General features: G+C 41.0%; 5 protein-coding genes and 1 pseudogene across 33 annotated transcripts; 5 read left to right on the forward strand and 1 right to left on the reverse strand.

Annotated features, from left to right (window-relative positions):
- The first annotated feature begins 57,930 nt into the window (after window positions 1–57,930).
- On the forward strand, window positions 57,931–340,115 carry PAM (peptidylglycine alpha-amidating monooxygenase). Of its 8 annotated transcripts, XM_053566343.1 has the most exons (27): window positions 58,065–58,079; window positions 141,069–141,176; window positions 172,337–172,636; window positions 173,534–173,654; window positions 211,193–211,250; window positions 231,653–231,740; window positions 243,153–243,238; window positions 244,570–244,653; window positions 264,155–264,203; window positions 265,537–265,604; window positions 266,873–266,953; window positions 267,239–267,315; window positions 268,065–268,168; window positions 279,537–279,721; window positions 281,184–281,252; window positions 294,839–295,156; window positions 308,245–308,374; window positions 318,507–318,623; window positions 321,003–321,075; window positions 322,691–322,901; window positions 323,608–323,808; window positions 325,899–326,014; window positions 328,424–328,523; window positions 330,586–330,639; window positions 335,676–335,879; window positions 338,579–338,632; window positions 339,281–340,115. In XM_053566343.1, the coding sequence occupies exons 3-27, from the start codon at window positions 172,539–172,541 to the stop codon at window positions 339,463–339,465; spliced, it is 2,931 nt and encodes a 976-aa protein (XP_053422318.1). In that variant the 5' UTR covers window positions 58,065–58,079; window positions 141,069–141,176; window positions 172,337–172,538; the 3' UTR covers window positions 339,466–340,115. The 8 variants fall into 8 exon arrangements, with proteins under 8 accessions (XP_053422321.1, XP_053422317.1, XP_053422320.1 ...); XM_053566342.1 differs by lacking the exon at window positions 141,069–141,176 and having other exon boundaries at window positions 57,932–58,079; XM_053566345.1 differs by lacking the exon at window positions 141,069–141,176 and having other exon boundaries at window positions 57,932–58,079; window positions 335,679–335,879.
- An 8,499-nt stretch (window positions 340,116–348,614) lies between these two features.
- On the forward strand, window positions 348,615–349,778 carry LOC128569241 (60S ribosomal protein L7-like; annotated as a pseudogene). Its single transcript, XR_008375288.1, has 2 exons — window positions 348,615–348,679; window positions 349,071–349,778. The product of XR_008375288.1 is annotated as a 60S ribosomal protein L7-like (transcript).
- A 4,010-nt stretch (window positions 349,779–353,788) lies between these two features.
- Window positions 353,789–377,065, reverse strand: GIN1 (gypsy retrotransposon integrase 1). 7 transcript variants are annotated; one of them, XM_053566352.1, is made up of 8 exons: window positions 376,634–377,065; window positions 371,005–371,150; window positions 369,214–369,407; window positions 363,036–363,341; window positions 359,292–359,483; window positions 359,020–359,196; window positions 358,240–358,525; window positions 353,789–354,157 (listed from the first exon to the last, which is right to left on the reverse strand). In XM_053566352.1, the coding sequence occupies exons 2-8, from the start codon at window positions 371,141–371,143 to the stop codon at window positions 353,883–353,885; spliced, it is 1,569 nt and encodes a 522-aa protein (XP_053422327.1). In that variant the 5' UTR covers window positions 371,144–371,150; window positions 376,634–377,065; the 3' UTR covers window positions 353,789–353,882. The 7 variants fall into 7 exon arrangements, with proteins under 7 accessions (XP_053422327.1, XP_053422326.1, XP_053422328.1 ...); XM_053566351.1 differs by having other exon boundaries at window positions 376,982–377,050; XM_053566353.1 differs by lacking the exon at window positions 376,634–377,065 and adding an exon at window positions 374,009–374,285.
- Window positions 377,066–377,195: 130 nt separating this feature from the next.
- PPIP5K2 (diphosphoinositol pentakisphosphate kinase 2) lies at window positions 377,196–473,515 on the forward strand. 14 transcript variants are annotated; one of them, XM_053566361.1, is made up of 32 exons: window positions 377,196–377,394; window positions 383,858–384,256; window positions 387,948–388,143; window positions 390,793–390,883; window positions 392,094–392,179; window positions 393,762–393,916; window positions 395,345–395,446; window positions 396,956–397,117; window positions 398,465–398,586; window positions 399,862–399,963; window positions 401,265–401,351; window positions 402,058–402,137; window positions 402,225–402,330; window positions 402,779–402,864; window positions 405,019–405,144; window positions 405,287–405,408; window positions 405,613–405,795; window positions 414,273–414,414; window positions 415,182–415,405; window positions 420,190–420,317; window positions 420,856–420,970; window positions 431,187–431,294; window positions 431,378–431,494; window positions 435,793–435,960; window positions 437,513–437,630; window positions 438,303–438,472; window positions 439,713–439,785; window positions 441,381–441,500; window positions 442,433–442,495; window positions 445,922–446,062; window positions 447,664–447,780; window positions 473,029–473,515. In XM_053566361.1, exons 2-32 carry the CDS (start codon window positions 384,143–384,145, stop codon window positions 473,031–473,033), a joined length of 3,729 nt encoding a protein of 1,242 aa, XP_053422336.1. In that variant the 5' UTR covers window positions 377,196–377,394; window positions 383,858–384,142; the 3' UTR covers window positions 473,034–473,515. The 14 variants fall into 14 exon arrangements, with proteins under 14 accessions (XP_053422336.1, XP_053422333.1, XP_053422334.1 ...); XM_053566358.1 differs by lacking the exon at window positions 473,029–473,515 and adding an exon at window positions 453,285–454,985; XM_053566359.1 differs by lacking the exon at window positions 473,029–473,515 and adding an exon at window positions 453,285–454,985 and having other exon boundaries at window positions 405,290–405,408.
- Window positions 409,062–410,296, forward strand: LOC128568640 (non-histone chromosomal protein HMG-14-like). Its single transcript, XM_053566374.1, has one exon. It carries the CDS (start codon window positions 409,188–409,190, stop codon window positions 409,491–409,493), a length of 306 nt encoding a protein of 101 aa, XP_053422349.1. The 5' UTR covers window positions 409,062–409,187; the 3' UTR covers window positions 409,494–410,296.
- A 29,199-nt stretch (window positions 473,516–502,714) lies between the features above and the next one.
- Window positions 502,715–522,327, forward strand: MACIR (macrophage immunometabolism regulator). Of its 2 annotated transcripts, none has more exons than XM_053566975.1 (2): window positions 502,715–502,882; window positions 519,839–522,327. In XM_053566975.1, exon 2 carries the CDS (start codon window positions 519,861–519,863, stop codon window positions 520,482–520,484), a length of 624 nt encoding a protein of 207 aa, XP_053422950.1. In that variant the 5' UTR covers window positions 502,715–502,882; window positions 519,839–519,860; the 3' UTR covers window positions 520,485–522,327. The 2 variants fall into 2 exon arrangements, with proteins under 2 accessions (XP_053422950.1, XP_053422951.1); XM_053566976.1 differs by lacking the exon at window positions 502,715–502,882 and adding an exon at window positions 503,917–503,941.
- Window positions 522,328–576,716: the final 54,389 nt, after the last annotated feature.

The following is a 576,716-nucleotide window of genomic DNA, read 5'->3' on the forward strand; positions in this document are numbered from 1 at the left end:
TTACAGGGACATCTCAGTTAGAGGTAATACAATAATAACCTCTTTAATCCTTCATAGGCTAACCGTATGTTCTGGCTGTAATAGGGCAGCCGTGATTTCAAGCAGTCAGTCCACTGATACCTACCAATTTGGGGCTCAAAATATACGTGATCACTCCTCCTGTGTGACTACATGGCTTGACTCTAGCTAGCTTACTTTCAATTAGTGCAGAAATAGTCAGATCCAGAGTTTAGTTGGGGGGTGACCTATGTCAAGTAGATAAGAGGCAGTTCTTGGATATCTTATAACTTTCTGCACTATAATTCCCTTATATTGACAGTTTTTGATTACAGAAATGAATTGAAAATTTTTTCTGGCAATTCTTCTTGGTCCTGCGTGCCGAAAACCCACAGGGCACTGTGGTGCAGCTACCTGCCACCCTGTGGAGAAGGAGTTTACTTAATTCAAAATGTTCAAAGCAATGTTTTAATAGAGCAAATAAAATGTCACACTCCCATGTCATGTACGTAGACAACTTCTCTCTCCACTGCACCAAGATAATGAACTTTGAAGCCGGAGAGACAGGGCTCCATCATTTGCTGGCTGCAAGATCTTTGTGAAACATACTTAACCTTCAAGACTTCGTTTCCCCAATGGAAAGTGGGGTGAAGAGTTGACAGAATAGCTGGAAACTTTAAAATAAGTGAAAGAAATGAGGGAGGCCTGAAGCATATGAAATATTACACGGCATATGACAGGTAACAAAAAATGTTAGTTTCACTGCCCCGTCTACAGAATACATCAGGAACATGTTTTTCCTTATAATTCTGACCTTGCATTTTACGTAAACCCTTAACTTTGAGACACTTTTACAGTTTGGATAGCAATCTTCCCAATAAAGAGCCTGTGAGCCCTTCTGGGTGATTCCAATGCAATGGAAAGTCCCTCTGACTTTAAAAACACTTTGTTTATTCGGCTCATGATTAAAGCCTCTTTTATAGGGAAAAAAGGCCTTTATTCCAGAATTACAGATAAATCCAAAAATACAAATCCCCTGGAGAGGGATAACACCATGACTTAAATCCACAGCAGGGTTTGAGGACTGCTAACAGCATTCTTCAATTAATGGGGGAGAGAGCACAAGGGAAGTCCGTGGTGGGCATCTGGGTGGAGAGAGTGTCCACAGAGGGAGGAAGATGATATGAAACAAGACACAAAGTCCAAGACAAATCTCAGCAAACACAGTTTTCCCTCCGATCAGACCCTGCAAAACCAGCTGTGATTTACATCACAATGCTTTTTTAAAAAACAACATTTTTGTCTGATTTTGATAGAGAATCCGGTTTAAATTATAGACTTTTTGAGAGTGGTAACATTTTCTGTTATTGCTGATCAGACCAGGGCATTTATGTGAGTGGAGATGGTACAGTGGAAACACTCAGTGTCCACAGTGGGCTGGGCTATGCCCACCTGCGTTGCCAGGAGGGAGAGCTGTGTGCCTCTAACCATTCCTAACCCAGTGCCATGAGTTGGTGTTTCCAGGCCTGTTTTCTCTATGGCTTGGGAATAAATAAATGAACTATTGAGTGGAATTTACAGAAAGTCCCAGGAATATTAGGTATCAAGGTTCTCGAACTAATCAGTGTGTCTAACCCTTTACCCTATGGAATGGCCCAGGGTCCTGCCATATGCTCTGAGATTACTTCTGGACCCATCAAGCTGTCCACCAAAGGAAAAAAAAAAACAAGGGGAAGAAGAGTTCTATTTTTTTGTTTCTTGTTTTTTCAGCCCAACATGAGTGATTCTTTGTGGCATGCTTCAGCCCAAAGCCCATAACCCACTGCATTAGCCAAGAGTGTAGCCCGGTGGGAAAACAGGTGATTTAAGCCAATGCTGGGTGCACCCAGCTGTCAGACTCGAGTATTTACAGTCTGTGATTGCAAACTTACAAAGAACAAAGACCACAGCCACATGTATATTCTGAACTTCTGAATAAGCATCTGTGGATACACAGGGATATTGAACAATAACATTTTATTGTAGACAGCCTTTCAATGTTCTCCCTGACAGCCGGGCGAAGCTCCTTTAACTGCAACACATAGTTCGTATTCAATCTTAAGCCAGTGCCTTCCGGGCAGTAAAATATTCTTCCTCATATCTCCTCCCCTGGGGAGTTAATAAAACCTCGGTCATCCTTCAGTACAAGACTAAATACAATCTCTTCCCAGAAGCTTTCTTTGGCTCTCCCAGTCCACACGTAGGACTCCTTTTCTGGGTGAAGACAGTATGATGATTGAATACTTTTCACTCTCATTTTTTCTTCTTGTTTTAGTCTAGATTTTAGCACCATTTTCTCAGCTGTATTATCACTTCACCATGGTGAGGACCATACCTTATCATTCTAATAACCATTCTACTCCCAGTCATTCTTCACCCACGGTATGGGGTATTTTTTAAAATTTAGTTTGAATAATTAATTGAAAGTCAATGAGATGTTTAAAATCCACAGGTCAGACTTTGTGGTTAATGGATTGTTGTGAAGCCTTTACCCCCAACAGGACTGCATTTGGACATGACACTGGTGGGGAGGAGATGAAAGTTAAACAAGGAACTAATAATAAGATGCTGATCTGATGGGACTGATGTGTACTTACAGAAGGAAACCACCAGAAAAAAGTCGCCATCTGCAAGACAGAAAGAAAGCCCTCTCCAGAAACAAACCACACTGAACCTTAACTTGGGACATTTAACCTCCAGACCTGTTAGAAATAAATTTCTGATGTTTAATCCACCCAGTCTATCACATATTTTTATGGTATCCAAGCAAACTAATGCACCATTAAAATTTAAAAAAAAAAAAAACCACACAAGCTATTCCCTGGAAGTGATACACAAATCCAATGTGCATGTTTCCAATTTAGAGAAAGAACTATGCTGCAGCCATGAGAAATCAATGTTCGGTCTAAGCGTATGAAGAAAGAAAATATTTGCACAGTTTTAATATGAAACTTTGCCTTGCATTTTGAGACATGTAGTGGCAATTGTAGAAAAAGATCATAAAAAGAACTAAAAAAATTTCTTGTAAGTTTATGAAGGAAAAAAGTCTAAATAAACATTTAAAAAACAAAGATATTAATTGTAAAGCAGTAAAGAGCTTTACATAATAATTATTTAGCTTATCAGCAACTTATTGAATGTTCCCAGTGGGAAGAAATGGTAAACAGTGGAGATGACAGGTAGGCTAATTACCCTACTCTGATCATGATATATATATCAAAACATCAATAGGTTCCTTATGAATATGAGCAATCATTATTTGTCCATTAAAACATAAAATTAAAAAAAGTGAAGAACAAATAAGTTTATAATAAAGCTCCCGTAAATACCTCCCATATGGTGGCGTTAATTAACAACCAAAAAATCTAAGGCTGTGTTGGACCCCCAAGCCTGGCAGTCTCTGGTCACCAGTAGGGGGCAGCAAGGCACCCCAGATTCGAAGGTCTGGACGTGAGGGAGGCTGCCAGGTGTCTAGGAGGTGTCTAGGACAGCAGGAGACTTGGTAGCCCTGACCTGCAGGAAAAGAAGCCCATATGTCAGGGCAGGGCAAGGGACTCGTAAGAGGAGATGGGGAGGATGCCAGGTCAAAAAATCATGCCCTTCAGTGAAAAGCTGCAGGTGTCACTGAGAACGTCTGGAAATCAACACGTGTCAGCAACTTGTAATTCCCCTAGTAGATGTATCCAGAATGTTTTAGAATTATTCTGCCCTGATCTCTCAAGTAAAAACTGAATGCTTTTTCTTTCTTTTCTTTGCAATGCCTGGAAAACTGCATGGGACATAAATCCACAGTGTTTTAAATACTTCAGTGGTCTGTAATGAAGGTAGTTTGACTGTCTTCCCCCGAGAAAAAGAGAAGGGGAAATTTCAGTATTGTACGCCTGCAAAAAAAAAAAAAAGTTTAGTCCAAAAGGAGACCAGACGTTACCCATCAGAATAAGCTTAGAAACCTAGGCCCTGCAAGAAATGAAGATAGATCTAAAAGAGCTCAGCAATAAGAGTGGTTTCATTCCTTACCATAACCGGTGCATTGATATACCTTCATGAGTATAGGAAAACTCAGTAAATATTTTGCTAGTTAGTCTAAAATGTGTGGGCTAATAGCTTGACTTCCTTCACTTCAGCCATAAAATAGGAGCTTACAGCTTTCCAGGCTTATAGAATAAACTTTATCATGGTTTTGTGCAGAACATTTCAGTCTGAAAAGATGACAGAGGACCAGAAGGAAAAGGTGTTCAGAGCTTATTTTCTACAGGATGTACATACAGCTCTGGTTTATAATTTAGGATGAAATAGAACATTCCTTGCTCTTTTTTCCAGTGAGCATAGTCCAAATGTTGATAATGTTAAAAGAATCAACTTCCATTCAAGTTCGCGATATTAAAAAAATAATAATAATAAGGAAGAAGAGAAGGGAAGGAGGAGAAAAGCAAGTCAATAAAGATGCCGTAGCCCTACCTACCGCCATTACTGACAACATGTCTTCACGGTTAACTTCATGTTTCAGCTTGACTAGGCTAAGAGATGCCCAGATTGTTGATAAAACATTATTTGTGTATATGTGAGTGAGAGTGTTTCCAAAAGAGATAAGCATCTGAATCAAAAGACTGAGTAAAGATTAGATTACGCTCATCCGCACAAGTGGGACCCTCCATCTAATCTGTGGAGGACCCATACGGAAGAAAAAGGCAGAGGAAGGGTGAAATTGCTTTCTTTGCATAAGCTGAAACGTCTGTCTTTTCCTAGCTTCGGTCATTAAGGCTCCTGACTCTCAAGCCTTCAGACTCAAACTCAGACTTACCCTTGCCCTCAGCTCCCCTGTTTCTCGGGCCTCTGGTTGTGGTCTGAAGCTACACCACGGGCTGTCCTGGCCTCCAGCTGGCACACAGCAAATCCCAGGACTTGGCCTCCACAGTCTCCTGAGCTAATCCCTCATGATGAATCTCTTCCTACATATCTATAGATATGCTATTAATTATTTTTGTCTGGGGAACCCTGACTAATTCACATAGTCTGCTTTTTTCTGGTTTCTAACCATCTTAGTCTTAGATTAAATTCCTCTGTTGGGACTGAGGAAAAAGATTTCCCTTCCAGACTTGATTTTTATCCTGTAGTGAATTTTTATGACCAAGTTATTAACCCCTGAAAAATGGGACTTATAATGGAAACACTGATAGATTCTTAACAGTAGCTGTGCTGGCAGGCATCTATATATTAGCCTTAATAATGTCAAATTGTGAAACTAGAGTGATTGAAAACCTACTAACTTATACTTAAGGAATATCTGCTTCAGTGGTTTTTGATATCTCCCTCATTGGAATGATTTTTCAGGCCGTTCTAAAGACTAGTGTCCTCTATTCGTGGAAATGAGAGTTATAATCCTATAGGATTTTGTGGCAATCATAAACTTAGAATAGCATATTTATTTCTGAACGGCTCAAGACTCTGTGGTTCTTTTCTAGTTAGGAAATTTACCGGCATAAAAACCTTGAGTTCTTTAGTCATAAACTCTATAGCCTGAAGCCTTTCTCTTTTCCCTTCCATTTTTATACATTTTATTCATTTTTCTAGTGGCTCGTTGAACTGCTGAAGAGGATACCAGGGTAATTTCATGAACAGTGACCAAAAAATAAAAATAAAGAAATGATCTTTGACCTGGGTGGATAAGATGACTCTTCACATTGCAGCAGAATTCGAGCTGGGGGCCAGACTTTCAGTAGCCTGACCCCTTACATAACCTGCTCCCTGCAACTGTCTTCCTCGGCCACGTTGATGCAACCTGACAGCCGGGTACAGATGGAGCAGTAAATAAGACGTGCTGCTGGTGCTTTAAAAAAAAAAAAATTCCCTATCATCATGTTTACCAGGATAAATGTGTTGCCAGATCCATTCTTCCCGAGTTGATATTAACAGAGCATGGCAAATGTCATCTCTGCTTCCTCAGGAGCTCTCCTCAGGCTCTCATTTAGCATTTAAAAACCTCAAACATGGTAGAATGGATATGGACACAGATGCATTCTCTAACAGAACTTAAGGAGAATAGCTTCATCTGCTCAATAGTGTGTTATTTCAGGGCTATTCTCACGCAAAGTAGGACATTCAAAGAACTTTTACCCTGAACCAATTGTAACATACAGCACAACCAGAAAAATGGAAAGAGTGATTACAGGCAATTTTGAAACCCACGCTTAAAAGCTTTGGGACATGGAAAGTGGTTTCCTCCTATTGTTGTTTTTTCAAGGATGATTAGAGCAAAATCATGTAAATATCATAGATTGAGAAATAGAAGGCTGGTTCTGATTTCAGATGTATGTGTTTAAAAATCAAATACAGCACATACAGAAAATAATACTCATGCAAGAAGCTTGTGAATGCGCCTCCATCACAAATACTGCCCTAAACAGAATTTGCATGGATGAAGTTTTCCCTTCCCCTTCATAAGCGACTAGGAACAATGCAAAGAATTTCAAGTAACCACCCAGCTTTCAATTTTCCATCACTGAAAAGCTTATCCTTTGCGTGCAAACCTCTAGCTGTGGCTGACAGCTGAAAGCCCATTATATTTCCACTGCCATCTGGCAGCAGAGATCCAATCCATCCCTTCATCACAGTGGCCTGTTGCCTGTAGCTCTGGGAATTGCACTCAAGTGCATGATTTAAACGCCTTCACTGTCAAATTATTGTTGTTTAGTTCATCAAGATAAATTTTAAAAACACATGGGGAAAAACATGTGCCCTATAAAGTATTATTTGCTGTGGGGAAGAAAAGTATTTGAAAATCAACAGTTGCTCAGAGGTCTCCATTAGCTTTATTCATAATGCTAGGGTTTCCTAAATGTGAGGTAACAGACTAATAATTACCAGATAAGCCAAATGCTTAATGTGTAAAAGGCCCATCCAAAGGCCCCTACCAAAACATTTCGGTAGGAAAAGGCAGTGCTTTGAATAATTAGAAGTTTATAAACTCCCGGCCTTTTCGCTTGTTTGCTTGTCCCCCCCCCCCCCACCAAGATCCTTTCTTGCTTATGTTACAGTGTACGTGCTGGACAATTGCTCTGCGCCAGGCATTGTGCAAGGTGTGGGACTAGAAAGGTAAATAAGACGTAGTCCTTGCCTTCTAGGAGCTAGTGAGAGAACGGTCTTTGATTTATGACATGATTTAAGTCACTACTTCTTTGTCACAAAAAGGAAACACGGCTATCTGACAACAGAGTACCTGGTGGACAGGACGGAAGTGGCAGCCAACTTTGTGTAATCAGAATCAGACCTGGTTTCCTGTAGCTGTCCCTGCCCACCACAGCACACATGACCAGAGGATACCGACACCAGTTCTCAGCCTTTGGTTTACCCGGGTGTACCTAGGGGATGTGACGTGACCCGTCAGTGATTGCAACTCACTTTTCAAGGTGGTGGGGGCATGCAGGGGAGAACAGAGGGAGCCAGCAGAGAACCCACAGGGTCCTGTGTTTAACAAAGGCCCAGAGCTGGCTCTGTGCCCTCATCTCGCTTGAGGACCACTGGTCCACCGTGTAGAACCAAACTTGTGAGGGGGGTGGGTTTCCACGTGCGCCTCTTTGTATAATGAAGAAGACAGCTAAAAAGCTGAGCGTGAGCCACATGTAGAAACCATTCCCCCCTCCAGGGAACACGCGCTTTCCGTGTGTGAAGAGAAGATTCCCTCACTTATCTTCTCACATTACTCTCCTAAATAAGGTTGTTGGCTCCAGTATTTTCCTAGGATTTGCAAAAACAATAGAGACAGTGTTCAGATTTGGGAATTGGGGATTCTTATTCTTCTTCTGGGAGAAATCCAGAAGAGTGTCTGGCAAAGCCAGGGACCCCTAAGTGTTCATGAGCCAGAGCTCTGGAGACAGTCAGAGAACAAGAGTCCCCGAGACCTGAACCCGGAGTGAGAGGTTGACTACATCAGAGTCGACATTCAGACGAAGGACTGAACAATATACAAGAGGGCAGGGGCTATCACGAGTCACTGCCTTTAACATAAATTCTCATCTCCCTGTTGGGTTGTAGATACAAAACCAGGAAGAGAGAACAAAGGTAAAAAAACACGTGAATAAAAATCTTCCACCAAGGCTGTTGCTAACGGACGTCAAAAAGATAAATTCCGTCCCTTCCCTCCTCTTCTCCACAGTGGAGCTAGATGGAGAGCTTCCGTGGCTCCTGTCACCTACACAATGACAGCCAAACAGCCAGCCTGCCAGGGACGGGGCACTTAGCAGTCCATGCCCTGAGCCCCACCGCCTGCTCTGGTCACTTCTCTGCCCTGTGTCCATCTGCATCTGCTGAAGTGCCATGGGGCAATTCTGTGTCCCCCTGTCCTCCCACGCCCCATGCTGGGTTTTTGCCCCCATGCTCTTGCTTTGCTCACCCGCCTGAAGGGAGCACCCTCTTCGCATTTCTCCATCCGTCTGGTTCTCACCCACCATCATAACTGTCACCTCCTCCAGGAAGCACGCCCTGCTTGCCCAGGTTGGCCTGAGACCTCCTTGCTTATTTCCCGAAGCCCCTCAGATGCACCTGTGTTCTCCCTCTCGCCACATTTAAATTACCTGCGCGATTGTTTCTTCCTCTGTATATTAAGCTCTTTAAGGCTCATGCGTTGAGTGCAATGCCCGCACACCGTAAACTTCAAATACATTGGGATTTTGTTTTGTTGTTTTGTTTGTTTGCTAAACTAAAAAATAGCATTAAGAGGAAATTTGTGTTTAAATATCTGGGAAAAACTTGTGGCTAAGATAATGTTGATCATATCAATGAAATCCAAGGGATCCGGGCATCACAGAATGCCAAATCCAACATTACCGAGGCTGGAGTCGCAAACTCACAAACCCCAGACCCCTCACACCTGGGTCTGTTGTCATAAGCAGGGGAGGAGTCTGCCGGGGACTGGGGACTGAGACAGGCTGAGGCGCTCACTGTCTTCACGTGTTCTACTGTTGCTGCCTGAATAGCCCTGAGCAAGTCAGTGCGGCCACGTTGGCCTCAGTGCTTTCTCTGTAAATGAGGACAATAAACGAGTTGTTGTGAGACAATAAAACGCTTCTCTAAAGTTCACTCACTGCCTCTCTGTCCCTCCTTTATCCCCCCCCATGCTGCTCCCCACTTTAGTTTCATCCCCGTGCTGGCCCCGTAACAGCAGCATTGGTGGCCGACATTGTATAGATGATGCCACCGGGGCTCAAGGAGGTTAAATACATTACCCAACAGTCACATCACAAGCAAGTGACAGAGCCAGGAAACAAGGACAAAACAGGCCATCTCCAAGGCCAGAACATTTTCACAACTCCAAGCTGCTCTCTCAACTCCCCAGAAAAAGATAAAGTTGTCTGGGTTTTGTAAGTTCTGCAGTCCCCTAGAATGCGGCTGTATGATTTCAATCCATCCAGAAAGTTCTCTTACTCCAAAACAACACTCCTCTCACTTACGGAAGCTTGGAGTCCCTGGAGGTAATAACATACTTAGTTCCACAATCAGGAATGAAATGGAAGAAAAGCAAGTATTTCTGAGAAGTAACACAGTCTTAATCTTGCTAAAGTATTAATGACAAAGTCCTTTCTTAAAAGCAATTTTACAGAGAGCATCAGAGGAAAGTATACAAGGTTACTGCTAAAGACGGAAAAGTTACAGACATTTTTTTAAATACCAGAGTTATTTGTACCTCCTTTTTTGTGTTGTTTTTCGTTATTTCTAATGATTTGCTAAAAGCTGTGCAGACCTCTCCAGAATTAGGCTCAACAGAACACAGGCTCATTCATTCCCATTTCTGGGTGTCTTCTGTCTCATCAGGGGATTCTAGCTCATCAATCCCAACCCTGGACTTTAGTTCAAGGTCGTCTGTGGTTTGGGGCCCTCCCAAAGGTTTTGCCTTCGACACCAATACGGGAGAAGAGCACGTTCAGAAATGTGAGGGAGGCCAAGTCCAGCCGTTTCTGTAGCTCATCGTCTCACCACCTGTGTTACAGACTATTTTCTCCTAATTTTGAAACATCACAGATTTTTCCATTTGACCCTTGGGTTATGAACTAATGACCTGAGACAAATAATGTGCACCTCGCATGACCCTTCACATTCATTTTATTATACTCTGAAACATGGGGTAAAATATGCTTTAAAGAAGGCTTTCTTGACCAAGTGTAACATTCTGATGAGGCTAAAAAAGTGAGTATGGCATTGGATTTGAGGGATTATATGATTAATAGTTATCTTAAAAATGCAAGAGAATCCCCAGGGTTCCCTCTGTTAAGTGCAATGGAATCCCTGTCTTCTAACCGTGAGGCCCCATCGCTTTCTTTCCCTACAGCCCAGATTCAGTCTGCACCTGTCTCGGGACCACCAGTCGTAAGAAGCTTCTACTCACACTTTTGCCTTGTCCAAGCACTCTGCTTTCTGGGAAAGTCTTCATGTGTGGACCCCTGTGCTGGACACACAAGCCATGAGCCATTCAGAGAGGCTGTGAACTTCCCCTGTGTGGACCCACTGTGCTGGACACACGAGCCGTGAGCCGTTCAGAGAGGCTGTGAACTTCCCCTATGTGGACCCACTGTGCTGGACACATGAGCCGTGAGCCGTTCAGAGAGGCTGTGAACTTCCCCTATGTGGACCCACTGTTCTGGACACGCGAGCCGTGAGCCGTTCAGAGAGGCTGTGAACTTCCCCGATGTGGACCCACTGTGCTGGACACATGAGCCGTGAGCCGTTCAGAGAGGCTGTGAACTTCCCCTATGTGGACCCACTGTTCTGGACACGCGAGCCGTGAGCCGTTCAGAGAGGCTGTGAACTTCCCCGATGTGGACCCACTGTGCTGGACACGCGAGCTGTAAGCCATTCAGCGTGGCTGTGAACTTCCTTCCATTTGCTCTTTCTTAGAGACTTTAGGATAAATAGATTGAGAGAGAAACTTATTCTCCTTTCCAGCTCAGATCATGGCCCTTGACTGTGAGCACTGTTAAGGGCTGTAGCAAAGCCACTGATTCCAAATAGAAGACATTGCTCTTCCCTGGGCATCACACTGTCCTTCACTAGCAATAACTGTGCTACGGGCTATCAAATCATGGTAACCACAGTTCAGGTTGTTGAAAAAAGAATGCTAACCATGTGACGATTGGTTACAGCACAATTTTGCAAACTTGAAATCACAATAAATGTCCCATTTGTATTTTTTGTGACTTTTCTCTAAACCAAATGACAGGTGGGCAGGAATGGCAGAAACAATGCTGGCATTTAGTAAGTGGAAAGTCATAAAAGCCTGAGCTAGAATTCTGCATTTTCCTTGTGAAGAACATTTTGATGAAGCCCTTACAATGTCACAAAAATAATGCCCCTGATATTTTTTTAAATCACAGTTCAAAAAGCTATAGCAGCCTGTCAATGAAAGAAGCATCAAGCAGATGTTTCTTTATTTCCAATATATTCAGAATTCTGAGGGAAAAGCACAAAGAGAGTTTATTATGCACCTGTCATGGCCAACATCTGGCAGCCGCTCTGGCCAATCCATCAGTCCCACGATGTGGTCTCTCCTTCCAGCTCACAGAGAGACTGTGAATAAACCCACAGTGCAGAGCATGGTATTTCTTTTTTTCGTTTTTGTTTTTATTTTATAGCAAGTAGGAAGCATCACAGAAAGCAGAAAAAGTCTATGCTTACCATTTATAAATAGTTACATGGTAACTGCACCTTTTAAAGAAGAATTACAATTGCAATTAGAAGCAACGGAAGGAGAGAATTTAAATTCTTTTTGGAAAGAAAAAGAGTTACCAGGGATTTGTCAATCTCCCAGTTGTTCATTCTTTTAACAAGTAGATTTAGTAACTGGTAGCTATACCTAGTAGCCTATGGCCCTGCAAATAAAATTGCAGGATTCTTGCTCTAATGCAAAACAGTGCACTCACTTGAAGAGCTATTACAGATGTCTCTAAATGAGAAGCCAAGAACAGCTGTTGGTCTTATTTATGAGGCTTTCATTTACGTAAAAAGGGAGGAACATTTTTAGACTTTGATACAGAAAATAAGGGCAAACTTTCTAGTAATCACTTGTGGAAATATTGATCATATTTCATCACAAAGAACATGGTTAACATCCACATTACTTAGCCATTTTTTGAATTTGAACAAGTGGGTCATTGATTAAGGATTAGAAGTATGTTTTGTGAGAAAAATATTTTCTTACTACTCTTATACCGGGTTTCTTTGCACAACAGATATCTAAAGCCACTTTTTCTTAATCGTCTAAAATTTTATTGAAATTTTTGAGTAAGGAGATTAGACTAGCTTTCAGACTATATTAGACTACACTTCCATTTGAGGAGACTTACTTGTACAAACTCATGAACACACACATGCACAATTTCTCAGCAGATGTTCAGGTTGTTCAGATTGTGTGGTAGAACTGTCAGGTGAAGAAGCTCAACTTGAACTAAGGGGCAGAAATGGAGACTTCATTAACTCATAACAAGGAAAGGACAAGGTTGGCTGGAACCAGGGGCTCACGGCCGTCTTTCCCTAACTCTGCCCTGCTTCATTCTGTATAGCAAACACCACGTGATTTCTCCTAGGGCAGGCAGGTCTTTCCACACCGTGGAAGGCCCAAATATTGGAAGCTACCTCTGGATTTAGATCAACCCAGATTCATCCAAATGAATAATTCAGGACTCTGACTCATCACTAAAGCTGGGGAGGACAAGAAGGGGATCTCCAGTGTGGACCATGTGGGGACAGCTGGGTGGAACCCAGAGAGAAGTTCTCCAAGGTAAATGAGTTGGCCCTCCAGGGACAGGAACGCCAGACTGACAAGATGATACATGTCCTTAAATGTGGCTTGTTATCTTGATCATTTTATGAGAGTGTTACAACTTTTGTGGTCAGTATATTTTCATTTGTCATGAATAAAAGAATCCCAATGTTGCCCGGCGCCTGTGGCTCAAAGGAGTAGGGCGCTGGTCCCATATGCTAGAGATGATGGGTTCAAACCCAGGCCAGGCCAAAAAAAAAAAAAAACCTGCAAAAAAAAGAATCCTAATGTCCTTTTACTTTGCTATTTTAGCACACAGATTTAATCATAATTAGAAGTAATGGAATCTCGTCAGGATTATTATTTTATTCTTCATGTTTTATAAAATTTTACATATGCTTATTTTAACCTCAATAACAATGTTAAAATATATTCAGATCTTTTGCTATTGTAGTGATAGTTGTGTAAATCACTAAAAAAAAAAAAAAAAAGAATGTGCTGATAATGTTGGTAGCCAAAAACAACGTATTAGAGATTTGGGCTGTTTCTAGTATAACCTATTTTTTAAACATTTATAGAAAATCTAGATAAGAAAATGTCCTTGTAATAAATTTATACTGACCTCTCCTTGTAATGCAATTTCATTCTCTAGTGTTGCTATCAAAACATCCTGCTCAAACCACAATTCGGAGGGGTGCCCTACCTGTAGACTATTTTAGTTTGCTGAACGGAAATTGCTATTCAAATTCAGATTGAAATTGACTCAAATGAGTGAAAGTCAGTCCCATTATTTTCCTTTCTAAGAAGCAGTGACTTCTTTTTTTTATGCCATAATGTCTTCAGTCCTGTTTTTTTCTTCACCTTTATTCTGAGTGGATTCATATGCATAACTTCTATTTCTCCAAATCTGCTACTTTTCATTTCTCAAGGTCTAGATTAGATTCCTAAATTTTTAAATTTGAACCGTGTGGCTTAAAAACCCAAAAGAGGGTCAGACAGCTGAATATAATTAAGATTGATTGGTTGATTCAACAACAACAAAAGAAACCCAGCAAGCCAGATAAGGGGTTGGAGGTTGTGCCAAGCAAACAAAAAAGAATCAAATTACCCGCAGCTAGACCAAAACCTTGAATTTTCAAGGACTGGAGACTGGTGATGTAATAAACTCACAAGTGGGGGCAGCCACATCTATTAAGACAAGCTACAGCGTGCTCTCCTTAGACCTGTTGAGGTACGATGTGCTTGCTAGGAACATCTGGAGACGTGCTCATCCATAAGTAATAAGCTGGAACCGGGTGCACTCAGAATCCCGAGCGTTATCAAGTCCAGTGTGCACGCTACTGGGGGTCATGAGATGATTTTAGACATACACAAAGCATTTCTCTTGCTTTTTATTAGCTTTTAATGAATTCACTGTAATGTAAACATCACAATTACATATTAGAAAAAAAAGCATGTTATGTCCAGATTTTAACTGATATTTTTAAGACTAAGACCGAAGTAGATATTTAAGATTAAAAAGGGGACAGTTCAAGAAAAATTCCTCGGTATTCTTTTCTTCATTCTACAAATATTAAAGCAGGTAGTCAGTACTGGCTTCTTCAAAAAGGTACATTATTTGCAGAAGTGGAGAGAGTGAGCCCAGGAGATGTGTGGGAGGAGTAGGAAGAGTTAGAGCAGAAGCCCCAGGCAGGGGCACCTCCATCTCGCAGGCAACAGTAAAGAGGCCAGAACTGCAGAGGGAATAAAGGACAGAGAGGCTCTGGGGAGCCACATCACACAGGGCCTTCGGGCGGATGACTGTACAACTTATCACACCACCTGGGACACTTATTAGGATGAGAGAGGGCATGTTTAATAATTACACCAAAACAGCATGGGCTGTCCCTGACAACTGGAACAGAGGGTCACTCTACCAGTAAGACAATGTAAGGACTTCAGCTTTTATTCTAAGTAACATGGATTTTGCAGCCATTGCAGATGTTAAAGGATCATCCTTGCTGCCATGTGGAGAATAGATTGTGCAGAAACAGGGGAGGTGTTAATACAGGTGATGAGCACAGGTGACCAGTCGGAAAGCGCTCTTCTACTGCAGGTGGCTCTCCCAGGTCTCTTCTGCTTGGCCCTAAAACAGGTGATGCCAAGATGACCCCAAAGTGTTTGTTCCACTCACAAGAAGTCACCACTTACCTTTTGCATCACTGGGCCTCATTTTGGAAATATGAGGGTGAAAACCACACACCTAAACTCAAGAAATTCTGGTGGGGGGCTAGAACATATACCTGGCTATGTGACAGATGAAAAACCCTCAAAGATTATGATCTCCCAATATCACCAGCTTGGTGGGAGGATGAGAGAGAGAAAACGTTCTGGGGAGACGCTTCCCAGTGAGCTATTTCAAATGGACGCCTCATTTCTCTTCTCCCTTCTAAAGCTTCTGATAAACCAGCCAAAAGAGTGAGGCTAATTTGAAAGCTTAAAAAGGCTTCCTAGGTGATTTTCGTATTAGCCTATTGAGACTCACTCACCCTTGTGACAGCACCCAGAATTATAGGATATTCTTTTGGACCTTCTGTTCCTTATTTTAGAATTAAAAAGCAGTGTGTACAGAGCCAGGCATGCTGGCATGAGCCTATAGTCCTAGCTACTAGGGAGGCTGAGGTGGGAGGATCCTTTGATCCCAGGAATTTGAAACCAGCCGAGGCAGTATAGCCAAACCCTATCTCCCCAGATATTTTTTAAATTAAAAATTAATGTATCTTTTTTTTGTTTGTTTCTTTGTTTTTTGAGACAGAATCTTAAGCTGTCACCCTGGGTTGAGTGCTATAGCATCACAGCTCACAGCAACGTCAAACTCATGGGCTCAAGCAATTGTCTTGCCTCAGCCTCCCAGGTAGCTGGGACTACAGGCCATGCCCGGCTATTTTGGTGGTGTTGTCATCATTGTTTAGCAGGCCCGGGCCAGGTTTGAACCCACCAGCCTTGGTGAATGTAGCCTGTGCCCTATGCACTAAGTGATGGGCACAACCCAAAAATTAATGTATCTTTACATATCACTGTGAAGAACTAAGTATAGAAAAACTTGGAAGAAAATAGGCAAACAAAATGAGGAAGTTTTCAGTTGTACAAGAAAATGTAACCAGATATAAAGAGACACTATGGTCTGAATGTGTCCTCCAAAACTTAAGTGTTGGAAACGTAATCCCCAAGGCAATAGTGTGGGGAGGTGGGGCCTAGTGAGCGGTGTCCAGCAGTGCCCTTGGGAATGGACGAATGCAGCACGCATCTCCATCACTGGGCAAATCACCTTACAGAAGAGATGGTCCTTGGGGGCTTGAACTGAGTCCTGCTGCCTCGGGCACCCCTCCTGCCCACTTATTCAGGCCTCCTGAACTGGGGAGCATCTGTCACCTCGTCCCCCTCTGTGCCCCTGGGTGCGGGAGCGGCCCCTGGGAAGCCACCCACTCCACTCTCCTAGCTACCTGTTCTCCCATTGAGTATATCGCCCTCGTTGACAATAAACCATTTTTTATTTTTAAAATTATTTAAAATTGCAGGTGAGGGGTTTTCTCTTCGTTCTTTATCACATGTGGACACAGCATCGGTCCCACCCTGTCCTTCCACCTCCTGCCGTCTGAGCGTGCAGCAGAGAGGCCCTGCCGGAAGCTGGTGCTTTGATCTAAAACTCCAGAGCCTCCATAACTGTGAGAAAACGTCTTTTCCTTAACAATGACCTGGTGTGTGGTCTTCTGTTATTGCAACACAAAACAGGACTAAGGCATAAGATATGGGAGATGCTGACATAGAAATACAGATGTATTGGTCTGTGGGGGCCACCGTACAATCTCTCATTTATTGAGAGATTTATTTATTATCGGGTCATTTATTTTCTTACAGTGCTGGAGGCTAAAAGCCCAGGATTGAGGCACCTGGTGAGGGCTCTCTTCCTGGCTTGCAGATGGCCGCCTGTTTGCTGTGTCCTCACTTGGCCTCTTCTCTGTGCACATGTGAGAAAGACAGAAAGCTCTCTGGTATCTTTTCCTGTCCTTGTCAAGACACCACCAGCCCTATTGGAATAGGGCCCTGCCCTTATGAGTTCACTTTAATCACCTCCATAAAAATCATAGTCACATTGGGGGCTAGGACTTCAACATGCGAACCTTGGAGAAACACAATGTAGTTCATAACAGCATATGTCTATCTACATCCGCACAGCTCTATATGTATCTTCCGATTTAGATACTTAACTGTCGGCGACAGGAGGCCCAGCAGGTGTGTAAGTGCTTTAGATTGTCAGGTCCAAGCTAATTGTTGCAGCTCTCCTGGCAGGCGGCAGGCCTGTCACTCCTCAGAAGGAATTGATTTCACTTTGCATTTAATTAACACAGAAGCAGAAGACATAAATCTTTTGTGTGTGTTTGTCCAAGAGTTTGTGTTGGGAAAAGAGCTCTGACTGAGGGTGGCTGCCAAGTTACATACAGTTGGGGTGCCTCAGAAGGAAGAGTCGAACAGATCCTGGGAGCCCTGACCAGCTGGAGACCCGTGTGTGGTCCTGATAAACCACCAGCAGCAGTTCTCGGTAGAAGCAAATGGGATTATGCCCACCGTCCTTCTGCTAGCACGAGAGGATGGGTTCAGTGACCTCTGTCCTGTTCACCAAACCCTCTCTCTTATCACACTGCCAGATTCAGTTCATCACTTTTTTCCCAATTTTGGTTTAGCTCCCATATCAATTACCTTATGCTTTACTAGAATGAATAGAACTTGCCACCTTTACACTCTTACTATACACAGATCTAAACACTTCTGCATTACACACGCCATGGCTCTCTATTTCTTCCAGCTGAATCTTACAAACTAAATATCATCTGCAGACTTGAAGGAAGCATTTCAGTACCTCTCTCTGGAGCCTTTCTGTTTTGTGGATAATAATAACGCTTCTAACATGTTCAGGACAAGCATGGCGGCTCAAGCCTATAACCCAAGTACTTTGGGAGTCCAGGGCAGGAGGATCACTGAGGCCAAGAATTTGAGGCCAGCTCGGGCAACATATTAAGACTCCATCTCTATGAAAAATAGTAAAAAAAATAGCCAGGCATAGTGGCACCCTGTGTAGTTCAGGCAGTCCCTGGGTTACAAACAAGATAGGTTCTCTAGGTTTGTTCTTAAATCCCTAGGTGGGAATACATACACTTCCCTAGCACCTGCAGTAGCCTCTGCTCACAAGTCTGAGCTGTCAGTGCGAGTTTCTACTTTCTTCTCTCTAAAGACATCAGAGAAGTCACACGATATTTAGTGACTTCGGCCTTATCATCCTGCACAAGCTCACACGTGTGGTTTTAAAGCTCCTTCACAATTTCTTAAATGTTAAAAATAGCCAGGGGGAGAGCAAGAAGTTGGAGATGGTCCCCTAAAATTGAACATCTTTTTTTTTAAATGTCAAGCACTTGTTTTGAGTGAGATTCCGACTGGGTAGACAGGGAAGGGAAGCAAATGGCTATGGCATTATTAAGGGACAATCTCTGCGTCTACAGTGCTCTGGCAAGTCTTTTTCTTCTAGCCTCTGTGTTCTCCAATTGGTAATGCTTCCTGAGGAATTCATCCCAGATTTAACAAGACAAACAGCATGCACCGGATGACAAGGCCTCAGGGAGCCTGAAATGACTCTCGGTTAACTATCAAAGCTAGCTTCTCATTACGATTCTAACTTCCTTCCTCTAACTCAAGATAGTGGGGTATTTGCTAAAGGCTCTTCGTGAGCCTGAGCACAAAAGCAGCAGAGATAACCCTTGATTGGTTCCCCAACTAAGGAAAGAACAAAGAACAGCGGGTGGATGAAGGGTTAAAGGTCCACACTGCCCTTCACGGCAAATAGTCACATTACAAAGACGACTTGACTGTTCCCCACACAGCAGACCATGCTGGTCGCCTACCCAGTTACCTTCCTGCTTCATCATGTTCACAAAGCTCCAGATTTTCAGGGATCCAGCTCCCCATCAGATGACCTCCAGTTAAACCTTAGTAAGTTTACCAATGCAAAAAAATAATTCCAGTTTTCTTTATAATAATAGTGATATAATTCTGGCCAATTGGATGAGGAGAGATCTGGTGGGCGGCTTCTGGGTGAAGTTTCCTCAGTGTTCAGAAGAGGATCACAGACAGGCCTGTCCACCACCCCCATCTCCTCTTAGACGGTGTCAGGGACAGATCCCCACAGTGGAACAGAAACCAGGGCAGCTCGAGTTCTGGGAGATTCCGTTTAATTGCCAAATTAGCCAATCTGGAAGCCACTTGTTAGAATGACTGTAATTTACTTAAGAATATGTCAACATATGTGTTGTTATATTAGGTGTGTGTAACCTGGGTGGAGCCGCAAGCCAGGACCTGTAAGCATTCTGATCACGATTCTGTGTCCAGGAGTGGTCCACGAATGGGCAGTCAAACCCCAGGCCTGGTCTCCGCGCTCTCTGGGGGAAGTCAGCACTCGGGAAGAGCTATTACAGGCATTTCTGTTACCTCCATCTTGCTCAGTAACTACAGCCTGCTAATCAGCAGAGTAAACGTCAGAAAAGGGCTTTTAGTGATAAAAATAGCAGCCTGTTGACGAGCATGATGAATGTTAAAACTGGGCTCTCACTGGTGAAATTAAAGGTGTGCAAGTTTATACGGATCAGCTGACGCTGCTTCAGAGACAGTCTCTGCCCTTCCAGGAATAGAGGATAAGAATGCGGCGAGTCAGAAGCCTGAACTCACTGGCACTTCACCCCAAACTACATCCCTCAATAGGAAAGTCTCTAGCTGTGGAGTCTGGAGTTCTGGCTGCCTGCAGCCACTGTGACACACGCACCCTGTCTCAGGAATCTTGGCGGTTGCTTTGGTGGCCCTTTCCAACAACGTGGTCACCAGAGATGCTTACAGCATGGGAGGCCGGACTTCTTTAAGCCTCAACAAAAGGTGATACAAACCATTTTAATGCACCTGCTCACTAACAAATGTTTAGCACTGGACATACGGTAAGGGTATTACTGTGAGTATGTCAGTGGGAATGCCACCCAAACTTGGGCTGCTGATTCTGAAATAATAAATTTTATTTATTTTCCAAGCCAGCCAATTCATCTTACCTGCTGCTCACAGCATCTGAGCATTTACCACCCACCACTACCAGCCCCCCATTTCCACCACAGCACAGGCTGTAGTTTGAGGGGCACATGCTGTGTCACAGGCTTGTTACTCAACCAGCTATGCGGAAGAAGAAGAAGCCCCAGGATGGGGAGTCTCAAGAGAGCCCTGACCCTGTGGCAGCTGTGGATACGTCCCCCATCCTCCCCGAGGCCTGAGTGACAGGCACAGCAGCATGATGTGAACTGTGCCAGTTTCATCCTGGGGTTATCACTCGACAGCAATGTGCCTCAATTTCCTCATCTGCAAAATGGGTTAACACCAATGTATAGCATTGGTGAGGATTAAGCCACACAGGCCACATTCAACTGTCCAAAGAGAACATTAGGGAAGGAAGGAGTCCAGTGTCCCTCCCTGTGTCAGGGAGAGAGAGGCGTCCAGCGTCCATCCCCATGTCAGGGAGAGAGAGGTGTCCAGCATCTGTCCCCATGTCAGGGAGAGAGAGGTGTCCAGCATCCGTCCCTGTGTCAGGGAGAGAGAGGTGTCCCTCATCCCTCCCTGTGTCAGGGAGAGAGAGGTGTCCAGCATCTGTCCCCGTGTCAGGGAGAGAGAGGTGTCCAGCATCCGTCCCCGTGTCAGGGAATGAGAGGTGTCCAGCGTCCACCCCGTGTCAGGGAGAGAGAGGTGTCCAGCATCCCTCCCTGTGTCAAGGAGAGAGAGGTGTCCAGCATCCGTTCCCGTGTCAGGGAGAGAGAGGTGTCCAGCATCCGTCCCCATGTCAGGAAATGAGAGGTGTCCAGCGTCCACCCCGTGTCAGGGAGAGAGAGGTGTCCCGCATCCCTCCCTGTGTCACGGAGAGAGAGGTGTACAGCATCCGTCCCCATGTCATGGAGAGAGAGGTGTCCAGCATCCCTCCCTGTGTCAGGGAGAGAGAGGTGTCCAGCATCCCTCCCTGTGTCAGGGAGAGAGAGGTGTCCAGCATCCATTCCCATGTCATGGAGAGAGAGGTGTCCAGCATCCCTCCCTGTGTCAGGGAGAGAGAGGTGTCCAGCATCCCACCCTGTGTCAGGGAGAGAGAGGTGTCCAGCGCCCACCCCGTGTCAAGGAGAGAGAGGTGTCCAGCGTCCACCCTGTGTCAGGGAGAGAGACGTATCCAGCGTCCACCCTGTGTCAGGGAGAGAGTGGTGTCCAGTGTCTGTCCCCATGTTAGTCAAGAGAGGCGTCCAGCCTCGGTCCTCGTGTTAGGCAATGCCATCTGTGCCATCATTTTTACCGTCAGGCATTCGTGGAGCATCCCCTGTAAAGGAGCCCTGTGGACATGGTGACGTGCCTCTGAGATACTCTGTCTTACAGAGCAACCAGGGAGGGACCCCTGTTTTCCCCAGAAACTGACATTTCTGCTTACTCACTCATCCTTGCCTGTTTTTAACAGTCCTTTCCCAAAACAGGTCTTTGGTAAGAATGTGTGTTCTGTGTTATTCAAATACATGTTCCAATTTTGAGCCCTTCCCTCAGCTTGGAGATTAACCTCATCCCTTTGCCCATGGTGAGAGCTATGACCAGTGAAAGACAGAGTTTGAGGAATCAGGGGACCTGGGCAGGGACAAAGGCTTTAGTGCCATTGTCCAGAATCGCCGTTGCTTGTGATCTGGAACAGCACTCGAGAGGCCTCTGCCCTGGAGAAGCAAAGTGCCCAAAGGGGAGGGCTGGGACAAGGGTGGCTTTGGGATTCTTTCTCCTCTCTCCTCCATGAGGACATAGCTTAATTTGCTCTGTAGCTAAGAAAGCCAATATTTTCCCCTCTAATCATGAAACACTGCTTATGAATTGGTCTCTTTCATCGGACGCACTCTGCTGCATGTGAGAGCACGGTGCACTTGGCACCCCCCGAAAAGTCCCCATGTGTAGGAGCCACCTGTACGGCACACTCCAAACACCATCTGCGGCCGTCTCTGCCTCTCCAGCCTGTCAGGGGAGTGACAGGAGAGATTCATGAGCTGAGATGCTTCATTAACTGGCAGCAACTCCGCCAGAACAAGGGAAACATCTGCAAAAGCCAAACATGGTGAGAATTTAACAGTCAACTGAGTCTGAGCACGTATGCACGTGATGACCCAGTGCCCCCGAAACACAGCACCCAGTGCCTCTGAAACCCTTGCTGATGCCTCTGCAGATTAGCATTCCGTGCGATACCAGGGTCACTTGAGAGAGGTTTCGATCTGTGGCTCATCTCAGAGATGACTCTTGGTGTCTGAAAGGGTACGGGAAGAAGCCAGGACCAGGGAGCCTCATCCTTGCCTGATCCCCTCACCTCTCTCCACAGCAAGGGACCAAGGCATTATCTCAGCATGGACCATGCTTCAAAATCTTCCTTGGAAATGATCTCTAGGGAAAAAGTGTTTATGATAGGAGTTTTTGTGAACCACTAAGTAAAAATTTTAAAAATATCAAAATCCTTTACTTCTACAAAAACTGAAACACGCTGCTGTTCTCAGCGTGGCGTCTGAGTTCAGGTTATTGGGAAGGCTGGTTGGACAATCAGTTGTCTGTGTACCGACCAGGACAGGCAGAGTGGCAGCCGGCCCAGTGAATAAGGGGACGAGATCTCTGTGGGCTTAGCCATGACGCCTGCCAGGGAAATCAAGTCAGGGAGGGGGTCGCAAGAGGACCAGGGCTCATGGCTTAGAGGGACCAACGCTCTGAACCACGGTTGACCAGAACTAGCACCTAACAGGCCTGGAGCAGACGCAGGAGCCGTGGGTAACACCTAACAGGCCTGGAGCAGACTCAGGGGCCACCAGAGTTTCTAGGCTGTGTATGGCAATTCTGGCTGAATAGGAAGGTCTGGGCCAGTGACCACAGATGCGGGCAGCAAGAGCTTTGACTGAGACGTTCAGGCTCCAAGTAAAGGACCAGTGTTGGGGCTCTACCCCAGGTGGGCATCTCTGCGGCAAACTGTGTGTCTGATGGGCTGAGCAGATCACTGTGTGGGTTGAGAGGACAGCTACAGGTTGTGGCCAGGTAGATATTAAAGACTCACCATGGCTCATAGCAGCAAGACAGATTACAAACCCCCATTCGTGGAAGGCAGAGGCATCCTAATACGTGTGTATGTTTGCATACACACACACACACACACACCCCCTACATGCAGACTCAGCCAGCTCTGGCCTATGAACTAGGTGGTCACTTGTCCACAGACTTCAGTGAGGGCTGAGTAAGAGCTGGACAGACAAGCCCTGGCACACGGCAGGACTCAGTCCGCACCTCTCCACACCCCCAAACACACACAGTGCCTGGCTTAGGCCTTCATCTCCTCACTCTTAGAGCTCGGCCACCACCTACCAGTTAAAATGTTTCCGTATTCTAACTGGAGAGTCCTGGCCAACACCTACCAGTTACAATGTCTCCATATTCTAATGGGAGACCCCTGACTTCATCCAGACGCCCACCTGGTAAGAACCTCCTTTGCCTGTTACCCCACTCCCAGGACTTAGCCCATAATTACAATGACCCCACTCTTGGTATTACTGTGCAGTGTAACCACCGAAGAGACAGAAGGACCAGCAAATAGGAAGAAATTGGAGCAAAGTCTTGCTGCAGAGTGTCATAATCCACAGTTTCTTCTTAAGTGTTGTAATTAGAGAAGAATAGAAAAAATCTGTAGATAAAGAAATAGGTGAAGAAATCTGTAAAAATAACAGGTTGAATAATGACATGTCTCTGCGTCATTGGTGTACCTCTAGAAATGACTCACGAAAACCAGCTCTAAAAATGCTCATTCATTTAGCAACTGCTGGAAAGACTCCAGCAGCTTTGAGATGAGCTCATTCTCCATGAGTTTGCCTTTCCTGCGCCATGCGAACTGTTGATGATTCAGTGTGTTTAATAGGAGGAGTAATAAAAAATATTACTGATTTGAGCTTGTTGTACTTTTGCCCCTACTCCTAAAAAGGGGAACACAATGTCCCTAAAATCCCGTTCACGAGAGATGGTGCTGATCAACTTAGGAGGAGAGGAAGGAGGATGTTTCGGAGGGAGACTTCGCTGGGTTCAGGGGAGAGGCAGAGGCCGCACCCAGCGGGGCCACCAGGGAGCTCCCTCCGTGAGCAGGACGAGGGTGTGGGAGCCAGCACCTCAGGTCCCCTCCCTGCTGCTGTCCACATAAGTCATAAACTCTCTGTACCTAAGAATGACATCTTGTTGCTTTTCCTTTACCAGTCAGGCTTGTCAATGGCCCTAGGCTTGTCTTGTGTGCTTGATAGAAAAAAAATTAAAAGTTAGGAAGTACTACCCAAGCCTGGGAAAGAAGCAGCGTGGATGGAAAGGTATCCACCAAGATCCACTTAGAATAAACTCCTTATCAGAAGCTAAGGAGAATGTCACAGAGGAAGGGTCCTTATCTTTGACTCCCGTGTGACTGCTCGCCTGGCAACTGAGCCTCCCCCTCTCTTCCCACACACGCAGAGCCCTGCACGCCTAGCACGTGTGAGCGTCCCCCTCTCTGCCTGCACACGCAGAGCCCTGCACGCCTGGCACGTGTGAGCCTCCCCCTCTCTGCCTGCACATGCAGAGCCCTGCACGCCTGGCACGTGTGAGCCTCCCCCTCTCTGCCTGCACACGCAGAGCCCTGCACGCCTGGCACGTGTGAGCCTCCCCCTCTCTGCCTGCACACACAGAGCCCTGCACGCCTAGCACATGTGAGCCTCCCCCTCTCTGCCTGCACATGCAGAGCCCTGCACGCCTGGCACGTGTGAGCCTCCCCCTCTCTGCCTGCACACGCAGAGCCCTGCACGCCTGGCACGTGTGAGCCTCCCCCTCTCTGCCTGCACACACAGAGCCCTGCACGCCTAGCACATGTGAGCCTCCCCCTCTCTGCCTGCACACGCAGAGCCCTGCACGCCTGGCACGTGTGAGCCTCCCCCTCTCTGCCTGCACACGCAGAGCCCTGCACGCCTGGCACGTGTGAGCCTCCCCCTCTCTGCCTGCACACACAGAGCCCTGCACGCCTAGCACATGTGAGCCTCCCCCTCTCTGCGTGCATACACAGTGTGCCCCCTCAAGTAAACTACTGCAGATGGGGACACCTGATCAGGGCCAGCTGCAGATGAGTAGGAGGTTATGATGCCATCCTGGAAGCACACGGAGTGTTTTGCCTGGTCTTACTTTGTTTTCATTATTGGTACTTCTATTTTAATGTTTCCGATAATGGGAGAGAAATAAACCTTATTAAAAGTGGATTTCCTGTTGCTTTCTTATTTCCATATTTCACATAAAGTTATGAAGGCTAAAGGTTGAGAGAATGACAGGAAAAAAACTTTAAGCCAGAGCAGAGTACATGATTCTAAAACCGTGTTTTGTTTTGTTTTGTTTTGTTTTTTTTCCCTATCTTTATCAGCAAAGTGAGCCCTCAAGAAAATGAGACCAGCCTGTGACCCAGCACTCTGGGAGGCTGAGGCAGGTGGATCACTTGAGCTCAGGCGTTCAAGACCAACCTCAGCAAAAGCGAGACTCCATCTCTACTAAAAATAAAAAAAATTAGCTGGGCATTATGGCAGGCGCCTGTAGTCCCAGCTGCTAGGGAGGCTGAGGCAAGACAATTGCTTTAGCCCATGAGTTTGCGGTTGCTGTGAGCTATGACACAACAGCACTCTACCCACAGCAACAGAATAAGACTTCGTCTAAAACAAACAAACAAAAACAAAAAGTCTAGGATTTGTGTTTAGTATTCTCTCTGCAGAAAATACTAAATCATGAAGTGGGCACAAAAACAGTGAAAGGATAAGACTAAAATTTGCAAGCTATCCCTATCTACTGAACTCTGTGTCAGACCTTGTGTTATGTGTTTTTCCAAAAATATAAACAGAAACATTTCACTGGAGCCTTCAGTCTACCTTGTGAGATAGTTACTAGCTGAGGCTCTTGCCACATTCTTTCACATCTGTTAAGTTTTATGGATGGCAAGGGGGGCTGAACGAAGAAAACTAGATATTTGGAGAGAGAAAAAGAAGGACCCCAGAACACACACACACACACACCCCCGCTTCACATATATGAACATGAATTTGCATTTGACTTATCTCAAAAACTGAGGTCTGACGGTGTTTAAGAAAAACATTTAAGAAAACATCCAGGATAACATTTCCCATAAAGAAAATCTCTGGTCACTCCCATAAATTATGCTTTCCTGAAAGAAACCTCTGCGTATACTTCTCTTCCATATAAAAAGGTCATTTTTTTGTCAAGCAGAGTCCTGATGCTTTTATATATTGAGTATGCTTTGTTCTTTGTTATCCCTTTTAAAAATTAAGATGTCATCACTTAACAAGGGCTTGTAGCAAGTTTGCATTTGCCCATATTAAGAAACAAACTAGTAAAGGGTCACCCCCACAGTGATTTAATGTGCTATTGTGAAGCAAAAAGAAGCAAAGAGCCCACGGGACCCCAGAGAGCTCGTGAACGTGTGATTCTTCCCATTGGTCCCTGGTGACCAGCCTCAACTAAATGGTCTGACGCAGAGTTAGAGGGCAGGAATGTCACAGCGGCCATTAGGCTGTTAAGAAATTCCTTTAGTTTGAACCAAATGTCTTAGAAACGTGTAGAATATTTAATCCCTTGTTCACTTGTGAGAAAATATTTATGGAGCCCCAACCATACACCAGACTCACTCAATTCAAAAATCTGGGAACCACTCCTGAGCTTGGGTTATTGACGATCATTCCGAAGCCATCTTAAGAAGAAAGCTTCCCTGGAAATCTGAGCTCTCTACTCTTACATCCACTGACATTTTAAGAAAACTACTGCAGCTTTAGAAGGAAAACTTTATTTATTAGTTTCTTAATGGAATCTCCGCCATTTTCTATTAGTCAGTAGGTGGTGGAAAGACGCCTTCACTTCATTAGTGGGTGAGCTTGTGAGAATGTTCTGGCAGTCCCAAGTACGCCAAAGGGCCCGTGATAAAGACAGATAATTTCTTTTCCAAAGAATTTCTGAGAATGCGTTTGGCCACAGTCCAAATTTCAGAAGTGACAGGAATATACAGTTCTGTAATTTGTCAACAATAAAAGTGAAGCAACAAATTTGCTGTAATTTATTAGGTATTATCTCTGCATCTGTCACTACGCAAAGTGCTTTCCTCAGAGCTCTGACTCTTTACATGAACAAGGAAAGGCATCCCCGGACTGAGCAATGTGGACAGAGCACATTTTTACTGTATTTCTTCATTTGTGCCTCTACTGGGACTTCACAACAGCCCTGTGAAATCATATGGGACCGAATTACGTTACACATACAGCTACAGAAACACATGCCCATGAAGAGGTCACCTACACAGCTCACAACAGAAATATTCAAATGGGAATGCTCATGAAACCAATCAATGAGAGCAGTGGTTCTTGACCAAGGGCAACTCCACTCCCAGAGGACATTTTTGATTACCACACTGGGATGCTGTTATCAGTCAGTAAAGGCCAGAGATGTCACTAAACATCAGACCAGGTACAGAGCATCTCTCCATAACAAGGAAGTATCTGACCCTGCTGATGGTTGAATGGGTCCCTCATAAGCTTCTACGTTGGAAACTTAATTGCAGTTGAACAGTGTTAAGAGGTGATTAGGTTGTGAGGCATATGTGCTTCTGAAGGGATTAATGCCATTATCATAGGAGCAGGTTAGGTATCACAGGAGAGGGTTAGTTACCACAGGAGCAGGTTAGTTATCAATCACAGGGGTGGGCTCCTGATAACAAGGGTGGATTTGTTTTCCTCTCCCTGGCTCAGGTGCTCACTTGCCGTCCGACATGGGACGACCCTTGTCACATGACAGTGCCATGCCCTTGGCTTCCCGGCCTCCAGAACCGTGAGACAAACAAGCTTTTATTGTTTATGAATTGCCCAGTCTGTGGTAGTCTAATACAGCAGCAGAAAACAGATTAAGCGAGACCCCAAAGTCAGTAACTCTAAGGTAGAGAAACCCTGAGTTTTTTCTCCGCTCACACACTGCTCCGTGAGTGTGATGACTGCCAGTCCCCACTGAGGACATTCTGCCAGGCTCCTGTGACCATCCCTGATATAAGGACAGTTTCACCCAGAGCAATGGTTTAATGTTTCTGCTACAGAACATGTCACCCTAACTTTGGTGGTCACAAATGGAAAACATGCAAAAATTCCTTGAAAACCAACAGGAAAAAAAAATTAGGTTGTATAAGGATCTTCTGCCACCTCACATCTTTATAGCAAGAATTAATGGGCCTACTGTGAGAATCAGACTGTAGAACTTTTATCTTTTCTGGACTCACATCCTCATATCAGCTGCATCCAAATTCACTGTTACTCTACCATAACAGAGCTCTAGAGCAATTTGGTCCAAACTAGGAAACTTTTTAAGTTTCAAAAGAAAAGAAAATACATGTTCCCATCACCAAGGACTTCTCTGAACTCCCCTATCCTATATAGTGTACTCTTAGGAGGAAAAAAAGCTAACATTCTATCAAAAAATCATCCAGTGAGAGATAGTTTCCAAGCTATTATTAAGATAATAATGATTATAACCTCCCAAACAGCATGACTGCACCACAAACTTATCACTAAAGATTTGATTCAAGACTAGACACCTGAATCTGAGTCTAGTTTGACTACTCTAACACACCTCAGACCAGGTAATTTATAAATAATGGAAATTTATTTTTACAGTCATGGAGGCTGGTAAGTCCCAGATCAAGGGACCACAGAGCCTGGGTCTGGTGAAGGCTGCTCTATGCTTCCTAGAGGGCAACACTTGCTGCTTTTTCACACAGCAGAAGGGACAAACGCTGTGTGTCCACTGTGCAGGAGGGACAGCAAGCTCCCGCCAACCATTTATAAGGACGCTAATCCATTCATGAGGGCACTTCTCCTAACACTGTTTAGAAGAGATTAAGTTCCAACATGGGAACCTTGGGAAGAAATACACAGACCATAGCAACACTTAGTAAGATCCTTTTCTTTATTTATAAATCTAGTCCCATTTTCCTTCCTGGGAATACTGAGGAGAGGTAACAGTTTGGATTGGACCACCCAACACAAGCACCTGACACCCACACCTGGAAGTGTTGCCATTTTTCAGCACACGGTTTAAATGTCAAATTACTGTTCTCATTCTGACACTCCCTTTTGGGAGTGTTATATAAATTTTGTTATCTAAATGTGACATTTTAGAACTAAAAAGTAATAAGTAGACTGAATTCTTTCTCCTTTTTTCTTATTTGGATGTATGGGGGAAATCATAATTTCATTTTATCTTTATTTTTGAATATTCCTAAACAATATGAAAACCTTTTGGGCTGCGCATGGTGGCCTGCACCTGGAATCCTAGCACTTTGGAAGGCCAAGGTGGCAGGATCATTTGAGCTCAGGAGTTTGAGATCAGTCTAGACAATAGTGAGACTCTGCCTCTACAAAAAATTAAAAAATCAGCCAAGCATGGTGGTGTGTGCCTATGGTCCTAGCTACCTGGAGGCTGAAGCACAAGGATTGCTGGAGCCCTAAAATTGGAGGCTGCATTGAGCTATGATGAGGCCACTGCATTCTAACCCAGGTGACAGAGAGATTCTGTCTCAAAAAAAAAATTAATTAATTTAAAAAAATTTTGGTAAGATTACTTTAAAAAAACATACAGAGAAGAGCTCTGCATTGGAATGTTGGTGTCTTCCACTCAGACAGATTATATGATTCTTCATGTTAAGTCTTAGAAAGGAAACCCCCATCATTTGAATGTGAAGGCAAGAATCAAATTTGTTTCTGAACTGCAATAGCATTAAATTCAATATGGTACAGTACTTGGCACCATATTTCATCTCAGTTCAGAGCCAAAGTACTTAATAGAATCCTAAAAATTAAGGAAGATGGAAATTACTTCATGTACAACAGAATCTGGAGATACAGTAAAAAGAGATAAAATAAATTATTGCAGAAATATCATTGTCTAATCTTTCTTTTGGATATAAGTATGTACAAACCATATATATATATGTTTGTGTATATGTAAAACAACGTTTTAAAGAAATGTTTAGCCAATATTAACAAATATTTACTAAGAAGATTTCCATTACTGCCAAATCTGTTAAATGATCCAGCTAACTAAATGAGTAATCTTTCAGAATATGTATACATGTCAGGCTTACTATATAATATATGCAGTACAGTACATTAATTCTCTGAAGTGTCTCCATAGGTCAATGGAATAATAAGCTCTAGTTGCGTGTTATAAAGAAGGAATACTGATGTGACGTTCTTATGAGTCTAAAACATATGAATTTTACCCTGAAAATACCGAAAGGTTTACACTTGATTATCAACATACAGATTATGCTTCTGAGTGCTGGAAAAGGTAAAATAGCAATCAGGCAATGTTTGGAAGACATTATTCCTCCATCTATATCATGATACAGACATGAAAATAAATCCTGGGATTTAAAAAGAAATTCAAACAGCTTTAGAGCACATGGATGTATACCTCTTTTTTCTTCCAATTTATTTGGTTTTCCTGAGATCCTGAGAGCCTTTGATTTACAGGGTCCTTTGCTTTCTTGATCTAGAGAAATGAAAAGGGGATGAGGATAGAGGACATGGTGAGCAGGGAAGAAATTTCATCCATTCAAGATAATATAAAATGTCTTGCTCCAACAAATTGCAGAATTAATGATTTTTGAAAACTAATTCTAGGACTAAAGAAATCCTTTAGGGGCTGAAAGAAAAAAAAATAATTCTGGCTGCTTAACATGTCAGCCATTATTACCAACCCAAGGACTCTGGTGATAAGGGGTAGAATTATTTTAATTCTACAAGAAGAGAGAAAATACAGCTTAAACTTCCTCTAGCATGTTCTCCACAAACATTACTATGAAACATAGCTAAAAAAAAAAAAAAAACTAGCACATCTTATAATCATAGACATCAAGTGGATCTTCCCAACACCTGTAAGGCCAGTGAAAATTTATGTTCCTTTGGCAAGCAATGTTAACATGGTAATTACCAGTTGATCAACGCTCCTTCCACAAACATCTATGGAACGCCTAGTAGGACCAGACTTAGCAGCGCTTTCCTCTGCCCTCCATGGCTTCCCTGTAACCTAGAACCGTTACCCCTCACAGGGATGATGAGTTGAGTTTTCTTATCCACACTATACTCTTCACTAGACTTACAGTCCTTGAGTCATTGTCAGCAGAGTCTTTGTCACAGACAACTTTCCAGTGAAGAAGATAATTGGGCAAAAGTTTAAATACCGTCGACAGTAATAATAGCACTGATAGTAATTAAAATATTGGAAAGAAGAGACAAAAACAGGTGGGGAAATAGGAAAGGATTGCAAAGTGCCAGTGACTGGGAATATTTTCCCTCTTCATCCTGAGCCTAACTCTAGGGGGCAGGTCACATTTCAGACCCCATTTTACAAATTAGTATATAAAATGCGAAGGTAACTTGAAGAAAATCATTTGAGAGACAGGAGTAAGTGGCTGGATGGAGAGAGGCAGAGGAGGGACAGCAGCGTTTGGGGCTTGACAATGAGGGTGTGCGCCAATCAGACCCGCCTTTGGGCCCCTTGGGAGGACTGAACCAGCATCCCCAGCTGAAGGAGAGTGTGACAGAGCAAGTTCAGCATTGCCATTAATACTGTCCATTTTGTGGTTACTGAGGATTCGCCTGGTGACTCCTGTGTGACTCACACAGGATTGTGATGATCGCGCTGCAAGAATCTCTTTGTTTCTTTTCCTCACGAAGACCCTGAGAGAGAAGCACTGTGTGTATCTTGATGTTAACAGATGAAAGAACTCTCTTAGACAAGGGGAGTAACTTGCCCGAGGTGACAAAGCAGACAAACCGCAAAGCAGCCATTTTTGAGCCGGTTCAGGCCAATTCAAAATTCACGATCCAAACCCACTTTGGAATGAGGCTGAAGACAGCGGCGAGGCCTGGGTATGGACAGCCTGCGAGGCTAACTCCAAGGTGTAAGGTGTGTTCTTAACACTGTTTGAAAGCTCTGAGAAAGTGTGAGCAGGGTGGTGACAGATAGAATAGAATACTGACCGTTCTCAGGATGTCATGAAGGAGAATTGGTAGGAAAGGGACGCCGGACCGTAGTCAGGATTCTAGTCAAATAAGCCTGATAAGAAGACGGGCAGTGCCGGTCCCGGGCTCAGGACATACAGTGATGAGAGGTAACAGAAAAGGGGGAGGGACGGCTAGAACAGCGGGCACTTTGGGTTGTCCTGTCTCAGCCTTGAGTAATCCCCTGGGTGACGACGCTGTTCCCTCATAGGAACAGAGAAGACATAGGAAGGGGGATTTAATTTTTAGATGCACATCAGAGGTGTCCATGACCCCATCCAGGGTGAGGCCTTTGGACGTGTGGAAGCCAGGGGTCTGGGTTGGACACATAGGTTCCAGAGCTCTTGATTTATAAGCCGTGGCCAAAAAATGTGTCTTTCCTAACGTGTCTTAAGGAAACAAAGAAGGGGAGTGATGAGCAGAACAGCGAAAGAACACAGAGGGCGAAAAGCACGGAGCAGATGGGGAAGGAACTGATTCCCAAAGATTCCACAGGAGAGATTAAGGAGGGCTCACGGCCACTTGAGCACTGGGGGACGACTGGTAAGCTCTTAGAATTGAGCGTACAGTGGGGTGAGCCAAGCTCAGAGCTGTGGGGGGCAAACACAAAACTGGAGACACAGAGTGAAAAGTTTTCATTCTGAGAAAGGTGGCTACAAATAATGGGTATATAAATAAGGGATGAGAAAAATAGAGAAAAGCTATGTTATACTGTTAAGCTTGGAGATATACAAATACGCTTCTGGCCTAGGGTAACTCAGTAACCCTTAGTACCTACAGAGAGGTTTAAGATGGAGAGAGGAGGTTCCTGATGCAGGAGGTTGGTGGTCACGAGGTTCAGAGCAAGGTGGGGGATTAGGAAAAGCCTCAGCCCCTGTAATGAAGAGCATCTGAATTAAACACGGATGAGTTACACCATAAGCAAATTAATTGAACAAACACATTGGAAAGGGATATTTGCTCTTCATTTTACAAACAGCTGATCTCCCAATACATACAGAGCTCCTTGAACTCAAAAAAAATTTGACAATCAGTAAAAATAGGCATAGGTTATGAATATCTAGTTCACAGGAAAGCAAATATAACTGGTTGCTAAACCAACATATTAAAAGACACAGAACAAGAGAAATGCAAATTAAAGGTATATGAGATATCGTCCTTCACCCACCAGATGGGCCAAATGACAAAATTTAAAAACTTTGAACCTCTATGACACTGTTACAACTTTAGGGAAGGAAATATTGCAGAACAGTAGAACCACGTTCCTGCACTGACCACTAGCACTTAGGCCACCCTAAGTTGACCTAATTTTCCTAGAGTAGACGTGCACCACATGTGGGTGTCAGTACTGGAGGCCTCGTTCCTTATGCTGACCAGTTTGTTACAGTCCTTGTGTGCGCAACTTACAGAGGTTCTACTGTACCTGGCCCCTGCCAAACAGCAACAACAACAACAAAAAATAAAAACAAAATAAAACTTAATTAGAAATCACAATTTATTTTCCCTTTGAACCAGCAATCCCACTTCTGATAGTTTACTCAATTCTGAATGCCAAAATGCCTTTTTGTTGTTGTTGTTTAGATTCTGAACTTCTTGGACTCAAGAACCCACATTATGTAAAACAATTCCTGTTTTTAAAAAGGAATATATTTACATCATTCATGCAAAATAACATATATACAAGGTTATTCATTACAACATTACTTATAAAAGCAAAAAATCAGAATTTTCTCAAGGATCCATCCGTCTTGGAGCTATTAACAGCGTATGGTATGGATCACGGAGCTGGAAAGGAGAATGTATGTGTGAACATTCATTCTGTGCACCGGCACATCACGGTGTGAGAGATGTGACAGAAAGTATTCTAGGACATCCTGTCGCATCTAAAAAGCAGAGTGCACCACAATGGATAGAGTAGCCTTCTACGACTGAATGAACGGGGAAAGTAAGAAACGTATTTGTCTGTGTACTTACATAAACACGACAAACTAGAAACAAATCCTTCCCCAAAGAAAAAAAAAGTTTAATGAGAATTAAATTGGAAATGAGACTACTCAGTACGTATCTTTTTGTATCATTCTGATTTTTGAATAAAATGTTAGCTATTAAAAAAAGAAGCATTGAAAGAAAAATGAAACAAAGCCTATTGTTTTCATTTCTACACTGTTAATGATCAAATGAGTGAATGCTACAGAAAAGCCAGGCTCCGTCATAGTTTGTCATTTGTCTCTGTCAGATGTTAAGTCATTTTTTTTTTTTTTTTTTTGAGACAGAGTCTCGCTCTGTTGCCAGAGCTAGAGTGCAGGGGCATCATCTCAGCTCACTGCAGCCTCAAACCTCTGGGCTCAAGTGATCCTCCTGCCTCAGCCTCCCAGTATCAAGGATTCCTTATAATAAAACCAAAGTCTGGAAGTGGTTTTTAAAAATAAGCCATAATGTTTCCCCTCAGGACTCTCATGCACTTAATATCAAACATGCTTTCTTGACAAAGAGAGAAGGAGTAGTTGCTGTTGCCTGCTAGGAATTTGTAAGTGCTACACTTTCAGCCTCTGGTGGCCACAGGACACCCTGTAAGCTGGATGTGCCTCAGGACTGTGACTCACATGTAGATGTTAAGGTCACATTTATCACCGAGGAGCAACAAATTTAGTGAATGTGCTCCAGGATTCTTAACAGAGATGTCTAATCTATAAATTTCAAATTTCTTTTTATCACATTGTTACAATGGGAGAGACGATTCCTAGGAATTGTCAAAACAGGAAGTACAAAGAGCTCACCCCACATTATCCTAACCCAAGATGGACCTTGGCTATCCAGGCCCTTTTCTTTGGGAGCTGAACTTTCTGGATACAAAGGCTTAGACCTTTGAAAATATGTTCTGCTCTTCGGGAAAAAGGAGAATATTTGCATTTGGAATCGTGAGGTTTACAGGCCAAATAAATTTCTTTAATCTCATACCAAAATAAATTCTGAGGCAGAGAAAAAAATCATTTTTTTATAGAAGTTATTTGTATATCAGCCCCAAATAACAAAAGCTTTCAACTTGGCTTCAGACAGCTCTCAACCAGGGAGATTTCTGCAGCTGACATTTTCCTCTGGGAAGTTCAAAATAAATAAACAAAACTTTCCCCAGAAGGTCTGATGGCTTGCCTTCATTCCAGGTGATACTATTAATTTAGAGGGACAGATTAGTTTAGCTCTGTGTGTACAAAACTTTAAAAAATTAAGCAAGAAATAAGTGACAATTTACCCCCAAACTGGAAAAATTGACCTATAGTACCAGTTATGACATGATACTGCCTATGTAAAATTCAGGATCTGGGGCTAGATTAATTCTGCAGCCCTCCCTGGCTCTCACATTGTGGCTGGGCTGGAAACAAAGCTTCTTTTTCTGACTCCAGGAGGTCCTTCCTTAGGAGACCAACATCTCAAAGTGACTCACTGTGGTAGACAAGAAAGTGTATGGCCTAAAACTGTGCTCCCTCCTAAGAAGAATTTCCAGAAACATTCTCTCCAATGTAGGGAAGGCTTCTACCGTATAGTCCTCTGAGAATTGAGAATTTTTTCTCAAGTTTTTCTGGAATTCAGAAGCATTTGATATTCTATGTTTACAAAATAATTTATAAAGTATTGGAGAGGGAGAGAGTAATGTATGTTTGACACTTTTAAAATAGAAATGATGCTATTCTTGAAAAAGAAAGTCAGCTTTCAGCCAGTGACTCTCCAAAACTGTACGCTTCTTATAATAGACGTTGCTGTGTAAATTAGGTTAAATTATAGCTTTTGTATTAGTTTCAATTTTCAGTTATTATAGTTTTTTAATATAAAATAGAAAATGTTAATAAAAACTAACTTTATTAAAAATAATTTGGTTGTATATTTCAAAATAGTTAGAAGAGAATAATTCAAATGTTTCTAGCATAAAGAAAAGACATGTATTTAAAGTAACCATATCCCAGTTACACTGATTTGGTCTTTATGTACTATGCAAAAATATTAAATCACCACATTTACCCTCAAACATGTACATTCAGCACGTATCAAAAAATGTTTAAAGAATAACTTGATATTTAAAGAATAAATTTGAAGATGGAAAAGTAAGAAAATCTAACAATATGCACCAAAGGATATGTTTGCTGACATTCTTTGGTTAGCAAAAGAGTTAAAAAAGAAGCCTACTATTTCTCAGTACTAGGAACAAATGTGAAATAGGAATTTCACAGGAGCCAACTTTCTTGATTTCTCTCTTCCCCTCTCTCTCTTTTTCTTCAAAGGGATTTTTTTCTAGATCAGATTTGGAAGATGAACCTGTGATGCTTCTGTCAAAGACCTGCACTTCCTTAAGCAGATTTCACCTCTCGTTCCCTGCACAGGCCCTTCTCAGGGTCCCTTCAGTCTCTAACGTAGATGCTCTTGGTTTATAAGATATTAGTAGGATGTATATTTGGATGCTCCTCTCACGAGATGAACACTGCAAAAGTCAGAACTGTCTGTCATAACAACAGCATCAATTCCATTTAACTTATCACTGAAGTTTATACTTCCTGGCCACTTATGCTTCAGACAATCTAAGCATTTTAAATGTATTATCTCAATGACTCTTTAACACAACCGTAAGAAATAGGTTCTATGGTTAGCTCCATTTTACAAATGAGAAAGTAGAGGAATAGACAGGTTCATTAACACGCACAAATTCTCAGAGACGTAAGGATGATGCTAGCTGTCACACAGGTGCCTCCTCCGATCCTCTGTCCCTTCCAGGAATCTTCACAACACCCTACGCCCATGAACACCCCATCAATGTTGGCTGGCACTGGACTTGAACATGTAAAGCAAAGTAGGTTTTAACAATACTTCAAAAGAAAGAATTAGACTTTTAAAAGTACATTAAAATGCTCATTGCAAACCCAGGACCCCAAGCAATGCAATTTGTAAGAAAAAGCATGGTCTGGGTTCATTTGGGGCCTCAGCCTAAGGGTTACTGACACTTAGTTAGAAATATATTTTTTGAAAAACTAATGAATGAGGAACAACTCAGAGGTCATGCAAGGCCAGTCACACCTCCATCACACACGCCCACACGGAGGGTCACACTGTCGAGCGGACTGTGTCACCACAACATGCCTGGTGCTGATCAGCAGTGCACAGCAGCTGCCTCCACGGGCTTTTAGTTTTCAAGTTCCTTGGTTACCCCCGAGCTACATACATCTTTGAAACGAATTGTCTCTTATGTGGTGTTCTTGAAGAATGCCTCACTTTCCTTAATATACATCAAAGGTGCCCGTGTTGATGAATATGTGATACGACGGACCCAAACCAGAAGGAGTCGCCGCCAAGGCCTCGCCCATCTTTGCACATGAAGATCACAGGAGCAAGTTAACATTTTCTCTAACTAACGCATTTTTTTCTCTGCTCTAATAATTAGAGGAGAGTGTAGTGTCAAGACAATAGCTATTAAGTCTATTTAAATTGAGTCTGAAACTAAAATATAAAAACATACATTAACAAGAGGCAGAAAGAAACGTATTTTATTGGATGGCAATTATAATTCGATGTCAAATATTTTTAAAACGTCTCATTTCTTAAATTGTTTCCATATAATTGTTTTCGTTTTCCTCCGAGTGCATTTTAATCAAAACTGCAATTGTGAGAAGCACTAGATTAGCTGCTACAGGGGCAAAAAAAAAATTGTTCCTTTGGATACGGTGAATACCGAAGAGAAGGCCGCACCCTCCCTCTCTCAGCCTCGGCAGCCACCGCCCAGACACACAAGTGTGATGGAGCACAGAAATCCTAAACTTCGCCTTAGAATTCACGTCGTTTGTATTTTATTGACTTATAAAAATCAGTGTGTTCCTCTCTTTTATATTAGAGGCTCAGCACATCAGTTGATAAGAGCTATGCCCTGATGGATGGAGAGTTTGAATCTCAGCAGGATTTTCATTCTCCAAGAAGCTGTAGAGTTGATGAGCTATTAGGGTTGTGGGGGTGGTGTGGGCGAGGATGGGAGGCCCGTGTGAGCGATTGCCGGGGAACATATCATGAAGAGTTCTTAAGCCTGCAGGAAGGTCTGGGATAATTACCACCCTTAAACAAGATCTGTAAAGATTTTCATGCTTTTTTGTTGCCAGCGGGGTCGTCTGATGAAATAAGATAATTTGTGTTTGCGTATCTCAGAAGAGCAAGAGAAAAAAAGTCACATTGACACACTCCTCCTAAGACACTAAACAGAATGACAGCCCGAGGTAAGGACAGAGAAAAGTGTCAAGCTTTGCACGTGCTGTGGACTCAAATATCCTGTCATATATTAGGTTATGTGGATGGTATTTATATACCTAAAAAAAAAATCTGTGTGAGACAGTTACATAAAACATGGTAAAAGTGACCCAAATTTATTGGCAAAATACACAAGAGAGTCAAATTTCTTTTCAAACTGAGTCATAAATAATTTGTCCATTACATGAAGTGGGATACAGAGGTCTAAAATTATTCTAAATTTTCATAAAATGAACAGTGCCTTTTTTTCTGAGGAAATGTCATAGTTGAGAGACCAAAAACAGGTCCTGGAATGATGGTGCTGCTGCTGAAATGAAAAGCCGTCAGCCAATGTAGATACCGAAATGTATTAAAATACACAAATTTCACAGGTTTCATTAGCCAACCATCTGCACATGAGACCATTTCCTTTAAAAGGCGTTTCTTGGTGAGTTTATGCTCCAGATTTATATCCCCATGGGATTTAAGCAAAGGCCTAAAAATTTTTATAAATGCTTAAAATATGGCCCATCTCACTCAGCGACATGAGGGCCAAAAGGAAAAAGAACCAGACGTTGCACTTTCATCAAATATTGCAATGGAGATTGGGTAGTACCCAGGGCGTATTGGAAGTGATTTGTATGTATCTGATAGAAATCCTGACATTCTTCAGTATATGTGCGTGTGTACTCACCCAGATTTTAAACAAAAAACGCCCTCCTGCTCTCAATGTTCTGGGCCTCCTGGCAAACTGACCAGAGTCCTCAGCAGACAACACCCTGACTTTCCACATGAAGGGCAGACACCCAGGGTGGCGCCTCCTGCAATGCCCCTCCCCTACCATCTTTAGAATGGTTTTTCTTTTAATGTCGTTCATGTGAAAATTCTGAGTTTATTCTTTTCAAGAGTCCATAGGTTTTAACCATCTATCCACCCTACAGTGATCACCTGCCCACCTTCTTGCCCTGCCCCAGCAGTGTGCCCCCAAGCCCCCCAACCTTCTGTGCCTCCCGGCTCCTGCCCTCAGTCGTGTGTAAATCCCCAGTGCCGAATATCCTCGGAGACATGCCAGTATTTTACATTTTGTCTTCTGACTTTCAGTACCGTTCTAGGGAGAATTTAAAAGTTAGAGGAAATGAGTTAAAGAGCAGCTCTCCAAACTTGGGGCCTGTGAATCCTTGTGTTCTCTTAAAAATTATTGAAGACCCACCTGAGCTTTTGTTTGTGTGAATAATGTCCATCGATATTTATTGTATTAGAAACTGATGAATGTTCTTAATATTTATTCATTGATTTGTTTTAAAAAATCAGTCACAAACTCGTTACATGGTCACGCTGATAATGCTCTCGTGGGAAGAAAACTGCGTTTTCCACAGTGAAAGAAATGAGGAGAGTGTCATTATCTTACATTTTGGCAAATCTTTTTTGAGCCTGACTTAGTAGCCAGAATTAAACTTAAACTGCGGCTTCTCCCGTCTGCTCCTGCAGTTAAGCTGTCCTGATACCACATGCCACGTAGACTCTGTGATAACGGCAAAAGCTCACAAATGACTGGTCAGGGTTTTACCTTGCAGATGGTGGGGTCACCTGCAGTTATGTGACAGAACTCAGAGAGGGCCTCGGTACCCCTCGGGCTTCCCGGGATTACATTTGAGAATCTCTGGAGTAAAAGAACAGGGCGGTACCCGTACCCATGAAAGAGAACAGAGCCCTATAGAAGTGAGAAAAAAGGTCATAGATTCTCCAATGATCACTTGAATAAATAATAAAAATAGTTGGAAATTCCATTCCATAAGCTCTTGGACAACCACTAAATCGAAATTTAAACTTACAAAGTACATACAAACAAAATTTGAAAGTGAGTGTAATTCACATCCTTAACATTAACTTGACAAATGATGTTTTACTGAAACAAAATTGCCCCTTCTAACTTGAGCATAGCACTCATTGTTCCATCAGTAAAGTGCACCAGCAGGCAGGTGCCCACATGCCTCGCCCGTGCAGCCCACCATCCGCCTTTCTCTGGTGCTCACGGGGACTGGGGTGCACCAGCAGGCAGGCGCCCACATGCTCCTGTGCAGCCCACCATCCCACCTTTCTCTGGCGCTCACGGGGACTGAGGTGGGACTGGGGTGGGACTGGGGTGCACCAGCAAGCAGGTGCCCACATTCTCCTGTGCAGCCCACCATCCCGCCTTTCTCTGGTGCTCACGGGGACTGGGGTGGGACTGGGGTGCACCAGCAAGCAGGTGCCCACATGCTCCTGGGCAGCCCACCATCCCGCCTTTCTCTGGAGCTCACGGGGACTGGGGTGGGACTGGGTTCACCAGACTGGATGCAGCACAGTCTTCACTCCAGTGCACACTCTCATCTCGGGTCCATTCATGGACCCTTTTATTTAGTTGGCATTTACTTCTTATTTAGTTAGGTTTTATAATGTCTATACTGTTACAGACAACAGTAAACCCACCACTCGAAGTAAAACTGAGGCCTTGACACCCATCTACATCTAAGGACGAGGCCTTCCCATTCTATTGCTCAGGCTCTTCTCCCCCATGGTACCATCAAGATCGATTCTGTATTTATCATCCTTTTTGTGTTTTAAATGTTGTTTTATTTAATATAAATAATTTTATATATTCTTAAAAGCCTTATATAGTCCTAAAAACACATGCTTTTATTTCATCATCTTCATGGGAAAAGAAATACGACATGATGTCTGGAGATTCCTTTTTTCATTTACTATTACTGTGTCACTATGATCCAGCCCTGTGACACTGTCACATGGCCTCGCACCTCATTCATTTTGATGCCTGTGTAATTCTCCATTGTGTTGCTATGCGGGAGTTTACTTATCCATGTTCACATGGGTGGGCGCTGGGATGTTCTCACTGTGGTTGCCATTTTTGCTGCTTTGACCATTCTTATTTATGTGACTTATTGTACATGTGTAAAATAAGTGATTGCTTTTGCCACTTTTCTCTACAATGAAGCTACACTGTTCTCTACATTTTCAAACTACAGTGAAACCTATAGCATACCCAATGTTACCTCCCTGCCCCGGCTCAAACACATTACTTATTACTGAGTAATAAAAAGAAAAGAACAGGGCGGCCTCTATGGCTCAGTGAGTAGAGTGCCAGCCCCACATACTGAGGGTGGCTGGTTCAAACCCAGTCTTGGCCAAACTGCAACAAAAAATAGCCGGGCGTTGTGGCAGGCCTCTGTAGTCCCAGCTACTCAGGAGGCTGAGGCAGGAGAATCTGCTAAGCCCAAGAGCTGGAGGTTGCTGTGAGCTGTGACACCACAGCACTCTACCAGGGGTGACGGAGTAAGACTCTGTCTCTAAAAATAATAATAAAAAGAAAAACAGAAAAGAACAATTATTATTGAATATTTACTATATGGAGGATAAAAGAGCTCAACACATATTAACTCCTTCAGTATTCACACCGACCCTATGAGCTGTCATTTTCTCTGTTTTATAGGCAAAGACACTGGGCTATAAAATGAAGAGACATTTCACTGAAGACAACACGTGGGAGACAGATAAGCCCAGGGAAAGATGCTCAGGAAAAACCACACATGAGATATTGTCAGACACTACCAAAGTGTCTAAAATAAAAAACAGTGACACCGCCCAGTGTTGGCAAGAGGCAGAGACTCTCGATTTTACACACATGCTCGGTGGAATGTGATGCACACAGTTCATCAGTTTCTTGTTAAAAAAACTAAACATGAAATACCATACCAAGCAGCCATTTGCTCTTTGGCACCTATCCCAGAGAAATAAAAACATATGCTCACACAAATTCCCGTCCGTGAATGTTTATAGTAGCTTTATTCTTCATAGTCAAAGCCTGGAAACAACCCAGACATCGTTCAATGAGCGAATGGTTAAACTGTGGTACATTCACACTGTGGGGTACCCCGGGGGGGAAAGGAATAAACTACTGACACCCACAGCAGCTTGAATGAACCTCCAGAGATCTGTGCTGGGTGAACAAAGCCAGTCCCCAAAGCTCCCACACTCTATGATTCCACTGACATGACCTTCGTGAGCTAATGAAATTATACGAATGAAAAGAGATTAATGTCTGCCAAGGATTGAGGAGAGGGTGAAGTGGGAAGAAAGTGGGTGTGGCTATGCAACTGCACAAGCTGATCTCTGCAGTGATGAAAATATTCTGTATTTTGACCATAGCAAAGCGATGTCCTGGCTGCCCCAGTGCCTGTGGCCCTGCAGCAAGTTACCATCCAGGAGAGTGGGTAAGAGGTACCTTGTTACTCTGTAGCATCCCTTACAACTGCATGTGAACCAAGGATTATTCAAAATAAGTTTAATTTCAAGCATTTTTAAAAATTGATTTGACAGAGAGTTTTTATTTATGGACATTTTATCTATTAAAATTTATTATATTAGAAATATAACAAAAATTGTTCATATTTATTACATCATTAAAAATAGCCCATTACAGGTTTATGTTATAATAATAAGACCATTGCAGGCCCATGTCTTACAAAAAAATATTTTCTAGAACAAAAACTATAGTGATAAGGGTGGAGTTGTTTTATGTATTTGCCAACCTCTTTGATGTGGGCTTAATACAGAAGGAGGGCATTTGCCGTCTTCCTCAACACTCCACCTCTCAACACGTGTTGTTTGAGTGGAAATATCTGAAGAAAACGTGGTCTTTACACAGGTGTGTAGTTAGGAAACAATGAAGTATTTTAATTGTCTTTTAGGTTAATGGTTGATTCTTTCTTGACACCATACCAAAACTCAGCAACAACTGGTAGCTTCTTAAAGGTTGGTGACATTGTGAAACCAGAAATAATAGCAATGAATATTTTGTATTCTTTGATTAAAATCAGTTGCTCCATCCTGCTCCATCTGGGTCTTTTACCCAAGAATAACTTTGTAACATTAAGAGTGGTCCAAAAAGCACAAAAAAAAAAAGAGTGGTCATGTGAAAAATATCTGTTCAGATCCTCTAATGTTGACACATTTCATTATAGAATATGAAAAAAATATTATTTTAATATCATCATTGGCTTTTTAAAGTCTTTATGCATTGGCAAATACGCATCTTCCCCAAAGTTAGATTTTTGTTTCAAATTTCAGTATTTATCATTGGCAACAAATACGTTTATTTCCCTTGACACTACAGGCCCACGTTTGCTAGAACATATCTGCCAGGGACCTGAGTCTAAATAACTGTTTTTTCTCTGCTGATCATTTTTCTGAAGGAAAAAAACAATAACAATTTTCTCATGGAAAAAGTAGCTATTTCAGCTCACAACTCAATCACACAAGTGCTTTTCCTCAAAACAATAATTGGTTTACATCAGTGTACAGAAGCGCTTAATGAGTACTTTGAACTTTGTCACGAAGAACGTGAAAAAGTGAGCATTCGAGTGTCAGGGGTAATAAAGTGAGTTTTGTCTATGACACTCTTTAGTGAAAATGACATTTGTTAATACAAGTACCTGGCTATGAAAAAGGTGACAATTATGCATACAGTTTGGTGCAGCCAACTGGCTTTGGATTAACCCACCCACGGTTTTACCCCTGGGTTTACCCACATCATCACTAAGCCAGCACCACGTGGGAAAGAGCAAGCAGTGTCTTGATAGTATCATCAAAGCAGTTTTGACTTCTTGGACTCCTAGGGACTAAAGGACCATATTTTCACAGTTTCATATTTCCACTGCTTTGTTAGAACAAATCTTCTGCATCTTCAGGTCAACTAGTATGTCTCAGCTCCTAGAACTGGCCCATGGTTAAGTGTCCAATGAATACTTGTCGAATAAAGAATAAATGGCTGGGAGGCTGAGGTGGGTGGATTGCTTGAGCTCAGGAGTTTGAGACCACCCTGAACAAGAGTGAGACTCTGTCTCTACTAAAATTAGGGAGGAAAAAAAGCCTAGCAGGCATTGTGGTATATGCCTATGGTTCCAGATACTTGAAAGGCTGGGTCAAGAGGATCACTGGAGCCCAAGATTTTGAGGTTGCTGTGAGCTATGACACCGTGGCACTCTACCCAGGACATGAAGTAAGAGTCTACCTCAAAATAATAATAATACGCATAAATGGATAAGTGAATTAACCCTGTGGATACTTAGTTGAAATGTCTTTGCCACTCCAAAAATGTACAAAGATAGATAGTTCATCCAGTTTTTAGTTATTTAGTTATTAATAATTTACCCTACTTAGTGCCTAACCCCTGAAAAAGAAGGAGAGAAAGAATTCTGGTGTGAAGTCTAATTCTTGAAGGTGGGTGCAAATAAAGGAGTAAACATATTGTGGATAGGAAACAGAGGTACTCAATAGATTATCATAGAATCTTTCTTATCTCAAACTTCTGCACAAGACCAATATGGGCTACATGATTACTTTGTAAGAATCTGTTAATCCAGATTATCCTAGGAAAGAGAGAAAAAAATGCCTATAATGGTATATCTTTGGCATTATTACTCAAACATCTAATAGAGTTACAATGATCATTTTTGTTACAGATTTAGTATCAGCAGACAACACTGTGCATTAGTTTTTATTCATCAATAAACTGTAGATGGGCTGGGCGGGTTGGCTCACTCCTGTAATCCACCAGCACTTGAGAAGCCAAGGCAGGTGAGCTCACAAGTTCAAGACAAGTCTGAGCCAGAGCGAGACCTCATTTCTAAAAATAGTCAGGCGTTGTTGAGGCGGGAGCCTGTAGTCCCACGTACGAGGAAGGCTGAGTCAAGAGAAATCCTCGAGCCCAAGAGATCAAGGTTGCTATGAGCTGTGTCGCCATGGTGCTCTACCAAGACAGAATGAGATTCGGTCTCAAAAAAATAAAATGAAATAGTAAAATAAAAATAAATAAAATGAAATGTTTTTTTTTTTTTTCTAAAACATGCCACCTCTTCACCTAAAACATAGAGAAAGAGAGTCAATTATACAATTTAGCTATTAGGATAAAAAGCAAGATTAAAAACCTTTTCCTCTGAATAGCACATTCATAGGCAGCCGTGAACAGTCAAAAGAATCTGAGGTTAAAAACAACAAAATCAGCATTGGAATCACGGCTCTGATCCTTTCCAGCTCCGTAAATCCCTGGGTAAGTTTTTGCTTTATTTAACCCTGAGTTTTGAGATGTATAAATAGGAGACAACAAAATTAAATTCATTTCATATGATTTCTGCCAGTTTCCAGTAAAGTAATGTATGTTGAAAAGGCTTATAAATTTAAGGAGAAATCAACTAATAGGTCTGTTTATTATTGTTTTTTCAATTGAAATTAAGTTTGGTTATACCTAAAGTCTTCATGACACATTAGTTTTGAGAATAATAGTAGGTAAATACCCCTTTTCCATCTCCATATGATGAACTGTAAATCATGCATATTCTAAGTCTCCAAATAAAAACAGAAAACTTTTAAGATACAAGGTAGCAGATGAAAAAAGACTAATTTCCATTTTCAAACCACTGAAAAAACACCTGCTTGGGTATTCAATGACCATATTAAAGTCATAGATTTTGTCCTCCCTTTAAAATGTAGTTTGCACGTGAAATGTGTCTCCCGCAGTCGGTTATTCCCCAAGTGTGGCCCCATTCCCAGCCCAGCTCGTGGGAGTCATCACCTACTATACTATTTGTCTGAAAATAATAGGTACGCTAGAATACTCCACCGCACAGACAGACTTTTAATGTCCTAGCATTAAAAGGCTTTCTGTGATTGTGAACTAGGAGCAGTGCGTGAATGCTCCGTGTGTAGTACTGATTTAATTACTCAGAATGATAAATCCACTGGGAAATCTCTTTATTTTTCTCAGAAATATGGGGAGAAAAAAGCTATCAGGATCATTTCTTATCTCAGTCTGAGTCCCCTGTGGAGAGGATCCAAGCCTGAAGCTTCCTTTGAAGTGAATGGAATCTCCACACTCAGATCTGCTCTGAGGGGATGTAGAGGGGAAGGAGAAGCTGCTCTCATGAAAACAGATATTAGCATTTAAATGAAGCTAGGCTTAAAAGAAAATTTATGCATCAAAAAATACTAAGATTTGAAAACTAAGATACAATTTTTCAATAATCCTGGGCCAAACCACGTTGCAGGAGAAGCAGGGGTTTCTTAGGCCTAACACAAAGCAAACAAAAGAAAATGTTCAAAGAGCTCAAAGAAACAGGGAAACCTGCGTCATATGGAAATACCACCAATGACAGGTTTCTTACTGAAGGCACACACAGAAGTCTATGTGTAGGGACTGTACGGATTGCATGTGCCCCAAATTCTGATTTTTATTCTGTATTGTATGCTGGTGTACCAGAAAAGCAAAAACAATCAAGAACAAAAATCATCATCACAAAACAGTATTTCAGATTAGAATTGAAGCACAAATCTTGCTGATGTGGGTACATCCAGCACAGACAATATAATCTTTTCTGAATGTGAAATGGATCTGTCATCTATAAAACCAAAATAGAAACCCAAATCAGAGTTATTTCAGCAGTATCAATCACCTGTCAATCAAGCACTAGTCCTTAAATACCATCACTGCTCAAGTCACTATGCTGAGTTTAACTTAGTGTCTCTGATTTAGATGTTTACACACAAAGTCAGCTAACTATATAAGATAATGAATGCAAGGCCCCACGAACTCCATGGGAGAAGAGGATTCTAGTAATCTAAGACCATCTGAAACGGCTTCAAGGTAGTTCTGAAAGGGTGTAAAGCATTTAGTTTAGCGGAATGGGGTGGTAAGATTCCTTACACAGGGGAGGCGCCCAAGCAGAGACTTGGAAATGAGGAGGGACATAGAGTTGGGAAGCTGGGACACAGGCCAGCTGAGCAAATGCTCCTGGTGGGAAATAAAGAAGGAAAGTTGGGATCAGAACGTGGAGGGCTCTCCATGCCAGGCCTCTCAGAATGACACCACACCAGGGACAGTGGTGACCAGTAGCCTGAGCCACCAGATAACCCTTGACTCCCTCTTCAAGTCCCCATAACAAATTGTTGTCCAGTTTCTGCTCCATGAAGGGTGCACTCTTGATGGGCATGTTATTCAGAAAGAGAGCTCCCTGCTTTTCTGAAGGCCCTCATCTCTCCTCCTCACACACATCATGAATACACAAAATACCAACTGTGTTTTAGCATACGGCTGAATAACACTCCTGGGCCTGGTGACTCCAGGGAATGCAGCTGGAAATAGCCAGGGATGGAATCACAGCAGAGGATGCCATGGACGCGACTCGAAAGATGACGTCGTATTTAGGTACAGACAGGAAAGAGATAGATTCCAGGCAGAGAACTGTAGGAGCCAAAGCTCAAAGGCGGAAAAGAACAAGCATTAAAGAGAAAACACTAAAAAAGACCAAGCTACTTTGCACAAAGAGTTTTGAGAAGCAGTGAGTATGAAGACCATTTATAAACTGTAGAGAGATGGGATTTGCCGGCACAGAACACGCACGGGTAGAACCTATCGTAAGGTCTAGAAAAATAAGTAGAGTTTAGGTTACAAGGAAAATGTGCTGAGAGCAGCAGTTCAGGGAAACGAGAAGGAGGGTAGATGGTTTGGACAGAACCTGAAGGCACATCCACCAAGAAGTCTTTAATTATAAAGTAATAAGGATGAAATTACGGGAACCAAGCTGGAAAACTAGTAAGCATTACCTGGCAAAGCCACCCAGGCCCAGACATTATGGCCCAGCAGTTCTGTTCCTCGATATGTTCCCTCAAGGAATTTCACAGCTGGTTTGGCGCCTGTAGCTCAGTGGGTAGGGCACCAGCCACATACACCAGGGCGGGAGGGTTTGAACCCAGCCTGGGCCTGCTAAACAACAATGACAACTACAACAAAAAGTAGCCAGGCGTTGTGGTGGGCGCCTACAGTCCCAGCTACTTGGGAGGCTGAGGCAAGAGAATCACTAAAGCCCAAGAGTTTGAGGTTGCTGTGAGCTGTGATGCCATAGCACTCTACCCAGACATAATGAGACTCTGTCTCAGAAAAAAAGGAAAAACAGAAGCTTCACATCTGCATCAAAAATGCAGATGAATGTTTGCTGTGGCATTATTTGTGTCGGTAAAACCTAGAAACTATGAAAATATTCATTAAGAGGAGAATAAACACATTGAGTGTTTTCACACTGAGCAGAGAAAATGAGTGAACGACGGCTACCCCAGCAAGAACCACCAAGATCTGGTGTGACCAGACAAACAGCTCACTGGAGTATTCTCTATATTATATGTGTGTGTGTGTGTGTGTGTATACAGATGGAAGTTTTCTTGCAAGTTGTTTTGATAGCATGATTACATATATGATTAAAAACATGTAAAAAAACTTTTTTTGAGACAGAGTCTCATACAGTGATATTGCCCTCGGTACAGTGCCGTGGCGTGACAGCTCACAGCAACCTCAAAATCTTGGGCTTAAGCGATTCTCTTGCCTCAGCCTCCCAAGTAGCTGGGAGGGGCCTGCCACAATGCCCGGCTAGTTTTCTGTTGCAGTTGTCATTGTTGTCTAGCTGACCTGGGCTGGGTTCGAACCCGTCAGCCCTGGTGCATGTGGCCAGTGCCATAACCACTGTGCTACAGGTGCCGAGCCTAAAAGAAGAAAAGAAAAGAAAAATGTAAAATATTTGTTTAGCAAAATATGGTGGGAAGCCTAAGGGAATGATGGTAAAGTTCAGGACATCATTTCATCATTTACCCCTCGGGACAGGAGCAGTGTACAACTGAGGCGGACACGTATGTTCTTAAACTTATCCTTCAACTGGGTGTTTTTTAATGAACTTACCTGGTTATTTAACTGTATAGGTACTTTCTATATATGCTTTGGTAGTTGTGATATATTTCACAGGTTTCCATGTAAAACATTTAAATGGAACAAGACCTTGACCTAGGCTGCTGCCAGTGGACACGTGGTGAAATGCACATTTCGGTCATTTGGGGGAGACCATGACACAAGGTGGTTTTATGCTGGCAGTCCCAGCACGGAAGGTAAACCATCCAGATCAGTCACACTCCACAGCCATTGCTTGGATTTGGAATGAAACTACTCTCCTACAAGTTTCAGGCCAGTGTTGATTCCCTGAATAGTTACAGAATTTTGCTTTCACTTTTCCAAAACTATTTTTGGAAAATAAAGACTTACAGCATCTCTCCCTCTCCCCTGCCCTCCCCTTCTCTCTTCCCATCTCATCCAATGTTGAGCGAGCACAAGCCAATAGTCAACACTGTGTGAGGGGCTAGGAGGCAACGGTGCAGCCAGGGGTCTCGGCTCTCACACAGATGTAGTGATAGATACAATTTTTTTTTTTAGAGTCTACTCTATCACTACACAGACGTAGTGATAGATACAATTTTTTTTTTTAGAGTCTCACTATGTCACCCTTGGTAGAGTGCTGTGGTGTCACAGCTCACAGCAACCTCAAACTCTTTTGGGCTTAAGCAATTCTCTTGCCTCGGCCTCCCAAGTAGCTGGGACTATAGGTGCCCATCACATTGCCCAGCTATTTTTTTGTTGCAGTTGTCATTGTTGTTTAGCTGGCCCAGGCTGGGTTTGGACCTGTCAGCTTGGGTGCATGTGGCCAGCACCCTACCCACTGAGCTACAGGCGCCGCCACCAAATGTAGTGATACATTACCTTTCTAGTTTTGCCTTTACAAATAACAAACCTAGCACCTTAAAACAATGCAAATTCATCTTCCGATTCTGTAGATCTGCTGTCCAAAGTCTATCTCACCAGGCCAAAATCAAACTGCTGGTGAGGCTGTAGGGAAGCAGCCATATTCCTGCTCACTTAGGTTGCTGATAGACTTTGGATTCTTGGGGTTGCAGAAGTGACACCCTTCTTTCCTATTCAGTTGTCAGGGGCAGTTACTCCAGCTTCAAGACCTGCATTTCTCGGCTGTGGCCCGGTTTGTCTTCACAGCCAGCAGCAGCAGTCCAGTCCTTCTCATCTCTCTGTCCGTTGCTTCTTTTCCCATCGGTGAATCTTTCTGGCTGACCCGCTGCCTTCCTGTTCCACTCTGAAGGATCCATGTGATGGGACTGGACCCAGCTGGGTAATCCGGGGTCATCTTCCCATCTCAAGGTTCTTAACGCATGGGGCAGCCGTGTAAGCAAGGGATGAGACAAAGCATGTGACTCAATATATTTCTCCAAGCTCTTTTCCTGGGAAGGGAGAAAGATGCAATAATGCTGGGCTCGCCCAGCAAGCATCCAACAACACACCTTGGAGGCGTTCAACGAACAGAAGACCTCCTCTAATCCAAATGCCCCAATAATCTCACTCACAGGTGCCTCCCCTTTAATGCTCAAACAGCAATCCAGCCTTCCACCCAGTTAGACAGACAGGAAGGCCTGCCTTTACCAGGTAACTCAAAGATCATGACGTGTTCCACAAAGCAGTTCTGGGATCCCTGTTGGCCTGTCCCTCTGCACTGCCTCCCTGGGTCCTGTGCAGATCACGGCACCATTATTCCGTGGTGCCACCACTGTTAAAAAACAGCTCTCAAGCTCTCCTCCAAGCACTGACTTGCATCTTTCTTTTCATTCTCCAAAGCTCAGCAAAAGCCAGGATGGGGGATAAGAAAAAGAATACCACGCAGGCAGGAAATACAAACCTGGGTATTGGTAATTGCTGTTCACAAAGTCCCTCGCCCACACTCCTGCAGGAGGACTGTCCTGCTGACTGGCCATCTCTCTTTTATTACTCTGCTGCTGAGACTCAGCTGGCTGCCACAGCCACAGTTTGCTTGGACCAGTCCCTTTACACGTGCTTCAAGGTATCAGGTGTCCTTTCCAGAGGAGGTTCTGACCTTTACCTGGGGGAGTAAAGCTCCCTCCCCCCAGTGCACCCCCTTAGTGCCTGGCCGATCAAGTGCTAAGAAAACCTAATAATTTCTGTTTGCATTTAAAAATAGTTGTTTTTTGTAGTCATCAGTGTTTCAGAAACACAGGGCTGTAATCTCAAAGCCCTTTCTCAGATTCAGTTTTGCATTATTTTTCTCTTGGAGCAATTTTGTATTGAAGGGAACTCGCAGCCTTTGAGCTAAGCCCTCAATGTATGATGGAAAAACTGAGCCCCAGAGAGAGTGATGCACACGTCACTGGGCTCATCGGCAGTGAATGCACGGTAATGAGAACTAGGTATTCAGACTTCCTGTTTGCTACTCTCAAAAGCTTTTTCTATTTGTAACAAAAGCAAAGAATTTCGACACCCTTACATGGTTTTCTTCTGCTGCTAAATATGACTGGAAAATCTATGTCATTCTTTATACATGTGGGGATTTTTTTCTTATTGAAGCCCAATCTCCCAATACCACTCTGCTAAGAACCTAAAATAGAGGCACAAATTGACAGCTGCAAAATGAAAAAAAGAATATAAATATTATAAGAAAGAAAACTATTTGTACAGCAAATACACTTCATTTTCGGCTTTCATGCTATTGAAAAGAAACAAAATATTATGACCAAGGAGACAGATTGTGCCTTTTGAAAGTAACGTTGATCATTTTTTCCCAACAGTATTTGTATTACATGCTTATTTTAGAAAATCCAGAAAAGCATAAAGCATTTCTTTAATTCGGCAAAATCAAGGTCATACGCTCAAATATTTTAAAAGAATCTATTAGTCCTTCCAACTTGAATTACATCTACTAATAACTTTTTGTATATATTTCACTTGAAAAATATAGGATTTCTCCCCTTTTTATTGGGAAATTAAATTAGTCTATCTGATAGGGAATGGATTTGTTATAAAAAAAAATCAAAGCTTATGGAGCTTTGAAGGTCAGAGGCATTGAGTTCCAGAAACTTCTAGTGATTCTAGCTTCCATCACTATTATACCAATTCCTTAGACTGCTAGTAATCGCTCGACATAGACTCCACTTGACCTTGTAATCCGTACTGTCCCATCAAATAACATCAGCCTATTCAACTTCTCCACTATATCCACTTCCTAACAACTTATTTTCTCACTGTCTCTACCTATTTCACCTGATTCTACCTTCCTGCCTCAGACTAAATTGTACATGGGCAAAGTTTTTACAGTTTGTAGTGTCCTATTATAGAAAACTGTCATCTCTTCTCTTTGGGGTTAGACACCTTCATTTGGAATAGCATTGGAACGCTCCTTTTTCAAAACCAAATATTTGGTTCTTTCTTAGTGCTGAATCTACACAAATTTGATGACCCTGGTTTCAAATTTCGTTGTAATTATTTTGTTTCTAAACCTTAGACTTTATGGAAAGAATTAATTATAGCATGTATCTGTTTTTCAATTGCTCAGTTGGATAATGGCTTAATAGCTCAAGGGGATTCCTTGTGGGAATTTAAGACTTATAAAATTCAATTTCCTGCAGTCTGCTATCCTACAGTGATCTGTGGGTTTGATTCTAGTCACAAACCTACCACAAGGAGGGAAGGTCATGGATCTTTCCTTTTTCTTGAGAGGTCATGGATTTTCATCATGCGTCAGCCAGCTATCATAGCCAGAAAGCTAACCTAAGATGAGACCACAGAACTTGGTATGGAAAATGTACTTTGTCAAGCCAAATTAATAACTTTTTTGATTAAAAAAGGTCAAAAACTGCATCTAATAAGTAGATCAGCTCAAATTGCATAGTACATTAAAAAAGAATGGTTTATTTTTTATTTGCTAAGTGTTCATAGTCTACCAGTTCTTGCCCTGACTATATATTAAAAACCACTTGGGGATTTAAATAAATACCTGCCTTCAGGCTCCACCCCCCAGGGTTTTTGCCTATTTCTTCCCAGGCAGGGCTGAGGCATCAGGGCTTTGAAAGCTCCCCAGGTGATTCTAATGTGAAGATAAGATTGAGAATCCCTGTGTCTAGCCAGGAGCACTGAAATGTGTTTGTTTTTTTTTTTTCTCTGAATAATGGCATTGTGTGAAATTAGAAGGACCAATTCCCGGGGAATGCTGGGGATATAGGAATCACAATTAGGCCTTCTAAGTGTCAACCAGAGTCTGGGCAGGGAACACCTGTGGAGCCAAGAATTAAAAATGAAGGATACCCTTTGTACTGTAATGATAACACACTCTACCCTCTGGGAAGCTATTAAAATATTCACCTTAAGAATTTTTTTTTCAAATCTAGTTTAAGGTGTCACAAGAGAAAGTAATATGGGATATTCAAGAATGCTCTGTGTACTTAACCTGGCAGAGTTTTCTACAAAACATTTTATTTTATTTATACGTGCACCACAGAGAGAAAAAGGAGAGAACGGCAGTTTACCTGAGAAAAGAGAGAAACAGGTTTCACATCTGCATTACATCAAGGAGGTTCAACTTGGCCTAATTACCTCTTATTACACTTCCCAAATCTTGAGGTCTGTTTGATGCATAAATTTCATAAGAGCCTAGTCTCATTTACATGATAATTTATGTTCTTAGAATACAGTTTCTATCCTTGTTCTTCTACACCCCCCTGGAGATGATCAGAGCTTCGATCCCTTTGTTTTCAAAGGGAACTTGGCGCTCACATTCTCGCTACAGAGGTTAGCAGAGTACGATGAGAAAAGAGTGCCCCAGTGTCTCTGCCAGTTAAAGAGGAAAAGTTTTCCTCCTACATGTATCATGATAGGTAATTGAATTAGTACTCCAGGAGGAAAGGGGTTGGTGTTTCATACTTGCATAGTTTTTTCTTAACACCATGAAATTAAAGACATGCCAGCATGAAGTCGCACATTCCTGATCAATTTCAAATAGGCAATGCAGTCCATTATTGCCTTTATGTGCTTTTATAGCACATGCTGTGCAAGATAATTGACTCCATGACAGATGTCTATATTTCAGAGGAAAAATTATTTGTGAAAGAACAAACATGCATTATTTCAACACAGGCCTATTCATTATGGGGCCCACAAGGTCCTTTTAGATGACTTGTAAATTGAAATTAATATTTTCTCTTGCTCAGAATATGCATAAGCAAATTTGACTGTTTCAACGACCAATTTGAAGCGTATTCCACTATTGGAATGTGACTTTCTACACTCTTCAATCTCATCTGAAATGCTGTGCAATAAAGAAGGGCCCACCTGTATTTCTTTTCAGAGACGCCTGCAGCCTTGTATAGTTGCTAAGTTGTCAGAATCAGTTCTGTCCATTAGACTCTAAAAAAAAAAAAGGAAAGAAAAGAAAAAAATTAGCTGGGTGTGGTGGCTGGTACCTATAGTCACGGCCATTCAAGAGGCTGAAGCAGGAGGATAGCTTGAGCCTAGAGTTTGAGGTTGCTGTGAGCTAGGCTAGCAGCACATCACTCTAGCTGGGCAACAGAGTGAGAGACTCTTTCCCCAGAACATAAATAAATAAATAAATAAATAGTACCGAAAAGATTCTACATGTATCCGCCTTTACTCTCTTGCTTCTGTGTGAAATGCCACTCTTTCCCAAGACCAGCATCTGTAGGGAATAGCATCTAAGTTCGTAATCCTTTTTTTTTTTTTTTTTTTGCAGTTTTTGGCCTGGGCTGGGTTTGAATCTGCCACCTCTGGCATATGGGGCTGGTGCCCTACTCCTTTGAGCCACAGGTGCTGCCCAGTTGGTAACCCTTTTATGGGAGGTGGATTAGCTTGCAGAGCTGGCAATGGGAGGTGCACGGCCTGCTGTAATGGAAATTTGACAAAAAGGGGAGTCCACAGAGGAATGTCCATTTCCAATTACCTTGTATTACTGCCTGAGTCCAATTATGCTGCCTGTAAATAAACCCTTCCATTTTTTTTAGCTGAAAAAATCTTCCCCAGGATAAACCTGGACTCTTTAGCAGCATTAATCTTTTTTTTTTTGCAATAAGACTATGCCATTAATATTAAGATACTTAATTGATACTGAGATTATCTTATTCAGAAAGGATGTATATTTAATAGGGTTTCTTTCAGGGACAATTTTTCTTTTAATGAGAAGCACAGGAGAAACTACTGTTTGTTCAGGTCAGCCGCTTCCGGCCTCTTGGACTGTCAAAGCCTTTTGAGCACTAGAGGAAATAAGGGAAGGAAAAGAGATTTTATAATTAAATTGAATGTAGGCCTTTCAAAAGTAAAACCTGGACACTAAGGACTGATTTGATAAACATCTAGAGCGCAGAGGCCTCAGGTGGGGTGCAGCGGTGAGGATGGGGAAAAGGAGACTTCTCACCTGAAGTGGAGAGATTGGCTCAAGCTCCTCCCTGCACGCTAAACTGGTGTGCTCAGAGGCTGGGCTGTCCCAGACTGGAGTGCCCTGAGGCTGTGTCATCTGAGGCTGAGGCCAGGCACACTCCAGGCTCTCTGTCAGCACACCTGAAGCTCCGGCTGTGACAGAGACCTCGAGGGTATAAGAGGTGACATGTAGAAGTGCCCTTCCTGTGACTCTCCCATCTTTCAAGGTAAAGATGGTAATAATGTGGTCACCTGCTGAGAAGGAAAATTATCTTGAGGCAAAATATGCTGAATTGAACTTAAAAAAGAAAGTACCATAGCCCAGGACTCCTGCCCCTCCAAACCTTCCTCTCCTCTGACAAAAACTTGCTTCTTATTTAAGGGGGAGTCTCAAGTGCTTGCTTTCTTTAATAACCCCAGTCAGAAGGAAAGGATAAGAGTGACTTAGGGAATGCCTAAAGCTGAAGAACAGCCCCTGGGTTCTGAAAATTGACTCAGCTCTGTGTTTATTTAATTTTTTTCTTTTTTCTTTCTCTCTCTCCCTTCCTTCCCTCCCTCCCTCCCTTCCTTCCTTCCTTTTCTTTTGACACAGTCTCACTTTATCACCCTCCATAGAGTGCTCTAGCATCACAGCTCACAGCAACCTCCAGCTCTTGGGTTTAGGCGATTCTCTTGCCTCAGCCTCCCAAATAGCTGGGACTACAGGCGCCCGCCGCAATGCCAGGCTATTTTTTGTTGCAGTTTGGCCAGGGCCATGTTCGAACTCGCCACCTCCGTATATGGGGCCCGCACCCTACTCACTGAGTCACAGGCGCCACCCTAATTTAATTTGATTTTTTTTTAAGAAACAGGACCCCACTCTGTCTCCTAGTAGTGGGGGGGAAAGTGTGTGCAGCGACCTGATCACAGCTCTCTGCAACCTCCAACTCTTGGGCTTAAATGCTCCTCCTATCTCAGCCTCCAAAGTAGCCGGGACTGCAGGGGAGCAGCACCATACCTGGCTAACTTTAAACTTTTTTGTGCAGATAGGGTCTTGCTACATTGACCAGGCTGGCCTCAAACTATAGAGAGCTCCTCCTGCCTGGGCCTCCCAAAGTGCTCAGAGTACAGGCTTGAGCCACTGAGCTGGGCTTCTTGCATCTTGTCAGTTACCAACAATTTCTAGAAAGAATTTCTCATCACCAGCCAAGAGCAGGGTCCTCAGCCCGTCTTGGCATCGAGGTTGGGAGGTGGGGCTCTAGGCCCTGCTCTGCTCGCCCCTGCCTTTCCCAGGCCTCCCTTGGAATTCCGTCGGGAAGCTGCAGCTTTTCCAATCTAACCACTGCAAACATCCGTGTTTTCCCTTTGGAAAAACGGATTTTCTTTCCTGTGGTTCCGCGATGTCTTCAGGGCTGCCCGGCTCCTCTCGGCGGTTCTTCCGGGCAGCCCAAGTTCGCACTTGGCTACACGCTGGCCCACCGGTTTCACGCTCCTATCTTCCTCTGGTTCTCTCCTGGCAGCCTCCTCCCCTGTCCCAAGACCCGAGGAGGAGCTGCCTGGAAAGAAAAACTCTGCGCTGGGGATCCAGGTCACCGCGCCACCACGAGGAGCTAGGATGGGAGAGCTTGGGGAGGGAGGACAGGACCCAGAAAGAAAGAGGAGCGCTGGCGCTGGGGAGGGAAGCGGCGCGGGATCTCGCTCCAGGGGTCACCTGCAGAGGGGGAGAGTCCATCAAATACCCGGCCTCGATTAAGCAGGGTGAGCTTGTGTGCCGGGCACGCACGTCATCGAGGTTCTTGGGAATAAAAGCTCAGGACTGGAACTCCCCAGCCCCCAATCCCCGGGGTTCCCGCTTCCTTCCGCTTTGGGTAAGGCGAGGATGTGGCTCCGGGGTCCCTGCTGGCACCTAGGGGCTAGTGGTCTGTGTCTGGGGTGGGGTGCTTTATGCGACCTTAACCAGGTTTAGCCGAAAGGGATGACCAGATGGAAGTGAGAAAGGTGGTTCCCCCGCCGCTGTCTGGTACTGCGCAGACCCGAGCCCGGTGGTCTGAATCCGCGGTCCGCGCACCCGGTCTGTTCATTGAACCCGGCTCAACCCTGGCGCCGGCCTGCGGGTTGCGGCGCCCTGGCCGGGGCCTCGGGCCGGGCCCAGGCTGGGGAAAGGGGTTCTCTCGGGAAACGTCCCCCGGCAGGGCGGAGGGAGCGTCGGGCATTTTCCTCCGCCTCGCTCCGGGCGGCCAGCGTGACAGCCTCGCTCTGGGCGGCTTCCAGGGACACGGACTCGGGCGGCTCAAAGAGACTTTCAGGCCCGGCCTGCCCCCTCCCCGGGGCTCGGGGGCGAGAGTTCTCGGCTGCCTCGTGGCCACCTCTTGCCCACACTTGAGTCCCCCCGCCGGGACCCGCGATCTCCGCGGGGACCCCAGGAAGCCGGGCAGCTCCGCGGGCTCTAACTCGCCGGCGCAGCCTCCGCGGGGCTCTAACGCCCGGAGGGGCCGGGAAGGGGCGGCGCGGAGCCTCCCGGGGCGGGGCCGGAGCGGCCGGGAGTCCGGGGCGAGCTGCCTGGCGGGGAGGCGGGGAGGCGGGGAGGCGGGAGCCTGTGCACGGCCGCGGCCGCCGCGCGCTCAGCCTGTCCCCGCCCCGGGAGCCGGAGCCTCCAAGTAACTCCGCCCGCAGGCTCCGGCTTCCGTCCGGGACCCAGCCGGCAGCCGCGCAGGTTGGTGCGGCCGCTGCGGCCGCCGGGGGAGGGCAGGACAGGGGCGAGGGTGGGCGCGGGAGGGGATCTGGGACCTGCTGTTCGGCTCCCTCTGCTTCCCGACGTCGGGCGGTTGCGATTTGCCTCCCGGCTGCCCGGGCCGGGGTGGGGCGGGGACCCAGCACTGTGGACAGGGAGGGATTTGGGGACTGAACCATCCTCCAAGTCCCCAAACCTCTCTCCGGCACCCCTGAGTACCCTTAAGTCCCTGCCCAGGGTGGGAGGGGTCCTCTTGCCCTTCGCTGCGCCGTGCGCCCGTGGCCGGTGGGGTGCAGTCGTTCCTTCGCGTTTCTGCCGCCAACTTGGAGAACTCGGGGCCGGCGGGGGAGCCGCTGTGCGCCCTGGGCCGCTCCCGAGACGACTGTGGGGAGAGAGGGGCCGCGCCCGCCGGGCGAGGGGAGAGGGGCCGGGCGGAGCCTCGGGCTGGGACGCGGGGCGCGGGCCGGCGGGAAGCCGTGGGGAGTCCGCGTCCTCACCCGCGCGTCCTTGGGTAGCTCCGCTCTGCCCGCCGGCCTTACGCGCGGGCGGAGGGTGGTCGCCCACACTGCGGGGCACGTACCCGGCTCCGGGATACAGCTGAGTCTGGGCGCAGCCCCCCTCTCATCTGCGTGGCCTTGGGACTTGACCCTTCGCAACCGGTGTTGTCTTCTGCAGAACGTGCACTTGCTCTGCCCGCCGCTGAGGGTCGTTGCGGGGGATCCTGGAACCACTAGGATATAACAGGTTCTCGGTTCCTGAAGCTGCCTGGGGGCGGAGGAGGGGAGTGGGAGAGGGGGTCTCCGGTTCTGGTCCTCTGAGTGTGGGGCCTCTGCTGAGATTGGGCAGTAGCCCTGGTGGGTTAAAAGGCAGGTGTTCCTGGAGCTGGTCACGGGGTTCAGAGGTGAAATCGTCCCTTCCTCACCAAACCCCGTGTGCAAAGCTTTAGACTGTACATCTCATGCGACTGCAGTCTAAGAAATCCAAACAGCAGGGAGGTTCTGGTGGCCCGTCTCTGTAAAGAAGAACTTTGCTTCAGAAGTTTTCCATTCTTTACAATGTCTTTTCCATCCTAGACACAAATTTAAATTTGCTGTTAATTTCAGGAATTCAAGAAGGAGACCTCCATTCCTTTGGTAAATTAAGCTCAGGCACTTAGGTAAAATGCCATGTGAGATCCTTTGTAAAGTCTCAGTTTATAGACTCAGGCAGCCAACCCATCTACCGTTAGTGCCGTTGTCCTGCTTAGTTTTTGAAGAAGGCAAGACAAGCTGCTTTAGAATTGGTGTTGGTTAAGCCCGGTTGTTCATGCATTCCTGATTTAATAGACATTTTCATGAGTTACTATAGTGTGTGGTACACTCTGCTGTATGCTTAAAAAAGACAGGAAGCATAGAATATGTTCCTTGCCCTATAAGACCTTCCAGTCTAACTTAGAGACCACACAATTCTACTTCATATTTTTATATGAACAGTCATCTAATGACTATGTGTGGCAAACGCGATGATGTCAGGAAAGCGTCATCAAAGGCTCTGCCAGACCATCATTTGGGACTCAGCAGGTTGGAACAAATACCAGGTTTGCGAAGACATTGTTCTCTAAAATAAAATTCCAAATGCTTCTGTTCATCCAACAGAGGTGCACTTAGAAATAAAATTATACAGAAAATACAGAAAACTTAGAAAAGCATTCCATATGTGTCTGGTGTGGTAATCAAATGTTAAAAGCTGTAGAGATTTCACTTCTAACTTCATTCAGCAAGTCCATAAAATTCTGGCACCCACATACATTTTTTTTCTCAACTCCTTAAGGAAAGAAATTATAATGCCCAGACAAAAATACAGAGACTGAAGGTAAGATTTTTTAATGAATTGGAACTTGAACACTTACAGGCGTGGTGGGTGCTGAATTGACTTTGAAATTTTAACTTAAAATGTGACAAGACTTTTAATGAGAGTTTTGTTTTTAAAATTGTTTCTTCTTGGCTTGGCTTGAGGCAAAGAGTCAGTAAAAATTCCACCTGGAAAAGATGTAACAGGGTTCTTTATTTTCTGCCTCGGTGGTATAATATTCTGTGTGAGTCAATGATGTCTGTGTCTTATCCTGTTCCTAGGAAGAATTTATCCATCTGCTGGCGGTGTGTAGAATTCTTAGGCTGTAGGAGAGCTTTGATTCAACTTTCACAGGCAGACCTGGCAGGCTGAGGGGCAGCTGAGGGACATATTGTCAGCCGTGCACTTGGCCTTTTTACTACTCGGTACCTTTGCTTTCCTGTTTGTGAAATGACGTTAAAGATCCTTGATTCTGCCCTCGAAACTGTCTGGCTTGTTCTAACAGTCATAATATTGAGCCAGAAATTTTCTTGTGGGTGTAATTCATTCTACGTTAACTCTTTTGGTCTGTAAAGATCTAATTGTTAAGACTCCAGAGAGATAGCTCAAAAGATGAGGCTGCTACTGAAGCTGCTGGGGGGTCGTGTGCTCTCAATCTTGTATCTCCTACGACTGACTGTGCTGCTGTGGGGAATAAGACCTTCATCTTCTCAAAAACTGAACACCTAGCAGAGGCAGGAGCAGATTTGCCTGATAAATAGTTCTGTGATTTACCCTTACAGGGTATGGTTTTGTTTCATCCAGGGCATAATAAAAATCTCAATCTGTAAATTGTGTATGGTTAAGAATTTAGTTTTTGGTGGGCCTGTGTTCGAGTCCTGTCCAGGCATTTACTAGTCGTATGACCTTGGATGACCTACAAATCCTCAGTTTTATGATTTCCGAAGTTGGAATCATGGCAGCACTCAGCTCAGAGGACTGTTGTTGGCCCTGAGTGAGCTCATGCAGGTGAAGTGCTGGGCATGTCGCCAGTACTTAGCCCCTGCTCTGCCTCTCACGTAGTGATTTAGTTTCTCTGAGGATGGAGGGAAGGAATGGCATTTCAAAGATCCAAATTTAAAAGCTGAGTGTATGGTGGCTCACACCTGTAATCACAGCACTCTGGGAGGCTGAGGCAGGAAGATTGTTTGAGGCCAGGAATTGGAGACCAGCTTGAGCAATATAGCGACAAAAAAAAAAAGAAAGAAAGAAAATCCAAGCAGGTGTGCTAGTAATGTATGCCTGTAGTACTCGGGAGGCTGAGGCAAGAGGATCACTTGAACCCAGGAGTTCATGCCTCTGAGCTATGAATACATCCCTGCACTCCAGCCTGGGTGATAGAACCAGGCCCTGTCTCTAAAGAAACAAATAAACAAATTTTGTATACACGCACACACATCACACACACAGCACACACATAGCACACGCTCCCCATGCCCCAGGGAGGTAGCCACAGTTGAGGTAGCCATTCTTCAAGTAACTTCCGTACTGTGTTTATTCAGCAGTATTTAGTGTGTTTGGCTTTCCCCAGGGGCTGGCTTACAGTGGAGACAGACAGTCACAATCCTTCTCTTATGACCTGAAAGTCTAGGGAGGGAGATAGATTCGTAAGCGGACAATCAGATTAGCCATTACCATGTGATTTGGGCTGTGAGAGGCTAGTGCAGGAACCACAGAAGACGTGGTGGGTGGAGGGTCCTGTGTACTTGTGCACCCCACTGCAGTCACCTGGTGCTAACTGGGATTGGGGGTGGTCTGGGGAACTTCCGAGAGCGCATGAGTCAGCTGGGACCTGGAACAGGAGTGGTTGTAAGCTGCTGGAGAAGCGAAAGGTTTGAAAGAGCATTCCAGACCAAGGTGGACAGAGTACAACAGATTAGAAGGGAAGTCGGGCAGATATTATAGAAGAATACGGAGATGAGAGCCCGAGAGAGGGTGTGACCGCCTGGGTCCGGCTTTGTCCAGAGGGACCAGGCGTACTCCCCCTCAGCCAAGTGCTGTCAGGTTGGGGTGCAAGCCAAGTGTTACCAGATGCCTTGATTTTTTGAAGTGGAGCTAAAAATTCTTATTTTATAAATATGAAATCTCCCAAAATATGAAATGGCCCGATGTTTTTTAAACTATTGTGTGGACCAAACAAGAGAAATCTGTGGTTGGAATTCAACGCACAGGGCTACGTTACGACTCGTCCCATGAAGACGCGAAAGTGGCTGCGGGCAGAATGTTAGGAGGAGAAGGGGGCCCGCAGGTGGAGGCAGAGCCTCAGGGACCTGCTGAGGAGGGTTCCCTCACTCCTGAGGGCAGTGGGTGACACCGAGGCCTGGAGCAAGAGTGACGAGATTAGACGGGAGCTGCCTGGTGCGTTCTGGCTTCGTGGAGAACACCTTGGGGTGGCAGCAGTGGCGGAAGCAGGATGACAGTTTGGGAAGCGCGCAGTGGGCCTGGTAAGAAGCAACTGTGGTTGGAAGCAGCGTATTCCTGCAGGAGGAGAGAGATGCGCGTCACACCTTCACTGCTGGTGTTCAGTTCTCGTCAGTCTCTCGGGTCTTTGCACTTCTTAGGAGGAAAGGCACCTACCTGCTTTTATTCCAAACTGTCTTCTTAAGGACATAGATAACCTTGCAAGATAGAGGTTGTCTTTCCCTCTGGAGCAAAGAGCAGGGCGGCTTAGTGTCCCGGATATAAGATTCAGGGACCCTAAGCTCAGGGTTCCCTTTGGTAATGCAGGTCATTGAGTATACAGGTGTCACCCGCCCTCCTCACGTCACACTGAGGGAACTGAGCTTCAGGAAATGGGCACAGCTATGCTGACAGTCCCCTGCTGCTCTTTCTGTGAGTGACATCGGCCTTTGTCTCTGAACACGGCGTCGTGTATTCTCCCAGCATCCATGAGATGGTGCATGCTGATTTTTTAGCTTCCAAGTAGAGTAAATCTCAGGTCCTTATCCATTTTTGAGAATCACTGTCCACATCATATGTTAAAATGTAGGTGTAGAATAGTTAAAATAGAACAAGCTCAAACCTATGGATTCTTCAGAGGCACTGACCATATTTAAGTGCTTCAGTCACAGGCGGCTACAGTACTGGGCAGAGCAGACACAGAAAACTGCCATCACTGTAGAAAGTTCTCCTGGGCCCTGCTGGTTTAAAGCTCCAGATCCTTTGTGCTGGTGTGTGAGTTGATTGTAGTAACATAAAAACGATGCTTGGCTTCATGTTAGGTTCACAGGAATGCCTTTATACAGAGAAACTGTTTCAATTAGGATAATCTGTCCAGTACTTATTTCAGTAATTGCTGGGGAAAAGAGTAGAAAATTATCTACCAGATCAATATGGAGACCAGGGAGACTGGGCCAGGTGGTGACAGAAGTGTCACATGTACGTAGATGGCATTACTCAGAATCATGTGTGATGGCGAGATCAGGCCTGTGTCCAGAGGAGCCTGAACTTCTCAACACTCCGAGCTTCATGCACCAGCCAGGCGTAACATGAAAGGACGGGAGCTGAGAGTTACAGTGAGTTCTGGGGCTCAGCCAGCCCCGCAGCCCCTGGGCATCCTGGAGGACAGAGGACAGGAGCACGATTTCCAAGTGGCTCTTGCTCAGGGAGTTTAAAAGCAAGCCTCCAGAAAGGTGGGAACTGGACTCAAAAAATTTTTTTAAATGAAATACTTTTGAGCACAGCTGGAAGTGATACAGCAGAGGCAGGGACAACACCAGGAAATAATAACAGTGTCCCTTATCCACAGGGGAGGCTCATTCTGAGGAGCACATGACCTCAGGTGCTGGACAGTGAAGGCAGGAAGGACGAGGGGTCCAGCCCGCAGCATCTGAAGCCACAAAGCCAGTGTTATACCTGCACCGAGTGTATATGGAACTGCTGGTCGTGTACAACATGATGAGAACAAAAACAGTGGTAAAAATAAATAAAAGTGAAGGCTGGGGTCCCTGTGGAAAATAAAATTAAGTCTTAGGGAAGACTGATGCTACTGCCTGCTATTTCCATGGCTAAAAATGCCCAGCCGTACCCTTCAGCTATTACGAGTTCCATTTACCTAGGCCAAAAGGAGCCGGCTCGACAGCAGTAGCCAGCTGCAGTTCAGTGCAACTTTACTTCTATGAAGACTAATTCAAACTTTAAAAAATAAAAAAAAAATGAAACTTAGCATATTTTAAAGATTGAATTTATTATTTTTAAGCACACATATATGCTAAGAACCTGCTAAGGATGTTACCCTTAAGAACTCTTTTGAGAGAAACTTTCATAAAGACTTCGGTTAGTTTTGAACCAGCATGATAATTGTTTGCATCTAACCAGAGACCTCTATGTGTTTAGAGATAACTTTCGTGTGGGTTATACATCCACCTCTTATTTATATTACTGATTGCATCAATAAATCCTTATATATATATAAAAAACATATATATATATATTTTTTTTTTTTGAGACAAAGTCTCAGTTTATTGCCCTCCGTAGAGTGCTGTAGCATCACAGCTCACAGCGACCTCAAACTCTTGGCCTTAAGCGATTCTCTTGCCTTAGCCTCCCAAGTAGCTGGAGCTACAGGAGACGGCTACAACGCCTGGCTGTTTTTTGGTTGTAGTTAGCTTAGGCTGGATTCCAACCCGCCAGCTCCGGTGTATGGGGCTGGCGCCCTAGCCACTGAGCTATAGGCGCTGAGCCTATAAATTCTTATTTTCACTTTTCAAATTTCAGTGCTTTCTGGAAAGCCAAGGTTATATGCTACTGGGGTCCCTTCATTTGTACAAGCCCTGGACCAGGCCCTGTCCTCCACCTAAGGGATCCGACAGTGAGCAAAGAGCTCATTGTCTTTGCTGTCTTGGAGCAGAGAGGAAGACCAGTAAACACATGACTAATTATAATAAGTGTACAATTACAAATGGAGGTGAATTTGCTAATTTGTGAGATTTCTCTTCATTTAGTTTTTAAATGCTACTTTGTTAAGTACCTTTTCCTTTTAGTTGTGGATTTGGAAATCTTACTTCTGTAGGGTGGAAAGGCTGTTGCCCCCCTCCCTCCTGGGCCCCCCGTATCTGGTGTTCATTTGTTGACTGTGTTTTCATTTGCCTCTCACTCAGGCCTCCGTTCTCTCCACAGAAACAGCATGAGACTGGAAGTCCTCACTGTCTGCCGTATTTCTGGAGATGAGGATTTTCCCCAGTTTCATGCAGCCCTTCTCAGGCAAGGTGTGGTTAGGTCGTCTTTGGAAAACTGACCCCGGTAGAACTGGAGTGCACTGGTTTTTTTTTTTTTTTTTTTGTAGAGTCTCACTGTACCGCCCTCGGGTAGAGTGCCGTGGCGTCACACGGCTCACAGCAACCTCTAACTCTTGGGCTTACACGAGTCTCTTGCCTCAGCCTCCCAAGCAGCTGGGACTACAGGCATCCGCCACAACGCCCGGCTATTTTTTTTTGTTGTTGCAGTTTGGCCGGGGCTGGGCCTGAACCCGCCACCCTTGGCATATGGGGCCGGCACCCTACTCACTGAGCCACAGGCGCCGCCCTGGAGTGCACTGTTGAAGCTGTTGCTGTGCCTTTCTCGGGAGCAAAACCAGGAGCCGGGCTGCCCATTACACGAGTCACGGACAGGTTCAGTGAAGACAAGTGATATTAGGTTGTTTATCACACTTTTCAATGTTGCGTATTTTAAAAGAAGTCAGAAGTTAGGCAATAATAGTAAACTGATCAGCTGTTTCTTTCCCCCAGGGAATTTAGAATCACATCTATTTTCGTGTTTTGAGAATGAAGTAGTAACAATGAGGGCTAAAAACACAGGGCTGTCCCTTAGCCCAAGATGCCCTGTGGTGTCAGGACTTCTCCTGCCCAAGCCTCGTCCAGCTGCATGCGACTGGCCCATCTGGAGCAGAGCGAGCTTTTTCCGCTGTCTGCCATTTCCTCACTTAGCTGTCACTGTCTGCCTCATCCACCACAGTCAAATGTCTTTAAAACATTTTCCAGGGACCTAAAGACTTTTTGGAGAATTTTTGTAATGGAAAATGCCAGAGAGAGCAAAGTGTGAATGGTCTCTCTGCATCGGCAGATGGGTGAGTCAAGCAGCTGCTGCCGCTATGGAAATGTCACCTTTCACCAAGTTACTGTGCTACCTAAGTCATAACTAGGTGGTTCCAGTAAATGGTTTGAACTGGTTCTTGCCTGGTTCCTTAGTGCAGCAGGCTCTCTGGGGCCCATTACTATCTAGTCACCAGCCAAAGCTGAGGCACAGTGTGTGCTGCTCTGGGCTCCCCTCCTCCTGCTGAATAGCAGCTCATGTTTTACAGATTGTCGCTAATATCTTTGCCTTCAGTTTCACTTCAATATTTGTGAAAAGCTTTTAAATCTGTGCATTTGATCTCGACTCCTAGCTCTTTGGTTTCAGTGGAGTGTTTTCTTTCAGCTTCTTAGCAAGTGTTCACCCGGGGCCAGCCCTGGACCAGGCCCTGTCCCCCACCTAAGGGATCTGACAGTTAGCAAAGAGCTCATGGTCTGTGCTGTCTTGGAGCAAAGAGGAAGACCAGTAAACACATAAGAAATAATAATAAGCATGCAATTACAAATGGAGGTAAATGCTCTGAACAGGCGACTGGTTTGTGGGCTTCTGTAACAGGGACCTGAGGAAGTGACACTTGACTGATAGCCAAAGTGTGAAAAATTTGAGAAAGGGTGGGAGGAAGGGTGTTCCAGGAAGCAGAGGGAGCTGTCATTTGTGCAGAGGACTTGTTGCACAAGGTATAGCAAGATTTCACCCTGCTTCTCAGAGGAACAGGATGAAATCACGCAGCTGAGCAGAGTTAGGGCAAAGTGGACACTTGTGAGGCTGGACATGAAGGCAGAGGCCAGTCCACCCGGGGTCTTGCTGGCTGCCTAAAGCATTTGACATTCCTTCTAAGAATAGTGGACAGTGTTTGAAGTAGGCACTGGTGGGTTGATGTGATTTGTTTTGATAAGATCGTCTGTGGGGATATGAGCTAGAGTGGACCCCAAGTGTCAGTGGGGAGAGGGTGGGTGGCCGCTGCATTGATCTAGTTAGGCATAAAGTTTTATGCAATAATAAGTCTCACACCTAGTGTGGAAGTTCATAGCACAAAGGGCTTCTACCAAGCAGCGGAAACAATAGGCAATCTTGAGGCTGGAACAAGAAAGAAGACCTCTGTCATTCCTGCCCTCTCCACCGAAGAATACGGAGAAGGCCAGTGTGTCTGGAAAGACGGGAGTGGGGAGATAACGGTGTCAGGGGTGTCTTGCCAGTAGCTGAAACTTAAAGCATCTAAAGAGGGTTATTATCTGCAGCAGTGATTAGTTTTTCAAAGATATCTTCAGTACCAGCTCCCGGCCTAAGATGCTCTGCCACTAAACTGATTTTAACACAGCTACTAAAACAGCTTCTTCCAGAGTTGAGTAGTATATTCAATTATTGCACTGACCCCAGTGGAAGAAAAATATGTGATTCGTGTGTTTATTCACAGAATCTTAATTTTATTCCTTCACATGCTGGCCCTTTGACTTCAAGCTTCCCTTTAACTTCCTGTAAGGCCAGGTGACGTTGATTCCGTGACACAGACTGACCCCTCTCTGCCAAACACCCAGAAGGATTTGTGGAGTTTATCTTAGTAGATGTCCTATCTTTGATTGATAAAAATTTACTCTTCTTTTAGACTTAAAAATGTCTTTGATGTTATGCATGTTTTTTACTCATCACTTTCCTTTTGTTTTATGTTGTATTGCTGTTTTTTGATTGCGTAGAAAGAGTTTGATGTATTTTGACCTGTTGATATTGGAGACTATATAAGTGCATCTCTTGTGGAGTTTGATCCAGATTTAGCATTAAGATGTCCCCTTGGGCTCCTTATCCTGGTGTTAGAATAGACTTTGCTGGGCACTGAGCGAGGTTCCTGAAGCCGTAGTGCTATTTCCTGTGGGTCTGGCTGGCCAGTTTAAACATTTAACTATTTTTTATTTTCTAAGCTACTGGCACATACATCACACTTGGGAAGCCTATTGTAGAAATTCATTTAAATTTAGTGCCTAGAAATTGGATACTTGACCTTTACCTAGAAAAGTGGCTTTTTGTTGTCAACCAGAAGAGCCTTCTTAGGACAGCTGCTACATTCCAAATAGCTCCGTGGTAGGAAAGGTTTTTAGTTGTTGTACTTTCATTAAATTGCTTCATTATTGTTGCCACATCAAGATTGTCACTAAAGGAGAAGCAGCCACAGGTGATTTATTCCCTGCTTATTATTTTTTGTGTAAAAATAAAATTTAAAGAAAAAGACAATACATTTCAGATTTTGCTGCTATTATAGAGATACATTTTTTCTCAGTCTCCTATCAACTAGATGTTACCTAGAGAATGACCATGTTGATCTTAATCTTTCCAGCCTAATAAGACACTTTTTTTTCTGAAACTATAAAGGACTGAACGAGTTATATGGAAAAGATAACTATGGCCAGGAGATTAAATTTCTTGCTACCTTAATCTTCATCATGCTTTCTTGCTCTTAAAATTTTGACTTAAATATTTTCCATTGTAAATATAAATAGCAGAAGATCAAAATAGCGACCAAAGTGATGACATTCCCATAAAGATGATGTTGGTTTCACAATTTCATGGACTAGGGGGTGAGGGATGGACAGGTGGACAGGATATTCAGAAGTGCTTTTGTTCCTAGAGTCAGGAAAGACATTGTTTCTGGCCATTTTAAACATTCTTTTTGTTGTTATTGTTTCTGCAAATGTCCATTGGTGTCCCGAATTAAGATGTTGAGCTTCAGGCCCTACGAGGGACCTTTGTGTGGACCACCACCTCCAGCTGGGGGCTCTGATCTGGGGGTGCATGGCCACCAGGTTCCAGGGCTATCAGCACCTTCTTGAGTCCAGGTGTCTTAATTGATGAATTCTCTCCATTTTGGGAGATATAAATAAACAAATACATGTGTTTGAAAACTACAGGGACTTTTTAAAGGTGGTTAAGGGTATGCAGTTGAGAGTCAGACTGCTTTGGGTTGAAAGTCCAGGTCCAGCTGTGACTTTAGACAACTGACTTAGCTTCCCAAGGCCTGTCTCCTCATCTCTGAAATCAAACAGTAATTATGATCCATCTCTGCTAGCCCTTATGGTATTTATTATGTATCAGACCCTTTTCTAAGCAAGTCACATATTTCTGACACATCCCCCTGTGAGACAGAGGCTGTTATCTCCATTCACAAATAAGGAAAATGAGGCCCACAGAGGTTAATTTGCCCACGGTCATAGTGCTGAGTCGTGGGGCCGGGATTTGAATCCACAGACCCTGGCTCAGGGGCCTGTGTGACTTCAACAAGCTTGTCACGTGGGAGTAAATGAGACATCCGTGCGAGACACTTAGCGTGGAGTCCGGCACATAGCAAGCACTCAGTTCAGTACTGTGATGACTGTGGCAAGGACGGTGACTGTTACATGTGCAATTACCATAATGATGATGACTGCTATTGCTGCTGTTAATGTTATACGCTCTGATTTATTCCTCACTGCGTTTTAATAATGGCTAATCTTTTCCCTGAACACCTTCCATAGTCTGAAAGATTGCTGTAATGGGTTTCCTCTCTGGGTTTTTTGTTTGTTTGTTTCAAGGCAGTAGCATCCACTTCGTAATGGTTCTCCCAGGGGATTCTATTTGTATATGTTTTTGCTATTATTGCCCGTCCATATACCGTTTTGTACGGTGGAGCCCTTTGAAGGTTGCAGCTATGTAGGAAAGAAAGTGGCAGGATTTTGGTTAAGCATTTTGGGAGTTTTAAACTCCTGCTGGCCATTTAAGATTCTCTCCGAAGAAGCCGAGAGAGGGGCCCTGCAGCAAGCTAAAACCTTTATTTTTCAGTGTGTTGCAGACTTGATTACAGGGATGGAGTTTGGGTGGCTGTGAATCACATCACCTAATAACTTTTCTTTTTGTTTCTAAAAATTTAATTCTGTGATAATAATCATTTTGTTCTCCTTTTAAAAATGAAAACAAATCCATTTGGCACGTGGGAATGAAGCGGAAGTCATTTGTTGTAAGCAGGGGGACATAGAATATGGGGAGAGAGGCGTCTCACCTCTGCTGACGCGCGGACTCCCGAGACGAAGCTGCCCCCATCCTGGTTCGAGCCCAGTGGTTTGTCTTCCGTACAACAGACCTGGCAACGGTGTCTCGGCTCCTTCCCCTGAGCACATTGTCCCTGTGCCTAGAGGCTTAGTCTAGTATTTTCAGCTACAGAACACAAAGGAAGGAAAGCCTGGAGCAGGGACCATCCCCATCCCTTTCAGAGAAGAGAAGGAAATTAATGTGTACACGGCTGCTGGCTGGAGTTTGGAAGCCCTTCAAACATGAAGTTAGCTCCTTATGTCCCACATGTTATAGAGGAGCGTTCCTCAAGCTTTTTGGCACCAGGACAGAGGGGGGTGGTTTGGGGTGACTCTAGCGCATCACATGTACTGGACACTGTTTTCTGTTCGTGTGACATTGTCATATATAATGAAATGGTTAGACACCTCACAGAATGCAGAATCAGTGGGAGCCCTGACCGAGGTCCCCGGCAGGCATAGCTGATGGTAGGGGTCGGGCTCCTGAGTGAATCCGATGCCCCTGCTGCTCTGACAGGAGGCAGAGCTCAGCTGATGAGGCCAGTGCCTGGAGCAGCTGCACGTACAGCTGAAGCTTCCTGTCCGGCTCACCTCCTGCTGGGCAGCTCAGTTCATAAAAGGCCACAGACAGGTCCTGGTCTGCGGGGCCGGGACCACCACTCCAGAGGGAAGCCTCATGCCGGCTGGATAAAGACTTTCTGGGAAGGTTCAATCACCCGGATGGCCTGCAGGCCCCCTCGGAGGCTGTGCTGTTCTTCAAGGGCTACGGCTACGTCTGCAGGAAGACACGTTCATGTTTTCTCATCCTGCTAAACTATGGACTGCAGCATCTTAGGAATGGTCCCCTTTATTGAGGTAGTTTTGTAGTAGGGAGAAGAAGACCACTTTCCTTCTGGCATTAAACGTGTGGGTCAAGGCTTGGTTCTGCCTCGTCATAGCTGCAGGACCTCAGGACTTTATCGTCTTTAAATCAGGGATTTGTGTTGGTGTCTACTTCATCCAGGTTGGAGGGCGAATCGCTGTTTGACGTGATGCATATATGGGTAATGTCACCCGCACAGCAAGTGCCTGGCACATGGCCGTTATTAGTAAATGTAAGCTAGTATAATTGTTTTATGTTCTCTACCTGATCTAGAGTATCTGTAGTGTTTTCTATAACCCTGCAACACAAGCACCATCCTGGTCTTACAGAAGAGAAGACTGAGGCTCGGGAGGTGAAGCGCTTGGCTTTGAGTGTAAGCCTGTTTGTGTGTGTGTGTGTGTGTGTGTGTGTGTGAAGCCTGTTTTGTGCTCTCCACCTAATCCAGGCGCTTGCCCTCTGCTGTGCCCACCAACGCCAGACTTGTCAGATAAGAGCAGGAGGTGATGGCAATTGGTTTTTTTACTGAAATTATTTGCTAGCATCTCATGTGATTCAAGAGATACATACATTGTTCTCAAACTTGTGAACTATACAGGCCCCTTTCAAAAGAAAACATCCTTTTACTTCTAGTTTGACTTAATTATGTTTGTCATAATGTTATTTAAATATATGTGAAGTTGGAGCAAATGTTTCAATTTATAGCACTTGCACAGTTATAAAATAAAACACATTTACAAATTAAATACCAACAAAACTATAAAACAAAATTTCAGTAATTGCGTTATTAATAATTTCTGTGACAGATGTTACTTTGCTACTGATAAACTGTCAATTTGGGGTTCATCCATACAAAGGATGAATTAAATGTTTAAGAATTTGATTTCATAATTTTAATATATCATAAACCTTTGAATACTGAAATTTCATATGATTTGACCTAAAAATGTCTTTTTAAAATAAATGTATATTATGTAATATGGTAGTAATAATTATAAGGTGTCAACAGTTTAGAATAATAGGACTTTAGGAATATTAATTTTAATGCGTGTCCTTTGATAAACCCAGAAAGCTGCTTTATTCCCTCGAGAATCCAGATATTGGCTCCGTAATTAAGTGAAGACATCACCCTGGACCTGGCCCTGAGCTGAGGGACCAGACCGAGGCTCCTTGGGTCACGCTGCTACAGTAATTTTTGCATAAAGATTTCTGTGAATTTTATATTTCTCTGTGATAAACTCGAATTATTGGGTCAACTTGACTGTCACTTGTAGTGACCATGTAGAAGAGACCCAGACTGTCACCTCCCATGTGAGGTGTTAGCAAACTTCTCCTGTAAAGGACTAGGTAATATATATTTTAGGCCATGTGAGCCTCTGTTACAATGACTCAGTTTTGCTGAGCACAGCACCAAAGCAGAAATAGATGATAATACATAAAACTTTATTTATGGAGATTGAAACTTAAACTTCATATAATTTTCATGTGTCACAAACTACTATTTTACTTTTAGTTGTTTTTCAAAAATTAAAAAAAAAGTCAAAACCATTCCTTTGTAGCTTGTGGGCACGTACAGACAGGCAGCAGAGCATCTGGCGCTCTGCGGGCCTCGTTGGTGGAGGTCTGCCCTGGACAGTGCCTGACATGGGTGGGGACGTCTGCCCTGGACAGCGCCTGACGTGGGACGGTGGGTCTCCTTTCTGTCTTTATCTGCGTGGCCATGTTGTGTTGTGACTGAGGGAGCTGCTCAGGAGTGAGGCTGCCAGGCCTTGGAATGTGACCTTTTGAGACTCCCGTTTTTTTAATCTGGAAAATAAGAGAAGATTATTTTGTCTACCTCAAACAGTTGTAAGAGGATGAAAATAGAGATCAGAAATGTGGCGGTTAAAGCGAGGTGTGATCCAGAGAAAGCGGTCTGTAGTTCAGCTATTGTTATCTGTTTAATTACTGTGGAGGTTGTCCAACTTTTTGTGTACTTAATGGGCACTTTAAATTGTTGTTTGTTCTTTTACTTTTTATTTATACTTCTCCATTTGTAGCTGTTATTTGCTCTTTACTGATTGACACATGAGCTATTTGCATAGGGTCAGATGTTTTACAATTCTTTATCTGTTTGCCTTTTGGTTTTGTATGTGGTAGATTTTTTTTTTAAACAGACACAGTATTTTAATTTTTCTGTATTTCAGTTGTTGAAGATAATTATCTCAGTTATTCAAGTTGAATTCCATACGTTTATGTTCTTTATCATTTTTTATTTATTTTATTTTAGTTTCTATTTTTTTCTGACATGGGGTCTCACACCGTGGCTCACGTTGGGGTGCAATGGAGTGACCAGAGCTCACTGTAGCCTCAGGTCCTTGTTCAAGTGATCACCCACTTCAGCCTCCCAAGCAGCTGGGACTAAGGTGTGTGCTATTGTACCTGGCACCTGGCTCATTTTTGTATTTTTTTTGTGCAGATGAGGTCTTGCTAGGTTGCCCAAACTGGTCTTAAACGCCTGGTCTCAGGCAGTCTTCCGGCCTTGGCCTCACAAAGTACTGTTAGTACTTTCACTGTTACTGAAAGTTCAAATGAAGAATAAGGAAAGTGGTTCGAGAAGAAGCAAAGAGAAATTTATTAATTTTCTAGCCAGTGAGGAGGATGGCAGCCTCTCTTAACATACCATCCTCTTTCCATATGCAGAAATACAGAGTTTTTAAAAGGAGTTTTCAGTTTTAGGTTATTGCTGTTCAACCATAGCACCTCTGGATAATTCCACTGGACCATCTCCCGTGGTACAAAGGACACTCCCTTGCCCCTCTGATTACTGGCCTAAGTCAGGGGTGCAGGTTTTAAATGCCAAAAAGGTTGGGGAGGGCGTTTAAATAAAGAGCTTCTAAGACATTTTACCCTTGCTCAGGCCGTTCTCTCTGTTACAGGGCTGGGATTATAAATATGAGCCATCACTCCTGCCCTGCTTTTATTTTTTTATACAAATATTCTCACTCAAAGATCAAAAAATATTTACTTATATTTTTATTCTAGTTGTTTTATCATTTCACATTTTATACCAGTGATTCTCAACCATCCTAATGCCACGATGTATTTTCATTGTTACAAAGGGGTCACGACCCACAGGTTGAGAACCGCTGTTTTATACTTAACTACTTAATTCAGGAATATGATTTTACGTGTGTCATAGTATAGTGTATTTTTCCATAGCTTTTACAAATTGGTTCAGCATCATTAAATACTATTTTTATTGGACTCTAGATAATTTGGTTGAATGGAAGGTAGCCTGAAAAAAGTATTTTTAATGCAAGATTATCAATATGACACTTTTCTTTGTTTTCCAGTAGTGGTAATTTGGTGTAATATGAAGGATTTTGTGTTACTTTAATTTTTTTCCTGTCTTTAAAACTTTTAAAAAACTGATAAAAAAAACACATAATAAAATTTGCTATCTTAATCATTTTTAAGTGTACAGTTCAGTAGTGTTAAGTACAGTTGCATTGTTACCCAGCAGATCTCCAGAACTTTTTAATAGTATTACCATCCTGGGCGATTATGTATTTCACCTTGTGGTTTAACTGTATTTATAGTCCTAAGCAAATATTTTTTTGTTTTCTTTTTTTGTATTTCACTCATTTCTCATTAGGGTTATTCCTGCATATTTAGAAGCTTTTGTGTTTGTTTTCGTTTTTAAATTTCGTGCTTCTTCCTGCCTGTTCTCTGGTATTTTCTGATTTATTTTTGCAGATATGTATGAGTATTTATTTATCTTGTACGGCCATTTTCTCTATACAGAAGTTCATCTTGAAATGGATCACTTTTCAGAATTACCATGTAAAAATAAAAAATAGTAAAATAAAAATGAAACAGTGAAGCAGCATATGGATCAACATAATCTAGAGAGAAAGGGAGTTTTCTATGAATTAAAGATAGTTCAAGTTTCTTTCTTGTTGGAACCTGCCTTGACTACCTGATCACAAACTTTAGCTTCTGTTTCCCAGCCGCTTTCCTCTGCTCTCCTTTCTTTCCATCAAACTTGTTATTATATAATGTACAGTTTACTCACTCACATCACCTATTGTCTGTCCTCAGTAGAATGGGAGCTTCATTTGGCTGGGATTTAAAAACAATTTCCTGGAACATAGCAGGGGCTCTGTGCATACTAGTAGAATGAATAAAACTTTAGATGGAAAAAAATCAAGTATTTAAATGGAGGTTTCTTAAAAAGTTGACCTAATTGAGAGATTAATTCTACGAGAGAATTTAAAAATTAGCTCAGGTGAGGCCTCTTCTTCTCAGAAGGAATCTGTGGGTGAAACATGTTAACAAAACAGCACTGAGCTGGGTGCGGTGGCTCAGGGGTATAATCCCAGCACTCAGGAAGGTGAGAAGGTTGTTTGAAGTCAGAAGTTCAAAACCAGACTGAGCAACAGTGAGACCCTTTCTCCATAAAAAATAGAAAAAATTGCTGGGTGTGGTGGTGCTCACCTGTAGGCCCAGCTCCTGGGAAGGCTGAAATGAACCATCTGATATTAGTCTCCAATCTAGCAAAACAAATTCTCTCTTTTTATTCCATTCATAAAAATGGAAAACAATGACCTCAATGACCTCCACTTTGAAGGAAAAATTTTAAAATGGCAGAAGCCAATAGGTATGATTCACATGAATCATACCTATTGATTCATGACCCTGGCAAACACATGACCCTGGCCTTGACGCTTCAGTGAACTGCAATGATGATACCATTGTACCTGAGCCCAGGCAACAGAGCAAAACTTTGTCTCCAAAAACAAAACAAACAAAACAAAAAACATAGCCCTTCAGCTAAGAGGTAACTGCTGATGATTTATACGTGTTTGAATATGTGAAAAGCAGGAAATGTTATTGTTTGTTGCTACTGTGTGGGGATTTTATTTTCCCCAGAAATAGGAATCATACCTATTGGCTTCTGCCATTTTAAAATTTTTCCTTCAAAGTGGAGGTCATTGAGGTCATTGTTTTCCATTTTTATGAATGGAATAAAAAGAGAGAATTTGTTTTGCTAGATTGGAGACTAATATCAGATGGTTCTATTTCTTTTTCTTCTGTGAAGCTGTAAATGAAAAGTCATCTGCTCAGTTTCTCTTTGCCCTTAGGAGACCTACAGTCATTTCTTCTGCAAGCAGAATCTGTCCCTTGTGACTTGACACTTGAAGGGTGTCATACAATTTAGGGGTTAGCAGGCTGGAGATGAAGTAAGCACCTCTTGGAGACCCCTCCCCTTAGAAAAATTCAAAAGACAATACCTGCATCTTTGAAAACTGTGAAAGAGACTTGAGGGGATTGTCTTTCAGCTCTCACCGCCTCGCATGACTTTTCCGAGACTTGATTTGTGTTCCCCTTTAAAACCCCCGCCGGGGGGGGTGGCCAGGCCGCCCTCCCCAGGCCCGGCGGTTTTGCCCTGAGCTTCCCTGTGTCCCTGTTCTGCCTTCTCTGTTAGGTGTTACCCTGTCAGCGCGTAGAGTTGTCTTCTCCTTTGCGAGTCCCTGGAGTGTTCTGTACCGTCTTTGAGAAAAGGAGCACTCAATTAATGTCTGCCTACCAAGTAAACAAGAGGGAACATTACGGCTTCAGGAAGGAGACTGTAATATTACCAAATATCATATTAAGGAGTCCGAGTAATCAAAACCGGCATTCGGTCTCCTGGCATTTGGAGTGCAATGAACACTGGACCCACATGGACGGTAATGAGTTGTGGGACTGCTCAAGTAGATTATAGTTTTCCTTCCAAAGCCGGGTCTGTGGCATTTGGACCTGTGGTGATTCACTCTTGCCAAATTAGAAACCTCTGAAATGAGTCATTCCTATTTTCATCCACTTTGTTTCTGCAAGGAAGGTTACACAGACAAGCAACCAAACGAATGCAGGTTCGTTTTTTTGTGGGGTGGCGATGGCAGTGGTCTCGGTTTGCCCTTGCCGTGGTCCCCACGGTTGTATCCGATGTGTATATACTGTGGGGCCAGACGTGCCTTGTGTATCTGGAGGGAACCCTCTGAGTGAATTTGCGTCAGGCGGTCCCTGATACGCAGCTATCTACTAATGGCATGGATATAACATCAGAATAGAAACAAAATCACCTGTTTGGAAAATCCCAAATTTGCTATTAGACTTGATGAGCTTTTGTCTGGGCCTCCAGCTTCACTTCCATCAAGTGAAGGACAGAGTGGGGAAATCTGTAAAGCAAAGATTCCCAACCCTATTGAACCCAAGGCCTCCTTTTTTTTCTTCCTTTTTTATTTTGTAGAGACAGAGTCTCACTTTATCGCCCTCAGTAGAGTGCTGTGGCATCACGGCTTACAGCAACCTCCAACTCCTGGGCTTAGATGATTCTCTTGCTTCAGCCTCCCGAGTAGCTGGGATTATAGGCACCCACCACAATGCAACCAAGGCCTCCTTTTTTTATAGCACGTATTTCATAGTTTCCTCTTTACTACCATGAAATGAAATCCACATAAAATAGTGTTTGCCTAAATGTGCAATTAAAAATACATATACACACACATGTAAATTATCCCTTCCTGGGATTGTATAGATATGAGTAATTTATAATAAAATATGCACCTCAATATATAAATGCTTACTTATGGTTATGCTGGAAGACATAATGAAATATTCAGAGGCTTAAAACTATAGATTAATGTGTCTTTGTTACATTGAGCTCTCCAATACATGGTCCCCCCCTTAGCCTCAGTTTTGCTTTCCATGGATTTAGTTATACTTGGTCAACAGTGATCAGAAAACATTAAATGGAAAATTTCAGAAGTTAACAATGTGTAGATTTTCAGTTGTGGGCTGTTGTGAGTAGCATAATGAAATCTCATGTCTTCCTGCTCCATCCTGCCCAGGACATGGTCGTCCAAAGGTCCGGTGTCTCCGTGCTGCCTACACACCTGCCCTCAGTCACTTCACAGCTTTCTTGGTTGTAAGATCAAAAAACAGCCTAGAAAACACTTGGAAATACCCAGGGTTTCAGGCATAGAAAACTACTGTGCTGTTTTTTAATGATGTAGTTTCTCCAAATTGATGAGCGAATTTTGGAAAAATTGCAAGCCAAACAAAATACTGTCTTCTCTTGATTTATGCAGCAGTTTCATTTCTAACCATAAACATTTTTAAACTGATCAACAAATTATTTGTATTGCAGTGGAATTGGGCTCTAAGCTGAGATAATCATGAAGACATTTGTCGCTTGTGTGATTTGTGAGACATTTGAGAGTTAAGTAGGGTGTGGCCCAGACTTCACTGGGAGGACCACTGTGCATGTGACAGGAGGAACTGGACCTGCCCGCTGGTGCTGGCAGCTCTCCTCCCGCACCAACTCTACAGCCAGATTTTGGAATCTCTCACCAGGGGGCACTAATATCTCCCTCCCCGCAGGAGAAACCTTTGCAATAAGGCAGTGTTTCTTAACCTTAGCGCTTTCCACCTTTGGGTTCAAGTGGTTCTTTGTCATGGGGGTGAGGGGATTCCCTGTGCGGTAGAGAACGTTTTTCAGAATCCCACTGGCGATGAGTGCCCTCGAGTTCAGACAACCAGCAGTGACTCCGGACGTAGCCAAATGTCTCCAAGGGGTAAAACTGCCCCATGTTTAGAAGTGCCACCATGGGGTCTAAAAGCCTGTCATTAGTATGAAATAATATTCATTAATATGGATAAAAATATTGTGTACCATACTGATGGGTATTATTAATTTTTCTTCTAGTAAAAGAAGCTTTTGTTTTTCTGGCCACTTAAAACAGAGATTACTTTATGGCGTGACTTTAGAAGGGGTTGAAAGTATGCACAGTGGATTGATACATTTTGTGGTATAAGAGCGTAGGGAACTAGAATTTTAAGAAACTGCTCCAATAAGGTCCTTTGGAAAGTAAGAGTTCACAGCACTTTTCTGACAAATTTGACATTAATGTTAAAGGTTAACAAAATCAGAATTTTAGTTCTGCAAGAAATATTAGAAATTCAGTGGGTGCCTTATTTTACAGATGAGGAAAACAATAAGGAAAAAAAACCTAAATGCTAATGTGTAGTCACAGCTTAACTGTGAGCCAGGACTTTAATTCACGTCCTGGGAGTTCCCATGCTTCTCTTTATACTGAATTATGGTATCTCTTGGCCAGGCTCTATTTGTAAAATATTTTTAGCCGTCTGCAAGCTCTGAGTCTTGACAGGAACTAAAAGACAAAATAACATTTTTCTTTACTTGATCTTTATGATGCATGCCAGGAAAAATAACTGAGAATGCTGGCTATTATACCCAGGGGCCGCATTCAGAGACCAAGCCCAGAAATATTTTTAATACTCATGTAACAATACTTGCTTGGTGCTTCATGTGGATTAGGCTTTGTTCTAAGAACTATACCTTTTTAATGCTTACAGCAACCCTAGGAAAGAGATACAGTCATTATCATCTCCTTCATGTAGATAAGGTACCAAGAGCTTAAGAAACTTGCCCCAGGTCATCAGAATAAGTGTCTGGGCAGAGATGTGAAGCCAGGTGTCTGCCTCTGCCGCCCACATCCATGTTCTTGCCCACCACCTACTCGGGTCCACTCCTAAGCTGTGGACACTGAACTGAGCTCGGATGGATGGGTTTGTATCCCCACGAGTGACACAGACATTCCGAGGAGCTCATCTCCTGGAGAATTTCAGACCCAAACACTTTCAGAACACATTATATTTTCTTCAAAGGGTAAATCATTCTCCACTCTTTCCCAGCATTTACACCAAAGTGGAACTTGCCGTGTGTAGGATAGAAGAGCTGCTTTCATCTGCTCCGTGTCTGAAGCACATGAAGCAAAAGGCTAGTGTGACGGTGTGACGTTCCGAGGAGGAAGGGATCCGACCTGAAATGAACGGGCTGCGTACCGTCAGCTTCCTTGCTTGCTTCACAGTTTGTTTTCCCCCTAGAGAAAGGAGCAGAGATTTTGAAATCCTTTATTGCAAAATGAGTTTGAAGTAGACACAAATAACATATATGACTGACAGCTATAGAAAAGAACGGTGGAAAAAATGCAACACGTGTTTCAGAAAGACACTTGAAGGAAAAATGTCTTTATTTAGTGAGAAGTGAAAAGTGGATGTAAGCCTTTCAAACATAATATTTAAAATGAAAATAGCATCACGGGGTTTAGAAATATTTCCAGAGTCAATATTAGGTTCTCAAGTTCCAGGTAGTGGAAAAGTCAGAATCAATGGACTTCTTAGAGCTCTCCCTCCCTCCCTCTCCCTCTCTCTTTTCCACCTCTCTCTTTCCCTCTCCCTCCACCCCTCTAATTTTATTTATTACCAGTTACATTGGTGTAGAATATGTTGGCTTCTCTTTTCCAGTTTTCTTTTTTTGGAGAAACTGTACATTTGTGAATTTTTTAAAACGTTTCTTCTATTACACTCTCCTTCCTGTTGACTGAATCAGAGATGCTGGTGGGCCTTTGTTTCCACATTTCTTTTCCAAATTGGCAGAACCACGTTTACATCTTCTTGAAGGTGTAAACTTGACAGGAAAAGTTCCATGTCAGGGCATGTTTCTGTTGGGGGCAGAGGCGTAAGGGAAAGAAGGGGAAAAACTCAAATAAAATGTAAAAAAGTTTTTCATTCAAGATGGTTTCAGCTAGTGCACTGGTTCTCAACCTTCCTAATGCCGAGATGTATTTTCATTGTTACAAAAGGTCACTACCGATAGGCTGGGAACCGCTGAGCTAGCGTCTTATATATTACCCGGTTCATCCATTTTCTGTATGAAACGAAGGTTTTATATTTTTTGTCGTGATAAGAATCAGCTATATAATTTTGGGGCCCCCTTCAAAATGAAACTATGGGTAGAATTTTCATATTCAGTAAATAAAAAGTGAGCTTGCCCAGTTAAACTTGAATTTCAGATAAAAAAAACAATCTTTGGGGGACAACTATTATGCAGTTTCCACCAGAACTTTAGTTTAAATGACCACTGTTTATCTCCACCTTCAGTTTCAGTCAAAGCAAAGATTAAAACCCACCCGAGTTGTAAAAGAATGAGTGGCCTTGTCATTTGAGTTATTTGTTTCTTTCAATACCCAGCACAACTGTTTAGAATTATTTCTTTATTTGGGCCCCCTGAAGTTTTTCTACCCTGAGACAAGGTCTTTGGTGAAACTAAGCCTGAAATGCTGGGTAGGAAAAAAAGAATTTGAAGATTCCAGATTGAACCTCAACTAGTTCTGTTTTAGGAAAGAATGTAAATGGAGGCCACTGAGGGTTTAGAAATTGATTTTCTTGAAACCACCTCTGGGCCAGCTCACCCCTGGTCCTCGGGCATTCCATGGGAGGTGCGCACGGCGGTTTGCAGACTGCTGGACGAGGATACCTAGGGGAAGGTGGCCAGAGTCCAGGGTCTGCCCTAGCAGGAGGAGGGCTGCAGCCTTAGAAGGACCTAACCATGGAATGCTTGTGTTCTCTGCCTTTGCTCTTGCATCAAGTCCAAAATTCTGGGTGATTCACCCCCACTTGTCCCTCCATCCTTATCTGGTGCCCCTCTTTTTCTCTCTGGCCAACACCCTAAGCTCCAGCCTCACCAGCATTTCTGTCCCTGGCACACCTGAGCTGCCTCTGCCTGGGGCTGCTGGTCAGGGTGGGGGTTGGCTCGGGCCAGGCTGTCACTGTGTCCCTCCTCCCACAGCCCGCTCTTGGTGTCCTCACCCTGGACACATTTCCCAGCCAGCAGGTGCATGCAAACCTGCCCTCACAGGCGGAGGGAACTGAGATGCCAGGGAAAGAGCCTGACAAATGCCCTTTCTTAGAAAGAAATATTCAATAGAGACTTTTAAACAGAAGACCCAGGGCTCCTAGATGGCGTGGAAAGGGTCTACGTGCTTCAGGAGGAATGTGTCGACAAGGTTAAGTGAACTGAGGACAGGATTTACGGAAAGCACGTGGTCCTTAGCAGTAGATAAGGTACAAGTCTTAGAGGCTTTCCTGGACCTGGGGCTGATCAGAAGTTAACGTGGCACTCAGCGTCCCAGATGGAGTTGCGTTAGCCTCCACATTAGGTGTCACTGTTATAAACTCTCGGAGAACCTATTGCTCCTCCTTATTACAAAAGTAATTAATTAAGGCAGGTACCAAGTTTGTTTTACCTAATCAGGCATTCCCAGCACAGAATACAGCTTCTTTCCCATAGGATAAGCCACATGTATTTGTTGAATGAATTAAAAAGCTAGGGAAACTGACATTTACTCAAACGATGCCTTCCTGTCTGTCCAACACTGGGTTGGCATTTACCATATTTTTGTCTCATTTGGTCCTCACTAAGTCAGTTGTAAACATGTGTATCTATGTTAGAGATAGACACGTCGTGTCATTATTATTATTTCTAATTGATTAAATAGGATTTTTTTAAGGCAGGGCAAGTGCATAGACATGAGGTGAAGGATCTTGAATGCCAGAATTTATTTCTAAATACCAGGGGTTGGAAATCAGAATCACCTGCAGGATTCAAAGAAAACAGTGTCTGCACGTGGACTGGCTCAAGAGTCAGCAGGGCTGACTCATAAAACTCCGGGAAGTCCTTCTACTGCATAGCCCTGTTGGGAAGCTGCAGGGCGGCTGCCAGCCAGCAGCATCAGCACCACCTGCAGGAAGTCGCAGGAAGTGCAGGTTCGCCGGCCCCAGGCCACTTTCATGTGATGAAGGAAAAGGGGAATCTGTGTTTGTTTTAAGGAGCTCCTCCAGGGAATCCAATACCTTTACAGTTTAAGAACCTCTGCTATACACATTGAAAGTGTTCAAAAGCTTCACCCTTTTGTGTTTTAGAAGAAAGCTTTGTCGCATTGGGCTACATGGGGACTGATAAAATACCAGACAAACCCAGGGGCAGGGCAAGCTGTCAGGAGCTGTTACCTTCGCAGAGGTCATGGCAAGAAGATGGGGAAGGCAGGAACAGACGTGGAGGGGTGGTGGTGGTGGTGGAGTGTCGCTCAGGCGTAATCCGTGAAATTTAGTAACTGAATGCTTTGGAGAGGCTGAAGGAGAGAGCGAGGGCAGAGTAAATGTGAAGTTTTTCTCTGAGTTGGTTGATTAAGTGATGTTATTAAACAAGGCAGTAATGTCTTTAGAAAGTGTAACCTGGGGGCGGGAAACCGTGGAAGATGGGGTAATTCTGGCTCACACCTGTAATCCCAGCACTCTGGGAGGGGGACGAGGGCCGATTGCTTGAGCTCAGGAGTTCAAGACCAGCCTAAGCAAGAGCAAGACCCTGTCACTATTAAAATAGAAAAACCTGCCCAGCATTGCGGTGAGTACCTGTGGAGTAGTCCCAACTTCTCCAGAGGGTGAGGCAGGAGGATCAGTTGAGCCTAAGAGGTCATGGTTGATGTGAGCTATGACGCCACGGCACTCAACACAGGGCACAGAGTAAGATTCTATCTCAAAATGAAGCAAAACAAAATGAAAACAACCAAAGAAAAATGAGGTACCTTTAAACATCCAGTAACATGTTTTTGCTTAGTTGGAAATTTGATTCTGGGGCTTTGGAAACAAGTGGGGTTTTGGGTGTAGTGTTGGGAGTTCTCACCATTATATTTAAATTTTTAAAAATAATTCATTCATATGGTTATGAATGTACTAAATTATTATTATTTATTTATTTATTTTAGAGACAATCTCACTTTGTTGCCCTCCATAGAGTGATGTGGCGTCACAGCTCGTAGCAACTTGCAACTCCTGGGCTTAGGCTATTCCCTTGCCTCAGCCTCTCAGGTAGCTGGGACCACAGGCCCCGGCCACAACACCTGGCTATTTTTTGTTGCAGTTTGGCCGGGGCTGGGTTCAAACCTATCATCCTCGGTACATCAGGCCAGTGCCCTACCCACTGGGCCACAGGCACCACCTGTACTAAATTATTTTTAAATACATCCTTATTTCAATTTGAGCCAAAAATGTTGAACATTGCACAAATCTATAATCTCTGACATCGGATCATTTATATGAAGTGATTTTTAGTAATTAATAGAATTTGTATAATAGAATATGTTAGCAGAATTATGGCAAAATGAAATTTACTTTTTATAGACTTACAATTCCATTTTTGGGTCAAGTGTACACTGATACATTCACCTTCAGAGAAAGCACTGGGAAGGGAAAAACAAGAATTAAGTTAGGTTAGCGGTTGAGGGAGGCAGTTCTGTGTCATGGTCAAGCTCACAGGCCCTTCAGCCAGACTGAGTTCTGCCCACATACAGAAGGTGTGACTTTAGCCACAAGTCACTTAAAGTCTCTGTGCCTCAGTTTACTCATGCAAAATGGGGAAATTGGTGTTATTCCTTTTATGGGATTTTTGTAAGCACTGAATGGGTTAAACCCTCCTAAAGTGCTTTGAATATTGTCTAGCACTTAATTAGCAATCATTAAATGTAAGCTCTTACTGATACTAAAAAAGATGGTTTTCACTTTCTATTTAGTCGTATTTTCTAAATTGTTGCTATTAATGGTTTCTGAGTCTTTTTAATGGAATTTCTGTTAGCTTTCTGAACTTCTGAATATTGATGAGAATGATTAGAAACTAGTGATTTCTGGGAATTAAGTTCTGAACCAATCATGGAGAAAATATAGCACTGTATCAAAAATGTCACCTACTTTCTGAATATACGGAAATGAAAACTGACCTTTCAATTTAGACACATACTAATTTTTAGTTCAGAGTTGGGATCAGGAAGGTACTAGGCTCCGTGTTCTTCACTACGTTAAGTCTGATTTCATTTGTTTTCATTCTGAGCGTGGTCAGTAGGAAATCAATAATTTACTCAGAGCGGGAACAAGAGTGTCTCTACTCTTTTGATATGTGGTATACAGGTCAAGAATACAGCATAAAAATTTCTGTGTCCAAAGTTATAAAAGAGAAAGCTACCAAGTAAAATGTGATTATAATTAGTAATAATAATAATGATAATGATAAACCCCAGTGGATAGATTTGACCCCTGTAATGAGACGAGGGCGACCCCTCTGGGAGCCAGAAAGAATTTCACTCCTCCTTCTGGGTGTACATTAAGGCTGTTCATCACTGCTCTTGAATTATAATGATCTGAATTTCACATAAAATCTTCTCTTAATATAGAAATCATTATGCTGGTGGAAAGGCCAGAGGGAAATGCTCAGTCTTTAGCATTTTGTCTGCCCTTAGCAAAGCAGTGTTACCTCCCTGAGCTCTCCACCGAGTTAGCAGAAGAGGAGAGCTGTGTTTCCAGAGCTTATTCCCAGGCTCCGCAGACCCATGCGGCTCTTCTGGGTTGGGCATGGTCCAGTCCTGTTCTGAATGCAGCTTCCACTGTTGTGTGCCTCTGGATGTTCTCATGTTGGGACAGATTTTCTAGGCTCAGTAAAAGGTATAGAAAATACTCCCCTCTGTGGTCTAAGGTCCAGCACCCAGCCTGGACAGGACTCTGCTTACTTCACTCCTTGGAAGTAACTATTGTGTCACTTTCAGCAGAGAAATTCATATTTCATTGATACTCCTGGGGGTCCATGACATCTTCAAAAGTGTGGATCCCTTGGGAATTAGAATGGAAAACTCAAACAGTTACAGAGCACTACGACATGAGAAAGCAACGCCGGCTATTCTCGGGAAACGCTGCGGACGTCCAGTATCTTTTTATTTTTTTATTGTTGGGGATTCATTGAGGGTACAATAAGCCAGGTTACACTGATTGCAATTGTTAGGTAAAGTCCCTCTTGCAATCATGTCTTGCCCCCATAAAGTGTGACACACACCAAGGCCCCACCCACCTCCCTCCATCCCTCTTTCTGCTTTTCCTCCCCCCATAACCTTAATTGTCATTAATTGTCCTCATATCAAAATTGAGTACATAGGATTCATGCTTCTCCATTCTTGTGATGCTTTACTAAGAATAATGTCTTCCACGTCCATCCAGGTTAATACGAAGGATGTAAAGTCTCCATTTTTTTTAATGGCTGAATAGTATTCCATGGTATACATATACCACAGCTTGTTAATCCATTCCTGGGTTGGTGGGCATTTAGGCTGTTTCCACATTTTGGCAATGGTAAATTGAGCTGCCATAAACAGTCTAGTACAAGTGTCCTTATGATAAAAGGATTTCTTTCCTTCTGGGTAGATGCCCAGTAATGGGATTGCAGGATCAAATGGGAGGTCTAGCTTGAGTGCTTTGAGGTTTCTCCATACTTCCTTCCAGAAAGGTTGTACTAGTTTGCAGTCCCACCAGCAGTGTAAAAGTGTTCCCTTCTCTCCACATCCACGCCAGCATCTGCAGTTTTGAGATTTTGTGATGTGGGCCATTCTTATTGGGGTTAGATGGTATCTCAGGGTGGTTTTGATTTGCATTTCTCTAATAGATAGGGATGATGAGCATTTTTTCATGTGTTTGTTAGCCATTCGTCTGTCTTCTTTAGAGAAGGTTCTATTCATGTCTCTTGACCATTGATATATGGGATTGTTGGCTTTTTTCATGTGGATGAATTTGAGTTCTTTATAGATCTTAGTTATCGAGCTTTTGTCTGATTCAAAATATGCAAATATCCTTTCCCATTGTGTAGGAACGTCCAGTATTTTTTTATATAGGGAATCATCGTTCCCTGAGTTATGATTTACCTGTATGCTGTGTAGGTGAGCTGGGATTTATTAAATGATACATGTTTGATAGATATTTCCAAGTTGCTAATATCATTATTGGCAGATTTGGCAAAACAGACTAATTTGCTTTTCATTAAAGAACTAAAATTGTGTCACATCTATGAAAAATCTTGTGCTCTTTCTTGCTGTAGAAATAACTCAAGGAAGTCCTGTTAATTTGTGCCGACACAGCTCTGATTGACGTCATTACCAGTCGCTGGGCTCTCGGAACATAAATCATCATGTAGGAGATGTCCAGGGCGAGAAATGAACAGATAAGAAGTAATTTTATTTTATAATTTAATTACACAATTCAGCCTGTTTTAAATTCTTTGTTAACAAGGTGTGACAATTTATATATTAAAAATAAACAGTTATAATAAGAAACTGCCCACATTTACTTTAAGGGTAATTATCCTTCATATAGTCCATAACTCACCAACTTTGGCGAAGGTGGCAGTGAGTTATTATGGTCTTTACTTTGTCAGAAAGACTTTAATAACTTCATCATGCCTCTAGCGTCTTAAAGTTACGATTGTATGCAAAGCATAATAATTATTCAATTTCAATAGAAACTACATTTCTCAAGTGATTAGTAATTCACAGTTAAGAATTTTAAAACAGTGGCTTTGTATCTCTAGATTATATTTCCACCCATAACAGAGATAAAATGCCTTGCTAACATTTATACGATTTAAAAAAGTACAAAGAATACTCACATACTAATTTTTTAGAAGTATAGTGTATCTTTTTCTAACGCTACTGAGAAACAGGTTGTAAATTCTGTATTATAGTCCAGTTGTGTTACATCTGGTTTTTCAGCTGATATGAATTAAATATTGTGTTGAGGGAAGTTTATAATTATATCTTTATCTGAAACATATTTCTCCGTTCTTATTCCATTTGGCTGGAATTCTTCCTATGAAGGAACTATAATTTTTTTAATAACGATAACAATATTTAATTAATATAAGGACTAGAAACAAAAACTTCATAAAGAATGAATGAACATAAATACATTCAGAAAAGAAATCAGAGAATTGCTGCATCAAAATATTAAGCAATAATAATAATAATGCAAAGAAAGTAACATTCACATTGTCAAATAAGAGTATGTCTATTATAGAATGCTTTGACTCTGAGATTCAGTATGGAGTCACAGTTAACTTCTTCTTATTACTTTTGTTTAAGTCTCAAAAAATAGACAATTAATATTTATGAATAAAACTAAAAGATAATTTCAAAAAACAGATCATGCCAAACCTTATAGACCTTAGAAGAAAAGGAAGGAATACTTCGAAATCATTCTACTTGATCTGGGTACACCTGATATTAAAATTGGAGAGAATATATTATTATAAAGGGGAAATTACAAACATATTTCACTTATAAATGAGGATGCAAAATCCCAAACAACATACTAACAAATTGAATTAAAAATTAATGTTTAAGTAATGTACTTTGGTCAAAATTAATTCCAATTTATTCAAGAATTAGTCACTATTTTCTTTTCTTGTCTTTTTTTCTTCTTTTCCTTTCCCATTGTTACCTGTCAATGATAACAATGTGTTAATAGTCAAAGGGAACATATTAGCTGTAAAGACAGAGGTTTGGTGGGTAAGTGGGCATAGACTAGCAGGTGTGGGGAAACAGGAGGGGTATTTATGGGTAGCATTTACCAAAGAGTAATGAAGTTGGCTGGAGGAAAGTTGGCTAACACTGGCATTATTGGGAGGTTTACCTTAAGTCATAGATATAAACAGTATTTTTATTATAACGCGGGTCTTTAAAGCATACATTAAAAAAAGAATAAAATAGCTCTTTGAAATAAAAAATTCAATATGAATTTGATGATAATTGATTTTTTTTATAAGTACGTTTATCAAAGTTGGAGTTTTTAAAAGCAAAACCCATCCGGCAATTCCATCTCTGGGTATATATCCAAAAGAATTGAGAGCAGGGATTCAGATATTCCTAGGCTAGGTTTTATTGCAGCATTATTCATAATGTTGCAATAACAGTTAAATGGCTAAACAGATAAATGGCTAAATAAAATGTGAAATATCCATGCAATGTGTATTATCATTCAGCATTAAAAAGGAATGAAATTCTGACATGTGCTGTAGCGTGCTCCAGCCTTGAAGGCTTATGTGGAGTGAAATAAGGCAGACAGAAAGGGACAGACGGGGTATGTTGCCACTTACATAGGTACGTGGAGCAGTCAAATTCTTAGGCAGAAAAGATGACAGAAAGCTGTTTGCTGGGACCTGGAGGAAGAGGGCTTGGGGAGTTACAGTTTAATGGGTACTGAGTTTCAGTTTGGGAAGATAAAAAAGGTCTAGAGATGGATGGTGGTGATGGTTTCACAACAACATAAACGTTTTTAATGCCACTGACCTGTACACTCAAAAATGTCCAAAGCTATAGATTTTATGTTATATTCTGTATATGTTGCTTTACCAAAGTAAAAAAACAAAACCTACTAAAATGGCATTATGTAGTAATAAAATGCTGCCAGTTATTTAGAGAAGAAACTAATTAGAAAAATACAAGGGTTAGCTAATTATTCATATTCATAAATATTCAGGAGTTATCATGAAACTAAACGTAGGGAAAATATAATTTCCTTATATTATACAAGATCTGGAGAATGATTTGCCCATATGTCAAAAACATTTTCCTATAGTACTTGACATAATTCTTGGACCATGGAAGAAGGTCAATAAATATTTATTGATTAATATTTGTTTATTCAAGAAATGATGGTCATAGCTTCATATGCAAAATAATCAGCTTCAATGTAACTCTTCAAGTCTACTTACATGCTCTGTGAACAGATAGAAAAGGTAGTATTTAAAATGCAGGGGCGGCGCCTGTGGCTCAGTGGGTAGGGCGCCGGCTCCATATGCTGAGGGTCGTGGGTTCAAGCCCAGCCCCGGCCAAACTGCAACAAAAAATAGCCGGGTGTTGTGGCGGATGCCTGTAGTCCCAGCTACTCGGGAGGCTGAGGCAAGAGAATTGCCTAAGCCCAGGAGTTGGAGGTTGCTGTGAGCTGTGTGATGCCACGCACTCTACCGAGGGCCATAAAGTGAGACTCTGCCTTTACAAAATAAATAAATAAATAAATAAATAAAATGCAGACGGGCGAGGCCCAGTGGCTCAACCCTGTGATCCCAGCACTCTGGGAGTTCTCCACGAGGATCGGAGGCTTGAAGTCAGGAGAGCAGCCTGAGCAGGAGCCAGAACCTATTTCTACAGAAAAATCAGCCAGGCGTGGCGGCACTCCCTGATATTCCCAGATACTCAGGGGGCTGAGGCAGGAGGAGTGCATGAGCCCAGGATTTGAGGCTGCAGTGAGCTACGGCGATGCCACTGCACTCTACCCAGGGCAGCAGAGCAAGCAAAACCCTGTCTCAGAAAAAAGAAGAAAATTCAGGCAATCCAAAGGAAATGTCCTGTGCAATACACTAGATTGTAGGAATTAATGTAGCTTAGCTATTATAAAATATGTCATGAATTTTTGTTGTTGATATAAAAACAATTAACATTATCTGAAAAATGGGCAATTATTTTGGCTAAAAGATTGCCTTCAGGATTGACGTGCTATTATCCCCATGAGATAAATGCACAAAGAAGTTTAGAGCGGTCACAGCAGGACTTGTGACCTTAGTGCTTAATTTATAATGACAGTAGCTTTAAGCCTCTAGTTCTTCTGAGGCTGAGTTGACTATTATCCTGGGAATAGACCTGAGTGGTTAGGTGAGAGCCCTAACTGGACAGAGCTGCCCCAGGTGGGTGTTTGTGCCTGGTGAAGTAGGTGATACCTCTCTCCTCATCCCATGCATATAGGGTCAATCTTATCCTCTCCCATGAACGTTCATTTTATTTTTCTGGGCAGTACTAGTTTCTAGGTAGCAGAAACTGAATATCACCTGAATAAGAAGCTACAGTTTTATTTTTCTGAGCAATTACACTTTCCCACATTGTTTTCTTGAATTATGCTTGCTCCTTAGGAAAAAATTAGCAAATACCAAAAAAAAAAGCATAAAAAGGACAATAGTTTTGAAATTACCCATTATTTTACCACCCAGAGAGAAGCTCTGATCCCATGTGTTTGTCAGTTCTGCTGTGTTCAAACCCACTGCACACACACAGACAGATCCAAAACCACCAGAAAGAAAATTCAGATAACCGAGCAGTGTTTTCCACTGAGCCTGAAATAGTTTTCTCCAGCTGCATTCTGAGTAGATGCAGCACATTTTATTTTATGCTAGTCCCAACCCTCTATTATTGGGATTTTATTTTATGCTGGTCCCAACCCTCTGTTATTGTGATTTGATACATGTTTTTTGCTATTATAAATGATGCTATGATGAAAATACTTTCAGTTAGTCTTTTGCTTGTCTCTATTTTCTTAAAATAAATTCATAGAAGTAAAATTAAGTCAAAGCATATTACTATTTTAAAAAGCATTTAATGCATACATGCCAAATTGTCCTTCAGAAAGGCTATGTGATGGCCTGTATTTCTGTGTTGGTCCATGGGAGAGCACCCATTTTCCACCTCAAAATTACTTTTTTAACTGCCAGTTTGAGAAGTGAAAAATAGTTATTCATTCTGATTTGCATTGGTGTTAGAGCATTTTTATATTATTGTTGGGCTATTCCTACATGGCAGAATTGCTCCATTGCTGTGTTCTTGTCCTTTGAATCTGTAAGATTCGTGTAAATATTAAAGATATTAACTCAACTGTATGTTGTTTCTTCAACAACTACTTTTTCTTCAGAGGGTTTTTCTGTTTGCAATGTTTTGCCAAGTGTTACCAAGGGGAAAAAAATAAAATAAATTTAAAAAACTTCTTTGGATAGCTAACTTATTAGCTATTTGGGGTTTGTCTAGATATCCCGGAGTAAATTCCCTCTTCCCCAATGAGACAAACTTACCCTGTCAATCAATTAGCTGTAAAGCATTCACTCTTACAAACAGCAGTCCTCAACTTTTTTGGCACCAGTCCTCAACTTTTGGGGAGAGTTGGAAGGCTAGTTTTGACCTAAGTCTGCAAGTAATTGATTTATGATGGTCTCTGTGAAGTCCGAGGTCTTTGCTAATGATAATCTGTGTCTGCACCACCTCAGATCATCAGGCACTAGATTCTCATAAGGAGGCCCAACCTGGACCCTCCAATGCACAGCTTGCAGTAGGGTTAGCGTTCCTATGAGAGTCTAATGTCACCTCTGGTCTGACAGGAGGCGGAGCTCAGGGGTGATGTGGGACAGCCAGGGGAGCAGCTGTAGAGACAGACAAAGCTGGCTTGCTGGCCTGACACTACCCTCCTGCTGCGAGGCCTGGTTCCTAACAGGCCACAGACCCAAAAGCCACTACCAGTCTGTGGCCCTGGGGGTGTGATCAGGTGACTTCAGACTGCTTTTTTCTAGAACATGCTAGGAGCTTTGTGAAGGAAGGTCTAGTGGTCACATTTCAGTCTGGATGTGCTCCGTTACTCGGCAGATGGTTCTAAAACAACACACAGGCCGGTTTTACTGGGCAATATGCAAACACTGCAGGAAGCCGGACCGTCCCCACTGGGAGATAACGGTGTTGAGCAGGAGCCGGACCCGTCCCCACCGGGAGATAATGGTGTTGAGCAGGAGCTGGACCGTCCCCACTGGGAGATAACGGTGTTGAGCAGGAGCCGGACCCGTCCCCACTGGGTGATAACGGTGTTGAGCAGGAGCCGGACCCGTCCCCACCGGGAGATAATGGTGTTGAGCAGGAGCTGGACCGTCCCCACTGGGAGATAACGGTGTTGAGCAGGAGCCGGACCCGTCCCCACCGGGAGTAACGGTGTTAAGCAGGAGTAGAGTTGTGCTTCTCCCAGCAGAGGGTTTGAGCAACTCTCTGATCCTTTTGCCCATGAGCGGAGATTAGAGCCATTGATCATCTGGGGTTGTAATTGATAAACATGGCATTTGTGCGACGTGGGAAATTCACTTCAGACAGAGGAAAGTTCACGTTAATCTGTGGGTTTGTGTACAGGTTAGATGGATGGGATAGGAAGTGGCAAAAGTAATCTAAAACTGTAATGTGGAGCAAATGTTAAAGGTAAATGCAATCTTTATTGTCATAAATTGCTTTCCAGTCCAATAGTGATAAAGCGATAGAGGAAGTTACTTTTAAAACAAACATTTACCAAGTTCCAGGAAGTGAATCTGCCTGTATAGAAGCACTTAGCAATTACACAGGCCTTTTCTTCTTTATTTCCCAAGCAATCCCCTATTACGGTCTGTTTATACATAATACCAGCTAACCCTTCGCCCCTGCCGGGCACTGTGAAGATTTGGACTGGGGGCAGCGTTCTACCAGGAAAGGATGGTGACGGATTGAGTATTCGTAAACTGAAATCTATTCGCCATATGTTACTGGTGTTCCCTATTTAAAGGAACCCCACAAATTATAATTTTATCCAGTGAGAATTTGTAACACATAATTACCGTTGGTTTTCTTCCATGGCAGAATACAGCCCACAAGTTTTGAGGCTCATGGTAGTTTCTCAGACTAATGGTTTCATTATGAGCAAGAAATGTGCTTTCCGTAGTCATCGTGGAAAAAAAAGGCAACACAAAAAGTCTCAAGTCACACACAAGCATATTCAGAGTGCCGCCAAGGGGATTCCAGTGCTAATCGAGTAATATTAAATTTTTTGTTCCTGTACAGATTCTCCCCTTTGGCAGCATCCTGGTTGGTTAGGAGACTTGGTCCTCAGAGGAACAAAATATTCTACACTAAAATAATGGCGTAATCCTACTTTTTGCTTTCTTGGTTTAAAATTATGTAAGATACTTTCTCTGAATGTGTGAATTTTTTTATAGAACACTTAAGATTCTTTGCATTTGAAATTCCTAGAAGTAGATGCGTAGTTAAATATTCATATAAATTCAGTCCAAAGTGTCTAGGCCTTTTCATTTCTAATGTGAAAGTCAAAAAACTTCTTATCAGTAAACAGTTTTAAATCTTTGGAACTTTTGGGTATGATTTAACTAAAAGAATTTGTGACGTTCAGTGTTTAAAGTATGTTGCGTATAGTAAGTTTTGGTGTATTTCAAAGCGTGGATAGCAGTAATGTAGAAATAACTTTTCTCATTTAAAAAACTAAACCAGTAAAAGATTTTAAAAGAATTTTGAAAATATTAAATGCTTTTAAGTAATTATAGCAACATTTTTATTCAAGATTTACATACATCATTAATCAAATTTGTAACGTGAATAAAATAAGACAAGGTTATGTTTACATTTAGAATACAAAGCTTTTGAATTCATAAATATATGGAATATACATGGACTATATTGTGTTATATTTACCAGAGTATTTCTGGTTTAATCAATTAAGTATACACATCTTTCTTTCTCTCTTTTTAAATTCTTTGACCATATTCATGAACTACTAATCTCTTTACTGGGGAATGTTAATTAAAATGTATTACTGATTTAATACTTTCGAACTTACAGTGTACTTAAAGTATTTTATTTATCTTTGGTCAGTTACCCCCTGAGACTGTTGGGAAAGGTAACCGAAATAGTAGTTATTTAAACATGAATCAGTTACTGGTTGTCTTCCACTTCCCCTTCATTTGGGGCCAGCATAATTCAGAGCTGACCATGGTGACCAGCCCCGCGGGGGTGACGGAGGGAGCAAGGCTGGGAAATCTCCCACCCTGAAGTGGAGGCGGGATTTGGGCAGGTGGTGAATTGTTTTCCCGGAAGGCACTAGCAGAAGTTGCCTTGTACTGATTTATGCGTTTTTGACAAACTGAAGGTATACGTTCTTAAATCTGGTGACAAACACGGCATTCCAAGCATTTTATAAGAAGCAATTAGGTGAGAGAGATTTTTCTTTCCTAGTTTATCATTAGAAGGTATTAGTATGATTGAATTTATGGGTTCTTCCTTACCTGTATTATTTTCAATATAGACTCTTAAGAAAGATTTCATTTTTGTAGAAAACTGAAGATATTTTGATTCAATATGACATTTTGTGATGTTTACATTGATATCGATGCTACCACCGACAAATTATTGTGTGTATAGTTAAATGAAGCTCGTAAGTGTAAACACACACGTACTGAAGGTCCCAAATGTGACTGTGAAGATTCTGATGGGAATGTTTGTGTTTGATGACTGTGGACTTCGAAATTGGGCATCCTCCTTCCTGAGGTTCACAAGGTCTGTTTGCATTGTGCTGTTTACTGAGGTTATTTTGGTTTTCCTTACACTTAAACGAATGTGTGTTGGCTGCACCAAAGAAAGACGACGGGAAAGTGGGTAGAAGGGATGTGAGTTATCCCACTCTGATTCCTTGTTATGCCGCTGTCTTTCTGTGCAAATCCTTAGATCAAACTGAAACATTATTATTAAGATTTTTGAGGGAATCGAGTGAGATAAGAAGAAAAGTTTTAAGCTGCTGTTTAACCCCCCATACTGGTGATGCACCGTTTTCTGAGTTCCACGAACAGTTTAAAAGCGCTTATCAGAGCAACTCTTCCTGCCTTAATTTGCTTGTGCAGATCACTGGTAGGGTTGTTAGCGTCTATTTTGTGTCAGGCTTCCTGGCTAATTTCCTTGTTTATTAACGAAATGGTTTTCTTAATGGCTACCCTTTTGACAAATGAAGAGATCTTAGCTACTCGAAGAGAGATAACCAAAATTAAAAACTCGCAGTGAAGGGATGAGAAACATCTGTCTGCGTGCTGCTGTCACGGTCTTAGTGTGAGAGGAAATCTGGTGATTGAGTATGATTCTTGACCGAAAGTCACAAAAATATGCATAATTTGGTCTTTATCTAGAAAACAAATAGCAGCAGTCTCCAGTCATGGCAGCAATTCAAATTCCTTTGTGTTGGGTGTGGAAAAGAGACTCTTTTCCAAGCTTATCATCAGAGAGGTTAGTGAATTTTTTCCCAAAATATTTTAGAATCTCCCTTTTGCCAGAAGCGTTTTGTTGGAGTTCATAGTTTATTAACCACGGGTTATTGTCTGGAGTTTCTACTCGGCGCCTGTGGCTCAGTGAGTAAGGCGCCGGCCCCATATGCCAAGGGTGGTGGGTTCAAACCCAGCCCCAGCCAAACTGCAACGGAGAAATGGCCAGGCGTTGTGGCGGGCGCCTGTTGTCCCGGCTGCTCTGGAGGCTGAGGCAGGAGAGTCGTGTAAGCCCAAGAGTTGGAGGTTGCTGTGAGCCGTGTGACGCCACGGCACTCTACCAAGGGCGGTACAGTGAGACTCTGTCTCTATAAAAAAAAAAAAAAAAAAAGAAAATTTACAGGCCTGCAATATTTTGTTTAAAGAAGAAATGTCTTCTTATCAAATGATGAAATGAATCTAAATACCCATTGGCATCAGCAACAGTCCCCACGATCTCATGATAGATTTCGGGTTAGGGCACTTGGAGGGGACAATAGACATGTAACTTTTTTTTTTTTGAGACGGAGTCTCACTATGTCACCCTCAGTAGAGTGCTGTGCCGTCACAGCTCACAGCAACCTCAAACTCTTGGGCTTATGTGATTCTCTGGTCTCAGCCTCCCAAGTAGCTGGGACGACAGGCAACTGCCACAACGCCCGGCTATTTTGTTGTTGTTGTTGTTGCAGTTGTCATTGTTGTGTAGCTGGCCTGGGCCGGGTTTGGACCCGCCAGCCTCAGTGTATGTGGCTGGCGCCCTAACCACTGAGCGATGGGCGCTGCCACTAGACATGTGATTGATGCCAGACGCTGGTTTCAGATTTCTTACCAACCAGCTGGGATTGATCCTAGTCAGTGAGGACAATGCGTTTGGAGCTGGAGCTTCCATAACTATCAGTCTGTGAAGTCCCAGAGCCTTCCTGAAGTCAGCCTCCCAGGGTCCCCCTCATCCAGGGAGGAACCAGGTGTGCTGGTGAATAGTCCAAGACGCTCAAGGACACGTCTGCGCCTCTCCAATCAGTGACCCTGACCTGGTACCAAAATGTTTATTTGTCCACCAGATGTCATCCCAAGCAGTGAGATTAGGTATTTGAAGTTCCAAATAGTAGAAATCTTACCTTTTCAGTAAGGCAAGAAAAATTCAACTAACTACTGCATAAGTTGGATAGGAGTCATTTTTGCTTTTGCAACGTGAACCAGCTTGGTTAAACTTTTTGTTATACTTCTGTTCTCTGTTTGCTTTCGTTTATTAAGCACCCTTGTCAGTCAGATAAGACTAGAGAAAACTGTAAAGTAAAAACCATTTCATTTAATTCTTGCACTCTCCCCTCCTCATTTTCTTTCCTTTGCCCATCACATTCAGGACCTCGCCCTCTCTCGGGAGCTGTAAGCTTCCTACTTTAAACTCACTCACCTGCTGCCTAGGTAACTAGGATTAAGTTACTTAACTTCTCTGGGCCTTGCTCTCCTCATCTGCTAAATGGCAAGTGGCGTGGATATCACACACATTGTAAAGTTGTGCGTTAAGGTGCGTCAAACACTTAGTACCTGGTTGTGCAAAGTGCTCAGTGACCAGTTTTCTAATAATTGCTAACAGAACCGACAAATTGAAAACTGATAGGGAACCACACACTTCATTGTCAGGTTTCACGGCATTAAACAAGACAGAGTTGTGAATTCTTTTGAATGTGCAACAGCAGGTGGGTTGGTATTTTGCTGCTTCTATGGGAACAGACTTGAAGGAAATCACATGGTACCCCATGAATATACAGTTATGATTTAATAAAAATTAAATTTAAAAAAGATGCAAAAGGACTGTGGAGTCATTCTCCTGAAGACGACTAGATAAGAGAGATGTTCTGAGACTCCCAGGAAGGATAATGTCTCTTATTTTTATTAAAAAAAAATTGTTTATATTACATTTACATTTTATATTATTTTATATCCTTTCTTTCTTAGTAGCCAGGGTGCTTTTTAAATTCAAGGTGAATGTTCTAAATCATATGGCTGTTATTAAATATTATAAATTAATTTTTGACATGGTGAATGTATTTCCTTTTGATGCATCATATTTTTAAACATTTAGAATATCACCTCACCCATTTACTTTCAGACTACCTTATGCAAAATCATTCTGAAGGACGTTTTATTTCCTAGTATGTATTTTCAGCAGTTGGCTAATGGCTTTTGACCTGCTGTAGCAAGATACAAAACTGAATGTCAAACAGTATTTTTTTAAAAGCCACATTTTCATTTTGCATAATGAACACAGTAATATTATTTTGAGATTGCCTTGAATATTTTTCCAAATGGTTGTCGATAGAGATGTGTTACTTTGGTAGGAGAAGGAAGAGAAAATTGCAGAGTACAGCATTTAGGTTTTAAGAATATTTAAATAGGGGGTGTTGCCTGTGGCTCAAGGAGTAGGGCACTGGCCCCATATACTGGGAGTGGTGGGTTCAAACCTGGCCCCGGCCAAAAACTGCAAAAAAAAAAAAAGAATATTTAAATATATTCATAATGCCAGGTATAAATGTTTTGTTAAGTTATATTAGATCTAATATATTTACATGTTAAAAGCCACGTAAATTACATCATATCAGACTTTCAACTTTCCCATATATTTAGACCATTTTCACCCCAAATCACATATTTTAATTCACCCACTTTTCATTTTAGTAATTTCTATTTTCTCTTGAAATTCATATATTTTAATTCATGGCCTATTTTTGTACATTCTATCTTTATGAATTATACATAGTAAAACATAGTTCTCAATTTTTTTGTGAAAATAGACCATGACCTGTATTATATATAATGACAGAGATTGCTCTGGCCTCCAGGATTAATGATGTTAGGTCATTGCAAGTGTTAGTTTTAAATTAAGAATTGGCATAAATTTTTATAAAACATAGTCTTCGCAGTTATGTGCCACATTGTGTAACACCTGGATTTAGACTTAGTTAATTTTTTGGAGGTGAAGATGTACGTGCAGCCTGGTTAATGACTAACGTACCTGGGGAGTGGGTGCTGTGAGGCTTCCATCTCAGGCCTCTGTGCGGTCCAGCTGCCATCTTGCCACGGAACTCTGTGACACGTAAGGAATATTGTTTATGAGCTTTGCATTTAAGGCATGACTTCTAAGGCTGAGTCCTAATTTTGTTTATTCCCTTAGGTAATGACTAGTTTTCAGCATGCAAAGGAAATACAATATTGGATTTCTTTTAATGGTTAAACTTGCATAGTAGATGTCCCGTCTTTAAATTTGGGCACTAGAAATTCTCCTACATCAAAGTAGCTTGTGATTCTCATTTGTGGCTAGAGAGTTAATCATCTTTTCAATAATGCTTTGAAGTTAGCTTTGCTGCTGCTATTTTTTTCTCTTTACTCAGCATGGGTTCATGAATAAAACTAACCCGTCTGAGAGGTGTAGCATGTTATTGCTCTTGCCCATGGCTCTTGCTAATAAAAATTCTAATTCTGGTTAGTTTGCTGGAATCATATTCGTGTGGTTTAAGAAATACCTTATCCCCTATTATGGAGCCCTCCCACAGAAAACAGATAGGAAGGAAAGCATGGTGGGGCCGTAGGTAATTCAGAGTCAAGTATATTGTAGCTTTCCTTTGTATTTTGTGTTTGGTCTATAACCTGTATGACTTTTTACTTCTGAAAGCCTGAGAATCCTTATAATTAAAATGCATATTCTTTAACATGGAATTCCTGAAAATTCCTATTCATTAAAATATATGAACCTGCTGTTGTGTGGATGAAATAAGAATAACAAGAATGGCAGTAACTTAATGAGAGAGAAAGTTGAAAAGCAGGTAGGTGAGAAGCTGTCAGCTGAAGAACAGGGCAGGTGACATAACCATTACCAAAATAATTTGGAATTCTGATGGTTACTGAAATTATGTCAGTTTGCTTACGGGATCACTTAATCACTTAAATCAGATAGGGTTTGGCACATGTTCAGAAATGAGATGTTTCAAATTAATGATGAAGTGGAAAAGGGTTTTGCCTGGTTGCTTGCTTCAAAATGCGATGTGTGAACTCAGAAACCAGAGAATGTGCCAGAATTAGAGCAGTGATTATACAGGAAACTCCACACTGGAGCAGACAGACCAGGCTCAGCTAGAAAGACCCGTCAGCTGTAGTTGGGAAACTCAAAGGAGCGCGTCTGTGCAGGTTTCACGCACATGTCACAGTAAGGACTGGGAGCACAAGGGCCAGAGTTAGATACACCCAAATTTGGATCTGTTTTAACCACGTGAAGGCTGGTCACTCTGGGCAAATAAATTATTGTCTTTTCAGTCTCATATTTATCTATAAAGTAGGTATAACTGACTTGTACTATCATGGTGAGAAATAAGCACCAAAATTCAAGTGACAGTGAATGAAAGTTGCCAATTCCAGCACCTTGAAAATCCTCGTCATCTGTGGATTTTATCTATAATGGAACCCAAATTACACAGACTCAAAGTTGGCCTCAGAATCCTTCTCAAAACAAAACGCCAGGAAGTCCTACGATTTCTTCGAAGCTGGCACTGAATGTGAAACATATTTGCTTTCCCTGAGCTAATCCAACCACACTCATTTTGTCTCTTCTGTTTTGCTGACAGCCTCCCTAATGCAAATATCAGTCCAGTTACTTGGATAGGTGGGAATGGAGAAATCGGTTCTCCATAATCACAATGTTCAGCCACTATGTTGGCTGCTTTACAAGGTTTGTGTTAAGCTGATGAGTCAGAATTTGCATTTCCAGTCTCACTCTCTACTCCAGGGACCACGCAGGGGCTCACTCGTGTGTGATGTGGCTCCTCTCTGTCCCATAGGTGTCTAAACACACTGCCCCCCACGTGCTGTGCTGGGACCACGGGGGCTTCTTCACGCACCTGAGCATTCTACTCTCATTCCCACCTTGAGACCTTTGTTCTCACTGATTCTATGCCTGAAAGGCCCGCCCCTGTATTTTATGCACCGTGCTCTTTCTCCTTAGTCAAATGTCATTTCCTCTGAGATGGAGGTTTCTCTCTGACAACTGTATCTAAATCATGCCCCCATCGGGCTGTCTCTTATCTCTTTATCCTGTGATAGGATTCTTCAGAGCCCTTTTCTCTGTATATAAAATTGCAATGTATTTCTTTAATTGTTCACTGTCTTATCTCCCATGCCAAAATGTAAGTTCTCTGAGAGCAGCGGCCTTGGCTAACTTGTTTAATGCTGTCTTCCCAACACCAGAAACGGTGCTTGGCTCACAGAACTGTTCTTAATAACCTTTAGAGGTGTGATTTCTTTCCTTAATTTTATAGATGATGAAAGGAAGGCCCAGGGGAGGTTAAGTAGGTGTCCCTAGATCACTGAGATTGGAAGGCCCAGAGCTGGGATTTAGATCCAATCCTGTGCTCTTAAAAAAAAAAAAAAAAATGGCACCACTGTCCCTTCATCCACATAGGAAGGTGAGCGATGTTAATGGGGTCAGCTGGCCCAGCCCCAGGCTGGCAGCCATGGTTTGCGAAGTGTTGTCAGACAGGAGCTGGTCCTGATCACTTTATGCTCCGGTATCCTTGGCTTATCCTTCTTCCCTTTTCCTTTTAGACTCTGTGCCTAAGACACACATGATTAATATTTTACAAGAATGCATTCAATCCCTTACTGCTTGGGAAAAACAATGAAACTCCCAAAGGGCTAGAATCCATAGTTTTGAACCCAGATGGAATTTTCCACCTGGCTCGTTTTCTTCCTTTTTTGTAGAGCTGCTCTTTTCTGAGCATTTCTTACCCAACAATGGTGATGGCTAAAGCTTTCTTTCTGGGAGTTGGTGCAAATGGCACAGACATTGCTTTGGTTTTAACACAATTATTCAGTTCTTGGCCCTTTTGGACTGGAAGGTTCCACTCTACAACCTCTCCCCCCCCCCCCATGTATTATTGAAACTGAGCTATTTATAGTGTGTAGAATAAAATAGCGTTTCTTATAACTTCTATCATTAAAATTTACAGATTGTGTTTCAGTGGAAAAGAGAAAAACCAGAGAGGTTGCTTGGAATAGGATAATCTACTACATAGTAAGTCACACTCAGCTGAGTCAAAAGGAGAACTTCCTGGTGCTTTTCCCTGGAGGATGTGTGGGTTGTGTGGCTGCACATGACCTTTTCGAAGCTATTGACACCATTTGGGAATCTTGGCATTGTGGAACTGACTGGTTGATTTTCTTAAGTCTAAACACCATCCTGGCTGACTGCCCTTTGCAAGACCCTGGTACAAAAGTCCCCGCTTCTCTCTGAGGCGAGATGACCTGCGTCCAGCTGCAGGACTTCCGGCTCGAGATGACCTGCGTCCAGCTGCAGGGCTTTTGGCTCTGTCGTCCAGGGTGGGCATCCTCCACGTCCCCTTTATGTTTCTTTTTATTTCACCAAAACAATCCCTGTGGTTGGACTCACACAAATGCCCTACATTTCCCTCCAAGTCCTTTATTTGTATCCTAGGGAAAAGGTATTTTAAACTCCACTAATTGAGAGACTAAAATGGGAACTTATCTTAAACTAGCTTCTTTAGAAACAGTATATTAGAACTTAATCCAGTGCTTCCTCTGGGAATTACAATCAAAATTAAAATTATGAAATGTGGAAGTAAGTTTTTGGTATTAGAGTAAGCTGTCATCTATAATTCTTTTGACATTTAGATTTGAAACATTGAAGGCTTTTTAATTTGTGTCTAGTTTTGGGAAAACATCAAAGTTAATTGACCCTACGGTGAGTTCACAGCTGGCGTAAGGATGTAGTTCTGGACCTTTAAATTGAAAGCAAAATTAAAATGCTTTATGGATAAGACTTCGAGTAGCTCCAGCCTTTTACGTGGACTGAGGGAGGTACCCATACACTCGGCACTCTGTCTGCTGGGTTTGGCTGCAGAGAAGGGCAGATTTATGTGGGAGAAAGGAAATAATTGCCATAAAACATTTTCATGGCACTTAACACATTGGGGGGAGGAGACCAATACCCTCATTTTAAGCATAAAATAACTGAGGTCCCACTTAATGACTTGAACTTGAAAGCCTTCTTCAGCCGTTTTCCACTTCTCCGTCACCCAGTTACAACACTGCTCCCTTGAGAACACTGCTCCTGCTCTTCACTGGAGCACAGCAGGGTTCCAGAACACAGATAGGAAGCCTCTCGGAGGCTTCCAGCTCCCTGTGGTTTGGTTATTAATAATTCCAACAGCTAAGTTTGTGGAGTGCCTGCCATGCGCAAGTAAGCCTGCCTCACCTTCTCTTCACAGCTACAATATGAGCTAATGCCGTTGTTCTTCTCTTTTTTTAAATGAGGAAGTAATATTTAGGCAAGGCAAGGACTTGCCCAGGGTAACTGAATGAGAGACAAGTTTTTGTTTTGTTTTGTTTTTCCTTTTTGGATGGTAGGGTGGTAGGGAGATGGAAGGGAGAGAAATGGGCATCACAGATGTTTCTCTGAAGCCTCGTAAGCTGCCCTGAGAATGTTGGGGTGCAGTGAGAGCCAAAGGTCATGAGTAAGGAAGGAAAATTAAGCCCAGTCCTACCTTGAGTCTCGGGAAACAGTAGATTCAGGGCATGAACCAGAGGGCGCCTCCTCTCCTGCTGCACAACGTCCAGGGAAGGAGCAGTGGGGAAGCTGGAGACTGATGAAGAGAAACCGCAGCATCGTGGGAGCCTCGGTTTTTTGTTTTCATTTCTAAAATTAAAATTCTAATTTCTACCTTAGCTTCCCACACTGTTATTTAAAAGATGAATTGAGAGAATTTAATCTTAAGCAGCTTGGAAAATGAACACAATTAGCATATCATAAATGTTGTGTTTAGTTATTGGGTTAGAACTTACTGAGTTAATGGCAAATGAAAGACACGGAGAATAAGAGGTGGGCACAGACTCTGTCTCTGCCTTTCAGAAGATAAAAGATGCAGTAAAATAAGACACTTGTGCATGATAATAACTATGCAATAGAATGTCTTAAGTGTCGGCATCAGGAAGAAACCACGAAGCTCTGAGGATGAGCTGTATTCTGACGGGTCGTGAAGGGAAGTCAAGGAGAATTGTGTGGCTTGCGTGGGGGGTACGAGGGGTGTGGAATTCCAGGAGGAGCTGAAGAACAGCTAAAGGTCAAGAGGAGGAGAGGAAGGGGTCACAACAGTGCCCCAGACTGTCTACTTGGCTGTCACTCAAGGTGCTGGGAGGTGGGGCTGGTGAAGATGTGAAGTCAGCCCTTGATCCAGCAGCCCCCAAGAGCAGACTCTTAGGGTTTAGGCCAAGGTGATGTTTCATGAAGACTCGTGGAGGACAAAGTGAGGCACGGCTGATGACAGGGCTGAGACACTGAAGTCAGGGAGACCTGTTAGGAGGCCAGAGCAGCGAGAGACGAGAGACAAAGACCAGAGGCACCGGGGGCCTGTGCAGAGGCGTCTGGCTGCCCATGGACGTCAGAGTAATGGGGACTCACAGCCCCTCTGCCATCGGAAGTTCTTCTGATACTTTTTCATTCAATCAGTATGAATTTGTTTGAATTAACAAACTGAAACCCAAATGTCCATCACAGAGTCCCAGATGCCACAGTAATTTTTTAGTCCTTGTAACGTGCGTAAGTGCAATTAGAAAAAGCATTCTGTTAACATCAGAAAGGCTGAGTCACTCATCTGGGCTGGGAGGAAGTTCAGCGTCAATTATGAGGCAAGGCTATTTATGACGAAGGGTGTTTTGTCTTATCCTCCAAGAAGTGAATTGGGGCAGGCAGAGTGGCCATGGTAGCTGAGTCAGGGCTTTAGAAATTTTGGCCAAATAGCCCCTCAGAAGTGGGGCTTTAACCCCAATTTGCTTCTGAGTTGGCAATTCCAGCATGAATTCACTTAGTTTAAGAAACAAGTTCAGCTCAGGGTCCTGCGGAATCCCGAACTTCAATTTAAGGATTACCATGGCTGCCTGGGAAGTAGATGAGATTTATAATACTTTGATATGCAATACGGTGAATTTCTTTGGGAAATATGCTATCTTCAAAAAAATATTTTTCCTCATGTGAAAGGGTATTTAGCCTTCTAACTTTTGCTTTTTTTTTTTTGTTTGAAAAAATTATACTATTGTTTAGATATCTATGAAGCTGTAGGATCCTGTTGGAAAAGAGGTGGATTTTTCCGAAGTTCTGGACACGTGAAGGGAGAGATGCAGTTATCCAGCCAGAACAAGTCAGGGCTCATGGGGGCCAGGTGCTTACTGGGACGATTCTGGCCCCGCTCCCAGCTGTGTTTCTAACCTCTGGACCCTGGGCTTCCATGGGCCCCTCACATGGGCGTGTACTTCAATGGGCCTCTCTGTTGCTATCTTTCAGAATCAAAAGAAATGAGGTAATTTTTGTTAGAAGTTATCAATTCAAGAAAGAGTTTATGATCTTTTCTAAGAAGGCAGTGAGATTGCACTGATCAAAAAACTTACTAGAGTGTCAAGAGGAAATAGAACACTGGCTAGAACATAGAATGAGGGTTGTTTTTGTAAATTAAAAAGAAAATAACAACTAAATGAAGCCTGGAATTAGGGAATAGAGGTTGAAGAAATCAGGCTTTTTATCTCTAAAGCAAACATCTCTAACAGTCCGGGTGATCTGGCACCTGGGGCCCTGGTCTGTGACACCTGATTTCCGTTTCTGCTGTTGGTCCTCCTCGTCCCCTTCAGCCTTTGTGGTGTCAGAGACATCTTGGTTTGGTCTTATTTTTCGATATGCTCTTTTTGAAGCAAAACCTTTTTTTCAGTGTAACAAACTGACTTCATGGAGGGAGGACTGTTCATTTATGACGGTGGCGTGTCCGGAGAAGGCGATGCCCTTGGTTTCTTCTGTGACCGTGGTGCTTCGAGGACCCATGTCTGCTTCTTTCCATCCTTGTGCTCTTTAGACAATTAGGTCATCTCCTCCTAAGAGTTGTTGGAAACATCTCTGACATGGTAAGAACTAGATCACAGCTGTTGCAGACCATCTCTGAGAGCAGGAAGACCAGGATTGCAAGTTCAGAACACATTAAGATGAATTTCCATTTTGTGGCTTCCCATATCTATGGTTAGAAAACCGTTTTAAAGTATGAAAGTATATATTATAAAAGCATATAATATAAAATCAATCTGCAGTTGAAACTGCCGGAAGCAACACTCTCAGCCTCTGGGGGTGTATGGCCTGGATACTTTTTAATGCCCGGTCAGATCAATACATGTATTTACTGTGAAATTCGAATCATGTATTCACCTGTGTCATGATAAACATTTCCTGCTTTGTTTAAAACTCAGAGTCACAAGAAGAACAAAGGAAAGCATGAGAGTAATTCCATTTTGTTGAAAAACTTTCTTACTTTACCTGAGTTTAGGAAAATTGAATAATCATGTTTTTTTTGTGAGGGCTGACTTTCCTCAGCTGCTGCCAGAATTCTTTCTGATCTCTACAGGAATGAAAGTCCAACTTGTCAATTAAAATTATCCACGTTTCTCCAGATTGCGCATTGGTGCTGTTGCGAACCCACTTACTCCTTTCGTAAGCAGTATTATTATTACACATTTGCACGCGACTTACTCACAAGGGACACATGAGCAGGCGGGCTGGGCTTCATCTACATTGAAATAGATATAATAATCGTTTCTTTGAAATAGCTGAGATCTAAGTATAGAGTACAGAACGACAAGCCACATTTTTTATTGTGCTATGAAAATCTTAAAGCTATGCCAACTTATTTGCTTATCTCGGCAATTATGGTATTTGTGATAGAAAAATTAGACCATGGTATTGTTTAAAAACATGTCAGTCCCATATGCATTGAGAATAAAGCAACCGTCTTCCTACTTGATAAATTATATACTTATTAAAGTACAGCGTCTGATCAAATAATCATGGTCTATCATTATAGGCTCGGTTTGATGTTGTAACATTGTTATTTTAAGCAATTACTTTAAACTTGGTATTTTTAAGAGAGATTTTATTCCTGTGAACCAGGATGGCAGGTACAGGGAAGGACAAATAGTTCAAAGGGAAGATTTAAATCGTGTGTAGTTGAGGGGGCGGTTGTCAGAAGTGGAAGTAATTCTGCTCGTGGTAGAAGAGACGTAACTGGCCATCATAAGCAGATTTCTTCTGATTTTATCTGGGTGTCATAATTAGGCATTTTGCTGGAGGTGTTTTCTGGATGAGAGATGTGTTGGGGAGGATTTACTGGAGCTTGGAGAGAGATGGAAGGGGCAGCTGCCGGCTGCTGGGAAGTAAACAGAGAGAATCAGTTCTCATTGTCATCCATAGCCGACCTTGGAAGGCACAGATGTGGGCTTTCTTCTCAAAGGGAATCAAGTGTTCACCCTCAAGGATAGGATGTTTATAATGCGATAATGTCAATGCTTCTTAAATGAGAAAACCACGTATGAACCCTTAGACCGTTGCTACCTAGGAGCAAGATTTATTGACCTGTGCCTTCATCAGGAGCTTCAGATGCGAGAGGAATGTTGCTAATAGAATTATGTAATGACATTTGCCATAAAAAAAGTCACATTGCAATTAGCACGTTGGGAATTCACCGCGTCCTCTTGCTGTGTGTCACACTCGTTCCCTCTCTGACAACCTTCATTTCCTACTTAGCAAATCCAAGCCCGGTAGCTCCAGCCCCAGGAAGTTGTTAGAGCAATTAAAGGCTTCGTCTCGCAGCACACAGCCTGGTTACCATAGTATCCTCTGCCTCCAAGTCTCTCCTGATGATGTCAGTCTGTACACAGGGCTTGTTCCGAGCATCTACGTGGGGATGAGTCACCCGGGCAGAGCCCCTCACTCGCTGCTCCCTTTCCAGCCTGATTTCCTTCCTATCCAGCAACGGAAGGTGAGTGCCTTGTTCTGCATAGGGAAGAATTTCTACTCGCCTCTATTATTCTCGTTCAGGTTTCTTGCTTTCTAAGATATACTATTGACTGAGATCTGTGAAAGGAAGCATTTCAGCCAATTACCTAGACCCAGACTTACGGTGTGTAGTTAAAGTGTGTGGGTGCGGGGTGCAGGCACACACGGGCAGGGTTACAGAGGTAACTGGATGTCCGAGGGATGCCTGCTGCCCTCCCTCCCGAGGAAGCAGCAGTTGCATACAGCCGGGAGAGCTTTTAATTTCAACATAATTGTAATAAGTAAGTTCCTTAAAACAGATTGGCGAATGTCACAGGATGGTGGGGCCATTTTTTAAAGTGTGCAAATTATGTTTTATTGGTGCTGTATATACTTTATCCAATTTAAACAATATTGATGTTCATAATTTCTAAGATGATGTGGGAAGATTATTAGAAAGAAGGACCAAGTTAGGCTGACAATTAACATGTTATAGAAATTGAAATTTATATTGTAGGACAAAGAGTCAGTCACAAGGAGAGGTAGGAAGTTCAAAGTATATTGTTAGCCATCATTGTGTATTTATGTCAGACTTCTATTGTTTTTTAATATCTCATAATTCCATGGTAAAACTAATGTTTCTGTTATTGTGATGAATGAAATTAGTGCTTCCTGAAAGTTGTCCTCAGATACATATCCATTCTTCTTAAGGATAAACTGGCTGTGTTCAGCCTTATGAAAAGAATGCTGTAGACCACGGATGACGGTTCACGTAGAAGAGCCAGGCGTATATTCCATAAGAACTTAGTTTTCTGTTTTAGCTTTTTCCCACCATCTGCCTCCTCAGTACACGAAAAGTGAGGAGACACACAAAACGGTTTTCTCTCTCTCCTCCTGCTCCCGATCTTCGTTCCGGGGTCCCTGCTCAATGTTTGTCATGCATTTATTTTCTCTCCTTGATTCTCTAGGGAATATTTCAGTATAGTCTGTGAAGAATGCAATACTTAGTTTAAATAGAGGTGATAGGAAAAGGTAGTTTACAATTAATTAACAGAGAACTTTGCAAGGGAAGAAAGTGCCGGAGTTGAGTGGGTGGGCTGGGGAGAAATATCCCATTTCTTTACGTAGCTGGACCTTTGTTCCATGTAGCGGGTGGGCAGGTGGCTTTGTTGAGAGTCAGTAAATGGTTCAGACCAGTGCTTCTCAACCTTCCTGATGCTGTGGCCCTTTAATACAGTTTCTGTGGGTCACGACAGAAACTGAGAACCGCCAGTTCAGACTCTCCTTCCTTAGAGAGACATCTGAAATTTTAATTTGGTTTCTTGTATTTGTAGAATCTTCTGAAATCTTCTTACTGTGTGACTTGCTTTACTTCTGTATGAGATTATGTTAGTGAATTGATGACACCTTTTATTCACCTTTATAAAAACAATCAGTAATCCAAAAATTCTATGCCACAAGAAAAAGAATCAGTGAGAAATATAGTTGTGAGATAGGGTAAAACAATGTTTAAAAGTTTAAATTAAAAGAGAAGGCTGTGTCTTACCTTACATACTAAAAAGCTTTTTCTATGAATTTCTCTGTGCCATGAATATATGCTAACAGGCTTTGACTGAATTTCTTCACTCTTTTTTAATACTAAATCCTACTGGATTTCCAAATTGGTAGTAAATTACTGTTAAAAAGTTCCTAAAATTCAATCAGTGTAACCTGGTTTCTTGTACCCTCAAAGAATCCCCAACAATAAAAATAAATCAATAAATAAGTTCACTCATTCAAAAAAATTCCTAAAAAGTAGATAAAATTATGTATTACTTATTGTATATGATGATACATTAAATATTAAAGAAACTGGTTCCATACTGTTTAAACCCCTTTTATTGAAACATTTTCATAATGCTTGTTTTGGAAACAAAATCAATATATTCTAGGCTCTGTTATACCAGGTTTGTATTTCGTTGTGTTAATGTTGGGGTGACCTAATCTAATTTCCTGAGTATCTAACTCTCAGTAATAATAATACTCCTGCAGTTTTGAAACCTTAATCTAGCCATGAAAATAGTCTTCTGCGGACCCGACTGACGGGAGTAGCACTTTGTATGGAGGGTGCTGTAAAGATTATAGATTCCTTCATGCTGGACTCAAGCAGTGGTTCTGCCTAGTTTTAGGCAGAGGGATTTTAAAAATTGGTTCCGCAAAGTTCTCATTTTATTTTTATGCCATAATAAGAACGTTTTCAGTTTTATAATACTTAGACCCGTCCTTGCTGAACTATGGAAATGCCAGGCTGTGGACTCCCCCACCGGGAGCTGAGAAAGAAACGGTAGGAACAGTTACCACCTCGGCTCTCGGTAGACAGACAGAGTTAAATCCAACCGGTGTCCAGAAGCACAGAGGAAGCTGATTAGACAGCATGATCTGGGAGTAAACATCTCCCCCAGTGACAGGACAGAGACTCAAGTTGGAGAGTTGGTTAAGGACTGTTGAGTGCTTTGCAGTTTTCTGTTCATGCAGAGCCAGGGCTATTTGGACCCTGGGCCCCCTCACGTTCAAGGCCGGATGTCATTCTCATGGCACACATTCCCTCCTTGGAGCTGAGTACTTTTTACTAGTCAACTTTAAGTTTATTTTTTCTCCCACAAAAGGAGTGATTTAAATAGTACAATAACTAGGAAAGCCTATTGGTTTTCTATTATTGCCTTAACAAATTACTATAAACTTGGTGGCTTGAAGCTGTTGTCCCTAACCACCCCCCTGGCCTGGACCACAGACTGGTAGCAGCCCCTGGCCTGTTAGGAGCTGGGCCGCACAGTGGGAAGTGATGGCGGGTGCTCGAGGGAAGCTCCGTCTATATTCTCAGCTACTCCCATCACTCACGTTACCACCTGAGCTTCATCTTCTGTCACATCCTATCCAACCCCCAGCCCTGTCCGTGGAAGAATTCTCTTCCATGAAACTGGTCCTTGATGACAAGCTACTGGGAACCCCTGGCTTAAAGAAGACAGATTTGGCCAGGCAAGGTGGCTCACAGCTGTGATCCTTGCACTTTGAGTGGCTGAGGCAGGAGCATCTCTTGAGGCCAGGAGTTTGCGATAAGCCTGAGCAACACAGTGAGACCCTATCTATACAAAAAAATACAAAAATTAGCCGAGTGTGGTGGGGCATGCCTGTAGTCGCAGCTACTCGGAGCCTGAGACAGGAGGATCACTTGAGCCCAGGAGTTTGAGGTTGCAGTGAGCTAGGATGATGCCACTGCATTCTAGCCCAGGGTGACAGAGTGAGACTCTGTCTCAAAAAAATAAATAAAAATTTATCATCTTACATTTTGTTGGTTGCGAGCCTGGCACAGATCTTGCTTTGGGTGGACCCGTGGCCAAGAAATAAACATCACGATGTCAGCTGGTCTGTATTTTGTTTCCGGAGGCTCTCGGAGTGAATCCCTTGTCTTCTCCAGATCCTGGAGGCTGCCTGCATTGCCGAGCTTCTGGCCACCATCTTAACGGCTGGCAGGTGCAGACTGAATGTTCACACCTCCACCTCTCTGGTTCTCTGCTGCCAGGAAAAGCTCTTCACTTTGAAAGATTTATGTCATTAGATTGGGCCCGCATGGATAACCGGGTGAATCTCCCCATTTTTAGGTCCTTAATATTAATTACATCTGCAAAGTGCTTTCTGCCACGTGTGTTAACAGACCTGTAACAGAGTCACAGGTTCTGAGGATTAAAACGTCTTTGGAGGCCATTATTCTGCCCACCGGGAAAGGATCACAGCATGCATTGCTGACGCTATTCACATTAAATTCAAAAATCTGATATTGTTGTTACTGAAAACTGTGAGTTAAGTCAGTTATTGCCAATAGAGAATGAGGTTTTGACCTGTTTCAGTGGGTGCAGTGGTCCCCAAAGCTGTTAAAATGCCTCAAGATAATGAATGAGGGGAAATCAGATTAGAAAGAAATGTTTCACCAACTCAAATGTTCAAAACGCTGAGGTGCAGACGTGAGCCTCATGAAGTGACTATTCTCAGTTTAATATTTTTATTGAGAGGCTCACATCAGAAGAAGTTAATTAAACAGAACCGATTTGGGACTGTGAAAATTCCATTAGTTAACTCCTATGTGAATGAGCCGAGTTTCTTTAGAAACTACAGGGAAATGGCTGGGCCGCTGGAGACAGAGATGTGAGATCTGGTAACCCTGAGTCTTGAATGACACCGTTACTGATGGAGTTGGCATGAAGCCATGTGAGTCCCAAGACCCAGCAGATGAATCTAGCAGGTGCGTCCTGGGAAAGGCATGATCATCTCATCAGAGCGGCAGCCTCCAGACTTGAAGCGAATATATCTTTCACGTTCACAACCTGTGTTCCTTGTACATTAGAGCCAATCTTGGCCATGGCTCTACCCATAGCAAGAATCAGAAAGTTTACATCTAGTAGTAGTTTTTTAACCACTGCTAGTGATAAAAGGCAAGAAAAGAAACTACTGTAGCGTGTTAGTTTGGGACGGAAAGCCTAAAAGAACATTTTGCTGTGGTTCTCTGAAGAAAAGGAGATGGAAAGGAAAGGAACTGTTTTTCTGTTCATATTCTGTTTTATTGTTGGCATCATTTTCTGGAGCATAAAAAATACTAGATTGTACCAATAATACCTAAGGACCCTTACTTAGAAGACAATGGTTTGTGGAAAGCACAGTTCCTTGTAAGAAGCAATTATTTTGACCGTGATTCATTTTGGTACCAGAGGGCTACCACAATCTTAGTATTCAATATAAAAGCAAAATTGGATTCTATGTAGAAGCAAAATCTGATTTTATGCCCTCATGAGATCTGTTGGTCAAAATATTACCATTCAAGGAGAGATGTTATTCGGAAATGAAGTTAAAAATTAAAGCCAGAAAGTTATCCAATTTAATGAACAACAAAATAGCTGTGTATCTATAAAAAATCTCTATAAATAAAAATACACATATTTAGTTCTTAATGCATGAATTAAGCTCACTTCAGTGTTTAGCTCTCAGTACTATATGCCAGTTCAAGTGCTTAAACTTATTATTATTTAAACTTGCTATTATTTAAGCATAACAAAACTCAAACACCTGTAAACATTTGATCATTTTTAAAGCTGTATGCAGAATATTCCATTTCATGCTGATTTTCCCCAGCTACAGCAAATTAGAGCGAGTAGAGATTAAATCTCTCTGCTTTACTCAGAAGCAAACCTCACAAAGCTGTTGCCTTCTCTGTGATAGAAGAGACGTTTTAATCTTTAAATCATTTTGAACAGGCTCAGTTGCTTTACTAATCCTTTTACTTTGTTAAAAATTATCTTAAAAGTTTATCTTTAAGAGAAACCAGAGATAAAGGAACTAATGGTGATGGTTTTGAGTCTTATTTCGTCAGTGGGTGGTACATCAGGTCGAAGCAGACTTCATCATCAAAAACTTTAAAGATTGTTGATGTCTCACTGACTATTTTGCAAGCTAGCTCAGAGCATTATTTCTGGGGTTCCTGGCCATGGGTGAAGTCGCGCAGCAGGTCCATGAGGCGATGAGGAGTCCGCTTGCCTCCACGGCTTTACAGACCAGAGGACAAGAGCAAGCTGTACTCATTTTTTTCATTCGTCTTGCAGTTGTTCTCTTTTAATTTATTGCTTTAATTTTATTTCCATCTTTAAAAAAAAGGGTGAAACTTACAGAAAGAAAAGCAGTTATTGAAATTGTTTACATTCTTCTAATTTCTGGAACGTTCCTATCTATGCCAGTTTCTGCTATGGAAGTGAGATTCTATGAACAGAATAATATTTTCATTAATTCCTGTAATGTAGTCTGCTTTGGAGTGAAGCCTAAAGAAAATAAAGGATGCCCTGTACTGCAAGCAAAATCTTACGGCCTGGGGCAAATCTGGGGAAGAAGGTTCAGCAGTGGCATCTTAAAGTCCATGGAGGCGCAGGAATGAACACTTGGCCTCTTGTGCTGGGGTATCTGTGACTGGTGCTCTGTGGACTAGCCAAACGGGCAGGCTTAGAGGACACTGCCCCCTTCCCTCCCCCCCCCATTGCTCACCGTCTGTCCTAGATGATTTTACAGAATGTAAGGAGCCTGGGGTGGGGGCAGAAGCCTGGTTCCTGGATGTTGCTGGAGCCAAGGTGAGAAACTGAGCTGTTCTCTCTATGACAGGCTCAGTTTCTTTCTATGCCTAGGGGACAGGAGCGGGGAGGCAACCAGAGGCCGTCAGGTCATCTTCAGTGGTCATAAGTCAGGGACTGAGCTCACCAACTCAAATACTTTCATAAACTCAAACCTTCCCGTAGCAAATTTATGCCACAATTTAAGCTCAAAACTTCCCCAAGAAGTAGAGAAGACTCTACTTCTCAGACTCTCAGTAGAGAAAGTGACAGTGGAATATGATTCACCCATTGTGATATTAGAGCAGGACCAGAGGCAGGTGTCATTGTTTTCCTTATTGGCAAAGGTCAGCTCTGTCCCTTTCAATCAACATGCAATCTCAGTAATTCCTATTGAATGCACTCCATATGTGATGGTGTCACCAAGAACAGTACAGAACTAATCACAGGATAGCGTGACCCCAGAGCTTAAGGAGTTTCAGCTAAGAGCATGACTGTATATGCGGAATAATTTTCTTACCATTTTATTACCATTAATGTGTCATTTTCATGGTAATTTTTGCCAGGCAGGAAATTCCAGTTGGGATTTAATAAATTTGTTTTATTTGCATTCAACTAAAGAGCACTTTTTATATTTTTCTTAAAATTCTAAATGAATGGATGTGTTTCCCTGACAGCAAATCCACTGTTACCCTGGTAAGCATCGGATGACCCTCCCAGCACCCCCACCTCTCTCAGTCCCACGTCTGTGACTGTAAAACTCGCATATCTCCTTTTTGTGTTCTGTCATATAAAACTTGCCTTATTCTCTCTCTGTTACACCTGCAGCACAGGGACACACTCACACACGCGGGAACAGAGTCACTTTGCAGTGTACACGTCCGGCCCCGGCCCTTCTCTTTACTCCTGTTTCTATCTCCTGCAGTCTCCCTGTGACATTTATTTACGTTAAGCAGCCAACTCCTGCGTCTCGGATCTCCTCTGAGTGTGCATTGTGCTGCTCTCTGAAGCTCTGCCCCATTTCCCCTACCGTCATCCCTGTATTTCCTTCCAATGGGAAGAAGGTAGATAAAATTAAAGGAGAAAGAGAGAGCAGAAGGAAGGTACGCGGTTGGTTATGGAGAGAAGAAACTACCGGCAGAATTTGTAAAAGAGTGGAAAGAGAATTGAAACAGAGCAGCGAGGTTGTGCTGGAAAATTGTAGTCTTGTGAGGGCAAGGGGCAGAGGTAAAAAAGCAGCAGCAGAAAACATTTCTTGAATCTTTATCAGGCATTTTATGTCGAGTGGAATAAATTACACACTGAACCTCCTGCATTAAATTACCAGTTTATACTATGTAACTAGTAACATTCAAGTTTAAGCATCTCAAAAGTTGGAGTATTTCTTTGACATCACTGCAATTCTGGCCAGAATATGTGAATCTTAGATGCTAAACTTTTAAAATGAAGTCCTTACATTCTGTAAGATCTGACAATTTTCAAACTTGCTACTATGCCCTTATGTGCACAGCACTGCACAAACAACTCCATAAGGTTTCATCAGCTTGCTGTATCAGGCTCTCCCAGATGTGTTCCTGTGCACCTGTGGTGGTCTTGCTGAGTGGGGTTCATTGTTGTTGTTACATGTTTTGTGTGGTGTCATGAGAATGTCAGAGTTTGAATTAGAGCAACAAACAAACATTTGTAAATTTTTTGTTAAACTTGGCAAGGGTGGAAGTGAAATCAGAGACATATTAGTCCACGTGTATGGGGATAATGCTACTAAGAAAAGGGCAGGGTGCAAATGGATTAAACGTTTCTCTGAGGGGAGAGAGAGTGTCCCTGACAAACAGAGATCAGGGTGGCTCGGAACAAGCAGAACTGAGGAAAGAACTGCAAAAATTCATTACATTGTGTGTCAAAATCATCAGCTGACTGTGAGAAGCCTAAACAATCAAGTAAACATAGATAGAGAAACAGCTGGGATGATCTTAACAGAAAATCCTGGCCAACAACTCATGACTCTTGCATCATGACACTGCACCAGCTCACACAGCACTGTCTATGAGGGAGATTTTTCTACCCACTAAACAAACAATTGTATTGGAACACCTTCCCTAATCACCTGATCTGGCCCCCAATAACTATTTACCCAAAGATAAAGGAAATAGTGAAAGGAAGACGTTTTCATGACATTCAGGACATCAAGGGTAATATGATGACAGCTTTGATGGCCATTCCAGAAAAAGAATTCCCATATTGCTTTGGAAAATAGACTAGGTGCTGGCATCAGTGCGTAGTTTGAAGGGGAGCATTTTGAAGCTGACTGTAGTGATATTTAGCAGTGAGGTGTGTCGCACCTTTCCTTGGGTGAGTTTGTGAACTTAGTTGTCATTACTTGTACTTAGACATAACTTGTATTTTCTAAGTGAAACTTAAGAGAAAACTTGTTCTTACACCTAAATTAATCATATATCGGACTTTATCCTTTTCTAGAATGATCTCCTTACACCTTAGCTCTCTGAAGATTTTCCAGTTAGATTGAACAATTGTTGAAAGATTGGTTGTGCAGAAACAATAGCTTGAAATTTGTCCAGACTTAGTAAAATGTTGACAGTTGGAAGACTAATTGGTATTTCTAGCCAGTGTAGCATTTGCTGTGACAATCTCCCTTGTTGATTGATTTATGTCGATGTCTTTTTGTGTCACAGCAGATATTGCACTGGTTGGCTGCTTTAAAGTTTTTATGCTTGGGATTTCTTCCATTTTTGCAGTAATGTCGAAGAAATACAGGGTTTAGTGGTTTTTAAACTTAGACTCTGGCAAAAAGAAAAACCTTTCATTGTTGATGAAAGGTTTCAGTGAGTCATCTAGAAATTTATACTTAGACTTCCTGACAGCCAGTAATTATTAGACTGCAGTTATTTTTCAGAGGTGTTTACCCTGAGTGGAGGTTTTATCCTATAGATGATCTGAGTCGTGAATTCCTAAGCTAGTAATTTAACTCGGTAGTCACTCCACTAGCCTGTGTAAAACTACCATATTACTGCTAGATAGTTTTAATTCTTTGCCACAAAAGGAGATTGGCCCAGATAATTAAGGCATTCTCAGCCTTAAAATCTTTCATTATAGTAGGAGAGAGGAGATGAGAGTAGAATGTGATTTCACACAGATGCAAACGCCCTGTTTTTTCACAGCAAAACTGCTCAAGTGTGGTCCGGGCACCTTGTCTCCAACCCTTTCCTCCTGGTCGCTCTTGAATGAACTTTTCAGACCACCCCTGTCCATCAGTACCGCTCAATGAAATTTTCAGACCTCCCCTGTCCATCAGTACCTCTCAATGAACTTTTCAGACCTCCCCTGTCCATCAGTACCACTTAATGAACTTTTCAGACCACCCCTGTCCATCAGTACCAGTCAATGAACTTTTCAGACCTCCCCTGTCCATCAGTACTGCTCAATGAACTTTTCAGACATCCCCTGTCCATCAGTACTGCTCAATGAACTTTTCAGACCTCCCCTGTCCATCAGTACCAGTCAATGAACTTTTCAGACCTCCCCTGTCCATCAGTACTGCTCAATGAACTTTTCAGACATCCCCTGTCCATCAGTACTGCTCAATGAACTTTTCAGACCTCCCCTGTCCATCAGTACCACTTAATGAACTTTTCAGACCACCCCTGTCCATCAGTACCGTTCAATGAACTTTTCAGACCTCCCTTGTCCATCAGTACTGCTCAATGAACTTTTCAGACCTCCCCTGTCCATCAGTACCACTTAATGAACTTTTCAGACCACCCCTGTCCATCAGTACCATTCAATGAACTTTTCAGACCTCCCCTGTCCATCAGTACCTCTCAATGAACTTTTCAGACCTCCCCTGTCCACCAGTACCACTCAGGTCAACACCACGTGTGGCTTCGGGTTAAAACTGTGGCATTCTGCTAAACTCTGTAATTTGTGCTGCCTCTGGCATATAGCCAGAATCTGGCCAATTTCCACCACCTCTGTCACTGCCATTAGGTCCAAGCCATCGTATGCTCTTGCTTAGAATTTACAGCAGCCGTTTCCATGTCTCCCTGTAACTCATCTCAATGTAGTGGTGGCGTGATTGTTTCAGAACATGCGTCAGATCATGTTTGTCCTTTCTTCAAAAGCCAGGCCCTAACAGGTGGGCGGTTCCCTTCTCCCCTCTGACTTTATGTCTGCATTTTCCCATGGCTTTGGGTGCTCTCTCTCCAAGCCTGGACAGCTCTTTTTTAGGTCTCTGCAGGGCCTTGCTCCGCCTCTTCCAGGTCTCTGCTTCTTTCTAAGACCTTTACTGAACATCCTGTTTAAAATTATGAGCTTACCCCACCTGACTTCCTTCAATAATCCCTGACTCCTTTTTCTTGCTTCTTAAAAAAAAATTAGCATTTCTCAATATTTAACATAATATATAGTCTTCTTCTTAATGGAATTTATTTTCTGTCTTTCCTTGGCAGAACATGAGGGCAAGATGCTCTGCTTACTCACTGCTAGACCTTTAACTTTGTGAACAATGCTTAGCATAGTTATTAAAGTGCAAGTGTTTGTTGAATTTATGAGTACCATAATTACTCTACAAAATTGAAGGGAAAGAAGGTATTTTGAAAAATGCCTGCTGTTATTGTATGAAATAGTTTACTTTTCTTGGTTTTTGATGGCACTCAATCACTTTTTGGTCCAAAAGTTATGAATATCATAGAGTTTACGTTCACTTGCCTGTCATTCTCAAAAATTGTTCTCTATTCTCCTTTCTTAATTTAAAATGTTTCCTCTCACTCCCACTGTAACAAATCTATTATTTTCTGAAATTTGTTCACTACTATAGTGGGTTGTGACTGCTTCCACACCACGTTATTTCCTCAGACTGTCGGCAACAATTATGCCTCAAGTCACATGTATTTACTGGTGGGGGAAAAACCCTTTCATGAGCAGCGTAGCATGGAGTATAATGGATTATATTCTATTACAAATTTAGTAACTTGGTCTAATAAATAATCTGTCATATGGAAGACACACTTTCTTTTTAAAAAAAATCATGATTTATTGGAGCAGGGAGAAGATATTGGGTCTTATAAAAATGTAAAGTTAAAAAGGAAGGATGAGGCAGCGTTTCAGTCAATGGTAAGACTCAGTGTCAGTAGCAGACTGAGTAGCTAGTTACCCTTAGCAGGTTGACGAGATAACATTTAATTGAGAGGCAAGGTTCTCATAATTATGAAATGGTGGTGATTTTAGGGCTATAATGGTAATCTTTGTAGGTTTAGTGTTTTCAGAGCATATTGTTAAGTGTTTCTCTTAGTCTATTCAACTCTGAATTATCTAAGCTTATGGGTAAATGAATTGATGCCTATATTCCACAGTAAATCTGGAAATGAATTTAAAGCCAGATCAGGTCTTTACCATTGCTATGAAAAGGTAGCATACAGTAACTGTTTTGTCACTGTATATTCTGGAGATACAAATAAACAAAATTATGAGAAAGTAGATAGGATGAAAGGTAGGGGATAAGTTGAGTAAGAAGAAAAAACAAAGTGGCTTATTTTAGCAAAAGGTAAATATTGTCTATAAGCTTTCTGATTATTCAATATAAAAAAGAAATTCTTCAATAAATTAAAATTATTGGAAATAATGAATAACTATGAAGAAACGTAATTCTTCAAAATCCCCCAAACTTCTACATAGTGTCACTACCATTTCAACACACTTAAATCTTAAGCCTTCTTTGCACCCTGTCTTCTCCTTAAGATACTAACCTCAGCCCCTCCACTCCCCTGCCCTCTTCCACCCACCCGTCTCTCACTGCCAAACTGCTGGCCACTTCCTCACTTCCCATTCATTGAAAGCATTAAACCTAAAACTGTTCTGTAAAACGTTGGTAACAGTTACCAGATGGCTAAATGCAGTATTTCAGAACTTATTCCAATAACTTCCTGGTAGCATTTGACACTGCAGATCATCAAGACTCCCCCCAAATAAATAGGAGACGAGGTATTTGTTCACGATGTTTCTGTCTGCACGTGCTGCCCCCACCTCCTTCCTTGCAGAGAAAGCCTGCTTTTCCCTCTGTCTCCCCAAATCTCAACAAGATTAAGTCTCTCCTCCTTTCTGCCCCCGGTCGTGCGATGTCTTCGTATACATGTGGCCTTGTTTTTTCTTCTGCATGCTCAGTTATTTCCCAGACTCAGGCCCTTTAAGGAAGGGGCCATCTTCATGACCTTTACACTCCAGCTCTGAGCACATCCCAGGCCCCCGACAGGTGCTTATTGGACGAGTCATATTCTTTTGTTATGATGCACAGAGTGGAGAAATCTTTTGATCATCAGTGTTTGTGCACACTCATTCCACTGCTCTCAAGTTCAAAACTACTGATGCTTCTGAGCTCAGTATGAATCTCTGTGTTTGCTCTCTAATTCTCAGTGCCAAATATTCGGTGCTAGTCAGACAGTAGAAAAGAACATGGACTGGGGAGAATACCCATTGGGAAGGCGAGGGGAGCGCTCTCTTCAGCCCCTCCGGCATCCCTCCCTGCTGGCATTTGCAGTGATAGAAAGATCCTGAACCTTCCGGAGGGGAAATGCAAACCTTAAGTTATATCTGTATTCTCCCATTTTCTGTGCACAAAGTGGTGAAATGAGGTGAGATCCAGAATGACTTCATTTATGAGAATAAGAGCAAATAGAAAAACAAAACAGAACAACCATGAAACAGCCTAACATCATTTGGGAGAAAATAAACAGGATGTTGCTTGCTAGAAAAGTTTTCGAAGTGCTGGTATTTCTTTTAATAAAATAAAATTTTGTACTAATATGAATATAACAGTAATATATTAATATAGAAGACATATATAATATATAATTATGAAGATATATATTTATATATATAAACTTACAAATTTTCTAATTTCATTGACTTCAGACAAGTCTTACGTCTCCAAACTATTATAATATTTTACTTTCTCAGGCTTACCACCTTTTCACTTGTACCCGTTAATTCTTTTTATACATTAGAATTATTTTAGGGAAGGAATGTGACACACAGCACTACAGTAAAATGAATATTTTAGAGAAGACATTGGTGCCGTTATGGATTTTGTTATTAATCAACAGCCCTCCTAATGTTTTTGTTTTGTTTGTTTGTTGGCCAGTATGATACATGGGAATTTCTACTTCCATTTATGGGAAAGTGAGTGTCACGTCTCTGGCTCCCTGAAAAAGTGTGCGGCCCTGGCAGCTACCCTGGGTAGTTTTGCTGTCGTAATTAAAACACAGATGGAGCTCATTTCTCTCCCAAGCGTTTGATCGGCAGCCACTCTGCGATCCACACTCCTCTCTGCTGAACACATCAGCTCCATCTGCCTTCAATCTGCTTGGAGAGGGGGTCGCAGTGGAATTTCCTCCTCTGATGAGGCAGTTTAAACAGAATACATTGCTCTTGCTGAAGTCATCAAATGATTGATGAAAAATTCCATATAATACATAAAGATTTTCATGACAATTAGTTTGTAACTTAATGAAATATTCATTAACAAATTCACGTTTTAAAAATCCATCACGCCCTTTCTCTGATTAAAATATTTAGAGCATAACATAAAATCACTCCATCTTGAAAACCTAAAGTTTCTAAATAAATTGAGCTGATGGAGCATTTTATTTTTAGCAAGTGTGTTAGAGTTGCTTTCAGATCAGAGTCCTGTGTTCTCATCCGTTATTACAAGCACTAGTTAGAAATGGAGATACTTACAGTGTGCTATCTCTTAAACCCAACATTAAACCAGTTTAAAACAATATGCTAATTTAAAAATGTTCGTAGCTATTTAAAATAGTTTATGATAAATGGCACTTCTTTATTTGGGTATAAGGATAAGAAATGATAGAAATTCATGTTCATTCAATTAAACTGATGCACATCATTAAATGTGTAAGGATTATTATGTAGAAAAAATACACTTACGATATTGGAAACATAGAAAAATGATATTTTTGAGAAAAAAAGTAACTATTTCGTTGTCCTGGAAACGTATTTTATAACGTATGATACTTGTGCAAACATGTAGTCTGGGTTTCTGAGCAGGACACACATATTCTCAATAACACGACTTCTATATACAATTAAATAATGGAAAATTAGTTTGAGTTCCCATTTTCCAATGGATTAATAATTATGGAAAACATTTATGTATGTGTAGGGGAAACTGACCGGATTAAACTGTTACCCACAGAATGTCAGAGCAAAGAATGAAGGAATCAGGAAAACATTCTGAAGAACCCTGGAACACACTCACTGCCTGTGGTTCCTGTGGAAACCCTATTACAGTGAAGGGCAAGGTGACACTGGATTTTGGCAAGGATTTGAGAATTAGACCCACACAGCTGATCACTTCACAGCTGGAGTGACAAATAAGATGAGTTTTGGAAGTGAACCAACAGAAAAGAAGAAAAATAATTATAAATATACAGAAATTTATCATCTATTACCAGAAACCTTTAAAGATAAACTTTGAATTAGCTTCTCATTTTCCGTAAACATATAATCACTTCTATTCAAGCTCAGAATTTTTCAAGGTAAGGATTGGAGGTGGGAAGGGGGAGAAAGAAGAATTTTAGCTTTAGTTATTAAAAATGCATTTTAGATTACATAGTAAACTATATACACTTATCCTGAAGAGGCTACATGCTCATAAGGGAAAAGATGTGAGTAATTTTGCTATCAAAGACTAGGATAAGTATTTTAAACAAAGTGGAAGTTTGGAGACGGAACAGTTCTCCAGAGCAGAGCCACCCAGGGGTCATTCACGGACACCGTCCTGCTTTAACTGGTGCCGTCCTCTTCCCCAACTTGTTTCTCTCTGTGCCAGTTTTATTTTGCCAGCACTCCCATGTAGCTCACGTTTACAAACACCTGGCTTGTTATAATCATCTGTATAGTATGGATCTGCAGAGAATTTCACTAGATGTCATTTGAGTAATACTCTGTGCTACTTTTCTAAGTACTTTATCGACAACCTCTTAAGTAAAATACTGTTATTTCTACTGTATGTTGCAAATGTAGAAACTGCCTAAGATGACCTGGTTAATCCGATAGAGGTGTTGGGATTCCTTGGGAAGACTGGTTCTAGGTTACTGTACAGTAAGTCTCCTCTTAACATGGCCCAGAGCTTCCTGGCAATGGCCACGTATTGCAGAATGAAGCCGATTTAACCATGGGCTAATTCGGGCAAATTTCTTTGGCATAGTTCTGGTCATGAAAACATCACCAAGCTTCTAAATAAAGACCCAAAACTCTTTTTCTTCTTCCTTTTTAAAATTTTTATTGTTTTAAGGTCTTTGTTGCCTCAGCTAGAGTGCAGTGGCATCATCATAGCTCACAGCAACCTCAAATTCCTGGAGGGCTATCTGACTCCACATTGCCCGAGAGGTTTCAGTTTGTGCTGGTTTCAACATCTAAAGGCATCCAACCAATCTAAGATTTTCTTAAATATTTAAGAGTTTGGATAGAAGAGTTTGGATAGAACAAGAACAGACTGTGGGCAGTGTCAGTGTATGAAGTCATAGGAATTATACGGATGGGATTAGGAAACTGCATAAACAAACATGTTTCTGTGGTGCTTTGTACAAATTTCAAATTTTTGATTCTTTATAGTATAGCTTTTAGAGTCCAGATTCGGTTCGAAGCCCCGAGTTGAGTGAATCTCTCAGTGGGCTTTTGGCACGAAAGCCTCTCCTGCGTGAGGGGAAGGCCAGTACTGCTTCAATTTCTTAAAGCTCCTGGATTATCAAACACTGAATGCCAAGGTCAAGGTACTAAAACTGCAGGGTATTGTGATGTCTACATTTAATTCGTTGAACCCCTCTTAACATATTCATAAAATACAATGGTTGGATGCGCTATGTAATTTGAGAATAATTTTAGCAACCCGATAGAAGGTTCTTCAACCAGCCAAGTTGCCCTCTGTTCTCTCACTGCCAATTCCGTATCTGAATAACGCCTCTTTAAAACTTTCCCAAATGGGTATGACAGGAAGGTTATTTTTACAGGAAGTGCACAGTACTGAGAGGGTAAATAAATACATCAATTCTCACAACTTTATAAAATGGGAAATCTCGTAGGGAAGAGAATGGGTAGACAAAAGGTGTAAAATCCTAGGGAAGACAGATGAGAGGAAACGCAGGGGAAATCTTTTGCTACTTCAGAAATAGATCGCTCGTGCTTACAAGTTTTATCACCAAAGCTGAGAGTTTTAAGACTACCGAAAGTTGTTACCGAAGAAAATAAAATCATATTTATTTAGCAACACTGAGTTTAAATAGGGGCATAATTTGCTGTAAAACTCTTACTAAACTTTAGGGAAGAGAGTTAAAAGACAATTCCAAAACAGTTATAAAACCTAAGTAAAAATGAATGGAATACTGTGCTTCTTTAAAAAAAAATCAAAGCTTAATCATTTTTTTCTCCTTACAATATTTTATTTTTAGCATGTGACCATCATATAGAAATTTGATATGGGAAATAATTAGATGTGAAAGAGTGAACATCTGGGAGATTCAGGCTTTCGTCCCTCTGTGGCCCAATTCCTGGAAGGAGCACGGGAACAGATGCCAAACGACAGTCAGAGTGAGCAGTTAAAACCAAGTCATCTTAGAGCGTACTTAACTAGGAATTAGAGTTACAGATCCTCTTTTCTTACAGGGGTGTTTTCTTCTAAGAGGGAACATAAAGAAAGAAATTGAAAGATGACTGAGAAATTAAAGTGTAAACTTCAGGGGCGGCGCCTGTGGCTCAGTCGGTAAGGCGCCGGCCCCATATACCGAGGGTGGCGGGTTCAAACCCGGCCCCGGCTGAATTGCAACCAAAAAAATAGCCGGGTGTTGTGGCAGGCGCCTGTAGTCCCAGCTACTTGGGAGACTGAGGCAAGAGAATCACTTAAGCCCAGGAGTTGGAGGTTGCTGTGAGCTGTGTGATGCCACGGCACTCTACCCAGGGCCATAAAGTGAGAGATGAAAAAAAAAAAAAGTGTAAACTTCAGTGATCCTAAGTTTGCTGTAAGTGCTTATGAGCCATGCTCCCCGGCTGACTTTAACAGACCTGCTCTCAGTCTGTCACAGAGGGCTCTGAACTTGGAGAGTCAAGTTGTAGAAAGGGTAGACTAACGTTCTCAACCCCCGACCTTGGAAAGGATACCAGTTCTTCTCTCTTCTTTGTTTAAGACAAAAATACTTAAACATTGATTATTTAATCTTTTCTTTGTGCATTTCCAGTTTACTCAGCACTAATTTAATTTAGCTTTTTAAATTTTACACAGGTTAGAACATTAGAAGTGGAAATGTGTAAGATGACATTTGGTTTATTCAAGCCCCACAAAACTAGCAGATGTTTTAGGGAAGCAGCATTAAAAATGCTACTTGATCCTTAATTCAAGACCGTACTTGGTTGCTACATCTGGAAGAAGTGCTATGCCAACAGCATGCTGTTGCATTAAAGCCTGTGTTATTTGTAAATATTTAAGAAAATCAGAAACAAGTGTTCGCAAGCATAGTATATGAAATCAAATGTAAATTCTGTGGGAAGGAAGAGTTCTGCAAACATTTCTAAATCTGTAATATTTATCCATATAACATTTTAATAAAACTGGAAAGAATCGAATTTTATAATGAATCCAACCAAAACCTTATAACTACGTTGCTTTATCTTGCCATTCTCTGTAAATGGAAGTTATGGTTGTAAAAGTCACTGGGACAAACAGTCACGCTGTATTTAAACTCCGTCATGCCAAATGTAGAATCTCCAAGTTTCTCTCTTTAAGTATTTTCCCAACACTTGCAATATTATCTGATGTGATTAGAAAGCTGAGTACTATTAATTGCTATCATGTATAACTGTGATAGTAGCTGGCATCTGGTTACTTTTCCTGTTACTCAGGAAATCACTCTGTTTCGCTACAATCACTGTGTAAAAGTTTTTAGGTATGCTTTTTGCCCAAAACACACTAAATGTTTTTTCAGTGAGAAAAAGGAGGCTTCAAAGCGATGTAAAATATAGGTGACAGTGCTTGCTAATTCGTTTTATGAGAGTAGAAATACTTCGCTTAAAAAATTCATAGGTTTTTTTAACCTCTCTGTTTTTATTAAGAAATGTAAATTTCCTAGAATAGGAACTTATGCTAAATACAATTCTTTTTGTATTATTTATAATCTATGTGGTTAGCAAATTACTGCAAGATCTATACTCCTGTATCTAGATGCCAAATTAGGCTTTAGGAGACCCTGCAAGATATTGAAATGGTCACGAAATAGGAAATTATTCCCCACTGAGATGGAGCTGATGGTAGACTGGGTGTGAGCTCTCTGAGGCCCAGCAGACCGCCCAGTGGGGGAGGAAACACCTCTGCTCACCCGAGTCTTGGTGCTCTCCGATGATACCCTGCAGGCTCCAATCCAGCAGTGTTTCAGGCTCCTGTGTAACCTAACAGAAAATGAAACAATCTAATTTAAACCCTTTTTAAATATAGGCATTAAACGGCTAACAGTTTCATTAAAAAAAAAAAATCAAACAGTTCCTTGCATAACTTCTAAGAAATCTTTAACAGCGGCACTCCCTGCCTGGATATAGGTGTTTTTAGTTTATATAATATTGTTACTTATCCTTCAACAGGACTAGTTTTTAATCTAAAACTAAGAACTTTGGGTGAAAAAATAATTACCCAAATCAAATATATTCTTAGTAGTTCTGTAGAATAAACTTAGAAGAATATCCAAGGTAATCTTCGTAGGAACCTGGCCCCTGTGTGGGTCAGATATTGAATGCCAGATTTTAATGTTTGTGTGCTGTGTTGAAAACGGCATTTAGTGTGAGGTCATGAGACCCAGGCCTGGAATTCAAGGTCCAGGAGTACAGACTTGTGGACTTAGCCAAGGCATGGAAGCTCAATTTCACTATGGATAAGAAAATTAATGAGATTAATACTGCTTTCTAGAGTTAGACTATTATGAAAAACAAATGAAATTATTTATGGAATGGATTTGTCCTATGAAAAGCCCGAATTTTATTTTTGACTCTGCCGCTTTCTGGCTTTGTAATTCTAGATAAATAAGCACAATAAAGCCTTGTTCACAGCTGTAAAAAGAGGATCATATGAATGCAGTGCTTACAAAGTGTTCCTTTCAGAGTAAGAGCTCAAGAAATGTTCATTGCTATTATTATTTTTCTAAATCTTCGCATATGGGAGCTGCACCGGTGGCTCAAAGGAGTAGGGCGCCAGCCCCATATACTGGGGGTGGCAGGTTCAAATCCAGCCCCGGCCAAAATCTGCAAAAAGAAAAAAAAGAGTAAATCTTCACAAATGTATTTAGTGTTATCTGGAGACTTAAAAAGGTATAATAAAATATTATTTTTTAAAAACTCACTCAAAAGCTTACTCTAGTAAGTGTTTGCTTGTACTTGAAGACTTGTTATCCCACACACTTTTTTGTAAATTAGAATAACTTTTGTGCTAGGTATTTATGTAAAATGAGATATTTCCCCCTACCCAGGTGATAGTGCATATCCAGAATCTTTTCAGCGTTTAATGTTTGCTACGGTTAATAACAATTTAATTATAAATTATTTTGCTGATGGATTTGGTACAAGACAGGAGTTTGTGTGATTCTGTAGCGGTAGGGTGGAATTTCTTAAATTTTGAGAAGACGCATTGGAGGGCCTTGTCTGCTGCTGCTGCCATCTCCAGAGAGCTTGTGGGAGATGCGCTGGAGGTTGCCTGCCTCTCACAATCCATTTAGAGAGTCTGCAGCAAACCTTTCCTCGGGTAATGAGATTAGCACTCTGTTGGGACTGCCATCCCCAAGGATACAAATTTGTTTCTCAGTGTTCTAGCTAGTAATCTCACCTCCTTGATAGGTTTTTACAATATAACTGCTGCTCTTGAAATGGAAATGAAGACCTCAGACCTCTCTCTGTCTGCTGGGTTAGGAAGTTCAAAGATTTTCACAGTGTTCAGCCTTGAGCAAGTTAAAATCAGCTGCTCCTTGTTCTTATCCTTCAATGATGTTATCTCTGAAGGGAGGTGATTGAGTAACTGAATTCAGAACACAGCCATATGCTGATGCTTTTATAAGCTAAACACACATGAATTTCTTCCTTTTAAGACCCTTCAGCTTTAGTACTTCATATTTTAATTTTTATTGTATAATTGTGTTTTATTAAAAAAAGCTTTGTTTAGAGACATGGTCTCATCTGTCACCCAGGCTGGCGGACAGTGGCATGATCAGAGCTCGCTGTGACCTCCAGTTCCTGGGCTCAGTTGCTCCTCTTGGCTCAGCCTCTTGAGTAGCTAGGACTACAGGTGTGCACCATCAGGCCCCAATATTTTATTTATTTATTTATTATTTATTTATTTACTTTGAAACAGAGTCTCACTTTGTCACCCAATATTTTTAAAACTTTTTCTTATTTTATTTTATTATTATTATTATTATTTTATTTATTTTTTTTGCAAAAATGGAGTCCTGCTATGTTGTCCAGGCTGGTCTCGAACTCCTACCCTCAACTGATCCTCCCAAAGTGCTGGCATTACAAGTGTGAGCTGTGTGTGCCCAGTTATTTTTTGAACTTTTAAAGAAAAGCATACTAAGAAATGCTTTCGGTTTAAGCATATCAACTGAGAATTAAAAGCCATCTGAGCTTGTTTGGAATTCATTGTAGAAGGAATAAAAGGTAAGAATCATTTTCAGTTCTCTTTTGTGTTTTATCTTAGCAAGCATCTCTTACTCCCCTGGAAGGACAAGGCAGGTTGAAAATCCCTACTCTGCACTTCGCAAAGGTTCCAAAATGCTAACCTTTTTGAAAAGTGACATGATGCTCAAAGGAAAAGCTTATTGGAGCTTTTAAGATTTTAGATTTTTAGATCTGGGATGCTCCACTAAGTATAATGTAACATATTCCAAAATCCATAAGAATCCCAAATCCGAAACCTGATCCCAGGCATTTTGGATAAAGGATACTGAACCTATATAGGTATGCTGAGACATTATGATCCTAGGAATATAAAACAAGATAAAATTTTAGTAAACTTGTTTTATTACACATTGCCAATCATATTATAATGTCCCCTTTTATTTTAATTGTATGCTCGTAATACTGAACATGATAAATAAATATTATTACTTTTAAAAATGTCTAGAAATTTGAAATACCCTAAGTCTGTTTTCAGGGAGCATAACTTTTTATAGCTAGGATTCCAATGGCTTATAAAATAAAAATTACAGCATCTTTTTCAGATCATTATGGTTTTCATATTTTAAAAGCCACTCTTGGAGAACACGGGGTAATTTAGATAAAAATATTATTGTAGTATAAAACTTTGTTTGATTTTAATTTTAGAAATTTTAATTTTTGAAACTGTTCTATCTTAAACCTTCGCTTCGAGTCTTGCTGTTCTTGGTGGTACTATATCACCTGAACATGCACCTGATCCCCGTGGCTTCTGGTCGTAACTCTCAACATTGGCGGTTTCTGTGCTGCAGAGACGGTGAGGGTTGCTCGGGGGAACATTGGTATCAGTGCCACAGCCCTTACCTGCTCCCTGCTCTCTAACTGGCCAAGTGTAAAGGGACGAGTGACGCACATCCCTGGAGGTGGTGAGGGTTACAAGGTGTCCTATCACATCCAGCAGGGTCTGGAATATAGAGGGTGCTCAATAATGTTTAGTCTCCTGGTTCCTGGTAGGTAGAAATGGAGATGCGAAGGTAGGCGATTTGGGTCTGGGGCGACCATAGCTGTGGACTTGGAAATAGCTGATCCTTTACTTCTTTACTTTTTACTTGACAAAGTGGATGCAGCTACGTCCACGGCAGTATGATAGGTCCTCAGCCCAGGCTGAAAATATATGACTTAATCAATGGTATTTGCATTTAAGAAGTTCCTACCTGGTAGGATTATTTTAGCAACTCAAAGATGCATAATAATTAAAAAAATAGCATACATTAAAGCACTGCAAGCTGGGAACTTACCCAGTGAAAGTAAATGATGATTAATATAAAGGTGTAGCCCTGCAACAGAAGTTGGGCATGAAAAGTTAGGACTTTGGCATTTTTATTATCTGAAAAGAGAGTGAAAATTATCTCATTAAAATATTATGCTTATTATTCAGTCTTGAAAGCGTGGAAAGGTATGAAAGAGAAATGTAGCTTCCTCTGCGTGCCTTTTAAGTACGAACCCTCACTATGGAGGTTTTTGAACAAACCATGCCACAAGATTTTACAGGGACACATTTCAACATGGATTAAATTTTTGAGGAGTTAGCTAGAATTATTTATAGGCAGCAGACAAAACATGTGTGTTTTATATATATATGCAACATATATAGCACACACACACATATATATATCTGTGTGAAATAGAAACATGTCTGTCAGTAGCTAAAAGCTATGACAGTGTTGTGCTAGAAATAATAACATCTATATTTCACACAGTTTTTTAATGCCCAGAGGGTGTAGTTTACATATTTCCCTGGATAACTTTGTTGGCACACAGTAAATATCTAATAATAATGATAATTCTTTCTCTACACAATATTTGCTTTGACTAGAAAAAATTTACTGCTGTGCTAATGTACAATTGTTAAAGTATGTTAAAATAATAAGTAGATTTCATGGCATTTTGTGTCGGGGTCCTGCCCCAGGGGCAGGGCCTGTTAAGACCTGTGGATCTGGCCATGACCGACTGAAGAAATATAAAGTTAGAAACGATGAGAAACAAGGAGATGAGACACACAGAATATAATTTTCAAAGGTGGGAACTCGGGGGACCACTGCCCAGTTGTGGGGTTCTGGCAGTGGCCCCGATTGTCAGTTCCACTCAGCTTTATGGAAGGCTATTTGCTCAGTAGCCCAGAGGGTAAGTTGAGGAAGAGAACAAAGACACCGGCAGTTTTTCTGAGCGAGCAAATCAGTTCTTATTGTTTTTATAATTATTAACTTTAAGGGTCTGAGCAGTCTTGATAAATCTGGATCCTGAGCCTTGTGTGGGGCCAGCCTCGTGTCTGAGGTCTCACACACACAGTTTTCTAGGGAGGCGTTAAACTCTGCTAGTTCACTGTGGAGTAAAATACCACTGGTGTCAATCTCCTCTGAAGATTCAGTGGGAGAGAGGAATTTTCTTCTCATCAGCACCACGGAGAGTCTTCCTCTGCCATAAGGGAGATAAGTCTTTCTGCCCATATTTCAGGGCTCGAGCTGTTCCCTAGATCTCTGCCCCAGACAAATACAAATCTCCACAATGGGTATTTGCTTTGTCTGTTTACTGGGCAGGAAACAGCCTAGTTAATGTATCCTTCCAGGCCTTGCCACAGCCTCTTCTGTGGCCATTATTCCTCAGAGTGCACACAGACCCAACAGGGGTGTTAGTAAGCTGTATCCCCAATAGGCCAGAGCTCTAGGAAAAGCAGGAAACTTGCTCAGATAAGAAATTTAGCAGTGTCTGGTTTAAAGTTAAACTAGGTGACTTTTCTTTGTTCTGCCTCACTCAGCTTACATTTTTATTTTTCCCTTTTTCTGAAGGTGTTTTCTCTTGCCAAGAATGGGGTTTTGGTCCCCATTCTGCCTACGATCTTGTAATCACATGATGATGTTTATAGGAGCTCGTCTCCCGCCCTCGCCTCTAAACCCTGAAGTACCTTATTGTACTAAACTGTGGGCAACTGAAACTATGAAAAGTAGAATTGTGGAGGGGGGACATTAGTACACTGCCCTTTCCTCCATATAGGAACACCATATGTGTCTTCCCTTTAAGGACGGGTTGGATGAATAAGTTCCAGGAAACTCATCCACACAAAAATGTAATAAACCACACAACCTGTGTGCATAACCAACCAACAAAATGGGAGGGCAGAACAGCTGAGTCATTATGAGCACAGGCTTTGAGTCCTGTAGCCCTGGTTTTAAATCTTTTCATTGAAACTTCTGTTGCTTTGAGCCAGTTAAAACAAGGGCTGTCTGACTTTATTTAGACCAAAGTTTCCTCATCTGTAAAATGGAGATAATAACCTTTTGTCAACTGTATTATTAGAAATATCAAAAGAAAAATGTGTCAAAAAAGTAAGCAATGTGTATGGCATTATCCAATGCCTGAAAATGTCAATTAATATAACAATGAAATAGCAATGCGTTAGACAACAGAAACGGGAGGGAACGTGAATAAAGGAGAAGGGGAAGGCAGGGCAAGTTCTGTGGGCATCACGTCTTGGTCAGGAACCTTTCCGTTCACCTCCTACTGTTGGGGAAATTCAGAGGGTGTGGCTGGCAATACTGTGACAGCGCCTGCAGCTCGGCCCTGCATTATTTGTGAATATCCTTGCTTATTTTTCTTTGACGATATTATAAACAAGCATCCATCCTCAGTAACTTGAGTATTATCGGAGCAATATGGACATACATGAGAGTGCTGAAGTGTAGAACTTGTTACGTAAAGGTCTTCAGGAGTGCAGGATAATCTGGAAGAGAAACAGCGCGTTGCAGAGACACATTCCAGATGCAGGACAACCTCATTTTTCTGTTTCAATGTCACTGTTGAGATAAGATGCCATAAAAATACATTTGACACCAGGACTCAAGAGGCATAATCCTAAACATGGCTGCTATAAAAACAATAAATTGGGCAGATCTTGTTTGTGAGATTTTAATTAACATTTTAAAAAAGTATTTATTCCATTTACACAAATACTTGCAAGGCAGCTCGAAGTGGGGCTTCTTCAAACTGCAGTGAGCATGTCCCAGAATCACCAAGGTGAAGGGTGTTGGATTTCCCACCCCTATCCCCAGAGACCCACGTTTTCAGAGAACAGATCCTACATTGAGCTATTTCCTATTGAACAGATCCTACATTGAGCTATTTCAATAAGCTGTTACAGAGTTACGGCCAAAACACAGAACTTATTTTTATGTGTTTATGGAGAAAAATGCAGGGCTATTAGAGTCTTTTGCTTATTTTAGTGGTAATCTTCATTGCATTTGGAGGAGAATGAATAGCATAAACCTTCAGTTTTGTTTTGTTTTTTCCCTGTTTTGAGATAGAGTTCGCTCTTGCTCAGGCTAAAGTGCTCGCTGCAGCCTTGGTTCCAGGCCTCAAACAGTCCCCTGCCTCATCCTTTCTAGCACCTCAGACCACAGGCGTATGACGCCACACCTTACTTTTTTAATTTTTATAGAGACATGGTCTTTGTTGCACAGGCTGGTCTCAAACTCCAGGCCACAAGTGACCCTCCCGCCTCAGCCGTCTGAAGGCTGAGATTCAGGCATAAGCCATCATGCTCAGCCTAATATTTTGGTTTTTAAATTTTTTTTTTTTTTTTGTAGAGACAGAATCTCACTTTATCACCCTTGGTAGAGTGCCGTGGCATCACACAGCTCACAGCAACCTCCAACTCCTAGGCTTAGGTGATTCTCTTGCCTCAGCCTCCCAAGTAGCTGGGATTACAGGCGCCCGCCACAACGCCCGGCTATTTTTTTGTTGCAGTTTGGCCGGGGCCGGGTTTGAACCCACCACCCTCGGCATGTGGGGCCGGCACCCTACCCGCTGAGCCACAGGTGCTGCCCGGTTTTTAAAATTTTAATCAAAGATGGCTTTGAAGTGTGTTTCTTAATCCTACACTGATATTTGGTTAAATGAAAGGCTTTGTGAATTTGTTGGAACTTTTCAGAGTTTAATGCAAACTTATTGCACTTATTACTAGGCATAATCATTTACTTATTTTGTTTTGTGATGGCTTTAGAAAAAGAAAAATCTCACTTTTGTTCCTCGTTATTTGCATAATATTTTTCCCTTTATAGAAAATTTGACTTGGAGCTGAGTATTGAACTTAGAGTTTTCATAAAATTGTAATTTACAGACAGCTCTCACACCTCTTATGGCAAAGTTGTGTATTGATTAATTTAACAAATATGTATTGATGACCTTCTGTAGTCCAGGCTCTGTGTTAAGTACGAGAGGTATAGAAGTCAATGAGACATATAAAAACATCTCTGCTCTCATGGAGTTTTCAATCACAAATTAACAAAGGCATAAGTAAAATAGGTCGTGTTGCAAGGTGGCAAGGGCAGAAACAGGGAGGTGAGGCAGGAGGTGGTTAAGACACCCCAGGCGTACAAAGACGTCACGGGCCTCGGGGCAGCGCACTCACTGCTGCTGACCTTGAGGGCACAGACCCAGTGCAGGGAGCGGATTTCCCAGGCTCTGATCTTCTTCCCTTGCGATTCCAATCTTAACATGAAAGGGAAAGAAAAATCAATTGTGTGTTTCACTTTTTTAAAGTCGTTACTGGTATATTAATAATAGGAAATGTGTGTAGGTGGCATTTTGTAGTTTTTAGGGCATTCTGATACATGCTGGCCTTCACGGCTGCCTGCACTGAGCGGATCATAGCTCTGAGGTTTATAGCCGTGCCTGGAGTCACTTGGTGGTTCTTTTCTCTTTTCAGGAGTGTATATTACCTTCGGTAAATACATACAAAGTAAGCAATAAGCCATAACCAATACCCATCTATTTGTGGAGGAGGGGACTAGGGTACACTACAAGAAATTTTCTTTGCCGGTGACTCATTAACGTTGGAGGGGCCACGTTGTTATTGGAAGGGTATTAGTGGGAATCGTTCAGGGAGAGTCTTTAGAAAGAGCGACATTTCCAATGTTCTCCTTTTAAGTTCACCTTTTCTTTTTGTAGGATTCACATATCGAAAGATGAATTTTTTAAAAATGTATTAAAACTGAAAAAACTCAAAAAAACAAACAAACAAAAAGAACTGTGAGAACTCCCCAGATGTGGGGGGAATTGTAATACCAAAAGTTAGTTAAATTTGCTAAGCAGTGATACCTGGTACAGTGTTGCCTTGAATATGTCAAAATATTTCAAGGAAAGGTGATTTCACATATGAAATTTAAATAATGAGGCTCATGACATTTTACTTTTAACCTACGAGATATATTGAGTACAATTAAAATATTCTAGTTATGTCAGAGAAAATAGCCTAAAGAACTTTTCTGTATGATTTAATGTAAACAAGTACGTTGTGTATGTCTCAGAGAATCTCATTGAGCGATGGGAGACTGTAGAAATTGCTATCTGTTGTAGCAGTTGAGAAAGCAAGGGGTGTATTTTGTATTCAGAAATTCATCATGTAACAGCTGTTGCAAAATTTGGATTAAAAAAAAACCCCAAATGGGCAACTATACCTTTCAGGTCAAAGGGAATAATACATCACTTGAATTGCATTCTTGAATTGCCATTTGTCTAGGAGATTGAATTTTTGAACATAACAGCAGAAAGTCAGATTAATGTGGTGATGTTTGTGAATAAAGTTAAGTGCTCAAGATAGGAATTTGAACTATGGTTCGCACGCTTGTAATCTGTTTCTTTCTTACAAATATGATTGTTGAAAAGATTAATATTTTATATTGAAAGAGCTACTTATTCAATACATTTCAGTTATAACCTTGCCCATTAAAGATGTATCTTTTTTTTTCAGTTAAAGTAGCAGTATGTGTAGGATGCATTTGATGTCCTGGCTGCCAATCCCAGGCTTCCGCAATGTGTAGGGAGGGCGGCAGGCTTGGTCCTTTTGAGATGTTCCTTTTGAACTTTTTGGTAGGAAATGGTTCTGGTTCTGGGGCATCCATGGCGTTGTGCCACGGGTGCCATTGAGGCCATGGCGTATTTATTGGGATCCTTCCTTTCCTTTTTCATGTAGATCACTCTTTACATCCTTCTTATTCCTTCTTTCCTTTTTCCTCCCCTCACTTTGTTGATTGAATTCATCCTTTTAACAACTTTTATCAAGCACCTACTGTGTGCTAGCTATTATTGTAAGGGCTAGAAATACAGTTCCCTTCCCTATGGCATCTTGCCATTTTGTGAGGAAAGTGGGCAATAAACAAATTAAACAAATGCAAATATTTATTAGATATGGACCACGAAGGAAAGGAATGAGAGAGAGCCGGTGCGTGTCAGCAGGGCCAGGGAAGGTCTCACTTCACTGGGATGGCGCCCGCTGTCCCTGCCTCCCTTTGACCTTCAGCGTGGCCTGCAGACCCCTGGCAGCTCGGCCACTTTCACAGCTCCCTGTCTGCCCATCTGCTTTGCCTCCGGCCCTCCTGGATATCCCAGGACACTGCCAGTCAGCGCTTGCCATGCCCTCAGCTCCGTGCGGCCTAATGGACCCAGGGTCATCATGCATTCGGCAGGCTCCCTCCCCGTCACCACCCCGTGTCATCGGCTCAGGCCACACAGCACGTGGCGTTTGCTTCAGTTGTTTGCCTTCCTCTCTTGTCTTGCACTATCTGTCTTCAGCCCCTTCCAAAATGCCACACCCAGGAAAAGCCAGGTCAGCCTCGTGAATATTCATCTTTGTCTTCCCAGAGGCCAACACGGTGCCTGAATGCAATGATTTTTTAGTAACTGTGTTGTATTTTTTTAACCAGATCAATACATGGCTTGATCTTACGGTCTTTGTGCCTGTGGACCTCAGCCCACAAATACATTCTTCTTTCTGATACCTCAGTGATGAAATGAAACATAAAACACACTATAAGTAACTGAATACACTCTTGTGAATTAAGTAAAATCTAAAAGGTACATTCGTAACTAGTTTTCTTTCTTTCACTGTTTACTTTTTTCCCAACCCAAGAGAGAAGGATGCTGAGCCACAATTAGAATTAATCAAGGCAAACGTTGGAGACATGTAGAAAAATAACATATTTATGCCTGTATATTTTATCTGCAAAGTAAAATTAGGTAAGTCACGTGAAGATTTGTAGGCTTCATTTTAATTCAATTATGTGACTCACCTTAAATGATAATGTATTACTTAGAAAAAGAATATGGCATAGCGGGGCATTGTAGTGGGCGCCTGTAGTCCCAGCTACTCAGGAGGCTGAGGCAAGAGGAACACTGAAATGCAAGAGTTGGAGGTTGCTGTGAGCTGTGACACCACAGCACTCTACTGAGGGTGACCAAGTCAGACTCTGCACCCCCCCCCAAAAAAAAAGTATGTTGCTAATGGCATACAGAAATCATGGCATGCTTATAATTTTTCATGGAAAAAAAATTTGAACATCATTTTATTGTAACACTTAAAAAGAAAATTAATTTTTAATATTTAGTTGTACACACTTATTTGCTGGCCTCTAAAATGGAATGGAATTGATCACAATGAGCTCATTTATAGTTTTGAACCTTTTGCCATCTTTTCCATTTGTTAATTAAAAAAAACATAAATAACTATCATCAATTTTCGGCTTCAATTCATTGCCTCCAAATAGCATTCCATTTTCCCACTATTTCCGGTAGACTCATTTTTAATTCTGCATACAATTTCATCATTTTTTAAATAATACCAATATTTAAAAAGGGCCATTATTTTTTTTGGATATAGATTACTCTGAAAAAGGGGGAAGAATATGAACCACACAAATCCTTTATTTTTTTGTAAAAATAGCCGCATTTAAAGACCATTTTTATATTATTCCTTTCAAAATGTCGATTACTAGATAGTAAGAGATAAATTCAACTGAATACGGTGGAGATAAAGGAAGGAAATATTTTAATATCATTTAATAATCTCTTAATTTTTCTTCATTTGTGGCAGAAAAATTAATCTCGTGAGGTGTTAGCTGAACGGCACGTTTCATCATTAACAGAATAACGTATTATTGTTGTAATTGTGATCTTCAGGTAGAGGACTGTGTTGCTTAGTTTTTCATTTGCTGTGAGTTCATAAGGAATGCTTGTTTCACTGTGAGTTTCTGTCCATGAAAAGTAAATAAAAGTAAGAAGGGAAGAGTGAGGGGAGGGCAGCGTCACAGCTTCGGCCTCATCTTCTCGTCCCTTAGTGACACAAATGTACCAGGAATGTCTTTAATTCTGGGTTCAAAATCTTGATTAAGATGGAAGAGTTTCTGGTTTTCCATCTTTAAATATTCTTTAATATGGGAAAATTGGCAGTGATGGATTGACTAATATATAATAAGTACAGAATCAGAGATCTGGAAATAATCCTTGAAATATCACCTCTACTTCCTCAAATCCTGGAAAAAGTACACCGAAGTGCTTGAATTCCTGAGGATCTTCAAAGAAAATTTCATTAACTTTTTATTGTGAGATACATCATACATAGTGATACATGCACAGAGCTTGGACAGCTTAAAGAGTATCTATAAACTCTTATGGAACCGCCACATAGGTTAGATAATATGGAATATTTCTGGTATCTCAGAAGTCCTTTCTATGTAAAATTTCATTTAGTTTCTATCAAAACCAGTTCTAGTGTTTTTCGAAGTCTTTATTCAAGAATTCCAAGTCAAATCGTTATTTCTTTTTCCTAAAATTTCAAGAATTTATTTTCGGAAAGAATTGAACTCTGTAGACCAAAGGTATTTCTATTCCATATACTTTTGAAATGCATTCGGTGGGCTAAAGTAAAATTGTATCCTGTAGATAATGGTGCCAGTTGCATTTGGAGAATTAAGGTGCGGGGAGAGAGCTTCCTTAGTGCGCTCTTCAAAGTGCAGCAGCTTTAGATGCAAAGTTACAGAGAGCTGAGTGAAAACTAAATCCAGCCAGGTATTTTTAAAAGTGTCATGACCATAGGAAGTTTTATCCAGTTGTTTAAAGAGTGGCTTAATATCAGAAAATCTATTAAGGTAATTCCCCACATTAATAGATTAAAGGAGAAAAAATTATTTTCTTACTAGTTGCACAAAAGGTATTTAATAAAACTCAATGTCCTGTCATGATAAAAATTCGTAATGAACTTGGAATTTTCTTAACATGGTGCAGATTATTCCCTAAGCTCCACGGCAATCATATTGATGCTGAAACATTAGATGTGTTCCCTTCACCATCAGAAATGAGACTTAGCAAGTGCCTCTGCTTTAGAAGTTTGAGCCAGAGCAATAAAACAAGAAAAATAAAAGTTCAAATATTATATGCATATCAAATTAAAATTGATGGTTATATATAATTTGTATATAAATTAATGTACATTAAAATTAATATATTGTCTTTTTTTGAAACAACACTGATTCAAACTATTTTTCAATGATGATGCTTAAAGTGGAAGAGAATTACATAATCATTTGTTGCTTATGATTTTATAAATATGGTCTTTTTTATACTCAAAAGTGCTGATATTGATGGGAAAAAAAACCCTGTGCAAAATGAAATCTAACAAAAATAATTATTGTCCATTTTGTCTTGGAAATTTTTGATATAAAAATTTATCCTTTAAAAAAAAAATTCATCCTTTAAAATGTATTGGCTTTGATATAGTGAGTTCTTAAGCGATGTTAATTTACAGCAGAATTTCTATACAAAAGTTCTTATAATACATTGAATTTCACAAACTTTGATCTTGCTGATATATAAAAGTATAATCTGGAATTAGGTTCAGCTAGATAGAACAAAACAGGTGAAATTATCTTTAATAAGATAAAAGTTAATTTTTTTCACATATGGAAGAATTTTTTAGATAAGTGGTATATATACTGTATTCCATAGATTCATCAAGGACCCAGCCTTCTCCCAGCTCACTAATCTTTCATCTGTGACATAAACCCTGTCCCCATGGTAAACTTCTAGTTATCACCTGCTTTTTTTAGCCAACAGATTAGTAGAAGGGACAAAGGCAGAAAAAGGAAACTTTGCCACATGACCTCACCTGTCGGAGGTTGTGGCTGGATCGTGCCATCTTTCAACTCAGTAGCAATATGACCAGCTAAAAATTATGGTTCTTGTGAGGCAGGTGGATGGGGAAAAGGAATCTCTCAAGGCTATGCATTGTAGGTGGATATTTTTATGTAATAATTGTGCCAATTTAATTTTTGGAAAATTAGAAGAAACACACTCTTTATCTTACCTTGACCCTTTTAGTACAGGAATAGTGTGTTGTTCAGCTGGGGGTTTTAAAGACAATTTTGTCATTATGAGTAGTAAACAAAGTAGCATAGAAACAGGAAATAACATACATAATAAAGCTTCATTGAAATTCAGTTATTTAGAGTGCAATTGCCTAATTCTTTCAGGCAACTTATGCTCACAAATTGTACTTAGCATAATTGCTGGGTTAATACTATCTGTGTTTCCAGATTAAATATTTTTGATTTGCATTCATTACAACAATTGTCCTCTGCACTTTGGGTAATAGCACACCGTTTATTCTAGGACCGAGAATTACACCTGGCTTTTTGTGCCAGCTCCACCTGCTCATGCTCAAGTACCTGCACACACACACGCACACACACACGCACACGCCCATGCACACACGCACACATATACGCACACACACATACATGCACGCACACGCACACGCACGCATACACACACACAGTTGTCTATTTACTTTGTAGCATAAGGATCATTATTTTTCCTCATTTTCAAAAACAAACCCAAACTATTTATTGGAACATGTGCAGCCTGTAGTTTTCCCGTCCTTTGACGATCTTGGCACTTTTCTTGTTTGTTCATAAAGACTTAAATACATTCAAAGGTTAACAAAGAGAGGCATGAATTTTAATGCCTTAAGTATGTTTAGGGAGCATTTTCAACCATTTATCAATCTGCGTTTCAGAGGAGCATTAATGAAGAGTCGTAAAACTATGGAGCACCTCCTAGAAGTATTTGTAAGTTTGGACATAATATCTCATTAGGACTTTTTGTAACTTGAAAATAGGACCTTTTTTTTTTTTTACTCTTTTTTTAACTATGGCAGTAGTTTTTACCTGCAGTACCGGTAGCCATTTCTCTAGACAAGCAAAGCAATTGAGATCAGACCTTAGGCTGTTGTCGAACTCTGCTGACCCAGGGTCATCCAGATGTCAGATGCTGCTTCTTCTCAGGGGTCACGGCTGGCCTGGGAATCTGTGAAATGCAGATCCTCTTCTGGGAGTCTCGGTGGGGCCTGAGGCTCGGCCTTCCTGGTGAGCTCCCAAGTGATACTAAAGCTGCGGTCTGCGGACTGCACATGGAGCAGCTGTTTTTAAGTAAGGTGAATTTAGAATTATAACAGCGTTTCAGATGTGGTTAGAGCTGCTGCACTCAGGTGGCAGGTGGACCAGAAGAACAGCAACGTGCTGTCAGGGCGGAGCTGACAGTGGGGGTCTGGCCGGGGGACATGGAAGGCTTTACTTAGGTACATATTCATACCATCAAAGTGGAGACGTCGATAGGTATTCTGAGTGTGGAAAGAGAAAACTCGACCGTCCAAGCATGCTATTAAAGTGATGTATGTGGTTGTTGCTAGACTAACAGCTATTCATTGTAAATGTAAAGTCTACTTTTTGCTTTCATGTGTAAGGGAAATTACTGATAAGGTAGGAAATGTGGCCATTTAAGTATTTGGGGATTTGATTCATCCTGTTATGTAAACTAATTAAGATCAGAACATCCATGGCTCCTGGTATGCAGGGGCACACAGGTTTCCTCCTGTGTTACTGAACTGCTTGAAGACTTTGTACCCAGGGGTCTTAGATGCCCTGCTTTCAACGTCGTTTCTTAATTATTAATGCTTTTTTCAGGCTTTATGAGAGGTGTCGTGACTCCTGAAGTAACAGAGTCACCGCATGCTGTGATGGGGTATTAATAAATGAGCATGAGTCCTGGGAAGTGGACCGGCCATGTTCAAGGTGGGAGCTTCCTTTGTGATCTGCATTTGACCGGGTACCTGCTCACATTCAGTGGAGCCTTTGCTCCTGGCTCAGCACATGCTTAGGAGGTAGTGCTTTTTCGGGAACATCAGGCTGGAAGTGTAGACTCCCATCTAAGTCTACCACTGACAAGCTGCAAGGCCCGGTTCACACGTGTTGGGCTGACCTGCTTCTTACGACCCAGTTGACGCCTTTCTGCTTTTCTCCCCCCACGTCGTCCCAGATGGTGAGAACAGTAACGTGCACAACTATCCTTGAGGAGCTTGCGTTCTCGCTGTTCCGCCTCCGATCTCGCCTCCACAGCACTGTGGGGATGACCCTGGGAAGCACACCCCAGATCTGCTGCCTGCAGCATCAAGATTCAGTCCCCAGGCATGGATCATGTGCCCGGGCTCTGGCCCTCCTCTGCCTCCTTCTTGCCCGTCCCTCCTTACTTCCAGCACACCCTGTGTTCTGGTTGTACTGAGCTACTTGTTTTTAGAGCTCAACTTGCTCCCTTCTGTTCAAAGCTGAGGAAATAGGCTCTTTCCTCTCCTTGGGATGCTTTTCACCGTGGCTGCCTGGGGAGCCCCCGGTTCTAGCTGAGACAGCGTGGCTTCCTGGAGGGTGCCTGTCTCTGGCCAGGTGTTTAGGCTGCAAGGAGTAGACACCCCTAGACATAAGTTTTATATTAAACAGAGCAGGCCACATCTGGGGCATCCCAGGATAGTGCAGGAGACGTAACTCGGACTTAGGAGATGAAGAGAACAGACAGGAAGAGCCGGAGCTGCTCACCTCCACGCGAGATGGGACGCTGCTGGTCTGCAGCTCTTTCCTCTCCTAACCTCTTCCCTTCTTCTCATTGGCAAAGTGAAGCTCTGGCTTCTCTCCTGTCCCATCACATCACATCAGCTTGCTCAGAGCCTCGATTTGGCTTACCTTCATGTCCTTTTGGCCGTTACTCTACCTGAATTTTCAGCTCAACTAACACCTCCTTTTCCTAATTTCAAATTACCAAAGAGATATTTGGATGGTCCCAGTTAAGTCAAGTGGCCAACTGGCCACATCTGTCAACGCTGATGACAGGGTCCTGCTGCCCTGTTTCTGTTGTTCGTGAGTAAACCATCCTTTCTTTTTATCCCAAGGCCCATTTTACTGATTTCTAAGCACTTGTTTTTTACTTATCCTTCATTCAGAGGATCTAAGGAACCTGGATTTTAGGGTGCAGCCGCATGGTAAGAAACTCGTCTCCAAATTCTGAACGTGTTTTCCCTTTCAGGGTTTCTGCGTCAAGTAAGAAGAAAATTTCAGTGTTTTGAATGGGCTTAATCTTGGTACAATCACTATAAAGTCTTTGTTTTGCTTGGTGTAGTCAGCTCCACTCTTTTATTTGGGAAGAAAATTTTGCAATAAAATTTTTAAAAATTAGAATTTTTTTATGCCTTGTACAATGAAAATCTACCTACTTAAGTGAGCTAACGATAGTAAAATTACATTTAGATTAATATTCAGCTCTCCAAACTACTTCCTAAGATTGTCCCAGTGACAGTGCTTTCAACGATAAGGGGTAAAATTGTCTAGGAAAACTTATTTCAGTGGAAATATCCTAGAGAAATTCCATTAAAGCTGAAGTTCATCAGAGCATTATAAATACTTCTCTTCAAATACATCCTATATCCTACAAATTCTTCCATCATGCCGTATTTTGAGAATTTATCTTATGAAAAACCCATTCATAGGGTGAATAAGAACACGGTAAAAATTGTATTGATTATAAACAGTGCTAAACACTGGTTTTTGAGGGCCCTGTTTCAAACAGCCTGCATGACCCTCTTGACAAAGCTTTCATTTCATGCTGGAATTTGCAGAATATATAAAATGATCTTCCTCTACGGGTGTCAGAAGGAAGGGTGTGCCTAAAGAGAAGAGAACTGTAAAATTTTTTTGAATTATCAGATATGTTCTCCTCCATTTAAAGAAATCCATGAGGAAGAAGGATGAAAAATCTAGCAAAGAAAACAAAAGGAAATTGCAAGAAATTCGGAGGATCGTCAGGTCCAACATCCAAATACAGGGTTTCTAAAGAAGATAAGAGAGAGGAATAGGGAAAATAAATTACCATCGAATGTACAAGAATATTTATCAATACCAAAATAAGTATTCAGATTGAAATGGTTTAGCAAGATGATTGAGAAAAGACCCGCACTAGACACATCAATATTTTAATCAGACAGGAGGCCAAAGGGGAAATTGTAAAAGCTTTCAGAGGATGGGAAGAGAGAGAGAGACAGAGGTTGATTAGGAGATACCACAAATAAATTATGACAAATCAGAATGGCGCCTAAGTTCTCAACAACATGATTATAAGAAGTTGACAAAAGAATAATACCCTTAAAATTCTTAGAGGGAATGATTATCATCTTAAATTCTCTGTCCAGCCAAAACACAATCAATGACAAAGCAAAAATAAACTCAATGGAATGAAGCAGGTGGGAGAGGGTGGGAGGGGTGGGTGAAGTCACCCCTGCTAGGTTCAGGACACTCCTTCTGAGTGATGGGCACTTACAATTTTAACTCACACTGTATAAAAGCAACTCATGTAGCCAAAACATTTGTACTCTCATAATATTCTGGAGGGAAAAAGGACAAGCCAGGGAAGGGAAGACATGCAGACGTGGTCCAGGAGCTGTGCCCTAGCACAGGACGCTGCACTGCCCAGCGGAGAATGGTGTTTACACGGCTTTAACAACTTAAGGGATGATGGAACCCAGAATTGTAATATGAGTCTATTGGAAAGCAACTCAATAGAGAATAAATGAACCTGTGAGCTGAAAAATCAGTGCCAACACATTTGGGGAAACGAAGGTACAGGCCAGAGCAGTCTGCTAAAAGAATGGAGGAGAGTCGTGTGTGGGGGAGCTGGGCAGAGGATTGTTTTCATTGTAGGTTTTTTTGACTTAACTGTGTGTTTATACTACTAGGATCTTAAATAATCATTTAAAAATGTACATTTCCTATTTCAAAAGTTGGTACATGGCCACCTCGCAGTGAGGTGCTGAAGGCCGTGCTAGGTCTCCTTACGGGTGCCTTGTCCCCTACTCCCGACACCGCCGTCACCACGGTGGCCCAGCGCTATCGCGTAACAGGTGCCGGCACCTAATGGATGCGGAGGACGGAGCCTTATGCTCATTCGAGAAAAAAAGAGAGAAAAGAGCTTTTTTTCTGAACTAGAGATGTATGAAAGTGCTCAGCAAATAGCGCGCTGACACTGCACCCTACCCGCCCTGTCACCAACATGACCCCTGACACCAACATGAACACTGTCACCAACATGACCCCTGACACCAATATAAACCTCTTCACCAAGCCCAGTTCACTGAGCAGTAGGGAAGTCAATCGGCTCGGTGGAGTTATCTGCTTCTTCTGCTTTAATGCTCTTTTTCCACGTGACTATTTGGGTAACTTGTGAATTCGCAGCCCTGTTAGGGGGACGCTCCTGCTCTGGCCTTGCCCTTGGTAGGGGTGTTCGGGCTGAGGCCTGGAGCGGAGCAGCCTCCCCTGGTCCCCATGCGGCGCACAGGACAGTGAGCTCAAGTATCAGGGGTTTAAACCTCGGCTGGGACACAGTCACCGCTCCTTCTCGGTGGCTAAAGGACATCGGCAGCCACTTGGCGGGCCGTCCTCTGGACCCCTTGCCCGCTGGGCCCCGGACCCATCACTGCGGGAAACTGGGCCAGGAGTCGCTGCAGCACTTGGGGCGCCCTACAGAAAATCAGGGACGTGTTGATATGAAGCGTGGAGAAAAGAAATGTAGAAAGAGCAGCTGTGGCTACCGACTGCTATGTGGTTTCAGATTAAAATTAATTGGCAGGGCAAATACTAGGAGGCCAGAGACTCGGATGAGCAGGATCCATCTGGGAAGCGGCAGCAGAGCAGGGTGTGAAGGGCCTGCTGAGCAGGAGGATGGGGCCGGGGCTGGAGCTGGAGCTGGAGGAGTCGGGGCTGGAGCAGGAGGAGTCGGGGCTGGAGCTGGGGCTGGAGCAGGAGGAGTCCGGGCTGGAGCTGGAGGACAGGCCCAGAGCCACTCCCTGCTGTGGAGCACTCCGCCCAGGAACAGGTGCACGCCCCAATTAGTTTAGAAAATACTATTTTTCTGAAATGATTGCATAAAATTGCAATTGCTTTTCCCTAGAATTTTTCTATAGTTCTATTAATGTTGACTTTCTCCTTAGGAGAAAACTTTAAATCTGAAGGCTCTGGAGGATGAGTGGAATGCTTAGGTTGTGTGCTTGTGTGTTTTGATTTTGTATTGGAACTTGTTGCATAATTAAACTTAAATATTTTAAGGATATCTCATTTACTGTGTCCTTGGAGGATCATTGTAACTCAATAGTGAATTTCCCCTCCAGTGTGTTTTGTTTTACATAACAAAGGCAGCCTTAATGAACTTTTGTCTCATTACAACTTAATACCAATAGTGATTTAAATATCAAAATGAATGGGAATTTTATCCTAACTTTCATTCTCTTTAGAGCAAATAATTACTACTGCTTAATTAATTCATTTTCTGAAAGTAAAATTAACATTTGGTTAAGATAAAATTTACTGATAAAAGATGTTGGCTCTTTGATAGCAAACAAATTTTTGACATTTTGTGAAAGACAATTACAAGTCTTAGGAATGAGAAAAAATAGGCCATCTTAACATTAATTTGGCTAATCCAGAAGGAGACAATAGTATCGTTTTAATATCTTAAACGACTCTGTGATTTTACATTCAAGAAAATACTGCACAAAGTAGTACTATTTTATATTAATGGAGGAAGAAATTCAGCTTTGGGGGGTTTCTTAATTTTGTTTTAATCAAGTAAGTTAAAGTGCATTTCCCCCACTGCATATGAATCAACTCCATTCATATTTACTAATTTCTTTCTTTCATCTCTGTCATTCAACTTATCTTTCCTGTTTAATCATAAGTGAAGATATCGTGAAATAAAATAAAAATTCCATCATGCCAAAAGAGCAATAATCAGGACAACCTATTCCTGTGTCCCCAATGTATAACTGTGTGGCATCCCCTGCATCAGAGGTGCAGCCATTTGTACCAGCCGTTGTGATGATGGAAATTCCTGGTCAGGGGGGCACAGACCCTTGTTTTTGAATGTATTGGAACAGATATACATTTCCCTGAAAATCATACTGAAACACAAAATGGTCAGCTTTTTAGCAGATTCTGATTATACCTCTGGACAGACTGTGGAAACCATTGATTATTTTATTGTGTTATTTTACCAATAGAATTTTAGAAGATTTAAGAAGGACTTTAATGTATTATAAGTAACAATAAATATGATTTTTGCTAAATTTATAAATTTGGTATTTTATGAAAATTTAAAAGCATAAGGTTATATATATGTATATATACATTTTTTTCTATTTGGTTTCTTCTTTTCCAAATCTTGAGAACTATGCCCTTTCAAATGTGGCAACAGTCTTTGGAAGTACATTATTTACTTTAGTAAGAGTTACCTTTTGTTATGAGTTAGTTTTATCATGATCAAAGAAGGTTTTTAAATCACACGATTTGTTCACTAAGATATATAACTTTATCATAATAGAAATTCATAGAAATGAACAGCTTCATTGCATCTGGGCACCATGAGTCTGGGGAGATAGGACTCCAGGCATCTCTGGCTGGTGGGATCTGCCTACTATCACCCCTGAGAGGACACAGGGAGTCAGCGAGTGACTTCTGGACCCCAAGAGGAGGACTAAAACAGTGGAAAACCGTCCACAGGCACGAGAACTTAAAGAGCAAGAGGAAGTGAAAGGAAAATTAGGGCAAGGAAACAGATAAAAGAAATCACCCAAGAGGAAGAATCAGCAGAAAACTCCAGGCAACATGAAGAACCACTCCAGAACAACCCCGCCAAGGGACCATGAGGTAGCTACTGCAGAGGATTCCACCTATACAGAAATGTTAGGAATGACAGAAAGGGAATTTAGAATACACATGTTGAAAACAATGAATGAAATGATGGAAACAATGAAGGAAACTGCTAATAAAGTGGAAAATAACCAAAAGGAAATCCAAAAACAGAATCAAATCAGAGATGAACGATATGAAGAATATAAAAAGGATATAGCAGACCTGAAGGAAATGAAACAGTCAATCAGGGAACTTAAAGATGCAATGGAAAGTATCAGCAACAGGTTAGACCATGCAGAAGAAAGAATTTCAGAGGTAGAAGACAAAGTTTTTGAGATAACTCGGATAGTAAAAGAGGCAGAAAAGAAGAGAGAGAAAGCAGAACGTTCACTGTCAGAATTATGGGACTTTATGAAGCATTCCAACATACGAGTTATAGGAATTCCAGAAGGGGAAGAAGAATGCCCCAGAGGAATGGAAGCCATACTAGAGAATATTATAAAAGATAATTTCCCAAATATCACCAAAGATTCTGACACACTGCTTTCAGAGGGCTATCGGACCCCAGGTCGCCTCAACTCTAACCGAGCTTCTACAAGACACATTGTGATGAACCTGTCCAAAGTCAAGACAAAAGAAAAGATTCTGCAAGCTGCCAGGAGTAAGCGCCAGTTGACCTACAGGGGCAAATCCATCAGAGTGACCGCAGACTTCTCTAATGAAACTTTCCAAGCAAGAAGACAATGGTCATCTACCTTTAATCTACTTAAACAGAACAATTTCCAGCCCAGAATTCTGTACCCTGCTAAGCTAAGCTTTAAAATTGACGGAGAAATCAAATCATTTACGGATATACAAACATTGAGGAAATTCGCCACAACAAGACCAGCTCTACAGGAAATACTTCAACCTGTTCTGCACACTGACCACCACAATGGATCAGCAGCAAAGTAAGAACTCAGAAATTAAAGGACAGAACCAAACCTCCACACTGATGCAAAAGATAAAACTAAGCAATGGACTCTCACCAAATAAGACGAATAGAATACTACCACACTTATCAATTATCTCAATAAATGTTAATGGCTTGAATTCCCCACTGAAGAGACATAGATTGGTTGACTGGATTAAAAAACACAAGCCATCCATTTGCTGTCTGCAAGAAACACACCTGGCTTCAAAAGACAAATTAAAGCTCCGAGTCAAGGGTTGGAAGACAATTTTTCAGGCAAATGGAATTCAGAAGAAAAGAGGAGTTGCAATCTTATTTTCAGATACATGTGGATTTAAAGCAACTAAAGTCAAAAAAGACAAAGATGGTCACTTTATATTGGTCAAGGGAAAAATACAACAAGAAGACATTTCAATTCTAAATATCTATGCACCCAATTTAAATGCTCCCAGATTCTTGAAACAGACCTTACTCAGTCTGAGCAATATGATATCTGATAATACCATAATAACAGGGGACCTTAACACTCCTCTTACAGAGCTGGACAGATCCTCTAAACAGAAATTAAACAAGGATATAAGAGACTTAAATGAGACCCTAGAACAACTGTGCTTGATAGACGCATATAGAACACTCCATCCCAAAGATAAAGAATATACATTCTTCTCATCACCCCATGGAACCTTCTCCAAAATTGATCATATCCTGGGACACAAAACAATTATCAACAGAATCAAAAGAATTGAAATTTTACCTTGTATCTTCTCAGACCATAAGGCACTAAAGGTGGAACTCAACTCTAACAAAAATGCTCGACTCCACCCAAAGGCATGGAAACTAAACAATCTTCTGTTGAATAACAGATGGGTGAAGGAAGAAATAAAACAGGAAGTCATTAACTTCCTTGAGCATAACAACAATGAAGACACAAGCTACCAAAACCTGTGGGATACTGCAAAAGCAGTTTTGAGAGGAAAATTCATAGCTTTAGACGCCTACATTCAAAAAACAGAAAGAGAGCACATCAACAATCTCACAAGAGATCTTATGGAATTGGAAAGAGAAGAACAATCTAAGCCTAAACTCAGTAGAAGGAAAGAAATCTCCAAAATCAAATCAGAGATCAATGAAATTGAAAACAAAAGAATCATTCAGAAAATTAATGAAACAAGGAGTTGGTTTTTTGAAAAAATCAATAAAATAGATAAACCATTGGCCAGACTAACGAGGAATAGAAAGGTAAAATCTCTAGTAACCTCAATCAGAAATGATAAAGGGGAAATAACAACTGATCCCACAGAGATACAAGAGATCATCTCTGAATACTACCAGAAACTCTATGCCCAGAAATTTGACAATGTGAAAGAAATGGATCAATATTTGGAATCACACCCTCTCCCTAGACTCAGCCGGGAAGAAATAGAGCTCCTGAACAGACCAATTTCAAGCACTGAGATCAAAGAAACAATAAAAAATCTTCCAACCAAAAAATGCCCTGGTCCAGATGGCTTCACTCCAGAATTCTATCAAACCTTCAAGGAAGAGCTTATTCCTGTACTGCAGAAATTATTCCAAAAAATTGAGGAAGAAGGAATCTTCCCCAACACATTCTATGAAGCAAACATCACCCTGATACCAAAACCAGGAAAAGACCCAAACAAAAAGGAGAATTTCAGACCAATCTCACTCATGAACATAGACACGAAAATTCTCAACAAAATCCTAGCCAATAGATTACAGCTTATCATCAAAAAAGTCATTCATCATGACCAAGTAGGCTTCATCCCAGGGATGTAAGGCTGGTTTAACATACGCAAGTCTATAAACGTTATCCACCATATTAACAGAGGCAAAAATAAAGATCACATGATCCTCTCAATAGATGCAGAAAAAGCATTTGATAAAATCCAGCATCCTTTTCTAATTAGAACACTGAAGAATATAGGCATAGGTGGCACATTTCTAAAACTGATTGAAGCTATCTATGACAAACCCACAGCCAATATTTTACTGAATGGAGTAAAACTGAAAGCTTTTCCTCTTAGAACTGGAACCAGACAAGGTTGTCCTCTGTCACCTTTACTATTCAACGTAGTGCTGGAAGTTCTAGCCAATACAATTAGGCAAGACAAGGAAATAAAGGGAATCCAAATGGGAGCAGAGGAGGTCAAACTCTCCCTCTTTGCTGACGACATGATCTTATACTTAGAGAACCCCAAAGACTCAACCACAAGACTCCTAGAAGTCATCAAAAAATACAGTAATGTTTCAGGATATAAAATCAATGTCCACAAGTCAGTAGCCTTTGTGTACACCAATGACAGTCAAGATGAGAAGCTAATTGAGGACACAACTCCCTTCACCATAGTCTCAAAGAAAATGAAATACCTAGGAATATACCTAACGAAGGAGGTGAAGGACCTCTACAAAGAAAACTATGAAATCCTCAGAAAGGAAATAGCAGAGGATATTAACAAATGGAAGAACATAACATGCTAATGGATGGGAAGAATCAACATTGTTAAAATGTCTATACTTCCCAAAGCAATCTACCTATTCAATGCCATTCCTATCAAAATACCAACATCATACTTTCAAGATTTGGAAAAAATGATTCTGCGTTTTGTATGGAACCGGAAAAAAACCCGTATAGCTAAGGCAGTTCTCTGTAACAAAAATAAAGCTGGGGGCATCAGCATACCAGATTTTAGTCTGTACTACAAAGCCATAGTGCTCAAGACAGCATGGTACTGGCACAAAAACAGAGACATAGACACTTGGAATCGATTTGAAAACCAAGAAATGAAACTAACATTTTACAACCACCTAATCTTTGATAAACCAAAAAAGAACATACCTTGGGGGAAAGACTCCCTATTCAATAAATGGTGTTGGTAGAACTGGTTGTCTACATGTAAAAGACTGAAACTGGACCCACACCTTTCCCCACTCACAAAAATTGATTCAAGATGGATAAAGGACTTAAACTTAAGGCATGAAACAATAAAAATCCTCCAAGAAAGCATAGGAAAAACACTGGAAGATATTGGCCTGGGGAAAGACTTCATGAAGAAGACTGCCATGGCAATTGCAACAACAACAAAAATAAACAAATGGGACTTCATTAAACTGAAAAGCTTCTGTACAGCTAAGGAGACAATAACCAAAGCAAAGAGACAACCTACACAATGGGAAAGGATATTTGCATATTTTCAATCAGACAAAAGCTTGATAACTAGAATCTATAGAGAACTCAAATTAATCCACATGAAAAAAGCCAACATCCCTTATATCAATGGGCAAGAGACATGAATAGAACTTTCTCTAAAGATGACAGACGAATGGCTAACAAACATATGAAAAAATGTTCATCATCTCTATATATTAGAGAAATGCGAATCAAAACAACCCTGAGATATCATCTAACCCCAGTGAGAATGGCCCACATCACAAAATCTCAAAACTGCAGATGCTGGCGTGGATGTGGACAGAAGGGAACACTTTTACACTGCTGGTGGGACTGCAAACTAGTACAACCTTTCTGGAAGGAAGTATGGAGAAACCTCAAAGCACTCAAGCTAGACCTCCCTTTTGATCCTGCAATCCCATTACTGGGCATCTACCCAGAAGGAAAGAAATCCTTTTATCATAAGGACACTTGTACTAGACTGTTTATTGCAGCTCAATTTACAATCGCCAAAATGTGGAAACAGCCTAAATGCCCACCAACCCAGGAATGGATTAACAAGCTGTGGTATATATATACCATGGAATACTATTCAGCCATTAAAAAAAATGGAGACTTTACATCCTTCGTATTAACCTGGATGGACGTGGAAGACATTATTCTTAGTAAAGCATCACAAGAATGGAGAAGCATGAATCCTATGTACTCAATTTTGATATGAGGACAATTAATGACAATTATGGTTATGGGGGGGACAGAAAGAGGGACGGAGGGAGGTGGGTGGGGCCTTGGTGTGTGTCACACTTTATGGGGGCAAGACATGATTGCAAGACGGACTTTACCTAACAATTGCAATCAGTGTAACCTGGCTTATTGTACCCTCAATGAATCCCCAACAATAAAAAAAAAAAGAAAAAGAAATTCATAGAAATTATAATGGGAAGCAAATTTTAAAATAAAAATTTATATAAAGTTTAATAAAAATTTATTTTTATAAATGAAAATTTATATATAAATACTAACTTTTAAAATTTCATTTTAAAAGAACTACCTTCCAACAAGGTAATTTACATAATTCCTCTACTTAGGAATAAACGTTAAATTCAACAATGAAGTAAATGGCGGGTGAGTTTCATTATTCATATAGTATTTAGTATTCCTAAAGCATTTAGTAGTTGTACAGTATATTCGATCTTCTGAAATACTTTACCAACAGTAAGTTACACTTCTCACTGAGATAAGTGAGCATCACTGATGTCCACGTAAAAGAAGCCATACTCACGAAAATAATTTAAGGAAGTTTATTCTGAGCCAAATTTGAGGACCATGACCTGGAGCCACTCCCAGGAAGGCTTGAGCACATGGACTCCAGGTGGTGGGGTCACAGTTTGGTTTTACACATTTTAGGGTGTCAGGGATTACAGGTGAGGCCATAAATCAATACATGGAAAACATAGATTGGTTTAGCCCCGAAAGGTGAGATGTCTAGAAGTGGGAGTTTATAGGTTATAGGTGGGTTTAAAGATTCTTTAGCTGACAATTGGCTGAAAGTATTAGGCTCTGCCTAAAGGGCCTGGAGTCAGTAAAAAAGGAGAACTTAAGATAAAGAATCTGTTAATTAGAGGCAAAGTACTTGACAGACTCAGGGTTTGTTATGTGTACCAAGGACCTGCAGGTGGGTGTTGCACAGCCTTAGGCCTGTTAGGGAGTCACAGAGGACAGAGACCGGAGGGGCAGGATGAGGCCTATCTGACCCCCTTTCTCATGGCCAGAAACTCAGTTTTAGGATCCTCTTGGCCAAGAGGTTCAGTCCCTTAGTCTCTGAGGGGGGAGCCTTACGATTTTATTTTAGTTCTCACTAAGAATGATTTGTCTCATTTAACTCCCATTTTATATTTCGTTTTTTCCAGAACTATTTAACTGCCTTTGCAATATAAATGCCTGTTATTTACCACAACTACTGGTTTCTCTGGGCTGCGGCTCTGAGAGACTGCATCTGTACAGCGTCCTCAGTTTAGGCAACACGAACTTGTAAATGTAAACCCAGTAAATGTTTCCTAATAACCTGGACAAAATATCAGTAATTCCCTTGGAATATAAATTGTTATACCTGACCAATGGAGCACACTGCAAATGATTTAGGTTGAGGTTTTAATCATATTTTTGCTGAATGATAGCGTTACTGCTTTTGTCCCACTTTGAGTGTAAAGAAGAGTGTTTGCATTTGAGTTTTCTGGCCTGTTTTCTTCCCAATTCTTTGATGATACTTGGGAAGTGCCTTTCACCTGAGGATGTTGTATTGCTCTGAAATGTCACTCAAAGGTGACATTTAAATAGGTTCAGAATGAATAGTACAAAATTAGAAAAACAAAACAAAGATCTTGTATTTAACCCATCAATAAGCTTTACCCTGAAACACTCATGGTGCTGTAAGATCTCGGATGCTTTGCTTGTCTCAGAAAATGCACGGATTATTTTCTCACAACAACCCTTGAGTAGAGTGTCTATCAACACCCCCTCTTTAAACAGGGGGAGCCAATGCTTAGAAATGTAAGGTGAATCTCTAAAATAGGACTTAGAGCCGTGATTTCTGACTTCAGCGGCCAGTCTGCACCCCTATTTTACACCATGGTTTTTCACTGTTGGCTCAGAATCTGCTGGCAGAGGCAGATTTGGGTGGAGCCCAGAGTCACTAAGAACACCTCTCACACTCATGTGCACTGTTGTTTATTATTATGTGTTCTATAAAATACAAATCTATTAAAGTGTTACTGAATCAGTCATAGTTTAGTTAGCCTTTATGTATTTTCCTCATAAATACCAGAAGTACAGCCTCTATCACGTGTAACCCGGCCGTTAATAGACCCTGTCTTTGAGGTCAGCTGCGCTAGGGTTCGGTCCCTGCCCCAACACTCTGGGCGACATCATGTCAAGCACATTCCTTATCCTGTTTGTGCCTCTATTTCTTCATCTATAAAATGTAGAAAATACTAGAATATGGCTCACAGGATGTTTTGAGAATCAAACAAAATTATACATGAAAAGTACTTACAGCAAACACCCAGAAATTGTTATGTATTAAGTATCAACAGTGTTATCATTATAATATGTAGTTACATGAAATGTCCCGATTTTAAAAAGAGATTTTCATACTTGAAAGAGGGAAACCACTTCTCTATACTGTACTGGCCCGGGGAGAGTCCTCTTTATTTTGCTCAAAAATGATAAACATAGACTATTTCACTTTTTTGTGAATTAAAAACTCAACTTTTACTTATGATACACCTCAAGCTTAGGGCATATTAGCTTCAATAATGGAGAGAGAAGGCCCATACGACAGATCCACTGTGTGTGTTCAGGCGTCACCTCCTGGGTATTAAACCTTTGTCAAATACATAACCTATGAAAGTCTTCTCCCATTCTGAGGGCTGTCTACTTGCTTTACTTACTGTGTTCTTGGCTGTGAAGAAGCTTTTTAGTTTGATCAGATCCCAGGAATGTATTTTTGGTGTTGTTTCAATTGCCCGGGGGTCCTCCTCATAAAATATTTGCCCTTCATTTTTCCCTGCCCTTTCTTCTAGTATTTTTACACTTTCATGTCTTAAGTTTAAATCTTTAATCCAGTGAGAGTCTATCTTAGTTAATGGTGAAAGGTGTGGGTTCAGTTTCAGTCTTCTACAGGTCACCAGCCAGTTTACCCAGCACCATTTGTTAAATAGGGAATCTTTTCCCCACTGAATGTTTTTAATTGGCTTGTCAAAGATCAAATGACAGTAAGTACCTGGGTTCATCTCTTGGTTCTCAGTTCTGTTCCATACATCTACCTCTCTGTTTTTGTGCCAGTACCATGCTGTTTTGATCACCATAGATTTATAGTATAATTTGAAGTCTGGTAGCGTGATTCCTCCTGATTTGCTTTTATTTCTAAGTAATGTCTTGGCTATTCAAGGTTTTTTCTGATTCCATATAAAAGGAAATATTATTTTTTCAAGGCATTTAAAGTATGACAGTGGTGCTTTAATATGGATTGCATTCAAATTGTATATTGCTTTGGGTAGTATGGACATTTTAACAATGTTGATTCTTTCCAGCCATGAGCATGGTATGTTTTTCCATTTGTTAACATCTGCAGCTATTTTTTTTCTTAGAGTTTCATAGTTCTCTTTATAGAGATCTTTCATGTTCTTTGTTAGGTAAACGCCAAAATATTTCATCTTCTTTGGCACTACTGTAAAAGGAATAGAGTCCTTGACTGTTTTTCAACTTGACTATTGTTGGTATATATAAAGGCTACAGATTTGTGAGCATTGATTTTGTAACCTGAGACATTGCTGTATTCCTTAATCACTTCTAAGAGATTTGTAGTTGAATCCCTGGGGTTTTCCAGATATGCAATCATATTATCTGTGAAGAGTGAAAGTTTGATCTCCTCTGACCCTATATGGATACCCTTGATTGCCTTTTCTTGCCGGATTGCAATAGCTAAGACTTCCATTACAATGGTAAAAAGCAGTGGAGATAGTGGACCACCTTGCCTGGTTCCTGATCTGAGTGGAAGTGATTTCAATTTAACTTCATTCTATATGATATTGGTTCTGGGTTTGCTGTAGATGGTCTCTATCAGTTTAAGAAATACCTATTTTCTTAACTGTTCTGATCACTAAAGGATGCTGGATATTATCAAAAGCTTTTTCTGCATCAATTGAGAGAATCATATGGTCTTTGTTTTTTAATTTGTTTATGTGATGAATTATGTTTATAGATTTACGTATATTGAACCAGCCTTGAGATGCTAGGATAAAACCCACTTGGTCATGGTATATAATTTGTTTGATGTATTGCTGGATTCTGTTTGCTAGGATCTTATTGAATATTTTTGCATCAATATTCATTAGGGATATTGGTCTATAATTTTCTTTTCTTGTTGGGTCTTTTCCTGGTTTGGGAACTAGAGTGATGTTTGCTTCATAGAATGTATAGTAGTTCCTCTTTAAAGGTTTGGTAGAATTCTGATGTGAAGCCATCTGGTCTTGGACTTTTCTTTTGGGGGAGATTTTGGATAGTCAGAACTTGATAATAGGCCTGTTCAAAATTTCCACTTCATTCTGGCTAAGTTAAGGAAGGTGGTATGCTTTCAAGTATTCGTCTGTTTCCTTCAGATTCTCATATTTCTGAGAATAGAGTTTCTTGTAATATTCATTAAGGATTTTTTGAATTTCTGAAGAATCTGTTGTTATTTCATCTTTGTCATTTCTGATTGATGAAATTTTACTCTTTTATACCTGGTTACGTTAGCCAAAGCTTTATCTATTTTATTGACCTTTTCAACAAACCAACTTTTTGATTTATTGATCTGTTGTATAACCCTTTTGTTTTCAATTTCATTTAATTCTGCTCTAATTTTGGTTATTTCTTTTTTTTCTGCTGAGTTTGTGATTGGAATGTTCTTCCTTTTCCAGTTGCTTGAGGTGTCCCATTAAGTTGTTAATTTCCTCTCTTTCCATTTCTTGAGGAAGGATTACAATGCTATAAATTTCCCTCTTAGAACTGCCTTTGCGGAATTCCAGAGGTTCTGGTAATTCATGTCTTCATTATCGTTTTGTTCCAAAAATTTGGTAATTTCCTTCTTAATCTCATCTATGACCCAGCTTTCATTCAGCATAAGGTTATTTAGTTTCTGTGTTTTTGTATACTAATGCAGATTCCTGTTGTTACTGAGTTCAAATTTTATTCCATGATGGTCTGAGAAGATGTGAGGAATAATTTCTATTCTTTTAAATTTGCTGAGGTTAGACTTGTGACCTAAGATGTAATCAATTTTGGAAGATGTTCTGTGGGCTGATGAGAAGAATATGTATTCAGTTTTGTGAGGATGGAATGTTCTGTAGATGTCTGTTAAATCCAATTGTTGAATGATTAAGTTTAAGTCTAAAATTTCTTTGCTGAGTTTCTTATTGGAAGATCTATCAAACACTGCCAAAGAGGTGCTAAAATCTCTGACTGTTATGCTGCTGGAGGAAATCAAGTTGCTCATGTCTGTTAGAGTCGCTCTTATAAATTGAGGTGCATTCTTGCTGGGTGCATAAATATTAATAATTGAAATCTCATCATGTTGACTGTTACTCTTAACAAATATGAAGTGACCATCCTTATCTTTCCTTACTTTTTTTGCTTTAAAGCCTATTGTATCTGCGAATAAAATTGCAACATCTGCTTTTTTCTTATTTCCATTTGCCTGGAATATAGATGACCATCCCTTCAATCTAAGTCTATATTTATCTTTTAAGGTAAGATGAGATTCTTGTACGCAGCAGATATCTGGCCTGAGGTTTTGCATCCAGTCAGCCAACCTGTGCCTCTTTAGAGGCTCACATTAATTGAGAATATTGATAAGCCTAGTAGAATTTTGGGTATCAGGTTTTCGAAAGTCCAGTGGACATTTTTAATCTTTTCACCACTGTGGAAATTGGAATTTGATCAAAAGTTTCTGAGTGACTTTATTTTTGTGGTGGAGGATTGCACTGTCATTATGGAGGATAGGTCTGAGAATATCCTGGACAGCTGGTTTAGTTATGGCAAATTTCTTCAACATGTGAATGTCATTAAAGTATTTAATTTCTCCATCATAAATGAAACTCAGTTTAGCTGGATACAGGATCCTGGGTTGAAAGTTATTTTGTTTTAGGAGGTTAAAGGTTGCTGACCACCTCTTCTAGCTTGAAAAGTTTTAGTAAAGAGATCTGCAGTCATTCTAATAGTCTTCCCCTTGTAGGTTATGGTTTTCTTATGTCTGGCTACTTGCAGAATTTTCTTCTTCATATTAACTTTGGTGAAGTTAATTATAATGTGTCTGGGAGATGCTTTTTTAGGGTTTAGTCGTGCTGAGGTTCTGAAAGTGTCTGCTTTCTGAATTTCAGAATCTCTTGCCATGTTTGGGATGTTCTCCATGGTTATCTCTTGGAGTAGAGTATCTGGGCCTTCCAAAGGAACCTCTTCACCTTCCAGAATTCCTATAAGGCGAATATTAGTTTTCTTCAAATTGTCCCAGAATTCTCTGTAAGAATGATCCATTTTTGCTCTCTACTTCTCTTACTCTTTGTGTGTTGGGAGTGTTCAAAACCTTTGTTTTCAATGTCAGAAAGCCTTTCTTCTGTCTGCTCCATTCTGTTACTGAAGGATTCTACTGTATTTCTCAGATCTTTGAGGACTGCAAGTTCTTGCCTCAATGTGTCATATTCTTTGGTAATTTTGTCTTTCGATTTATTGAATTCTTGAGACAAATTTTGAAAATGCTCCTTGAATTTCTAATTCCAACTTTACCTCTATTCTGTTAATCTTATTTGCAATCCAAATTCTGAATTGGATTTTTGACATCTCAGCCATTTGTTTATAATTGGGATCTTCTGGTGTGTCTGCCTTGTCGTTCCTTGGGGGAGTTAATCTACTCTGATTATTCATGTTGTCAAAGTTTTTCTGCTGGTTCAGCCCATGATTATTTCCACTGTTTGGCTAGATGAGCAGATAAGGTGAAATTGGATTGGGAGCTCCTGGAATAGTGATTAACAAGCCATTTCTCCAAGAGCTGAGACTGGTAACTGCAGATTTTTTCCTAGAGCTTTACAAAGGACCCGTACAGTACTACAGCCTGAGACCCCGGGGTCCTGCTTGGTGTGGTGGGGCTAAGTGGCTCTGTCTTATTTCAAGCTGGTATCTGTCCAATCCTAGTGTATTAGTAACTCTGGGTTGAAGTCTCAGCTGTGGATAAATATAAGCAAATAAGACACCCTACCCTCCTCCCCATGGAAAACAACTGGAAAAGGATAATGAAACCTTCCCACAACAATACAACCGGGGGTACCACCTTGGATAGTCCTCAGGTGATTAACCCAGGTCAAAAGTTCCAAATCAATTGTCCCAGTCAGCACCCAGTCTCAAGGTGGAGATTTCAAAAGGTCTCCAGCAACTAGATAGCAGGGGTCTGCTGGCAGCTTGAGCATGACTTGCTCTGGTGCTCTATGGAGTCAAAGAGCCAGCAAATGAATTAGTCTGGGAAGGTTGATGTCTCCTTGCCCACCTTGCAGCTCTGTCACTCCCAGTCATTGGTAACCCCGCAGGGCTTACCTGATCTGACCCAGATCCCTTGAATATGCAGATGTACCAGGTGTTTGCTCCTGCCTCAGTGACTGGGAGATCTATGTCCTTGGCCAGGCCACCACACTCTGCCACCAGCAGCAAAAGGAGCTGAAGCCTGACAACCCTCAGGTGTTTAATGGAGGCTGAGGAATTTCACTCATTTACAGCCCCACCCTGATTGGTATTGCTGCCACTTACATTCTCGCAGTATTTGCGTTTCTGTCCCGACTATATTCCCCTGTGGGTCAGGCGCTGTTTGAGTTCACAGAAACTGTGACTCAGCCCTGCCCCGTGCCACTGCCACTGCTCCAGTTCACACAGAGCTGGTGGCTCTGTCTCCACTGCATTCTGTGTTGGGGCCGGCATGATTAGAGCTAACAAACAGCTCTCAGTTCCTGCCCTTCCCTGGGCTGCTGCTGCTGCCACACCTGTTTTTGTCCCAGCTATGCTCCTCTGGGGGCCAGTTGCACCTTGGGCTCACAAAAGCAGCAATTCTGACTCAGCCTCATCCTGGGAGGTTGCTGCCTCTGTGCACACTTGGATTCTATTCTCCATCCCCACCATGCCCACCTGGACAGGTACTACCTCAGGTATACCCTTTGCTCAGGGGCCCTGCATTTCCGTCCCAGATCTGTTCTTCCTATGGCCACCACCAGAGCAGAGGCCCGGCTCCCTCTGCTTGCTAAGAAAGGCAGGAAGTATTTCTCCAAAACATCACCAGGGGTGTGAACCCTATTGTTCCTGCCGCTGCCGCACTGTGGGGCATCATCTGTCCCTCTCCTGTATGGCTTCCTCGCTCCACAGTCCCTGCTTTATACCCATGCTGCTAATTCAGCACAGACCTGCAACAGCCCACACCCTGTCCACACCTCTCGAGAAAATGCCCAAGAGCCTAGACTCCATGGAGGTCAGGCTTCCAGACCATGGGGTGAGATTGGTGGGGAGTAATGGGAGTTCAGAATTGTGTGCAGAGTGCATGTTCAGCTTTATGCCTGGCAAAAGCATTCCATGGCACACTAGTGAGTCCTATCTTGGGAGGAGTTCCTGTTTTTAGAGCATCTGTCCCGTGGAATAAAATAGGAGGAGATCTGAACTCTGCTCGCCAGTTTGTAGAAAGTATACTGCAAGCCATTCTCATGAGTGAGGGGACTCCCGTCTGCTTGGCAATGGGTCCTGTACCCACTGATTTTTACCCTAGGGTTGCAGCTTGCCTCAGCAGGGGTGATGTGTGCTCTTCAATCTTCTCTCTTGGATCAGCTCCAAACCATCAGCTTATTTGCTAAACTTCTTTCTGTCCTTTAAGTCTCCTTCTGGATGGGAGCCTCTGTGAAAAGCTGGCTCCAGTCAGCTATCTTGCCTCCTGCCTGTAAGCACTTGTTAAAATAAACCACTTCACCTTAAGTTCAAGACAGCAAAAAACAGTTTAATAGCAAAGAAATAAACTCCCCACCTGTTCATGCAACAGCAGCAAAGGCTTCTAACAAATATAAGATTGCTTTGATCATTTTCAGCCAGGAGAAAGTTGTGATGCTCTTCATTTATAGTTCATAGGGAGTTTGGGGACACTGATCACAGAAAACTATCATTATTATAAACTAGAAATTAAAATATCTACATATAAGCTGTTTCAATACATTATACTTTTTTCAGTAGTAAATTGCATGTTTAAAAATTCAAACGGTCATCTTATGGTTAAGCTAAATTTTATTCTAGGTTCTTTACGCTAAAATAAAGGATGTTAAAATGTTTTTTAAGCGACTGTGTTCTTTTGTTGAAGACTTTAAAATTACATAGTTGAAATGGACTAAGGGTATAGTGTGTGGTGTATATTTTGTAGAATTTCTCGAAGTTACTCTAAACCCAATGAAGCAGAATTATATAAATGAGAGAAATGAATATTTAAACATTCTTTCATGATCTTTAAGAAAAATGTCCTTAAGCTTTTCAATTATAGTATTATATGATTATAGATTTCACTTTGAGTACCATAATAATACAGCTGAGTGATTTGGGAAAAAAGGATAACAAAACTTTTGTAGTAAGAAGGGGTATATTTATGGGCATTTTGTTATAAGGATTTGAATATTTGAAATGGAAAACATAAAAATCATTTGAAAATATGACTCTATAGTGGGAAGGAAGAAAACATTTCTGTATGAGCTGCACAGGAAGCAAAAGATAAAGTTCAGTATTGTTTTTTGAGTGAAAATTGTTAGGCCCATTTGAACATGCCCTGGTTCCCAGCATCAAGAATGAGTATGGTACTAAGTTGACCCAATGACAGAGTGACCCTGCAGTGTGCAATCCTATGCAAACACCTTATCACGGAAAAGAAAGAGCGAAAGTAAGGAAGGGGGCTGCATAAAGGGGAAATACATTCCAGAGACAGGGAGAATCAGGTGAATTTCCAGGAGTGGAGAAAGACTGAGCACAAGCTGCCTTTATAAGTTCACTAGTTTGTCCCGCCTTTCTCCTAGCAGGATTGGTCACCATTTCCCGCCTCTGAGGTGATTGACATGTTGGGGTTACGTGCCATATTGCGGATTGCATAACAGGGTGGTTATGTAACAGTTTTGCCCAAGCAAGTCTTTTCCACAAAATTCTTCAGGAAACCTGCCCACGCTATGCTAATTAGATGATAATGAGTTCTAGGTATATGCTCCCCCAGGGAACAGTTCCTGCTACAATTTCTTTCTTACTCTGTCCCCTTAGTCACTTCCTTGCCACCTGTTTCCTTTCCTCTGTTTTCTTCAATGAAGAATAGTCCCTATTTTGTTATAGCGCATTCTGAATCTAAGTCAGTTTCTTTGCACTTTTTGGCCGGGGCTGGGTTTGAACCCGCCACCTCTGGCATATGGGACCGGTGCCCTATCCCTTTGAGCCACAGGCGCCGCCCTAAGTCAGTTTCATATGTAGTTAATAGCTCCTGCTTGTGAAGTCATTAGAAGGATTTTAACAAAATACATATTAAAACACTTCAGGAATAATTATTTCTAAGGATGTGGTCTAATAAATAGGAAACGAATCATAAACATGTCATGAAAAACGTGACAAATTCCCACCTTCAGACCATGTCAGGAAGTCTGTACATTAAATATTTGCTCTGTTTGTTTGTTTTTTTATTGCAATATTATCCCTCCCTCTAATTTATACCAACTTCCTTTTAAACATGGAAGAACTTGCTAACACGAAGACCCACCAAGAAAGCCTTCAAAGCATTAATGCTAACGATCGTTCATTCTCTAACACTGTGGGTCATTCAATGATTTACGCTTTACTGGAAAAAAGAAATCTAACCTTTGAAGTGAATTCAGGCCTTTGGTATTACTTGCAAACTAGTTCCTCACAAACTTTACAGAAGAGGAAGAAGAGACTTTATTAATTTCTGAAGTGGCAGAATAGGGAAAGAGTCCATAGATCCAGGGTCTTCTCCCTGGCCCTGGGCATTGAGGTGAAAATCCCTGAGGGCTCCACTCACAACACAGCTCTGCAAAGCAAGGCAGCAGACACCCCCACTGGAGAAGAATTTCTAAAATGAAAGACAGTCATAGCTGCAGAACTGTTTTGTGCTCTTCTGAAACTAAATTTCATGTGATGTTCTGAGCTCATAAATAAATAAGATACCTGGTGGGGAGATGAGCAGAGTACAAAGGAGCTCCTGACATCATCAGTAACGGTCACTGCTTTTCCTGTGCACTTTGCTGGTCTCTTGAGAACTTCAAAAGCATGTGTGCTATTTAGAGAGCAAGGATCTGTTTTATCTTACAGTAAAATATGCTACCATTGAATTTGATACATATGTTGGGAAGTAACATTTGTATTAGTCAAAGCTGAGAAATTTAATTAAGAATTATGTCTCTCATTTTCCCCATGGAAGTATTTACAGGCTGAAGTGATTTGATGACTAATGGACATATTTAAAGGGCTTCTGTCTGGTACTGATTATGAAAACCAAAAAAAATAATAATAATAATAAAATTCGTTACTGTTGGCAAGTTATTATTTCGGTAGAATCATATGCTGAGTGGTACCCTTGAGATTTTTTAAGGATATATAAATTGAATAGGTACCCAGCCAATTTTGACTTGTAAGGGAAGAATATTTCCCTTCCCAACAGCGGGCAAATTAGTGCTGGCTGTTGGCAAGAAGGACACGTCCTCATCACGTGGCCCTCTCTTTATGGCTGCTTGAGTGTCCTCACCTCATAGCAACTGGCATGCCCCGGAGTGACGGATGTCACAGGTTGGCTGTGGAGCCACAAACAAATCCACATGCAAAAGATGCCAGTCTGGGCAAACCCTGTGTTCCACGTGGGGTGAACTTTACCTACCTACCTGGAGAATGTAGCACAATAATCCACAACACAAATGAGTTAAGGTACCAGCTAGTAATGGTAATGAGAAGAGCTGGTGAGGTATAATAAAACTAAAATCAAAACCAAAATGGTACACAACTGCCTCTCAGTGCCAACGAGCGGTTACAGCAGCTACTCTGGAGAGGGTGCAGCGGGTCGGGGTCAGGCTGGGGATTGCTGGCCACAGCAGAAAGGGAGGCGCTGTTGGCCCAGCTAATTGTTGCCATGTGGAAATGTGAGACCAGTGATGCAAAATTTTATGGCTCTTCAAGAGATGCTGGAAATCTGGGTTTTATGTGAAGTCTTTCATTTTGCAATGTTTACTGAGAGCTCATATTTGGAAGAGGAGTGGGGAAAAACCCCGGCAAACCAAAAAAATTTACTTTTGACCAGATTTGAACCCTAGGCATGGACCTTCCATTAGTTCCCTTTTGCGTTAGCTAAATGACTTCGTATGGCTGCCAAGGAAAATGCTTCCTAGTATAAGAATGGATGGAAAGACTGGGTTCCATTGCAGAGTTGAGCAGTTAAAGAGCTTGAACTGTGCAGTGAGGTAGGCTGTGTTTACATCCTGGCTGTGTATCCTGAGCATGTTACCAATCCTCTCCCTATCCCAGTTTCCACTTCAGTGACACAGGAGTGATAATGCAACAGATTTTGCAGAGTTGTGGTGAGGATTCGGATGTACTAATCTATATAAACTGCTTGGCACAGAGCCTGACACATAGTAATTGCTTAGTAAACGTTGGTTATTATTATTTTATAATAAACAGGCAGTCAAAGAATTTGCTTATTTGTTGTACTTGAAGAAAATATTCCCTGTAAACAGACCCTGCAACAGAGGGTCTTTTTTTGTGTTGAAGAGTCTGTATTAAGAGCATAGATTCTGGAGTCAGCAGGCCAGGATTTGACTCCTGACTCTGCCACGGTAACCACGGCAAGTTAATATTTCTAAGCTTTAGCTGTGTCATCTGTAAAACAGGAATAATAACCCATATCTCAAAGTCATAAAAATCCAGTGAGATAATATACATAAAGTCAGCGTCTGGCATATAAGTCAATAAATGTTCCGTGCTGTTATCATGGTGCTGTTATAATATTTTCCCATTCTTTGGAAGTTCTGTACTTGCAAACACTTCTACGCCATTTATGTGTCATTATATATATTTGAGGGAAATGACATTGCATTTGATTAACAAATCAAGCTTCATCTTAATGAGCTACATCACAACAGCGGTTCTCAACGAGGGTGATTTTACCCTTCAGGAGGTGTTTGGTGATGTCTAGAGACATTTTTGTCCGCCACAACTGAGGCATCTAGCAGGTGGAGGCCAGGGCTGCTGCGGACACAGGCAGCCCCCCACCAGCAGGTGCTCAGCCCCCGTGAAAGCGCTGGGCTCCAGCAGCCGTGCCTGGTGGCTGTGTAACCCCCACAACCCCAGCTTCGTCATGGTCTTTCTCAGCAGAGAGGGGGAAGCATTTCTTTTTTTTTTTTCTCAAAACATCGCCTAACCTTCAGATGTTGAAATGTAAATTGGCATCTCTAGAACCATATTTAATAAAATACTTTACAATGTATGTATCCCTCTTTTCTTCTGGTTACAGAAGTCATTCAAGCTGGTGAAAGTTATTAAAAGACAACAGAAGCATAAAAATAGAAAGTGAAAGTCCCCTTTTTTCCCTCTAGTCCCTATAGAAAATCACTGGAAATGAAATAGTTTGATTTTTAATAACTTAGAGTTTTTAAATAGAGTCATGTCCTCCTTGACGAAGTTTCGGTCAGGGTCAGGCCACATACGTGAAGCTGGTCCCATGGGATTATCATGGGACTGAAACATTTTAATCACCCAGGGACATCGTAGCCACTGTGCTGTCCTGGCCCAGGATATTGTTGGCGTGTTTGTGGTGATGTCAGTGTGAACCTCCTGATCTGCCGGTCCTGTAAAGGCACGGCCGTTGCACACAGGACATAGTGCTGAATAATGAATGACAATGTGACTGGCTTATGTATTTACTATAATTTTTATTGTTTTTAAAGAGTGTACTCCTTGTACTATAAAAAAACAACCTCAGGCAGGTCGTCCAGGAGCAATTTCAGAAGGAGGTGTTGCTGTCCCAGGAGGTGACAGCACCATGCGCATTATTGCCCCCGAAGACCTTCCGGTGGGACAAGAAGCAGAGATGGAGGACAGTGACATTGGTGGTCTTGACCCTGTGTGGGTTGAGGCTAATGTGTGTGTACGTGAAGAAAGAAAATGTTTTTATACTGCCGTACAATGCGTTTGTTTTTCAAGCTAAGTGCTATTACAAAATATTGAGAAAGTTAAAAAAATTAAAAGTTTGAATAGTAAGAAGTTTTAATAAAGTTATTATTAAATAAAGACAGATACTTAAATAAATTCAGTGGCGCTTAAGTGCAAGGTGTTTGCAGAGCCTACCGTGGTGTACAGTGGTGCCCTGGGCCTCCACGCTCACCCACCACTCACTCCCCAACTCAGAGCAAATCCCAGTCCTGCAGGCTCCGTTCCTGGCAAGTGCTGTGTGTAAGTGTAGCGTTTTTTGTTTTGTATGCCATATTTTTAGTGTACTTTTTCTGTGTTTACATCACAAATACTTGACCCTTGTGTCCCAACTGCCACAGTATTCAGCACAATAGCACGCAGCACAGGTTTGCAGCCCAGGAGCAGAGGCCGTGCCCTGTGGCCTGGATGTGCAGGGGGCCGCCCCAGCTAGGGTGATGTAAGGCACTCCGTGGCCACCTGACTGCCTTTCTCAGGATGGAGGCTCCACATGTGTCTACTGTTCTATAATTTACTTTTTAAATATTAATAACTTTTCTTTTCTCTTCCTGAAAAAATCCATTCTAAAACCATTATGTGGGGCAAAGCAGGGTAGACATTCAGGAAGGGTGGCCTGACTCGTGATAGTGGAGCCTAGACTGAGTGGGGAGACATCAGTGTGTGATGGGGTTAGTGGCCAAGCGTGGGGGTGAGAGTCAGGCCAGGAGAGGAGGCCTCCACGCATGGGCAGCTCAGTGTGGGGTGCTCACAGAGGCCATGCGGGATGGGTGAAGAGTGCAGAGAAAGGGCTAGTGCAGGGATTTGAGTCCAGACGGGATAAGGGGCAAAAAGCAAGGATGTTCTCAAAGGATGTTGACACAGTTAACTTGGAGCTGACTGAAGTGACAATTTGAGCATAAAGGAAGTGATTTAAATCAAGCTAGTAATAGATTAAACCCCATTGAATAAAATAGGAAGCCATGAGTCCATAATGATATAATAAATAGATGAGTAAGTTGAAAGTTTCATGGGAAATGGAATCATTATAAAAGTTACAGTACCTTCTCCACTAAAAAAAAAAAAAAAGAAGATCAAAGAGGGAAAAATGGTATCCGTACCGTGGAAAGCCTGCAAGACACCACCTTAATGCAGTGGTCAAAGCTAATATTATCTGTGATAAGACAAGCCCAGTCCTCCTCACTCAGTGCTGTGGCCGCCAGCTCCTAGGAAGGCGCTGCTCCCTCCTAGTCATGCGCTGCCCTGATCTGTGAGGCAACAGGTGTCAGACAAGTGGTGGTGAGTGAAAGACATCCCTCACTCTGGGGCATGCCAGCTGCTATAAGGTGAGGACACTCAAGCAGCCATAAAGAGAGGGCCACGTGATGAGGACATGTCCTTCTTGCCAACAGCCAGCACTAACTTGCTGGCCCTGTGAGCAAGCCATCTCACAAGTACATCTTTTAGCTCCAGTCACACCTCCAGAGGACTGCAGCTCTGGCCAACATCTTGACTGCAGACTCATGAGAGAGCCACCCAGCTCAGCTGTTCTGGTGGATGGAAACATGCAAGATAGGGGTTTATTGCTTTCAACCGTTAAGTTCTGGAGCAATTTGATACGCAGCAAAGAACAAGTGGTGTAGATGTGGTGAAAAGAACACGGCATTGCTTCCATGATATTCCTGCCAAAGACGCATGACCTGAATCTGGTCCTAATGAAACATAAATACTAGCTGCAATGTGTTGTGCAAAATAACTGGCCTATTGAGTCAAGACGTAAAGTTAAGGTCAGATGGAGAAACCGGGAGTGAAGGGGACTAGGGGCTCGACAGCCGTCCTTCAGAGCCTCATTCTGAACTGGACTTTTTGCTTTCAAAGGACATTGTTTCCACAAAGTTTGAAGCCTGAGGACTGAATGGTAGTCATGTGTCAGGGTGTTTTGCTGATTTTGTTTTGATGACTTTATTGAGGTTATCTAGTAGACTGTACTTGTTTTTAAGAAATCACACTAAAGTATTCACCGGTGATGAAGCACTCTCCAATAAGATTACTGGAAAACAGGCTATTTGTACTGTCCTTGCAACATTTCTGTGGCCTTGAGATTATTTAAGTGTTTCTAGTTAAGTGAAAAGAAACATAATAATCTTAGAATATGCCCTTGGCTATAAAAATAGACCCACATGGCCCTTCATTAAAGTGATGCATAGTACTCTGGCTTTAGTGAGTATAAAAAAGTTTATTTTTTTCACCCATTTCCTTCTGATGGTATTTACATTGCTTCCAGTTTTTTGCTATTAGACACATCCGTTTTTTTGCACTATGAACAACACTAGTTAATACCCTCCTAAACATGGTTGTGCCTTGTTCAGTTTTTGCTCGTGAAAAAAATCCCCAGAAGTCAAATTGTTCTGTGAATGGATGTACATCCTTTAATTGGTTTAATCATCAATCATTCAGGGAAACTGCATGAATTCTCCTTAAAAGAAAAATAAGTTTTATAATTTGGTAGTTATTTTTATTTGTTTTTAATCTAGGAGAAAGTAATTTCTGTAAGAGCAGGAACTTCATCTACCTTGATTATCACCACCCCAGCATTCAGATAGCCCTATGCACTCGTGTGTATAATATTTGTTGCAACAACAATAATAGTGACCATTTATTATGTGTCTGCACTGTCCTAAGGATATTAATTTTTTCCTGGAAACCACCCTATGAGATAGGTAATGTGATTATTTCCATTTTGCAAATGAAGAAACAGACACGGAGAGGCTGAGTATTTGCCCAGTTTTACGAGGGTAGTGAGCAGTGCAGCTGGGAGTCAGGAGGTTTCCCTTCACTTTACAGGTGACCACCCTGCTATCCTGAATTTCGTGTTGAGTACATGAAATCAATGAAAGAACAGACAAAATGGCTAATATATGTGTTTGCATATTTGACCAATCATAAATGTCAGCTTTTTTGTTTCTTTGCTTTTTAAATGAAAATTAGAGGGAATGGACTGCCTATTATGTAAGAGCCAAATTAGTTTTATGGCCTCCGGACTAGGCTGTACTTACTCTCCAGTAATTTTCCTCCTGGCATCAATATCCATACAGGTCTCAGCTATAAATCATTCTTACCTGAAGAACTTATGGATATGTAAAGAGAACATTTGTTCTATATTACAAATAAAATAGTAAGTCTGGGCCTGCAGCTTGAGACCAGCAGAAAAACTTTTGTTCCTTGTTATTCGAACACATATGGTGCTCCCTGTCTGGGCTCCTTTGCCCCGGCCACTGGGCAGTCCTACACTTGGAAAGCTCATTGTCCGCCTCACATGGTCGAAACTCTCCCAATCTGCCAGCCTCTCTCTTGATAACAAACTCTCCCACGGAAGACTGCTTTTACCCCTCTTTTTTCTTACCCTCTTGAAGTTTCTTTTCTTCCTCAAAATTCCCTGATTCCCTTCTATAGGGCTCTTACAGGAAGACTACATTCTAAACAGAACCTTATGTTACCTTTGGAAAGTTCTCACTCCCTCACTAGATTTATATTCTCTTTAAGTTTTATTCGTTTTATAGCGCTCCACTATGTCTTACAGTATTTTATACAGATTGTGAAATTCAGACTTTTTTTTGAATGAGGGAAGAAATTATCTCAGGGTAACATATCATGAAGTTTTTAAATATTAGATAAGAAGACTAATAAGATTTGAATATTATATATTCCACCTTTGTAGGAACGCCAACAAATAGTTGACTTTTTTTAGTATGATGATTTGTATTTTGTCTTTAACTTATAAGGAAGCCAAAACCAAGAAATATAATCAGCTTTCATTCCTGAGACCTTTTGTTCTATTTGCAGCTACAAATATCAACTTCGCTTCTACCCATAACTTTAATTTTCCATTTTTTAAGTGGGTGATTAGGGACATTAAAGGTAACAAAATCAATCAAAGAGATATGCAGAATTTTTTTCAAAGGCTAGTACTGAAGGGTGTGTTTCTGCTAGAGAATTTTAATACCAAATTTGTTTTCCAGTGTTTGTATAATACCAAATCTCTTTGCCAGCTGGAAGAACCACTGTCCTTGAATTCTGTTCTGAAGGAAATATTAAAATATAGTCCCTCTTCATATATATATATATATATATATTTTAAAGAACTTTAGGAAATGTTAAGTATTGTCATTTTACAAGATTATACTTTGTTGCTAGCAAAGGCCATAGCATAGCATTCAGGCCAACTGTTTCTCTTAAGGAGTTCTTTCCTCTCTCGACAAGGGTAAGGACACTGCTGAAGGTTTTTGTTCTGAAAGCTCAAACAGCAAGCCAAAGAGAAAGTTCAAACAAATATTATAAATCCTTTTAAAATGCCACTGCTTATGTAAATTAACTCTGGTGCTTGGGTGCTGGGGAGCCTCAAGTATCCTTGAATTCATTGGGTATTACTATGTTATGTTTTATTTATATTGGTGTATGGTACCAATATCTGCTATCTGGAAAGCTCTGGCCATGAAGAATCTCACTTAATTCAAGATTAGTTAGTGTTTTGGTTTGCATGTTTGTTCTGGTTCTGGATTATTTCTTTGGTTTTGGGTTGTTTGTTTAAGATTACCTTCACTAAGGGTATCTTGCGATTTCCAGAGGATACTTTAGAGGTAGACACATTACTTTCAGGGAGTACTTCTATTCCATCTTATTGATTTTGTTTCTGTTAACGCATCTAGACATGGAATTCATTCCAGATTCTCTAAACCATGTTTATAATTACGGGTTAAAATAAAACTTTAAGAAATCTTTTCCTTTGGAGGTACAGTGTTTTAATATTGTGAATGATACAATTTTAATTAAAGCCATCTGACATCTGACTAAACTTTGCAGACTTATACATAGTCCAAAATACATTCACAACAACAGTAAAGTCAAATCATGAATGTTGTAAAATTTAGCCTGGTTGGGTCCTCCCCATAAATGGCTCAGATGCTGCCCTGGTTCTGCCTGGCCTCTCATTTATAATAATGCGAAGATTTTGATCATATCCTTTTGGAGATAAAATTCACTTGGGGGTCAGATGAGATTCTCCCTAATGGTTTGTAAATCTCCACACTTTATATAGGAAGGATCATTTTGGGGGAGGCATGCCTTATAAGTCACCACGTATTATTTTGTATAGTAGATGCAGGATTTTTAAATAGGCATTTATGTGTTTTATATCATCTTAGCTGTGGAGTTTTTGTTTGTTTTAAAATAATTCTGACATCTTCAGCAATTCCTTCTGTGCTGATCCTTGGAGCTCTTGGCAGGGGGAACCTCCCCTCAAATCTGTGGCTCTGGGAAGCAGGCACATAAACACGCCTTTGTTCTCAAAGTCTTTTTCTGTCGGATTGTTGGAGAACCTCTCCTAGCCTTTCTTCTCCCTTGTGCCTCATCCTGTCATTTGTATGAATAAGTTTGTTTACATTTTGCAAAAACATTAAGTGCTTTTCTGGTGGCAGAAGAGAGGGACGGAGGAGTGAGAGGCAATCAGGAGAGTGCACTGGGGTGGGGACAAAAGGCTGAGAAGTGGGGAAAGACACGGGGTGGACGCGGGGAAGGGAGGGCGGGGACGGCAGCAGGGGGGCTCTGCTGTGGGGACCCCTGACCCGCATCGTCCGGGCCACCCCCGGGCTCTGCTGTGGGGACCCCCGACCCGCATCGTTCCGGCCACCCCCGGGCTCTGCTGTGGGGACCCCCGGACCCGCATCGTCCCGGCCACCCCTGGGCTCTGCTGTGGGGACCCCCGGACCCGCCTCGTCCCGGCCACCCCCGGGCTCTGCCGTGGGGACCCCCGGACCCGCCTCGTCCTGGCCACCCCCATCCCAGGCTCTGCTGTGGGGACCCCCGGACCCGCCTCGTCCCAGCCACCCCCGGGCTCTGCCGTGGGGACCCCCGGACAAGCATCGTCCCGGCCACCCCCACCCCGGGCTCTGCTGTGGGGACCCCCGACCCGCATTGTCCCGGCCACCCCCGGGCTCTGCTGTGGGGACCCCCGACCCGCATCGTCCCGGCCACCTCCGGGCTCTGCTGTGGGGACCCCCGACCCGCATCGTCCCGGCCACCCCCGGGCTCTGCTGTGGGGACCCCCGGACCCGCCTCGTCCCGGCCATCCCCGGGCTCTGCTGTGGGGACCCCCGGACCCGCATCGTCCCGGCCACCCCCGGGCTCTGCTGTGGGGACCCCCGACCCGCATGGTCCCGGCCACCCCCGGGCGCGAGCTGGGAGACCGCTGCTGTACGGGGACCCTCGGCGGGCTTTGCTGAGGACAGGCGCTGCGGCGTGTTAGTCATCCATTATCTGCTTCTATTTTCGCAGGTCCTGAGTGATGACTGACGCGGGTTCGTGTGCTGTCCCCGGCGCTCGCTGTCACCCGGGAGCGATAAGCAGCGCGCGCGTCTAGCCCAGGGCGGCGCCGCCCGGGGGGCGCAGGACGCAGGTGCCGCCGCCCCGCCCGCCCCGCGCCCGGGCCATGAAGTAGCGGCCGCTCCGGCCCCGCGCAGCCCGCGGCCGAGAGGACATGGCCGGCCGCGCCCGCCGCCCGCTGCTGCTGCCGCTGCTGCTCGCGCTGGCGGCCGGCGGCCTGGGCCTGCGGAGCCCGCTGTCCGTCTTCAAGAGGTGCGTGTCGCCGGGGTGTCGCGGTGGGGGGGGGCGGCGCGCGGACTCGCTCGCGGGCAGGACGCACCCGCTGCCTCCCAGGGCTGAAACCGCTCGGAATTTCAGCCCAGAAACTTCTCATAAAGTCCCCCTTGCAGAGAAAGCCCACGGTCTTGCAGCCGAGCTGCCCTGGCTTTCAAAACTCCAATTAGAAGTTGTGATCCCCCACACGGATCCCTCCCTCTCAGGGCTTTTATTACCAACTGCAAAGCAGCGAGTTAGACTCGACGCCTCGCAGGTGACAGCGCAGGGCATGAGCCCGGAGGGACCGCGATGGGAGCGCTCCGGGCTGCAGCAGCGCAGGCCTGCACACTCCCCGCGTAATCCCCGCCTTAAATATTTATACACTCGCACGTTCGCAGTTCACATCTCGGCTTTTTATTTCCTCGTAATTCAACCCTGCCTCCTTGCAAGATTATGGCTAATTTTTTCTTTCTGATTAGTTATACGGGGCAGTCGACATAGTCAAACAGAGATTTTTACTGGGTTATGGTTACTATTTCTGCCATTAGAAAATTGTCATGCCTGCAATAATTTCTAGTACATTAATACTGTACCTTCATCAAATGGGAACGATACATTTTGATGACTTTTTATTGAATATAGTTTTAAATGTAGCCTGCTTGGTTGTGTTGATTATGTTTTGTTTGCAAACTGGTTATATATTGTTCATGGACTCTAAAACGCAGTCCTATGTACGTTTGGGAACACTTTACAGTCATGGCATCTTCAGCTTTTTCATTGGCTGGCTATCAATAATCTTTAATTTAAGGTCCCAGAATTCCTTTCTTTCCCCTTCTCATGTTGGGTTTAGATTCCCTTATGTTTGAGAGTATTGAAATTTTCTTCTTCTTTAAGGTTTAAAGAAACTACCAGATCATTTTCCAATGACTGTCTTGGTACCAGCAGACCAGTGACCCCCATGGACTCATCAGACTTCACAATGGACATTCGCATGCCTGGGGTCACTCCCAAACAGGTGAGAGGGACTGGTCCTTTACTAGTCACTGTCCTGTACACAGTTCATGAAAACAAGAGCCCTGCGTGTATAGCTGTGTTAACTTCTTTACAAGGAAGCATTTGCTTTCCAAACTTCAGATAGGGCTAGAAAAATTGAATATTGTAAAGAGGCATAAATCTCTCAAAGTAAATCTTTCAGTTAAATTTCACTTTCATATTTTTACCTATATTGTTAGTTGCGATTCAAAATAAACATTGAAAATGCATGCTTTGAGATTCTCTGTGGACTCATAGCCTTCATACTACAACATGTAAATAGACATTAAAATCTGGAAAATTATCCTAATAAAGGAACGTGGTGCTGAGCATGGGTACGGAAGAGATGACTTTGTTTAAATACCGTTCTATCACAGCCACAACTTGAAAAACAAAAGCATGTATTTACTGGCAAGAATTTGAAAAACAAAAATTTCATGTTTAAAAGTTACGGAAACCGTTCATAGGGCTCATACAGGTGGCCGGCTGTGAGTTTTCTTTTGGCCAACTGGCTTATTACAAGACATGTGTTGAGGCAGGGATGGCAGAGCCAGGCAGATTTGACTTAGGTGCATCTCAGATAGAACTGGGTTGTTGGCTAGGGCTATTTGAGGTACACACAAAAAGCTCAAACCGACTATTGGCATGTGGGCAGGTGTTTCATTAAGCATAAAAGGCCAGAATTAATTATGCTTTGTGGCCAGGCAGTGGAGGGATTTATGTGTGTCATTAAAAGATAGTCTTCTCCCTTTGAAGGGCTGCAGAGGCAGGGAAAGACCTGGGTGTTGTAGAGCTGCAGTGGCTGATGACTCATGCTGCAGATAACATTCCAGTTTTCTTTTTTTCTGGTCTTTTTTTTTTTTTTCCTTTAGTACTGGGAAAATAAAAGTATTCATATTCTACTTATTGGGAAGAATTACTTCTGAAATTGACATCCAGAAACTCTGGAAAATACTCACGGGCCTTTTTCTGGGGGACTAAGGTCTTAAAGCCCTGCATATGATCTAATTACCTTTAAATAACAACTTTACCACTGCAGAAATGACCCCCCATCACCACATGACCGTATCGACAGCTTCTTTCTGCATTCTGTTGTCCCTGTCCTGGCCATCCGTCTGACCTAGGAGCTCTGTGTCTGTGGGAGCTAAAAGATGTGTGACGAGCCTGAGACTGGGAGAGAGCAACAGCTGCTCACTTGTAAATTGGTCCTCTTCTTGCCTCTTTCTTTCAAAAGTTACTTTTCCCCTAGGTTTGCTTACACTGAGTGCATATTCTCTCAAAATATCCACACATTGGTTTTTAAGCACTCTTTTCCCATGAGAATATCATTTTGTCAAATCCTCATTTGTTGTGGCTCGTTACTGTTGTTATTTTCTCCTCGTTATTGAAGAGTCATGACATTGACATTATTGGACAGTAATAATAATGGGCAACTGATTGGGGTCAGTCATCTCAGAGAGAGTTGCTAGAGGAATTGACTAGAAAAGGACATGCAGATGCTCCATTTCCACAAAACAAAATTTTTATGAATTCTTATAGTTATATAATTCTCAAAACAATTCCACGGAAGGAGAACATGAACTGTTTACATTACCCCTTTTTATTTATGTGTTTGCCTTTGCCCCATGCCGTGGAGTCTGCTGGGTGGCTTTCCAGCAAGAAGCCACTTGCCTCCTCGCTCGCGCCCTGAGGCCGTGTATGGTGCCCGAGCTATCCCCCCAGGCCCCCGAGGTGGAGCATGTGGACTGCAGTGGGAATGACTACATCCTGCCCCCCTCTCCAGAGTGATTGGTTTGAAATGAGGTGTGTCACCCAGGCCAGTCACATCCTAGGACTTTTGCTGGGAATGCATTTTCCTGTTGCATGTAAGTGATAGGCGTATAGTACTAGGGTCTACTGTGTTCAGGAGGGAGCCAGGATAGAATCAAAATAATGCCCAAGAAGGCAGTGCAGGGACCTGGAAAGAACGTAGATTCTGGGTGAAGTTCTCAGTTACATTGGCCTTCCCTGTTTTCACCAGGTTGAGTTGGGTGTTGTGTCACCTGACTGGGGAAATACCCAGTTACTGTGCTTGACAGCTCAGGGCTGGTTGTAGAGCAGTTCTCCCACTGTTTTCCATCATTCTGTATTGACTCCATGCCGTGAGTCTGTACTGGGGGGCCCCTTGACAGCTCAGGTGTGGTTGTAAAGCATTTCTCCTACTGTTTTCCATCACTCTGTGTTGACCGCATGCTGTGAGTCCTTACCAGGGCCCGGCTGGACATAAAGGTCGTGTACCTCCTGTACTTTTATGAGAAACGATGGACTCCTGCCGAATATGCCCTGGAACCTCTCTCCTCCTGAACTTGATGTTCTTGGTGAGGAAGACCAGAACTGTGATACTGTGAGTACTTTTGGTGAAGAAAGTGCTCTTTTCTTAAAATGAAAAGAAATCTTGAGTTATTAAGAGTCCTTTAGAGGAAAGGAGATAAAAAAGAAAGAAAGATAGAAAGAAAACATAAAAAGTATTACAGGAAAGAAAGAAAGGTAAAGAGAAGTAAGATTTGACCAAAAGGAAAGTCCAAGGCAATGGAACAATCGATAACAAAAATAAAAGGGAAAAACATAAATAACTAGAGTAGGAAGACAGAATCTTTTAAAAAATCACAGAAGAAAAAGAGGAACAAGGAAAACATAAAGACAAGGGAAGATGCCCAGGCACTGGCTGGCAGAGGGTGGAGGACGGCAGCAGTGTCACAGGAGGAAGGAGCTGGAGGCACGAGGTCCAGCTGGTGGCCGAGGCAGACCATCCTGGAGAAGGAGACAGATTCACACGGCAGACTTTTTTTATAAAATACGTCTTATGTTTCAACATTAGTGAAAGCTGCCTCAATAAATCCAATGTAAATCCTTTCCTGGGGAATGCTGAGATTGTTAGGTCTCAAACAATGAGGATTTCTTGGATAGAAACTGGCAGACATAGAAGGGAGGTGGAGGAGCCTTGGACACAGTGTAGGTAGCACAGCTACCCGATTTTACAGGTGGGTACTAGTAGATTAGTGACTTACCAAAGGATGCCCGACCCTTTGAGTTGCAGTCCATTCTGCTGTACGGTAGGACTTCAGGGCGGCAATTAAAAAATACTCCTATTCAACTAGGTCTGGTTGAGTCCAGAAAAAGAGCTTTACTATCTGTGGCAATGTCAATTTTATAATCAAAGTGAGCTCACACTCTGTCTTTCCTGACTTTAAAAATTTGAAAATAATTTTCTTTCTCTTTGATAAATCTCCTGTGGGTCTTTGTTTTGCTTTGTTTTTTGGCCTGTGAGAAGCCTGGAGAGCAGACTAGGCCTCTGACCAATGGCTCTGGCTTCCCCAGAGCCACAGAGTGGAAATATTTTGAAGCTTCCCTTTTAGTACTTTTCCTTTCTTATTTGATTCTCTTTCTCAACTGGGACCCTGTGGACTTTACCAACTCTCCTATCAACAAACAAGACAAATTATGACATGCTAACTGTCCCATGGGTGTTTTATTTTATTTTATTTTATTTATTTATTTATTTATTTATTTGTGGGTTTTTTTGGCCGGGGCTGGGTTTGAACCCGCCACCTCCGGCATATGGGACCAGCGCCCTACTCCTTGAGCCGCAGGCGCCGCCCGGGTGTTTGATTTTGAAATAAAGATATAATTGCAATGGTTTTATAGAAGGTTTTATGGTCTACATCGAACTCAGATTCGGGGGTAGAATGTAGGCTTTGGGGCCAGGCTGGCAGCAATCTTGTCCCCCTCTTGACCAGCTAGTCCTGCTCTTTCGTCTGCAGAGAGGTCAATAGTTTACCACCCCAGGACCAGTGAGGGAACGCTCGGTCACCCTCACACGTTAAGTTCTTAGAAATGCACAACGATATCATTATTATTATTATGTGTGTTGAGAGAAATGTGAAGGAACCTTAGAATGAGAAAGGCATTGGTCACCCTTATGTTTTCAGTATAATCCACGGAGAAGGTGAGATACTGCAGTGATTTTGAAAGAGAGGAAAGGGGGCAAATAAAGAAAGAAAGAAAGAAAGAAAGAAAGGAAGGAAGGAAGGAAGGACAAACCCAGATCAGATCGGGGGAGCCTGAATGAAGGAAGTGAGGAAGTAAGTCCCGTGTTGTGCTTATTTGGGAATTGTTATTGTCACGGAAAATAGCTCTATGATATGAGAAAAAAGAAACACTGAGAATGGCAAATATGTTTTTCTCAAAGTTCTTATACATCTTTTATGTTGCTTAGAAGAGAGGATATCAAAAAATTTTTCATCAGTATGAAGCCGTATTTACACACACACAGGTCTGAAGTCAGCCGGGACGTTTCAGTCTTTTCTGAAGACTCTGTACTCGGGTCAGAAGTGGTGGTTTTGGTGGTCAGGCTATAGGAAGAACAGATACCATAGTCACCTTTTTAAAAAAAAAACACTTTTATGTAACGTGGTCTTTCAAATCATAGGTTTATTTGGATACTCATTTGCTATTTGTTCCTCTTAGTCCTCTGCATTATAAATGCAAACTAATTTGTAAAAGAAAAACAATGTTACAAAATTAAATATTTTGTTTGGACCTAATATCTTGAAATCTTACATTAATGGAATTTCTTTGATTGGGATGTGCTAGGCTGTCATCTGTGCAGTCATTTCTTCTCTTATTTTTGGAAAAGAGGAATGCACATTTGCTTTTCTGAAGCTCTTGGAGATTCTTGTCTCATTAAGTATTTATCTTTGGAAGAGTAACAGATCACATTTTGAAATCAGAAAGGACCCTTTCCCTGTGTCTCTAAGCATAAATATCTATCACCAGCAAGCAAAACAATTTTGTTTAAAGAACACATTAGATAGCCCGAAGCAACAGGTCGAAAACCCTACAATTAGAATCTCATGTTATCACTTATCTTAAAATAATGAAGAAAGAATACAGCTATTGAGATAAAACCAGAAGAACAAACTCTTTAAGAATTTTCTCAAAAGCTTCGCACTGCCTGAGCACCTGTTATCCCAGCACTTTGACAAGCCAAGGCAAGAGGCTGACCTCCAGCCTGGGTGACAGAGCAAGACCCTCCCCTAAAACAAGTAAATAAAAAGAAGACTCCACTGTGGTTTTCTTTGGTGTTTTGTCAAATTAGCAATCATTAGAAAGTGTTCACTAATAACTGGTGTACTTTAACTTCTTCATTTCTAACAGGAGAAGAAAGACATGTCCCTTACTGCCAGGATGCGTATGTGATCTATGAGAACCCAGATTCCTGGGCTTTTCTTTCTGCATCCCTTTAAGGAATTTATTTTAAAATATGAAGCCATAAACATAAGATTATTTATGAGTAAAATTTATCAGATTATCTGTTTAATCAGAAACAACATACATGTTAATGCAGAGTTGCTTTTCTCTAGTCCAGAATCCTGATTAGACTTTTTATGTAAAGCCTACGTAGTGGTACACCAGGATGGCTTTTGGTCGCTTTTGAGACCATTGTGTTAAATCTATTTTATTTTAAAATTCTGTCATTATGAAAAAAAATACTGCTTATCTCTAGACAGTGCTAAAATCTCCGGGCAAAATTAGCACAAATCCCAGAAAAACGAGGCTTTATTGGAATAGTTTCTCTACTTCGAGGGCCATGAATTCCTTATCCTCTTTTCTCTAGTTGTTATTAAATAGTATATAATAATATGAGCATTCTTTTGAAATTAAAATCCCAAGTTTTCTTTTGGGAATCAGGATAAAAGGAAGGGAGACACCCCACACTCCCATTTCTCCATTCCCCTCCCCAGACAGCTTGACTTTCAGTTTAAGCTTTACAGAAGAAGGGAAGAAAATTAATCTGTGGGCACCAGCAGCCTTGGGTCCCCAGCCAGTAGGTTGTCTGTTATACTCATTCATGTGGGAGAAGAGAGCCACACTCTTCTCCCAAACAGCTGTGCAATTGCTACAAAATGCTTGAAGAAGTCCCCACCCAGCCCGGGAGTCCCACGGTTTCCTGACCACCGCCGTGGGGTCAGCAGCCACATTGCATGGTACCTTCCCTAGTGCTGTGGCCACTCCCCCTGCACCCTCCTCTGACTCAGTCTGCTCACTAGAACAGACATGGTAAATCAGGGCTGCTTTTTGAGTCAAATCCATTTGATCGGGAGAAGCTGCCTGGAAAGTGGGAAGAGCTGCAAGCCCGCCTTGGGCGTGGCAGGGAAGGGGGCAGCAGTGTGGCATGAGGTCTGCGTAAAAGTCAGAGGTGGTGGCTCCAGCGGCCGGCCTCTGGAAAGAACAGAACACAGGCAAAGAGGGATTGCATTAAATCATTGTCTTAAAATAAACATGAGTCATCGCTTTTAGTTTGATTTTCCTCCATTTTTTTTCTCCCTTCACAAAAACATAAAAGCATGGTTATCTTGCTATTGAAGGAGGAAAATTGAGAAATATCCTCATTCTGGACTAGCATTTACTTTTTATTTAGAAGGACTGAGTCAATGCATGTAGAATCCCAATATTTGGGAAAAGAGCAACAAAAGAATTATGCTATATTTTGCCCCCCAAAATCCGAGAAGGTAATATTATCTCCACTTTGCCAGTGGAGAAGCTGACAGCCAAGAAGGCTCAGCGGTTGTTAGAAAAGATGCCACCGAGCCTTTGTTTGGTTGGCTTTGCTGCCACTCATTCCACTGTTGTTTTCCCCTTTCTTTAGTGTCGTTTGAGATCACCCAGGTCAGACCCTGGGATGACGCTCATTTGCACGTTGGGCTGTTTGCTTCCTCATCACACTTGAATTATATGAAATAAACAGGTTACAGAAATGTTAAATGGCTCCTGTAAACCACAGACTCAAGTCCCAGGTAGGGCCTTGCCAGTGCTTCACTTTAAATTATCATCCTTCCTCTTTGTTTTTACCAAAATCTATTTAATTTCCACCTAGGGAAGATGATTGAATTATTAATGTTTGTGTCTATAAGAATAATATAAACATGCACATATCTGGGTTCAGAACTGCAAGTATGCGTCTAGGTTGACCATTTTCTTTGGTTTCTTAATTAAAAGCAGAAGAGAGACTTTATTTTAAATTCATTTTTAGTGAATTAACATGATGCTTAAGGAGCTTCAGAAAGGCAGCTGCCTAGGAGACCCTATTACGATCACTCACTTTCTCAGTAAGTCCTTTTTATTTCCTAGTAAATTTTTTAAAGAAGAAAACATATTTACCACGTGATTATTATATAACACTACTGTTATATATATTTTTTCTTTTTCAATTATTGTAGTTAGAAAACAGCTATAGATGATATACAAATGAATGGATTGGCTATGCGTCAATCAAAAACCTCTTTACTAAAATAGGCAGCCAGCCCACAGGCTGTATTTTTCCAGTCTCAGATCAAAACAATCCTACATGCAGTTCAGGCTAAATCATGGATTTAACCTTTGGCATCTCATGAACTGTGTCATCTGACTTACAGAACGTAAGGAATAAAAATACCAGTGCAGGGCGGCACCTGTGGCTCAGTGAGTAGGGCGCCGGTCCCATATGCCGGAGGTGGCGGGTTCAAACCCAGCCCCGGCCAAAAAAAAAACCACAAAAAAAAAAAAAAAAAATACCAGTGCAGGCTGACAATACTGTGATCTCTGTTCCTTGGTTACCTATTCAGTTTTCATGAGTAAATGATCATAAACAAGAATTGCCTTATTTGGAGTACTGTGTAATATTTCAGGCCTCTCCAGCTCAGTAAATGGCAATTCCTGTGTTACAGCTCCTCTGGGCCAAAAACACTGGCGTCTTTACTGATGTCTTTTTCTCGCTCAGTCCATAACCAGCATGCCAGCAATTCTGATTCTACCTTCCACATATGTGCAGACTGTAGCCTCTTCTCACAGTCCACATCCTGTCCACTGTGGCCCCAGCACTGTCCTCTCTTCCTTGGATTATCATGATGGCCTCCTCACTGGCTTGCCTGGTGCCAGGCGTCCCTGTGTCTGTGCCTTGTACAGCGGCCCCAGGGGCCCCATCTCCTAGCCAGTAACTCCTTCACGAGTTTCCTGCACCTCTCAGGTTCAGAGCCCGGGACTTTACAGTGGAACCCCAAGCCCTTCATTTTTCCTGCCAACTTTTCCCATTTCTGTGTCTCTCGTGCCTCATTTCTGTGTTATAATTGATGTCAAAGATAAACAGAGAGGGACGTTACTTGAGTGGCCAGGACAGGTTTTAGGGCAGGGAGAAGAGTTTGAGTTCAGATGAGCTGAACTCAACCTTGCTCTGTGCAGAAACACCTGGCATTTTAAAGGGACATTTAGGGAATGGGAAGGAGGGTAAGTGTGGGTTCATCAGAGTCAGGGATGACGTTACCAAGGGGTGACGTCAGTGTGATTAGCCAGCTGTGTGCGCTGCTAGAAATTGTGAAAGTCCTGTGTACGTCCCTCCACTGAGATGGGAGACGGAGGCCTCATTCCTGGGTGTTGTCTGGAACAAACAGTGGATTATTTTTGCCAGGCTTGAGTTTTCTTAAACAAGAGTTTTAAGGGGGGCATAAGGCCATCTTTGGGATAAAGAAATGAGCTGTTAGAAACTGTGCTACTGTTTGTTCAAGTCTTTGCAGGCCCAGGTTGAGGCCTAGTTGAGAGAGTGCTCAGAAGACCTGGCTAAAGATTAGTCAAGGAGATAACCTTTGTCAGTCTAAACACACAGAAGTCTAATTCTACCACTCGCTGACTTCAAGATATTGGCAATATACTTCAACCTTAATGTGCTTCAGTTTTCTCCCATCTGTAAAATGGGGATAATAATAGTTCCTGTCTGATAGGGCTGTGGTCAATGAACAGGTGCAAAGCTCAGTTGATGCTCAGTCAGTAAAGTTAGTCATTATTGTTTCTTCTCTGAAGTACATTTCCATGGAGGAGTTAAGAGGTGTTATCAAGTAACTAATGGAAGGCCTATATGATGAAAATATCCTAGAAGACTTGAAATAAAGAATTACAGAGGATCAACTTGAGCATGAAAGACTCATTGTGAGAATAACACCTCGGTCAGTTCTATAGTCGTAATTTTCTACAGCATATTGTAGAAATAACTAGAATCTTCATTTCTCTCTTTGTTAGGAAAATCTTTGTGGACATAGTAAGTTTTGGAGAACATGGTTCAAAGGCTAGGGAGAAAGATTGTGAAAAAAAATTTATGATCCCTATAAAGGCACCGTTCTAGAAATAATGGTATAAACAGATGAAGTTATCAGAACCTCAACTTTTATAATGTTGTGTTTAAAAGAATGTACCAATCATTCAAGGTACAATTCACTAAAAGATGGGGCATTTACATACCTCAGGCATCAAAACCCATCACTTTTAAACATATAAAATACAATTCAAAGTGAAGTTGTTTAAAATAAAATTATGAAAAGGTTTCTGGTGTATCACATGGATCTCCAAAGGCCAGTGCATAAAGCATCTGAATATTTCAGTCAACAGGATAATTTTAAATATACAATGCTCTGCCTTATAACATTGTTTGTCAGCAGTGGACACTGCATACAACGGTAGTCCCAGGAGGCTATCACGGAGCTGGAAATCCCTGTGGCCTGGTGGTGTCGTAGCTGTGGTGGCATCGTAAGTGACACCTAAGCGACATTGTGCTTGTGGTGATGCTAGTGTTAACAACCACTCTGCCCCGCCAGTCATGTGGAGCATAGCACATACAATATGTGGTACTTAATGCTTGATAATGACAATAAACCAGTATGTTAGTGGTTCATGTACACGTTATTTACTACAGGATAATTTTTATCATTAGTTTAGAATGTGCTCCTCCTGCTTAAAAAAAAAAGAGTTAACAATAAACCAGCCTCAGGCAGGTCCCTCAGGAGGGGTTTCAGAAGAAGGCAGTGTTACCACAGCAGGTGACAGCTCCATGGGTGTTACTTTACCCAAATACCTTCAGGGGGCCTAGATGTAGGGGTGGAAGACAGTGATACTGATAGTCCAGACCCTGTGGAGGCCGAGGCTAATGTGTGTGTGTGTTTTAAACAAAAAGTCCAAAAAGTAATAAAAAAAAAAAACTGTTGAAAAATTGAAAGAAGTTTGTAGAAGAAAGGTATGTAAAGAAAAAATTTTATACAGATGGACAATGTGTTTGTTTTTTTGAGCTGCATGTTATTACACAAGAGTCAAAAAATTTTAAAAAAATGAATATTTATAAAGCAAAAAGTTTCAGTACACTAAGGTTAATTTATATTTGAAGAAAGAAAAATTTTTAAATAACTTTAGCGCGTACAGAGTTGTTTAAGTCTGTGGTTGTAAGATGCCCCGGGCTTTCAAACTCATGCACCACTCACTCCCTCATCACCCAGAACAACTGCATTCATGGCTCCTGCTGTGTACAGGTGTACCATTTGTTTATGTTTGCACCATGGTTTTGACTGTGCTTAGACCAGAAACAGCCCTGTGTCACAGCTGCCTGCAGTACTGAGCACAGTAACACACTGTATAGGTTTGTAGCCCAGAATCAAAAGTCCTGCCCCCATGGCCTGGGTGTGCAGGAAGCCGTACTGTCCAGGTTGGTGTGAGTCCTCTTCATGGAGTTCCAGCAGGAATGGAATCACCTGAGGACTTGTTTCTCAGAACATGTCCCCATCTTTGTGATGTGGGACTGTGTTTAATGTATGGTAAATTTAATCTCATTTATCTTATATTGTAGGAAGAAGATATAAATTCTTTTCTAATGTGTTTAGAACACTGATTAAAAATTAGATAGGTAGATATTGAGAAATTTTAGCTGATTATAGTAATTAGAGTTTTTATGCTCTCACCCACTGATGATGATAATCCAGTAAAAATGGAAATAGATCCAAAAAAGTCATGGAAAACTTAGCTACTTAGAAATTAAAGACCATTTTTTTTAGCACACACATGAAAGAAGGAGAAAAATCAAAACTAAAATTTTAAATTGGTCTAGAGAGTAATGACAAGGAAAAGACATGGAAATAAAACCCATGAGACCTACCCAGTACAATTAGCACAGAAAAATCGATAACCTTAAATTCTTTCATATAGAAAAAAAATAGGATAAAGTAAAATATAATGTAATCTAAATGTAAGTTGTATATATAAATGTTCATTTTAAGAAATGAGGGTAAAGCAATAGAATCAATGAAAATAAAGAGTGAAAATAAAAACTGAAAATTATAAATAGGTTTAAAAAATAGAAAGGACAAACACAATAAGAAACCATTTATTTGAAATGTCCTTTAAAATGAATAAACTCAGGGGAAATCTAACTAAGGATGGAAAAAATGCCATCCCACTGAATCCAAGGGCCACTTATCCTGCCAGATGTTACATTATTAAGGATTAGAAATAACAAGGAAGAATTTTTAGTTGTGCCACACGTATACAAACTTTTCAAGATGAGAATTATTTAACCAAGAACAGACTGTGAATGATTAAAAATACAAAGGCCAGGGAAAGGTTTGATATTCCAAGAAAACCAAGAGGTCCTTACAGAGAAGACACGTGGCCCCAAAAGACAAGTGGAAAATGCTAATGTTCAATTAACAAAATGACAAAAGTTCAATCCTGTTAATAACCAGAGAGATTAAAGCCAAGGAAAAACAATAGAATTTTTTACCATTCATTTGGCAAAACTTGAAGGAGCTATGACCTGTAGTATGCAGAGCTTTTAAAGGGAGAAGACATGGAGCCTCTTACACATCACTGATGGCAGCAGGCACAGGCCCAAGTGTTTGAGGAAAGTTAGCTAGAATTATCTTTTTTTTGAGACAGAGTCTCACTTTGTCACCCTCTGTAGAGTGCGGTGGCATCACAGCTCACAGCAACCTCCAGCTCTTAGGCTTAAGCGATTCTCTTGCCTCAGCCTCCCAAGTAGCTGGGACTACAGGTGTCCACCACAACACCCGGGTATTTTTTTATTGCAGTTTGGATGGGGCCGGGTTTGAACCTCGGTATATGGGGCCAGCACCCTACTCACTGAGCCACAGGCGCCACCCTAGAATTATCTTTTAAGTAAAAATATTCATATCCTTAAAATTTGGGAAGACCATTCCACAGAACAGAGCCAGGGTCTCCCTCTGTCACCCAAGTGGATGTGCAGAGGTGTGATTCTAGCTCTCTAAACCTTGAAATCTGAGCAACCCTCCCACCTTGGCCTCCTAAGTACATAGGGCTCCAGGAGCATGCCACCACACCCAGGTCATTTTTTAAAGATTTTCTTTTTTATAAGGATGTGATCTTTCTGTGTTGCCCAGGCAAGTCTTGAATTCCTGGCCTCAAGCAATCCTCCCTCCTTGGCCTCTCACAGTGCTGAGCCTGCAGGCTGCAGCGCCACTCCCAGCTGCATTCTACAGAGTGTCGGGCAGGGAGCTGAAGTCTTGCATTTTGTCTGCCTCTCTTGCCCTAGAAGTATCGCCATTGTACATTAAGTGAGAAAAGTAAACTGCAGTCTCACATGTGAAGGACGATTTCATCTTAAGAAACATTAACAACAACAAAAGCCCAATAAATGTGTGTCTGTCTGGTTATATATTTCTATTATGGGCTTGGAGGAAGCTGAAAAGAGGCACATCAGTCTCTAAACATGGGTTCCCTTGAAACAATGCAGAGGATGACAGCAAATTTAGAGGTATATATATCTAAGGTGTTTTATCCTTAAAAAGATCGTCTATTATTTTGTAATTGTTAAAAATTAATAAAGAAGTAAATGGTATTACAAACAAGGAGGGTGCAGCTGGATCTTCTGCCCTTCAGTATGAATCCCTGATGCTTCCGAAATCTCTAGAGGAGCTTTCCATACGATGCCTCTAATTGATAAATTTTTAATTCTCCTCTTCTTTACAACAGTGCTGTTAAGGGAACTGGATTAATTAAAAAAATTAGGAAATTTGGCACACATATAGAGACACAGAGCCTGATTGCAGGGCGTCATTTTTCTGTTGCCGTCTGTCTGAAGCTATCTGTGAAAGGCAGCCGTACATATCTTCCCACAGTAGCAAGAAAAGCGATTCTCTTTGCACCTGTTAGCCACCAGAAAAATTCTCTTTGTTTCACTTATTTTCAGATTTATGTAGTCTGAATTAATATTTTAATAACCCTATTCAAGGAAACCATTTGGAACCGTTCCCTGTGAATGTTGCATTCTTTAAGCAAAAACGCAGAGCACACCGTTTTAAGGCACAGAACGCTCTTCACAGGTAACGTATTCATCACGTACAAAGGGGCAGATCTGATGTGCAGGTTAGAGGTAGAGCTCTGCCTTAGCAGGTGAAAGTCACCCCATCCAACTATCCTCTCAGCACTTTCAAAGAGAGGGGTATAAAAATAACAAGTAGACTTCTATTGTATAACGTGTCATACTCCAACCCTCAGCGAATCCAGTATTATTTGAAAACATTTGCCATAGCAACATTGATTTACAAAGGGCATAGGATGTTTCTGAGAGATTAGAGTGTTTGCTTCCGTTGATTTCAGAAGCATGCACAATTAACCTTTAACAACCTGACTTAACACACAGACACACACACACATATATATTGGCAAAAGCTTGACTTAATTATTCTTAAATGTTATCATTTGGAAATAGAATCCAAAGCGAAACAATAAAATCTTAACAAAAACTGACATCAAATTTGGTGGAAAAGACCATTAAAACAATGTAGCTTTCACTATTCATGGGAATAAAAATGATTTTGAGTGGTAAGCTATCCTGAATTATGGCTAAATCATTTGCTTCCAACTGAATGATCATTTTGATATGACAAATGCAAATTCTCTGTTCGCCTCACTATTTCTACGCCTGTTGTCAACAGTTATAATATTCAGCTTCCCCATTTTGGACATGTTAAAATATTAATTTTGTCTCCTTAATGTATTTTTCATCGATGCTGTGACAGTCTGCGCAGATTTATGACTGCTGCGCTTTCATCCATGTGATTCAGACTGGCAGGCGGACACAGCGGATGTGAGAGAGAGAGGAGAGGTCGGTAGCCTGAGTAAGCACAAGTGATAAAGAGGCGCCTGCAGTGGGGTCAGACAAGTTTAGAAGTTAAAAAATTGCCTCTGAATTGTTTCTCTGCTATCATAACCATTCCATAATGCAACATGGAGAAATTTATGCTTGGGGGTGAGGAAATTATGTTTCTGCCCTAATAGCGTATAGTCAAGAGCAAAAAATGTATCTTATTCGACATGAATTCTTTGACTCTGCCAGAAGGAAATACTGTTTTATCTTCCTCCTATCATTTTTCTAATCGGCACACCAAGCTTGGACCTTGAAGCCCACAGCAGTTGGGTATACGGGGACGTCCAGTCCTTCAATCAATTATGACAGGAGTCACTTGAAATAAATACGGTATTTCATATAGTTACTGTCCACAGTATGTCGCTTTTCACTGTAGTTTGTAACGGCCTGTAAACCTTCTGCGTTAGCTAAAGAGATTTAGAGCACCACTGAATCAAATAAAAGCCAAATTTAGCATTGTTTCATACCTTGTTATCTGCCGCTGCTTGAAGACGCCACGTTTACTGGAAGACGGAGTACCATTTATTTCCCCCACTTCCCTCTTTCTTTAACCATGTATTCCCCAACCTTCAAAAATATCAATCATCAAAAAAGGTTGAATTTAATATATGAATATTAGAATATATTAATCTAAGATAGTCTCCTTGCATTTGTAAAAAATAAACTCTCCATCACACATCTATCAGTCAAGAGCTGTACAGAGAATGGAGATTAGCAGACCCATGACTCACTGCCCATTTACACTTGTTATGAAGGAGAACATTAATTAAATTAAGAATGATCTTGTCTATTCATTGCAGAAGTCAGTTCCAGAAATTGAGAATGAGATTTTTCTGAGATAAATTCAAACCTTCTAGCAAAAAGCAAAGATATTATAATATATATATTATTTGTAATAGAATTCATTCAAGCATAGATAACATTTTTAGTAGCTTTGCCAGAGTATTGAAATGTGCACAAATTTGAAATGATTTTCTAACTTTTCTTCTTCTAAATATCACTCTGTCAGGCCATTTCCCCTCATGGTCTTTCATCAAATAATCTATGACACCATTGTTCTTTATATTTATTTTTCTATATTTAAGCGTCAGTCAACATATTACAGACTGTGTATCCTTTTCCGTATGAAGCTACCTGAGTCTCTCAAACTGACCATCTGTAAGTGCCATAATAATTTATATCACTCTTAAGGACCTATTGTGCAGTCACTTATGAGTGATGAATTTTTATGTTTTAAATCTCACACTGAAGGATCTGACCCCAGTGGCTGCATCTTACTTATCTTCATGCACAATTTTGTCAGTGTTTGCTCAGACTGAGTGAACAAATATTATGATCTGTATTTAAGAGAAGCCAGCTTCTACCTCTCCAGGAGAAAAGAATATGGACTGGTCGTCCAGTATTTTGTATAATTTCTTGTACACAAAAGGCCCTCAGTATTTGTTGATTAATAGATCTTCCTCGAATCCACACTTAGCTGTTTCTTCTGCTCTTGAGTAAAGGTAGGAAGGAAAGTTGGCCCATGACCCATACGATGTAGTGGAGATTGGTGAGGCTGTGTCCCCAGCGCCTTGCATGGTGCCTGACACTTAGTCGGCATTAATAAATATCTGTTAGGCCTTGACACTTATGGATTGTCACTGTGGTAAGCATGCAGTTCGTCCTCACCAACACTCATGTTGAAAATTGATTCCAGTATGGCCGTGTTGGGAGGTGGGGCCTGATGGGAGGAGTTGGGTCTATTCTCAGGAATGGATTGAAGTCCTCCTTCCTGGGAGTGAGAGAGAGGGAGGGAGGTGGGTTAAAACAAGTCTGCCTTCTTCTGTCTCTCCTTCCTGCTTTCTCCCTGCCGTGGGATGATTTCTTTGCACAAACCCACGCCCTTCTGCTATATGGCATAAACTGAAGGGGCCTGACCAGATGCAGCTGTCCAGCGTGGAACTTCCCAGCCAGCAGAATCGTCAGCCAAATAAACTTGTTTTCTTTATAAGTTGTCCATGCCCAGGTGTTGTGTTATAACAACACAAAGTGGACTAAGACAGCTTTGAAAGTTGTGTCCTTTAGTTAAGGCACAGAGCAAATACAGATTGGTCAGCCACTTGGACTTCAAAGGGATTTATAGTTTAGTACCACGTCATCTTTTTAGGTCAGAATGGTTGGAATTGCACTTGACTGTGGACCTCCGTAGGTCTAAATCACAGGCATCTACAATTCCTTGCATTTCTTCCTTTGAAGTGTCACCTGCATTTGTCCTTTTGTGTCTGTCCCAGCCACACTGGATCCTTTTATTCCTTGGGCTATATGCTGCCTCTGATGGTGAGCTTAGATCTCGCTGAGATGGCTCTTCCCTCCTGTTTAACCTGGTCACTACCTTCCTGCCCATGGGCTCTCAGCCTGGGTATCCCTGCATCAGAGAGGCTGCCCCTAACCACCTCCTGTCGTGGTTCCTGTCCCTCACCTGTGCACCCCCCCCCCAGCACCCCATGCCTCTTCCTTCAGGATCAGGGTTATGTTTGTTAATGTTTTTATTCAGTTCACGCCTCTCTTTCCTCAGCCCACTGCAGATGCTCAGACCCCAAGCACGTCCGAGGTGCTCATCCCTGAACCCCCATCTAGTGCAGAGCCTGGCAGAGCAGACTTGGGGTCTGTCTGTGGGATGGGCAGCTGTATGGGGTGGGTGCCTATCTGAATAGGCGGATCCCCTGCTGCCCTCTGGGAAGACACACTGCGCGCTGCCCTCCAGCTCCCCATCTGTTTCAAGCTCCACTGCGGCCCTCCCACTGCGTCCTCCCGGCTCACCCTCACTCCGTCGAGTGTTCCCGTCAAGCCCTGCACCCAGGTTTCATGCCCCTCACCCTTTTGCTCCCCAGACTAACATCACTTCTAAACAGGTCTATTAATAAACTCTAATTTAGATCAAATTAGAATTCTCTGACCTAAATTAGAATTCCAAAAGCGGAATTCCCTTCATCTTCCCAGGCCTTTGGTTGTCTGGCTGTACTCGACTCCCTTTCTCAGAACTCCCTGAAACCTTCCCTCCGTGGCTGAGTCCGGTCACCTCCCTCTCTGCTTCCACCGCACTTGCTCCCATGTCAGGGTTTTGTTCAGACTCTTCAGACCAGTTTTCAGCTCAGAATGTCCTCCGACTTCTGTCTGCCCCACCATCCCCTCCCCTGTGAGACTCCACTGCTCTGCACCGGGGCTTCTCAGAAAGTGAGAGGAGCCCCAGTCACTTCTTTTCTGTTTGTTTTTTGCTTTTTGTGTTTTGTTTTTATTTGAAATGATACTTTTATTTAAAATACCTTTTTGCAAATATTACAATTTTGGGCATTAACATGCTAAAATCCTATGAATACTTGGCACGCAAACCTTCAGTGCCTGTAAGAGGAAGGCGGATTTAGGATTTAAGAACAAAATGTTTTACAAATAAAATGTTTTAATAAATTTCAGTACTTCCTTTTGTTTTTGAGGCTCTCGTTTTATAATATTTGCAACACTAAGAGATGGCAGACCAGACACGGAGTCAGGACAGCCTCCCCTGGCCGCTCCTCACGTCCTTCCTGCCGTCTCCAGCCCTTTCCATGCTGTGAGAGGCTGACCTCTGTGGACTGCCTCCTGGGGCTTCCTCCATCTCCAGCTTCCAGTGGGCTTTAGTTTGTAGGAAGCTGGCAAAAGCCTGGCAAGGACTAAGAGAAGGAGGCCATGAGTCCTCCTCTGCTGGGGGCAGACTGAGCATGGCGAGGAGGAGGCGGCCAGGGGTCCTCCTCTGCTGGGGGCAGGCTGAGCCTGGCGAGGAGGAGGCGGCCAGGGGTCCTCCTCTGCTGGGGGCAGGCTGAGCATGGCTGTGCTTCTCAACTGATGGCGCAGGACCTGTCATCTTCAGCCATTTCTGGTTTTTGTGACTTGTCCCCTTTTTGCCTCATAGGTCTTTAGGTGGCAACAGGTAGTTGTTTGATAAACCTGTGGCGTGCTTTAGCATCCCTGGTCCTTTCCCTTAACCTAGACATCCTTATCCTCGGGTCATTGGTTAAATTCTTCTCCATTGCTGCTTTCCTCTGTGTTCTAAAGGAACCTTGATTGATACCATTTAAATAGTTAAGTATAGCAAATTAATTCTTTCCTTATAGAAATGGTAACGTGTCATATACAGTGCCATTAGCAAGATAATTATAGGATTTGTAAAATACATTCATTTGTTGTGCCTTACAGGTGTGGGGTCTGGACTCAAGGTGAAAGTTATAAAATGAGCATCATCCCTCCTCCATCCTAGCTAGAGTTTCTGACTCTGCATGATTTCGTTAGAAGAAAAGGCCCTCTGTGAACGCAGCACAGCCAGATGGCCCTCCTGCCCTGGTCAGTGCTCTGGGACCAAGTCAGCCCTCTGGTCTGTCCCTTCCTGGAATTCCTATTGCTTTTCTGACTTTACCACAAGGTTTAATACTTCACTGCTCCTGATGGTGAGCTTAGATGTGCTTCCAAGTTCCTGAAGGGAAAGAATATTTTGTATCTATTTTTATGCCCCAGGAGCAAAAAATATATATAGAATAAACATTTGCTGCTAAGTTTGTAATTGTTGGGTTGATTGGTTGGGTAAGAAAGATTCTTGTGGATGAGCTGTATCTTTCTGATATTTTAAATATTTTAATGGAAAATATAATATCTGACATATACAAAGTTGAAATGCTTTTCTAATGAACGCACACATATTTTCTGATTATTAACTTGTGATCAATCTTATTTTATCTTTATTTCCCTACTTTCTTCCTACCCCTACACATACACTGAATGAAGTTGATGCAGCCGCTAGCCAAGCTTTTTAAACCCTTAAGTACAGTTATATTTCTATACTGTTTATGTTCTGTAACTTCTGGACATAAAAGGTCACGTTTTCTTATAACACCTGCTAAAGGCCATTGACTTGAGAAGCTTAGTTATGTAATGGTAATTTAGGGTTGTTAAGTTTTATTGTATTTCTCATGCTGTGTCTGCCTTCCTGTTTGTGTGTATGTAAGCTTGAGAAAACCTGAGGAAATAAAGCTGAGTTTAAAGCACTGAATTTACTTTTTTACTTGAGTATTAGGGAATCTTCAAGCTGGCCTTAGGAAGAGTACTCGGCAGGGAAGTGCATCATCTGTGTTCACAATGTCAAATGCGCTGACAGCAAGTAGAACTATGTCGGAAAATGGGCATTTGCGGTTTCTACAGCTATTTAGTTCATTACAATCATAACTCCATTAACTGCGTGACCAGTATCCTCCCCAGGCATTTAGAAGACAACCTATAGAGAGTCGTTCGTTTTCTTAAATTATTAATAGTGTCTTTGAATGGAAGTTGGAAATTCCAGTGGGATAAATCTGGTGTAGTAGCCTTTAGAAATATAAATAAAATGCTTAAAGGAAAAAATGACTCAGTGTTCCAGAGCTATTTTTGTAGGAACAGGCCCTTTATGAAAGCTTATTAATCATGTACCACAACCAAATCCGACAGACTAATTCACTGTGTACCCAGTTCCTGTGCCAGGTGATCTTTGGGAATGTAAGGAAGAAGAAATCAAGGTTTCAGCCTTTAAAACACAATTCAATAGCAGGAAACAGACTTGTGAAAAAAGAGCTTTCTCGTAACTCCTGATGCTGAAATAGAGACATCTGTGACATTCCAAGGAAGATTGAAGAGCATTCCTACCAATGTTTTTATATTTGATTTTATAGTTCCTCTTAAAAGTTGGAGACCAAGAATGCAAATCTGTTGAGATGTTTCCTTCTTGAATTGGAAGTCTGAGGCAAACGGACAGGTCAGGGGTCACTATGACGGAGGTGGGAGAATCAGGATGGTTTTGCCCTTCATCACTGTAGGTAAAGGTAGGACTCTGTGACCAAGTGTAAATACCCTATGCCTGTTGCGTCTCTTCTGGGGAAGACAAAAGGTGTCATATTTAGAAGTTCCGTTGCCTTGCGTTCATTTAGAACTGAGTTGGCTTTCTTTTTCTTTTCTTTTTTTTTTTTTATTAAATCATAGCTGTGTACATTAATATGATCATGGGGCACCATACACTTGGTTCATAGACCGTTTAACACATTTTCATCGGGCTAGTTAACATAGCCTTCCTGGCATTTTACCTCTTTCATGTTTACATGGATGGAGCTGGAACATATTTTTCTTTTCTTTTTTTTGTTGCCGTTTTTGGCCAGGGCTGGGTTTGAACCACCACCTCTGGTATATGGGGCTCACACCCTACTCCTTTGAGCCACAGGTGCCGCCCAGAACTGAGTTGACTTTCCATCTCTTATTTCCCCCAAGAGCATCAGGCTTGTTGAACAGGGGATTGACATTTTATCCATTCTTGTCTTCTTATATTGTAGATATATCTTGGAAGCTAGATAGGGATGCCGTGTAAAATGAGTGAGTATATATTTCGTTAACATTGTTATTTTATTGGACGAGAAGACAAGAGTCTCAAACATCCTGTTGATCGCAGGTTAGGACACTGAGATGGTTACCCAGGATTCCCTGCTGCTGCTCAGAATGCTGTCGGGACCTAATCGGCTCTGCAGGTGCCTCCTGCTTTTCTTTCTTGACTGTGGGAACTCCATTTTTGTTCCAGCCCTGGCCTTCTGTAGTCCAGAAAGTGGCTCTCAGCTAGTCTAAGTCAATTTTGGTCCTTCATTTTCCCTTGCTAATGCTTGGTCTGGAGATGGGCTTGTGAGATTATTCTGGCTATTCAGATGTGAGAGGAAATCTCTTGGAGCTGACGTGCTTGTGGGATGATTTCATTCTTGAAGGGAGCCTTCAAGAAGAGACTTTTCCTCTTTGAGCTTTGGGAATTGTGTCGTGAGCATGCGATGCTGGGAGCTGCCGCAGCCCTCTTGTGACTGGGAGGGGAGAACCCTTGAGGTGAAAGGCAGGGGGCTGACTGGAAATAGCTGTGGATGGAAATAGCTGATTCCTTGATGACATTGTGGAGTCCTGGATGAAATAATCATTGTTGCATCTCTCCTACCTCTGGACTCCTTGTTATGTGAGGGCCTGTGTCTCTGCTGGCGGAAGTCATTCTGAGCTGGCCTTCTGCGGTTGGCTACAGAATGCGTTCTCAGTGCTGCCAGACATGCTCCTACATGCTTTGCTTGTAACTGCGACGCTCCGTCCTTGACGTAGGGTGGTCGCTGTGATGTGTCCTCATGAGTGCGTGCTCAGTACAGCCCGAGGAGAAAACAGCTCTTTCTGATAAACACTTTCCTTAGTCCTAATTATATATTTTATGCATGGCCATTTTCTTTCTTTTCACAATCATTGCACCAATTTTAAGCGTCACCAACAGTGAAATAAAAATTTCCCCGTCTTTCAAGTTGAAAATTCTGTTAATAGTTACAAGAACGTACTTGAGCTTTACTAGACTATTTGCATGTTTTACATCTTCTCTTCCACAGAAAACTATACGGCAGTGTTAAACCGTGCTCCCAGTTATCAGTGCATCACTATGCAGCCGTGCAGGTGACATATTGATACATTAATTTACAACTTTCCCTTTGCTTATATGGGTGCCAGAGTCTCACAGTTTATGTATCATCCTTCAAATATGCTAAGAAAATATATATATTACTTTTAAAAGCTGGTCTAATTTAGCTTTTTTTTTTATTTTTGGGGGATTCATTGAGGGTACAATAAGCCAGGTTACACTTAATTGTCATTAATTGTCCTCATATCAAAATTGAGTACATAGGATTCATGCTTCTCCATTCTTGTGATGCTTTACTAAGAATAATGTCTTCCACTTCCATCCAGGTTAATACGAAGGATGTAAAGTCTCCATTTTTTTTTAATAGCTGAATAGTATTCCATCGTATACATATACCACAGCTTGTTAATCCATTCGCTCATGATCTCTGGTTAGCAAGTAAAGAAAGTCTTCAACGTATCAAGTAAAGATACCTCTCTTCTGAGTGAAGACCATCAGCTTAACTTTTTATTAAGCTATTCTCATCCATCCTTCCTTTTTTATTTGTCAGCGTAGTATTTAGTTGTATGGAAAAGGTGGTCTCAGGTGAATGGCCTTGGGCAGTAGAAAAGTTTTAAATGAATGGGGTTCCCTGGCTCTGATCCCTCCATCAGGATCGCCTGCAGTTTTGGTGGTGTTTCCTGCTGTTCCCAAGCATCTTCTTCTGTGTCCCGTTCTTGTCCTCTGCTGGCTGACCTTCCACTCTGCCATCTTCCTTGGGGCCATAATGTGGTGACTGCTGGGGAACCATATATGATTTATTTGAGGGAGAAATCTGAATATAACAACTTAATATTTTGAAAATATTAGTCTTCTTACAAATACGTAATGCCTCATCCCAAACCTTGCCTGGAATGGTAACATTTATACAAATGTGTTAGAGTCTGTTAGATTGTTATTAAAAGTTGCCTATTTAAATCTTCCAATATTTGTTCTTTTCTTTCTCTTTTATGTGAAAAATGTCTTTTTTTAGCTTATCACCTTATTAGCTCTTAGTGCATTATAAGAAATTAAAACCAGTGTATGATCAGTGGTTTATGTTGACATCACTAATCTGCAGGACAGGAATCGTTTTCTGGATTGAAAATCAACCAAAACCCATTGAGATTCCCTACGTGGTGGGAGCGGACTCCACTGCAGCTTATGTAATAGTAGTATTGCTTCAAATAGTTTTCCTTGCATTGTTTTATTTTGAAATTCAGGACTTTTTTATTAACCTATTCTCCTTAAGTCTTCTAAATCTCTATTGGGTTTTGTTGCTGTTGTTCTTGTCGGTTTTTTCATTTTTTCTTTTCACTGCTATCCTTTCTTTCCAGTTTCCCAAGTTTCCCTAGACCCTGTGAGCATCTCTGAAGGAGGCCCCTTTGTGGGGACTGCTGTGTCCCATTGCTGTAGGTGCTGCCTTGCTGCGGCCAGTAGAGATGACAGTGCTAGAGCGAGGCAGGGTAACTGCCACGGACAGGGGTGTGCTGGCGCTTTATCATGAGGACAGAGGACCCAGGTTCAGTCTTTCTACGAGGAGCCCCGTTATTTAAAACAAATTAGGGATACTAACCAAAAACCAGACATCAACTCTTTTTTTTTTTTTTTTTTTTTGGTAGAGACAGAGTCTCACTGTACCGCCCTCGGGTAGAGTGCCGTGGCGTCACACGGCTCACAGCAACCTCCAACTCTTTGGGCCTACGCAATTCTCTTGCCCCAGCCTCCCGAGCAGCTGGGACTACAGGCGCCCGCCACAACGCCCGGCTATTTTTGGTTGCAGTTTGGCCGGGGCTGGGCCTGAACCCGCCACCCTCGGCATATGGGGCCGGTGCCCTACTCACTGAGCCACAGGCGACATCAACTCTTAATATTGTACTAGAACCATGCCTGGGAGAACTCTGCTAACTTATGGTTTTGCAACATTGTTAACTATTCCCCCTCCTCCTTGATACATTTTATTCCTTTGGCTCCCATGACATAAGACTCCCGGGTTTTTCTTTGGATTCCCGGGTTGTTCCTGGCCAGCCCCTCACAGCCCTGCCAGTTTTCTCTGCTCTGACTAAGCAGCTTCCTCTTACATCCATTGTCCAATTATCGCCCTTTTTTTTTTTAAACAGAGTCTCACCTTGTCACCCCCAGTAGAGTGCTGTGCCGTCATAGCTCACAGCAACCTCCAACTCCTGGGCTTAAGGGACTCTCTTGCCTCAGCCTCCTGAGTAGTTGGGACTATAGGTGCCTGCCACAATGCCCGAGTATTTTTAGAGACCATGTCTTGCTCTGGCTCAGGCTGGTCTCGAACCTGTGAGCTCAGGCAATCCACCCACCTCGGCCTCCCAGGTGCTGGGATTACAGGTGTGAGCCACCACACCCGGCTACCACCCAATTTTTGTGTTGCATAAATTTACATCTTTCAGCCATACTTTACCTCTGAACTCCAGATCTTTGACGCAACTGCTCTTTTGATAGTTACATGTGGATTTTTCCAATTTAGCGTGTCCAGTCTCAGGTTCATTATCTTCTTCAAACCTAGCGGTTGTCTCGTGTTGTGTGAGTTCATGATACCTGACACATTCCATCTGCAAGCCAGAAATCTTGGCATCCATCCTGACTCTGCCTCCTTGCTTCCCACTCAAGTCCATTCCCAAGTCATGTCTGTTTCACCTTTAAATGTCACCAGAATATGTCCCTCCACCCCCGTCTCTGCCATTATCCAGTTAGTTTCAAGCTGCTATCATCATTTTTCTGAATAACCCCTGAGCATTTTTACTCAACTCATTTGACTAATTCTGGTTCCTGTGTCAGTTTCCTATAAAAAAAAATTCTGTGGCTTTTCATTGCTGTCAAGAAAAACAAGCAAAAAATAACCGAAGTTCTGTACCTGGACTGCCAGGTCCTTCCTTGGGTGCCACATTTACATTTCCAGTTCAACTTAAAGCTCCTCCGTCTGTGTGTACTGACTTGGTTTTTTCTGTTTCACCAAAGTTTCTCCAATCCCAGGACCTTTGAAAGTACTGTTTCTTACACTGAAACACTGCCATCCCCTTCACTGTGATAGCAACTTGTACTTCTCCCATGTAGCAATTAAAACAGTAAAAATCTAACATTTATTTCTCTATCAAAACCAGTAGCCTGTAAGTTCTGTGAGAGACCATATTTATTTTTGCTCACAGTTTTATGAACGTATCACAGGGTCTGGTTCCCGGGTCTTGCTCAGCTTGTTAAGTGAATGAATGGATGGGTGGAAAGATGGATTTCTGCACAGACATTAAGAGAGATTTAAATGTAGGCAAATGTTAATGAGATATAGTAGAACAGAGCCAGACAGAACAGAAATTGAGACGACCACCTTGCTTTCTGATGGTTCATGTTGAACTTGGAGGAAAGAGTGAACCCCTTTGGAAAGTGGTTGGCAGGGCTGGTCCATCCAGCATGTCTCTCCTTGTCTCTGGGCTGTCTCAGCATCCAACATGAGCCACTCAGCACAGAAATGTGGTGTTTGGGGTAGTGATTGTGGAACCTTTCCTGGTTGGAAGCATCCTCAAACATATTTGATAAAGGCAGTCAGTTTCCCATCGCTGGTGCTAAAGGACCGGAACATGGGTGTGAATGGTTAATGGGGTGGACAAGACAGCAATAATATTTTGTAAATACTTCAGAACATTTTGTAAGGGATAGGTTATAAATAAAGGCACATCTAGCCACAACTTCTCATTTTTCCATGTGTGTGGTTTGGGGGGCACCCTATAAATAAAAAATGTAAATGAAATTCTGGAATGAATTGAGTGAAGGATACGATTCATTTGAAATGGTGAAGCTGTATAAAGCCTGAGTGAGGCAGCGCCTGTGACACGGGCCTGAGTCCAGCCTCTCTTAAACTGTGAGTTTACTGACGTATGTGCAAAATTCAACAAATATTTGTAGAGCTCCTGGATGGGTGTCAGATATTATTGTAATTCTGAGGATGCTTATAAAAGTGACAGACACTGTTACAAGAAGATCATATTCTAGAGTGGGACAAAAGTCCAGAAAGTGGGTAGGGGATGGAGTTAGCATCCTGGTGAGGACAGAAGCGAAGCATTTGGAGAACTATTAGGGAGGTGAGTGTTTTAACATAAAATCTTTACTATGACTGTTTCCTCTGCAGGCTAAGATGCACAGATAGACGATATTAAAAAGAAACATAGATGGGAAAGATAACAGGGGAAGGAGGGTGCGACTAGGCAACATGCAGAGGTAGGAGTTTATGGAATATCATCTGTTTTAAATTGAAGTGTCTTAAATTGTGGTGTCAGAGAGGTAGGTGTTTTAAGCCTAAGTGCTTTTTGCTCCAGAAAGTCTGACTGCTTTGTGCACCCCAGCTTCTCTTCATGCTAGGTTGGGGTGGGGAGGACAAAGACCACTCAGCCACTGTGTGAGGGTGTTAGGGGGCAGGAAAGTCCCTTGGGAGACAGGGCGAGTCTGTGGTCTATTTGGATCAATTAAAGGAAACTTTGAAAAATAATTTTCCATTTGCTTTCTTCCTCTCAAAATCAGAATTCTTACCAAAGGCCTGGTCGTTTTCTGTATTTTTCCATTGTTAGACTGGCAGAGCTACCAACAACCTTGAGATTTCCATAGTTCTTTACAGAATTCATGTTTTTCAAACCCAAAATGAGTATGTGTGAAAATGTAGAGCTTTATGGTTCTTTAACAGTTTGCCTGCATTGGATTTAAAATGTGCACTAACTAGGGTTAGAACTAAGGTGACGACCTGTCGTCTGAGCGGCTGCCCTGAAGCCCCATGTCACAGTGGCCGCTCTGAGATGGCTCCACCAAGTCTGTATTTTTCTCATTATTGTCATTGTGTGTATTTAAAGTGTAGAACATGCTGTTTGATATGCACAGACATAGTGACATTATTACTGCAATGAAGCACATTAATCTGTCCATTACCTTCCACATTCATCTTTTGTGTGTGTGTTTACTTTTTGTTGTTCTGGTTATTTAACAAGGGCTGACTGAGGAGACTCACCAAAGTCTACACTCCATGACAGAGTATTTCTGCGGCTTATGGTCTGTTTGCAAATTGCAGATTGCCACAGAAATAAGCAAAAAAGCCACATCCAAGTAAAACTGGGTCATGGTGTCTGTTGGCACACCTGTTTGTGTGACCACCTTGAATAGTCTTTTTAAGAAAGGCAGCCCCAGAGGGTTCTGCACAATGAAAGAATATTATCCAGCCAGGACCAGGTCTCAGTCCTCAAATCTGAGTGGCACTTTGGGTCTCCCCAAATAAAAATTACTGGGTTTATGCAAACAGTTTTCCTGTGTAATAACATAGAGAAGGTTTTTTTATCCTATATTAATTTAAATGAGTAGTGAATTTTATTAGCTTCCTCTTCCATCTAAACCACCTTCTCTGTGTCTCAAAATAAAAGATGCTTTTTTCTTAATAGTTTAAGCAAGGTGTTAGGGTATTGCCTGCATGAGAAATTTGGCTACAAATGTGTAGTAATAGAACGTTATTTTCATTTCTAGCACTCTCCTCTTTATCAGGAGAACATGCTTTTCTTAAATAGTTGCCAGTGGCAGCCGCAGAGAGTTGTCAGCTCTAACATGTCCCTCTCAATTCAGACTGGGCCCATGTGCCCAAACAGAACTGGGCCACGTGGCTGTGTGAGCCAGGTGGTGTTTCCCTTCTTGTGCACCTCGGCCTCATGTGAGCAGTTTGGATCCCACAGTCTCTCGGCATCCACATCAGGATACAATGTTCTTGCCACAGACAGAAAAAGAGGACCCATGATGCTGATATATAAAAATTTTGAAAGGCTGTGCTGGTTGTTTGGGCTGAATTATGGAAGCATCCTTTCTAGGACAGTGTGTTTGAACGAAAGAACTATTTCAACAGGCAATAAGGTGCTGTTTTTGTGTTTTCAGAATGTGTTAGAGAAAAGCACCCATCTGAGTGATGTATATTTTCAAAAAACTTTGCAGAAACAAAATGGTGACAAAATTGAATAGCTGAGGCTGCACAGCTGAGACGTCCTCAGATGTGACTACGTATTAAAAATCCAGGATGCTTGGACTAAAACTTCTTGTTACATTTTATGTTTCTTTGATTCCTTTATTTCTCCCATTAATCAAGTAAACAGCCAAAATTGTGTCTAAGAACTGATGTTTTCTTTTCAAATATTAGTGAGGTTTGAAAAATAAGCTGTTAATAGCTATTTCTCCCTAGTGTAAAAAGAACTGCTTTAGGTAACTGGGTACAAATTCCTTTTTTTTAACTGCAAACAAGATACTTGCTTCAGCTTCAGTTTTCCCTGGGAAATAACTTTGATGAAAACTTCTAGAATAAAGCAAACTCGATAAATATTTACTCTGTTAATAAGGTATCATATGTTAAGTACTGACAATGTATTTAAATCTTCTGTTTTTTATATTCTAGAATGATGTAGGTTATGTTAAATATTGTTCTGGGTTTTCATCATGTAAGAAAAAAGACACAACTGATGACTTATTCATATCAGTGATGTAATTACTTTGGGAAATGTGCCATTGAAGTTTTCTTGAAGTTGTTGCCTTGGGCGGCTGGGTTTTACTGAAAAAGTTTGCTCCATCGTTAAGTATATGATGATTGCATGTTATTATTGTCTGAAATTTTTTAACCGATTGATGCTTGTAGCATAGGAATTAAATTTAAAGTAGTCATCCATTCTAGGTGGCCTGCTACAGAAATTAACCTGTATAGATGAAATAGTATTTTGTAATCACCTAAATAATCTTCCTTTTCCTGTGCTGTAATGAGCTTATAATAGTGTGGCAAAGGTCATTGTTGAACCCTATTCGTCAATAAATTACATATCTTGTAAAAAGAAAAAAGTTATTCGTTTACTTATAAAAAGCTTTATATTTAATTTAGAATTTAGTCTTGTTGTTGGAAAAACAGAGGCATGAAGATTTAAAGGTCTGGCTAGAATCATACTTTAACTAGATTAAAACTTGATGTCCATAAAGTAGTAAGAAAGATACCAAATTATGTCTCAGATGGTCTTGAAAGCATAAATTGAAAGCTTTTAATCCTAATCCTAACACTGACTACCTGAGTGGCCTTAGAGGCATGAATCAGCTTTCTGGGAATCAGGTACCATTTTTGGAAAAAATGGTGCAATGCCTGGTAGACCATTGCGCAGAGTGGTTTACTCAGAAGAAGAACTGCTCGCTCCATCGGCCAGCCTGTGAGGGGCAGGACGCGTGCCTGAACCATCCTTAGGATGAGGCTTCTCTAGTTGACACTCACGGGCTTATTTTGTCAGCTCTCAACGTAATTCTAGAAAACAAGCCATGGTACCAAAATATCCCAGAACAAAATCACCAATGCCATTTACAGTTGTAGAGAAAAGAATAAGTTACCTTTACCATTCTCTATTCTATTGCACTGTGGTCTTCAGAGGTTCAGCTGAAGTCTAGTTATTGTTTACATGAGTATATATGTATATATATTAGTGTATATAATATACGCAGTGTGTTTTTAAATGTGCTCATTTTTAGGAAAAAAAAAGTTTTATCTTCTTCTAACAGAACTATTCTTTATCTTGAAAAATGAGGCATACGTAAAGTCCTAAATCACAGTATAATGAAACATGTCAGACTGTTGAGCCTTGTTCCCTCAAGATAATTGTGCAGGATACAGGGGTCCGGACAGAGGCTTGTTTGCTCTGCCCTCCCCTCTCTCCCCTCTCTTCCTCTGTTATAAGGTATCATATGTTAAGTACCAAGAATATATTTAAATCTTTTGTTTTTTATATTATATAATGACATAGGTTATGTTAAATATTGTTCCTCCTCTCCCCACTCCTCTGCCCTCCCCTTCTCTCCCCTCCCCTCCCCACTCTCCACCCCTTCTTCCCCACCCCTCCTATCCCCACTCCTCTGCCCTCCCCTCCTCTCCCCTCCCCTCCCCACTCTCCACCCCTTCTTCCCCACCCCTCCTCTCCCCACTCCTCTGCCCTCCCCTTCTCTCCCCTCCCCTCCCCACTCTCCACCCCTTCTTCCCCACCCCTCCTCTCCCCACTCCTCTGCCCTCCCCTCCTCTCCCCTCCCCTCGCCACTCTCCACCCCTTCTTCCCCACCCCTCCTCTCCCCTCCTCTCCCCACTCCTCTGCCCACCCCTCCTCTCCCCACTCCTCTGCCCTCCCCTCCTCTCCCCTCCCCTCCCCACTCTCCACCCCTTCTTCCCCACCCCTCCTCTCCCCTCCTCTCCCCACTCCTCTGCCCACCCCTCCTCTCCCCACTCCTCTGCCCTCCCCTCCTCTCCCCTCCCCTCCCCACTCTCCACCCCTTCTTCCCCACCCCTCCTCTCCCCTCCTCTCCCCACTCCTCTGCCCACCCCTCCTCTCCCCACTCTTCTGCCCTCCCCTCCTCTCCCCTCCCCTCCCCACTCTCCACCCCTTCTTCCCCACCCCTCCTCTCCCCTCCTCTCCCCACTCCTCTGCCCACCCCTCCTCTCCCCACTCCTCTGCCCTCCCCTCCTCTCCCCTCCCCTCCCCACTCTCCACCCTTTCTTCCCCACCCCTCCTCTCCCCTCCCTTCCCCTTCTTCTCTTTCTCTTCTCTTCAGCTCCCCTCTCCTTTCTTTTCTTTCTTAACTCTTTCTTTCTTCTGGGTTTTAACTGCTTAGGAAAGAAACAATTGAAATCTGAACACATTCTCTTTTTGTAGAGAAGTTATAAGCCAAGAAATATAAATTGATAGAATAAGGATATTTACAAACTCTTCTGTCCTTTTAAGTTGGGCACCTGATGGTAAAAACAAAAATTACGCTATGTATCTGATCAATTCTGAGTATTCATAGCAACGTTGCCTTTATTCTGTGTATTATATGCAGCCATCGTGGTGCTGAGGTGTTTTTTTTTTTAATCAAGAGATCCAACTTGCTGAATTTGATGTATCTATTTATGCATATAACTTGCCTATTCCCAAAACAACCTGAGCTGGCTTACAACCATTCAAAGTAAAACCAAAAATGGAGTCTAAATTAAAAAGAACAACCATTTCATTTGCATTTCCTCGCCATCTTTGATCCTTTCTTATTATAAATATATGCTTAGCTCTTTAGATTTAGTTTTCTTTCTGTATTTGCTTTTAAGCTATTATGTGTCCCACTGCTTCCAGTGGCCTGCAGGGCACTGGTGATGCACAGACTGTCTGAGCTCAGATTCCTGCTTCTGTACTGGTCTGTGTCCAAGCTGGACAAGCCGGATCCTAGTTAGAGGAGGAAGGGTAGGTTTTATTCAGTAGTAACTTTCACAATAGGGAGGGCCGTTCAGTGTGAACTGAACTGAACTTTGCAAAACAAAGGGAGCAGAACCTTTAAAGGCTGGAGTGTGCTTGTGTGGGCACTAAGGGAGTGACAGGGACTCATCCACATGTCAGAGACATCTGCTTTTGTTAGTTGCCACTTACCAGGAGAGAAACAAGTGTCTCGTACCTTCATGACAGGAGGCAGAGGTACAGGTCAAATGAAGCAAGGCGTCCGTTGAGCTGGGAGCTGCACAGTGCGGTCTCTGTCCACGCGAGAATGCACTTGGGGCTGGGAAGAGGTGTACATCTCAAAGGCTCGGAGGAAGGATTTATAGTTGTAAGCTTTCTACAGTAACTGCTCTAAGAGGAGGTGCAGGAGCCCATACCAAGACCAGGTTTCATCTGCAACAAACAATAAATTTTACCAGCAGCACTGATGTTCTTAGGCAGGCATCTTAAGGGATGGTGGGGCCTTCTGAGAGATGCAGCCTTGAGCTACTAGAAACTATGCTGGCATTTCTTCAAGTTTAGCAGTGTGTGTGTGTATGTGGGGGAAAGTGTGAACGAAATAATTTGAGCTGAGAGTCTGAAGATTTCGCAGGCCAAGGTAGAGGCTCAGAGGAGTGTGACTAGAGTTTAGCCAAGGAGAGAGTCTTTGCCGCTAGCGTGGGAATCTTTACACAGTTACTTAAGCTTAATTTGTCTCAGTCTCCATGTCTGTGAACTAGGGACAGTGATAGCACCTACGTAATAGGAACGTGTCGAGGATTGATGGAGTTAATACTTGTAAAGTGCTTAGAATACACTGGCCCATAGTAAACTCTCTGTAAGTATTTGTAATTATTATGTTTAAAATGCAGTCTATTATATGGGATTATTTTATCCTTTAAACGGCATAATACAAGTAAATATTAAGAGTCCTGGATTGACACATATGAGAAATATTGTCTAGAAATAGTGCGAGTAGCCGCAATCACTGTAGTAGCTGCTAACTGACTTGCAGTCCCGACTTACGCACAGCTCAGGACGATCAAACAGAAAAGAATCTTGAGCTTATTAATTGTTATATTATTAGAACATAAATGTTAACATATTAATGGAACAGAGAAGGCATATTTTGTAATAATTAGTAATTCAGTGATTGGAAAACTATCACTGGCCAACTACTATGTGATTGTAAGACCTGAATAGCACTCGCTATTTTGACTCTATATTTCTTAGGTTTGGGATATATGTTTATTTCTCCAGCGTCTATGTGCTTGAACCTCCTTATCATGAATCCTTCAGGATTTTCCAGCACATAATCCTTATTAGAACATACAGTCCAAATATAAAAACTTTTAATAAATGAAAGTTTGCTCAAATGAGAAAAAAATGGCATATACAAGACCGAGTCACATTTTTGTAATGTTTCAAATGTTAAGTACGTGTTTGAAGAATACTTGAACCCCAACTCCCAACACAGAAGTAAAATGTTAGGCACAAAATTCACAAATTTGAGGTACACAATTTTGATTAATCAATTAATTATATTTCAGATGAATACAAGGGTACAAACAATTAGGTTATATTATCGGTGCTTGTTACGTAAAAGTCCAAGCTGTAGAGGGAGGTGGAGCAAGATGGCGGCCAAGTAACAGCTTTCCTGAAAAACTGAATACACAAACTTCTCATCAGCCCACAGAACATACTCCAAAATTGATCACATCTTAGGTCACAAGTCTAACCTCAGTAAATTTAAAGGAATAGAAATTATTCCTTGCATCTTCTCAGACCACCAGGGAATAAAAGTTGAACTCAGTAACAACAGGAATCTGCATACTCATACAAAAACATGGAAGTTAAATAACCTTATTCTAAATGATAGCTGGGTCAGAGATGAGATTAAGAAGGACATTGCCAAATTTTTGGAACAAAACAACAATGAAGACATGAATTATCAGAACCTCTGGGATACCACAAAGGCAGTCCTAAGAGGGAAATTCATAGCACTGCAAGCCTTCCTCAAGAGAACGGAAAGAGAGGAAGTTAACAACTTAATGGGACATCTCAAGCAACTGGAGAAGGAAAAACACTCCAACCCCAAACCCAGCAGAAGAAAAGAAGTAACCAAAATCAGAGAAGAATTAAGTGAAATTGAAATCAACAAAAGAATTATACAACAGATCAATAAATCCAAAAGTTGGTTTTTTGAAAAGATCAATAAAATAGATAAACCTTTGGCCAACCTAACCAGGAAAAAAAGTAAAATCTCGAATTTCTTCAATCAGAAATGGTAACGATGAAATAACAACAGCCCCCTCAGAAATTAAAAAAATCCTTAACGAATACTACAAGAAACTCTACTCTCAGAAATATGAAAATCTGAAAGAAATTGACCAATACCTGGAAGTACGCCACCTACCAAGACTTAGCCAGAATGAAGTGGAAATGTTGAACAGGCCTATATCAAGTTCTGAAATAGCATCAACTATACAAAATCTCCCTAAAAAGAAAAGCCCAGGACCAGATGGCTTTACGTCAGAATTCTACCAAACCTTTAAAGAAAAACTAGTACCTATATTACTAAACCTCTTCCAAAACATAGAAAAGAAGGAATACTACCAAACACATGCTATGAAGCAAACATCACCTTGATCCTCAAACCAGGAAAAGACCCAAGAAGAAAAGAAAATTATAGACCAATATCACTAATGAATATCGATGCTAAAATACTCAATAAGATCCTAACAAACAGAATCCAACAACACATCAAAAAAATTATACACTATGACCAAGTGGGATTTATTCCAGGGTCTCAAGGCTGGTTCAATATACGTAAATCTATAAATATCATTCAGCATATAAACAAACTAAAAAATAAGGACCGTATGATTCTCTCAATTGATGCAGAAAAAGCTTTTGGTAATATGCAGCATCCTTCATGATCAGAACACTTAAGAAAATTGCTATAGAAGGGACACTTCTTAAACTAATAGAGGCCATCTACAGCAAACCCATAGCCAATATCCTATTGAATGGAGTTAAATTGGAATCATTTCCACTTAGATCAGGAACCAGACAAGGTTGCCCATTGTCTCCATTGCTCTTTAACATTTTAATGGCAGTTTTAGCCATTGCAATTAGGGAAGAAAAGGTGATCAAGGGTATCCACATAGGGTCAGAAGAGATCAAACTTTCACTCTTCACAGATGATACGATCGTATATCTGGAAAACACTAGGGATTCTACTACAAAACTTTTAGAAGTGATCAAGGAATACACTAATCTCTCAGGCTACAAAATCAACACCCATAAATCTGTAGCCTTTATATATACCAACAATAACCAAGCCGAAAAAACACTCAAGGACTCTATTCCTTTCACACTAGTGCCAAAGAGGATGAAATATTTGGGAGTATACCTAACAAAGGACATGAAAGATCTCTACAAAGAGAACTATGAAACTAAGAAAAGAAATAGCTGAAGATGTTAACAAATGGAAAAACATACCATGCTCATGGCTCGGAAGAATCAACCTTGTTAAAATGTCTATATTACCCAAAGCAATAATAATTTTAATGTAATTCCTATTAAAGCTCCATTGTCATATTTTTAAGATCTTGAAAAAATAATACTTTGTTTTATATGGAATCAGAAAAAACCTCGAATAGCCAAAACATTACTCAGCAATAAAAACAAAGCAGGAGGAATCATGCTACCAGACCTGAGACTGTACTATAAATCGATAGTGATCAAAACAGCATGGTATTGGCACAAAAACAGAGAAGTAGATGTCTGGAACAGAATAGAGAACCAAGAGATGAATCTAGCTACTTACTGTTATTTGATCTTTGACAAACCAATTAAAAACATTCAGTGGGGAAAAGATTCCCTATTTAACAAATGGGGCTGGGTAAACTGGCTGGCAACCTTTAGAAGATTGAAACTGGACCCACACCTTTCACCATTAACTAAGATAGACTCTAACTAGATAAAAGATTTAAACTTAAGACGTGAAACTATAAAAATACTTTAAGAAAGTGCAGGGAAAACTCTAGAAGGAATCAGCCTGGGTGAATCTTTTATGAGGAGGACTTCCCAGGCAATTGAAGCAGTATCAAACATACACTACCGGAACCTGATCAAACTAAAAAGCTTCTGCACAGCCAAGAACATAGTAAGTAAAGCAAGCAGACACCCCTCAAAATGGCAGAAAATATTTGCAAGTTATACCACCGATAAAGGTATAATAACCAGAATCCACAGAGAACTGAAACGTATTAGCAAGAAAAGAACACGTGATCCCATCTCAGGGTGGGCAAGGGACTTGAAGAGAAACTTCTCTAAAGAAGACAGACGCACGATCTAAAAACTCATGAAAAAGAGCTCATCATCCTTAATCATCAGAGAAATGCAAATCAAAACTACTTTGAGATATCGCCTAACCCCAGTAAGAGTAGCCCACATAACAAAATCCCCAAACCAGAGATGTTGGCGTGGATGTGGAGAAAAGGGCACACTTCTACACTGCTGGTGGGAATGCACACTAATATGTTCCTTCTGGAAGGATGTTTGGAGAATACTTAGAAACCTAAAAATAGACCTGCCATTCGATCCTATAATTCCTTTACTAGGTTTATACCCAGAAGATCAAAAATCACAATATAACAAAGACATCTGTACCAGAATGTTTATTACAGCCCAATTCATAATTGCTAAGTCATGGAAGAAGCCCAAGTGCCCATCAACCCACGAATGGACTAGCAAATTGTGGTACATGTATACTATGGAATATTACACAGCCTTAAAGAAAGATGGAGACTTTACCTCTTTCATTTTTACATAGATGGAGCTGGAACATATTCTTCTTAGCAAAGTATCTCAGGAATGGAAGAAAAAGTATCCAATGTATTCAGCCCTACTATGAAGCTAAATTGTGGCTTTTACATGAAGGCTATAGCCCAACTATGGCACAAGACCAAGGGGAAGGGGCCAAGGAAAGGGAAGGGAGGGGGGATTAGGGTGGAGGGAGGGTAATGGGTGGGGCCACACCTACGGTGCATCTTGGAATGGGTACAGGTGAAACTTACTAAAGGCAGAATACAAATGTCTACATACAATAACTAGGAAAATACCATGAAGGCTGCGTTGAACAGTTTGATTTGAATGTTTCTGTTGTATATGAAACCAGCACATTGTACCCCTTGATTGCACTAATGTACTGCTATGATTTAACAATAAAAAAAAAAATTCCAAGCTGTAGTTGAGCCATTCACCCAGGGGCCTGCCATATACCTTAGCTTGGGTCTGTTAGGTGCGAGCTCACCAATCCCTCTCCCTCCTCAGCTCTCTCCCCATCGCCTTCTCCCTCTCCCTGAATTGAGTTTAATTGTGTAGTATTTTTTTCTAGTTTCATATTAGTATTGAGCACACTGTTTTTCCATTCTTGTGATACTTTACTTAGGAGGATGTTCTCCAGATCCATCCAGATAAATACAAAAGATGTAAAGTCTCCATCCTTCTTTATGGCTGAGAAGAAGCCCATAGTGCACATACATTATAGTTTATTTGTCCATTCGTGAGTTGATGGGCACTTGGGTTGTTTGTACATCTTGGTGTTTGTGAACTGAGCTGTAATAAACAATCTAGTGCAAATGTCCTTATGGTAAAACGATTTTTTTTCTTACGGGTAGATGTCTAGTAATGAGATTGCAGGATCAAATAGAAGGTCTACTTTCAGCTCTTTGAGGATTCTCCATACTTCTGTTCAGAGAGGCTGTATTAGTTTGCAGTCCCATCAGCAGTGTGTAAATGCTCCCCCTTTCCACATCCACCAGCATCTGCAGTGGTGAGACTTTGTGACGTGGGCTGTTCTTACTGGGGTTAAGTGATACACCAAGGGGTTTTGAAGGTGCACAATTTTTAAGTAGAGAGAAACCCAGATGATCTCTACCCATGTAGGTCGAGTCTGTTGATTCTGGGAGGGTGCAGTAACAAACAGGAAATATGCATTCATAATGAGCACAGCCCCCGTCTGTGTTGGGTGTGGAACAATTACAGCACACACTTCACTGCCTGTGGATTTCCATTGAGGAACTGGAGCACCCAGGTGAACAGAAGCCCATTCTCCTTCAATTGCAATTTTATCACTAAGTAGTCTTTATGTTAATATATTTTATGGTGGAAAAATGACCATTTAGATAAGAGACTAATACTAGGAAAGAAAAGAATAATTTGAAATAATGTTGATTTCTTTCATGTACTACGTAAAAATGTTAAAGAAAGAACAACCACGTATAATATTACATTTTAAGACCAATTTTTATTCATTATATGTGCTTCTCTAATTAACATTTGGGGCATTTGTAAAGTGATTCAGGAAAATAAATATTGAATTTTGCAAGTGGCAAAGATGGTCAAAACTAAATTTTCCCATTTTTGAACCAAAAGCATCAAGTTGTTCTACTCTCTTTGTATACGCGTCTAAAATGTTGCCTTTTGACTAACAATACTAGAAAGATCACTTGTAACTGGTTTTATAAATAGGATAACTAAAGATGTTCAGAAAAGAGCCTTAGGAAAACTTTCAGGGTCCCTAAGTTCCAGAGGTGATCCTTCCACTCTCCTGTCACCTGGAACTCAGCAGCCAACCTCACCTTACTGAACCAGCTCTTCTTTTTCAACCGTAGAGGCCAGGCTTTTACTAGTTACGATGACTTCCTTACCAGCAGTAGTTTAATTCAGATTTTGTATATTTCTTTCTTTCATAGTCTGACACCTACTTCTGCATGTCAATGCGTTTGCCAGTGGACGAGGAAGCCTTCGTGAGTAAGTATTAATTGGTGGTGTGTCTGTCCCGTGACTGGCGGGGATTGAGAAGGTTGGGAGGATGGAGGGCTGGAAGTTCAAGAGAAGGCAGCTATTTGATGTCAGTGAAAGTTATTTGTGAGGATTATGAGCACATTAATCTTTCACTGTCAGTTTCTAAAATGCATTGACCGTGCCTAATGCTGAATCAAACCTGAGAAAGCCACGGAGAGACAAGATTGCAAACCGTATCCAGAGAGTCCTTGTGTGAGACGGCGGTTAAGGGGCTGCATGCAGATGTGGATGCTGCTGATGCCGTGAGGCCCCGTTTGTATAGTATTGGCTTTCTGTCTGTGGCAGGATGCTTAATTCCACTTCACTCAACAGACTGTTTATTTACCTGCTGGTTCCTGCTGTAAATTGACTGCACTCAGGATCAACACTGGCAAATCTAAGATTTTACCTGTCTGATGGGCAGATGGATAGGAAGGAAAGGAGGAAGTGAGTGAGAAAAGCGTAGGAGGAAGGGGGATGGAAAGGGGAGAAAGGAGAGATAGGAAGGAAGGAGGACAGGAGGAAAAGAAGGGAGAAGCAGCATTCATCCTGTTGTTTATGGTAGTACAGAGGAAGAGAGCCCTTACGCGACAGGCCCTTCCCCAGTGAGACTTTAAATCAGACAGAGACAGGACAAAGCACCATCTGTTTCAGACTGGGTTGTTTTAATTTAAACATCCCTTAGGACTGACTTTTAACAGGTTAGGCAAGAGATTTGATGGGCAAATTACTTGTGGATTTGCTTTTTTCCACGTCACTTTTCTGGTTTAAGATGTTGATTTTGGAGAGAAAGTGATGGCAATGCGAGGCATACGTTGGGCCCTTGAAACTAATCTTCAAGTGGGCTGTCTGCAACAGCTGTTCTGTGCGTTGTGAGATGTGCACCGTAGCCTTGGGGTGGCCTGACAGTGAGTCTTCATGAGGTGTTTCCCCCAGGAATAGACCCTACACACCTGCAAAGCCAGAGCACTGTGCGTGCGTTTTTTCCCCACATACTTTGGTGGCAATCACAACAGAAGAAACAACCTTAACAGTACTCTCGACAGAATTGGCTCCATAGTTGATTCTTAAGAATAAAAAATTAGACCATGAAAAGTTGAGTATTGCCAGACTGTTGGTTTTATAATATTTGAACATTTACACCTCCACCCCCTGCAAAAGTTAGGAAGGACGACCGTGCTGTCAGATCCTGAACTGAATAACTTTAAAGGCAAAATAATTCAAGTTTCTAATTATGGTGTTTGAGTAATTTGAAATATGATTTAGAGTATAAATTCATAATAAACATATTGACAGTAAAGCTTTCTTTAATTTCATTTCCATATATTTGGCCACCTGGGAGAAAATACTATTTATTCATAAATGGAATTTTGCATATTTTTTTCTACAAATGTATATTTTGTTTGTTCAGGGGTGGTCTTGATGCACCCTGGCTACTCTGCACACCTGTGTACAGGTAGCAGCCACGTGTCATGGCCATGCCACAGATCTCACAGTAATAGGTCACTGTGTTGTTTGTGGAGGTTGGGGTAGCATATGATTTTGGAACTGGTGACTCCAAGGACTATAAATATATGTCCTGAGTGTGTTACTGCTCACCCAATGTAAATGTTTACTTTCACATAATTTAAAATGGAAAAGTACAAGTGAATATATTCAGTGAAGTGGAACATTCACTGGAAAACACATAAAGTCTGTATGAGAACTGTTTCCACTTTTTCATAGGCCACGCTCTTCTCTTCTGAGATTAAAGTATCCAGGTTCTAAGGTCTTTAAGAAGTCTTTTAAGCTTTAATAACTATTTTCAGTATTTCTTCCTTTCTCTGTTGTTGGGGGAATTGCGTGTCTATTAGAGATTTCCTCACTTCAGTGTGAGTCCCTTAACTCTCCTGCCCAGGTGATTTGTGGTCATCATTGTTTATATAAACCAGCAGCCATGGGTGTTTAGATCTAGACAGATTAGAACTGGAAATTTGAAAACCAAAGTCATCATTCATGTAAGGAGATAACTAAAAGAAATGCTGTGTATTATCTCATTCTTTCTTAGGACAACTCTGCAGATAGAGTGCCACATTTTATAACCAGAGAAACAGAGACAGGAGCATCTACGTCTGTGAATTCAGAGGTGTTAGTATAATAGTTTGTATGGAATTCTTTTTTAAAATAATCATTAGACCACTACCATCAGCATGGCCTGCCAGTGTTCACTGAAGGCCTGCTCCTAAGATAATTAAAGCTAAGCATATTTTAGCCATTTTTCAGAAGAAAAAACAGAAAGTTAGAGAATTTAAGATTCTGCCCAAGCTTTTTAATAGTTATGTGTTAACCTAGTTGTATGTATTGAAATTGGAACCGATTTGAGTGTGGGGGTAGTGACACCAATTTCCTAAGTGTATAGGTGTAGCTGCAGTGTAACAATGGCGCGACTCTGTGCTCCTGGTAACAAATGCAATTCTCCTGCACTCTGCTACTGGAAACACTCTGAACAATTCTAAAAAAATAAAATGAAATAAATCTTAAACCATCTTACAAAATAAATCCCAGCACATATGCAAATTTAAAGATTTGCAGAAGGAAAAGGGCTTGGATATAGAGCTTGTATGTTGGGAAAGTGGTCACATTGCTTTTCCACACTCCCAAAGTGAAGGTGTTACTTGTCGGATGACCAAGGCTTTTCCATTCTAAGATATTCTGATAACATAAAGAATGAGAGGAGAGCAGGGACCTATTGATAAGCTCTCTCCTGACTGACATGTGCGGGGGTGTACAGTGCACCCCCAGGAGGAGGCGCTCAAGGGTCTCAACTACAGCTGGAACTTTACCTTAGAAAAACAAACCTAATCATTTGTACCTTCATAATCATATGAATTTTAAAAAAGAATTAAAAAAAAAAAAGAATGAAGAACTTTACCTTAGAAAAACAAACCTAATCATTTGTACCTTCATAATCATATGAATTTTAAAAAAGAATTAAAAAAAAAAAAGAATGAAGCTTCAGTCTTTCTGTGGACAGTCCCAAATTCTAGATGCCTTATCCTAAGATTAGATAGGTTTGGAAATGAAAAACTAGACTCATTGTACTTTGTTCATTCTTTTTTAAAATTTTTACTTTTTGATATCCATTGTATTTATTAGTTAGACACTCAATAATGTTGTGCCTTCTTTTTTCATTATCTGTGTCTCTTAAAATTTCTGAATCCCAATAGGATGTAGGGCACAGGAGGTACTAGAGACTCAATAATTGCTGCTGAATATAGAAATGAACAGTAAAAAGTGTTTGGTTGTTTTGGCCAATTTTCTACCTCAGTATTTGAAATAGTAGAAAAATTACCTTTTTGCCTTAAATTTTATATGTATATATTTTTAATTTTGGAATAATGTAAGGGTACACATGATTGGCTTACATGGTTTGTATTTTTGGCTTTAATGTAAGAAATCATTGAGTTGTGTTTTTTTTTTAAGAAAATACACTTGTTCATTAATTCAGCAAACTTTTAAAATTCTGCTGTGAGCCAGTAATTGGGTGAGACAATGGGGATGTGAAGGGTGACACAAGGTCTGGGAAGACACACCCTCGCAGAATTCTAGAAGGCAAGAAGGAAAGTGTTAAAACATGTAAAAAAGGACTTTCCCCTTTTCTACAAATTTCTGAAGAAAATTGTAAAAGGCAGACTGCAATTCACATTGCTTATCAGACTAAAACAAATTTCCTTGATGGTATTAAACCTTGAAATTGGGTTTGAATAACTTACAATGTTGGCTTTTTGTTCATGTGGCTGGTAACATAACCCATTTCAAACATACTTCATAATTCTGAGAAAATAGAATCACAGTTGTCCTGGATTCATATGTGTGTGTGCCTGTTATATACATGTATGGACATACTGTCTGCATGAGGTGTTTAGATGTTTATCTTGAATCATCAAATACAAATTAAAGTAGGTTTGGGGGAAACACTATAATAGCGATGAGGATAATTTTCATATTTTGAACAAAATCATAGCTTTCCCTAGAGCTTTGCTTTTGTTGATTGTTTTAGTAAGAAATCACAGAATTGGAAAGGGTGAAGGTCTGATCAAATCTGCGTTTGACCAGTGGACTACGGTGCTGTCTGAAAGGTGTTTCACAGACACTCAGAGAATTGGCTTTGACAGCAGCCCAGTCAGCCAGGAAATTTGACTGTCATTTCCACCCACTGGCTCTCCCTCACATGGGTGACCTGCAAATAAATGTGTCTCTTCCTGGGTGAATGATGGCAGGTCCCTATCTGTCAAATTTCACAATAGAAATGAAATAGAAGCCACTGAATTTAGAAATAGATTCAATTCACCTAATGATTCATTGTTTTTTGTTTTCTTGGGATTCTCTCTTGAATACGAAACAATTTCTGCTGCAGAATTGCATTGTTAGATTTGAAGATTTCCACATGTGAACTTTCTTAAAGCACATGATCAAGTGACGCTGGGATACTCTGAGACCTGCAGGAGCATTCTAATTTTGATCTTGCCAATGGGTCACTAGGTAGTGTGACTATGAAGAATAAGGCCAGGGAGGGGACAGTCCTCATATACCCATATTTTATGACTTAGACAACAGTAAACGGAAGAATATTATGTGTGTGTGAGTGTGGGTGTAATATGTCTACACGTGTGTGAATCCTCATCTCCAAGCAATCACTCTGTCACCTTTTTGCTTTTAATTTGTGGCCTGAGGATCCTTTCCCTTCTCTTTTCAAATAGAATTTTTTTCTAAAGACCAGTGAGCAGTGCCTGTCTCCCACGTGACTATTGAGTTCCCTCCAGCAGGCAACCTAGAAAGTTCTTCTAGTTTAGTAAAAGCCACTAGGAAAAAGTCATTATCAGTAGTACAAATGAGACACACATACGCGAGGTCTCTGCAGATAAAGTTTGCTTTGTCATATCGCCAGGGAAAAGTTGTTGCCATACATCCTATTTCAGAATCTCGGAGTATTTACTGAGCGTATTCTATCCTTCGATCACCAAACACCCATGTTTCCAACATGACAACCTCCAACAGATCCCAGGCTTTTCTGAGACAATAAAAAATGGTAGAAGGGGAGCAGGATCCATGTTATTATACTTTATTGAGTGGAAAGTTAGAAATGTCTTTAACTGGGTACACCACACCCAGTGGTCACCCAAAGTAACCAACATGTCAACTTTGCACTTTAGTGCAGAGATGTCAGAAGGACCCTCTCCTATGCCCAGTACAGTGGCCAGTTCAGGAAGCCAGGTCTGAATCACATCCAATGTGTAGATGTCCATCAGTGATGGGAGCTTCGTGGGGCTTTGACGGTGGTTCTGAAATAGCCATTTTGGTGGTTCCAGTAGGAAATCCCTCAGTGAGCTCTAAAAAGATGACGAGAAACTGCTTAGTCAGAGAAAATTTCGTGAGGGAGGTTGATCTGGACCTGGGACGATGGCCTATTTGCCTATGTAGAGCAGCAGAGAATATTCCAGTGCCCAGGAGTGTTAGCGAGAAGGAACTCACAGGACAGACAGGTCCTCTAGGGCTGGAAGGCATGAGCTCAGAGCCAGGCCGTAGGTGTTCAAACAGTGACCAGTCTCCAGCAGCGTGGCCAGCCACTCCACCTCTCTCTCCTCAAGGTTGATCTGTTTGGGAGGACACAGAGCAGACTCACTGGGTCACTGTAAGGAGTGAGTGAGTGCCCAGCAGGGGATGGGCCCTCGGTCACTATTACTTATAATGATTAAGTGAGGTGAGCTGCTGGGTCAGAGTGAAGAGTGGATGTGAGGGTTGCCAGGTTGGAAATGTGGTGAGTTAAGAGCCTGGGGCAATATTATGCCTGGCCTTAGAAGCAGAATATGGATTTCACTGTGTAGGACATTAATAGGGGGAGACTATTACAGGAATATGTCACAAAAACAGGGCTTAATGAAGCTTGTGCTACTTTATCTGTATAGCTCAATGGATAAAAATCTATTGATTCTTTAGTTGACTCTGGTCTATACCATAACTTTCATCTGGAAAGATACACTATCTAGAAGTTTAGTTCTTCCCTGTGTTAAAATTCCTTTATGTAGAGGCAAAGATTATCACCTTTCACAGGCCACACACAGCACAGGCTTGCTCGGGTGCCTTATTTCTTGGTTAATTTGGCAACGGCAGCTTAACCACGTATGTGGTCCTCATAAACCACAGTAAGGAAACAGTGTACATCATCATCCATGCTAGCAAGAAGTAACGGCGATGTCACTGTTCAGCTTTCTGACTGGAAATGGTGGCATCGCTTTGTGGTCCTGGAGGAAGCTGGCAGGGGGCTGTGTAACATGCCAGGGCCGCGGCTGTTAACAGGCGGCGAGGGGACTGCGCTCCTGTGAGCTCTGCAGCTGTCTGGACCTTTCTGGCTCAGCTACATGATTATGAGCTTTTAAGGTGATCAGACCTGACACTTAAATCACAATTTAGAGGATTACTACCTTTAGTTACTTTGAGAAGTTTTTGAAGTATAGTCTTCATTTTGAAAATAAAGAAATATTAGTCGTAAGACTTGAGGGCCTGCACTTTTTCTTTTTTTCATGGTATCTCTATCACATTATTATTTGTTGACATTACACCTTCCCAGGTATCTCGTTACTGAATACAGGTGGAAAGCAAAGCAGTGTTAGAATAGTGAGTCTCTGTCAGAAAGGGTATCATCAGTAGATCATTTAACACGCCTGCTTCAGACCTCAGCAACGAAAGGATTTTGAGTGATAAGTTAAAATCACAGCACGTGCTACAGAATTCTGGCCTTCCCTTATAATAAAACAACTCTAAAATATCAACTGAATTTTACCTCTAGGAACTTTTTTTTTTTTATTAAATCATAGCTGTGTACATTAATGTGATCATGGGGCACCATACTTGGGTTTTATAAACCGTTTGACACATTTTCATCACACTGGTTAACATAGCCTTCCTGGCATTTTCTTAGTTATTGTGTTAAGACATTTACATTCTACATTTACTAAGTTTCACATATACCCTTATAAGATGCACCGCAGGTGTAATCCCACCAATCACCCTCCCTCCGCCCACCTCCCCCCTCCCACTCTTCCCTTTCCCCCTTCCCCCTATTGTTAGGTTATAACTGGGTTATAGCTTTCATGTGAAAGCCATAAATTAGTTTCATAGTAGGGCTGAGAACATTGGGTACTTTTTCTTCCATTCTTGAGATACTTTACTAAGAAGAATATGTTCCAGCTCCATCCATGTAAACATGAACGAGGTAAACTCTCCATCTTTCTTTAAGGCTGCTTAATATTCCATGGTGTACATATACCACAATTTATTAATCCATTCATGGATCGATGGGCACTTGGGCTTTTCCCATGACTTAGCAATTATGAATTGGACTGCAGTAAACAATCTGGTAAAAATATTTTTATTATGATGTGATTTTTGGTCTTCTGGGTATATGCCTAGTAGAGGAATTATAGGATTGAATGGCAGGTCTATTTTTAGATCTCTAAGTGTTCTCCAAACATCTTTCCAAAAGGAATGTATTAAATTGCATTCCCACCAGCAGTGTAGAAGTGTTCCCTTTTCTCCACATCCACGCCAACATCTCTGGTCTTGGGATTTTGTGATATGGGCTAATCTTACTGGAGTTAGATGATATCTCAAGGTAGTTTTGATTTGCATTTCTCTGATGATTAAAGATAATGAGCATTTTTTTCATATGTCTGTAGGTCATGCACCTGTCTTCTTCAGAGAAGTTTCTCTTCAAGTCCCTTGCCCAGCCTGCGATGGGATCACTTGTTCTTTTCTTGCTTATACATTTGGGTTCTCTGTGGATTCTGGTTATTAAACCTTCGTCGGAGACATAACCTGCAAATATCTTCTCCCATTCTGAGGGCTGTTTGCTCGCTTTACTTACTGTGTTCTTGGCTGTGCAGAAGCTTTTTAGTTTGATCAGGTCCCAGTAGTGTATTTTTGAAGCTGCTTCAATTGCCTGGGGGGTCCTCCTCATAAAATACTCACCCAGACCGATTACTTCAAGGGTTTTCCCTTCACTCTCTTGTAGTATTTTTATAGTTTCATGTCTTAAATTTAAATCTTTCATCCAGTGAGAGTCTATCTTAGTTAATGGTGAAAGATATGGATCCAGTTTCAGCCTTCTACAGGTTGCCAGCCAGTTCACCCAGCACCATTTGTTAAATAGGGATTCTTTCCCCCACTGAATGTTTTTAATTGGCTTGTCAAAGATCAAATAACGGTAAGAAGCTGGATTCATCTCTTGGTTCTCTATTCTGTTCCAGACATCTAATTCTCTGTTTTTGTGCCAATACCATGCTGTTTTGATCACTATGGATTTATAGCATAGTCTCAGGTCTGGTAGCGTGATTCCTCCTGCTTTGTTTTTATTTCTGAGTAATGTCTTGGCTATTTGAGTTTTTTTCTGATTCCATATAAAATGAAGTATTATTTTTTCAAGATCTTTAAAGTATGACAATGGAGCTTTAATAGGGATTGCATTAAAATTGTATATTGCTTTGGGTAGTATGGACATTTTAACAATGTTGATTCTGCCCAGCCATGAGCATGGTATGTTTTTCCATTTGTTAACATTTTCAGCTATTTGTTTTCTTAGAGTTTCATAATTCTCTTTATGGAGATCTTTCACATCCTTTGTTAGATAAACTCCCAAATATTTCATCTTCTTTGGTACTATGGTGAATGGAATAGAGTCCTTAACTGTTTTTTCAGCATGACTATTGTTGGTATATATAAAGGCTACCGATTTATGAATGTTGATTTTGTAACCTGAGACGCTACTGTATTCCTTGATAACTTCTAAGAGTTTTGTAGTAGAGTACCTAGTGTTTTCCAGATATACTATCATATCATCTGCAAAGAGCAAAAGTTTGATCTCTTCTGACCCTATATGGATACCCTTGATCGCCTTTTCTTCCCTAATTGTGGTGGCTAAAACTTCCGTTACAATGTTAGAAAGCAATGGAGACAATGGGCAACCTTGTCTGGTTCCTGATCTCAGTGGAAATGATTCCAATTTAACTCCATTCAATATGATATTGGCTGTGGGTTTGCTGTAGATGGCCTCTATTAGTTTAAGAAGTGTCCCTTCTACACCAATTTTCTTAAGTGTTCTGATCATGAAGGGATGCTGCATATTACCAAAAGCTTTTTCTGCGTCAATTGAGAGAATCATACGGTCCTTATTTTTTAGTTTATGTGCTGAATGATATTTATAGATTTACGTATATTGAACCAGCCTTGAGACCCTGGAATAAATCCCACTTGGTCATAGTGTATAATTTTTTTGATGTGTTGTTAGATTCTGTTTGTTAGGATCTTATTGAGTATTTTAGCATCAATATTCATTAGTGATATTGGTCTATAATTTTCTTTTCTTCTTGGGTCTTTTCCTGGTTTGAGGATCAAGGTGATGTTTGCTTCATAGCATGTGTTTGGTAGTATTCCTTCTTTTCTATGTTTTGGAAGAGGTTTAGTAATATAGGTACTAGTTTTTCTTTAAAGGTTTGGTAGAATTCTGACGTAAAGCCATCTGGTCCCGGGCTTTTCTTTTTAGGGAGATTTTGTATAGTTGATGCTATTTCAGAACTTGATATAGGCCTGTTCAACATTTCCACTTCATTCTGGCTAAGTCTTGGTAGGTGGCATACTTCCAGGTATTGGTCAATTTCTTTCAGATTTTCATATTTCTGAGAGTAGAGTTTCTTGTAGTATTCATTAAGGATTTTTTGAATTTCTGAGGGGACTGTTATTTTATCGTTACCATTTCTGATTGATGAAATTCGAGATTTTACTTTTTTTCCTGGTTAGGTTGACAAAAGGTTTATCTATTTTATTGATCTTTTCAAAAAACCAACTTTTGGATTTATTGATCTGTTGTATAATTCTTTTGTTGATTTCAATTTCATTTAATTCTGCTCTGATTTTGGTTACTTCTTTTCTTCTGCTGGGTTTGGGGTTGGAGTGTTCTTCCTTCTCCAGTTGCTTGAGATGTCCCATTAAGTTGTTAACTTCCTCTCTTTCCGTTCTCTTGAGGAAGGCTTGCAGTGCTATGAATTTCCCTTTTAGGACTGCCTTTGTGGTATCCCAGAGGTTCTGATAATTCATGTCTTCATTGTTGTTTTGTTCCAAAAATTTGGCAATTTCCTTCTTAATCTCATCTCTGACCCAGCTATCATTTAGAATAAGGTTATTTAATTTCCATGTTTTTGAATGAGTATGCAGATTCCTGTTGTTACTGAGTTCGACTTTTATTCCCTGGTGGTCTGAGAAGATGCAAGGAATAATTTCTATTCCTTTAAATTTACTGAGGTTAGACTTGTGACCTAAGATGTGATCAATTTTGGAGTATGTTCTGTGGGCTGATGAGAAGTTTGTGCATTCAGTTTTGTTGGGATGAAATGTTCTGTAGATGTCTGCTAATTCCAAATGTTGGATGGTTAGGTTTAAATCTAAAATTTCTTTGCTTGGCTTCTTATTGGAGGATCTATCCAACACTGCCAAAGGAGTGTTGAAATCTCCAACTATTATGGAGCTGGAGGAAATCAAGTTGCTCATGTCTGTTAGAGTTTCTCTTATAAATTGAGGTGCATTCTGATTGGGTGCATAGACATAAATAATTGAAATCACATCATATTGAGTATTACCCTTAACAAATATGAAGTGACCATTCTTATCCTTCCTTAACTTTTGTTGTTTTAAAACCTATTGTATCTGCAAATAGAATTTCAACACCTCCTTTTTTCTGATTACCATTTGCCTGAAATATGGACGACCATCCTTTCACCCTGAGTCTATATTTATCTTTTAAGGTAAGATGTGACTCTTGTATGCAGCAAATATCTGGCCTGAGTTTTTGTATCCAGTCAATTAACCTGTGCCTCTTTAGAGGACAGTTTAAGCTGTTCACATTAATGGAGAATATTGATAAGTCTGGTAAAAATTGGGGTATCGAGTTTTTCAAAAGTCCAGGGGACATTTTTAATCCTTTCACCACTGTGGAAGTTGGAGTATGATCAAATGTTTCTGAGTGAGTTTACTTTTGTGTAGAGGATTGGGCTGGTCATTATGGAGGATAGGTCTGAGAATATCCTGAACAGCTGATTTGGTTATGGCAATTTTCTTCAACATACGAACGTCATTAAAGTATTTAATTTCTCCATCATAAATGAAACTCAGTTTAGCTGGATACAGGATCCGGGGTTGAAAGTTATTTTGCGTTAGGAGATTAAAAGTGGATGACCACCGTCTTCTGGCTTGAAAAGTTTCATCAGAGAGATCTGCAGTCATTCTAATATTCTTCCCTTTGTAGGTAATGGATTTCTTACATCTGGCTGCTTTCAGAATTTTCTTCTTCATATTAACTTTAGTGAAGTTAATTATGATATGCCTGGAGGATGTCTTATTCGGATTGAGTCATGCTGGGCTTATAAAACTGTCTGCTATCTGAATTTCAGAATCTCTTGGCATGTCTGGAAAATTCTCTTTCATAACTTCATGGAGAAGGGCCTCTGTGCTTTCCGAGGCCACTTTATCACTTTCAGGGATTCCAATGAGGTGGATATTAGCCTTCTTCAAATTATCCCAGAGCTCTCTGAGAGAATGATCTGTTTTTGCTCTCCATTTCTCTTCCTATTTGAGAGTTTGGGAGCATTCAAAGGCTTTGTCTTCAATGTCAGAAATCCTTTCTTCTGCTTGCCCCACTCTTTTACTGAGGGATTCCAGTGTATTTTTCAGATTTTGAGGGCTGCAAATTTTTGCTTCAGTGTGTCAAAATCTTTGGTGGTTTTGTCTTTAAATTCAGTAAATTCTTGAGACAACTTTTGAATTTCTCCTCGAATTTGTAATTCCAACTTTTGAATTGCTGCTCGAATTTCTAATTCCAAATTTTCCTCCATTCTATTAATCTTGTTTGCAATCCAAATTCTGAATTCAATTTCTGACATCTCAGCCAGCTGTTTATAAAAGGGATCTTCAGTTACATCTGTTATATCTTTCCTTGGGGGGAGGGTTGATCTATTCTGGCTATTCATCATACCAGAGTTTTTCCGCTGATTCCACCCCATGAGTGTTTTACACCATTTGATATTTCCCCTGGAGCTTTGTCGAGGACCCGTACAGTGCTATGGCCTGAGAAACTGGGGACCTGTTTGGTGTGGTGGGGCTAAGTGGTTCTGTCTTGTTTGCAGCTGGTCTCTGTTCAACCCTAGTGAAACAGTTACTCTGGGTTGAAGTCTCAGCTGTGGAGAAATACCAGCAATTAAGTCACCCCACCCCCCACAGGCAACAATTGGAAAATGAAAATCATACCTTCCTACAACCACACACCCAGGGCACCACATGAATTGTCCTTGGGTGATTGTGTCAGTTCCAAAGTCCAAATCAATTGTCTCAGTCAGCACCTGTCTCAGATGGGAGAGTTTAAAAGGTCTCTGGCAACTGGATCGCAGGGGTCTGGTGACTACTCAGATATGGCTTGCTCCGGTGCTCTGTGGAGTCAGGAGGACCCACCCTGCAAATAGATCAGTCTGGGAAGGTTGATGCCTCCTCCCCCACCTTGCACCTCTGTCACAACCAGTCACTGATAGCCCAGCAGGGCTGTGACCCAGTTGCTTATAGTGAACAGATACTCCAGGGGTTCGCACCTGCCTGAATCATAAGGAAATCTATTTCTGCTTAGCCAGGCCCCTGCACTCTGCCTCTATCTAGCAGGGGGAGGTGAGGCCTGACAACCTCAGGTGCTTGATGGAGGCTGGGGGTGGGGGTGTTCACTCAGTTCCAGCCCCACCCCTGATTGCTGTTACTGACAGAACAGAACAGAACAACTTTGCGGGAATTTGTTTCTGTCCCTGCTAAATTCCCCTGCAGAAGAGAAGCTGTTTTGAGTTCCCAGAGCCTGCGCCTCAGGCCCTGTCTTTGCTCCTGCAGTTTGTATTCAGTTACCTGTCAGTTCTAGCCTCCTGTCTTCCTTTGTCTGTAGGCTGACGATCCCTGAGGGCCGGGTGCATCTTAGGCTCAGTAGCAGTCCTCTAGGTCAGATCCACCCTGGGAACTTCCCGGCTCTGCACATGCGTTTCTAGTTCCCATGCTCCACCCCAGCCGGTACCGCCTCAGGCAAACCCTTTATTCACGGGGCCTGCGTTTCCATCCCAGATCTGTTCTGTGGTGGTTGCCACCTGAGTAGATGCCTGGCCTCCTCTGGTTGCCCAGGGATACAGGGGTTGTGGCTTCGGAATATCTGGGAGTGAGCCCTATTGTTGCCAAAAGATGGCTGCTGCTCTACACCTTGGGGCACCACCACTATTGGTGTGGTTCCCTCTCAGCCAACCATCCTCCCCTCACTCTCATGCCGCAGAGTCAGCACTGACCAGGTGCAGTTTAGGCCCTATCCACACCCCTCAAGTAATCACCCAAGAATTTGGACTCCTGGGGGACAGGCCTCCAGACCTCAGAGTGAGAGTGGAAGGGAGTGCTTGGAGCTAGGAGTTGTAGGTAGAGAATGTATACAGTTTTTTACAGTTTTATGCCTGGCAGGAGAATGCCATGGCACCCTAGTAGGGGAGGTAGGTCCAGTTTTTAGAGGGTCTCTCCCGTGGAATGTAGTGGGAGGACCTTTGAACTCTGCTCGTTTGTTTGTGGGGCACTCCAAGCCGTTCTCATGGGGGAGGGGACTCCCATCCACTTGGTGATGGATTTTGTACCTTTTGTTTGTATCCTTGGGGTCACAGCTCGCCTCAGCAGGGTTGATGTGTGTTCTTCAACCTTCTCTCTTGGTGTAGCTCTAATCCACCAGGTTACTTGCTAAATTTCTGTCTTTTAACTCTCCTTCTGTATGGGAGCCTCTGTGGAAAGCTGGCTTTAGTCAGCCATCTTGTCTCCGCCCCCAGGAACTCCTATTATAAATTCATTTTTAAGAAAAACTTGTGTTTACTATGTGCATTTAAAGGAGCAATATGATCCCAAGTTAACAAAGATCAGTTGACTAGACTCAGAGTATGTTCTCATAGCCAAAAATATTCAGCCACTAAAAATTCTGACTACGATCAAAATCACCTGTGATTGACTGGTGACACTTTCAGAAGATATACTTCGTTAGAATGACCTCTGGACATGTGACTGAGATATTGATGATGGAAGGATAGTGCCTGATCTAGGATTGGCCCTAAGCCTGTGTATTTTTACCAAGCTCCATAGCTAAGGAGGATGTACAGCCCAGAGTGATAAAGCCCCATTGAAGAAAATTATTTAATAACCTGAAAATAGTGTGCAAAATAAGTTGTTTACAGTATCTAATTCCACTGGGAAGAAAAGAGAAACAAAGTTAGAAATACTTATCTTGAAATATATATACAGGTAACAGTTCTAGAATGCCAAAGTTCTTGAGATCCAAACTTAAATTTCTAAGGCAGTTCATTTTTATTCAATGGGTTAATTATCCGTGGTCTGTAGTATTCCTCTAATGAATATCTTTAGCTAAAAGTAATACCCCTGCTATTTCTGATGGTAATTTAGGGCTGGCCATATAGACATGGGCATCTCCAAAATCTCTGGTTCCTCCACGTAGGGGTCTGCCTTCTTAGAATCTCTCCATGTCCTGAGTCTGGGACAAAACTCAGAACTCAACAGGCAGATCTGGGTGTCCACTTGGAAAGGGAACATGCAGAGAAAGCCAAGTGCTAAATGGAATTCTCTCCCAGGCCACATCTTGGAGAATTTTATGGCCCTGATTGTAGTTTGATGTTAGCTAAAAGAGGCCGTAAATTCCAAATAAGTTCATGCCGTTAAGACAAATTTTGCTTAGAACTCTAGAAATTAGACCTAAGTATCTCTCTGCTCCATTTGTCACCACTTTCAAGTCTTTCCTTTCAGGTTATGTTATCCTTTGAGAAATACTCCAACGTATGCACTTTTCGAGTCATCATATATCCTTTAATTAGTATGTATGACTCGCTGTTTCTGGAGTCTCAGTCCTCCACGGATATTTAATTCCCCAATGTTACTAGCCTGTAAAATATTCACTGAAATTACACAGTTTCCATTGAGACTGACACACTGTTTCCACGTAAGCAACTGTCATCTTATTGAGTTAGAAGAGTTGGTGGCTCTTTTCATTGTATTGGGTATGATGTTCCCTCAGGTTCTCCCGAGGATGTGTTTTGCCCATCCCGAGGCTGCCATGGTTTATTCTGCCTGACAGAATCACACATTTAAATGCAGTTGTTTTCATTAGTATCCTCTGACTCTCTTCCTCTTGGATCCAGGATTTCTTTTGTATATGATGGGAGAGAAGAAAAAAGGAGAAATTTGTTTTAAGGTGTGATCTTAAAGTATTTTTCCATATTGTTTTGTGTTGCCTGAAATTTCCTGAACAGTCATATGTGAGCCTCGTGCCCAGCAGAACTTATTCTTATTCACTGTGGGGCGGGGTCTCATTTTTCAAAGCCGAGCATGAAAAGTGGAAACGGAACAAAGCCAGGAAATGAACCTGTCTGGGGGAGCTTCCCCCGCCAGCTCCGCACCAGCAGGGCAGCAGGCCCTTCAGTGAAATTTCCTCAGCCCTGCTTTAAGGCATCAACTATTTGTTTTAAATTTACTTTTTGCTGTGACATTCCTTTTGCTGGAGGTATTTTTTCTTTTCAACATGCAAAGAATTGTACCTTGAGCCATCATTTTATAAATATTTAGTTATCATACTTTAGGAAAAAGGGAAAAAATGGTTCCTTGTTTGTTTTTGTTGTCACTAATTTACTTAGCATGTGAATGAGACCTTGAGCTTCTGTAGGAGTGAGAGTCAGGGAGAGTAAGTGTTTGTGAGAGAGGACTTGGAAGAATTTTCTTTCACTATGTCTTAAAGACGTAGATTTCTCATTTTAGTAAAGAAAATTAAACACCTACCTGGTACGATTTCAATGTGGAGCAAACAAGTGATATTTAAAATAGTATGTCAAATGAGAAAACAATTAAGAAAATGGTTGCCAAAACCATTCCTTTACAAAGAAGATTAGAACATTGTCTTGCATGAGGAAGGACCCAGGCAATCTGTTTTCTTTCCTTCCTAATGAACAGCTGCAGACAGCTGGTCTACTTTTGGTTCCCTGTGGTCCAGGATGAAGAAGGGAAGGAGAGGAGGAGAAGGGAGAGGGTAGGTGGAGGGAGGACAATGGGTGGGACCTCACCTATGGTGTATAATGCAAGGGTCCAGGTCAAATCTATTAAGAATAGAGTATAAATGTCATAACACAATAATTAAGTGAGGTGAAGGCTGTGTTAACCAGTTTGATGTAAGCATTCCAAATTGGATATAAAATCAGCACATTGTACCACATAAATGCAATAATGTATACTGTTGTGATTTAATAAAAAAATTTAAAAGAAGAAAAGCTGTAGAGCTTATATGCTGTTGCCTTTATGATCTATTCCTCGTCCCACACATCGCCTCCCTGTCCGTACCTAAATATTTTTCTTATTAATATTTCATTTTGTGAAATTACTAATAGCTCTCTTTTTCTAAAAAGGTTTTTGCTCTGTTTCACAGCAGCACACACACAGTATTAATACAAAAAAGGTATTTTTGGCATCTCTTAGACAGACCCTGACACTCAGGACCTCCCCTAGAGCTCTGTCCTGAGCCTCCCCTGTGACTCCTGCCTTCCCTCGGGGGGACTTTGTTCACTCTCACAGCCTCAGATTTGAGTGTTTCCCAAATATCTGATTTTCTGCCCTCTTTCTTGAACACAAGCCACGCAATTCCAAGCGTCTGCTGGATGGTTCCACCTGGATTTTTAGCTGATGCCTGAAAATTACATTATTTTGTAAGAGTTTAATGCTTGGAATAAACTACACTTAGCCATGTCTGCTTATTACCAAAATTCCCAGAATGATTCACACATGGAAAATCTATCCACCCATAATAAACTAATCTAAGGGGAGGAAATTGTGTAATCATTGACACAGTTTCTAGAAAACCAGAAGAGTGCTTTGGGGTAGATTGGCGGAGAATTACAGTATTAAAAAAAAAAAAAAAAAGAGGTGGGGGGGATAGAGTCAGACAAAAAAGTTATAGATGTCCATAAGCAATCTGATAAAAATGAATGTGGCTACAAACTGTATCACATACTAATCTAAACTTAAGGTAAAAGAAAGACAAAGAAATATCAGGTACTTCTGCCCCAGGGAATATTCAGTTTCACTTCAATCAGGAAAGATCCTTCCTGGGATACTGGAAAGGAGGAAGAAATCCTGCTCCCCACTTGAGAGTGGTCTGCAGAGATGGAGCCCTCTGGTCTCTGTTTCCATAGTAGTCTGCAGAGATGGAGCCCTCTGCTCTCTGTCTGCCTAGTGTCTGCAGAGATGGAGCCCTCTGCTCTCTGTCTCCCTAGTGTCTGCAGAGACGGAGCCCTCTGCTGTCTGTCTCCCTAGTGTCTGCAGAGACGGAGCCCTCTGCTCTCTGTCTCCCTAGTGTCTGCAGAGACGGGGCCCTCTGCTGTCTGTCTCCCTAGTGTCTGCAGAGACGGGGCCCTCTGCTGTCTGTCTCCCTAGTGTCTGCAGAGACGGGGCCCTCTGCTCTCTGTCTCCCTAGTGTCTGCAGAGATGGGGCCCTCTGCTCTCTGTCTCCCTAGTGTCTGCAGAGACGGGGCCCTCTGCTCTCTGTCTCCCTAGTGTCTGCAGAGACGGGGCCCTCTGCTCTCTGTCTCCCTAGTGTCTGCAGAGACGGGGCCCTCTGCTCTCTGTCTCCCTAGTGTCTGCAGAGACGGGGCCCTCTGCTCTCTGTCTCCCTAGTGTCTGCAGATTCAGGGCCCTCTGCTCTCTGTCTCCCTAGTGTCTGCAGAGACGGGGCCCTCTGCTGTCTGTCTCCCTAGTGTCTGCAGAGACGGGGCCCTCTGCTGTCTGTCTCCCTAGTGTCTGCAGAGACGGGGCCCTCTGCTCTCTGTCTCCCTAGTGTCTGCAGAGACGGGGCCCTCTGCTCTCTGTCTCCCTAATGTCTGCAGAGACGGAGCCCTCTGCTCTCTGTCTCCCTTGTGGTCTGCAGAGACGGGGCCCTCTGCTCTCTGTCTCCCTAGTGTCTGCAGAGACGGAGCCCTCTGCTCTCTGTCTCCCTAGTGTCTGCAGAGACGGAGCCCTCTGCTGTCTGTCTCCCTAGTGTCTGCAGAGACGGAGCCCTCTGCTGTCTGTCTCCCTAGTGTCTGCAGAGACGGGGCCCTCTGCTCTCTGTCTCCCTAGTGTCTGCAGATATGGAGCCCTCTGCTCTCTGTCTCCCTAGTGTCTGCAGATTCGGGGCCCTCTGCTCTCTGTCTCCCTAGTGTCTGCAGATTCGGGGCCCTCTGCTCTCTGTCTCCCTAGTGTCTGCAGAGACGGGGCCCTCTGCTCTCTGTCTCCCTAGTGTCTGCAGAGATGGAGCCCTCTGCTCTCTGTTTCCCTTGTGGTCTGCAGAGATGGAGCCCTCTGCTCTCTGTCTCCCTAATGTCTGCAGAGACGGAGCCCTCTGCTCTCTGTCTCCCTAGTGTCTGCAGAGACGGGGCCCTCTGCTCTCTGTCTCCCTAATGTCTGCAGAGACGGAGCCCTCTGCTCTCTGTCTCCCTTGTGGTCTGCAGAGACGGGGCCCTCTGCTCTCTGTCTCCCTAGTGTCTGCAGAGACGGAGCCCTCTGCTCTCTGTCTCCCTAGTGTCTGCAGAGATGGAGCCCTCTGCTCTCTGTTTTCCTAGTGTCTGCAGAGACGGAGCCCTCTGCTCTCTGTCTCCCTTGTGGTCTGCAGAGACGGGGCCCTCTGCTCTCTGTCTCCCTAGTGTCTGCAGAGACGGAGCCCTCTGCTCTCTGTCTCCCTAGTGTCTGCAGAGATGGAACCCTCTGCTCTCTGTTTTCCTAGTGTCTGCAGAGATGGAGCCCTCTGCTCTCTGTTTCCCTTGTGGTCTGCAGAGATGGAGCCCTCTGCTCTCTGTTTCCCTTGTGGTCTGCAGAGATGGAGCCCTCTGCTCTCCCATCTCCCTTGCTGGGAGTCTTAGGCCTCCTAATAATAGGATTTTTATGAACTGTGAACTGTTGTAACTTCCAATTGCTTCTCACCTTTCAAAGCATCGTCTTCAGTCCCTTAGGCTTATTATATTCTTTGGTAACAAAAAACGAAGTCTCAACATACATCCAGTCCACTTTTCCAGCCATTCTGCCTTTGTTAGTATCTGAAATGGTGGTATAAAAATCTCAAGAGTTGATTTTTACTCTTTAAGTTCTTATTTTTAGTGCAGTAAGTAAAAGCTTTTTATTTTCTCTGAAAATAAGACATCAAGAAGGCACATAACAGGTCCCGTGTGTTTTCTGATCGACCACCCTTTGCAAGTCATGAGGCCACAGTTTCTGTAGAACAATTTTTTAATTTTATAAATACTCACATTTCAGATATGTATTCCAGCAATAAGTAAAGTTTTATTCATTTTTTCTGTCAGACCTACCAAAATAGCTGGAAGTTTTGCAAATACCTGAGGCTTGAGATGGTTTTAGGTGAGTTAGAATTTTGTGTGGGCAGGTGACTTGTAACCCACCACGGCACACTGGCAACATTTTGAAGGATGAGCCAGACACACCCCAGGAGAGGGAACACATGGATAACAATATTATTTTATTTTATTTTTTCTCTGTATTAGTGCTATGCTGGTCTCAGTTTATTTTAACGTTTTTCAACTGCTATTATTAGAAGAAAAAGAGAAATGACTGACCTGAGTTTCAATATTCCTTTAACAAATATGCTATGCTCACTCAGGAAGGTAATTCTAAGTTTTCTGGACTTTTGTAAAGATACATTTTCCACTTTTGTTTTTCTTTCCTGGTTAATCGTTTTCCTATATGCATCCTAGTGACTATAGTAATGTTGTTATTTTAAGATGGTAATAAATTAGTGCTGTGGATTTTTTTGCTCATTTTTGACTACTCACTGTGGCTTCTGTTTCCCTGCAATGCTTGCAGCACTTCATAATCCTCAGCACTCCACTAAGATCTGGGAAAAAATATATTGTGAACACGTAGCTTGGAGCATTCATTTTATACTTCCATAATACCCCCGCAACTGTGAAAGGAATCTTCCATTAAAAAAATATGTGTGTGTGTAACGTTCAGCCTATTCTTTTCTTTTTGCTATATAATAGTTTATTATCCACTAAATTAAATTACCAAGTCATATTCATCTTAAAGAATAAAGTACTTCACCTAACCAGGGCATTCTATCTTGGGAATGTGGAAACTCTTCCTTGTACAGGTATTCAAACTGTTGGATGGTATGGTCTTTGTGACACTGACGCCCGGAGAGGTATAACTTGTATTCACTTTCATGAATCGTTTCTTGTTTGTCTTTTTCTTAACAGTTGACTTCAAACCTCGGGCCAGCATGGACACTGTCCATCATATGTTGCTTTTTGGATGTAACATGCCTTCCTCCACCGGAAGTTACTGGTAAGGCTACTGGGTTCCCGTTAGAGAAGACTGTGTGTCGAAAATGTTTTTTACAAGAACAAAGTATATTTGTGCGAGTATCATATTTTACAACTGAATATTAAATAGGCAGAGTTTTTTGTCTAAGAAGAAGAAAACCAATTTTTGGTGTCATGTGGTTATCATAGTTTTCCACCATTATTTAGTCTGCCATGGGGAAGATCAGCTTTTGTCACTGACTTAATCGGTATCTGTTTATCCTGGTACATAGTGTGTCTGGGTGCAGAAGGCTGTAAAGAAAGCCTGGAAAGTTACACTGCTGATAGAGGTTTGTGGTTCTGTTCACTGAGCACTCTCGTCCAGGACTCTGTGCTGGGCTATGTAGCATCACCGTTTCATTTTTTCCTAATGTTTCTGCAACCAAATATCATCCTCACTTCATAGGCCAGGAAAATGGGTCGCAGAGAGAGCTTGCTTAGTCCACACGGGCGGTGCCAGACCAGGATCAAACCCTGGTTGTCTGGTTCCAAATCCAAAGTTGCTTCCATTTTACCAGATTGCCTCCTGTGTATTCAAGTACCTGTTGCAGTTGTAGAAATTATTTCAGTCACTACGGTGAGTCTTAATATTTTCATGAGCAATCAATAAACCACTATTAAATGCCTGTCAGATGCCAGAACTGCAGCAAATGCCCTGGGAGCTTCAAGGGTGCATAAGATACGTTTTCGGCTCCTAGAAGTTCATGACATAATTGCAGTTTGATATCTTTTCTTTGATTTTGTTCGTGGGTGTTCTTGAAGCTCCGTGAACTCTGAACCCAGCCATGCATTTAAGCCTCGTGTGTTTTACCTGTGTCCACTATCACATATTTAGAAGTCTGAATGACTGGTGTGCTCCACTTGGCCCTAAGAAGTGTGCGTTTGGGGGGCCTGGCCCTGCGTTAGCCTGCAGACCGATAGGCCTTTCTCTGCACATCTTAACGTTCATTAGCCTGCTGCGAGGCACGGAGCAAGTGCTTGCCAGTCGTTTTATAATAAACAATTGTAATATGCATTTGGAACTGTTAAAAGCACAGGGCAATTAGTGGAACTCTCCACGGACCAAGTACCATCAAAGCGTTCGTTAATAGGCTTAAGTTATTTGATGAAGGGACATTATCACATAGGAACCCCGCTCACATGACTGGGTTTATGTAAAAGTGGAGTCAGCAGATCACAGCTCACACTCCGGTTTTGCTCTTCAGTAAATTTTTCTAAGTACATCTCTGGAATGAAAAGATTATTCTGCGGCAGCTTTTTCTGATTCTTATGCAGCAAATCACATCCCTTGGTTTTTAATGCTTTAAAACCAAATGCTTTAAATGCTTTTAAATTTCTTCTAAAATTAGAATTCTGGATTAGAATTATTGGAAATAACTGGAGGGGGTGTAAGCTTATACAGCGTGCTGTCACTTTGCCTTGGTTAAAGGGAATGCATAAGAAAATAAAAACAGCACTGACATGCCTTTATGGTTCTAATTGTTAAGAAAAAGTATATAAAATGAGCCAAGCCTCGTTCCCTGTTCTCTTCTTAAAGGAATATATAAAAAAAGCACATTACTTTTGTCTTTTGAAAATATTTACTAACACTGTTAAGTGTGCTCTTTTGAACATTAATCTAGAAAACATATTGACCAAAAGAGTTCCAAGTGAGCAAAAGAAGATTCAAAGAAAAATGTCATTGAACACGAAAACAGAAATTTTAAATAAATTGCTACATACATTATTTTGCTAAAACTGTTACTCGAAAGGCAACATGGTAGAATGAATAAGCAGTGGACTCCCTGGCTGGATTACTTAGCCCATCTGGGCCTGAATTGACTTCTCCATTTTGGCGAGAGACTTATCCTACATCATTTATGAACCCTCTCTATGCTCCAAAATCCCACAATTCCATAAATATAGACGGCCTGCAGATGCTGAGTTAGACGGGAAAGGCAACGTTACCTGGGCCTGGAAGTGTGTGCTCTGCTTGGCTCATCTGAAGCAGCCATTGCCGGCTGCGCCAGTCACTTGCATCCCTGAGTAATTATAATTCTTGATAACATGATTTATCTGTTTAACTTTTTTTGAGACAGAGTCTCACTGTTACCCTGGGTAGAGTGCCATGGCATCATCATAGCTCACGGCAACTCTAGGGCTCCCCTGACGATCTTGCCTCAGGTTTTCATCTTTAGTAGAGATGGGGTCTTACTCTTGATCAGGCTGGACTATCCATATAATTTTAGATGAATTTTAAGATATCAGCCTTGTATCTCATATTCCCACTTAATCTGTAGGTTTGTTACAATTGAATTTTTAACCACAAAACAAGGATGATTATTGAAGCTGTTATTCATCTTCTTTTAACCAAAGTGTTCATCTAACATGTAAGACCTTTTCATTCTATAGATATGGGGGTTTCTTCAGCACGCAAACGAGGGGGCACACACTGAGGAAACTATCCTAGCGACTCACCAGGTCTCAGTTTTCACTTAAAGATTTAAAGATTATTTATCCTTCAATATTTGGAAAAATCCATACTTCTTTGAAGAATTAGAGTTCACAGGATATTTCATGGCTGAACTTTTCAGTTGTTACGAAAACCATTTTCACCCTGCCTCCCATGTCCCGCAGGCTCAGCCCCGGGGACTCTCAGAGGTTATCCTCCAGCTGTTCAGCCTGTCATCCTCCCACATGAATTATAATACTAAGAACATGAAGTATCTGTGTCAATGTCTTATATTATTTTGCTAAGATTGTTAAGTGACGGAATTTTATCAAACTCACTTTACGGTTGCAAATCTAACCTTCAACTGCTCCAAGATACAGACCTCACCAAAATGAAGACTCCTACACTTACACACATATTTTTGAGTATGACACCTATAATGGCTTCTTTTTTTTTTTTCTCATGGTCTATGTTGCCCTCTGTAGAGTGCTGTAATGTCACAGCTCACAGCAACCTCAAACTCTTGGGCTTAAGCAATTCTCTTGCCTCAGCCTCCCAAGTAGCTGGGACTACAGGCGCCCACCACAACCCCCAGCTACTTTTTGGTTGCAGTTGTCATTGTTTAGCTGGCCCAGGCCAGGCTTGACCCTGCCAGCCTTGGTGTATGTGGCTGGCGCCCTACTCACTGAGCTATGGGTGCCATGCCTATAATGACTTTTGATGCTTAAGAATATCAAGAACTTACAGTCCAGAAAAATCTCTAAGGGAGTAGAAAGCTGTTTTAACCAAGGAGGAAAAAGCTAATCGGTATTTCAACATCGAACTGTCGAACTTGGGTTTCCCCTTTTTTCTGTTAGCTAAGATGTCCTCCTGTTTTGCTTGAGTGCTCTGTTTTCATTGCCAGCAGGTTGGCAAATAGGTATGTATGTATCTTTAATGTAGAAAACATGTTTCCTCTGAAATTATGAAGTTATAATTCATCCTCTGTCTTCAGGCGGCACTTTTAATATGAAGGCAAAGAGCTGCGGCGATGGCGTCTCACGGCAGTGCTGCTCTCCTTTGGTCTGTGATTGCCTCTGTCTGCTGTTCATTAAAATATATTTACAGTTATATTACGTTTACATGAAAATGGTAGGCACAGCATGAAGCGGTTTTCATTATGTAGTCATTTTAATTTTAAAGTTCTTTTTCTCTGCACACGTTCCAGTCTTTTGTGCCTCATTCCAAATGAGCTCACACTGGTAAAGTGTCTAGTGAATTATATGCATGTGCATTTAAATTGCATACAGTGATGTGAACCTTTTAATATACTGTAGGGTGGTCCCTTTATGGTTAGAGGGGGCCTGGTGCTCAGTTCCAAATTAGCATACCTCTAGAGGATGCCGGTAAGGACCAGAGGATGGAAAAGAAGGGGTTCCACTGACCCAAGTGAAGAAGCTAACGGGACCTGTCAGCTGTGGCCATAATACCTTCTTCTTCTTGAGCATTTAAAGGAGGAGACAATTATCCCCGCCTCCGGATCCATGGGAAGTACGCACCAAGATTGGGGCAAGCAGGCTGCCAGCATGACCCGCTGCACTGTATTTGTACCAGAGCGTGGCAGTTCCGAGTTGCACAGATGAGTCAGCGGAGCATGAGCCATGAGCAAGCAGGTGCTCCTTTGACCTTTTTAGGATCAGGAAGGAAAGGGTGGTGCTGAACCTGGTCAGTTTTGTTTTCCTTCTTTTTTTAATTTTTTTTATTGTTGGGGATTCATTGAGTGTACAAAGATCCACTAATTGCACTTGTCAAGCAAAGTCAGTCTTATAAATGTGTTCCTCCCCAGGAGGTGGGCCAAACACTGAGACCTCCCAGCCCATCCCTCCCAGCTTCCCCATTGCAACTGGGCAATTTAAATATATGAATCTACTGCTGCTCGCCACTAAAAAACACTCAATTTGGGGGAGATGTTAGAAATTAAAATATTGCATTTATTCTGTGAATTCCTTTATTCTGTTTTCACACTAATAATCAATTTTGTTTTGCTTTATTTGAATGAACAGCGGGTAGCTACTTCGACTCTCAGGCTATGAAAGTCATGATATTTTGTTCATACAAATCGTTTTGTCATTTGTGGGACTGGAATGCACTTTTTAAATAAATATGAGACTGTAGGCTCATGCACTTTCTTTTCTATGGAGCACAGGACATATACTTTAAAGCAATTTAGGATCGCCAACTTTGTGTTTAAAATACTGGGTGTGGGGCAGCGCCTGTGGCTCAAAGGAGTAGGGCACTGGCCCCATATGCGGGAGGTGGCAGATTCAAACCTAGCCCTGGCCAAAAACTGCAAAAAAAAAAAAATAAAAGAAAGGAAAAAATACTGTGTGTGAAAGAGAGTGACCTTCTGCTGTACTGGGTTCTGAACTTTGGCATAATCTCCTACGCAGTATGCACAGGAGATTGTTTTTAGTTCTCATGATTAATATTTGATTACAAAACTATTTCTAGTGACATTTATGACCAACTCATCTTTACAAATCAAAGATGGCTTCTACAGGTGGTTTGAAGTTCTTTTGAAAAAGAAGAATCCCAGCTGGGAAAAATGAGGCTGTTTCCAGCTGTTCCAAGTTGGAATCATTCTCGAACTAAGGCAATAGTGCTTTCCCATCCTCTGAAGCTTTGGCTTAAATCCCATTCGACTGCTTCTGTTTATTAACCACCTGCTGGGTCTTTCAAACGCCACTCTCTCCACAGAGTTACAGATGAGGGGAAAGAGTAGCTGTGACACATGACATCCACATAAATATCCACAGTGTAGATGCAGAAGCCTGTCTGTGCGGCACCCTGCTCGGTTCCTTGTTTAAATGACTGTTTTCCAGGTCAGCTTTTCCAGGTCAGCTTGTGGTTCTGTTGACGCTTTCATCATGACAATTCTTGGCTGAGAACGGTATTTGCAAATGCTGCCTTTATGGCCCTTCCCGTGCCCTGACAGTGTCACCGACACAGTGGATGCAGCAACGTTCCCACTGCGTCCTCCACAGGCCCCTTTTTTGTTTCTTCCAACACATGAAACTTCTAAGTTAAACATACATAACAACCTTGTCAGTATAAATAAAGATAACACGGTCTCCAAAACCCACGCTGTCACTTGTTTTAAGCATTGTGAAATGTGTCTTGGACATGAATTACTGCTAGGCGAAAATTAATTATCTATTTGCTTTTCCCACATTCATACTATGACAGATTCATATGATATAGAATTTCAAGATAGTGTAAGGAACCCACCTGTTAGAATATGCTTGGTATCTGCTTCTGACATCAAGTCACCAATGATTATGTTCCCTGGCTAATCGTTTTTGGTGCCAGGATTAGAGGTGTCATAGGAGTGCCTTAGTAACTGCCCAATTCTCAGTAGACTAGCATCAACTTTAATAAAATCGAATGCCATGGCTGTAATCCTTTTGACTGCTTCAACAAAAATGAATGCTACATAATTTTGACATTATTCTTTCCTGACAAGACTAGTACTTTATGTTAAACGGAGTGTCGCTATTACAGCACAGTGCTGCACTTAGCAGAGAGCCAGAACTTTTAAATCGGATCATCTTGGGTTCAAATCTCAGCTCTAGCACTTGACAGCTGGAATAAGAATTGTTCCAATGACTTAACCTGTACTGGACTGTATCTTCACCTATAAAATGGAGCTCCTAACCATTGATAGCTTGAGTGAGCCATCTTGAAGAGTAAGTGAGATGGTTTAAGTAACATATTTGGTGTTGTGCCTGGCGCACAGAATTGGTAGCTCTTATCTTTATTCATTTATTAGGAAAGTCATTCTGATTCTCACAGTGTGTCCAGTATTTTGTTACCTATGGAGAATTTGGTGCAGAGGAGACTTTGGTGCAGACAAACCAGAGGTACCCTCTGCCCTTGTGGACTTGATGACCCCTCCCATGTCGCCCGGCAGAGGGAGGAGGGGAGAGTTACTGTGGGGCTTTTTTCAGTCCGGTGCTTCTCAATCCTCGTTCTTACATAGCTTTCCCATAGGTAGCTTTCTAATTACTAGGACAGTGCACACCCATTGCACTGAGGTTCACACAGGATTGTGTGCACTGGGGAAATTTTCCTCTGGGTTTGTAGAGCAGTCAGTGGTATTTGAACGCCTGACTCACGTCGAGTGCATTTGAAAGGTGAGAACATTGTACCCAAGCCATTGATTTTATGCTGTTTCTCAGAGAAATTTTGTAACTTTGGATTAATTTTCCTGGCTGTGGTTCTATTAGACACTTAATACATTAAATTGGAATTCAAGACCATACAGACAAAACCTGGGGGCATGACAATTCTTTTTTTTTTTTTTAATTTTTTTTAGCCAAAAGAAAAAAAATGAGCGATCAAGTCTGATCCTTTGTGAGTAAACTTGGGTTTTAAATAGACTTTACGGACACAACCAGAGAGTGCTTTTAACAGTCAGTCACGCTTTCTTTGGATAACTTAGAAAGACAGGCTAGCACTTTTCTGTGCTTGGGGCAGTCAGAAGACATTCCTGCCATCCAAACGGTTTCCCCGGGGACTAACAGGAAAAGGGTTCTGTGGGGAGAGTCCAGGAAGCCAGGGTAGTTTGATTTTCAAATGTTAACGCTCATCATTTTTACTGTGAATACTAAGAAACCTCAAGGGAGCTATGTGAATCTTTTCACAGTTTAATTGGCTTAATCTGGAGGAGCCTTTAGGAGAAGCTGCTAAGATAAGTTTGAGAACCTGGTTGATGAGCCCTGAAATTACAGCAGCCATTGATCAAGGGTTACGTTGCTTCCCAGCCTGGAGGCTCTTCTTTATTAGTAAGAATAGTAAAAATCCCCCCTGTGTTTGTAGGTCCTTTTTTGGAAAGCCAAGATACACAACACCATCGTTCTTCCTTTGGTCATTTTAAGTGAAGAAATGATGTTGCCATTTTCATTTTAAATGTGAAATGGTGCTGGCGTGGATGGGGAGAGACGGGAACACTTCTACACAGCTGGTGGGACTGCAAACTAACGCCACCTTTTTGAGAGAAGTACGGAGAATCCTCAAAGATCTAAAAGCAGACCTTCCATAGGACCCTACAATCCCATCACTAGGTATCTACCCAGAAGAACATAAATCATTTTACTACAAAGACATTTGCACTAGAATGTTTATTGGGGGTCAGATCATAAATTGCCAAGTTGTGGAAGCAACCTAAGTGCCCATCAACCCATGAATGGATCAACAAACTGTGGCATATGTATACCATGGAATATTATGCAGCCATTTAAAGAGATGGAGACTTTACATCTTTTACATTCACCTGGATGGAGTTGAAACACACTCTTCTTAGTAAAGGATTGCAAGAATGGAAAAATAAATATCCAATGTACACACAAATATGAACAAATATATAAATAATGACATGTTTATAAGAACAATAAAACACTACTATAGTCCAGCTCGGGGGTAGAAGGAAGCAGGACAGGGGAGGGGAGGACGTAAACCGGAGTGTGGGAGGGCAGGAGGCGGGATCTCACCTCATGTGCACCTGCTGAGGGTGTATAACACGCCCCCGGGGTGAGGGGCTCTACAAATGGAGCTTTACCCTGGAAGGGAGAATAATGTAGCCTAAAAATTGTACCCTCATATTAATTTGAATAAAGTTAAAAAAAAATAAACTGTGAAAGGGAAAAGTGAAACTGTAGGGCACCAAACGCTGCTCAGCGGCATCGTCAGCTGGAGGGCCTGTCATCCCTCTCAGCCCCTTGTTTTCCTCTCCACTTAGACCTGTCATGAACTTTTAGAACTTGTTCCAAGGTCCCAGTGTTCTCCAAAGAGTCATTCTTCCCTCCACCTTGAGTCGAATACCTTAAAAAAAATCATGTTTCAAAAACTGTTTTATCAGACTAATAAGAGAATTAAAACTAAAAAAGTCATTGTCTCCTGTGAATAAGTCAGAAGCACAACTTAGTTCATCTAGAATTCTATTTTAGAATTGCATGCACAAATCTCAGCTCAGGTTAGACATGATAGTCACCACCGCTTATCTTCCTACAATATTCTCTACCCATAAATCAGTGTCATGAGTTGAGATAGAAGGGTGTGTGACAGTCAGAGCTTTAAATCGTGGTTTGCCTGTGCGACCTTTCAAAGCTACCTCAACTCTGAACTTATCCAGCTTTAAATTACAACATGCTTGCACTGTTCATATGAGCTGATTGTTCAAAATACTAAGCAAACCATAATTCAGATCTTTTGGTATTTCTATTGTAGTTAAATTTTAAAATCTAAATTAAAAAAAACACCTATTTTGCAAATTTGACAGTGCAATACCATTTTAAGCCAGTTCAGTTCTGTAAGTCTCTGTACGTGGCAGAGAGCTGGGATGGTTATTTTAGGAAAGGGGAACAGTGAGAAGAAAGAGGTTAACATAACCGTCTCCTTGCTTACTTGTTACGTTAGACGTGAGCATCCCACACTGTCTATCAAATCAGCACATTGTACCCCATAAATGCATTAACATACACAGTTATGATTTAATAAATAATTAAAATAAAATAAAATAAAAAGGGAGAGATTAGCAGCTGGAAGCAGTTGGCATGACGGGAAGGAGGTTTTGCTTAGAGATATTGCAAGGTCCTAGAATCAGAGCCTGAAGAGCCTTATGTGTTATGCCACATGGTTTTGATTTTATTTTGGTGTTATTTAGGGGAAGCATTTGAAAGGTTTGGCGCCAGCAAATAACATCATCAAAGGTATAACTTAGGAAAATTTACTAAACACGTTTTGTCTGTTATATTTCACTCTGGTTCTCGCTGGTTACACTTTGGAAATCAACTTCCGTATCAGAGGAAACAATTATGTTGTTTAACCTAAGTCTGTCATCATATGTGAATCAGGCACTTGTGTATTTATGATCTTTGTTGAAAGCTATGAAAACTGCCACCCAGATCTTTAAATTTTAGTAACTCAACAGCAATGAAATCCCAAGTTCATCACATCTGACAGTCTCATTTCTTGAACTATTATAGAAATAGTTCATGGGGCCAAGAAGGGAAATTTTGCTCTTGGGCACTGTCCAACACGCTAAGCCTTTCAGCACAGTTAGCACAAGGATGCCACAGGCGTCTGTTCCTGCGCACAGCCCTCACGTGGAAATGGCCCTTCCCCGTAAGCACATTGTATTTGACAGTGCACAGTGAGGAACCGCTGATGGATGGGTTTTACGTCACACATCACGCAGTCTGCTTCTGCAAGCTGGTTTATAGAAGCAAGAGCATTTGCTAAGCCTGATCCCACCAGGACCTCCTGGTTCTGGTCCCTCACAACTTAATTCAGACAGATGGGACTATGGTCTGCCTTCTCCGCCTACGCGGAATGTGGTCGAAGTCCCTGCCTCTAAGTGTGAAGCTTCTCGCCTGGGTTTTCATCTCTGTAGCTTGGGTGGCTGCTGGTTTCTGGCTTCAGTTTCTAACCTGCTTGGCGGCCTCCACAATTGGCCTCCCCTCCCTTTCTGGCCCTGGGCAGTGCATGTTTTCCTGCAGAAGCCAACCTCCTCCCCAGAAGCTGCATCTGTGCCTGGCCTCCGCAGTTGGCCTCCCCTCCCTTCCTGGCCCTGGGCAGTGTGTGTTTTCCTGCAGAAGCCAACCTCCTCCCCAGGAGCTGCGTCTGTGCCTGGCCTCCGCAGTTGTCAGGCCTTTCAGATCTGCCTACAGCCTCGTTTCTGACCTCTTTGGGTCCCACTTTTCCAAAACACAAATATGTAAAAGCAACAACATACTGTAGCCTACCAATGTTCTGAACGAATTCAATTCCGTCATGGAAGAACCTAAGCGACACAGCGTGATGGGAAACGTGTGATTTTGAAGCGTACACGTTGCCACTTATTAAACTGGATCTCCCAGTGATCCCAGTTACCACACAAGGCGCCACACGCCCCTCCCCTCCCCACGACAGCCATATCAGAGTTTCCATGCAGTGACCGGCCCTTTGAGAGCTCATAAACACACCCAGGATGCACAGCTGTTCAGGGGCAGCTCTGGGGTTGAACTCCAGGTGTGTCTTTCTGCCTCGGGGCTTTTTTTCACTGTAAGCATTATCTCTCAGCATTGCACCTGTCGATGAAGTGAACGTTTTGCTAAATAACGCATCACCCTGGCATGGGGCTTTGAGTTATAAAGTGGAATAACTCTACAACATGAGTATAATTAGCCCTGTTTTACAAGAAAGAAAAGTAAGGCTCAGTAAGATTAAGTGGCTCGCACGGAAGTGTAAATGGCACAGCCAGTATTCTTTAAAAATTCATGTGTATATAAGACATATGTCTGTGGTCAAGGACCTGTGAAGTGGGGCACACTTGTGTCCCCCATTCTGCTGTGGGTGGGCGCTGTTGGAATAGTGATCATCAAAGGAGAAATGTATCCAACATTTCTTCTAGTACATGTCCAGATTTCGACCAGGTTAGCTTGGGTTTATGAAGACTCTGTGTGTAACACTTGGCTTTCTACTTGATTATTCAGAGGGCATTTCACATATGAACATGTCAAAGTAGAAATTCTCTATCTACAAATCTGCACATGACAAGATTGTTTTGCCTCAAGCAACAATCGGAAACGTTCCCTTTAGGTGTGTTTTCTTCACCTAGAAATTGTTCTGTGCTCCACCCTCATTAGGATCTTGAAGCTGATATGATATAATAATGATACATTAATAAACAGGAGAGCCTCCATAGTGACAACCCCCCTACACCACCTCCTTAAGCTGACTGTCACAGACTGGACAGTCACCCATGTACATATCAGCACAGCAGGCCAAGTTGCTTCGGTTGACCACCTCCGAATGTTGATCAGTTTGTCACAGTCCCTTGGGTGGTCAACTTACAGGAGTCTACCTCACTTCGCTTTCCTCCAACAGAGAGAAATGTCTGCCTCTTACTACTTGAATCTTCATTTATACCTACTGTTTTTTCTGCAGGTTTTGTGATGAAGGAACCTGTGCAGATAAAGCCAACATTCTGTACGCCTGGGCAAGAAACGCTCCCCCCACCAGACTCCCGAAAGGTACGTCCGAAGCCACTTGGGAGTCTTACATTAAGCTGCTTAATTTCTGTTTCCAAAGTGCAGTTTTTCATAGCCCCTTCTAACATTGATTGACAGTGCTGCACTTTGCAGCTTCACAGTAAAATACCTGTGCCCCCTGCTTTGCACTGAAAAGGAAGTTGCTCTTTCCCCCACACAGAGGCCTAGATAGAATTAGAAAATAACCAAGGATCCCTCAGGCCACCTTTGGCCTAAAGCACATTGGTTCTTGACAGAAGCAGCATTTCATGAGCCAAGAGAGCGAGGAATTAAATAAATTGCTGTTTCAGCAGAAGTTGTTTTTACAGTCCTGGACTGGGGTATTGAACACGGTGCCAGACCTCAGTTGGTGTTCTGACTTCACCTGTAAACTGCTCAGAGTTTCCAGTGTGTGTGTGAATTACCAGACTCTCTTTTAGTACCTGAATGTTTCCTAATATTAAAGGGAGTGTGTGGTTCTGCAACAAATTAAGTCTGCCCGTGTTTCAAGGATGGTCTTTTGAGGCTCGTGCCCTGCCCTCCCACCCTCACTCACACCAGCAGCATTAATCCATGTCTGTTTGGCTTTTGTCAGATGAGCCTCAGAATTCAGAGCTTACCAAGGGGCCAAAACCACATACACTTAGAAACTAACAGGACATGGGTCTGTCATAGATTTATTGACATTTTAAAGATTCATTAGTAAAGCAGAAAAAAAATTGCTTTCCTCTGCTTGTAAATATTTTCTCATAGATTTTTTTTTTTTAGCTCACTAGTAAACTTGATTAAAAGTAAGATGATTAAGGACATTCAAGTTCCAAAAATTTACTGATGTACAGGACTTTGTAATCTACTTGGTAATTGATGGCCTCAATATTACTTTGTAGACACCTGTTTTCACAGGGGAAGAAAGGTAATTCCCCTGAGATGTCCCTAAGTCTATTCCCTATGTTTGATCAGAAAATAAAATGAACACAGAGGAATAAAAAGAAAACGAGAGAATGGGTTTGGGTTTATGTATGTCTGTTAAATAATCAACAGGGACATAATTTTGTTTTGTTTGTTCTATTTCTTTCCGAGGGAGTGAATTGTCCTCTTAAAGCATAAGTGATCACTCTGGCTCTGATGAGGAATCTGTGAATAGAATTCCATCAGAGCTTTGAGAAGTCCCGACAGAATGTATTAGAAATTTTCAGTCAATGCCCAGTTAATTTTGGTTTTCATGTAACTTCATATGTTATTTTCTTTCTCTTTGGAATTTCATAGATCACTAACACTAAATTAGCTCCATTTTAGACTTCAATTTCTAAATTTTTTTTTTCTTAAATCTTTAGGTGTTGGATTCAGAGTTGGAGGAGAGACTGGAAGTAAATATTTTGTACTCCAAGTACACTATGGGGATATTAGTGCTTTCAGAGGTGAGTTTTGAAATCTTACAACTAAGCAGACTTCCAGCATTGTATTGTTTAATATGGATGCAACGATGATTATCTGCACGGTAAAATGAAGAACTGCCCATACCCTCTGCTCACTAGAGGACAACTACTTTTGTTTCCTTTAATTTGGAGCTACTGGAGGATGAGTTCTGAAAGTTATTTGTGTTGTGCACCTGTGTACTCTGCTGCCTTTCCTTACGTGCTGACTTTGTAGAGCTCTTTGCCTCCCGGGATATTGTCCTATCTGCCTTCTCCTGCCCCTGTCAGGAGCCTGCTCAATCCAGGCAACACTATGGGAAGTGTGAGAAGGAACTGCTAGTTTATTTAAGCTACTGTGAGCATGCTGCGGGGAGAGTAGTGGGGTCTGCAGTACCGGGGAGGTTCTGAAGCACTCGGGCGCATTACCTGCTAATCCACACCTGCCTCCATGCAATCTCATCTGCTGTCAATTGCTCGAGTGCATGGACCCTGCGGCCTTCCAGACACTGCCAAACACTCACACTTACCTCCCAAGATACCTGTTGTTCTGCCCATGATTGCGATGCACTTTGTTTCTTATTATAGAATCATTACATGAGGACGGGGCCCTGTTTCCAAGGCAACTAAGAGGTTGTATTTCTCCTGCTGCATTTGCCAAACTCCAGCTGCATTCCGGGTTCACATTCTGTGTTGACAAGAGAATAAATATTAAGTAGATTTGCTTGCTTTTGTAACTGTGTCACACTGACTTATACATATTTCCCCAAATTCTCCAATTTAACATCGCATTTCTGCTCGTTAACCTGATAGATTTCCCCCTCAGAACACATCTGATTTCTCTCTGGCAACTCAGCCTAGAAGTAGATGTCCATCCCTGCCTGTGATGTGTCCTCCGGGGGCTTTGCTGAGAGAGCCCCTGAGGTGGGAGGATCCATAGTTTCTCAGTGTTCAGAGATAGGACTGTAAATGCAGTCTCTCTCTGCAAAAGGATGCTAAAAACAGTAATCTCTGGTAATTGAAAAAGCACAGTAGTCAGATATGTTATCAATTAAACAAGCACCTATGGACCAGCATACGAACATAATTTTCAAATAAAACTTATTTTTATATTATAAATAGACTTTGAGTTTTGACAAGTAGCTTTCTGTTTTTGAAATAGAACCTAATCTTACGTTTTGAACTCTCTATAGTGCTGAGACACAAGGTTCTGCTGAAAACAAAGGAATGAATAATATTTACAAAGACAGAAATTATCTGCTTTAAAAATTTACCATGTTGGTGTCAGTAGGAAAGGCAGATTCTAATGCTAATTTCCAAAGTATCGAGAAGACTATAATGTTCAGAAAGGCAAGCAGGCCTTCCCTGAGCACCACCGCGGAAGTGGCTCCCCACACACACTCCCTGAGCCCTAATCTTCGTAACACTCTGCAAAATCCTAGACCTCACTTTCCAACCTAATTCCTCTGAATTTTATAAGTGTTCTTTTTTTTTATTATTGTTAAATCATAGCTGTGTACATTAGTGCAATCAAGGGGTACAATGTGCTGGTTTCATATACAATCTGAAATAGTCTCATCAAACTGTTCAGCATAGCCTTCATGGCATTTTCTTAGTTATTGTATGTGGACATTTGTATTCTGCATTTAGTAAGTTTCGCCTGTACCCATTCTAAGATGCACCATAGATGTGGCCCCACCCATTACCCTCCCTCCACCCTAATCTCCCCTCTCCCTTCCCCTTCCTTGGCCCTTTCCCCATAGTCTTGTGCTATAGTTGGATTATAGTCTTCATGTGAAAAGCTATAATTTAGCTTCATAGTAGGGCTGAGTACATTGGATACTTTTTCTTCCATTCCTGAGATACTTTGCTAAGAAGAATATGTTCCACCTCCATCCATGTAAACATGAAAGAGGTAACCATTAACTAAGATAGACTCTCACTGGATAAAAAATTTAAACTTAAGACATGAAACTATAAAAATACTTGAAGAAAGTGCAGGGAAAACTCTTGAAGGAATTGGCCTGGGTGAATATTTTATGAGGAGGACTCCCCAGGCAATTGAAGCAGTATCAAAAATACACTACTGGGACCCAATCAAACCAAAAAGCTTCTGCACAGCCAAGAACATAGTGAGTAAAGCAAGCAGACAGCCCTCAGAATGGGAGAAAATATTTGCAGTTTATACCTCCAATAAAGGTCTAATAACCAGAATCCACAGAGACCTCAAACATATTAGGAAGAAAAGAACACGTGATCCCATCTCAGGGTGGGCAAGGGATTTTGTAAGTATTCTTAACAGACAACTAGTAAGACCCTAGAGAAAATGGATGATCTCTATATATACACTAATATGTAAGAGTTATAAAAGTGCTAACATTTTCATATATAAACATACAGTTGTTATTCTAAAAGATAGCATACATGAGATAGATTGCTGGTGCTATAATTCATAGGATAATTATAATACAATGAAAATATAAATAAAAAATTTTACCTGTGGATTTCACTTAGTAGTCAGTAGCTTGTTCCTTAAGATTTACTTAGAATAGGAAATAAGCAAATGGGAAAGTATCAAATCTCACTAAAACAATGAGAAAGTATTTTATTATTTTATTATTATCCCACCTGGGGATAGGTGGAGATAGAATTATAAGATCCAGGTCTGCCAAGGTTTGAGTGAATCTGGTACAGTGGAGGAGGTTTTATAAATTAGTACGATGTTTTGGAAGGCAATTCCGCTGTTTCACATACATTTGCTATCTATTCTTATAATCTTGCTTTGGGCTTTTATCCTAAAGAAGGAGATTTTTTTCCAAAGCTGGGCTACCTACCTAACTACCATTTATTTATGCCCCATTAACTATTAATATGAAAATCTGGGAAATTAGCACACGTCCCTAAATAAGAGACTTATTGTTGGCATAACAACCAAAAAAGCCAATATTAAAAGGTAGTACAGACTGTATAAAAATATATGTACACTTTTATGTTTACAAGGATTGTGAGGAATAAGAAAAAGAGAAAACACCTAATGAACAAGGAAGATGTTTTCTTTTAAATGTTGTAACATCGTCTTCATAATCACCCTTTTAAATTGCACAAGTAAAAGCACCTCATTAATTTCTGCAGCACCTTCCAGGTAGTGAACTGCGCTGACCCTTCCTGAGATTCTCATGATAAGAAGAGGTAACATGAATCTCTACACTCCTGATTCACTGTGATCCTAGTGACTTACACTTTAAGTACATTCTGTGTTGTAACCTCATACTTAACTCCAGATGTACCCAGCAGTGGAAAATAATTATTTAATAATCATTAATCATATCTTCTAATCATTGAAAATGCGTTAATTATTTATATGTTATGCATGTATATATTACTTACATGCAAATACACACATACCTTCATAATCACATCACCACTTTCGGTACTAGTATTAATCAAGATTTGAACATCATGGTTTTAAAACTATGGATGGCATTTTTAAGTATATAAATTGCAAACCAGAAGCAAAGCACCACTACTAGAAAATTACTGTATTCTACTGAGAAGTGAGGAAATGTTTGGCTTAAGGGTACATGCATTTCTCCCCACTGGGAAAGCTTTAGAAAATTAAGAAGACTGGGATCTTTCTTGAATAGGGCACCAGCAGTGAGGGCAAGGTAGCTTCTAGAACCTCTGAAAATGTGATAGAGGGTCAGAGAGAGCATAACCTGTAACCAGCTAGGCATTTATTAGTAACTTTTATTGGTAGGAAAAGATTGGGTGTGACATTAGACTGAGCCCTGTGGAATTGTATGAAATGATGTTTTGTTTGTTTTGGAGACTTCACAGAATGTGAAACTGTGAAAGTGTCACTTCAAGACAACCAAGGCTATTAATGCCGTGGCCGTCATTGCGCTTTCCCTCCTGCCTCCAGAGTTCAGTGTCTTCTGGCTGGGGACACAAGCAGGAAGGGCGAGTTTACAGGCAGTAATGGGTCTGGAGATGCTGGCAGGGGGGAGCCCGCAGGTCTGGGAAAGGCTTCTGAGACGGCAGAGCCAGAGCAAGTTTGGAAGAGAGGTCAAAGCAAAAGCACGCTCAGAGGGAACAGTCCGACAGACACAGAGTCCCTGGATGGGGGCGTCCCTGGAGTATGAAACGCAAAGGGAGACTGGCTCTGGGGAGGGAGCAGAATACCACAGAAAACAGCAGCTATGGTGCTTGGGGGTTTTCCCCACATTTTTATAGCGTTTTCCACATGGGTGGGTGTCCTGCTTCCTGCTGCTGACTTTTCTGTATTCTCTCTCATCTCCTTTGCACTACATGGAGGTGAAGATCAGTAAGAAGGAACATATTCTTCTCAGTAAAGTATCTCAAGAATGGAAGAAAACTATCCAATGTACTCAGCCCTACTATGAAACCAACTTATGGCTTTCACATGAAAGCTGTAACCCACTTATAACCTAAGAATAGGGGGAAGGGGGAAAGGGAGGGGAGGGGGCAGAGGGAGGGGGATTGGTGGGATCACACCTGCGGTGCATCTTACAAGGGTACATGTGAAACTTAGTAAATGTAGAATGTAAATGTCTTAACACAATAACTAAGAAAATGCCAGGAAGGCTATGTTAACCAGTGTGATGAAAATGTGTCAAACTGTTTATAAAACCAATGTATGGTGCCCCATGATCGCATTAATGTACACAGCTACGATTTAATATTAGTAAAAAGAAGAAGAAGAAGGAAAGTCTGCCTCCACTTGGCTCCCTGTCCTTTGGGGGCGATTGATACACTTAACAGTGGGAGCTGGGGGGGCGCTGAAAGGCAGGCAGGATCACACCTCGTTTTGAAGATGTTTGAAGTGGCTGGGTTGATTTCCCTTCTCCCTCATTCTAAATGGATGCTGTAGATATATGCAGCCTCCGTAGCCAGGTGCCTGATAATTATCTGGAGTAAACAGACTGTGACTTGCAGCAGCCCATAAGGGAACCTCCTGAATGAATTCAGGGGAGCACTCACGTCAGTACGGGGGACCTTCAGATTCCGCTTGCCCTCCTGCTTTGTTCTGTCCAGGCTCTGATCTGTGGTTTCTGCAGGGCAGCCGGCTGTTGCTGGACACAGCGCACAGGCATGGGGGTTCCTGTCTTTCCACAGCAGAGGGGGCAGCAGAGCTGCAGGCAGGAGGAACAGTGAGAGTTGCCGGAGGAAGGGCAGTAGGAGACTCCAGAGGAATGATAATTCTTCTGTGGCTCAAGCTACATCTCTGCCCCTTACAAGACTACTGCCAGGAAGCTGCAGAAAAAAGCTTTGAAATTGTGAGCCCAGGAAGAGTCCCCTGCTCTAATGCATTCTTGAACAAGATGGAGCAGAGATCAGTGGCAGGGTAACTGTGCTTACAAGCCTTTCATTGCAGTGAGAAGCAGGCTGTCTGCCTTCAGTTAAGCCTTAGAGTGCCGCTGACAGCCCGACACTTGATTGCAGAGATACAAGGAAACTGGGTCAAATATTGTTCCCCGTCCCTTGTTCTGTTTTCTTCTCTCAATCTGTACAGGGGCGCTCCCTCTGGCATGCTTTTCAGCAAAATACACCACACCGGCTTTGCTCACTCCTCTGTGGAGTGATACTGTGATCAGGGTTTTTAAACCCAGGTATTTTCGGGCCATTTTGACTTTCCATGTTGAGGAATCTCCTTTGAAATTGCAAATATGAGAGAGGAGGGGTGCTGTTAATGGACCTCCAGCCCCCGCTGAGATGCCAGAAGCCACTGGGTTTCTGTGTAGAGAGGGAGGCGGGATGGCCTGATGGCCCTCAGTGTAGCCTTCCCTGAATGGGACCCCGCCATGTGCACAAGCCATCGATCCTAGGCCCCTTCCAGAATAGACCATAATGTTAGTTCTTTCACTGTAATCTTTTGTTCCAGAGCACACAAAACGTTTCCAAGTTCTCATCTCCAGGGCCAGGAGCCCAGGTTGAATAAGCCTCCTCACCTGGGGATACAGGTGGAAGTGGGGGCGGGGCGCACTTTGCTGAGCTTCCCTTTCCTCCCCCAGTCCTATCATCTGCCAGCCGCGTCTTCTTTCTTCCCTCCCTAACCCCCATTTCCAATTTCTCTCACATCTGACAAGACAGGGACACAAACATTTATCCAAATGCTTTGGGGCACAGGTGATTGGGAATTAAGAGCTTGGAAAATTTTTGATAGAACAAGTGTATAAATCATGTATTGTATCACCTGAGGCAATCTAGGGCACCCTACCTAATACACTATTATTTCTAGATTAGATGTTCAAATACAGTAAAAGGGATAAAGACATGCATAGCCTCACGTTCATTCAGGTCGGATTTTGCTGCCAAACTTTACAAAAAGACTTTGTTTCCAGAGCTTTTAAGATTTCAGAATTTCAAAAATTTTTGGTATTAGAACGAAAAAACATGTTTCTTAATATTTGAGTTATCAGTTACAATATTAACAAGGATTGGAGGATTGTGAAAGTAGTTGCATATTTTCCCATTAAAAAAAATCTTTTCTCCTGAACTTTATTTTCATCTTTTGGAAAACACAATGAAACACTAAAAATACAAGTAAAAAAGGACTAATACCTCTACCATTAGGGGAAAAAAATGAAACCCTCTTCAGTCCCACCTCCCTTTCTCCCCCAAACCCCCATCCCAGACACAGCTGACTGTGGTTTACATCGGCCAACTTTTCATTAGCTTATCTGAACATATCTACACTCACAGAAACCACAGATGTATGCGTGCATCTTTTTCTTTTTTCTACAGACATGAGATCACACTCCCCGCAGGTCATATCCACTGTTGTTTAGCATTTAACAGTGTACCTGGGTATATATCTAAGGCAGAACAAGTGAAGCTCTTCCATTACTCACAATATACTGTGATGTGTGAGTCCTCTTCCCTATGAGAGATGTTTAAGTTCCAAGTTTTTTGTTATTACAAGCAACATTGGAAATGTTTTAACTAACCATGTATTTCTACTTCAGGGTAGATATCTAGAAATAGGATTTCAGGTCATAGAGTGTTTAAACCTTGACAGATTATACCAAATTAACCAATAAAACCAAATTAACTAATAAAAGAGGTTTCTAGGTTTCCAGTTCTAAATCCACAGTGAACAACCCCATATCTGCACCTGTACAAGTGATTTGCACTTAAAAATGTTTACTCAGTATTTACTTAAACAAAGCAACTCTTCATAATGCTTCATTAAAAGAATTAGAATTAACTGGAAGATTTTTTTATTTTTTGAGACAGAGTCTCACTTTGTCACCCTTGGTAGAGTGCCCTGGTCTCATAGCTCACAGCAACCTCAAACGCTTGGGCCTAAGAGTTTGATTCTCTTGCCTCAGCCTCCCGAGTAGCTGGAACTACAGGCACCCACCATGATGCCTGGCTACTTTTTGGTTGTAGTTGTCGTTATTGTTTGGCAGGCCCAGGCTGGATTCAAACCTGCCAGCTCTGGTGTATGTGCCTGGCGCCCTAGCCGCTGAGCTATAGGCACCGAGCCTAACTGGAAGGTCTTACTAGTATTACCTCTACAGTCCACAGAACAGGTCAGGATTTCTCAGAATCTACTCAGAGTTCCACTTGCACCAGAATCTCCTTGGGATACCTTTTAACATGAAAATTCCCGGTTCAGAACAGACCTGTTGCATCAGAGGCCTAGGCAGGCGTGTTCTGAGCTGGCTCACTAGGCTCACAAGAACCAGCCGGAGATTTGCAGGTATTTTGTAAGCTGCTTGTTAAATTTAGCCATTTTTAAAAATAAAGGCAATAAATACTCAAAAATCATTTTTGAATTATTTTACTACATTTTCCTAACATCTGTGCTCTTGGGCGCACTTACCTCTGTCTCATCCGTGTGGTGGAAACACTCCCCAAGGTCACTTGACTGTCACTTCTTCCTGACTCGGTGTTCACGATGTCATGTTGGCGGCTGTGACAGTAAAATCACACCGTGGAAACTTACAAATGCTGAGACGCAGAGTTTGCTCTGTCATTTCACTGCTTGTCAGGATCCAAGAAAATGACTAGTACTGTAGACTATTGTTTTTTTTTGGGGGGGTGCGGTAAAAGTTTCTTTTTTCTTTTTTTATTGTTGGGGATTCATTGAGGGTACAATAAGCCAGGTTACACTGATTGCATTTGTTAGGTAAAGTCCCTCTTGCAATCATGTCTTGCCCCCAGAAGGTGTGGCACACACCAAGGCCCCACCCCTCTCCCTCCTTCCCTCTCTCTGCTTAGCCAAAAATAATCGAGGAAATATTCATGCTGACATCAGTACGCAAGTGCAATTCCAACATACGTTTTTGACGTTTTTGTTTCTTATTCACATAAGAATTCTTATCTGAATTACTCACTGGCATTGTAACCAGGTGGCCTATGGATAAGTTCATCAAACATCCAGGAAAGAATTCTTTTAAAATCAACTGGTTATGTGCAACTCACAATGGAGCATATTTGCATATTTTATTATTATTTATAAATCCTGTGCTATACATTTTGTCCAGTAACACTGTACTAACCTAATGCACACACTCATGCTTACTTTTTTTCCAGAGAGCCGGTGTGTTACCAGCACACGGCTGGGCCCAGGATTCTGAAATTGGCATAAGCTCCCTAGTTGGTTGTCAAGTAGACAAACTTTGACAAACCGGCACTCAGATTTTCCAAGTGGGGTTGAAGTCACGCCTACCTTTTCTTCCTGCACGGCAGGTGTGTCGGGCCATCTCCTGGGGCTTCAGACACAGCAGAATAATTTGCATTTTTCAAAATAAGTTTAATTAAATCTCAATTCTCTTAAGAAAAAGGGAGCTTTGAAAGAAGAAGATGCATTTAATTACTGTCTGGTTATTCTAGCACTTTATTTCACTTTGAGATCAAATGAGAGCTTGTTTTTATTCTTCACTTTTTAATAAAATTTGGTATTTAGATTTTGAAATGCTTTCATGGAAGGCACCAAGGATGCATGTCTGACTATTTTGTAGATGCCCCTTCCCATAGATGGGTGTGCAAATTTTCCTTCTTCACTCTTAATGTAGGTAAATCTTTTTAAGAATGGAACAAAACAAGTTACATCCCTTCACTTTTTTATGCATTTTATTTTTAAATGGAATATACATAGAGACAGACACTAGAAAGGGAGCGAAATGGCGAGAACCATGAGGCCGTTCTCAACGAGAAGGCCTGGCCGTGGGTCCCACTGCTCCTGGGCGAAGTTTCGTAACTTACCCCTTTTCAGATGAGGGAAGGGGGTTGAAGCGCGTGCGGCTGGGAAGGCATCCTCAGAGAGGAAGACATAGCTCGTATTTTCTTCTGAAAATCAATGAATAAGACCAGTGTATCTTATGAGGCGTGTACTATTTTGCTTTTAAAGCGCTTGTTTTTACCATCAAAGGCTGAGAACTGAGAGTTCAAGTTCACAGAATGGGAACCACATCCTGGTCCAGCCCCTCCATCGTACAGGAGTGGAAATCAGTGCTCAGAGGTTATGTTACTTGCCCAAGGCTGTCCAGAGTGATGAAGAACTGAAAGAATGTAATTTGTGCTGGATTTCTAGCTTGTCTATGAGACGGAGTTTATGCTCTAACTATATGAAACAAGCAATGGAGTCAGTGTTTTAAAAACATCCTTTGAGCCGGGTGTGGTGGCTCACACCTGTAATCCTCCTGCTCTTGGAGGCTGAGGCAGGTGGACTGCTTGAGCTTCAGAAGTTTGAGACCAGCCTGAGCAAGAGAGAGACTCTGTCTGTACAAATAGCCAGAATATCTGGGTGTCATGGCAGGTGCCTGTAGTCTCAGCTACGCGGGAGGTTGAGGCAAGAGGATCGCTTGAGCCCAAGAGTTTGAGGTTGCTGAGAGCTGCAACTCCACGGCACTCTACCCAGGGCGACACAGTACAACTGTCTCAAAAATAAAACATAAAAGAAAAATTAAAAAGTCCTTGGAGCCATAGTTAGGGGGAGGGGTGGATCTTCAGCAGATTTGGATGAAGATGAACACAGGGCAGGTGTCCACCTCGCCTCTTTGGTGCCTTCTCCGGCTGAGGTCTGAAGTAATCCACTTTTCGCATCATTGTGTCAGGACACCTCCAAGGTGGGTGGCCTGCCAGTCCCACTGATTTCAGAAGAGTTGTGCTGGGGGCTCTTAATGCTCTATCCTGACTCTGATTATGCACAAGCAGCTTCATGGGAGGCACGTGGATGATTTCAGGACTGTTCAATGCCTCTCAAAGGAGGCAGAGGCCTCCCATCCTGCCCACGCCTGCCCTTGCCAGCTGCTCCGTGAATGGGAGCTCCCTGATGCCCCAGCTTCCTGCGTTTCCACCCTGTTCATCATCTCACTGATGATCCTTCTTCATCTCATTCATTCCAGGTGGCACCTGTTTATTTTGATACCTCAATACAGCCATTGAGTGTCAGGAATCGCATCCCCGCTCCTTTGGTTATGAGAAGACAGGCAAAGTGCTATAGCATCATTTCTTTTTAAAGAACATATTCAGGATGTTTCTTAGCTCTTAAAATGTGGATTTATGAAAGAAGAACTCAACATTGAACAGTACAGTATGTAGCATAAATGATGTCTTCTGGGGAAAAGAAGAACTCCTACATGGAATTTCACTTTTAAAGTGTACCCTGTCTCTCTTGGTTCCCGTGGTTGTTTCCGAGAAAGCCTTGTGTTTTACCTGCACTGATCTCGTCCTGCTTTTTAATTCCTCATAACTATTAACCCCTCTTATGCAAGGTGGTAAGGGCTACATAGACATCAACGAATTAATTCCATGTAAATTAGTAGCAAATAGTATTCATTTTTAACAAAGGGACGTTGAAAGGAGATGTAGAAAAGTTACCAAAAATCAGAGCTGCAGGTGTGTTTTCGTGCATCTAGTCCAGGTACTGACCACACTAAGGAAGGTGGGCGTGGCTTGATCCCTCCTATTCCACGGGTCTCCCGTCCATCACGCTGCCCCCGACCTGCCTGGCCATTGTGTTCTAGGAATGCTGGGAGAAGGAGGGCGCCGTTCAGGAGACGTGCTGGGGTTGGCAGGTTCCCTCGCCCCGTGCCCAAGTGCCCGCTTCTTGGGTGTTGACTGCTTTACTCATAAAATGGAAAGGAAACCTGGGTGAATACATGACCTAAAATATCACTTGATGAAGATAATTCGTTTTTAACATTTCATAATATTTATGGAATTTTCCATTGGCAAAATAAAATCAAACCCTGCCTAGACCCAGAAGGGACCCTTCTCACAACCCCATCTCTCCCAACAGAATATCATTCCCCTCTCAGTCCAGTCGGGAAGCCCTTCGCCTGCTCTCCATTTCTTCTCATTATAAATACATTAATTCTTTTTTCCCAGTCTTTGAAAACTTTCAAAGGTATTTATTCTTGAGGGGCCATTTTCCTTCCCCCATACTTTCTAGCCTCATTTCTTTGCAAATATTTCTTATGCTTGTTTTTCAACTGAAGTTTGACATACCCCTAATAGTTACCAGAAGTAAAGTGAAATCATGTCAGTAGCCTCAAACCCTCCTCACTGCCTCTTTATCTTACAGCATAAAGACTTAAGCTTTGGGGAGTTTTGAGAGATCTTTTCAGTCACCAAGGGGTTTCAGTATTTTTCCATTAATGTAGTAATGATACTCAGCATTTTCATGCTACTTTTCAATTCAGAAGTGCTTTAGAAATGTTACTTTATTCATCCTCATGTCACATGACAACATAAACATACTGGATGACTGAAAATTAATGCTAAATCAAATCCGTGAACTACGGTGCTCTGCGTGGTTTCCTATAATTACTACCCGTGTGTACAGTAATGTACATGCAGGCATTTCTATATGTAAACCAGATGTGTGGGATTCATTTTTTCATGGAAGAACCAAAAACACAATTCAGAATATCACTTTAAGTTAATGAAGGCAATTATGTTGAAAATGTAGCCACTAATTTTACGTTGAGCTTCAAAAAACACATATTCCCATTAAGTTAGCTTTTATAGACTACAACCTTTCTGTTTCTCAAACACAGTGGTACAGTTCTGCTGTCAGGTAACCCTCTCTCTGCTCATCAGTCGCGAGCATTTAGAGGTGTGAGTTAAATGAAATCGGGACGGCACACTATGGTACAAAATAGTTGAGAATTTCAAAGGGGATAAAAGACAAACCTCTATAAAGAAAATATCCTCAACATTATTCAGAAATTCATAATAGAACATTGTAGATTAGAAATATGTTTTCAGCTATATATTGTAGATTGTCTTTAAAAAGGTCTTCAAGCCCTTTCTTGTTGCATGATTTATTTTATCCAGTACTTTCTCTATGCTTTCTAAACTTTTGCAAGTACATTCTGACCTCAGGTGGAAAAACAAACACAAAATTGGGAGAATGCGAAGGGAAATCAGATTGTGTTTTTTAAAACGAATATATGTACAAGAGAATTTCTGTCACCAAAGGCCGGTGACAGATTGGTCCACGTCCAGAGGTGGTCAGCATAAGGAACGAGGCCTGCTGTACTGATACACGGCACCTGTCTGGTCTGTGGCAATTAGGTCGCCTTCAGGAGGTGGTCGGGGTAGGGAGGTGGTCGGCTATCGAGGGTCTACTGCATATTAAAATCAGAAACAAGGAAGTGAAAAGTGGTTGGTAGGTCTTTGGCTAGCAGAAAGGGGAAATGAAAATAATAAATATTTGTTAGTAACCTAGTATAATATTTAAAATTATTCAATCAAAGCCCGTGAAGCTGGTGGACAAGCGAGTTAAATGTGCCTGGTTTTAGTCAGAAGACCAATCAATGTCTCTTTCTGAAAGACAAATAAATGTTTATGGCATATGTGTAAATATAAAGGTTACATCTGAATACCTCACGGTGGGCACAAGTGGGGAGTTTTTGTTTTTTGAGCTACCAATTTTGTGTTTGTTTTTCCACGTGGGTTTGTTTGTTTATTGTTTTTTATTTTAGTTTCTGGAGCCGCACTTTGTGATTTGGGCACTTTTCTGTGTACGATAGTCCAATAAAAAGATCAAATACATATTTTGATATGTATTTTCAACATATTTTCAAAACATACATATTTACCTAGGATTGGTGATTTTGCTTTTTAATTTTACTTGCTTGGAAGTATGACTCTGGAGCAGGCTCATGATTCTGAGAGAAAAAATAGAGTAATCATAAACTTCACTGTAGATTACTTGTTTTGTTTGTTGGTTTATTTTGCATTCATAAAAGATGGAAACAGGAAACTGCTGTGACATTAGTTGTGGGTAATGTCCTGCACAGGGCGATTATGAAAGCAGGCTGGGGCCCCATCCTCCTGTGCACAGGGCGATGATGAGAGCAGGCTGGGGCCCTGTCCTCCTGTGCATGGGACCGTGGTGAGAGCAGGCTGGGGCCCCGTCCTCCTGTGCACAGGGCGATGGTGAGAGCAGGCTGGGGCCCTGTCCTCCTGTGCATGGGACCGTGGTGAGAGCAGGCTGGGGCCCTGTCCTCCTGTGCACAGGGCGATGGTGAGAGCAGGCTGGGGCCCTGTCCTCCTGTGCATGGGACCGTGGTGAGAGCAGGCTGGGGCCCCGTCCTCCTGTGCACAGGGCGATGGTGAGAGCAGGCTGGGGCCCTGTCCTCCTGTGCATGGGACCGTAGTGAGAGCAGGCTGGGGCCCTGTCCTCCTGTGCATGGGACCGTGGTGAGAGCTGGCTGGGGCCCCGTCCTCCTGTGCACTGGACCATGGTGAGAGCAGGCTGGGGCCCTGTCCCCTTGTGTACGAGACCATGGTGAGAGCAGGCTGGGGCCCTGTCCCCCTGCGCACAGGGCGATGGTGAGAGCAAACTGGGGCCCTGTCCTCCTGTGCACGGGACCATGGTGAGAGCAGGCTGGGGCCCTGTCCTCCTGTGCACGGGACCATGGTGAGAGCAGGCTGGGGCCCTGTCCTCCTGTGCACGGGACCATGGTGAGAGAAGGCTGGGGCCCTGTCCTCCTGTGCACGGGACCATGGTGAGAGCAGGCTGGGGCCCTGTCCTTCTGTACACAGGACCATGGTGAGAGCAGGCTGAGGCCCTGTCCTCCTGTGCACGGGACCATGGTGAGAGCAGGCTGGGGCCCTGTCCTCCTGAGCACGGGACCATGGTGAGAGCAGGCTGGGTCCCTGTCTCCCTGCGCACAGGGCATTGGTGAGAGCAGGCTGGGGCCCGGTCCTCCTGTGCACGAGACCATGGTGAGAGCAGGCTGGGGTGCACATGACCATGGTGAGAGCAGGCTGGGGCCCTGTCCCCCTGAGCACGGGACCATGGTGAGAGCAGGCTGGGGCCCTGTCCCCCTGAGCACGGGACCATGGTGAGAGCAAGCTGGGTCCCTGTCTCCCTGCGCACAGGGCATTGGTGAGAGCAGGCTGGGGCCCTGTCTCCCTGCGCCTGGGACCATGGCGAGAGCAGGCTGGGTCCCTGTCTCCCTGCGCACAGGGCGATGGTGAGAGCAGGCTGGGGCCCTGCCTCCCTGTGCACGGGGCCCTGGTGAGAGCAGCCTGGGGACCTGTCTCCCTGCGCCCAGGACCATGGTGAGAGCAGGCTGGGGCCCTGTCTTCCTTCCGTTCAATCTCCTCTAGGAACAGAACAGCATCATTTGAGAAAGTCCCCGTCTTTGCAGGATGGATAAATGCATTTTCTCTTCCTTGCCACAAGGCAAATGAAAGCTGGTAATTTCTAGTCCCGTAGCAGTGAATATGAAATCAAAGAGGCTAACTTGCTGCAGTGACAGCTTCAAAAGGAATTCTTCTTTGCAGATTCCTTCCCCATAGTGCTGGCGTATTCAGCACTGAAGCCCGTCTGCTTTCGGCAGCCTCCAGGAAAGCTGTGCGGCTGGCATCCTGTACTCACAGTGCACCTATTTCCGTTTTATTTTGCTAAGAAGATACACATGTGCCATGAAGCCTAGGGAGTTAGTGCTTTTGAATGGAGACTATTATATCTCAATGTATCTGTAACTAAAGAGTACTGATACTCTTGAGTAGATGTTTTCAGAGATCCATAAATTCTCTAGGAGAAATCTGGTGACTCGGAAGAGACTGTAACAAAAAAATAAAATTTAACATACACATTTTCTGGTGAACTTGGATGATCACCACTACTCCGAGTCCTGCAAAGTGTCTCTAGGACCTGCACTTACGCAAGATGATACCAAAAAGCAGCAAAGGAATTGTGTCTTCGCTTCACTAAACCAGCTTCCACTGCGAATGCCTGTGCCCAGAGCGAGCGCAGGGCCCGTCTACTGTTCTCTCCGTCGGCTTCGTTCCCCTTGTGCCTTCAGGAAATGTGGTTCCATCTCTCTGGAGCAAGGTTGCAGGGGCACAGAAATAACCTTCTTTATATAACAACACAGCCCAAAGTACCTTCCTTTAAAAAGCAGCATGGCCCTAAAGACACAGCTGACAGCCGGCTGTCCCAGAGCTAAGAAACGCTGAGGGAATCTGTTAGGAGAATGCACTCTTCATTCTCCTAAGGGAACTTCAGAGCAATTTTAATTATATGAAATTTTCCCTGACTTCAGAAGTTAACCCCCAAATAATCTCCTACCCTTGATCACCTTGGGAGCCATGATTTAGTCTCAGCAAAACATCATCTGCCCCGTTCATTTAAGGTTATTAACTGAGAACAAAGAGACATAAGGTCTGAAGATCAAGACAGCTTTATAGTCAAATAGGTATTACAATATCTTTGTCCATGTATTATTATAAAATTATTTTCATTTACTATGATATCCCTGGTTTATTTCTGTATGTTCAAGATAGAAAGCAGAGAAAGCGGCCTTTCATTTATGCTCAGAATTATTCTCAGAACACTCTTGAATGGAAGTAGAAGGCAGAATGGTGCAGATAGAGATTAGGACTATTTGCTTCCAAATTTTCAAAACTAAGTTTTTATGGTTAATGATGTTACTTCTTTGCTTTTTCTAAGGCACGCGTTTTCAGTACCTCGGTAAGGAAAGAATCCGCTTTCCAAAATGGTGTTTGGAATAGTAGGGAATAAGTATCCCCTGCTCTTTACCTTCACATTCCTAGGGGAGTGCAGTGAATTGAAATCCACTCTAGGACTCTGTGTCTGAAGGACTTTTCCAATTAGTGGGATATATGGATTGTTTATAGCCATCTGTTCCCTCAGGATCCGTGGTTAACCTATCCTCTTATTGAAGCAGGAAAGAACCAGGACCTGATGAGCACATAGGGCTGTCCCTAGAGGGGAAAATTAGGAGACCAGTGGATTTCTAAGAAGCTAAGATGTAATAGGTTCTTATCATGCATTATTCCCCGTGCTTGCTTTATGAATCCAAGCAGGAACTACAGGCTGTTATTAGAAAAGCAAGCTAAATAGTTTGGGATGGATAACCTCACATCCTATGCACTCACCTCCCATTAAGAGAACCGCGCTTCCTGCTTACGTGGATGTTCTGAAGTACCACCGGTTACTTACTCACTCTTGCTTAATTCCTTTATTTTAGCTTCAGGATTTTTTCAGATGAAATACCTTGGAAAAGTCTCTAAGAGATAGAAATCTTATTTTGTTTGTTTTGGAAATAAAGTGCATTGGAGACTTGGACTCAATACCGCGTTATGTCACTGGCTGGTTGAATACTCTGGACAACACTCTTAATCTGTTGTCCCTTTCCTCTGTCTACCAAGCATGAGATTTGAATTCCATCATCCCTGGGATCCCTTCCAATTCTGAAATTCTGTGAGTCTGTATATTTGGCAAACGACTTTGCTGTGGTTACATATTTCTACGTAAGCAGAGGAGAACAATTTCTTTTTTTTTTTTATTGTTGGGGATTCATTGAGGGTACAATAAGCCAGGTTACACTGATCGCAGGCTGAGACCCTTGTGGAATGATCATTCAGTTTCATCTTGCTTAAGATCACATTCTGATTGAACGCTATTTTCAACTTTTACACTATAAATGTCTTCACCATTATTAAAGCTCCTAGTACAAGCATGTGGGACGTTATGACATAATGTAGTGACATAATGAAGTATCATCTCGTACCTACCTAGTGAGTGAAGTTTCACTTCCATGTGCTGAAATCTGTTAGGGAGCGATTTATCTTACACCAGGAGGACTGCAGCCATGAATGATCCTTTTAATAGAGATGTCTTGGGTTCAGTTCTCTGTGAAGACAAAACATTACTAGCTAAAGGTCCACAAGTGTACCTTGGAGAGAGAGTGAACCTGGGGGCCCAGTCCAAGGAAGGACAGAACCATTTATTATGGAGAAAAAAACAAAGACTTGGTGAAGCTACCTGAGAAGAAGAGCTGTTAGGGCTTTTGCACAACAGTTGTACAGAAGAAGTGAGTATAGATCGAGTCTACTTCCCTATCAACATAAAAAGGGCCTTACTCTCCTTTCTACAAACTTAGCATCTTGATGAACTGGCTTCTTCTAGCCCATAACTCGGAAAACATCAGATTGTCCGGAGCTGGTCAAGGGGAGCTTTACCGCTAAAAGTCGTGAAAGGTCTTGAAGTGCAATGAACTTCTTCACCCTCCTGTGGCCTCCAATTCAAGAATTTCATTTTAGCCAGACCATGGTGTTTGTCTTACAAAAATTTCTTCACTTCACTTATGATTCTGCTCTGTATCAACCTCATACAGAACCTGCTGATAATATCTATTCGGTGTAATTTCTTCAACATACTGAATTTTATTACAATCCCATTTCTTTTAACTGTTTTATTCTTTTAATGTTCCCGTGTTTCTTCCTCCCCTATTTTGTAGTCCTGTTTTATTACTTGGAGAATTTTAATTGTTTCAGTTTCTTTAATTAAAGAAATTCCAGACTTATGACTGTGAAAACATATTTCTTAAAAATAAAATATTCATGTCCTAAAATTTGTTTGGAGTATACCAATAGGAAGAATTATAAGAACTAGCATTTATTGAATTTTCCCTGTGTTCTAAATGAAGTGCCCAATTCTTACGTTATCTCATTTGTAGAATTTCTGACTGATAAAAATACTGATTACTACTATTAATTTATCAAGTATTAGGTAGCCTTCTTTATTTCACATATTTTACCAGAAAACTGATAATGGTCTTGTAAGGTGCTGTACGATGCCCACATAATTGTGTGTGATTTAAATGTACAGATAAATCCCAAACTTCTTATGCCTAACAAATTTGGCTCATGAAAATGTACAAGATTTTCTTGAAATATAAATCAAGGGAAGAGTTTGCTTCCTCTGCTGTACAGAATAAGTGAGTATAGATTCAGTCTCATAATTTCAGACCGTTTTAGTTTTGAGTCATTACTCTTCCCATCTTTTCTAAGCAATGGGATTCCGTATCTCTGGTCTACTGGGTTAACGTCTCCATCTGTTCCTTCTCATTTTCTTTCTCCTGTTTCTAAATTTTAACCACAGAGTACGTCTTTCCAACCAGCTTGATCAACCAGGATGCGAAGTTGATCATCTGAGTTCATTTTCCATACATCTCTGAGCTCTCTCATTTCTTTATTTTTTTCATTTTATATAGTAAAATGTTAGCAGAAGCACCAATATATTTCTATATTCACCTTTTAAGTGGCGTTCGTTTTTGTAGTAATGCATGTTGGAGGCTGGTTTCATATACAGCCCTGTTAATTGAAATGAATTCTCACAAGGTTTCACATCTCGTGGCCCTATGTGCTGTGTTACAGCAGAAGGCCAGGCCAGGTCAGAGCTCACAGCAAACTGTCAGTGAAATGTCCAAAACTAGCTGGAGTTTCTGTGTCCGCAGCAGCCAGACTGGCTAAGAGGCTGCCAGAATAATAATATGTCACCATGGCAAGGACCACGTTGGAGTCGGAAGGTCATAATCTCCGCGGCAAACATGGGGCCGAAATGTGCTTCTCTCCATAACCGACACCTGCCGCAGAAGCAGCCATGGGCTCAGGGCCACCACCCTGCTTTAGGGAGGTCAAGTTGCTCCTGCTGGGGTGTCTCACCATGTGTGCAAGCACACGGCGCTTAGGTGAAGAAGGTTGTTCTAGAAGAGATGTGAATCACGTAGAATAATAAAATTTTGAATTTGAATAGCCATAGATGTCAATAATGCCTACAAAATATGAAACCCAAGTTTCAGGCTATTTCAGTTTTTGAAAAGTAGAAAAGCCAACGGTTTGGTGCAGCCTGGGACAAACCATTCTGTTCGGCAGCCTTCCTTAGCTAAGGCACAGAGGGAAGGAACAAGTTTCTACAGTGGGCGCACACCTGCGCTCTGGCGGTCCTCCAGGAAAGCCAGTACCTGGTCAGGCTGCAGAGTCAAGAAGTGTTACACACCCGTGAAGTGATGTTTTTTTTATTCCTGTTATGATGCATTGTAGTTATGGCAATTAATGAATACGAGAACTCTGTAAAAGCCCTATACAAATGAAGCTTAATTTGGTTTTCTTAAGTACTGAGTAATGATCATCTAAAATGTGTTAGTTTGAAATTAGTTTCTCACATTTTCATACTGAAGCCATGTGTTTCTCCATGTGTTTTCAGATAATCACAAGGACTGTTCGGGAGTGTCCTTACACCTCACACGTCTGCCGTAAGTGCTTCCGGCTTTCCCAGAGACACCACAGCATAAAGGTCTTTGAGGGCTTAAACGTGGGACATTCACTGTATTAGCTACCTGTAAATAAAAAATGAACCAAACTTGCACACGTCTTAATTATCTCAGTTTCCTGTGGCTGGTGATGGGGCCACAGCTTAGCTGATCTCAAAATCTCTGCTGGGGCTTCTCCCAGTTTAAGGCCTGACCAGGGAGGAGCGACTTCCAAGGTCACTCACACAGTTGTGGGCAGGCAGGATCCAGTTTTTTGCTGGCTGTGGGCTTAAGGGAGCCCTCATTTATTCACCATGCGAACTGTAGCGAGTGACTTCCATCATGGAAAGTCAGCAAAACAGCAAGACAGGGTGTGCATCAGGAAGGAAGACAGAGGCTTTTCACAGCCTGATCTTGGAAGTGTGGTACCATCGCGTTTCACATGTTCTATTAGTGAAGATGAGTTTTATATTTATTTTGGTCCACATTTTAGGGGGGAGATGAGAAAATGGCATGAAGGTCACAGCTGGGAGTCGTGAGAGCTGCATTACTCAGGGTTTTCCAAAGAACCTGAACTAATAGGATATACATCTTAATATATTTAGAGAGAAGGGGAGAGAGAGATATTAGAACCCATGGGCTCACACTATTGTAGGGCTGACAAGTCCGAAATCTATAGGGCCAATTGGAAATTCAGGAAAGCACTGCTATTGCATTCAGGGGTCCAAAGGCAATTTGTGGGCAGAATTCCTTCCTTTAGAGGGAATCTCAATCTTTTAAGGCCTTTACTGGATTGGATAAGGCCAACCTACAATAATCTGCTTTACTCAAAGTATTATTTAAATGTTAATCACATCTAAAAAATAGCTGTTTAAAACCCAACAACGTCATCCAGACTGCTGTTTGAACCACCAGGTACCGTAACCTAGCCAGCTGGCACATAAATTGGCTATCACAGGAACTGTGTTGAGCCTGCCATCCCAAGAAGCAATTTACATGTACAGAACCTCCCTACACTGACCACCTCCTTAAGCTGACCTAATTTTCGTGGACGAGACATGCACCACCTGTACGTGCCTCCTGCCTTATGTTGACCTCCTCCGTATGTTGACCAACTTGTAACAGTCCCTTGGGTGGCCAACTTACGAGGTTCACCTGTATTTATATTTATATGTCTAAAATATATAAGTATATATCGCGCCATTTCTTCCATATTGTTTCATTTTAATTTTCACAAGAATCAAGTTTTATAAATTAGTGTATTTAGTCCATTTTTCCAAAATAGTAGATTTTACTTTTTTCAAATAATTGAGAGAAATGTTACTTTTTTCTGCAGGCAGCCTTTAATTGCTGGCATGTACCTTATGATGTCTGTTGATACTGTTATACCAGCAGGAGAGAAAGGTGAGTACTGGGGCTTTCATATCTGTCATCCCCTGATTACCTAATCTGCAGGAACGAACTTAGTACATTTTTTATAAACTTTTAAAATGACTACTATTCTTGAGTCCCTGAAAAATAAACCAGTTCTTTTCTGTCTGATTCCAAGGCCATGGTTTATTACTTTTCCATGTATTGAGATGCTAAGAATGGAGCTCCCTGGGTAGAGAGAGCGTTATGTAAGTTAGAGAATAAATCTTGAGTATTTTAAAAATCAATCATGTGTTCCTTCAATGCCAAAGACACACTGAATAATGTGCAGTAGCATAAACCATGACCTAAAAGAGGCTGGCCTTTGAAGTTATACCACTGGGTTGACTTCACTACTTGCAAAATGAGGATGGGCTGATCCTCCCAAGCTGACAAAAAGTTATGACGATAAGTATATTATTATTTATCAATAATTTTCCAGAAAAAGTGCCATATTTAAAATTGTTCATTTGTTTTGACTGGAATCTGTTAATCACCAGCTTGGTCTCTTTCTTACTGTTCATTCATCTATTATAAAAGAAATGTGCGGGTGGCGCCTGTGGCTCAGTTGGTAAGGCGCCAGCCCCATATACCGAGGGTGGCGGGTTCAAACCCGGCCCCAGCTGAACTGCAACCAAAAAATAGCTGGGCGTTGTGGCGGGCGCCTGTAGTCCCAGCTACTCGGGAGGCTGAGGCAAGAGAATCGCTTAAGCCCAGGAGTTGGAGGTTGCTGTGAGCTGTGTGATGCCACGGCACTCTACCCGAGGACCATAAAGTGAGACTCTGTCTCTACAAAAAAAGTAAATAAATAAAATAAAAGAAATGTGTATTGAATTGCTACTGGGTGTTAGGCTCTAAAGGAGGAAAGTGTATGAAATGGTTCCTTCTCAGCAGAAACTGCCAGGCCAATGACCTTACAGGTTCGCATTAAATTTTTCAAAAATTCTTCTGTTCCAAAATTTAAAAAAAAAATTTTTTTAACCTTTTTTCAAGATAAAGGTAATAAATTAAGCCTATGTTTTTACTGACAGGGTATTTTGATTAGGTCAAACTTAAGAACCTGCTGTGAGACGGGGGTTCTTAATCATTTTAGTAAAGTGGTGGCACAGAATGAGCACTGGGTGTCCGGAATGCACGTCATGAATGCACGTGTATTTCATGAGAAAATCTCAATGCCTGGCATCCAGGGAACAGCATAATTTTAGAGAAGAATAATGTCATTTTCTACTTGAATAGTGACCCTGTGTTTTCATTTCTCTCAGTGGTGAATTCCGACATTTCATGCCATTATAAAAATTATCCAATGCACGTCTTTGCCTACAGAGTCCACACTCACCGTTTAGGTAAGAACTTAAAGTATGCATTCAATTATAAATATTTACTCTGTGCTTACTAGTGCTATAAATGTAAAATGTAAGTGACACTTGACCTTAAGTCCCTTTCGGGGAAAGCTATTTTATACAATACCATGAAAATTTTTGTGCTGTTTCATTATATAATTTTCAAGATACTCAGTATTTGGGGTTCTAAAAAATATTCATATTTCATTGTACAACAGACAAGTGAGTATGTCTTTTTCCTTACAGTGCCTTATCATATCATATGATTATAATTTGTGTTTATTACAGGTAAAGTGGTCAGTGGATACAGAGTAAGAAATGGCCAATGGGCGCTGATTGGAAGACAGAGCCCCCAGCTGCCACAGGTGTGGGCAATCTTATTAACTTTGAGAGAAAAAATACCAACCAGCAGAATGGAATGTTTAAAAATCTTTACATGACCCTTGTGAATTTCTCTGGAAGCTAAAAATCCCCGAGTGTGCCTTGACTGGGAATGTGGCTGTGTGAACCCCTTCCCGACAGCTTCCAGTCTGGTGCTGTCCTGTAGCTCTCTCAGTGTGATCTAGACATGTCCGGGGCATCTTTTCTTTTGTCCTTTGGTCAAAGGCAGGGTTTCAGGTAGATATTATTACATTCCTTCCCATCTTTATGGGATGCATTTGCTAGTAGTGTTTATTTCAAAGTCTGGTAGTCTTGACATAAAGTAGAACTGATTCGTGTACGCTTTTCGTCCTCCATGTGTGTGAGTGTGTGTGAGTGTGTGTGTGAGAGTGCATGTGTGTGAATGTGCGAGTGTAAGAGTGTGTGTGAGTGTGAGCGTATGAATGTAAGTGTGAGAGTGAATGTGTGAGAGAGTGAGTGTGTGTGAGAGTGTGCAAGTGTGCAAGAGTGTGTGTGCTTTAGCGAGCGTGTGTCTGTCTGTCTCCATCCTCTCTGTCCAGAGCATGCTCAACTTCACAATATCAAAGTGTGTGGTTCTGTATTTTGTTAATAACTTTAGTCAGTCTGTCTGTCTCCATCCTCTCTGTCCAGAGCGTGCCCAGCTTCACAATATCAAAGCGTGTGGTTCTGTACTTTGTTAATAACTTCAGTCAATCTCCGTGTCTGTCCGCAGGCTTTCTACCCTGTGGAACACCCAGTAGATGTGAGCTTTGGTGACCTACTGGCTGCAAGATGTGTGTTCACTGGCGAGGGAAGGACAGAAGCCACCCACATTGGGTATGATTCTACATATTTCACTGTTGAAAGAGATTTCATTTCTCTGATGATTAAAGATGATGAGCATTTTTTCATATGTCTGAAGGCCATGCACCTGTCTTCTTCAGAGAAGTTTCTCTTCAAGTCCCTTGCCCAGCCTGTGATGGGATCCCTTGTTCTTTTCTTGCTAATGCGTTTGAGTTCTCTGTGGATTCTGGTTATTAAACTTTTGTCGGAGACATAACCTGCAAATATCTTTTCCCATTATGAGGGCTGTTTGCTTGCTTTACTTACTGTGTTCTTGGCTGTGCAGAAGCTTTTTAGTTTGATCAAGTCCCAAAAGTGTATTTTTGAAGCAGGAGACTTTACCTCTTTCATGTTTACATGGATGGAGCTGGAACATATTCTTCTTAGTAAAGTGTCTCAAGAATGGAAGAAAAAGTACCCAATGTACTCACCCTTATTATGAAACTAATGTAGGACCTTCACATGAAAGCTATAACCCAGCTACAACCTAAGAACAGGGAGAAGGGGGAAAGGGAGGGGAGGGAGGGGGGAGGGAGGTGGAGGGAGGGGGATTAATGGGATTACACCTGCGGTGCATCTTACAAGGGTATATGTGAATCCTAGTAAATGTGGAATGTAAAGGTCTTAGCAAAATAACTAAGAAAATGCCAGGAAAGCTATGTTAACTAGTGTGATGAAAATGTGTCAAACGGTCTATGAACCAAGTGTATGGTGCCCCATGATCATACTAATGTACACAGCTATGATTTAATAAAAAAAAAAAAAGAAAGAGATTTCATTAGCAAGTTGTGATTACAGGTGACAGCTATCTTCATGAATAAATTACACGTTCTTTTGCCCTGCCATGAACACTTGAAAGGAGCAAGACCATTTTGTCATTTCAGAACTCACTGATGCGGATAAACCCTAGAATGTGCTCAACTTTTATGCTGCTTCTTCTTTTTTTTTTTTGCTTCTTCAAGAAATACCTTCACCCTCACACCTCTGTGTATCATATACTTAATAGCACCCATTAAATACTCAGAACCATAATTTTTTTCTGCCTGTTAAACCTTCTACATATTCAGTGATTTCCAGTTGTTTAGTCTTCACTTTTCCAAAAGAGAATGTCGAACTTTTAAATAATCTTCAAAATACCAAGACTCCTTCAAATAATTATATTTTATAACACTAAGTAAAATTTCCACAGCAAAATGAACTTTCACAAAAGCTTACCAAAATAAAAAAAAAAAAAAGGAAGATAAATTCTCTTATCATGCTTTTTTGTTGGAAATGAACCAAAGTGCCTCCTTTTCATATTAAACTAGGTTTTAAAACCTTGACTGATGCCACCTGGAAGCTAGAATTTTAAATCATTTATCTTTTGATTAAAGTGACAGAACAGTGGTCATCTAAAAGTTAGCATTGAATGCCCTGAAGATGGTCCTAGGGTGACAACACTTAACTGGTGGCTGTGCAGGAAAAGGGGAGAGGTGGTGGTGCAGGGACAAAGGGAGGGCATTTGAGGTGGTGGATTTTCTTTGCACTTTAAAATGGCTTTTATGTTAATAAGCATCAGTTTTAAGGCTAAAGTTAGAATAAGTAGAAAAACATTATCAAACAAGAGTTTCCGACAGCTTTGCTTTTGGATAATTTTGATAAATCCGAGAAAGATACTCAAGGAAAGCAATAAAATGATTGCATTATGGGAAATGCAATGAGAGGAGAGGGCTGTGATAATAATTTCAGAGAAACAGTCTGATGATTCGTTTCTTACCGATCTTTCAATACACGAGGTTCACGAAGCAGAGGGCGTCAATCAGCTGTTGGCCATTTTTGGTCAGGGCAGAGTGCAGAAACTTGCCTTAAATGCCATTGTTTTATGAACCTGTGAAGTAAGCAAAGAAAGTAGTAACAAATTCCTTCCAACACAGTACGCGTGTTGATTTATACGTTTTAAGTGTGTAAGAAGTAGAAATTTCTGCTTAGGTCTCTTTGCAATTTAGGGGTGTTTGTAAGTTTGACCAAGTTCTAACCTCTGAGTTTCCTGTGTGAGGTAATATCCCCCGTAGACATTAATGACTTGCTGTAATACTGGCGGGGCAGGCCAACGTGATCCCTGGGGGCCTCTTTAGTTTCGTGAGTCTAGAATAATTCTTGTCTTTTTAAAAATGTGCATTTAGCTTTAAAATTATGCCCCAAAATGGCTACACTAATCTACCCTTTCATAAATCTCATGTGTGCTAAAGGAAACACCATTTTGTAATATAAATAAAATAGAAAATAATTACAGGAAATTAAGTTATTGGGTGAGTCCATATTCGGAATATTTAATTTATACTACAGAGGCAATTTTTTTCCACAGCAAAATGGAATGGCAAACTAATAAGGCAAGTTTGAATAAATTGAAATATGCATAAAAATGATGAATAATAGCTCTGCTGCACTTGCAACGCTTTTTATTTTTAGAAAGGTAACAGCAGGGAGTGCATCTCTGTTTTGCAAAATAGTGAGCACAGCCTTCATAAAGTGCTGCAGGGTCACAGTTGAGAATGTGTGCAGGAAAGAAAAACTAGCATTTTAGGATGTTATTAAATTAAATGATACTCTATAAATCTCCCCCCCTTCCCACATGCCCCAACCAAGGTACACAAACACACCCTCCCCTGAGAAACCTCCCTGAGCTGCAGGCCTAAAGCCCTTGCTTATAAAGGACCCTTATCCACAGACAGTCTGGGGCCTGCGGCTGCCTCCTCCACGTACTGGGGAAATTACTGGCTTTGAGTTTTAAACCTTCCTGTTCTGCAGCCACATGGAAACTAGATTTTTTATGAAAATTGTGTTGACAGTGGTCATATATCAATATTTTCAGCTGAGTTATTTTTTTCCACCAAGACCTGGCTTACCTCTGTATTCAGCTAGAAATTTGAGGACTGGAGAAAACTTAGCATGGGTAGAACAATCATTGCTAACTAATAAAAAGCACTTTTTAAAATAGAGACTGATTTTCCCATATAAGGGATCTCAAAATACCCCCCGTTAAAAACCAGGTGAATTTAATAATGCACGCATTGTCCATCACAAAGAAAACGTGGTCTATGTACCAACTTACAAAAAGGGGAAATTCTGTCATTGTGACAACATAGATGAATCTGGAGGACATTATGCTACATGAAATAAGCCAGGCAGAGAAAGACAAATACCACATGATCTCACATATATACAGAACCTAAAAATGTGGAATTGGTGGAAGCCGAGGGTGGAATGATGGTCACTAGCAGCTGGGTGATAAGGAGGTGGTAAGAAGTGGGAGCAGCTGATTAAAGGGTGAAAGTTTCAGACGGACTGAAGAAATGGGTTTTCTGATCTATTATGCAGCGGAGTGTCTATATTCAAGAATTATTGTATTTTTCAAAATAATGAAGAATAAATTTCAAATGTCTCCTCCTGAAAAATGACAGATAAACAAGGTGATGGATATGTTAATTCACCTGACTGAATCATTGTATATTTAGATGGAAACGTCACATTGGTCTCCGTAAGTGTAGGCAGTTATGACTTGTTAGTCAAAATACTACCAATAATTAAAAAGTATTTAAAAACTAGGTAGATTTAAGACAAGATATATTAATAAATATACTTAATGGTAAAAACATTTTATCCAGACGTTTTTAAACAGTAGATAGAAATTTTGGACAAAGTTGTAGCCGTGTGTTTAGTATTAACAATGGAGTACTAATTAATTAATGTCTGAAGAAGCACAATTTTGTGCTTGACTGCATTACATATTTTATATTCAACATGACGCTTCTCCAAATTCATTTCAAATGTTTAATCAAGTTAATATAAAAAGGAATTTAATTAAGCCAGCCAATTAAGCTAATTAAGTCAGCTAATCAGCCTAAAACTTTATATGCTAAACTTGAAAATTAATTGTTGAGAATAGGTAGGTAGTATTTATCAATTTAGTCCATTTTGTTGGTCATATGTTTCATTTGGAATGAGTGTTCTTAGATATCAACATAGCACTTGAATGGGCATTTTAAGTGTTATTGTGTGCAAAGAAGAAGTTGTGTGATATATATTAACTCCTTAATGTATACATTTAAAAGCACTATTTAACTTGCTAAGAAATAGCCAAAAGTTTTATAAAATGACCTCTTATGATTTTCTTATTTCTTCCCCAAATTACTATTAGCCGTTTTGATGATTTTCAAGCCTAACATACGTTGAATCTAAAAGATGTGGGGAAGGACGAAGGAACAATGGGGCTGCTGTGGCCTCTGTGGTGTGGACGTGGGCAGGACGAGGGAACGATGGGGCTGCTGTGGCCTCTGCTGTGTGGACGTGGGGCAGGATGAGGGAATGATGGGGCTGCTGTGGCCTCTGCTGTGTGGACGTGGGGCAGGATGAGGGAATGATGGGGCTGCTGTGGTCTCTGCAGTGTGGACATGGGGCAGGACGAGGGAATGATGGGGCTGCTGTGGCCTCTGCTGTGTGGACGTGGGGCAGGACGAGGGAATGATGGGGCTGCTGTGGCCTCTGCTGTGTGGACATGGGGCAGGACGAGGGAACGATGGGGCTGCTGTGGCCTCTGCTGTGTGGACATGGGGCAGGACGAGGGAACGATGGGGCTGCTGTGGCCTCTGCTGTGTGGACGTGGGGTAGGACGAGGGAATGATGGGGCTGCTGTGGCCTCTGCTGTGTGGACGTGGGGCAGGATGAGGGAATGATGGGGCTGCTGTGGCCTCTGCAGTGTGGACGTGGGGCAGGACGAGGGAATGATGGGGCTGCTGTGGCCTCTGTGGTGTGGACGTGGGGCAGGATGAGGGAATGATGGGGCTGCTGTGGCCTCTGCAGTGTGGACATGGGGCAGGACGAGGGAATGATGGGGCTGCTGTGGCCTCTGCGGTGTGGACGTGGGCAGGACGAGGGAATGATGGGGCTGCTGTGGCCTCTGCAGTGTGGACGTGGGGTAGGACGAGGGAATGATGGGGCTGCTGTGGTCTCTGCTGTGTGGACGTGGGGCAGGATGAGGGAATGATGGGGCTGCTGTGGCCTCTGCAGTGTGGACGTGGGGCAGGACGAGGGAATGATGGGGCTGCTGTGGCCTCTGCGGTGTGGACGTGGGGCAGGATGAGGGAACGATGGGGCTGCTGTGGTCTCTGCAGTGTGGACGTGGAGCAGGATGAGGGAATGATGGGGCTGCTGTGGCCTCTGCAGTGTGGACGTGGGGTAGGACGAGGGAATGATGGGGCTGCTGTGGTCTCTGCAGTGTGGACGTGGGGCAGGACGAGGGAATGATGGGGCTGCTGTGGTCTCTGCGGTGTGGACGTGGGGTAGGACGAGGGAATGATGGGGCTGCTCTGGCCTCTGTGGTGTGGACGTGGGGTAGGACGAGGGAATGATGGGGCTGCTGTGGCCTCTGCAGTGTGGACGTGGGGCAGGACGAGGGAATGATGGGGCTGCTGTGTCCTCTGCGGTGTGGACGTGGGGTAGGACGAGGGAATGATGGGGCTGCTGTGGCCTCTGCAGTGTGGACGTGGGGCAGGACGAGGGAATGATGGGGCTGCTGTGTCCTCTGCGGTGTGGACGTGGGGTAGGACGAGGGAATGATGGGGCTGCTGTGGCCTCTGCTGTGTGGACGTGGGGTAGGACGAGGGAATGATGGGGCTGCTGTGGCCTCTGCGGTGTGGACATCGAGCAGGACGAGGGAATGATGGGGCTGCTGTGGCCTCTGCGGCATCAATGTGGTGCACAGCAGTATTTGGAATTTTTTAAATGATTCTTTCAGAATATTTGGTACCTTCTAAAATCTGTTACGTATCTCTCTGACACACAATGTTTTTATAAATGTCCTAATGGAACCTAGATGAATTAAATAGCTCTATAGACAGTTGCAGGTATAAATGGCTAAGTATTTATAGAAATGCCACACATCAGTTGAGTGTAAGATTAACCTGGCTCATTTTTCAGCAGCGTGACATTTTGATCTAACTTATTATGTCACAGTAAGTTGTAAACATGTCTTACAGAAGGTTGTTTATTCCTCATTCACCCCACAAATGATTGGGGGATGACTCTCTTCAGGCTTCCATACCATGTCAGAATCAGCATTTATCTACAGTAAGTCCACTGGTGAGAGGGAGTTACCGCATCAGCACTTCATTATGCAAGAACATGATAGAAATGCTTTGCTATTAATTTTGGAATAGAGGTTATGCCAACAGTCATCATTTTAGAGAATGACGTTGGTGCTGGGGATGTTCACAGGCGTTCCCTGGGGCCAGGGCAGGCAGGTGAATACTTTCTCCCTCCTTCCTCGGGTCAATAATCATTCAGGGTGGCAGTCCAATGGCAAAGGTACAAAAATAAGAGTAGGTGTGTCAAAACACTCCCTTAGGAATATAGAGAGCAATTGTCTGATTAAAGTGAGATATTTTAAACCTTTGTCGGAGACATAACCTGCAAATGTCTTCTCCCATTCTGAGGGCTGTTTGCTTGCTTTACTTACTGTGTTCTTGGCTGTGCAGAAGCTTTTTAACAGAATCCACAGAGAACTCAAACATATAAGCAAGAAAAGAACAAGTGATCCCATCGCAGGCTGGGCAAGGGACTTGAAGAGAAACTTCTCTGAAGAAGACAGGTGCACGGTCTACAGACATGTGAAAAAATGCTCATCATCCTTAATCATCAGAGAAATGCAAATCAAAACTACCTTGAGATACCATCTAACTCCAGTAAGATCCATATCACAAAATCCCAAGACCAGAGATGTTGGCGCGGATGTGGAGAAAAGGGAACACTTTTACCCTGCTGGTGGGAATGCAAATTAATACATTCCTTTTGGAAAGATGTTTGGAGAACATTTAGAGATCTAAAAATAGATCTGCCATTCAATCCTATAATTCCTCTACTAGATATATACCCAGAAGACCAAAAATCACATCATAACAAAGATATTTGTACCATAATGTTTATTGCAGCCCAATTCATAATTGCTAAGTCATGGAAAAAGCCCAAGTGCCCATCGACCCACGAACGGATTAATAAATTGTGGTATATGTACACCATGGAATATTATGCAACCTTAAAGAAAGATGGAGACTTTACCTCTTTCATGTTTACATGGATGGAGCTGGAACATATTCTTCTTAGTAAAGTATCTCAAGAATGGAAGAAAAGGTATCCAATGTACTCAGCCCTACTATGAAACTAACTTATGGCTTTCACATGAAAGCTATAACCCAGTTATAACCTAAGAATATGGGGAGGGGGGAGAGGGAGGGGAGGGAGGGGGAAGGTGGGCTGAGGGAGGGTGATTGGTGGGATTACACCTGTGGTGCATCTTACAAGGATACATGTGAAACTTGGTAAATGTAGAATGTAAATGTCTTAACACAATAACTAAGAAAATGCCAGGAAAGCTATGTTAACCAGTGTCATGAAAATGTGTCAAACGGTCTATAAAACCAGTGTATGGTGTCCCATGATCACATTAATGTACACAGCTATGATTTAATAATAAAAAAAAATAAAGTGAGATATTTTATTTTTGAGTGAAAGAAAGATGAATATTAGGGAACGAAATAGGCCAACTGTGATGCTCATACTAAAGATGATCTGAATCCTCACATTTTTAGTATACGATAGTTTCTCTGTTAGATAGGAGCTCAGAGTTACCTTGACTACAAGACCAATTATAGATGGAAAAAATAAGCATGACTAATTTCTTTTTATTCTGCTCCTTCAGCGAAATTTTCTCTGTGATAGCAAAGGTTCCTAAAGTATTTGACCAACTCAATTTTGTATCATTGAATTGGGACCCCAAATGAACTATATTGGTGAGCTGATTAGAATGTCTCAGAAAATATTATGTGTTTAAAGATGAACATATTCATGTGTGTATAAAATTAACACACACTATAAAGTCTAATTGAATTACTGTGCACATGTGTAGGTAAGGATGTGTACACATGTGTATAATTTTACACATTTATGTATAGTTTTTTCCAGAAGCTAACTTAACATCCATGTCAAGATAACTCACTTTTGAAGAAATAATTTACAACATTAGCTTTTATATTTTTATTTATTTTCTCAATTTTTATTTTATTTTTATTTTTATTTTATTGTTAAATCATAGCTGTGTACATTAGAGTAATCAAGGGGTACAATGTGCTGGTTTCATATACAGTCTGAAATATTCTCATCAAACTGTTCAACGTAGCCTTCATGGCATTTTCTTAGTTATTGTATGTAGACATTTGTATTCTGTATTTAATAAGTTTTGCCTGTACCCATTCTAAGATGCACCATAGATGTGGCCCCACCTATTACCCTCCCTCCACCAAAACCTCCCCCCTCCCTTCCCCTTCCTTGGCCCTTTCCCCACAGTCTTGTGCTATAGTTGGGTTATGGTCTTCATGTGAAAGCTATAAATTAGCTTCATAGTAGGGCTGAGTACATTGGATACTTTTTCTTCCATTCCTGAGATACTTTGCTAAGAAGAATATGTTCCAGCTCCATCCATGTAAACATGAAAGAGGTAAAGTCTCCATCTTTCTTTAAGGCTGCATAGTATTCCATGGTATACATGTACCACAATTTGCTAGTCCATTCGTGGGTTGATGGACACCTGGGCTTCTTCCATGACTTAGCAATTAGGAATTGGGCTGCAATAAACATTCTGGTACAGATGTCTTTGTTATGTTGTGATTTTTGGTCTTCTTGGTATAAACCTAGTAAAGGAATTATAGGATCGAATGGCAGGTCTATTTTTAGGTCTCTAAGTATTCTCCAAACATCCTTCCAGAAGGAATGTATTAGTGGGCATTCCCACCAGCAGTGTAGAAGTGTGCCCTTTCCTCCACATCCACGCCAACATCTCTGGTTTTGGGATTTTGTTATGTGGGCTACTCTTACTGGGGTTAGGTGATATCTCAAAGTAGTTTTGATTTGCATTTCTCTGATGATTAAGGATGATGAGCTTTTTTTCTTGTGTTTGTAGATCGTGCGTCTGTCTTCTTTCTCAAAATCACTAATTAAGCTTGATCATGAATTATAAAGGACAGTGAGTTATGTTACTTTGAAAGTTACTGATTCCATATAATTTGCTTCACTGTGTGCATTTTGCGAACGTGTAGCCTTGACCCAGCTAAACACGATTTCTAAAATAATAAATGCTGCCTTTGTATCCAGTATTAGCATAAAAATCATTCCAAATTCATGCCACCTTATTATTTCATAGCCTTCCTTGTTATTACTGTCTACAGTTTTTTAACTGTCACTGGCAGACAGTTTGCCAGTAAATTTCCTGGCAATGAAGTGATTACTAAGAGTAAATTCTTGTCCTGATTGGTGCCTTGGTGGTTATTCCCCTTCACACATGTTTCTCAGTTCAGTTCCTTATTCCCAGATGGATTAGGTTTTACTTGTTTGAAATGAACTCTTTTTATTTTCAAGTGCCTATTAAAGCAATTCCTCTGAATATAAATGTAACAAGCTTAGAAACACCAAAATTATATTTAAAGGAATGTATATTAACAAAACGTTCTATTTAAGTTACTTTGAAACATGTGGTATCAGTTGCTTTTCAAATCCCTACCTCATTTTTCTTTTTACATAAAGGGATGTGTGGATGTAAAGATGTGTAGAAAGAATATACACAGATCATAGATCTGTCTATATATAGACAAAACTTGTTATAAAACATTTCTAGATATGCTGATTACATTCCCTACGCTGTGGTGTGGGTGGGTTTAACTTCCCCAGTGAAAACATGGGCATTGATGTTCCCAAACAGATAACATATGGAAGGAAGTGTTCATTGATAAGTTGCAAGTTTCATGAATTATTATATGAATTTTCAATATTTTTCCTTCCATTAGATATGCTTAAATGATTATTTTGCTTTCACTCTCTGCAAGATGATATTGAGTTTTTTTTTTTTCAAGGAAAGGCCATGTCTGAATTTCCTTTTCCCTCCTTGCTGTCTTGATCCACACACTTCCTGTGTCTGAACAGGGAAGCGAGGGATGAAATGGGAGCAGCTCTGGCCTATTTTTGCAGCTCCATTCCTTTCACATTCCTTGACACCCTGGGTATGTGTGTGCTGAACAGGTGTTTGTTTGGGTTTGCACTTGACTATTTGCTTATATGTCACGGGATAAGCAATTACGCTGACAGGTATCCGATTCCAAGACTGAGAAGCCAAATGATCTCTAAAGCGTAAGCAGCACTTCCCAGGGCGGGGGCTTTATTCCTGGAGTCTCTCGGGGACTCTACATTTTCAATGCTTAGAGAAATCACATCTCTGTTTGGAAAAGACTTTATTTTTTCCTTCCCTTGCTAACGTTGTTGCTGTTGCCATGGAGAGGAAGCGAGGCTGCCTGACATTGCTGGAGACGTCAACACGGATGTTTCTGTGCTGCAAATAACCCACCTCCCCACTCGTCCTGTATTACTGTCAGTTTGCTAAAAATTGTCACAACTAATACCAAAATGGAAATGTTCCTTTGCCCAAAGTACTTTGCAATGAAAAGTTTCTTGAAAGTGTCCTTAGACAGCCCCTTCCTAATAATAGTCACAAGAATGAAATGCTCAGTAACCTCTGCAAGCTGAGAAAAAAGAAAGCATGTTTTGTAAACCATTAGACTTTACCTCTATTACTTGGAACTTTTTCTTGGCTATGTCCTTTCCACCGTTTTGAAATCCATTTTAAACGTTGAGTCATTCAACTGTGTAGCACTACTCCAATCGGATCTGAAGATTGAGAGCTGACTTCAGTTCGAACCATTCCTGAGGCATTTTTTTCGTCCCTGGTATAAGCTCAGCTTCCAAGGCAGACGGCAGGGATCACCAGGAAGTCTCAGGGCAGGCACACGGCTCTAGATTCATCTGTCAATGAAGAAGGAGGGAATTAACTGAAAATAAGGTTCAAGATTCTTGGTGTTAGGAGGAAAAGCCATTTCAAAGGCTTGTCAAGCATACATATTTCTGTTGAAATGTTCTAAATGTTCCCATTATTAAGTAAATAATTAAGATTTTTCATGAGAAGAATAACTTAGCAACTGCAACTACAGAATAAAAGGATTTAGGAGAGAAAAGAAAGTCTGTGTTTATCAGCGACTTCAGTACCATTTTTTATTCTGTGTTATCTGGTGATATTCATGGAACGGCTGCCCTGATACTCCATGGCTAAGTGGAAATAATGTGCTTTTGATGTTGAAAACTGTGATGGTTTTTAATGAAAGCTATAAAATAAATGTACAATATTTTCACCTTTGAATCTACTGCTGGCAGGTTGGTGGAATTTTCTTGCATTAAGAATGTGTTTTATGGGAGTAGCTGACTTGTATTGTTTTTGTTTCTTTGTCTGCAGTGGCACCTCCAGTGATGAAATGTGCAACTTGTATATTATGTATTACATGGAGGCCAAACGCGCCGTTTCCTTCATGACCTGCACACAGAACGTGGCCCCAGACATGTTCGGAACCATCCCTCCCGAGGCCAACGTCCCCATCCCTGTGAAGTCAGACATGGTGATGATGCACGGCCACCACGAAGGTGATGCAGCATTTAGGAGAATGTAACCGGGCACCCTGGGTTTTGTATTTTCTTGCGTATTTCATGTGACTATAAAACTGATACTCACAATCACGATTATTGCCTTCTTATCTCAGAGAAACCCCTGGGCGCACATTTTCTGATTCCCTCCTCTCTCTCTGTCCTGTCTCCCCTCCCTAACACGTCCCCATCAAAACAGGGGAGGAGAAAAATCTCAGCCATGAAGCAGATTAGTCTGGGGACCGATCCCATAAATGGAGACCTTCCTTCACTGAATTCACGTTCGTCACATCCCCGTCCCATTCCTCCCATAGCCGGTAGTCACTTACACTAGTTATGAAATATATGCGCCGTATTCTAAAGAGCACTACAATTTGCCAATAAAAATGGTTGTCATCTCCAGCCATACTCGAAATTATCTACCTAACAGGTTTCTTCAAGCAAAGAACAATTCGTGATTTGTGAGGCTTTACAAGTCTTGGCGTTTTTAAAAATCTTACTCTCAGAAAAAAATCTTACTCTCAGAATTGTTCTTTAATTTATTGTTCAGCAGCAAAATGGTCATATTAACTGACATTTCTTTCATATAAAATGGTAAAGTGCACACCCTGTTTTATTGCATGAGACTTTATTGAGTTTACAAAGTCAACTTTTTTTTTTTTTTTTTTGAGACAGAGTCTCATTTTGCTGCCTCTGGTAGAGTCGGTAGAGTGTAATGATGTCACAGCTCACGGCAACCTCAAACTCTTGGGCTCAAGCGATTCTCTTGTCTCAGCCTCCCAAGTAGCTGGGACTACAGGTGCCTGCCACACACGTGGCTATTATTAGAGACAGAGTCTCACTCTGGCTTAGGCTGGTCTCAAACTTGTGAGCTCAGGCAATCCACCAGCTTCAGCATCCTAGAGTGCTGGGATTACAGGAGTGAGCCACTGCACCTGGCCTTCCAAATTCAATCTTGAAATGCCACAGCAACTTTTTCTTTCTTTCTGGTGGACATTTTGTGAGAGAAGTTAGCATAGCAATCAGGTCATTTATTAATATTCCAATATATTTATAGAATATGCCTCAAAATTTTCTTAAAATATCACTACATTTAATTTTTTTTTAAAAAAGAATACTTCTGTTAATACATTTTTTTAATTCTATATCATTTATATATGACTAAAAAAAATAGTTGACCTAGTTATTAAGTCAGAAGTCTGGTAATTAATTGGTGGTAATGCTGGTGCGGGGGGTGGGGGGCACTTGTGAATTGGAGCATTATGTGAATTAGATCATATAAGTTCTTAATACTGTAACAAATCCATAAAGACCAGGGGCATACAATTGCATAAAAAATAAAAAATACTGTAACAAGCACAAGACCCTGAACAATATTTTTATATGGATGGTATATTTCCAATAAATCAAAGGGTATAATATATACTGAAAATTTAGACTCAGCCTCTTTTATCTTTTACAGAAACAGAGCACAAAGATAAGATTCCTCTACTGCAGCCACCAAAGCGAGAAGAAGAAGTGTTAGACCGGGGTATGTTTGCATATTTCTACAGCTAGGCCTAAGTGTTCATTATAAAAGTGTTCATTATCCAAAGGGACAACCAAATTATGGAATTATTGAGATCCTTTTAGTCTGTGTCCCAGCCTCAAATCCTGCGTATTGCTACTTTTATGTATAATGCGTAATTCACGGGCAAATAGTCAATTACTGCACTTTGACCTTGGAAGTAAAATTCATTAGTGCAATTTAATCCTGTGAAGTTTTGCTGTCTTTGTTTTAGTTCACATAATATTGTAAATGTTATGAATAGGACAAATAAGTGCAAGTACCACAGATAATCATTAAAAACAACCAGTGGGTTTCTTTTGAAATCTAATGACCTTTTTCATCTAAATTCTTACGTATTTTGTATGTATGTTCATTATGTATATCTGAGGCTCAAGAAAAAAGAAATTAAGACTGAAATCCACATCTTGCCTCTTTAAATCATTCTCTGCTTTCAGCAAGGTACGGGAGAGTATCGTCTTCTAGGTCTGACAATTAAGTTCTCGAACTTGCTACCAGCACTTATGTTGGCAGTACTGTGCAAACAAGTGGGAAATGGATTATAACCCTGGTATATCAGCATCTCACAGCTTTGCTTGTGTCCATCTTTGCCAGTGTCTTGCTGAGTGGTGTTCATTATTGTTGTTGTGTGGTTTTGTGTGCCATCGGGAAAATGTCAGAGCTTGAATTAGAGCAATGAACAAACATCAGATTTCTTGTTATACTTGCCAAGACTGGAAGTGAAATCAGGGACATGTTAGTCCAACATTATGGGAATGATGCCATGAAGAAAATGGGAGTGTATACATGGATTCAATGTTTTTCTGAGGGGAGAGAAAGCCTCCCTGAAGAGGAGAGGTCAGGGCAGCCAGTAACAAGCAGAACTGATGAAAATATTTCCAGAATTTGTTGATGTGCATCAAAATCATGGGCTGACTACAAGAAGCAAAGCAGACCAAGTAAATCTCAATAAAGAGGAAAAGAAAATTTTGGAGAAAGGTGTGCGCAAAAATGGTCCCGAAGGAGCTCACTGATGAACAAAAGCCAAGGAGAGTCGATGTTAGCCAGATCTTTTGGAGAGGCAAGAGGATGTTTTGGGCCATATTATCACCTGGGATAAAACATAGGTTACAAATACAACCCTTTGTTTCAAAGTGCACAATGGACGTCAGAAAATTCTCCGCAATCAAAAAACGTTCCTCAGTCCAAATCAAGAGTCAAAACAACGTTGCTAACATTCTTCAACATCAGAAGGATTGTTCATTATGAATTCATACCAACTGAACAGTTAACCAAGTTTAGTATTTGCAAGTGCTGAAAAGCTGTGTGAAAAAGTTAAGCAAAAACAATCTGAACTTTTTGCCGACTACTCATGGCTCTTACATCACTACAGTGCACCAAGTCACACAGCACTGTCTGTGAGGGGGTTTTAGCCAGTAAACAAATAATTGTATTGCAACACCCTCCCTGCCTACCTTATCTGGCCCCCAGTGACCTTTTTCTTTACCTGGAGATAAAGGAAATATGAAAGGTATACATTTTGATGACACTCAGGACATCAAGAATAATATGATGACAGCTGTCATGGCCATTCCATAAAAAAAGTTCTAAAATTGCCTGGAAGTGTGGACAAGGTGCTGTGTCAGTGTATAGCTTACCAAGGGGAGTACTTTGAAGGTGACCATAGTGATATTCAGCAATGAAATGTATAGCTCTTTTTCTAGTATGAGTTTGTGAGATTGTCAGACCCTGTACATCTGTAGTTTTATGTTAAGTTGCCCTCTAACAAGTTAAAAGGTGGTCATTCTTCCTTTGTTTTATTTATTTGAAGTGGTGACCTCAGGCTGGTCTGTCACATGTGGCATGTGCTGATGCTGAACCTTGTTCCCCTGCATCTGGGTTCCTGCTGCTTACCTGGAAGGTGGTGCTTTGTGTGAGGTGTCATCCTATCAAGTTGTTTTTGGCCTAGGATATGCTCTAAAACATTAAGCAACATAAAGCACATAATAAATAGGATTTTTCTATCAGTAACATATGGAAGTTTCCTATTTCCCAGACATTATAGACTGCCATTAGAATTCTTGAAAATGGGCAGTGCCTGTGGCTCAGCGAGTAGAGTGCGGGCCCCCTATAACGAGGGTGGTGGGTTCAAACCCAGCCCCAGCCAAACTGCAACAAAAAATAGTGGAGTATTGTGGTGGGCACCTGTAGTCCCAGCTACTCAGGAGGCTGAGGCCAGAGAATCACCTAAGCCCAAGAGCTGGAGGTTGCTGTGAGCTGTGATGCCACCACACTCTACCAAGGGCGACAAGTGAGACTGTCTCAAAAAAAAAAAAAAAAAAAGAATTCTTGAAAATGAATTATTTTAGGGCTAGGTCAAAGATATCACTTTTATACTAATAGTATTTACAGAATTAAAGAATCCAGGCTTTTGAAAGAGGAAGATGCCCTTTGAAAAAAAGCATAAGGTAACTATAATGTAAAAGTCTCTTTTTAAAATTAGACATTGAGTATGTTCGATAGCATCTAATTCTAACAAAGTGGCTTAAAAAAATGCAGGTTAGCTCTGAGTTGATTCTGTTTGTTTGTTAAGTCAAAACAAAGGAGATGATTTTATACCAAATGGCTGTTGAGCACAATTTAAAATTAGCTGAATTTATCAATCCTGTTTATATATTTATAAGGAAGTTCAGAAATAGCAGCCTAGATGTAGTGTTCATGGTGCTTACTGTAAATTATACTGAAATTTGCCCAGACTTGCAAGGAATTACACTGACATCTCACAGTTTGGAATATGTGCCCTTAAAATAATCCGGGTCATTTTAGAATAAATTCACAAATACCAATGTGCGTGATACCCCATGGAATGACACCTCCGTGGAGTAGATGCATCTTATAAAATCGTATGTTTCTAAGGAAACTGAGGCTGGACTGTGGTTTCCTTTGGACTTTGTTGATCGAGGTAAGTGCTGAGCACTCTGAAAGGTCAGAAACCCAGAGGTTTTGTTGGTTAAGCAGCCTTAAATGTTAGATTTAATCTGTTATTCCCAAATATAGGATTTACAGGGTGTCAAATATGCCTACAAACCAAATCCTTTCAAATACTTTTATATTTCGCCATTCATTTACCATTTTGTGTTTTATAGCATATGTGGAATGTTTTTTTAGTTCCAGATGAAAATTCTATGGACATATAAGAAATTATCTTTCTGTTGTTTGTCTTTTCCTTCTTATGAATAAAAATGCTGTAAATAAAGTGATTTAACTTGGGAAGGAAAAAGGCATTATTCCGATATCATCCATTTTCATACTGAATAAAATAGGCTATGATAGCCAAATGTTGAAATTAGTGAGTCCATTAAAATGTCATCTCCTGAATTATGTGAAAACACTATCTCAACAAAAGCTACGGCCAACACATAGGCTGTGTATTATCTTACTATTCCCTGGGGACACCAGCTTAGAATTCAAAGAGAAATACAGAAATATACTAAGTGCACACTTATACCCGTAGTTCATTTGATGTGCTTACAAAATCAATCTCCTTAGAATGTACAGATAAATCCACTTATTACTGAAAGAGCGTTCCATCCTTCTCAGAGATAACGAATGTGCTTGCATAAAGTGTCTACTTGTTTTCATTCTCTGGGAAGCCAAGTTGACAAAACAGCTAATAGAAGGGCTCTAATTATTCAAATAAGTTGTGCCACAAATGTTAATTTTTTAAGTAAGCCCTCAAGCTTTACCTTTTGCCTTATTTTTGGTGTTCTGGCCAAAGAAGCTCGTGTAGTAATTCTCTAGATTATATTAGTTCTTTTAAGATCTTTTAGCACCAATACATAAACATCTTGAATTATTTCTGCTGTGCTAGCTATAAGCTAAGGGACATCATTGATGTGGGTCCTACAGATGTCAATCCCTCCCCCCAGGGAACAGAGCAGTTGTGGGCAGGAAGAAAAGCAGATAGGAAGGTAAAGGTCGGGATGTATAATAAATGTTATATTAGAAATAAGGAATGACCTTCACAGAGATAGTTTAAAAAAAAAAAAAAGGAAGGAGAGAGAAATCATCATTTTCCTTAGACTAACAAAAGAAATAACTGTGCCTCAAGTGAACGGGAAGCAGGAGGCATCTCCTCCATGGAGAAAGGAAAGAAAGCCATTGACCTTTTCAACACAGATTTATTTAGTACTCTGCTTTTCCCAGGGAAATTTAGATATTTCCTTTAAAACTCGTATTCCTAAAATTTCTAGCTGTACCTGTTTTATCAACATGTTAATCTTTATTGGAGATTAACTATCACGGGAAAGTCACATCTGAGCCCCGTGGAGCCCCATGCTGTCACCTCAGCCTCTGTTTATCCACAGACACACAAACCTTTCATGGCATCTTTGTCTGTATCCGCTTACTCCAGAACAAAATTTGAGGTGAGACAACTGTATCTCCACCTCTGTCTCAAAAGCTGTAGTGAGAGTGGCCACAAAGCATCCTGGTGCTCCAGTTCCACCTGTTAATTGTCCTGGATGGTGCAGCAGTGGGAAGCGTTTTACAGAGGCCATAATCACGTCTGCAGATACTGCTTTACAAATGATGCTCATTCTGACTGATTTTGAAAATAGTATTCATTATAGGGAGGTGCCTGTGGCTAAGTGGAAAGGGCGCCAGCCCCATATACTGAGGGTAGCTGGTTCAAATCCAGCCCCAGCCAAATTGCAAGAAAGAAATAGCCAGGCGTTGTGGCGGGCGCCTGTAGTCCCAGCTACTCGGGAGGCTGAGGCAAGAGAATCCCCTAAGCCCAGGAGTGGAGGTTGCTGTGAGCCGTGTGACGCCACAGCACTCTACCGAGGGCAATAAAGTGAGACTCTGTCTCTACAAAAAAAAAAAGAAAATGATATTCATTATAAGACAACATGAAAGTATAGAATATGATGAAACAAATACAAATCATTCATAGTCCTCAGAAATATAGTCTATTTGTGGGTGAACTATATATTCTATATATAAATCTATATCTAAATATAGTCTATTTGGGCGGCGCCTGTGGCTCAACGGGTAGGGCGCCGGTCCCATATGCCGGAGGTGGCGGGTTCAAGCCCAGCCCCGGCCAAAAATAAAAAAAAAAAAAAAAAAAAAAAATAAATATAGTCTATTTGTGGGTGAACTATATATTACATATAAACACGCATGCACATTTTTTAACAGTATTAAGATTATAGTCGATATACACACAGTTTTTTATTCTCTTTACAAAAATATACCTTGAATATTTCCTCCAATGGTAAGCAATATTGGCAAGAATGATTTAGAGTCTGCATAATACATGTGTATTCATGCCCATACTAATTTATAAATAGCCTGTTTGAATGTAAGGGATTTTATCTGTGAATGAGTTGATTATGTCTGCCTCCATGAAATCACTAATGGATATTCAAAACAACTCAGATGTAACCATCTTCTAAAAACATTGTAAGTGAAGAATCACCTGTCTACGTGACAAGTACAGTAACTAAACAAGAAACCCAATTGGAGAGTGATTCTGGGTGGAAGACATGAGTCCCGGGAGATGGTATGGAATCAGGAGGTTGCACTGAAGTAGTGAAGATTCAGTGGCTTAAAAAACTCAAGGCAGAATTGAAAGTCAACAATCCCCGCCTTTCTGGTTATTTTACATTGTACTCAGGACAACATTCCTTTTGCTGCGGAAAAGGCCTTTAACATGTTTTATTCAGTTTGCTCCAAACTCTTCTCATTGTGCTCCTCTGCCCTCACATAATCAATCTTTTTACTCAGAGGTCAGCGTGAGCTACTATATTCCCAACGCAGGGGACTGTGACAAAAATACAATTTGTAGAGGGAAAACAGTCCATGACCCCAGAGAGTTAAGGTCTTCAGACACCTTCTGTGAGACAGAATAATTTCACAGTGCTTTTATGCTAACAAAAATGAATTACCATCGGCATGTTTTATCAAATAGGCAGAATCAAGGGAACAAGGTTGCAAGTTACAAACCCAGTTTACAGTAAAAGCTTGCTAACGTAACAGTGGTAAAGGGTTTATGGGAGGAATGAAGCAAAGGCCGGGCTTAGTAGCTTTGATATATACGTCTTGGTCTTGTTCAAAATAGGACATTCCCTTGATCTCTTAATAAAGCACAGGTGATTTTAGTAGCATCTTCTTGATAATTGTAAGCACTCTCAGTGCTACTTTGTGGTTTTAAAGAAGATACAATTTTTGCTTGTATTCCCATTCACTAAAAATGTGTCAGCTGGTTATGATTTATGAGCAGCTCACAAGTCTTTATTTATTGAACTCATCTATCAAACACAATTCTACCTACCCCGGAGGCTCTGGGAAGCTGCCTGGATGCTGTTTTGAATGAGTTTTCTAATAATGGAGATGGTAGATGTGAATGATCGTTCATCTCAGGGTTGGGCTTTTCAATATAGATCGTTGAAAATGCCATCATTTTCTGCCTCCTCCTTTTTTATTGATGTCTTCTTTTCTTAAAAAGGAACAAGGCCTATTTCTGATTGCTTTTTAATCAGATACGTCCTAGGAGAGTGAGAAGAAAGACAGAGTTCATTTCATGTGTGATCCTTGAGTTGGACATCAGGACTGTGTGTTTTATTTCTCTAAGGCTATAGACTAAATGTTGTGGGCTGGTAATAAGTAAACAATCAATAAAACAAATGAACGTTAACCAGAAGTGAAAGCCAATTATGACTGAGTCATAAAACAAAATATTAAAACCTAAAAAGGAACGCTTTTATTTTTCTGTTCCTTGCACCCTTCTCATTAATCAGTTCTATTGCATGGTTCTAATCTTGTTAGCTCGGCTACGTGGCGTATTTTTTAGTAGTTGAACTAATGACTTGTTTACTCACCATGTAGCCCAGACATCACAGAGCAGTTTAAGCAGTAACAAGAGCTAGGTAAGGAAGGACTAGAGATTTTGTGTAGGAAATGGGAATTTATATTCTAAAAAGATACAAAGAGGTTATTGATCATTTTAAAAAATAAAAGTACCTGCCACACTTATGATTTTAAACTGTGTAAAAGTTAGAGATATTTCATTTTTTTATCCCATAGTTGAAAACATTTCTTTTTTTTTTTTGCTTACAGGGGCTTGGCAGGGGCTGGGTTTGAACCCACCACCTCCAGCATATGGGGCCAGCGTCCTACTCCTTTGAGCCACAGGTGCTGCCCTCCTTTTTTTTTCTAAATCCCTTATAGGGCAGATTTTCAATGTACATTTCCATCTATTTTAGTTCTTTTCTCACCATATTCCTGAAAGTAAACCAGGGAAATTTTTTATGCTGGAAGCAGGAAATAGTGTCTTGTCCCTGCAAAATAGAAAAATGCCCACTGAGCTGTGAAGTACCTAATACAATCGCAGGACTCATCAATGTGAAGTTTTAATGGGCAGCAGTTTACGTTCCCATATACCACGCTGCGTACCTTTTTTCCACACATTAGTCACTACCGCAGTTGTGTTTTCCAAATATCAAACTCAATTGAATTATTAATTTGCAAAAGATCTAAGGCCTTTCAGTGTTTTATAAGATAATGTCAAAGTTTAAGGTAAGAAAAGAAAGAAGTGGGAATTCACTGCAGCCTAAAATTATCAAGGAAATATTTTAATCTCTTTTGGTGCAGAAGCAAAGGGCGATGTTCCTAACAAATTATTATTCATCCCAGAATCGTTTATGGAGTATCTGCCATAATAGGAACAGCCCTGATCTCCAGGACTATGGTAATGAATGAGAAATGAGAGGGGGGTTTAAAAATAGAAACCCACATTTATATCTCGCGGTTCTTTCCTTCCAGGAAATAATTTAAATGTAGAAAGCCAGTTTTAGAACATCTTAAAGATTTTGATCACACAGGTAAGGTATATTGCCAGTAGTAAGTGAAAACTGCTGATAAGAAGAAAAAATTCTTCGACTTTTTCAACCCAAAGAAAATTGGTCCATGGGCGGCGCCTGTGGCTCAGTGAGTAGGGCGCCAGCCCCATATGCCGAGGGTGGCGGGTTCAAACCCAGCCCCGGCCAAACTGCAACAAAAAAATAGCCGGGCGTTGTGGCGGGCGCCTGTAGTCCCAGCTGCCCGGGAGGCTGAGGCAAGAGAATCGCGTAAGCCCAAGAGTTAGAGGTTGCTGTGAGCCGTGTGACACAACGGCACTCTACCCGAGCGTGGTACAGTGAGACTCTGTCTCTACAAAAAAAAAAGAAAATTGGTCCTTATTCTTCCAGGCAGTTTTGCGCATCTGACTGTGCTATGTATGTGTCAACTCATGTATAAGCTTCTTGTATTATAATACAGAGAAGCCAGGCCAGGACAGAACAGAGAGAAACGTGGTGAGTTAAAGAATAAAACCAGCACTTCAGCTCAGAAGAAAGTTGATTTAAAGAGGGGAAAGAAAAACCCAGATAGTCAGATTCACAGATCTGAAGTGGATTTACAGGAAAAAGTTTAATGTCCTATAGAGGAAAGAGAGGGGAACCTGGATCCAGTTAGCAAACAGCTTACAAGCTCAGGTGTCTACTTGCAGTCCATATCCAGTTTCGTAGATCTGTGCATTTATTGCTGTACCTTTAGCTTTTTCATGTAAAATAAGAACAACAATAATAACTATTTTCTAGGATTAAATGAGTTCAGTTGTATAAAGCACTCAGGCACTCGGTAAAGTGAGTTGGTCATGCTAAGCCCTCAATAAATTTTAGCAACCATTACCATTATTGTTATTAAATATCATTATCCATAGTTTGTTTTGTATTTCTTCATATGTTATCTCTGTGAAAAATATGTAAGGGAGGAAACATCTCAGTTTTCCCAGGACTATCACGGTTAGGCCTACTATAAATGTAAATGACACTCTTCCTTCTCAAAAGTGTCCCAGTCTGAGAAATAAATTATATATGTGGCTATTTATGGTAGAATGCCATGGCGTCACAGCTCACAGCTTTTTTTGTTTGTTTTTCAACCTTTTTATTTATTTGTTTGTTTTTATTTATTTATTTTTATTAAATCATAACTTTGTACATTGATGCATTTATGGGGTTCAGGGTACTGCTTCGATATACAAGGTGAAATGTTTACATTGAACTAAGTAACACATCCATCACAATTATTCTCATTTCTTAAGTGTTTTAAAATGTACCATTGCATCATGCACATTAGGTGACGTCCCCCCAAATACGACTATTTAAATTTGAATGTAAATTATATTCAATGACTTACAAAAATGAGTAAAGTTAAAACCCGTTACAGTGGTTCCAGAATAGAATTAGAGAATGCTACCCAGAAAAGCGTAGGTTGACGGAGCTGAGGAGAGACGGCTGAGGCGTGTAACCCAGAGTGTCCCAGAGGGTGGCACCGCCAATCTCAGCTCAGGTCCTTAGGAGTACAGCCCCCAGACAGATTTACATCCCACGCAGGAATATTTCACTATGACAATCAAAGGACAGCAGGAACCTCCCTGTACAGGTGGCAGGGAGGGAGAAGTCGATGTTGATGAATCACCACTGGTCGGCCTTTGTGATTCCCTGATGAGAGAAGGATGAATCTAGTGTTCTGGGATGATTGGTTCAAAATACCATGTCATCACTGAGAGAAATACTAGTCGAAAGATAAAATGGGATGAAATGAGGAGTTCCGTTTTAGACATATTAAGCTTACAATGCCTGAGACAGGGATCAAGTGGAAATTTCCAGAAGACAGCTGTATGTTACCAGTTTGGTGGTCGGAGCCTGCAGATTTGGGAGTCATTTGCCTGAAGATAGTAGGGTAAGCCTGTGAGTGACCGAGGTCACTTAGTATGAAGATACCACAGCCAGGAGAATAATGTCAGGGACAGACGTCAGGAAACATGAGCTTTTATCATACAATGGGCAGAAGAGAAAGAGGACGCCAGGGCAGCGGGAGGCGAAGACCCCTAAGAACAACATTGTGAGAAGTTTCTGCGAGGAACTTTCTGCAGGGTTGCGCCACCCGTGGGTCACGATGACGACTCTTGGCTTCAGCAGACAGGACATCTTGGCAAATTCTTGCAGATGCCACAGTGCGGAAGGGGAAATAGAGACAGAGGCCTTCACTTTAGAGAGGGCAGACATGCGTGAGGAAGGACAGGTCAGCCAGTCCCTTCACCACCCACTGAGGAAGCCACATGTGCCTGTTTACATCTGAATATAAGTTACATTCAGTTACTGATGAAAGTGAGTAGAGGTAAAAATTAAGTTCTATAGGTGTCCTGGCCACATGTGCCCAGTGGCTATGATGCTGGGCAGGACATACATGGACTATTTCCTCTATCACAGCAGTTCTTCGGGCAGTGTGGGAGTTGGGAAGCCAGAGGGAAGACTTCGAAGCTTGAAGACACGTCATGTCAGGGGTGTTGGCCCATCCACCGTGCTCGGGAGAGGTCCCAAGTGTGTAGCCTGTGCATGAGGCGTCCTGAGGCAGAGAAGTTGATTAGACAGAAACGAGGGCAGAGGGAGAGAGCACTGGGGGTGCTGGAGGGTGCTAGGAACGTTCTTCCTCCAGAAATACCCTGGAAAGGTTAAAGTGCAGACACAGGCTCCTTTAGCAGTTACTGTAGTCATCATGAGAATATGGAGGGCTGTATACGTAAAGGGGCTCTTTTTCTATTATGAAAACTTGAATACTTGACTAAGAAATAGATACTGATTTTTAAAATATTAGATAAACCACAAGTTGAAGCGGATGCATTATACTAGCTAATGATACTTCAAGGTATGCACTTGACTGGGCCTTTAACATTAGCTGTCTTCCTCAAATCCACAAAACAACTGTCGTTTTCTTTGGTTAAATAACTTACTTAAAGGCAGAGAATGGCTTCTGGGTAGGGTTGAATTGAAATGCAAGTGTGAAATACAGACCAGAAGTCGGGTAGTTACAGAACAGGGAAAAGACTAGAGGGCGGCAGGTGCACACAGAGGAGGCCCCAACTTGAATTGCTGAGAAGGCTTTCTGGACGAAAGGGACAACCTAAGACCTGAAAGTTAAGGAACGAGTTGATCAGTGGGCATGGAGTGGTCCAGGCGAAGAAACATCTTGGAGTTGACGGTGGAAGTGAAAACCAAATGCAGCAGGAACATAAAATGACAAAAAAGGAAAAGTTGAAAGGCGAGCGTGGCTGGAGCCACCCAGCTCCCCGTTTATGTCCTTCTGTGTCATCAGATACATCTCCTAAAGGAGGATTTCCGTGTGACTAAAAAATAAAACATGGGAAGCATGTTAGGACTCTGTACACCCAGTGCTCTAGAACAGGCGTCCTCAAATTTTTTAAATAGGGGGCCAGTTCACTGTCCCTCAGACCGTTGGAGGAAGTAAAAAAACAAAACGGGAACAAATACCATCACACCGCCATATGTGGCCTGCGGGCCGCAGTTTGAGGACTCCTGAAAAGCAGCCTGTTGTGGTTTGTGCACCAGGATGTGATGAAGAGACAGCCGTCTAGTGGCCTCTCAACGGGGAGGGAGACGGGGCAGAGATTCTGGCTCTGAAGCCACATTCTCACACGTCTGTGCAGCCTGTGTGAAGCCAAGCCTCGTACGCTATTTTAAAGACTTTTGCATTTAAAATTATTATTGGAAATAATTTCAAAGGAGCCAGAGTACTCTACATGTGGTATTCCATCACAGCTTTTAGATTTTGCTTCCAAACCTAAACGGTTATGCACAGTTCCAATCCTGTGTTCTTCCATCCAGATTAGCCTAAGCATACGAATTCAAATGTTAAAATTATGGCTTTTATCTCTCCCTGAGATACTTCTGTATTTTATTTTCCACATAAAATGTTCCATCGTGCGAGCATAATGAAGTAGATTTAGAGTTGAGGGGCAGGAGAAGTCAGCACTAATGCACTATCTTAATTTTTCTTCTGTAAGGCAGAACACCAGCGTGGCAGAACAGATTGGGTGAAGTTATAATTTGCTTTGTTTATTTGACTGAGATTGGCCTTATCACATGGTAATTATTTTCTGATTGAAGATTTCACCCGGGATAAGCTGATTTCATGGGCAAGAATTGAAAATGCACTTTGAATCATTAAACCAAGACTATTTGTAAACACGACAGGATCTCTGAGCTGTCTCCCTTTGCACCGATTTCTTAGTAATACGTTCTTCAGTGGAATGTGCCACGGCTAACCTGGCTATCAAGTTCATCTCCTAATGGCCATCAGAAAGGGCTTTTTAAAATATCATCTGATGGTGTTGTGGATGTAATTAAAACCTAGGCAGTGGGACTCTGTGGTCATGAGCAATTTCTTCACTAGCATCGCACGGGATAGAGAGGAAAAGGAAAACCGGAGTTGCCTCTGGGTTTGGCTCAGCAGCACAGGCCCGTGCTTCCACTGGGAATGGACAGCTGTCTGCTTTCCCACTCGCACCGTTAATAAAACGGATTTGAAGCTGTAGATGTCATTGATGACGACTGAAATGCTGCATGAACTTTCTGTACTAGTATTTAGTATATGTGATAATCTGTTATAAATGATTTGCTTTCATGGAATTGTATTACCATATCTGAGTTTGCTCCTTAATGCAGGAAAGCAAAAAACACATTTTAGTGAGGAATCAGTCGGATGATATTAGTTTGTTAAAATCATCTCCTTTGTTTGAAGCTGATTTAAAGGTATTCTTTGCTCATTAAATTATTGTTCTGGAATTTGGAGCTGCTTATAGTAGCTCTGATAGCAAGGTAGTAATTAAGCTTCATTTTTTTCAATTGCCCAATAGGTATATATTTGTTAGAGTTGTGCTCAAAAGTACATATTTGTTATATTTTTTTACCTCAAAAATGTATTCTTAATTTCTTGTGGCTTATATTTTTTTTTTTTTTTGTAGAGACAGAGTCTCACTGTACCACCCTCGGGTAGAGTGCCGTGGTGTCACACGGCTCACAGCAACCTCTAACTCTTGGGCTTACGCGATTCTCCTGCCTCAGCCTCCCGAGCAGCTGGGACTACAGGCGCCTGCCACAACGCCCGGCTATTTTTTTGTTGCAGTTTGGCCGGGGCTGGGTTTGAACCCACCACCCTCGGCATATGGGGCCGGCGCCCTACTCACTGAGCCACAGGTGCTGCCCTGTGGCTTATGGTTTTAAAGACAAATGCTAAGAGTTTGCAAATGCAAAGATATCTGTTATCTAATATAGCTATTGATGAGTTTTTTAGTTTCAGAAATCTGATGAGCTCTTAACTTATGTATCAGCTCCTCCCTCCTGTGAATATCATTTATTGGAATACAGCATGCCATAACATGAGCATCATTTTTTTTCTACTAATATGTCCGTAGAAGCCATATAGTGTTGTGGGCTCCTGAAATCCCAGAAAGAAGTCAGTGGCACACGAAATGAAATATGAGGGTGTATTATTCTTTCACTGTTCTAGGAATTCACTTCTTTTCCTCCTATGCTCGAAAATCTATCTGACCTCTCTGGGATTTGCTTTGGGAAAACAGGAGATGAAATACTTTTCAGGAGGCAATTTTATAAATTTTGCGACCGTCTGAACCCTCCGCCTCCTTACCGCTTCTCTTCTTTCCACAGGTGATTTCTATTCACTACTTTCCCAGCTGCTAGGAGAGAGGGAAGATGTTGTTCATGTGCGCAAATATAACCCTACAGAAAAGGCACAGTCAGAGTCAGACCTGGTAGCCGAGATTGCAAACGTAGTCCAGAAAAAGGACCTGGGTCGGTCTGACGCCGGCGAGGGCGCAGAACGTGAGGAGAGGGGCGATGGTGCTCTTGTCAGAGACAGAATTCACAAGTTCCACAGACTAGAGTCTACTGTGAGGCCAGCAGAGAGCAGAGTGTTCTCACAGCCCCTACCTGCTGAAGGCATCTGGGAACCAGAACACGCAGGAGGTGCGTTTAGGGTTTCTTTTAAGGAAAGAAGGGGGAATGCTACAGTCCACATTAGCAAAATCTGAAGGGAATAAGGGTTAACAGGTGCAAAAAGCTCATTCATGCAAAGAACTCATTAGAAAAAAACATGTCTCAGATTTAGGATATCAGATGTCACCTCTGTCTGAGTTCTTTCGTATCGTTTTGGCCCAATACTACATAAATTCCATGCTTGTTCAATTGGTGAGCCAGAAAAACAAAGACCAAAAATATTTGGATCATTTTGGGAAGAGCGGCATTTGAAATTCAGGATATAAAGAAAGTATTACCAAATCAACATTTTCCATTTGGCTCAATGGAAAGAAATTGAAAATTCGAAAGCTGACACGTGAAGACCAAGGTATCGGATGCTTACACACTGCCTTCTTTTAAGGCAATTCCGTTCCTCTCAAAGAAATCTGATGCTCATCCAATTGACTTGTAAAAGATAGTCATTCGATGGCTTTGATTTCTTAAGTTCCATTATTGATTACTATCTTAATTGGAAAGTCTAGTATTTCTGCAGGGACCGCCAGTAAGTCAATAGCTGTCAGCTTCATCTTCATTTCTAACTAGAATTGGCTTCCAGAATTAGAAGACAAGACCTTATTCCCTTCAGGTCTCTCTGTCACCAAGCTACAGATGCCTCATCTTTGTCTGTGACTGTGTTGTGGCCTTTGTGATATTGATTGGGTTTCGTGTTACCCAATGTGCAAAGCCTGATAACATGGCATGTGGAGATAATCTCTAAAACAGTAATGGATATGTGTGTGCCGTGGCCGTCCCTGCAAGGGCTGGGGTGACACAGGCTGCCAGCGTGATGTTTTCAAATTCAGCTTTGCAGGAAGCCATAAATTATTCAACACCTGGCTGATTTTTATTTATAATTGAAAAAAAAATAGCACACAGAGCCTTTTGCTCACATGGACATTTCAAGCATGATCCATCGGGACTGGTCTGATGGTCTGAGATAGTGACTGGAACCTAGATTTTTTAACTCCTGATATTTAAACCAGATCAACCTTCCCTCCACCTCATTCTAAATTTATCTAATAAATTTTATCTAATAAAATTTCTCAAGAGGTGGTCTCTGGATCTTCTTGCCTCAGAATTACTTAAGGTCTAGAAAAATCTTGACCCTTGAATTCTATCCCAGACAACTAAATTGGCATCTCTGAGCAGGACGCCTGGAAATTGGCAGTTACCATGCCCTGTTCACCCCTGGAGACAAACCGGAGTGTCTGTCTGACCTCTGTATTAAGGACGGTAAATTATAACCCAAATGACATGGAAATATAAAATGCTAAAGGGCCTCATTGTTGAAAATAAAATTCTCTGAAGTGCTAGAGTTGCAACATGCTTTCCTCCAGGCCATGTCCTTATTACTCTTGTATTTAAAGTGTTAACATGGTCATTTACAGGCTTCCTAAGTGTCCCTGTAACAGAGTTACAATTAACACAACATATTATCTAACCTAAGTAGAAGCTGTTTCATTCCATTTACTAATCCAGAGAAAACCCCATCCTCAGGAATCTTCTATTTTGGAAAAAACAAAGGGGAGAACCCCTTAGCAGATAATGCCCTAATAAAACATATTGGCAGCCCAATCCTGTATATTCCTCAGTGGAAGGTCCAGGGGAGTAAAGAGGATGGATAACCTCCCACTGTTTCTCTCCCGCCCTTTCTATGCTCCAGACGAAGCCGAGAATGAGCCCTGATGGTCCAAAAGAATTAACTTTCTCCCTAAGTACCTAATTTGCCACAGGGAATTGTCTTAGCCACAGACAATTCCTCCTTAGCCAGAGGAGGAAGTAACTTTTTATATAAGATCACTACTAAAAGAAAACTGTAAGGCTGTTATATTGTTTAATATTGTACCTTATACTTACTTGAGATATCTCTGAGACCTCTTAATTTTCAATGAAGAAAGCAAAGCCAGGCTCGGCACCTCTGGCTCAAGAGGCTAAGGCGCCAGCCACATACACCAGAGCTGGCAGGTTTGAATCCAGCCCAGGCCTGCCAAAAAACAATGACAGCTACAACCAAAAAATAGCCGGGCATTGTGGCAGGCACCTGTAGTCCCAGCTACTTGGGAGGCTGAGGCAAGAGAATCACTTAAGCCCAGGAGTTGGAAGTTGCTGTGAGCTGTGATGCCACAGAACTCTACCCAGGGCAACAGCTTGAGGCTCTGTCAAAAAAAAAAAAAAAGAAAGAAAGAAAGAAAACAAAGCTAAGAGAAGCTAACCTATTTGAGTGAGAAAGAAAGAGAGAGAGAGAGAAAGAGAGAAAGAGAGAAAGAAGGGAAAGAAAGGAAGAAAACAAAGCCAAGAGAAGCTAACCTATGTGAGTGAGTCGCAGAGCCTGACTTTAAGACTTGGCGTCTCTGACCTCCATGCCCCCTGGTTCCTTCTACTTCAGTACGCTGTGCTCAGGAATGGGGCGATGGGCTGCCCCAGCTCAGACACACTTCCCTGCAGCTCTGGACCTTCACCCCTTAGGGGTGGGAGGCATCTGCTCAGGCTGCTGCTCTGTGGTCCAATTCTCGGCACCACTGTGGTGTCTGCAGCCGCGGTGCTATAGAGCTCATTGATCAGTCTGCAGTTGGAACTGCGGTGTGGCCATAGATCTGGCCAGTTGACTTGAGAGTTCAAAGGTAATATTAACAGATCAGCTCAAAAATCTAGACAGAACTGTGTATCATAGGCCCAGGAATATCTGAGGGCTCAAAAACAATACCATGTTACGGACCCTTAGTTCAGTCCAGATTCACTTGGCTCCACACCCTGCCATCTGCCCTTAACGTGGGTTCCCCCTCATTATTGGTTAGGGATAGGGTTGGGTGTCAACACGGACCACACTGCCTGGAGCACAGCAGAGTGACATCTGGAGCTTTGCAGAGCTCAGACAGTCCTCTCAGTCCTCAGCACGAGACGGTTCCGTGCCTGCCCTTGGCTGTGTCCCTTAGAGCATGAGTATCTGTAAGCAGTGTCTAGTTTTAGGTCTTGTCTTCCTAACCTGTTTCAAGGTTCAGGGTTTATTCTGAAAACTCTCCTCCCCACAGTCACGAAAACAGCATTAGCAACTCCCCAGACACGTCCAGCTGGACCAGACCAAGTTGTGTTCAGGTTATAGTTCTAAAGGGGCTGCTCAAGTAGGAAGTAGCTGCCACACACACACACACACACCAGCTTGCCCCAGAGCAGTTCTGCATTCGGCCAGAACACACTTTGGAAACCACTTACTCCCTCGAGGTGGTTAACGTAGGAGGTGCCGGCACATGGGGTTGGAGTTCCAGCTGTACGTAGTATGTAGTGTGTTCTATGTGGTGTCCAGACAAGTCATTTGGTGGGTTTGTTTTGTTTTATTTTTTGTTTTTAATTCTCTAAGCTTTAGTTTTCCCACCTATAAAATAAGGAGTGTACTAGTACAGTCCTCAAAGAGATGACATGTGAATCAAACAAGTTTCTACCTGGAAAGCTCTGGGAGCTGTCTCTGGCCCACAGAAAGTGTTTCATGAATGTTACAACACATTAACAACAATTAGGATTAATATTGCCACCATTACCGTTGTGTTGGACTGAGATTTCGAAAAATTAAATACCAAAGTATAAAGATTCATTACTGTGTCTTAAGCAGCACTTTGAGAGAAAGAATTTCCTTGCAGTGTGTAGGGAAACCACAGAACTGGGACTCTAAGCTGACAACCTGAGAGCATGCCTCGGCGCCTGCTAGCATCACGAGAGCTTGCAGCTTCTCAAACCTCTGATCACTTATATTGGTCGACTTTGATGTTTGCGTGTGGTATATGATGCAAGGGGTGAGAACAGGCAACTTGGTGACCTAAGGAGCAAACGCACTCCCTTTTATACTTAACAAAATTGAATTTCTGTCCTCACTAGTTTCATATCAATGTTGATACAGCCTTAGCAGAGTAGAAAGGAAATCTTAGGTGTTTTTATTCTAGTTGCCTTTTGGAAACTAGACTCTGAACAATAAATTAAAAACTACAGATAGCCATCCTGGCTGGCAGATTTGACTGGATGGCCGCATACTGGTGCAGGGAAGCCTGACACGGCGTATATTGCCAACCTCTGCGTTTATGTGAGAACCCAGAGGGTCTTTATTCATAGTGTATATTTAGTTTATTCTTGATTTCTATGGAACTTTTACTTAATTTCAAAGTCCATTCTTATTTCAGCCATATTCTCACCTTTAGGTTCAATTACAGAATTCCCAGAGAGATGAGCCTTCGGTTGGCTGGACGTTCATCTCAGGAAGGGGAGAGTAACAAGAGTGGACAAGCACACAGCACCTGCTGTGAGCCAGGCGGTGCTGTAGACGCCTCATTCATAAGAGGAAGAGACTACGGCACCGCATGGCCAAGTCACACGCCTCGGGCTGCAGCTCAGGAGAGAGATGAAAACCCGTTAGACGGGCGCCAAATCTTGGATTTAATCACTTTGCCATTCTGCATCTTGCAGAGAGATGACATATCTAGGCATACATATAGAAAGGAAAACAAGTGCCTTCCAGCCATCCGGTCGTCGCAGCCTGCTGTTGTGGTAGCGGCAGGTGCTGGAGGTGTGTTAGTCAGTGTCCAGCTGGACCAAGATGAAACTCTATTTGCAATTAAAGAAACTGGAAAGAAAAAGATCCTACTGATGCTTTTGAGTCCCTCGCTTTATCTTAACTCTCTCACTCCACTCCCATTAAATGGAACCTTATAATTAATTCTTACTTTCTTCCTGACTTTTATGTAAATATTTCTCCTGTAGCTTTAGTTAATTATAGTTATTGCAGGGAACTTCTGACAAGTAACAGTCCCTGACCAAAATAAGAAATCTCTTTCTCACCAAATGAAAATTTGCAAGTGCAGAAAAACCAGCCATATTCTGGCTTTTTTTTTTTTTTAAGTCTTCTAGTGATTTTATCAGTGTCCATTTCCTTAAGATTAAATGTGAAGAATGTTGTTACACTGCAGTTAAATCATAGTTCCGGTCTTGAAGTTTTATTTTTTTCTTAACTTTATCTAGTTCTGTTAGTCCTTGTGTAACACAGATAAATGAATGACCTTTTAAAGGCTTGTTAATAATTTCATGTGAGGGCAGCATTGATCACTAACATTAATCTCCTTTATGGGAAGGTATAATTAATTAATTCTTTCAGCAATGAGTAGATGCAATTTACATAGTAATGTTTAATTTTATCCTAAAAATAGTAAGTTCTTTTTCTAAATACCACATATATGACAGATTATGCAGCTGTACATTTATTTTTATTTGTAATGAAAGCAAGGATTCTTTATAAAACAATAGGATATTTATCATAAAAGCATCGTATGACACTTGGAAAAATAGCATTTTAAATTCTCAGGGTCATTTACACCTTATCTTTTAGAATTAACAGTGAGTTTGTATCAAGGGTGCTAGGATCAATAGTGGATGTACACCCACTTCATTTTTCTAGAAGTTTATTTCTTCTAATATGGTCTCAAGTTTAGATTTTGAAAAACTAAGCAATCTAATTTGAAATAATCATATCATTTTCCATCTAAATTCAGAGTAACCTAAATTTGGAATTGAAAATGGTTTACCCAAGTTCATGTTTAATACATGTGTATTTAATTTTGTATTTAATTTTCAGGTTAAAACTATAAGTATGTAGCATTAACTAGTCATATATTGAGTCATTTCTTATGGACTAAAAGGAATCTTCACTAGAATTTTTAACTTCTCAATGATCAAAAATGTTAAGTTCAAAGTAGTACTCAAATATACAATACAATGGTATATTGTATTATTGTGCAATACAATTGTATGTTGTATTATTGTATAATACAATTGTATAATACAATGGTACAATTGTATTGTACAACACAATATACAATTGTATTATCATACAATATTTTAAAATAAGAATTTGAAATTGTCCTTTCCTGGGGATTGGAAAATAATCATCCTTGAAATTGAGGCCTGAAGTCTAGCTCAAGGTTAAAGTTCCTTCTCTGTCATGTAAGAAGATGATCTGCCCTGACTCCTGTCCACTCCTGACATTCTCTGATTATCACGTCAGGACTTTCGGAGATCCAAGGGACGAAGAGCATGGATTCCATTGGCGTATACCATGGATCCTGAATCACTGCCTGAGTCTTCATCTTATCTTAAAGAAATAGCCTTAGTGACCTAATAATGGAAAAGACAGTGAGACTGGAAGGAAAAGCGTTAATTAACTGGGCTAATATTCACAGAAGAAAACGTAAACTCAGTGTTCCTTTAAGCATCTTAGAATTTCTTTCTCGTTAACACAGAGACCCAGATCCTGAAAATTTTAAGGTCTTGGATTAGTGATCTAAGTGTGCGAAGATATTTTTAAATATATTTTGAAATAATTTAATGCAATTTTTCTAAACATCCAGTACTAAATGAGCCAGACTGCACATCACATTAAATCTTGTACATTTCTTACACATAACTTTGACAGTTTGAAAATTCATGAAAAGTATATGTTTTAATAAATATATTCTAGAGAATCATGCTGCTTTTTTTTCTAAAAATTTCCAACCTACAAAGATTCTTCTATGTAACAAACAAATAATTTTATAATCGTTGATGATAGGTTCAAAATAGCCTGTGTACAAGTGCTTTTAATTTTCAAGCACTTACTTACCAGTCTATAGGCATGCAACAGTTGTGATCATTTGTAGCTTAAAATTTTTTACACATTGGGTGGCGCCTGTGGCTCAAGGAGTAGGGCGCCGGTCCCATATGCCAGAGGTGGTGGGTTCAAACTTAGCCCTGGCCAAAAAAAAAAAAAAAAAAATTTTTTTTTACACATTATTCTCAATATTTTAATGCAATTTGTATTTGAGTCCAAAACAATGCACTTTCTAGGACATTATGTATTTTTATCAGAATTAGTGTCTCTGCACCTTCATAAGCACTTGGGCCCCCATACCTGCTGGCAGGCCACTGTATAGAAAGTTCCAGAAGTCTCAATTTGTGTTCATTTTCTTCAATAAGATTAATTAGTTAATTGTAATTTTTACCGAGTATTCTCAGAGTATCTTCAACACTGTGCTAGGGCTAAAAAGGTAGTATGGCTGAATTATAAGATTTTTTTTTTTTTTTGCAGTTTTTGGCAGGGGCCGGGTTTGAACCCACCGCATCTGGTATATGGGGCCTGCACCCTACTCCTTGAGCCACAGGCCCTGAATTATAAGATTATAGGGGAGGCTAAATGCTAGTTGAGAAGGTAAAAAAGTGCCAGCTAAGGCACAGACTTCATTTCGTGCGTTTATTAGGCCAGAGAGCAGGCCAGGCCCCGTGCGAGACTTGGTGACAAACAGTGAATAAGATATAGCCCCTACCCTGGAGGAGTTCTGTCTTGCTGTTGTGACTGTTATGGGCTCTGAGAATCCAATAAAAGCAATTAAATATCTACATGTCTAGAGCCTTGAGATTCCCTTGGAGCCTGTCCAGAAGCTCTAGGAATCTAGGAGCTGATGAATGAATACAGAAGGATGAGGGGGAAAAAGACAAGCCAAAACTAAGATAAGAAAGACTGAAGTTAAACCTCAGATTCAAGCCACTTTAAAATAATTTTAAACATTTGCTTTTCAGGATGATTTGTCCATCTGTTGATCTATATAGAAACCTCTCATGACAATGTTTATACCCTATTTCCAGACTTCACTTGCAGAAACACAGCTTTAATCATGTCACACCACACTTGAATACCTTTAATGCACACACCATCTGTCCACTGCCATTGTCTAGGTACGCAGTCCAGAGGCCCAGGGATTGGCCCACCCTGTCCACTACAGCCTGTGCCATGCACCTTGGGGGCCTGAGACAGGCACACCCACCTGGCTCTGCTCCTCACAGTGCCCATGCATGACGTCAGGTCTGGGGGTCAAGCCAGCCTTCCAGCACTACACACATCATCTGGGGGCCTGGGGATTGAACCACCAACATCCCCCCACCACCACCACCAGTTTCTGTGCACTCTTCCCAGGTCTGAGGATGGGTCTGCCAAGCCTGCCAGCGCCACTACTGACCCATATGGGATCTTGGATCCTGGCCCTCCCAGCCCACTAATGACAATGATGGTTCCTGTGTGTGCCACCTGGGTGTCTGAGGGTTGGCCCAGCACCATTACTGTCATCACCATGTTACAGGCCATGCAGGGACCTGAGGACCCATGTCCCTGCCCAGCCCACCACTGTTACTGTCAGCACCCAAGCAAGGTGCCAAGAGCCTCAGGGATCAGTATGCCCAGATAAGCTACCACGAGTGCCCATACACACCAGCCAGGGGCCCAAGGATCAACATGCGTACCATGCTGTCATCAGCAGTGGGACGAGGACCAGTCCATCTGGTGTCCCCATCCTTTGTAAAGTCTAACCACGAAGAAGCCTTAGTCACTGAGGAACTCACAGACACCACTGGTGCTGATGACAGCTGAAGGAATCACACCGCAACTACCCTAATGTTCACCCACACAATTAAAGCCAAAGAACCCTATGCAGCCAACACTATACATTTATAGGAAAAAATTTCCCTTGTGAAGGTCTTCCTGTAACATTGGAATAGGCAACTATTACACCAAATGCCCAGATATCAAGGTATGGACATAAGAAACATGAAAAACTAAGGAAACATTTAAAATTTTACCAAATAGTAGCTGAAAAGTTACCAAGGCTTGCAAAAGATATAGATATCCAGATATAGAAGTCTCAGTATTCCCTAAATAGATTCACATTGACTACAATCTGTCTTAGATTCTGTAAGACACATTGTAGTCAAAATTGTCAAAATTCGAAGACAGAACATTCTAAAAACAGTCAGAGAAAAGTAGCAAATTACATATAAAGGAAACCCCATCAGAATAATAGCAGATTTCTCAGCACAAAGAGAAATCTTACAGCCCAGGTGACAAGGGGATGATATATTCAAAGTGCTTTTAAAAAAAACCTGACAATAAAACTATTATACCCAGCAAAAGTATCCTTCAAAAAAACAGATGAGAAATGATGTGTTTCCAAAGTAAGCAAAAATTGAGTAATTCATTATAATTAGTTTATCCCTGCAGGAAATGCCCAAGGGAGTCCAACGTGTGGGAGAAAAGGATGGTATCCACCATCACGGAAGTATAAAACCCACTGGCAGAGCAGACACAGAAAGGAGAAAGAGAAGAGATTCAAATGCTACCTGCCTTCAAGGAAGTCACTCCTGTAGAGACGCATACAGACTGAAAGTGAAGGGATAGGAAAGGATACTCCACGCAAATAGAAACCAAAACTCAGGAGTAGCTACAGTTACATTAGAAAAAACAGCTGTAAGTCAAAACCTGCAAAAAGAGACAAAGAGAAGGCCAGTTATAAGGATGAAAAGATCAATTTAACCAGACGATATATGATCCTAAATGTATATGCAACCAACATTGGAGCAAGAAAAGCTTCATCTTTCTCTGCTGCCCCCCTTTTAATAAAACAATCTTTATATAAAATTTGTATTAAATCTAAAGTCTGCCCTTAAGGATAGCAAGGCGGTTAAATTTGCTTAAGGCCACAGGTTCCCCACTGCATGGCTAAGACTTCCAAACACAGGCAACAAGAACAGAAACAGAAAAATGGTACTATATTAAACTAAAAAGCTTCTACACAGCAAAAGAAACAATGGACAGAGTGAAGAGACAACCTGTCGAGGGGGAGAAAATACTTACAAACTATTCATCTAGCAAGGGACTAATGTCCAGAGCTACAGGGCACTCAGCTCCACTCCTGTAATCCCAGCACTTTGAGTGGCCAAGGCAGGAAGATCACTAGACTCCAGGAGTTTGAGACTAGCCTGGGCAAAACAGTGAGACCCTGTTACTACAAAAAATAAGAATATTTACGGGTGGTGCACTCCGGCCTTCCTAGCTGCTCAGCAGGCTGTACCAGGAGGATCGTTTGAGCCCAGCAGTTCAAGGCTGTTGTGAGCTATGATCATACCACTGCGCTAAATCTAGCCTGGGTGACAGAGTTAGTCCCTTTCCCCCCTCCAAAAAAAAAAAAAAAAAAAAGAGAAAAGAAAAAAGAAAGAAACATAAAAAGTGGCTCAAGGATAGGAACATTTTGCAAAATTTGACATGCAAATGAACAAAAGGTACGTGAAAAACTGCCCGACATCACTACTCACCAGGAAAATGCAAATAAAAACTAGAGTGACATATCATCTCACCCTGGTTAGAAAGTTTTAAAAATAACTAATATCACTGAGGATGCAGAGAAGGGGAAATTCATGTACACTGTTGGGAATGTAAATTAGCACAGCCGTTAGGGAAGCCGTGTGCAACTTTCTAGAAGTAGAGCCACCATGTGGTCTAGCAGTCCCACTACTACACTGAAGGGTGTGTGCACCTATATTTATTGCAGCTCTGTTCACAATAGTCAAGATTTAGGATCAGCCTAAGTATCCACTAATGAATGAACAGACAAAGAAAATGGAACACACACACACAATGCAATACTAGTAAGCATGAGAAAGAATAAAGCTCTGACATTTGCAGCAACACAGGTCATTGTGTTACCTGAAATAAATGAGGCCCAAAAAGGTAAACAGAAACAGATAGATGGGACTATGTTACACTAAAAAGCTTCTAGAACCTTCCGTGTTCCACCTCTGACATGGGAGCTAGCATAGTTAATCTCACAGAGGAAGAGAGGAGGATGACAGTTAACAGAAGCTGGAAAGGCGGATGGGGGGGTGAAAAGAGGTTGGTGAATGGGCTCAAAGATACAGTTAGAGAGAAGGATTAAGTTCTAGGGCTCAGTAGCACAGTGGAGTGAATAGCGTTAACAATATATGGTGTATGTCAAAGTCGCTAGAAAATAGGAAATGTTTCCAGCACAAAGAAATGATGAATGTTTGAGGTGATAAATGTCCTAAATACCCTAATTTGAGTATACATGTATCAAAATTTCACATGTACCCTATAATTGTGTACAATTATCATTTATCAATGAAAAGAAATTCTTTTAACTGTCATTGGCTTCCAGCTGCCTGTAGCAGCTATTTGCAACCTTCTCCCCTCTTCACAAGCAGGCAGTGGACGATAGATGCTATTCTGTCACCTGAACAGTTCTGTTCACATCCACCACTGCACCCAGGACCACTTGGAGATTCAGGCCCACGAGCTGTGACTCTGCCTCCCTCTCCCCGCCTCCCGGAGGCGTGTTACAGTGCACATTAATGAGAATGACATTCTCGTCAACTCCAGGATCAAAAGAAAATTATTCCCCAACCCTGTGCTTTACCGCTGCTAATAAAGTATTTGTAACATGCTTCAAAATTAATCACAGCAGAGGTGAGGCCACCACAGCTGCGAACTGCATGCTCTTTGTTAGACGCAGACCCCCCCGTGTGCTGCCATTCTCCAGGCTGAGTCTAAGCCACATCTCAGGGCCTGCTCGTCCCGTCCCCAGGTCCCCCGCTCCACCTGGCGTATACAAATGTCCTGATTACTTACAGATACCAACATACATCCTCACTTTCCTTCTTGTTGAGTAAAATATGCTCTGCCCACTTTTATACGTGAATAACCCCTCTTTACATTTAAGAGAAAACACAAATGTTTGTTCCTCTGGAAGACCTCTGGGGTAGACCCTGCTCCCTCCCTGCTCCAGCTCAAGTCTCAGGAAGGATCTGGGCTCCTATCCTGTGTCCCTACACTGCCTCGTGTCCTAATATTTAGTTCCTGTTCCCCTTCATCTTCTACTATTATATCCATGCCCAATTATATCCTTATAATATCCCTTTTTCACCAAGGCCAAAAGCCGTTTTATTTCTCTGTGTTCCCTGCATCTAGCCTAGTGCCTTACATAAGAAAATATACTGAGGGGGAAAAAAATTGGTGAAGATTCTTCAGCAAAGGTTGTAGGCAGCACTGATCTAGGCATCCTATTGACGGTGATGTTTTGTTCATTTTTGTCAAGAAAAGATTAAATGTGCAAAGGCCAAAATATTTTGAGTGAAAAGGTACCTTTTCCCCATTGCACGGTTGATGGAATTATTTGAAAGTGCTTATTCTCACGTCAGCGTGCTCGCAGCCATGAGGGTCCTTCTCTTCATTCTGTGGTTAATGCCTGTCTGAGGATTTCCCGGGATGGGCCGCATCCTCCAGGGTGCGGGGACAGGAAAGGAGACTCTGTTTCTCAGCATTTGAGAGGGAAGGAGCTATTGACCCTGGTATAAGAGCCTCGCAGTAACCTAATGAACTCCACATCCCCTATTCGTATACACACATGCATCACGCCTCTGTATTCCTGAGTGTGTTTATAAAAGGGATTAACACAAATTAACCCCCCTGTTTTCTGAAGTGAGAATAACTTGGAAATAATCCAGTCACAGAGTTTCTGTTATTTTTCCTTCTTCCATTTGAGGAAATAAAGATACAGAGTAAGAGGAAGCATCTCACCCCTACAGAAACGCTGAGGTTAGGAGACATGAATTTGGTGTCTTAGATAGCTCCTTGTACAAGGGACGGCTGAGGAATGGTTCATTAGGGGGACTACTGTGTACGGAACGTCCAGGATTCATTCAGGACGTGGGTGGACAGAGCAGGAAGAAGGACGGAAAGCGGGGGGCGGGCGGGGAGGCCCAGAGTGACAGGCCCCTCAGCCATTCTCACTATTTATTGAATCACATTTAAAAGCTTTGTATTAAAATGATGCCACCCATGTTGTCATATTTTCCAAAGATTTGAAAGTAAGAATCTTGTCAAAGAGAAGGCTATCTGAAGTGTTCTCTTCACTGACTTTGGGGTTATTTTAGCTGGTTTACAGGCAGCCCATCAACCACAAAAGAGGACAGGCAGTCCTGGGACAAGCTCAGGTCACTCACTTTGTCTCTGAGCGTAGGCAGCTGTGGCAGGTGTGGGAGGTGTGGTTTACATACAGCATGGCTTGATCCTCTTTTTTGTTTATTTGCATCTAGTGATGTCACCTGCATGAGCTTCTTGTAACTATTATAGATCCTCATGAGGCTATGTTTCCTTTTTATGCTAAATGTATCGCTTTACCTTTTAGATTTCCATGTGGAAGAGGCACTGGATTGGCCTGGCGTGTACCTGTTACCAGGCCAGGTTTCAGGGGTGGCTCTGGACCTTAACAATAACCTGGTGATTTTCCACAGAGGTGACCATGTCTGGGATGGGAAGTAAGTAATATTTTTTCTTTCAAGAGTCAATGAAAATTAAAATAGCATCTGTAAGTTTTCATTAAACTAAGAATAATCATGAGAAAATTATAAAGGTTCTTTTAAACTTGATATGTATGAGCAAGACCTATTCATCCTTTTAGCATAGGATTGTAATAAGTAGCAAAGAGGAAGTCTTGTGCATTTTAAAGCAAAGTAGTTTCACCCACGAGTTTACGGAAAACAGGTGGTAATAGTCTGTGATTCCGCCTACTGACTATTCTGCTCCCTCATCCTTGAAGCTATGTTACAGGTAGTTCAGCTCCCGAAAAATTTCAAGACTTCAAAGAAAGTCTTCGTCAGTGATTAACTCAGAAAGGCCCCTGGTTGCTATCATAAAGCACTTTGTTATTTTGTTGTCCTGGGAACAGAACTATTTTGAGGCAGTTGGACACTCTGTGGCAGTGATAACAGCCTCCTGGACATTGGGGTTGGAGCTGTTGGGCTGCCACAGGTGCAGAAATACTAACTTGGCCTTCATGTTTTAACCCAGATCGATTTTATTACTCAAATTTGCTCTTTTTATGAGCATCAAAGACGTAAGAACAGCACCAGGACCTTAACACCCCTGCTTTAATTACCCCGTTGTTTCCGGTTTCAATCTTTCGTTCTTTCACTACCTTCTTAGAGGGCTTTTAGTAAAAATATCTTAACATCTATTGTTTCCTGTTGGTCTATCACTATTCTAAATGTTTACATAAATTACCTCACAACAGGCACTGGTATGCCTGTCACCGTCGTTACTCACACTTTACAGGTGAAAAGCTGAGAGAAATTAGGAATTGTGCCCGAAGTCTCACAGTTTGCCCTGGCGAGGCCGGGCTCCGGCGGCTCTCCATGTGACTCTGGAGTTGGCTGCTTAACCACGGTAGTCACATGGTGTTCTGAAGTTCAGCAGGCCGTTTTACTTCCCCCCAATACTGAATATCCTTTATTCATTTATTGCATTACAAACTTACATGTGAAGGTGTACATTAACGTCTGTTCTCAGGTGAGACCAAGAGAGATCTTCTTCTTTCACACGTGCAACTGTAGGGTTTCATCTGAAAAATCGACTCTCCATGGTTTTCCTCTGTTTTCAGAGATGTTGGTTAAAGTCACGTTGAACCTGCTCCATCACATACACATCTATGTAGCTTTTTTTGTGCAGTTGAAGATGGAATTTAATCAACAATACATCGGTCACTTTGTTACTTTTCAATTGTCCTTTCCAGTTGTCACACTTGAAAATGAAATCTGAGAAAGATGAGTTTGGAGTTCAAAATAATGGAACTCAACCTTCTCGCTGGTACATCTCCGTTACATGGTCTGACAGTCATTACTAGATATCTAATGGGCTTTTAATAAGTGCTTTTAAAAGCAAACTGTCACCATTCACGGTAGCATAGTCCTCATTTTCGTGAACACGGCTGCATTTTCTGCATGGGTTTCTAGCCACATTTTACCAGACGAGACAATTACAGCATCATTTTCTGTCCTTGGTACTGTTTCAGCTGGCTAAAGCTAAATTGGATACCATCCAGTTTTCATTTTAATGTGATCTTCCAAGTAAACAGCAGAGCCTGGAAGAGTTTAATAGAAAAGGGGACCAGCAAAGGCTGGCGGGACGCTGGGGATGACCCTGGACTGTTGCTCACATGTGGCAGTGGGGGGTGAGGAACTGCTTCTCCTGGTGCGTGGCTTTCATCTCCTGATGAATCAGCACCTGAGGAAGTAGATTCCAGTTTCACTGCCGAAGCCCTGGGGTGTGTGTTCCCATAAACGATAGAAACAAAGGAGCGCTGTTGAAAATACAAGACTTCTTCAGCGCAGACTGCTGGTTTTACTCATTCAATCTCCGATTCTCCTTTCTCCTCATCCTCATCTCCCACCTGTAAGAAGATTTGTCACCTCTCTTCCCTTCCCCCTTCCCGGGGCTGCCTGTTGGCCCCTCCGCAGCCTTTGCGGTCCGTGGTTGTGAGAAAATTATTTTCTGGGTTTATTATTCATAGAGAGAATGAAAGGTAGATTACTCTGTTGTTTCGTAGGAAAACAGATTCAAATTTGTGGACAGAACACATGAGATTCTGGCTGTGTTCTTTGAATGGTTATAGGTGGCCATCCTTCCTACAGGGACGAGTCACACCGTATAAATTGAAAAAAGTGGATAGTTTTTCTTCTCCATCATTGAAAACCCACATATCGTACAAAGAAAATGACGGCACCTTCCTGAAGAATTTATGAGGTGCCAGCGAGGGACAAAAAAGTTACGTGTTAGGTTACCTGTTACTTGCTGCTACCGCTGTTTGAATGGGGCAATGAGAAGTCTGGATTAATTTTCTTTGCAGTCTTTGTCATGCTGATGTTATTTCTCCAGTTTGAAAAACCAGACTTTGTTCTAAATCACACCTAAGCATTCTGTATCCCATAGTCCTTAGGAGGTGACCATTCTTTAATTATCAGAGAGTATTTGGAGTTAATAACATCCCTAACTCATACTCAGTGCTGTGCGATTGCACCAATTGTATTTGTAAGTTCAGTCACTCCTCATTCCACCTCCTGGCCGCGATCAGCCCTTACTCTTTTATTTGACCCTGCAAGACGAGCAAACAACAAAGATGATAATATGAATGATAAACCATTAAACTCTGGGAAGATAATACTCCCTCCCTATATCAGTGTGATTGGCATTTTCCTCCCTTCCTTCAATATTGGACTTAAGAAGCTTCCTCTCGCTGAGACAGGAAGTGCCTATTGCCAGCAGGGTTTAATGAAACTTGAAAGAGCCTCTTGTCTGCCCTGGTGTTTGGGCAGCATGGTGGCTGGAGTGCTTGAACCTTTCAATGCTAAGAAAATCTGTAGATGTGAAATTTGCCATCAAATTACGGGGCCTGGCTACATGTTAGAAAGCTCTTCATTATTTTAAACACAAACCCAAGTCCTTGAACTTCACTCTCATGGTGGAATAATGTAGGATGAAAGGATGAATTTACTGCCATTTATCCATCCTGGTTGTTTGCATATTGGAAGAAATTCTTAGATTCCGCAGACCGGATGCCTCCCAAGCCTCCAACCAACGTGGCTACTTTCATCTGGAGGCACTAAAGTCTTTACGTGCCCACAAAATGTGACATATGATATGATCAGTGATGGGATTACTTCCTTTCATGTGCACTTTAGGTAACTATTTGTATAAAAAATTTGTATTCCTAGCCGGGCGTTGTGGTAGGCACCTGTAGTCCCAGCTACTTGGGAGGCCGAGGTAAGAGAATCACCCTGAGCCCAGGAGTTGGAGGTTGCTGTGAGCTGTGTGATGCCACAGCACTCTACCAAGGGTGATAAAGTGAGACTCTGTCTGTACAAAAAAAAAAAAAAAAAAAAATTTGTATTCAATTTTTTTAGCAGTTATATCGCCATGTCGCCCTATGTGGAATTTCTAATCTACTAAAATCTCCAAATATGTGTTTTGAAATTGTGCTGATATTTTTGCTGGAAACATGCACTTATGCAATGCTTTTAAAATGTTGACTTTAGGACTTTCTTCCAATTATGTTACACTACATTAGATTTAGCACTGTTTCCATTTACAGATATTATTTTAATCTTAATTAACCAGAGAATGAGCTTTCCCTCCCAGTCTTGTGTCTACATGACCAGCATGCTTTTTATATCTTCATAAAGTTGTTTATAAAATGTGCATAGCTGAATGGATGCTTTTGCAAGTTTTGTTTATAGAGAACTCACAGTCTTCTGGGAATCTTCTCCCTCAACCCCCCAAATGGGTCACAGACCAGCTCTTTATCCGTGTTTTGTGGACTATTGCCAAGAGTATTGTTTCAGAAAATGATCTGCTTCCTAACTTACAGAAAAACGTGTTCAGGATCTGCCTCATGGTTGTCTGGAAGCTCAGTTAAGGTGTCTGTTTGGGGTTCTGGTTCCGCATCAGTGATTTCTTTCTTGGCTTTGATTTAATTAGGCCTGAGGGGCAGAAAGTGAGAGAGTCTGCGCCTTCCTATCTGAGAGCAAACGTCAGCAGTCCTGTAAGGATAGGGCCTCACATCCGCCTTCCCCCTCAAATTACATTTTACACTTTGCTTGAGCCATTTTCATCACGTTTATGGTTCTGTTCATCCATCTCTTCACATACACGTTGAATCTGATAACTTTGATAACTGATGGGAGATTAACCGGCTTAATGAGGCAGTCCACCCCTAGTACACGAAAACCACACCTTTTTGAAGACAGGAGAACTGGGTTGGAATCTTGGTTACCATCTCCCAGCTTTGAGACCTTTGCCAAAACCTTTGAACTCCCTGACTCTCGGTTCCCTTGTCTAAAACCTGAGGGTTAAATAACTGCCTCAGAGTGTCCACTCACAAAGTGCACTTCGTGAAGTGACTCGCCCCGTGGCCTCACGAACTCCACAGAATCCGAAGGGGCTGGGTGCCCGATGCTTGCGGTGTCCCTAGTCCCGGCCCATCGCGGTACTAAATAGTCACAGCGGGGATTTTGTTCTTTTTTGTCTGACCCCCCTTTTGCTCCTCATGAGAATTTTTTTTTTGCAACGTGTGTATCTTCACAAGTAAGTATTTAATATGGTATTAAATTGTATTCCACTTTGAGCCTTGGGCCTTTGTATGTTTTTGCTTTTCTAACATTGAGGTTGCCTTTCCTCTTATTTTCTCACTGGAAACCTATTTTTCTCCACCTTAATATATATAATTACAACATGATATTTCATGCCTTTCTTCAATTGCTATTATTTATTTTGCATTCCTTAATTGTGATTGATGGCACAGGAGTTTATTTCCTCCATAGGTAAGCTTTTTCTTGGGTGTGAATATAGCAAAGCATTTCTTCCCAGCCTTCTCTAAACTGTTTCATTGGCTGCTAATATGCAGAATCATTCATGGGGCATTTCAACAGCTGAAATAAAAGAACTGATGAATTCAGGCCCACAGGCCACCCTTTGGTCTTTGCAGCTGAGTGCTTTTGCAGGGAAGAAAAGAAAAATCGTCAATGCTCCAGGCACGGTGAGAAATGTGCGAGATATTATTACATCCTGAAAAAATTAAATGTGGTTGAAATAAAGACCTCTCTGCAGCAAATAAGGCACGCGAGCTGCTTTACAACACCAATAAGCTGTTTGCTATAGCAACCGTGGACCCGGCTCTATAATCCGATATCCATTTGTGAACTATTCAAGGGTACCTTCCCCTGAATTACAGAGAGTTTATAAACTGCTGTATTTGGCAGGTGTAATGTGTGTGTGCATGTGTGTGATTTTCCCATTGAAGAAAAGACATCAATTTCTTTTAGTATTTCCCTAAAATTTCCCTTACAGAAATTTTCCAGTGCTGGAAACATGCACTTATGCAATGCTCTTAAAATGTTGACTTTAGGACAAGTCAACATTTCCCTTGTGTAGGTAACTCCCAGGGGCAGCTGTTAGTACCAGGAACGCCAGCCACCCCAAGTGAAAGGATAAGGGCCAGTCAAGCGGTCAGTCGCGTAACTGAGTGTCCCTCGGTGCTTCCAGTTTAAACATTTAAACATCTGCTAAAGGATATCACTAAGATTTTAAGGGAGTGGTCTGGCCTAGTGTGTTGTGGTTAATCCCTTTAAAGCTATATTATTCCTACAAATTCTACATTTTTCTTCATTGTTTTTGTTTACAGTACTGAAGTAAATTAGTATGTTTAAATGATGGTTATATAAGTGGAGTGTTTTAATTTTTTTGTTTTGAAACAGAGTCTCACCTCTTGTTGCCCTCAATAGAGTGCTGTACCGTCACAGCTCACAGCAACCTCCAGCTCTTGGGCTTAGGCGATTCTCTTGCCTCAGCCTCCTGAGTAGCTGGGACTACAGGCGCCTACCACATTGCCCAGCTATTTTTGTTGTTGTTGTTGTTGCAGTTTGGTCAGAGCTGGGTTTGAACCCGCCACCCTTTGTATATGGGGCTGGTGCCCTACTCACTGAGCCACAGGCACCGCCCGAGTGTTTTAATTTTGAAGATGTTTTCTGAAGTTTTGCTCGCTTTGTGTTATTTTTTTCTTTGTCTTACGGGTGGTAATTGAATGAATAGAGTCTTTATCTTGTAATTTATTTCAGCAAATTAAAGAACTTGCCTGATCACTGAAATCCTTATACAGTGGAAATAAAGAGTAATAATATGAATAATAATCATAAAGCTATGGAAAAGTGGCTAGTCTTAAACAACACATGAAGTACCCTCTCTTTGTACATACGGATGATGTGAATATAGTTTATAGTAGCAAATGAAACCTAAAAAATTCCAAATCATTAGTTGTTACATAGTGATAGGATGCTGGGAAAGATACCTTGATAAATTGGAAGAACTGATTGTTTTGTGGATCAAACCTTTTGTTCTAAACATCTGATTTGTTTATTGTCTTCTTCAGTTTTTGTTACTTTTGTCAACTTCCTTCACTTGCTATTTCACAATTCTCTATTGCAACACCAAGACATAAGTAAGGAAATAAAAGTAGATGATCCTCAAATAAATTAATTTTGCTATTTACTACCACCACTGGAAATTTGAAATTTCTAGCTTATGAGTATAAATACACATAAATTGTGTTTGTGACAATAAACATCAATTACTCAAATAACATTTTTTTTTCTACATTTAGAGGTGGTACAGAACAGTGCCACGGATAAATAACGTCTTTCCTTTACCTACAACATTTCTGGCCTGTGACTCTAAGTTTACATGGCTGCCAAGGAGTAGTTTAAGCTACAGTTTACATCTTGAAATACTTGTCTGGAAAAATAAGCTGGAGTGATAAGAAATACTTCAAGTTATAGAAGTTTATTGCATGCTCCTCAGTGGGGGGAATCTCCTTTCTACTTTCTCTCCATCAATAAATTATGGGAATATTATTTCCTAACTTAGTATGACCAGACGTTTAGAACTGATAATGAATATTTATGTTAATGACAAGACAGATAAAAGGAGCAGTTATCTTACAGGATCATCACAACCCATTCTTAGAAAAACTAGGTGGGGCCGTGGTGACTCAGGCCTGTAGCCCCAGCACTCTGGAAGGGGCAGGAAGATGGATTGACCTCAGAAGTTCCAGACAGCCTGAGGAAGAGTAAGACCCTGTCTCTACTAAAAATAGGAAAAACTAGACAGGCATTCTGGAAAACACCTGTAGTCCCAGCTACTAGGGAGGCTGAGGCAGGAAGATCACCTGAGCCCAGGAGTTTGAAGTTGCAGTGATCAAGGCTGAGACACTCTAGCCCAGGAAATAAACTGTAAGAACAAATGAAAATTTTAAAAAATTTAAAAAAGGAAAGGGAAATCCAAATTTCATCAGTAGAGTTTATCAAAGTCAAATGTCTTAGTAATACTATATATTGGAGAATGGAGAAACTGGGTAAAATGTACACAGAATTTTTATTACTTCTTACAACTATGTGTAACTCTACAAGTATCTCAATTAAAATTTCTATTTAAAAAAGGAGAAAGAAAGGTCATAACTCCTCATAGTCAGGGGAAGCATAATTTTAGATATTTAGATCATCATGGTGCCTTTGCAAATCACTGAAATGTTCCTGGATAATGAGGAATGTGGGACTTAGACCTTAAGAGAGAAAATGAATGAAGAAATGTAATCCTTTCATGTACGAATGTGAAATTTACAGTATGAGTCTTGGATGTGCTGAACTAAAGTAACTCAATACTATAGTCAAATTGGGGAAACATTAAAATTGGCGGCTGAATCCAGTACCTTTGCTTACTAAAGGAATAGTTATGATATTTTTAGTAAAGAAGTTCGCATTGGAGATAGAGTTTCAGAAGTTGGATAAGCCCTTTACTGTTTCATAGTATCAAGAAAGAGCGACTTTATGTTTGCCTTTACGAGTCTCCCACTATTTCACAATACCATGAATATTCTTACATCGCTTTCTAATTAAATTTCTCATTTCAGTTTAATAATGATTTCATGAATATCTTAGAAAATCTGTCTTGTTAGCTACTCCAATTTCATAAATTTGTGTAGTTTTTTTCTAGATACCACTAGTGGTTTTAACTGCCCATGACAGCATCTATAAACAGCATTACGTAAGTTTAGATTGACGAAGATGAGTCAATATTTATGTCCAGTTGAGTGCATCATTAATTAGAACAGGGACTTACTGTCATCTTTCAGGAAAAAAATGTACCCACAAGACTGTAACAGTCAAGAAACTCAGATAATTGTGTGATATGTATTTTTAATGGCAAAAGAATGCAATTAAAAAATTTTGCTCTCTGCCAGATGCAGTGGCTCACATCTGTAATCCCAGCACTCTGGGAGGCCAAGACAGGCAGATCACGTAAGCTCAGGAGTTTGAGACCAGCCTGAGCAAGAGGGATATCCTGTCACTACTAAAAATAGAAAAACTAGCTGGGCGCTGTGACAGGTGCTTGTAGTCCCAGCTACTTGGGAGGCTTATGTTGCTGTGAGTTATGACTCCACATCCCTCTACCCAGGGTGAGAGAGTGAGACTCTGTCTCAAAATAAATAAATAAACAAACAAACAGGGCAGTGCCTGTGGCTCAGTGAGTAGGGTGCCGGCCCCACATGCCGAGGGTGGTGGGTTCAAACCCAGCCCCGGCCAAACGGCAACAACAACAACAAAAAATAGCCAGACGTTGTGGTGGGCGCCTGTAGTCCCAGCTGCTCGGGAGGCTGAGGCAAGAGAATTGCGTAAGCCCAAGAGTTAGAGGTTGCTGTGAGCCGTGTGACGTCATGGCACTCTAGCCGAGGGTGGTACAGTGAGACTCTAGTCTCTACAAAAATAAATAAATAAAAATAAACAAACAAAAAAATGTTTCTCACCTACTAGGACTCTACATAAGATTAATAAAAGTGTCCGCCAGCTAATCAATGGACGCGTGACAGATTTGAGCAGTCTGTTACCGTCCTAAGTTGCAGCTGTATCTTAACAAATATTTAATGTTATTCAGAGTCTCCTTTTGCTTATACAGTTAAACTAAAAAATGATTAATAATTCTTTTCACAGCCTGACCTGAAATTCTACTTTACAGAAATATTCAAGATCATCTATTGACTTCATATACACACACACATAGATGTACTACATTTATATTTTATACCTATACACACACAACTCACCTGTGTGCTGATCCAGTGTTTTTTTTGAAAATATAAGTTGGTTGCCAGGTGCTTCATACATTTGCCTCTGTAAGTTTATATAAGAGTAAGAGTTTATCTTTGTTATCTATCTACGTTAACACTTAATTTCCCAGATAGGAAATGAAATAAGAACAATGTCTGTGATAAGTGCCAATACAAGGAGAAAAGTTTACTAACAACTTGGGTAGAAACATAAACCTGAAAACTACGGAGAAAGATCATACATGCCTCTGGTGTTTTATAACAACCGACGAGGTGCTGAGTTAAAGAGCAGAAATTGCCATAGCCATATAAGTTTTTAATTAATTACTCCGTAGTTATTCATTTTTGTGCTTAAAGAGAGCTGTTATACAGAAAAAGTTTTATGTTTCTAAGCACACTTTTGTTTTGAGAGTAAATTCTGCTTTGTACGTTGAACTATTTTGATCATTCTGCATTCTGTCCTCAATGCACATGGGTTGAACTTATGGCCATTACAATAACAAACGTGTTTTTGATACTGCTCTTCAGCACTTATTATCATTACTGAGAAAGTTTAAGTTATGCTTTCTTCTGTAATTTGAAAGAAAATATCCGTTTCATTGCTGTATGATATTTTTAAGAGCTTTATAAAGCTGTAGTTATGTCGAGAGCTCTTGGTTGGTGTTTCTCAAACCTGCTTGTGTGTGGGAACCACCGCGGGGTCCCGGAAAGTGGCAGGTGTAGCAGGTCTGACCTGCCTTCCCAGCAAGGCCCAGGCTGCTGCTCCACTGACTGCGCTGAAGAGCGCCCTCTGCAGGCTTCTGGAATAGACTGCAACCCAAATTGGGGAAGCCTGGGGGACAGAGTGAAGTCAGAGAGGTTTGAGTTCTTCTTTTGATTCTGCATTTAGAACCTCAGTGTATTTCTCAAGTTCGTTGGCATTTTCTATTGTTATACTTGCCATTCTAATGCATTTTATTTAGCTCTTTTGACAGGACGTTTGTTTACCAGCAAAGAGGACTTGGACCAATTGAAGAAGACACCATCCTTGTCGTAGACCCAAATACCGCAGCTGTGATCCAATCCAGTGGCAAAAACCTGTGAGTTGTTGTTAAGGCCTGTCCTACATCAGATGGGTATAAAGTGTGTCTTGGGGTCTCAAAAGAGTAACCACAGCCAGCACCTGTGGCTTAAGGAGTAGGGTGCCGGCCCCATATGCCGGAGGTGGCGGGTTCAAACCCAGCCCTGGCCAAAAACTGCAACAAAAATAAATAAATAAATAAATAAAAAGAAAGAGTAGCCACACGGCTATACATAAGAAACGATGAGATTTATAGGGCTACCCTTTCATTTTCTAAATAGATGGTTCTAAACCTTGACTGAACACTAGAATCACTTGGGAAGCTTAAAAAAAACTAGATTCATATATCTGTTGGCAATTTGTATGTCTTCTTTTGAGAAATTTCTATTCAGGTTTCATTTCAACACTGCTGAAAGAATAAGGTTCAAATGTTCTCACCACAAAAAAAAAAAAAATGAGTATTTGAGGTGATGGCTATATGAATTAGCTTCCTTTAATCACTACACATTGTATGTCTATCTCCTAACATACGTTGTGCCCCGTAAATATATACCATTATAATTTGTCCATTTACAGTTTCAAAAATTAGGTGCGGATTCAGTTTGGGGTAGGTATAATACACTTGAAGCTTCCTAAGTTGTTTCAGTATGCAGTAAAGCTCAAAAAAAGCCATTGATATCCATAGCTAATGAAGTGAGTTGCTAGTCAGGAAAATCTGATGATTAAAAGAAAATTCTTCAGCAGGAAAATTCTTCAGCATAACTAAACTCATCGAGTAATCACCATTAAGGGCTTCAGTCCCCATCACAAAGTGAAGACTAAACAAATGTCATTTTTAGAATTCCTTAGTACGCGTGTGTAATTTGGCCTTGAAAGCTGCTGATTATTTAGTTTTATTTCCAGATGGAATTTGGCAGCTAAAAGAAAAAAAAAACTTGGCTGCTGTTCTTGGTCACTGAAAGAAGGGGCACCTACTTACAGAGCTCCTCGGCCACAGTGACCCGGCAGAGCAGGAACTGTGCCCCAGTCCATCTGCCGAGGTGCAGGGAGGGCCAGCTTTGAAATCAGGGAGCTGCTGCTTTGGAAGCAGTTTCTGTGCAGATGAGGATAAGGAAACTCAGAAATCCTTCCACAGCATTCTCAGGTGATCCATTTGGGGGACCACGTCCCCCCGGCTAGCCCCACTGCTCCGTGTCTGTACCTGCGGCAGAGGGTTCTCTGCATTCACCAGAAGCATCCATGTTCCAGAAAAGGGTGACGGGGGAAGGCAGAGACACTGCAGCTAAATCCACCCAGCCTTCAGTGGGGTGTTTGCTTGAAAGTAAATCATGACCCCCACCTTCGGTTGCCAAACCAGTGATCTAGTTCAGTTCATTATCAAGATCAGAGTCTTACAGTCTTGGCTTGCGAGGAAAAAATAATGTCTGAGCTGCCAACAGCATCCTAAGGCTAGACGCTGACAGACAGAGCTTCTGATCATCAGATGCCATTGAACCTTAGTGAGCTGTGCTGTGTCCAGCTTCCTCAGCCAGGTCATCCAGGTGGACCTGCTACAGGGGTTAACTGTCCCTCACTACCGTCCAGCTCCCCCCACATCACTTTGCTTGGGCGTCCACAGCACGAATTTCTTCAAAGTTGTTTTGGGGGATTATTTTCTTTAGTCAGCACTCTTTACATGTGAGTGCATGCATTTAATAGTTTATATTAACACAATATTACATTTCTTTGTAGTAGTATATTTTAACTATTCAAACTATATAAATCATTTGCTCTCCTCTGTACAATTTGTTTTATGCACATTTCTAAGATTTTAATGTTTATGATCTTAAGACCTTTTTTTTTTTTTTTTTGTAGAGACCGAGTCTCACTGTACTGCCCTCGGGTAGAGTGCTGTGGCATCACACAGCTCACAGCAACCTCTAACTCTTGGGCTTACGCGACTCTCTTGCCTCAGCCTCCCGAGCAGCTGGGACTACAGGCGACCGCCACAATGCCTGGCTATTTTTTTTTGTTGTTGCAGTTTGTCCGGGGCTGGGTTTGAACCCTCCACCCTCAGCATATGGGGCCGGCGCCCTACTCACTGAGCCACAGGTGCCGCCCAGGACCTGTTTTTAAATTGATGTCATTTGTATTTTTCACTCTAATATTCCACACTTTATAATAAATATTTATAATTTCTATATAAGCTTAACTACTGCTTAAGATGGATAACAAGGAGGTCTGTATTATAGCAGGCATTTTTATTAACAATTAATTTTGTTCTTTTCTATCATAATACAAGCATTCATTTATCAACGTATGAATTTGTATCATCTTTATGGATTAATTAGAAAAGATAATCCCCTCGTGTATGCTTTGGGAATAATATATATTTTACACAATTGTTTTTATTTTGCAGGTTTTACCTGCCACATGGCTTGAGTGTAGATAAAGATGGAAATTACTGGGTCACAGACGTGGCTCTCCATCAGGTAATCTCCCATTCAGCAGTAATCGAATAGAAGCTAATAGTTATCCTTTCAACGAACTGTGGAATTGTATAAGGGTTTGGGGTTTTTTGTTTTGTTTTGGTTTGGTTTCTTGTGACTCAGTAATTTTATAAAATGAAAACGGAAAAATCACATCTTAGTTCTGGCTGCTATAGTCAAGTACCACTGACTGGTGGATACAGACAACAGAAGTTCATTTCTCACAATTCCAGAGTCTGAAAGTTCAAGGTCAGGGTGGCAGCTTGGTGAGTCCTGGAGAGGGCCCTCTTCTGGGTTTATTCTGCCCACTTCTACCTGTGCCCTCACGTGTGGAGACAGTTCGAGCTCTTCTGTCTCTTCTCAGGCACTGATCCCATTTGTGATGAGCATGAGTCCTGAACAGCCCGCCTCCCTAATATCATCACTGGGGGGTCAGGATGTCAGCTTGTGAATTTGGAAGGGAGACAGATTTAGTCCATAGCAATCAACATCCTGAATTTTTCTTTTAGAGCTCAGTGCTAGGAAAAGCTAACATGTGAGTCATCTGGTCACTCTTCTCCCTGTTGCTGGCAGGAAGCTTAAGGCCAGATGTGAAGCTTAACTATAATGACTACATGTGCCTTTCCAACTTCTTCTTTAGCTTTCTAAATTAGCTTTTATTACCTCTGTCCTGAAAGGTGTAAGGGGTGGTGCCCAGAGAAGGGGCCACAGCAGAGATGTTCAGGCCAGGTTTATGGAAAGAGGAGGGTTACTCGCCTGGGCAGTGCAAAGGTGGTGTCTGTGCCCACCCTGGGGCAGTTAGAGACCCTGCTTCTATGGGGCATGGGGCGTAGGCAAATTTCACAGCTTGCCCAGCAGGTTAGAGTCCTTTGGTGTGAACTGATGGGACTAACCAGATCCTTTGTGCCTTTGTCTTAGGAGGAGAGGAGGAGGAGGGGAAAGGTTCTTGTGAGGCTGTGTTAGGTCCCCAATACGTCCCTAGGTCTTTTCTCTATGTTATCACTTATATTTTGTGTTTTCTTTACTAAGCTATCTCAATCTTCTATAAATTTTAGGTCTCTAGTAAATACCTATTTATACATAAAAAATCAGATTTTTGTTCATTAAAAAGAGGTTATATTTTAATCAGAAAAAAGTCACAAGATTTCTCCCCAAACTACAAGCTTATCAAGTTTAATGCCCTTCTTATGAATATATTACTCATAAAAGGTAAAAATTAGAATTTGAAAGACACGTGAATCACTAAGTTGTTCTTTCAACAGTTGCCATGTGCTTTCTGAAGATCATTGTAATATTAGCTAAAAAAAAAAAAAAAAGACAAAAAGGGATGTAGGTGGATGGAGCCGGGGTCTGTGTATTGGTCTCCATTCACTGCTGATTCACTGGTGCTCTTGACTGAACCACTTAGTCCCACAGGCCTCAGTTATCAAGTGAAGGAATCAGGCCAGATGATTTCTGGGGTTCCATCAAGTTATCTTAAAGTATCTTATTTTAAGTAAGTCTCTGGGAACTTCACTCCAACTGCTGGTGAAAATGGCCTTAGTCACGTGTGTGTGCGTGTGTGTGTGTCAGTATTAAACAAGAAAAGTAGGTAAGACTTTCATTCCTTCTCAAAAAGGTGTTCAAACTGGACCCGAACAGCAAGGGAGGCCCTGTGCTGACCTTGGGAAGGAGCATGCAGCCAGGCAATGACCAGAGCCACTTCTGCCAGCCCACCGATGTGGCCGTGGACCCTGACACCGGCGCTGTCTATGTATCAGATGGCTACTGCAACAGTCGGATTATACAGTTTTCACCTCAGGGGAAGTTCATCACACAGTGGGGAGAAGGTACCCAATGAGACATTTTCTCTTTTTGAGACAGTCTCGCTCTGTTGCCCAGGCTAGAATACAGGGGCATCATCATAGCTCACTGCAGCCTCAAACTCCTGGCTCAAGGGAGCCTCCTGCTTTAGCCTCCTGAGTAGTTGGGACTACAGGTGTGTACCACCACATCCAGATGCTTTTTCTATTATTTGTGTACAGCCTATCTTGCTCTTGGTCGGGCTGGTTTCAAATTCCTAACCTCAAGACTCCTCCTCCCATGGCATCCCAGATTGCTAGCATTATAGACAGGTGGGAGCCACCTCACCTGGCCAAGACTCCTCATCTCTCATTGTAATTGTTAGCCAGTATCACCAAGAACAACACATCGACGGCCCTTCCCCATTCTGTAGGTTGTATTCATCCCCTTGGACCCCTGTATGAGTCTAAGTGGTTTAGTCACACATACACACACACACACACACACACACACACACACACATCTTATAAAAGAAAAAGAATGCTTCCACCAAAAAAGTTTCTCCGAATAGGGAGAAAATCTGTAATGTGTGTATGACTAAGTATAGAATGAACTTATAAACTTCTCTGCCTTATTTTTCCCCTGGTTTCAGATATTTGATGGTTTGCTTTCATGAATTTGGAAAAATAAAAAACTACAAAGTCATGAGTGATTTCATAATTTGTGTTCTGAGGTTTTCCCTTTGTTCTGTAGAGTCTTCGGGCAGCAACCCCAGGCCAGGCCAGCTCAGTGTCCCTCACAGCCTGGCCCTTGTGCCTCCTCTGGGCCAGCTGTGTGTGGCAGACAGGGAGCATGGTCGGATCCAGTGCTTCAACACTGACACCAAAGAATTCGTAAGAGAGATCAAGCATCCATCATTTGGCAGAAACATCTTTGCAATTTCATACATACCAGGTAGTCACCTTCATGTCTTTGGTGTTCTTTTACTGTACTCCATCCTCGGGAGCTTTTTTTTGTTTTGTATTTCATATGCTCTCTCTATAAACTTTCTTTCTTATTAAGGCGTTGAAGATGCATTCTGTATCAGATCTTTAAGGACGTTCCGTCTGTCAGTGCTCACGGGTCAAAGAACTCGAAAGATTTAACAGTTGTTTGTAATGGTGTAAAAAAATATTCCCAGACATTGATTTTCACTTTTCCTTAATTACAATCATCTGCTCTAGTTATTAAATGATTAATACTATGCCTTCCCACATCATAAATAGATAGTATGTGTGATAGAATCAGTTTTCAGAATGTTTCTCTTTTGCCTGTTTAAAAAACTAGTTGGCAACTTAAAAAAATGTATGTAAAAAGAAGTGAAGATTATTTTTAAATACCAGGAAAAATAACCAATAAAATCTTTACTTTTTCCTTATTTTTAGAATAGGTTTTCTTCACCTTAAGAAAATTTTAAAAATAATCCAGACTTAGAAAATAATATATACATAATTCAATTGTAAAATAACTTTGCATAGTATGTCTTTAAATAATGACTACTGAAAGTATACTGAACTTCTAAAATTTATATTCAAATTTTATAATTTTTGATAAGTTTACTTTTAATCCACAAACAATAATCGTATATATGTATGGGGTACATACGATGTCATGGTTTGATATATGTTTAAAATGTGGTGTGACCAATTCGCGTACTTTTTTGTGGTGAAAAAATTTTGAATGGACGCCTTTCGCAGTTTTGAAATATAGTACATTATTATTTACTGTAGTCACCACCCTGGCCATAATGGAGTGAAACTAGAGATTAGTAACAGGAGGAGTTTGGGGAAATTCACAATTAAAGGGCGCAATATATCTTACTAAAAATATCTATGGCTGTATTAACGCAGCACTGACTGTGGTCATCTCTATTAGAAGCAAATATTTATGCGTCTAATGCTATCAAAGTGGCATATAGCTACTGTTTTCACAAGTAGTCCCCAATTTATTTAGAATGTAAAATAAAAGGACTCAGATGACTGAACAAGGCAAGTTTAGCTTCCTGGGGGCCTAAAGAGAAGGAATGAGTTACTCATAAAGGCTAATGACAGAGAAAATGGCAGGTTGGTTTCACCACATGTTTAAAGGAAATTTTGTCGGGACCATTTATTTAATATAGGGTGATCACATTCATAGTAAAAAATAAATAAATCAGTGATAAGAAGAAAAATACCAGGAGAGAAGGAGAAGAAATCTCTTTAGAAACAGAATCTAAATAAAAGGCAGTTCTCCCTCTCATAGTTCATGGTAGTAAGTGGTGTTTATGGCGTTGATTTTTTTTCTCAGTATGATATCCTAAAAAAAGTAAACTGTAATCCTTAAAGAGTGATGAAAATCCTCAACAGTGGCTCCGTGTTGTTATATTTTATTATGTTTTAATTCTTTAAAAACGTAATACTCAGCCATTTGAATTATTGATTTAACCAAAATATCATCATTGCCATATAATTTTACTACAAAGAGTATCCATGGGATTAAAATTTAAAAAGTGGTCTAATTTGTTTCTGTGGGGGGAAAATGTCTTCGATAATCTGAAACATGCATCTCCCATTATCAAATTCCACTGGTTTAAAATCAGATTGTTCTGTTTATATTGTAACTTCATTTACTTTCATTGCATATTTTTTTCTGATTTAAAAGATCTGATACTCCCAAGTTATTGGCCAAAACAACCTGATTTTTCCCAGTAACTACTTAGAACCGCTGTGATATCCATGCCTCGGTCCCTGTGTCTTCCTGATTTCCACTGGCTTTCCCAGCTCCTGATATTCCTATTACAAGGAAGTTAGTCCTCTAACCTGTTGGGTCCTGATTTGATTACTCAGGGGTAATGAGTTGCTAAGTATTTATTTTTACATTTGCTAAGCATTTTCTTTTCTACTTTTGTTGCCAATGGTAGGGAACAGGTTGACCTTAAATTTGTTGTTTGTATGACATACATACATATATATAAAGTCCGGGTTTATCCATATTTTAAAAAAGCCTCCCTGGCTGTGTTCTTTCAGGCTTGCTCTTTGCAGTGAATGGGAAGCCTTACTTTGAGGACCAAGAACCCCTGCAGGGATTTGTGATGAACTTCTCCAGCGGGGAAATTATAGATGTCTTCAAGCCAGTGCGCAAGGTATTCCTATTCATTGCCTAGGTTTTAATTTTTATAAGAATAAAACTAAAACATGAATCTTAGCCTTTACCCTGTACTTGAATAACTGATGAAAAACACTTCTAGGAGATGTTTCATCTTGAGAAACATTTTAGCTTGGTTGCTGGGACTATTCTGTTAGGACTTTTTTAGAATATATGTCCTGTCTGTTCCTAGATGAATTTCTTTAGATACAAATTAATGCTGTATGCAGTTTTAAGGTTCTTAGTAGGCCTTGCGTACATAGATGAGTGGTCTGTAAATTCAGTATCGTTAGAATACCGAAAAATAGCAATAATAATGTGGAAAGTACTTGTTATCTTAGACCCGACAGACATCTTTGCTTTTTTTATTCTGTGACTGTACTGACCAACAAGATTTAGAAATAGCACTTCCTGGAATTTATTCATGCTTTCAAGATTTGGTTTAAGTTAGAGACTGACATCTGGTGTTGGCTTCACGGATGTTTTGCCATTGTTTATTTTAACATGTGTCTTACAAACCCGCGACTGTGTTCAGTGGACTCTCTCTGCAGTGTGAGTGCCAGACTGATCAGAACATCCACACACTGATCAGTGTGCTTGGGGCACAGCAGTTTTAGAAAGTCCAGCTTGCTAAAATGCTGAAAATAAGGGTAATTTTTCAAACCTATGTTTCTGACTTGAAACAGAATGCAACTATCATTGGACCAAGTTTCACCTTAATATTTGTAATTCTTATCTTATTTATTAAGATATCCGCACCAGCCCCATACACCAGGGCTGGAGGGTTCAAGCCTGGCCTGGGCCTGCTAAACAATAATGACAACTACAATAAAAAAAAATAGCCAGGCATTGTGGCAGGCGCCTGTAGTCCCAGCTACTTGGGAGACTAAGGCAAGAGCATTGCTTAAGCCCAAGCGTTTGAGGCTGCTGTGATCTTTATGCCACAGCACTCTACCTCGAGGGTGACATAGGAAGACTCTGTTACGGAAGAAAAAAGAAGAAAAAAAAAAAATATATATATATATCAAGGTGAAAAAAGGTGTCTTGATGTTTTAGAAATGTGTTCTTCTGCCCTTCCCAGAGTAGCCAAGAGCAGTATTTGGCTCATTAGCACCTTGTAGGTGGCAACCAAGGTGGCCGGAAGGGCCCACAGTCTGGGGATGTTCCTGTCCTGCTCTCTGCCGTGTCTGATAACTGTTGACTCAGGCAGATCAACAGAGTCAACCCACCGGCCTCACAGGTGAAGGGAATTACCCCCCTGCCGACTGGCAGACCCAGGGCACCTTTGGAGGCTTCAGGAGACAGATGTCTTTGGAGGCTTCAGGAGACAGATGTCTTTGGAGGCTTCAGGAGACAGATGTCCATGTCAGCACTGCCGTGTTTTTAAGGCTATCTTCAAGGAACCAGCTCAGTAACCCCAAAAGAAAGTCCCGTTAAGTGCTCCTTGCCTCTGGCATCTCAGGACTCAGATGATGACTTGAAATGAAGAGTCGTATTAAAATGCAGAGCGTCCGGTGTGTGACACATCTTTGGGGGGTGAGACACAATTATAAGAGGGACTTTAGCTGACAAATGCAATCAATATAACCTGGTTCTTTGTACAATAAAACACAGAGTATCCGAAGTAGGTACTAAAGCCCAGGAAGGACTTGGAGGTAACATTCAATTTATTTCCTTTGTTGACCAAAAATATTGCAAACACTGGCCTTTGAGAGTATAAAGCCCGTGGAGCACAACCTGCACTATTCAGATGATGGGACACCAACAGCACACACTTCACCACTGTAACCACCACTGTCATCACGGTTATATATTCACGGAACGGAATTCAGCCTGCACCCCGTAAGGCTGTTAAGATGTTAGGAAAGGAAAAGTATAAAACCGCACGTGGTTGCTAGGCAGAAATAATCTAAATGCTCTGAATCTTTGAAATGACTTCTCTTATCAGTAATATGCAAATAGTTTTTAAAGTAGTACATGATAACTGAATGGGAATAATAAAAATTAAGTCCTTTTGGCTTACACAAATGTAAACAGGCAAATTGTTACGTCATTAGTGATGAAACCGTAGAAGAAACACGGAGGCAAAAGTAACTATGAACAACTAGGTAATGTAACATCTACTAAACAGCACTGTCAAAAATAATCTCCCTGTACATCCTCACTTTTTAATAGACTCACAAGTCAGGGGTCAGAGTTTCTTGGCAATTCCTGATGCCTAGAATTATGCCCGGCAAGTCAGCAGCCCGTGAGTGAGTGAGTGACTGCCCTCGCCCAGAGTGGCTCTGCTGGGAATCATTCCGGCTTGACTGCTGTGTTCACTGCTGTGTTTGGGTTTTGCTGTTTTCTGGCCTTTGCACAGGGCTCGGGGCGGCCCCCCCTAACCTGTGGCTTCCTGTGTTGGCAGCACTTTGACATGCCTCACGACATCGTGGCATCGGAGGACGGGGCCGTGTACGTCGGAGACGCTCACACCAACACCGTGTGGAAGTTCGCCATGACCGAAAGTGCGGGGTTTGCAGCTCACAGTCCACACCGCCCCTCAGTTTTATTCTTGACAACGTGTGAACCAAAAACACTCGCCTTTCTTTCTCTTTACCCAAGGGAGGAGAAATCAAGGCATAAGGGAGTTGTTAAAAGATCTCTTTGGTATCCATTTCAGGGGTTAAATTAATCTTTTTCAATTGGAGGGAAATACCCTTTTTGGTTGTTTGTTTTTTGCTAGCAGTTATCCCCTTGTTTCCACTGATGTGCCACAGGAAACGCTTGATGCCTGAAGTAACGTCTGTTACGTTAAAAGCCGATGTAAATTCCAACTTAGTTCCAGAAAGAGGAGGTGGCTTTGGTGCAGCAGAGGGGCTGACTTGTCTCCGTGGGGCGTCACTCCCCACGTGGTTCTTTAGCTCTTGGTGGCTGGGGGCATCTAGGGACGGTGGCACATCTGTGGGAGACGTGTTAGTCCAAACAGGAAGCCCTTCGAATTTTCTACTTATGTTTCAACTTTCCCCAGTAACTGAATTGCTATATTTTCATGGAACTCAAAATTCTGGCTGGAGACAGATTTGCTTTATCAGGATCCAGCCAACTAGTTTGGAGTTTTCTAATTGCAATGTGGACATTGTTTTTAATTCTTAAAAGTAGACTAACGTAACTCCTGCGGTCATGCTAACAAACATAAATTTTGTCAATTGAAGTGTTCCGAATGCTTGCTACGTCGTCCTAGGCCTCACGCTTGAATGTCCAGAGATACTGCTTTTAAATATGGCAGGGCCCAAGAAATAAAAGAAGCTGGAGATGAGGAGGGGAGTGAGGATGACAAATTCAAGGTATAGAAGCTGCACAGACGATTTTTGGTAGAGAACAAATAAGGACATGAACTTGATAAAGAAAAAAGTGTTCTTTATAAAAGGAAAAATACAAACTATAACGAGGAATGAAAATAAACTGTAACAAAGGAAAGTAAAATTAAGAGTCCAAAACCAGACATGAACCAGATACCATTCAGCTGTTGGATCTAGTTCATTTGGTAACTGCTGTCTTCAGAATTATCCTCTGAGTAACTTTGTTCTTTTACAATGAGGACCCGATTAGAGCTGAGTGGGCAGAGAGGCCTGTGGATTATTCCCTGGTACCAGCAGCTTCACTCGCCCCATAACTGTGGCTCCTTCACCACCTGCATCCTCTGGGAGGATCCACCAGGCGTGGGCAGATAGGAAAGCAAAGATGTGTGGTGATTCCCAACTGCACGACCAAACTCAGGATTGTCCCAATGACAAAAAAAAAAAAAAAATGCACAAATACTTGTAAAGGTGGAAAGACTTTGGAGATCTAGCCACTCTGTTCTGCAGATAGGTATATGATACTTGAGCTCAGTATGGGTTCAGTCACTCCTGTGAAAGCCCCTTTATGCCCCTCTCATGGTTGATACTTACCAGAGATTTACGTCTGAGTCAGCTGGGATGGTTTCTGTCTCCACTCAGAATCTATAGAAAGAAGAGGAATGCTAATACCTGTATGTTGAACAGTCTTCCCACGCGAGTTTGATACATCCCTCGAGTAAGAAGCACTGTGAATTTTTCAGCTTCAAAATAGAGAATCCTCCAGCATATACCAGAGTGTCATAAGTCTGGTGAATGTACTTGTGGCACAGTGAGATGCTGGTGAGAGTGAACAAGTGCCTCCCTCATTTGCTTCTAGTACGTGGTGTCTACTCAGGCAAGTCCACCTGTGTCAGCTAGAAGACTTGTAATCCACATGGCAAGACTAGTCGTCAGTCTCAGGTGTTTCCCACATGGAAACAGAACTACCAGATAGCTCAGAAATAGTACAATATGGTGAATTCCATGAGAACAAGCTCATTTTAAACATGACGTTCTTAGACGTATATTAGCTTTTCCTGGGAGATTTTATTTAGGATTCATGGAACAACTAATTGGTGGTTTGTGCTGAACTCTTTTCTAGTATAATAATGAATTAAAAGAACATTGTCTACTGAGTGAAATATCAAAGTTTGTAAATGTTCATCTTGAGGATTCCGATTTTCTGTCTTTCTGTGGTGCTGTGTTACAGAAATGGAGCATCGATCAGTTAAGAAGGCCGGCATCGAGGTCCACGAAATCAAAGGTTGGTCAGATTCTTCTTAGGACTTTGAAACCAAAGGTTATGTGTGTTTAATTTCTTTATAGCTCCTGATTGCAAATTAAAAAGTTATCAGGCTAAAAATACAACCTAATAAATGATCTGAGACGTTGGCGATGCACTGGCCCTTTAAGCCTGCACACTGCCACTGCTTTTCCTGATAAATGGAGTAGACGTTACAGCTCAGATCACTGATTTCCACTGACGGAAAGTGATTGAGGATGTAAGAAATCTATAACCGGTGAGCCAGAGATATTGAGAGGAGAAAAAGTCAATTACTTTTGGAAGTACATAACCTCAAGGAAGCAGAAAAATACTGTTCAGTATACGGGACGAGGCCTTTTCTTAGTGGGTGCTGGATATAAAGGAGTGAAAAGTATCTTGGGGAGTTAATGCTAGAGGATGTGACATGATTAGCTGCTCCCTTAGCTCCTATCTTAGTACCATTTAGAGCCCAAGATTGACTGAGGGCACTGTCGCAGGTCTAAGGGGAATTAAATTCTGCCTCAAGAGATCTACCCGGGGATGGAGAGAGAGACAGCAGAGAGAGGCTGCATGCACATGCACGCACACGCACATACACGCATGCATGCATGCACACACACACACATGCACGCACGCACACGCACATACACGCATGCACGCACACACACGCACACGCATGCACGCACACACTTGCACACACGCACACGCACGCAGCAGCCTAACCTCAAGAGATCTACCCGGGGATGGAAAAAGAGAGAGCGAGACGGCCGAACCTGCATAGCTGACCACCTCCCTATGGTGGCCTCCTCCTTCAGTTGCCCTAATTGTCACAGACCAGACGTGCACCACAGGTGCATAACCTGTGCAACAGGCCCTGCCCTTTTTGTCGGCCAGCTCCATATGTCAACCAGTTAATTACACTCCTGTGAGTGATTAATTTAACACACACAGAGAGATACTAATAAGAAGATTGATGGTATATAACACTGGGGAGAGGAAAACGGGATTTAGCTACGAGTAGGCAACCATTAGGGTTCACTTGGAATCCCTGTCCAGTTATTTCCTCCCTTTGTCCCGTTGATATTTGTTCATTTTCTGCCCCCGTAGTGTTTCCACATCATTTCTGGTTAAGAACTCCCACCACACATCTCCCATGAGGTGCTCCTAATGTTTCAGTAAAAAAGTAATTGCAGCATCAGTCGCTTGCAGATGATTCATCTAGATGCTCAGACTTACTTCTCTTCCTTTCTCATGAAAGCAGGTCGAAAACAGATGGAAAGAAACAAGAACCAAGAGGGAGTTTAGGGATTTTATGTAGACAGATAAGAAAAGATAGCCGGCTCAAGGGGTAAGATAATATTATAAAATAAATAGCAGTTGTTTGGCATTTATAGAAACCCTCCTATCCAAGTGATATTCATAGCACACTCATATTCTGAAGAAGGTTCCTTGGCCCTAACCTTCTATCATTGATTGATATATATATATATATATATATATAGAATTATTGATAAATTCTGTTTGTCCTGGAAGAAATATATTGGCAAAAATATTATTGTTAAAGCTATCACTGTGGAGCACAAACAACGGACTACACAAAAATGATCCGATTTGATCTTTACACCAACCTCGGGACAGTTGTCACCATCCCCATTTTATCCCTGAGAAAACTGAGAATGGGACTCCCTCCTCAGGGAGTGAATGTCAGAGCTGGGTTTCACCCCCAGGTCTGTGGGGGGCCAACACCCGTGTTCTGAGAACCTCACCGCTCTGAACACGTCACGGTTCTGCTGAGGAGGGCTTGCCAAGCACCAACTCTTTCACCATCAATTCTTTCAAAACTGCAGATTGGGAGTGGTTGCAGTTTACTCTGAAACCTCTAGAGTTTCAAAATGCTTTCAAATCCTGTTTAAATAGATCCCACCAAAAAGTTCTAGATGATACTGTGGCCTGTTGAGAACAGCCCAGCCACGTGGACCTCCCCTTAGCTGGTCCTGGTGAATAATGCCGTCCTGGAGGCCGCTTCCTCTCCACGCAGTGCACACCCCTATGTCCACTGGGTTGAAAGCCTCCTCTCCTTGTAGCCAACCAGCCATTCAAATAATGAATTTTATTGCTGTGTCTTGCCATGATAGTCCTGTTTTAGTAGCTACCCAAGCTTAAAATGAAGGTGTCTATTCCTCTTCAAGCCCGTATGGCTCTCATTAAACCTTTTGTTAAAGATTATATTTTTATTCCAAAAGGAGCATCTTCTCTTTTTATCAAAATCTTCAAGCTTAATTCAAACCACGCTTCACAAAAGAGAGGAGTGAAGACCAAGTTAGTTTTAACATGTCTTAAATCTTCTAATTTATGTCACCTTTGAGGACACTTATCCCTACACTGAAGGCTTGTGTCACTGGTCAGTAATAACAAGGTTTTAGAACCAGTGTTCTGCAGAAGATGCAGGAATAAAAAACTCAGGCAAGGGGCCTAAAGTTTCAAATAAAGTTACTAGAGATAAACCACAAGTAGCAATATCCCACCCAAAGCAAAGCCCACACATTCATGCTCCCTAACCCCAATAAAAGATGATGATAGCAAATCAGTCTTAAGAAAATTTTAAAAAACAGAAACAAAACTCCCAAGTGCAGTTTGCTTCTTGGGCCTCGTGAAACATACTGTAGGGAAGGACATTACATTTAAAAAAAAAAAAGTACACCCTGGCGCCCCTTGTCCTCCAACTGGTTGCTTGCTAGTATTATGTTTAACCCTATAATCTATCCATCACTATTTTCTTGTTTAAAAATAGAATGAGTTTCAATATAGAGCAAGGTCGTATCTATTTTCTGCAGTAACAAAGGAATCACTGTTATATTCCTTTTGAAACAGGGACTTAGGTTAAATTTGAACCATCTAAGTTTGTGGATCAGTCCCTTTCCTTTCCTCGCTTTCACGTTTCAAGAGCCACTTGAGGGGACAAAAGAAGAAAAAAGAGGGTCTCACCTTCACCACGGACAGGGAAGGAGGGTCTCGCCTTCACCACGGACAGGGAAGGAGGGTCTCGCCTTCACCAGGGACAGGGAAGGAGGGTCTCGCCTTCACCACGGACAGGGAAGGAGGGTCTCGCCTTCACCACGGACAGGGAAGGAGGGTCTCCCCTTCACCAGGGACAGGGAAGGAGGGTCTCGCCTTCACCAGGGACAGGGAAGGAGGGTCTCGCCTTCACCAGGGACAGGGAAGGAGGGTCTCGCCTTCACCACGGACAGGGAAGGAGGGTCTCGCCTTCACCAGGGACAGGGAAGGAGGGTCTCGCCTTCACCACGGACAGGGAAGGAGGGTCTCGCCTTCACCAGGGACAGGGAAGGAGGGTCTCGCCTTCACCACGGACAGGGAAGGAGGGTCTCGCCTTCACCACGGACAGGGAAGGAGGGTCTCGCCTTCACCACAGACAGGGAAGGAGGGTCTCGCCTTCACCACGGACAGGGAAGGAGGGTCTCGCCTTCACCAGGGACAGGGAAGGAGGGTCTCGCCTTCACCACGGACAGGGAAGGAGGGTCTCGCCTTCACCAGGGACAGGGAAGGAGGGTCTCGCCTTCACCAGGGACAGGGAAGGAGGGTCTCGCCTTCACCACGGACAGGGAAGGAGGGTCTCGCCTTCACCACGGACAGGGAAGGAAAGGCGGGCTGGGGGCCTCTGCAGGGTGGTGGTGATCACAGGCTCCCCGCCGGCCAGGTGGGATGACTGAGGGAGAAACACACCTGCTGCAATGTCACTCAGTCAGTGTCCCTGAGTCCAAGAAGCTGACTGGCTCGGAACATCCCAGCAAAGAGCTAAAATCTGCCGTTTGTGTTATAGATTATGTTTACAGAGCCTTCAGTAATTTGGGAAATACTTCCTTAGAGGAGTGTCCTGCAAGTTACTAAACTGATCATTTCACATGAACCAGAGATTCTCCTGCCTGTGTCAAGCTGCCTGTCCCTACCATTTTGTCAAAGTCTCCCTCAGAACTCAGAATGTACTTAGTATTACAAATAGGGCAGAAGGGCCCACCAAGGAATTGACAAGAAACCTTGCCATTCTTTTTGGCAAATGTGCCTGGGCAAATTCCTATCAGCCTCACACACGAGGGTTTCTGTACAAACAGACATATGCATATGTGCTGCTCAGAGACAGGAACGTCTTAAGGCTCAACCTCATTGTCAAGTTATTAGTTACTAAGATCCCTGCAGCAGGTGACCGAATTTTATTGCATTAGATTCCTGAATGAGACTTTAGGCCTGATACCTGCCCAGTACCTGCCAGTGTCACAGAATAGTTGTGCAAAATATTCCCATCACCGATTCAAGGAATACTTAGTGCCTCTCTGTGCACTTAACATTTTGCTGAGAACTATATTTTAAAAACCACAAAAAGGACACAGTTCATTTTTCCCTTATGTAATTATAGAATTAACACATGCAACTGTGCATGTGGAAAAAAATTCATTGAACATGAAAAAGATTTATAAACTAAAGATACAAGGAAACAAATACTTATCAAGTGCCTTCCTTATGACAGACATCTATGTCCAATAGTTTTATAAAGGAGGTATTATTATCACAGTTTTAAGGGGAGGTCATGAAGTCTCGAACAATGGAAGTAACTTGCCCAAAGTTATGTAGCTAGCTCAGGGGAGGGTTGGGATTTGGGCCCAGGTGTGTTTGACTCCAGTATGTACACCAGTACCCTTGCTACACAACACTGCCTGTTAATTTTAACTTCAGAAAAATACAAAAGAAAGATATATGGAAGTTTATGGAATTATGGCTAAAGAGGGGAGTAAAGGTAGAACCAACCAGAACCAATTTGAAGGTAAAATAACCATTCAGTGGAAACAAACTAATCACATTTCCTGCTGCCGGGGTGGTAGATTCAGAGATGAAAACACGAACCCCAGATGCCTGGACTTGAGAAGTCCTTTGTGAACAGTGTCGATTTGACGGGGCGTGGGGGGCTGGGAGGGTTTTGGAATTTTCGGGTCAGTTGAATATTATGAACTCTTCTTTCCCTGAAGAAGCCGAGGCAGTTGTTGAAACCAAAATGGAGAATACACCCACCTCCTCAGAATTGCAGAAGATGCGAGAGAAAGCGAAACTGATCCAAGAGCCGGGCCTGGGGGTGCCCGTTGTGCTCATTACAACCCTTCTGGTTATCCCCGTGGCTGTCCTGCTGGCCATTGCCATATTTATTCGGTGGAAAAAATCAAGGGCATTTGGAGGCAAGTAGAACGAGCCCCTTGAACTTGGAGACTGCCTTGGAAAGAGTGTTTGGCCTAATTATCCTCAGGAGTTTGGTTGTGATGTTTTTGCTTTGTTTTATGTTTATGTTCCAAATGCTGTCTGTGGTATAATGACAGGAAGTATATCTAGAGCCTCTGAGATTTGGGTAGTTAGATTAAAATATAACCTTTAATTTTGTCCTTTAGCGGTTACCGTAAATGTGATTATTATCTCCGTAAGCAACTGGGCAGGTGATAGAGTCAGCGTCAGTTAGCTCCGGGGTCAGGGAGGAGAAGGACCCTCCTGCCGTTAGCAGTAAGCTCAGTCCTCAGAGCACCTCATTAGTTATTTGGGGCTGTATTTTTCTCCCCATCAGACTGGCTGGAGCTCCTAGCTCCATAACTGTGGGCAAGTTACTTAATCTCTCTATAGTTGTCATCATCAATAAAGTGGAGCTATACTACAAAGTTATATCTGCAGATAGTAATACTTACCTTGCGAGGTTGCACAAATATTAAATAAAATAATGCACATAAAGCATTTATCACAGTGCCTGGCACCTGGTAAGCACTCGGTAAAAACCAGCAATGATTATAATGAATAACAATTGGTAATAAAGTGACAGAAGACAAAGATGCATGGCTTAAACCTCAGCTTGCTCAGGAAACCAACTGTGTCTATACCAAACCACTTTCTAGTGTCTAGGTAGACATAATTTAGGCCATCAGCCTTCTATAGCTGAACAAGGTGGCATCCCGTACTGGAGTCAGTACTTTATAAACTACTGATCCAAGAGCGAGAGTTCCTCTCAGGCCATCCAAATAAACACATATCCCAACTCATTATTCCCACCTCTCAGTAGCAGTCCCTTGGCTGGGTCCCCAGGTCCTAAGGCAAAAATCTACAGCTGTGTCTGGAAAGAAATACATGGGCTGGGGAGAGAGGCGGTGTTTGATCAAGAAACAGCATCAAGGCAGCCATGGCAGGGATGCAGTGCCCATGACAAAGCCCTGACCCAGAAAAAGGCGTGGAAACGGAAAGAAAGAATTCAGTTTAATAAGTTTTTCCTGGACTTGCTTTTGCTTTTCATCTGCAGTCAATAAATCTCTGCAAAAATTTAGTTAATTCTTCTCAGAAAGAACTTACATTGAGCCCCAGTTATGAATCTGAAACTGTCATACGCAGGGCAAAGAGAAATGAACATTAGTTATTGTCTTCGAAGAATTAGAGGGAAGCTTCAAAAGAGTAAGAATCATGTGCGTCTTGTTTACTGATGTATCGATGTGTCCTTGTTATTTGGGAACAAATAACAGTCCCCAACACTAAGGGTTCAGTGAATAGTTCAGTAAATAGTTATTGAAAGAATGAATGAATAAATAAATCTGAGATCTCACCGAGTGATGCCATACAGAAGAGCAATCACACGTGGAGGTTGAGGGTAGTAAATGTGATGAGCTCAGGGACAGGGAGGCCTGTGGGCAGGCGGCAGGGATGGTGGTCAGCAACCTGTGTGGCGGGGGAGGTGGACAGAGAGTTGAGAAGTTCTGATCCCTCCTTGTGCACATGTGACGGGACACTGTCACATAATGCTGACTTTACAGGAATGTGCTGGGACTGGGTTGGACTATAGGAAATTGCCATCACTCAACCGTGTTGTATTTAGCAAAATGGCAGCTTTGGGTGGTTCAGTCCAATGTATTTAATTCTGAAAGTGAATCAGCCTCTCGCCTTTTCCAACATTTATTCTCGATACATTTTATCCAGTCTATTCTGAGATTTTTAGAAACCCTCATCGAGGACCCACCTTTTCAACACACCTGAGAGATGTCCTGCATCCTTGTGGAGTTTACCGTCTATTTTGTTGGCTTTCTAATAGTCGTACCAGCTTCTTCCTTTCATGCCTAGCACCATCCTGCCTGTGAGCTTTTTCCATGATGCTGCTTTCCCTCCTGGGTAGAGACGTAATAGGAGAGCCCCAAGGCTGGGTTGGAGGGTCTCCTGCCATCTAACCATAGCCCTTGAGAGAGGGGGGGACACAGGCCAGGGCAGTGGTGAAATCCACTGGGGGTTCTGCCTCCACGTAAGGGAAGGGGATCGCCCCTCCCTCTTGGAGATGGGCAGCCTCGTGGGAGCCTTAGAGTCACGGGGGTGCTTGGACAGTCCTCAGGGCTTCAGCTGAAATTAGATACATGGATGCAAAGCTTTCTCGAGCAGAACGCATACTGTTCTTAGTAGAAAGGGTAAAGCCTAAAACAAGTCTTCCTAATTACAATAGCCAAAGCTTCCAAACTTTTATAAATAATGGTAACAAGTCTACCCTAGGACATAACTACCAGTTACTGTGCGTCCCTGCACAGGGACCAGGCACTGCGCTAACCGTGTACAGTCAGCGCCCATTTCCCCCTTGCAGATGGGCAGGGATTATCCTTGATTGCTCTTTTCTCAGAGGAGAAAACTGAAGCTTGGAGAAGTAATTTATCAAGATAGGACAGACTGCAGGAGCCAAGCCAGCTCAGGCACTTATGTACATCTCTATATTATATTACCTTTTTCTTTTTCTTAGTATTGCATACAGACAAGAGCCAGGACTTGTTAATCATTAATGAATTCCAGATTTTGCTTGGAGTTTGAGTCTATATAGGAGGGTGATTGGGACTCATTTTGAAATATGCCATCTTTTTATTTTCTTTTTCAACAGATTGTGAACACAAACTTGAGGCCAGTTCAGGAAGAGTGCTGGGAAGATTTAGAGGTATGCCTATCACCTTTCAGATCACTTCACATTTGGTTCAAAGTCAACAAGCTCACGTCCTTTAAAAGAGCAAGGAGATATTTCACATTTGTCTCTGAAAATGAAACACACAGCATCCCCAGTATAGACACTGGATGCAAACCACAACCTAAACCAAAGGGGATCCCTGGCAGCAAATCTCTGGTTTGCGTTTTTTTGTGCTGTTGCCGTCCTGTGTCACCTGAGTCTCTTTCCTGCCTTCTATCTAACTTTATTTGTCTTCAGTAAAGTTCCTGTCACTCTGCCAGCGTGCCAATGCTTGTCATCGTGAAGATGACCTTTTCAAAAAGATCATCGAAATGAAGAGTGCTGCCGGAGGGAAGCCAGTGCTGCAGAGAAAGCTGGGGGACAGCAGGGGAGGAAATGGGAATCTGAGATAGTTCAAATATTTCCACGGACAATTGCTGGGGAGCATCTGTGGGTTATTATCTGTCTGGTTCTGCAGGATATGTCTCTCTGTCACTGTTTATTTTTGTTTGTTTGTTTTTCATTTTACCTTTTCCCATCCCCAAATTCTGACTTAATTTGCCGCTTAAGAACTTATAAGGAGATTAAGCATCACTCGTGCAAACTTTACCTCAATTCTTTGTTGCTGTTTGCTTTCTTCAGGAAAGGGAAGTGGAGGCTTAAACCTTGGGAATTTCTTCGCCAGCCGGAAGGGCTACAGTCGGAAGGGCTTTGACCGCCTGAGCACCGAGGGGAGTGACCAGGAGAAGGATGAGGACGAGGGCAGTGAATCCGAAGAGGAATATTCAGCGCCTCTGCCCGCGCCTCTGCCCTCCTCCTCCTCCTGAAAACCAGGCCTCTGTTTCCATTGAGGGAAACGTACCAAGAAGGCCAGATTCCTTTCCCTTTAGCACGTTTAAAGTTCTCTGTATTTAATTGTACACTGTACTGGTCACTGTGGGACTGTACACGTTTTCTTTACCTTGCTTTGGTTAAGTTGGCTTCTGTTTCTGGCTGAGGAGTTTCCTGAAAGCTCAAGAGAGTGCCATTATCTGTAGGAACATAGGACAGAGACACAGTCCCCGTGTCCCGTCAGAGCACTCGTCTTATCATAGAGGGTTTTTGCTCATTTACACTTGTGGCTTTGCAGTGGATGTAAATAACCCCGTTCTCTGCTCACACACAGTGTTTCCTGCAGCTCTTTCATTACCAGCGTCTTTTCCTGGAGCCTTTCCTGTTCAGCATTTCTCAGCCTGTGGCAGTAAAGAGAAACTTTGTGCTATGTGTCGGCAAAGCTGCTAAATCTCCTTCTATTTTTTTAAAATCACTAACATTATATTGCAATGAGGGAAAGAAAAAAAGTCTCTATTTAAATTCTTTTTAAAATGTTCTTCAGTTGGTGTGTTTCTGGATGTCTTATTTTTAGATGGTTACACTGTTAGATCACTATTTTCAGAACCTGAATGTAATTTGTGTAATAAAGTGTTTTCAGAGCATTCGCTGTCAGAGTGTATATTGCGATTTTTGCATACTTGCAAGTTTTGTATACAACTTTTGTAAAAATTACACAAACACAAGTATTAGTGAAACTTCACTTAATGTCTTCAACCGAAAGAAATATGTTATACTGTACAAAATTTAGAGGATATTTTGTTATGTAGCCAATATAAATTAAAAACCAGCCTGAGTTTACATGCATCTGTAAAATCAGGCTCTCTTTTACAATTCAGAGGGATTTTGCCTGTATATCAATCAGAGGGTAAAAACTTTAATAAAAGGTGATCATAGCTAAGAGGAAAGCTGTGTTTCAGATTTCAAATTGCATTTGCAAATGAATCCATTCATGCAGATTACTACTGCTGATTTTCCTTTTAAAGAATCATTGCACCCAAATTCCCATTATCCACAGAAATATTCATCTCATACAGTGACTGCAAACTACTTTAAAAACATTTTTTTTAATCTATCAATGCAATTTAGAAAGACCTTGATAACATTTCATTTTTAAATGACAGGGCTTTAGAATTATTTTTTCAAATGCCTACTTGCATATCAGGCATCTCCATTGTTGGAATAATAGAGATGTAATAACTAATCATGAAAACAACACAGGCTACTTTGTAAAGAAGAGTTAGAATGATATGTGATTTGTTAAGATCTAACAAAGAATTTTTTTTACCTGATAACTGATATCAAAGAGAATGTAATCAAAAGATGTGGTCACTTCTTGGGTATTTACCTAATCTTCATGTTGAAGTTTGGGCATCCTCCACACCTAGAAACTTCTAGAAACTTCACCCTTTTTTTAATCCTTGTGCTTTGTCTTCTCAAATGGAGGATACGTTTTTCCTCCCTCTGACCATTGCTTCACACTCCTTTCAGCACATCGGTGGTGAACATGCAGAGCAGTAACAGGTGTGTGTTCACTCTATCTTTGTATTTTCATTTCAACATCAAAGTTATTCCAGTGCCCAGGACACATCAAAGTTATTCCAGTGCCCATAGCTTCGATGCTATTCAAGTTTTCTTACGCTGAGGAAGTTGGTTGACTTGTACCAAAGCCGTCCTTGTTTTGCAGTGTTTGATCATCGGCTCTATTAGCTACATTATTTTAATGTTGTGTGTACCTGATCTTCTTCCTGAACAGTGTTACAGTGGTTTAATTGAGGCAAAAAGCATAGACCAAAGTGATAAATTATGAGGAGACAAGAGAGCGAAAGAGAAAACAAAATACAAACATGGAAACACTGACACAGGAACGATCCCTGTGACACCTGCTTGTGGGGAACAAATTTGGCTCCAAACTTTCCAGTGACTCATTCAGAAAAACCCGATTAGTTACATAATTCATGAATCCATTAAACATTTAGTATTTCTAATAATAAGACCAGAAAAATTTGCTCCCAGGTACCTTCTGAATGATAGCACCGTGTTGTTTAATTAAAGTTTTCAAGAATATCTTGTAAAGTAGGCACGTACATTTTGCAGTTCCGTTCTTACATATATCTCTTAGTATAAGCACATGGAAATAAAAGAAGGGAATGTGGAAAAAGAAAGTCTGCTAGGGCATTACAATTCTGCCTCAGCATCCCAGCCTTTTCTACAAACCTGGCTTAATTAAAGATGGTAGACATGAAAGGAAGGAACAGCGGTGACTTCAGGCAACCTTTCCACTGATTATTGTTCGTGCTGAACTTCATTTCTTGAGTCAGTTAGATACTGCGTTGTTGTTTGGGAAATGCCCCAAAGTAGAATTACCTACGGAACTAAAAAACAAACAAAAAAATGTTGGGCAATCAGGAGATCCTGATTTAGTTGACTTATAGTGGAGTACAAATGTAGACCAGGTGATGAAAACATCAGCCACGATTAAAGACCCATGTCTCTGAGAATGGCTGTTCTCCCTTGCCAATTACTATGAGTGGATAGCTATATTTTTACATAATTATGAATTATGCCTTACAGATGTTTGGAGAGGGAAGATGGGATCTGAGGTGTTTTGATATGACTATTAATACCAAGATCTGAATGCCTTAATTGTTCAATGTGTTAAATTGGATAACGAAAATGAGCATAATTGACTTATTAAAAAAGCAAAGGGAAATAGCTGTGCTTTCTCTCTTTTTTTTCTGAATAACATACCCTGAGAATATAATTTGGAGAAGTTAAAAGAATAGCTTTGTCACGGGTAAGTTGGCCCTGAATTATCATGTGAATAAAATCTTTGTCCTAAGCTTTCTTTCTTAGTTTATTAAATCAGCATATTCTTTTTTCAAAGTTCCCATGCAGCTTTAAATTCTCACCCTGAGGTTATCCATATTGAGTATTTAAGAAGCTGCATGACAGTGAAAGCCGTAATTTTTGTATTAGGGCTTATTCCTCAGCTTGTCACCTGCACAAGTAGCTGAAAATTAATACAGATCCAAGTTGATGTCATCTATGGCAATACTTCTCAAATTTTTGTGTGGATAATAATCATTTCCAGTATTTATTTTAGGTACTGACTTGGTTCCATCCCCAGAGTTTCTGGCTCACTATCCTGAGTGAACGATCAGTATTTTTAAAGAAGCAGCCCTGGTGGTTCGGGTCCAGCGTTCCATGGCACCCGCATGGCCCAGATGCCCTCCTGCTGGGTTGCACCTACAACTCTGGGGATCACATTTCAACATGAGATTTGGTGGCTACAAACAAACCATACCCAAATTACTGTGCCAATCTCAGAACCTGGGGCCAGTTTAGCTTTCCAAGTGAGATGTTGGATTAGCCAGGCCTCCGTGTCACCACACTGATGATTTAGAAAAGATTAGTTTCTATAAGAAAACTTGGGGTACAGCTGCTAGTTGAGTAAGAGTTGATTCTAGGGAAGAAAAAAAAACAGCAGATATGTTTTACTGTTATATTAAACCTTAGCCACTGAACCACAATCTTTCATAAATAAAGGAGTTTCCTGAAATAGCTATTTATGTGATGTTTAAATTACATTAAAAAAGAACATTGAATGATTAAGTCTATACCGACATATATATGAAGATAGCCTCAAATTCCCAAAACAAGATTAAATGCAAGAAGAAATGTTAAACTTTGTCTTGTCAAAATAATAATAAAAAAATACACAAAACAGCAGAGATTTGAGGCCTAAAAGTTATCTTAGTACTATGATTTCTACCTAAGCAGGGTTGATGGAAATAGTGGCTTCCAGTCAAAAAAATAAAAGAGATAGCCCGTTGGTTCAGCTCACACCTGTGATCCCAGCACTCTGGGAGGCCAGGGTGGGTGGACTGCTTGGCCTCAGGAGCCTAAGACCAGCCTGAGCAAGGGCAAGACCCCGCCTCTTCTAAAAATAGAAAAAGTGAGGCAAGAGGATCGCTTGAGCCCTAGAGTTGGAGGTTGCTGTGAGCTATGATGACGCTATGGCACTCTACCCAAGGAGACAACATGAGACTCTGTCTCGAAACAAAAAAAAAAGAGAGAGAGAGAGATAAAATGACAAAATTTGGTGATTAGTCAATTCTATTTATTCTAAAACAAACATGCAAGCAAATTATGATGTTCTGTGGTCCTCAATTTTTTTTTTTTTTTTTGCAGTTTTTGGCCAGGGCTGGGTTTGAACCCACCACCTCCGGCATATGGGGCCGGCGCCCTACTCCTTTGAGTCACAGGTGCCGCCCCACTCCAGAATTTTTAAAGCCATAGGATGACTGAAGACCATCACTCTGAATACCCAGAGCTCTTCTCCTTGACTCACCCAGGGTTGACCTGTTGCCATATTTTCAGTGTATTTTTTTTTTCGCATAGATGTATACACATAGGTGCACACACACACACACACACAGTAATTTACTTCTACTGAACCATTTCAAAATAAGTTGTGTTATGTACCATTTTTGGTACACCTCCATAAACTTAGAGAAAAAAATACATAAAAATAACTGGAGGAACTAGGGGAAAGCAGTTGCAGACACTATACTTCCACATGCATAGCTGAAGAGCTCGGCACATTCTCCCACAGTCCCACAGCATCACAAAACTGTTACTGTAGCCTGGAAATTTAACACTGATTCCTTAACAACCAACGAGTAGCCCAGATTCAAACTCTCCATGTCCCCAGAAAGCCCTTTGGATCTTCCGATTTTAACCCAGGATCCAATTAAGGGTCACACAGTGGATACTTTTACCCTTTGTCTCCTTCTAAATCTGAAGTAATTCTCTTGCCATTTTTTCCCCTTCGAAAACATCAACACTTTTTGAAGAGCCCAGACCACCAGTCACATGTGATCCCTGCCCTCTGTTTCTCATTGAGCAAATACTTCTGAAGGTCTCACAAGCAAAATCTCTAAAGTTCTGGATATAAGGTAGTGAAGGGCAATTTCTCAGCTCTACTGAGATTTATATTATAGTGGACTGTACATTTTACTTCTTTTTTTTTTCTCTTAGTAAAGAAAAAGCAAAATGCAATCTGTCAATGGAAAAGAAGCCAAACTCTGTGAAACAATTTAAAGAGGTTTATTCTCAGCCGAGTATGTGTGACCATGGCCTAGGTAGCTATCCTCAAGAAGTCTTAAGCAGGGCGGTTCTGCCACAGTGGGGCTACTGTGTGGTTTTATACATTTCAGGGAGACAGGAATTACAAATAAAGTCATAAACCAACACAGGGGAGGTGTACAGGCAGAGAGTGGTTTGGCCTGAAAAAAGTAGGGGACTTATATAGATGGGTTTAAAGACTCATTTGTAATTGGTTAAAGGAATGAAACTTTGTTTAAAGCAGTGGTTCTCAACCTGTGGGTTGAGACCCACAGGAACTGTATTAAAGGGCCGCGGCATTAGGAAGGTTGAGAACCACTGGTTTAAAGACTTGAAATGCTTTAAGATTAAGGAAGTCTGTAAATCAGAGACAAACCACTGGCCGTATACCCAGACTCAAGTGATGTGTTAACTAAGTTGAGGACCTGTAGGTGTGGATCGAGCATTGTCCCCACCCCCCACACCCCTTAGGACTGTTAATGAGTTAGAAAGGGCTTCTCCAAGCAGGAGGAGGGATGGGGAGGCAAGTCTGACCAACCTTCTCATGGCCAGTAACTCAGCTTGGCTTAGTATTTTCAAGGGGAGAGCTTAATATTTTATTTCACAAATCCTTGGCTGGGTTACCCCACTCGTATGTTAATAATTTTTTTTTTAAATGAGGCCCAAAGAAAGGAATTAACTAAGTCTACTTAAACTAACCACAATGCTTTTTAGGTCTAGTTTCTGGCACTTTGAATTTTCAGAGTTTATTTAACCTTATATTATTATATTTCCCAGACATCACAGAATTCATAGAAATCTTTAAGAGTTTTGAATTTCTAGAACCTTGTTCTGAGAATTGGTTGGCCTCCTTTTGAAATAAGTTGATCCTTTCTTTAAAATGCAACCACAATTCTTATATCTGTGACAAAGTATGTACCCAGGTAATCCCTGTAAAGTTAAATGAAAGGCAAAGGATTCATCCAACAATTATTAAGTTGCATTATGTGTGATAGACACAGATTAGAAAGGCACAGTTCTTGCCCTAAATCTGGGATCGAGTAAGGTGGCTAAAATAAGCCTTTAAATGATTACAGACTAAGGGTCAGAAGGAGCACCTGCTAAATGCCATCAAACTTGTGCGTGAAGAGAAGTCGGGCTTCATTAGAAAGGTGATCCTTGTGGAAAGGAGAGGAGAGTTACAGGAAAATGCTTATCGCAGTGAAGGACTAACAACAGGACCAGATCCTACGGGGCTCAAGGTAGTTTAGGGGAGCTGCAGCGGATGTGCTGGAAAGCCGTGCTGACAAAATGAGGTGAGTTTTACAACATGAAGAGGAGTTTGGATGTAACTGTTTTGATATACTTGATTTTATCAGATATATTACTATATTGATATCTGCTAATAAAACAAAGAATATTTTCTCTATAGAATAAGACAGATTACACGAAAAGAGCAGACTACAGTTGTAAAAAGAGCTCAGAGTTTGAATTGTGAGGAAATGGAAATTTTTTCTTTATAAATATTCGATGAAAGTTATGTATAAGATACATGATTTATAATTTTTTTTCCTCCTCGTTAGTATATGGGCTATCTTGTCACTCAGCTTTGTCTTTCAATGGGACGAGTTTAATGTTGATGTACTCAAATTTGTTATATTTACCAGGAGTAATCCAGCAGTTACAGGATTCACAGAACTCTTAAGGAATTTTGCTAAGGCAATCCAGAAGAGAGAGGAGAGCAGCAGTGAGACTCCTGTCCCCAGAGGTGCACTTGCTTCTCCAGCCTTATCTCATCCTGGATACGCCATCCCCACACCCAGCTCTCCCTGACTCCTCATTCTTTCTCAAATGCCCACGCCCTCACTGCCCTCCCAGCTTGTAAACATTTTTCCAGCTGGCTAGACAGACATCACCCACTAACGCTCTTATCTCATTGGGTTATTATTACATAAAAAGAGAGAGAGAAATTGGTACAGAAAATTCAGCACTTGTCCCCCAGGCTACATGAAAAGAATGAATACAAGTGATTTGAGAAGAAAAGAGAAGTTTATTAACTTACCAGCAAATGAGGAGGTTTTCAGGCTCCCATCTTAAAGTACCAACATCTTAACTATCAGCAGAAATAAAGAACTTTTAAAGCGGGGGAATTTCAGCTTCACGCTCTTGCTGTTCAAATACAGTTGATGGTCCTGACTGACTCCATTTCTCTTGACCCTTGCCTGGACAATTCCCTCAAACCACATCCTACGTTACAAAGAACAAAGGACACTCCCAGGCCCCTCTGATTGCTGGTGTTAGGAAGGGATGAAAGTTTTAATTTCCTGAAGAGTGAACAGTATTAAAGGGACAACTTGTAAGACATTTTACCCTTCTTCAGACTGTTCCTCTCTTATAAAACATCTTGGTTCATTGGCTCTTGGTCAAAAATTCTAGGGTAAGAAGATTTGGAGGCACAAAAATGACGTCTGTTTCTATGTGTGTCTTTGTCTCTCTGCATCTCTCACAGCTGTTTTCCTCAGTATTAGCTTCATTACAGGAGTCCTCAAACTTTTTAAACAGGGCGCCAGTTCACTGTCCCTCAGACCGTTTAAAAAAAAAAAAAAACTATGAACAAATTCCTATGCACACTGCACATATCTTATTGTGAAGTAAAAAAACAAAACGGGAGCAAATACAATCACCCCGCCGCATGTGGCCCGCGGGCCGCAGTTGGAGGACCCCTGCTTAGAATGTTCTTTCTATGTGATATTAAAAATGTCTCTGGCAGCTCTCTATATAAATTGAAAGAGAGAGACTCCTCTGTCCTCTCATGTCTGCATCAATCCCCCACAAAAGGATTCAAAAACACAAGAACGCTAGCCTTTTCTTTTTGAGAAATTACAATGGATTTGCAAAGATTTATCCAGCAGTCTTTGTAAATCACTCTTTAGGAGCAAAGAAACTTTTCCTTGAAGTCTCTAAGAAAATTTTCCACTCGTGAGTCATACAATCACTTCTGAGTTAATCTGTACCAAAGTGAGACTGTTTTAGGCCACGTAGGCCTGTACAAGAATCTTGGCCCACAGCTCTGCAGGACTAACACAAGCCACTTAAAACAATCCGGATAGGAAAAGAGAAGAAAATGGTTACTGAGTAGGCAAACAAACAATCCACCACAGGCTGGCCATCATTCTGCAGGGAACTGTGAAGCTTCCTGACTTCAACTAGCTCACAATCTAGAAAGGAAAATAAAGTATAAATTCATTGTATTAAGTTCAGTGACGGAAGTAGAGCTGGACTGCTCATGGAGTTTGCACTGAGGGGTCACTGGTGTGTGTTAATGTTCAAGAAAACGTCAGACAGAAAAATCAATGACAGTAAAGGTTGTGGGTGGTTGTTGGTAGTGGAGAATTCTCTTTGCATAGTTTTCTAATAGTAAATTAGCTTTTAAAATGTTAGTAGGACCTATTTGAAAGTCAAATATTGCATCTTTTTCTCATTATGTCATTAATACTCTTCCAGTACAAATGTGATTCCAGAGTAACAACAAGAATCTGATAGAACTTCCAAAACACAATGATTCCAGTTGACGGGTTAAAGTACGTTCTGAAACAAGGCTCCCGATTATGGCATTGGTCTCAAAGTTAATGCGTTAAAATGATCCGGAATTCCAGACCGAAGTTTGTAAAATATTTTACTGTCATTTTCATATTTCTATTACATAAATACTGAAACATTTTATTATGTAATTTTCCCCAAAAGACCTTAGTATGTCCTTTTTCTAAGTATTTAGGTAGATTAGAAAAGATAAGTGGTTTGGCCGGCGCCTGTGTCTCAAGGAGTAGGTCGTCGGTCCTATATGCCAAAGGTGGCAGGTTCAAACCTAGCCCCGGCCAAAAACCAAAAAAAAAAAAGATATGTGGTTTATAAATAAATAGATCAATCAATCGACAATTGCTTAATAGACAGACTGATAGTGATAACAGGAAAGTGTAAAAGCAAGCCTCAGACACGGATGAGGGAGACCCGCACACAAAGGAATCCGCAGGAAGATGCTGCAGGATCCTCAGCACCATTGCGGTGAAGGGCTGACATCTGGTGGCAAAACTTGGTAAAAACTTTCCATGGATTTGTACATTCAAAACAAGTGCTATTTAGTGAATGGTAACTTTGCCTTCGAGAAAAATAATTTAAAATGCTGCTAATCATTCAGTTTTTATGACATCATGCCAAGAATGCATGTATTTAAAAATATCTGGAATTCAGGTATCATAGAATTCACCAACACTCGCTTTTAACACACTGAAAATGATTGAAAATTTACTGGGGTTGGGTATTAGAAACAGAGGGAATATTTTAAAACCCAATGCCAGCTCCTTTCCGGCTGGAACCATGGACGGTGTTGAAGAGAACAAAAAGCAGGTTCCTGCTGCACCAGAAACCCTTAAGAAAAAGAGAAAGAATTTGGCAGAGGTAAAGATACGAAAAAGAAGTATGTCCAAAAAGTGCTTTGAAAAGCGAGGAAGCCTATCTATGAAGAAGCTGAGCACTATCATAAGGAGCACAGGCAGACGCACAGAGCTGAGATTCGGACAGCCGGGATGGCAGGAGAAGCTGGCAACCTCCATGTACCTGCAGAACCCAAACTGGTGTTTGTCATCAGGATCAGAGGCATCAAAGGTCCGTAAGGTGTTGCAGCTTCCTCGCCTTGGCCAGATCTTCAGTGGAAGTTTTGTTAAGCTCAACAAGGCTTCCATCAACATGCTGAGGATTGTAGAACCGTATATTGCATGGGGGTACCCAAATCTCAAGTCAGTCAATGAGCTAATCTACAAGCGCGGTTATGGCAAAATCACTAAGAAACGAATTGCGTTAACTGATAACAGTTTGATTGCTCTATCTCTTGGTAAATACGGCATCATCTGCATGGAGGATCTGATTCATGAGATCTATACTGTTGGAAAACGCTTCAAAGAAGCAAACAACTTCTTGTGGCCCTTCAAGTTATCATCTCCATGGGGGGGAAATGAAGAAAAAGACAACTCACTTTGTAGAAGGGGGAGATGCTAGTAACAGGGAAGACCACATCTACAGGCTTATTAGAAGAAAGAACTAAAGTATCTGCCCTGATTGTTTTTGTAATCTGGTCAGTTAATAAATAGTGACTGCTTTCAAATTGGAAAAAAAAAAAAACATGCCAATGAATTTTCTCAAAGAACAATATATAACATTTCTCTTTCTTTTTCTTTCTTTTTTTTTTTTTTGCAGTTTTGGGCATGGCTGGGTCTGAACCCATCACCTCCGGCACATGGGGCCAGTGCCCCACTCCTTTCAGCCACAGGCACGGCCCAACATTTCTTTTTTTAATAAAACCTCCAACCTTCTCTTTGTTTTTCAAACATATACGTATTAAAGACCACCCAGTCTGCCTGTATGTTCCAAATTGCAATTCTTTCTTTCCAAATAAAATGTTAAATTTAGGAATTCATTTCTACATTTTTATTTTGACTTTGACAAGTATATAGTCCAGAGAAATGAAAATATACAGCCACTTGTACATGAGTGTTCACAGCAGCAATATTTATAAAAACCAAAATTTGGAAACAACCAAATGTCCATTGGCTAGTAAATGGATAAATAAACGTGGTATATTTATACAATGTAATATTATTCAGCAATAAGAAGGAATGAAATACTGACACGTTTCAACATTAATGAACCTTGAAAATGTTATGCCAAATGATAGAAGCCAGTCATAGAGACCAGGTATTGTCTGATTCCATTTCTATGAAATGGCCAATAGGCAAATCTATAGACACAGAAAATAAGGTGCTAACTTCTCATGGGTGGGGTGGGGGATCGTGAAGGGCGACTCGTGCAGCGGCTCTCAGCCTTCCTAATGTTGCAGCCCACAGGTTGAGAACCACTGTACTAATGGATAGGGTATGTCTGGGACAATCATGTCCTAAAATTATATCAAGACAATTTTTGTACAACTCTGTGAATACTACAAACCATGGACTTATCACTTCAAATGAGTACATTTTATAGATGTGAACTATAGTTCTCAGTAAGGTTCTTCATAAAACAAAACTATGCAATTATCTTCAAGCCAGGTAACTCAACATCCATCACAAGGCCTGGAAACTCCCTGTCACAGCTGGGCCACACAGAAATACATTCACAGCTTCCAAAATTAGGTCAGGGCTAGTTCAAATACTGAATCGCTCCTCCTACTACCAAGGGTCTCATTAAGGCGATTCTCCAGCTTCACACTTGTGAAAACGCGTCCGTACGTCCTGCTGAGGCCAGCTCTATGCCCTTCCTGAAAGTGCCCTTCAACAGTGTCTTCCTGGCTTAGGGAGAGGTCCACAGACAGGAAGCTTCTGTGTATGTGGAATTCTGTGCCCAGCGCGGTGTTCTGGCCTAGGGCTGTCCTTTTGCTAGGATAACACCCCCACCCCACACCAATCTACTCCCTACTTACACCTCCCCAGCTTGGGGAGCCTCCATCCGTGAGACCCCAGAGTGGGAAGGGCTGAATTACATGTGGGCAGGAAACAGAAAACTTGGTGATTTTCTGCTTCTTTGCCAGCCTCCCTCTCCCCCCACCCCCGTGTTTGTCCAGTGATTCATCACAGGGGGAGTAACACGCACATCACCTAGTGAGCCAACACTGCTTCCCCAGTGGGCTCCAAGTGAACTGAAGTGTCACACTGCTTCAGCAAAACCCTGGATCCCAGTGACTTTGACAATCTAGGTGTCTTAGTAACAATTATGTGTGATGCTAAGATTTTTAAGTTCTATTATTCACTGACAGAAGATCAAAGAACATTTATAATTAAAGGCTAAAAAAGCCCCTCAAGTTTGTAGGTAGAATAGAAGACATTCCAAAAATTTCTGATTTTTATTCTAATAAAAAAAAAAGTTCTCAGGTAGTGCCTGTGGCTCAGTGAGCAGGGCGCCGGCCCCATATACCAAGGATGGCAGGTTCAAACCCAGCCCCGGCCGAACTGCAACAAAAAAATAGCCGGGTGTTGTGGCGGGCGCCTGTAGTCCCAGCTGCTCAGGAGGCTGAGGCAGGAGAATTGCAGAAGCCCAAGAGGTGGAGGTTGCCGTGAGTCCTGGGACGTCATGGCACTCTACCAAGGGCGGTAAAGTGAGACTCTGTCTCTACAAAAAAAAAAAAAGTTCTCTTCTTTCCAGTTTTCAAATCGCAAATTGAGGTGGAAATAGTAAAGTGATACTGGAGCTACTTCAGAAATTCTACATAAATTACACTGGATTGTAAATTACTTGGCAAAGACAAAGTAACATGTGATTATAAACAAGTTACTGCCTCATTCAGTTTTCACTGTTGGATGACAATGAAATTCTTGAGGACTTGCCTGCTGGTTTGTGGTCCCTTAAACGTGTTACCATTTCAGCTGCACCCATCACAACGGGGCAGGAAGGGGAGAGCTCTGCTGTCATGGCTCCTACCGCTGGGAAGCTTACTTGAGCCTCTGTTTGCTGTGTCAAGTAATATAAATAATGCCATTACATATGTACAATCAATCACCAGAAGCTTTCAATCGCCGCCTCAGAAACGATCAACCAGAAACGTGTGGGTCTCTAGTGCAAACTCTGCATCACCCAAACTCCAGACTCTTTGCACTTGACCTCAGACAAGTGCGAGAAGTGAAGTAACTAGCATGATGCCAGGAGGCCTATGTCAACTAATGAGATGAAAATGTGTCAAATATTCTATGAAACAAGTGTATGATGCCCCATGATCATATTGATGTACACAGCTATGATTTAATAAAAAAAAATAAAATGAAAAAAAAAAAAAGTGCGAGAAGTGACTGAATTTCAGACTCTCATATCCAAATGCCTTTTCAACAGATCTGTTTAGATGTGTAATAAGCATCTTGAACTTGACAAATTCAAAACTGAAGTTCTCTTTTCTTCCCTAAGCCTGCTCCTCCCAGTCTTCCTCCCAGGGGGGTGAGGGAGTAAGGAAAGGATGAGGAGGACAATGAGTGACTCGGGAAAGAGACCCATTTGCTCTGGGCCTCAAGGCCAGGTTAACCTATCAACTTAAATAGTTTTCAATTTGGTGGCATTTAACTGGTCTTTGCCTGCTTAGTATCAATTTTAACACTGCACAGTGCTAACATTTGTAGAAAACAAAATTATGGAACTAATGTTTTATTTAAAATGCTTATTCTATTGTTTAATTGTTAATTAAAACTGTTAGAAATTCCAAAACTGAAAGTGACCCAGTCATATTTAGAACTCTGAACAAATCATTCTGTTACAGTTTTCTGCACAATTGAAAAACAGCAGAAAGGAATACTTATGCTTCTTATGGCCTAAGACAGAGATGCTAACAAGACGTCTGTGCAAAAGGAACCCAGTGACATCCGGCACATCCTGCCCTGCACGTGGCCTGCGCAGTCAATGTCCCTAACCAGACACTCAGCTAGTTCCTCCTGAGGACGAGGGCACACCACACTCACCTTCCCATCTTCCCACAGTGATTTCCACAGTGATTTCTAAGAAGTATTTGTTGAAGGAAGTTGTATCATAGAAATTGCAACTTAAAATCTTTAATCAAAGTTATTTTTAATATTATTATTTACTTTTCTTAAGATTTCAGAAAAAATCTTACTAATGTATCTTTTGGCTTTAATGTATAATATGGAAATGAACAAATGTATTCAAACCAATATGCACTTGTACTCCCCTATTTTGACCCCAGCAAAACAGGTAATTTGAAATTACCAAAATCCTGTGAAATCCCATTGAATAACACTAATCTTTTCCCTTTAATATTGTTTTTAGAAGTTCTAATGATACAGGAAAAAGTTCCATTTCATTCACTGTTATAGCTTATTCAATATTTATTAATCCCAGTCTAGGTAGTTGTTTTTTAAATGTAGATGTTCTATGATAAAAAAAAATTGAAAATGAAAAGAAAACACAGTACCAGTACCAGAGCTAGAATTTTGAGCTAGAATTTAATTTATTCCCTAAGAAGCAAAGGTGCTTTCACTGTTTTCCTTTTCAGAAGAAACAGGGCATTCTACATATTCTATGCCTTTATATATATGTATACTGACATTCAAGTGTAGCACAACTTTAGATAAATAAATAGTTATAAAATAAACCTTCAGGATTTAGTCATTAAGAGTGTGTCAAGACACTTGTTCTATACAACCTATTTTAATGAATAAGATATCAATATTTAAGAATTTATACATTCTAAATAAGAACTTTAAATGAACTTTGGTGTTTACTAACTTAGGTATTCAAGAACTTGGTTTGAAGAGTCCAACAGACTGAAAGTCTGTTTTTCAAGAGTACCATGATCTTCTATCAGTGGAGAGATTTTGGTATTTCTATATTCTAAGAGGTCACGATCTCTGCTTGATGTCAGTAATTCATTATCAACGATACCGACAGCTGCATCTCCCACCAGGATGTTTGCTTGGTAGGCTCCCGCTGGAGTTTCAGGCAACCCAATATAGTCGTGATCTGCCACCACTGAGCCTTGCAAGAGATAAAGACTGTCTGAAAGAGACACAATAAATTTGTTTTTTAGAACTATAATCATATATCATTTTAAAATTAAGTAATTTTAAATAAAAAACAAAAATCCTAAGTACAAAAATGAACTATTGAGATTAACTTCTGGGGAGTTCTCCTGTCTACTAAATAAATAGCCATGTCTAAGAATAAAAAATGACACATAAATTTGACACTTCATACATAAAGAGCACAGGGAAGACTGAGGGCTTAAAAAGCTTTCTCGTTCCTTCGACTTGTCTTTGGTAGTTACCCACGGGTGGGGACCAGGAGACAGGAAGAGTGAGAATTATCGTATGGGTTAAAAACAAAATTATAAAACTTTATTTTTGATAATGATGGTATCTTTAATATGCTTCTGCAAGCATTCCTGGGTGAATGGGGTTATGAAAGATATTTTAATAAACAGAACTGTTAAATCCATATGCTTACAATTTTAGATAATTCTCCAGTCTTTAATGAACCCAAACATATATTAGGAAGATAATATCAAATAGTTACAACATCAAGTTAAAAACAAAATGAACATAGTGGCTACGTAAGGTTTATATAATAGGAATGTATAAGGAGTCAGGCTCCAATAAAGAAGCTTAAAAAGCTTTAAAGTCTAATTTGACACCAAAATTCTCAGAAACTTTTAAGGTCTAATTAATCAATACTGAAGTATTAGCAGAGAATCTTCCTTCTCCACATTTTATTATATTTGGGGGCAAATTTATTATCACCATTAGAAAAAAAGTTTAAAATGAATGTTAAACTGATGCAAAGCAGCAGCCCCCGTAACACAAAGGGCAACACATGCAAAACATTCTCCCAGCCCGTGTCCCGATTCACTGTAGGGGACTCCGTCCCAGCTGACAAGCTTCCTGGGCTCCTGCCTTCTCTTTCCTGGATTTTCTCCTGAAACATCAAGAGATCTTTTGAAAATTTTAATAGCATACAGAATTCTCAAGCTTTAAGTTCTTTAGGCAAAAGGGAGGTAAATTGCCCATTTAGATTAGAGTGTAATGGAAGTTTTTAGAGCAGATAAATTTGCTAGTATATCCTGGAAAATGATACTACTTTACTCATAATGTCTGAGTAGCTCACGGAGCCTATTTCAATTCTAAAAATTCACGTATTTAATAACTTTAAATTTACAATCTTCAATAGAGCACACAAAGCTACTCTCTCTACCAAAAGAGAAGAGCCTCCAGGCTTGGGCGTCAGTGGGCTTAGGCCTCCATGGCCATTTAGTTTTACACATTTACTTCTTCATTAGGCAAATCATGCTTGGTATTTTAGTTCTAAAAGAGTTTCCAAGTTTACCCTCACTAATTTTTCTTAAAGCAAAAGCAGCAATTAGGTCAAAATGATATTAAGAAGATACACATATTTATAATGGAATAAAAATATGAATAACCAAAGGTGGTAAGAAAACAATCTCCGTGTGCTAGTGGGATGGAATGCCAGGAAGATGTAATTCTGCAAGACAAAAACAAATCATGCAGGCTACAATAAACCTTATACCCAACAGCGGCAAGGGGGAAGAAGAAAGTATCAATGGAAGTGAAACACTTTCACAGGGTGTTTCTAAAGGTTTAAAATCAAAGTTTGCTATTAGCCTACTGTTAATACTGGAGGCTAAGTTTGGTCTAGGTCAGGGGTCCTCAAACTACGGCCCGTGGGCCACATGCGGCCGGCTGAAGACATTTATCTGGCCCGCGGGTGTTTTTGCCACAGCTGCCTGTCCTGCTCAGCAGCCGACTCATCCCGGCCACAGTGTGCACGTGTGGAACGTGTGCCAACTCCCCGACCCCCCTCCTTCTCTCTGTCCCCTCTCAGTCTCCGTGTGATCAAACTAGTCACCAGCTTGCCTGTGCAGAGCCTGCTGCTGACTGAGGACCGCAGTAAGAACAAGTTAGGATTTTTTTTTTTTTTTGAACTTAAGAGGTCTATTTTTTTTTTTTTATTTTGCAGTTAGTAGGGCCTTTTTTTTTTTTTTGCGGCTAAGCCATTTTAGCCCAGTGAGACCCATTTGGACCGATCACTCACAGAACTTTTTCCTTTAAGGGGAACATTAAGATTACAAAGCGGCACTATGGTATGTTTTAAAACTTCCTAGTAAAGTAACTGGATTGAAAAGTGCCTACTCTTAAACTAGACAAAATAACAAACAGGCCTGCTTAAAACAGCAAGGACAAACATTGTAGACCCAGCACTGAATGTGTCCTCCACGCCGCGTTCCAGATAAGAACGGGCGAGAAGCTGGCAACACAGGGGCGGCTGCTGAGGGCAATACTATGCGTCCTTAGTATAGTTACGGAGTCTCAAGGCTGGTAAGAGCAGCAACGATAAGCACAGACAAAGTCAGAGTTGCATACAGCTGGTCAAACTTATGCCAAATAAAAAAGGTGGATGATTACTCAAAGAACTTTTTTTGCTATTAAATTTAGCTCAAGGATTCTTTAAAATCAACTTGTGAGGTGAAAATTTCCAGAAAAATAAATGATACTGAGATAAAAGATGGTAGAAGTCACATTTATTTTGCATTTATACAAATGAGAGAAACACGAAAAAGGACCAAATAGTAATCAGGAACTAGACTCTACCATGGCCAGACCTGTACTTCCTTTGGTGAACAAGAAAAACTAAAACAAATTCGCCCATCAGTCTCAGTTCCTCATTCCTGAACACAACCCTAGAAAAGCAGCTCCCCTTCCTTCAGTTACACTACTGGAGGACTCTTCTGCAGAGAATTCAAGCTGGAGCAAAAATTAGACTTCATCTGTTTAGAAACTGTTCTTCTCAATTAGGTTCTGAATTATACACAAGAACCAAAATAGTTGGCCTCTGATCTAAGTAAGTCCCTGGCAAAAGCAAACTGCAAATCTTTGAAAACTGAACCTAGAATAGCAACATTTTAGAAATAAAGTTTGTATCAATCGGGGAAGATTAACACAAGAAAGGAGCAAGTCCTGAACCTCAAGTCTAGGGGAGGGTCCTGCTGAGGAAGAAGGAGCAGGGAGCCCCTGCACAGTCTTTCTTTTTCCTACTTGATCTGCGGCAGGGAGGCACCGTCCAGAGTAGTTCACAGCTACACTGGTGAAAGCAACTGGGTCGGTCACAGGAGCAGAGGCACGAGGAGCTTTTAACACAGGGCTGTGGCCCAGACCAGAAGCAGAGTTGAGCTATCTCTAAAAACGTTAAGTGTAGGTCATCTGTTGTTTTGCTCTTGTTACTTACTAAAGCCTGTTGTTTAAAAATATTCTATCTTCCCTGAAGTGTTATTCATGTTCAAGTATGATTAATGCCTCATCTTTCTTTATAGAAAAAGCCTGATTACTGGGTGCGGTACCAATTAACTCCCTCTACGTTATTCACCTCAGAGCTCTAGGGGCAAATACATTAGGATAAAACAGTTGACGAAGTGGGAGACTTAATCTGAAAGCCACGGCAAAAACATTTAATTAGCCTGGGAGAGAAACGGGCAGAGCCGTTAGAGTCTTGGCTGGTCTAGGCAGGTCCTGTTCTGAGCAAGGACACGGCGTCCAGAGTGCCCGTCACAGCACCCAGTGTTCCGGGACACCCACTCACCCACCCTGCTGCCTCCCATGACCGCACCGCAAAGCAGCCTTAAACGTTAACGATAGTGTGAGTCCCTCGATGCCTCTATCTTAAAACTGGATTCTGGGCAGTATGTTTATTTTTGGCATTAGTGATTTTCGTTACGGTTTTTCATAATAAAATGAGGCACAAAATGACTAACAGGGCATTAAGAAACCAAAAATTGAAAAGATCTAATATTTTCCTTCAGTGAAAATAGGTGCACATAGTTTCCTATGAGAATCATGAGAAAGCACACCAGAAATCAGGGTGAAATCTCTCACAAGCCCGACAACTCTACAAGAGACATTTAACAAAAAGACTACCTCGGATACCTAACACAGTCCCCCAAGTTTTATAAAAATGAGAAAGAAACCCTAACCAAAGAGGGGAAAAAAGGTTCCTGTTATTTTTAAGTTCTCTTCTCACTCAAAGAAAGTAAACAGTGAAGTGGCAGTAAAAGAGAAGCGGCAGACACGCACCTTGCTCCCCGGCCTCTCTCACGTAGGGCTTCAGGTGGGACATTTTGATGGGCCTCTTCAGCCTCGCCCCAGTGCCGTCCCTCAGGACAGCACAGCCACTGTCTGTGATGTAGTCTATGACACATGGACCGACCCACTCAGACTGGAAGCGACCATCCTTCCACCAATTTTTCCTTTGTCTTAAAACTTCATGCCCCACTTTCAAGTGAAATGGATTTACTTGCTTTGGTTTCTTCTTAACAATGATCTTGCTTTTATTTAGTTCATCCAAATTGTTGTTCTCCACCTATAAGTATAAAAAGAAAAAAGAACAAAAGGATGTAAGGGCCTATAATTTCTTACATGATTATGGCGATATTATAAAAAAACGGCAATTTATTGAAATACCACTAGAAGTTAGGCATAAATCCCATTTAATTCTCAAAACGACATTTCAAAGTCAGTATTATTACTCCTCCTTTATATAGAAGGTAAATCAAGATAGGGTAAGTATTTTGCTAATGCCAAACAGCTGATAAGCAGCATGACCCCATCTGAACCCAGCTCTAGTTGATTTCGAAATCTGAAATGAGTTTGAAAATGAGTTTTCTCATTGTTGCCTCAGCATTTCGTAGCTAATAAGCATACACTATAATCAAGACAAGCAAAATTTGACAGATAAAAAATTCTGGCATAAGGGTATCTCATGTGTGTGCATGCATACACATGCGTAGATGCCAAAACTTTAAAATTAAATGTCACTTTACAGATTTCTAGGGTTTTTCTATTAAATAGAATCACCTGGCCCACTGACGTTGTCTTATTCGCCATTGTTTCATCAGCTTCTTTAACAGCATCTAGAATTCTGGTAAACATACTCGTATTACCACCATCCACTTCACGAAGACTATCTGAAGTCTCAGCCATATAAGGATTTCGATTAAACATTTGAAAATATGGTGTATTTTTAGTAGGCTCCTATTTTAAAGAAAACAGCAATTTTGTAATGAAACATTAATCTAGCCTAGAAATAGTCACAAGTCAGAAATATAGCATTATAGAAAGGCACACACCAAGTGCGTGACATTGAAGGCGAAAGAAACGGCTAGCAGGTGGTTGTCCCAGTCGTCTGGATGCTCTGCGCAGTGTTTGGACAGGAGCGTCTTGAGAGTGCTGGGCGTGCTGTCAGCTGGGTTAACAGCCCCAGAGGTGTGAGAAATCACAGTTTGCTTCTTGCCAAATAATCCATACAGCTCAGCATTAATCTGAAAAATAGGTAAAACAAAGCTGGCTTCTTATAACCTGCATTGTATTTTTCATTGATTAAAAAAAAGGTTCAAAAGAATTGGCATCTTGCCTTCTTCACTGACCACAGCCTCTACATAAAAACACACATTTTGTTTTAAAACAGTAGTTCCCATTTATTGAGTCATCGTGTACTGGTTAACACACTAGATGTTTTACATCATCATCATTAACCCTGACAAAAATTTTATGAGGCATTATTAATTTCATTTTAAAGGTAAGGTGCTGATTGAAGTGCCTTGCCAAATAAGGAAGAACAAGGAAATGAAAGAACAGAATTTAAGTTTAAATAATTTTTAATTCAGTAGACAATCTCCCAAATGAACACGTCACATGGCCCAGTTAACAGGCGTGTGACTGTGACTTTGGCCAGCCCACTGAACTTCAGTGTACTCAGCTTCTCCTTGTCTGTAACAGAAAGAAAATCTTATCCATGATTCTTCTGAGGATTAAGTGAGTTAGTGGTTGTAAGGCACTTAAAACAATTCTTTGCAGGTAGCAAGCATTTTATAACTTTTAACTGCAAGTGTTGTTGTTATATCTTATAATATTCAGGATCTAAAAGAAATAAAAATAATTTTAGAAAACTTCTAACAGCAAGCTTGTTAAATGTAAAGTAACTATTTTCCTACCTTAACCCTCGGACTGTTTTTCTTACTATTTTTAATAGATAAATCTTTGCCTGATAAATTTATCATTTAAAAGAATATTTTGCATAAATAGGATCAGAGTAACTAAACAGGTAAAGCTGATAAGAGGAGGGAAAATCAAAAACAAAAGTACATTTCCCCAGTTCCCTTGCAGGTAAAGGTGTTCATGTGACAGTTCTGGCCAAAAAGATCTAAGTGGCAGTTGTTGGATACAGTCAGCTGGTACAAGCTGGGTTTGCTCTTTGCTCGGCCCCTTTTCTCTGACTGGAATGCAGACATTGTGACATGGGCTCTGGCAGCTACCTCTTGGGTACAAGATTGAGAGTCACATCCCAAAGACAGAGAGCTAGGAGCATGGGCTCCCAGTGACATTCAGAGCTACCCATTCAGCTTTCAATAGCCTGACTTTCTTTTCTTGAGTACAACATAAAACTCCTATTGGAGTTTATATACTGGGGCAGGAGGAGTAGTCCTCTGTTACTTGAGCTGAATACAACTCCTAGCTTATATATATATATATATGTTTTATTGGTATATATAGTAATGATATACAACAATAATATATGTTATGTTGTATCTCTCATAACTGCAGAAATTAAATGTGCCTTGAGTACTATAATTTGAATATAGTCTTTTCCTTTCTTTGTTTTTTGACACAGAGTCTCACTTTATGGCCCTTGGTAGAGTGCCATGGCATCACACAGCTCACAGCAACCTCCAACTCCTGGGCTTAAGCAATTCTCTTGCCTCAGCCTCCCGAGTAGCTGGGACTACAGGCGCCCACCACAACGCCCGGCTGTCTTTTCCTTTCTTAAAATATGTACACATTATTTGGCACCCTCTTTATGTATGTGTGTGTGTACAAATATGTGTATATATACTTCTGTATGAATTCAGATTGCCTACCTTTAATTCAAAAGGAATTAGAAATTCCAGAGAAAAGGTGTCATTTGGGTCAGCATCATTAGGAAGTACTGAGAAATGGTTTTCAATAACCTTTGGAAAAGGCTGCAACTTCCTTGTTCCAAAAGGCTGGGTGCCCATGGCTCACTCCTGTAATTCCAGCACTCTGGGAGGCCAAGGCAGGTGGATTGCTTGAGCTCAGGAGTTCAAGACCAGCCTGAGTAAGAGCAAGACCCCATCTCTACTAAAAACAGGAAAACCAGCCATGCACTGTGGCGGGTGCCTTGTAGTCCCAGCTACTAGGGAGGCTGAAGCAAAAGGATCACTTGAGCCCAAGAGTTGGAGGTTGCTGTGAGCTGTGATGCCACAGCACTCTACCCAGGGTGACAGAGTGAGACTCTGACTTAACAAAAAAAAAAAAAACAGTTGGCTAGGAAGCCAGGCAACCTCCTGAAACAAAGTAAATCCATTTGTGAAATGCTGCTCTGACATCCTTACCCTACCTTCCCTCCTCCCCACTCAAACCAGGTAAGTCACCAGTCCTTACAAATTTAATTTTCCATAAGACACTTAAAAAGTTAATTTTCCCATTGAATATGTTTCTTTTCTATCCTTTGGAGTTCTGCAAAAAGTTCTTTGTCCATTTTACTGAAACAATTCAGTGAACAGTCTAAGCTATGTTAGAAAATCACTGTCACCAAACTCTGTGCCAAGCTGTCCCCTGAACACCAGTCAGACCCTGTAACTACTGGCTTAAGGTAGCTCAACACTGGAGTAGGTTATAATCCTTACAACAACGTCGTGTCTTTATAGAACTATTTTTGTTCAGGCAATGCTGTGATAAAAATCAATTACAGTGTAAAAATCAAGGTCAAGCAGGAAATGAGGGTGGAGGTAAAAAAATATGTTCCAAGGTCTGAGCTACGAGGAAATGCTCAACAGGTACACATAATCCATTAGCAAGCAATTGTGGTTATTAAGAATGAAATAAAAATATTTTTTCTTTCAATTTATGGGCATTATTTTTTAAATGGCTGCTAAGTGGTTAAGACATAAATACTAAGTCTGGATGGGCCTGTGAGGAAGAGAGTTAATGTAACATGTGACTTCCAGTGGACTGGATAACGCAGGAGGTCTGAGATGGCTACAGTCCCTGAAGGGCTGCCTACGGAGCTGGCCCTGGCTAGTGTCCAGGAACTTAGGTTTTGGTTAGAAATACAAATACCTTCTTTCCTTCACAGTCTGGAATGTCTGTACATCCCAAGCAGAGAGTGCCTATGTGACCAGTAAAACCCTGGGCAATGAGCCTCTGGTGACCTCTCTTGGTAGGCAACATACCGTGTCTGTCACAACTCACTGCTATGGGTCTGAAACACAGCTGATGTAACTCCCCTGAGGAAGGAGGCTTCAGAAGCTTGTACGCAGCTTCCTCGGGGTGGCTTTGAACCATGGAAGTCTGGCTATCTCTGATTTTTATTTTTATACAGTACCCTGTCAATTATAAAAATTTTAAAATACGCCTTAAGTTTGCCTTAAGTCTAGTAATTATTATATTTCTGTTAAATATTTTTCATATGTATTTTTGCCTACTTATTTTTCAGGTTAATGCAAATCTGAAAAAGGTCAGGGCAATGGGAAAAATACCTTTCAATATTGAAACATGTATTTTTCCATTTAGTCAAATCTCCTTTTACCTGTAAACTATAGGATTTTTAAGCTAGAATTAACAAAGATAATTTGGTGCAATCTTTTCATTTCAGTCTAACCTGAACACAGGTTCACAATTCCTGAGTGGCATCATCAGCACTGGACTCCTGGTGTGCTGATGTCCAGTCCGTGACCACTGCGGGGTACAACCTCAGACCCCCAAACCCACAGCAATGTATCTGAATTTACTGAGCACCCTGTCAGGTACGCACAGGGCACTGTGTGCTGCCAGGCCTCAGTGGTTTGTCTTACCTGTTGAATGAATTCATCTCCTTGGTTCATTATCATTTTCTGAGGCGGTCCATATAAGAAAAATATATTGATGATAGCCTTGGAAATCTCTGACGCTGAAACATCACACAGAGGCAGAATCACAACCCATTTGGTAAGCAAATCTGTCATGATCACTGCGTACACGTGACTTCTGTTGCTTGTGTGGAAAGGCCCCATCAGGTCGACAGTGACCACACTCCACGGGCTCTCCACCTTCAGGAGGTGTGGCTTAGGTGCTAGTGGGGCTGTATTTTTTGCCACTTGGCAATGCTGGCAAGCATACACCTATAAACAGGCATATGATAAAGAAAACACATACAAATGTTAGTATATTCCACATAATATAAAAGCAGTCCTATAAATATGAATTTTAAAATGGTTAACAGGTACTTTGTGTTTTGAAGGAGAAACTTTTGGACTAAGAACAGAGCACTGATTAAATCTACTAGAAACAAAAAAACAAATTATTCGTTGCTACCACAGTAATCTGTGAACAACATGGGTTTGGACTACACAGGTCCCCTTACACATGGCTTTTTTCTCAACCAGAGATTGAAAACAAGGGGGAAGGGGGAGAAACCTGCAAACATAAAGGGCCGACTTTCCATGAACATGAGTTCCACGCAGCTGACTGCAGGACTTGACATGTGTGAATCTGGTTCCATGCGACACAGCAGGTGCTAGAACCAACCTCTGTACCCACCCAGGGATGACTATGCTACCAAGTGACCTTATCAGGTCTTACTGGCGTGGAACATGATTCTGGTTCATGATCAATAAATACCTATTAAATATTTAAATAAACCTTAGCATCTTCTCCATAACTTAAATCAGTATGTATTTCTATATATAGTAATTTCTATATGCAAAAGATGTTTCCTTCTAAATTTACCACTCTAAGACATTCATTCATTGATTCCAACGGTATTTATTGAAATATAATTTCATATATACAATATTTATAGATGGCATAAATTTCTCCAGGTCAGGAATGGGGAATCTACAGCCTGAAAGCCACATATGGGCTTCTAGGTCCTTAAGTGAGGACTTTTGAATGAATCCAAATTTTATAAAACAAATTCTCTTGTGCTTATTAGCACATTTCTGTTTATCTTTTTTATTTTTATTTAATTTTTTAATTGAACATATTTATTAATAAAATACCAAAGAATAAAATTAATTTCAATGAAATAATCCTCTCAGATTAACCGGCACAAGCAGAACATTAGTAAGTCAAAGCCTCAACAGACAGCTGCCAAGCTCATGATTCAGTTCCAACGTCCCCTGCCTACGGCCCCACAATAGCACAGGCTGGCTGCCGAGAGTTTATGGGGGTCGAGTTACAGCTTTTGACATAGGTGCACTGTGTTTTGGTCTGAAGTGGATTTGCGAATAGTTGTACGATTTTACAATACTTTTAAATTCCATCTGCTAACAGCTCATCATGTCAAATAAGACCAAGAGAACACTGAAGAAAGAGAACAGATTTTTTAATGAGGATTGGGAATTGCAATATTATCTTGTATCTGCTAAGAGTAAGATGATCTGCTTGCTCTGTGATACTGCAACACCAACAGTGAAGACATTCGCTGTGCACGGGGACTGTAACACTCAAAGGCCCACGCATTTTAATTTAGAGGAAGTCACGTAAAAGGTTGTATTACAGAAATTAAGAGATGAAAAGCAAAAGTAAAGTCAATTCTTGTTTTTTTCCTCCCTTGAGAGAGAATCTTGGTCTGTCGCCTAGGCCAGAGTGTCATGGCCTCAGCCTAGTGCCCAACAACCTCTAACTCCTAGGCTCAAGCAAATCTTCCTGCCTCAGCATTCTAACAAAGACAATTCTTTGAAGTAGTAATAAGACCTAGAAATAATGCCCTTGAAGCAACTTAAAAAGTAGCTGATATACTCAGGAAAGAAGGGAGACCATTCAGTGTTGTAGCAATTGTGAAAGTTGCAGGATGCTTAGACTCTGAGAACATTCCAAAGTACAAACATCCGCCTCTTTCAGAGAGAACCACAACTCACCAGCAGCATGAACTAGCCTTTAACTTAATGGAACAACCTCATGTAATACTTAAAAAGCAAAATATTAGGTAATAAGAAGTCTGATTGAATCTGATTTCAAATCAAAAGCTTAGTTTATTATATCTCAAACAAGGAGCAGTGCAATTAATCAAATATGCATCTCAACTATAACAGTTTTGCCATCTTAACTGTAACTTGTTTCTGCCAGCACTGAAGAAGCCTGGAGAGTGAGTGGCAAAGAAATGACAGAAGGTATTTTCCACACCTTGTTGAGAACTGACTGTTTTCCTTGCCGTCAGTGCTCCAAAGCCTAGAAGAAGGGCAGTCAGCTGGCGCGAGGTCTGGAGAATAGGTGGTGACTGAGTTTCCAACTCTAGCCTCTGTAGCTGGAGCACTGCCTTGACGACAACTGGCCTGTCTCTGCTGACTCACCGCATCCTCATCCCGTCGTCCATGTGGCTGCAGCAGGCCTCCACTGTGGTGGATGATACCAGCACTGGACCACCAACAGACACCATTAGCTTTTTTTGATGAATATTCACTTTTGGTCTGTGTTTTGGTGCTTCATCTTTATCCAACCAGTGTGTCGAACTCTTAGGGTTGTCAGAAAGAATCCATTTTCCATCACATGTAACAATGTGACAGAGAAAGGTTCTCCTTTATGTTGTGACAGCAAAGAAAGGCAAGCTTCAACACAATTTCTCTTCTGAAGCTCACTTAATTCTCGTGGAACCCATCTACCCAGCTTTTTTATTTGCCTATTTGTTTCAAATGGTCCAATATCATGGAATAATAATGCCAAATTTTGCTGCCAATTCACATGTTGGTTGAGACAGATTCACTCCCACTGCAGCTTTTGGCTTATTATCTACCCTGGTCTCAAGTTCCCCATGTGGCTCATTTTCAATATTAAAATCACCAGAATGGAACTTTTCAAACTACCCGCATACTGAGCCTTCATTAACTACATCCTTCCCAAACACTTCCTTGATATTTCTAGCTGTCTGCACTGGCGGAACTCATATTCAAAAATAACACCCGTAGTTTCACAAAAATTGCTCTAAAATAAATGTGACACATAATCACAAGCAAGAATGTGCATTTGAAAGAATGAGGCTGTGCTTTCACAATAAAATAAAGCAAGTGTCAAAGTGAAATGCCAGAAATATTACCTGTCAAACATACTACTTAAGGAAATCAGACATTTCTTACTTAATAACCTAATATATATTTTGCAGTCACTATGGGTGAATCAACAGATACTACTGACGAGGGGCAGGGTTATACTTCATTTGGGTCTTAATAGAGCATTTTCTTTGCTACAAATAGTTACTTGCTTTGGGCGCTCTTGTGAACAGAACACAGGGAACAGATAGACATCTTCAACAACTTTCAAGGTAAACATAAGGAAGTTGGACTGAATTTGGTAAATTTAGTGAGTGTCCCGGAAAATATGAAGGATTTATTGCACAGATAAAGTATTACTGAATGCAGATGTCCTCACTTCTTTTCATTGTAACTTGCGTCAGCAAAATCTCTGCTAAAGCTGTTATTTTAAATGACGCTTTGCAGCAAGTTGTGAGCATTGCTAACCACATTCCCACAAACGAACACAGGCGTGGTCAGCACACTAACGCTGAATGAGGAGCTACACGGTGTCATCTGCCACGCCACGCTCAAGTGTGCTGGCTACACCAGGGACAGGTGCTGGCCCAAAGTTTATCCCTGCAAGAATGGATAACTAAATTTTATGAAGAACAGAATCAGCCATGGGAATTATTAAAAGAAGATGTCTCTAGGAATGGTAGAGACATGAAGCTAGAAGATGTCTCTAGAATGTTTCTGTGTGTTATCATGTCAAATCAAAACACTGCAAATATCTCTTTGCAAGTATAATATGTGGCACAAATTTTGAAAAAAGCTATCTTTTCCCAAAACACTTCTTCAAAAGGAAATTTCAGATAGATGTTTTCCCCAGTCGGTAAAGGTCACTGAAGAGGATGACACATGTGAATCATTTGAAGAACACGCAGCTGTTGCAGACTTAAACCAACTGGTGACCACAATGAACATTTCACAGACTTTGAGAATCATGACATCAGACTCAACTGAGCATTTCAGCCTCACCTACTTGGTCTCGCCAAGGCACCTAAGGAACTACAGATGGAGTTGGTTGAGCTCTCAGTAGCTGACACGTTAAAGTCAGCTTTGATTTGATTCTAAGAAAGATCCAATTGAAATATAGAAAAAGGCAGTAGAATAGCTTCGCCTTCGGCAACATGCCTAAAAAAAGCTTTCTTGCTTTTCCACCACTTATTGCTGAACATTTCCATTCTCCTGCATAACCAAATCAGGTGCCCTCAAGGTCACATGACTGATGTCCATCTAGAGGGCCATCTAAAACTGGGGCTTCCATGCTGTGACCAAATACTCAAATGCTTTCCAGCAAAAAGCAAACACAACAAGGTCGTTAAAAGGTCAATTTTAAAATTAACAGATAGTTTTCATTTTTTGAAATTTTAGGTACATAGTTAGACTTTACAAAATCATGTAGATGATTAAGTCATCTAAAAGGAATTTGCTTGAATGTGGCCTTTTTTGATTACAGCTGAATACTGCAGCCTTCCAACGTGGAAAAAGTTCTCCATCCTTGCTCTAGTCTAGGCCATAGGAAAAAACAGTAAACAGCCCCTCCCTTCCTTCCCTCCTTCTTCTCCCCCCCAAAAAACAAACGAAAAACCCCCCAAAAATAGTAAACAAAAACTAATTTCTACTGTCCCCTGTCATGGAAGTTTCATTTGAGCAAAGTGAGAAGTATCAATTGACCTATTTATGGGTGATGTCATTGCTCAATATATTTCTGGAATTCCATTTTGGAAACTACTTTCAAACTAGTGAAGAAAATTTTAAAAATATTTTATTATATTATAGTCACAGTTATTTTTAATAAAAATTTTCAGACGTAATCTTATACACCAAATTTTGTCACAAATAACCTCTATAATTATTTCCAAAAATCATTAGATCATCCATTTTCAAATAATAAAGGCTTTATCAAGATTTCACTGTTTGCTGGTAAAGAAATCCATGGCAGGTGCCAAAGACAAATACAAATTTATATTTGTCTTTGGAATGTCTTCATATATTCACAAACTGATAACCCAAAAATGACAATTAAAAGTTGGTTTAATTCTTTTTATGACTAATAGGCCAGTCTTCTCAACGCACCATTACAATTTTTAAAGAGCTCTCATATCCATACCAAGAAATTCTTAGTGTTTAGTATATAGTCCATCTGGAAGAGCAGGGTCTGGTGACCTACCAGTTAGAAAAAGTGGAAGGGGGGCGGCACCTGTGGCTCAGAGGGGTAGGGAGCCGGCCCCATATGCCGGAGGTGGTGGGTTCAGACCCAGCCCAGGCCAAAAACTGCAAAAAAAAAAGAAAAAGAAAAAGTGGAAGGGCCTAACAGGTGATAGTTACAAAAGTCAGACGTATACGTATCTTTTCTTTGGAGAATTTATCTTCACAAAATCAGACTTACTATCTGATTTTGCATTTACTTGGTTTTGGGTCTCTGCCACGTTTGACATTTTCTATCTCAAGATGTGCTTAGCCACAGAAGAGGAGAGCACACAGTGGGCCAAACTTATTATGAACGTCCTGCCACCTTGTCTTAGGGTGGCGCCTGTGGCTCAAAGGAGTAGGGCGCCAGCCCCATACCAGAGGTGGTGGGTTCAAGCCCAGCCCTGGCCAAAAACTGCAAAAAAAAAGACTAGCTTGTCTAACAGCCATTAAAGAGGTAACGGCATAGTCAGACAAAGTTCTAGCTGCATTTAAATTCTGCCTATTCACAGGAGTTCAAAGATAAAAATCTGGTTCTAAATAATCTCCTATGTAAACATAGTATTTTCAAATGCTCAAATAATGCATCGTTCTTGCTCAAATTATAGGTTAGTGATTTAAAATAATTAAAAGGGAACTAAAACTCCCTTAAAGTGTTTTCTTGTACGAAAACTACAACACAAAAACAGTACTTAATGAGATCTGATACCCAGAGTAAACCTGGAGCCATAATGACTTTTTGAGTATCTACTAGACATTATTCAACATATTCTAAATACATAAGCCATACCCACTGTTTGACATCATTGGTCACAGAAGTCCAATAGTAACTGGACTCCACCAGCGTGAGGGTTCTGGATATGCCGTGATGAGCTCCTGCGTCATTTTCATGGCATTCTCTTAGCACTTTCTTTTTTTCCTCCTCTGAAACAATTACCAAACGATTTTGTTTTCTGTCTTTTCCAACATAAAACAGCTTTTTTTCTGGAATAAATGATATCAAAAAGATAGAAGTACAGGTTTTAGAAATCTACATTGTTTTAAGATAACCACAGACTTATCTTCAAACCATGAGGGGCTCTGTTTTAGGAATTCTTACCCCACTGAAAACAGAGTATTTTTTTGCAATAGTGCTACCATACAACTGGAGAGGTCTTCAACTCCTAGTTACGTGCTCTCCACAAGCAGCACTGGCTGCTATGATTGTGTAGCTATGAAGGTAAGCAAAGCTAGCTTCTTTATCAAAGCATATAACAACTATGGAAATATACAAGTATCATTCTATGGAAGTTCTCAAAGTAAGGAAATACATTCAGGTGCCTCCTAAAATGGTCTAAATTAGCAAACAAATGATGCATAGATGAACAATTTCCTAGAATAGAATTTTATAAAATTTATTTTATCATAACTGTATTTTTGTAAGCAACCACCTCTTTAGTGTTTTTCTAGATTTCAGTAGAAGGTAGGGATGGTAAAGTGAGAGAACCTTCAGCCTCAAGACAATTCTGTTTGCCTTAGGAAGACACCTGAGAACCTGCGGCAGGGAGGCAACTGGGGAATGGACAGACCCACCATCTACCTCCCCAGTATGGACAGGGCAGCTACTCAAACTCCACAATACACCATTAACCTCCCAGGGTGCCTGAGCGCAGGCTGAGTGGAGCGTCCTTACTCAACTTACAGGGTAACCTGAGGGCAGAAATCTTATCTTTCTTATTCTTCACTATTATCTCCATGGCCTGGAATGTGACTGGCACATAGAAACTCAGTAAACATGTGTTGCACGAAGTATTAACTAAATAAACGAATGAGTCCTCCTCTTAGTCTAAGAGGCAACTGGCCTGCCCATTACAGGTAGGGCTGTACACAGAGAGACATGCGCAGTCATGTACTTACCAGCTTAGAATTGCCTTCACCTGCTTTGGGGAAAGCCTAATGTTATACCTACAGGCAAAACTCCCATTAATAGTACCAGCATTCATTTAATTATTCAAAACTTCTCTTCCCCTTCAAAGGAAGAAGGAAAAATTATCATGACTTTCAGGATAAATATCCCACTGCCTTTCAAATAGTTAATCCCTCTGGGAGATTCAGGGTCTTAAAATAAATGTGATCCTAAGAATATTTAAATGGCAGTAAGAGGAGGAAACCACATTATAAATACAGCTAATTCCTTTTTTCATTTCAATATACAAACTAGTTAACTTTGTCACCTTTTCAATTAAGCCTCAGATGTGTCCCTCGCTAACAGTGAGGCATGTTAAAGTGGTATCAGAGCTTTAATGGGCCCACTAGAGCAGGTGCACCAGAAGGCAAAAGCAGAAACTGTTAATTTAGGTAAATGTCTTGCTTTTTTTCATGGCATCATTTTCTACATATGATTTAAACTATCCTTGTCACGCTCACTGGCCTTCAGATGGCTTCAGTGTGATTTTTATTTTGCTTTTGACTAAGTGGCATTATCAGTTCAACTGGCAATATTTAGCAACACCAATTACTACAGAAATTCCTAGGATTCTACAAAGAACACGTGTAGAAAAGTCTGTAATTCTGCGCTCAAGATTTTGGACACCAATTTTACCTTTGAAAACAAATTTTTTTGCCGCTCTTCGGATGCCACTTCTCTCGCTTGGCAGTGTGGTTGGGTGATACTCCCCAGTCCGTTTGTAATACGCAATCTGTTTAAGATGAAGGTCACCGTTTTTTCCACTGCGGACCATTATGAACCTAGGTAAAAGTTATTTAAAGAAATAGATCATGAGTGAGTTCAGTTGCTATTTCAGTTCAGACTCTGTCATATTTACATATGAATTGAGCATTCCTAAAATATTATTTGTGAGGGAGATGATAACTGCAGTACAGGAAAGGAAGAATGACGTAAATGAACGAAAATATTCAAATGCTATTTTTGAGATACAGCACGAAAAATTATCTTGCCTCTTTCCATGTGATAAGAAAGGCTGAAAAATTTCCACATACTGGGAAATAAAGGAAATGAAGAAGTACGCTGCAAAAAGGTTTGCTTAAAATCTACCGCTGTCAACTGAAATATTACTTGCACAGCGTGGTCTCATTATGTGACATACAAATAAATAATGATAGGGTCTAAGAGGAGAAATACAGTTTTCTATCACTTTTAAATACACCCTTGACCACTTCATCTTCTCACCACGCCAGCCCCAGAGATGGTAACTCCTTCCTGCTGTTGCCAGGCCCCAGGTGCCAGGTTGGTGTCCCTGTGCCTGCAGATCAATAAACAGGAGCTTCACGAAAATTTGTTTTAAATCCCACCAGAATGTCTTCTGTTTCCTGTGGTTACTCTGATATAAATGCTTACCATGTTAAAATTCTAAACACAATATGGCCACTGAGACTGTAGCGATGAGATGGAAGAGCACCTTTCTGAAGACAGACGCTGGGATGGAGAGAACAGAGAGAACCAGGGCCTACACAGCCTATCAAGTCTCTTCCCTATGACAGAGCTCTCTGCACATGTAAAAACAATCTTTCTGATCTATTTATAACTCTGAGACAGACTACAAGTGCATTTCTCATCTTAGCACTTGTAAGCCACTTTAAAACCCAGGTTCCGCAACATTAACACTATCCCATAATAACCTACAAAACAGGTTCGTTATCTCCACAAGGTACTATAGAACAGTTTGGTCTAAGTTTAAGTCATTTTCAATTAAAAAATAAATACGTGAATTTTTCATTTTGTAATAGATAGTTATGTCCGCACAAATATAGCTTATCACAATTTCCAAAACATTTCAAAAATGAATAGACTGGATTTTAGACTTTCTCTACAAATACAGTAAATAAGACAGTGCACTATTGGCACAAGGACAATTGGAAGAGGGAGTCCAGAGGTAGCTCGACGCAGACGAAGTAACACATCTGCAATGAAGATGCAGACATCAGTGCAGTGCAGGAAGAGGCGGTCTTTCCAAGGAATGAGTCTCTAGCAACTAGATACCTCTACAAGAAAAAATAAACCATAACCTACCACCTCACATCATCCACAAAAACTAATTCCAAATAAATCATAAACTTAAAAGTGAAAGATGAACAACAATGCTTCTGGAAAAAAACAATGGAAAAGATCTTCAAAATCTTGGGATAAGCAAAGATTTCTTAAATAAGACACAAAAAACACTATCCATAAAAAAAAAAAGACTTTATTGAAATCAAAAACTTCTGTTCATCAAAAGACACCATTAAGAAAGCAAAACAGTAAGCCAGAGGGTGGAAAAAGAAATCTTTAGTACATATATCTAACAAAGTGCTCATACCCAGAATATGGAAGGAACTTGTACAAGTCAGAAATGAGAAAAATCTAATTCAAAAACGAGAGGACAAATCTTAGGAGGCACTTCACAAACAGTGAATGAGTGAGTGAAAATGTGCTCAGCATCATCCCTTCCCAGGGCAAGGCCAATCAAAACCACAGAGATTTACAACTCCACGTGACCCCCAAAAGGTAAAACTAAATTGCAGACAACACTGCGTGTGGGGGAGGACAAGCAGCAACCGAACTCTCATACCTTGTTTAATAGGGTGTACATTCAACGCTGTAACCATTTTTGGAAAACTGAGTTTCTTCTAATGCTAAACATACACACACTTACCCTAAAGACTTGGCAATTCTAAGTTTATATCCAGCAAAGTGACTATATGACTATCACAAAATGTGTAAAAAATGTTCGCATATGTTTTATAGTCATAATAACCTCCAACACCCTCACTACACCTCCCCTCTGCCAAAGGATTCCTTGGCAAACGTCTACTCTTGATCACTTGTCGATTTAGGAAGGCTTGTGTGGCCTCAAGTAGGGAGTACAGTCTGTCTACCTGGCCATGTGGTTGCCTCTCAATCTAGCTCTGCATCAACAATTAAAAAAAAAAAACAAAAATCATTTTTGTGTGTGTGTCCTATTTTCATCTCTAGGCAACGCTGACACATTCCTGTAAGTCCAAGGGACAGAGCCATCAGTCCCATCAATCTTTATATGGTTTATATACCGCAAAATTCATAACATGCTACATATATAACCATGAGCTGTAGTTTCTTTCCCTTAATGGCTTTTGGGGCCATCAATGTTCCAAATCATCCAAATCCGCTAAAGGAAAATCTAGAAATACCTCGACCTAGTCAGCTGACAGCATGGTATCTGTAGGAAAATAAGGCTTACGAAAGAAAGCTATTTCCTGCCTTTTAGAGCTCAGAAAAGCTTGTGAATCCTGAAGGACTTTAAAGAGAACAGGATAGAGGAAGTCTTTTCAGGCCTGTAAAAAGCTCATAGAAGGAAAAGATCAAACTCTTTCACCTTAGCAAAGGGGTGTGATTAATTTTAACTTGTAGAAAAAAGCTGGACATTGGAAAAAACAAGTGTCTGCCAGTTCTCACCATCTCCTGTCCTTCTCTTACACACTCCTTTTATCTAATCACTCCATAAGATGAAGCCCTCAGTACATTTAAGTTAGCTGTGCTGTCAGAACACTGGCTTTCTACCTATAATAAACACATAAAAAAAGTCTCCAGAAAAGGTAATAAAAAGATAGCAAAAAGTTACTGAAGTTACCTTCTTCACTTTCAAATCTTCAACTTTTGAATACTTGAAAATAGATCCAAGATAAGAGTAATTTGCTATCCTTAGGGTAAATCTATCGTACAAAGAGTCAAGGACGAAAGGAAATCAGTATACAAAATTTTCAAGAATACGCTTCAGAGGTGTTTGCTTAGTTTGTTTTCCTTATCGCTAAGGCAGAGGGGAATCACTGGAAGAAGATATAAAAGTCAGAAAATTTCTACATATTTTCATATTTCACAAGTCCTCTCAAAAATGTACTATATTTATTTTTGTAAGAGTCAGCTATCTTGGCTGGGGGTGGTGCCTCATGCCTGTAATCCTATCACTCAATCCTATCACTGCCTGAGCTCATGAGTTTGAGACCAGCCTGAGACAGAGAAAGATCTCGCCTCTAAAAATAGATGGGCATTGTGACAGACACCTGTAGTCCCAGCTACTTGGGAGGCTGAGGCAAGAGAATCGCAGGAGCCCAAGAGTTTGAGGTTGCTGTGAGCTGTGATGCCACAGCTCTCCACCAAGGACGACAAAGTGAGACTCTGTCTTAAAAAAAGAAGTCAGCTATCTTGGCTCAGTAAAGAACAGAATACTTAAAAGTGTAATTATGCACTTGACATAGTGACCTTGAAACTTATTTAGACTCTCCCTAGCATATTTTTATTTTCCAAATGATCCACTTGACAGAGTGAACACCGTAAGACTGCCTCTGGATACTTTCTGCTACTTACAGACTGAAGTCCAACCCGTTCAGCCTGCCCTCTACAACCTGGCACAGCACAAGTCTCTTCTTTAGCTTCCTTTGTGTACCTCATATCCCAGCCATTCTCTGTACGTTAGTTATATCACCATCATTTCCCCCTGAATGAGGTGTCCTTCCAATTCTGCATTTTTAAGCTTTACCTATCTTTCAAAATCATGCTCTAGCACCTCAGTGAAGCAAGCCTTCCATGATATGTGAATCTGACCACCCCCGACCTTCTTTTACCAACAGCGGAACTTTCCACATTTTCCCCTCTTTTGCAACTTTTTGCCTATTCACCCATATAACCTTGCATTTATTGCTGATTTTTTGAGGCCTTAAACTCTTATATGTATTAGGTAATGGGACTGCAGAGTTAAACAAGATGAAATCTCTGCCCTCGTAAAGCTTATGGTGCAAAATGACAGTAACAGGGGTGCGAATCAGCATCTATGCAGCATAGTAGGTTAATTTTTTTAAGTATGCAAAGTGTAGTATAAAAATAGATCTGTAAAGAACCAGATGGACTTGGAGAGGAAGAAAAGCATTTTGGACCAGTAAGGAGCTTGAACTTTACCACCACTGCCTTAATTCAGACTCATTTCATAACTGACCCTGTCTCCCCTAACTCTAATACCATCCCTCTCTTCACTGTGGCCCCAGAGGTCACTGTAAAATACAAACCATATCAAAATACCCAGCTAACTTCAAAATATCCACCTCACTTGAACTAATGGCCTTTTACCACTCCCAATGTTTTCGGTCCCTTTGAACTTCTTTAACAAAAATACCATATAACAAGACGGCTCCTGAACAACAGAAATTTATTTAGCGTAGTTCTGGAGGCTGGGAAGTACAAGATAGAGATGCCAGAAGATTTTTTTTTTTTTTTTTTTTGTAGAGACAGAGTCTCACTTTACCGACTTCAGTAGAGTGCCATGATGTCACAGGACTCACAGCAACCTCCAGCTCTTGGGCTTCCGCGATTCTCCTGCCTCAGCCTCACGAGCAGCTGGGATTACAGGCACCTGCCACAATGCCCGGCTATTTTTTTGTTGCAGTTTGGCCGGGGCTGGGTTTGAACCCGCCACCCTTGGTATATGGGGCCGGCGCCCTACTCACTGAGCCAGGCATCTAGCCAGGGCCTGCTTTCTCATAGGAAGCTGGTTACATATTCTAGTTTTGCAAGAAGAGTACCAGGGTCACAACTAATTGAACTTTTTACACCATGCCCCTTCCCTGACGTCAAATAAAATCAACAAATACCTGTGTAAAGACTTATTGCCTCATTCCTTTAAATATTTTATGTTTGTGTCCAATAAGTAGGACAATTAAGTATAAGTTGGAATGAAATTATGATGTAACTGTATTTCACCAAGGGTAAAAACCATCAGGAATACCAATTCAAGCCTCCAAAAGGTTAATATGCATGTTCCAACTTAAACGCTGTGTTATTTCAATAAACTGGGATGAGAATTATGGCTTTTAAATGATACTATGCAATTCTTAAAAAAAGAAAATGGACACGCACAATTTTTTGCAACACGAAGGCAGGGAAATCTACACCAGACACTTCCGCATACAAACTCGTTTTTAAAGATGCCTCCACTCCATACGTCCCCAAGCATACGCACGAAGCCACGAGGGATCAATCCATTGCCTTTTAAAGAACATCTCCTTTGATTCGGAAATGCCCATTTAGGATCATTCACTGAGATAAAGGGTACATTTTTTCCCTTAAAACTATGTGACAACATTCCCTCTTGAGCTCGTGTTTCTCCTTGCTACACATTTTAACTTGGGGCAAAATTTCAGATTAAATGTCAACTATGATAAAGTAACGGGGAGAATTCTTAACGTCAGCCAAGCGCTGCACTCGCCTTCAAGCGATCCGAGTTTCAAACGCTACTTTCACTGTCAGAGAGCATTTCCAAAGAATCTCGACGGCTGGTTAACTGATTGTGAAGACAAGGTCCGACCCACGATCTGAAGATTTCAGCAGCACTCGGCTCCACCGAGCAGGCGCTCCGCGGCCGACCGCAGCGCTCGGCTCGGCCCAGGGCGCTGGACGCCGCAGAGGCCCGCCCGCCCCGGCGCCTGCGCACTGCCGCCCGGACGCAACCCCTTCCTTGGGGCGTTAAAGGCGAAAGGTGTGGAATGACAGTCCGGGTACGGCTCGCTTCATCAAACACAGTAGTTATGACAAAACACGGCAGACGACCACTCACCAAGGTGGTCCTAAATTCAAACCACAGGATTTAAGGTTCCTCTGCAATTTATCTGGTGCCGCCGGAAGCGGAACTACTCGGATCGTTAAGATGATAGTCCGGGGAACTCGGTCGGGGAAAGGGAGGGCGGGGCCCGGGACTCTTGCCGGAAGCCGTTCCGCCCGGCGAGGTTTCCCGGTGAGACCCGAGCGGGGCGGGGAAGAGGCGTGGCGGATGTCGGCGAGGTGTGGAGGCGCCTGAAGTGCCTCCTGGTGCTCGCCCGTGCTGCTGGAGGGAGAAGCCCGCGTCCACGCCTGCAGCTGAAGTCTCCGGACGAACGCCTCGCCCTGAGCCCGCGGATGGGAAGGGGACACCTGGACCCGAATGGGCTCGGCCGTCTCCAGCAGCGGGCGTGACGATCGCAGGCGTGGCAGGTGAGGCGCGGAGACCGGAGGCGGACAGGCGGCGCGGGGCCGGGTCCGCGGCTGCGGCCGTGCGGAGCGGGCTGTGCCTCGGCTGCTCGGCCGACCTCCGACCCGCCCTCCTCCGAGGGGCGTGTGCCCGCGGTGGGCGGGCAGCGGCGGCGCAGCCCCGAGCGTCCTTCGGCGCGGCCACCCTTTTTCATTCCTTGGGGTTGAGACGGGAGAAATTGCCCCTCAGCCGGGACGGAGCTGTCGATCTTCTCCACCGAAGCGTGCAGTCTCGGGCTTGGGGGCTGCTGCGGCTGGGTGGCCGTTTTTATTTTCGTTCCTGTCTTTATACTTGCCTTGTCCCTTGCACACCCTCTCTAAGACAACAGAAGCTTTGTGCGTTGCAGCTTCCCGCAGTAGGAGCGGAGGCTGCGGGTCCCGCCGGCGCCCGATCGGTTGGCAGGTGGCGCTGCCCCGCGCGCTGGGCGGGACAGTGGCCCGGGGGTGGCCACTGGGTCTCCGGCACGAGGTTCCTGCTAACTTCTCGGAAGTTTAAGATTCTTGACGTCCTGTGGCTAATAGCTGTCTTGCTTTAGCGTCCTGGAAGGCTTAACTATGGGCACGGCTTTTTTACCTCGCGACCTCGCGCTAGCCTGGAACAGGATTTTGTTTTGCCCTTATAAATTATTTAATGAAGCACGTATTTTTTTCAGGCAGGTAAAATAATAATGACAGTGGCCTTCAGCTGGGTCTTATGTGTACCACGCACTTTACGTATTTTCTGATTGGCTCTTCTCGATCCCATGAAGTATGTTTAGAGTATTATCCTCATTTCATAGACTTAGAAATTGAGGCGTAGAGAGGCCGGGTAACATACTTGAGTAAACTTTTTCCCCAAGTAAGCGTTTGAACCTGTATTCTACTATTATCCTACCATTTTTCTGCTATACTTCCCGTGTCTTTTGCTTAAATTTTTAGTGGTTTGAAGTATAATATTCTTTTTTAAAAAATTTAGTGTGCCCGTTTATGTATCTAACAAGTAATAGACATGATCTCTGTCTTTATGTAGTATTGCCATACTGAATTAAATAGTTCAAGATCAAAAATACTATACTTACTGCGCTTTAAATAAATAAGTACTATATACTTAGTGTGCTTTAAATAATAAGTACTATATTTACTGTGTTTTTAATAAAGCATAACTTTATTTAAAGCAAATGATTAAACTGTCGTGCCAAAAGTTCAGAGTTGTACAATCAAAACTTGTACAAATTTTCAATTCGTGTGTCTTGCAGGGTAGTTGTTGTGTGAGTATCAAACAGTTTAAGGTAGAACTTTTATTGATCGCTCAAGTAAGTGCTGTGCACTCAGGTAAGTGCTGGGAACGTGTAGTAGAGGTCCTTGATAAGCAGAAGTGCCCATGCAGCTCCTTATGAGTAATGTTTTAGAGTTAGTAATTTTATTAGGTAGAAATGGTATTATCTGTGATTATGTAGGAAGATGTCCTTACTTTTAAAGAGATGCATACTAAAGTATTTAGAGATGCAGATGAAACCTACAGATCTGTGATAGATCCACCAACTTGTGTTTTGAAAAGTATACCAGATAATTCTGATGTAACCAGAATTACAGGACCACTGTTATAAAAGGAATTTTAAAAATAAAGGTTCAACTCTGATATTTGAATAATATATGTGTATTAAGTATATATACATATGCTGTGTGTAAGTGCAGACAGTTAACATATTTGAGGATTTATGAGCATTGATCAAAATGGTGAGTAATGTGGAAACGCTCTCCGCATAAACTATATTTGCTTCAATTAGGGTTTCAAGTGAAGTAACAACATGTTGTAGAAATTTTTGAATCTCTTGTAATGCTCATAATATGTCATATTGTATATGCAATGTATATGCTGCTTTGATGAAAGAAAAAATTCAAATTTGTTCAATGTTTTTAGTTTTCCAAGCATTTATTAGACATTTGCAATGTTGTCGAAGGGACTGTGGAGTCCTTATTTTTGCTAAGTGAGCATAATGGCTTTTGGTAAACAGTCTTGGGTTTGAGTTCCATTTGCAACCCCTATTGGCTGTGTGATTGTGATCAAATTACTTCAACTTTCTGAGCCACAAGTCCTCTTTTATAATGATACAATGGACGTATATTTTTATACGTCAAGCATTTATGAAATGAAGAAAATATCACCAATCTCTGGATGTCTGTGAGATTAATTGCCAAATTCCAAAGTGGTAACTGCTTCCCAACTTTTTTCATGTTAAGGCATTCCTAGAAAATGGTAGTGTTTGTATGGTATCGTCAGGAAACTAAAGAGAGTACTGGGATAGGCCAGGGAGTTATGGCTGCCTTAAAGGGTGAAACAATCCATTTCTTCTTGCTCATTTTTAGCTCATTTATGGTGAGGGAACAGGTTTGGAGGCTTTGAGTTTATTACTTCCAAGGTAACAAAGTTTAATAAATGTTCACTCCCTTGAAGTTTACGTTTTGGAGGAATTTATGTAACCCAAACTATCAAATAATGGCAAGGTTATCGGGGACCAGACATTAAAATGAGTGATTCAGAAGAAGTCTTGGAAATTGTTAAGGAAAGTTTTGTAGGGGAAGATTTATTGTGTGCTTAAGATATGCCAAGCACCAGGAGGACAAAGATCCTGCTCCCTGGATTTGTCTCCTTTTTGTTGTTGGAGGTCCTCAGGACACTGACAGTAGCAGCCCCTGTGTTGACAGCACTGGGCCCAGGTGTTGTGTTCACCCTGTGTTTGCATTGCTCTCTTTCTCCCCTTGGGGGGTGGTGGGGCGGGGGGGTAGTACACTGGTTCTCAAACTTGGCTGCACATGGGATCACCTGGGAAGACTTCACAATGGAGTATGGCCTAGACCTTGGAGCACAAGCACTTTTAATACATTATCTTATATTTAATCCTTACAGCGAGCTATGAGATGGGTACAATTTACAGCTGAGGAAAGTGAGGCTCTGAGAGGTTAATTCACTTGCCGAAGGTCATATAGGTATCCATCCAAGTCAAGATTCAAACCCAGATATTTTGGCTCCTGAATTGCTCTTAACCACTGGCCTGTTCAGCTCCATATGCATTTTCTACCACTCTTGCTTTGCTTGCCTTCTTTGCTCTGACCACCTTCTTGTTCTGTGAACATGGGAAATATGCCAAGCATGTTTGTCCTCTGGGGCCTTTCTATGTTGTTTCTTACCTGGAATGCGCTCGTAACTCCATGGCTGGTCTCCTCATTCAGTTTAACTTTCTGCTCAAATCACCTTGTCAGAGAGGACTTTCTAACATAGTTTGTTGATTTCTGTGTTGCCTCTTGCTAAGCAAATGAATGAAACATTTCAGACCTAAGCTCATAATCAAATCAGAGACATATTTATGTCTGTGTATGTCAGGCAACATTAAGACTGAAATAGAATTTGAGTAAGTAAACAAAAGTGAAACAGATCAATCATTAATTCATACTCTTGAAAAAAAATCTGAGATACATACTTTTCCCCCCAAAATTGATTTTTACTTATACTTTTTATATATGTTGTGGTGAAGGACGACACGAGGGAACAGCGGTTTTGCCGTGAATGCAAGTTGCTCCTGTAATGTTTTGGAAAACAAGAAGCAGGCTACATCTCAGATTGGCATGTAGCAAATGAGCCTTATTTGGGACCACCTTATATAGTCAAGCAGTCACATACACTCCATTAATCTATAATCAAAGAATTTTCCTTCTTAACAATTCTTAGCTAATTTTAACTTTGCTTGAGGACATCAATTCTAAAAATCAACAATATTTGTTCAAAACATCCCACCTTACATTATTTACGGACATGCTTCAACTATCTGTAAAAATCAGAAACTTGGGGGGATAATGCTCAGGATTTCCATGTGCCCACTGAGATTTAAGAGACAAGCTTTATGGTTCTGTTTATCCACAGAGCTTGAAGCTATACAGCTGTTAAGACAATGTTTTTCTCACATCGTCAACCTCTGGGTTGTATCTCCAGCAGGCAGGCTCTCAACCTATGACTTTATCTGGGCTTAACAACTGCATCATAAAGTCACTGCGAATGGAATTTTATCTTCCTATTCTCAGGCTCTTATGCTGACCAAGGCAGCTAGCTTCCAGCTTCTGAGTTAGCAAAAATCATGTCTTTTTTTTTGCCTTTCCCTGCCTCAGTGGCACACATGTGGGAATTTATCCCACACAATATATATATAATATAAAGTATCTCAAAAATGTGGGAGAATATATATTGAAAAGACAATTAGGAAATACAATCCAGCAGTTCTGCAACCAAGAACTACAACCATTAATTATGCTACTGGGTCATGGGATTATTGATTGATCTTTTAAATTTTATTTTTATGTGTGCTAGACTTTTCCCAATGAATGCTCTAAAATTAGAAAGTTTTTGAAATATAATTTTCAAATTTGCCTTTAATACAATTGTTTTCACTTTGGTTTGAACACTTAAACTAGAAGGAATTACAATTTTAAAATAATGCCATGGAGTACTTGTATACGCACACACGTATTATGTAATAGATACACACACATAATAAAAATATGTGGCCATACTTTCACCCATAGTCATACTTAGATCTAGCACCTCCCATCATTGCCATTCTGAAATGAATAGTGAGACTTTTATTATATTGTTGTGCATTTCTGTTTTCTGTTTTATTGGTTTGCGTATCACTCTGAAACAGGAAATGACAATTTAGTTGGCTGTCATCTTCATCTCCTCAAAGCTCCTAAGGAATGGGGCCACATGTCCTTTGACTCTAGATTGCCAGTGTTTATACTGTGCCTTCTGTAATAGGTGAAGAGTATTAAATACAAATACTAGTTTTATCAAATAATGAGCCATATTTATTCTTTCAGATTTGCGTTGTGTTAGTAGGGAGTTTATTTTGTAGGAATGCTTATGCTCATAGAAATTAAGACCTACTGAGTGTTTAACAAGTGCTGTGCACGTCACTTAATCTTCAGAGTGTCAGGGTGTTGCTCTGCCTCCTTTTTTATAGATGAAGAAACAATCTCAGAGATACTCCAATAAATCACGAGTTAAGTAGTGACATTAAAGCAGTATATCTGACTTCAAAACATATGCTCTTTCTACCTCTGAAATAGTTGAGCTGTTTTCCAATGAGATTAAAAAAGTAAAAAGAAACCAAAAGCTATTTGCCATCTGTCATAAAACAGAACTGAGATCAACTTTTCTATCACTCTCAGGTTTTATAGCAATTGAAAACTTTAGGGCGGCGCCTGTGGCTCAAGGAGTAGGGCGCTGGTCCCATATGCCAGAGGAGGGTTCAAACCCAGCCTCGGCCAATAACCAAAAAAAAAAAAAAAAAAAAGAAAACTTTATTTTTCAGAAAACATTTTTGTAATGTTAAGCAGTACAGAGGAAGAGAAATAAAAAGCATTGATTTATTAAGTAAATTATTTCTGATTTCATTTTTAATCGCAAATTATTTTAAATTTTATAACACTGTAATTAAAAATGCATAAAATCAAGGCTGACTGAGTAAATTGATACTATAATAGGGAGCTCTGAGTTAAAGTGGAATTAGATCTTTATGAGTAGAACTTTTGGAGTTAGGCATTTAATTCTATCTAGCCTATTCAGCTCTTCTTAAAAATATTTAATCAAGTAATTTCTCATTAATTAAATGAAGCATTTGTTATGTAGTTTCATCTTGGTATATAACTAATTTTAATGTGACCAGGGAACAAGTACATGTGAACAACTTTAGTGAGGAATATTTTGAGATTATATCACTCTTACAGTTATTTAACAGATGGTCATGAATGCCTGAGTATGTGGAAAAGTTTGAATATCAGTCTCATAAAATAGCTTGCAAAGTTTAGTGCACATGTACTTTTTTTAAGGGGGATGATTTGTTTTATTAGGTTTGCTAAAGAGTTTTGTACGTCTACAAGGTTGAGAGCTGCTGTTAGAAGGAAATCTTGTTTTGACTCTATTCTTGTTTTGTTTACGTATGAGACCAGAATGCAGAATGGTTATACTCCCTAAAAAATTAGTTTGCAAACTGAACTTTTACAGGTTGATTTAACATAATTCCATATTAAATTGTCAGTGATTTTTAAACTCAAAATTTTTTCTCTTCTTTTTCACTGCATTCAGATATTTCTGAACTATTTGCTGAAGGATTTAGCTTTTAATATAATTTTGTGATAATTTGAATAATTTTCTCAATTTTTAAGATATTTTTGGGCTTGAATAATTTAATGTGTAGCCTTTTTATTTCTTTTCAGTTTGTCAAATTGCTATGAGGTATATTACTAAAAATCGGAGTCTTTCTTAACTTAATGTATTTCCATTTTAATATTATACATCACATAATTGGTCCTGATTTTATAAGAGTCATTTAAAATACTTTCACAAGAATATTTTTGAAATATGCTCTCTAAAATTAACTTTTTCATTACATTTTAGGTAAAAAAGATTGCTGTATCAACTCACGGAAGCAGTAGCCTCCCTGTCTTTGTATTTTAAACTGCAGCAACAACTTGATCAACAATGAAGCAATGATAATCTGAGAACAGAAGAGCATTTGCCAGTGAACTGTCATCACAATTTCAAGTGATCTTATAAAGAAAAACAAGCTGCAACAGACTTTATGTCAAGACATTCTACCTTCTAGTGTAGGTAGAATGCTTTTGTCTGAAATTTATTTGGAAGCAGTTTTCATATAGACCATTTAAATTATATCAAATAAAAATGAGTGAAGCCCCCAGATTCTTTGTTGGGCCTGAAGATACGGAAATAAACCCTGGAAATTATCGGCATTTCTTCCACCATGCAGATGAAGATGAGGAAGAGGAAGATGAGTCTGTGAGTTTGTTTGTTTCTTCGGTGAGAAGAAACCAATTCAGTACAGGCTTTATACTAATCACTGCCAATGTGCATTAATCTTAAATTAAAGCTTTTTTCACATGCAAATTTGTTGGAAACATTTTTGGGCTAAGAAAGCATTTTTCATGAGTGATATTATTGAGTCTATGGTAAATTAAGAAAATATTCAGGGGGTAGATTTCTAAGGTGTTTGATGCTGCCTGTTCTTCTTTCAGTGAAAGGTTAGTATAAAAACTGGCAGAGAGGAACAGAGTGGCCATAAATCTCTAACGTTTCTTGTGTGTGGAAATACTAACAAATACATCAAGATAAAGGAGGAAGAGGTACTTAGGAAGACGAATCAATCAAATTAAGTTTATTATACAAGTACTATTGACTTGAAGATATTCCTATGCGTATATTAACTATTCAGAAGTCAGCAAACGAGTGTCTAGAAACTACCTCCCGTGTGTGTGTGTGTGTGTGTGTGAGATTCTTTCTAATGTGTCATGATGTTATAGCCATACTGGATCTTAGGAATACACACAGTTGTTATGCTCATTTTGTTACCCTCACAGTAGACCAGTATTTTTCTTACTCATGATGACTTTTTTTTGTTGTTTAAACAAGTAGAGATCACTTTACTCTAACAACTGATTTAAAATGCTAGCTGAGAATGTGTTTTTATAAAATTTCAAATGAGAAAGAGAATTTTTTTAAAAAGACAAACCTGTTATACTTATTAACTATAGTAAACACAAACCGAAAATAGCTATAAGATGATTCTGTAAACCCCTTTGCATGATAATACCTTTCACAGTGGAGTTACACTTATTGGAAATGCAGATTGGACTGTCACTCATTTAAAATCTTCAGTGCAGAACACCTGCCCTACCCACGCCCTTGGAAAAAATAATGAATTTCAAGCTTCTCTTTAAGCCCAAACTTTTCTTCACCTGAAATCTGATCTAGAAGTCCCATAACTGGAACATAAAAGCAGAGCCTCTCTGGTGCAGATAGACTGGAAAGCACTATTGACCCAGCTTCTACTGCCCGTATCTCCTTTCTTTAGAGTTCCTCTGAACACCACGCACACACCCCCGTGATCAAGTTCAGTCTTCTTACATGGGAGGACGTTTATCTCCCTCCCATATCTACAGCTATACTGTCTACCATCCTTCCTAACTTTTACTTTTTTTTTTTTTAACCACTCAGACTGTGTTCTTTTCCTCTTACTCCCCCAAAGGGAAAGGACGATCCTAACTTTTACTTTTTGGTAACATTAAAATTTTTATTTTCCCGTATTATTCCACGTTACACCACGCCTCTTTGCTGTTGTGTATATTCCTTTATCTTTCTGAAGTGCTCTTGTTTGGGGGATACCTTGTGAATTATCTTCCTGTCTTCTAAACCTGCTCAGATTTATTAATCTTTTACTCTTTCTACTGTCCTTGCTCTTTTCTTGTGACAAACCTGGACACTTCTTCCTCAGTACTATGTCTTTACCTTGGTACATATGCAGTTGTCCCTCTGTTGATGAAGGATTGGTTCTAGGACTCCCTATGGCTAATAAAATCCGTGAATCCTCAAGTCCTTCATATAAAATGGTGTAAATTTGCATATAATCTATGTACCTAGAGTTCTCTATATTTCTTATAATACCTAATACAGTATAAATGCAATAAATATTGTCATACTATATGTAGGGAATAATAAGAAAAATAGTCTCTACATCTTCAGTATAGATGGGTTTTTCCCTCAGATATTTTCTGTAGGCAGTTGTTTAAATCCACAGCTGTGGAACCTGCAGATAGAGAGAGTGGACTGCACATTCCCAGCATCACGAGGCAGTGTGTTGTTACTGGCAGTCAGAGCACTAGGGGCACAGGTGCTCCCAGGGTATGTCATCGTCAGCACTTAACAGTCATTGGAATCCTGGTGCTGAATAAGCTGAGCTGACACATAGGACACACAGTTATCAGCTTTTGAAGAGCTTGGTTTGGTTCATTCTATTGCTTTGTTTGTTTATAAAATTATTTATTCCAGATCATTCTCCAGTTTTTAAGAGTTCAAAGTGAATTTTAGTTTTGTTAGGCATTAAATCCAATAAAATAATGCAGACCTGTTCAAAAAATTATTTTCATGCTCTTAAGATCTTATTTAGGAAAATTCTGCAACTTTGTTTTAAGAATGTAGGTTTATTTATACATTTTCCTTGAATGTTTCCTGTCCCGCTCAGCCAGAAAGCAAATATTTATTAAATAGATCTGTACTAAATAAAGAAAAAACTATTAATAAATATGTATTGTCTTTTTTTTAAATTGTAAAGCTGATTGAAATGTTAGGTGAGTACTTATGTGGTCTGGGGAAATCTACCGTTGGAACATGGTCATGAGCTACATCGAGGCTTTTGATCTGGATAAAGAAACATAGAAGCAGGTGATCACAGAGGGGTAGATCCATAGTCCAGCAGATCCCAGTAAGGTTGGAATTTATGATGTACAGTAGCACCTTCATAGCTGACCACCTCCTTCAGTTGACCTAATTTTCATAGACCGGACATGCACCACATGTGTTCCTCAGTACAGGAGGCCTCGTTCCTTACGTTGACTTCTCTGTATATTGACCAGTTTGTTACAGTCTCTTGGGTTTACAGTCGAACCCATTACGGATTTGAACTATACATTTCATGATTTTAAAGAGGCAATGCAAAAAAAAAAAAAAAAAAAGGCAATGCACATTCTATGCATGAAAAAAAAAAGACCAAGTAAATTTTGATGTTATCCATTTTTTTTTTTTTTGGCCGGGGCAGGGTTTGAACCCGCCACCTCCGGCATATGGGACTGGCGCCCTACTGCTTGAGCCACAGGCGCCACCCAGGATGTTATCCAGTTTTATTTTTAGATTATAGTAAGAGAGTCTAGTAAACAACTTTTGAGCCCAGATTATAATGTCATATGAATTATGTAAAGTATCATGGAAGAGACAGAAGAATTGAAATGAGAACTGGACAGAGCTTTATCTATGTGATATAATTCTAAGCTCCTCTATGCAAAGATCCCGGAATGAATCTTGAATGGTTGTGTAAATTCACGAGCTACTCGTAAATAACTATTCTGCATCCTTCTGTTTTTAGTTTTGGAGCCAATTGTGGCCTTTGAGCTGTTACAGAGGTGCCAGAGACGAGTGACACCATTCAGTGGGAACATGGACCATGAAGTCCCTGTTAGCAGTGCGGCTTTCTTTAAAATCCTTCCTGTTTGTCTTTGGTGACCAACTAGAGCTACAAAATAGTTTAATACTATATAACTTTGTAAATGGAACTTACTTTGTTAAGATAATTTTTTATCTAACTCCTATTGGCCTTTTTACGTGGATTAGATGGATTTTGGCCATTATTTTCTCATATCTGGTGGGGACAGCTAAAGAGTTGTTTGAGTCTTAAATTTGTTGAAAAGTAGTAACAATATTCCGAATGTGTTTTAAAAATTTTTTTCCAGAACTTTATAGAAAACTGTTATTTATGGTGTTTATTATAACAACGATATAAAGGTTTAAAATTCCTTTGGTAATACATCACTTTTCTGGGTTCATCATGTGCCTCATCTTTTTCCGGAAAAAAAGTAAGGTAGCTGTACTTTGGAATTCATGTTAAATTAACCTGATGTTTTTTGTTTCACTTTTGTTTTAGCCACCAGAGAGGCAGATTGTGGTTGGAATATGTTCCATGGCAAAGAAATCTAAATCCAAACCCATGAAAGAAATTCTTGAACGAATCTCCTTATTTAAATATATCACAGTAGTGGTATTTGAAGAGGAAGTTATTTTGAATGAACCAGTGGAAAATTGGCCTTTATGTGATTGTCTTATTTCTTTCCATTCTAAAGGTATTAAAGAAAAGGGGAAGAAATTCCTTGATCCTCTCTGATTATAAAATTAATACATATTGTAGAATACTGGATAAAACAACAATGAAATTAAACTAGCCCACTCTCATAGGTAGAGGTGTTAACATATTGATATATTTTCCTCCAGTCTTCTATGCAATGTTCCTGTTTAAAACTTAGGTCACAATCTATGTATAACTTTCCATTTGTTATTTTTCACTGTCATGTCTAGAGGCTGATTCTCAGTAGCTTGGCTTTTAGAGGTGGCCGAGTGTGACGTGCTGCCACATCGCAGCACATTCAACTGACATGCTGACCTCCACACGGCTTCTAGTCTTCACTTTGAAAAACAAGTTTATGACAAATGCTTTGAATGCATATCTGTTTACACTGCTCAGTTTCTTAGGATAAATTATTAATTTATTGATTATTTAAACCCCTTTTATACATATAGAAAAAGGTTCTCATTCTTCATACACATATTCATACTTTATTTTTTAAGAACTTAATATTTCAGTTTTTTAGATCTTTCTTGCTGTTTTTCTTGCCTGTTTAATCAAACTGAAATATCAATTCAGTTTAAGTATTATTTCCTAGTAAAGTCCACTAATCAGAAGTATTGCTAAGTATATATCTGAAAATTTATAACCTGAGAATTTGTGAATTTAAAATAAGTGAATTTCCTACCAAGAACCATACTTGAAAAGATGTGCTGTCAGTTGTAAATGTATTTATATTTAATCATACCTAACTATCAAAGTATCTTGTTCTGATCTGCATTAAAGACTCACTTCAGAGGAAAAAAATGGAGCATGGTAGAGACTTTCTGTGCTCCTGTCACATAATTGATTTTCATTATTTCATAGAGAAGTTAAGGCCCTGATCTTGGCAGACGGAGGCCAGTTACTAGAGAGGATGTTAAAACATGCTTATCTTTGAGGGTAAGGTGTTCTTCCCTTACCATTACGTGCTTCTTCCTATAAAAGCTAATTGCCAGTAAAAACTGGATCCTGTAACTAAGGTGGTATCCCGTATACCATCTCTTGGTAAGGAAAAAGTTCCTCTTTAGCAACAACAAAAGCAGGGAACGGGCTGTATAAGTGTTTTCTATTTGCTGAATTTCTTAGGTGGCTTCGAATCATAGTCAAGGAGACATCTTCACAAGTAATGAATTCTGAGAGTCTTTATAAAACTTAAAGGATTTGTAATTTGTAACCATAGGGTATTTTTATTTAAATTTTTAAAACTAAGAGGAGTTTAGGAATAAATCTTGTTTAACTGACTGTAGCTTTTTTTTTTTTTTTTTAACTTCAGTATGTTGTAATTCTTTCCTAACTATTCCGGAATGCCACCAAATACAGTCTCTCTACAAACATACTTAGCATTCTGTAGCTCAGTGCTGAAGTTACATGTGCTTGCTGAATTTTACCCTTTTCCACAGATAAAATAATTTAAAAACTGTTATCACTTAATGAATAACAGGTAACATTTAATTAAGCACTTACTACACCAGATATTCTTTTATTACTAAAAACCCTACTAAGTAAGATAGGTATAATGCTCATTTAAGCTGGAATCAGAGGCTTAGAGATGTTTAATACAGTTGCCCAAGATCACGTAGTGTATTGATGGATAAAATTGGAATCTTTTAGTGTCAATATAGGAAGTAAAATATACATTAACATTCTTTATATTTTTTTGGGGGGAGCCTCTGATTACCATATCTGCAATTTGATTGGTTCTCGTAATTAGTACTTTTGCCAAAGTCTAGAAATTTTAGGTAATTTCTAGTATCTTAACAGTAACTTAGCAACATCATGATTCTACCCATATATTTTATATGTTGAACATATGTGTTGCATGTGAATTAATTTTTGCTTTTGCTGCTATTTTTAAAGGTAAATAAAGTTTTTTGAATATCAACTAATTTATATGTATAGGTATCAAAATATCTAAGTGAAAAGAAGAGGGGTTGAATATATTTTTAATAAAATTACCAGATGATTGTGATGCACTTAGTTATATAAAGATTCCCTTTTCTGTTTTTGAGACAGAGTCTTACTTTGTCACCTTTGATAGAATGCTATAGCATCATAGCTCACAGCAATCTCAAACTCTTGAGCTCAAGTGATTCTCTTGCCTCAGCCTCTCGAGTAACTGAGACTACAGGAGCTCACCACAATGCCTGACTAGTTTTAGAGACAGGGTCTCACTCTTGCTCAAGCTGGTCTCGAACCCTTGAGCTCAAGCAGTACCAGCCTCAGCCTCATAAAGTGCTAGGATTACAGGTGTGAGCCACCACGCCTGGCTGTATATTAAGATTTCTTTTTGTATATGAGATGAACCTTACCCTTCCATCAGATGACTTTGACTAAGTCAGACATTGGCTCAGATGTCAGTACTCTAAATTTGATTATACAGGCACTGGCTTACTGTGTCTTATCAAACAAATTAGGAAGAAATAAAATTTAGTAGTATAAGTTAAATCCATGTTCATGTATATATTATTCCATGCCTTTTATAGAAGGCAGTTATATGCTTAATAAAATTATTCTTTTGTGGGAGGTGGTATCAGTTCATGTTGATAAAGTTGTAGATGCCAACTTACCTCGAGATTATACAGAATATCTTAATAATATTTGTTCTTAGGTTTTCCGCTGGACAAAGCAGTTGCTTATGCAAAACTCAGGAATCCATTTGTAATCAATGACTTGAATATGCAGTATCTCATACAAGATAGGTAAGTGGGAAGCTGCCCGGATCAGGGAAAGAAAATTAAGATTTATTTAGCACCTACTATACACTGACATGGCAGCAGTTGTTTTCATATACGTTAATTCATTGTATCTTCAAAATAATACTCAGAAATATTTATTACCAAATTTTACAAGTGGGGAAAGGATCAGAAAGATTTGCCCAAACTTACAAACAGCTTCCCAAATAGTGGGACAAAGAGTTAAATCAGATTTCTTTAATTTCTAGAGCCTACTATACTGTTGAATATTATGAACAATTTTTCTGTCATGTAACTGATGAAATTAGAACTTTATTCATTATAACTAGGTTTTTTAATGTTTAAGTTAAAAAATTTTAAGAAGTTTTTTTACTATATATCTTAGCATTCATTTAACAGGTCAAAAACAGATTTCTATGAAGTTAGAAAATATGAGTATATGTATTTCATTTAATGGTTGGTTTCAGTCTGATAGCTATAATCTTATGAGCATTCTATTTCTCTTGTTACTATTACATGAGATTGTATTATATATAAATGCTTAATAAATATATGATCTTATACTTTTTCTGCCTTTCTGTTTTTTTCTATTCTTTTAGAAGGTAACATTATTAATATCTAAAATTTAGAACATTTTTTGTAGGTTTATATATGAATGCATATTATTCATATTGTAAATATATATACATATATAGAAATGTATTGTTTTAAGAAGTTTGCAAAATAAAAGCATAAAGCCATTTAATTTTGTCATTATATCTACCATTTATTATATAGAAAGCGATACATACATATACTTATAGTTTAAAAAATTAGAATCACTTCTCTGGATACTGTGAACGTTTCTTCCTATCTTGAAATACTATTTGAGCAAAAGATTTTAAATGGTTAGTAATATTCTGTCATTATAATGTATTACCTTTAATCATTTCTTCTTACTCATTTATGTTCTCAATTTTAAAAATCAGCATCTTAACTAGTTTTAAAAATTAGTATCACAAAATATACTGTGCAGAATTTTCTTTGCATTGCTGAATATTTCCTGAGAATAGATTTTTTCAATTTTGGAAGTGACACATTTGTTTATTTCAAAAATAAGGAGTTCATATGTGTACCATTTTTAATTGTAGAACAGTAAAAATGTACTTTAAAAACCATACTTTATGTATTCCTTATAAAACACAGCAATAAAACATAATATTTCCTTTTCCTTTAGGAGAGAAGTATATAGTATTCTTCAAGCTGAAGGTATTTTACTTCCTCGTTACGCAATCTTGAACCGTGATCCAAATAATCCCAAAGGTAGGGGTGAAAGATTTTAAGCATTCTGCCTTTTGCCACTCTGCTTACTTTTGGCCACTTTCCTACAATACAATAATAAGTGGAAGAAATATAAGGAATTATTGTAGTTATTTTTTTAAAATAACCTAAACATGTATTATATTTGATTGAAATGCCACTGTAAGCTAAAAGACCAATAATCTAGGCGTCAACCCCGCGGACGTTGGGCTTCACCTACAAACATGAATAAATGTAATCTAGTCATATGTATCCTCATATTAACCTGAAATAAAAGAAAGGGAAAAAAGGAAGATAAAAAGAATTCGGGGGCAGCGCCTGTGGCTCAGTGAGTAGGGCGCCGGCCCCATATGCCGAGGGTGGCGGGTTCAAACCCAGCCCCAGCCAAACTGCAACCAAAAAATAGCCGGGCGTTGTGGCGCCTGTAGTCCCAGCTGCTCAGGAGGCTGAGGCAGGAGAATCGCGTAAGCCCAAGAGTTAGAGGTTGCTGTGAGCTGTGTGATGCCACAGCACTCTACCCGAGGGAGGTACAGTGAGACTCTGTCTCTACAAAAAAAAAAAAAAAAAGAATTCGGGGATTCTTTTCGTTTTTATTATGGGTGCATGATAATTGTGTGTATTTATAGATGTTTTGATACAGGCATACAGTGTGTGTCTTAAATGAGAGTAACGGTGGGACCCATCACCTCAAGCATTTCTAATTTTTTTGTGTTGGGAGCACTCATGTTCCATTCTTTCAGTTACTGTATTTAGCCATGTGCCCTAATTACTGTGGACTGTGTTCAGTTTGTTATGCGGTCAGATACTGTTCACTGTGACTGTCCAGCCATGTTTGTCCCCCTTCCCCACCACTCTATCCTCCTCTCCTCACTATCCTTCCAGCCTCTGGTAACCGTCATTCTACTTTCTGTCTCCATGAAATCCGTTGTTTTAATATTTAACCCCACATGTGAGTAAGAACACTTAACGTAATGTTCCCCAGTTCCATCTAGGTTGTTGCAAATGGCAAGATTTCATTCTTTTTTATGGCTACAGAGTATTCTGTTATGTGTATGGACCATAATTTCTTCATCTTTTCATCCATTGATGAACACCTGGTTCTAATCTTGGCTGCTGTGAATAGTGCTGCAGTGAACACAGGAGAGTGGCTATCTTTCACTTACTGATTTCCCCTCCTTTGGATTTATACCCAGCAGTAGAACTTCCGGGTCACATGGTAGTTCAGTTTTCAGTTTGTTAAGGAACCTCAGTGTTGGTCTCCTCAGTGGCTGCACTTAGATTGCCCACAGTCTTTCTTGATAGCATCACTTCCTACCTGACTTTGAAATCTAGTGCAGGGGAGCGTGAAATGGCAAATCCATAAAATTTGAGGAGCAACTATAGTTCTTTATGCCGTGGATATCAAAATGTTGGTATATGTTGTTTTCATACATATCTTTAATTAAAATCAAGTAAGTACATTATCCAAGTTTATTCTCTTTATGATCTCTCTTCTAGTTAAAAAAGTCCTCAATGATTATGTGGTATCCAGATAATATAACATGGTATGCAATTTTTCTTTCCATTATATTTGGTTTATACGTAGAATGCAATCTGATTGAAGGAGAAGATCAGGTAGAAGTAAACGGAGAAGTTTTCCAAAAGCCGTTTGTGGAAAAGCCAGTCAGTGCAGAGGATCACAATGTTTACATTTACTACCCAACATCGGCTGGCGGTGGGAGCCAAAGGCTCTTTAGAAAGGTGAACCTTTATATGAGTACTATTCATAATTGTCGTGTAAGTTGTATTAAAGGTGGGCAAGCGTTTAATAAAATTATGGTTACATATTGAACTCATGAGAATATATCATGTAGAGGTAAATTCGTAAAAGTTTCATTATACTTTGTTAGAAAACCAAGGCCTCATTTGTTACTTCATGCTGTTAAATGGAATCCTGCCTACAGAATACTAAGAAAAGTTATTTGTTTTTTTTTTCTTTTACCTTGTGTTTGTATATCTGTCAAAATAGAAATTTAGGTAAAGATCAGCAGTCATTTAGAAAAATGGCCTAGAAAAATAGACAGTTCACAGAAAAAATAATAACTTCTATATTCATGAAAGTATTCTTCATTGTACCCATAATAAAATAAATGGAATCAAATCTAAGACAAAATGACATTGTACTGCTTTTTGAATTGACTGCAATAAAAATGATTGAGGTAGTTGGGCAACAAGCACAAGCCCAAATTCCTGTTGGCAGTACTGCAAATTGATACAGCCTCTTAGCAACATAACGTAAAATCCACATACAGTTGCAAACAATCATGAAAATTCGAATTAAGAACATGGGATACCATTTTAGCATCCACTAGTGCGGCAAATATTAAGAAGCCTAACAATACCAAGTGTGGACCAGACATAGAAACATTGGAAACTCTTATACAGAAGATGCCAAAAACACGTACACAAATTTTAAGAAAGAAAAAAAACTGCATTTAGTCTGTGATACTGGAGACACGTTTGGCGTCTGCAGTCACAAGAGCTGCTCAACTTGACTTGTGTTCATCTTTTGCTATCAGTATATATTGAATATTACAATTTTAATACAGTTTTTCCCTTTCTACCAGATGTATACATTTTTTGGTGCTTTATGTTGCTGGTAAAACTCTCAATTGTTAAAAAATAGTTTATAAAAGATGTTGACATTATCTTTCTGAATCCATATGAACATTTTCTATCTCCTAGTATTTTCTCTTCTACTGTATATCTTAGAAACACTCTTTGTACACAGTAACGTGGGACACTTAATAAGGATGTTCAGAGTTACATTGCTGTAATAAGTCTTGGAAAACAGCCTGGACATTGATAGAATGGGTGAATGCTGGTGTATCTATACAGTGGAAAATTTTGTAGTAGAAAAAAATGAGCCAACTTGAGTTATATGCGGCAACATGGATGAATCTGAGGAACGTGATTCTTAGTGTTCGCTGTATTTCTGTGTTCTTACATGTAAGTTGCAGGGACAACAGAGATGACTATGGTGCCAAGTACATAGTAAATATTTGTGGGTTAAAAATATTTAACTGAAAATTCCTAAGATGAAAATAGATGGTTAACAATTTATCATTTTGTTATAAAAATGTGGGAAGTGACTTAGTGTTTATACTGATAGAAATCTTTTGTTTTCAGATTGGCAGCAGAAGCAGTGTTTACTCTCCAGAAAGCAGTGTGCGGAAGACAGGCTCATATATATATGAGGAGTTTATGCCCACGGATGGCACTGATGTTAAGGTAGGATTGGTTAAAGTGGATTTTAATTTTGCATTTCAAGTTTGCCAGTGATCTCAAGAAAAGAGGTAATCCTTTAGCTAGCTGTATCTTAACGTTTATTCTAAACCCCCGTTTTGTTTTTTATTAGCCATTCCTAATGTTTTCTCCCAAGAATACCTTTGGCAGTCTGAAGTCTGTAGACCCTTTTTAAAGAATAATGTTCTTAGATACCTAAAACAGAACACACAGGGTCGTGAAGGAGACACATATTGAAGTATGGTTATCAATATACTTTAAAACTAACTTTGTGATACATATATAGTATATCTATGTCTTTAAAAAGACATTAAATAATAAAATGTCAGAGCCGGGCACGGTGGCTGACACTTGTAATTCAGGTACTCTGGGAGGCTGAGGAGGGTAGATTGCCCGAGCTCAGGGGTTCAAGACCAGCCTGAGCAAAAGTGAGACCCCATCTCTAAAACTAGCTAGGCATTGTGGTAGACACTGTACCGCTACTCAGGAGGATGAGGCAAGAGAATCACATGAGCCCAAGAGTCTGAGGTTACTGTGGCTATGATGCCATGGCACTCTACCAAGGGCGACAAAGTGAGACTCTGTCTCAAATAATAATAATAACAATAATAATAATATAAATAAATAAATAAATAATAGAATGTTGGGGTTAAGGACATCACAGTTTCCAAGTGATGGTTAGTGTGAATGTACTTTAAGATCTGTGGACCAGCGATGTGAAATAAAAATGTCTGGGATTTCAGTTGGTGGCAAATAAGGTTTCCTTGCTTTATCTTAAGCCAGTGTCTTTCTAACCAGAGTGCTCTTATCTATTCTTAAAAATTGCCTAGTGAATCTTTTTTGATTCATAAGAATAATAACCAGATTCATAAGCCTGGCATACAAGATATTTCACAGTCTGTCCTCTGTCTTGCAGTGTCATTTCTTACAGTATAAACTACATCAATTAACTTACTATTTCCTGAATACATTATGCTATTTCATGCCTCAGAAAATTCCTAAGATGGGAATAGTTGGTAAACTTTTTATCAATTACTATAAAAATGCGGGAATTAATTGGGGTTTTCTGTTGATGGACATCTTTTGTTCTCAGTGGCCTTTGTATTTGCCTTCTCTGCTTGGGCTGTCTTTCCTTCTCTGGTCTATTCTTGGATTCAGGCCCTTTTTTAAAATCTTCTTTTGGCAATTTATTCCTTCATAGTTACATACATATTTGCATTTCTCCTTTGTTAAAACAGTTTGAGGAGAGGGATCATATCGTATACATCCTGGTATCCCTCAAGACACTCCATGTAATAGTTTTCTGTAAAGAAGGAAACCTCGCTTTACTTGTTTTGTTAAATTATTTATGATCTTTCCCAATGAATTGAAATTCATGACATGTAAAATTCAAAGATACATCTTTCTACTCATCTAGAGTCTGAACTATTTTTTTAATTTGTTGTCTCCTGGTTTTGTGTGTGTATGTATATAAATATTTAACATTTGTGAAAGGTTTATACTGTGGGTCCAGATTATGCCCATGCTGAAGCTCGAAAATCTCCAGCACTGGATGGCAAGGTGGAACGAGACAGTGAAGGGAAAGAAGTGAGGTACCCTGTCATCCTCAATGCGCGGGAGAAGTTAATCGCCTGGAAAGTCTGCCTTGCGTTCAAGGTGAGATGGTATATGAGCCATACCGGCCTGTGTATTAGGAATTCTAATTTTCTTTTATCTGTGTTTATAATTGGAGAAGTAAGCTGAGAAAGTAATTACTTCTGAATAGCTCATGTACTTTTCAAGAGATTCTTGTATGGCCAATATAATCTTTCTGTATCACATAAAAGTATACTTTGTCAATTTGTTCAGAAATTACAATTATAGAAAATAATTAGTTTTAGGGGTAACATTTTTAAAAACTGGTTAGAAAAAGTATTACTTTTTATAGAAATGATAAAAAAATTTTGTTGAATTAAAATGTTCCTCAGTATTCTAGCCTTAGTGATTGATTCTTTGGCCTAATATGTGATAAAAAATGTTCATAAAGCAATATAAATACATTTCTTAAAGAAAACATTTTACTTCTGACATTTGACTAATTCCCTCAATTAATCTATATTGTTAGGTCTTTATCTAACTTACTTGATAGTAACCATTTAAATAGAAGTAGTACAACCTGCATTTAATAAGGGATAAATGTAACTTTAAAATCTTGACTTGAATCTATAACTTAAAGACTAGTATGTGTTAGTCTTTATTAAATAATAAATACTTGTATCTTAATAATTTGAAGGCTTTTCCATGGAAAGAGTATTAGCATATTCTAAAAAGTTTTAGTAGCTTCGTATGAATCATTTTATTGTGCCAGGATTCCAAACACTGTGACTTAAAATCACATTATACTAATACCTCATGATTTGAATATAAAATATAGAGGATCAGAAAGTTCTTAGAGCCTGTGTGGGAAATTCATGTCTCTCGGTCATTTTCTTCTACATAAAGTAAATTTCCAGGTGTTCCAAAAGATGTGGTTGTCAGGGTTTAGAAGATTCACAGGGCTGACTGGACATTCCTCTGTGATGTGTCTTCAAAACTGTTTTTCCATTTTTTCTTCTTGGATTACAGTGAGTCCTTTCTACTATTGCAAAGGTTTTTAGTAGAGCAGTTCAAAATGTTGCTTTTGTTTCAAAATTACATGTTATTTGAAGAACTTTTAATATACTGTGTGTTTTTTGGTCACATTTGTCTCAGTGGAAATCTGTTATTTTTTTTGGTCTCTCTAGGCCCTTATACATGATTATTCTACGTTTACTTTATGATAAGAAACCTAATAATCATTTGGCATATCTAATGAGTTTCCAAAGTACTCAAATAATTTATTTCATTTCTTACTATGAAGTAACCCTATATATAGTAATATGCTTTTAGGCATTTATAAAATTTGATATATTATGATAAGACTAGAAAACTGTGAATCTTAATAATTTAAATGAAACCTTAAAGTTTATAACTTATTTTAAATAGCAAACAGTTTGTGGCTTTGATTTGTTACGGGCCAATGGACAGTCCTATGTCTGTGATGTCAATGGCTTCAGTTTTGTGAAAAATTCCATGAAGTATTATGATGATTGTGCAAAAATACTTGGGTAAGAATTTTTTAATTTATTTTTTCTTCTCTTTACCTTCCCATGCTAGTTATTTAGAAACCAAATGATTTTTAACATTAAATGATCAGGGTTTTTAAAAAGGCATTGCAGAGTAAGAACAGTGTTCACAAAGTGATGCCTCCCCAGCCTGTGCCAAATCCTGAGTGATACTTCGGCTTATCAAAAACAGATTAATTTATGACTGATAGAGATAAAAACCTAAAGGTAGTTTGACCTTTAATTAATCAAACAGCTTATTTGTTAGGATACCTTGTTCCTCAAATTTTTGCCATATAATTATAGTTGAAAAAGATTTCTTTTCTTAATAGCAAAATTAACATTCGTGATATAAGTAAACAGAGACTATGGAATATTTGGAATTCAGGATTCTTTTGCCTGACAATTCTTCAAGCATATGTTGCTTGGAGATGTAACAATCTTATAAGATTATCAGTGAGGGTAAATTATTGCATATAGAAGTGCCATTTTTGTATTCTTCAACCTGTGTTCTTTATACCTAGATTCAGAACACTAGCAAGACAAAAACTATTTTTAAGACATTTTAAAGTATAAAATGACCAAGCCATAGGAAACGTATGCTTTAAAATGTTTAGTTATTGAAGTCAGCGTTTATACAGGTTGAGTAGCCCTTATCCAAAATGCTTGGGACCAGAAATGTTTCAAATTTCAAAATTTTTCAAAATAGGGCTATTCAAGCTGCAGTATGTTTCAATGATGCATGAACTTAACCTTCAAATGAAATTGGGTGTTTACTAAATTGTAACATGAATAAACACTAAATTTAAACAAAGCAAAAATATTATAATTATGTAAAGATGTTTCCATTGTTAACACTATTAGTAAAGTATAATAGTGATTCGTTTAAACTGAGTATGATATTTAGAATAGCTCAGGAAGCATTCAATAAAGTAAAAAGAAATGATCAGAAACAGTCTTGTGTTCCAGCATATATGTAATTAGCTATGATGAATTATTTGAATTCAATGCGGATTTATATTTTAATTCAAATTTAATTTAGTAAATAATTGAATAGTACCAATTATGTTGTATCTCATAGATGAGTTTTGATACATCAATTTAGAACTGCTGATCTGATTTTTTCTTAAACAAGATTGATTCTTTGGGTTATTTTACATGTGGTAAAATCACTAGATTAACTTTAATTCTTGTGATTCTCTGTCATTGTGCCATTAAGCACCCAGTTTTGTTCTGAAATATACTAATTTTTAATTTTTTTTCTTTTGTATCTTGAAGAAACATTGTGATGCGAGAGCTTGCTCCACAATTTCATATCCCCTGGTCAATACCCTTAGAAGCTGAAGACATCCCGATTGTACCAACTACATCTGGAACCATGTATATTTGAATTATTTTCATTTAGAAATTCCTTGGGTTTACCATGTCAATCTCTGCCATTGCAATAAAAATTAATTTGCTATGCAATTTATTAGATACCATATGCTTAAACTGTGTGTGTTCGTATGATTTAAATTGAAGGTGTACAAATAGATGATATGCTTTTACAAGGACCCACTATACTAAAATTCTTTTATGTTGTCTCAAGTAAAATACTGAAATGTGCCTGGATAATTTGATCAAGCCATTAAAATAAAAGAGATACCAATTTATAGTGTTCATACAACTTATAGTCTTTTTAAGTCATTTCTTAAGGTAAAGTAATTAGACCAATATCACTGACATGTTTCATAATATTCTACTAGTAAAAATTATTCCTTTAAGTTGATTAAATGCTTCATATTCATAGCTTAGAGATTTACATTAGCATGCTAAGAAGTCCTGATTAGGGGAAAACCTATTAAATTTTGTTTTTAGATAGGTATTTTCTTTTTTAACAAAGTTTTTTTTCGGGTAATTTTATTACGACCCTACAGGGTTATGTTCTGCACCTCATGCTTTGGCAAACACAGGATTATACCTCTAAACTCTAGTGTGCCTCTAAGATAGTTTTATCTTTCTCTAATTTGTGTTTTAATTATACTTGTTCTCCTTACATGGACAAAATGTAGCAAATATATAAATATAGCATCATCATATAAAGCAGCGGTCCTCAAACTTTTTAAACAGGGGGCCAGTTCACTGTCCCTCAGACCATTGGAGGGCCGAACTGTAGTTTAAAAAAAAAAAAAACTATGAACAAATTCCTGTGCACACTGCACATATCTTATTTTGAAGTAAAAAAACGGGAACAAATATAATCACACCGCCACATGTGGCCCGCTGGCCGATGTTTGAGGACTCCTGAAAGCTTTATTTTTGTTTTGATTTAATGAAATCTCAATCTATAATGGTCTGATGTTACAGGACAGATATGTAAATAATTTCAGGGATTACTGTCTATTTACTTTTATGCCAGAGATAATGTAGCTATTTCTAGAGAAGAAAATGTATTATATTATATTACATTATATTATATCATATTGTAGTATATTATATAACATAATATCACCACCTCCTCCAGCTTAATTTTTTTTTAGAAACTGATTTTATAAAATTAGGATAGTTATAAATATCTATGGGAAAGATCTTGAAATGGTAAAAGATGGCTCTAAATAAATGATTATATTTTGTATTAATCTGAAATTGTGAGATATACTTCATTAGAGTATGAAGAAAATATATATATATTTTCATTTTAGGATGGAGCTTAGATGTGTCATTGCTGTTATACGTCATGGGGATAGAACACCAAAACAAAAAATGAAAATGGAAGTGAGGCATCAAAAGTATGTATTAAGAGAGAATAATTTGACACTTGTTATATAATTTAAAAATTTTTGATAAATGAGAAGCTCTTGGTAAATACATCATATAGAAAAACTTACTTCTTAGCCACTAGTATTTAAACAACTGGATGCATACAAAATCCATTTAAAATACTTGTATCAGCATCTGAAATTATTGTAGCAGTATCCATAAATATGATCATCAGTCTAACCTGACTTTCACATATTGTAATAAGGTGATCTATTAAAATCTTTATTATTCTCCTGCATCATATTATGAGAGTCCTTAACCTTCTCAACCTTTTAGAAGAAAATTACTAGAATGAAACTTTCTGTTATTTTCAGATAGTATTTGATTTGTAGATAATAAAATTTAAAAACCTGAGTTATTAAATATATGTAGACAGGGGTGTTTTTAAATGTGTATTCAGTGACTTCAGAGAATACATGTTCCATATTTGTTTGGTTTGCATCATGAGAAAACTTTTAAGAGTGATATAGTGGTTGTTAATGTGATAAGGTTTAGGAAAGTACTAAGTTTTGTCAGCACAGTAGAGACGTAGTGTGCACAGTGAAGGAAAACACAGTACTTGAAACTCGTAGACCACAAGTTCTAGATCCAGGTCTATCATTTCTTATTATTTGTTTAAATACATGGTGATGATATTAATGATTGCAAGTGACTAACAGTACTCTTTTTTATAAGGTTTTTTGATCTTTTTGAAAAGTGTGATGGATATAAATCAGGGAAATTAAAACTCAAAAAACCAAAACAATTACAGGCAAGTCTGTTTGCTTTCTTGTTGAGTTTTAGATTTTTATTGGTGAAATTGCATAAAAATTCAGTTCTTTGTTAACTTATTTCATAGGAAGTGCTAGACATTGCGCGCCAGCTTCTTATGGAGCTGGGGCAGAATAATGACTCTGAAATTGAAGAAAACAAGCCAAAGCTGGAACAGCTGAAGACCGTGTTAGAGATGTGAGTGTCTTTTTTAGAAGCCTTAGTTGTGTTAACTACTTGTATTCTCCTTTATGTGACTTTTCATTTTGATTTCCTTCATAGTCCTTTCATTTTAACGCTGTGGCTAAGGAGAAATGAACAAAAGTCTAATGTGAGAAAATAGATTATTGATTATTGTATGAAAAGTTATTGTTTTAGTTTTACTTTTAATGGGAAGATTAACAGAGGACATCAAAGTTGTATCCTCTGTGAAATACTTCTTACAATAAAGGCCACGTTGCTAACGTGACCACAGATTCAGTGTTATTTAAAGTTTTGAACTACGCTTTAATAAAGTAAAATTGATACCCACCAGTATTCTTCTTAGAAGCTTTACAGATTTCACCCCTTATAACCTTCTTTATTTTTAAAAATACATATGTTGATTCTACAACATGGGCCATGCAGTTTGTGTTTTATTTTTCAGGTATGGCCATTTTTCTGGAATAAATCGTAAAGTCCAGTTGACCTATCTCCCCCATGGTTGTCCTAAAACATCCAGTGAAGAAGAAGGTCTGTCATGCATAATGCTTATTGCGTCTGTCTTATACATGGTGATTTACTATTCATTATAGATTACCATTGGACTACTTTCTGCCTAGTAGTTTAGATTGGCATGCTGAATAAAGGAAAAATAAAGTGGAGTTTCTTAGCTGCCTTCTATTGTTTAAATAAAAGATAAATTTTATTTTTTAATCTTTAAAGAATAGATGTTATTTTGAACAAAGCTTCCCTTTCACTTTGCTATTGTTTCAGAAAGCTTATTTATTTATAACTATTATTCATTGGGACCTTTTCTTTCCCTTTCGATGGAAGAGAGAAGAGTATACAGGAAGAAAGCTTAAGAAGTACAAAAATACTGTATGAAAAATACACAACATGTTTCTTAAATGTATTTTTCTCACCCTATAAACCAGAATAGGCATTTAAATAAGACTGATCTCCTGAGAGCAGTCAGCACAAAATTCCATAAATGTATTTACCTTTCAAGAGAAAAATAGAATTTGGGGAAGTCATTTCATGGAGCAATGCAGATGGCCAGTAAAATAATAGTGATAATAATAATCTCTTCCCTATCATAATGACAGAGTGTTTTCTTTTTTAAACTGGTAATAAAGCAAGCTGATGAGAATACATTGCAACACAATTTTAGGCTACTGTTAGAAGTATAAATTGACAGAACCTTCTGTTTGTTTTATTTATTTATTTATTTATTTATTTTGAGACAGAGTCTCACTATGTTGCTCTCGGTAAAGTACTGTGGTGTCACAGCTCACAGCAACCTCAAATTTGTGGGCTCAAGCAGTTGTCTTGCCTGAGCCTCCCAAGTAGCTGACACTATAGGCAGCCACCACAATGCCCGGCTATTTTTTGTTGCAGTTGTCATTGTTAATTTAGCTGGCCCGGACTGGGTTCAAACCCGCCATCCTTGGTGCATGTGGCTGGCACCATAACCACTGTGCTTTGGGTGCTGAGTCTGACAGAACCTTTTGAAAAGTAGTTTGGCAATGTTGTATCAAAAACTTTGAAAAATGTTCTTACACTTGGACCTTAATTCTACCTATAAATACTATCCCAAGGAAATAATTAGATGTTCAGGAAAAGATTGATCTATAGATATTTATAGTGGCATTTTTTAATGGTATCAAGAATTGAAGTAATGATTATTTTAAATACAGACATAAGTTAATATTAATCTTTATATACTCATTTTAACATTTGGAATGTTGCTCTTATAACAGTTTATGACAGTAATATATTTTGCTATATCTTAATGTTTATGTTCAAAAATATTCTACAAACATAATTTTGAAAGTCAGCTATTTGTCCTTCTGTGCATTAATATTAGCCTGCATGTTGAAGCACGTAGAGCTGCTAACCACCCCAAGGGAAAGGGTGGTTTTCTATCACTTTAATGAACCATCACTAAATTCCTTTAGGGCTTGTAATGCTTATTTTAAAATTACTTTAGTTTTCAGAACCCAACACAGATCTTAACCACAAAAAAGGCAGGTCAAAATTTATACAGAAAGTCATTCATTTATGATACCTCCTCCACATCTGAGAAAATACATAATCTGGGATGTACAGAGATTTTACAATTCCAAATTTAAAAAGCTGCTCTTGAACATATTAGTGTCTGCATAAAATGTATTATGTTGCATAAAATGAAAATAAATTGTTAAGCTCTTGTCATCCCACATCTTCGTAAAAATTATGCAGATCATGATTTCCTATTATAAAAATGTGTCTATCTCTTCACTTCCTATAACATATTATATATAGCACTACAGGAGGCACTTGATATGAAGACAGATAAGTTCTGGATTCTGAACTTAATCCAAGAAGCCCTTAATCTAGCACATATTGCACAACTAAATTAAATACAGGGGCAGGTCATACGACAGCAGAGAAAGCAGCAGCTTTAGAAAATCTGAAGCCATTCTCCTAAGGTGAAAAAGAAATTTGGTATTTCAGTAAGATTTTAACAGGTAAGACAAAGATATTCCTTACAGATGCAACATTGTACAAAGATAGGGTTAAGGAACAAAATAATTGCACGTGGGCCATATTCCACTGCAGAACAGAGAGAACAAATTAACCTTGAGGTATGTCTTTGTGAGGAGCTACACTGACTGTCTGTTTATCCATTCACATGTATCATAGACAGCCGAAGAGAAGAGCCGTCCTTACTTCTGGTTCTGAAATGGGGAGGAGAGTTAACTCCTGCTGGCAGGGTCCAGGCTGAAGAACTTGGGAGAGCTTTCAGGTGTATGTATCCTGGAGGTCAAGGTAAATCGTGGAGTTTCTTTAATTTGATTAAACATATAACTCATATTTTTAAGTCCTCATTTACTTTGTGATATTATTAAATATTCATAGGAATACAATGAGTTAAAAATATTGCTTAAGTGATTTTAGGATTTATTTTCAGGAGATTATGCAGGATTTCCTGGTTGTGGTTTACTTAGATTACATAGCACCTACCGACATGACCTCAAAATATATGCCTCTGACGAAGGACGGGTCCAGATGACTGCAGCTGCTTTTGCAAAGGTATGAATAAGTATTTTTTAAAATTCTATAATTTTTGTCTAAAATTGCATTTGAAGACATTTTTACTAAGGCAATATTTTATAAAGTTGATTTATTGTAGTTACCTTACACCTTAGGAAATTCAGCACATAAGGAGTTTTATGACACTTTCTGTTTTGCTTATCAAGTGTTTTAATCTGTGTTGGCTTTGTTTACTATGTTTAGGGACTGTTAGCTCTAGAAGGAGAACTTACACCCATTCTTGTTCAAATGGTAAAAAGTGCAAATATGAATGGCCTCCTGGACAGCGACAGCGACTCTCTGAGCAGTTGCCAGCAGCGAGTGAAGGCAAGGCTCCATGAAATCCTCCAGAAAGACAGAGATTTTACTGCCGAAGACTATGAAAAGGTGAGTCTTTAGAAACAGAGAAACCCATCAAACATACATGCAGAGCTCATTACTAGATATAGAGCAAATACTCTTGTCATCACCGTCCAGGTAGAGAAACACAACATTAAGACCACCATAGCCCCGTGTGTTCCCTTCCCAGCGGCAGTTCATTCCATATCTCCTCAAAATACACCATATTGCTGACTTTATATTGTTCTTTATAATAGTTTGGTCATACCTCTAATACTTAAATGGATAAGTATACATCATTAGTCCTTGTGGTCTCAGTTTTGGCTATTTTTTCTTTACTTTTTTTTAAAGTTAAATCTATTAATTCTTATTGACAAATAAAAATTGTGTATTTGTATGCCACATGATGTTTTGAAATTCCATGCTAGTTAACATATGCATTACCTCACATAAGTTTCATTTTTTGTGATGAGAGTACTTAAAATCTGCTCTCAGCAGGTCTTTTAAAAATATAATGCATTGGGGGAGGAGCAAGATGGCAGCCAGGTAACAGCTTCCTTGCAACTGGGCACAGTGAAACTGGAAGAGAAGACTCCAGGCATCTCTGGCTAGTGGGATCTGCCCAGAAACATCCCTTTGGAGACACACAGGGTCAGCAAGAGACTTATGGACTCCATGAGGAGGACAAAAGCAGTGGAGAACTGGCAAGTGGTTGTGTGTGTTCATTCGGTCTAATCCTGCTGACTGCTGACTTATAGAAACCCTAGTCCAGAGGCAGAGTAACTTAAAAAGCAAGAGGAAGTGGAAGGAAAATTAGGGCAAAGAGACAGATAAAAGAAAACACTCATGAGGAAAAATCAGCAGAAAAATCCTGGCAATATGAAAAACCAGTCCAGAGCAACCCCCCAAGGGACCACGAGGTAGCTACTGCAGAGGATTCCACCTATAAAGAAATATTAGAAATGACAGATAGGGAATTTAGAATACAGATGATGAAAACAATGAAGGAAACTGCTGATAAAGTGGAAAAAAAAAACAAAAGGAAATCCAAAAACAGAATCAAATGAGAGATGAACAATATGAAGAATATAGAAAGGATATAGCAGAGCTGAAGGAACTGAAGCAGTCAATTAGGGAACTTAAATATGCAATAGAAAGTATCAACAACAGATTAGACCATGCAGAAGAAAGAATCTGAAAAGTAGAGGACAACGCTCTTGAGATAACTCAGACAGTTAAAGAGGCAGAAAAGAAGAGAGAGAAAGCAGGATGTTCGCTGACAGAATTGTGGGACTTTATGAAGCATTCAAACATATGAGTGATAGATATCCCAGAAGGGGAAGAAGAATGCCCCAGGGGAATGGAAGCCATATTAGAGACTATTATAAATGAAAATTTCCCAAATATCACCAAAGATTCTGACACACTCCTTTCAGAGAGATATCGGACCCCAGCTTGCCCCAACTCTAACAGAGCTTCTCTAAGACACATTGTGATGAACCTGTCCAAAGTCAAGACAAAAGAAAGCATTCTTCAAGCTGCTAGGAGTAAGCTCCTGTTGACCTACAGGGGTAAATCCATGAGTGACTGCAGACTTCTCTAATGAAACTTTTCAAGCAAGAAGACAATGGTCATCTACCTTCAATCTACTTAAACAGAACAATTTCCAGCCCAGAATTCTATGTCCTGCTAAACTAAGATTTAAAATTGACAGAGAAATCAAATCATTTACTGATATACAAACCTTGAGGAAATTTGCCACAACAAGACCAGCTCTACAGGAAATACTTCAACCTGTCCTACACACTGACCATCACAATGGATCAGCAGCAAAATAAGAACTCAGAAATTAAAGGACAGAACCTAACCTCCACACTGATGCAAAAGATAAAACTAAGCAATGGACTCTCACAAAATAAGATGAATAGAATACTACCACACTTATCAATTATCTCCATAAATGTTAATGGCTTGAATTCTCCCCACTTCTATGAAGAGGCATAGATTGGCTAGAAGCCATCCATTTGCTGTCTGTAGGAAACATACCTGGCTTCAAAAGACAAATTAAAACTCTGAGTTAAGGGTTGCGAGACAATTTTTCATGCAAATGGAATTCAGAAGAAAAGAGGAATTGCAATCTTATTTTCAGATACATGTGGATTGAAAGCAACTAAAGTCAAAAAAGACAAAGATGGTCGCTTTATATCCGTCAAGGGAAAAATACAAGAAGACCTTTCAATTCTAAATATGCACCCAACTTAAATGCTCCCAGATTCTTGATACAGACCTTACTTAGTCTGAGCAATATATCCTATAATACCATAATAACAGTTGACTTTAACACCCCTCTTACAGAGCTCGACAAATCCTCTAAAAAGAAATTAAACTAAGATATAAGGGACTTAAATGAGACCCTAGAACAACTGTGCTTGATAGGCGCATGTAGAAAACTTCATCCCAAAAATAAAGAATATACATTCTTCTCATCTCCCCATGAAACATTCTCCAAAATTGATCATGTCCTAGGACACAAAACAAACCTCAACAGAATCAAAAGAATTGAAATTTTACCTGGTATCTTCTCAGACCACAAGGCACTAAAGGTGGAACTCAACTCTAACAAAAACGTTCAACCCCACCCAAAGGCATGGAAATTAAACAACCTTCTGTTGAATGACAGTTGGGTGCAGGAAGAAATAAAAGAGGAAATGATTAACTTCCTTGAGCATAACAACAATGAACACACAAGCTACCAAAACCTGTGGGATACTGCAAAAGCAGTTTTGAGAGGAAAATTTATTGCTTTAGATGCCTACATTTGAAAAACAGACAGCACATCAACAAACTCACAAGCCATCTTATGGGATTGGAAAAAGAAGAACAATCTAAGCCTAAGCTCAGTAGAAGGAAAGAAATATCCAAAATTAAATCAGACATCAATGAAATTAAAAACAAAAGAATCATTCAGAAAATTAATGAAACAAGGAGTTGGTTTTTTGAACAAATAAATAAAATAGACAAACCTTTGGCCAGACTAACTAGAAATAGAAAAGTAAAATCTCTAGTAGCCTCAATCAGAAATGATAAAGGGGAAATAACAGCTGATGCCACAGAGATATAAGAGATCATCTCTGAACACTACCAGAAACTCTATGCCCAGATATTTGACAATGTGAAAGAAATGGATCAATATTTGGAATCACACCCTCTCCCTAGACTTAGCCAGGAAGAAATAGAACTCCTGAGCAGACCAATTTCAAGAACAAGGACTGAGATTAAAGACACAATAAAAAAAAAAAAAAATTTCGAGCGCCCCCGCCGCGGGTCTCAGCAGCTCGGGCGGCGGGAGGAGCGGCAGCAGCCAGGCAGCGCAGCTTCGTGAAGGCTCTCGGCGCGCCGCGGCCCGCAGGCACCCGGCACGCGCCCTGCCCGCCGCCAAGATGCCGAAGAGGAAGGTCAGCTCTGCCGAAGGAGCGGGGAAGGAAGAGCCCAAGAGGAGGTCGGCGCGGTTGTCAGCTAAACCTGCTCCTGCAAAAGTGGAAACGAAGCCAAAAAAGGCAGCAGCAAGGGATAAATCTTCAGACAAAAAAGTGCAACCGAAAGGGAAAAGAGGAGCAAAGGGAAAGCAGGCCGAAGTGGCTAACCAAGAAACTAAAGAAGATTTACCAGCAGAAAACGGAGAAACTAAAACTGAGGAGGATCCAGCCGCTAATGAAGCAGGAGAGAAAGAAGCCAAGTCTGATTAATATCATATACCATGTCTTATCAGTGGTCCCTGTCTCCCTTCTTGTACAATCCAGAGGAATATTTTTATCAACTATTTTGTAAATGCAAGTTTTTTAGTAGCTCTAGAAACATTTTTAAGAAGGAGGGAATCCCACCTCATCCCATTTTTTAAGTGTAAATTGCTTTTTTTTAAGAGGTGAAATCATTTGCTGGTTGTTTATTTTTTGGTACAACCAGAAAATAGTTTGGGATGTTGAATTAATGGGAAGCTTTGACTATCTTGGGTGTGAGCTTAACATTCCATAGATGGGGGTTAGTTTTTATATCCTGTAATACGAAGCATACTAAATGGCAGTATGGAGTCCCAGTCCTGCATTGATGCGTGAACATTTTAAATTACTTCTATTCCATGTTGTTTTGTACTAGAATTGTTTCCTAAAGAAAACCACTCCCATGATATGGCTCTCCGTGTCAGAACTGTGTACACCCCTTAACATCTTTGGTTGTGGTGTTCCTGTTTTCCTAATAACTTTGTTGCTGTGCTGTGAAGGACTGAAAATCTGAGCATGTAGCATATGGTAATGAAGTGTGGATTGGTGGGACTTACCTAACAGCTTATCAGCATTTGAAGATACTGGTACTTGGTATCCTCTTAAGGAACATTTGCCTCCAAATTTTAATCTGGAAAGTCACTGGAATAAATGTTTAAAAAAGAATTACAATAAATGGCTTTTTAGATTTGGGGTACATACGTTAAGAATTGTGTATACAAATTGAAATGTCTGTACTGATGCTCAACACAACCAATAAAATCTCAACTACAAAAAAAAAAAAAAAAATTTCCTGGGTGGCGCCTGTGGCTCAGTCGGTAGGGCGCCGGCCCCATATACTGAAGGTGGCGGGTTCAAACCCGGCCCCAGCTGAACTGCAAACCAAAAAATAGCTGGGCATTGTGGCGGGCGCCTGTAGTCCCAGCTACTCGGGAGGCTGAGGCAAGAGAATCGCTTAAGTCCAGGAGTTGGAGGTTGCTGTGAGCTGTGTGATGCCATGGCACTCTACCGAGGGTGATAAAGTGAGACTCTGTCTCTACAAAAAAAAAAAAATTTCCAGTAAAAATAAATGCTCTGGTCCGGATGGTTTCACACCAGAATTCTGTCAAACCTTCAAATAAGAGCTTATTCCCATACAGCAGAAATTATTCCAAAAATTTGAGGCGAAGGAATCTTCCCCAACATGTTCTACAAAGCAAACATCACCCTGATACCAAACCCAGGAAAAGACCCAACTAAAAAGGAGAATTTCAGACCAATTTCACTAATGAATATAGATGCAAAATTTCTCAACAAAATCCTAGCCAATAGATTACAGCTTATCATCAAAAAAGTCATTCATCATGATCAAGTAGGCTACATCCCAGGGATGCAAGGCTGGTTTAACATACTCAAGTCCATAAATGTTATCCACCATAGTAACAGAAGCAAAAATAAAGATCATGTGATCCTCTCAATAGATGCAGAAAAAGCATTTGATAAAATCCAGCATCCTTTTCTAATTAGAACACTGAAGAGTATAGGCATAGGTGGCACATTTCTTAAACTGATCAAAGCTTTCTATGACAAATGCACAGCTAATATTTTACTGAATGGAGTAAAACTGAAAGCTTTTCCTCTTAGATCTGGAACCAGACAAGGTTGTCCTCTGTCACCATTACTATTCAACGTAGTGCTGGAAGTTCTAGCCAATACAATTAGGCAAGATAAGGAAATAAAGGGCATCTATATGGGAGCAAGGGAGGTCAAACTCTCCCTCTTTGCTGACTATATGGTCTTGTACTTAGAATCCAAAGACTCAACCACAAGACTCCTGGAAGTCATCAAAAAGTACAGTAATGTCTCAGGATATAAATTCCATGTCCACAAGTCAGTTGCCTTTGTATATGGCAATAACAGTCAAGATGAGAGGCTAATTAAGGACACAACTCAACTCCCTTCACCATAGCTTCAAAGAAAATGAAATACCTAGGAATATACCTAACAAAAGAGGTGAAGGACCTCTATAAAAATAATTATGAAATCCTAAGAAAGGAAATAGCAGAGGATATTAACAAATGGAAGAACATACCATGCTCATGGCTGGGAAGAATCAACATTGTTAAAATATCTATATTTACTAAAGCAATCTACCAATTCAATGTCATCCTTATTAAAAAACCAACATCCTACTTTCAAGACTTGGAAAAAATGATTCTGCGTTTTGTATGAAACCAGAAAAACCCTGTATACCTAAGGCAGTTCTTAGTAATAAAAACAAAGTCGGGGCATCAGCATACCAGATTTTAGGCTGTACTACAAAGCCATTGTTGTCAAGACAGCATGGTACTGGCACAAAAATAGAGACATAGACATTTGGAATCAAATAGAAAACCAGGAAATAAAACTAACATCTGAAAACTACCTAATCTTCGATAAACCAAGCAAGAACATACCTTGGGGGAAAGACTCCCTATTCAATAAATGGTGTTGGGAGAACTGGATATCCACATGTAAAAGACTGAAACTGGACCCACACTTTTCTCCACTCACAAAAAATTGATTCAAGATAGATAAAGGGCATTTAAGGCAAGAAACAATAAAAATCCTCAAAGAAAGCATAGGAAAAACACTGGAAGATATTGGCCTGGGGAAAGACTTCATGAAGACTGCCGTGGCAATTGTAACAACAACAAAAATAAACAAATGGGACTTAATTAAACTGAAAAATTTCTGTACACTAAGGGGACAACAACCAAAGCAAAGAGACAACCTACACAATGGGAAAGGATATTTGCATATTTTGAATCAGACAAAAGCTTGATAACTAGGATCTATAGAGAACTCAAATTAATCCACATGAAAAAAGCCAATAATCCTACATATCAATGGGCAAGAGACGTGAATAGAACCTTCTCTAAAGAAGACAGACGAATGGTTAACAAACATATGAAAAATGTTCATTATCCCTATCGTTTAGAGAAATGCAAATCAAAACCACCCTGAGATACCATCTAACCCCAGCGAGAATGGCCCACATCACAAAATCTCAAAACTGCAGATGCTGGCGTGGATGTGGAGAGAAGGGAACACTTTTACACTGCTGGTGGGACTGCAAGCTAGTACAACCTTTTTGGAGAACCCTCAAAGAACTCAAGCTAAACCTCCCATTTGATCCTGCATTCCCATTACTGGGCATCTACGCAGAGGGAAAAAAATCCTTTTATCATAAGGACACTTGCACTAGACTATTTATTGCAGCTCAATTTACAATTGCCAAAATGTGGAAACAGCCTAAATGCCCACCAACCCAGGAATGGATTAACAAGCTGTGGTATATGTACACTATGGAATACTATTCAGCTATTAAAAAAAAATGGAGACTTGGGTGGCACCTGTGGCTCAAAGGGGTAGGGTGCCAGTCCCATATGCCAGAGGTGGTGGGTTCAAGCCCAGCCCTGGCCGAAAACCACACAGACACAAAAAAATATGGAGACTTTACATCCTTCGTATTAACCTGGATGGAAGTGGAAAACATTATTCTTAGTAAAGCATCACAAGAATGGAGAAGCATGAATCCTATGTCCTCAATTTTGATATGAGGACAATTAATGACATGGTGGTGGTGGGGAAGGGTTGAGCAGAGAGAGAAAGAAGGGGTGGGGAAAGGAAGAGCAGAGAGAAGGAAGGAGGGAGGAGGGAAAGGTCTTGGTGTGTGCCACGCCTTTAGGGGGCAAGACACAACTGGAAGAGGGACTTCACCTAAGAAATGCAATCAGTGTAACCTGGTTTCTTGTACCCTCAATGAATCCCCAACAATAAATAAATAATTAAAATTTAAAAAAGAATATAATACATTGCTGTAGACAACAATTAATGCATTGCTATAGACAGTAATTGCTGTTAACACTGTACAGTAGATCTCCTGAACTTGTTTTTCCTAACTGAAATTTTGTATCCCTTGATCGGTATCTCCCCATTCCCTTCCCTCTCCCAACCCCTGGTAACCACCATTCTATGAGTTCAACTTTTTAGATTCTGCATATAAGCACAATTAACGTATTTTTCTTTTCATGTCTGGCTATTTTCACTTGATATCATGTCCTCTGGGTATATCTATACCGTTACAAATGATAGGATTTCCTTCTTTTTCAAGACTCTTCTGTTGTGCATGTACAGCACATTTTCTTTACCCATTCATCCACTGATGGACATTGAGGTTGACTCTGTATCTTGGCCGTGGTGAACAGTGCTGCAGTGAACATGGAAATGCAAACATCTCTTTGCTATGCTGGTTTCATCTCCTCCCTTATATTAAGTGACCTTATATTTCGTATGTTCTATGTATTATGTGCTATGTTCTTCTAATAAGGTAAAGTAGAGAGAATGAGATGTTAAGAAAGTAGAAAGAAAAAATATATAGTATTCATTAAGTGGAAGTGTTCGTGATAGAAGGTGTTCATCATCTTCACTTGATTAGACTGAGGAGGAGAGGGATTGGACTTCTTGTCTCAGAGATCAGGGCTGGAAGAAGTGGAGGCAAACGGGAGGCAGAAAGGGCAGACAGATTCTATAGAACTTCAGTTGAAAAAAATCTTGCAAACGAGCTTGTGTAGTTCAAACCTGTTTTCAAGGGTCACCTAAATTTTGGGGTCATCTTTATTTGTGGTATATAATTGTTCTCCAGCTGCTAGAAGTTTCATATATGTGTGTTATTCTCTTAGATTATTAGGCATAATCATATATAAAGTATATACTTTCTCTCTTTAGCTTACTCCATCTGGAAGCATTTCTGTTATCAAATCAATGCATTTAATTAAAAATCCTGTGAAGACCTGTGATAAAGTTTATTCTTTGATTCAGAGTTTGACTTCTCAAATCAGACATCGAATGGAAGAACCTAAATCATCAGGTAAATGTTATATGTTTGTTAGAATATATAATAAAGTTACTATTCAGTTACTATAACATTTTGAAATAAGGTGTACTAATCTTCTCATTTTAATACATCAAGCTTCTCTTGAGATCTAGGTATAATGTGGGTTAATAGATATCGAGCAAAAGAATAATAGCTAAGTTATGGTTACTTTAATCCATCACAGCATGAAAGGAATAATAAAGCATTTTCATTTCATCATCTCTTCATGCTGAAAAGCAGCATAATAATGAGAAAGCAGCAAGAAGGTGGTCTGTGAGGCCGGCTGGGTTGATCACTTGCACAATTTTGTTGTCTTTAGCTTTTTACTGGTAAAAATTAATCATTTGAACTACTTTTAACATCTAAGTTTCCTTTCTGCTAAAGATGGTCTGCCTATGCTGTTGGTTATGTGAATCTAATGAAAACAACAGCATTGAATATTCAAAATTTAAAATATATAAGCTCAAAAGAGTTTTGTTGTAATTGTTGTTTTTTGTATTGTTGTTATTAAAGTCTGTAATACAGGGAAGAGAATTTTTATAAACCTAGTCTCTAACTCAAGTTCTTATTTCAAGTACTTTTACTTGATCCAAGTTTACAAAATACATGGTTGCTAATAGTATATGCCTATAATAACATTCCTTAGCTTCCTACAATTTTACCTTTGACACTTCAAAAAGTTTCTAATTATCAACATTTTTAATGTTTATTCTTAATCAGATTTTTAAATTGAAAATACTAAAATCGTTATGTTGTTTCAGATATTCAGCTTTATCATAGTGAAACATTAGAGCTTATGCTACGTAGATGGTCCAAGTTGGAGAAGGACTTTAAAACAAAGAATGGAAGATATGATATTAGTAAAATCCCTGACATATATGACTGTATAAAATACGATGTCCAACATAATGGTTCCTTGAAATTAGAAAACACGATGGAATTATATAGGCTTTCAAAGGCATTAGCAGATATTGTTATCCCTCAGGTAAGTAATTCTTAAGAATTACTGGGCCTTGCTTCAACTCAGTTACTAAACGATGACTTGGATGTTGTAAAGTTAAAAAAAAGGAAAAGAGGAAAAACACAAAAAGGATAGGAATTATTAACAAAAGTTTGAATTGCCATTTACATTTACAGTTGTAAATACCCATGTATGAAATGGTTAGAGTGATGCTAGGGTCTCTTGCCTAATACTCATAGTAGTTCAGGCAATAGTATAGACAGTGAAAAACCAAGAATTCAGGCAGTTGGCGACTTACCTGTAAGTATTTGTGTTCATGTTCGAGATTTGTTTATTCCTTCAGCATGAAAGAAGACTATATGTTTGATCAGATATGTAACATAGGCAGTTTTAGATAACACTGTATGAATCAGTGATTCGTGAACATAAGTTATTTTTAAAAAGTGGATAAACATATCTCACACTGCAGGAATGTATCTATGGGTCCTACTTTAAGAAACATGGGCTTAGAAACAGGATTCATTTATTCTCTCACAAGTTCTTTTATTTCCCAAATGAAAAAGATAAGTTTTAGCCTGTAAAAGAGAAGCTTTATTTTACAGAATAAAATTTTGTATTTTTTATAACGTAAAGTATTTGAAGATCACCGTCAAAAGTGAATGCCCAGTTCTGCAGGACTAAGTTGTAAGTATCTGACTTAGACAGCTAACCATCAAGCTACTTCTCACTTGATTCCACTTAACTCGTTAAGTAAAGTTACTCAGTCAGCGTCCACCTTTGTGAAATTCAAGGTAAAGAATTCTTCAGAATTTTCAAAAAAAAAAAAAAAAGAATTCTTCAGAATTTTCCTATAAAGATGCCTAAAGAACGATTACTAGTAATTCAGGTAAACCAATTATGCATTGGAAGCTAAAATAAGACCTTGATTCTCTTTCTTGATATGGACTGCTGTACTGTAGCCCACGGTCTTAGTAGTACTTATTCTTACAATGCAAATTATTTAAAGTAGTAATTGTTTACTTTTTACAATTAGCTGGAAATGTGTGTACATATAAGACCCTTTTAAATATTTATGGAGGCATTTTTCAAGGTAGGCTTTCAGAATATCTAAATCTCTCCCTTAATGAGTGGTGAAATAAACACAAAGCGCTTTGTCTGATGACTTAGCATGACCAGGTCTGAGCCATTACATGGCTTGTTAATCTTACCCAGCTGTGTTTTCTGTTACAATAAACATTTAGAGTTGGAATGAAAAGTTGGTCCCTAAGAATTGGGCCCAAAAGAAAACTCAAGTGTTAATAGGGTTTGAGATGATAGTTTGTCGTTATATAGTGTATGTATTTCAGGTATATTGGTCATACAATTGAAGACATTTCTCACTATGTCCTAATAACTAAGTGTTTACAACAAATTTATTAAAATACCAAAATTAGAAGAAGCACAAAAGGACTCATGGTTATAAAAGATTTGAGCCCTCGTGTGTACCCCTTGAAGTAATTCTTCAGACCCAGCTCTTCTCAATTTACTATAGTAATTCTCTCTGCTGAAATTAGGTGAGGTTTTCATAATAGTCTTAAGAATTTTTGAAGAAAACTCAAATTATTTTTCTTGCATAAGTAACTTATTTTTGAGATTTTGGGACTCTTCAGACAAAATTATGCCCAAGCTTAAGCTTATAGAAATCACTCAGATTTTTGCATATTCATAACTAAATTTTGGCAAATTCATAACTTTAAAAGCAGAGGTCCTTTCATGTGTTTTCCTGCAGTCCTGAGATTACTTTATAAATTGAGTAGAGGACAATTTGGGTTCACCTTCCTAAAGTTTGGTTTGATAGTCCTTAGTGTAGCAGAAACTTGAGATTTCTTCTTTTTTAAATGGGGTGTCATGTCAAATCTCTTAAGAGTAGAGTATAAAAGTCTTAACAATTAAATAAATGAGGTGGAGGATTTGTTAAACAGCTTGATATAAGCATTCCAAATTGTATATTAAGTCAGCACATTGTACCCCATAAATGTGTTGATGTACACAGTTATGATTTAATAAATTGTTAAGAGTAAAAATAAATAAATGGGGTGTTGAATTCAATTTTTTAAATATTATCTTAATTTAGCCTTCATAAATCAAAAAAATGGACAAAGTATAGATACTTACAATCACAAAGATAACTAAAAATTATAAACATTTATGATAATAATTTGTAAGGAAAAGGTAATGTATAATTGTAAAAATGAAATTTTGTATATGTAGTTCTCAGTCAAATAAAGACTTTAAAGCTTCAAAACTTAAATAATGCATTACATAATATAATATTTTAACTTGTTTAGAATGAACTAATGGAGTATCATCCGTGCAAGAAAAAAATGTGTATACGTTCTGGTATATTTCAAAGTGATACTATGCCTTTAAAAATTGATTAATTCTTATCTATGCTTTGTGAATTAACTATTTCCAATCATAGCAAAACCTAAATGATAAATATAATCTGTTACTTTTAGTTCTTTTAGCAGTTAAACTAATTTTCATTTTGTGTGGTGCAATAGAATCAATATTTCACTTTTTAACCAGACTCAATTTTCAGAAAATAGGGCTTTAAATGCAATGTTTTAAAATAATCATGATAGTATGATGGTAAGGTAAGAACATTTAAAGATCAAACTTGATACTAAAATTCTCTTCAGATGACATATTTACTGAAGTTTGAAGATAATTTATTTGGTTATCTATAGATTTTGAAATACAAAAGGTTCTTTATTATAGTATTTGCTATATGAAGTTTCATGACATTGAGCTCACCATAGGAAGCCTTTAAATGTCTCCACCTGATAGTTTAACCATTTCTGTTTGTGGCAGAAATATTATAACTGCATATGGGAACTTGATATCTAAGAATTGTTTGGTCCTAATTGATAGTGGCAGATGAGCATATATGTCATCATTTTGCAGAAAAAGATTTTTAATAAAGCACATCTTTATTAAAGAAGTGCTATCTCTTTGTTATAAAACTAGAAAATACAATCCCCCCAAAATCACTATAATGTTACCAAATAAGGAAAAACATGTCAATTTTTGGAATATTCTTCAAGGCTTCTTTTCGTAAATTCATGCACATTTAACTTTTCTCAAGTGTATATATATTGCATGAATTCTTTACAAAAATGGAATCAGGAGAAGCATACTATTTTACAACCTGATTTTTTTCTTCATTTAGCTTTAAGAACTTCTTTTCACATCAGTGAAGCTTTCCATACAATGTTATTCCTAATGGCTGTGTGGTGTGAATGTAAGAATAATCTAACCAATTTCTCATATTTAGAAATCCGGATCTTTTTAATTTCTTTCACTCTCCTTACACATCTTTCTATGCTTTCAAGACTATTTCTTTTTTTTTTTTTTTTTTTTTGAGACAGAGCCTCAAGCTGTCGCCCTGGGTAGAGTGCAGTGGCATCACAGGTCACAGCAACCTCTAACTCCTGGGCTCAAGCGATTCTCCTGCCTCTGCCTCCCAAGTAGCTGGGACTACAGGTCCCGGCCATGCCTGGCTATTGTTTTTGTTGTTGTTGCAGCCGTCATTGTTGTTTGGCGGGCCCAGGCTGGATTTGAACCCGCCAGCTCAGGTGTATGTGGCTGGTGCCTTAGCCACTTGAGCCACAGGCATGGAGACTTTCAAGACTATTTCTGAAGCTCCAGAAAGCCTAACCATTTTTTTACTCTTATCAGCAGTATATGAAAATGCCTATTTCCTCACACCTTGATAATGAACTCCAGCATTTTACTTTTATTTATATATACATCCACAATTGCACAGATATCCCTTTTGCACCCACTTTCCAGGCATCTATATTGACAAGATTATTGAACCAACTTAGCATTAAGGTAAATGACCCCAGCAAGTTCATTTGCATATGTTTGTCATCTATAATCAGTCAGTATTTTCTTTATTAGGCAGTATTGAGATTTGTTTTGTATACTGAGGTTATACCCCGTGAACCCTTGTGGAGGAATCTCGTAGTAGGAAATAGTCTTTAAATGGAGATATCCCAGAATGGACTTAGAAAGAGGGTGCGTTCCCGCATTCCTGCCCCTTCTCCCACTCCCTGCCCCTTTCTTTCTGCCCCTCTTTCCTTTCATACATATATCAGAAATTCGTCTTTTCTCATATTAGCTCATTTCGTAGTCTTCCACTTTGAACTGTAATTTTCATACAATTACTCTTACAACTACTATGTTTCCTTAATAGTTTACATCGTAATTCCTTATAAATCTGATTAATTCATAGTGATGATAGACATAATTAAATTTGGTAATTTCATGGAACTTTTGCTGCCACTAGTTAAAACTTTTCAAATACTGAGTAGAAGTGTTTGAAGGCTGCGTTAGGCTTTCTGAATCCTTGGTGTTAGGAGAGACAGCAGTCTCACGGCTTAGTCTGCTCCTCTCGCGTTTGTTACCTGTGTCTTCTGTGCTCTACCCTTGGTGGCCTGAATCTAATCCATCCTTCTGGGTTGTTACACGTAAAACTTTCTGATTGAGTTGAGTGCTGTGTGTAAAGATTGCGTTCTTTCATTCTGCCTCCCTATTCAGGAATTACTTACTTTTTCAGTTCCACCACAAAAATCCTTTCAACTTTATGTAATAGTTTGGAAATAGAACATTTATAATTGAAAAAAATATAAACTTGGCATTGTCTAATGTTCAAAAAGCCTTGTTAAAATATTTATCTCTCACTGGAATTTTTTAATTCAGGAGTATATTTGTTAGCGATATTTGTTGTTAAACTTTTTCTAATACCATGTATTTTCTCTCAGGAATATGGTATAACTAAAGCTGAAAAACTGGAGATTGCCAAAGGCTACTGTACTCCTCTAGTTAGGAAAATTCGCTCAGACCTTCAGAGGACACAAGATGATGACACTGTAAATAAACTCCATCCCGTGTAAGAAACTGTACTGGTGATGTAAATCTCTAGGCATCTGTTTTTGTATACTTCAAGTCAAAATTACTTTTTGATGTTCTTAGAAGTTAGGAGTATATGATTGGCACACTGGAAATAGGGCTACGTAGGTATTCCTATTAATTTCCAATTAAGGTTCTTTTTTGTTTCCACTTTAGAGAACACAGGCAGGTGGGTACTAGGGGTGTCTGACTGTTCACGTGGCGTCATCAGTGTGCACCGCTCAGCTGCCTTAGTGTCTGTGAGCCTCCAGAGGACTGCGACCTCTGCCATTGCTTCTAGGGAACTAAGAGGTCTAACATGAACACTTCTTCTCTGATTGCTGTCAGAGGTCCTAGTTAGTTCCGTGTTAGAAGAATACCTACTAAGATATAATTCCTCGATCATGGTTAGAAGAGTGATAGATTTACTTATTATGGTCTTCTAGTAACATTAAATTTAATTTTACAAAATAATTTCAATACTTAATAATTTTTTTATTTTATGGTTATGTTTTAACCCTGTCTGCTTATAACTTTAGGTATTCCAGGGGTGTCCTGTCTCCTGAGCGTCATGTCCGCACTAGATTATATTTTACCAGTGAAAGTCATGTGCATTCTTTACTTTCTATCCTTCGCTATGGTGCCTTATGCAATGTGAGTAGCATTTCAGTCTAACAAATATGTGTCCTTGAATTTGCAATCAAATCATTAACTCTATTTTTACTGTAAAATTTTAGTAATTCATCATTAACTTTTACTATTTGTCATCATTTTTAAGGGTTTGTATACCAAGCAGTTGGCTAGATTTTAAGAATTAAGACATGTTATTGGGCAGGTGTGGTCCTCACGCCTGTAGTCCCAGCACTCTGGGAGGCCAAGGTGGGTGGATGGCCTGAGCCCAGAGGTTTGAGACCCCATCTCTACCAAAAAAAGCCAGGCGTTGTGGTGGGCACCTGTAGTCCCAACTACTTGGGAGACTAAGGGCAAGAGAATCGCTAAAGAAAGAAAAGAAAAGAAAAAGAAAATTTAAAAAAAAAAAAAAGGAAAACTTCAAACTAAGATGATTGAAAGCAAAATTTAAAAAAAAAGACATACTATTTTATCTTCAGAGAAAATCCAATTAAGCAAACAATAATGCGAAATATTTTAGGTGATGTTATATACTGGTGGCAGTGGAACAAAGGGAAGCTGATGAATTTGAGTCATTTAGGGATCAGAATTGACAAGAGTGGCTTGATCAGATAATGTGCCTCTCATCTCCTGTTGTGTAATGATGTACCAGTTCATAGTCAGAGGGTTGACTTGGATCAGTTGGGCAGTTTCGCTTGGAGTCTCTATTAGGTTGTAATCAGACAGTGGCCAGAACTCAAATCATCTCAAAGGTTCCTGTCATGTCCGGTATTTCACATTGGTTGTCAGCTGGGACCTGAAAGTTATTGGCTGGAACACCTACATCTAGTCTCTTCAATTGACCTGTCTCCTCAGAATAATGCAGCTTGGTTCCAAGAGTGAACTTTCTTAGTGAGCAAGGTGCAAGTGCATGGCATTTTCATGACCTGATTTCTGAATCAGGGAGCATCACTTCTGAGCTCCACTGCTTGGGGCAGTCACAGACATCTATCCAGGTTCAAAGAGAAGGGAAATAACCCAGATGACTAGACAGGTGGAGTGTCCCTGATGCATAGTAAGAAGAGTACAGAGTACTGAATGCATGTGGCAGCCGTCTTTGGAAAATACAATCTGCCGAAATAGTGCCCATTGGCCTCAGTGATTCATGGTCATCCCACATGCAAGTTCCTTTCATTTCTCTCACTGCCACCCCTCCGGTCTTACCCTGTTACAGCCCGAATTTTAAAACTAGGATTTTAGCTAAATCAGCCATGTCTAAATTACCAAAAAGATAAGAATTTTCATTTGTTTTTTTTCTGTGTATATATTAATATACACATCTGTGTACATCTATATACATAGTGATCTTTAAAAGTAAATTTTGTTTTCTTTTGTATGTTTAAAATAAAGAACAGTGTGATGTATAATGACAATATGGTATATATCTTATTTCCGAATCTATGTTATTACTAGGCTTTAATAATTATTACCAAAGTAACTCTAAGGCTATTTCAATGTTTTCTTGCGATCAAAATTTCAGATTCATGTGTTCTGTTTGTTTTGGTTTCTTCTTTGTCTCATTAAGGAATAGCAAAGCGACATCCTAGCATGCAAATGTAGATTTGTGGAGCTTTATTAAAAGGTAACTGTGAATGATGAAAATGATCCTTAATTAGTAAAGCAAGAGCTTGTATATCCAGTAGTAATGATGGAATTGTTTTTGAGGAGAGGAGATCTCTCTCTTACATGGTCCTTTTGCCAACCATTTTACATATATATAGAAGGTAGAAAGGGCACAAGGTCTATAGGAACCAGGGGAAAGCCTGTGGTTGGAGTGTAGCGGTGAGTGATGGATCAGGTGCACTTGAACAGCCATGCCTTGTAGTGGGGGGGGGGGGGGGTTGGGAAGACATGAGATGGTTTTAAGCAGGGAAGTGGGTGGCTTTGGTTGCAATGTGGACAAAGGTGAGTGGATATGAGGAAAATGGTTAGAGAGCTATGGCAGTGGTCTAAAGGAAGATAATATTATTTGGACTAGAGTGGTAGCAGTGAGCCTAGAGCTTAATGGGCAAATATTGAATTTAGGTTGCATTTCTATAACAAAAACTGAATTATTTCATTCTTTTAAAAAATCTATGCTTGCAGGTGGGAAAAAATTATGTGTATTAGTGAAGTGAAAGTTAAAATCTATACCAAAACAATGTTTTGTTTTTATTATTCCAAGTCTGATTATACTTATAAGAATATTTGAGTAATTCACTTAAAACCTTGTTCAGTATATTCCCAATTGTAATTTTAGACTGGGTAAAATCTATCTCTCTGTAATAGATTTCTTTTTTAAGGTTTGTTAAGGAAATAAGATTATAAACAAGATTTCGGGGAATATGTGTAATGGGCCTTAATTTTAAGAAGTGTTTTGAGGCTTTTTACATATTAATTGTATTTTAGAAGCTGTTACTAAGTATCATTTAATATTATCTATTTATTTGAACAGACCTAGCAAAATCTGTAACTGTGCCACCAAATTGGATATTAGGTGATGTTCTTAATAATTTAGTATCATAAAATCTGACCTATTCACCTAATGAAAATTTTCAGTATTTAATTTAAATTCATCCTTTATAGTAATTCCCATTTAGTGAAAGTCAATAATGCTAAACTAATTATGTTTACTCTTGTCGATTTTGAAGAAGAATATACATCTTTGCACATATCCCCTCCCAACACACACACAATGTTTACCCTAAAGTGTTGCTTAGTTTAGGAATGTATATCTAAAATAAAAAGGAAATAGAGCCCGGGTGCTGTGGCTCTTGCCTGTAATCCTAACACTTTGAGAATCTGAGATGGGAAGATCTCTTAAGGTCAGGAGTTTGAATCCAGCCTGGACAAACCAAGATCTTGTATCTATGAAAAATACAAAAACTAGCTTGCCATGGTGTTGTGCACCTGTATTCCGGTTACTCGGGAGGCTGAGGCAAGAGGATCACTTCTTGAGCCCAGAAATTTGAGGTTGCTGTGTACTGGGCTGAGGGCAGGGCACTCAAGCCCAGGTGACAGAGCAAGGCTCTGTCTCAAAAAAAAAAAAAGAAAGAAAAGAAAAATATATGCTGAAATTTTATAAAAAAAAATAATCAGTGTGGGAATCTTATAATTTTTTTTTTTTCTTGCACCGTAGATGTGTCCCCACCCTCCCTCCACCAAGAGCTTCTCCCTCCCTTCCCCTTCCTTGGCCCTTTCCCCATAGTCTTGTGCTATAGTTGGGTTATAGTCTTCATGTGAAAGCTATAAATTAGCTTCATAGTAGGGCTGAGTACATTGGATACTTTTCCTTCATTCCTGAGATACTTTGCTAAGAAGAATATGTTCCAGCTCCATCCATGTAAACATGAAAGAGGTAAAGTCTCCATCTTTCTTTAAGGCTGCATAATATTCCATGATACACATGTACCACAATTTGCTAGTCCATTCGTGGGCCACTAGGCACTTGGGCTTCTTCCATGACTTAGCAGTTATGAATTGGGCTGCAATAAACATTCTGGTACAGATGTCTTTGTTATATTGTGACTTTTGGTCTTCTGGGTATAAACCTAGTAAAGGAATTATAGGATCGAATGGCAGGTCTATTTTTATGTCTCTCTAAGTGTTCTCCGAACATCCTTCTAGAAGGAACGTATTAGTGGGCATTCCCACCAGCAGTGTAGAAGTGTGCCCTTTCCTCCACATCTATGCCAACATTTCTGGTTTTGGGATTTTGTTATGTGGGCTACTCTTACTGGGGTTAGGTGCTATCTCAGAGTACTTTTGATTTGCATTTCTCTGATGATTAAGGATGATGAGCTTTTTTTCATGTGTTTTTAGATCGTGTGTCTGTCTTCTTTAGAGAAGTTTCTCTTCAAGTCCCTTGCCCACCCTGAGATGGGGTCACGTGTTCTTTTCTTGCTAATAAATTTGAGTTCTCTATGGATTCTGGTTATTAGACCTTTATCGGAGGTATAACCTGCAAATATTTTCTCCCATTCTGAGGACTGTCTGCTTGCTTTACTCACTATGTTCTTGGCTGTGCAGAAGCTTTTTAGTTTGATCAGGTCCCAGTAGTGTATTTTTGATACTGCTTCAATTGCCTGTGGAGTCCTCCTCATAAAATATTCACCCAGGCCGATTCCTTCAAGAGTTTTTCCTGCACTCTCTTCAAGTATTTTTATAGTTTCATATCTTAAGTTTAAATCTTTTATTCAGTGAGAGTCTATCTTAGTTAATGGTGAAAGGTGTGGGTCCAGTTTCAATCTTCTACAGGTTGCCAGCCAGTTTACCCAGCACCATTTGTTAAATAGGGAATCTTTTCCCCACTGAATGTTTTTAATTGGCTTGTGAAAGATCAAATAACGGTAAGTAGCTGGATCCATCTCTTGGTTCTCTATTCTGTTCCAGACATCTACTTCTCTGCTTTTGTGCCAGTACCATGCTGTTTTGATGGATTTATAGTACAGTCTCAGGTCTGGTAGCGTGATTCCTCTTGCTTTGTTTTTATTGCTGAGTAATGTTTTGGCTATTCAAGGTTTTTTCTGATTCCATATAAAACAAAGTATTATTTTTTCAAGATCTTTAAGGTATGACAATGGAGCTTTAATAGGAATTGCATTAAAATTATATATTGCTTTGGGCAGTATGGACATTTTAACAATGTTGATTCTTCCCAGCCATGAGCATGGTATGTTTTTCCATCTGTTAACATCTTCGGCTATTTCTTTTCTTAGAGTTTCATAGTTCTCTTTGTAGAGATCTTTCACGTCCTTTGTTAGGTATACTGCCAAATATTTCATCTTCTTTGGCACTACTGTGAAAGGAATAGAGTCCTTGACTGTTTGTTCAGCTTGGTTATTGTTGGTATATATAAAGGCTACAGATTTATGGGTGTTGATTTTGTAGCCTGAGACATTGCTATATTCCTTGATCACTTCTAAAAGTTTTGTAGTAGAATCCCTAGTGTTTTCCAGGTATACGATCATATCATCTGCGAAGAGTGAAAGTTTGATCTCTTCTGACCGTATGTGGATACCCTTGATCGCCTTTTCTTCCCTAATTGCAATGGCTAAAACTTCCATTACAATGTTAAAGAGCAATGGAGACAATGGGCAACCTTGCCTGGTTCCTGATCTAAGTGGAAATGATTTCAATTTAACTCCATTCAATACCATGTTGGCTGTGGGTTTGCTGTAGATGGCCTCTATTAGTTTAAGAAATGTCCCTTCTATACCAGTTTTCTAAAGTGCTCTGATCATGAAGGGATGCTGGATATTATCAAAAGCTTTTTCTGCATCAATTGAAAGAATCATATGGTTTTTATTTTTAAGTTTGTTTATGTGTTGAATTACATTTATAGATTTACGTATATTGAACCAGCCTTGAGACCCTGGGATAAATCCCACTTTGTCATGGTGTATAATTTTTTTGATGTGTTGTTGGATTCTGTTCTGTTGATCTTATTGAGTATTTTAGCATCCACATTCATTAGTGATATTGGTCTATAATTTTCTTTTCTTGTTGGGTCTTTCCCTGGTTTGGGGATCAAGGTGATGTTTGCTTCGTAGAATGTGCTTGGTAATATTTCTTCTTTTTCTATATTTTGGAAGAGGTTTAGTAGTATAGTTACTAGTTCTTCTTTAAATGTTTGGTAGAATTCTGACGTAAAGCCATCTGGTCGTGGGCTTTTCTTTTTAGGGAGATTTTGTATAGTTGATGCTATTTCAGAACTTGATATAGGCCTGTTCAACATTTCCACTTCGTTCTGGCTAAGTCTTGGTAGGTGGCGTGCTTCCAGGTATTGGTCGATTTCTTTCAGATTTTCAAATTTGTGAGAGTAGAGTTTCTTGTAGTATTCGTTAAGGATTTTTTTAATTTCTGAGGGGTCTGTTGTTATTTCATCATTACCATTTCTGATTGATGAAATTAGAGGTTTTACTCTTTTTTTCCTGGTTAGGTTAGCCAAAGGTTTATCTATTTTATTGATCTTTTCAAAAAAACAGCTTTTGGATTTGTTGATCTGTTGTATAATTCTTTTGTTTTCAATTTCATTTAATTCTGCTCTGATTTTGGTTATTTCTTTTCTTCTGCTGTGTTTGGGGTTGAAGTGTTCTTCTTTCTCCAGTTACTTGAGATGTTCCATTAAGTTATTGACTTCCTCTCTTTCTGTTTTCTCGAGGATGGCTTGCAGTGCTATAAATTTCCCTCGTAGGAGTGCCTTTGCAGCATCCCAGAGGTTCTGGTAATTCATGTCTTGATTGTTGTTTTGTTCCAAAAATATGGTGATTTCCTTCTTAATCTCGGCTATAATCCATGTATCCTTCAGCATAAGGTTGTTTAGCTTCCATGTTTTTGTATGGGTATGCAGGTTCCTGTTGTTATTTAGTTCAACTTTTATTCCATGATGGTCTGAGAAGATGCAAGGAATAATTTCTATTCTTTTAAATTTGCTGAGGTTAGATTTGTGGCCTAAGATGTGGTTGATTTTGGAGTATGTTCCGTGGGCTGATGAGAAGAATGTGTATTCAGTTTTTTTGGAATGAAATGTTCTGTAGATGTCTGTTATGTCCAGATGTTGAATGGTTGAGTTTAAATCTAAAATTTCTTTGCTTAGCTTCTTTTTGGAGGATCTATCCAGGACTGCTAAAGGGGTGTTAAAATCTCCAACTACTATGGAACTGGAGGAAATCAAGTTGCTCATGTCTGTTAGAGTTTCTCTTATAAATTGAGGTGCATTGTGGTTGGGTGAATAAATATTAATAATTGAGATCTCATCATATTGAGTATTACCTTTAACAAATATGAAGTGTCCATCCTTATCCTTAATTATTTTGGTTGGTTTAAAGCCTATTGCAACTGTGAACAGGATTGCAACGCCTGCTTTTTTCTGCTTCCCATTTGCCTAGAATATAGATGACCATCCCTTCACCTTGAGTCTATATCTGTCTTTTAATGTAAGATGCGATTCTTGGATGCAGCAGATATCTGGCTTAAGTTTTTGTATCCAGTCCGCCAACCTATGCCTCTTTAGAGGACAATTTAAGCCATTCACATTAATTGAGAGTATTGATAAGCCTTTTGAGAGACCGGTGGACATTTTTAATCCTTTTGCAACTGTGGAAGTTGGAAATTGATCAAAAATGTTTTGGGTGGGTTTACTTTTGTGGTGGAGAATTACACTGGTCTTTATGGAGGATAGGTCTAAGAATGTCCTGGAGAGCTGGTTTAGTTGTGGCAAATTTCTTCAACATGTGAATGTCGTTGAAGTATTTAATTTCTCTGTCATAAATGAGGCTCAATTTAGCTGGGTACAGGATCCTGGGTTGAAAGTCATTTTGCTTTAGGAGATTAAAAGTCGATGACCATCTTCTTCTAGCTTGAAAGGTTTCAGCAGAGAGATCTGCAGTTATTCTGATATTCTTGCCCTTGTAGGTGATGGTTTTCTTTCGTCTGGCTGCTTTCAGAATTTTCTCCTTCATATTAACTTTAGTGAAATTGATTATGATGTGTCTGGGGCATGTCTTATTTGGGTTGAATTGTGCTGGAGTTCTGAAACTGTCTGCTATCTGAATTTCAGAATCTCTAGGCATGTCTGGAAAGTTCTCCTTCATAATCTCGTGGAGAAGAGACTCTGTGCCTTGTGAAGCCACTTCGTCACTTTTGGGGATCCCTGTAAGACAAATATTGGTTTTCTTCAAATTATCCGAGAGCTCTCTAAGAGAGTGGTCTGTTTTTGCTCTCCATTTCTCTTCTTCTTTGAGAGTTTGGGAGCATTCGAAAGCTTTGTCTTCAATGTCAGAAATTCTTTCTTCTGCTTGCTCCATTCTGTTACTGAGGGATTCTACTGTGTTTCTCAGATCTTTGAGGGATGCAACTTCGTGTCTCAATGTGTCAAAATCTTTGGTCATTTGGTCTTTGAATCCGTTGAATTCTTGAGATAACTTTTGGAATTCTAATGCGATCTTATTTGCTATCCAGATCCTGAATTCAATTTTTGACATCTCAGCTATTTTTTGTGCATGGGGTCTTGTGCTGTTTCTGCCCCATTGATCCTTGGGGGAGTTGATCTACTCTGATTATTCATATTTCCAGAGTTTTTCTGTTGATTTTGCCTCATGATTGTTTTTCACCATTGCCTCTGGCTGTCCTCAGAGTTGGGGAGGTGTCTCTCCAAGATTAGACCCCAGCGGGATCACTCTATTGTTGCTGGATCTTTGTAGGGAGTGACCCTGTGTAGTTCCTGCACAGCTCTTATGGAGGTCTTGGCGTTGCCAAGCCCAGGAGTTTGAGGTTGCTATGAACTGTGATATCACGGCACTCTACCCAGGGCAACAGCCCAAATCTCCAGTGTGCCAAAACCATCTCACTCTGCCCCTAAGGATTAAGGCTGTAAGGCAGCTCAGTCCCCGCCTTTAGGCTGCTCAGTCAGTAGGTTACTTTGACCCGCCCAATCCTTGCTTTGAGGCCCTGAGGGCGGAGCTTGCTGGGGCAGTTCTTTCACAATGGCTTCCTTCGCCCAGCTCAGTGGATCAGTCTGTGGCCCCAGACAATGCCCAAAGTCCTCCACATTCCTGCTCAAGCTCTCCCCAATGCAGTTCAACTGAGTGCCAAGTCCAAGAACACTGAAACAGTTCACAGGTAAGGTCTTTCCGGTTTGCTGTCTCACTGCTGCTTGTACTTATGGTTGCCGGCGTGATTAGGTCGATCGAAAACATGCAACCACTTGCCAGTTTTCCACTGTTTTGTCCTCCTCTCGGGGTCCAGAAGTCCCTTGCTGGCTCCCTGTATCCTCAAATGGATGATTATAGGCAGATCCCACCGGCCAGAGATGCCTGGAGTCTTGTCTCCCCAGACTTGCTGTTCCCAGTTGCCTCTTATCATTTTTTTAAAACATGCATATTCTAGATCAAAGTCCCAAATATGGTATACTCTGATTATATACAAAAAAGTACTGAATGTTTTTACAAATTTGTAGTATTATTATATACATATGCACACATACAATGAAAGAAATTTGTCTTTGAAGTATATGTGGTCTGAATTGACTCTGTTGACTATTATTCACTATTGATTTTGTAGTCTGAGTAGTTAGTGTCACCTCTTCAGATAGAATATTCTATTTTGAATGCTTGTAGGACATACTCTCTAAGATCCCGTTTGGTTCTGATTCTCTATGATTACGTGTAATTGAGAATGAAGGAATGGTGAAAGAGGTGGTAAGATCAATAGAATTTATATATGCCTGGCCCTGCCGTGATATTTTGAACATCACGATATAGGCATGCATCTGATGGTGGGAAAAAATAGCACTACTCGTCTTGGGTAGTGGTCCATGGTCACAGAGCATGACGCTGTGCTAGGTACTTGGGGTTTGTAAGGGTAAAACCGTTCCTTATCCTCAAAATCTAGTAACGGGTATAATATTTCAAGAATTCTTTATTTTTTTTTAATTCTTTATTTTTTACTTTATATAAGCTTTTGTTTATTTTTTAATTTCAGATTAATATGAGAGTACACATTATTAGATCGCACTGTTTGCATTTGTGAGGTCAAGTCCAAGCTGTAGTTGCTTCCTTTACTTGGGAAGTGTGGCATATGTCCGTGCAGCATTCCCTTTGGGTGGGAACCTGCCAAGTCCGTTCCTCCTATACCCACTTCTTGAATTTGATTGCTTCTTTTCTTTCAAATCAGCATATAGTTGTTAATCTGCTAGTTTCAGTTTAATATAAAGCACATGTGATGCTTGTTTTTCCATTCCTGTGGTACTTAGGAGAGTGTTCTCCAAATCCATCCAGATTGTTACAAAAGACAAACAAAAAAAATTTTTTTAAATCACTAGAGTTTCTTATAAAGGTTGAGTATAACTTACCCAAAGTGCTCAGCACCAGAAGTGTTTCATATTTTGGAATATTTGTATTATAGTTACCAGTTCAGCATCTCTATTCTAAAAATCCCATCAGGTATTCAAAAAGTTTTGGACTTGGGAGAATTTTGGATTTTGGATTTTCTGATTAGGGATACTCAAATCTGTACTTCAGGTAAAAAGTACTGGTAAATAGTTCACTTAAAAAGCTTAAGTACCTTGCTAAGACCTTTGTATGCAGTGGAGTTATTTGAAAGATGTAAGTCATTTCCTTTGTATGGTGTCAACTCAGAATTAAGCAAGCTACGATAGTGACAGTAAGTGACTTCCGAGCAATGCAGTGGGAAACACTCACCCTATGTGCCTTTTGTTCAGGAATCCAAGGATGAACAGTGGAAACGAGCTATGGATTATTTAAACGTTGTCAGTGAACTCAACTACATGACTCAGATTGTCATCATGCTTTACGAGGACCCTAACAAGGTAGACCCAGCACTCAGTGTGTGTGCTGCCGGAGTACATGCTAGAAGGTTCTCAGTTTAAAAATCTTCTGTCATGTTTTTTAGGATCTTACCTCAGAGGAACGCTTTCATGTTGAATTACACTTTAGTCCAGGAGCCAAAGGCTGTGAAGAAGACAAAAATTTGCCATCTGGGTATGGATATAGACCAGCTTCCAGAGAGGTAATGAAAATAGAACTCCTAGTGCTTGGTTCTAGATTTTTATGAGGTTTCTATAAGAGTTTTTTATTATGTACTATAAATAATTCTTCTTTCAACTACTAAGTAGCAAGATGGCCTAAAAGGGTTTTGTTTTTGTTATTAAAGTATGATTTGGGCAGATAGCATTTTTATGCATATAAGCATACTTTTTAATTTTGTGTTCATAGATTGTTCATATTTTAAGCCTAGTGTTTACAATGGATAACTGTTGTTTGGGGGTTTTGTTGTTTTGCTTGAGGACTGTTCCATGCTAAACACAGCTAAGCACTTTGGGAAGAATTGCTGCATTTCAGTCCTGAATTCTGTCCTTGGACACTGTTATATGAGATCAGTGTCATTTCTCTCTCATGTACTTGTTAAAATTTATTGTTTGGTAAAATTCATTTTATGTGGAGTTCCTCTATTTTATCTGAATTTTCAAATTATTCAGTTCATAATAGCCTTATATTGACTTTTTAAATGTTCCCCTTTCTCATAATGGTAACTCTCCTGTGTGCTTTTTCTCATTTTTTTCTTAAGTATTGATAAGGATTTATGATTTCTTAGTAGTTTCAAAGAGCCAAATTTTCCTGGTCAATTGTCTCTATCATTCATTTCTCTTTTATTACATTAACCTCTGAAGTTAGGTTTTCTATTTCCTTCTACTTTCTCTGATTTATTTTGTCGATCTGTCTCTTACTTATTTTGGTGACTACTCAGACAGTGTATTTTTAAGTTTTATTTTTCTGCTGTTTGCATCTGGAGCTAACATTTCCCTCTAAGCATGGCATCAGCTGTAGCACACAAGTATGTTTTATCTTTCAATTCAAAATACTTTGTGATTTCCATGTGATTTGTCTTTGATTCATGGGGTTATGAAAATTTTACATATAAGCTTTTATTATGAAATGCTTCTGTCTTAATTATATACTTGGTATGATTTCTTTGTTGAAAGTATATTGGGAACTGTCTTATGGGCCTACACATGAGTTAATTTTTGATAAATACCACATGGGCACTTGAAAAGTATATATTTTCTCTTGTTCTTTATTCAGTACAAGTGTTTAATACAAGTCAGGGCAAGCTTATTAATAGTGTTGTTTGAATTTTCTATATCCGTAAAAGATTTTTTGGTCTTCTTGCTCTGTCAGCCCCTCAGAACGGTGTGACAGTTCCACTGTGACTGGCTTGTCTCTTTCTCCTCACCTTCTGAAGCTATGCACATGAATCTGGAATTTTTATGTGTCTTTTTCTCATTATGAAATGTCTCTGTTTCTGCCTAGAACATGCCTGCCTCATGCAGCGTCTGCTTTGCTTTGTTGTTACAGCTCACCAGCTTTGTTTTGTTTAGCAGTTTCTTGATGTGTCTTTTTTTCTTTTCAAGAAACCAGGTTACCAGGATGACATTTGTTAGGTGAAGTCCCTCTGACAGTTGTGTACTGTTTAGCATTTTCTTGATGTGTCTTTTTTTATTTTTTACACTTTTAACCTTTCTATATTCTTATGCTTACGATGTGTGACTTGTAAGCGGCATATATTTAGGTTTTGTGTTTTAATCTATATTTATAATAATCTTGGCCTTTGATTTGACAAATTTAATCATTCAGTGTAATTACTGATATATTTAGGTAAATTGCATCACCTTATCATTTGCGTTCTATTTTTTTCATCTCTTTTGCTCTCTTTTTAAATTTTTTTGGCCTTCTTGAAGATGCTTTCAGCGTTATCTGTCATTCGTTTTCTGCAGTTTTCTTCTGATGCTTGTGCTCAGGGTGCTGGTGCCTCCTATGCCTGTGACTTGACCTCGTTTGTGGTCTTTGGGCCATTTGTAGTCCTTAGCTCTATAATGCTCTTCACCCATCCTCTCCTTTCTTTCTGAGGTGTAAGTTACATGCATATTAGACTGATTGACCATGTGTCTTGAACCTCTTAGACATGTATTATAGTTCTTGAGGCTGTTATAAAGTTTGTTTAAATGACTTTTCCTGTTTGCTGCCATCATATTGAATTTTAACTCTTTTAGGCAGGGTCTTGTTCTGTCACCTGGGGCTAGAGGGCAGTGGCGTCCTCATAGCTCACTACAACCTTCAACTCCTAGGCTCAAGCCATCCTTCCTCCTGCCTTTCAAGCCTTTCAAGCAGCTGGGACTATAGAAGTGTACCACCTTGCCCAGCTAATTTGTCTATTTTTTGTAAAGACAGCGTCTTGCTGTTGGTCAGGCTGGTCTCAAACTGCTGGCCTCAAGTGATGTTCTCACCTTGGCCTCCCAAAGTGTTAGGATTACAAGTGTGAGTTTCTGCACCTGGCCTTAACTCATTTTTATGTAAAGACTTTCTAACTAGTAAACTTTTTTTTCAAATGCAGAAAAAGTCTTCATTGTGAAAAAGCAATGTTATTTAGAAAAGTCACACTGTGGTTTCTTTCTAATAAATGACAAAGCACATTTTCTTAAGTAATTTACAAAGGGCAGAAACTGGTCTTGTAAAGCATACGCACCTCGCAGCACACCCATGTGCCGTGTGCTCAGCGTGCGTGTAAATAGGTACCCGAAGAGCCCAGGGTCTTAAGCCTAGAAGTGTCTCCTACGCCTTTCTCCAGGCCCTGGTAGGGGAAGCAGAGATGAGGGGGTCCCCAACAGCCCCAGCCCTGGAGACACAGAAGATGTATGAGTAGATGGGGGGTACCACATGGCTCGCTCCTAGGGACGTGGTTCTGAGCTGTCAGACACTTCCTTGGCCTGCGCCTTCCATTGCACCTGTGGCAACTGAAGGTTGAATGAAGTGTGGGATGAATTTGTAAGCCCAAGTGTCCCTTGGGGAAATAGAAGGAACAATTGCCCCATCCTTCCAAGATCTCCCCAAATCACTCTTGGATTGTGGCAAGTGGTCACCGATGGGTAAAGATGTGGCTGGAGCAGGAGAGTTCCGGGCCCCTTGTTAGCAGTGGCCTAGGGGTATTGAGGGGGTCATGGGGTAGCACAGATGTTAGATGAGGCTTTGCTCTTGTCAAACAGAGCCCCCTACAGGCGCTGTCTTACCCCTTGTGTACCACGTCCCAGAAAATTGAGGAGTCCTGCCAGAGTGGTGCCAAGTGCCTGGTAGAGATCCAGGTGAAAGCCAGGAGGAGGAAGAGAGGGGACCAGAAGGACAGTAGGCCCCCAGCCATAGCCAAGCTAGAAGAGTACCCAGTGTCTGGAGCCCAGAGGAGGACATGTCTTTAGCCATAATGGCTTTGTCTAGCTCTTGGGACAGCTTCTGGAAATGTGGAATTCCTGCCCCCATAGGTTCTCAGTTGTTAGCAGACTTGCTGGAAGAGCAGAGGGGCTCTGTTCAATAGGGACTCCAGAAGGCAGCCTCCCTCCTTGACTGCCCTAGTAGGGCAGGAGAGGTACACAGGCCATATGAACAGAGGGATGGTGATGTTCTGAGTAGATGGGGGGTACCACATGGCTCGCTCCTAGGGACGTGGCGTCTGCAGCTTAGTGCACAGGGGAGGCTCCAGACACTGGGTGCCCTCTTGGCTTAGGCTCTGAGCTGGGGGCCTACTGTGCTTCTGGTCCCCTCTCTTCTGGCTCAGGCTATGGGCTGGGGGCCTACTGTCCTTCTGGTCCCCTCTCTTCTGGCTCAGGCTATGGGCTGGGGGCCTACTGTCCTTCTGATCCCCTCTCTTCTGGCTCAGGCTCTGAGCTGGGGGCCTACTGTCCTTCTGGTCCCCTCTCTTCCTCCTCTGGGCTCCAGACACTGGGTGCTCTTCTAGCTCAGGCTATGGCTGGGGGCCTACTGTCCTTCGGGTCCCCTCTCTTCTTCTTCCTGGCTTTCACCTGGATCTCCACGAGGCACTTGGCACCACTCTGGCAGGACTCCTCGATTTTCTTGGACGTGGTACCCAAGGCGCTCTTAGGTGACGGAGCAACAGCCTATAGGCCCTGCCACCCTGGCTTCATGGTTGACTTTCCTGTATAACAGAACTGATTTCTACTCTTTCTTACTGTCTTTTTATTATTATTTATTTGTGTATTTGATGAAATTTAATTAAACACTTTGTTTTTTTGGTTTTAATTGACATTTACTATTTAATTTCTCCATAGATGTTATGAAATGACTCTTGTAATTTCTGTCACAGTACTCACATGATACTAGGCTGTTATGAGAGTTCATTTGGTATTAATTCAAGTAAACAAAGTATGTACTTCACATGACTATGCCAGTGGACCTGAATTTCTTCATCAGAACAAATGTGTTATCTGAATTTTGAAAGTATATTGTGTTCTTTGCCTCCAGAATGAAGGCAGGAGATCTTTTAAAATTGATAATGATGATGAACCACATACTTCTAAAAAAGATGAGGTTGATCGAGCTGTGATATTGTTTAAACCAATGGTGTCAGAGCCAATTCATATACACAGGAAGTCTCCACTTCCAAGATCCAGGAAGATGGCTACAAATGAAGTGAGTATATATGTCAGAGCTGTTTTTTATAAAGCAAACTAACTATATTTTAATAAAACAGAAAAGAAAATACAGCTTTAGTTGTGGAACTTGGGAACCCAACAAATATTTGTCAATTGTGTCTGTTTTTCAAATTTCCAAAATATAGAGGCAATTAGGAAATATAAATATTAGGCTTAGAATTTGGAGCTTTATATATAGTATTCATAACAAAATTGAACATAAATATGGAATAAGGCCTTTCTAAGAACTTCATAAGCTGATCCTTTTTTCTTGGTCTTGTTATATCAGATTATTCTTCAGTGAAGAACTTTTTTAAAAGCTTGATTTAATGGATCAGGAATAATTTTTGGTTAAAAGTAGAGAGGAATTGCCAGAAGTTTCCAATGACACTGTAGATTAAGAAATGAAATTCTAAAATGTTAGCTTGACTGCAAAGTCTGTGTAGGAATTTGAAAATTTGATAATATAATGAAAAATTTTATCTTTGTATCGAGATCTGTAAGTAAATAGATTAGACTAATTCTTATGCTCACTAATAGAATAATATTTAAATAGCTACTAAAATAACCTTTAAAAGGATAATTGAACAGTTAGAATGGAGCGTATGTAAACTTCAACCGCTGTCCGTATTTTATACTTTGTGTCATATTCTATAGGATGATTCTTTCAGCACTAACTGAAGTCAGTGCTTACAAATATTTTCTAAATGGTCTGGTAAAAAGTATAAATCACGAAAAGTATAAAATAAGTGTAAAAGCGTAAAACAAGTATAATACAAGAAATTAACTTTAAGATAGAAAGAACCATTAACTTTTAAGTTGGAAACTTAAGGGTTTTTTTGTTTAAATATACCAAGTCTAATGAATGAGGTATAATATTATTTAGCAGTTGATGATTAAGGATATAAACAACAAAAAGAATAGCCTCAAATTATACAAACATAAGTGTCCAATGATTCTTAAATTTCAAATATGTATGTATATATTCCAATTTGACAATTTTGTATAGAAAAAAATCTATCAACAAAGTAGGTTCTTATAACTTTATAATGGATATTATATACTAGTTAAGGTTCCCTGAATGTGATATTTTAAATTGATTATCAAAGGTGGTTAAAAAAAATGGCTTTACAGAGAATTTAAACTATTATACTTTAATTGAAAACAAGAAATCTGGAGTTATGTTCAGGTATCCTTAACTTCAGGAAGTTGGTAAATGACCTGTATTAATATAACTTGAACTATTATTTGTGTGAGGGCAGTGATTTTGATGTTATTAAATAAGCAGACAGGCTGCCGTTAATTAAATTATTGAGAATTTCACCATTAAACTCTCTTCTCTGTACTCTAAAAACCCTGTATAAACAACACTGATATTGCTAAGTCTTCATTTTGCAATTCATCAATATTTATAAAGCCTTCAACAAAATCACTGCCCTTGTTAACTTTTAAAGCACAGAACACATTTATAAACCTTTTGCTCATAAATTCTTACACAGTTGATCTCAAGAAATTATTTCTATGCCATGCTAAACTTTTACTTCCATAAGGTAAATTATTCAAGTAAAACCTGGAAGACTTTTCCCAGCGTCCACCATCTCCATGGATGTCAGAAGTTTGTACTTCCAAAAGACACAGAGAAAAAGACATACTCTTCATTTTGTGCAAGTAGATTTTACTCCGTCCTCACTGTCTGAACCCTGAACATGCAAACATGTATCATGGGAGTGTTTGCCGCACATCTGCCTCCTGCACTCTGAGAGCAGCCTCTGCAGGGTGACACGCAGATCGTGTGAATGTGTGAACAAATGCAGTTGGAGTCCACTTTATGATCTGGTTGTTTTTCCTTTCAACGTCTGGCAGACATTTTCTTTTCTAAGTTACATACATTTAAATCTCTTTAAACCTTTGCACAATTCTCCAGTGGCTTGGGTTGAAAAGTTCATCCAAAATAGCACAAAATATCTTGAATATTTAAAATTAAGCAGAATACTTTTAATATTCAAAAAAATGGCTAAAAAAGAAACTTAACTAATACCTTTCCAATTTTAAGAGGGAAGAAACAACTACTAAGTAGTATAAATACTTGTGTTTTAAGGTAATAAGATATTTTCATAATTATTATCACATAGAATTAGATTTATAAGTCATTTCTATCAAATTCTCAAATATTGAAACATTTGGCTCCCAAATTGCTGTTGAATAGTTTTTAAAAAATTGATAAGTGAATACAAACTGTATTTTTTTTTCTTCTGATCATTTGGCTCTGTTGTATCTAACTTTGCATGCTCTGCTTTTTTTTCTTTTTTTTTTTTCGCCCCCTTTCTCACTTCCAGGAAGAGAGCCCTCTGAGTGTGTCTAGCCCAGAGGGCGCTGGTACCTGGCTGCACTATACCAGCGGTGTGGGTACTGGGCGTCGAAGACGCAGATCAGGGGAACAAATCACTTCTTCCCCTGTCTCCCCCAAATCATTGGCTTTCACATCCAGTATTTTTGGCTCATGGCAACAGGTTTTTAAACTTTACTTCATTAAACATTTTTCCTCCCTGCATTCAGAGCAACAACAGCTGTCTTTGAGGACATCTAATCCCTTGTATTTCACATCAGAGTAAATCCTTCTGTCTTTTAATTTTGAGTTCATTTAAAAATACTTATGACATCTGACGATATTTGAGGGAAAGAAACCACTTACATTGCATGTGTGTACCATTTTCACTGGGAAGATTTTAAATATCCAGGATTTTTAAAATAATTAGTAAATTTTCTTCTCCTGGAACTTTTGCTTGTTAATAGAATTATTTAAAAAGGAAAAGAAATCTTTGACTTAATTGTCCTTTAAAACTTTCAGAAACAAAAGTATATAATTTGATGGTAAGAAAATTTAAATAACTTTTCCCCATAATAGAAAAATTAGATTCCACTTGGAATTTGCTGAGAATATAAGCATTTTTTTTACAACATCAAAATGTATGTGGCCTTGTACTAATTATCAGGATACATCTCATATGGATGTTCTCTCCCTCATTTCCTGTTTTCTGGAAGCATGTAAGGGGTATATGCAGCATGATTTCCTCTGAGGAAAAAGTAACAGGGGCAAGTGAACATGTGCGTGCCCATCAACAATATGGATCAAAATAAAATGACTTTCAGAAGGACTTTCTGTGATGACATTTGGAAATTTAAAATACAATGGTTTTTATTGCAATGGAAGGTCTTCTGTCACACATGACTTTTCTGATAATTTCAGCAATTTCCTTTTGGAAATGTAATTCGTTTGATTATAGGAAAAGGGATTATGGTATCCATTAAGGCTGTGAATATTTAAAGATTACTCTGATAAAGCCCATGCATGGATCAGTAATTGTGTGGTGACCTCAACAGTCTCTGTCTGTCTTTTCTTTTGTTTGTGGTTGTTTTTTCCCCTTTCAAATACAGGAGCTGTATAAGAGTGGGCATTTGGCTTCTTTTAAGAGTGAAATTATATCTATTAACTTTCTTTTCATCTGTCTTGTTTCAATCATGACGTTTCATTCTGAATGCCTGCTTCGCACCACTTCATTGCAAGGACCTCATGTGAAATGGACTCCCTTCAGAAGGGGATCTTGCATGATCTTTCATGTTTATGTGTTTCTACTAATATTTATCATACAGCTTATTAACCTTTGTCTGTCTGGAACAGGCTGCATATTAACTATGGACTTTGAATTTATTTTACTGTTTTACTTCATTTATTTTGCTTTCCTTATGCAGGTTGTATCTGAAAATGCTAATTACCTGAGAACAGCAAGAACTCTGGTGGAACAGAAGCAGAATCCTACCGTAGGTATGTGGTGTAAAGAAAATCACGCTCTATGCCTTTCTTAAACTCACTACTGTACACACATGTAAAACTCTTAAGTGGTGAAAGCATGACCAAATGCTATGCTTTAGCTTTTATTTAGTACTAGTTCAGAAATGTTGAGTTGTATGACTCAAAATTAAGTTTTGATAAAATGTATAAGAAACAGCACTTAATTCTGGTGTGTAACTCTTTTGAATGCCCATAGTCATAACTAAATGTACTTGCCAACGTGGACTAAGCTGATTTTAAATCTTGTATTTTATAAGTTAATTTATGAAGGAAATTTCATTTTCCCAGCTAATAAAGATGAAAAAATGTTATTATCAGCTGGGAAAATGAAGTTTGCAAAAAGTAACTTTTTTTTTCCTTTAATTAAAAAGACGTTCAAAGTAGGGAGTATTCAGACCCTCTATGGGTATATTAATTTTCCTTTTTAGCAACTCTTGAAACTAAAGCAAAGCTAATGCAGTCTTACTCTTTATTGACCTGTAGAGAACATGATTGATTTTTTTCTTAATGCTAAAAGCAGCATTCGAAAAGACCTTTCTAAACTCATTTGGTTTTTAAGGTCATGGTTGATAAACTATATGAGGTAATGGCATTTTTTTTTTTTTTTTTTTTTTGGTAAATGGATGTCCTAAATTTAATCAAAGCATAAATAGATTTCATAACTGTGTTTGTAGTGTGATCTCTATACTAGGTATATGAACTGTATTGATACCTACATATGTAAAGATCTTTCATTAGTTAATTACATATAGCTCATAATGATAGCTTTTAATATTCCCATTGTATCTTTACAGAACTTGATATATTCTCCTTTCAAATTGATGTATCATTATATTGGATAGAAATTTATTTAATCTTTCCCCAGTGGTAGAAAGTTTTGCTTAGATATAAAAACTTTTGCTACAAATTAAGCATCAATTTATACTGGCTGTGTTACTTGCTAATACTATGTTTTATTGGGGATCTTATTAAGTTCTTAAGTCATTTGTTAAGTAATAGAAATTTAAAGTCAATGACCAGAAAGGACCTGGTTTTGACCTGGTCTTCTCACAAATAAATAAGTATTGTTGTACTTTATTTCATAAGAAAAATTAGTAATTCTTAATTCAGCAGTACCAGGGAAGATTTGTCATTTATGACATATCTTGACATACATGAACAATATCAATTTACTATTACTTAATTTGTCCTAGGAGAGGTTTTTTGATATGGCCTACTCTTCCAAAGTGATTAACACAGTCTCTTCTTAAGTTAATTTTTATGGTAGTGTTTTTAATACTTTTAGGATATATGTATCTAATTATTGTATAGGCATATAATTTTTCCTGAAAGATAACACTTTGACCAGTGTTAAATTACTCCATCTGTACATATGATAAACGGTGGTGATTAGAGGTATTGCATTAAAATTGACATCACCAGATACCACAAGCACATTGTGAGCCTTTGCAAGGCATTTTAAAGGCTCCTTCGGTGTGGTAAGCGCCATGTTAACTGCATGCTGCATGAATTCCCAATGTGAATGGAAGAACACCCGTTGTGTATGTATTTTCTCTAACTCCCATCAGGGTCTCACTGTGCGGGCCTGTTTAGCACCTCGGTGCTCGGGGGTTCTTCAAGCGCACCTAACCTACAGGATTATGCTCGTACTCATCGTAAAAAGCTGACCTCTTCTGGCTGCATAGATGGTATGTGCACCCATGCACACACAGACGCGTTCCTGCGCCCACGCACATGCACACACAGACGCGTTCCTGCACCCACGCACATGCACACACAGATGCATTCCTGTGCCCACGCACACACCCCTGAGCAGAGTTTCTCAAAGGGCGGTCTCAGGCCACTGACTGAATGGAGTCATAGCATCCTTTGCCTAAATGACGACCAGTGCTCTCTGTGACCTGCAGCTTGGATTATGCTTCATCAGACAGTGAACTGTAGTTAGACTCACTGTACTTGTACAGGAGCTACTTTGCTGATGTGGAAAGTTTAGGACTACATCATATATATTCTTTTTTTAGATAATTGATAGCTCATAAATTTTTCCTTGATCATTTAAAGTTTTGTTCATTGTTAACCCTTATTGTACTTATTGATATGGGGTTAATTAAAATAAGGCGAATGAAATGTTTGGTAGACGAGAATGTCATATTGGTAATACTTTTATACAAACAAACATAGGTGAGAATATTTTAGGGATCACTAGCTGAAGGAAACCTCTTAATATTAGTAGACTTTGAAGTTTCATATTCAGAGTTTTTTTTGAGGTCCATGGAAGCTTGCCCCCTTTTGTTAAAAAGAGTCCTTTTAGCTCTTTCAGGATCAGCTTTATTTAAAGCTTTTTCTCATATGCCAACAAATTTGCTTTAGCCAGCAAAACATGGATTTACCAGAATTGCCGGTTCATCCTGCTTTTCTTCCTTACGTACTTCGACACTGCCTCTGTCAGATCAAGCCAGTTTATTTCTTTTAACCAGGGTTCGGCTTATTACCTTCTCTCATTGTCCCTTCTGCATGTCACCTTTCTAACCTCCTCATGTCTTTGTTTTTCTCCCTCTTTTTTTACATGTTCTTTTGGTAGCTGTTACGAATTTCAGGTACCTGTTTTTCTCTTTCTCAGACGCCACACGCGGTTCTGCTGTTAAAAGGTTTTCTATCTCATTTGCTCGACACCCAACCAATGGTACGTTTTGCTTTTATTTTAAAAAGTATTCCCCTGCTTCACTCCTTTTTTATTTTTCTTTCATTTCAAAATGTGGGGTATACAGTATCATTTCTCCGTTCTTAATGTCAATCGGCATACAATTCTAACTTGTTAATTCACCCAAATTATTGATACTGTCTAGCTCCTTTTACACCTGTAATTCAAACAGTAATTTAACATTATTCATCAAACTTATAAATGGCCTCAGTGATGATGAGTTTAATAGTAAATCAGCACCTGAAAATTTCTAGTAATTTCCCAAGTGATCAGTCTATACCAATTTTTAAAATACGATTAATATTCTTTGATTTGTTCTTAATTTTTAATAATTTTAATGTTTTTTTCTCCCTAATTCCTTTTCTGATCACATGGTTGTTTTATTGAGATACTTACCAAAAATACAGAGCTGTCCCTGTCAAATAGCCAAATGAGATGCACCTTTGGAAAGTCCCTTGCGCCAGGTGGTGCAGGTGCATCGAAGTCATCGTGTACCCCTGGCTCTTTGTCTAAAGCAAAACTCAGTTTGGGCTGGAGCACTCTAAAAACTTTGTCCAGTATTCACTTTGTCCTCGTGTGGCAATATGGTTGGCTATTCTCAAGCAGCCAATTCCTTTTGGTAACATTGCTTTTTCTTGAAATATTGAGGAGTCTTAACAGGAAGAAGACTAAGTTAAAATCTAGAAACCCGATTCAGTTAAATTCAAATTTTGAGGCTGAATAAGAAAGTGTTTCATCATCATTATTTATAAATGTATTACAGCTTCTCATATAGAGGTTGATCTTTTGGGGCAAAAAGGAATATTTACTGATCATTTTAAAATAATTTAGTGTCACAGAAAAGAAAAAAACTTAAAGGTTTTTGCTTTTATTTGGAATGATGAAAGTACTTTTATCCCTGGAACTTTTTTTTTCTTTTTCTCTTTTTAACTGCAAGTAAGTCTTTCAAAAACTTAAGTCAGATCTTTGAAAAGCTTTCACGAAGCTAAAGGATTCAACACAAGTTTATGGTCATTGTCTCCCATCTGGATCCTTTAACACATCTAAATAGCAGTGCTATGTTACCTGAAGGTGAAGTAACAAGATCTCATCCTCAGCATGTGAAAATTTAGCTTTAAAGTTTAATGTGCTTTCCCTCCATTGTAGCTGTCTAAATGCTACTTTTTGAAGAAAAAGACCCTTATTTGATACAGCTGCAGCTTCTAAAGAAACCTCATGCCTAAGAACCTCTTAGAAGAAAAGCAGAAGCCAGAAGAAAAACAGAAGTACAAAAATCCTAAGAAGAGATATTGCAGGTTTAGGACTATAGTTTTTGTACTGATGCTTATGTGTTTAAAGCCAATATTTGAAATTTTATCTAGAAGAAATCTGTTTTAAACTGGATAGTTTTCAAAAAATTAAAAATACTTTTGTTAAATTTAACAGAAAATAATTTTATGTTCCTTTGGTTTAGGCTTTTTAAAAAATGTGGATCTGCTACACATTATGCAAGTTAATGCATATAGAATGCTTTCCTTTCAATCCTACAAATGTTTCTTTTGTGTTTCTAAGATTTCTTTTTTCTTTTTTTAATGCTTTGTTGTCATATCTGTCCTATGAATTGTCATTTGACTCTTCTTTCATTTTTATTTCCCTTACTTCCGTGTTGTTTCCATCTTTGACACATATCATGGACTTCCCCACCCTTCCTCTTTAGTTCGAGAAACATGGTGAAACAAGTATCTTCTGACAGTACTTTACCTTATTTTCTGGGCCTCTGTGCAGAACACCTTCACCTCTATAGGTGCTGGTCCGTTTCCTCTGTGGAATTTCTAGGCTTCAGTGGTATGTTTTTATAGCTTCTAAACATGTCAGCAGGGTGGCTTTTTAAATTGCTACGCTAACCCTTTCATTATGCATTATGGGAAAAGTTTTCTAAAGATACGTGGAAAAGAATATAGTCCAGAAAAACTTGATTATATTGTCATTTGCCTGTTATAAAATCTAGCAGGCAAATGAAAGAAACTAATTGTTAGAAAAGACTTGTAAATAGTCTGAGGAAAGAAGAAAAAAGCACATTGTTAAGTTCAGTGTAATGCAAAGAAAGGGTTTGCGATTATTTGCATGAATCTTGTACTTTTTAAAAAAAATGTTACAGTTGTGCAAGCCTAATTTCTTTAGTGTATAACCTAGGTGCCTTAGCTGCTGTTATGTCTTTGTCTGTCGTTTGTTTTTGTTTTTAAAGTATGTGTAACTTTGTCATGCTTTGGTTTGCACCTGAAGATCAAACATATCAACTTCGTAAATCCTTTGGTTATTTTCACAGAAGGATTAGATTTGCTTTTAACCTAAGTTTTTGTATTCTAGCTGAGAATTAGGTAGTTCATTTGTCAATATATCCTACCAAAATGTAAGTAAATCATACATTAGTCAGTTTGTAAAATGAGCACATATCTGTTAAAGCAAAGAGTTTTGCAGTCTGAGTTCAATTAATTTTTACTTTTTAATTAATGGCATTGGACTTTATATAAACCTTATTTAAGCATTAAAGTATTTCTTTGGAGGAAAATTAGTTTGAATTTGTGAAAGAGTAGATGTAGAAAGACATTTTAGTAAGGTATGGAAGCAATTTTAAAAGCCATTCAGTTGAATAAAGTTCAAACAAACAGGTAAGAAAGAAAGGGGAATAATCTATGTTCTGTTTTTTTAAAGAAACTGTGTTTAAGTGGTTTTGTTTCACTATTTTAATACATATCTGCATGGTTGTTTCATGTATTTCTGTGCCATTGTTATATATGGACATATTTGTATTCCTTTATACTTGGCCTAACTTTTTACTCAGCCAGTGATTTCCAATAATATAATTATTGTGTTAATTCAGGAAAGGAAAGGTGGGTGAAATATGTTTTGGAATTTTAATTCCAGCATAAATGAATGAATGTTGTTTGGGATCATACTAGAGAATGTTGTTGGGCTTGGCATGCCTACAGAAGTGTTACAAATTACTCTTCACAAGTATTCCGTAATTATTTTTGATTAACCTTTAGCACCAGGAACACTTCATGGCATCAGCTATTCTATTGAATAGTTCTGACTTCAAAATTAAAAACTAGAAAATTGTCTTTTTTTGTGGTTTCCCCCCAGGTTTATTTTTCAGTATTAGTCTTAGACATTACCAATGCAGAATGAGATCCTGTGCATGTGGACTGTGTGTTTTATACTTTAAAGGGAATCTTTGTCCCCTCTTGTTCTGAGTCCAAGCTGCATAGCATCTGGTGTCATGACTTCAGATTTCTTGTGGTTTGCATGTGATAAACTGAAAAGACCTAAACTGTCCAATTTTAAGCAGTGGTTCTCTTTCTTTTTAATTAATGATTATTTTAAACATTAAACTTTTCTTTTTTTGTTTTTTGTTGTTTTCTCTTCTAGGCTTTGAATTGTATTCCATGGTGCCGTCCATCTGTCCTCTGGAAACCCTCCATAACGCCCTCTCTTTGAAGCAGGTGGATGAGTTCCTTGCTTCCATTGCTTCTCCATCGAGTGATGTTCTGCAGAAGACCCCTGAAATGTGTAAGGAGCTTACCGTTGTTATTATCATTTAATTGTTGTGCAGTATATATTATCTGAACAGAACAAGAGTGATAAAACATTGACTCAAATACTGGTAGTGAGTAGAATTTTAGGAAAGGGGTGTAAAGGGATATTATTAAGAATAGAAGTGTTTGATGTAATGTGCAATATACTATTTTTTTTTTCAATTCTCCCCACCAAGTTTTTTTTCTTATAAATAGTGGGGGAAAAGATTCAAAAATAGAAGTCAACAAGGTACGAAGTCCTGTCAGTTTTTAAATTACATTTGCTAGAAATAATCACATTCCTGTTGTATATCATTTCATAATAATTTCTTAAAAAATTACAAAATATTAACCCACACATACCTGCCCGTTCTATCCTCCCTTTGGGCGAGTCTCACTGCACCCCACGTTCCTGCAGTGTAGTGGCCTTGCCCTTGTCCTCCACTGGTACAGAGGGCAGCTGTCAATCATTCCTGCTAGTGGAGAGGCATAATAAGATGACGAATATTTCACTTTGGGGATGGCTTTGCAAAGTAGGTTTTAATTTCAAAATTTGCGTATGGATGTGTCTGATTCTGAGAATTGATAGTGCTCCAAATGAAATAACTTCTCTAAGCTATAAAGTCAAGAAAATGAACATCACTGTTTATGTTTTCTGTAATCTGAGAGGAGGGACAGTTCTGCTCCCTCAGAACCTGAATACATTTTCATTTACCCCTTTTTCTTTTATTGACTTCTTCAGGGTCTGTCATAGAAATCTATGTTTATCTGATGTAGATTTCAAACACCAAAGGCATGTTTGCCATGACGGGCGCCTATCTTGATTTTAAAAAGCACGCTGAGTGTTGCTGCCAGGTCTCCTCCCTAAGATTTCAAATTTGGATTTTGTGGTCTCCCTGACTGTCTTTGTTTAGGAATCCAGGAGCTCATCCCAGCAGTGCCTCTCCCGCTCCTACTTTGGCTGCTTCTTCCCTGGAGGACTCCATACTTAAAAACTCTCCGTCCTTTTCCTCTCTGCACCTCTCAGGCTCTCCTCGATTAGATACACAGAAGGAGAAACCCAGCTTTAAAAGTCTCTTATTCTCATTAAGATAATCTAAACTGGGTAGTATAGGAAGGCAATCCGATTTACTTACTCACTTACAATCTAATTTATTCTTAAATATGAGCATTGTGCTATAAAGAAACCATCCCTGAAGCTCTATTTTGGGGAGAAAAGGTAATTTAGGGCTTTGTCTTAAAAGATTACTGACTCTGTTACCAGGGAATATAACCATGCCCTCAGCCCTCTGCTATGCCTTTACAACCTCAGTTCCTATGTGGGCAGGATAGATAAAGTTAAGTCTGTTATGTTATTCTTGGAATTCTACTATTAAAATGCTTTGTTTACAGTATAAACTGAATATCTATTTGGCTAAGGCCATGAGAACTGTCTTTGTATGAAAGATGATACTGCTGAATTTACGTAGTGAACCTTGTCTATTTTCTGTTGTATTTGTATATATTCTTAGGGTCAATAAATTATGCTGTAAGAAATTTTCTATAAGGTTAAGGTAGAATTGGCAGTAAATTACTAAATTAACTTTTTTTTTTCAGCTTCGCGTTCCAGTCCAGTAATGCGAAGGAAAATATCTTTAAATACATATACACCTGCAAAGATCCTACCAACACCACCAGCTACCTTAAAGAGCGCTAAAGCAAACAGCAAACCAGGTTAGGGGGATGTCGAGTTTGTATATTCTGTGCTGCTCTCAAGAGAAGAGTAATAGTTTGCTTTTTAATTGTAAAATCTGCTTTTAATTAGAATCATTATACTTCCTACAGCATAATGATCCAAAGGGTTTAAAATCTATTAGTAGCCTATTGATACAGATTTAGTTTTTTATCTTAGTTGTCTGCCCTCTGCCACATTTGTTAATAAAATATGTTTCACATTCGCAGTTTCCCCCAATGGACTCTCATCTTTTGCTTTTCTGTTAAGCCTAACACATCATCTTTACATGAAATATTTTTCTCTTTCTTTGTATTTTAATATGTCCATTCTCAGTCTGATGCTATCACTTTGAAATTCAACTGTCTTTTATCAGCATTTCTCTACCTGAACCTCTGGGCACGTTTGATTGTGTCATTGATCCTTGCTGAAATACCCCTCGTACCCTGACCTCCAAGCTATTAAACTCTGTCTTGATATTCTTTCCTTTTCTCTGTTTCTTCTACTTTCCTTATTTGAAGATTCTCCTCCTTCCCACTTTCCTATCTGAGATGAGGACATTCTACCCTGTTCATTTCTTCTTACCCACATCTTTTTTCCTCAGAGAATTCCATACAGCTTTGTGGGTTTGGAAGCCCAGGTTGACTATTACTGGCATATATGAAAGCTACTGATGTGTGGATATTGATTTTATATCCCAAGATGCTACTATATTTCTTGATACTTCCAGGAGTCTCCTGGTTGAATATCTGGGATTTTCTAAGTATAAGATCATATCACCAGCAAAGAGTGAAAGTTTGACCTCCTCTGTCCCCATTTGGATACCCTTGTTATCCTTGCCTGATTGCATTGGCTAGGACTTCCAGCACTATGTTGAATGGTAATGGAAACATTGGGCATTCCCTGTCTTGTTCTAGTTCTAAGTGGAAAAGCTTTCAGTTTTACTCCATTCAGGATGATGTTGGCTATGGGTTTGTTACAGATGGCTTCTATTAGTTTAAGAAATTTCTCACCTATGCCTACTTCCTTAAGTGTTCTTATTAGAAAAAGATGCTGAATTTTGTTGAATGCTTCTTTCCCCCTATTGAGGGGATCATGTGGTCTTTGCTTTTGCTTCTATTTATGTGCTGAATTATGTTTATGGATTTGCATGTGTTGAACTGGCCTTGCATCCCTGGGATAAAGCCTGCCTGATTTTTCTAATGAATAGCTGTGTTCTATCTGCTAAGATTTTATTGAGTATTTTTGCATCAATATTCATTAATGATATTAGTCTGTAGTTTTATTTTTTTGTTGGATCCTTTCCTGGTTTTGGTATCAGGGTGATGTATGCTTTGTAGAAGAAGTCTGGGAGGTTTCCTTTCTTGTCAAGGTTTTGGAAAGGTTCTGCATATTATAGGTATGAGTCTTCTTTGAAGGTTTGGTAGCATTCTGATATAAACCATCTGGGTCCAGTACTGACTTTTTAATTGTTGTGCAGTTTCAGAGTTTGGTATTGGTCTGTTGAAGAGTTTTATTTTTCTTTCTGGTTAAGTCTAGGGAGGTGGTGCAACTCCAGGTATTGGTCCGTTTCTTCCATATTTTCAAATTTTGAGACATAGAGTTATTGTAGTAATCATTGATAATCTTTCATATCTCTAGGGTATTTGTTGTTATTTCTTCTTTTTTTTTTCTGGTTGAGGTTATTGGAGACCTTACTTTTCTGTTTTTAGTTAACCTGGCGCTCAGGTCATCAATTTATGTATCTTTTCAAAGAATCAACTTTCGTTTTGTTAATCTTGTGAATAGTTCTTTTGTTCTCAATTTAATTTAGTTCTGATTTTTTTTTTTTTCTTTTTTGCAGTTTTGGGCCATGGCCGGGTTTGAACCTGCCACCTCTAGTATATGAGGCTGGTGCCCTACTCCTTCGAGCCACAGGCACCACCCATTCTGATCTAACTTTGGTTATAGTATCCCACAGGTTTTGCTAGCTTGTGTCCTCATGGTCATTTTGTTCAAGGAATCTACTGATTTCCTTCTTTATCTTCTCTTTGAACCAGTTGTCATTGTTTATTTTCCATGACTTTGTGTGGGGATGAAAGTTTTGTCAGAGTTGAATTCTACTTTTATTCCACTGTGATCTGAAAATATATAAGGTATAATTTCTATTTTTTACATTTGTTGATATTTGATTTGTCTTCTAGGATATGATCGGTTTTGGAAAACGACCTACACGCTGACGAGAAGAACATATACTCAGTATTACTGGGGTGGAATGTTCTGTAGTAACATTATGCCCATTTGTTCTGTAGTTGTGTTCAAGTCCATTGTTTCTTTATTTAGTTTCTGCTTATAGGATCTGTACAGTTCTGTCTGAAGAGGCACAAGCCAAGTTGAAGTCCCCAACTTTTATGGTATTGCAGGATATCATATTGTTCAGACTAGGTTTGTTTTATATGTCTGGGAGCATTTAAGTTTTTTGAGTAGGTATTTAGGATTGAAATGTCTTCTTGTTGTATTATTCCCTTGTCAAACATATAGTGTCCATCATTGTGTGGACATTGTGTCGTTTTAAAACATAATGTATCTACAAATAAGATTGCGATTCCTGCTTGCTTCTGAATTCTATTTGCCTGAAATATTATTTTCCAGCCATTTACCCTGAGCCTTGTTTTGTCCTTTGAGGTTAGATGTGTTTCCGGAACACAGCATATACTTGGCTTGTGCCTTTTCTGTCCAGTCAGCCAGCTTGTACCTCTTCAGTGGGGAATTCAAGCCATTCATGTTTCTTAAGAGAATTGATAGATATGGTAGAGTTGTGCTCACCTTCTTTTGTGGAGCTCTCTTTCCTAGTTTTCTCATCTGGACCATTGTGAAAGCTGTGTAAGACCCCAACCCTCACCTGTTGGGGTTTTACTTAGTCCTTCAGTTTCTGGATGTCCTTTTTTTTAAGTCAGATTATTTTATTATATGGTCTAGTTTTCTTGCTATTTTTTTTTTTATTATTGTTTAGGGTTCAATGAGGGCACAAAAAAAAACAGGTCACACTGATTGGATTTGGTAGGTAAAGTCCCTCCTAGAATTGTGTCCCGCCCCCCGTTTTGGGGTGTCTTTACTTTGCTAGAGGTCCATTCTGATGGTCAGTGTATAGTACGGGTCCTGTACAACCAGTCTTGTTATGACATATTTTCTCAGTGTTTGCTTATTGGTGAAGGATTTGATTTCTCCACCAAATATGAAACTTAGGTTAGCAGGATACAGAATCCTAGGCTGAAAATTGCTTTGTTTAAGAAATTGAAGACAGGTGAGATTTCTGCTGAAAAGTCAGCTGTCACCATAAGGTTTTTACCCTTGTGGGTAAGATGTTGCTTATGCCTGGCTGCTTGCAGAATTTTCTCTTTCATTTTGACCTTGGATAGATTAACTACTCTGTGTCTAGGAGATGCTCTGTTTGAAATGAGTGGCCCTGGAGTCCTGTGACTGTGCAGTATATGTATTTCCATGTCTCTCACAATGCTTGGGAAATTCTCCAGCATGGTGTCTTGGAGTTTGCAAGCGTTCAGGACTCTCTTCTCCTTCTGGGATACCTGTGATTTGTATGTTTACACACTTTGTGTAATCCTGTATATCTCTAGGAAATTGTCTGCTTTTTCTCTTCTTTTACGCTACTTCTAATGCTTGGGTATTTCAAAATTCTTGTTTTCGAGTTCTTGGATTCTTTCTTCTCCATATCCTATTTTGTTGCTGAGACTGCATACTGTGTTTTCAAACTCCTTAAATGCCTCTTTCAATACCTTAAACTCTATCCTTCCTAATTATGTCCAGATCCTTGGTGACTTTGTCTTTAATTTTGTTGATTTCTTGGGAGCAATTTTTGGACTTTTTTTTTTTTCCACCTTCTCAGTTCCATTCACCTTATTTGCCATGAATATTCTGAATTCTATTTTTGTCATTTTGACAATTTTTTTAAGAATGGTATTTTCAGCTGCATCTCTATTGTAATCTTTTGAGGGAGTTGCTGTGTGCTGAATTTTCATGTTGCCAGGGTTCTTCTGCTGATTCCTCCCCATGTGTGTTTTCAGTTGTTTTTTTGTTTTGTTTTGTTTTTTTTTATATTTTAAGCTACAAGTTAGGCTGTCCCTAAATCATTGTTGAAAGATATTCTAGTTGGGGTCTCTTAGGTATCTCACAGGAGGCAGTTGGGCCAACCAAGGGCACAGCTATCTGCTGGCAAGAGAGCTGTTAAACATGCTCTGGGTGTGTTTAGATGCCCAGTCACGTGGGCTGGTAACAACCAGATGTGGATGTGAGGCAGGGCCCATCTCGTTTCATTTCTGCACCCTGTCTGTTCCCATAAGGTGCCAGTGGAAGAGAAACTGGCCTCTGTAACCCTTGCTTCTGCAGTCACTATGGGGGCTGGGCAGATCCAAAGCTCCTTTTGTCTTTCTGGGCCTGGTAGTGGGGTAGCCCCTCCAGGCTGTCTGAGCTAGACTAGCATTCCTGACTCACCTGTGTAGAAGGACATGTAGCTGCGCCCTGTGAGGAAGGGGGACTTGTCCTTCTGGATTCCTCAGTTGATTCTTACTGCCTGCTTCTGTTTACTGTTCAGTGCCTTTGAGGAATTGTTCCTCATATTTAGTGCAGAGTGTAAACTCTTGTCTGTGGGAAGATGTGGTCTGACAGGAGCTTATGCGCCTAGAGTAGAAGTGTAACTACGCAGAACAGCTTTCTGGATAACCCATTAGGCCTTGAAGTTCATTCCAATACAGAAGGATAATCCCCAAGTCAAGGGTGATTCTGGTGTTCTCACCAGCTAGCTTTTCAGAGAGTAGTAAACAAAAGACGTAGGAGGAAATGGATGCTGGGGCAGGGAATGACGAGTTCCGTTTTAAGCATGTTTAAGTATATGGTTTTTGTCAGGTATCTATAAAGAGAGTCCAGTAGGCAGTTGGATATACATATCTTGAGCTAAGTGAAAAGTTCTAGGACTGAAGTATAAATGTGAAAATTGTTAGCACAATGGATAGTAGTTAAAAATGGCACCTGTGGCTCAGTGAGTAGGGCACTGGCCCCATATACCGAGGATGGCAGATTCAAACCCAGCCCCAACTGAACTGCAACCAAAAAATAGCCGGGCGTTGTAGTGGGCGCCTGTAGTCCCAGCTGCTCGGGAGGCTGAGACAGGAGAATCACGGAAGCCCAAGAGCTGGAGGTTGCTGTGAGTCCTGTGACGTCATGGCACTCTACCCGAGGGCGGTACAGTGAGACTGTCTCTACAAAAAAAAAAAAAAATTACGGAAGTGAATTAATTTCCTAGGAAGAATGGAGGGTGAAATGAGAAATTTATGAACACAGGCTGTTGACTTTATGTTGAATTCTAAAAAGTAAATGGCTAAAAATGCCATATTAAAATATTTATAGTGTGTCGTTTATATCACTAGTGTAATAAGGATTGTTGTGTTCTTTGAACTTGGTTGCTTGTGTGGCTCTAAGCAGCAGTTTGCTGGTCTTCTGTTTGTCTGTGTAGCTGCAGGTGGACCTTCTGGGGCAGTTGTACCTAGTACCTCATCTCGGAAAAAGAACATAACTAGCAAAACAGAAATGCATGAACACAAAAAAACCACTGGGAAAAAGAAATGAAATCTTAGCAGAAGCTGGAACTTCTTATAAAAATAACATGGTCAATAGAAAAAAACATGTAACAAAGTTTGGCTGAAAACTGTCAAAGCAAGTAATTTATTTTCATTATGCATCTCTGTATTCATTTAAAAATGTTTTTAAATCTAGAGGATTCTTTGAATATATTCAGGTAAGGAACATTTGTCATGATCTGGAACTGTTTAAAACGATATTATTAGCATTCTATGAGCAGCAAAACTTACAGTGATAAAGGTTGGTATTTGTTGCTGAGGTGTTTACTCTGTGCGGTGGTAACTAAACGTAAAAGCCCAGCTGGCCTGCACCAAAGTCACACCAAGCACTGACCTCCGTGTACGTTGCCATTTTCGTAGAATTGCATCTTAGGTATAAAAACCATTAGTGTGGGTTAAACTTTGACAGTCAGGATTATACATTAGAGACTTTTTAAAAGGCATATTTCCAAAGAGATTTCACTAACCATTTAGATTAGAAAATGTTTCTCCATTGTTACAGTGACATGTACGCTGCGTACTTAATAACTGGAGTATTAGTGCACGGGTTATTTTTTCAGTCTGTGTTTTGAGTTTCTTTTATTGTATATTGTTTACAAATATTGCATATATGGCTGAGAAAACTACACCTTTATGTACATAAATATGCCCATTAATTTATAGAAAATATTTTCTTTACATATTTCCTTACCATAAGAGGTGCTTTGTTCATCAGGAAAATTTTTGCTTCATCCATTGGAAGAAAGGCACCTTTTTAGTTTCTTTTTAATAGACATAGTTGACAAGTTTATAAATGTTACACTTATTTTCATAGTTCTTTTTAGATCTAGGAACTCAGTTCAAAAATGGAAACCATCAATGTTAATGCAGAAGCAATCTGAACTCTATGAAGTTAGTAGGGATTGTGTATAGCGTCTGTTTTTACCATTTCCATTCTTATCAGTTGATCTCACTAAGAAAGCTAAGAGATTGAACATTTGAAAGAAATTGTCTTTATAAATGATTAGATTTTGAAGGGAAATTGAGATCATTGTGTTGTGATTTCATCTATGATGTGAAAAAAATTATTATACTTGGTGCTTTCTTTCCCTAATGCACAAATAATTGTGAACCACTTGAAATGACTTATACTGTAATACACCCAGTGCAACCTGCTAAGAATTCCATGCAGTGCTGGTTACACAACTTAAATTGCTAAAGCTTTAGCTTAAAGTTTATGTTTAGAAAAATTATTGAATTCTTATAGTATGAATACAAATATGGTTATTCTTCAAAAGAGGGACTCTCCTAACCTTTAATCATTATAATATGAATTAACTTTTAGAAAATAAGCATTTTACATGTTAGTTGTTTTAAAAGGTATCAAATGCTAAAGTCACATATAATATATACAATTAAAAGTTCACATACTTCACAAGAATATAAATGAATTATATGGAGACATGTCTTACAAACAGTTGAATGTACCCGAGTTTTCTGTATGTGAAAATGTGGTTAATGTGCTCAATGTAAAGGTAAGGAAACTACTTTTATTTTTTAAGTGGGATTGAATTAAAATGTTATTTCCAGAATCAGAGAGTGACTTCAATTGTAAATTATTTTTTTCTTTTCTTTATTCCTTTTCTTGCAGTTTTCAAAGTAGAAAGAATGAGAAAAACTACCTTTATATTAAACAGTACTTATCGTAGGTACAATTTGTTTTTGGCCCTACCACAGCAATGTATTGTTTTCCAATGTAGAAAGTACCGTACAACTCACTTGCCCCTTGGCACACAAGACTTGCTGCTTCGCTGTTGTCAGCAGGCTCAGTAGTGCTGCTGTGCAGACTAGGTAGTCTATCCGCAAGAACCTTAGATCATTTTCAAAAACAAAAAGTCTACTGTATCAGAGCAAGAAATAATAGTCATCACTATTTAGTGGAAATTTGACTGAACCATCTGTTTTTCACTTGATTCTTTCCCCAGAAGATGTAGGTTTTCTAGTCTTAAGTACTAGAAGATATTTCTACTTGAAGCTCAATCCTCCAGTCAAACCGTCTGGCTACCCTGAGATATTAATTATCCAGTCCCTTCACCCCTAAAAACACTACATCTACGCTTACATAACTTTGCCCTTAAAGTCTGCTGGTGGTTCTCCTGCTCTTATTTAAGTGAGCTACATAGTTTATTTTCCACCCCTAGCAAATTTAGGGGGATATTATAGCCATCTCAGGTTCAGAAGAGTGTGCTAAATGCCCTCTCATGCTCTCTGTGAATAGCAAATAGAGGTGGAAGGGAGACAGTGAAGTGTCAGAAATACCTGACAAATGTGCTTAATATACACAGAGCACAAGGACGGCAGATAGCAATTTGGGGAGAAAAGTTAAAAGTTGTTCAAGAAATACCAAATTAAGACTCATTAGCCAGGGGAAAGTTCTGTGCTGATGAGGGTCACCCAGATTTTGTTTCAGGTTCTGTTGACTCCATCTGACCTACACGTCCATTGTTAACCTGCTTCCGTGCCAGTTGAACTAAGATTTCACTTTTTTTCTGTGTTCATACTTTGGTAAAAGCTCTCAGTCTCTGTGAGTGTGTAAGGGTTTGCTTTCCATATCCTGTGTGGTGTTTTATCCTCGCCTTATTATTGGACAGTGTAGACTGCCTGCATTATTCTTACCAGGGCTTGGGGCTCAGATCTCTCCTATCAGGAATGGTCTGGCATGTTTAGCCTTTTTCTTATTCTCTTTCCCTGTAGGAGGAGCTGTCACAAACAGCAGAGTCCTTCCAAAGGAGTCACATGTGACAGGAGTCCACAGGGAAACAGCCCTTTCTTTGTACAGAATCATGAGTACCAGAATATTACCATGTAAAATGTCTTCATATGGGTCAGTTTTGGTGGAAAGTCTACTTTCTCTTTTTAGAGAGCAGAGCACTCTATAAAATCTACTCACTGTGTACTATCCACGTGTTTTGTGTTAAAGCTCCTTCACTGAATACCCCACTGGTATATTTTTATTAAGTGCTCCTCTCGTGGTCCACGTGCTTTGTTAGGGGTTGCCAGAGATAAAATCTCTTTCTACACAGGGGTTTCTGTTAGTTCCTTATTTTATTATCTGTGGTTTATACTTTACACTTTTTCTATATAGCGTGTGGCTATATTTCCTGGGGCATTTACATTTGTGGCTGTTTTTCCTTGTAAATTTTACTTTTCTCATTATAAAAATGTCCCCCTTTTCTCCACTGGACACTTTTTGTCCTCTAGTTTAAATTGTCTGCTTTAAGATCATGACTCATACACATTTTGTCTTTTGTTTACCTGATATCTATCTTTTTATTTTTTGATATTTATGTCATTTTGTTTTAAGTATTTCGTATAGTGGATTTTGCTTTGTGATTCAATTTTAAGGTTTTTTTTTAATAGATGAAGGTAGTCTGTTTATACATATTTATGTGTATATTTCTTTGCTTTTAGAATTTGCTGTTTCTATTTTTTTTAATTCCTTTATCTTTCTGTAACAATACTTTTTATTGCACTGAAAACGCCACTTGAAACTGGCTTAAATAATAAGAAAATTAATTATTAGACATTTCTGAAGGTGTGAAGATGACAATGGTTCCAGGCGCAGTTCTGTCAGACATAATGTCTTCAGAACCAAGGTTATCTTCCTGTCTCTGGCATAGTATTGACTTTATCCCATAGTTATTTCCCCTCACGTTTATAACTTGACTGTCAGTGGCAATCACAACTGCATAACTTCTTTGTTCACGTTCAGCACAACAGATGTTGAGGGAAATTCTACCCCAAGTGTGGAAAACCTGCTCATTCCTGTCAGTGTCATTGGGCCAGTTTATTTGGTGTTATGTTCACCTGGATGAGTAACGTTCTCCAGGAGAATCCGTGAACTTACTGACCCTAGAGCTGGTGATGGGGTCAGGTCCAGAAGCCTCACACTGATGATATGATCTGTATCATGGGGGCTCTTGGTGCCTTGTGGTATGTTTAGCATTGTCTCTGCCTAGCTGGGAGGTGTTGAGATAGTCAGTTACGACAGTGAGCCAAAGCAAGGGTAACAAATTGTAATGTTATGAGCCAGCTCCTCACTGCCGCCATGAACCAGGCATGGGTCATTCAGATGACTGGCAGTGCAGGCAGAGGAAAGTTTCACTGCTGAGGAGCAGTGAACAAATGACTCCTGGCATCGTGGACCTGGGGGCTGAAGACGGAGAGAAGCCAGGAGTAGAGAAACAGAGTGGAGAAGAATGTCGCAGTCTGTCATCCCAACAATAAGGAGGTCTCGGTGGAAGCACCCAAAAAGTGTCTCTCTCAGTCAAAGCCCCCTGATAAGGAGACCTCAGAATGGAGGTACCTAGTCTAGGAATACACCTGGGTGTGTGGGCATGGCCAGCCCTGGGACGTCTTAAATTCTGCTGCAGCTCTCTCTGGAGACTGCAGTGCACTGGCTATGTTCTAAGTCTCACGTGGGAGGCAGCTATCCCCCGTGAAGCCTGTCAGGTCTTTGTCAGTTGCCTATGGTCCACCCTGAAAGGCTAGGTTTTTTTGTCTGGAATCTGTCTTCTTGCCTCAGCCTCTACCGTAAATGCCAGTACCCCCATCCAAGCTGTGGCAGTCAAAAATGACTCCAAATGTCCCTTGTAGACAGAATGGCTGCAAGTTAAAAACAATTGCGCTAAAGTACATGATCATATGGCAGAGAGAGGAATATACTCGTATGAACAAAGGCAGCATTTTAACAGGAAGAAAGAGGGTGTGCACGCACACTGGCGATGGATGGTGACCGGCAGCTCACGCTGCACACTGCATGCTGCACTCTCAATGTGGTGTCTGGTCTGATACGGCCCCTTTATGCCGGTAGTTTTCTCCTGAACTATGGTTTAGAATTAGTGTGTTTAATTCCCCCCCCCCCACTATTTTGTATCCCTTCATTTTGCTTTTTCTTTAATTCAACTAATATGTTGTGTAGTTATTTTTTACTTACTTTTTATTTGTGTACATTCACGAAGTAAAAATATAACCTTGCTATATTTATGTATTGCAATGTGGTGGTGCTGGGGCCTTCCTTCAGCATCTATCCCTGGAGGAGCCACTTTGCAGCCACTAAGCAAGCGGCCGTCACCTGCCTCCCTCCCGTCCCGGCTCCTCTGCATGTCCGTGGTCCAGCATTCCCTTCTCTGCTTCCACGTGTACACGTTCTTTAGCTCCCGCTTACAAGTGAGAACATGCAGCATTTGTGAGTGAGTTGTTTGACTTAGGATAATGGCCTCCAGTTCCATCTTTGTTGCTGCAAAAGACGTGACTGTTTCTCATGGCTGAAGAACGCTCCGTGTGTGTGTGTGTACCACACTTGCTGTATCTTTTCCTCCGCTGATGGACACATGGGCTGATTCCTTATCTTTGTTATTATGAATGGTGCTGTAATAATCATATGAATCCAAGTATTCTTTAGATAAATGATTCCTTTCTCCTTGCACAGGTAGATACCCAGTATTGGGACAGCCAGGTCATGTGGATGCCTTTTATTTTTTTCTCTTGCCTAATTGCTCACTTTTAGTTCTTTGAGAAATTTCCATACTGTTTTCTATAGATGTTGTACTAATTTCTGTTTATGCAACAGTGTCCAAGAATTCCCTTTCCTCTGCATTTTTTTTTTTTTTTTTTTTTGGTTTTTTGGCCGGGGCTGGGTTTGAACCCACCACCTCTGGCATATGGGACTGGCGCCCTACTCCTTGAGCCACAGGCGCCGCCCTCCTCTGCATTTTTGACAACATCGGTTATTTTTGGTCTTCTCAATAACAGCCATTCTGATTGGTGTAAGATAGTAGCTCATTGTGGTTTTAATGTACATTTCTCTGATCAGTGATATGGAAATTTTTTCATATGTTGGCCATTTGTTTATCTTCTTTTGAAAAATGTCTGTTCATGTCCTTAGCCTACTTTCAAATGGGATTATTTGGGTTTTGTTGTTGAGTTGTTGAAATCCTTATATGCACATAAATTCTGGATCTTGGTCCGATGTTTACTTGGCAGGTGTTTTCTCCGAGTCTTAAGGTTGCTTGTTCACTGTGGGGATTATTTCTTCTGCTGTGCAGAAGCTTGTTAGTTTAAGTAAGTCCTATTTGTGTATTTTTGTTTTTGTTGACTGTGCCTTTGAGGTCTTAGCCATGAGCACTTTGTCCACACAACATCCAAAAGGGCTTCCTCTGAGTTTCCTTCTAGTGTTTTTTTTTTTTTTTTTTTTTTTCTTTATTGTTGGGGATTCATTGAGGGTACAATAAGCCAGTTACACTGATTGCAATTGTTAGGTAAAGTCCCTCTTGCAATCATGTCTTGCCCCCATAAAGTGTGACACACACTAAGGCCCCACCCCACTCCCTCCCTCTCTCTTTCTGCTTCCCCCCCCATAACCTTAATTGTCATTAATTGTCCTCATATCAAGATTGAGTACATAGGATTCATGCTTCTCCATTCTTGTGATGCTTTACTAAGAATAATGTCTTCCACTTCCATCCAGGTTAATACGAAGGATGTAAAGTCTCCATTTTTTTTAATGGCTGAATAGTATTCCATGGTATACATATACCACAGCTTGTTAATCCATTCCTGGGTTGGTGGGCATTTAGGCTGTTTCCACATTTTGGCGATTGTAAATTGAGCTGCAATAAACAGTCTAGTACAAGTGTCCTTATGATAAAAGGATTTTTTTCCTTCTGGGTAGATGCCCAGTAATGGGATTGCAGGATCGAATGGGAGGTCTAGGTTGAGTGCTTTGAGGTTTCTCCATACTTCCTTCCAGAAAGGTTGTACTAGTTTGCAGTCCCACCAGCAGTGTAAAAGTGTTCCCTTCTCTCCACATCCACGCCAGCATCTGCAGTTTTGAGATTTTGTGATGTGGGCCATTCTCTCTGGGGTTAGATGATATCTCAGGGATGTTTTGATTTGCATTTCTCTAATATATAGAGATGATGAACATTTTTTCATGTGTTTGTTAGCCATTCGTCTGTCGTCTTTAGAGAAAGTTCTATTCATGTCTCTTGCCCATTGATATAAGGGATTGTTGGCTTTTTTCATGTGGATTAATTTGAGTTCTCTATAGATCCTGGTTATCAAGCTTTTGTCTGATTGAAAATATGCAAATATCCTTTCCCATTGTGTGGGTTGTCTCTTTGCTTTGGTTATCGTCACCTTAGCTGTACAGAAGCTTTTCAGTTTAATGAAGTCCCATTTGTTTATTTTTGTTGTTGTTGCAATTGCCATGGCAGTCTTCTTCATGAAGTCTTCCCCCAGGCCAATATCTTCCAGTGTTTTTCCTATGCTTTCTTTGAGGATTTTTATTGTTTCGTGCCTTAAATTTAAGTCCTTTATCCATCTTGAATCAATTTTTGTGAGTGGGGAAAGGTGTGGGTCCAGTTTCAGTCTTTTACACGCAGACATCCAATTCTCCCAACACCATTTATTGAATAGGGAGTCTTTCCCCCAAGGTAAGTTCTTGTTTGGTTTATCGAAGATTAGGTGGTTGTAAGATGTTAGTTTCATTTCTTGGTGTTCAATTCGATTCCAAGTGTCTATGTCTCTGTTTTTGTGCCAGTACCATGCTGTCTTGACCACTATGGCTTTGTAGTACAGACTAAAATCTGGTATGCTGATGCCCCCAGCTTTATTTTTGTTACTAAGAACTGCCTTAGCTATACGGGGTTTTTTCCGGTTCCATACAAAACGCAGAATCATTTTTTCCAAATCTTGAAAGTACGATGTAGGTACTTTGATAGGAATGGCATTGAATAGGTAGATTGCTTTGGGAAGTATAGACATTTTAACAATGTTGATTCTTCCCATCCATGAGCATGGTATGTTCTTCCATTTGTTAATATCCTCTGCTATTTCCTTTCTGAGGAGTTCATAGTTTTCTTTATAGAGGTCCTTCACCTCCTTCGTTAGGTATATTCCTAGGTATTTCATTTTCTTTGAAACTATGGTGAAGGGAGTTGTGTCCTTAATTAGCTTCTCCTCTTGACTGTTATTGGTGTATACAAAGGCTACTGACTTGTGGACATTGATTTTATATCCTGAAACATTACTGTATTTTTTGATGACTTCTAGGAGTCTTGTGGTTGAGTCTTTGGGGTTCTCTAAGTATAAGATCATGTCGTCAGCAAAGAGGGAGAGTTTGACCTCCTCTGCTCCCATTTGGATTCCCTTTATTTCCTTGTCTTGCCTAATTGTATTGGCTAGAACTTCCAGCACTATGTTGAATAGTAAAGGTGACAGAGGACAACCTTGTCTGGTTCCAGTTCTAAGAGGAAAAGCTTTCAGTTTTACTCCATTCAGTAAAATATTGGCTGTGGGTTTGTCATAGATAGCTTCAATCAGTTTTAGAAATGTGCCACCTATGCCTATACTCTTCAGTGTTCTAATTAGAAAAGGATGCTGGATTTTATCAAATGCTTTTTCTGCATCTATTGAGAGGATCATGTGATCTTTATTTTTGCCTCTGTTAATATGGTGGATAACGTTTATGGACTTGCGTATGTTGAACCAGCCTTGCATCCCTGGGATGAAGCCTGCTTGATCATGATGAATGACTTTTTTGATGATAAGCTGTAATCTATTGGCTAGGATTTTGTTGAGAATTTTTCCATCTATATTCATGAGTGAGATTGGTCTGAAATTCTCCTTTTTGTTTGGGTCTTTTCCTGGTTTTGGTATCAGGGTGATGTTTGCTTCATAGAATGTGTTGGGGAAGATTCCTTCTTCCTCAATTTTTTGGAATAATTTCTGCAGTACAGGAATAAGCTCTTCCTTGAAGGTTTGATAGAATTCTGGAGTGAAGCCATCTGGACCAGGGCATTTTTTAGTTGGAAGCTTTTTTATTGTTTCTTTGATCTCAGTGCTTGAAATTGGTCTGTTCAGGAGGTCTATTTCTTCCTGGCCAAGTCTAGGGAGAGGGTGTGATTCCAAATATTGATCCATTTCCTTCACATTGTCAAATTTCTGGGCATACAGTTTCTGGTAGTATTCAGAGATGATCTCTTGTATCTCTGTGGGATCAGTTGTTATTTCCCCTTTATCATTTCTGATTGAGGTTACTAGAGATTTTACTTTTCTATTTCTAGTTAGTCTGGCCAATGGTTTATCTATTTTATTTATTTTTTCAAAAAACCAACTCCTTGTTTCATTAATTTTCTGAATGATTCTTTTGTTTTCAATTTCATTGATCTCTGATTTGATTTTGGAGATTTCTTTTCTTCTACTGAGTTTAGGCTTAGATTGTTCTTCTTTTTCCAATTCCATAAGGTCTCTTGTGAGATTGTTGATGTGCTCTCTGTCTGTTTTTCGAATGTAGGCATCTAAAGCGATGAATTTTCCTCTCAAAACTGCTTTTGCAGTATCCCACAGGTTTTGGTAGCTTGTGTCTTCATTGTTGTTATGCTTAAGGAAGTTAGTGATTTCCTGTTTGATTTCTTCCTGCACCCATCTGTTATTCAACAGAAGATTGTTTAATTTCCATGCCTTTGGATGGGGTCGAGCATTTTTGTTAGAGTTGAGTTCCACCTTTAGTGCCTTATGGTCTGAAAAGATACAAGGTAAAATTTCAATTCTTTTGATTCTGTTGATATTTGTTTTGTGTCCCAGGATATGATCAATTTTGGAGAATGTTCCATGGGGTGATGAGAAGAATGTATATTCTTTATCTTTGGGGTGGAGTGTTCTATATGCGTCTATCAAGCATAATTGTTCTAGGGTCTCATTTAAATCTCTTATATCTTTGTTTAATTTCTGTTTAGAGGATCTGTCCAGCTCTGTAAGAGGTGTGTTAAAGTCCCCTGTTATGATGGTATTATCAGATATCATATTGCTCAGACTGAGTAAGGTCTGTTTCAAGAATCTGGGAGCATTTAAATTTGGTGCATAGATATTTAGAATTGAAATGTCTTCTTGTTGTAGTTTTCCCTTGACCAATATAAAGTGACCATCTTTGTCTTTTTTGACTTTAGTTGCTTTAAATCCACATGTATCTGAAAATAAGATTGCAACTCCTCTTTTCTTCTGAATTCCATTTGCCTGAAAAATTGTCTTCCAACCCTTGACTCGGAGCTTTAATTTGTCTTTTGAAGCCAGGTGCGTTTCTTGCAGACAGCAAATGGATGGCTTGTGTTTTTTAATCCAGTCAGCCAATCTATGTCTCTTCAGTGGGGAATTCAAGCCATTAACATTTATGGAGATAATTGATAAGTGTGGTAGTATTCTATTCGTCTTATTTGGTGAGAGTCCATTGCTTAGTTTTATCTTTTGCATCAGTGTGGAGGTTAGGTTCTGTCCTTTGATTTCTGAGTTCTTACTTTGCTGCTGATCCATTGTGGTGGTCAGTGTGCAGAACAGGTTGAAGTATTCCCTGTAGAGCTGGTCTTGTTGTGGTGAATTTCCTCAATGTTTGTATATCCGTAAATGATTTGATTTCTCCATCAATTTTGAAGCTTAGCTTAGCAGGGTACAGAATTCTGGGCTGGAAATTGTTCTGTTTAAGTAGATTAAAGGTAGATGACCATTGTCTTCTTGCTTGGAAAGTTTCATTAGAGAAGTCTGAGGTCACTCTGATGGATTTGCCCCTGTAGGTCAACTGGCGCTTACTCCTGGCAGCTTGCAGAATCTTTTCTTTTGTCTTGACTTTGGACAGGTTCATCACAATGTGTCTTGGAGAAGCTCGGTTAGAGTTGAGGCGACCTGGGGTCCGATAGCCCTCTGAAAGCAGTGTGTCAGAATCTTTGGTGATGTTTGGGAAATTTTCTTTTATAATATTCTCTAGTATGGCTTCCATTCCTCTGGGGCATTCTTCTTCCCCTTCTGGAATTCCTATAACTCGTATGTTGGAACGTTTCATAAAGTCCCATAATTCTGACAGTGAACGTTCTGCTTTCTCTCTCTTCTTTTCTGCCTCTTTTACTATCTGAGTTATCTCAAAAACTTTGTCTTCTACCTCTGAAATTCTTTCTTCTGCATGGTCTAACCTGTTGCTGATACTTTCCATTGCATCTTTAAGTTCCCTGATTGACTGTTTCATTTCCTTCAGCTCTGCTATATCCTTTTTATATTCTTCATATCGTTCATCTCTGATTTGATTCTGTTTTTGGATTTCCTTTTGGTTATTTTCCACTTTATTAGCAGTTTCCTTCATTGTTTCCATCATTTCTTTCATTGTTTTCAACATGTGTATTCTAAATTCCCTTTCTGTCATTCCTAACATTTCTATACTGGTGGAATCCTCTGCAGTAGCTACCTCATGGTCCGTTGGCGGGGTTGTTCTGGACTGGTTCTTCATGTTGCCTGGAGTTTTCTGCTGATTCTTCCTCATGAGTGATTTCTTTTATCTGTTTCCTTGCCCTAATTTTCCTTTCACTTCCTCTTGCTCTTTAAGTTCTTGTGCCTGTGGACTAAGGGTTACAGGACCAGAAAGGTGAGAAGGTTGAAGAGCAAAAAAGGGATGAAAGAAAGGAGGACCGAGTGATAAGAAAAAAAAGAAAGATAGAGAAAGGAGGGGGGTAGGGATAAGGAATATTGACAAAAAGAAGAGAAGCACAGAAAGAGGGAGACAGGGCAATATAGGTGTACAGTAGGGTACTTTGACACAACCTTAAAAAACCCCACCTTCTGGGGGTTGGGTGCCCAGTTGGGTGGTTCCCTTGAGGTCAGCAGCTCTTTGCTAACCTGGTCAGACACAGTACCCCACCTCCACCAAGTAGAGAGGAAAGACAAAAATGCTATAAATCAAACCAAAACAAGCAAACAGAAAACTTTATGGCGATAAAATTGGGTGAAAAACCAAGTGATAGTGGTAGAAACACTAGCAAAAATGAAGTTGTAGTTATTAAAAAAGGCAGCAATGAGAAATTATAATTAAACTAGAAAAATTGAGAAAGAAAAAGGGATCTGTATGGAAAAGATTGAAATTAAGAAACAAAAGAACATCAACAACGTCAAAATAAACAAACAAAAAAACCCAACCAAACAAAAAAAAAGAAAAAAAAAATACACAACCAAAAACAAAGCAGTTTGTATATGTTGTTGAATATTGTCTGGGCAACACGTGGTCTTTTGGGGTATGAGATGTTAGTCACAGTTCTGATACGACTGGAGGCTGCTGATTTCTCAAACCCCAGCAGGTAGACACCCTAAATCTCTCTTCAGCCCACTTAAAAGGCACTTTGAACTTGTAAACTTGCTGAGCAGAAGCTTTCCCAGCTTTCTCGCTGGAATCACTGCTGAAGTGGCTATCCACTTACTCAGTGTGCCAAAACCCGTCTCACTCTGCCCCTGAGGGTTAGGGCTGCAAGGCGGCTCAGACCCCACCCTTAGGCTACTTGGTTGCTGGGTTACCAGCTCCCACCCGTTTCTAGCTCTGCGACCCTGAGGGCGGAGCTTGCCGGGGCAGATCACTGACAATGGATCCGTGTGACCCACCGCCAAACACTATTAGCTCCGTCTGGCTCAGCGGCTCAGACTGGGGCCCTAGACAACGGCCAAAGTTCTCCGCACTCCCACTCAGGCCTTCCCCAAGGCAGTTCAACTCAGTGCCAAGTCCAAGGACATCAAAAGAGTTCACAGGTAAGGCCTTTCTGGTTTGCAGTCTCGCTGCTACTGAACTTACAGTTGTGGGCGGGTTTAGACGGGTTGAACACACGCGACCACTTGCCGGTTTTCCACTGTTTTAGTCCTCCTCTTGGGGTCCAGAAGTCTCTCGCTGACTCCCTGTATCCTCATAGGAGTGATGATAGGCAGTTCCCACCAGCCAGAGATGGCCTGGAGTCCTATCTCCCCAGACTCACGGTGCCCAGATGCCAGGAAGCTGTTACTCGGCTGCCATCTTGCTCCAAAACCCCTCCTTCTAGTGTTTTTATAGTGTCAGTTCTTACATTCAGGTTTTTAATCCATGTTGAGCTGGGTTTTGTACATGGTGAGAGATGGGGCCCAGTTTCATTTTCTGCATCTGGCTGTCCGGTTTACTGATTTAGGTGTCCTTCCCCCAGGGTGTGTTCTTGTTGATTTTGTCGAAGATAAGTCAGCTGTAAGTATGTGGCTTTATTTCTGAGTTCTCTGTTTTGTTCTGCTGATCTATATGTCTATTTTTATACCAGGATCATGCTGTTTTGGTTACTGTAGTCTTGTGGTATAATTTTAAATTGGGCTATATGACGACCTCAGCTTTGTTTTTTTTTTTTTGCTTAGGATTGCTATTCGGGATCTTTTTTGGATCCATATGAATTTTAAATTGTTTTTTTCTAATCCTGTGAAAAATAACATTGGTATTTTGATAGGGATTTCAGTGAACCTATGGATTGCTTTGGGCGTTGCAGTCACTTTAACAATATTAATCCTTCCTATCCGGGAGAATGGGATATTTTTGCTTTTTTTGTGTGTCATCTACAATTCCTTTCATTGCTGTTTTGTCGTTTTCCTTTAGAGATCTTTCATTTCCTTGGTTAAAGATAAGCCTAGGTATGTCTGTGTGTGTGTGTGTGTGTGCATGTGTTTATTTATTTGTAGCTATTGTAAGTAGAATTGCCTCCTTGATTTGCTTCTTGGCCAGATCATTATGGGTATAAAGAAATGTACTAATTTTTGTATGTTGCTTTTGCAGCTTGAAACTACTGAATTCATTTATTAGATCTGAAGAGTTTTTAGTCAAGTCTTTAGGTTGTCCTAGATTTTAGATCATAGAGGCAGTGAGCAGGCATAATTTGACTTCCTCTTTTTCAATTTGGAAGCCTTTCATTTTTTCTCTTGCCTAATGGCTCTCTGGCTAGGACTTCCAGGACTGTGTTGAGTAAGTGTGGTAATAATGGACATCCTTGTCTTGTTCCAGTTCTTAGAACGCTTTCAGCTTCTCCCTGCCAAGTATGTTGTTGGCTGTGGGTTTGTCACAAATAGTTTATTATTTCGATGTACTGCATATAATCCTTCTATGCCCAGTTTGTTGAGAGTTTTTATCTTGAAGGGATGCTGAATTTTATCAAATGCTTTTTCTGTGTCTATTATGATGACCATATGGTTTTTGTTCTTAATTTTATGTGATATATTTAGTATATTTAATCTCTTAAGATGTTATTTTTTGACTCCCTGCTCTGAGCAGTATCCCAATCAGTCTATTTCTACTTTTTCCTCTAATGCACAGTTTTAATTGATGATGTTATTTCTTTGGTTTTGGTGTTCACCTTTATGCCTGTGAATATTTTTATGCCTTTAATATACGCTTGTCATTTTTAATGCTATATTTTAAGTCCTTGATTAATCAAGATAAAGAGGTTGTCCCACTGCATGTCCTCTTCGCCTTCCATTAGTTTACCCCTCTGCGTTTGTTACCGCACAGCCTTATTTTAGGAGCCTTTATTCGTTCCTCTCCGTTTCTTTTCCGACCTTGTAGCTTACGTTGCAGCTCCTGTGGCGATTTGGCCATGCTGTTTCTGGTCCCCTGTGTATCTCTATGAACTCTTTGTTTCCTGAAGAACACTCCTTAAGTCACAGTAGGATGTGTGTCATACTTTTCATGGGCTCAGTGGATTCATTATTTCTGTTGAGTGATTTTTATCTGCAATTATTACTTATTCTTTTTCTCCTTAGTGCTTTTTACATGAACACCATACAGATTTATTCTCAATTATCACTTATCTTTAACTGAGGTGAGTTTCTCTCTGGCTCATCTATTTGACAGGAATTTGTATGATACACAGGGTAACATTCTGAGCTGACCCAGCCCTCCCTGCGTTACAGGGAAGCTGCCTGTGACAGGACCGTGTGCTTGAGAGAGCTGTTTTAACCTGTGTTCTCTCCAGTCAACAAGGAGTGGCGACGGCAGGGCTCTCCTCTTTGCAGTTTCCTGCCTCGCGCCTTCGTCACCTCTAGCTGCCCCTGTACATGTGGCACGGCCGCACTTTCTCCCTGGGCTCTACCCCTCCTGCTCCTGTGGTGCCAGGTTGCAGCCGGGAAATCCTCTACCTCTGGCATTCATCCCATTTCCATCACCTCAGACAAGGAACTGACTTCTCTCAGATTGTACATCTACTTTGTATTATTTTGGTCTGATGACTTTGAAATCTGGAGCTGTTTGACCTTTATTGTATTTGGCAGTTATACTAGTTTTGTTGAAGATAGTTGAATATGTTTCTGTTTATATGTGGGGGTAATTTTTTATTGAATTTCTCCTTCGTTTTCAAGGCATCTTTCCTTTTGTGGTTAATAAATATCCTTTGACAAGAAGAATGAAGAGGATGAGTAGAAAGAACGGAAGGAGAAGCCTGCGCCTCTTTTAGGCGTCTCATCGCAGCTGTATTTTTTAAATGAAGTTAATTCCAGTCTTGCCTATAGGGGTGTTGCAGAATCAAATGAAATATTTGAAGTAAAGAGCAGTTTGAAGCATTATTGTTGTTTTGTTTTAATAGTATTACGTAGTCCAAATGTTAGCCCGGCCTGTGTTTCCAGTGGCATTTCAGCATTTGTGCCGTCAAGGACGTTGTAGGTAGCTCCCATATCTTACGACTGCTCCTGTTGCTGGGGAACAGCCTGCCTGGTAACAATCTGACGGACCCCTTCTCTGCTGCCCCCCCAAATCGAGGTTATTCTCTACCATTTTCTCTCTTTAAAAATTTTTAAAATAAGATAATCCTGTCCTTCCTAAAGCAGTGCTTAATTTATAAAACACACACAGTATTTCACAAGATGAAATCAGGCGTGCCCTCCCACCCACCCGCCACTCACATTGTGTGTGGTGTGAGTGGCACCATGGTGTGACCCAGGTGAGATAATGGTACACAGAGTGGATGGAATCTATTCTGTAGCACTTACACAGATGTAACTCGATGAGGAAAGCAGGCTATTTCTTTGTCATTTCATGTACAGTACTTCAGGAGTACTTGATATATGAAAAGATGTTTTTTTAAGATAAAAATGAATGTGCCTTCTGAAATTATTTTGCTACTTTTAAAAACCATGGATTTTTCTGAAGCTAGTCAATGATAAATAGAACGTTCAATGATAAAGGCGGGTGGGTGGGTAGGTGGATGGACAGAAGGAAAATGAGGGGACAAGAGAAAGTAAGGAGAGGTAAGGCAGAGAATTAATATTATTGCTGATATGAAGAAAGACCTTGGAAACCAAATAATTAGAACCTGTTTCTTTCATTCCACATAGAAATGCTAAATTGTCTTACAATGCCTGTACTCAAAACTCATGACAAAATAGGACCTGGGAGTCCCCAGTGCTGCTATAGCCAGCACAGTTTTGTATAACTGGTATTTCATTGATCATCCAGAAACCTTCTTGATGCCTCCCTCTCGGTGGGGGGGAGAAGGGTGAGTGAGCCCAGGAGAGCTCACTGGAGAGAACAGAGTCAGCTCCACCTGCCACCTGAGGGAAATGCAGTTACTCACAAAAGAAAGGAAAATGGAGAGATTCACCACCCACGGATAGCATGGAATCCCTTCCAAAGTCCTCTAAGAACTGGAAACTGTCCAGATTGGAAGCATGTGACTGAAGGCCCCACATGCTCATTCCGTAGACTGGACAGGAGAACAGAGCACTGAATAGATGTTTCAGTTTCATTTTTGGCAATGAGATTTGTTTATGTAAAGATATTTCTATTGAGCTGCTTGGTTATGATGGCGTTAAGGTAATTAGCAGGCAGGAGATTGCACAGTTCTGTTGCAGGGACAGTACTGGCCCTCTCCTGGTCCCCCCAGGAGAATGCTTTAAAAAGTTCTTAATATTACAGTATAAACTGCTGGAGACAGGGATGGTTTTCTACCTAATAGAATCCCAAATAAAGTATGTGTTCTAAGATATTATTGTGTAAATTGTAAAAGCTTTGTAAAATAATGTCAATCTAAAGTGAAAAAAAATGTTTTTTCAATCATCTGTTACTTCCCTACTGCAGTAAAACCTTCACTTTCCATGATCTGTGTCAGTTACTGTCCTAAGGCATCTTTATGTAGTTGCAATTACTGTACCATAAACATACAATTTTCCTTTCCTAGGTTCTTTAGGCCATATTAAATGATGTTTCTTATGTTACAGAGTATTTATAATGTTCATAATTACCACTTTAAAATTTTGGCATTTTATTTTGAGATAAGATCTTACTTTGTCACCCAGGCTAGAGTACAGTGGTGAGATTATAGCTCACTATAACCTTGAACTCCTGGGCTCATGCAATCTTCCCATCTTGGCCTCCCAAAATGCTGGGATTACAGGCATGAGCCACCACTCCTGGCCCTAAAATTTGTATTATAGTCATACACACACACAATCTAGAAAATCAGATGTTCCCGAAACGTATCAAAAGAGCTTTGGCTCCCTGCCTTTTTTTGTCCTTAACATCCACCAACTCACCAAGTCCCACTTTCTAAAGGCTTTGCTTCTAAGACAACTAGCTTTTTCTTCGGACATTTTCTTCCTCATTTTTATATAATAACCCACCTATAATTTCCTTACGTTTTGATTTAACAATTTTAGATGTTGTCTGGTAAGAAATCAACTTTCTAAACTCTATTTTTCCTCTCTTCCCTTTAATTTTAAATCATTAAGCAGTGCTTAACAGTATTAATAGCTATGTATAAATATTTTTATTGCTATGACAAGTAGAATCTTTTTTATACAATTTTTTTTCTCCTTGGAATTGTTTCTTTGATTTTTTTTTTTATCCAGTGTATGGATTTCAAGGTATTCAGATTCTTCCATAAATATGTAGAGCAGAATTAACAGTTATTTCCAACATGACAGATTACCAGTTAGTCCATTTTTCCTCCCTAACTATCCTATTGTCAACATTAGAAATTGGGCCGAGAAAAAAACAATGGCAGATACTGAGAAATCAATTCAATGTCATCTTCTTATTCCTAAGACTTGTAATGAATGAAGGATTGATAAAGTTAATTTTTAAATTTAGACAGGGAGGCATTTATACATTGAAAAGGGCCAAAGAAATTCAAAATGCCTTAAGTCATATAGCCAGTTAAATGCAGGTGGCAGACTTCAAGATCGAATAGGCAGAAAAATTAGGTAAGTGTATTTTGAATCCAAGGGATGCAGGCTACACAGCAACTCCTCCTTCAGGCCATAGAAAGCTTAGTGTAGCCACTATAGACAGTGCCTATTCAGGGCACAGTCTAGCCCTTTGCCAGACCAAAGTCTCTGAACACAGAAAAAGCAGCCCCCAGATTGACGTACAGGGTGACTTCAGAGTTTTGGTGCTCGAAACCAATTCCTCCTCAGTGGGAAACACTTACCTTTTACCGTTGGGACAGTTTAGAATTAAGTAAATGAATATTTAAGGGGATCAAACGAAACAATATCTATATATTTTTGCCTTAAAGAATCACTACATTTTTATCATTTTATGTAATTGTATTTAGGAAAATTTGGCCAATTGTAGTCACCAGTTCAGCCTTGTGGTTCCAATTTTAATATATGTGATTGATTTAATTTTAAGTTGAAATCAAATTTATTGGACTTATAAGAATTACATGAACATATAGGAATATTTGTTAGACATGTAAAATATTTAGAATGCAGTTTTAAATGTTTATGCAGGTATCATGAACTCAGCAGGTGAATCAAGGAAATGGGACTGAACATTATTCGAAAACCCTTCAAAAAGTGAGGAAAATTTACGGATTTACCACAGGACATGATCTTTAAGTTGGACTTCAATGCCTAAGGATTTTGAATTTGTAACTTTAGTAGATTAAGCATTTTAAAAACCAAACTGCTCTCTAAATAATTTTTTTTGTGTTCCCAAACTACCCTCAAGGGCATTAAAAAAACTTACTTTAACAGACTCCCCTCACTCTGCTCCAGTCTGGGGTGCGCTCAGCCCACTTCCCTACCTCCCAGTGTTTTCTAGACCCTGCCTCTGCCTTTCCCTGAGTCACCTGGCACATGGTCATGCTCAGCATTCTTCCAGAAAGTGGGAAGGTGAACAGGGAAAGCCACTGGTGTTCCCACAGCCTTGTGTTCGAGCCCCTCCCCCTGGCCAGTTCGCTTTTCTCCCGTCTTTGGTGCTTTTGAGTGCAGCTGCACTGCTCATTAAATTCATTTATCACAAAGCCGGGCGTGGGCGCTCACGCCTGTAATCCCAGCAGTCTGGGAGGCCGAGGTGAGTGGATTCCTTGAGCTCAGAAGTTTGAGACCAGCCTGAGCAAGAGCAAGACCCCATCTTTAGTAAAAATAGAAAAACAGAGGCAAGAGGATCACTTGAGCCCATGACCTTGAGGTTGCTGTGAACTATGATGCCGCAGCTCTCTAGCTAGGATGCCACAGTTAGAAAAATAAATCAATAATAAATAAATTCCTTATCACAATTGTGGTGTGCTTTCACCTTTCCAGAAATTTGTTGACACCTCTCATGTGATGGTTTTTTTGTTCACACTCTCTTTATGGCTTACTATTTTTTTTATTTCTACAGTTTTGGAGTAGTTTGGGAAGGAGGTGTAGCTAGATCGCACAAGTTCAACTTTCATTTAATGGGAATCATTACAGTGTTTGTAACAGTCCCTTAGTTTTAACATGATGTGTTTAAACGTCCCATATTATAGAGCATGTGAATTCCTTCCCTTTTTCCCTGTACCTTGTTTTTTTCAGATTAATTATTTCCTCCCAGTACATTACAAGAAGTGGAGTTACGGAGTAAAAAGTTTAGAGGGATACACCATGGAGAGGCAGGAAGAGCGTGGGCTTTGGAGACGCTGCAGTTCAGCTCCTCACTCTGCCCAGCCGGGGGATAGCTGATTGACGTTTTCATCTACCAGAGTCTCAGTACTCAAATTCAGGTTAAGAGACAGTATTCTAAAGATTAAACTATTCTGCAAAGTAGATAAAATGAAAAGCAAATAAAGAAAATTTAAAGTAGCTATACGTCTGGCTTAAAAAACAAAAGGAAAGTACACACCTTGGCGTCAGTATCTTACTCTGTAACCTCCTGAACAGATTTTTGATTCCACTACTTACCATTTTCCACCCTTTACTTCTGAATTTTGTCAAATAGCACAGACCCTACAGGCTATCTAAGGTAGGCATCTGAGGGTTGAATCATGCTAACTAGAGCTTAGCAATTGGTCTTATAATAAAAATGAGTTCTTACTTAGCAGCTTTTTATAATATACATAAGAAGTTATTATACCTTTCTGGAATCTTGCCAGCTTTAAATTTTTTTCGTAGACTCAGTTCCTTTTATCATATAGTTGATTAGATATTCCTGCTCTTCTTTTTATTTCCACTTCTAAATATTACAGGGGTACAAATGTTTTGGTTCCATGGGTGGCCTTTGTTACACTGGAGTCTGGCTGTAAGTGTGCCCATCACCCGGAGAGTGTTCGTCGTACCTGGAAGGGTCAGTTCTCCCCCCTCCTTCCCTCCCCAGCCCCCTGCTGGGTCATCACTGAGTTTTACTTCCCTCTACACACACATGTGCTTATCAGTTGGTTCAATTTTAATAACAAGTACATGTGGTGTTTGTTTTTCCATTCTTCAGCTGTTTCACGTAAGATAATGATCTCCAATTCCATCCATATTGTTACAAAAGGCCTCAATTCATCCTTCTTGGCCAAGCAGCATTCCGAGTATACATGCATGGATTATGGGGGTCCACTCAAGAACTGATGGGCACTTGGGTTGATTCCATATCTTTGCCATTGTGAGTTGTGCTGCAAATAACATGTGATATGTTATTTGATAAAAATGACTGTTCCTTTGGGTAGATACCCAGTACGGGATTGCTGGATCAAATAGTAGATCTACCTGTAGTTCCTTGAGAAGTCTCCGTTCTGTTTGCCATACAGGCTGTACTAGTTTGCAGTCCCACCAACAGTGCATAAGTCTTCCTTTCTCTCTGCATTCACATCAGCATCTATGGTTTTTGGACTTCTTAATAAAAACCACTCTGACTAGGGTGAGGGGATATCTCATAGTGGCTTTAATTTGCACTTTCCTGATTATTAGTAATGCTGAGCATTTTTTCATATGTTTGTTGGCCATTTCTTTTGAAAAGGCTCCATTAATGTCTTTTGCCCACTTTTTTTTTTTTTTTTTGCAATTTTTGGCTGGGTCTGGGCTTGAACCCGCCACCTCCAGCATATGGGGCCAGCGCCCTACTCCTTTGAGCCACAGGCACCATCCCCTTTTGCCCACCTTTTAATGGAGTGGTTGATTTGCTTGAGTTCTTTTTGGATTCTGGTTATTAGCCATTTATCAGCTATATACATTGTGAATATTTTTTCCCATTCTGTAGGTTGTATGTTTGTTCTGCTGATTATTACCTTGGCTGTGCAGAGACTTTCTAATTTAATCAAGTCGTATTTATTTATTTTTATTGTTGCTGTGATTGCCTTTGGGATCTTCTTCATAAATTCTTTGCCAATGTCTAGAAGACTCTTTCCAGCATTTTTTTCTAGCATTCTTATTGTTTCATGCCTTACATTTAAGTCTTTTATCTATCTTGAGTTAATTTTTGTGAGTGGTGAGAGAGACAAATCGTGTTTCATTCTTCTGCATGTGGCTGTCCTGTGCTCTCAGCACCATTTATTGAATGTTGGTGATGTTACACCTGGCTCTCTGTTTCACAGTCTGTGTCTCTGTCTCTGCTTTTAGACCATGACATTAAACTCATATGAATGGGAAGGTCGTCTCGACTCACCGTTCTACTTGCATTACTAGAAAGCTGATGCCGAAACTGCACAAAATATAAGCTTAGCTTTTCTGTTTCTGTTTTCAGTTTGAGACCAATTTATGACAAATCTGTTTGGGTTAAAACCTGCCTAACTTCTGATGCCTTCTTTATTCTTATCAAACTGAAGATGAACCATTGACTACCCCCTTGCGTGCACAGCTCATCTCCAGGACGCCTTTATCGGGAACAAAAGTACAAACATAATCGTAGAGTGGATGGAGGTGGTTATTAGAGTATCAGAAAGGAAATATAATAATTATTTAATTACAGTTTTCAGAATTGTATACATTTTACCAGAAATAAATAAAAAATGCTAAGCCTCTTAATTATTCACAGTTTAAAACAGTCAAAGTTCTCATCCCGTCACTTAACTGCAGGCCTTGCGTTTGTATAGAGGCATAGTCCTTTCAACTGCATCATAAATTATTTTGCTGAATTCTGTGAAGAGCCCCAGAAGCAAAGCATGTGTCATTATTCCTACTTGACAGATAAGGAAGTTGGCACCCAGAGAGTTTGTCTGAGGAGACACGGGGAGTCAGTGACAAAGCTGGAAAAAGAATTCAGGTGCCCCCAACCCCTGTGCACTTGTGTCTCACAGAATCATCTTTCCATCAACGATTAGCTTCCTGTCACGGTTCATTACTTTATGTTTAATTTTCTAACCTTGCTGAGTGACTGTAGTTCATTTACTTTTTGTAATTCATGATGCAAATAGTGCAAATATATTTTTCAAATTAGAAGTAGTACTTTAATTAGTGCACAGAAATTCTAGTAGCTTGACGGGCTTCCAGGAGTCTTCATTGAAGAAATACAGTTCATTTCCTGTTTATTATTTCTTCAATCTCCATGTCAACTCTTGGCAGTGTGGTTACGGGGAGAGCATGGAAGGAGAACCTGGGCGGGGGGGGTACATCCGTCTTCTCCCTGATCTCTGCTGGTACATGACCCACCCACCTTTACCCTCAGTTGCCTCATTGGTAAAACTGAGAATAACATCTGCTTTTCCTGCTTTGCCAGGGTTGAGTTGGTTTTTGTTTGTTTGTTTTGGTGTGTGTGTCTTAAACAACAATACGACTGTCTGGGCGAGTGCTTGGTAACTTGGGAAGCATACCCTGAAGGTGAGGTGCTGTTATTTCTTCAATACCACAGAATAGCCAAAAGGATACTACTTAGCCTAACTCAAGGAAGGAGGTGGAAAGCCATTGATGGAATTTCAGCCTTACTCCTTGTTAGGATTTATTTGCTCCAGAGATGCAAGCTGACCTTTAGTGAAAAGGTCCATATGAGAGCAGCTGCAGGGTGGCAGTTCAAGGTGAGTTGCACGTCTCTCTCGGAAGAGCCGAGGCGCATCAGTCAGAGCAAAGTGAAATTCCAGGGCTGAGGGATGAGAGTGAAGAGTGAAAGCTGCAGGATCACGTTCAGGGCCCGTCATTTAGCAGTTTGCAGGTGTTTTCAGACTGCCTGTTGGCTGCTGAGTTTTCAGATTTTCTTACCCATGAAATGCAGTTTTTGAAAGAAATGATTTAGCAACCTATGTGTGTACACATGCAGGCATTCATGAAGACAAAAATGAAATATTTAGAGAAAAAAATGAATTATCCAAAATTGGCTTTGACTTTTTGTCACACGCAGAGTTAATCATGGAAGACTCATAGAGCTAGGAGCACAACCTAGTGCCAGCCTAAAACACTTATCCAAAAAGCCTGGCTGCAGTGTGGTATACTAGAGATTCCAGGTTTTCTCTCTTCCACTCTAATGGAGAAGGGGAGACTAGAATCTGCCAGGGGAATATGCACCTTTGTGATAGGTTATGTTCACAGTCGTCTGAGAATCCTGTGCTCTTGTGGCACTAAAGGAGGGTCTGTGCTAACTCAGCATTTAGCCCTTTCTGCCCTCTCCTCCTGGCTCTGAAATTCCTTTACTGCATTATTCTGAGGGAAGGAAGTTGGATCAATAAAAGTAGGTGAATAAAAACAGATTTAAAAGAGGAAGAAAAAGGAAAGAGAATTAAGTCAGAAAATGACATAGAAAATAGTTGTTTTTCTCTCTAATTGCAAGATAATTTATTTTCAAATATATATGAAAACCTGTTGTATGTTATTGGCACGTGTGTGACCCTTTAAGAAAAGTCTATAATGAGTGATGATGTTGAAAGGTCTCTTAATTATAAAGCTGGTTTTTCAAATAATCTCCCTGCAGCATAATACCCCTAGAGCTGGGCTGCTTGCTAAGTAGAGAAGTAGACGCACCTCGCTCAGTGTTCTTATAAATGATTGTTACGGTTAACCAGACTGGAGAAAGGAGTGTCCGTAGTACACATGTTTTTGTTAGTGGGTTGTACTTTTATATCTCAGGTAAAGTTTAGAAATCAGTGTTTCATGGTTTCATTTAGAATCATTGTTTCATTTGTAATGTGACAAGTTCTCTGACATAGAACTAAAATCCAATAGCATACACTGTCTTCGTTCTTGCAAAACCACTTTCTGGCTCTAACCTTCGCTGGACTCTCTTCTGAAATCCTGCTTTCCCACGCGCTGTGGATATCACCCATGCCTTTTTAAAGAGTTGATAATAAACTTTGTTTTTAGAACACTTATTAATACAGGTCCTCCAGATGTTAGTAGCAAGTAGTAGGGGGGAAAAAAAGTTCAATGACCGATTAAATCTGAGAATAAGCCCAGATTAACAAAGTTAAAAGGGTTTCATTAGTTCAGGAGTCCTCACAGCCTTTAAAAATGCTAAATCTGTGAGTCTTTTACTGGCAAACTTGAGTGGGCAGTATTTTCCCCAAAGTTACTTAACCATAAAATCTTTTTCTCATGAAAGCGTCTCTTGGAAAAGAAAGATAATTTAGAAATTGACATTAGCATGGAAACTAGGAAAGCCTTCAAAACAGGCCGACTCTGGAACAGAATCCAACATCATTCCAGTCTAGACCCTGCAACTTGCTAGCTGTGCATCTGGACGCGTCACAGACACCTTTCTGAGCCTCACTTTCCTCAGCTGCAAAATGAGAATAAGAATACTTCAAATGATACTGTTGGGATTAAAAAGAAAACTGTGAAAGTGCCCGGTAAGTTTCAAGGCATTTTAATTTTGAAGATAGAAGCTAAATAGTTGGTACAACATTGAAAGTTGGTCTCAATAAGAATGTTTGGCCTACTCATTGTTTTAAAATGACATTAGATTAATAATCTGTAGTAATCAGGTTTCCTGATGCAGCAGCGTTGTTCTGTTTCAAATCATTCATGTAGTGAAATATTAACGTTAGAAGAAATAACCAAAAATTCATGAGGCAGATGTTTCCTGGTGCCTCGTTATCTGACAGCACTATCACATCTGAATTGTTCCATATTGCTTATTGAAGTAGAGATGATAAAAAGGGGTAGGTTTCCTTATGGTTAGTGAAATACCAGGTTATCATTTTTCTCACTTGGATTAGCAGTAAAATACTAAGAAATAAGGGAGAAAAAATATGTGAGTAAACAATAAGATGATTTTGAGTTTCATCCTCCTAGCATCAGTTAGATTGGCTAATGGAACTATTAATAACCCCATAAAGTCACAATAAGCAGGTTGTAAAAGAGTGTCTTAGTTCATTTTGTGCTGCTATAACAATACCTGAGACTAGGTAATTTTTAAAAAATAGAAATCTATTCTCTAACACTCCCAGAGGCTGGGGCATTAAAGAGCAAGGCACCAGCACATCAGGGCTTGGTCTCTGTGCTTCTGAGATGCTGCCTTAAATGTTGCAGCCTCTGGAAGTGAGGAGTGCTGTGTCCTTACCCAGCAGGAGACCAGGGGAAAGAGCACCCTCCCCGAAGCCCTTTTATGATGTGTTAACCCACTCATGAGGGTAGAGCCCCCATGACCAAAACACTTCTCCTTAGTCCCTACCTCCCAGCATGGTTTCATTGGGGATTAAGTTTTCAATACAGAAATTTTGGAGGGGATAAAAAACATTCAAACCATAACAAAAGTTAAGAGGCAGAGGTCCTATGCCATTTAGCATTACTGAAGTAGAGTGAGTTGGTTGGTGATAGTCCCGTAAAATGAAATATAATTGTTAAGGGCAGAATTGTGCCCACCTAAAGTTCGTATATTGAAGTCCTAACTCCTGGTACCTTTCCATGTGACCGTATATAGAGATAGGACCTTTAACAAGAGAAAGTAAAACAGGTCCTAGGGGTGGGTCCTATGACCGATATAAGAAGAGGTCAGGGACAGGCCACACACAAACTGAGGGGTAACATGTAAGGACGGAGTGAGAAGCTGGCCATCTCCAAGGCAAGGACAGAAGAAACCAAACCTGCTCACACCCGATCTCAGGCTTCTAGTCACCAGAACTGTGAAAAAATTAATTCCTGGTATTCAAGCCTCCCAGTTTTTTATCTTGATATGGTGGCTCTGATAACAAATAGAATAAAGAATAATTAAATATTCCATGCTTTAAAGTTTGCTGTTCCTAATAGTTATGAATAACTCTTCTGTCTGCTTTGCATTGAATCAGGTTTTAGCCAAATCTACCCTCTTCATACCATTGTCATCTAATAAAAATGTATTTGGCTTACTCAGAAGTGTATTCCTTGCTCTGAAAATCTTGAAAGCTCCAACTTTAGAGAACAGTGAAATATAATAGTTTTAAAAAGTAAAGTTTGAAGCTAGATATCATCTGGGAACAAGTCTCAGCCCTGCCACTGTATGAATTTATCCATAAAATGAACATACAAATAGGACCTATTTTGTAAGATTTTGATAAATGTTAAAAAACTGTACTTAACAATTTTAAAGGCTTGTAAAGTTCAACTTGTGATTCGCATGTCTAACACCAGATGGCAGTGTGGCCACCCAAGGCTGGGCGACCACGTGGTCAGGTTGATGAGCCAGCAGAGTAACCAAATTCCAGAAGATTTCTATGAAAATAAGATGAATTTAAAACCTCTATGCAAATAATTTTATACCAGCTTTCATAAATATAAATAAAATTGAATCTTAAATAAAACACGCCAATTCAGATACCGTTTCTGTCCCTCTGTGGTTTACTGGCCCAATAACCTTGGACCAGTTACTTAGCTTTTATAAGCTTCAGCTTCCTTATCTGTAAAATGCTACAAAAATTTAACAAAAATGTTATTGAGCTCCTGCTCTGTGTCAGGCATTTGTTCAAGGAGCTGGAGGTACAGCATTTTAAAAGACAGAAGTCCTTGCATTCGTGAACTTCCATTGTATGTATTAGAATCTATTGAATAACCAGAAAAAAAAAAAATTCACTTGAAATCAATACAGCTTGTGTACCAGAATTTTAAAATGAGATTCTGTACTCCCATTTCTTACTGAATCCCCAAGGGCCTGGAACAAAGTGACAGGGTGGGGGCCTCTCTACCCTTGCAACAAGGTGCCAGCCAGACTGTCGGTGCCAGGCCTGCAGAGGGGAGGTCAGCAGCTGCAGACCTGGCCCCCCGCACGAGGCAAGCATGTGAGAGCATATGGGCAGGCCAACAGGAAGGATCGTTGTTAAAGAGAATTTAGAGAAAGTTGCTGGAGGACTGTGCAATCCCACCATAGTGAAGGGTAGATAGATGATGCTCCTCCTCACCTGAGTGAGAAGGGAATCGAGTCGTCAGGAGGGCTTGGCAGGAGTGTCCAGGCATTGAAGAACACAGGGACCGTGAGCGCCCACAGCTGCCTGGGCCTCGGGTCGCAGAGCTGGCAGAGGATAGCTGCCCTGGAAGTAGGGACCCTCCTGTTGCTGACTGGTGGAAAGGCATGAGTTTCTCATGGACCACATCTGAACTCCAGTGATGTTAAGCACCCCATCTGGAAGGAAACAGAGTGATACCCGCCAGGGGCACAGGAACAGGGATGTCCAGCTGGGGACTGGCCAGCTCACAGTCAGGGGCCTGCAGTACGAGGGAAGGATCCAGCCCAGAGGACCTGTCACCCGGGGTGCCTCCAGAGATTAGGTCTGTGCCAGGCAGTGGACTTCCATGTTCCTTACTTGGCCATTCACCCTCACCCCAACTCCAGCTCTGAGGTGAGGGCACTGGGAGGCCCTGAGGGCTGGGGAAAGAGTCCACCGCCCCGCCAGGCCCTCCTCCCACCTGCAGGCGTCCAGTCCACAGCAGGCTCAGCCCCTGCAGGGAAGGACCCTGATTCTGAAGAGAGTTTGGAACATTGTCACACCGCACTGAACATTTTAATTATTAAAATGAGAATATTCTTGTGCCTGGAAGGGAATTAGAGAATCTACATTATTATTAAAGTTGTAAAAATTATGATGGGATCTGCCTGAGATCTTACCCAGAAACGGGAAGACCCTCAGAGCTCCGAGGAGAGTGAGGGTGGATTTGACTCATATAAAGGGCTCAACATGTGGCGCAGTAAATATTTCTCATTTCCGTCATGATTCTTATCAGCCCTCGTATCTTGTGTGACCATGAGTTATGAGTCACAGCCCTTACTCTGAGACTGAAATGGACGTGGCCAAGGACACCAAGCAGCTTAACGAAAAGAGAGGACCCAGCCGGACGCACGCTGCCCTTTAGTTCCTTCCATCCATCCCCAGGCGGGGGCTGGGTCCTCACAGTGCTGTGAGCGGGAGAGGCTGCTGGGTAAGATTGCCTGGTGCTGATCAAGGAAGGAAGCGGGCGGTGCTGCTCCCCGGCAGCTTCTGAGCACGTGCGGGAGCACCTGTGAAATGGCGAGGGCTCGGTTGACTCTGGTGGTGCTGCACTGGTACTGCCATCAAAGCAAAACCGTGTCACTTGAATGGTCCCTTCAGAATCCGTTCCCACCGTAGACGGTGACTCAGCAAAGGCAGCATTCTTCAAAGTGGTGTTGTGCTGGTTCGTCCAGGGGTGATGGTGACACAGAGAGAAAGGAAAAGCCCCCAGCAGTCAGATGAGCCTGGGAGATGCTGTACATTTTGTCCTCCCGACTGGGCTCTATCTAATACATGTTACCACATCAGCGAGTCTTTGAATTGGCAAAGGTTAATTCTGCTAAACCAGCATGTTTACTGACTTTGGAAGTGGTCGGGACATGTTTTCTCCCAGCACATTCACTAACATGCCTCTAACGAGTCTCTGTGTAACTCCACTCTGGAAAAGGCAGCATGAAAGCCTCGTCTCCAGAAAGGCCCAATGCAGACAAGCAGCAGTAACTAAGTCAGCACAGAGATTCTCGGCAGCTGTGACCCCGGAAAGCAAGGGCAGGCTGCAGGGGAGCAGTCCCTGGGCAGAGGTATTTCACGGCTCTATGAAATGAGGTGCAGAAGTGAGTGTCTCACTTACTACGGGGAGCAAAAAGCAGAAGGGAGATGGAGCGTCTTAATCTAGAGCTTAGTAAAGGCGAATGTCATCCGTGTGATGCAGACTTCTATACCACTTACCACGTGGCAGGCCCTGCTCAGAGCACCTTGTAAGCACTCATTACATTTTCAGGATAACCCCAGGAGGTAGGTGCTATTATTATTATCCCCACTCCACAGATGAGGAAACTAAGGTGCAAAGGTATTTACTAACTTGGTGACGGACCAGGGCTCACGGCGTCCAGGATCTGTGCTGCTCTATCTGTGCCCCATGCCGCCTTCGTGAATGCATGAAGCGGGAGGCCAGGCACTTCTGGGGTGTTCCCGTGTCACTACGTAGCTCAAATTTCAATCGCAAATGTGAAGAAAAATTCCCTCTTCCAGGTCCTCTGAAATGGGAGAAAATTTTCCACCTAAATCAAAACTGACTGACATTAGGGTTTGTTCCTGTAACTTCTTGATATGACCTTTTATATGCCCAAGATGAAACTAAAATTGATGTGGAGAATAGTGTTTGAGGTAAAACAACTTAATCCATCAAGCATGTTAGCTCACCAGCATTGCCTAGGGGCAGACTTACCCCCATCATAAAAAATGTTACCCAGGCGGTCTTGGTATTACTTCATGATAATCAGATTTAGTTCTAGATATAAGGAGAGCTGGGAAAGGCCTCCTTTTTCTTTTTTTAAATGTAACTCATGTTGGTGTAAAAGTAATTCGTGCATACTATAGATAATTTTGGAAAACATCAAATTATAATCAAGGAAGTAAAAATTACGTGTAATCCCACCAGCCAAAGACCACTCCATTCATATATTTACTTACTTTCTTTTCTTCTGTGCTGAACATAATTGAAGTAATCTTGAAAACACTTTACATCTTACATATTTTATTTAACATTATATTATGAACATTGTCTGAAAATCCTATGTCCCTAAACATCTTTGTGTAACTGTAGTGTTTGTTTTAATGCCTGCCATCTTGCCTTGGGTTCTTTTTTGTTGTTGTTGTTGTTGTTGTAGAGACAGAGTCTCACTCTATGGCCCTCGGCAGAATGCCGTGGCCTCACACAGCCCACAGCAACCTCCAACTCCTGGGCTTCAGCGATTCTCTTGCCTCAGCCTCCAGAGTAGCTGGGACTACAGGCGCCCGCCACAATGCCCAGCTATTTTTTGGTTGCAGTTCAGCCGGGGCCGGGTTTGAACCCGCCACCCTTGGTATATGGGGCCGGCGCCTTACCGACTGAGCCACAGGCGCCGCCATTGCTTTGGGTTCTTTTTGTTAAATGCTGGGGCCGTTTCCTTTGTTCTCTTTCACCATAAAGAATTGCAGCTCAATTTACAATCGCCAAAATGTGGAAACAGCCTAAATGCCCACCAACCCAGGAATGGATTAACAAGCTGTGGTATATGTATACCATGGAATACTATTCAGCCATTAAAAAAAATGGAGACTTTACATCCTTCGTATTAACCTGGATGGAAGTGGAAGACATTATTCTTAGTAAAGCATCACAAGAATGGAGAAGCATGAATCCTATGTACTCAATTTTGATATGAGGACAATTAATGACAATTAAGGTTATGGGGGGGAGGAAAAGCAGAAAGAGGGATGGAGGGAGGGGGGTGGGGCCTTAGTGTGTGTCACACTTTATGGGGGCAAGACATGATTGCAAGAGGGACTTTACCTAACAATTGCAATCAGTGTAACTGGCTTGTTGTACCCTCAATGAATCCCCAACAATAAAAAAAAAAAAAAAAAGAACATGCTTCTCTTGCCTTTGTCTTCTGCAGTGATTTGTGAGGTTTTCACTTCCTGTTTGGACTCACACTTGAACAAAGCAAGGCTGAGACTGACTTTTCTGGGTTCGTCCACTTTAATACTTGAGGCTCTTCATGTCACTGACCTTCATACTGTCCTCCCCTTGATGGTCTTTATTAAGATCATCTGACTGTTAAACTGTTATTTAATTACATATATACTTATACACACACGTTATTATAAAAATGAAAATAGTGTAAAGAACACTCGTATGACCTTTACTCAGATTTTCCTGCTCTTAACATTTTATCCTATTTGATGTTCTCTCTCTCTCTCTCTCTCTCTTTCTCTGTGCGTGTGTATGTATGTGTTTACATGCACACGGTGGGGGGGGGAGGTATATATGTATTCCCTCCCCAGCCATTTAAAGATCATAAGAGTCATCAACGGATGCTATATCCAGGAGGAAGTGTTGATGAGGAGTACAATACGTGCATAATTCTTAAAATGCTTCTCCATAAATCACTTATTAATTATAAGAAGGATTAATAAAAAGCAATAATTCTAGAATTGGGAAACTGGGCAACACTTTGACCTAATGATCAAAATTACCATAATCAATGAGGAACAGATGTGTCTCCAGAGGTGATACCTGAGAAAGATAAGACATCACCCGGTCAAGAGTATATGACCTTGACCTAGTCACATGGAAACGTCAGACAAACAGAGGAAGCAATAGAACAAAAAGTAAGGATATAGAGGACTCCCTTGACCAAGCAGTGCTGTGAATACGCCACTGAACCAGAACAGAATCCACATTTTTATGGGCCATAAAACCAGTCTCAAGAAATTTTAAATAATTCAAATTAGTTCTCTGGCACTAATTAGAAATCAGTAACAGAAATGTCTCTGGAAATGCTTTGGAATATTTACAAACTAAAATAACACACTTTTAAAAACTCACAGGTTAAAGAAAAAGTCAAAAGAGAAATGAGAAAGCATTTGAACGTCACAAATATGAAAGTGAAACATATAAAATCTGTGGGATGCAGCTGAAACCGTGATTGGAGGGAAAGGTCTGTATTAGGAGGGAATAATGGTCTGGACACATTCACCTCAACTTCCGCTGTGAGTAACGAGGAAGAGAAGAGCAAGTTAAACCTACAGTAGGCGGAGGAGAGGAGAGGAAGGTCAGAGCTGAGGTGAAGGAAACAGAAAACAGGAAACATGGAGAAAATCAAGGAAACCAAACTCTGGTTCTTTGAGAAAATTAGTAAAACGGATAAACCTTTATACATCCTAACCAGGCAAAAAAGAATGCAGACATAAAGTACCAATATTTGAGGAGAGGTACAAACTTAGATACTGCACAGATATTAAAGGAATTATAGGGAATGATTATTTTGAACAATTTAACACCATTCCACATTTGATGACTTAGAAGAAATAACAAATTCTTTGAAAGACACAAACTACCAAAGCTTACTCATGAAGAAATAGATGACCTGAATTGTATTATATCTGTTACAGAAATTGGATTTCTATTTTAAACTATTCCTACAGAGAAAACTTCAGGCCCAGGTGGCTTTGGCATATTTTACTAAAAATTTAAGAAAGCAATAATAGCAATTCTAACAAGCTTACCTGGAAAACCAAAGAGGAGGGTATGCTTTCTAATTAATTTTACCAAATTAGAGCTACTCTCATATAGGAACAAACAAATCAGATCCTTCATGAATATAGATAGAAAATATTTAAACAAAATTTTAAAAATCAAAGCTAACAATGTTTAAAAGCGATAATATATCATGAGCAAATGGAGTTTACCTCAGAATGTAATGTTGATTTAAAACTTGAAAATCAATGTAATTCACCATGTTCATGGGCTAGTGAAGAAAAATCACAATCATCTTTAAAAATAAAGAAGACGTCTATAGTGGCGAAATTCAACATCTCATAATGATTCTCAAACACTGGGATTAGAAAGTAACTTCCACAGTCTGATAATGACCACCAAAGTCCTACAGTTAACATCATATTTATTGCTGAAAGACTGAAAGTTTTTTCCCTAACATTAATAACAAAGCAAAGATGTCCATTCTCACCATTTCTATTCAGCATTTAACTGGAGGTTCTAGCCAGTGGAATCAGGCAAGAAAAAGAAATAAGAAAAAAGAAAGAGAGGAAAGAGAAATAACACTGTTCACAGACAACTGACTTTTTATGCAGAAAATTATAAGTAACCAACAAAACAATCTTTTAAAATTCTAAGTGAGTTTGGGAAGGTGTCGGGATATCAGGTAACTATTTCTCAAAAGTGTATTTATATCACCTATCAACAAATAATTGGAAATTGTAATTGAAAATATAATTCGTAAGTAAGAACATGAATTACTTAGGGATAAATTAGATAAATGGGGGACAGAGTATGTTTGTGACGTGCTAGAAAACATCACGGAGAAAATTTACAGAAAATCTGAGTAAACTGGGAGTTGCCCTAAAGCACACTCATGAACTGGCAAATTCTCACCATTAGGATGTTAATTCTGCTCAAAATATTTTATAGTTTCAATGCAATCCCAAGCAAAATTGCAGGAGGCTATTTTGTAGACAGAAGATAATTTTTATGAAGTCTAATTTAAATTTCAGAATGAAAATTTTTTCTTCTTACAAAAACACTGTTAAGAGCATGAAAAGATAAGCTAAGATCTCAGGAAGAAATAGACATCACATATCTGGTAAAGGGTTTGTATCCAGAATATATATTTCTAAACCTCCCAAGGCTGGGGCAGTGGCTCACCTCTGTAACCTAATACTCTCAGAGGCCAACGCAGATGGATTGCTTGAACTCAGGAGTTCAAAACCAGCCTGCCCAAGAGTGAGACCCTGTCCTTACCAAAAAACAGAAAACTTAGCCAGGTGTTCGTGGGAGGCTGAGGCAGAAGGATTGCTTAAGCCTAGGAATTTGAGTTGCTAGGAGCTAAGATGACACCACTGCACTCTACCCAGGGTGACAGGGTGAGACTCTGACTCAAAAATAATATTCATAAGTAAAATCAAATAAAATAAATTTAAAAAAATTAATAACCCACCAAATGCAATGAAAAAAATGAGCCAATTAAAACTGAGCAAAAGATTTCAACTTATAATTTATCAAAGAGATGTATTGATAGCAAATAAGCATTTGAAAAATGCATAACATCTTTAGTCATTGGGGAAATGTAAATTAAAACCACAGTAAGATTCCACTATCCTGGTCAAAATGACTAAAATTAAAAGTAATTTTAATGCCAAGTGCTGGCAAGGAAGGCAAAAACCGGAGACTTCATATACTGCTGGTGAGATGTAAAATGATACAACCGCATGCTTTAAATATACACAATTTTTATTCATTGGTTATACCTCAAAAAAGTGGGAAAGGGCAAAAAATAAAACAGTTCAATGATACAACCACTTTGAAAAAGAGTTTGGTAGCTTCTTTTAGAATTAAGCATAAGCCTGTCATTCACCCAGTCATTCCACTCCTGGATACCACCTGAGCATCTTTCACTAACGCACATGCACACAACGCTCGTTCATGGCAGCTTTGTACCGGTTGAATGGATAAACAAATTTTGAGATATACATTTCAGCATGAAAATGCTCCTCTGCATTAAAATAGACAAACGATAGCAATGTGCAACAATGGGAATGAGTCTCCATATAATTATGAGTGTAACGACCCAGTCAGAAAAGAATGTGTACTAACCATATTATTGTATTTACAGTTCACATTTTAGAACATGAAAACAGCCTAAGGACAGCAGCCCCTGGCTGTGTGGACGGAGGGCGGGCAGGGCAGTGAGAGGAAAGGGTTGCAAAGAGACAACTTTGGGGATTGACGACGTCTTCCGTATGTTGATTATTGTTGTGTTGGCTCCCAGAGTATGTACATACGTTGACACAGAGTTGTATTTTTAAGTAAGTACGGTTTATTTTACCTGTACTTGAATAAATCTGCAAATATTAATAATAGCTGACACTTAAGTCTATTTTGTATGTGAGGTATGGTTTTACCTCTATATATCATATAAAACATATAAAAGCATTATATTAGGCACTTAATAAATGTTTCTTGAAAATAAATCTAGTTTGTATAAAATTTTCATATAAAAGCATTTGGCATAGAGTAAAAATTTTATCTGTGTTTAAATATGAGTCAGAGTTTCTCTTTGATAATGTTTGAACTAAACCAAAGAAAAATGCAAGGAAAAAAAATATTTTTCTCATCCTTGGAGTCTGATGACAAAAACAAGAACAGCAGACACAGTGTTCTCTCTCCTCTCTCTCTCTTTATACACACACACACACACATACATACATGTATACATATACACACACATACATACACACATACATATACACACACATAGATACATACATATACATACACACATACATACACGTATACATATACACACACATATACATACATACATACACGTATACATACACACACATATACATACACGTATACATATACACACACATATACATACATATACATACACACATACATACACGTATACATACACACATATACATACACGTATACATACACACACATATATACATACACACATACATACAAATATACATACACACATATACATACACGTATACACACACATATACATACATATACATACACATATACACACGTATACATATACACACATACACATACACACATATATACACGTATACATATATACATACACACATACAAATATACATACACGTATACATACACACACATACATATATATACATACACATATATACACATGTATACATACACACATATACACACACATATATACACGTATACATATATACATACACACATACAAATATACATACACGTATACATCCACACATATACATATATATACATACACATATATACACATGTATACATATACACACACATATATATACACACGTATACATATATACACACATATATACATACACACACATATGTACATACATATACATACACTCATATATACACACGTATACATATATACACACAAACACACATATATATGTCCCTATGCATTCACAGATAATTTATCACTAAGTGTATCAGATTGATTTTTAAGAGTCCACTCATTGGTACATAGAAGATAGAGATTTCCAAGTTAATACATTAACCAGATGCCTGAAACACAGTTGATGTTCATTAAATATTTTTTAAAAATGAATCCATGAACAGTTTCTTTCTCAAATTATTCACATATTTATGTAAAAGTATTTTGAATGAAAATAACTCACAGCATTTTAAAAATAAGTTTGTTTTGGTCCTGTAGCCCCGACAGTTGCTAATATTTATGAAGAGTACCACTCTCTGTAGCTTCTAATTGAAGATGCTAAATAAAATAAATTCTGTTTCCAAAATTATTTTGGCATTGAAGTTAGCTTTATTTGTGTAACACTAATTAGAGACAACTAAAAATGAAGCGAGTCATTTTTATGGTTTGGATACGGTCTATCTGTCCTCACCAAATCTCATCCTGAAGTTTGATCCCACTGTTAGAGGTGGGAGCTGCCTGGGGCGGATCCATCAGGAGCAGGTTGGCAGGTTGCCTTTCTCAGAGTAGTAATGAGTGAATTCTCACTCTTCCTGGACTGGGTGAGTCCTCACAGAAACGCTCCTGGGACAGTGGGTTGTCATCACGCCAGGACACCCTGCAGGCTTTACCTTTTTCCTTTTTCGCTTCTCCTTTGCCCTTCTCCACAGCTCTCGCCAGAACCTGGGGCCATGCACTTGTACTTCCGACCCTATAGAACCATGGGCCAAGGAAACCTATTTCTTTACACACTCCTCAGTGTCAGGAGTTCTGATACAACAACACAAAACAGACTAAGATGGGCATTTCATGATTTAATATCAAGAATAAAAAGCAATCCTTTTCTTGTCTACTTTTTCATAATCTGAATACCTCATGCTGCCGTTATTTACAAAATGTGGTTTGTCAAAGGACACAGCTAACTGTAGTTAATTTTTTTTATTGTGAAGTTAAGATATAAGGTTGCAAAGGGTGGAGAAAAAAAATTTGAGACAGGTGGTAGAAGGGGAAGATTTCTGCTATTTAGGTGTGACAGGTCACTATGTGTGTACACTAAATCTTCAAGTTCTAAAACCACTCTTTACTCGAGAGCTCATGTTTAACTAATCTCAATCAGACCATGTTTATTAAACTTGTATTCTCAAAGGAGCTAGGAGAGACACCACGATGGAGGATTCCTAAATCTCCAAGAAAGAGTATATAAGAAAAATAGCATAAGGCTGGAATTTGAACCTTGGGCACTTTTGTAAAGGATGTAGAAAAAATAAACTGTGTTTGTCATTATTATTATGTTGTAAAGTGAACCTGGCAGTTCACAGAGATGATTGTGAGTCGTGTATCTCAGCCAGCCCAAACATTCTCTTCTTATTTTTTGGTACTCCACTTAAAACTCAGTTTTAGGGCGGTGCCTGTGGCTCAGTGAGTAGGGCGCCAGCCCCATATGCCAAGGGTGGCGGGTTCAAACCCAGCCCCAGCCAAACTGCAACCAAAAAATAGCCGGGCGTTGTGGCGGGCACCTGTAGTCCCAGCTGCTCGGGAGGCTGAGGCAGGAGAATCACGTAAGCCCAAGAGTAGAGGTTGCTGTGAGCCGTGTGACGCCACGGCACTGTACCCGAGGGCGGTACAGTGAGACTCTGTCTCTACAAAAAAAAGAAAAACTCAGTTTTAAGTTGGAATTATCATCACTGTTATACGTCATCACCTGCCACCCTGATGGGCACTGGAATCAGTCTGTCTCTCTCCCTTCCCCTTGTACACACACATACAAAATGGTAAGATCTTGGATCTGACTGCCTCATTATTGGGCAATCAGATCCTTGCTACCAACCTTTTTATACCATGTCTTAAAGGGTAAGCCCTCAGATACTTGCTTGCTTTTTGCCCTGTCACTTGCAGAATGTTTTCCTTTCCTCCCTTTCTCCATTTCTTCCTTCTTGACTGAACACTTCACCTGCCCCGGCACTGACCTGGACTTTCTGCAAGACCCAGTGACTGGTGAGCCGATGCTCAGTGCTCAGAAGCCCTGTCCTGAGCGTCCTGGGGGCTAAATTTCAGAGACCAAAGACTCTGGGCCACAAGCTGTTGTGAACAAAGGAAGTTGCTAGTTCCATGGAGCAATGGAAAAGCAGGATCCAAAACAGGTGACTGCAGAGAGATGGGGAAGGTGTGCTGGGTGTAAAGGGAGAGAGACGGCCAGCAGCCACCCAGGGACGTAAACATGTCTCTGCTCTCCTCCGCTCTCTGCCTCTGTCTCTCTGTGTCCCTCTTCTCATGTCTTTCTGTCCCTCAGGGTCTCTGTTTCTCTCACACACAGGCACACACGCACCAGATTTGTGTTAAGGACCAACCTTAAATACACACAGTGCTATCGTAAGAACCAATTCTTTCTGTCAAGGATGAAGTCCCCTGAAAAACAAAGGTTTTCATTTGGTGACTATAAAAGGATGAAAAAACTGTAAGTGTCTGAGAGGTGGTTATGTTACTCAAGAGCACGTTATCCAAAAAGCAGATTCATGCCTCTTGGCTGATAAGTCATTAAGGATGGGGCTTACAGTTCAAAATAACAGAGTGAGAAAATCACGATGCCTTCTAAAGAAGTCACGGTCATCCTGTGTTTGCTCATGGTATCTAACATGGTAACTTGTTGGTAAAACTTGCGAAGTTGTGGTGGGTGGAGGTACCACTTCCCTTTAAGGTGGGAAGCTGTCAGATGTTCAAGGAGAGGTTAACACAGAGAGGCTCCCACTCCCTCCCTCTGTAGGACACTCCAGCACCTTTTTCAAGTAAGCAGGTGTTCGACAAATAGAAAGGGTACCTTAGAAGCATAAAAACCTGGGCTGGGGAATAACTTAGGGATCTTGTCTTCAGAGCCCTAAGTTGCTCAGGAAAGAGGGGTCCAAATGAACCAACAGGGAGACTTGATAATCTGTTCAAACCTACTGTGCTGTGTGTGGTTCTGACCTGAATTCGAGATAAGCAGGATTGGTTTCTCTACCGAAAAGTAATATTTCCCTTAGGAAGTAATTAAATAGATTTCTTACTCCAAATGTGTCTTGTGTGACTTTGGTTAGTAAATTTTTCCAGGCAATGGATAAATTGATCTTTTTAGCTGAACAATCACAAACTATAGCAGAGGATGAACAAGAAAAGAAATTAAGGCCTTTTTTGAAAGCTAGTTTACCCTAAACCATGTACCCCTGAACAACATTTCCTGGTCTTTGTCATGGGCAGCAGAGGGAGAGTCCAGTCTTTTAAAAAGACTATCTTTTTTCCTACACGAATATAGTGAGATTCGATTTGTGAACATCGGGACCCATCCCAGTATGTCTCCGTGAGCCTTATATTATGAACCCTGCTGAATACTTACCTAGGATGATTACTAAACATGAAAATCTCTAAGTTAATGGAAATGTAAGAAATGATTAGTTCCTTATGGTGCACATCCATGTATTTGTACTATTATTTAAATGAGTATATGAAAGTCCTATCATTTGACTTTTTGGCTAAATTATAGTTTGAACTGAGAATTTGGTACATGCAAATTGTACATTGAAAAAGGAAGAATACTTTAGGAATAAATGTTAAGAGTTATATGAGATTGTTGGAAGTTCAGAATAGCAATTGAAAACTTCAGGTAAAAGATTTACCTTAAAATGTTTTTCTTGGCCAGGTGTGGTGGCTCACACCTGTAATCCTAGCACTCTGGGAGGCAGAGGTGGGTGGATTGCCTGAGCTCAGGAGTTGAGACCAGCCTAAGCAAGAGCGAGACCCCATGTCTAAAAAAATAGGCAGGCATTGTAGGAGGCACCTATAGTCCCAGATATTCAGGGGCGTGAAGCAAAAGGATCGCTTGAGTCCAGCAATTTGAGGTTGCTGTGAGCTTTAAAGCCACAGCATTCTACCCGGGGTGACAAAATGAGACTCTGTCTCAAAATAATAATAATAAATAAAGTAACATATTTTTCTTTACCTATACTGTTTCAGAAACACACCTTACATATGTGGCTATTGAAACAACTTGGAAATATGGAAACATCAAGAAAATGTCATTTATATATTCATAAGTTGGGTTTGATATATGTGTACACATCTTGATATCTTATGAAACTGGGGCTTCATCTCAGTCAAGGTGGGCACTAGTTGAGATATATTCCCAGTGTTAATCTACTGATTAAAGAGGCACCAGCCTGTTAAAATGGGCTCAGACTGACTCGATGTCTTCTTTGGTGAGGTGGCTACACAGTTGACAGTTCTTTGACTTTGTATGTTTACTTGTAATGAAAGAGATCAACCAAGGAAGAAGGGGCGGGAGGGTGACTGTGGGGACTGTAGTTGCATTTTCTAAAGGTGACTTTCCTGTTTGGAGTAGGGTGTTTTGTGGCTGTCAAGAATAATCTACATGGCAGCCTCCTCCCATTTTGCAAACTCTACTCTCTCTCTAAGATTTGAAAAGGACAAAGTTCGTCTCATGTCCACTCCCGAGGCCTGCGTTTGGCAGATACTTCCTCACGCGTCATCGTCTCCTCCAGCAGGGCTGGACCCCCTGCTCTGTGGTATCAAAATTCCATCCTTTCTTTCATACTCTGTGGCTTAACTCACCAGAGCACCCAGCTGTGGGGGTGAAGCAGTTTTCCCTGAAGAGTTGAGAGTAATTAAAGCAAATTAATTACAATGGGGGAGGGGGACCCTTTTAAATGGTACCCTAAATGTCTCTGTTTCCCTCCATCAAATGATGAGACAGAGGGCGTCACTCAGGGGCAAATTCTACACTATTCCTGCACCTGGTTCCCCGGCTGGTTTCTCATTGTTGCCCTTCTTTTTAAGGAGCCTCTATTGTCCATCTCCAGAAGGGTTTGTCTTTCCCTGGTTGCCCTCCTCCTCCAAAGAGTACAATCCATAAAATTAAGTACCATATTTTCAGTCTCTGAGATAGTCTGGAACAACATCAAGAGGGTGTCAGCAGAACCATCCAGGGGCAGCTCTGATGCTCTGAAAGCAGCATGTCCTGAAGTTTAAGGCAAAGCTCCAACTTTTCATCCTCCCTGGAGGTAACGATGGATATCTCTCTCTCTTTCTCTCTCTCTCTCTCTCACACACACACACACACACACACACACACACACACACACACACGAACAATACATCTCACAACAGAGGAATCTAAATTCATATTAAGGAACAGAATACTCTCCTGGAGCACCCCTGGGTTTTCTGTTACTGAAGCTTTTGTTTCCAATAATTTTAGCTCTCCTTGGCTGCTACTGTGTTGCAGATATTATACATAACTTGTGTTAATACCGAAAGCAATCTGGGAAAATGGATATTATGTTTGTTTTATAGATAAAGAAACAGTGTTAGGTAGATTAAATAATTTGAACAAGGTCACATGGCTGAAAATCCTAGATTGTATGTTCTCAAAGTCTGTGCTGCTTCTAGAGATTTTATCACATTGTATCTCATAAAGTAATTTGATGACATGGTAGGGTGTCAAGGCTGCTCCAAACGGCTCATAAATGTGTTTTTCTGTTAACTACTAATTTTCTGGAAAAGAATGAGAGTACCGGCAAATCTTCATAATTAAAAAAGATAAATATTTTGACTGTTTTGTGTTTGAGAAAAACAAAAAGCTCCAATGTTGTAGTAGGTTAATAATTAGAAAGGAGAAAAAAAAAAGAAAACAACTTTTCATATGTATAATTTTTTACTGGAAAGTTAACAGATAAATCAGGACTGTTATCAATTGGAAAGCCTCAAGTTTGGCTGAGAATTTTTAAATTGATATTTAAAATTTTTGAATGGGCATTTATTTTACATAATCAAAAGTCAAAATATATAAAGAAAAACGTATAATAAAAAGTTTATCTCCCGGGCGGCGCCTGTGGCTCAACGTGTAGGGCGCCGGTCCCATATGCCGGAGGTGGCATGTTCAAGCCCAGCCCCGGCCAAAAAAAAAAAAAAGTTTATCTCCCACCCTGTCCCCAGGCTATCAACTTTTTCTCCCTATGGAAACTAACATTTTCTACTTCTGTGCTGCTTTTAGAGATATGTTCTAAATTTGCATACTTGTCACTTTTATCCTCCAGTTTTCAAAAACTTTTTATTTTAAGATAATTGTACATTCACATAGTGATAGGAAATAAAGCAGAGATCCCACAGGCCCTTCACCCAGTTTCCCCCAGTGGTAACTTAGGGTCGAGTGGCAGTGAAACTGTAGCACAGCACAGTTAAGACTCGTGACACAGAATCACAGCCAGGACACGGACAGGGAGCCGATGTTGACACAGCCAAGATACAGACTGTGATATTTAGGTGATCACAAGGGTCCTCTGTGTTACCCCTTTATCACCAGATTCACTCCCTTCCCACCCTGGCTCCCTCCTTAACCCCTGGCAACCACTAATTGATTCTGCATTTCTATAATTTTGCCACTTCAAGCACATAATATAAATAAAATCATGTAGTTTACGGCCTTTTGAGATTGGCTTCTCCCAGCACAATTCACTGCAGAGCCAACCAGATTGGTGCACATAGATTCTGTTCCTTTTTTATTGTATTCTGTGATACGTATGTACCACAGTTTGACCATCCACCATTCCCTGTGCGTCTGTTGGGAGTCTCTACTCAGCCGTTGCACTAGCTGTGCGGTGACGCCACATTGTGGCTGCACATCACTTTCCTTGATGGCTGATGACCTTGGACAGCTTTTCATATGCCCATTTTTCATCCGTGTATATCTTTTTTGGTGAAATGTCTTTTTGTATCTTTGGCCCATTTTCTAACTGGATTATTTGCTTTTCTTAACTGTTGAATTTTAAGACATTTGGAATATATTCTATGTACAAGTTCTTTATTAGATATATGTTTCACAAGTTATATTTTCTCTAAGTCTGTAGCTTGCTTTTTTATCATCTTAACAGGGTCTTTAATTTAGCAAATATTTTGAATGTTGATGAAGTCCAATTTATTAATTTTTCTTTTTATGAGTCATGCTTTGTGTATTATATCTAAGAAACTATTTTTCTGGTCCTGAATCCCAAATAGTTCCTATTTTTTCCTAAGTATTTTATATTTAAGTTTGTGATTATTTTGTGTTAATTTTTTGTGTGTAAACTGTAAGACTTAGGTTGAGGTTCAATTTTTTTTTCTTTTTCTTTTCTTTCTTTTTTTTTTTGTTTTTTTGGCCTGTGGTTGTTCACTTGTTCTGGTACCATTTGTTGAAGAAAATCTGTCTTTCTACCATTGAGTTGCTTTTGAACCTATGTTACAAATCAGTGTGGCTTATTTGTGTCACTCTGTCTGGGGTCTCTATTCTGTTTCTGTGATGGGAATACTGTGACTTGGTAGCAGCAGAGGGTTCTCAGGCCATAAGGAGGGGAATTTCTCATATTTCTGCTCAACTGAGCACGGGGCTTAGTTTTATAAGTTTGTATATCAGTTATTTAGAGTCTCAGCCCTCGTTTCCCCATAGTAATACATCTTTAGAGAATTTTAGAACACTCATGGGGTATTACAGCATCAAATTATAACTGCATAATTTCTCATCTGCCTTATTTACGTAACCTTAATTTCCTTGAGGGCAAGATTTTATCTTCTGTCCTTGCATTCTCAGAATCCAGCATGGATCTGGCTAGATTTACTGCCTTCCATAAATCAGAACAGGAAGAGACCTTGAAAACCATCTAACGCTGTGTGTTAAGAGGGAGGACTTCTTCCCCACTGTTGATACACCTGTTTTGATGAGGGAAGCTCCCTTGGGAATCATACCACACCCCGTGCCTGCCGGTCTCCCCTCCTCACTGCCTCCTTCCCAGGGGAGGAGGAGACCAGCTTGTTGGGGGATTACACTGGGCACACTCAACCTAGCTGCTCTCGTCACTTTGTGGGGATGCGGCACCCGCCTGGCAGCCAATGTTCTCTGTTCCCTGACCCTAAGTCCTACCCAGACAGGCTTTCATGTGGGGAGAGCTGCGGGGGTACATGGATCTAATTCAGGATTTTAAAAATAGAGCCCTTGTAACTGCACACTAACCTGTGTCCTCAGTGTTACAGAAACAGTCCACGTCATCTTCACGCCTCTGTCCCCTTTCTCAGTTTGTTTTGAATTGGGCATGGAAGGGGGTCTACTTACAGAGCCCTCTTGAAAGCCCTGTCTCTCATCTCTTAATTTGCAGATGAAGAACTGAGGCCAAACAGAAGTAGAGCTTAATTTGGCAAAATTCAGGTGTTAGCTTTTGAGTGCCTGTTATATGCCGTTGTAGGTATTGAGAGGGACACAATTCAGAGAAATTCCTTTAAAGGGTAATAATTTAGTGACCAGGCAGAGGTCCCGTAGCAAGCCACCGTGAGAGCGGGGCCTGAGCGGCGTTCGCGCCACTGTTCATGCTACTTTCTTTTCTGTTTGCTCCTCTGTTTTCTCTGTCTTCTTTTTACTGATATAATTAGGAGTTCAATAGACTTTTCCATGGAAATTATGAGATTTAGTTATACTTTATTCCTATGAAAGAATATTTCGGAAAGCACAGACTTTAATTCTCTGATCTACCTTCCTCCTCTATGCACAGGAGGGGCCCTTTGAGCCCTACCAAACAGTATGCTGGTAAACTGGTTTTCTGGGGTGTCGGGAGATTAGGAAGGAGCTGGAAGTCCTGTTTACAGAGTTTGCCAATTTCCCTCGGTGTCAATACTCATACCAGAGCTGCTTTCAAGCTACTAATGATTTAACAACCAGCTTGCCAAGTTCCCGAAAATGTAGCAATCAGTTCTGCTGAGTCAGATAAAAGCTGGCTTCAATAGGCCTTCACCTGCAGGCTCTTCTCCCACTCCCCTCAGTTAAAATAAGCTAAATATTTACCGAGCCCCACTTATGTCTCAGTGCCTGGGTTTCATGTGAGGGTGAGACGTAGCCCCTGCCATCCAGGAGCATGCAGAGTACTGGGGAGATGGTCTCTTTTGGCACTAGTTCTAGAACAACAAAAGGAGAAAGGAGGGACCAGAACTCCTTCCAGAGGCAGCGAGGTTGCCCTGAAATCTGAGTAATGGGTAGGGATGGGTCAGACTGAGAGGCTGGGGAGGAGAAGAATGCTCCCTCCACAGGAAGTAATTGTGTACAGGCTCAAAGGGTGGAACGGCAGGAGGGGAGTGTGCAGTTTAAAGTGGTTGAGTGGGATCTGAAGGGCAGCCCACACCCCCCAGATCACACCTGCTCGTCCAGCCTCCTGCTGACCCCTCCGTGTGCCTCCTTCTCAGCCCAGTACACAGCACTCCCCTCACTTCTCCAGCGGAATAATACTTTGACCCATAAATTCATGATTGTTTTCATCTTGGACTTACTGCCCCTTGGTTGCCTTGGGAAGATATGTGGCTGGGCATAAAGGAAGTTGGGTGCAGAACACTTCTTTTTTCTTTTCTTTCTTTTTTTTTTTTTTTTTTTTGAGACAGAGTCTCAAGCTGTTGCTCTGGGTAGAGTGCTGTGGCGACATGGCTCAAGCGATCCTCTTGCCTCAGTTTTTCTATTTTTAGTAGAGATGGGGGTCTTGCTTTTCCTCAGGCTGGTCTCATGAGCTCAGGCGATCCACCAGCCTCGGCCCCCCAGAGTGATTACAGGCGGGAGCCACCACACCCGGCCAGAGCTTTTTATTTTTTTTTTTTTCTAGCTTCTGTTGCCAAAGGCCTAAGCCCCAGAGAAGGGACAGAGTTTTCAGACAAAGGCAGACTGTCTGAGAAAAGCAAAAAGAGGAGGAAAGCCTTTTCTTTTTATTTCTTTATTTATTTATTTTATTAAATCATAGCTGTGTACATTGGATTAATAAATTGTGGTATATGTACACCATTGAATATTATGCAGCCTTAAAAAAAGATGGAGATTTTACCTCTTTCATATTTACATGGATGGAGCTGGAACATATTCTTCTTAGTAAAGAAGTGTCTCAAGAATGGAAGAAAAAGTACCCAATGTACTCACCCTTATTATGAAACTAATATAGGACCTTCACATGGAAGCTATAACCCAGTTACAGCCTAAGAATAGGGAGAAGGGGGAAAGGGAGGGGAGGGAGGGTGGAGGTAGGTGAAGGGAGGGGGATTAATGGAATTACACCTGCGGTGCATTTTACAAGGGAATATATGAATCCTAGTAAATGTGGAATGTAAAGCCTTTTCTTAAGAAAGAGGTTCTCTTGTATTTGGAAAGAAGAGGACAGAAGTCACTGTGTCCCAAGGCTGTGGCAGCTGAACCCTAAGCTGTAGGAGCTCCCTAAGACCCTAAATGTAAATGCCTGAGGCTGTGTGAGGTGCAGCAGGAGGGGCCCAGACACTGGGAATTTCTCTGCCTCACTTGTGGTGCTGGAGCAGGAGAGAGCTGAAGGGAGAGACCAAGTGCTGGGCCATCCCAGCTGTGGGCGTGTGGTGCTGTAGCCACACAAGGCAGCTCTGGGAAGAGACAAAGGGAAGCTCTGTGGACACATAAGTGTAAAGCAAAGGGTCACCCCCACTTCCTGCCCGCGTCACAAGCTGTGGGGACTTAGATTGTACCCAAGGGAGTGAGGAAGGTCTGAAGAAAGACTGAGGCCTGGAAAGTGAGATGCAATGGCGCACAGATCCCCAGTCCATGCTCTGCCATTCTCAGGGTCCGAGGAGCTGGCCCCTGCAGGCTCTTTCCCTGGGTCACTTGGTAGCTGTGACCAGTGGAAGGCACAGGCAGGAGACTGGAGGGCGGGAACAGGGAGAGCCTGCAGGAGGGGGGGGCGTGGCGGGGGATCTGTCTCTCCTCTGTGGTACAGATCCCACCAGGCTGGCCATGCTGCCTGGCCCTGCCTCGTAACCCCGCCGGCTCCCCTATTCCTGCAGTGGGGGCTGCGGTTACTAATCTCTGGGTCATTTCTCTGCCCTCTGTTTAGCTTCTGGATTTTTCTACTGCTAGTGTTACCAATTCCTTGCATTCAGTTATCTCTGTCTGTAGACACTTGAAGTGATCTCTGTTATCCTAGTCAGACCTTACTAAGTCCGTTTATAGAGATGTGGTATCTCTTGCACATCTGGCTTTGTAGTTTCCTGTTTATATCACTGCCTTATTAATCAAATTCACCTGTCCTGTTCACTCAAGCTGGTTGTTTGCTAGGTATCATGATTTACATCAATTGTAGTATGAACCTTCCCAGACAATTGACATTTAAAGTGATTTCTAGATAGGGCACCTTGAGGCAAAGATGTAACTTACATAAAGGGCATCATACATTCAGCTTCCAAGCCCCCAAGGTTTACATGGTCTTTCAGGTCCCAGGGTCTGTCCTCCAGGGTGGCCCAAAGTTGCCCCTACAGTCATCATGGGGAAAATGGGAAACTCCAGTTAAATGCACCTTTCCTTACAAAGTTTTACAAAGAAGTGACCAAGATGAACAGAACATTTCACAAATGTTTTGTAAAATTTTGCAATGATTATTTTATAAATAAAACTACATTTAGCTACAATTTCCCCTTTCCTCTATGTATGGTGATTTTATGGGACCCCCTATACATTTGGTCCTAATCCTTTATACCAATGCCATTTTCCTTTATAGATTGAATAGATCTTCACAGAACATGGAAGATCTCTGGGAAGGGCTTCTGCAGTATTTCCACCCCTCACACCCCCTCAACCACAGCCCCCTAGCCACACCCAGTCTGAATTAATACAATATCCAGTGTCTGTAGGTGGCATAGACCTAGCACATAGCTGTTATCTGCCATTACTACCCAGAGAAGTGGTTTATTAGGGGTTCTTTGTGACAATGAGAAACTGCCCCAAGTTTTGATTGGGTGAAGTCAGGGTTAGGATGCAGAGGAGAGCACCCCCCAGGGAAGAAGGCTGGGTGGAGAGAATGCCTCCTCTAGAGGGCTGGCCTTGAGCCTCACAACGAAAGGCAAATCAGAACTTTATTGCTTCTGGCCATAAAACAATGCCAAACATTCAGAGCAAAGGGCAAGTACAAGGCATTCTTCAGAGAAAGTTATGTGATTTCATTTATGTGACAAAATGAAATTAAGTTTCTGAATATAAAATATACAATGTTTTGGAGATGGTTTATGAGAATGATCTCTAGAATAATACACTAGTGTATCAAACAGGTTATAATCTCAAACAGCTTTCAGCATGTTCTCCTAATGTACTGATAAAAAAGAAAAGTCCATTTCTTTATTCATGGATTTATGCAGCATATATTACCCTATGCCAGGTTCTATATTTGAGAAGTTACATACACATGTAAGAAGTTACATGTTGTAAAAAAAGTAACTGGCATTTTCTAAACTTGTTTAAAGAACATTAGTTAAAATTTCCTCTTCCCTATGACTTCCCCTACTTAATCTCTTCCCCTCCCATTCTCTCACTTACTCAAGGACACACAAGAGGTGGCCTAAAGGTCTTCTGGCTGCAGAGCCTCCAGGAGTCACTCTGTTCAAGTTCTGTTGTTCACATTCACCTGCCGTGGTATGTTCAGGGACATACACTTAGGTATTCTGGAACAAGTCTGAGTCAAATATGTCCTTATACCAAATAGGTTATACCTTCATAAAAATTTTTTATTTTTAAAAAAATAAATCCAACAAACTCTCTTGGTTTGAAACTGGTACCTAAATTTACAACATTTATAAACAGTTTGGGGGTTCACTGCGTATTCGCTCAGCTCAGCACTTTCTACGTTACGTGCCCGTGAGGAAGTTACTTCAACTTTCCTTGTGTTTAAACTGTGGATCAAAACCATTTACTCCCTTAGGGAATTGTTGAGAGGTGTAAATTTGGAAGTGCATGTAAAAAGGGCTGGCGCGTAGTGGGAGCTAAATAAATGTCAGTAAATATCCCCATCGTGGAGCTTAACCACTTTGGCAGAAGAGATACACATGAATTGAGAAAAGAAAATCTTGAGGAAAGAAAACAATCTCTTCCAAGAATGGAAAAGATCAGTCTTGGCAGATTCAAAAATAGCTAATGCAACCAGAATCTGACTTTGAACTTTACCCCCCACCACACATTCACTGGATATTTAGTAGTTTTCCAAAACGGATCCCCTAATTTCAATGTCGTGGGCTACCGGTCCTCCCAGCTGCTCAGCGCCGAGCCCCGGAGGCCGAGACTCACAAACGCCCACCGCGCGCCCCTAGCGCGGGGAAGCCCGAGCGCCCCCAGCCGCACGGGTTAGGGGTGCGGACGCCTCCGGCCCGCCCCCGCCGGCCCAGCCCCGCCCCCTCCGCCTCCGCCCCGCCCCCGCTGGCGGCCGGCCCCGCCCCCTCCCGCGGGCCTCTCCGGCCCCCGCCCCGCCCCCTCCCGCCCTCCGTCCGGGCGCCGGCGCGGGGCGCGGGGGGCGGGCTCGGCGCTGACGGGCTGCGCCTCTGCGGCCGGGGAGGCGGCGGAGGCGGCGGGGGCGGGGGCGGGGGCGGGGCTACGCCGGGCGGCAGCGGGCGCCGCGCGCGGTGGGAGCGGAGCGGAGCGGGTGCCCGGCGGCCTCGGCTGGCGGCCTCTGCCTGATCTCGGCGCCGCAGACCGCGCCTCTCCCGCCCGGGTCTCCGGCTCCGCGGCCCCGGGCACGGCGGAAGCGACGGAGCTCTGGGCCCCGGGTAGGTTGCACGGGGACGGCGGCAACGGCTGCAACCTTTTGTGCCGCAGAAAAGGTGGTGGTGACGGGGTGGGGGGTGCCCCAGTCGCCGATCCCCGGGGCCAGCCCGGGTCGCGGCGCCGCCGCTCCTCCCTGCCTCTGGTCGGGGCCGGGCGCACGGTGCCCCCGCGGCGCTGGGGAGCCCGGCCGGGCAGCCTGCGGGATGGGCGGCGGAGCGGCCCCGGCGCCCCCGGCCTTGGCGGGCCGGTCCCCGGGCTCCCGAGGAGGCGGCTGGCGTCCGGGGTGCTGGGTGGGGCCGGCGCGGGGTGCGGGGAGCTTGCGGTGCCCGGGCACAGGGGTGGGGCCGGGGCCGCCGCGAGTGTGCGGCGCGTGTGAGTGCGTGTGCGGGGGCGTGCGCCCGGGTGCGCGCGGCGTGCGCCCGCTGGGAGGTGCGGAGACTCGCGACCCGGAGCGCCTCTCCCGCCGCGCCGCGGTGCGGAAGTCGGGGCGGGTCGGGCGCATGTTTGCTCCCCGGCCGGAGGGCCTGGACCCCACCGGGCAGTAGTCCGGGCCGGGCCGGGCCTGCCACACCTCCCGCCGCGCACGGGGTGCGACCGCCCAGGCCAGACGGCATCCTGGCGAGCCCCGGCCGCCGCCGCCCTCGCCCGCCCTGGACACCGGGTGCTGGGCCGCCGGGACAGCGGCCGGGCCCGCGTGCGCCTCTGTGGGTTGGCGTCCGGGGCCGGGCAGCGGCAGATGTCCCTGGGCATCGCCGCTTCGCCTCCTCTGTCGCGGCTGGACTTGGGGCGGTGGGAAGCCGAGGGCAGGGTTTGGAGCGGGCGGCACTCAGACCTTGAGCGGCGGCCCCATTGTGAAGCTGCCAAACTCTCCAGTGATGGAATCTGCAGATCCCCGCCGGGGAGGGGACAGGGCGCGAAAGGAACGATGACCCGTCCTTTTCCCCTTGCAAGGGTTGGTCCTCAGGGCTCCCCGCCTCTCCACCCACGCCCGTGCGCGCCCGGCGGGTAGCGATTTGCGCGGGAGGAGGGTCCCTGTGTGTGCTCGCGGGTGTCGCGCGCAGGTAAAGCTGAGCTGGGAACTTTCTAATCATTTGAAGAGAAGAACGAAGGCACATGTGCTTGCTCCTCGGAGCCAAAGGAACATTTCTGGTGTTACTGGGGTCTTGATTTTACGTAGTGTTTCTGGAGGAACCTCCTCCACGTTTTAGGGCGGTTGGCTGCTTGGTTTTCCCTAGTTCTATGCAGGACAGACACTTAGGGAGATAGCAATGACCCTTTCCCACAGTTTATTTGTACAGTATTGGTTATTCCTGCAAAAGCTTTGGTACTTTATTAATTCAAGGCCGTGATTTATGCTTACAATACTGTGTTTAATGAATGTTTCATAGTTTTCCTCTTTCATTATGTAACTGTGAATGCATTATAAACTTAAAATGAACAGGATAGTGAGCACAGGTCCTTTTAATTTGATGGGAATTGTGCATAGAATATGCTTTGGCCGACGTTTAGTTCATTTAATTGCACTGTGCACTGTTTCAGGATATAATGTATACTTATTGATCTTACGTAACAGTCAGTGAATTTGCTTCTTTTGGCTGTATGTTTTGGAGAGCTATTTTAAAATTAATGGTTAAATCTTCGCTGTGGTGAAAGTAATAAAACTTTATGTACAGCATTTAAAATGTGTTTGCTGATTTAGCCTGCCGGGGGGTGGGGGGGCATTGGGTGGGGAAAGTCATCTCCCTTCCCTCAAAAAGAACTTTGATATTGTCACCAGCACATCAAAATGAATGCCTGGTTTTAAGCTTTCCCTTGGAAGGTTCGCAGTCCCTTTTTGATGGTGCTTCCTCAGAGGTAGGTTTCTGATAAGTAAGGCTGCGTGTAGAACTGCAGGTCTGGTTACTGTCAGTCAGACGTGCAGTGAAAATGTGTATTTTTCTAAAAATAGGAGAATGATTTCACATGATATTAGTAACCTCGGTTTGAATTTTACTCGCAGAGATGGAAAGAAAGGAATGCTGCACTTTCGGGGGTGGATTGCTATTAAAAGAACTGATCTTAGAAAGAGAAACTTTTTAAGACAAACGAATTTTCATCTTACGGGCTGTCTTCCCGTGTTGGAGAGGTTAATGATTCTTTTGTAAGGTCAAGGATGGCTTCAGAGAAGTCACACCCTACTTAACAACTCCATCTAGAAAGTATTGATGATTCAGTTTTTGCAAGTCGTAAATGGCAAAGTAAGATTATTTGAAAGTAACCTCTGTGCTGAGCCTGTGGGGACAGCTGAGCAGTTTGTGTTCACTGTGGATCCACCGTAGGCCATTTTATGTCTGCTGAGTGTTCTGTTGCTTGAGAGATGTTCTGATGTCTCTGGTACATGTTTTAATCTCTCTCATTTTTTTCAGATCAGTCTGGGACTAGTGGTTACAAAACATTTTTACTACCCTGAATGACATTTTTAAATAATGTAATTTTTCCCCCCAAGCACTTTTTCATTATTGGTCTCTTCTTAAATAACCACTGAGAATTCTACCATTTTCCAATTTTTTTTTCATGTTTTGGGAACTAGAACTCAGAATTTCTACTCTGCCACTTTTTTTTTTTTTTTTTGCCCAAGGTTTATCTTGCTTTCATAAATAATCTTTAGTGATTAGTGGGGTTTATTTATAACTCAGAAGGTCTGTGTGCTGGCTTTCATATTTATAATTGCATGATTTGCGATGAATTTTGTTAAATTTGTCCTATTGCCACTTTGTTAGCGATCTGTGCTGAAGCCTGCAATTTATTGCTTTTTTCGAATAGGGATTTTGTGTGGACCTGAACATAACCATATGGAACTTTGTATATTTTTAGGAAAACCTCCCTTTTCTGGGTTGCCTGTGCTATTGGGGTTTATGGTTGAATGTATCACATTTATATATTTCCTTGTCTGCCTCTGGTCTCGAGATTTCCTCTTTATTTGTGCCAGTGCCTGTACAGTGCAGGGACATCTAATAAGATTCAAGAAATACTGCAGAATGACTGAATAAGTAAATAATTGACTACCTAGGTGGATACACCCAAAGAAAACCTCAGCTCTGTGTGGGCAGCCACTATGCAAATAGTAGGCCATTTCCTTCTTTCTTTTTATAGCCCTACCATTGTTACATAGTTTGAGTAGGAGAACAATTAAAATAGCCAAACTGAGACATTTTTGAGAGTTAAAGTGGATACCTTGTAAATAATTACGCCAGGATAGTCAACTGTAGGTCTAGACATAGGGCATTCTACTTTTAAAAGGATATCCTTCTTTATTTATTATTAGGTGCAATAATAACTGTTACCTTACTTGAGAACCTTGACACACTAGTTAATGTTTGCAAACTTTTCTGTTTGCAGAAGCTTCACTTGCAGTCAAATGCTGGATGTTTTTTGCGTGGTTCCTCTTGGCTTTCCTCTCCAGAGGCCTCTGGGTAGCTCTTGGCCATGCGTCTTCCTTCATTTTTGTTGCTTAGGTACAGGTGAATGTCCTGGAGCCTTCTGTCCCAGCTTCTTATAACTGGAAGCCTTCTCTTGTCTCCCCCAGATGACATGGGGTCCGTGCTCTAAGAATTTCACATCAGTTCTTTTCCTTCTTGCTGACTTTTTGAGAGATCTGTTGATATCTTTCCAACCTTCACCTTGTCCTATAAATGTGACTTACAGATTTTCAAAGTATTCTCAAAATGTGTGTCATTTGAAAGATACACATTTGGGGGACTTTTATATTACACCCTTTTAGTTATTAATGGGAGACGGAAGCAGAGTGTTCAATTTTATAGGTTTCTGCATGGGCCGTCTCTTAAAGACGGCATGTTCTTATACCAGTTAGTAGTTTTGGCTCTTGTAGTTTTTCTCTTTCCCTGTCCCCATCTTCTTGATCGCCCCCTGGTTGGCACTTGTGCACCAGTGACACACACAGCAGCCAGGGGCATGGCAGTGGGGGAAACACGGATGGGTCTTCTCCTCTCCTGGTTTCTCTTTCTGTTGCTCCTGGGACTCCGGTTTTGTGTTCAGTTCTGGGCTAGGCACCGGCAGAATAGGGATAATCAGTTTCTACACTTTATTTACTATGAAATTACCGACCATTTTTTAGACTTGGCATTTCTTAGACACATCAGTTCCAGGGCAGGAGTTCCAGATAATTACTTTAAGGCTTCCTGCTTTCAAATCCAGAATGAAGTTTTGGTTGAATGAAGTTTTGGTTGATCTTTCTTTTGGCAATGAAAAGGTATTTGAAAATATAAATATTTTCCCGATGCGTTCAAAAGCATGTGAAAGAATATGTCACCAAATGCATGAGGCCAATTATATGAAAGTTTGAATGAGATTTTAAGACTTTGTTTAGAATTAAGAAAATTTGGATTTTTCTAATGTTTCTTTTCAGTTTTCAATCTAAATGTTTAAGAGTTTCAATGAAATCTTAACTTCGTGATTGATGTAAGCTCTAAAAACTAAACAAGGAATATAGATCTTTATTTAGCATTCAACCACATAACCAGTGAGTATGGGTGGATACATTTTTTCTACCTTATAATTTATAATTTTTTTTAAAAAAAAAGCCTACAAGCTCTTGGGAGAAAGAGTCCATGATTTAGCAGGATTTTGTGTAAGATGCTTCGCTATGTCCCTTAAAATCCTAGTATGTTTCACATTGGAAATAACCTTGCAGCTAGTAATTAAACCTGCCTTCCCCTGACCGTTTCACAAATGAGACAATAAAGCTTTTAGATAAAGTGCTTCACCACACACTTAGAATAGGATTCCATTTACAGAAATTAATTATTATACATGTTTCAGGGAGACGAATATTGTGTAAAAGGCTATACGTGTGGCCTTATCATTGAATGGAGTCCACAGAGTGTAAAGACAAGTAAATGGGCTTTCACGTCAGACAGGATGGGGTTTAGATTCTTGCTCTGACTCTTAAATTGTGTTACTCTGTGGAATACTTAAAGGGGGGTAATACTGTTTTCCTGATGGAGAGGTTAAAATTAAAAAATTAAATGATATAAATTTTGTAGAGCTTTTGGCATATAGGAGATGCTCAAAGATATGATTATTTTTATTCCCTTTCCCCATTATAAATATGTTAAATACGGAATCGATGTGAACTTTGTAACATTAGTATTGGGGAGATTCTTTTGAGTAATTATATTAAATAAAAGTTCTTTTGTAATTCATTTCATATTGAAACGAGAGGCTTCATTGAATGGGTAGAACCAAGGGTAATTATCTAGATTTCTTGGTCATCCAATTTGAATATAGTTGTTGGCAAAAGAAATGAAAGCGAGCGTGTGTGTCTGTTACCCACGTCTGAAGAAGTTCTGCAGGCCGATGGGCGTGCTGCTTTCTCGGAATCACCGCTCTGGGGGCCTTAGCTCCTTCCAGCCTCTCAAGCTGAGGAAGCAGAAATCTTTTAATTTCTTTCTTTTTTTTTTTTTTTTTGTAGAGACAGAGTCTCACTGTACCGCCCTCGGGTAGAGTGCCGCGGCGTCACACGGCTCACAGCAACCTCCAACTCCTGGGCTTGATTCTCTTGCCTCAGCCTCCCGAGCAGCTGGGACTACAGGCGCCCGCCACAGCGCCCGGCTATTTTTTTGTTGCAGTTTGGCCGGGGCTGGGTTTGAACCTGCCACCCTCGGCATATGGGGCTGGCGCCCTACTCACTGAGCCAGAGGCGCCGCTCGCCCAGAAGCAGAAATCTTTAATTGAGCAATTACCCATTTCCTTTGGATGAAACTCTGCTGAAAAAGTAATAAAGTAACAAACTCCTTGCCCTTACCCTTGTTTGCCTTCTGTTTGAGAACTGTCACACTGTTGCCAGTTTTTCAGGCTCTGTGCCCGGGGTAGGTAGAAGGACTCTACTGGGCTCAGGAGCCTCCCCGCCACCTGCCGTGGTGCACATCAGAAAGCCCAACAGCCCGGAAACCTTTGCAGGTAGAAAAGGACTTTGGGGAGTTTTCTTAGTCTTAGCAAATTAACCCAATTAACTAGGGGGGCTGTAGGAGATAAAGATAGATTCTCTCACACCTTAACTTCCCAGGTAAGGCAGGGGAGGCACAGAGGAGGCGCAGAAAGCTGAAGGAAGGCGGTAACTGGAAAAGCATTTTTGAGTCATATTCATTTCTCATAATCTCTCTCTCTCTCTCTCTCTCTCTCTCTCTCTCTCTCTCTCTCTCTCTCTCTCTCTCTCTCTCTCTCTCTCTCATTTTCCCAGAGCCTCCCAGTCTTTTGCCTCACGTCAGTCTTCTGGAAGGTTTTTGTTGTTGCCGTTTAATGGCTAAAATGCGTAGATAGAACAAGTTGATTGCATAATAATAACATCACATCTGTAAAGGGCTTTGCAGCTGCAAAACATATTCAGTTGTCTCATTTCGTTTGACCCACCTAACAAGTGTATCAGGAGGAAGAATGGTACGTGTATCCTTGACCTCATTTAAATGTCGCTATTTGTGCAAGATCAAGAGCAGAACTCCCAGCAAGGCCAGAGCTAGGACCTCAGCCTCAGCATTATTTTTTTCTGTAGACTACTGTGATTTTGATGAACACTGAATAGAGGTAGGGTGGGGGAACCAGCACTTCATTTTTCTTACCTCCTTATTTAGCCCACTTAGCTGTTCTTAGTCTCTAGGTAGAGTTGAAGCAATATATATATAAGAGAGACACAAATAAGCATGAGAAAAATGTTTGCGGATTCTCATAGCTGAAGAAACTCAAGGTTACTTTAATAACCTATATCTGATATTGGGGCTTCTGCTAGTTTACAGTTAGAATAGATATCAGGTTATAAGTTACTTGTTAAATTAAAGGTTTATTTTTGTATTTCATGTTTAGTATTTGGAGTAGAACAGAAAAATTATTATGCCTGTGTTCCCTTGGGACTCACTGGAAATTATACAGTGACGTCTTCTGGGATTTAGTCTGGTGAGTTATATATTTTGCTTTTTCTGTTTGTTAACCAGTTGTGTGAACATAACACCGTAATGTGTTTTAAGGACAATGTAAACAAACAAGTGACTGTGAAAGGCTACTGGATCATTGCAAACATATATGCTGTACTCACAAAATATTTACTGCTAGCATCATTCTATTTGGAATATTTAATTCTTTGAGTAGATTTTTCTTTTTTTTTTTTTTAATTCCTGTAAGATAATGGAGATCTTATGCAACAATGTTTCAAAGTTTAGTAGTTAGAGGTAGCTACTCCAATTTGGGAAAAATTTTAGTAAAAATTTTGATCTCCAAAGATTGGTGAAATAATTTGTACCACATTTTATTTTTATATCATCACATATAAAGAATGGCAGAAAAGAGCATCCTTTTCACTTCGTTGTATAGCAGCTCCACTGCAAGTGTGATATTCCTTTTATCACACCATAAATTTAAACTGGTAAAAATATGCCACATTGCTGTCTCCCTTCAGTTGTCTTTTTTTGGTGTGTCATCTGTGCGTCTGTGTGGACATGGTTGTCATGTGGCTTTAAGTCTTTGAAGAGAAAAAATTTAGCAAGGATCTGTACGGAGTTTCAGCGCCCTCAACGCCGTGTTGGTGTGAGGTCACCCTTCCGGACCTCATTCCACTTGGCCAGCGACTGTGGAGGTTCTTGCTCTGAACCATGTACAGAGGTCACGATCCTCGGAAAACACGGAGTTTCCTAATAAGTGATTTCTAAATTAGAAGTCAGCATCAGAAGGATTCAAAGGGTGGTGAGGAAAAAACAAGCATTTTAATTTTGTGAAGTTGATAAAACCTAGCCAATTTATGAAAATGCATTTTGAGACACTGGAAAAATGGAAGCATTACTAAGTCTTTCATTTTGAGTAAAAGCCGGAAGCCTGAACAGCGCAGTAGGAAGACGTTTAGGGAACATCGACAGGAGGCAGTGTGGCTGGGTCCCTGTCGCGCTCGGCCGAAATGAAGCCCAGCGCTAGGAGCAGTAAAGCTATAGCAATCTGTGTCTGTCTGTCTTCATGTATGGACCTGTGTGGACAGCTGTCCCTTGATGTGCCTGGGGCTTGTTTCCAGGACCTCTCTCTCCCAGGTATCCAAACCTGAGGATGCTCAAGTTCCTGATACAGAATGGCTTAGTATTTGCATATAACCTACGCACATTCTCCTGTATGTCATTTGTGTAAATCATCTCTGGATGACTTAAAATGTCTATTATAATGACAGTGTATGTAAATATTTGTTATACTACATTGTTTGGGAGATAATGATAAGAAAAACAGGTCTGTATGTGTTCAGTATATGTATGTAATTTTCTTAGAAAACATTTTCTGTGTGTGGTTGGTTGAACCCACAGATGTGGACCCTCCAATCCGTACCTGTGTTGTCAGTAGAGACAGTCACATGGTCAGTAAGATGACGTTCTAGCAGCTGCGCAAGGCAGGATGAGTCAGGGAGGTCAGGAGCATCTGTCTTTGAAGGTGTTCAGATGCACCCTGGGCAGCCATTAAGAATCTTTCTGATTCTGAGATTGTACAATTCAAAATATTTAAAATGTGACAAAGATTTCTTTTTCACCAAGTATGGCGTAGATAGTAAAATTCACCTTTGTCTTTTAAGGTGTATGGTTTGATGCTTTTTGACAAACGTATCTCATTGGGTAGCGATCATTGCAGTCAATGTATAGAATATTTTCATCATCTCCCCAAATTCCCTTTGGCCCCTTTGTAATTGTCCCCAGCCCTTGGCAGTCACTGAATTGTGGCCCAGTAGCTTTGCCTTCTCCAAAAGGTGACACGCAGGTGCCTGTGTGCTAAGTACGAGGTGACCCTGCCTAGTACGCTGCTGTTCCCTGCGAGGGGCATTCTGCGTGTGGACGGGCACAGTCTGCTCATCTGTCTCCCCGTCGATGGCCATTTGGACTCTTCCCAGTTTTCGGTGATTATGAATGAAACTGCTATGAACATTTCCGTTCAGGTCTTTGTGTGGATTGGTATTTTTAGTTTTCTGGGGTAGATACCTGGGAGTGTGGAAACTGGATTGTTTAATGAGCATTTACTCAATTTTGTAAGTAATGGCCAAACTGTCCTCCCAAGTAACTACACCTGTCAAAGACTTGTACATAGCTAAAATATCCATGCCAAAGTGTCTACAGATGAAGGAACCTGATCCTCAATCAGCAAGATTTATTGTTATTTTATATCCAGTTTTAACACGTTTGGCTAGCAGTTATTTTCAGCCCACAGTCTGAAACAGTAAATTAGAAGGCCTAGGGATAGGTTGTTAGCAGTTATAAGCAGACAGAAATTATGTTCACAAACATAACTATATGGTAATTGCTGATTAAAAACAAGGCAGGCGCTTACAGGAGTGAAATTCTTCCATGTGATGAATTCTATCTGACAAGTTCCAAACCTGTGTGCATATGAGAGTCACCTGGGGATCTTTTAAAACTTTGAGAGCCTAGGCTATTCCCCAGATCAGTGAAATCACAGATTTGGTGTGGAATACAGACATCGGGACTTTTTTGAAGCTCCTTGGATGATTTCGGGGTATAGGCAAGTTTGGGGACCTCGCTCTGGAAGCATAGCATGATGAAACTGAAGGAGCATTGGACTGGGAGCCACAAGTACTGGGATGTCACCGTGGCCATGAATCACCTGCATGGCTCTGGGCAGCCCCGTCTCCATGGCTGTACTGTCCTCTTCTGTCAGTGGAGGTGAAGCGTCCAGGGCGGTGAGCTCCAAGATGCCGCTGGCATTGAAACGACATGGTTCTAGATATCACTGAACTAGCTTTAGGCATGCTCAGGAGATGCCGTCTCTCAAAGAACAGCTCTGTTGCGAATGGTTTGTCTCAGGTACCACCTAAAGAGGGCTGTGTTAAGGTAATGTGTATGTTCCTATCTGTTGTGTGTGGTATTGCTGTGCGTGGCTACGAAACGGTGAAAGCACATGGAGCAGTATTTTGATTAGGAATGAGTGTTTTTGATAGCCTTGTTTTTAAAAATGCTCAGAATGCAATTTCCAAAGGAATTGTTGGTATAGTAGTTGTGAGACTTACCAGCTATTTCCAGCGCTGGTCTCAGGAGCTTAGGCATCTGGGTTACATTTTCCAAATTGTGCTTTTTGTGCCAAGTAGAATGGAGGCTTTGCCTCGTGGAGAAGTTCACAGCCGTGCAGATCCCATGCGAGTGGGTCTCCTGACTGCCTGTCTGGGGGCCCAGGGCTTCCCGCTGAGGTGCCGCAGTTTCAACCTGTTGGCTTTACTCTCAGCCAGAACACTTGTCCTGGGGTGTCCCCAACTGCGCCAAATGCTTTTAAAACGTGCACTCTGTGTGTGTGCCTCTCTGTGTATCTTCCCTTTTTTGAAGGAAAATTGACAGTTTAAACATCTCTTTGAAGGCATGCCTAATTGTTGTGAAAGAAAATAATACTGGAGATTTGAGGTTGAAGGATGGACATCAGGTTCTTTTTCATTTATATTTTCCCTTTTGGAAAAATCAAACACATTGTCTTTGGGTACATCATCCTCCCTTTTTTCTTAGGTAATTCCTGTTTATAAGCAATAAAAGGAAAAATAGGCACTTGCCTGGTGACTGTGTAGGTGATACTTTTAAAAAGGTATTAATTTTTAGTTTATATAAAATAGTAAATACACTTTCTGTGTAAAAAGAAATGAAAATTTAGATAGAAGGCTTTACAAGTTGTTGCCATAACATTTAAGAAACACCTATTTTCCTTAGCATTTTTACTTCTGGAAGCTCTTGCAGAAATAGTGCCATGTGTTTATATATGTATATAAATCTGAGTATTTCTACATAAATATATATGTGTGTGTCCATATGCATGTATGTAGCCGCAAGCTTTCATTGTTGGAAGACCATTGATCACATTTATCACTGCACAGAAGGAAGGGTGTTCCAGAGAGGAAGAGAGGTTTCTCTAGATGTGCCTGGCATCGCGGGGTGAAGGGTTTTACCTGTTACAGTGCGTCACTGTGAATTATCTGGGTGGCTTTAAGTCTGCATGGATTATTTTTTACAAGTTTCAAAAACAAAAAGAAGTACCAATCATTGAAGTAGGTTAGTGGGGAAGGAAAAAGACAAGAAAGTATCTAGGAGAAAAAAACCCCAGACTGCAAGAGCTCTTTGAGATATCTCGGTACAGTTGTAAAGCTTAGTAAGTCCCAGTGTGTCATAGGAAAATAAATCTCGTTTCTTGGAGTGTGTCACTGACTCAGCCACCTGCAGCCAGGGAGCCGGGTGTCCTGGTGCTAACTCACCTTTTGTCTTCGGGGAACTTTGCTTTCCTTTCTGTCCCTGAGAATTATATTATACCCAGACTTTATTAGATCTCGCCAATCATAAAAAATATTTTTGATAAACTAATTTGGTCTATAACAGAGAAGACTAAAGGTGTTTTAAGAGAAGATAGGAAAAAAGAGCAGTGTTTAGGTGATGGAATGAGTCTCACAATAGAATTTCATGTCTTTTGACATCTCAGCCAAAGCTTTAAGGAGTTGCATTTTTTTTTAATAAGCATATTACTGATACACAAATAAACACAGGAAAGTTAATGAAGCAATTCATTCTTTGAGTTTCTTAGATGAGGTACAGATAGGGGTGTGGTGTTGGTAGAAAGCAATTCTTTGTATAGCAGTTGTGAAGCTTACCAGCTAGTTTCAAAACTCCACTCAGGAGCTAAGGACTATCGGGTTTTGTGCCCAAAGTTGAAGAGTTTGGCCCTTGGAGAGCGTTGGCGGCTGTGACCCTCCCTACAGGCCGCACCTCGTGACCGTCCTCACCCTGGTGCTCCAGGTTCTCCATATCCACTGGGGTTTGCACCTGTGTGCTTTAGTTTTAGCCAAAATTCACAGTGGTGTGCTATACCCAGTGCTTTTAAAATGTGCACTGTGTCCATTTTCTAGAATTTGTGTCACTTTGGTGTCATGTGGCTGGTTTCTCATGGGTCTCTAAGAAGTGAGTGGCACCTATGAGCGCTGCAGGTCACTTGTGCTTCATGAATCCGTCTGTGCCGTTACACCATTTTATAATACCATCTTACGTCTCATCTTATTCTGGTATTATATAATACCATCTTACATATCATCTTATACTGGTATTATATAATACCATCTTACATCTCATCTTATACTGGTATTATATAATACCATCTTACATATCATCTTATACTGGTGTTATATAATACCATCTTACGTCTCATCTTATACTGGTATTATATAATACCATCTTACGTCTCATCTTATACTGGTATTATATAATACCATCTTACATATCAGAACCCGGTGGTGAGGGTTCTGATATAAGATGCTTCGATGTCACTCAGGTATTACATTTGTTCTTGGTAGTTGTTTAAGAAACCAGTTTTAAAAGCATTTTTCAGCTATAAGTTGACTTTTCTATTTTTTTATTTTCTGTTCTAGACTCTTCTATTCCCAGAAATTTTGCTGCTGCGTTTTTTCTTTTCCTTTCTTTCTTTTTCTTTTTTGAGAGAGGGTCTCACTGTGTCACCTGGGCTAGAGGACAGTGTCATCCTTATAGCTCATTGCAAACTTGTACTCCTGGGCTCCAGTGATCCTCCTGCCTTAGCCTCCCAAGGAGCTAAGACTACAGGTGAGCACTACCACACATGGCTAATTTTTTTTTCTTTTTTTGAGACGGTCTCACAGAGTCACAGTGGTGTCATAGTTAAGCTCACTGTACTCTAAAGTCTGGGCTCCAGTGATCCTCCTCCCTCAGCCTCCCGAGCATCAGAGACTACAGGTGCACACCACTGTACCTGGATAATTTTTTCTATGTTGGGGAGAGACAGGGTCTGGCTTTTGGTCAGGCTGAATTCCTGACCTTAAACAATCCTGCCTCGTCCTCCCAGAGTGCCAGGATTACAGGAGTGAGCCACCACATTTGCATGGCCTTTAATTTTTTTGTTCTTTTTAGTTTTGTAGAGACAGGGTTTCACTATGTTGCTCAGGCTGGTCTCAAACTCCTGGCCTCCAGAGATCCTCCCACCTCAGCCTCCCAAAGTGCAGGCATTATAGGTATGGGCCATTGCTCCCAGCCTGTTTCCAGTCTTTATTTTTTGCTTTAAACTGTATAGAAAAGGCATTAATGGAAACAAGAAGGGTGTGTGTGGTCCCTTATTTTTGCCAGTCTGGAGTGCGGCAGTCAGCATTGTACCTGACTTCTGATGCAGCTGAGTCTCGGTGCTGCCGGGGTCACACCTGTGGCCGGGTGTCCATTACGCTCACCGGCACTGAGTGGTATTTATGGGAGTACTTTGTGTCATTTATCTGGGCAGTATGTTTTTTGGATGCAAGGTTTATTTTAGAATATGAAACAAAATGCTGAGTCATGACTAGGTTTCTTAAAAGTAACAAGTCCATAAGCAGTTTTCAGGGTAAAATCTGGAGAATGTACTATGGAACTTCACCTGTCTCCAGGGGTAGCCACAGTAGCTACGTTTTCCAATAAATTCCTTTTCAGAAGAAATTTGCTGTGGAAAATATTTGCTCTCCAGGTGTCAAGGTATGTTGACTGTGGGCTCAGTTTTTACTGTCTTTACTGTCATCCTTTTTTGCTAGAATTCTGGGATTATCAGGTGTCCCTGGACTTTTCTCCCTGTCGAGATGGGGCAGCACTGAAGAGCCGCTGCCCTTCTAAAGGGTAAACAGAGAAAGTCAGTTCTGGTAACTGCTCCAGGATCTTGACCCAAGATTTAAGGCGAGTCAGGCAATTCTCAGGAATTTAACGGTGTAAAAAATTTAGTTTTCTGTCAACTTGAAGAAAGGGAGGTACACTGCTCAGTCAGCCTTCTGCCAGCTGACAATGAAATATTTGCCAGGCAGGACTCCCTTTCCTGAAACTCAGCCTCCACCTCGCTGGCTGTCTTGGTGCCACAAAGTTCACTAGATGTTCTTTAGAGGGCAACGTATATAAGTACAAAGAATTCCTTTAAAACATGTGAGCAGTCTGTAAGTCTTGGTTCCACCGCTCCTGCTCCTACATGAATCCCAAGACGTGAAGCTGCTCTTGTACTTGTGACAGTGAACCGCAGGGAAGGCTGAACCACCCCGAGAGCTGTTTTGAGAATACAGTATTTTTAGTTTGGAGCAAAAGTACGGATGTTTGATAGCTAAAAAAGTGCAATTTTCCAGCTCTTAGGATTGCTCATCACTAGTTCAACAGGTAGCATCTGTGCACAGGATATTTAAAACGAGCCTTTTCATGTTCCAGCGCTGTGAGACTCATACAGAAATTTTACCTAGAATATGGACCTGTTTGACGTTGTCCTTAGTTGCTAGGTTGAATATTTGAGAGAATATTGGCTGTGCTTATCTCTTTAACTTTCTGGTTGGTATTGTTTTCTACTGCGAATGTGTTGTCTATCTCAGGGAAATGTATTAGGTTTCCTGCTCCAGGCTGTTTGGTTGAAATTTCCAGAGCTCTTAAACCACATCTGCATCTTCCACTTAGCCGAGGTGTTAAATCACCAGGTAGATGGCTGAAGATCCCATTTGGATAGTTCTGCCCCGAGCCAGGTGATGCTCTTTATTGGCTATTGGACTATCAACTGACAATAGTCACTCCTCTACCAATAGTGTCTGTTTCGTATAAAATCAACATTTGACCTTTGTATATTCCTTTGACTACTTTCTTCATGTTTCTACTTTTCCAGGTACTTATTTTCTAGCTAAATAAATAATTTCTGCCTATCTCTAAGCCTTTGTATTTTTTCTTCCCTTTATCCCCAACCCCAGAAGATGGTGAGACTCCCTGAAGGTTTGCCGTGATGCAGCAGGTTGGCTTGCATCCTAGGGGATGAAACCTTTGATGAGACTGTTGGCCACAGAAGCCAGTTCACTGCTGTTTACGGTGACTTTGTCCACTATTAACTTGCTTAACAATGTTTTTTTCTCACAGACAAAAAAAGATGAATTTTAGCCTAGCTTCTATATAAATTATTACCCAATTCAGATAAAGTGGGGTCTGAATTCCTGGATTTAAAGAAGTTTATAGTATACCAGAAGTGAATGCAATAAATGCTTGGTGGAGGACCGTGGGTTGTTATGGGGCGCTGGACTCGGAGGACCCGTAGGCCAGCATCTCAGTTAGTGCAGACGGGGTGTCCCCAGGCTGTGTCCTGGTCCTCTGTGCCCTCCCTGGCCCCCTGTCTGTTGCCTTGCAGAATGAAGTGTCAGACAAATGGTCCCTGCCTGTAGCTGCCAGTTAGGTTATGTGGCTGGAGCCCTTGGCTGTGTCTTCCTCTGTACTCTTCCTGGGCTATAGAATTAGTGAGAAAGGAAGGATTAATTTGCCATTTGGCTGAAGGTAAATGTATGTTTAGCATAAAAATGTGGTGCTTCTTACACAGCTCTGTAAAGTTATCTGAAAAATCTTATATGTATTATAGATACACATATGTAAATTTCATTTTACTTAATAAAATATAAAGATGATTACTTTAGAAAGATTGATGGACTAGAGTATTTTGATTAAATAAAAATTGGAGGGCGGTGCCTGTGGCTCAAAGGACTAGAGTGCCGGCCCCATATCCAGAGGTGGTGGCATATGGGGCCGGCCAAAAACTGCAAAGAAAACCCAGCCCTGGCCAAAAACTGCAAAAAAAAAATTGGAACTAGTCTAAGGTTATAGTAAATAGTCAAACTATATCGATTTCTTTGGTACTTGCTTTATCTGAGGAATTGTTTTGAATGCTGTTCACTGTGCTGCAGATGGAGACCATGGTGAGGACAGGAGGGCCTCGGGTAACTGCACCGGCTTTAATGAAGGAGAGTAAGGCACACAAGTAGCAGAGGAGGTTCTGCTTTTCTTTTGTAGCTTTCTAATTGCTTGGATTTTAAATGAACAGCCAAACTTTAGGAGTCGCTTCCATTAGGAAATGGTTATTTCCTTTACAAAAAGATTCATGAGAATTATTTAAGGAATTTTCCAATAACTGCTTCATCTTCAACTCAGCTATATTTTGATCAGCAGTTTCAGATACTTAAAACTGCTGTCTGCTTCCAACTGAAAAGCAAGTACGGATAGTTTCTCAGAAGAGACATTCTCACTGTTTCCCTTAATATTTTATTTTCCCAAACTTGATTTATCTGTGGTTTTCTAGGAACCTCATCCTTATTTGTGGTAGTTTTTGTCAAGGAAGTTTTCCAAGCTATGTGGTGTGGTAATTGTAAGGAACAATGTCAGTATTCCTTGTGAACTATTCAGCCATTTATGGAAGTATTCACAAGGACAACGTCTTAGGTATTGCAACATAAAACCACCGTCAAGCCAGTGGTTTAGTTTATGATTAAATAGTCAAGTAAAATGACATCTTTTAAAAATATTTTTAATGTTAAAAATTATGTGATGTATTGAATTTAGGATTAACTTTGAAACAGCAAAATTATTTTCTTTAAATAATTTACTAGGGGGTATGGAAGGAGGAGCATTTACAAGGTTTGGAACAACTTTCATCTAAGATTCCACCATCCCCTAAAAAATATTATTTTAGGTCTAAATTGGATTCTTTAATGAAATTGACCAGCTCAATTTTTTTATATGTTCTTTAAGAACTGGAGGTGTCTCCTTAAGAATTGCAGTTGTCAAGAGCTGAGGGCTTACTGAAAATTACAGGATGGCAAACATTTTGAAGATTCTTGCACAAGTGTGCAGTTGCTTTTATCTGCTGAATGCTGAGCTCTGTAAAGGAACAGACTTGGCAGCTCTGAAGGGAGCGCTGCATCAGGGAAGCGGCCTTGTTGTTCTGTTGGGTTCCCCCTCCCAACTTTATTGTAGTTCTTCCAACTCTTACTTACCTTGCCTTTGAGTTCTTGAGGGCAGGGAGAGGGTGTCTGCCTGCTCTGAAACGCTGAATAGATAGAGATAAAAATCTGTCCCTGGTTGGTCTTTCTGGCGAGTTCTCTGTGCTTTATGCTCTCCTGATCTGAGTCTGTCTGCTTTCAGGAGTGTGCAGCCGGTGCCTACGATGGAAGTCGACATCAACGGAGAGCCCCGCAGCGCCCTGAGCAGTGTGCCCTGCGCGGCCGCCGAGGCCAGTGCCCCGGGGAAGGCGGAGGCCGAGAAGCCGCGCTGCTCCAGCACGCCCTGCTCCCCGATGCGCAGGACCGTGTCGGGCTACCAGATCCTGCACATGGACTCCAACTATCTGGTCGGCTTCACCACGGGCGAGGAGCTGCTAAAGCTGGCCCAGAAGTGCACGGGCGGCGAGGAGAGCAAGGGGGAAGCTGTGCCCGCCCTGCGCTCCAAGCAGCTGGACGCGGGCCTGGCGCGTTCCTCGCGTCTGTACAAGACCCGGGGTCGGTACTACCAGCCCTACGAGATCCCGGCGGTCAACGGCCGGCGGCGAAGGCGCATGCCCAGCTCAGGAGACAAGTGCACTAAGTCTTTACCTTACGAACCTTACAAGGCCCTGCACGGGCCCCTGCCCCTCTGTCTTCTTAAAGGTAAGAGGGCTCACTCCAAATCTCTGGACTACCTCAATCTAGATAAAATGAACATCAAGGAGCCAGCTGACACAGAAGTGCTACAGTACCAGCTTCAGCACCTGACCCTCCGAGGGGACCGGGTGTTCGCCAGGAGTAACACCTGAGTGGCCGCAGAGAGGGGAAGCCCATCTAGGTCAGCCGACAGTGGCCAGAGCAACCCACTGCTGTCCTCTGTACATGACTCTTCCCATTATAGATGGTTATATCGGCTAAGTGTTCCTGGAACATAAAAATTGTTTGGATTAATTTTGAAGACAGAATGAAATCACAGGTACTGGGGGGGATCTCATTCTAGAGCACGCAACTGCGAAGAAAACAGAATGTGGGCCAGTAGTTCATATAGCTTTTTAGCTAGGAAAAAAGGCTTTGGTACAGTAATTTCAATCTTTATGATTCTGACGCTCAAATTGGGAATGTTATCTGCTTGGTTGTTGCCGAATTGGTATGATTCATTAGAAATTTATATCCTGCGTATTCAAGTACTTCTTGAATCTCTGTGTTTTACTATACAATGTATGTAATGATTTGTTTTATGAAATTTAGAACTTGAACATTGCTGACTTGGACCACTTTTTATTTTTAAATATTGAGTTTAAATATTTTATAACTGGTTTTGCACTGAAAAAAAAAATTAACATTTCAGATTGATGAGAGAATAATCTTTCTTCACTTGCCTCAGTATTACTGAGGAATGAATTTTTTATTTCCGCATGGAAAGTTATTGGTCTCTATGGCTGTAAAATATTTCTTTATAGCGTTATTAAAGTGTGTCTTAATAAAATTAAATTTGGGATACAAAGTATTTATTTTACAGTTGCATTTGGGGCGGGGGAAGCTTTTCTAGAAAGTTTCCAATATGAAGTTTTCATAAGTCAAAAAGTTTCCTTAGCACTTATTTTCTAATTTAAAAATTCATCTAGAAGCTTAAAATGGAAAGGATTCTTTTAATTGTGGATTATAGGCATAATACTGTCTGCATCTGAATTTTCTGTAAGTGAATAGAACTTTAATGGAGGATCTCTTGATTTTACTATTGAATGCTTAAACTGAGTGTGAAACCGTACCGTTCAGCACGGCAGCAGGCCCGCTCACTTTTAGTTCTGTGCAACACAAGCGCTAGTTGAAATTCCACTTTCTAGGATTAGTGTAGGAGCCTAAAGTGCTTCTATAGTTTTAATGGGTTAATCCTGGATTACTTAACAATTTATGTCAACTGCACTGGTTTAATTTGTTGCTAAAGGAATAATGCCCTGGCTTTAGTAACAAATACAGCTCAACTATTCTTGAATATATTTTGGGAAAAGAAAAATGTATGTAACTTAACTTTTGTAAAGATTTCTATTTCTTTTTTTTTTTTTTCTTTTTTTGACTTTTGAAGGTGCAATTTATTACTGAACTGGCATTTCTGGCAGTGTAGAACTGTTTCAGATATGATTTGGGGGCTATGAGTTTCTTAGGTGTTAGTAATCTAGCTTATAAAATAAGAACACCTGTTGATTAATGAGTAGGTCGCTTCTGGTGCAATTGTGGTTTTTCTTTAGCCAGAACAAATGGCAAACTCTATTTAGAGCAGAGTAAGTATCAGAAAACCCTAGGAACTCTTAATTAATGTTTATTATACTTTCTTTCAGGCAAACCATATGAAAGAGCCCTGGGGGAAGTTGGCCCATATCTTACTGAGTTGATCAGATTTCTTGGTGGGCTGGAAATTTTTAGCTGTTGTATATTTTAAAGTAAATTGCACCTTTGTAACATATTGTATTGATGAATGATCACTAAGATTAACTATATCTGTACAGTCATTAGTTTGACAAGAAATAGAATCCTGTCAGATGCCAAAGAGTTGGGATTTTTACGTTTAATGATTAAACACCATTATTTATTGATGATTTACTCTGTGGAACTGTATTATTTCTAACTATGAAATAAAAGGGTGACGTAAACACACATTGTTGTGTGGTGCTTTAAGCTAGGTCCACTGGCAGGCAACAGGCTAGTTACTGTTCAAGAATTCTACTGAAGCACTTACTTTGAAGCCCTATTTTTGTTAAACAAAAATACCAAAAAAAAAAAAAATTTTACTTCTGATGCTCGTTGGCATTTTAACATAAAGGATGTATTCATGGCAATGATATACTCTGCGTGTATTCAGCCTGTTGGGACCCTGTGTACCTGTGAGATCTTTACATGTGCTTGGATTTCTTGAGCTAAATAAACTTTCGTAGCTTTTTTGTTTTGTTTTTGTTTTTTTTTGCTTAAAGATAGCAGAAGCTCTGTGACAAAAATGAAGGGGTTAAAAATATGAGATATGGAATATTTGCTATTTTATGAGTAGTAAAGATACATAAATTAAAATTCGGTTTTGTAGGAAGTTTCAAAGCTCCAGGTCAGTGGTTTTCAAGGGGTCTGTGGAGCCCTCCGTGGCCCGTGTCCTGCTTTCTGTGTGTCTCCTGGAACTGTGCTCCCGTGGCAGGTACAGCCCAATTTTAAAACAAAGGTAGGCTGGGGCGGCGCCTATGGCTCAGTCAGTAGGGCGCCGGCCCCATATACAGAGGGTGGCGGGTTCAAACCCGGCCCCAGCCAAACTGCAACCAAACAAATCTCCGGGCGTTGTAGCGGCCGCCTGTAGTCCCAGCTACTCGGGAGGCTGAGGCAAGAGAATCGCCTAAGCCCAGGAGTTGGAGGTTGCTGTGAGCTGTGTGAGGCCACGGCACTCTGCCGAGGGCCATAGAGTGAGACTCTGTCTCTACAAAAAAAAAACAAAGGTAGGCTGGAGCTCTTTCTGCTAGGGAAAATATATATATATATATTTTAACATGGTTTTTAACTCTTAATTTTCATTTTATATTCAAGCTAACATTCTATTCTAAACAGGGCCACTTCGGGCCGGAGTATCCCTGATGACGTTATCTTACAGTGTTTACTTCTAAACATTGTGGCACCAGATAACCAAATAACTTTTGCTTGTTTGCAAAAGTTTACCTAGTGTTAGAGGCTCAGATAATGTGTCAGGGTGCAGTGGAATTTCACTCTTTGCCTGGGTCTGAGGTGAGTGCCTTTTGCTCTTCTGATTCCCACCTGTCTGCATTTTGCAGCCCTGGAAGCAGAGCTGCGGTGTCAGCAGTCAGGGGAGGAGAGACTGTGGGGCTGGGGTGACACGTGCACCTGCTTAGACCCCAGCCTACCTGGACAATGGCGCTGCTGGGCCCCTGCTCTGGGCCCGTGGAGCCCTGTCCATTGCTCTTTATGCCCTGTCATGAGTCATTATATCTTTTTCCTTCCCTGAGATATTTATTTAAATGATTCAATAGATGGGGTTTGGGAAGCTTTTCTAAGATTCCAAATTAACTTGTAAAGGCAAACTGATCTTTCACTAAAGAAAATATTTCTTGAGGGTGGTGCCTGTGGCACAGTGGGTAGGGCGCTGGCCCCATATACCAAGGGTGATGGATTTGAACCTGGCCCCAGCCAAACTGCAACAAAAAAAAGCCAGGCTGTTGTGTGTGGGGGGTGGACGTGGTGGGCGCCTGTAGTCCCAGCTACTTGGGAGGCTGAGGCAAGAGAATCGCCTAAGCCCAAGAGCTGGAGGTTGCTGTGAGCTGTGATGCCACGGCACTCTACCAAGGGCCATAAAGTGAGACTGTCTCTAAAAAAAAAAAAAAAATACATATATATATTTCTTGAAATCTTGAGAAAAGCAACCTGTTGTTATTTATTTTCTCATGCTAACATGCTTTTGTCTCAGAAAGGATTTTATTCTATTATTGAACTTCTTCGAAGGAAACTTTTCATTGATCCTAAGCCTAAGTGGTTTGTTCTGATTCAGAGAAAGTCAGAGGAGACTATAGCTGTTTATAAATGGCATAAATGCGCTCGAAGGGTTGGGGAGGGGAGCAAAGATGTTGTTACTGTGAAGCAGAGAGGGTAGCACGTATTCAGTAAAACTGCCTTTTTAAACAATGTAATTTGATTAGGGAAATGGAAATTCATGAAGAAAATTGCCTTGGAAATGTAATAAATGCTATTATTGAGCTAGAAGTAGAGGCCGTCAGCACTTAACGATGTGCTTCAGTCTGTAATGTACTTCTTTGGATGAGAATTATGAAATGGACTTCTCTGATATTTTACAGTGGAAAAAAAATTAAGGATTTTTCTGGCCAAGAGCACTAGAAACAAATCAAAAGAGAAAGAGTTAGACTTGTTATTTTGAGTCTGCGGAGCCCCTAGGACACTTTTCTTGGTCTAGCCAGGGGAGGTGTTGAATTTGGATTCTTGCTATTGGGAAATGACTTTGTGCAAGGTTTTATTAAATGGTTTCAGAGAACAAGTCTGAAACCAAATCTGAACACCATCACCCTTGATCTTGGGGCTGTGTTTGATGTACAGATTTCTGGGAGAGCACAGGATGAGAAGGGAAACTCGCGTCTGCTGTGACAGAGAGACAAGCTGTGTAGTCCTTGGAATCCTTGAGCGATCCTGGCCAGGGTGGCTTCTGGAACGAGGCGCTTTGATGCTTTTGCTATTATACTTAAGCTAGCGGCACTTTCAAAGTTTCTTCTGAATGCTCCCAAGAAAGGATTCTTACTGCGTAGCAGCGGAAAGAGGAGGCAACACTGGGTTCATGCTATTGACCTTTTAGCTTGATTCACCAGGAAGGGCATTCTTCAGCAAACTTTTATGTAAGAGGATTGTGCATGGAATATATATTTGGAAGACTTTGAATCTTCTACCCTGGCCTAATGCTTCACTTAGGGAGAGGAATTTATGCAATAAGAAGTTCTTGGACTTAATGAAATTTAGGTTTTGGTTAAGTGGTTGGAGCTGGGATGGCAAATACTGAGCACGTGTGCCACTGTGTCCCTCACCTGTGCCCATGGCGGACATCGCCACCCCGCCAGGGCAGAGTCGAGAGTGGGTGCCTTATCTTAGCACTGTAGGCAGCTGCTGCTGGAGGTACACAGGAGGGGAAACCTATTTGGCCACCACATCCCCAGATTCTGCAACAGGTTTTAGAAAAATAGCCTGAATATTTTTGAGTAGACTATTGTGGGTCCTGTCTTCTGGCCAGAGAACAGGAGAATGTTGCAAGGCCTCTGCTGAATGCTTGCGGGCATTCTGGGGACAGAAGGGTTTAAGACAGTTGTCACCTTCAAGGGCATGCCTGTGAATTGAGGGGAGGGGGAAGGCAGATGAGAGGTACACTGAGCAAATGTTTTGTAGGACAGAAGGTCATGTAAGAGAGAGGTGCTTAGCTCCTGAGGGGCTGGAACCTGGGAGAGAACCATCTTGCTCATTTTCTTTGAGCCTGGCCGGCTTATTGGATGTCTCACTTACGTTGCTGATCTATATAAAAGTCAAAGTATAGAGATATTTTTCTTGAAAGTGCCTTCATAGGAAAGTCTATAGAGAGAAAAATATGGGGAAGGCAAAAATCTTAACAAAATAATTGAATCTGAAGAGCATGGGGCATGCCGGCAGAGTTCAGCTACGTGTCCTCAGTAGTCTGCTGAGGTGCCCTGACTCACTTCGTACAAGGAGAGTTTGGTGGAGGGATGAGGAACTGAAGCATCAGAGCTGACAGTAGCGCAGGGGGAGAGCTGTGAGCTGTGAATGATAAGTGAACAGCAGAGTGATTTTTTTCTCCCTTGGACGGCCAGCAGACGCGAGTTTCCCTTCTCATCCTGTGCTCTCCCTGCTCCCTTTATTCTGAAGCAGGGTGGAGTGCGGGTGACATAGAGAGGTTTACTCAAATTATTTAGAGCCAGAAACACATTTAAAAATGTGTATTCTTGATATAATCTACATAACAATTAAAATTATGGGAAGTGTTTTGCTCAAAAATTTCCCTATTGTAGATTATTTTTTAATTAATGAAATAGAACCCTGGGTAAGCTGGTAGATTTCTGTATTTTATTTTCTAATATTTATAAAATTTGGGTAATGTTATATTTTCATAATGTTTCACATGTATTTTTAGTGTCATGCTCATCTAATAAGATTTTAATACATTTATAACAAAAAACATTTAAGGGATTAGGATATCTGTTGGATTAAAATTCTGTTTAGTGGTAGGCCACATAAGGTAATCTAGTCATAGTTTAAAAAATATGTTCCTTAAACATGATGAATTGGCCTTTTTTTAAGGAGAGAAGGGAATATGTTAATACGTTTGGTATGACACTGCCTCGCTACCTCCACACACCCCCCCCAAAATTTACTTTTTAAATGTTTGCTGGGATAAGCTCTCAAAACAAAATAGATGGATAGTGTTTTTATTCTTCTGATTTTCTTTAAATCTTTCCTTGATTGTTTTGAAAAACGTTTTGACTAGACTAGATACCAGAAAATAAACCACTGGAAGCATGGCTTTCCCCACCAGGCCAGGTCCCTCTGTATAGAAACCACAGGAAACTCTACAAATGGTAACGGTTCCTCATTTGTGAATGGGAAAGTTGTCAGAGATCATCTCATTTGCGTTATGCTAGACATACAGTCCACTTAGGGATGAAAGAAGCTTCCCTGTGTCTTGACAACCAGATGTAGTGACATTAGGGGGCTGCAAATGGCATGCTCAGAGCGCTGATGGATTTGATATGAAAACGTATAAACACAAAACCTTGTTTGAAACATAATCACTGAGACCAAAGGGATTTATTCACATGAACTGATGCTCCTTAGAATTCAGGGGTTCAACCTTATTTCAACCACCAAATCTTTGTTGTGTATATGACCATGTGCCAGCCTCATGGGAGAAGTTATGGGATTACAAGGGTGGTAAGACCCAGAAGCCATAGTCAAGAGCAAATATGTAGGTCACTGCAAAAGTTTTGAGACAGACTATGTGAGGTTCCCTTAGTCCACTTCCAGGGCAAGCTGTAACTCGCTGGGCTTCTGTTTCCATCAGTGCAGACTTTACGTTTCTTGATTTTTGTGTTTCTCAAAACTTTCACAATAACCCACATAGTTAAATTTTAAAATAAGTGCTTCTCAATAAACAATGATTTAAGATTTTTTTTAGCGTAGCCAAAAGAGAAAGTTCCTAATTCCACTTTACGTATGAGGAAAGCTTAACCAGAGACTCTATGCTTGCACCAGGAGTTTGCCGAGTGGGTGGGAGGAGTGAGGGCTGCCCAGGCTTATGTGAGAACCTGGTGCTGGAAAAGGCCTCAAGTTTTAGCCTGTCTATCTTTCCCACTATGCAAACCAACCTGGATAGAAGTGTGTCTATCATGTATACAATAGAACCTTTATAGCTGACCACCTAATTGTCACAGACCGGACACACACCACATGCACACATCAGTGCAGTATACCCAGTTTCTTATGTCGACCACCTCTGTTGCCCTGTTTGCTACAGTCCCTGGGGTGGTCAACTTACAGAGGTTGTACTGTATTTCTAAAATGTTCAGGAAAAGAAATCATGCCAGATAATTACCATAGTTTGACCCAATTTTTCTGGTGAAGAATTGAGCAGTGAAATGTCTAATCGTGGCACTGAAATGGCCCAACAAAATATTCCAATCAGCGTTTCTCCCGGTCCAGCCATCTTTTTACCTTCAATTAACCTCCCCAGCGTCAAGGAGCCTCTCATCTTTTGGGGGTCCCTGGTACAGATAGTAGTTGCATCTGCATTTGGAAGACAAATAAGCTTTGGGGGACCAAGTGCCCAGTGTGGGCCGCCCCCATTTGGGAATGTAGCTGGAAACCCTTGAGAAAAAGTGGTGCTCAGCTGTAAAATCGTCCTGGAGGAAAGAGTGGGGAGGAATCCAACTTTGTGCAGAATAGAGTGCCCTGCCCTGCAAGCTCCAGACCTGTAAATTCTCTTTGAGATTAGAGGTGGTTTTTCTGGGAAACACAGTGCTCATGAGGCTCCATGGTGTCCGATGACTCTGTTACCTGGGGATGCTAAGCACTCCCACAATTCTCTTCTGCTGGCCTCGTTCTAGGACTTCAGAGGAGCAAGTGGAAATGCTTGGGGGCTTTTTTTTTTTTTTAAATCTACTTTCTAGAAGCCCACAGTTCATTTCTCAGTTTCTCTTTCCTTTAAGGAGCCAGCTATAAATAAAATATGAAAGAACTAATGTTTGGCCCTTTGATTAAGTGTCCTATGATCGTGACCATTTTGATTTTGTGGTTTTATTTAGTTATTTTCTTAGAGATTGGTGGGGATAGGAGGGTCTTTCTGTGTTGCCCAAGCTGGCCTCAAAGTCCTGCAGGGCTCAAGTGATCTTCCTGCTTCAGCCTCCCAAGTCCCCAGCAGTGCAGTCACATGTCATGGCGCCCAACTTGGGTTTTGGTTGCTGTTTTAAAGTCTCACCTACTCTGGCTCCAGCACTTTTTTGCAAGATGTGGTTAATCAAAATGAGCCTTAGTGTCATTTTCTTGTAAAATGGGGGAAATGATTTCTATTTTACAGTTCTTGGTAGAAACAGATATAAATGTATGTAACATAAAATGCTTGTCACATAGCGATTGCTGGATGATGTGCAGCCATTGATAGTATAAAAACAGAGTCTGAAAGTCTTGATTTGCTGTGTTTTTATTCTCCCTACAACTGCTTTAAAAATGTTCTACATAATAAAATAAAAACACTGCATTTAAAATTTAAGTATTTTAAATAAAACGTGTGTGTATGTGATATGTGAAGAAATGCCGTCTCTCACATCCAATTAATGACCTAAAATGGTGTTTTCTGAAGTGAGCCCTTGATATCCCAAGGGAGTGTAAAGATGATCCACTTGGGTATGTGAAGAAAATATTAGGACTAACTTTAAAACATCTTTTACTTTATTCTTTTAATTTTGTATTTGTTTTATACATCATGTATTTAGTTTGCTGGTATTGTGGTCAGTGCAGAAGATGTATAAATAAAGATACACGTATCGGAGATACCAACCCAATTTTTTAAAGTCTTTTTTTTAATCTCATGGTCATAAGAGATCAGAACCCCCTTTTAAGTGGCCATTTATAACATAAACATAAATATGATGGATGTGTCAATCCATTATGACATTCTCACCGAGTCCAGTTTACCTCTTGGAATTTTATCTTACTTAATGTTTGAACCTAGGCTTGAGATTTAGTAACATTAAAAATGACCCTTTTTAGATACTTGGGGACAGTTTTATTTTCATTCTTAGTCTGTGTATCTTTGTGGTAATTTTCTACCCAGTGCAGCAGTTCTTTTTATTTCTTGAATTTGCTTCCTGGTTCCTAATTGGAGAACTTGATACATTTGGGAAATAAAAAATACTAGACTAGAACCCCCCTGTCTCCGCGGGTTTCTGAGGTTGTCAGGTGCAGACCATTTACCTGGGCACTCCTCGTGGTTCAGGCTGGGGACTTCGGAACCACGCAGCGGGGCACTTGCTGACGTCCCGTTCGCAGAGTCCTTTATTTGTGCCTCAAGCGAGGCTGTGTTCTTGGCAGTGGTTTTTAGTCATGGGTTTTAGGAGCACGACCCCTGCTTCCCCTGTGGACCTTTCTACTTATCCTGTAGTTCTCTCAGGATCCATTTCTGATCATTTGAATACCTTTTTTTTTCTTCTTCTTTTTGTTTTTTAGAGAATTAGCAAAATTCCTAATCTTATTGTTTGGCCCATGACGCCTGTACAGAATATACCTCTCCAGAGGTCGATTTGATTCTCTTGCACTGACAGGAAAAAGTTTCACAAAGTCGCCCTTCAGTTCACAAACTGAACTACAGTGCACTGCACGGTCCGGGGCAGGGCAGGGAGAGCTGAGCTGAGCCCCTGTTCTGACGCACTTCGTCGTGGGAAAATTTGGCAAGGAAAGGGTAAGTGCCATTCAGTGTGCCTGGAAAGTGCTTCCGCCTCCGCCCCCCTTCTACTTTTCCCTGATGCTGCCACACATTCTGAGAGATGGAGTTGATCCCAGCCCTCTCTGGGCCCAGCCGGCTCAGGCCTTCACAGTGTGAAGGCCCCCGGGGGGACTTGCCCCAGGAGCGCTGTCTACTCCCTTGTTCACTGGGTGCCCCCTTTGGGACTAACCTGCTCCCCTCAAACTACGTTGTGCAATGCGTCTGGGGAACCATTATTTGCTGTGGTTAACTTTGCTCCTCTTAACTGCACCTCATTTGTTGTAAGACGTTACTTTTTTTTTAACCTATTATGGAAACGGATCCATTTCCATCCTTTCCTTACTCTCCTTATAGAGAACAAAGTATTTTTTCAGTCTATATATTATAACCAAAATGCTCACATCTCTCCATTGGACTTGTTTTGCTGTTATTTTTATACCTAATCTGATCTCAAGTGTGTATTTTTTCGTTTTGGCCTAGGGAGCCCAGAGGGAGAGTTTTCAATTATTTCTGCTGGAGTTTTCTTGAGTTGCCAAAAATGTCCCTATGTGTTGTGTGGCCACTGTGTAAACTGACTCTGATAAAGACTGTTGGGAATTTAGCTTGTCTTCATTTTTCATAAATATATTAACTCTCTTTTGATCTTTTTTTCCAAAAATCTCTTGTGTCTGGTGCAGCTTACTTTTTCAGCTTCTGGAGTAAAAAAAAATTTGTCTTTTTGTATACAGCTGCAGAATTCTTTCCGACAGTCTCAAAATGGAGTTAATACTTCCCTTTAAGGCATCATGATGTATCTTAGAGGTGGCAACATTTTTTTTTAAAAACTCAGAATTTGGTTGCGAATGGAAAAGGCAAAATAGCTTGTCTGGTTTAAACCTGCATCCTCTGTAGCTGCCCGTTGTAATAAAATCAGAGGAGGTAACAGGAACTTGGGGTGGAGGAGTTTGTGAGGATGTGATTGGACCTTTTTAGAATTACAGAGATTTTTACAAAACATTTTGTACCTAAAAGCTTTTCAAAGCAGCATTCCATTCATACAAATTTGACTATGCAATCATGGTTTATAAGTGGTTGGTCACTCTGTCAAAAACATGTACTAACAAGTCTCTGTATGTGGGCTGTATTAACTGCCCGTTCACAGACCGTGTGTTAGCATCCCTGGGCAGCCCCGTGCCCCCTTCCTGAGGCCTGCTGGCTAAAAGGTACCATGTAGCATTCTCATTTGATCAGTGTTTTGTTTGGGAACCAGCTATTTGGAGTATGTATATTTTTCCTTTGACCTTTTCCTAGATTAAAAGTTCTTAGATGTATTCAGATGATGTATTGAGAACCTACTGTGTGCCCAGAATGCTTTTGGCACTAAACCAAATTGGGTAGTAAGTGGCTCTTCCAGATGACAGTTGGTGGTCAGAAAGCCTTTGAGTTTTCCCGGAGTGAAGTGTCATAGGCTCTTCATTTTGTGTAAATATAACTGAAGGCAGCATCAGGAGCTGGGCTGTCAGGACAGCTTCATGAAGAGTTTGACAAACTGATGGTAACCGTGGGCTGTCAATGATGAATGATTCAAGGAAGAAACTGAAACGACCATTCTAAAAGGAGACCAAGAATCTTTACAAATAAATAATTTAACCAAATATTGTAAAAGTCTTTGGATCAGAGGTCTCAGTACAGTCGAGTCAGCCTACATATGAGGGTTTGAGGACAATTTCTCTAGATTTTTTCCAACCTTATCATACCCATAGTGTCAGAGATGGAAGGAGCAGTGTGAACAGTATGGAAACCGAGAAAAAAATCCAGGCTGGTTCAGGACACTCACCTCCTCCCTTTTTAAAATTATCACCTGGTTTAAATTTAAAAATAACTCTCAACTGCAGACTCCCAAGTTTACCTCATTGCCCTCAGCGCTATGGGCTCTAGGAGGACGCACAGTGTGTGTGGACAGTGCTTTTGTAAATATCTTGGGATTTTTTTAAATGTCTTGTTATTTCTGTGAAGTCAGAAAAAAATGTGATTGCTGAAATATGCAAGGATTAGAGCAAGGTGATGGGCTCTGCAGCCCTGCATGAAAGCTGGTGGACGTCGTTGATTAGGGTAATTATGGAGGAATGACTTTAAAATCTATTTGCCTGCACTGTTCAGCTTGAGCACTTCTCGTAACCAGCCAGAGAAGTCCTGGAGTCCTGCCCCAAATTTCCAAAGCAGGGCTGTGGGAGAAAACTTCAATGTGAATTCAGAGGAGCGGCTCTCTCTGGCCTGCCCGCAGGTCTGTCCTCAGAGCTGCTGAGGCCGGTTGTCACACTGAACGCTGCATGACTGGACGGAGCCCCCACACTCTGAAACCAAACAGAATATGCAGTTGAAAGAATATGGGCCTTGAAATCAGACAAGACCTGGGTTGAGTTCTGGGCTAAAAGCCTGCCACTGACACTCTCAGCTGTGTGACTTTGAGCTACTGTCTTTGAGCCTCAGCGTTTCAATGTGTCATTGAGAATGGAAGCTCAGTTTATGAGTGATCACGGAGCACAGTGCCTGGTGCAATTGTCATTTTTTTTCTGGCTTACTTTGCAAAAAGAAGCAGACGTGCAGCAACCTCAAACTCCTGGGTTCAAGTGACCCTCCTGCCTCAGCCTCCCAAGTAGCTGGGACTATCGGCGCCCGCCACAAGGCCCAGACAGTTTTCTACTTGTAGTAGACACAGGGTCTCGCTTTTGCTCAGGCTGGTCTCCAACTCCTGAGCGCAAGCAATTCACATGCCTCGGCCTCCCAGAGTTCTGGGACGACAGGCATGAGCCACTGTACCCAGCCTCAGCATCATTCATCCTTATGGACTTTGGTTACCATTAAAAAAATATGCCGCGGTGTGTCATAGACCATGAAAACTCCGTTAAAAACAATTTTGAGCATTTTTTCCTGCTTTGAAGAACAAGATATTCTCTCAAAATATCTTTTTTATCTGATAGATACCATGCAATGAAAATGACCTGGCTGATGTTAAGCCACTAGGCGCACTTGCTTGTAGGTGAATTTTTAAATAATTTTCTTCTCTCTCATATTTATACTTCATTTTAAGGGTGAAGGTATTTCACAAAAATAGGTAATCAAACCTGCCAGTCAAGGTAAAACAGCCTCTAGCCCACTGATTTAAATTTCTTTAATAATAAAGAAAAATCTGCCTTTCTGTGGCTACGAGGAATCCATTACACCAATTGTAAAATTAATGAAATTATATAATTTATACATATACTTTTTAAATTACTTCCAGCTTTAGACCTATAGGTTTGTTACAACTGGTTAGACTTTTAAAGTACTTTTAAATGTTCCCTGATATGTACTGATAATTAAATATATGTTCTCTTTGGAATCAGATATTGTACTTTAGCTAAATAAATTAAATTGAAAAGTAATGTGGAGGCTAAGTGTGGAGGCGGAAATTTAGGCTTACCTTGGTTTCATACATTACCTTTTAAGTAAGATGTACTTAAGTAAGTGAAGCTTTAGTGCCCAGACTTTTCGTTATTAAATCTGCTTTGTGTTTGTGTAATTCTAGACAAAGACTTTCCAACTTCTCCCCTCCAAGCCCTAAGTCACTACATGGATGGTGGTATAGGATCTAGGGATTGTTAAGTTTCATAATTCAGCAATTTATGAACACAGTTTTAGGAATCTTAAAAAAAAAATACAAATTTAACATTGGAGATCCTGGTAATTAGCTTTCCTTTTCTTTTGTAAAAACTATTTTTATTGACTCCCTTTGGGTAAGGGATCTGCTTTCTGTGTGTGTGTGTGTGTGTGTGTGTGATTCCCTAATCTAATTAATTGATACTTGATGAAACAGCACTTTTATGAGTTTGTGCCCTGAAATTGCTTATTTTGAAACCAGCAAGTTCCTCTAAGAAATTTTTACCTAAGACTTTTTTCTTTTTCCCTTAATAAGAGAAGTCAGAAACTTTCTAGACCAAACAAGAGCTATTCTGATAAATATAACCTCATTTACACAATGTTTTAAAAAGCCATTTTAGGTTTGTTTTGTCACAAGGGGACTAATCTTTCCTTTCACATACAAATGAGAGAGGAAAGCTCACCATGGTGGATGATCCTAGTGTAGCGACCACGGAGAGGCCCCATAAACAGCGCTGCATTCCACCCTGAGTGCCCCAAACCCGGTCATGGAATGAAAGAGGGAAAGCAGCAGTGACCTTTGTATCAGGCGGAAGATGTCATTTTGCTTCCGGCTTTTCACAGCTTATGTGTTTGTGTTTTTAATGTATGGCTGAGCCTGAAAGTTCATCTCTAATCTTGACCCACACAGAAATGGCAGGAACCCTAACCACCCAAAGGACACTTAAATTTCCTGCAGAGGGAAGGTCCAGAACGTCCTCTTTACTGGGGCAGTCTCACACAGCTAGTGATCCTTCTGGTTAAAATTCCTGTTGAGAGCTAGTGACTTGTCTGATTGGAAAACTAAATAGGGCCTTAATCACCCAGAGCAGATGACATCACGGGGGCCCCCCACACTGTCTGACAGATGAATAACCATCTCAGAGACCAGCCTCATTTGAAGATTGAAAAACAAAAGCATGTGGCCGCATTTAGCAGCGACTATTTATAGTTCTGTGATGTAAGGCTTTCAGTTTGCTATAATTCCCATTGTTCTCTAAAAATAAAGACCCATTTAAGGGAGGAGGGCTGACAGTGATCTTGTGATGTAGTAAGTTATTGTTTAGTGTGAAAGACTAGGGGAGCACCTCAATGCCTGGTGGGCCCTGCTGGGGGCCGGGTGGGGCAGGGCACTGCTTTTGCCCACTCAGACACCTGTCTGCACCTGGCTGCTGCTGAGAACTCGGTGCTCCTGTGGGTGGCCCTGTTTAGCCAGTGAGGAGCATAAGCCCTTTGATGAGGGGAGCACGCAGCCAGCGTGTTTATAGCGTTGTCAGCAAGCGATGGGCAAAATGGACTAGACCAGCCTGGGGACAATGCAGTTCCCTCCCCCAGGCCTAAGGCTCTTTTTTTTTGATGGTGGAAATTTTGTATCTGTGTCACCTCCATCTAACTAGGACCTTCCTGTGAAGTCTCAAGCTAGCCTTTATCCTGAATTTAGAATGGCCCGAGATGCACCGTTTTAACTGAGGCCTGCAGAACCACGCGGCAAGGTACCTGCGTAATGGTGGCCTCCCTGTCCCTGCCCCTGCGTGAGCTTCCACCTGACCGTCCCCATGTGCACTTCACTTCTTCACTTTCCTTCTCAGTTTTTATGTGTTTTCCTTTCTCGGGAACCAGAAGAAAGTAATAAAAAATAAAAGCTAAGAAAAGACATACATGCAGATGGGCGTGTTTCCAGTCTCACTCTGAAGTCACGCAGGAGGTGGCTGTCTCCCCCGCTCTGCTGCTGCATGTGGGGGGATCTGGAGGGCCGGGGAGGTGGCATATCGAAAAGGCCCTGGGAGTGCTTGTTCGGAGGCTCCTCCCGGTGCTGCTGAAGGCCTGAAGGAGAATGCGTGGATTTCTCGCAATCAGTAAATCCTGGCATTTTGTCTTTTATCCCTTTGGGGGTGTGCACTCTCCTCAGACACTCTGAGCAGGCAGAGGTCACAGTCTGAGCTGCGTGTGCTCCCGGGTCTGCACCTGCAGGAGAGGCCTTCCTTTTCAGGAGGATGATGGCCAACGTACACTCTGGGCTTTTACTTTTCATATGAAATTACAATAAATCGTGCATGAAGGTGAAGCACGGAGGAAGATGCAGCCTTATTAAATTGAGTGTAGTGGATGGTTAATTCTGATGCTGCTAAAATATTGCTCACTCTGAAATAGGTGCCTTGGTGCCAGGAAAGTCCTTGACGCGTCTAGCATGGAGCTGAGACATTTAGCTTGGAGGCTGGAGGGAGGTAGTGTGGCTGGAGCTGCAGGGTGAGGGCTGCGCAGCCCATTGGTCTCTCTTCTGATGTGTTTGTGGGCGACTTAATGATAGCTTTATGGATTTCCTAAATGGTGAATATATGATCCTTAGTCAAATGGATTTAAAAGGCTTAATGGTCAGATAAATAACTTAGAGATACATTTTTAAAGGCCTAAGTTGCACATTTTCAGTTATCAGAATGCGGCCTTATGTTACACGTGAAATTAATTGTGTTTCAGGCGAACAGCTGAAATGCATGGCGGAGGGATGAAACATTGACTGATGCCTAGCAGATTTTGAAAAGCCAAATAGTTTCAAATATTTATTTATTTATTTAACAGACTCATGCTGGAGAAAAGTTCATGGACCCAAGGCTGGATGAAAGTAAAAATAAAAATGATTGGAATTGGGCAAAAGAATCTGTAAACATTCTTTGCTGTGAGCTACCTGCAATTCTGAACTTCTAAGCACCTTTAAGGCCAGTGAACCTCAGAAAGGTGAAGAGGACACTATCTTATCATTCATAGAGAATTAGCTATAGATAGTTGTGCCTGGAATGATAACCTGAATTTTAACTCCCAATCCCATACCATCTACTTTCGAGCCCTCATATTTGCAAAGGGCAATATCACTTTAGCACCCAGTGGCTTTTCATTATTGCGTCTTCACATTTTGGAGAAAGGGAAAAGAAAATCAAAACTAATTCACCTGCTGGCCGCAGTAAGCGCTTTGCATCACAGTTTGCTTTCCGGGCTCTCAGGACGGTCGTGTGTGTCACACAGTCCCCACCTCACATGCCACCCAGGCTGCACAGAGGTCACACAAGGACAAGAATCTGCAAGACTGAGTGATGATTTTTAAGGAGGTTCCAGATGGGATTTTACTTATTTACTTAGATTTCATTTGGAGATCCATCCAGTTTTGAAATAGGAGCCCGTTTATCAGACAGTGATATAGGTAAGCAAAACGATAGTGCCAAGACCTGGCTTAGTGATCTGCAGGAAGCCCCCCTGCTTTCTATGATGCCCTGTGATTTTCTACAATTCATCTGAAATAGTGTAGAAAAATCATATCTTATATGCCACATAAAAAGTACCAACAACAAAAACATACCCGGCATATTAATCGAATATATTCAGCTAAATTTCTTGCACACACGGGAGAACTAAAATTTTTAACTCTTAATGGCGTTTAATAACCTTTGCCAATGTTGATATTTTGAAAGCATTGACTCTATGTCAGGGTCTCTTCCCTTGCTGCCCTGTGTTGAATTTCAAACCACTTCTCCTGTGTATTTCCTATGCTTTTTTTTCTCTTAGTTTTTTTTTTTTTGAGACAGAGCCTCAAGCTGTTGCCCTGGGTAGAGTGTCATGACATCACAGTTCACAGCAACCTCCAACTCCTGGGCTCAAGCGATTCTCCTGCCTCTACCTCCCAAGTAGCTGGGACTATAACGCCCAGCTATTTTTTGGTTGCAGGCATCATTGTTGTTTGACGGGCTGGGGCTGGAATCGAACCCGCCAGCTCAAGTGTATGTGGCTGGTGCCTTAGCTGCTTGAGCCACAGGCGCTGAGCCTTTTTCTTTTAGTTTTTATGACTAACATTAAGTATCTTACTAACGGTGTATATGTCCTGCTTCTCAATCAAAGCATAAACTCCATGAGGGCAGAGACATTCATCTCTCTGCCCGTCATCGCAGTTACAGAGAGTGCCCACTAGGCACTGAGTATTTGTTGATTTAATGAGTAAATGAATTTTAAGAGACTCAGCATTCATTCAACAGACACGTATTAACAGGGTTGCTGTGCGGATGGAGTGAGACGCAGAGCGGAGCCCAGCTGTCCTGGGTGTCCAGGGATCTCATGCTGGACAAGGGTCTGCCTACCTGAGAAGTTTCAGTTTTTACGACTAACATTAAGCTTGTTTTTGGATGTGTTTGTATTTGGAAATCATGTCTATATTTTTCTCACAAGGGAAGCGGATGGCAAACTGAACAGAAATAAACTCAATGCTCAAGCACTCTTTTTGAAATACTCTGTTTTTTAAAAATTAAGCACCGTGTTATTCACACTCTAATATTTTCCTTGTTGGAGAAAGAAACACAATGATTCAGTGTCATCCAGTTACCTTCAACTAGTGTTCCTTCCCCTGTCCAGGGGAGCAGGGATTATACACACTGGGCTCCAGAAAGGAAAAGCGAGGATAGAGGTTCGTGAATTCAGGAAAGATGTGTCGGGGGAACAGATTTCACATGCCCTGCAGCCTGGGTCTGGCCTGGTGCTACTGGGCGAGATGGCAGGAAGGGCGACCCAAGCTTGTGAGGACTTGACGTCGTGACGGAATCTGGACGGCACTTCACACAAAGCTGCCTTGATTCTCAGAAAGAGAAGAGTCAAGAGCGAAGGCCGTGTAGGCAGAGACCTCGCGCTGAATCCTTCTGCTAATCCATTAGCTGTGGACTTGGAGCCAAAGTCCTAATTTTCTCATCTGTGTGTTGGCCATTAAAAAAAAATGCCTCTTGTGGTTGCTGGTAAGAGAAGGCACACATAAATTACTTTGCACTTATCTGTATTAAACTCACCTTTAATAAGAATGCATGCTAAATTGTGACTATAATGATGGGGGATTACCGGCACCTCCCTTAAAAAATTGAGGGACTAAATGAGGTATATATAGGACCTAGTACCTGTTTTAAGAATATTCTTAGCTTCCTTCCTTCTTGGCTTTCCGGGAACTGGTGTGATTCTCATCTCCTTTGGAGAGTAATTTCCACCCTCTGCTTCCTCTCTCCCTTCCAGCAGCATCTCCTCGGCTCAGTGTCTGAGTGATGCTCAGACAGTGCACCTGCCCACATCTCTGGCTTCGTGATCGTGAAATGCAAGCTTCCTGGGAAGATGGCAAGATGGGCCACTTAGCAAATGCCACACATTTCATCTCGAGCTTTTCCACTGAAAACACACCCACCTATATCCCTCTCCCTTCCCAGAGATGATTACTCAGTTCTTAAAATCCCAGAATTCTAATGCTAACTAGAATTCAGTCCAGAGGAAGAAAACTGAGAGCCTGAGAGCCAGCACAACTGGAGACATTGTTTCCCCTGCCTAGGGGAGATGTAACTGGGGGTTTCAAAATTTTGAATTATTTTTAATAAGAAGTCAGACATTTCAGATTTAAATACCACACACAGAGACTCACATTTACTATTTCTGGCTACTCCCCAAAAGGGGCAACCTGGCAACACAAAGCCCAGATCCCCCCACCCCCCACCCCCACCCCCAGCCCCGTGACAAGGGTCTGGAGTGGAGCAGCTGCCCCGGGGTATCCCCTGGTGAGACGGCTCCAGCCCTGTCTGCCTGCATTGTATTACCTGCACGGCTGCATTTCAGCTTCTAAATCCATGGAAGATCCTTAGTCAGTGAAGGACAGATTTATAACTGCTTTATGATAAACTTTCAGACATCTTGGCCCATTATCTTTCTCAGTTAAACCAGGAGGAAATATAAACAAATCCGCAGGTTCGAACTTCCTTTTCCATCCTGCGTCCTGCCTTCCCTGCACAGCTCATGCCGACTACACCTGTTCCCACGTTGTAGGGCACTGGCCTGCTTGTAGACAGTGTTCAGTGAAAACTAGGCGACTCGTTTGACACCATTCATCCAGGGAAGCAAGCTCATGTGCCCACTGGAGCCAGGCAGTTAACTTGATGGGTGTGACAGGCTGGGGCCGGGGGCGGGAGGAGTATCTTCTCTGAACAGGAGCACAGCACTCCCTCTGCTCATGGTGACGGGAATCCTGGGGCTGTCACAGCCCGTTATGATGTTGTTTTTAAGGAGAAGCCCCAAATCGGAATTTTATATGAAATCATCTGGCTTCGCATATGGCAGTTAAATTGCATGTTAAAATAAAACCATTTTGGAGGAAGAAAACAAAAGCTCAACAGTTTGCGACCCCTGCCAAGGAGGAGTCCCAGTGAGGAAATAGAGCTGACGACACGCACAGCCCCTGCTCCAAACGGGCAGAGAGAGACACAGAAAGAACTCAAGCTTGGGTTTGAATCTCAACTCTTCTGCGACTCCTGGGCGAAGCTGGCCAAATTACTTCATCTCTGAATTTCCAAACCCTCATCTGAAGAAGACTTTTAATAATATCTGAAAGGGTTGATGGGAGCACCAAAGGGGGCATATAGGTGCCACGCAGGGCAGCGAACAGGGTGCTAAGAAGATCTCAGCTCCCGTCTTCCTCTGGGAACATTACCGTGGTTGTTGCTGAATGGTGTATTTGAACTTAAATCCATATACTTGTTGCTCTGTTTCTTTTTTCCTGTCTCTGAGTACCATGGAAATGATGGGAGGCTCCTGCCTCCTGGGTTCCCTCATGCTGGCTGCCTCAGGTCCAGCACTGAAAACGGTCCTTTAGGAAGAGACACCGTGTGCTGACCACTACCTGGTGCAATGGAGTGACACAGCCAACAGCCTGCTCTTTATGGCCTTCAGACAGGAATCAGCCACTAAATGCATTTTAACATGGAATGACACGGTAACAATTCACTGAGAAAAAGTATGCTCTATTCCCAAGTAGTATTTCAGTGAAAACAACACATATGTATCAGAACAACCCAGAAATGCCAGCAAATTCATATGTTCCACTTTATTTTTAGACATATCTCAATACTCATGACCAAAATTCATATTTTATAGTTTTTTTTTTTTCCTGGAAAAATTAAGATATTCTCCTAACTAGATTTGGATGAAATTGAGGGAATGCTACTTATTTACTTATTTTTTAGAATAATGAAAATTTTCAGGTAGAAAGATGGTGACAGAAATGCCCACCTTTTCCACTGATGTCACCCCTGGCAGCTGAGAGGCCTGGGGAATGAGATTAAGTAATTATAAACAAAATTATGAGATTTAGAGCCCTTACCTATGTTATTACCCAGTTAGAAATTATTTGATTTGTAAAAATTATTTGGTTAAGGGAGGAAATAAGAAAAAAGAACAAAAACAAAAGAATGGAGTCAGAGGGTACCAAGCCAATCATAGCCCAGCCTGAGCTGGAGCTAGAGGCGAGGTATCCACTGCCCAACATTTATGTATTCTCCCTCTTCCCGTCTTTCCCCTCCCCCTCTCTTTGTCATCTGATGACATGCAATGCCTTTTCATTTCTTAGACATTGATTTGCCTTACCAAAGGGAGGGGTAATTCTAGATCCATCCAATTTTCAGAGCTGGGGGTGGGATGTGTGAGGCAAATCTCAATTTCCCTAGGCATGGCTGAGTTTTAAAGGAAATGTTCCCATGACAAAAATAAAAAATATTTGATAAAAATCTTTTTATATATCTCCCCATAATTTTTTCATAGCTTAGAAGTGGTCTAAGAGAGGCGCGCTGTAGCCGTTGCTAGGGAAACTTGCTTTTCAGTGGGCAGCAATTTTCCAAAGCAGGTGCGTTTCCTTTCTAACTAATGAGTGTGCAAATGGCACCTCCACTGCTTTTTGCCTCCATATTTTGGAAACAACTTGAACTATTTGCTTAGGACAGCAGACATCTGCTTTATAAAAGAGAAGCAGATAGCCTCCTAGCATGCTTTATTCACATGCAACTGGTACTGCATATTTCAAAAGCACATTTGCTGTTTTGCACTTTCTTGTTACAAGACATTTTACACCTGTTAGATTATTTTACACCTGTTTAGATTATTTTTTCAAAAGGTCCTCTCTGGAAGGCTTCACTATGTTTGGTTGCTTCATTCATTTCATTCCCACAAACCTCACCATAGAGAGGGGAACTCTACTGATTTGGCCTGGAAAGCAGCTGAAGTCGCCCCTGGCTGCACAATAGCAAACTGGACATTGTCATGCAAAGCTGGGTGGGAGCAAGGTTATTTTTTGTGTGTCCTTCCTGTTCAGTGATCTACTAATTTCTATTCACTTTAAACTGCTCTTGTATTTTTTGGAGAAAAAAAAGCTGTTTTCTGCCATTTGCACTGTTCTAATCTTTCTTTGGCTTTGAACAAAATCTGAATGGATAACAAGGAGATATAGTCACCCTCCTGCTCCAAGGACAGCTGGCGATGGATGCAAACGCATGCAAATAAGGGAGATAGCGATTTCCATAGGAAGTGGAGCCACACGTCCTCTAATTATGCTCTCCGATTTCATAAGTGGGAGAAACATAGATTTAAGGAATTAGGGAAGGAAAGGGTTGGAGCTTAGATAACATAAAGGATTTTCTGGGCAAAAGACAGTGTACTAGCATCTTTTTCACTACCTCCCTCCTTGGAAGCCGTCCTCTAAAAGTTTCTAAATTTGGAGGCTTTTTTTTATAGTGCCACCAAAATAGAAGAATATCGGCCTGCTTATTAGTGTAAACTTAAAAGAAGAACTCTACTGATAAGATCATGCAAGATTATCCATGACCTTCTCTTTTTTAAAAATAAGTTATTAACTTTTCTTCTTGGAAGTTTTGTACCTCTTGATTATGCACATTAAAGGAATTAAAGCTGTAGTAGCACCCAATATATTATGTAAATTGTTTTAGTCCTGAGTGAATTCAACTTGAACCTGTTAAGCAAATTGTTAATATAGTTTCTTAATATCATAGAGGTTCAGGCGGAACTGGCCTTCTGGTTGTGGCATGGGTCAGGGCGATTGACAAGGAATGTATTATTTTTCTGACGTATCTTATGCAAGGATTCTCAGAAGGATTGTAGAACACATAGGGTGGGCACCAGGTTTCCCAAGTTACTTTGGATGGTCATGGGTCTGCCTTGGTGGGTGTGCTGGTGTTATCACCCCCTTCCATTGGCATATTGAGAAGAGGAAATACCCGCTGTTAGGGAAGCATAAATTTTTTTTTTTTCTGAGTTACACATGTAAACAAAGTGAGTAGAAAATACAATTCCCATAGGAATTAAGCTCCACTTCCTGAAGGGGAGTTTCTACATAACACTAGGAGGAATTCTCCTGTAGGGAAAATTTGTTTTTTCTTTCTTTTTTTTTTTTTTTTCTTTTAGAGACAAAGTCTCACTCTGTTGCCCTCCGTAGAGGGCTATAGCATCACAGCTCACAGCAACCTCCAGCTCTTGGGCTTAGGTGATTCTCTTGCCTCAGCCTCCTGAGTAGCTGGGACTACAGGCGCCCGCCACAACACCCGGCTATTTTTTTGTTGCAGTTTGGCCTGGGCCTGGTTTGAACCCACCATTCTCGGTATACAGGGCCAGCGCCCTACTCACTGAGCCACAGGCGCTGCCTGAAATTTTGTCTTTTCTTTCTTTCTTTCTTTTTTTTTTTTTTTTTAAAGACAGAGTCTATTAAAGACAGACTCTGTCTTAAAAAAATAAGAAAAGGATTAAACAAGCTCCTGAAGTAGGCCCTGGTCCTAGTCAGCTAGGGTTGCTGTACCAGAAGACTGGGTGGCTTCCACAAAAGGCAGCTATTTCTCAAAGTCCTGGGGCCTGGGAAGCACCGGCAAACTCAGTTCTGGTGAGAGCCCCCCTTGCCTTCTTGCCGTGTCCTCACACGGTGGGAAGACGGAGAGTGTTGGTCTCTTTTCCTAAGGACACTGATTCCGTCCTGAGGGCCCCATATTCATGGCCTCACCAATTCCCTCTCAAAGGCTCAGCCCCCAAGTACTATCACATTGAGTATTAGGGCTTCAACATGAACTTGGGGAGGTGCAAACATTCAGTCTAGACCAGCCCTGATCCAATGTGACCGTGACCTTATTAGAAGAGGAGATTAGGACTACAGGGCTGCGGGAAGAGGGGCCATCTGCAAGGCCAAGAGGGAGGCTTCGGAAGGAACCAGACCTGTTAACACCTTCGTCCGGAACTTCCAGTCTCCGAAACTGTGAGAAAATAAATTTCTGCTGTTTAAATCACCCAGTTTGTGGTGCTTTGTTTTGTTAGCTTGAGCAGATTAAAGCTACCACACACACACACACACACACACACACACACACACAAGGTCATCAGAGTGGGAGGTACAGAGAGTGTGAGGTCATCCAAGGGACCTGGCCTAGTCCAGGTTAGTCTGGGTTCGGGGTGAGTGTGGAGGACGAGAAAGGTGATCAAGCAAGTTTTTTACTGAGCAAGTGACATTTGAGCTGAGAGCTGAAAAAGCCAGAAGGGCAGAGAGGCTAAGATGAGGCAGCAAGCATGTTACAGAACGGGATCTTGAGCTCTCAGGAACCCGCCTTTATAGGTTGGTATAAAGCTGTTTCTTTATAACTTTTATTCTCATTGTTAAAGATTCTGTTAAAAAAGACCTTCCAAGATGCTCGTAGAATCCTTGGTGTCTAGGGTGACATGGCCAGGGCCAGGGGCCAGGAAGCTAGAACTTCTTCAACCAGAGCATCAACTTGAAAATAAAATTTTTACTCAAAGAGCCTTACCCAGAAAAATGCTGAAAACCCACTGTTGTATAACTCAATTTTCAGTGACAAGCGCTTGCAGACAAAAGCCTGAAGTAGGCCCTGGTCCTAGTCAGCTAGTGTTGCTATACCAGAAGACTGGGTGGCTTCCACAACAGGCAGCTATTTCTCAAAGTCCTGGGGCCTGGGAAGCCAGGCCCAGTCAGTTCCTGACTTGGCTGCGTCTTACCTTTGAGCCGATCTTCCATAGCTGAAAATGCTGTTTAGGGTTTTCAATGTTTTACTAATGGGCAACTCTACTGAGCTTTTCTATCCAGAATGTTTAATGCATGGCACTGGTGTGTGCTATATAACTGATTCTTTCCTTGCAATTCATCAGGATTCTTTCCATATACAACTGAATCCATTCTTAGGAGTGGAATAGCTAGGTCGAAGGGCATGTTAATTGTAATGATACGTAATAAATCACTCCAAAAGTTAGTGGCTTAAAACTAAAGTACTCCTTTATTATTGGGTCAGGGATTCAGGAGGGTCTAGGCTGGGTCTCTTGTGAGGCTGCTGTCAGAGGCTGGCTGGAGCTATACTCATTAGCAGACTTGACCAAGACTAGATGGTCCACTCCGTGGTGTCTGACGCACGTGACTGACAAGCTGGTGCTGGCTGCAGGAAGCACCAGGGCCTTCTTCCCCAGGTGGGTTTCTCTGTCAGGCTGCTGGTGTTCACACACAGCAGCTCACCTCCCCAGAAGAACATGCCAGAATGCAAGACGGAAGTTGCAATGCCACACAAGTCACACAATATTCCTTCTGTCATATTCTGTTGGTCACTGTGGTAAGCGGAATAATAACCCTTCAAAGACATCTACCATCCTACAATAAGAGACCTATAAATATCTTCTATGGGCAAAGGGAATTTGCAAGTGTGATTTTGTTAGGATTTTGAGATGAGGAGAGCATCCTGGATTATCCAGGTGGGCCCAGTATAACCCGGGGATTCTTACACGTACAAGTAAAAGATGGAGCCAGAGAGTTAGAGTCAGAGAAGGAGGCGGGACTGCAGAAGCAGACGCCAGTGCTGTGCCTGAAGGCGAGGCCACGAGAAGGAGACAGAACCTCCTGCACATGGTCCAGAAAAATACAACCCTACTGACATCTTGACCTTAGTCCAATGTGACCCGTTTTGAATGGATGACCCCAGAACTCTGAAAGAATAAATTTGTGCTGTTTTAAACCATTAAGCTTGTGGTAATTTGTAACAGCAGCCAAAGGACACTAATGCAATCACATGGCTGTAATTCACCTCGGGAGGGAACGATTCAAGGAGCAAACACCAGGAGACAGGGACCATTTGGAGCAATCTTGAGTGCTGTCACAGCAAAGGGCGTGCCTGCTTTTAAGGTGTTGATATCCGTATTGTTAAATTGCCACGGAGGTATGTTTTATGGATCTCTACAACTACAAATTTGGATCAACACAGATTCAGTGAGATCAGAGAAGCTGTCTTTCTAATGCCCAATATTTCCAGCTCCTGCATCTTCCTATGAAGGAGAGTATGAAAGGGGAGCAGGTTCTATAATTGTCCAAGAGTCCTTTCTCCTGATGTCATGGGAGGGTGGGTAGAAAATGGGAGGTCAACAGCCAGTGGACCTAGCCCCCTGTCTGCTGAGACTGTTTTCTTATTCCCACCACAGTTCATTCTAACCTCCTCAAGAAAAGCAAATTCCCAGTTGCAATTCCATAAGTATATTTTCATCTAACAGAATGTGACAACCATGTCAGATTGTAAAGCCAGGAGATTAATACATATAGCTGAATTTTCTGTTTAAGTATTATTCTGAGATTGGTCTTTCAAGCAGGTGAACACAGTTACACTGTTCAAAAATAAGGAGTTTGAAATGAAGACACTTGTTTAAGAGGAAACAAGTGATTTCCACGGTAGCTAGAGAGAGCTGATTCTTGCAGAAGGCAAAGTCTCTGCTGGAGAAAATCCAAAAACGCTTATGTCTGTTAATCTTGCCCATTACCGGACTGTTTTCTTCATGCTGACATTACAACCTTGGGCCACAGGGAGTGAGGACGGACTTATTTTTTTTTCAACAGTGTATCTACGGCTCAACAGTGTAACGCTGAGCAAGGCTCTTTCTCGTTTGGGAAGTTTTTTTCTTTTTCCTGAAAGATATAAAATGCTTTAAAATTAATTAAACTAAAAAAGGAAATATGCTGGTAAGCAGATGCTATTTCCAGCAAGGAAGTCTAGACCCACCACTCGCTTTCTCAGGCTTTCTCTGCTAGATGCGTAGAATTTCTCAATCCAAGGGCACTTAGAGACAGCTTAGTTTTTTTATTTTGTCAAAGAAGAGTCTGAGGCCTGGAGGCTTGATCTCCCCTGAGAACTCAGGACATGTGAGTGCTAACTAGACTAAGACTAGACTAAAGAAATAATCTATTTATCATTCAAGTGGCTTTTGCTAGACAGTTAGCTAGGTATGAGCAGGGCAGATGACGAATGTGATTAGACCATTTTGGATTGGTTTTGGTCAGGCTGACGTGAGCTGTTGGGGTAATGAGACCAATGAAGTCCTTGTGGGTGGGTTGTTTTTAAAACCTTGCAGGTGGGTTGTTTTCAAGACCTTGCAAGGGGGCCGTTGTGACAATAGAGTTAATTAAGACCCTGGGAGACTTCTAAGAAGCAGCTGGTGCTCCTCAAAGTTGTGTGTGAAACTTAAAACTTCACTTTTCACAGGGCCTGTAGTCACTGGGATGGGACCCAGCTTTCTGTGTATGTCGCTAATAAACTTTATTTTTCTTGCTAAAACTTTACCTGTTCTTTTCAATTATTTCGGCAATTACCTCATGCCACCGTCCCACTTCAACACTTTGGAATTTCTCTGTACTCTTTATACTCTCCCCCCTCTCCTGCAATCAGACAGGAATCTTTCACTTGAAAATCTTGGAAAATGTAATCCAAACTCATTGAAGCCAACACAGTTTTTATGGAGTGGTGAAACTAAAACTCCACAGGTAGGTTTGACTTCAGCAAGAGCTGACTCGAGCCTCAGGTGCCTTCCCCGTGTCTGGTGTTCCTTCACCTGTTGGTTCTTCTTTTCTTGTGTCAGATACGATTTGAGATACACTCTGAGTTTGCAGGGACGCTAGCCTCTCCTTCTCCAGGCTCCTGTCCAACAGGAGAGAGTGCTTGCTTCCCCTCAGCAAGTCTCCTTGCATCACAAGTTTTTTACTAGGTCATGTGCCCATTACTAGATTGGCCAGGATATCACAGGCATGGTTCTGATTAACAGACCTGAGCCCTGTGTCACATGGCTGCAGCTGGGGGAGGGCTGTGCCCCTGCAGCTATGATTCAAGAATGAATCCCAGGGAGAATGGAAGGAAATTCTGGGTATTATCACCAAAAGCAGAATGGAGGCTGACTGGTCCCCAAGTTGCAAGTGGTTTTCTGTATTTTACCCTTTTACAATTTCTCCCTTTTCATTTCATTATCGTGCCCCTATATACGATCAGGATAAAACAGAGAAGGTCTTTGTACTCATCTGTTTTGTGCCACTATAACAGAATACTCGAGAAGACTTAATACTTTATAAGGACAGAAATTTATTCTCCCACAGATCTGGACGCTGGGGAGTCCAAGTTCAAGGCACCAGCAGGCTTGGTCTCTGGTTCTAAGATGGCCCTTGTTACTGCATTCTCCAGAAAAGAGAAACAGTACATCCTCATGGGGCAGAGAAACAGGAGTGAGAACTCACTCCACCAGCCCTGTTTGTGACAGACTTAATCCCTCATGGCCCAAACAAGCTTCGGAGGCCCCAGCTCCCAGCACTGTTGCATTGGGCAGTACATTTCCAACACATGAATTTGAGGGGATGCATTGAAACCATAGCAGTGTCTGACATGGGTTGTTGGTAATCTGAGGGAGAGGATGGGCGTGTGCAAAAACAATCATTAGGACGAGTAATCCTACAAATGGATTGAGTAAAATAGTGCTTGTCTGCTAAAGATATATACTGGAATATTTACAGATTAAATGAAGGAACATCTGGGATATTATCTCCAAAGCTGTCTGTTTCGGGGCGTGGGAGAAGTGAAGTTAGGCCAAGGTAGGAAAGTGAGGAAGCTGGTTGAGGGAGGGTGGGGGATGCGTCACACTCCATCTACTTAGGTATGTGCTTCACATTGTCTATAATAAAAAAATGAAGAAAGGACTCCTACAAAGAAATATGTTATTGGATAAATGCTGGGAGGGGGAAATCAATCAATCCATCAATCAATCTCTATCTATCATCAGGCAAGGCCCAACCATGTTTCCACGTCAGGGAAGTTCCCGAGGAAGTGATGTCTGTGTCACAGTCTGAAGTGTGACTAGGACTGCAGTTCCAGGAGGACAGACACGGGTGAGATAGGGCTGCCTTCATTCCTTCTTGTAAATGCTCCAAATAGACGCTCCTTGTCCCTAGAGGGAGGAGTGACTTAGAGTGGGACAAAGGCATCCGTGTCCCAGTGGGAAACCTCAGGAATGGGGCCCACAGGAATGAAAGGACCGCTGTTGGACTCTTACTGAGCAGGAGTGAGCGAGGGTAGGGGGTTGGGTCCATGGAGAATCTGGCGTGATTGGGACCACAGGACAGCACCGCTGAGGCCGTGTCCAGCTTTGAGGGGGAGCTGGGCCCAGCTGGGCCCCACGGAGACGGGAGTTTTGCCCCTAGCTGTCCTTCTCTGTGAGGGAGACAGGAAGATCCCACGTCTATAAACAAAACACGCTTAAATGTGGATGGTCCCCGACTTATCGAGGTTCAACTTCAGCTTTTGGACGAGACACGGTGGGAAAGCGGCACGCGTGAGTGGAGATCCACTTGGAGTTGGATTCTGACCCTTTCAGGGCAGCGGCCTGGACCGAGGCTCTCGGTGGTGTCTCCAGAAGGTTCTGGGCGACCCCGGCTGCATCGTGTCCTGGGCACGTGCCAGGTGGCCGCCGAGTGGCGGTGTCCTGGTCAGGTGTGGTCCCCGAGCTTTTGCCTTTTGACATTTTCAACTTACAACGAGTCTGTCTGGGGGTGGCCGCTGCAAAGTCGGGCGCACCTGCGCGGACGGCGAGGGGCTCAGACAGTCCAGGTGACAGACAGACCCGGGGGCCTGAGCGCACAGCCCGAGAACAAGGAGAGGGCGGGAGGGGGGAGGAGGAGGACAGGGGAGGCTTCCCAGGGGGAGGTCAAGAACCGACCTTCTCCGGGGGCAGAAGTCAGTCAAGGGAGGGCTGAGAACTCGGGGGCCGCTCTGGCCCATCTGCCCAGCCTGGCTGCTCCTGTAACCAGCTCCTCTCTGCTTCGCTCCTCCCGTGGGCGGAGGGGACGCTGCTCCCATCGACTCCCCAGGGTTCAGTGATGCCTCAGATTAAAGGCTCCCTGTGTCCCCCCTCAGCCACACACCCCCTCTGTGTCCTCCCTCTGTGTCCCCTCTCTCTCCTCCCTCTGTGTCCCCTCTCTCCTCCTTCTGTGTCCCCTCTCTCCTCCCTCTGGTGTCCCCCTCTGTCCTCCCTCTGTGTCCCCTCTGTCCTCCCTGTGTGTCCCCCTGTCCTCCCTCTGTGTCCCCTCTGTCCTCCCTGTGTGTCCCCCTGTCCTCCCTCTGTGTCCCCTCTCTCCTCCCTCTGTGTCCCCCTCTGTCCTCCCTCTGTGTCCCCTCTCTCCTCCCTCTGTGTCCCCCTCTGTCCTCCCTCTGTGTCCCCTCTGTCCTCCCTCTGTGTCCCCTCTCTCCTCCCTCTGTGTCCCCTCTGGCCTCCCTCTGGTGTCCCCCTCTGTCCTCACTCTGTCCCTCACGGCAATCCTCCTTCAGGCTTCCTGAGGCTGCTGCCCCCAGTCGTGTGGGAGGGAGGCAGGATGGGAGACCCTGATTGTGATGGTTTTGTTAGTGGCTGCAGATCAAGATTGCAGAGACTCAGAGTTTGCCTCAAAAACAAAATACACTCACGTGAGTGGCAGAGGAGTTTTCATGTATGTTGCTGCTGCCACATGGAGTGACACTGTCTTTTCTCTTTTCCCCTACTCTCTAAAGGTGTTAATGAAACAAGCTTAAGAAAGAGAGAGTGCCTGCTTAGAGGTGGGAGGACTTGTGGGAGAGAAAGTTTCTCTCTGCTCACATGTGACAAGTCCTTATCTGATGTCTTTTACATATGTAGTGGGACTGCCACTTAAGACTCTTACTCTTAAATATACACTGGATAGAAAGCATGTTTATCTTCAAAGATCATCAAAGAGCTGCCTGGGGTGGCTCATGCCTGTAATCCCAGCACTCTGGGAGGCTGAGGCAGGCAGATTGCCTGAACTTGGAAGTTCAAGACCAGCCTGAAAAGCAAGACCCTACCCCTACTAAAAAATAGGAAAACTAGCTGGGCATTGTGGTGCCTGTAGTCCCAGCTTGGGAGGCTGAAGCAGCAGGATCACTTGAACCCAAGAGTTTGAGGTTGCTGTGAGCTACAACATCACTTCCCTCTATCAGAACAACAAAGTTAGACTCTGTCTCAAAAAAAAAAAAAAAGATTCATCAAAGAGCTACCTGTGTATATCTAACACTTTTAGTTGTTTTCACTCTAAAATAATCTATATAAAGTGAAAACACAGGTGAGCTCTTGCTGACTGAAAATTTTTGAAACTTTTGCTGTTATAGTCCAGGTATACAAGCAGCAGTTTTCAGGGGTACACACTCCTAGGGCAAAGAAAAGGGAGCTCTTTATCAGAATGCCAGAAAGGATGATGGGCAAGCTGTCATTGGAACAGCTTCCCAGGTCTCCTGTTACGCCCTTAAGGTTTATGGCTACTCAGTAAACTCTTAAAAAGACGTCCTTCCCCTAGGGCATCTCCTGACAACTAGACAGAGCTTGGTGAGCAAAGCATCTGCCAGGTTTCAGTCTCCATGCTGTCCCTTGGGTGGGGGCGCCCTCAGTGACTAACCCACCTGTCTGTGTCCGTGTTCAGCCACCAGGTGATGAGTTTCTAACCATCCTGGTCTGGATTGCTGAATTTCCTTATTTCTGCAAAACTTATATCCTTTTAAACTGGAGGGTCAATAATGATTTCAAATTGTTTGATATTTTAGAACTACGTCAAGAAGTTTTTGACCAAAAGATGTTCATTCTCACTAAAAGCATTTTGTAAGTCTGATTTTCCATATCCCTGGCTTTCTGCTCATGGAGTCTCCAGTCTTGCTATCCTTTTTGTTATGAGCCACATTTACGCAGAGCACCTCACTGCTCCTGCTCTTCCTTTGAAAATTCCAGTTTATTCACATCCATCCTGGTAAGACTGTTCTCTGGGGAAGAGTTAAGGAGTAGAATTTCTGATTTAATCACTTTAAAAATGAGTCATAACCATAAAACTATTAACTTGGGAATTCCTTCACATTTTATGTATTTTTTTAGAGACAGAGTCTCACTTTGTAGCCCTTGGTAGAGTGCTGTGACGTCACAGCTCACAGCAACCTCCAACTCCTGGGCTTAGGCGATTCTCTTGCCTCAGCCTCCCGAATAGCTGGGGCTACAGATGCCTGCCACAACGCCCGGCTATTTTTTTGTTGCAATTTGGCTGAGGCTGGGTTCGAACCTACCACCCTCAGTATATGGGACTGGTGCCCTACCCACTGGACCACAGGTGCCGCACTCTTTCACATTTTAAATTGAGACCTTTTGAGCCTAATTTAAAGAGAGAATACAGATTCCATAAAGACTTTATTTATATATTTATTGATTTGTCTGTCCATTTACCAAGTGCCAAGTACAAAGCCAGGCGCTGTGGGGAAAACAGAGACAACCGATGTGTTGCCCATGTTCTCACAATTTAATGACACTGACAAAAATAAACATTTTAGGACACCAGGTACCATGGGTCTAATAAGTTTCAAATGCTACAGCAGTTCAGAGAAGAGATTCCTTATGGTTAGTAAGATCTGGGAAACTGATGAGCTCAAGCAGAAGAATGGATCAGACGGGGAGGGAATTTCAGGCTGGGGGTGACAAGGCAGAGACGGTATCAGACCACAGCCTGGGGTCCATTTCACTGAAGCATCCGTTATGGTCATGATACGATGACAATGAGCGATTATTTACTGAGGACCCGCTAGGTGCATGAATTGTTCCTAATCTACACAACAAAGTAGGCTTCATTATTCTCTTTACAGACAAAAAAAGATGCCTTATAATCTTCCACTGTCGAGTGATGGTGTTAAGAGCCAAACCAGAGTATGGTGCTCCATGATCGCATTAATGTACACAGCTATGATTTAATATTAATTAAAAAAGAGCCAAACACACATCTTTCTGACGTAAAAGCCTGCATTCTGTCTACCGTCCTACAGACCTCAGATTGTGTATGTGGAGAAGAAGGTGAGGAATAATCGGGGGACAGATTAAGAAGCCTGAACTTTATGCAGTAGATGGTACAGGGGGACAAACAGGAGGAAGAGCTGCCCAAGGATGTTCCAAGGATGGTTTTACTCTCTGCACTGAATTCTCTACCCTAATTTCCACATCTAAATGATGGGCACAGGTGGGAAAAGAATATGGCTTGCCTGGAAAAGACTTGTTAAATAGGATATTTCTATAGCAAAAGATTCTTCATAGCTAGATGACCTAGAAAAAATAATGGTGATCCCTTGACCTCAGGAGTTTGAGACCAGCCTGAGCGAGAGCAAAATCCCATCTCTACTGAAAATGGAAAAACTATCCAGCCATTGTGGCAGGTACTTTTAGTCCCAGCTACTCAGGAGACTGAGACAGGAGGGTCACTTGAACCCAGGAGTTTAAGGTGGCTGTGAGCTAGGGTGATACCACAGCACTCAAGCCTGGGTCATAGAATGAGATGCTGTTTCAAAAAAACAAGAAACAAAAACAAACAAAAAACCCCAATGGTTATGGTGACAATCAGTATGTGTCTTTACTGAATGCTAACAGGCTGAAAATAATGTCATCTCTGACACTCATGACTACATGTAACATAGTTATACAATCTGTCATCTTGTGCGGTGGAAAAAGCAGAGGTTATAGCCAGAAAAAACTTGTTTTTTTTGTATTTAAAAATTATATATAATTTAGGTATAGTAAATGTTACCCCGTTAGTGTACAGTTTTGTAAGTGTTGTCAAGCACAAATAAAGAAAAAACTTGCTCTAACTCCTACCTCTGATTTGACATGTGTGAGTCCCCAAGTCCTCATCTGTAAAATGGACACACACACACACACACACATCACAGAGTTGATGTAGATATCAGAGAAAATGAACTTACATTGCATTTTATAACAACAAAGAGTAGTAATTAAGCAATAAAAATAAAATTCTGCTATAGAGCCAAAGGTATTTCTGCGCACACCTCAAGGGAAAGCATGATAGTGGCATGACAAAGTAAGTATAGTCACAGTGTCAAAATTTCATCTGCCTTTATGAATTATGTACCAAAACAGCCAACTAAGTATACATTGGAATTTAATACATTCTGAGACCTCAGAAGATTTATATTGTACACACATATCAAAATATTGCTAAAAATGATTGGTTGTAGAACCTCATGAGAAATATAACTTGTTCTTACTGTGTTGAAATATGCTTTTACAATCCATTGTATTAATACGATTCTGTCTGGCTTTTTAATGGCAGTTTTTAATTCTTTTTGAGAAAAAAAATTAGTTCATCAAAAGTAGGTCATGCTGTGTGTAGATTTCTTTTCCCAGCTTGCTGTGCGCTTACCTAGTAGATTGTGACTTCAGTTCTCAGAATGAAAAATTGATGATTCTGACATCTGTATCAAGTATCAGAAATATTATAAACATTTGTTCCAAGTATTGCTGCAGTTGTTTTGAAGGAAGTATTTTTTGTAGAAAAACACTTGCCTTGAAGACTTTGTTTTTGTTAACAGACGCTTCTAATTCAGACCCCTGTGTGGAAAACTCCCAGGAGGAGATCCTATAACTGTTGAAAGTGGAGAGAAACTAAAAAGCCAGATAAAAATCATCTTGCTGAGGTCTTCACTGTTGATGCTTTAACTGATCTCAAACCTTATCCTAGGACACAAAGCCTGATTAACTCATTCAAAGAAATATTTGAAACAACTTTTAAGCATATACAATTAGCTGGGTCTTTAGTAAGTGTTTAGGATTATCTTGTAAAATGTCGAATAACTATTCCTATTGAAGATTCCCACTCAATTATCCATAGAGTTACCTGACTTGTAAAGCAAAAATGAAACCAAAATGAAAATGTCCAAATCCGGGAAAGTATTTTCTTAAAAGTTTTTTTTTTCCTTACACTAGGATAAAAATATTGGAAAAATAAGTCCATCCTGCAAGATACTTTATCAATTTGGAGGACCAGGTATAGTTTCAAAATGTCAGTAAACTCACCTAATTGATGAGCTGATCTCTGCCTGACATTCTAATCTGAGTGATTTGTTTTAACATAGACACATTATAAATGCTACGGAGTCATTCACTGGGCTCATTTTCTTACTATGCCGGTATTGCTGAATGCTCTAAAAATTTATAAATCTTAACTTTAGAATTTATTCTGTTTTAGAAATTTACTTTACGTAAGTAGTTGTAAATTTGGATGCACAAAATTTACAAAAACAGTCACTATACATTGACATTATAAGAGTAAAAATATTGTCCTACTACAGGGCTTTCTGGTTCTGTCCCTCTGCTAAGGCATGCTTGCCCAATTCCCCTCCCCACACCTGCTGAAATCTCCTTCCCACACATCAGATGTGAGTTAACTTATCAGTTCCTCAGTGAACTAAACCCTGAACCATGCTAGGTTCCCTCTGTATACTCTCATAGTCACCATCCTTCTTACAGCTTATCACACCTGTCATTTTGTGTTTATTCATATAATATATATATATTTTTTGTAGAGACAGAGTCTCACTGTACCGCCCTCGGGTAGAGTGCCATGACGTCACACGGCTCACAGCAACCTCTAGTTCTTGGGCTTACATGATTCTCTTGCCTCAGCCTCCCAAGCAGCTGGGACTACAGGCGCCTGCCACAACACCCGGCTATTTTTTTGTTGCAGTTTGGCTGGGGCTGAGTTTGAACCCTCCACCCTCGGCATGTGGGGCTGGCACCCTACTCACTGAGCCACAGGCGCTGCCCTATTCATATAATTTTTAATAATATGGCTTCCCCATTAAATTGGAAGCATAATAGTGCAGAAGCCATTTTATTTTTGCTCCCCATTAAATGTGTAACTCTGGTATCATGTCTGTCTGTCATATGTCAGGTTGTCAATAAATACTTATTGAATGAATGAATGAACAGGAAGAAAACAAATCGACCAAATTCCATTGCTTCAAAGTAGGTTGTTACACTGGTCATGGTGGCTCACCCCTGTAATCCCAGCACTCTGGGAGGCTTAGACAGTAGCATTGCTTGAGGCCAGGAGTTCAAGAGCAGCCTGAGCAAGCAGGAGACCCTTATCTCTACAAATAATAGAAAAATTCGCCAGGATCGGTGGCCTGAAGTTGAGGCAGGAGGATCACTTGAGCCCAGGAGTTTGAGGTTGCGATGAGCTATCATGATGCCACTGCACTCTAGCCTGGGTGACAGAGTTAAACTCTATTTCAACAAAACAAAATAAAATAAGGCAAAACACAGAGGCAAACAGAAGAGATTGTGAGTGTGTGTGAGAGAGAAAGAGAAAAAGAGAGAGAGACTCGGAAATATAAGAACATTAAATAAACTATTATATAAATTTCCTGTAAAGATCAGAGGAGATGAAATTCAATACTCTGATAAGTCCTGAAGCAGTAATTTTGAAGGTAATAAATAGAAGTGGAGGAAGAAGGTGAGCTCCTAGGGAAAGGATGGACAGTTTTGTCCGTGCCCACTGTGGCGCCTCTCACTGCATGAATAAAACCAGTGGGGACATGGGTTGAAGGTACAGCATGCAAGAGGTGGGCTTCCCATAGGTGCAGGGAGGGCCCCGAGTAACCTCTGTTGTGGCCTTTTATGGAAGTTTTAATCAACAGGTGTGGGCTTAATGATCGCTAGGTGCTTCTTCTCCCCAGGCTCGACTCCCACCCTGCTGCACCACGAATGTCCAATGTATAACACCTGCTTGCTAAGGAGCGCCCAGATCTTAACTCATTAATGCCTGCAGCTGCTTTTGAGAGCTTGTCTCGGGAAGCAAAACATCTCCATGTCGGCCAGGAAACTGTCTCACTCCCAGCACCTTGCTGGTGACTGCTCCCACCAGCCTGGTGCTTGGTCGGCTACACAGTTTATTTTTCCTAACATGTACAAGGGAAGGGGAAAGAAGCCCATCGGTATAGTAACAAGACAGTTTCTTTTCCCCCTGTGAGGTAAAAGGGCTCATCATCGCCTTAGAGAAAGAGGGAAGGTGGAGGGCTGAGGAAGGGGAGGCCCAGTCATAGTCCATCCGAGGGTGGGCTGAGGTGGTCAGGCAGAGGGGGCGGCCCGCTGGAGGCTGCTGCTCTGGATTTGCAGTGATGTCACTTTGCCCTGGAGGTTGACTTTCTCAGCAGTGCTCAGCCACTCCGGGCTGGACCTGAGAAAGGAAATAGTCAAGTTCACCCAGAGACAGGATCTCACCCGGCTGTGGAGATATAATGACAGCGGAGCTGGAGAGTTCAGGGTATCGGCAGGGATATTTCCGTAACAAGGGGACATGGAACCTAAGCTGGATAACCAAATATGTGACCCAAGTAGCAGCCGCCTCATGTGCTCCTGGTAGATTGGCTCTAAATGGTGCGATTGGTGGATGCAGGTCCCAATGAGGTTGAAGATTGGTCATAATTTGGAGCAGCTGAATTGTAGTCCAAAGGAGCTTTCTCAGCATCCAGTTATACCTGTGACGTCAGTATTACGGTCATAGATTCAAACGGGGTCTTATTCCTAGTAAGAACTTAGAAATCATCTACTCCAGTAAAAGAAATTGGGACTTACAGATTCAATCAGTATTTTAGCTTATTTCCCTGCCTCCGTCCTGGAGAATGGTGCATCTTGTTAAATGGAGAATCTAAATATTTCATAGTAAGATATAAAATCTCATGGGACTTGCTAATATCAGTTCTCATATTCAGAGCAAAACTGGATAACTTCTCTGGCGTCTTTGGTCTGGTGGAATTCCCAGCTAGTGGCATAACCTACAGCAGCTGCCCCCAACTACGTTCCAGCAAATGTTAATTGGTGTTCCACGAATGCCACCTACCATGTTCCACCTTGGGGGTCATGCCTCACCCTGGCATAGGAGAAGTTGTCGTACGTCGTCCTGAGTGAATTATATTTTATACCTTTAACCTGGGTAAGGCTGTTTTGATGATAGAGCAGGAACAAACTTCAGGGACCTGTTTGTGGTAACAGAATTGGGAACCCTCAGAAATGTGACTGAAGGTAGAAACCATCACCAATGCCTCTTGAACCTTGCCCCCTTTCTCTTCAAGATATTGATCCTAGTGAGGCCTTGCAGCAAGTGGCCTTGGAGAAATTTAGAAAGGATGAAGGCAATAGAAACTGCAGCAGACAGCAGAGGGACACAGATGTCCCTGTGTGGTGTGCAGACGTGTAGCCTCAAACTGCAGCAAGCACTTTTGTTTATGTGAGGGAGTTGTCCTGAGGGCTGGACGGTACATTGCGGAGCTGAAAGCCTCCTACAAGAAGTCTCCTTGCCATCGCAGACTCCTATCTGAAGCTGGATCAGCCTCCAGGTCTTCAAGTTACATGAATCAATAATTTCTCTTTTTGGGGGGAGCGGTGGCTCATGCCTGTAATCCTACCATTCTGGGAGGCTGAGGCAAGTGGATTGCCTGAGCTCATGAGTTTTAGACCAGCCTGAGCCAGAGCAAGACCTCCTCCTTAAAAGTATAGCCGGGTGTTGTGGTGGGTGCCTGTAGTCCCAGCTACTCAGGAGGCCGAGGCAAGAGGATGGGTTGCACCCAAGAGTTTGAAGTTACTGTGAGCTGTGATGCCCTGGCACTCTACTGAGGGCCACAAGTGAGACTCTGTCAATAACTAACTAATTAACTAACTAATTTCCCTTTACCTACTTCCTTCTGAGATGGCTTCACAAGCTCGGAGCACAGTGGTGACGGGACAGTGGTGAGCAGCACAGGCACATGGGATGAGGGCAGGGTGACGAGGGCCACCAGGAGGCACAAAAATAAGACTGTGAACACCCAGACCCCATTTCCATTTTCCTGCCTGATGCAGAATTAGTTAACTTTAACTCCCAATATACTTTTGGCTTCTGCAAGGTGATTTTTAAATTTTGCACCATGATTGACCAACCCGGAAACTTCTAAGTCATCCCCATCTGAACGCTCTGTGGTCTGACCCGTCCACCTTCAAGGCTGGTGCTTTGTCTCCAAGTCATTGCTGCCTCTCACCCATCCTCCCATCGCCTTCACGGGGCCCTTCACCTTATCCCTCACCCATGCTGTTGTGACAGCCTCCCGGTGGCCTCACTGGACTCCAGTTTCTTCCCGTGCCTTTCTGTTATCTTTACCATGGCCCAAGAAATTTCTCAAATCTGAAAATTGCCCACATATTACGTTGTGTAAGAGATTAGCTGCCCCTTCAGGACAAGGGCAAGTCCCTGAAGGAAGGATTTTAAGGCTCTCGCCATCCTTCCCAGTCTCTTTTGTCTGCTCCCTGCCCTCTCTGGCCGTCCACTCCGTGGTCTAGACTCGTGGAGGAGCCGTGAATGCTCCTGGAGTGGGGCGGGCATGGCCCGTCTTTGAGGCCTGGTTTATGTTTTCTTCTGTGTAGGGTGCTAACTCTGCTCCCCAAGACCCCTTCTCACCCCAGCCAAATGAAGCTTCCCAATTCACTCCCAGACCTTCTTCCTCTAGGGTGGACAATTATTCCTTCTGCATTTCTCAAAACACTTTGAAAATACCTCTTTTTCATTCTTGTTGGTTGGAAATTTCAGGACTTGTTTTAACATTTCTCTTTCCATATTGGATTGTAAACCTCTGTGTATCCCTGAAGTCAGCGAGGTTTAATAATATAGCACTCAATACCTATTTGTTGAACCCTGTATCACTGACACGGGGAGTGATTCTGAGCTTCTGCAGATGAGTGTCGTGACTCAGAAACCTTCCTCTTGTCCCTGGCCTCCAGGGGATGAGCTGTGTCTGGAGATAACATCTTCACCTTGACTCTCTCCCACATGTAGCAATGCATCCGAAACAAAGCAGATGTGCTAGATGGGAAATAAGTAGTTTTTCAGTAGAGGCTTATTCTTATGAAAAAATATGTGTCACAAAGACTGTGTACTCTCGTGTACAGCACTCTGTTGCTTTTATTTATTTACTTATTTTTATTAAATCATAGCTGTGTACATTGATATATGCATGGGGCATCATTCACTAGCTTCACAGACCGTTTACCAAGTACTCTGTTGCTTTTAAATGAACATTGGCAAATGAGGACTTAGGCTGTAAGAAGAGCTAGGAAATTCAAAAGAAGGCTGCGTGCATGATGAGAAGGTGAGGAAAAGAAACTGTTTCATGGCATCATAGAAGTTTGTCATTTTGGAGCTAACCCCAGTGTCAGACATGGCTCTGCAGAGATGTGATTAATAATTCACCTTGCAAGCTTTATAATATACTAGTTTAAAATAGGGAATCTGTAGTAAAAACGATTCAGTTCATATCCAGTCTGTTCCACTAAATAACTAAGTATGTGACCTTGAACATGCTGTTCAATCTGTGCACTTTTTAATTTCACAACACAGGATTGTTGGAGGATTCGATGAGATAGTCCATGTAAAACACTTAGAATAACGTCAGAGACTTAGGAAAGGGCTCAGCTAATGTTAGTTATTATTTATCATTAATGACGTATTACCAGTGGTATCTGTATGCAAAATATGAATCCTAGCTATTTTATTTGTGCAAAACTGGCTGCTCAGTCACTATTGTTAGTGCTTGATGAATCTAACCTGTGGCTGTTAGTGCACATTTAGTGGCAATTGTGAGTGATTAAAAATTTGACTTCAGACATCGACTTAGCAGATTAATTCATCTATTAACTTGAAACTGTCAAACTTCTCTGACCCAATTCTTAACTGGTATCATCAGAATCAGAACGTATTCTTATTCTGATATTTCATGGGGTAGCAAGCTCCCTTCCACTCATCCCTAAACACTGAACCTTTCAGCCATTATGTGCTTTGATGTGTGATAATCTTGGAAGACAGGGGAAATAAACTAGCTGTTTCCCCTGTTAATTACAGTAGAATCATTATACTACTGTATCAAGGAAATGACAGAATTTTATTATTTTTTTTAAATTGTCAGTTAATTAGAGTCAATATGCTTGGCCAAGCCTGAGAGAATTTCCAAACTATTTCAATAGAGAGAAGACAGTGTTTGCTGAAGCAAAGAACACAGCCTTGGGAAATTCTGTAGTGATTGGTTTGAATGCTTTATATTTGAACAATGAAATAAGTATCACAGAAGTTAATTGCTAGTCAATACTTTCTATACAATACAGCCCAATTATTACGCAGCTAAGTTAGCTACATAAGTTAGAAGTACCCTCAGTTAACATTAATCCTCTTTCTGACTGTCCATTTACAATTTATACATAATGTCATACTGAGTGTACTGATCATTAAATAATTATGAATCACTCTCAAATCAGTGTTAAAATTCTCCATGAACTGTTGGAAAAGCTAAGTATAAGTCACCAGCATGTCAGATGAGGTTCATGAAGTTTAGGTGACTTTCTTTTTTATTATTACCGACATGGGGTCTCACTATGTTCTCCAGGGTAGATTTGAACACCTGAAGTTAAACAACCTTCCTGCTTTGGCCTCTCGAGCAGCTGGGACTACAGGTACATCCTACTGTGCTCAGCTTCATGACTTTCTTCATGTCAAATACAATTTATTATTGGCCAGAAATGACAAACTCTTTGTGCAATGGTGGTATTACAGAGTTACACGTGCAATTCAGATGCAATTTACTTTTATGCTGACTCCTCCCAGAGATATTGAACTTTGAGAACTTTGGTGTGGATGAGCTAGAATTTGGTAGAAGAATTTTGGTGAAGACCATAGTTTGGGTTAACACACTCTTTTGAATGGCTCTTATTGTTCACTTTCATTTGCAAGTTGTTTGTTGAAGTATTTCTTTCTTCTTTTTTTTTTCTTTTTGTTTTGTTTGTTTTTTTGAGACAGAGTCTCATTTTGTCACCCTTGGTAGAGTGCCGTGGCAAGATAGCTCCCAGTAACCTCAAATGCTTGGGCTCCAGTGATTCTCCCACCTCAGCCTCCCAGGTAGCTGAGCCGGCCAGAATGCTGGGCTATTTTTAGAGATGGGGTCTTGGTCTTGCTCAGGCTGGTCTGGAACTCCTGAGCTCAGGCAATCCACCCACCTCTGCCTCTCAAAATACTAGGATTACAGGCCTCTGAGTAATTCTTGTACTGAACCAAGTAAAGAGAAATAAAGACACATCATCTCATACAAAAGTTTATATAACCAACTCCAAATTAACTGTACATATGGGTGATCGGCAAAGAGCACAAAGTTATTTAAAATCTTCAGGTGATCCTTAGATCTTATTTATGTTTCAGTTTATTTCCCTTCCAAATCTTCTACAGGGCTACAAAGACAAAACAAAAAGGCATAGACTGATAAACAGTAGCCCCTCCATAGATGACCAGCTCCCTACCTTGACCCCCTCCTTAGAGTGTCCATGCACCACATGTACGTGCCAGGACAGCAGGCCTGGTTCCTTATGTTGACCACCTCTGTGTGGGGACAGTCTGTTACCGTCCTGTGCGTGGTCAACTTGCAGAGGTTCTACTGTATTGTCATGACGTTTCTCTCTACACATGGGTGAAGATAATGAGCAAGGAAACAGAGAAAGAGCTGTCAGGAGAAGGAAGAAGAAAAAGGGCACTTGAGGCAATCTGCTGGCAGGTTGGGGGTAGGTACTCATGAGTTGATTATTTTTGGATAATTTCTTTCAAATTTGATGAGGGCAATGTATGCAAATCTTATTTCAGAAAAAACCAACCCCACCCCCTTGTCTCAGAGCCCACAGTACATGCAACCCCTACCCTTCCAGAACTCCCTGATCACCTTACACTGAGTTGTTCCACTAGCAAGCAATCTGTCATAGCCATGAGGTAAGAAGGCAGAAGAGACGGGAGAGGGTGATCTGGCGCCTGTAAAGACACGGTGAGGCCCTCGCTTGCTGAGTGTCCACTAGGAAGGAATACTGCAGGGGACCGTCCTGTCCAAACTGCCTTATACTCAGGAGGCACCAGGCTGTACAGACAGGGGAAAGATAGAAGAAATGCTTACTATCAAACGGGCTAAACATTTCCCTTCAAAGCTCTAGTTAGTTGTAAATGAAAGGTAGATATTCTGAAATAGACAGAGGATAGAAATGATTTTGTTTATTTTTTTTCTTTTTCTCCTTTTTGAAATTTCTTTACATTTGTTTATGAAGGCAGCATTTTTCTTTTTTTTTTTATTGTTTGGGATTCATTGAGGGTACAAAGAATTAGGTTACATTGATTGCGTTTGTTAGGTAAAGTTCCTCTTATAATTGTGTGTGTGTGTGTTTTTTTTTTTTAGACTGTCTCACTCTATTCTCCAGGCTAAAGTGCTGTAGTATCAGCCTAGCTCACGGCAACCTCAGACTCCTGGGCTTAAGCGATCCTCCTGCCTCAGCATCCTGAGTAGCTGGAGCTCCAGGTGCTCACCACAATGCCCAGCTAATTTTTCTATTTTTAGTAGAGATGGGGTCTCACTCTTGCCCAGGCTGGTCTCGATCTCCTGAGCTCAAGGGATCCTGCTGCTTCAGCCTTCCAGAGTACTGGGATTACAGGCCTGAGCCCTGGCGCCTGGCAAAGGGCAACGTTTTTACAGTGGGTTTTTATAATGTGCTTACTATGAAATGGTGTGTGTTTGATGTTTTGTGTGGGCGCTTGCTGTTGTTATGTGTTATATACTGCTGTCTGTATCCCCCCGATTTTTATGTTGAAATTTTAACATATTAGGAGTTAAATGGATGGTATTAGGAGGTGGGTCATTGGGGAAATGAGTTAGGTTTTTATGAGGCCATTGTTAAAGGATTAGTATCCTCAAAAGAAGAGAAAGAGACTAAGTCTCTCTGAGCTGTCTGCAAACCAAAAAGAGGGCCCTCGCCAGACACAACTTACCAACCTTCAGAATTAGGAGCAACACATTTCTGTTGTTCAAGCCACCCAGTGGGACTACGAATGTCTGAATAGTTGCTGGTGTGTGTGTGATGATTGGTGCTGTATAAAGTTGTGTGGGGGGTGAGTTGGGGTAGTTGCTGTGTCTGTGTGTGTACTTGGTAGGAAGTATGGGTTTACCTTCTGGCCAGGCAGGTTGCTGGATTAATGTCTGGCTATCTGAACAAATGAACTTTTAGATTATGGGGAACTTAGTTTACCCACTGTAAAAACGTTGCCCTTTGCCAGGCACCATGGCTTAGGCCTGTAATCCCAGTACTCTGGAAGGCTGAAGCATAGATCAATGTCCGGGTGCAGGCTACTTGCTTTAAAGTCTTTGCTGCTAACCAGTGCCTGTTCTGGTGGGATTTTATAGCAAGTCCTAAGGAGTTCTGAGCTTCCTTCAAAAGGGTGGCACCTGTGGCTCAGTGAGTAGGGCGCCAGCTCCATATACCGAGAGTGGCGGGTTCAAACTCAGCCCTGGCCGAACTGCAACAACAACAAAATAAAATAGCTGGGCATTGTGGTGGGCGCCTGTAGTCCCAGCTGCTCAGGAGGCTGAAGCAGGGAGGCTGAGGCAGGAGAATCACGGAACCAAGAGCTGGAGGTTACTGTGAGTCCTGTGACGTCATGGCACTCTACCGAGGGTGGTAAAGTGAGACTCTGTTTCTACAAAAAAAAAAAAGCAGCTGCCTTTGATCTCTCATAGCTGGAGAGACCCTCCTACATGAACATTTTTAGCCTGTTTTAGGAGGAGAGAGTGAGAATGAGAGAAATGGAGAGGGAGAGGGAAGGGGGTTAGGGATGGAGAAGGGACAAGAGAGGCACCTGCTAGGACGTCAGCCTCAGCTCTTCCCCATGAAGATTCTCCTTTACCATCAGAGTTGTCTGGGCTCCCAGGGCTAACAGAATCTGTCCGGAGGTGCTTCTCTGATTATTTGCAACTTGTAAGTATTAGTGGAGGAGTAATGTGCTGTTGGCATCATAAACCAGCAAAGGACAACCTTTCCACCAACCTTATGAGGGACAAAATTAATCTTTTCAATCCTTTGACCTAAAAACCCTTGATTCGTACTAAACTACAACATCCCCCTTTGGACCTAATAATGTTTCCTTCCTTAGCTCACATAATTTTTAAAATAAGCCATTGGAAAAAGGGAGGACAACTTCACCATTTTTTATCTGGTAATATATTCAAGGTGACTCTGTTTCAATAATAGCAATGGCCAGAAAAGAATTATTGCTTCCTTGATTCTGTGTCTCTGTTTTGTCCTTAGAAGGTGTATCCAAAAAAATCAATGTCAACTGGCTTTAGAAGAAACGTTTTTAATGGGTCTGCTGCTGCCAAGTCTGCCGGGAGGCTCCATCACTGTCTCTGCACCAGCCGTGGGAGCCGTGTGACTTCGGCAGCCTGGCTCTGAGCAGACTGTGGCAGGGGCTCTCAATCCAAACGCTTACAGAGCTCAGACAGATGTTACAAATGAGTTGTGCGTGTAGCCTGGAGATGGCTCATGGTAATAGGCTACACAAAGGGCTGTATGAAGCTGCTGCGTGTCTCCCGTGTGAAGGAGGCGGCTACGACCTCCTCCCCCCCAGACCCGAGGCCAGGAGGGCCCTTTGTTGCAGAAACATCTGACCTTTTAAAAGAACATTTCCAATGTGGTTTCTTTCATATCTAGTGTGAGAAGCAGACTAAGTTGGGGTCACATACAATTAAATTTGTGAGTGGGTCGTCCTGAAGGAAAGGGTGAGGGAATCTTCTAATGCCAAAAGCTCCTGCAGATGCCTGCTTGTTTCTCAGGGAAGTCACCATAACAGTCCACGGAAGACATGGCATAAAGCAGCAGAAACTTATTTTCTCACTGTTCTCGAGGCCAGAACTCCAAGGCCAAGGTGTCAGCTGGTTTGCTTTCTCCTTGGCTTTGCAGTTGGCCACTTTCTCACTGCGTCCTCACATGGTGTTTTCTCCATACTGTGTATCCTGGGGTCCCTTTGTGTGTGCAAATATCTTATGACGAAAGTCAGATTGCATTAGTGCCCACTCCATGGTCTCGAATATTTAACTTAATCATTTTGAAAGGCTCTATCCCCACTATTGTCACATTCTGAGGGTTAGGACAAGGCATATGGATTTTTGGGGGGTGGGGAAATACAGCTCAGTTCATAAGAAGGAGGGCCTGAGCCTGGGCTCTGCAGAGGCAGGGGTCGGGCATCTGCCTTCCATTCTCTTCAGACCAGAAGATAGTAAGTGTCGGAAACAAGGAGAGGGTAACTCCAGGGTCACATGTGCACAGTGACTTCATTCACGGATTAAGTTTATCCCTAGACAAGACTCCCCAAAGAAACTTGTGATTGATACAAATTATAACGCTTTACTAAAGAGAATGTGGAAATACTTCACTCCTGCAGCAGAATCAATTTTACTTTTCTCAGCACTGTGAGCCGAGCTCCGTTCTGGAGGTGGCATTGTCCTTAAATAGGAACTGGTCCTTCAGTACATTCCAGCGTTTGTTACCAAGCATGGCTTCTATTCTTTGAGACAAAGCATCTGTGGTGAGAAATCGTGGTTTGAGCTCTCCGTCTGCGTGTTGCCACAGTCTTAGAAGTCCGTAGCTGCTCAGCCTTCCAGATAGAGGCTCCCACATGGATGATGAGAACAAAGCAACAGACTGTTTCCAGTAAGTCAAGATGAGTTTACCTCTTTTGGACAACAACAGAAAGCACAGTAAAAATTGAACATCCTAAGAAGTGCTTGAAACTCTTCACTTACATGCGTGTTCTTTTTGTTGAGTGGAATGCAAACCAACAATAGTAATCTAGTAACTTAAGAATGTTACACTGCCTCACACAACTCCATAGCAAAATTCCAAATAACCCAGTGTTTTAATGGGCAGAGTACCTGAAGAGACATTTTCCAGACAAGTCATGCAAATGGCCAACAGGTATATTGAAAGGTACTCAACATCACTAATCATCAGAGAAATGCAAATCTAAACCACAATGAGATATCACACCTGATAGGGTCGCTATTCTCAAAAAGACACGATAACGAATGTTGGCAAGGGTCTGGAGAAAAGGGCACCTGTGGATACTTTTGGGTGGGAATGTAAATTGGAACAGCCATGGAAAACAGTAAGGAGGTTGCTCAAAAAAAGAAAGAAAAATAGATGAAGTTTCCACATAGCGATTTTACTTCTGGGTTTATAACCAAAGGAGGTGAAAGAAGTATGTTGAAGAGCGATCACAACCCCATGTTTGTTGCAGCATTATTCTCACAGCTAAGTGTTGACAGATGAATGGATAAAGAAAATGTGGTGTACACATACAATGGAATATTATAGAAATCCTGTCATTTTCGGCAACATGGTGAACCTGGAGGACTCTATGTTAAGTGAAAGAAACCAGATACAGAACAGGTACCGAGTGATCCCACTTACAGGTGGAATCTAAAAAAGTCAAGCTCATACAGAGTAGAAAAGTGGCCACAAGGCTGAAGTGTGCAGGAAATGGGGATGTGTTGGTTAAAGGGTTCACCAATATGAATAAGTTCTGAGGATTTAAGGGACAGCATGGGTGTCAATGAATGTGGCAGTTAATTTGATGGTGGCAGTCGTTACACAGTGTTTACCTGTATCAAATCATCACCTTGTATTCTTTAAATATATACAATCCTTATTTGTCAATCAAATATATATATATATATATATATTTTTTTTTTGTGGTTTTTGGCCGGGGCTGGGTTTGAACCCGCCACCTCCGGCATATGGGACCAGCGCCCTACTCCTTGAGCCACAGGCGCCGCCCTGTCAATCAAATATTTTTAAAAAATAACTTGTTACTGGATGACAGGTACTGGGTAACTGGCTACTTTTATTTCCCATTTCTATAACTCAGCTGGTTACTGGATGAATCGAAATGTGCTTGGAAGGGCTGCAGCATTTTTGCAATCCTGCAGGTGGAGCATCAAAATATGTTATCAAATCTGCAGTCCTCGGAAGTCTTCTGGGAAATTCATAGGTGTCAAACGTCTGGAAGCGAATACCTGACTTAAGCGATCCTGGTCAGGTTTTCCGCCGAAGAATTTGGGTTTAGGTCTCAGAGGCTTTAGTTCAACCCCTGGGAGTTGGGGGAGGGATAGAAAAACAGAGTTGTGGAGTAGATTTCTGCAGGTTATGTTTCCAAAAAAGATCTGATAACCAGAATCCGTAGAGAACTCAAACTGATCAATAAGAAAAGAACAAATGACCCCATCTCTATGTGGGTAAGAGACTTGAACAGAAACTTCTCTGAAGAAGACAGGCACATGGCCTACAAAAACATAAAAAAATGTTCATCATCTTTAATTATCGGAGAAATGCAAATCAGAACCACTTTGAGATATCATCTAACTCCAGGAAGATTAGCCCACATCACAAAATCCCCAAACCATAGATGTTGGTGTGGATGCAGAGAGAAGGGAATACTTCTACACTGCTGGTGGGAATGCAAGCTAATACAATCTTTTTGGAAAGAAGTTTAGTGAATACTCAAGAAACTAAAAGTATACCTACTGTTTGACCCTGCAATTCCTCTACTAGGCACATACACAGATGATCAAAAATCATTTTACAACAAAGACATCTGCACCAGAATGTTTATTACGCCAAATTCATAATTACCAAGACAGGAAACAGCCCAAGTGCCCATCAACCCATGAATGGAATAACAAATTGTGGTATATGTACACCATGGAATACTATGCAGCCATAAAAAAGATACAGACTTCATATCTTTTATGTTTACTGGGATGGAGCTGGAACATATTCTTCTTAGTAAGATATCTCAAGAATGGAAAAAAGTATCCAATGTACTTAATACTTCTATGAAATCAATATATAATCACCAACACATTCATATGAATGGGAAAACATAACTGTAGTTCAGAAAGTAGAAGGGAAGGGGGGAGGCGGGAGGGTATTTGGGGAGACCTCACCTAATGTGCATGATGTAGTGGTACATTTCAAAACTATTAAGAAAAGAGTATAATGGTGATGGATATATTAATTCAATGTAAGCATTTCACATGATGTATCAAATCAGTACACTGAACCCCATAAATGTATCAATGTACACAGTTATGATTTAATAAAAATTAAAAAATTAAAAAAAAAGAAAAACAGGGTTGGGTGGGGTTGTCAGGTGTAGGCCATGTACATTCCAACGTGGAGAAAGCTTGTCTGTAAGGAAGCAGAGGAAAACCTGCGACTCAAGAGAAGTAGAACGTGGAGCCTCTTTCCTCCCAGGGGGTGGTGAGGGCAGCCACAGCTGCTGACTCCCAGTCCGGTTTCCACCTGTGGTGTGGCCCAGGCATGTTCTGTGTCCTTGGGGTCAATGAACTGTCCATGTGTCTTTCCAGTAGGTTCTATTATTCACCTAAGAGAGGTTGAAAGTTCCTGGTTATTGCAGTTAAAATATATCCCAAAGTAATCGGTTCATCATGGAAGTTACTGAGTTCTGAGTCATCACCTCAGATCTTTTAGTTTCTTTCTTTCTAGGAGCTTGTTGTCATGGTACTCAGTTGTAGGTCTCCACCAGCTTATGCACTTCCCAGATTTTGAAGAAACTAATGTGATCGTTTCTACTTCCTAACCGATATTACTTCTAGTCAGATTTCCTACAATTTGAGAGTTTTATTTATGAAACACAGAAGCCAGGTTTGTTAATTTTAACAATGTAGAACTAACACCTGGATTATATGTGACCCTCAATAAATAGATGTGGTCTGATTCATTTTGGTTTCCTTTTTGAGTCTTTAACGTGGCACAGTGTTAGGTGACACATTCTGCCCTGGATTCTAGGTGGGTATTGACCTGCCTGTGCTGCAGTGTGATTATGTTAGAATTGGTGCAGCGAACCAGCCAACTATCTGAAGTCACAGACCATCAATAGATTTTAAATGTCTTATCTCTTTTCTTACTCACCTGATGTGGCTAAGTGCCAAATAGTCCAGTCCAGAGAAATTTAGGGCTAGATGAAGATTGATTTTAATGGGAATGATGTGGGATGTGCTGTTTAATTAAAGGTGTAGTTTAGATCATTATTGTTCCTCTAAATTAAGTACCCTAAATCACCCAGTATAAAAAGTCTGTTGAACTCTCTGGGCCAGACTTAAGTAGACTTGCTATCGCTGTCAGGTGTAAAGCCTATGGGATTTTTTAACACCAGGATGATACACTTGTCTTTTGGAAGAAAACACCCTCCAGTTACTGTGATTTGATAGTTTTGCCTTCAGCTCCAGCAGCTGCTTGCCAGGTAATTAGTGGCACATCCCCAGGGCAGCCCCCACATGGCTGTTACGCGTGATTTAGGCAAGAATATAATCTCTGTCAGTCAGAACGTTCTTAATGCATTTACTTGCCTTTTTTCCAAAAAATATAACCCTGTATTTATACAATGTGAAGTGTCTTATGTGTAATGATGTCAATATATATAATGCTATTGAACTGTGTCCTTAAAAATAGTTGACATGGAAAATTCATGTATTTTACCATGATTGTTTTTTAATAAGAAAAAAGTAGGTTATTATTTTATTCTTACCTATGGCATAGGAGCCTGAGGCCACAGACAAGTAAGTACCTTTGTAGGCTAAAGGGGCTCCTTTGGTTTTAAATGTTTATTAAATGTTTTCTTGAATTAACTCCATCCCAACACTCACCATGACTATTAAAGATTCTCAGACAATGACTGTAATCCTAGCGCTCTGGGAGGCCAAGGCAGGTGGACTGCTTGAGCCCAGGAGTTTGAGTTGGGACCAGCCTGAGCAAGAGTGAGACCTCACCTCTAAAAAAAAAAAAAAAAATGCTCAAACGTCTAGTAACCCCCTCCCCTGCCCCGCCTTCCTTCCGTTCTGTTTCTATCCATGAACATTTATTGAGCACTTGTGTATCTGAGACCAGCTAAGGGAGGATAAACGGGCTTTGTTCTCTGCTCTCACGGAACTGCAGACTAATTGATATGGACAAGCAAATACTGGGGCAAAACTGTAAGACACATGTCTATACGGGCTGTCTGGGGAATCCCGGAAGGGGCAGGGGCCTCACCTGGGGAGAGATGGGGAGTAGACACACAGGGCTCAGCAGAGGTGGTGACAGGTGGTGTAGGAAGACAGAAGGAGGAGTGTCGCGATGAGGAAAGGGCAGCAGAGCATTGCTCAGCAGAAATAACATCTAAAAAGGCTGTGAATGCATCTGAGGGTGGAGGAAGCATAAAATAGCTCAAGTGAGCCTGTCTCTTTGGTGAGTAGCATTTGGGTGAGGAAGGGTTGGGCAGAGGTTGAAGAAGGCAGGGAAGTGGCAGGAAACAGGGCCAGGGGAGTGGTCAAGACCCTTGTGCACCACACTCCAAAGATTGTATTTTATGCTAAAGCTTCCCTAAATGTTTGGAGAAGAACCTTAACATGAATTTAAACGAGAAATGGCATCAGATTGTGGTCCAGAAAAATCACCTTGGTACTGCTGTGGGAATGAAGTAAAGTGGAAATAACTGGATGACTTTCCAGGAAGGTGAGAAGTGACAAAGATCTGAACTAGAGGCCGGGGCCGCGGGAGGGGAGGGGGCTGCTCAACACACGCAGGGCTCAGAGATGGGGGAGTGGGAGGAAGAAGGAGGAAGGGGGAGAACGCAGCTCTTCGCATGGTGCCCTGAGCGAGGGCCCCGGCATGAGCACTCCCTGCCCCTGACAGCTGTGGTCAGTGATGGGCAGGCTCAGGCTAGTCACTATATGGATAGTCCACTATATGGATAGTCACTATATAATTCTCTCACTCTTCCTACAACATGGATAATTTTGAGAACAAAATGTAGGGGTAAAATGTTGCTCCTATTTTGCTTTATGCAGTGTAGAGAAGTCATAACGTGCTTTATCAATTAACACAGTCATAATTCATATTTCTAAGACTATTCCCAATAATGTGAAGTCCCACCACATGGACTGCTTCAGCAATACACAGCATTCCACACTGCGGCCATCCTGATAAACTAATGGATATTCCACTTCAATCTGTTTGCTTTGTGAGCCATATCTTTTTCTTCTCAAAAATATCTACTATAAAAATAGACAATGAGCAGAAAAACTAGGCCTTGCTCTAAATATCAGTGTATAAAGTGGTGCTTTCCCTCCTCCATTATTCCTCTTAGAAACTGGTATAATTGACTTTGGGTACCAGGTGTGGGGAATGAGCAGGAGGGGACTAAGTCTCTGTCAACAAATAGAGACACAAACTAACAGTTGATTTTTTGTGTGTGTGACCAGCTCAATGATGGCACCCTGATAAGCCAGAGAACCCAGGAAATAGACTAAATTTGGAGTGAGAAGTCAGAGAGGATTAGGCAGAAGGCAGAGAGGATTATTTTAAGTTCTACATACTTAGTCTGAAGTTCCCCAGACCGTTGGACATGTGATTTTGGAATTCAGAAGAAGGTTCTGTGCTGCTGATACGGTGTCATTAAAATATATCCAGTGATTTTAAGTGGGAGCTAAATAATGTGCACACATAGACGTAGATGGGGGATGGTGGACACTGGGGACTCAAAGGAGTGGGGGCTGGGCGGGGAGGGTAGATGATGAGGACCTCGCTTACAGGGTCCCGTGTACACTGTTCAGGTCAAGGTTACACAGTGGGGGCTGGGCGGGGAGGGTAGATGATGAGGAGCTCACTTACAAGGTCCTGTGTACACTATTCAGGTCAAGGTTACACTGAAAGCATAGAATTCACCACTGTGCAATATACCCACGGAACAAAACTGCACTCTTACCCTTTAAGTTTATACAAATGATATATATGTGCGTGTGGGTATTTTTTCAGTGATTCATTGGAATATATGTAGACGCTAATGTGGATGAGATCCTGGGAAGGGAGATAGTGGAACTTTGGTGTGAAACCAGAAGGCATGTCCAGATTGCGGGGGTTAAGGTCAAGGGAAAGGGGGGAGTGGGAGAGAGACAGAGGATTGGGGGAGGGTCCTAGACCACAGCGGAAGTAGCCCACCCAGAGGAAGGGGGTTCACAGTGTCGGGGGCACCCCATGGTTCACGTGAGATCAGGCGACAGAGTTGCTCCTGGGATCCGTGTTCGTGTTTCTAAGTGATCAGAAACCGGAGTGAGCCTGGTGAGAGCAGTTGTGAGGAGGTGGATTCTCAAAGCGTAATGAGTTGAGAAGCAACAGGAGGTTAACACGTAGATACAGCAGCTATAGACTATTCTTTAAAGAACTCTGGGTACTACGGATTGAGGTAAGGTTTTTCTTTCTGTTTTGTTTTGTTTTGTTTTCTGTTTTTAAGAACAGGATTCCAATATGTCTGAAGGAAACCCCCCTGGAAATAAATGTTGGAAGAGAAAGGGTAATAATTATGGCTTCTTGCCTGACTGGCTGTGAAGGGAAGGGACCCAGGCCAGGTGGAGCGTCTGGAGCTGAATGGGGGAAGGGAGGCCTCCTTGTCCTCATACTGAGATGAGGGGCATGTGAGGCTGGTGTGGAAAAGCCCATTTTCTGGGTGGGAGACTGGAGAAGTTGGAGGTGCAGAAGCTCTAGTTATTGGCATCTTATTTTCCCTGTGAAGTGTGGTAAGAGGTCACCAGGTGAAAGTGACGGGGTAGGGTCAGACACTTACAAAGAGAATAACTGTGATGGGATTGTGAGCAGCCCAGGACAGACAGGGCCACACACGCCAGGTGTCAGAAGGCGAGGCTGAGTAGTTCTCTCCAGGAGCTCTAGGTGACTATGTACAGGGGACACCCAGTGGTTCTGTTCTGGGCAGCTGGGCAGCTGGGCAGCTCATAGTCCTCAGCTGCCTTCGGCTTCAGATCGAAGCCTCATCACCTTTCCTTTTACGAATAAATTATCTACCGTAAGAGTTTACAAAAAATAAGCAAGAAAAAAAATGGGTTTAAGCATGTTTTCCCCAGAAATCCCATTTGAAATATCATCCAATTTAATATTTGAATGTTAGTATTACAGTCAGATTGACCCCACACCAACACGACCCCAAAGCTGGACATGGCCTAGTGTTTATGATGCATTTACAGCTTGCAACCCTTCGGTGGGTGGAATATTCTGCTTTGAGAGGGCTGAATGTTCCCTGGGGCCAGACAGAAGTTTTCAGGTTTAACCCTGCTCCCCAGCTCCTTCCTATGTGTGGGAGGCAAGATTTCACAGCTTTCAATCTGATCCCCCTATCAACCTTTTTGCATCCCACTCATTAGCTGGCATCTCAGTGTTTGCTTTCTGGAAAAATCGCCTCCAGTCCTGACCTCTATTTTTTCAAGTGTGGCTGTGGGTGGGCTACATGTGGTGGCCGGGTCAGGCTCTGGTGTGTGACTGCCTGTCTCCTGGTTTCTGCCCCAGCAGTTCGCTGCTCCATCTGTGCCTGGGCCGCAGCTCTCCATCAAAGAACACTTTTAAGGCTAACCTAGCCCCCACTCAGCTTCCCACAGAGTAAGATTAGTAAATGTCTTCATAAACATTTTGGGAAGTATCGAGTCCGTGGAGAATCAGAGCTTACATTCTTTATTTACTTCCTGTCCATTTTGAAAATTTCAAGCCATTCTTTGGGCTCAGCCGGTCGTTCAGGCTGAGTGACTTCACTGCCCGGCCGTGGGTTTGTGTGATGGCTCTTCAGGATCCTAGAACTTATTTATTGAGGATTTACTCAAGCTTGCCACTGGCGATAAAGAGGCAGATAAATCACAGTACATGTCATCAGAGGTGCTCATATTTTGGTGACAAGCCAGGTAACACATAACAGCAATTCTCAAAATACGGTGACCAGAATAATCAGCTGGAAGGCTGGGCAGGACTCAGAGCCTTGAACCCATCCTTAGGTGTGTCTGTTAGGTCTGCTGACGAGGCTGGGGGGCTGGGGAACAGTGGAAGTGAGTCGAGGCAGAAGGTGTGAGAACCACTCTTTGAAAAATGCTAGAAGGCAAGGGGCTGGTTACCTCTCAGGCCAGGGTGGGGATCGTAGGCAGGGGGAGGCTGGGGAGGAGAGGTGTTATTGGGTAAGTCCCTCTCTCCCCACAGATGACTGCTGGGGGTGAAGTCATACAAATCTCCCAGTCCTTGGCTGAAGCCTCTGGAACCTCTTCTGAAGTATTTTCTGCTTGATCTGTGGTGTGCACCTTCTCTGTTATTTGTTTTTATGTTTTCTTTTTACTGAACAGTGATACTGTCTGCAGCTCCATGGGTTGCCTGGATCTTTCCCTATTTCTAGACATGTTGTGATTAAGTTGCTATTTCCTCCAAAGCTGAGTTTCCTGTCCTCAGCTCCTTATTTCCAAATTTCAGTTACTCCACATGCTTTTTGCCCTTAGCAAAGAAGGGGTGTGTGTGTGTGTGTGTGTGTGTGTGTGTGCCCGAGAACCCCGAGCTGCAAATACAGCCCTTCCCCCATCACTGAATGTGCAGCTGTTAGTTTGAAGGGAAGATGTGGGCACTGTTTTGTGAAACTGGACTGCAAAGAAAGTGTTCAACCAAGAGCAAAACATTTTCTTTCTAGAAATACATAAGCTTTCATTGGTGTGAGTTGGTAGCTTTTAGTCTTGGGATATTTGCTAAGAGAAGGAAGACTCAGCAAGCAGACCAGCTGGAGTCACTGGTGACATGTGTGTGCAGAGGGTTGTCCACGGGCAACTCAGTACCTTCATCTTGCGTCTTTCAATCTACAATCTCCATGTGGCAAAAGAACAAAATGTCTCACATGCAGTCTTTACGTGGTTAGTGCCATACACAAGGGAACCCTGAGACATGAGAAACAATGTCAAGCTGTGAAGTTTTCTTTTTGTCAAATGTATTCTTTCTGGTGGCACCCGTGGCTCAAGGAGTAGGGCACCAGCCCCATATACAGGGGGTGGCAGGTTTGAATCCTGCCAAAACTGCAAAATAAATAAATAAATAAAAATAAAATAAAACATTTATTCTTTCCCTTAAATTGAAATGTTGAAATTAGGGGGCAAGAATTGTGCCCAGGGGGAGAAATGTGGAAAAGTTGTCATTCATTTTATGAATGAAGATGCTATGGATAGAAATGTGCCCCCTCAAAATTCATATGTTGAAGCCCCAGCCTCCAATGTGAGTGTATTTGAGAATGTGGGTTTTGGGAGGTAATTAAGGTTAAATAGTGTTATAAAGTGGGGATTACTCCGATAGGATTGATAAGAGGAGGAAGATCTCTAAGAAAAGCCAGTCAGTGTATAGCGAGAAGGCTGCTGACAGCAAGCCAGGAAGGGAGCCCTCACCAGGACCTGACCCAGGTCTTGGACCCCTAGCCTCAAGAACTTCCCCACAACATAAATTTCTGTTGTGTCAACCACTCAGTTTATTGTATTTTGTCATGCAGCTTGAGCTAAGAAGAACACATGTTTGGGCATCTGTGGATATGAGTTCTGAGGCTACCACATTAGCTCTTGTGGCTCTAGAAGTTTTGTGAGACCTCACTTTTCTCTGTAGAATTGAAGGGGTCACACTAGCTGACTTCTAAGATTTTTCCAATTTTTGAAATCTTGGATTCTAATTGCATTAAGTGAAGTGCTTCATTGAAGACCCGAAGCAATCTTTACCTTCAAAGCCTTGTGGCCAAACTCATTTAGCAGAAGAGGAAACTAAAGCCCCAGTCAATTCATGATGCAACTTCTCCAATGTCACGTAGATACTTTTAGCAATGCCTGGAAGTGTGGTCTTATATGTTCCTCTTTCTATTATGCTTCTGAGTGGGTGGCGAGCTGTTACCTATGAATAATGTTTTCTATCACAGACCTATTTTATTGGGAAAATGTGTGCCCTCCTGCCCCTGTGCAAAGCCCTTCTCCTGGACAGAGACTGCTGGAGCTTGGGCTCTCTGAGCCAAAGTCACTGGGCGCCAGGCACTCCCCAAACCGTGTGAACCCCACCCCCCGCCCTGTTGCTGGATTCGGGTGTGTCACACTCCAGAGCTCCTCCCACAACCAGAACTCCCTGGCTGGGGCAGCCCCAGAGGAGCTAAACAGGGTCGCTC

The sequence above is a fragment of the Nycticebus coucang genome, chromosome 17 (assembly GCF_027406575.1).
Source record: "Nycticebus coucang isolate mNycCou1 chromosome 17, mNycCou1.pri, whole genome shotgun sequence".
Taxonomy (NCBI): domain Eukaryota; kingdom Metazoa; phylum Chordata; class Mammalia; order Primates; family Lorisidae; genus Nycticebus; species Nycticebus coucang.

Excerpts from the sequence above, each read along its gene's own strand:
- PPIP5K2 (XM_053566358.1), top strand. The coding sequence starts at position 384,143 with ATGAGTGAAGCCCCCAGATTCTTTGTTGGGCCTGAAGATACGGAAATA. Across the intron at positions 401,352-402,057 it reads ATGGAAGTGAGGCATCAAAA|GTTTTTTGATCTTTTTGAAA; the intron begins GTATGTATTAAG and ends CTTTTTTATAAG. Across the intron at positions 446,063-447,663 it reads GCAGAAGACCCCTGAAATGT|CTTCGCGTTCCAGTCCAGTA; the intron begins GTAAGGAGCTTA and ends TTTTTTTTTCAG.
- PAM (XM_053566342.1), top strand. The coding sequence starts at position 172,539 with ATGGCCGGCCGCGCCCGCCGCCCGCTGCTGCTGCCGCTGCTGCTCGCG. Across the intron at positions 244,654-264,154 it reads GGATATTAGTGCTTTCAGAG|ATAATCACAAGGACTGTTCG; the intron begins GTGAGTTTTGAA and ends ATGTGTTTTCAG. Across the intron at positions 330,640-335,675 it reads CGAGGTCCACGAAATCAAAG|AAGCCGAGGCAGTTGTTGAA; the intron begins GTTGGTCAGATT and ends CTTTCCCTGAAG.
- MACIR (XM_053566975.1), top strand. The coding sequence starts at position 519,861 with ATGGAAGTCGACATCAACGGAGAGCCCCGCAGCGCCCTGAGCAGTGTG.
- LOC128568640 (XM_053566374.1), top strand. The coding sequence starts at position 409,188 with ATGCCGAAGAGGAAGGTCAGCTCTGCCGAAGGAGCGGGGAAGGAAGAG.
- GIN1 (XM_053566352.1), bottom strand. The coding sequence starts at position 371,143 with ATGGTCCGCAGTGGAAAAAACGGTGACCTTCATCTTAAACAGATTGCG. Across the intron at positions 359,484-363,035 it reads GAGATGAATTCATTCAACAG|ATTAATGCTGAGCTGTATGG; the intron begins GTAAGACAAACC and ends CCTATTTTTCAG. Across the intron at positions 359,197-359,291 it reads CCTTCAATGTCACGCACTTG|GAGCCTACTAAAAATACACC; the intron begins GTGTGTGCCTTT and ends TCTTTAAAATAG.